The 576,716-nt window shown below is 38.2% G+C and overlaps 2 protein-coding genes across 2 annotated transcripts in view; both read right to left on the bottom strand.

Annotated features, from left to right (window-relative positions):
• NPAS3 (neuronal PAS domain protein 3) overlaps nt 1-197,157 on the bottom strand; it is a 640,005-nt gene extending 442,848 nt beyond the window's left edge. The window contains exons 1-4 of the mRNA XM_068397366.1: nt 197,107-197,157; nt 179,205-179,308; nt 114,902-114,991; nt 4,846-5,090 (exon numbers count right to left, since the gene is read on the bottom strand). Of these exons, the coding sequence (XP_068253467.1) occupies nt 4,846-5,090; nt 114,902-114,991; nt 179,205-179,308; nt 197,107-197,157 (490 nt within the window). The remainder of the gene's footprint in view (nt 1-4,845; nt 5,091-114,901; nt 114,992-179,204; nt 179,309-197,106) is intronic.
• Nucleotides 197,158-254,959: 57,802 nt separating this feature from the next.
• AKAP6 (A-kinase anchoring protein 6) lies at nt 254,960-510,922 on the bottom strand. The gene is made up of 14 exons (XM_068397672.1): nt 510,758-510,922; nt 508,055-508,419; nt 465,521-465,772; nt 457,567-459,354; nt 430,293-430,415; nt 408,996-409,092; nt 407,559-407,722; nt 352,355-352,503; nt 346,420-346,540; nt 314,377-314,523; nt 310,703-310,927; nt 290,912-291,127; nt 261,043-264,512; nt 254,960-255,920 (listed from the first exon to the last, which is right to left on the bottom strand). The coding sequence occupies exons 2-13, from the start codon at nt 508,367-508,369 to the stop codon at nt 261,084-261,086; spliced, it is 7,026 nt and encodes a 2,341-aa protein (XP_068253773.1). The 5' UTR covers nt 508,370-508,419; nt 510,758-510,922; the 3' UTR covers nt 254,960-255,920; nt 261,043-261,083.
• Between the last annotated feature and the right edge of the window lie 65,794 nt (nt 510,923-576,716).

Below are 576,716 nucleotides of genomic sequence, written 5' to 3'. Positions count from 1 at the left end.
CATACTTTCCAATTATCCTTATTGATTATTTTCTTTCCCAGAGAATTCAAAGCACTGGACTTATTTCCTCAACCTCCATAGTATGAAAAGACATCAAGTTCATTTTCAACCCATACTTACGTACTTTGTGTATGTTGACAATGGATCCTTTGAAAAACACGCTAGTTTGAAGAAAACGGGTGTAATTTTGTTTCAAAGCATAATTTTTCTTCTCGTGATTATAAAAGTATTTTTTTTATTTCATTACCAATGCAGAAGTGAAGTAACATTGAATGCTTTATTGCAAGCAACATGTCAGTCATACTTAGTTACATTGGACAGGAACAATTTGGACAAAAAAAATTTCAGTTCACCACAAACACTTTTGACAGCACCTAATTCCTTTTCATCCTGATATATATTAACTCCAGAACACAGATGTGTAAAACTACCTAATTATAGAACATGTAATACCAAAAGCAGAGATCGCTAAACTAAAAGTGACATTCTTCACACAACCTACCAGTCGGTCAGTACTATTTACTGAAATCCTTTTCACTCCTCAGCTAGAATCTCTCATTCACCTCTTCTCTTACAGCAGAAGGTAAGTAAAATTATTTTACTTAGGTAATGTAAAAAGTAAAAATTTGGCTTAAAACAAAAAAAATCATAAACCCACTTATAACTTGAGATTGTGAATAACCCCACAATTACTTTTTTTCATTCAAAGAAAAGACATGCTTAAAGTGGTCTTATATATTCTAGTTTCTGCACATCATGTCATTCAGCAGGAAATTAGACTCATGGCCTTGCACAAACACTTGTACCTCCAAAGACAGAAATGAACACCTCACTTCAACTAAAAAAAGAATGAAAACCTAATAAATATTTTGATGTCATCATGGCAAATTTCCAGGACAAGGGTTTGCAAAATTAGGCACAGACTACTGGGTTTAATTGCTGCTTCAAAAGAAACAGAAATGGCAAATGCTGGGAACTCTGTTCAAGAGAGAGAGTCATGAGCCTTCTTTTTATAGTGACAGTGGTCCCAAGTCAGTACCAGTGTCCCAAAGATTGCCCAAAAAGGAAATACATGGCATGACTTTACATCAGTCAAACACATTCAACACACCAGAGAACATCATGGTGCCTCACACTCCTCCTCTCCCTTCCTCTCTTCACTTGAAAAAAAGGAAGAAAATACAGCTTGGTAAAAATGCCTATGACATAGAGGAAAAGAACATAAAAAGCTGCATGATCTTTAAAAATTTTCAGCAACAGTTTGTACTAAAAATATAAAGAAATTTGGAGTTAATTATTTGAAGACAATATTCCAAAATATGAAGGTTCTCACAAGAGTCTGATGTTAGAAAAGGATTACAGGGTCTGGTAGAGGTCTGGCAATCAAAACACACAAGAGGACTTCAAGTGCTGTGCCATGTAAAGCACCACTTACTAGCTGAACACACAGTATATACTACAAAAATACTTCCATTCCCAGATCAAAACTTTCAGAAAACTCACCTTCAAGTGCAAAAAAATTGTCAGTAGCTAATTTACTGTTCTCCTCAGAACATACCCCTTAAATACTGGCAGTCAAACAAAGACTTTTGGAGGGATGGAACCAGAGAAGAATAGTACTGTTATTCGTAACATACTGTATGAGGTACGCAAAGAATAACCATTTTATTGCTACTGACTCTAAATAACTTTTTGATTATTTTCTGCCATATGAGAATCATGTCCTGGTCTTTAAGAACTGTAATCTTTGAACTTATCTGCTGCAAGTTGTGTGTGTATTCGTTTACAAGGACTAATACTTCCTATGGACAGAAAGCCTTAGACGATGTACCAAAAAAAATTGACTGAAGTCTGCTGTATTAGAAGATGAAAAATTTATCCATTTTTAGGAAATGTCAAATCATTGGCTTTTGCTTTTAAGATTAATAGAAGATATAATGGTTTCTAGATAGCCTCTAAATAAAGATTACTACGAATGGAGAAATGATTTACCAATAGTCACCACAATGAGATTTCTTTAAAGGTTACAATCATCGTTTATTTAGCTGAAACACTGCTGGGAATGCCTGGTCATTTCTTGAATAATGCATAATGTTCATTTTAGATTTGATCTGTATTATAACAATACAGGTATTTCTAAAACAATGGAGAAAACTATCTGTTACTTTCCAATTGCTCAAGATATTTCCATGAAGTAATTGACTCTGAAAATATTATATGGAGTTACCCGAGTGTTCATTTGCAAGCACACCTTGTAGTGATCGCTACACAACAGGCATAAGAAAACAAACTCATCAGCCTTTATAGACTTTTAAGAAAAGCTGTGATAAATACTGGGCAGAGTAAAGGACCTTCCTGAAATACTAAATTAAAATGATCAAATTGCTATACAGTACTGAGGGACAAATTTAAAACTAAGCTTTCAAATTTAATTATTAACACAAGCAGACCAACATATTTGGAGGGGGGGGGGGGAAAGGCAGCTGCCTATGCAACATAAGTACCTCTCATATAATTTTCCAAATACCTTTAAGTCTATTCAGAAGATTGCTTGGGCACGTATAAAGTATAATGTCTAGTGTTTTATTGTAGGATTATCAACTATACTTCACGTGAAGCTGCAAGCTGTTTATGTGAGCTTGTTTATCCATATGAACTTCAAGGGCAGCAAAAAGCAACTTTAATAAATGAAAATGAATTTCTTTTGATGTAATTTCATGAATCTTTGATCAGAATGTGTTAACAGGTTTCTATGTAAGGATAACTGGTGAAGTAATAAAATATACCTGTACTATAAACCTGTATTCTTATACAATGAAACACTGTTTCATCAAGCATTATTTCGATGTACTGACACATAAATAATACAACCCTAGTTAGTATAAAGCTAAATACTCAAACATGAGGAAAAAAAAAAAGCAAAAACCCTTCCACAGCTTCCCCACACCCCTTATGCCTAGAGCAATGGGAACCGTATCACCAGATGGGTGAAGGAGCAGGATTATTATATCAGATAGGGTGGAAAGACATTAAATGTTTACTTGGCTTTTTTATAGGGAGAAACATGTTAATCTAGGCCAGACTATTTATGCTGTTGTCTAAGAATAACGTTTCATTCTCCCCTAAAATTCTTTTCTTCATTAGAATCTTTTCACAAAAAGAAAGCTTCAGTATTCAGGTATATATTCCACAGGAGGACAATGAAAAACAGATCTGAGATTCTCTGAAAACATACACAGAGACCTGCAGAGATCAGACTCTGTAATACAGGACAGCTTGTAGAAGCACTGTATGTCTGTTAGCTACAGGAATTTTGGGAGGAATTATTTATTTTAACAGACAGATCATAGATCGTACAAGCAGAGTCCACTTTACATCCGCCTTGAAACACTGTTTAATTGCCTGAGAATAAACTCTCATGCTGAAAAAATGGGGAACATTTGCATACTATATCAGAAGCCTGATGAACCATATTGTACTCATGCTCTGGATGATGCAGTATTACCTTTTTTTCCCCTCCATGAAAATTATATATGATGTGGCAGATAATATAAATGAAATATATGAAATGACGTAAATATGTCCAGCTACTAAATCACCAGCCTGAAAGTCCTTTGGTTTTTGCCCTCCATGTCTATCTCCATCCATTGAAAATTACAAGTTTCCTTAATTAATATTATTTCCTTTAAACAGAAGAGCAGGTAAAAGCCCTTTGCACCATCAATACTAGAAACCCTTCATGGGCAGTTGTGGGCTGATAAATAAGATTCTATTTCCCCCTCCTCCCTCCACCCTTAAAGGTGGCTTTTTCTTTTGCCTTATGCTATGTACAGTCTATATAGTTTAGTGTCAATTAAAAGTTAAAGTTCCATAATGTGTGGAAAAAACCTGAAGTGCTCAAATCTTATATGCCTCTTCGCAAACTAAGTTTCCTCCAAAATGTGAGATCAGCGGCTAAAATAAAACAGGGTAGTTTTCTGTGCTGTCAAAGCCAGGACAACCACAATTCCTAGGTTTTGGTAACTTTGAGTTCTGTTAATGCAAATTGCTCTCTGATGTAAAATATTTATCAGACAGCAAGATCACACTCATCTACATAAGTAAAAACAATTTACAAAAAAATATCCAATTTACACAAGTCATTGGAAACACTATTTAGGACCAACATGCACACTGCCTCTAAAATAACTGTTTGATTCCACTATTACCTGACTTTTGTGGCAACTCATGTCTAAAACATTGATTTTGCTGCCCAACTGCTTGTTTGAGCATGAAAAGAGGGTGTTTAATATTCCAAACAGTCTGTTTTGGCTGAAATGTTGATAGATGCCTACTGGCTCAGAAGTCAAAATAATTTCTATACACATTACAAGATGATAAATAAAATCCTAGTCTCTAATCCAAAGATTTAAAAATTTGGATGTGATGCTCTCAAACTTCAGAAATACATGATTCTGTCATTAAGATTTAGCCAGAGAATTAAGAGATTGAGTCCTCAAGTCAAGGAATAATGCCATGCTCCTCTCAAAAGCATCCTTATATAAAATACTAAAAGAAAGCAATACAATCATTGCTAAATAACTTTAAACAATTTAGTCTATGTCACCCAGAAGACTTACAGCTGTAATAGTTACATCAATAGTTTTTTGTTAAATAGAAAATAAATAAGAGGTTTATTTCACCTTCACATGGTGTCTTTCTCATGCAGACCTCAGATTTCCACATTTGTATCCCTTTAAAGGATTTGATATGCAGGGAAAGAAGAAAGGATGATGGTAAAAATTTCAATTTAGAGACTAGTAAAGGCTGCCATATTCGATACTATACAACATATTTACTCCATACCTTTTACTGATGTATTAGGTGGAGGTCCTTCCATTCTCAAGTTCCATGGAGGATCACCTTGATTAGCAAAGTCCCTCATTTTCAGATAACTAATTGTAAGTCGGATGATAGATGCCTTGTCAAGCTGGCTGGTAATGGCTGCAGGCAGTGGCAACAACTTTGCCAACTCATAGAATTCAAAATTCTCCTTTCCCCGTCGAGAGCGAGCAGCATCTCGTGACTTTTCCTTCCTCAAAGCTTGTAAACTGAAAGAAAATAAACAAAGTAGGACTTTCATCAATATTAGTGTTCTGTCACATTTAACCAATTTGCTTCTTCACTGCTGGTCTTCTATACAAATTACCACATTTTCAAAATGCTGTTGTGTATGGATGTACAGACGTCAAGATATATTTAATGGTACTCCAGTCCTTGAATGATTAAAACTAATGATAATATTTAAGTTTCAGTGGTAGCTAACATATTAAGTAACTACTCCTAACTCATTTCAGCCACTTTCTTCTTAGCCTGCCCTTCCTTTTTCTGCTGCCAGTCACAAGAAAAGATTCCCAAGAATGCTGTGTATGTGTGGGCTTTATTCTGTATAGATGCCATTGCTTCTCCTGACCCACTGTAACCCAATTTTGTCTAAATTTCTGCCAAATTCTGACACTTCGGAAAAGAAGGTTAAAAGCAGGTGACTGAAGTGTGTGCCACCTCTGGCAGGGGTTGCACTGCAGCCAAGATGACCAAACAGGTTGTACAGTAGCTTCTGAGCCACAGAAGTTTAAGTCTGGCATAATAATGTAAACCTTCCCGGATTTCATGAAGCTGCTCTTTACGAGTTGCTCAGCTGTCCTTGCTGCGGGAACAGCAACCTTTGTCAACCAAGTGAGCAAGCAGTTAATACAGTTATGTGCTTCACATTTCTGATTGTAATTCACTACCACATACATGTCAGACTGACAACTTTTTGGTCAGAAAGGACCTTCTGCTTTACACTGAGCAGGTAGAAATGCAAAGACATTCATTTAGTCCTGTTGCATCACTGTATCGCTTGCTACCACCCATATGCGACACTTAAAGGTAACTCAGATTTTAGTCCAGGGCTATTCAATTGACATAAAACTGCTGAATGCACAACTGTGATGACAGCGGGTAACCACTGGGGTCTTCTCCCAATCTTGCCCTGAAACTCAAAGGAAACTCAAGTTTCAGCTGATTTCAATATATAATAGTATAGCTTTGCAAGGGAAAAGGGATTAACATTTTTTGTTGTGTGGTTTGGGGCAGACAAAAAACGTACAGTACACTTCCCAAAAAGATTAGGAGTCAATGGGTAGATAATACAAAGAACAGATATTTCCTCTTCTGTTTTTAAGGAGAGGTTTTAAACTACTTTTTTTTTGAGACAAAGTGTTCAACTCAGGATATAAGCTTGACCATACCTCTGCCTTGGTGCATAGAGGTTGGTGTCTGTCAATCAGTGCGTAAGGTGAGTAGAAACCGTTCTTGTCGCTCACAAAGACTCTATCTTTCCTTTGCTTCATTTATTTACTTATTAATTTGATAAAGTTATAGCCACAATTCCATTAACTAGTCATAGGTTTACAACAGAGCTAGAATTCAACCAGTATATAATGGAACAGCAAACGCTTCTCTCAAGCTGCCACAATCTTTCCTGAAACCCTGGATTTTATCAACAAAAAAATCATACTGGCCAGATCTACAAAAGCACTCTGGCATATGAAGTAGATCAGTAGAATTTAGGCACACAGATCCCATACCATGATTCTGAGACATCTGTTCACCTATCTTTCTAATTTGGAAAGAATTTAGACTACAGAGGTTCTCTTGTTTTAGTATTCTTAACCATGTGCATCTCTGTGGCTATGTCTGCCACCTCAGACTTGAAATGGCAGATCAGCTGGGCCCTTAAAACACAAGTGAAATCCCTCCATCACACTTCCCTGAGAATACTTCACAAATGATATTCCCTACGCAATTCTATACTAATAGCAATTACATTTAAAAAGACAGCCTGACTAAGAAATAGGGATGGTGAGATAAAGGTATGGGAGGAAACAGCACATCCTTACCCAGAGGTAAAGACAGACCACCCTACTGAATCCCTCACTAAAGTACATACTTGTCTTTATGAACTCTATATAGACTGCTAGTAGCTAAATTTGCAAGTCATATTCTAGGAGAAAAGTACCTGAAAAATAAGGTTTCACAGTGCTCGTTGCAGCTGTATCTCTGTCCAATTTCAGATTTTAAATATCTACCATCACAGACATGTAAAATCCCTCAAAAGGTGCATTAAATATAACTAATAAAAATATTTTATGTATATACAGAAACCTGGAAGCTACAGCTTTGTGAGGTGTGAACTGTTCCATTAATTTCAGTGAAGTAAGATACCCTATACAAGTTAAATACCTACAACAGTAACATAAGAGAGGCAGGCAAGTGTCTCTGCCCAATTGCTTGCAAGTGAAATCTCATTTTCATGGCACAAGGGATGGCCTTTACTACTTGTCATGACACTTTTTTTTCTCCAGAAGCCAAGCCTAAGGACCTCAAGTCCCCAAATCAAGTCTGAGGAATTCAGAAGAGCTGAGATTCTAGATCTATTCTGAAAGTTTGCACCAAGAGGTTCACACCTTCTTTCCAAAGCACTTAATTATACCTGTGTGTAAGAAGTGGCTTTTGGAAATCCCTGGTAAAACAAATCAGAAACATTACAGATCCCAGCAACTTTTGAAATTGAAAAAAAGTTAGAAACTGAATGGCAATAGAATATTCCTTAGCAACACCAAAGACTGAACCCACAGTTTACAAGTCCTGCATACGGTTCAGGAGATTGCTGAAACTGAATAATATATTGCAATGTAAACTTATATAATGCATTACTGGATCACTAACAAGTTTGCAAAGGAAGTCAGTTAAGCTGAGAAGTGAGGCTACCTGTGTAAGTAAACAGCATCTTTTGAAAGCCACCCATGTGCATCCAAACTTTTACAATAAAAAAATTCCAAAGGATAAGGGATGGGGAGCTGATATAATAGACATACAAAAGCCACTCCTGAGAAACAGTATGATCAAAAACATGTTTTTCCTCCCAGCCATTTGGCATATTGTCATTTGTGGAAGCTTCACCAAGTGACTCAAGTCAAGGAGTTTGTAACTGGTAGCACTCTCCTCTTGGCATCAGTGCATTAATCTAAATTTAGAAACAGTGTCTGTCGAAAAGTGTACGTAAGTCCTAATTTCTACTCTATGTAATTCCACTAGGGAAATACACTTGTAGCGTTGGACACTGCAGTTATGCTGATACAATGGGTCCCTAATTTGGGAGCAGTGATTTCCTCATCAAGATGCTAGAATTCATTAGATATGACCTAAACGTCACCGTTAATCCTCTCCAGCATCTGTAATTCTGACAGGCAACATCAGCTTCATCATCAGATGCTCCTAACAGAGCAAAGTGCTGGCACTGATAATCCCAAGAGGATGCTAGAAAAGAGGGGTGTGGATCTCACAACAGAAGGCAGTGCTGCTGACACAGGAGTAAAACTCATGGTGGGTCCTGTCATATGACATCAGGATTAGAAATGGTTCTTGGTAACATAAATGAACTTGCTAGAGTATCAGGCTGCAAAAACTTAGAAATACCTGCAAGCTCTCCTGCTAAAGAGAAAAACAAGTGTGGGAAACGACACCCATGTTTACTAAGTGCATTTCAAAAACATTCAGAAGGCACCAAGAAAATAAGCATTGCACATGTAAGAGCTCTTACATGATAGAGAAGGTACTCATGGGTGACTTTAATCACCCTGATATTTGTTGGGAAGCCCACACAGCTAGACATGTTCAGTTAAAAAGGCTCTTGCAGTGCTTCGATGATAACTTCTTAATTCAGGTAGTGGAGGAACCAAAGAGAAGAGGTGCACTGCTGGACCTTGTATTAATGAATAAAGAAGGACTAGTTGGGGACGTTAATTGGGAACAGCCTTGGCTACAGTGATCACGGCATGGTGGAGTTTAGTATTTTACAAGGTAGAAGTAGGGCAATAAGTAGGATTACAGCCCTGGACTTCCACAGGGCCAACTTTGTACTCTTCAAAGATCTACTTGCAGGAATCCCATGGGCTAAGACTCTGGAGGGCAAAGGAGCCCAAGAAAGTTGGTCAATTTTTAAATACCACTTCCTCCAAGCCCAAGATAGCTGCGTTCCCTTGAGTAAAAAATCGGGTAGACGTGCTATGAGACCTGCATGGATGAGCAAGGAGACTCTGAAGGAAATCTCGCGGAAGAAAGAAATTTACAGTTCGTGGAAGAAGGGTCTTGTTACTTGGAAGAACTATAGGGAAGTTGTCAGGACGTGTAGGAAGGCAACAAGAAAGGCCAAAGCCCTCTTAGAACTAAAACTGGCAAAGGAAGTAAAAGAGAACAAAAAGGGCTTCTTCAAATGTATCAGTAGCAAAAGGAAGAACAGGGAAAGTGTGGGCCTTCTGCTGAATGAGGCTGCAGCCCTGATAACCGAGGATGCAGACTAGGCAGAGTTGCTGAATACCTTCTTTGCTTCGGTCTTTAATCCTAAAACCAGCCCTTGTGATCTCCAGACCCTGGATGTAGGAGAGGAAGCCTGGAGGAGGGAAGACTCTCCACTAGTCGGTGAAGACTGGGTTAGCGATCAGTTACGGAAATTGAATACACACAAGTCCACGGGCCCCGATGAGATGCACCCAAGAGTGTTGAGAGAACTGGCTGGTGTTGTTGCTCTACCGCTCTCCATCATTTTCGCAAGATCGTGGCAAACAGGAGAGGTGCCTGAGGACTGGAGGAAAGCCAATGTCACTCCAGTCTTCAAAAAAGGCAAGAAGGAAGATCCAGCCAACTACAGACCAGTCAGCCTCACCTCCATCCCTGGAAAAATGATGGAGCGGCTCATTCTGGAGATCATCTCTAAGCACATGGAAGAGAAGAAGGCTATCAGGAGTAGTCAGCATGGATTTACCAAGCGGAAATCATGCTTGACTAACCTGACAGCATTCTATGATGTCATGACTGAATGGGTAGATGCAGGGAGACCAGTGGATGTAGTCTACCTTGACCTTAGCAAGGCGTTTGACACGGTTTCCCATGACACCCTCGTGAGCAAACTCAGGAAGTGTGAGGTAGAAGAACAGGCAGTGAGATGGATTAAGAACTGGCTACACAATAGAGCCCAAAGAGTGGTAATCAATGGTGCCAAGTCCAGCTGGAGACCTGTAACTAGTGGAGTCCCCCAGGGATCAGTGCTGGGTCCAGTCCTGTTCAACATCTTCATCAACGACCTTGACGAAGGGACAGAGTGTCTTCTCAGCAAGTTTGCTGATGATATGAAGCTGGGAGGTTTGGCTGATACACCTGAAGGCTGTGCGGCCATTCAGCGTGATTTGGACAGACTGGAGAGCTGGGCAAAGAGGAACCTAATGAGGTTCAACAAGAATAAGTGCAGGGTCCTGCACCTGGGAAGGAGTAATAAAATGCACCAGTACAGGTTAGGAGGTGATCTGCTAGGGAGCTGCTCTGTGGAGAAGGACCTTGGAGTCCTGGTGGACAACAAGTTATCCATGGGACAGCAATGTGCCCTTGTGGTCAAGAAAGCCAATGGTATCCTGGGGTGCATTAAGAAGAGTGTGTCCAGCAGATCGAGGGAGGTCCTCCTCCTCCTCCTCTACTCTACCCTGGTGAGACCTCACCCGGAGTATTGCGTTCACTCCTGGGCTCCCCAGTTCAAGAGGGACAGAGATCTACTGGAGAGAGTTCAACGGAGGGCTACAAGGATGATTAAGGGACTGGAACACCTGCCTTATGAGGAAAGGTTGAGAGACCTGTGACTTTTTAGTCTGGAGAAGAGAAGACTGAGAGGGGATCTGATTAATGTGTATAAATATATGAGGGCTGGGTGTCAAGAGGAAAGGCTCAACCTCTTTTCACTTGTGCCCTGCGATAGGACAAGGGGCAATGGATGCAAGCTAGAGCACAGGAAGTTCAACCTCAATATGAGGAAGAACTTCTTTACTGAAAGTGTTACAGAGCACTGGAACAAGCCACCCAGAGAGGTTGTGGAGTCTCCTTCTCTGGAGACTTTCAAGACCTGTCTGGATGCGTTCCTGTGTAACCTGCCCTAGACTGGTCCTGCTCTGGCAGGGGGGTTGGACTCAATGATCTCCAGAGGTCCCTTCCAACCCCTAACATTCTATGATTCTATGAAATATACCCAAAGGACATAAATATTGCTCCCTCTTTGCCTTCTGTGGAGAAGGGGAAGGAGCTCAGATAATTGGATCAGAGTGCAATTTGTATAATCAGCGTGCATCCTTTGCACAATATCAAAGGATGATGTCGTCATACAATGGCAAAACTTCAGGCGTTCCCTTAAGAACATACTTCTCAAAGAATTTCCATATACAGAGTCCACTAAAGAAGACTAAGAGGTTTCCAGCTGCTAGCTCTGATAATTCTGAGGTGCAGTACCATATAAACAGGATATTTAATGGCTAGAAAACTAATGCTATTTTAGATAGTAGGTTTCTGAAATATATATTATTCTTCCTTTTAGGGCCTTTCCAGATGGACTGATATAAAGGGGGTCTGGCTTTTACAGATGAAAGGGTACCATAAATACTAACATATAATTTTAAAACGGTGTACACAACATTTCTAAAGTAGATTTTCTATTGAAGACACAGCAGATGCAGAAGACATGATAATATGGTGTTGCATAAAAGTTTTATTGGTACTCATAACTCACCTGAGATTTCATTGTGCTTGTGGTCATTCCAAGCTTAACCTGCTTCATATTTTATTTCACATCATTTTATATATTTTATATTCATAAGCATATACATGTATCCATATCTGTGTGCATACCCACAACCTCCACATGTCTGACAGATCATCATCTGTCACTTTATAGATGGGACAATGACAGCTCCTAATTTTTGCAGCATATAATGGCAATCAAACATGTTACAGCATATCAACAGATGCACGGACCTACATTAGCAAGGATTTTTTAGCATATCAGTACCTTGCTCCTGTGTCTCAGTTTGGGCGGTAAAAATCAGTGAAATAATTTAATTCTGTGAGTTTGCATTTTGAATGAAAACAGGGGAATGGTTGTGGTTACAAATAAATCTTTCTGACTGCAATTTCAAAACATAGCTTGGAAGCAAATATATCGCAGACTTACCCGGCTTTAGAGAGGCAGCTCGCATTTATATTTCACCTACACTGTTCCCTTAAATCTGATGCAGGGAAGACCCCCCAAGTGGGGCTTCTCAGAGATGTCCGTCTCCCCTTGCTTAGCCCCACATAACAGCACCGGTGGGGTTTTATGGTATCCTCACTGCACTTGTCATAAATAGAGATTGGATTGTGGGTGATGGCCATAAAACACGGTTTGAGGGACAGACGGGCTGCTGAGCTCCAGATATAATGGCTCCAGCCAACGGACAGCTTGTCTGTGGTGCGCCGTCATAGTTTTTTCTCATTTTCATTAAATACAAGCAGAGAAGTACGGCAAACTCTCACAAAGGATGCACAATATTTTTGATAATTCTATGGAAATCCTCCCTGATTTCAGAAGAAATTTTACAAGCGCAACAGTATACCAGAACAGAGCACTTTTTCTTGTAATACTAAACAATATCATACTTGTTAATTCAGCTGTTATTGACCACTAGCGAATTTCCTAAGCCTCTAACAACAATACGGATTAGTAGCAGCAAAACCAGATACAGTACAACAATAAGACTTAACAATATCTAATAATGTTTATAACAAGCTTTATAGAGAATGAAGCAATATGTGTGTGTGCGTATTTTTACATTCGTCTAGTCTTTGAAATTCAAGGATCAAAAGGTCCACTATAAACATTATCCAACTCTCCAAAGACCGTCGTCACATGGATGTCATATCCTTTTCACAGAAAAGAAATCAGATATATGGAAAGGATGTGCAACATTAGAGCACACAATGAATCTGTGACAAAAAAAAAATGGACTGGTGCTAAGTGATCCAACTGCATCAACCCCCTATAAGAGACTTTCAATTATGTATGTCCTTCTGTGCACACTGTTTTCCAATACAAAGAACAGAAGAATGCTTGCTTGCTCTTGAGTTTAGTTGTAGTATTACATAAGGAAAAAAATTTACACTGCTTCTAAGTCCACAGGTGTGCGTTTGTGCAATTCTGTATGAGATACACTAGAAAGATCCTCTTATCTTGGTCTTACCTTGTTCTATGTTAATATGACATGACAGTATCGTCATAGTTTGGACACTTTTATATTTAGATCAACTTTAGATCCCTTCCCCTTTTTTTAATAAACTGTTTACATCATTTCTGTATTTATATCAATACAATGTAGTGGATGAGTATGACAACTAATATGAATGTTTACAGATTCTAATATATTACAGGAATAATCTATTACCTGTTCCCTCACTTAGTCACATTCTTGAGGACAATCTTTTCTGGGATTTCACGCTGACCAGTGCAAACAATGAGGGCAGTTAAGCCCATTTATAACAATGGATACACAGGAAAAGATGACTCTTAATGCCCAGGCAATTCATTAAGATAATGTCCAAGTCCACCTCTAGGTGACCAACCACAGGCCATGTTCTGTCCTATAAAAATCTGTTTTCATTGATCTCACAGGACGATTACACTTCATTAGAAGTTCAAACAATGGAATAGCATCAATATTGAAATGACCCAATTATTTGGAATATTTACTTATTTTGTTTCTATATGACTCTTCTTATGCCTGAGGTTTTTTCAAAAGTGTTCATTAATAGCGACTTCTCAAAAACAGTGTTCAGTCCAAGTGGATATTCATCTGAACAGCAGTGCCCATTTTCAGAATCCAAAAAAAGATTTAGATTGGAGGACAGACAGAAGTAAAGCAGAGTTACCTGCACTACGTAACTGCACACACTGCAGTTGAAAAGTCCAGACTAGCAAGTCAAGCATCACCACTGGTGGCAGCAGGAGCCTAAAGCCTCCTATTGTCAAGGGTTTTTTGTTATTGTTCTGTTTTTCTAAATGTTATGCTCTAGAGAGCTCACCAATATGCATGAAACTGGATATTTTTTCAGTAGCATAGATACAAGTGACTATAAAAGAAAGACGCAAGAGAGCTAAAGTTCCTGTAGATGTGAATTAAAAGAAGAAAAAATTCTTCCCCAACTTCCTAAGACTAACTTTTGTTCTGAAAAACTGATACAGAAAGTATGTGAATACATTTACCTCTAATTTCCACACAGTATTTTGCTATCTTTGGGGATTTTTTTCTTATGAGACAGCTTTTTCACTTGATGTTTTCTCCTTTTTTTGCTTGTCTTTTTTTCTGCTGTATATGCATAGACTTCCTTTTCACACAGATTGTTTCTGAACTGACAGTACAAGAACTTCAAGAGTAATAAAACACAGTTACTCCGTTTAAAAGAGAAGAGTACCTTTGTGAGGATAAAATCTCCAAAAAAGAGGAAAGGAGGAAAATCAAAAGCCACATTAAATTTTACCACCTTCTTTCTTTTTTAAGCACATCTGAGAAGTCAGATAGCAGATTTTTATGGATTTTTCTACTTGTTTGCTTAGGAGATCCGAACATTGCTCAGTCTCACTATTTATCAATTAATCTAGCATACAGCCTCAAAGGAAAAAGGTCGACCTGTATTAAAAATTCATCCATCAAAAATTCATCAAAGACTTCAGCATTTTAACTCGTGAACCTTTGAACACCTGCAAACTTGCCAGATCTGTGGTCATAGTTAACTGGAATCTATAGTTACTACAATATCTATATCTGACATGAGCTGCACGAGGAGACTTTCAGGTGAAAACGCAGTACGTAACCTAGTGAGCCACACTGCTTCCTCAAACTGTTCTTTTCATCGGACAAGGGATATCTGACATCTAAGTTCAAAGTCAGTCAAATCAGACCCTTCCAATGGGCAAACACTTTTCAGGGGCATTCATTTTTGCTACATCATAAATATCACTGTTCTTACAGGGCAAAAGTTTGCCAAAAATGTAAATGAAACCATTATCTAACATTATCATCAATGGCATAGTCCAGAAATTGAAGCCATTTAATGCTGTCCAAGAAAAATTGATGCTTTCAGAAGACTTTCTTTAATGCGTGAAGAAAGCTGTATACTATATGCTGGAAGTTAAAGCTGGAACCTTCAAGTTCAAGGTAAAAACTCTGCTGCTTAACTAATGCACTGCTCATAGCTGTCATCATTAATTTATGTTAGCCTCTGTAAACATCAAGAGTATAATAGGCCAATTTCACAACTAAATATAGATGCACATTTTGCCCTTATATAAATGGCAGATTGCTGCTGTAGATCATCACTGCAGCAACACGTCAGTAAAGACGCACTGTTTGATGGTCTGATGCTCACACAATATATAAAACCAGTTGTAATGGTTGTTTGGAAGCAAAGTGTAACATAGCAGCAAAATTTCATTTGTTCCACAAACTCAGGATATATTAAGCTTGGCTGACAAAGACTGTTTGATGTGCTAAATCAGTTTGACCTTCATTTTTGCTTTATATTTCTCATTTAACACATGAAATTACCATTATTTTTTCACTATACGGGAAAATATCACAGAACTGGTTTCTATTAAAAAGCCTCTTTTCTTTGTAGATAGCAAAAACACGTTTTGCCAAATGTGCTTTAACAATTATTGTAAAAATAATGTGCAACTTATACAAAAAATAATACCTACATTAACCCAAGCTTTTTAACATATCAGTGAGACTTGAGGTTGGTTTTTAGGGGTTGTTGTTTGACAGAAAAGGTTTCTTTTATTTTATTTTCAATATGTAAACGTGATTCAAGGAAAAGGTTTGTGTATGCTTGAACTAATCATTAAATTGAATGTTTTATCGCCAATAAGCACCTTTGTTGCAATGTTTAAAATAAAAGGATTTACCTCCAAAGTGAGTCATTAGAACATAATAATAGGAACCTGGCAGGTTTTTTAGGGATTACAAACTCACCATCCTACACAATCTGTTAAAACTAATGTACACTTTGATACAGCAACAATTAAGTGAGCTGTGATACACCAGTTCAAACCCAAACTCTACAACCAGAACGCTAGTGTTTTGATCTTTTTTTCTGCCTATGTTGAACTAAGCAATTGCCAGCCTCACGATAATAGAGAAACTGCAGTTTTATCAAGCAATTTGCAGCGCCCAATAAACCGCACTTTACCTTGGAGCAACTTGTACATTTCACACCTTAAATTTCTATTTACCAAATCAGCTAATCACTTCACAATTGAACTTCTCAGAACAAAAAATTATCAATTAAAGTGGTTGAAACTCCTGCAAATTATCATTTAGAAATGAAGTAATTGCTTTCATCAGGGCAGAAAAGCCGGCCAGAACAGAAATGTCACTTCAGATTAGTGTTCTCACTCCTGAAGCTATGGATGACACAGCTGATATAAGACTAAATGCCAAGACCAATCAATTGCTTTTGTGGCTCTGTTCTGAGCTGCTGTAAAAGGGGCTATTTTCTAGGATCTACTCTTCATTATAGTAAATGCTATCTCCTTGGTAACATAATTCCATTTCTCATAAATTCTGTCTGAGAGCATTGTCCTAACAATAGATGTTTGTGGAAAAGAATGCTGTTGGTTTAATGCAAAGAAATTAAGTGTGAACGGCTCTCAAAGTACTATAGTTTGCTTGTTCTTAAACATAAATTGAAGTCTTTACATTAAAAACAGAATACTTGGGCGGAAATGAATGTTCTGAACAAGTGTAATATATTGCATTTGGAAGTGGTGTGTTTCTGATTGCGAGTTTAGACTTTTTTTGTATACCTATGTTCTGTCTATAGTGGCACGCTCGTCCCTAGCACAGATTTGTCAGTTTAAGAGAAAGTAGATAAACACTCCACTTATTTCACAGCAGTGCAGCTAGGAAACATGAAACTGCCGAAGAAAACACGGTCTCATTATCATATGGCATGCTATTTGTTAGCAGACTCATCTGTGTATAAAAGCCTTCTTTGAACTGAGCCCTTACTGGAAATATCTGTATTTCAATTTGTATTGTTCAGCTTCCTAAAATACTAAGAATCTGAGTTATGGTCTCCAATTAAAAGGATATCCGAGAAGCTAATTTGGTGGAACAGCAGCAATTTCCTGCACTGCTCTCCTCATGACTGAAGTCTAGAAACAAATTCAAGATTACAGATTTTCATTCAAAACAGGATGAAAAGTATTCCTCCCTCAATGAGCATAAGCAATTCCAATTAACAATAACACGAGTTATGTGACAGGAGAATATATTACCAAATATGTAAAGAAGTAATTTATTCAGCACTAAAATGAAAAGTGCAATTTTACTATAGTATTTCTATGGGTAACCTAAGAAATAGCACAGGCACACTGTGGCCACATTGCGACTATAGCCCTGAATATTGTCTATCTCACAAATACATGAAAAACTGCACACATTATGTGATGTGGGGAAACCAACAGGACAAGAGACGTAAAGTCACTGCATGTCACATCTACTTGTTTGAAGTAAACGTAATACTTTAAATTGCAAAGTCAGATAGCTTTAGTCCAGGTTCTCCAAATATGCTATCTCATATACCATATTAAATATGCTATATAGCATATCACAGTGTAAATACGAGCTTTACACTTTGGGCTAAGCAGCAGTTACTACATAAATAAATCACTGTGAAATGAACAAAGAGAATCTGAATTTCTGATTATACTCCTTTTGTGAGTACTGTCTTTAAGAAGGAACGTTTCAGATTAGCGGTCCTTGACCTGATTCTGAATTAATATTTTAAAGAATGAGTAAAAAGCTGCTATTTTCCTCACTTATGTCAGAGCTATTGCAGAAATTTTTGCTGGAACGTTTGTATTAGCTATGGCCATTATTTTCCATAACATTATTTTACCAATGGTAGCTCTGGCATAAACAGCTGCACAGGTTAAAAAAAAAAAATATTTTTTTTTTTAATAAAAGCTGTGTCTGCGCAAGGTGGTTTATCTATACCATGAAGTTTTACTTTCCTGCTGAAAGCCCTAAGAGCACAATGTTGCATTCAGACACCCCATGTTTGCTCTTTACAGATGACCTAAATAGGGATTTGTTAGAGTTGGCTGTGCTCTCTGTAACTATCCGCTCCAATTTAGTTCCCAGAGCCAGGAAAAAAAAAGGCAAGAATTCCAGCCTCTCTCTTTCACTGCTGCCGCATAAATAATCTCTTGGTTATAAATAATTCTCAATTACTATAACACCAAGACCTGTTCTGAAGAAAATAACGTGCTTTAATCTCCCTACCTACTCTTACAATTATCATCCTCATCATCTCATAATTTTCTCCTTCCCATCTAAAAGTTATGCTTATACTGATGGGTCTATGCTGAACATATGCAAGTTGTAGTTTCAAACCACACCAATGGGAGTCTTGACAAGATCTTTCGTGAAGAAGTGTTGGAGGGACATAGGATACACTGGCACTGCAATCCAAAGGAGCTACTGCAGTTCACAGAGACACAACTGAGTTATCGTAAAACCGACAACAGTATAACTTCAACAGGACAGACAATGAGCTACATGACCAATGTCATGCTTGAGCCCTGCATGTTTTTTGCTGCCTGTGATAAAGCCTGTACTTACAGAGGTCACTCCATTATTGATATTCAAGGTACCTAGTTTAAATATACCTCCAGCACATTAAAAAAAAAAAACAAACCAAACAACAAACACTCTGGGCTGTGGCATAGATACATTTGTTGAATATTCAAAACCAATCAGTGCATGCACATTTTTTTTTCCAGTCTTAGGAATACCCTGCCGCCTGTGCAAGTCTTCAGAAGCTCACTGATGGATTTACTGAAGCTCATTTTTCCAGAAGCACACGTTCCACTCTCCAAGGTACAGCATTAGCTGTTGAACCATTGCCTCAGTAGAGTACAAATGATCTGCAAGGCCTTTCACTTCTAGGCCCCTGGCTTGAACCCTGAGCAGTTTAGTGTAAATTAATTTCAGTAGGGCACAAGGCAGCAAGGTTTTCACAAGCAGGTGCCTCCTTCACACATACTACCAGTGAAAAAACTTTTTATTACAGCTAACATATTCCAGGATAGGCTACAATCTCCACTGACTTCTCTTAGAGAGGGACTACATTTACTTTCTACTTAACCCTCTGGGACAAGTGGCAACTCTGTAACTGTCATGCAAACAGTGGTGAAGGGCAGAACAAGTTGGGGAAAAAAAAAAGTCTGGCCAAAAAAAATTAATTCATCAAACAGAAAAAAACTGCAATTTTTAGGCCACCTGTTTTTTCAAGTGTAAAATTACAGCAGGGTATGAAGTTCTAAGAAACAAAAATAGACAAGTGCAGAGGGCTGGACACAGAACAATGACTTGACTTAAAAAAAAAAAACCACCAACCCAAAACAACACACAAAACCCCATAATTCTTCCATGAATCAGTATTAACATTCATTTTCCATGGCTGGCTTCCTACCTCCTACCTGTTTCTTGAGGGAATTAGGCTTTACGTACATCTCCTTACTTCCTAAGGAACATGAAAGATTTGACAAATACTGCAGAATCTTAATCAATTTAGCAAGAGGGAACCATTCCCCAAACCTTGAAGCCTCGTGAAGCAACATGTTCTTGTGCACAGTGCTCCACAAGTCTCTCCTCAGCTCTCATCACAAACTTTCAGTTTTTATTAGTTGTAAAAAGATAGTTTAAAAAAAAAAAGTGCATCTTGCAGATTCAAACTAAATAATGTTCATGACCTTAAAATAACCTCTTCAGATAGTAGGAAATACATTAATGAGCCCCAGAAACGTAAGAAACCCACAAAAAAGAATCCATATTGTCCCCTTTCTTCCTTCTCATCTTCCATTCCATTCATAATAAATGAATAAATAGAAGAGAACCTACATAAGGGTTGAAGTGCTCAGTCCCCAAAGGAATCAATTTTATATTTATCATTTTATTAAAAACACTGCCTGCATCATCATGTCTCAGTGCATTATAGCAGCATTGCATAAGTGTAACAGGTTGATGCCGCAGCCTGTTGAGTCTGTTACAACCTTCTTTAAGAAATAACCTTTCATTTGAATTTTTTCATACTAGTTCTCAGGTGGTCCCCAAAATGAAATTTCACATGCAGATAGATAAAAATTTATCGAACTATTTCTTAGTTATATGACTGTGTGGATTTTAGGTGCATAATACAAGACTTGCAGGTCATATGAAATAGACATGATATTGGTATATTTTCAGCAGTTTTGATACAGTGGGATAAAAATGAAACCCACATTGACTGCAGAAGGAAGAGCTTTCTTCTTGTTCCACTTAGAGATGTATCAGTACCAGCCACACACGTTACTGGGCCCACACGTTTCCTTAAATGCCAAGAAGAGTCTACTGTCAGAGGTTATGCACTCAACCCAGACCACGAACTGCCTCACACAGTGGTAATTGCCATGCTGGAGGTACGTTCCTATGTATTTTAGTTTTCAGGCACTTGTAGCAGACCCAAGACCTAATTTCTAGATAAGGTTTTCAGAGATGGTATAGTCAAAACGTGTTCTCCTCAGAAACTAGTTTTATTAGTCAGAGTAGACCTGATGCTACAAGCATTTTATGACCAAAGTAGTGATATGCCAAAACCCTTCCCTAAAACACACACATCATCAATTACAATCCTAAAACTGTAAGAAGCAACACTTAACCAAAAGCCTCAAAGCTTTAACAGTTGAGACATAAATCTCATATCCTAAGTAATGCTTACCTTCTTCAGTAATATTAAACTACAAGCAAGAGTAGCAATATCCTAAATCCATCAGACTGCATGTATCAAAGGCATTAAAATTATCAATGCTCTGAAATACTGCACAACGGCTGCCCAGGCTACACCTCCACCAAGGAGTAAAGCACCTTGCAAAAACGCTTCCTCAGAAAGGGCCAACCAGCCAACGCACTCAAGAAACGTGAGCCACAGCAAACCATGAAAGAAAGTGAGATCCAGAGGTCCTCTCCTTAAAAACCTCTTTGCCTTAAGTGGCCTCTTAATCACTCAGCAGGTAAAGCACCTCCCTGCAAAGTCTAACAGATCTAGATCAGAGAGGAATATTATGATTATCTAGGAACTATCTTCATCACGAGACAGGGCATATAACGTTACTCAGTAATTCTGGTTTCTTTTGCAAAAGTTTCAATCCTAATCTGGAAACTCCAAGAAGTAAAGAATTTCTATTGCTAAGCAGCTGCAATGTTTAAATTAGCCTCACCATTAACATTTTGTTTTATTTCCAGTTTCAACTTCGCCGAATTCAGCTTTCAGTCACTGAATCTTGCGATCCCTTTGTCCACTAAACAAAAGAAACTCCAAATATCTGCTATCTTCTTCCTGTCTGGGTAATTACAGGCCATGATCAAGTGACCTTTTTAACCTTCCCTTTGACAAGATACTCGATTGACTAAAACTCTGCCATCTTACGTTTTCCAGTCTTTATTTTAGCAGTCTCTTTTTTTCAACACAAAAACAACTAAAAGATTTCAACACTGAAAACACTGAACCCAGTAGCAATCGTCAGTGGGTAACATCATTTTCCATGTTCAATATTTCAGTTGATATATTGTCCTGGTTTGGCCTAAACCAGGCCGATTTTCCTTTCAGTGATTTTTACTTTCAGCTAAGTCTCCTCTAAGTAACTGCACTTTCTGAAACTAACTGCATGTTTTGCAGACAGCGTCCGCTTCCAGGACTGATAACGCTTGAAGTTTGTAGTTATCGCTGAGGCACTGGTAGGGATGTTGTGCAGTAAGGCTCTTGCTGTACTTAGTCTTAGAGAAACCAAGGTCACTGCTGAATTCCTCACTGCTTACAAGTGAAGAGCCGAAGGGGGGTCGCAGCTGCAGGGGGGAGCAGACAGGGCAGGTGACCCAAAATTGACCAACGAGGGTATTCCATCCCATACACGTCATTCTCAGTATAAAACGGGGGGATCACGAGGGTCTCGCGCTCTTTCTGCTATGGCCGGTGTCCAAGGAGGACTCCGACTGTTTTCCTGCTGCCCCCGATTCCAATCCGTGCATCCCTGAATCCAGCTCTCGACCGTCGCTAGGCCCAGCCTGGGCCTTCCTGGAGCCTGCCCTGCAGTGCCGGTGGTGACGTTGCCGACATCGGGGGAGCTTGATCTTGGTTTTGTATATATTTGTATATATTTGATTATTCCAATATTATTATTATACTCTTTTTCATTATTATAGGTTTATTAAAACTGTTTTAACTTTCCAACCCGTAAGCCTCTCTCCCTTTTCCCTTTCCCTTTCCCTTCGGGTGGGGGGGGAGGGTTAACAGAGAGCATCTGCCACAGGTTTAATAGCCGGCCCAGCTTTAAACCGTGACAGATTAATTGGTGCCCAACATGGGGCTCGAGAGAAGCTCCAACAGGTTGCTCTGATAAGTTGAATCCTGGCTCTGGTGGGAGGAGACCCAGAGAGCTCAGCTGAGAGAGTATCAGATTTCTTCCTTTGAGATTTACGAGGGGTTGGAAATTAAAACAGATAGTGAAGATGCTGATGTCATTTTTGAATACTGTGTTAGCTCATCTTTTTATAGAGTTTCTTTCACAGTTGAGTATTGCAATGATGCCTTACCTGCCGTGGGCACTGTGTTATTGCTTGCTTCTTATGAATGTTTACATGCAGTTTAGCAGTGGGCGCTGGTCGAAATGTATTGTTTCGGTATGGGGTTTGATACTGATTTATGCTGTGATAAACTGGGCAGTTACTATTCCGATCTCTTATCTCTATGACACAATGATGGGTAGCTTTAATCGCGAATCAGTAGCAGCGACTTCATTTGCACGCTCCAGGCGTCCTTTAGCTAATTCTGTTAATGAATTCCACTAGATTTTGCGAAATTAGGATGGTGCTGTCTAGGCGGCATGTTTTTATTTTCGGTTGTCCTGAATGTGTTTCTGATGTGGGATAAGATTAAATATCGGTGCAGGGACAGTTGTAGGTGTTGTGCAGCCACCTCAGATCCTACAGCGTGTGCTGCCGCTACAGCCACTAAATCCACTGAAACCTCGGCAGCCTGCACCACAGCTGCTACACCCCCCAAGATGACCACTGCAGCTACTCAGAACCCAGCATCTACCGAATCTGTACCAATCGCCCCTGTAACCAGGAAGAAATACCAAAAGAAATCAGCTCATGAAGTGAAGGATGATGACTCAGAGCCTTCTAAGGCAGAGCCATCATATGACCCAGGTGAGGGCCCTTCTCAGTCAGAGTCAGGGCCTGACACAGATGGGGGTTCCCTTGATCGTCATTTTAAAGCAGACCCATCACAGAAGAAAGGTCCTTCTAAAGCAGAACTATCACAAGAGGAGGACTCGGATGTAGAGATAACCTACCACTCCTTATCCCTGAAGGACCTGAGAAATATAAGGAAAGACTTCAGCCATTATGATGGTGAGCCTATTATTACCTGGTTGCTCCGATGCTGGGATAATGGGGCAGACAGCATGCAATTAGATGGCAGAGAAGCCAGACAGTTGGGATCCCTGTCCAGAGATGGTGGTATTGATAAGGCGCTCGCAAGAAAGTCAAACACTATCAGTCTCTGGAGGCGACTCTTGTCAGCTGTAAAGAGCAGGTATCCCTATAAAGATGATGCTATGAGCCACCTAAGCAAATGGACCACTATAGAAAAAGGTATTAACTACCTTAGAGAACTGGCTGTGCAAGAGATTATTTATAGACACCCACGGGAAGTTGTAGATCCTGTAGATCCTGATGAAGTGGAATGCAACTGATCCATGTTCCGGAAGGTTGTGAAGAATGCTCCACCGACATATACCCACACATTGTCAATATTAGTATGGAGAGAAGATGATATGGCACATTCTACTGTGGGCGAAATGGCTAACTGTATGCGACAGTATGAAGATAGTATTTCTTCCCCACTGCAGGCACGCATCTCGGCTGTGGAAAAACTGACTAAGGAAAACAAGGACTCATTTAAACAACTGTCAGACAAACTGTCCAGGATCGAGAATAAACTTGACTCTCTACCTACACAGGCGCACGTTGCAGCTGTTAGGAGAAAACGCTCTCCTACAGGACCAGCTCAAAGGAAACGGAACACATCACAAGGTATCCTGTGGTTTGCCCTGCGTGGTTATGGGGAGGACATGAGCAGATGGCATGGACAACCTACCAGTACCCTACAGGCACGAGTACATGAGTTGCAAGCTAAAAGAAATACCAGAGAGAATTTTTCTAGGAGGATGGCTGCTCCAGTTACCAGTGAGCAGGACCCCAGTCAGGGTAGATGGGCCTCAAATTCCTTTTTCCCAAGTGTGAATAGGAGAAATGAAGGTCCAGTCCCTGTGAGCAGCACAAATCCATTTCTTAATTAGGGGGGCCCTGCCTCCAGCCAGGTGGAGGAAAGGGACAACCGAGTTTATTGGACTGTGTGGATTCGATGGCCTGGCACATCAAAACCACAAAGGTATCGAGCCTTGGTAGACACTGGTGCACAGTGCACCCTAATGCCATCGGATCATAAAGGGGCAGAACCTATCAATATTTCAGGAGTAACAGGAGGATCTCAAGTGTTATCTGTATTGGAGGCCAAAGTGAGCCTAACTAAAAATGAATGGAAAAAGCACCCCATTGTGACTGGCCCAGATGCTCTGTGCATCCTTGGCATAGACTACCTCAAGAGAGGGTATTTTAAGGACCCAAAAGGGTATAGATGGGCCTTTGGTATAGCAGCTGTAGAGACTGAGGACATTAAACAGCTGTTTACCTTGCCTGGCCTCTCAGAGGATCCTTCTGTTGTGGGGTTGCTGAAGGTTGAAGAACAACAGGTGCCAATTGCTACTACCACGGTGCACCGACGACAATATCGCACCAATCGAGACTTCCTCATCCCCTTTCATAAACTGATTAGACAATTAGAAAATCAAGGAGTGATTAGTAAGACTCGCTCACCCTTTAATAGTCCTATTTTAGTACATATCTGAAACAGCATCATACTGGGCTATACTGCTCTGCTACTCATAAGAAAACTTAAGTCTTTCAGTTTGTGGTTCACAGAAGAGAGACAATGAGCTACAACTATGAATTGCAACATCAGTTGTGTGTTTCTCCCTGTGTGTTATTCCTGGCCAGTGACAGTATTCATGTTTCAGAAACGGAAATAGATCTGATAAGTTCCGTAGACTATAGAGCATGTAAAATGAGAGAAAAACATTAATTCATTAACGCCAACATATTTTCTCCCAGGCATGTAGAATTATCTCAGTCTAATCTGCACTGATTCTCTGCAATAATTTCTTCATTTTATTCCTGAGGGGTAAAGTAATCAGTTGCTCTGAAGACACCCAGGCAAGAGTTTCTTTTACACCATCTCAGAATTTTTGGTGTAAAATGACAGAATTGGGTTAAAATGGTAGAACTCAGAAACAAACAAGAGACATTCTGTAAAAGTTTCTTAACTTTCCTCAGCACGCGACACGCATTTAATTTGCTTGTCCAGATTTAATTTTTTTTCTGTTTTCCAAATGAACTGAAATTCCTCAAGAAAGAGAAAGGCTCCCATGTTTCCCAGCATGGATCGCTTGGATTGACTGGGCTGTCACCTTTTCAGAACCGTTCCATCAATCATATAGTAATAAATAAATAATAAAGAAATAAATAAAAATTAAGACAACTTTATTCCCTCCCTATTCATCCACATTTTCTGAATTTGGACCAGCATTTCTCCTCCTAACCTTTTGGCCATCTTCCCTAGTGCTCTGACTGCTACAGGCTGCTCCATCACTGTAAGACTGACCTGTGAAGGTGAACAGGGCTGACGAGTATTTAAGAGCACCAGTGTGAATCACTGAGGGCAAACAGCATAATTCGTCACAGATGGGCTGGTGGCAGAATATGATTATTCCTCTAAGGCTGCTGTAAATCTTTCAGATTTCTGTTAGCCATCAAACCAGCACTGTTGCTCAACATGTACAGTACTCACAGACCTCAAAAACATCGGTAGTGGCATTGTCCATGCTCTCCATTTCAAGTAATTATCAAACTGTTGGATTTTCAGTATACCCAGACACATATACTAAGTGAGCCTCTGTCATAAAATATTCCTATGGCCACGGTTTTAATAATGAATTCTCAAGATAATCCCCCGAAGCCATTATTCAAACAGATGTTCAAAACATATAGAACAATTAAGGTAGGATTTTCAAAACCACATAGTGCTGGCATAATCCTGCTTCTAGTGAAAAGACACCCTGGAAGCTGTGTTTGAAAATGCCATCTTACTCTATTTAAAACTTGTCATCTCTGGATAACCTCATCAGGTAAACCAGAAATGCTTTGGAGTCAAGAGGAAAGAAAACTAATATACACCTGTGAACACTGCATGTTAATCTTGGAACTTACCTGTTCATAGATCTACAAGCTCATCAGAAGGGGAAAGAGGTGCAATGACTGCTGGACTGATAGTAATAGCTACTGAGCAATGCTTAAAACCTGCAATTGTATTAACTTTGTGGGTGGGAGTTTAGCTACAGAAAAGAAAGAGGAAAAGAAGGAACCATCACAAAGAGCTATTATACCTGACGGGCTCTACACAAGACAGATGAAATGTGAGCTTCAGTATTCAAAATAGAAAGGATACAATCATATGTCTGGTTAACTTACAGGAAATAGTTCCAGAGACAATTTTGTACTAACTACAGTGATTTGAGCAATTTTTAAAAATAATACCAGCCAATTTCTCTCCATTATACTCTGCTGGAAGAAAATAAAACATTTTTCTTTGAAATGATTGCCTCTGTTTTTTTTAAATCATACAGCCTGTCAACATGTGGTCACCAGTTTTACATGATCTTTCTGCCTCTCTGGAAAAGAACGAATTTGCAGCCTGATCCCTGATACAAATATGAAATCTGGCATCAGTTAAAGCTGTTGCTATTACTACAAAAAAATATAGGTAAGCAACTGTAATATTGTAATATGAAAAAAACATCTAAGTCAAAATGATATGTTTTGAATTCAAATATGCAGGGTTTTTGTTTTTCTTAACGCTAGTCCTGGCAACTCCTGCCACTGAAGAATTAAGAGCAGAAAAAAAAAAAATATAAGTAGACACCAATTCTGCCACCAGATGTGCCTGCCCAACTCCCAAAGGACAATACGGACCCTTAGTGTTAAGTGATTTCATAAGAGTAAATATTTGAAAAGCAAAATGAGAAAAAATTGTGGAATCCTTCTTTTGGTACACAGTTGTTTCAGCAAGCTCACAGCAGCTGAACAAATTAAATCTCCAACCTTTTGCTGTCAAGTGGGAATCATGTACTAATAATCCTATAACCGTTTGATTGGGGTATGTGCTCATCTCAACAACGTGACTAAATGTCTGGAAAAAGTGAATGGAGAACAGAACCCCAGAAAGATAAAACACATTAAATTTGACTTTAATACACTTATGTTGAATTAACCTTTATGAGACACTTTGTTTTTTCTCAGAGAATTTGCCTATTTAGTACTCTTTTTACACCAGAGTTTTCAGGCTTGCTGTCTTTTCTAAACTCCTTTGTACACTGGGTATAGCATGCCTCACGTATCTTTTCGTCTCTCCTTAGGGATGAAGAGATATACAGTCAGTCTTTATAATTAAATCATGACTGTGGACAACAGCAGTTGCTGTGATTTCAGCTTATACAGCTAGTATCTGAATTCTTAGGAATGCCTACTTCAAAAACACACAATGAGAAAAAAAGTGCTCTTAAGAGCAAGGGAGAAAAAGCAGCTGAAGTGTTCCCCATAATGCAGAAGGAGTTGACGTATCTGTGTGATGCTTAATGCCTTCCAGGCACTTGGGGACTTCACTGAGCAACAGGGTTTACTATAGCTTTAATAAGGTGCAAATGCTAATTCCCACACTGCTAGACTGCTGACAGATACTACTGACACGACAAAATGAGATCTTGACTATTGTGCTCATATGACCTGTGGCAGAGGCTATTGAAGATACACTCGCATGTACCAATCCCTCCAGTTTGTGCCTGTCTCTTGTAGAGAAATCAGGGAGCAGCAGTCTCCTAATTGCCTCCAGCATCCCTGAAAAGTGACAGCCACAAACAGACCAAAGCCGGTACTGGAATTCCGGCCAAGAAGAAACTTTTTTTACCAAGCAGTTTTTAACTGAAATCGCAAAAACACTAAACAGCTTTAGAGTCTTCTGTTAATGGCCAGTATAAAAGAAGGTACTAGCCTGATATGCAAGAAGAATAAACGTTAGGAGGGGATCAGGACAGTAAAAAGTAATGACTCTATGACAATAACAGAACAGCTAAATCAGGGTAAAAGTTTAATTTTCAGGTTACTTCAAGATTTGTTTGGACCTACAGCCTTCAAAAACTAAGAATTCTTGTGCCAATTTTAAAAGTCTTATTTAAAATATTTTATGAGCTCAGTTTACATTAAAATCGCAAATAAAATAGCATGGATGCTTTGTGTGGCCATCTGCTACTCTCATCAAGTGTCTCTAGTGACGAAAATGAGGATTCTAGTAGTTTTACTGTGGAGATAATTGAAGCCTTTCTAAGAATAATTTCTATTCAGTTCTTTAGAGCCAAATTTTGCCCTTGGATCTGCACTCTATCTTGTAATATTGGAACATGGTTCTTGTTTGAGCAGTTAATATCAGCCTCTGAGTGTAAAACACAAGCTACTAGTATTCTTTCATCCTTTTGCAAAGATGATACAATCTGTGCTACATATTTTTGCATGCTGCTGAGCATGTTCACATATTTAAATTATACAAATAATGCCAATATCGGAGGCTGATTGTCAGTGATCTGAGATTCTAATTTCAGTACAACCACTAATTTCTAGTATAATCAAGAGCAAAACACTAACCTGACCCACAGACTCACAATATTAGCCTGCTAGAAAAACTGTTCTGAGGTTTAGCTTATGTAATACATTTTCAAATCCTCACAGATACCAAACCTGCGAAGTTTATTCATAAAAGTAATCCATTAATTTCAATAGGATTATACATGGATCTCTTGAATAAATCGGAATTTATGATTCAGGCCCATGCAGCCAAGTCCAGCCTGTGGGTTAGGTGACACTGAGCTCTGGTGTACCTAAACTGCAGTCCTGAAAACTTATCTATAAAGAAAGTGTGTACTTGATGTTGAACTGAAGATGTAATCCCTGCACCACATACTTTTAAAACCTAAATACCTGAATCAGCCTCATTGCTATGGGATGCTGCCTCCCACTGCTTTTACTGCAGCTGCTAGAGCAATGCTCACATGAGCTGGGAATGTTCCAAAAAGCTGCTTTCCTTTCTTTGCTACGACTGCTTATCAGCTTTCTAACTGGCCCTGTATCACAGCATATCATACCATATCATGACACAGAAAACAGTTGCCATTCAGCTTGTCTTTTAGTAAGTCTGAGGAAATCTGAGCTGACCTAGTCTTAGGGAACATTTCCTCAAGGATGTTCTCCTTCCCCCAAAACAGATAAAATAGCTAAAGAAAAGGGAAGGGGAAAAGAAGAAGAAAAAAAAAAAAAAAAAGGAAGGAAAATCAGAGAAAAGAAAGCGCATTCAGCTTTCCTGTTGGAGGCTGACAGACAGATGAGGGGTTAAGCCCCGGTACCCACATCACCACAGGCCAACTGGGAATTGCTGGTGCACAGTGAGCTCCCATCAGTCTCAGACTCCAGGGTGCACACATACACCTACATTAGGGACGAGGTGTAGAAGGTAGCTCTACCTATATTAGCTAGTGAATTCTCCATACAGCACTTGGGGGGGTGTGTGGGGGTGCAGATACATCTTTTTTCTTTTCTCCTGAAAAAGAACAAAAGCACAAAGAACTGTGTGAAGCAAACTGAACAGATGTAGGAAACTGTTTCAAAGCACAGACTACATCCCTTTGACTTCTCTGAAATATGTTTAGCCCTTCACTTGGAACAGCTGGACATCAGTGAATATAGGTATCATTTCATATACTACTGAAAATATGTTATATTTGGGAGCTGTGTACAGGAATAAATAACAAGATCCTAGCTACACAAACACATTAAACTGGCATAGACTAGCATTACAGCCGAAAGAAATCACTTTCCTCTCAACACTGCTACTTTATTCCCACCCCGCACCATCACCTGCCTCGGAAATAGGTAAGGTTAAAATTACTAAGTGATTTTTTTACTGGGTTAGTTTATAGGTTCCTTAATCCAGTTTACCACATGGATGTATAAATGCCCATACAAGTGGGGGTGTCACAGAATGAGTGAGAACACATCTCTAAGCACTACGAGCTTAACATATTCATGAAGGAAAGGTGACGATAGGAGCAAGACTACATACTCAGCTGAAGCTGTCAGAACAATAAGCGTTGCCAGAATGAAACTGCCCACTTGGAATCTGGCCAAAATTACCATTCCTTTAGAAATGCTTACTTAGAAGTATGAAAAGTGCTAAACATTAATAAACACAGCCAGTCAATACCTTAAATTCTCCCTCGGCTCCACCAGTAACCTATGGCCGTGCTGGGGCAGTGGTTTATTTTGGACTTTGGTGGAACACAACTGTGTACTGAAACCACAGACACAGAAGAAAATAGATTTCAATATAATTGACAGCATATGTTTCTGTATCTCTATTCAATAGCTGATAGAACTAAATAATACACAGTGTGCCAGTGATAACCACGGCAAATACAGCGTCGGCCAACTTCCTGAATTGCATTCTAATGGGATCTTAGAACAGATCTATGCCAGGTTCCTCCGGGTCTCCGTTCACTTGATTTCTTTCCCTTCATAGTTGTTTGTAACAAATACAGCAAAACTCATTTATTAATTACTTCTGCTTTCCAGGTTCAGAAACAGTTTGTTGTTCTGAAAGCTTTTTTCATACTATGCTAGCCTAACTTTTCTGGCTTGAATCCTTTGCTTTTCTTTCTTAAGATATGCAGCTAAGTCTTTGAATTAAACTAAAGTTTGACTAATGACAAACCCTGGTTAAAAACAGCTAGATGTTACCTGAAATAACATTTTCATACCAGGCTGTTCAGATGGGTAGCCAGCTGGGATCTGTTGGGCCTTATGAACTGTTTACATATCCTTAAGCCATCAGAGGTCCTGATAGTAAAGCCAGTTTTTTTCCTATTTTGTGACTCTGTGACCTCCTGGGAGAACTGTGGAGCCTTAAATTAATAAAAGCATTATTTTAATCCATACACTCGAGTACATTTTCCTTTTTGTGTTAGAATATAACAAAGTTCATTTTAATATTTAACCATGCTTTATAGTCAGTGCTATTTAACTATTTTATAATAGCAGGTTCAGTTACGATCTCTCATACATCTTCACAATTTAGTAACTCCACTAACTTCAAACATGCTATTCTTAGTTCTGTCAGAGTTAGGTTAGAATCCACCTCTATGCAACTTAAGTACAACTTAACCACAAATGATGAAAGCTCAACCTCAACTCCCTGTGCAGAGCTTGTCCCACTTTCAGAGGCGAGCACGTCGTGTTCTGCTGTAGCTCATACCAGGTGACTATAGGCATTAGATGCCAAAAACCCGGCTGGGGATTGTCACAACATCTGGTTCTCTGCAATACTCAATTTCTTCTAAATGTGCACACCTCCGAGGGAAGCATATCCAGAAATATACACAGTTTTTTTTCTTAAAGCATAGAACTGCACAATCAAGAATATTTCAAAAGCTTAGTTTGCAAGAAAATATACAAATGAAAGTGCTAAATATAGGTATTGTTCTGGACCCCTTTCCCTTCCCTACTCAACCTTTTATTGAAATTAGAAATTCTTTTTTCCTGTCTTGAATTATATCTGACTAAAAGAAAGAACAACATCAGCCTCATCAGATCTTTGTACCACCTCTTTTTTCTTCTTTTTTTTTTTTTTGCGGGGGGCGGGAGGGGACACACGACACGACTGGGACGCAGGGAGTAGGACCGTGGTGTCTTTTGGTAACAAACAAAAGCAAAGATCTTATTTTAATCACCTCAGCCCAGATACTGAAGGTGCAAGCAGAAAAAGCCACAGCTCTTAGGACTGCTGCTTGAAAGAAAAGTGTAATTCACCTCTATTATTTGGCTCTCTAACTACATACATAGAATCCCTCCCTCCATCAGAGTTACATATCAGGCTGTTGGCAAGCGCCTCTTCTATATGTTTAGCAGCCTTCACACGTAATAGGAGAATCCTTTTCTATAGATCACTGAGTACCCCAGCCCTCAGGAGACACAAGTTCACTCAGCGGACAAGTAATATTCTTCACTATCCTCTTCCCGGTGCCTTTTACTCCCTTCCCCTCAAAACAAATGCATTCTGTGCAAGACGTATTCCTCATTACAAACGTTCATTGTCAGGGTAGCTGGCTGCAGTCAGAGTGCCTTTCCAAGAGCACTGGCTAACTCTCTTGGCCAATTTCAGCTCCCTGGAATGGATCCCAACCTCTCCATTCACCTCCCCCTCTTCTGTGAGCTCTGCTGTGACCTGCAGTCTCCAGTCTGGGTGGGGTGATGCATTGCTCCCAGAGATACTGCATTCAAACATGGCATCTAGATTTTGTGCAGAGTGCTACACACATTTGATCATATACAGTTTTGGCTCTGCTCCCTCCTCTTTTACATTCCTATAAAGCTCGAGTTACATACATTTGGGTGTTTTTGCAGATATGCCCTGCTTTTCTGCTCACAGATTCCCACCTGGGCTTTGGATAATGAGAGGTGATATGTGGCCTTTGGACTCTAACACCTTCAGATGGGGTAAAAGGAGAGCAATCTCATGGGAAGGGCTTACATATCTCTGGCAACAAAGGGTGGGGATTAAAGTCATTTGGGAGGGGAGGTAAATTGGGAGATCTCAGAAAAGATGTACCTCTCCCCCTCATCAAGGGCCTGTCTTCCCTTTTTGTCCTCCATGCCTTTGCTCCATTTGATTGGTACCTGGTTTGAGCAGCCTGGCATGCTCCAGCCCTTCATGCTCAGGGACAGCAGGGAGGCAAGCTCACAGGTAACAGGAAGAAAAGAGGACAATGAAAGCAAGTCAGCAGAGAGCTTATAGGTGTGGATCAGAGGACAAAGCAATATGGGTGATATCATGGTAGGTATCTGTGCAGACAACCTGATCAAGAAAAGGAAGTAGATGAAGTTTGCTGGAGTTGGAGGAAGCTTCACAATCGCAGCCCTGGTATTCATTGATAAGGCTACAGAGTAAATCCTTCCCAAAGTCACTTCCAAGCACATCAAAGACTAGAGGTGACTGGGAATAGGAAGCATGAATTAGGAAGGGCAAGTAATGCCTGACCAACTCAGCTGCCTTTTATGAGATGATTGTTTAAGATGAGTAGAGGGAGGGCAGCGATATTGTTTACCTTGACTTTACAAACATCTTCAACATAGTCTCCCAATAGGTCCTTCTAGTCAAATTGGTGAGAAACAGACTGGATAAGTGCACAATAAGGTGGGTGAAAAACTGTCTGAACCAACAGACTCAAAAGGCTGTGATCAGTGGTACGAAGTCCAACTAGCAACTAATTTACCACTGGTGTCCTTCAGAGATGAATATTGTCACCAATGCCAATAAATGTCATCTTTAATGACCTGGATGATAGGATGAAATGCGTCCTCAGCAAGTTCCTAAACAATACCAAATTGGGGGAGCACCAACAGAGGTATCCCCCATGTCCTTCCCTCCCTCCTACGTGTTTCACAGATGAATTGGTTCTCCCACAGTCCTGAGATACTGAACTGACCTTTGCAGCTGGGCTGCTGCATAATCAGACAGATGCTTCTGACCTTCTACTGCTATCCCACACAGATGCAAAATTTAACCATGGCTCCCTATAATTTGTTTCTCAGCTAGAGAACAGTAGCATTCAGAACAAAAAAGCCAGATATGCACCCCTGCTCCACCTTGCTACTGCTTCCAAAGGCTCTGTGATTCGTGTGACTTTCCCTCACCCTGTGAAGGGCTGTCTGCTATAAGTCCATAGTGAAGGCAGAGGTGAAAACCTCGTGACCCCATTTAGATTAATGCTTCTCACCTCCTAACCTTGGATTAGGGGCATACCCTTCCCTCATTACTAGCACTTTAAATTAAGAAGAGGTAAGACAAGAGATAAGACATGTTAGAATATACCACTGTCATAGAAAGCGAATGCAGTAACTATAAAATCAAGCAATAGCTAGTGATTCTGTGAATAGTATATTTTCCATTCTTTCAAAATACGTGATTAGTAGTGATAATTTCAGAGCTCCAATTCACCACTAATTCCAAAGGAACATTTTATGACAGTAAAAAGCAGAGGCCACATGAGTAAGCTTTGCAGATGGTCCAAAAAAGTTATTTAATTCTCCATCAGCTAGTAATATAAACAGCTGCATTCTTGTGTCTTTTTTTGGTTTTGTTTTATGCGTCACAATGTATAAGCTTATTTCTTGAAAAACTGAAAACATACAGAATATTCAAAATACATTGTACTGAAATGTTACTTACTTGGATATAATGCAAAATGGCAAAAACCACTTACAAAACATGAAAACTAGAGACTGTAAGACAAAAACCAAAAGAACTTGCAGTCTTTTTTCAGCTCAATTTCTCATTACTTGAATGAAAAAATAAGAATATGCTTAAAAGAAAAAGAAAGTTTCCATATTCAGTCCAACCTAAATTCTAACATGGCTCTTTAATCACATTTTACAGATGTTCTTTGAATTATTTTATAGACGTCCCCAAATCATCACTTCACAAAAAACAAACCAATCCCTCCCCAACCCCAAAACCCTAATATGAGAAGTTAACTGTGGATGTGCTTTAGCAGTTAGAACAGTTATATCATTAGATCTTTACTAGGGTCTTTCCCCCTGCCCCCTGCCTCCCGCCTCCATACCCTGTGTAATTGTAGCTTAGCCTACATTGGCAAAAGGAAAAAGAAAGAAAAAAATATATTAAATTTGTTCCCTAAATGGAATAAACTACTAGATCTTTATTCTGGTACTCTTCCATTTACTTTCCAGTTTTGCTGCCATAGAGGTATTAGCAAGGGCTGTGATTTTATTATCTTTTATTCCCCACATTTTTATTCCAGCAGGGAATACACCAGCAAATGTTTGGTTGCTTAACGTATGTCCAGCCAAACGTCCGATACCACTCTGTTCCTCTTACTTCATTTCAAAGTAATACCTTTTTTCTTCAAACACAAAATGATGATTTAGTAAAACAGTCACAAAATTAATAGCAATGGTCATAGAGCAATGTCGAACACTAATTTAGAGTATTACAAGCTATGTCTAGGTAAAATTTTATTATCTGAAAAATGGAAGGTTTAAAGTGAGTTTTAACAGTTTCTAGAGCCATTCACTTACACAATCTTCAAAGCATGCATTTGAAACTATTGCTTGATGAAATATGAAAAGGTAGGAGAAAATGTGTGCAATATACTTAGCAGCGTGACTTCTTAAAAAACATTCAGCAAGTTTGGAGCAGTTGCCACCGTTACTAATATGTGTAAGTACTTCTATTCACCTGCAAATCCGTATTTTTGGCTAGTTAACCAGGAGTTGAATTCACAGCTGGCAGTTAGGCAAACAATTACCTAATCTGCATGAGAACTGCTTAAGTTTAAATATTTGGATCTAGAGAGTACATTTCACTATTGCTACAAAGAATTACATGGTCAGATCCTTTACTATTCACATTTCTAGCACAATCAGGCTTGTTTTTCTCCCCCTTTACTGAGAAGGCACGTCTTTGATTCTGAACTATTTCAGTGAAATGGATTCTGACTAAACAGAAAATCTAATGTTATTGAATTATACCACATCCTATTTCCATTGTCATAGGACTGAAAAATACAGGATCTTATTCTACCTTTGATTCTTTGTTATTATTTTTTAAAGCAGGGGTCCTCAGAAAACAGTTAACACAAAATAGTTCATCTGCAAAAGAACTGAAACTTCAATCTTCCAAACACTTTTTATTTGTGTGGGAGAAAAACTGATTGATTATTCTCATCTTGATATGCATAAATGCAAAGTAAGTCCTTCTCCCTGGAGCACGCACTGGCATCTGAAGAACAACATGTGGAGGCAACAGCTTTTCAGGCATCAGAAATGACAGAAGCAGGAGCACAGGTAGACTCTTTGGATACAGTTCTTTGACCCATATTCAATTAATCCACACAGTTCCTGTGCTTTACCCAACATTAGAGGCTGCACAGAGACTGCATTAAGCAGGTCTTATGTGGTTTCTTCCCTTTAGAAAAGCGTCAGAAAAAGACCGTTTTCACATTTACAGAAAATTGTAATGAGACACTGCCTTCCAAATAACCCACCAGGGCTTTGTCTCCGCAGCAAGCAGAGGTGCGAATGTGTGAGTGCAGGCGGCCCAAAGCTAGCTGTGGTATATGAATGATGGTAAAGCTGCGTATTGCCGGTCCCAGAGCGTGCCGCAGAGAGGCAGCCAGCAGGCTATTTGCATATTTGGGCACTTAGCATGCACTGAAATCCATGCTGCTACAGCTTGACTGCTTTTGGTTGAAGCTAGACTAGGTACGCCTGCGGAGGCCACAGTCGCACCTGTAATGGCAGAGTAGAAATAGCCTGTGACAAGTGGCTAGGAAATATTTTTTTCTTTAGGCAACAGTTTACTGGCAAAATAAGTGTGTGTGCGCCTGTGTATTCGCACACACGTACACATACTCACATACGTACTTCCCTACGCATACACAGCATACACACAGGTAACAGGTTTCTTTGCTTTTAATTTAGACAGAAAAAAAACCACACTGGATTATTTAGTTTTGAAGAGGAGCCTTAGCGATCACTTTGGATGCTTGCTTGCTGCATGTCATTTGAAAAACGACTATGCACATAGTACACGTAAGTGTATTACAAAGCAACTCAAATGGAGCAAGTAAAACTTGGAACGGTGACACCACCTGCCCACAGCCATTTCTGTCACTCCCAGGTGCTCAGATTATAGAATCTTTAGGTGCCAAAATGTGTTTATATCAATCAGTGCTTGACTGATTTATGCCAAGAATTCAGACTACAGTCAACAGTCACTTATTTCTGTCGTCTTTGAATAAAGTCCACAATGGGGTTTAGGGGACATCATCTCTATCAGATGCATATACAAAAAACATGAAGCAAACAATACATACACAGAGGTGCCAGAAACATACACACAGCTTTTTAGAAGAACCTTTTTACAAGAGACTTCACAGAATTCAGGCAACATACTGCTCACTTTTAAACTGATTTCTCTCTAATATTAATTTCATAGCTAGAGGATGAGATTAAACACATTCCCCTCCAGTCTCTCCTCCTATCCCCCCCAAAAAAACCCGCACACCCACAGTTTTGGAAAACAATCATCAGGGGCTCTGCAAATTCAGCTCAAAATAATACTGATGGCCTAATCTTTAGAATGCTACAGCTTGTGAAACTGCAAACTTTAGGACACGACTAATCAAAATGCTTTTTTCTTATGTTTACTTAAAAAAAAAAAAAAGTTGTTCTCCTGAAGGGTTTTAAGGGTTCCAAAAATTAAAAGCTCTGAGTCATGTACCACTGTACAGATTAGTTCTATATTCATGTTTTTTAAATAAAAACCAGAATTGAGTCCTTTCTAATACATTGGTAAGTACCAAGCAGTAGTTCCTTTCCATTCACTATAATAAATGTCAAAAATAATATTGGGCTACAAGTAGCAGTTATGCTGCAACAAAACAGAAATTTAATTTGCAGGTCTCTACCCTCCATTCTGGCTCCCTTCAGCGGATGCATTGCATGTGGGCTTGATTCCATAGGATGTTTAAATACAGAAATAAATATATAAATAATTATAAGCTAATGAGCAGTGTCACTAAGGTCAATGAAACTATTTATGTTTAAACATTATGTACATGTCTAAAGTGCTTTTCTGGACCACAGCCCATATTAACTTCCATTTTATACAAAAATACAGTGAACCGTTTAATAAAATAGAAGACACCATCTTAAGGGATATTGTGAATCATGTCAAAGTTCTTCTGGCTTTGAAATATATCTCTTAATTAATAAAGGTACTCAGAGACTTATTAGGATCCTGTGCAGGAACAGTACATTTCAGACACGTCGGCAGTGTACAATCTGTATCGCATTTAGAGGAAATGATAGAGAACCTGTAGTACCAGCTCAGTGTTTCAGCACCGTTAAGTATTACAACAAGCATAATTCAAGGCGTGAACATGTTTGGAGGTCTCTTCGAGAAACTCAAACTCTTACGTTGGCAAGGACTTTTGAAAGAGATTAAGGAAAGAATAATCAGGTGAAAATTCCCATAAAGGGAAGAGAAACCCAAGAACTTAGAATGCTATGAACAATCTCCAAATTAATCTCTCAAACTGATTGCAATAAGATTTGGCAATATACATAAAATCTAAACCACAAATGTTTCAAAAGATAAAATTTAAAATAACCTTCAGATTATATATAACTGCTAGCAACACCAAAAAAATTTCTCTCCCATTTCTCATAACGAATATCTTGGGAGACATTCCATCTCTTTCAGAACTGTTGATCTTCCTACCTTTATTTGAAAACTTGGATATTAAAGATTTGGTTCTTTTAAATCACAATGTGGGATTAAATAAGGATATTTTGTTATTTATGCTAAATTGCATTTCATAGAACCTGGCCTTTAGGTATTACCGTCTAATTTATAATAAAAAAAAATACTCTCTTAAATATTAACACCTTTCAAAATACTTTGCTTTCTACATAATATTTTTACTTTTCTGAAGACTCTGAATGCTTACTTCCCTTCTTTAATTTGTTGTGTGATAAACTGTAAAGAAGCAACAAAGATTACTATTTATATTCAGAATAATATAAATTGAAAGTCTAAGATTTATGAGTTTTAATATAACTTAAGTAATTTGGGAACAGAGGGATCGTTTTGTTAGCATCTTTCTGGGGAACATTCATTTGTGCCTTTTCTGTACTGAAGCAAAAGCTTCCTCTAGTTAAATTTCATTCGAGAAGCAAAATATTACCTCCTGATTATACCCTTGCAAAAGGAAAATATTTTTCCTCTTACTTTACAGTACAGTAAATGCAGAAAAGCAGAAAATCACGCTCTATATTTTATGACTTTTTTTTAAGAAAGTACCCTTAAACAAAAAAAGGTAGGAAAAAAAGAAAAAAATTACTATTTGAGAATATCATGTTTTAAACTCATAGCCTTACGATATTTATTAGCTTTAATTCTTCTTACATTTCTTACATTCCGTTATTGTTCTAAGACTATATGAAAAATGGTGACCAAGAATATAATCATCCATAAGAAATGAAGCATTTTCCAAAGACAGCAGAAAACAAAGGGGAGGAGCCTGCCTAGCTCATCTATATAACAGATTTAATAAATTATATGCTGGAAACAAAATTTCCAGAACCAAATTGTCAGTGAGGGAAGAGCTCAATGTTGCCAATCAAGTGAAAACAAAAATAGGACAGGAAAGACCAGAGGAAAAAGCATTAGTTCTGAGAGAAGCATCTGAAGAATCCAAAGAACAAAAAGCACCTGGGCTGCAGACAAAAGGACAAACGACATCAGAAGTAGAAAATGTCAAAAGCAAACAAAAAGTAAAATTCATGCTTTCAAGAAGGAAAAGGCAGTTATTGTGTTGAACATATTAAAATACTGTTCCATGCTCAATGTTCGCTGCTTTTACAGCATTACTCCTCCATCTATGCAATTGCACTAGCTGTCAAAAAACAATGCTTGAGATTTCAGGTTGCATGTCACCTTTAAATCTGTCCTAGCTAAGGAAAGCTTCTGTGCTGGGCTCCTCCACACCTGAAGCAAAGAGATGAGAGCCCTCCTGAAGGCCTAGACAGAGCCAACAATCATGGGGAAAGACCAGTATTCTTTAATAAGGACACTGGAGGAGAGAAGAGAAAATAAAAAAAAGGATAAGGATAAGAATTAGTGGACCACAATCTGATTCACGCGTGAACAGGATGAATGAGATGTTTGTGACTTTATCATGATGGGTTTAAGTTGACTGTGAAGCTTTTGGCCCATAGACAGCCCCTTGAAAAAATCCTCCTGCCTCAGGTGCACCTCTGAATTTTGCCAAGAAATTATTATTTCAGTACCCAGTGAAGCATTTTAAAATAAGTCCATCTGACTTATTTGCACAGAAGCAACATTCTTATAGATAAGATAGATTGGGAAAGTTCCCTGATCCCCTTGTGCTTAATCAGTTTTGCAAAGTGGCATTTGGAAAAAATAAAATCTCAAAACATGTGTAATAGTTCTAGAATTAGGGTGTTATAATACAGCAAATGATGAAACACTCTGAAACACTTTCTTCAGTTATCCCCATATTATCCCTTCAGTTATTCATTTAGCCCCATCAGAGACAATGCTGTGTATGCTATTTCTGCCAAATTAGAAAGGAGGGCTGAACAACACCTGACTTCTATAAATTCATTAAATGAAAAAGAACAAACTGATCAGAGGATAAAACCATACTAAATTTATACAAACTCAATGGCCTCTGAGCATCATTGTTGGTAAAACCATATACTGTAATTATTTCTCTGAAGTCAGTGTGACACCACAGAGTGCTAAATATTCATTCTTTGGAATAAATATGAATTTAGAACTATTCATCTTTTTTCAAACAGCTGACATGCTGCATAAACAGAAAGTATATATGATTTTTTTAAAGTAAACAATACAATAAGTAAAGTGATTTATTATGCAATTTATCTCTTTCCATCTCTGTGCTGTTCATAATTCAGATCCACACAGGGCAGTTCATATACCATTAATATTTCCCAGATGTGTTTGACTTTAAGGCTATGATCATTTTAAATGCTTTAAAATGTATGCCATTTATCATTAGTGTTACGGTGGTGTCATTCGCATTATTATAGTTAAGGTTGTGTCAGCAGTTCTACAAGCCCTTATTTTCAGGGGTTCAGAACTTGGCAGTAAGAAGTGGCTACAGGCTGAAACCTGGCATAAAGCATCCTGGCTTGGGAGCAATTAAATTCCTTTCTGAAAAGACTAGCAATGGATTTAGTCTTGAAATTCTGCAAAAGAGAAAGAAATGTGTTCATGGTTTTAAGATACGAAGTTCTGCCAGCAGATCTTAGAACTTGTTTTGAGCAGAAATGAATAAAGCCAAAAGAATGTCCTGTGGGAGGTGGAGAGTGCTGGGGAGGCAAGAGACAAACTAGTATTCTTTTGAGCAACTCAGCTCTGTGTATTTCAAACAAGCAAACAAATATAGCAAGGGCATCTCAGCAACATATGTAGCACCTGGTCATTCAATGAGTATACATTTTGCACGTTACTTCAAATACCAGAATGGAGCATTTCCAAAAGCGCATTAACCTAGAAGTGTTCTTCCCACTTGGCAGCATCAGGACAAGCTTCAATTTAAACCGTTGTGTTTTATTTGCAACTTCATTGACCTCTCACTTCTGATTGTTCTGTCTTAACTAGACTGGGATTGGAGTTATACAGGATTACTGTGCCACACAGCTAATGTTCACACAAGAAATCCTGACAACTATTTCAAGATCTTCATGCTGCTCTGAAACTCTTTTGAGTAGACACATTCTGCAAGGAACATGTTGGACTCTTGCAGAAACTGAGTTGGTAGTAGAGGAATGAAGAACATGGAAAACCTTACCCCGTTGTGCTGGTCTACCATCTTCACAGTTTGAAGTTATAGTTTGCCTCTGTTCCTGCCACAGCACTGAATTTGCTTCTACTGTCTAAACAAAGATAACTAATTTATTTAAGAGACCAGGAACATCACTAAACATCCTATATGTCTGTAGACCCTTCATGATTTTTTTTCCAGCTAAGGACTAAAATTATTAAAATTTGCCAGGTCCACAAGGAGAACTGGACTACTTAAAATTACCATTTCTTTCTTTTCCTGGCCACTGCCAACTTCCATTCTGTAGAATCTGAGATCCTGTGAGCAATTCCTACTGCCAGTTCTTAGAAGTTTCAGATTCGCCAGCTATTTGGGTTTTTTTCTTCTATGAGCTGGGCCATGCAGCAAGAATAGAGTATTTTTCAAGTCCCACTTTCAGAACTCCCACTCCCCCAAAAGTGCCTATGTTTCCCTTCTTTCAAAACGCAGCTCCTGTAAAATCAGAGTTCAGGGACCAGCCTCAGAGGAATCACTTGCTTCTTGCCACTGGAATTGACTACCTTGTCTTCCTTTCATCCTCACACAGGTATTCAGCAGATCTCCCCACTCTCAAACCTCCAAATTTTTATTCTTCCCTACCATGATTTTATTTTCCTTTGCCTTTCTATTCACTTTGACATGACTCCTTCCATGTACATCAATAGGGGTCATGCCACAGTGTCTTCTCTAAAAATCAATTGCAATGAGGCTATACCACCTGAAAAGTAAGTTGTTAGTGCCCTACCACTTCTTGTAGGACCTCCGCTATTGCTGTCCTGCTGTCTCCACTCCAAAAAAGCCTGCTGTTGCTGTGCTCTTCTTCCTTCACCTCTGCTGTACTAGCTACAAGGAAACTGGCTTCCACTCTCTCTTATTAAGACTGCATGACTCTACACTACTACTAAGTCACTATTTATTCCTCTCTTGTTACAAGAGCAGCACCCTGGAAAAAATTTTGTATTTCACTCACTCTCTCTGCAGGAAAAATAATTTTAAAAATTTGTCAGAATGAAGAATCAATTCCTGACCAAACAGAACAGTTGTTCTTAATAGAGCCATCTTTTCAGGGACACAGACTGAACATCTCTGATCAGGAAGGCTGAACATTTCCAGGGGAAAATGGACGTGGAAACTTCTTGTTACCATTCTCATCAAGTAGTCTCTCCTCAACCAGTCAAGTTATTTAAGACTTTTTAACTCTTGTACCCTGTGCTGTTGCAAGATACGAAACTAACAAAAAAGACAATCTAGATTTTTCAAGCAATGCTTGGTAAGTCAGGCTTTATGGCTGATTCCACCACTCCTGTAACAACAACTAGGGAAAGAATATATTACTCAGATATCTGGTAAAACATGATTGAATAATAACTGATTATCAAATATTTTACTTGTAGATTCTCCTTACATTCCACCAGAGGGCTACAAAACTCCCAAAATACTGAAAAACAAAGTTTCCAACCTTTCCAAAGTAAACTATGTTCTGTATGTCATTTCCAATGTGCTACGAGCATAGTTTTCAAGTGATTTTTAGAGATAAGTCAAAAAAACTCAGCAGAGCTTTTTATCATTTTGCAACTGGCAAACACGCTTTCAGAATAAAATTTGAGATGCAGCAGATTTAAAGAATGGTTTCAACATGTGTGAAGCATTGTCCATGGGTCATGTTTCCATTTCTGTCTTCAGAAAAATGGAGAAAATCCCTCTTACTTTCTATTTTTCACCTACTTTGCACATCCACCACATAGAGCTGCACCATGCACACTATCCAAGTTGAAAAGTTTCTATTTATTTGCAATTATTTTTCTCTTGTATGAGAAATTTTTACTTTTCACTCCACAACCGTTACGCCCTACTGCTGCTGGATACGTGCCATTCACCGTTCCCTGCTAGAGAGCTCTTACTTGTGACACCGTGAGCTGGAATAAGAAACCACGACACATGCAGAAATGAAGTTTAAATTTAAAGAGGGAGAGCAGGAATAGGAAACAAATGTGCATGGTAGATGCATAATGACACATAAGAAGTTCTTAAGGAAAAGAATGAGGTCATGAGTAAATTTTTCAACAAAGCTTAATACACGCTACTGATTTTCCTTTTGTAGAACTGGAACTAATTTTCATCAGTTTGCATCAAATTAAATTGACGGCCAAATGAAACTTATTGAGATCTGCAATTTAAGTTATGCCAAAAACTAATCCTAAGTAAGGAGAGTGACAGTCAGTAACAGAAGAATTGATCCTTAATCTCTACCTAGCAATATGTTCAGAGCAATCAATTTAACCTCTTTTCCTTTTATACAATGCACTGGACATTTTATTTTTGTTTTATATGCTACGTGGTATTAACTTTTTCCCCCTCACATTATAAATATGACAATCTACACCATTCATGCTGTCAGCTATGAAACAGTAAGATATCTCTCTTCATTCCATACACAAAGGGAAGTTAAATTTATGAATCCAGCAGCAAGGCTAATCATTCTTTCACACTATTTTTCCCTTTCAAATTGGTAAAGAGCCTGAACACCAACTTAAAGCAAACATGTCTCCTAGATAAATGTGGTCTAAATAAAATACTTTTTCCCTTGTAATATCAACATTTACAACTAGTAAAAGTCCAAAGAAGCAAGGATTGGGTTTCTTTCAAATGCAAAGAGAAGAAACAATTGTACAATTTGATTGACATAAGAAACAATTTAAAGATATTGCATTTTTTCAAGATTCTACTGCTATGTTTGCCAAACTATAAATGGTCTGATAAAGTCTGCAGATTATAAAAATATATTGCCTATTGTATTTATGTTGCACTTGCTTTCAGTGCTACAGTTCAAAGGCAACTAGAGCTGCACAGCTCCATGTATTAGCCCTAAAGCTACTATACGGTACAACTGGTTGCTCTGGAAGCAATGGAACAAACGCTCTATGGTCACCATAGAAATCCTATGGCATGTAGTTTCCTGCTGCTTTGCCACGGCGTTTTGGAGTAACTATAATGTAGCCATAGCCTTCGACATTATAAACAATGCATCAAAAACACACATATTCTAAGACTTTCAAATGGACAGTTTTTCCTTTCCTTGCCTGATTAAGCTTCCTACTAGCATATTTATACATTACATAGCAATGTAATGATATTTATTTATACTGCATCATTATATATGTGTTAGATTACACATAACATTCTGTCCTATGACTGAAGATTAGGAGACTGCTCTCCACTCTCTCCCCCACCCCCCAGCTTCCATTGTAGACTGTCTTTCAATGGTATCACAATAATATAAATCATAAAGCTCATGAAGGAAAACACACTCATGTTTGCACATGAAATGAGAGAGTATCTATTCTGGCAACGTATACTATGCCCTCTCTTCTCAGGTTGAACACAATTTCCCTAACAAGTTTAACTGTCATGATTTCCAAAATCAAAAGACTAATAAGTCTCTGGATTGATTTATAAGATCTATCTGATAGAGAAATCAACTTCTGTTTCTATTTAGTTCTTACTCTTCATGATCCAACTTGCTTTTTAGACAAACTAGAAGTCTTATGTCAACTCTGTTTTGTAATGCCAGAAAGAATTGGGCAATATTTACTTTATTTACATTCATGAAATTCTATGCCACCCATGCAAGGACAGGTTGGAGGCCTTTTTAAAGCTGCTTTTGTTATCATCCAATTTTGGAGCCTACGTAGTGAGAAAATTCCCCTGGTCACTGGTGCTATCACCAAAGAGGTGCACAAACCCTTAGTGGAGCAGATGATAAGTCCCAAATTCTGCCAGGTGAAATCAGTAGGACTACACAATCAAGAAAAAATTTGTCCCATCAGACATGAACCTAAAGAAAAAAATCCCAGTGCTATCACAAGGCATAGTTAATAACTTAAAATTAACAGGATAATTGGGCATTATTGAACAATTTAATTTACATTACTAGAAAAAAAAAACATTCAGACAATTTGTCTGATTTGTGTCTGGTCTTGTTCCATTGAAATCAAGTGTTAAAAGAATAATTCAATTGCGAGTGGAATTAGGCATTAATGCAGTTAAGAAGATTCACTTAAGACATTGTTTATTTATATATTTTATAACTTTGCAATACTATATGCCACTGAGTACATCTTCTTTATATACATTCTCCAGGTATCTTACACAACTTGTTTTTCAAATACAACAGTGCTGTTGATTTTGAAAGGTGGTAGGCTGGGCTGGGGTTTTGGGTTTTTGGTTGGTTGGATTTTGTTTTGGTTTTTAAACTCAAAAACAAAGGTAGTATGGAATGGTAGGATTCACTATGTTGAATCACATACATTGATTGATGCTGAATCACCTGATGAGTATTGAAAGGAGACAGTAAAGAGTAAGAAAACTGCAGGATCAGTTTACATAGGATACTAGCTTTAAAAGTGATAAACTGGAGAACACACAGACTTCTTAAGTGCTAGATTAAAACCTTTAAGACCAAATCTTATCATCATTTTGAAATATTCGACTGCTCAAAGTCAGAAAACCTCTTTCTAAAAGAATCCTGTCATTTCCTTCCTCCTCATAAGCACTGCCAGTTTCCCAATGCTCTTTTGACAGTATAATCAGTCAATTCAATCAGAGAAATTCTATAGTACAATGGTAATTTTCTCTCACTTTTTTTTCCTCCCTTTACACTGTCAATTCAAACCACCTGCTGTAAGCATTGATGTGGAACGGCTTAGTATTAGCTCTGAAATTAGTACCAGTCCCCAGTTAAATACCTGGCACATTCAGAGCGGGACAGACACTGTTAATGGCACATAAACCCATCAGATGCAATCGGCGCGTTACTTGAGCAAGTCTCTTTCCAAGCCATTCAGAGAGCATCTTGCTGGTATCACTGCACTAGACTTAAAAATCAGCCTAAGAGAAATGATTTGAAGAAGGAGGAGGAGGACAAAAGAACCACAGAATCTACATTTTAAAAAAGGAATTTCTATGAATATTCTCTTAAATGCATTAGGTAGCTTCCTATGGCAACATTTTATTTATTCAAACACACAAGCGATTGCTTTACAAATACATTTTAAGGTCCAAAGCATGCAAACCAGAGTGTGAACTGTTTTCAATTAGCAGAACCAAATACAATTCATGACACTATATAAAATTTCATTTCTTTTTAAATCCTAACACTGGGCTTCAACTATATGTACTAACTTCTATCACTTAAGCATATAAAAAAGGCTATTAAATCCAATATCTTACAAATTCATCAGTTCTCCTGACCTATTTAGCTCAGCAGGTAGGTCCATGTGTATAAGACAGTCAGCAATGATGAAAGGCATTTACTATAGACTCCTCACAGGGTCGTCAATGGACAACCAGTACAAGATTTATGCTTTAAATAATAAATGAACTAAACACCTTGAAGTAATTGGCTGTGTGAAGCCTCACACAAGGCCAGATAGCTTGTCTGTACAAAGTAAAATAAGATTAAATAATAAATGAACAGTGCAGAGGTTTTCTAACCAAACTAATTCTACATGATTTTTTTAAGTGCAAGTTGTTCATGAATTGAGATGCTTTCATGATTTCATGCTGGTGTCATGGGGCCAGTCTCTTTCTTTGTCAACAGTAACTATCTCAGAGGTCTGTGTTCTTTTTCATGATGATGTTAGGAACTCAGTGCTCTCCTTCCCTGTACAAGATAATGCAAGCAGCCTATGCAATCATGTAACTATGTCAGGAGTTCATCAAATGCTCATTCTCCATTTCAATTTTGTAAAGAATGAACACATCAAGATTTTGACCACACAGGTAGCAAACCTCTAGAAAATTGGCATCAATTCATTAATTCATTCACAAATATAATGTGCTAACTCTTCACTGATGGGATTACACTGATAACACAATCACAGGATTTACCCACAGTAGTTATAATGCAGGGATTCACATTCAACGTTTTTTCTTTAATGCTGGCAAGGGTTTCCAAAACATCTTCCAGCTGCAGGCTAACATTCTAGCTGACAGCCTTGTGCAGAAATACTCCCTCTTAAATATGATGCTGCACACCATCTCACTCCCAGTTCACAATCACATAAATCCCTGTTAAAACTACAGCTTTATTATCCATATAAGTACCAGTGTAAAATATTAAATTAGTTTGCAAAGCCTCTTTTAATATGATCAAGCAGTGTAAAACTAGTCAGATAAACCAATGAGACCAGTGGGTCACAGGCAGTCCACAGCAGATTTGTCTTCTAAAACAAAGCAAATTCATTTCATTTTCTTGTTAGACCCAAAGCTCGTTACAAAAACAGATACGAGGCATTCCAGGGAGAAGAAACATCTTGAAAGGAAGAAAGTGGGAATATATTTAAAGGGTTTATAGGCCAGTTCTCAGCTGGTGTAAAGCACCTTAGCTCTAGTAATCTAAAAAGAGTTTCCTAGAGTTACGGAAAACAAAGGTCTTGCCCTTTATCTTTACGGAAGCTACCTTTGCTAAAAGAGGTGCAGGGCACAATTAGCCAAAACATTTCATATTTCTGGTTTAAACTTTTGTCATGTCTCTGAAACGCCTGAATCTTAAGACTTACTTATGGCTCCTTTACTTTAAATGTATAAAAGTGGCTTCTTTTAAGAACGCTGAATTAAAGGAGTGTTCCTGCAGTTGTGGTAGGCTCACATCCTCCCTCACTCCTCGTGTTTTCTGTACTAGGTTGTTTGATAGGTATCTCGTGGTACATCTGTACACTGTAAAGCAGCAGTTCCAAGGGTTTCATTCACAACCCACCTCTGGGCTCAGCACCTCACATTTGGGAGCTGCTGCTCTAGAGCGAAACCAAAGTAGTCCAGAAATAATTCCAGCACGATGATATGATTAACAAACAGACAAGGAGAAAAAAAAAAAAAAGGAAAGAAAAAAGTATCAATGTTTTAATAGGGAATACAAAACTTAATAAATATGTAAATAAATAAAATTAATTGTTTCAAAGAACTGTAATGAAACGTTAAGGCTACCCCTTTAAAACACACAAGCAGCATTTATGCAGCCAATAATCTAAAGTCCCTGTGACCTTGGCAGCCTTACAGGGGTAATCTTCATGTAAGATGAATTATTCTTGAACAATTGCTCTAATGTATTAGACACAAGCATACTGTCCTTCAATATTAGGCATGCTTGTCTTTCCACATCCTTATTTCTAAACAAGTGTATTTATTTGGGGCGGGGGGGGGCGGGGAGAAAGAGAGAAAGAAAGAAAGAAAGAAAGAGAAATAAAACATTACGTTTCATGCAAATATGCATAACAATACAAGAACAAACAAATTTATTATAGTCCATAGAGCTGAAATTATTTGTCAGGCATAGGATAACTCTCAGTGAGCCCTGCTCACAGAAGATTCAATGCATCCAAGCTTCCGAGAAAAAACTTTCAGGGAAATCAGTAGGCAAAGAATGAACAAGTCAAGCTTGTTGGTGACCCAGATGCATCCCACAAACACACTGACATTCCAGTGACTATAAAGGAAACTCTCTCACATTTGTTAAGAGGACCAGCACTTTGCCATCTTCCTCCGTTGGGTTCATTCTTACACTGGTCTCTTACCTACCAAAAGAGTAACAACTTGGGACAGACATCAGTAGAGAGAGAGTCAAGCATTCTCCATGATCTGAAGAGGGAGCCAAGCAAGTTTGTAAAAAGATTATGATCCCATATGATAGCAAAGATCTGTGCTCAGAAGTACATACTCTTTTTGTTGTTTTTGTTTTTTTGCCAAACTCAAGTCCATTCCAATCCTATTTCTTAGATACATTTAGAGATTAAAGCACTTTAAAGAGGACCCATAGCTCTACAGAGAAGACCTAGACCAAGATACATCATTACTGGGGCAAGTGGAACTACCTATATATCTGTTTAAACAAAATAACCAGAGGTCTTTCCATATAAAACTCTTTGCAAGCATTAATTAACAAATATGTGCCACAGGATTGAGGCATAAAAAGCTGGAAACTCGGAAGGCACCTAGGATCAGAATTGCATTCCTACAGCTTCAGGTACATCTTGAGAGCTTCTAAACAGCAGAGACTGTTCAGTTCCCACAGGCTCCCCAGGCCTCTACAATTCTGCTTCTGCTCATACCCAAAACATCTTCGCTCTTACTCAAGCAAGGTAAGAGCACAATCATTATGCAGCTACCTGACACCTATCTCCAGTAACATGCCCTGATCTGATTTGTTCTCGGATCCTGCCTAAATCACATCTCTGTGGCTGTTTTGCACAAAATACCACTGCAGTTATGACTTTATTCAAACCCAGAAGCTAGAAGAGAAGATGTGCTTCTATTCACACAGCAGCTTATTGGTTAGAACAGTCACGAAAAATAGAGATAGCAGGTTCAATTCCCTTTCCTGCCTGAGGGATCAAACCCTAAGGGCCCGCACTAACCATCAGCATCACCCCTTTCAGAGCGGGTGGGCACTCTTAATCCCTCCTGCACTCTGTACGCAAGAATCAGCATTAATTGGGGCAGAGAGAAAGAATGTGTGGACACGCACAGCCTCCCTACCTAATGATCAGGGCATACACTTGGAAAGCAGGCAGGGGGACTGATTCCACCCTAGTCAATGACTAAATTAGTAGCTGGTATACAACAAAAGATACACTGAAAAAACAATCTACAGTATGAACTTGCAACCTCCAAAAGCTATTACAAGATTTTTCTTTTTCTGCATTTGGATTTTCTTGGACTTTTAAAACATGTATCTAGAAAAATTAATTACTAGGCACAGAAATCCAGCTTTCCCAGTGCCACAGGCTAGACACCAGTTTCAGGGCACTTGCACAGACCTTTCTCCAGGCCACATGGTAGCACCCCTCCGTCATGTAGGTCAGGTGAAACCTCACAAGCTTAATGCTTATTATTGAACCTGTGCACACTTAACAGCTGTTGAACAGTATATACTGCCATTAACGTTTTTTCTTTTTTAGTGTCACAGAAGAGTAGGAAGAGCCCAAAGTAGAAGGAGATCTTCCCGGGAGCCAAACACAGGAGGGTCTGCTGTTTGGCCTGCTCTCTCATTCATCACAAATATAGCAAATTGATCATTCCAATTGATTTGTTGGCTCTTAAATACCTGGGTCAGTGAAAATTGGATACATGTACCTGCGGTCAGAATTTGCCCCTTGTATTTTAAAACATTGCCGAGTGTTTGCTATACAATACCGAGAGTTGTTTCACAACATCGTACTGGCCAGTGATGTTCAAAAACTATTATCTCTGTGGGAAATGCTGACAATACATGGGAGAGAGCATCACCATTTTACACTTTCCAATAACCACTTTTCTTTAGGTTGGTACATTTGTCATATTAAAATATATCACACCTATCAAACCAGTGCCAGAAGTCTGCACAAATGAATAGTCGTACGCTCGTGTCATTAATAAACAACATAGGAATTCTAGGTGCTCTAGCACATGTACAAGACACACTGTATTTGCTGAAGTACTCTGCATGTCATGTTATCCCTCAGTGATTCATAGATCACGTGGAAAAGAGACAGGTTTTGCAAATCGTGCTATTGAAAATGGATAAGTGATGAATTCTATATTTATACTACTAAAGGGAAATTTGCAATCATGATACAGCAATGCTAGAAGAAAGGGGTATATGTGTGATATATTGGCCAGCCTTGACTGTGACTGTTCCTGCAGTGTAAGAATTTCTTTATCCAAGGACAACTACTTTCACCTTCCCATCTGTCCTGTGAATTTTTTAATGCCTGAGACAGGTGGCCTGTTGGAAACCTAAAACCCTGTGGGCACAAAATATGATTAAAATCTGATGTTACGCTCTACGATAAAGAGGAGCTCTACGTTTAGTTGAGAATTTGTAACTAACCTGCAAAAATATGTCAAAGGTAATTTGAACTCTACATAAGCAAAATCTTTTTAATTCAAGTTCAGCATATGCTATATTAAAACTTTGTGTTCAATCATTTCCCCATAGATTAAATATGAATCTTGATAGATATACATACTGCTTTCTTTTAGAAAAATCTTTAAAGGAATATTTTAGTTATTGTTTCATTCCTAAATATACCATTAACAACAATAACATGAAAGATTCATATGTTGAATTCTCATGGTGAAGGGGGCAAAGTCCAACTGGCGGCCGGTCACTAGCGGTGTTCCCCAGGGCTCAGTTCTGGGGCCGGTGCTGTTCAATATCTTTATAGATGATCTAGACATAGGGATTGAGTGCACCCTCAGCAAATTTGCAGATGACACCAAGCTGGGTGGGAGTGTCGATCTGCTGGAGGGTAGGAAGGCCCTACAGAGGGATCTGGACAGGTTAGATAGATGGCCCGAGACCAACGGCATGAGGTTCCACAAGAACAAGTGTCGGGTCTTGCACTTCGGCCACAACAACCCCATGCAGCACTACAGGCTGGGGGAAGAGTGGTTAGAAAGCGGCCCGGCAGAAAGAGACCTGGGGGTGCTGATCAACAGCCGGCTAAACATAAGCCAGCAGTGTGCCCAGGTGGCCAAGAAGGCCAATGGCATCCTGCCCTCTATTAAGAATAGCGTAGCCAGCCGGTCTAGGGAAGTGATCATCCCTCTGTACTCAGCACTGGTGAGGCCGCACCTTGAATACTGTGTCCAGTTCTGGGCCCTGCACTTCAAGAAAGATGTTGAGGTGTTGAAGCGAGTCCAGAGGAGGGCGACCAAGCTGGTGAAGGGTCTGGAGGGTCTGACCTATGAGGAACAGCTGAGGGAGCTGGGATTGTTTAGCCTGGAGAAGAGGAGGCTCAGAGGTGACCTTATTGCAGTCTACAACTACCTGAAGGGAGGCTGTAGCTGAGTGGGAGTCAGCCTCTTCTCCCAGGCAACTAGCGATAGGACAAGAGGACATAGCCTCAGCTTCGCCAGGGGAGGTTCAGGTTGGACATTAGGAAGCATTTCTTCTCAGAAACGGTCGTTAGACATTGGAACGGGCTGCCCAGGGAGGTGGTGAAGTCACCATCTCTGGATGTGTTTAAGAAAAGACTGGACATGGCACTTAGTGCCATGGTCTAGTTGACAGGGTGGTGTCAGGGCAACGGTTGGACTCGATGATCCCAGAGGTCTCTTCCAACCTGATTGATTCTGTGATTCTGTGTAACTCACTATTTAATAACTTAGAGAGCACACAACTAATGCATCATAATAAATTCTTAACAATTATTAAAACAAATATCTGAAAACTTCTGAAGGCATATAAAGAATTCAAAGGCTGCTGGGTATGTAAACTTGCCCCTCTTTGGAGAAGGGGATAGTGATTTAAATGGGTCTTTTATACTTGCAATTATTCCCCAGCAAAAAAGAGCAAGAAGCCCAATTGAAATCTGTTTAGAGGAAATTCAGAATCTATGCAGAGTTTAAAAGTTTGGCATAGAATACTAAGTGCTGATTTCTGCAGATTATTAAAATTTAATATGTTAAATGATTTATCTTCTTGTAAATAATTAAGGGGGTTTTAAAAAGCCAAGCAAGAAAATACAGTATGTGCCTATATTGTGTATTGTCAATCTGTATTTATCAGAAATGGTACATATTACATATGGACTAGGGTTTTCTGTCTGTTTTTCATAAGGATGTGGTATAAGGAGAAACTTAAAAAAAAAAATCAAAGAATTCCAACAGATTTAAATATTTTCAGTGAAACTCAAATAAAGTTGATTTACATTCTGGTCTAATAGGTTATGAAACATATGAAAAAGGCCCTGCAAGGCAAACTTGATAGACAACTTTTCAGTGAGATCAAAATCAAAGGCACTGAAACTTAACTATGAAATATCATTCCAGTGTACCCTTAGTTAAACCTACACACTTGCAAAAGAGTCTGTAATGTCCAGAGTGTGATTCTCAGGCTAATGACATTTACCAGTTGTACAGCTGTGTAACTCCTCTGACTTGTGTGGGCTATTTCGGACATGCACTAGAGTAAAGAAGATCAAATGCAAAAACGTAATATGGGCATTACTACAGCTGTGGGAAAATATTTAGGGTCTAATTCAACACTAAGGCCTGTACTTCTATCTGTTTTTTCACCTAATTTTATAAATATTTTTGATAATTAAGTTCCCTCGCAAAAAGGGAAATGTGGATATTCATTAATTGTTTGCAAAGAGTTTTAGATGCTAAGTGCTCTGGGGTTAGTTAATTTTGTTTAAATAGCGATACAGGTAGTTCCACTGGCCCCAGCAATGGAAGGCCTGGCTGGAAGAGCCAAGAGGACTGTCCCATCTTCTCTCTCTCTCCCACCATCTATTACCATGGCCTGCAAAACATGCATTCCATGTTTTCTGATGTGTGATGATCATGTAGGACTATATCCTCCCCTGATCTGCACAGAAAACCTTTCCTTTATTCATAGTGATAAATTTCATTGCATTAATTTGAAATTTAATACTTGTACCATTTCCCATTTTTCCTTACCACATAATTTACCCGTAATTTTTTATGTGATGATTTTTGAACTGAAGTTCAGTTCAAGTGTCTGAACTCATTCCTTGAGCAACATGTTCAAGGTCATGCAATTTCTTTTTTAATGATAATACAAGTATCCTAAATTATGCACCCAAACCCGTATGTCCTGTTTCTGCTCTTATATTAATATATGATAGCTCTGCATTTATACCGCATGGTTGAAATAATATACTTTGGGCCCATATACAGGCAAAGGTTCCAGTGAAAGGCCAGAATTCTTAAATGACAAAACTAGTTGATTTTTTCCTTGAAGCTGAAAAAGTTAGAAAGAATGGCTGGCTCAACTGAATCTAATAGAAAATAGTTCTGGGAAAATGAGAAAGGAGCACCCAGATCTAAGATGAAACTCAGATTCATAGAACGTTAACTATAATGTTTTTTACTCTCTGCTGTTTGTTATGAATAACAATTTTATAATAACAGGACGGTTGGTATCACTTTTCTCCGAGAACCAAAATCAAATGCAACACCAATTCCTTGCACGAATGTGCAAGGAATACCACCACTATTTCCTCACACTGAAAAAGGTGTCAATTATTCATGTAGAAATCTAGAATCACAGACAAGAGCAGTAAAGAAGTCAGGTGATAAGAGACAACAGGTGATACAAAGAGGACATAGCTGATGGCTAGCAAATAATCATTCCCTGCAAAGAAGTTACAGAACATCCCCAAATGAGATCTTCCTATATAAATAATTTTAAACCATCCCAAGAACTTCAAAAATGAGAGAAACTAATGTATCATTTGGGGGGTTGGGGGGTGGGAAATAAACACAGAATAGGTATAAACTGTCATATATTCAAAGCCTTAAGTACATCCAGCAACAAAAGTCTCAGTATGAGATTGCTTGAACAGTACGTCCTTCCAGATAGGCAACGGCACATGGGATAAGTTACAGCATAACTTGAAGTGAGAGCTGCAGGTGTTCAATTCCATTTGGTATTAGTCCCTGAGCATCAAGTAAGCACTAAGAAAGGCAAGAGAAAAACATAAAGGAATCAAAATGTTTGGGACTTTATATTGCTATTCACATTTCACTTTGTTACAGAAAATGTAAGACCAGGAATGTATTATTTATTCAGAGGCTAAAAGGAAACAAGCTTATTTATGTCACAGAAACTATATTACATAATTTTTTTTTTTTTAAAGCCACCACGTAACTGCAGTTTTGAAGGAATCAAAGAATACTTCCTAAAGTTTCAAAGGCCACTATACCTTCCTGCCAAGCTCTGCCCAAGAGACCCCTACTATGTGCCCCTTTCTCACAAGGGTATCAAGAGGAAGGAATGAAATCCTTAGTCTTCTGTAGCATTACACAAACTATGTCTTCAAAAGCACTCCCTCTACCTTAGCTGAAAAATTATAGTATGCTATAATGTACACATTGTGTCATGTCTACATAAGAAGCATGACTATATTTCACTGAGAACCTAGGAACCAAATCTCCTTTTTGTCTGCGTTACTTTAATCTATTTTAAAAAAAGTTTTAGTGTCATTTGCTATTCATTAAAACAAAAAAGGACATTAAAAAAATATTCTGCATACTATATATTTGAAGCAGGCTGTGCACTGGAACTTGTAATTTTCAGGTAGAGTACCAGTGGATTGGGTGTAGATGCCTGCAATCCTGAAAGTTAGAGATATGACAAAACCACCACTTGTCTGCTACTTTCTGTAAGAAGGAAGTATTTTGCAGACCATTTATAAAATCAGGAATATGCATCAGCTATCATTGACATACCAAAAATGATGATATGAAAGCAAAGGCCTCAGGAGTATGTAGCATCAGCCAATGAAAGCAGGTAGTAGCATTACATGAAGCTTTTTATCATCTGCTTCAAAAAAACTCTGAATTGTTTTAACCATCTGATTCACACCCTTACTCCTAGAAATGAGTTGCTATCAGTGCCAGCGGTTATCTAACTACAGTTTCAGCAGCACTATAGAGCCACATCCTTTACCACTATGACTATACTCCAGTGACATGCAAAACAGCAAAAAAAACACATGAGAACTTGCTTATTTTCTTAGCATACAGCCATTGCATTGCTTGGCTGTTCTCCGTATATCCCAGAGCATGTCAGCATTAAACACCCAGAGATCGCTGGCTCGCTGAGCGGGTTTACAGCAGGTCACTTCTGGAATTTCAGGCTGCTTAGTCAATAGCTTTTTCTATTTCCTTCATCAACATCAAAATGCAGCCGCTCCTAACAGCTTTTAAGGGGTCTTGCTCTCCTTGGCACATTTGTCCCACGCTCTGCTTGGCTTCCCTGGACCTCCTCATTCCTCTGCTCTTGCAAACCAGGAAATGAAAGAACTACGCTATCAGGAAAGAGAACTATTTTAATCCCTGCTGGGTGCTTGGTGCCTGTAAGACTATTCAGAAGGTTTCTGGATTTGTGAATTACGTTCTGACTTATTTTTGTAAGCCAAGTAAAAATAAGACTGAAATCTGAAGTGGAAGTTGCACCCTGAAGGACACAGGAATTCAGTGAGTGCCTACAATGCATATGACAACATTTATGGGAGAAGCAGAGATTAACACCTCAAAAAGAAACACACTCTGATTAAGGAAAAGGCAGCCAAAACGCAACAGCAGAGGAAGAGACTCTTCCCCTGGAAGAAACGTCCCGGCAACCATCCATCCATAGGGTGGTCCAAGAGTTCAGAAGATGGTCAGAGACGCTTTAGACAATGTCCGCTACTGTTCTTGCTCTGGCAGCACTGTGTGGAGCAAAATATTGCCAAAAACACAAAACTACACTTTCCAAGCTTCCTTTCTTTTTTGTGCTGCCCAGATCACGTGTTACCAAAAGCACGTACTGTTCCTCTTTGTTGGTGCCTACATGTGTGTAAGTCATTTGCTAACATCTGAATAAAGTATTATCATCTAAAAACTCTTAACTGCTTTCCTTTAATTTAAATAGGCACTTGTGCTCTGATAGGCCTCATTTATTTGATTGCTGTCCAATGATACTACAATGAAGGGAAACCAGGAAGTACGTGGTCAAGAAAAACAAAGGCGTGAAGAGTGGTGAAGATATTTCCTCGAAGACATTATATGGGCCAGGTGTTCAGGTTGGTCTTTTGGGGGTTTTGTTTGTTTGGTTTTTAAACTGCATTGCAAAGGTATTCCTGAAAATGTATCACATGGCTTAGGAAATCGTATGGGGGAAAAAAAAAGCCTGTAGGGAAATTTCTGGCTTGAAGTTTTCAGTATGCAAAAATAAAGCACTGTACAAACATCTACTTGGGCAAAGGCACAAAAGCTAAAGAAATTTACTGGAAAAAGTCATAGTTCCAGAAGGGAAGATGAAGCCTTGTGAATGAGCTGCAAAAGATAAGTTCTCCAACACGTCACATACAACAGCAGTGACAATGAGATCAACCCCTTTCTCTACAACCATTCCTTTAAAATACCTGAATGCTTGTTTTCATTACTGCTGCACTTTGAACAGTCAAACAATGAAAGAATCGGTGCCACTTTTTTTTTTTTTTTTCTAAAAAAAAGTTATTATATGACCTGGATTCCCCAAATGGTCACTTACTGCAAAAAGAAACTGAGAACAACTTCATTTTATAGAACTCCTATGTTAAAATTATTTTGTATTTGCAATACACACAAAGCTTTCTGAAATAATTTCAGCATAGAATTTGATTTCACATTAGCATATAAAATAAAATGACCGCAGAAGTTCCACATAAATATCAGCCGAGCAAGCTTAACAGAAGCAGATACATCATCAAAAATGCCTCCCTTTTTCTTCTCCATGCCCTATACTCCTTTCTTTCTTTCCTGACACAAAACATGATTTTTCTATAAAAAATTATATACATAAATATATAGAAATATAGAATCACAGAATCGTCTTGGTTGGAAAGGACCTTGAAGATCATCTAGTCCAACCATTAACCCAACACTACCTAGTCAACCACTAAACAATATCCCTAAGCACTACATCTACTCGTCTTTTAAATACCTCCAGAGATGGTGACTCCACCCCTTCCCTGGGCAGCCTGTTCCAGTGCCTGACAACCCTTTCAGTGAAGAAATTTTTCCTGATATCCAATCTTAACCTCCCTTGGTGCAACTTGGGGCCGTTTCCTCACGTTCTATCACTTGTTACCTGGGAGAAGAGACTAACACCCACCTCACTACAACCTCCTTTCAGGTATTTGTAGACAGCAATAAGGTCTCCCCTCAGCCTCCTCTTCTCCAGGCTAAACAACCCCAGTTCCCTCAGCTGCTCCTCATAAGACTTGTGCTCTAGACCCTTCACCAGCTTCGTTGCCCTTCTTTGGACTCACTCCAACACCTCAATGTCTTTCTTGTAGTGAGGGGCCCAGAACTGGACACAGTAGTCAAGGTGCGGCTTCACCAGTGCCGAGTCCAGGGGGACAACCACTTCCCTTGTCCTGCGGGCCACACTACTTCTGATATAAGCCAGAATGCTGTTGGCCTTTTTGGCCACCTGGGCACACTGCTGGCTCATATTCAGCCGGCCATCGATCAACACCCCAAGGTCTTTTTCCACCAGGCAGCTTTCCAGCCACTCTTCCCCAAGCCTGTAGCAGTGCATGGGGTTGTTGTGCCCCAAGTGCAGGACCCAACACTTACCCTTGTTGAACCTCATACAGTTGGTCTTGGCCCATTGATCCAGCCTGTTGAGATCCCTCCTATATATATTAAAAATATATATTTCTAATATATATAGTTTAGCCCTTTTTTAGCCTCCTCGTAAGCACTGCCAAAAGTTTTTTAACACTGTGAAAGCCTTCCTATAGCTCTACTTTGGCTAATACAAAGCTATGCCTTATGTCTTTGCATAAACCTCCTCATCACTCACCTGGGCACCGCATAAACTTTTAAACTCTTTGCTTTGGTAGTAACTGCAGCTGCATAGAACTTTTTGCTGCTATACAGTCTATCTAGGGCTATTAATAGCTTGTTGAAATGAAATTGTTGTTGATAAAAACAAACTGATATAAAACTCACATGAATTGACTATTGTGTTGCCAAATAGACACACACGGACAAGGCCTAGCATGTAGACACTGGCAGGAGCTGCTGTTGTAGGTAGCACAGCACAAATCCTACCAAGACAAGCAGCAGGCCCTTGGAAGAGGGAGAAGAATCATCTGTCACCTCCTATCTCTCCCACCAAACCTGCCCAGTGACCTGCTCAGTTCTGCTGAACTCACAGTTTACTATGTGATGCATCAAACAGTTCAGGACTTGTTATGTTGCTCCATTTTTAATATGATATATGCTTATTAGCAAAGATGTCTAGTGTTCTTACATCTGTCCTTTGCAGTCACCTGGGTGCCACAAGACAACTGTCACAGTTACTCTCTTGGCCTTTCCACCTACCATCCCATCCTGCATTCCTCTCTGAAGGTATGGAATACATAATTTAAAATTGCCGTTTGAGTTTCTCACCCATCTAGACAATCTCCATTTGACTTCCACAACTGCACTCACTATAACTCTCCTCACCAGAATCTCTAATCGCTCCACAGTCAGCAGTCTATTTCAACACTTTACTTTCTCTTCAACACTGACCATATTATTTTCCCAAAGCTTTATCTTTCTTTTCGCCCTCTCACTTCTTCCATTACTGCATCTTCCTAACTCTTCCTCTACCTCTCTAATGGCTGCTTCAGCTTTTTATAAGCTGTTGCATTCAACTTATACCTAAATCTTCCCATTCTTTCTATATGAGAACACTCAGAGATCCAAACAGCTAAAAGTCTCATCCAGATTGTCGTAATTTTGTGTCTATATTACTACAATCCCCTTTTCTCTGTCTCTAAGAAATGTCATCTTTCCCTATTTCTATCCATTTGGAAGGCTGCTACAAAAGTAATTTTTTTTCTTTGTCTATGACACTCCTCCGCTTTGGAAGAGTTAAAATATTTTAATATTAACAATTTAATTTCTAGCGTTTAATTTAAACATTAAAACAATACACTTTTTCTGCAAAGAACCACTGGTTAATAGAAGTAAATCAGTCTACATGAAAATGGATTATCTGTAACTTTCAACAAGCAATTAAAAATTTTTGCTTCTTCCATGCTGAGATGAAAACTAGAATATTTTCAGTTTTCTCTGACAGTATAACAAAAGCTGGAGCTAAGATACAGTATTTACTCTACAACAGGATATGGTCTATAGCAAGATGTATAAAACCTAATTTCAGGTCCAAGCATCAATTAACCTTAGTTAATATGAACAACATATTCATCACAGAAGTGACTTAGAAAGCCTCACCCTCGAGTAGCCAACAGCTTGATAATTAAAATAATTCAGTAAAGGAAAGATAGCTAAATTTGACTCTGAGCTTTCTAAACCCAAATAAGAGACCAATTATTGGATACTGGAAGGTGCTGTAATCCATAGGCCCTCCTCTTTGCTCCTTTCTCCTAAATCTAAGAATCTTTTCCTATTAACTGTTTTGGTTTTGACAAAAATAATAATTTTTTAAAGTTTTTTTTTTTCAAAACAACTAACAAAAAAAATCTTAAGTAGCTCTACTTAAAACTACAATTACCACTTCATTCTGCATAGCAGCACAGAATATATTAAAGTCCCCAAATGAATGAGTTACAGTGTATAAAATATTTCTCACTAAAAAGGGAAAAAGACAGACAAGCAAATCTTCAGAAGAGGAGATTTAAGCAAAGAGCATGAGCTTCCTAAACTGAGAAAGGCAGCTTATTCCTTAGCTGTTGGGCATAATGGTAAAATCCTCCATCACGCAAGGTTTGTAGTTTCATAATTGGAACTTGCACTAAGAGTGCACTGAGGAGCACAGAGGCCTGGAAGCGATATATCTCAAAATTAAATCAGGAGATATATTCAGGACCTTGACCATGAAGGGGCTGACAGGTCAACTTCACAATCAGTCCCTTGTTTCTGAGTAGCCAATGCAGCGATGCTAGGATTAGGGAGATATGCTGTCTTTTTTTGCAAGATACACTTCTCTGGCAAAAGAGTTTTGCTCAAGCTTGGTAATGAGACCACTTGGTAAGCCAGTGAGCAAAGCATTATAGTTGTCTAGCTCGAAGGAGATAAAGCTCTGAGCCAGCTTCTCATAAACACGCAAGGATAAATATGGACAAAATATGGTTTAATTTTTCAAATGACAGTAGGAATTCTTAATAATCTGCCAAATGTGATGTTTAAAGGACACTTCAGATTCCAACAGGAATATGGATGTTGAAGTGGTAATCCTGTACTGCAAATAATATATATACATAAAAACTACATCAAAAATTGAGGTGGCGTTAAGCTTAGAGCTAGAGCCACAAAATGAAAAACCTTCATTTTACTTGAATTTCACTAAAGAAAATCAATGTAACTTATATTTTAATGCTTTCCAGGGAATGGATCCAGACAATAAAAGCACTATTTGGATTTGCTGCTTTAACTGACAAATGAATTAGCATGTCCTCAGCACAGAAATGAAACTCAGTATCAACCCAATGATTAATCTGGCCCAAAGGCAGCATACAAGTGTTAACTGTAACAAGCCAAAAATAGAAGACATCAGACCCAACTATCATAGAATCATAGAATGGTTTGGGTTGGAAGGGACCTTTAAAGGTCATCTAGTCAAACGCCACTGCAATGAGCAGGGATATCTTCAACTAGATCAGGTTGATCAGAGCCCCTCCAACCTGACCTTGAACGTTTCTAGCGATGGGACATCTACCCACCTCTCTGAGCAACCTGTTCCAGTGTTTCACCATCCTCATCGCAAAAAATTTCTTCCTTGTATACAGTCTGAATCTACTCTCTTTTAGTTTAAAACCATTACCCCTTGTCCTATTGCATCAGGCCCTACTAAAAAGTTTGTCCCCATCTTTCTCATAAGCTTCCTTTAAGTACTGAAAGGCTGTAATAAGGTCTCCCCAGAGCCTTCTCTTCTCCAGGCTGAACAACGCAACTCTCTCAACCCTTCCTCACAGGAGAGGTGCTCCATCCCTCTGATCGTTTTTGTGGCCCTCCTCTGCACCTGCTGCAACAGGTCCGTGTCTTTCCTGTGCTGAGAGCTCCAGAGCTGGATGCAGTACTCCAGGTGGGGTCTCACGAGAGCATAGAAGAGGGGCAGAATCACCTCCCTTGACCTGCTGCCCACGCTGCTTTTGATGCAGCCCAGGATACAGTTGGCCTTCTGGGCTGCAAGTGCACATTGTACTATTGTATTTTAAGATGTGAAATCGCCCCCACAAATATAACTGTCTGACAAACCTATCAGCTTTGGACCAGTTTGAGATGGTGCACGTCAGAAAGCCCAATATATTTCTTGCATTTTTAATAAAATACAAGAAAAAATTCTGCAGAGAAACATTTCAGCTATGTGGAACGTCTTCTTTACTGTTCTAAAAATGAGCATTTTGCCAAAACGTTTGTCTATGGATGTGTAAGTTTTACTCAGATTTACAAGGTGTTTGCTGTTTACAGGATGAAAATTCCTTTAGCAACTTCAGAAGGACAACACAGTTGACAGCATTGGAAGCCATACGGGAAAAATTTAAATGAGAATTGAACTAAGAGATTAATTTCAACACTCCCCCTCCCCAGGATTTTAGTTTGCCTATATGATGATACCTCCTGAAGGCATAAATTCAGCTCATTATTTAAGTATTCTATATAACACTGGACATAAGTCTGACTGAAATCACTGAGACTGTGCACACGTACAGTCTAAAGTTTGTATCTATATACCAGCAGGTCAGGGCAAGGAAAGTACTCACTGATGAGAACAACTATTACCAGGACATCAGGGTCCAAGGAAAGTTGCTTGAGCCATGCAATTTCCTAATAAGAATATAATAAAATCCTTATCTGGAGACTACGTTTGGGTGACAGGGTTATGTTTTAACAGCTACAAAACAGAAATTGTAAAAACATATTATGATTTGGTTCTTTGCAACAAATTTGCAAACATTTCCATTACTTCTCCCTCAGAGCAAGAACAGTTCTTTATTGCTTTCACACATGAAAAGAAATTCCATCCATATGAAATGGATTCCATCTCTAATTTACATCTTATTCTAACACACAAATCAAGATGCTGGAATTTGTATTTGTAAATATTTGTAGGTTTCTTGTGTTTTGTGTCTCTTGGAGGTTCACTAAAGACTTGTCACATTCTGTCTTCCTAAAGACTGGTTTCAAGAAATTTTGTTAGATTGGAGTTAACACAGATAAAAGTTAAACACTTCAGAAGAAGCCAGGAAGGAGTAATGAGGAAACCAAAAGGATTTAGCCTAGCTGATTAACACACTTAATTTCTGTTTTATATTTTAGTTTCCTTCTTGTAAAATAGCAGAAGAGGAATACAGTTGAAGATTCATCCATTTTAAAACCAGGACAATTATAACCATCTGTTCTGACCTCCAGAACGTACAGGTTTTCAGGTTCTGCCATGCAGTCTGTATACCATACCCATAACTTCTGCTTGAGCTAAAGAATTTGGTTTTTAGACTGATAACAAATCTTGAAACACCAACGACGCATAGGGGCTTGGTTTTGTAAAAATAGCTTCAACTTGGTTTAGTCACATACATGTCCAAAATTACTTATTTTCCCCTCCTACCTTTGTGCTGTAGATCTGTTATAGAATGTACCTGTTCTCAGATTAACATCTTAGTAAAAGCTACACGACGCTTCCGCACCCCCTTGCTTGGGCTTGAACTTCTGAAGTGTTGTATTTAGTCCATGCTGAAATATTTTGAACACAGTTCATGTTCAACAGAATGAAAAGAAAAAAAAAAAGTTTTGCAATCCTCAAGCATCCTGTTCATATTGCTTATGAAGCTTACCAAAAATTCCTGTGCACTTTACAGTATTTATAAGCCATTCTAGGATACTGTTCTTGATTTCATGAGGCACTTCATCAGAAGTAACCAGATGACAAGATTACAAACTCGAGAATTGTCTACTGAAGTTGGAACAGTCAATTCTGAATAATGCAAAAAGTTGTTAAAAAGCACACATAAAAGTAATTTTTAAAATATACTTTGGCAACATTCTCTCATTTGGCAGCAGTAATTGTAGATCCAGTTGTTATCGAAGAAAGTTGTTCTCTTCAAAATATACTAGTAAAAAAATCAAAAATAACTGAATGGGTACAAAAACTGGCTGGATGGTTGGCCTCAGATGGTAGTGGTTAATGAATTGTACAGTATCTTGGAGTTTGATCACTGGAGTACCACAGGGGTCTGTCACAGGACCTGCCTGTTCAAAATCTCTATCAGTGACCTGGGGGAAGTGGTCTCTTGTCAGCTGTGGAGATGACAGCAAACCGAGTGGGGCAGTTGATGCACTTGTGTGGAGGGCTGCCACTCAAAGGGACACAGATGAGCTGGAGGACTGGGCCAACAGGAATCTTGTGAAATTGCACATGGACAAAGTCTGGGGCTGTGGGGTCTTGGTGCACAGTGAGCTGAACATGAGCTCACAGTGTGCCCCTGCACAACAGCATCTTGGGCAATATTCACAGGAGCACAGCCAGTAGCTTGAGGGGAGAGATCATCCACCCATCCTCAGCTCCAGAAGCCAACATCTAGATGCTGTGTCGAGTTTTGGGTTCATCAATTTAGGAAAGATATTGGTCAGCTCAAGGAGTTCAGCAAAGGACTATCCAAGATGGTCAGGGGCCAGAGAACTTGCCCTATGAGCAGAGGCTGCAGGACTGGAGCTAATTCAGCGTTGAAAAGAGGAGGATTTGGGGTCGGTACTTAAGAGCAGCCTGCCAGTACCTATGGGGAGGGTACAGAGAAGATGGAGCCAGGCACTTTGTAGGGGTACATGGCAGGTGGTAAGGGACAACACGTGCAAGTTCAAATGAAAGAGTTTCAGATTGGATATAAAAAAAAAAAACTTTTTCACCACAAAGACAGTCAAGCAGTGTTAAAGGTTGTACAGGGTGGTTGTAGCATCTCCAGCCTTAGAGGTTTTCAAGACCTGACTGGAAAATCCCCTGAGTAGCCTGGCAGCTGACCCTGCTTGAGCAGGGGGGTGGACTAGAAACCTCCCTAAGGTCCCTTCCAGCCTGAGCTGTCCTATGATACGGTTATCCAACACCTGTCACAAACAAAAATATACTGCACTGAGCTTTCCCCACCATATTTAAATACAGAGTAACAGGTTAACTTAGAAATCAGCTATATAGATGTCTAGACCCAAAACCAAAAGATTCCTGTATAACACAGATAACAAGATTCTCAAACTGATTCCTCTTTGAACTACTGCACACAGCTTAGAAAAACATCAAAACTGATGAATGAGGTGGGGGCCCTAGAGACAGAGGATAAAAAGAAGGCGGAGTTACTGAATACCTTCTTTGCCTCTGTCTATACTGCTGGAGGCTGTCCTGAGGAGCCACGTACCCCTGAGGCCCCAGAGGAAGTTAGGATAGAGAAGGAATCTGTCTTGGTTGATGAGGGCTGGGTCAGGGACCAATTAAGCAACCTGGACGTCCATAAATCCATGGGCCCTGATGGGATGCACCCGCGGGTGCTGAGGGAGCTGGCGGAAGTCATTGCTAGGCCACTGTCCATCATCTTTGCTAAGTCGTGGGCAACGGGAGAGGTGCCTGAGGACTGGAGGAAAGCGAATGTCACTCCAGTCTTCAAAAAGGGTAAGAAGGAGGACGCGATAACTATAGACCAGTCAGCCTCACCTCCATCCCTGGAAAGGTGATGGAACAACTTGTCCTTGGTGCTGTCTCTAGGCACATCAAGGATATGGGGATCATTAGGGGCACTCAGCATGGCTTCACCAAGGGGAAGTCATGCTTAACCAACCTGATAGCCTTTTATGAGGACATAACCCGGTGGACAGATGATGGTAAAGCTGTGGATGTGGTCTATCTCGATTTCAGTAAAGCATTTGACACAGTCTCCCACAGCATCCTCGCAGCTAAACTGGGGAAGTCTGGTCTGGATGATCGGGCAGTGAGGTGGATTGTGAACTGGCTGAAGGAAAGAAGCCAGAGAGTGGTGGTCAATGGGACAGAGTCCAGTTGGAGGCCTGTGTCTAGCGGAGTCCCTCAAGGGTCGGTACTGGGACCAGTTCTATTCAATATATTCATTAATGACTTGGATGAGGGATTAGAGTGCGCTGTCAGCAAGTTCGCTGATGACACAAAACTGGGAGGAGTGGCTGACACAACGGAAGGCTGCGCAGCCATTCAGAGAGACCTGGACAGGCTGGAGAGTTGGGCGGGGAGAAATTTAATGAAATATAACAAGGGCAAGTGTAGAGTCCTGCATCTGGGCAAGAACAACCCCAGGTATAAGTTGGGGACAGACCTGTTGGAGAGCAGTGTAGGGGAAAGGGACCTGGGGGTCCTAGTGGACAGCAGGATGACCATGAGCCAGCAATGTGCCCTTGTGGCCAAGAAGGCCAATGGCATCCTGGGGTGGATTAGAAGGGGTGTGGTTAGCAGGTCAAGAGAGGTTCTCCTCCCCCTCTACTCTGCCCTGGTGAGGCCGCATCTGGAATATTGTGTCCAGTTCTGGGCCCCTCAGTTCAAGAAGGACAGGGAACTACTAGAGAGAGTCCAGCGCAGAGCCACGAAGATGATTAAGGGAGTGGAACATCTCCCTTATGAGGAGAGGCTGAGGGAGCTGGGTCTCTTTAGCTTGGAGAAGAGGAGACTGAGGGGTGACCTCATTCATGTTTATAAATATGTAAAGGGCAAGTGTCATGAGGATGGAGCCAGGCTCTTCTCAGTGACATCCACTGACAGGACAAGGGGCAATGGGTGCAAGCTGGAACACAGGAGGTTCCACATAAATATGAGGAAAAACTTCTTTACAGTGAGGGTGACTGAACACTGGAACAGGCTGCCCAGAGAGGTTGTGGAGTCTCCTTCTCTGGAGACATTCAAAACCTGCCTGGACGCGTTCGTGTGTGATATGATCTAGGTAATCCTGCTCCGGCAGGGGGATTGGACTAGATGATCTTTCAAGGTCCCTTCCAATCCCTAACATTCTGTGATTCTGTAACATCCTGTGATTTTCTTTCTTTTTGAACTGCTATAGAAAAATGTCCCAATACCTGAAGTTGTTTCAAAAATTAATATTAAAAATGTGAGTCCTATTGTTAGTTCAAATTCATGTAACAAACATCCATGCATTAAATCACTACCATTTGTGCTAGTTACTATAGCCAAATCTTTTTACTCTAAACAGACAGGGATATACTCTCTCAGCATTTTATAATCACTCCAGTTTCAAAATAGACAAAAGTATTTCTGTTCCACACCACTATTATAAATGTAGTAACTTAGTCTTTACAATAGTTCCAATGAAATAAACTGTATAACGTCTATGGACATACAGACATATATATATGTCGATATAATGCCATTTCCTTGTCTTATTTTCCTTTCTCAATTCTCATGCTAAGCAACAAAATTCTGTGAAACTGTACAGTAATAAGCATTTCCAAAAAAAAAAGGCAAATAATCTATTCAAAGAGTTTCTGTTTTTTATAGTGAATTTTGATTTTATAGGTTTGGGGTTTTTTAAACACAAATTACATATACTTATTTTCTTTGGGCACTTCCATCATTTGTTACTTTGTATCTTTTGAAGCTTGGCTCAGTAAAAAACAAAACAAAACCAGAACTCCTCCACAGTCACCGTAAGGTTGGTTAACTCTGTATTAAACAAATTCTGAGCTAATTAAACTCAAAGTCAATTCAGCCCACGACAGAAGGTTATTACCTCATAAACAGGATGTACTTTAAAGTTATTAATAATACACTAACATTGCCTTTTCAAAACCTTTGATTAACAAACAAGTGAAAATTAGCATCCAAAATTGTTTGTACAGACTGTAGATCAGATTATGTAAATTTCTAAATCTCCATTTTTCCAAATGAAAAGTAAGCAGCCAGCAACAGCTGTACAAGTGAGAAAACAGTACAGATATGGGGCCCGATCCTGAGCAGCTTCAAACTCCACTGAGACCTATGAAGTGGTAACAAGGCAACATATTGTTCTATATTCTGTTCTGCCATGCACTACCAACCATGCAACCAACAATAAAATATAAATATGCAGGATGAAACGCTTAGTAAGGAACATTAGAATGATATTTTAAGTGCTAATTTTAAAGTCACCCAAATTCCTTCATAGTTAATTAGAAACAACACTCTTTATATCAAAATGTGCGACTCAGTGGATGAGTTAGGCAGGACAAAAGCGAGCCTTGCCGTTTCTCCAACAAGTTTAAGTTGTGCACAGAATAAAAATATAAATCTAAAAAGTTCTCTTCTAAAAATGGCTGATAACACTTTCATATTTTCAGAGTAAATGATAATTCCTGAACAAAATGATTCACTAAGTTTCTCTACATCAATAATACAAGTCCATATACTCAAGACATTTTATATACAACCAAGAAAGTGAAAAAAACAGGCAGGTAAAATCACACAGAAGAAATCTTTTTTGTTCTTTCTGTTTCTGATATATCGTTATTTAGCATGACATCTGGTAGCAGGAAGACAAGAATGCTACCCGTAATAGGGTTTCATATTTCTAAACATTACAGAGCTAAGTATATGATGTATATAACTACACAGGTTGTTGCTGGAGCATTTATAAAATGTATGTGCTGAACTGTTATTAATTAATATCATATGGAGCTAAGAAAAGGTGTATGTCAGTCACACATGTAAACACAGACTTCTCTGAGGGATTTCACCAAGAACTGTGCACCATAGTCTCCCTGGAGTCCCAGAGTGCTGCCTGCAGCGTCTTATACATTCCTTAAAGCACTCAGTCTTCAAATAATGTACAAGCTTCATGTCTTTTTGCCACACCCTGAAAGCCAAACTGGCTTCTAAGTCAAGCTCCTTGAGTGTACTGTCAAAAGTGAAGTGTTCAAGAATGAAAGGCTATTAGAGAAAAAAAAGAAAAGAAAATGCCAAAATTAAAAAAAAATGCCAACTGGATATGAGAAATTTTATGAAAAATAACTATTTTCAAAAGGAATGAGAATGCCAGCGATTAGTAGGATTCTTTCAGAAAAACACTATTTCATAGATCATAAGACATACAAGGCTAAGGAAAATGCAAAATTATGCTAATAAATCACAAGCTTAAACTGCAAAACATATTTATATAATCTTTCTACTGCATGTATTCAGCATTCTCTTTTACCTTACTAAAAGGTAAAACTTGATTAAACAAACTTAGATGTTTCCAAGATTTCAGGCTCCAAATGTGAAAAACCAATTGGTGACATTGTAGTATACTTGATTATTTTAATATAAAAAGTATACTTGAGCCTTTCAAAGACAATTTAAAGTGTTCAGAATAGTTCTCAAAGTATTAGTCTTCCTTTCTATTACTAAAGTGGTGATAAGTAAAGCCGAAAAGTAATTGTTCTCAGCCTCTCTGGGCAACAAAGTGGTGGAAATAAATGCCCTTTGGAAACAGGCAGAATGCTACTTGGCTTTCTCAAAGCATTTGGTGAAGAGAGAAACAAAGAGAAAATGGGGCTTCAGGTTCTGGAGAACAGGAAGGAAAGACGATTATTCACTGAAGTAAAAATATCAGACACAAGGGGAGAAAACATAGTTGTTGATGGAGAGCAGCTGCACTGAAATAGCATCCTCAAACACCACCGACAGCTCCAGCAAGAACCTGCACCTTCTGGCCCAGTAAGGACCTGCCCCAAATTTTTCACACAAGCTAATCCATTGAGGGGTCTTTCCACCTCTTCTGACTAGAGAACAGGTTATCAGTAGTGCTCAAAGTGATCAAAAGCCCAAAGAAAACAAGCTTTGATCATTCCTCCCCCACCCTCACTGCCCCACAGAGACGCAGGGTCTAATGTTTTTCTAAAACATGCAATCAAGTTCGACACACTGATTTAACAGAGAGAGAAACAATTGGGGCGGGGGGGATAACGCTATAGAGTGCAAGCTTTTGAGAGAGAGGATTGGCACCAGTATTCTGACAGTATTTCCTTCCATGCTCCTGTATTCTGTTTCCTACATCCCATGCATGCTGCTGACTTGCACATTTCTCCTTATATTTGTCTTATTTTGAGCACCATGACTATCAAAACCACCCTTCCATGTAACAAGGGAAAACCCTTCAAAATTTGGTGTCTTCTGCCAGTTACTAGCACTAAAAAAGCGATAACCTTGGCAGCTAAACTGGTACAGAAACCTGTAATGGAGACAGCAATATATGCATTCATGCATAACAGTCAACAACACAGATTCTTGCTGAGCTCAGAAAAGGCAGGAGTGGTGAAAGTTTTCTGGTGTGATTTTCTTCAGTTCTGTTACAGGATGGGTTACAGGGTCCAGGATCCAAACCTACTATCTCCTCATACATTTTTTTCCTCTTAGTATCTCCTTTTAGTGTTTATGTGTAGACCAATTAATATTTCCAGCCAACATCACCCCTGGGGTTTATCACTGTGTATCTTGGGTCTGCAAGAGCAGAATGGTGTGAAAAGCTTCTGTTGCCTTGCGGGAAGTGATCCTAATTTCGCTAATTTTATATTTTCTCTGACTAATCTAACATAGCATATCTGCAGTTCAGTGAACTACAAATACCTGAAGAGAAAAAAATACGGCTTATCACACAAAGTAAACATCCTTCAAAATCCCTTAAATTCAGGTATGAAAGTGTACTGAGAAAGCAAGTGTTAAAATATGAGTGAGGTGAAGCATGAATGTCTTCATATAGATATTTTAATTATTTTTAATGTTTTGTTTCACCAGCTCCTCTAAAAGAAACACATATCACTAAAAAAGAAAATAAAATTTGATAAATTACTATTTTATGACACATTCTAAGTTATAAGAGAAACTAGTACCCAGGTAAGTCAGAAATAGCACTCTTCAACTGTGTCCCTTCCAACCCAAACTAGTCTATGATTCTATGATTAAAAACTCTAGAAAAGAAGCACAAGTTGTCTGCCAATAACTGTGTGTTATTATTATACATCTAAGTATTTCTGGACTGAGAGCAGCAATGACATCTAATTCCTCAATGTCCAGTTAAATGTGTGAATTCCATTAATTTCAAAAATTATCAGACAAAAATTTCCATGTTATTAATAAAAAAATGCCCTTTTGAAGTAGAGAAAGCAATACATATGCCTCTTGCTTTGGCCTGGGAATTCCACAGGAACACTGCTAAGTCTTCACTTCTCTTTTCAAAGATGTACTATTGGGAATTCAGTGTGTTCCCTCTGCGGCATGCAAAGGAAGAAGGTTCCCCTCTTCTGTGTTCAGATCACATTCAGGAGACTCTACAAGTGTGCAAGAACAAACAGTATAGTTTATCCCCGTAAAAGCTCATTGATTAAGACCAGAAGGACTTGTTAGGTTATGTACTTCTGGCCTCTTACATAACAAGTCACTGAGTTTCAGCTGATAGCTTCTGAACTTCTCTATTGAAACCAGTGACTTTGCTGGCTAATGTATACCCTACAGAAAACCAGCCAATCTAAATTTTAAGACATCTACAGATGGTGAGCCCACCATTTTCTCAGAGTAATTCCCCAAGAGTGCCATGTTTCTCTGTTGAACTCGTCAGGTTTCAGCTTCCAGCCATGGGCTGCTGTTACCATTGTCCGTTCTTTTAAAGCAACTGCAGCACCCCAGGTTTTTGCCCCATGAAAGCAGTTATGCAATACGAATCAATTCATCTTTCAATCTTCTTTGAATAAGATATGCCAGATAAATAAGTCTTCCCTGAAGTCAGAAAATTTCCTCAACCCCCATCATCTGAAAAAGAGGAAAGGCCCTTTTTAGAGAAGTACAAATGCCATGAAGAGACAGGACTGATCAACGCACTCACTTTCTGTGCATGAATCTTTTAAATCTAGATGCTCACAATCTTTCATGCTCCAGTTCACTATAAATGACGCTCCTGAGTAACCTCCAGGATTATTCTTGCATGGACAGTTCCAAGGAGCACCTGAGATATAAACAAGATCACAGACAACAACTCTGTCAGCATCAGAGCAAGAGCCTATCCCCATACTCCGTATGATCTCATGTGTCACAGTAGAAAGTAAGATTCTTATCTGCTACAGTAGGTGTGGCTATATGCCTTTGCATATCAGCTTAGCGAGCTCTTGAACACAAAATTGTCTTAAACCCATTAAGTCCACCAAAACACTCATAGTATGACACCAAAGCTGCAGCTCCAGCCCTCTAGAACTGCTGACCTAGTCCTCCATGCCAGATTTATAGCAACCAATAGTACTGCAGGAAAAGAAAAACTGAGCAGGTCTCAAATCCTGGCCAGGAAAGTTTCCTGGTGGACCAGGCTTTGTCCACACAGCATACGTCAGTCAGCCAGACAATAAATACGTCAGTCAGCCCGACAATAAACTCCTTTTCGCACAGGCAATGAGTAAAGCTGCTAGCAAATATATATGCATTTTCCCCCTCTCATCTACTTTTAAATGACTACCAGTGAAAAGGTAATAGAAGTGTTCTGTTATGATAGGTACGTTTGCCATTCATCTTGGCTTAACACACAATAAGTTTCAACAGAAATTTGCGCAGGTAGAGGTAGCTTTTTGTCCTCCAGCATCAAGATCAACAGCAAGCAAGCTGAAGAGACCGAAAACACCACCTGAACAGCAAAATTTAAGATCTCCAAACTGTTGCCATTTAAAGCATTTAATTTATTCTATTAATCTTGTTGGAATTTATTTACTGAATATTTATATTCAGACAGTTTATACTGAAAAGAGGAAATACCTGGAAGTTGTGTGCTTATACCAGGAATCTTGTTTAATAACTGTTACTGCAGGAACACAGTTTGAGGTTAAACTGGTATGACGTGCCAAAAAAAATTGCATTAAAACCTAACATTAAAATTTTGTCTTGATGCTTTCATTTTGTATTTTGATCACAGTTTTATTTATATAAATCAGTACTGTAGAATAAATTGTCCACAGCTGTTTGGAAAGAGTAAATGTTTCATTCATACACAGGAAAACTTTCCAATCAATAGCAAGATACTACTAAATTCTCAGCACTATAACTTTATTTTTAATTCCTTTAGTTAGTACACTCTGCAATCTACAGATAACAGAGAACAGGTCAGGATACAGATGGTGTTGGATAATCTGTTCACTGCTAAAAAAGCACAAGTTCTCTTTTTCATTCATAAACCCATGCTGTTTTGCACAAAGAAAACTTTGGTGATTTATTTGTTGTTGCACAATCAGAATTAAAACAAATTTGTTTCTAAGAATCAGACTAGAGCCAATGAACTTAAAACACTTGCATGCCCCTGGCAAGCAAAGCAGAACTACAAATAAACAAAGAAAGATCTAAAATAAAATCTATGTTACTATTTTATTACATATTGCAAATAAGGAGAACCAATAGCCTGAAAGTAAGCAGAGAGCTATATATGCACTTCATATTCATATGAAGTTCTTTCCTGCAAGTTACCAAATTTCACTTGCTCTAATATACTCTTCAGGTAAAATGTTGGATGCATTTTTCTGAGTTAATAAATAATTATTAGGAAGAGCTGTAGAGGAGGTGCACACTTTAGATCAACTTATGAAGCTTTTGGGGAAACACTAGCCTAGTGTAATCAAAATGGTATTTTGATAACATAACAAAATCAATAATACAGAAGACATGTTCTTTTTGTTCAAAGGTGCTGTGTTTTGAAAATATTGCCATGTAGTATTTACAGTAACAGCTGTACAGTTAAACTTTAGGCACAAACTGAACTGCAGAGGATCTGCTGCATAAATAAAATTCCCATGGCAACTAAATGTGCTACTAGATAACAGAGAAAAAAGGATTTATGTGTTTGCTGAGCTGTCTTGCCCTAGAGGAATTCTCCAGGCAAATGCAGGCCACCTGCCACATGTTATATTAAGCTCAGCCTTCTGGAATTATTTTCAAATCTACAGGAAAAAGGTCCACCAAGTTTTATTTGAAAGTTCCCCTGTCATGTTCCCAGCCCCTCCAAAACACATAGTTCACTCTTCAATATACTTCCTATATTGCAGCAGAGACGTTTAATAATGAATAGGTGTATTTCTGCTTGTAACTTGTTAATCTTAAATGCCCACACAAAGTGGGCAAGCAACCTGAATCCTCAGCTTCGTGTAAAGTTTTGTGTATGCCCAAATGTATTGAGGTGCACTATTAATGTGTGTGTACTTTTTAATCTCCACCGAAAAAAATTCCTTTTGTAATATTATAAGGAAAAATATTTGGGTCAGATCATTCATGTAGTATCTTTCTATACAACAAACAGATTATTGGTCAAAGACTTGCCTTCATATCCAGACACAAAACCTATTTTCACTAGATTACATTGCTAACAGAGAAGCATTGCTTGGGAATGCTTTAAGTCGGAATATTATACTCAGAAGACAGAAGACTGCTAAAACAGCTAGTAGAAGAAATATATTCACCTAGCAAGCAATAGGTAAACTTACTGCAAATAATGCCACCAAGTTATCAAAGCATTAGAGTATTTGTGAAAGTGCAGAATGTTTATGGTATTTTCATTGTCATTTTTGCCTCTAAAGATTAAATTAAAAAAATTTAAGGAATTGTATTTTACAATCAAGTCTATCCTTGGGCATGAGTCTCAGGAGGGATATACTTCTTTGCTCCACTTCCCTCCCTGGGAAAGCCCTGGGACATTTTAAAGAGGCAGCAGAGCTTGCCTCATAACGACGTGAACTATAGTGTGTGAACACACTATCCATGATTTTCAGGTAGTTTGTAAACTACAAAAAGTTTGTAGTTTAGCATCAGGCAGCTATATCGTCATGAAATTGGCCACCTACACTTATGAAACACCTTCATGTTAACTTTCTAAAGCCTTCATGAGCAGAATATACGGACAAGTCATTAACGTGGTCTTCCTGCTCTCTTTCTATTAGGGCTCATCCGCTTCAGAGTTGTTCATTCACATCTCTACCTTAGCCTAACCATCTTGCTTCAGCTCCATGTGAACCATGAGCTTGACCCAAAGTCCACAGAAGTTAAATCAAGCCTTGTGCTAACATGAAGATGTTTTGGTAAGTATTAGGATAGCATACATCTCCATTGCCTTTTACTCTCTTTGCTCCTGTTTGAGCAGGTAAGTAGTAAATCTAATGTTTTAACAAAGAGAAAAAAAGATGTTATTTTTTTTTATGAACTTATGTTGCAGTGGTCACCACAATTTCATCTCTCTTTAGGATATTCATAAAGTATTTGCATGTAAAATGCAGACTTGCTTGTGCAAGGTCAGAGAAAGACGATACAGAAGTTTTATAACTGAACATTTATAGAACATATGTACATCACTTGAACATAACATCTGTATGATATAGAAACCACTAAAACAAATAGTATACAACAGAAATTAGTTGAGGGTCAATATGACATTACCAGACAAGACTCTGTATTTTTATTACTAACAATAGTTTATATTCCCTAATGTTTTTTTTTTTCTTTTTAGAAGAAAGGGGTAAAAATAACATTAAGTTTTACTCTGACTTGAGTTTTGTTAGATGTGATCACATAAAATACTTCACCAATAGATATGACAAATGCACTTTATCTTTCAATGTGTCAAACCATTTCAATACTCAGGAACTATGTTGAAGCTGGCAGGCAAGCAGACTATTAAATTTTTCTCTGGAATCGACTTCAATTCTGTACTGAATTATTGGAATTTTAGTAACCCTAAAAAAGGCTGTCAGAAATGATATTCAACACAGAGTTTTCAAATCTAATGCTCTATTACACATACTTCACATAAAATAATATAGTTTCAATATAAGCAAATCAGTCAAGAACAACATTCTATTTGTACTTGTAATTTTAGATTCATTTTTATATTGATGTGTCACAGCATTGTTTAAATGTACCTTCTCATTAAAAAAAATATTCAGAGGCTACATTTGGTGATTCAAAGGCTTTGTCGCAGATTTGATACAGTTGGAAAGGGTTTTTAAATAAAAAAATAAAAATTTTACCCTCACAGGACAGTAAACATGTTAACAGCTATTTCAAAGCTCTGATTTTTCAAGACTCCTATACTCTTGCATATCACAAAATCCTCTTAAGAATTTTCTAGTGCGAGAAAACCAGTTGCATTTGCAAACCACTTAATTCCTTTTTCCTTCCATTTAACTCAATGCTCTTTTTACATTACGAAATTCAATAGCAGTGTGTCTTTTCTCCTTTTTTTCCTTCTTAAGTAATCAACTTTTTACTATCTTGCTTTTAAAACAGCTTCAGCTCTAGCGGTTTACTAGTTTTACTAATAATGTAAAAAATTTAAGAGCTAAGCTTCCCATTTACCTGCTTCACTAATAATTCCAACCACTTCTTCCTATTAAATCCCTACTGTTACGAAACACTCAATGTTAGTGCCATCACTTTAAGTATGGCAGTATCTTTGCTCTTGTATCCACTGATGTGATAGAAGTACAGAAGTCACAATATCTTCGTGGGCTTCAATTAAATAAGGGAGTTCAATCATAGATCACAGCTCAGGAGGAGGCACGGTTAAATCCACAGCAGCTTGGTAAGCACAGAAAGCCCATCAGCAGCTTTACTATATGACAGACACAGAGGCAACTTGAGAGCTGTCAGCACAACTGCCTGTGAAGCTCGCAAGGGAAGCAATAGCCAATTATGCCCCATGACCTGCTACTGAAAAACACAGTGAGAAAGATAACAAATCAAGGGCTTGGAAAAACTCAAACTTTTCAGAGAAACTATGTGGTTTGCTTCCTATCAAATACGCATCTCACTTGATGCTTATAAGAATAGCATAGCATTCAGTGACCATGCTCATCAGCCTTACCCCTATGACTCACATTAACAAATCCCAGAAAGGCACCACACCTTCAACACTCCCTACCTGCATAAAAACATACACTCCATTCACCTGGAAGCTAAGCTTCAGTTATAGCTGCAGAGGATTAACACTTGGATCTCTGTTTTGGTCTTCACTGTGACTAGTTACTTAGCTCTCATATCAGTGTGAATGACCAGCATCAAAACTAGACTCAATTAGAAAGGAATCAAGCCTACTTGCAAACTTTCTTTCCACACTGCCACTTCTGATGGGTCGGTCTGATTAGCTACAAGAATTAATTGGGAAAAATACTGATTTTGCTCACAGCAGCAAGTAAAACAAAACAGAAAGCGCTTGTTTTGATCCTCAGTAACCGATTCAACTCCTTCCTCTGGCCAGCACTGGGTTTCCCTGACTTCACTATTACACAAGTACCTCTGATACATCAGTTTAAAACCTAGCTTAAGTGGAAGATCAATGAACTGCACTGAAGTTATGCACATGGCACCAACATCAACAGTGCCCTGCAAGTTAAGCTCAGAAACATTTCTAATTATTCTGTGTGTCTGGAAAGAGTTATTTAGTTTTGGAATCTGAACTACAGAAGGTAATAAAAATTTCAGCCTCCAGCTGCAATGAAGATAGCATCAAGCCCATATCTGCCTAGGTTAAAATCATCATGTTCAGAGGTCTAGTACATGGTTTGTGCCTGTGCTTTACGAAAAACATACTTACAGTTTATTTAAGGGCTTAAGCGGGATTTTATAGATATTCAGGCCTTCGGAAAGCCATCAGTATGCAGCATGAATTTCACTCTTTCACAGAGGTAAGAATACTTGATTTGCAGGTAATGCGTAAAGTAGTTTGTTAGTTATAAGACATCAAGCAAGCACAAAGTATCTGAAGCATACTGACTGTGGGTTATTTAAATAAACACTATCAAAGGGAAAATAGATTAAACACTTTAAGTAACTAACAACATACATTAAATAGTTGTCTCTCACACACACAAAAAAAATCCAACCCCACATCAACCCCCAAAAAGAACTGAAATAACTGACATGCTGGTTTTAACTTTCATAATTTCAAAACATGAGTGAATGAAATGTGGGAGAAGCTATTGAATGCAGACGTAGCATTCGAACATGATGATTAGGGCCAGTTTTGCAGTTCTGCAACCATGCTGGAGTCTGGTGCAGCAGGAGCCCCAGCTGGGAGTGGTGGCCCAAACCAGTCTGTTCTACAGGAAAGGTTTGCTGAGCAAGCAGCAAAATGGTGGCCTTTTAAAATGACTGGACCTCTAAAGGTCATGGTATCAAATATCAAACAAATTGCAAATAAATCCCTGATTTTAAATATTTTTTGCCTGTTTAGCCATAATCATGCAGCTCCTCTTCTCTAGTCAACGCATTATTAAGCCAATTAGAAAATGGGTTAAGATATACTACATTAGAGGCTTAACTGCTTTTGTGGCCACAGTCCACTGAAAGAGAAAGTTTCCTAAATTGTGAGCCAAAGGATGCAGTGAAAAAAAAAAAAAAAAAAAAGTACATCATTTCAAAACAGGGAAAATGCTAGATATATTTCCCTTCTAAAATTTGTATTTGCCTGAAGTTAAGGTGACTAAACTATGAAGACAAATGGCCGGCACTATATTTTCTAGAAGCCAATTAAGCCTATCTCTGTTAACAGTCACATCCTTGGGCATTTCCTGCAGATCACTCAGTACACACAGATTTTCTTCTTTACCTGAATAGCTTGGTGAAATAAGAAATGCTGTTTGAGCCAATAACACTGTATAGCCAGTAACACGTTGCTAACCTGGCCTTCTATAGGGTTAGCTGCCAGGGAATTTGAGAACATATCAGTCATCTAAGAAGCAAAATGAATGCTACAAATCTCTGTCAACAAGAAGCGAGGCTTGGGTGGATAACACGAAAAAAGAGTTTGGAATGATTTGAATGGTTCCTGGTACAAACAAACTGCAAAAAGTCTCTGAAGGATGCTTTAGGAACGTTCTTGCCCCTGATGATCAAGGATTTCTACAAAAAAGAACAATCTGACCCTTTAATAAAATACTTTTTAAAGGTTTTAATGAATAAAAATTAGATTAGGTAATCAATACTTATTACTATGGTATATTTTTATCAAATTATATCCAAAAGCAACCTCTCTCATCCACTTTGTAATTGCCAGAGTGGGTTCTGATCGACATTCCTCTAAACAAAGGATGCCTGATATATGACTACATTATTGGCATTTTGTCAACAGTAGCAACTTACAACTTGTCTAATAACTGAAAGCTAATGAAAATTATCTCTCACCAAGTCTGCTAATGTACCTAGTTACTATCTGGCATTCCCCAAACTGCAAAAGCAACAGCCCTGTTTTGCTATATTGTAGTACAGTTTTGGAAAAGAACCAAAAGATTGCCTTTGTAATTGCTGTTCAAGTCAAAATGAAATTAAATATGTCACTCTCTTTTGAACTCCTTAATGACTTGGACTTGAAATTAGCACAAATATAATGTAGCTGGGAGACAATACGGTCACTTCTTATTTTTATGGCTTGCCCTAGACAATCTTAACTTTAGGAAAGTCTTTCAGTTATTCAAGAAAAGAGAATTTTTTTTCAAAATCAAAAAAGGTTATAGTCAGATCTATGATTTGGCAACTCATTCAGACTTTACGTATTATGTGGAGAAATTATTTTGTGTGTTCACCTTGTTTTCCTTAATAGAATTCTAAAACCTAATATTGTTTAGTGTTCTGAATTTAGTGATGAAAGTTGCCTCACTACATATATTGGACAGCACTTATAAACAGAGTCATACAATACAGGCCGTGGTAAGTGAAATTTAGCCATAGCATCTTAGCAAAATATCTTAACTATAACTTCCAAAAATAATCTCAAATTAGTATACCCATTCAATTTTCAGAACTAGGAAAAGAACAGTAGCAGGAGTACTTTATTCTGCTAGATCTGCTTGAAATGCTTACAAAGGCGGTTTCTGTTGTTTGCTTGTTTGTTTCTTCCTGAGGGAAAAGAACTTTGACTACAAAATATAAAAATATCTCCACTGTTTTGCACAGTCGACTATAGACACTGTCATTATAAATCCATTTGCAATTAACAGGAACAGGATTCACACAATATATTTCATTATTAATATTCTATATTCTTCACACACACAATGACTTGCAAGTTTAACAAGTAGAACATTTACTGATTTCAAGTTTACATTTCCAAGCTTCCAGTTTACTGAAAAATTTGTGAGCATGTTCAGACCAAAAGCAGTCAAGCTAACACCCAGATCAATGCATCCTGCCCAGAAATGGAAGAGAGCTAGCTAACAGGAAATAAAAGGTGTTTAAAAAAAAAAACCAACCAAAAAAAAACACAACACAAAGAAACAATGTAACGCATTACTTCATCACAGAAAGCATTTTTTGCTGCTAGAGATCTCTGTTAAAATATAGAGACAAGAAAAAGTGGATGATTTTTGCAATATGGTGCATTCTTTTCTCCATCCATTTGCTGAACATATATCCCAACATAAGTGACAAGAGAAAAATCAAACACATTTGTTTGACAGAGCAAATGTGGTCTATAAAAGGTGAAACAAATATTTTTGAACACCAGCTGGAAAATATTCCATTGTGGTGAAATTGGAAGTAAGCACACAAAAACATAGCTGGGCAGATGAGAAACTTCCAAGTCTTGTGAGAGCACTCAGACCACTCACTGCACTCAGAGTTAAGCCATGTTTGGATGCACTTTGCTTTGACGGTATTCTAGAACCAAAATGAAGTCACTTTTCAAATCACAGACACAAAATTAAATATATCCTTCAGAGGAATTGCCTGAAGGATGGCACAGGAGTTCCTGTAAGAGGATCAAAAGATACGCTGTTTAGCAAGGAATCTAAGTATTGTTATGTTTAAAATCTGATAGCCTTCCAGACAACTGGCTGGCTCGAGAACACGGAGGTTTGCGACCTACAAGTCTGAATCATAGCCGCTGCTCTGATCAGCTTGGAGAGGGAACGCATCACTGCAGCCTCATAAAAGACTCCTCCTGATCAAAGTTCAGTCTTGAAACTTTGAGATAGATAGATATATATATATATATATACACACACACAAAAATATATATACATAAAGAATTCTTTTGAGCACTTTAAAACACAGAATAATCTAAGTGTAAGTCAATGGGACAAAGAGGTATTTCTCTACATCGAGGTTTCCTTTTCCCGATGAGCAAAGAACAATCACCATTAACTATTCATGCTAGATATTCTTTGTTGGAACTATCTAGTTTTGGTTTAAAAGTCACTGTCCTAATTGGTGTTACAACAGCTGACAAAAACTCATCTTGTTCTAAACAAACACTGTTTACCAAGGAAAGGGTATTTCCAGGAAATGTTTCTTATCCTTGAAGCATTTCATAACCTTAAGACAATTCAGACTGGATCTCATATTCCACACTGAGTACTCTTCAAATATGATTTCTCTCTTAGGTTTTCAGTATCCCATTATTTTTCTACCAGTTCCTTCTTTAGCATTTCCACTCGTTGCTGCCCTCAGTGGCTGCTATGTGCCCTCATCTACATGCCTCTCATTTTCACTGTTTTGCGACACTTGAAGATACCACTAGTTTTTCACAAAAAAAAAGAAAACATATACTCTCATAGCCTGCTTTTGCGACATAATTGTTGTTTTGTGTGCTGAACTCGTACTGCTACAACACAAACATGCCACTGTCAGCATTCTGGCAAGTCCTGCATCCTTCTGTACTGCCTGCTGCTTTGCCCTACCACCTAGGGCTGCCCAACTCATGCTGCCATGAGACTGTTACATAAAAGCCATGAAAAGCCTTCATTTACAAAAAAAAGAAATCCCAAACCTGTCTTATCCCCACTTTCTCCCTGCTTTTATGATACTGCTGTGGGATAAAACTTCCCTTTGCCCAGCCACATTTTGTCCCTGGCTGCCTTTGAAGTTTTTTTTCTGAAGGCAAAGAGCTTCTGTATAAAATACCCACCAAACAAATAACATCCTGTACGCTCACCTCCTCCCCAATACAGTTCAATGTTTGTGGTGAAAATTCTTGTATTAACGAGCATTCAGAATTTTAATCATAATTTCTTTGACATGCAGAAATAAACAGTGTGTGTGAAGTGGCATCCTTTAGAAAGCAGAATCCAAAATCAAAAATATACAAGTCAAGGGAAAGCTCAGTTCCCTGCTAAATTCATTACAATGGGAGCCATCAGAATTTAGCAGCACTGATAGGTTTATTTTCATGCCTGCCTTCACTCTGTACTTTGGTAATTCTCCCCAAAAGAACTAAAGCTGCAGGTGGTTTGAACTCCTCCCCCCAACCTCCAAAGACCAAAAAAAACCCCGACAACAAAACTTCACCCGACAGAAAGCACTGGTACTTATGTTCAACTAAATGGCACTAGTGCTACTGCAACAGAAGTGGTCTCACTTCTGATACTCTCTCCTGCCCCAGAGCAGGGAACTTTATTACGTCAATGTTCTTGCTGAAGTACAAGCTTCAGTCATTATCATTTCTATCATCATGTGCACACAACTCTGGGATAACGGTATTGAATCGTGAATGCCTACGCGCTGAGTATAGCTGATGAATCTCTTCTTGGTCTGAAGAGCAAGGAACAGAAGAGAAATACAGCAAAAGGATGGGTATCAGATAGTTACACACATTAACTCATGCAATTCTTGGAAGGCCTAAATAGCCGTAATGTTTTATGGATAAACATCCTTAATGTCTGTTGGTACCAACAAAGAACCCTGAGGGTAAGTTTCAAGAGGTTTTTCAGATTGCTTCAAGGAGAATGCTGTCTATGGTGGCTGCCTCTAGCACGAGCCAGCTCAGAGACAGGAGACTTTGCTCACTACAGCATAATTTCTCTGGTAAGGTTAATCATGATCTTTCCAGTTATTATGGAAACCCTATCAGGCATGTTTGACTGTTATAAACAACACCTGTCTATTACCCACGACAGGAACAATTTTCCAAGATGTCAGTAAATCACTGTATCCCAGCTGTGTGCCAGCTCTTTTCGGCTCTTACTCATTGAACTGAATTCCTCATGCAAGAGGTGTTTGTGTGAGGAAACAAGGAAGCGTTCTCAGCTCACACTAGAGGCAGGAGAGGAGGCAGCACTGAGATGAGAGCAGATAGGCACAGGGATGAAGAACTGAAATGATCCTTAAAGACAGAGATGAAAAATCTGAACTTGATTCAATTGAAAAATCAGAGAGAAAAGCACTCAAAGGGATAGGATATGTGGCCAATACAAGAGACAAGGAACGTAAGACATTTAACATCTTCATTAATGATCTGGATGATGGGGAGGAGTGTACCCTCAGCAAGTGTGTTGATGACACAGACTGATGACACTCCCCACAACTGGGAGGAGTGGCTGATACACCAGCGGGTCATGAAGGACCTCGACAGGCTGGAGAAATGGGCTGACAGGAACCTCATTAAATTCAACAAGGAGAAATGCAAAATTCTGCACCTGGGGAGGAATAATCTCATGCACCAATATTATACTGGGAGTCACCAGGCTGGAAAGCAGCTTGGCGGAAAAGGACCTAGAGGTCCTGGTGGACTCTATGTTGAACGTGAGCCAGCAATGTGCTCCTTGCAGCAAAGAAGGCAAATGGTATCCTGGGCTGCATTAGAGAATCCATACAGCCGCATTAGACATTGGCTGACTTTATCTGCACATAGGCTGGGAATCAAAAAAGACAATACAACAAGTAAGGAAAGAAATAACAAGAATTCTAATGCTAGGGACATGGAGGCTTCCTTTTGGCAGAAGAAGCAATCAGAACTGGACAAATTGAGAGTATTTGGGAGTATGCATATGAATATGATAAAAGACTTAGAAAAAAATTAAAGGTCATTTTATGGCCAGAAGTCTATGACTTGAGAATTGTGGCCTGGTAAATACTGAAGGATTACATATCAGTAAGGAGGATTTTTGGGAGAAAGAGCTTATGCTCCCTTTTTCCCTGCCCAAATTTATTTCAAAGGAACGAGATACTTGTGAGTGCTGCAACCATTCTGTGAAGAAAACTTAACCCCTGTGAATCTTTGCATTTTTTTTCCTCACCCTGGGCATAAGATAGGAAGCTCTCTTTGATTGATACAGGAGAACTTCCTGAGTGGGACCAATCCTACTCTTGCCAGTTACTGCAAAAGAACTCTCATGCATTTGCCTGTCACAGCCAACACAGGTCTCCTAGCGATAAGACCACATCTCAGAGATAATAGCGAATCACAGCCATAACCCTTCTGTCTGCCATCTAGACATTGATCTGAGGAAAGGAAGAAATCTTCAGAATGAAAAAGAGCTGAGAGACAATGAAAGAACAGCCCTGATATACTTCATTTATTACAAGTGGAGCAGAATGACACAAGATGCAGTTATACCTAGATGATAAACAAGACTGGGCACTGTACAGAAAGACAAGCTAAAATTACTGAGTAGCTATTGTATGACATCATCATAAATGGATGTATGGAATAAGACTTCCCCAAAACAGACCCCTAAAGAATTGTAGGGGGTTTTGTTTGTTTCTCTGGCACTATCTGTTTATCCTCATGGTCTTCCCAAACAATGCTAACAGTCATCTTAGAGAAGACCTTCTTCAATGTGATATCATACATAACTCCTCTATTATTATTGGGTTATTTTAGCACCATATGGCCCTGTCTATGTGAATCCAAGAAACTCTATTGCTCTATATATGTTTAGAGTTTCCATTTGTACAGAACCCCGATCAAAAAGATTAGCTAGAAAGAGATAAATGCATTTCCTTGTTCCCCAAAGCCACTATTGCTATCATAATCGCAAGAGACACACCACAAGAGTATTAAAGAATACTTGGGATCAAAGTCAGCAAATGAAAAAGGGTCCCATCCACCTATAAAATCTAAAAATTACCTGAAGATGGCAAATTATATTCTTCTGAAGACAAGCCTTTTTTACACGCTTATTTGGAAGCCACAAGCAGAGTCTTGCTCTGCTCACCACCAATCCCTTCACAGTAAGAATAGGTAGAGCTGTATGGATCTTAATTTCATACATGGCCATACAGGGTAGCTGAAACCAGGAGTTATTATTGAAATTCCTTTCCATGTTAATAAAGTAGCAGTTCTAGAAAAAGTCTGGCAGTCTCAATAACTCAAAGTTACTGATACTCTGCATGCTTCTATATCGAAATCCTTCCCCTCTGCTACCCCAGAAAGAATGGCTGACATAATCACTCCAATTGCATCAAACATCTTCAGGTTACTTCACTTCTTCTGTCCAACACATGTAAAGACTTACTTTCCCTTACTTCATGAACTATTTCAGTGCACTGCATGATTTTTATTCCTTTCTATGGGATTTGAATTTACCATTCAAATATTTTCAATATCTGACTGCAATAGTTCAGAATTGTCCAACTGAGTATCTGATTTCAGAGCTTGGTTTCCTTGCTTGAAATGGATTTGAATCTTGATTCCTTCCACTTTTTCCATGAGAAAGCTCATAAACTGCAGAGCCACTGTTAGCGAGAAGTTTTTGAAAAACAAGCAGAGGCTGTAAAAATTATAATCGGTCTTTGGGTTTTCTTGTTACCTTATTGTTTTCAGGGCCCTCATAAGAGGAACAAGATGGCTGCATTCCTGTTTACCTCAACTGTGAAGGTGGTAACAACCAGCAGAATGAAAAGACAATTCTGTCGAGTAAAGGTCTATCTCAGTAAAAAAAATACTGATTCTCTGGTAGAGCAGACATGTTTAACTTCAGTAGTGACAGGCTGGAGTTACACGATGAGGAATGTCTGGCTTTATAAACTTTGAGTGAAGGTTTGGCACAAATGAAATTAGAAGATGGCTATCTAAGCTCTTTATCATCTCCTGATTTCTTTCCAGAATTCCTTTCCAACCACTCCTTAAGCTGCCACAACAGCTAGTAGTGATGACCTGGGCATTAGGATTCTGCAGTGGTAACTAGAAAAGAAAACTCAGTCATTAAGTCGTGATAACCAACAGCAGCAGTTTCTGACGATAGCTCAGTATTCCTCCATTACTTGTGTGCAACAAAAAGACTAGCTTTCTATTGTCCTCTTTCACGCAGTCTGGGGAGAAATGTAAACCTATTGGCACAGAGATGTTCTTGTTTACATAGGCATTGATACCTTAAGCACGGCTTTACAGTTATATGCACACTTAGGCAAAAGCATGTGGTCAGGTTTGTTTGGGTTTTGGTTTTAGGGTTGAGGGTCCCCCTCCCCCCCCTTTTTCTTTTTTTTTTTCTGCCGACTTGGCTGTTCTCTAGCTCTAGTTTAGCCTGCTAGTCTTTCTGTGCAAAGAAAGTAGGAATCCCTTGGGAATGATGTATGCATACAGCTGCGTGCCCCACAAGTCCAAGCCAAGGCAGCAACATCGGCTCCAATTCAGTTCTGTTTCATTCCTCTCCTGTCAGGGAAAAGTGCTCAGGTATGCTCCTACCCAGAATGGCCCGCAAAAGAAACTATACTCCATGTACAGAGGTAGCTAAGCTTCCAGATGAAACATCAGAAGAGCAGGAAGAAAAGATCTTTTCTTTCACCTTTGTCTTTTCCCACACTCATTTTTTTCCCACCAAAAACTTCAGAGCACCAGCATCATAATCATGCCATCGCAAAGGGAAGATGAGGCAAAGAATTAACCTCTAAAACTCAAATGCAATTTTAGGATGCAACCAGGAACTGGACAGAACACTGTCCCAAGGTGCTGGTCTAAAGGACAGCTTAAGATGTTAGAATACCCCTCATAAAGATGCTGCCAAAAATGTCACTTGATAAGAAGCTGTGATAGCAAACATAAAAAGGGAGGTAACGACAGGGCATACAGCATTCCACTGCCACCACATCTGATCCTGGTACCAAGGTGCAAATAGGATGAAGTTAGAGATTTGTGCATCTATTGGGGGAAAAAAATACTTCCTATGGGTAAAATTTTTTCTTCTCTGGAAATAGTAGGTCTGATGCATATGTTGTTTAGAGGCAGTGCAAATTCTGTTCTGCAGCTCACAGATAAGAAGTTTCCTCAGAGAAACCAAGATATATCTTTGCTTCTCTTGCACATCTCAGATTCTGCCCTAAATGACTGAAGGAAGAAGGCAGATTAGAAGAAGAAAAAAAAAAGCTTCAATTAGCATACAAATATCTTGGTAATCAAGCAATAATAGCAAAGGAAATGGAGAGAAAGTACATGACAGTTTAATGGGGCATTCTTAAAATATTATATTTTGTAAAGTTTATCGAAGTGTGTATATGACAGTTTAATGACGTTTTACTAACATACAATGCTTTCAAGGTTTGCTTGAGCGTAGTAGGGATTATTTATATTAATGAATTGTGACCAGGGTTCTGCTTTTTTGTTCAAAGAACAAGTCACAGTTTCTGCACATACTCACTAAAATGCACACTGCAATTTATTATTTTCCTTACAATTTCTTCTATTTATTTCTAATTTAAATACACGCAATGTTGTTTTCATTTGTAAATATAAAGGAAAGAGATAATGACACAAAGAGGAAGGGCTATCCTTTGGAATATGAGCTCAACCATAGGGGCTAAACTGTCTAAAACAACTTTTTTCTGTTATGAATAGCTCAGTACATGCTATTATGCATCAAGTACCTTATGAAATTACTCTGTAGACACCAATTACTTACACAGTACATAGCGCATTTTTCTGCTAGGTAAAATTATGCCTCAGCAATGAAATCACCATGCCCAACAATTTGCACAAGAAAAAGAGAAAGAGGGTACATAAATTAGTGGAACAAACAAAAGCCTTATCCCTATGTGCTCTGATTTCAGCCAAACCTTAAATCTTAGCAGAAGTGAGTTTGCTGGTCTCAGAACTGAGATTGCCATGCCCGATAATTTGTGCAAGAGAAAAAGAGCATACATAAACTAGTGGAACAAATGAAAGCCCTTTCCTGCTACACTCTAATTCCAACCAGCTCTTAAAACCTTGTGGAAATGAGTTTGGTGATTTCAGCTGAATTTCACAGTTAGCATCAGAAAACTAGTTTCAATTATTTGCTACAATTTCATTTGATTAAAAGCCCCTAATCTGGAGAGGCCCAGGACTCTGCTAGCTTGTAAATTAAGTTAACATTTTTCTTCACCTCAAGACAGGAGGATTGCTCAGAGCTAGGATTCAATGCACCACGTGTTTTGTAAAGATAAACAAGTGCATTATGTTACTGTAATTCTTTAACCTTCATGAGCCACTAAGTATTCCTCTCAAAATATTTAAATATTGTACTCCAAATGCTATTAGGTATCCACCACACTTCAGGAAAGTCTGGAAAGCAGGAACATCTCTGTTTTTATCAGAGGCCTCTGTCAATGTACCAGAACCTGGACCTACAGTACCCTATTACGCTGTTCCCTCTCCTCTCTCCCCCCCACCACACACACACATGGAAGGGGAAGGATTGTGAGAGAAACTAAAGCATCACCACCTCGACATAAATCTGGTGACTCTTCTCTCCCAGCCTCACTTTCATTTAAGCTAGAGGATACGTTTAAATGCAGTTGAAAAAGACAGAAATAAGTTTCACATAAGTATAAAATATATGAATCCTCCATCAACATTCATCTACACAAAGTTTAAAAAAGTGATATAGTAGAAAGTTTGCTTTTTGTGTATAAGTTACAGTGTTTGAAACTGAATTTCTTGGACCTACAGTTTACAGAAAAATTCCAGTTCAAAAAGCCCATCTTTTATTCTTTCAGTTAGCTACAAGAAAAGCCTGTCATATGGAAGAGATCCATGAACAGACAAAAGATGCACCTTTGGTCATTATGCCCTAGAATAACTTAAGAAACATCACTCAGGATTGGTGCTGGGTGCTCTGCACTGCAATGAGGGACTTAAATCTCTTATCATTCTTCCTACTGGAATAAAAATATGGAAAGAGTAAAAGAAAACCTAAGAAATCAACCGAGAATAAAAGCATTTGGCAAAATCCAGGATCCACTTGCACTGGCAGCCTCTCAGGCTATTAATGCTTCCAGTGTCCCCAGGTAACTTTGGCCCTAGCCATTGTCTAGTACAATTGATAAAACACTCACAGCATAGCACCTTGCTACCAAAAAATAGAGAGAAGGAAAATGACAACTACAGTAAACACAATGTTTTCAAGTTACTTCCCTGGCAACTTGCAAGTCTTGGTGAAATCATACATCCATAGGATTGTATCACTTGTAGATCAACGCCAAAGAATTTGAAGGGCATTAAACTGCATAAACTTGGCCTACCAATAAAGTCAAACTTGCAGCTACTTTTATGGTGAAGGCATTTACAATACAGTTTTCTATTCATTTCAATACTCTGTATTACACTACTATTCTGACTTATTTGTGTGTGTGTGTGTGTGTGTAATTCATCTGGACAAGATCTCTTTTCACCAGGAATAACGGAAAGTATGGGATTTATTGCTATAATGAAGTTCTTTCAAATCTCTGTTTTCTCTCTCTAAAGGACAGGAGGATAGGCGTTCATCTCATCAGGCAGCTTATTAGGATTAGCACTGAATAAGACACCACAGAATGTCAAGCCTATCAGTTACTAAACATGCATCATACAAACTTTGTCTTTGCGAGAACCTCTGCTCTGCATTTGTCATCCACCTGAATAATTAACAAGTACATGCTGCCTGCCAGCAGCTTAGGGAATTAATTTTCCCAGATTAAATGCAGATCACGTCTGCAAAAAATTCAGACCACACACATACAGCACTACTACCTTTCAAACATTTAACAGCAAGGAAACAAGTTTTATTATGGTCACAACTGAGTCTGACCTAAAACTTATTCATTATAGGTATGACTTCATATTCATTGTGAAGTGGCAGAAGGGTCTTAATATGCAATTAATGCAACCAACCAGCATGGAACTTTTTTCAGTTAGCAGGAGAAGACATTTAGATAAATCTTCCTTCCAATACTATAGAGCTGCTTCACTCTTTAATACTATTCTATCCACAAAATACTGAGTCAATCACAGGGAAAAGTCTGTAAACACTGGGGTTTTTTTTGAACTGGACATATTTACTCTTGGCTGCTTAAAAATAGATCTAGAGATAACTACAGCATGCAATAGCATGTACACTGATGCCAAAGACTATGAAATAAATGCAGTATTTCATTACCTTATAGTTTCTATGACCTAAGATAACACTGGCCACAAAATCAGAGGTGTATTAAAGACTGGGTTACATTTGCAATGAAAAATATGAGCGATTATTGAAAAAGATTATGAAAAACATCCTTTTGCACTATGCTCAATGAAAATCATAACTGCACAGTTTTTTTATATGATTTATCTTGTAATATCATAGGGAACCATGTTCTCTAAGAAAGAATCTCAGTGGACAAAGGATTGAGATTTACAGCTTCCACGACACCCTTTCTGAACTGTCATTCCTCAGTCTACGGATGGCTAAGCAGCGATACTACCCAGTTTGGAGCCATGGTACCATTCACCATGAGCCTCTACTAGTTCCGTACCTAATAAGGACAACAATCCCAAAGAAGTTAAAGATGTCCACAAGTAAATCTGCAATCATTGTTCCCACACTCAAAAGACAGGAAACAAACAAAACACACACACAAGATTAATGCCATAAATGTCTGAGGACATGAATGAGCGTAACAGAAAAGCCTAACCCCACAAAGGAGAGCGTTATAGCAAAGGCATCCCATACCTACCTCCACCTAGCTACAGGAGTTATGCCTACATAACTATAATACAAAGTCTACATCCTGGCAGGTTCTGCAAGCTTTCTATGTACAGTACTCATAGCAAAGGTAGTGGGAGTCACAGATATACATAATGTGCAGGACTAGGACCTTCCTCTTAAAGAGAAGTATCACTTTAGTAAGGCAGACAATGTATTCCTCCCTTTGACCCTTCTGTCCTGGGATACAGCATTTCTACAGAATAGTGGGTATTCAAGAACTTGCAGACTCATTAATCCGATCTTCAATTTGCCTTTCCTATTAGTTAAGCTTCTAGAGTTCATACAAGACTCCCACTCCTGTGTCATCTATTTCGATGTAGATACTGCTACAGTGGCAGCTTCCTTTGGGTTAAGTTGCATTGTAATTTTTTTGCTGCCTTCTTAAAAATTGGCATTGGAGGGAATTTAACAGGAGGGAAATTAACTGCACGATTACATTCATAATACATACTGCAGTAATAGATGACCACATAATGTATGTTATTCCCACAAATACTAAAGGCAGTGATTACAGATGGCTCTTCTATTTGTATTTAGTCTGACTGAGCTATATACTGCTTCCAGCTCATCAAAATGAATCACAGAATCACAGAATCAATCAGGTTGGAAGAGACCTCTGGGATCATCGAGTCCAACCATTGCCCTCACACCACCCTGTCAACTAGACCATAGCACTAAGTGCCATGTCCAGTCTTTTCTTAAACACATCCAGAGATGGTGACTCCACCACCTCCCTGGGCAGCCCGTTCCAATGCCTAATGACCCTTTCTGAGAAGAAATGCTTCCTAATGTCCAACCTGAACCTCCCCTGGCAAAGCTTGAGGCTATGTCCTCTTGTCCTAAATGTGAGTGAAGAATTTTCTCTGAAAGTTCTGAATTCAGAAAAATCTGTCTATATATATTTCTTAAAAAAAATAAATATATATATTTTTTTAAATGGAAGGTAAGGAAAAAAAAATCTGAATGCTACCAGGTAAGTTTTCTCCAGTTTTAAGAGGTTTTATGATGTATTGTAATAAGCTAGTGTCTTTTTATTACATAAAATATTCTTACATTTTGAATCTACAGCTCCAAAATCTTTCTACTCTCACAAAGTTACTATAAACAAATAAAGTGATTACCATTCCTGTGACCTACATTAAAAACAGCCAAATTAATGTGAACGAATTACCAGTTAATCATCAGAGTAAACAAAAATCTATTAAAAAATTGTATTGAAGTGCAGGACTTATTACATTGCTAAACATCAATGCAATCATCTACACAAAAAAATCATTATCTTTTTTGTTCTTTGCTCATTAATAATCACACCCTCAGAAATAAATATTTTGCATAAAATTAACATACTGTATTCATTTATATTTCTTTCCCTTTTTGAAAAAAAATAACAATTTTTTGGTCTCCAGTATTACAGCACATACTTTATCCAGGGAAATGACTGAACGCAAAGACAGGGTGGTGTGGGTTTTTTTCTTTTAATTCATGTTCTCCATGTTTAACATTTTGCTACCGTTATTGAAATTTAAATGGAAAAGGCTTGGTATTGTCCACAGCAGAGACCTAGCTCTAACCACAGTATGCCTGTCACTAGCAAACTAAAATTGAGGCCTTGCCCTTGGCCCTGGGGCTTAATCTCTGGGTAATGCTGGAAATGTTGTTCCATGCATGGATTAGCAAATTAAAAGAAGTTACAAACCTCTACTGTGACTTGTCTAACTCCTGCAGTTCCTAGATCATCATCCATACTTACAGCACTAGGTTTAGGTGTTTTGAAAAGACATAGTAGGAAAAAGCAAATTGATAGAAAGATTTCTGTTAGCTACAAATTGGAACTACATATGTTGAAAAACAAAGCCACAGAAGTAAACATGCACAAACACTTAATTTAGAATTAACAGATAATATTAAAAACTATCAAAGAGTTCCTTTTGTCAGATGCAACTGTTTTTACCTCATCAAAAAAACTAACAAAAAACCGCTATAACTATCTATCAAACTAGATCTGATTAAATACTCCATTATTTAGAAATTCAGCTAATAACGATTGCTATATAACAAATGAATCCAATTTTTTTCCCCACTAGTGTTGAAAAGATAATATTCAGTTCAAGCCTCCTGCAATTTTATTTACATAATAGTGTTTTAACAGAACATTCAAATTGGTTAGCATCTTATATTGCACAGTACACAAGCTTTGTGGATGCTTTTATTAAAACTTTGATATTTATTGATCTAAAAATAGATGTAGGTATAATAAATATTATTATTTGCCTATTATAGGCAAATGTTCTTTTAAAACAGTAACATATACTCTATTTAGAATTTTTTATGTTGTTAACTATTCTCAAGGAAAAAGAAATAATCCTCCAGCAATTTTGTAAACTATGTTCCCTCCAAAGAAGCATACATTACTTTCTTAAAAAATAGAGAAAAGTCAAATAACTGAATACTCATAAATTCTCTCTGAATATTTGAGGAAGTGAGGGTATTCAGGCAGCCTAATGTTATGTATGTGATTTGTTTGTTAGGGAGAATGCATACAGAATATGCTAAGTTATATAGGGACTTGGGATATTCACTATAAACCCTTTATATTTGTATATTTAGAAACACAAAATTTAACACATCCAGCAGAAAGTTGCCCAGCATCTTACTATTAGTTAATTCACTGTTCAACTTATCTGAGAAGGGGCTACTGTATTTTAAGGAGAAATAAATATTTGCTTGAAATTTATGAGAAACACAACACATGCTTCTGTGTCTGTTCTAAAGTAATTCCACCTGAGCATCAGTGTGTACTAGTACCCAGCCCAAGTTTGAGGCACATGTATGAAGCTGAAACACCAGCATCATCTTGCCATAATCACAAGACAACAAAAATCACAATAAGTGAAGTGGATTTCAGTATAATTGGTAAAATACCCCTCTCCCAGAAATACTCTGCTCCCATGACTCTTCTAGGATAAAATATCATCTCTGACTGATGATGTTATGCCCAGAGGATGCGAGTGTGACTGGAGGTATCCATAACCTGATGGGAACACGGTCTTTCTCTTTAGTGGTGTGGCCCCTTGGCCCATGTATAAAAAGGAAGAACTAGTTTTTGGTTGGGGGGGTGGTGTAGTAATGGGGACCAGTAAACTCACAGGCTGGCTCTCCAGAAGACTCTAAGGACAAAGGGATCTCCTTGAATTTCCTGAGCAAAAAAGCAGAGTGTGTCTGATGAGGCTGCGCTTATCTGGCCAGGTGAGCTTCACTAGCTAACCAGGACCACATTCAAGACAGACACATAAGCCACTATGCATAAAAGCTGTAAGGAGAAAGCAATTCTCTGAGAGTTGGAAAACAGTATATGCTTTGCCATTCCCCACAACAATTAGATTTCAAGCATTGATTTTACACAGTGATTACAATTAAAAGTCTTTCACTGCCTCTGACAATAATGTATTACTTTCCTCCTCTAGTACCAGGATCACTAAACCAACTGGAGACTAGTGGCAAAATTACAGGCAGAAAAGTACAGGGATTCGACCAGCCAGTTTGAGAGTCAACTACGAAAATTCAGCCAGGATTATAGCCTCTACAGACTTTGTGTTAACTAATGTGAAAATTTCTCTGGGTTTTTTTTTTGGTTGGTTGGTTGTTTTTTTCCCAGACCTTCCACTTATTTACAAGGAGCATGCAGCATTTCTCTGAAGTGGGAGCCAAACATAGCTAAACAGTTCTGGAAGAGTATTTACAAGCCAGACCTGGCCTACCAAGTGCCAATGGTTTGTCCATTCTGTTACACAATTATGCTTCTTGCCTGTCCTATACGAACCACTTGAGGTTCAGAGGGCAATTCAGTGCCCAGACCCACTCCGGCCACTGATTTTCCTGCAGAGAGTTCCAGTAAAGGTCCCAGTCTACGAGAACTGTAATGACGGTTCTGCAATATTGACATCTTTCTACTAGGAAGCTGACTGGGACCACCAACTCATTTCACACAGGCCATCCAGGAGCCATCAGATGATAATGGGGGTTTCAGTTTCCACCCACCTGGGCTACATTCAAACTAGTGACCTAAGGTGAAGGTCTCCACATCCCATTACCATACCCTCAAGCCATTCAGTAACCTCGTGTAGCAAGCTTTTCGCTGCAGCGTAAAGTCAAGAGACAGTAAAAATCTGTCTATATCCAATATCTGTTCTCAAGTTCATGGTCGATCGCCTTTTGATGCAAATACATAGATATGAATTTTCAGATATTAATTTGGCTGACTATTTTTCAGTCAATACAAAAAGCCCTGTGCAAGGAGAAAATAGATAAAAATTAAAATACAGTATTTTGCCATAAAATCTGAAATTAATTGTTTATATAAACCAAAAGTTAATTATTGGTATTACTAGATATTAAGTCGCTGCATGGTACTAATAAAAAGAATAACCATCAGCAGGAATTTGAAAAAATGTTAATAGTAATTCAAACAACACTAGCAGTATTATCAAGACATTAAAGCATATCTATTTTTAATAAATTAAAGACCAAGCTACATGTAAATTATATGTTTAACATTTAATGCTATATTCACGTACAGTGTATTTTCTGTTCGCTAATACTAGTCTTTTTCATACAGTTTAAAATATTAGGAACTGTAAATTATCTTGTGTGTTAAATATGCCAAGTACTACAGAAGTGTTAATTAATGTATTATTAAAAGCAGTTTTTAGGAGGAGAAGATATTTTAAGCAGTATGGGTTTCAACTGGAGTAAATGCACATACATTTGCAATGAGTTTAACAATTTATTAAAAATGATCTTGTACTAAATAACATAAAAGGGTTTTTTGGAAGGGAATTACTTTTTTGTTTGGGTGTGGGGTGTTGTTTGTTTGTTTGTTTTTTTTTAAAAAAAAAAAACAAACCCAAACATAACCAATGCTATGCTAGGTTAAAAATACTTTCTCTGTAACACTCAGCCTTGAATTAATCAGATAAAGATGAAAGTGAAGAATTTTGCCAACAGTGTTTCTTACTAAACTCACTCAGTTATGCCTTTCAGCCTGGTATATTTTATATGAAGGATATCTTGTTAAAACAACTGTTGAAGGTAAGTCATGTCATATCAACCACACACCATACCCTATGGGAGCTCAAATATTCCAAAATCTATGTTAATATAATACTGCCACACAATTCAACTAAGGAAATACAGCAGGTTTGCAGTGACATGCAAGACTTCATATAAGTACCACATTACCTATATGTCTTCCAGAAATGAGGTAAAGCCAGAGGATTATACTGAATCAATTTAGGAAGGTAAATATTGTTAACAAGCACCATAAAATAGCCTAGTAGATGATTCTAATCTCTATTTATCAACTAACAAGTAGGCTGCACTTCTCAATGCAGCTTCCAACAATATATCTGTAGGACAGCAATATTCTCTGGCTCTAGAGACCAATGCAACTTCTCAACAAGGGGTTTGCGGCTTTCTAATACAAGATTTACTATGCATTACGCTATGTGCTTCCACCATCCTTTTTCAAAGTGGTTTTTCAAAAAGTATGGAGTTTCTTGCCTATCTAAATCTTTTGAGTGTGTTTTGCCCTGGCCATAAAGGCTAAGTACAGTTGTTCAGGACATCCAGAATATCTTTTGGAATACTTCATGCAAAGATATAGAGTATTGCTTATTGTAGAATTTTGAACCTCAGAAACACACTTTTACAGTCATTCAGCTTTTGCTGAAAAAGAAAACAAAACAGGAGACAACAGAGGATCTGACAGAGCTACTAGAGTTTACGAGGTCTTTGCTACTCCTCTGTGTGACACCCAAAACTGACTGAAAACTTCCACGTTACAGGGATCAGAAAGGTAGGAGACAAAAATGGCCATGGAGATGCTTAAGAATTTTAGTAAGCTAGTCAATTATGAGCCCTTGCCAAGAAAGTCTTATTTTGTTTATTATTTGGGCTAGATCCCAAACCACTTTTTTTTTAAATTAAGAAAAAAACTGAACAACAAAAACTTGGCAGAGTCAGTTCTCCTGTTTAACCAGGCCCAGTCAGCAGGCTGACATTCACCTTTTAGATTGTATTTTTCAAAATATTTTCTCTTTACTGACAGAAGCTGCTATAAAAAAAATTTGTTTCAGCATCCAGCTGGTGATTGACGGCAGGGCCAGAGACTGTGGTAGGCTTAAGCAAGGGAAAAGAGCATTAGCTGTGCCACAGTGGTGAAATAGTACAAGGTTTACAAGCAATAAGGAGAGATAAAAGCACGTTCAGGACATATTTCTAAGATAAAATAATAAGAGAACACTAATGATGTAATAAAAGGCATGACATTAAAATCAAAGTCTAGAAACACAAAATAGATAAAAACAGAAAAAAGCTTAAGATTCCTTCCTGCTTTCCTAAAATGTTGCAATGAAAAAGCAGCAAGTCCACCTTCTAGATCTGAAAACTCTCTCCCTCTTCCAGTGTACTGGAGTATCTGGGATCCCAATTTTGAAGTCACCAAAAGCTGTTTTCCCTGTCTTTGTGTCTCTGAGATTCCAATTTTTAAATCAATAAAATATTCTGGTTTTAAAGATCATTATTTGATTCTACCCCCTAATCAGACAACAAAGTTTTAACAAAATAGTGATATATTTAACCAAAAAATAACCACAAGCACTCAGCAGGAAACATAGGTAAGCTTAGCGTTTAAATCCAACCAATAACAAGTGGTAGTCTTGGGTCAGATTTGAACATTTTTGCCTTTCAAAGGCCCACATTTTTGCCATCCAGGGGAGGAAGAAAACCACACTACACAATGAGGAAACCTTTCTTCATCCAAAGTAACCCCAGAAAAACCTCACAGTAAAAATCTCTGTGTTTTTTACAGAGAAGTCACAGAGTGTTTCACTTGTGATTACAGAAGAGGCACTGAAGTGTTTTAACAAAGTGTTCCTCTGCTGTGTCCCTCTTGACTCTGCAACTGATAATGCAATTAGGTACTTGCACAGAGTGGCTAAATCTCTCCATATGCATTTTCTAGATGGACATGGAACTCAAAGGCCTTGTTTTCTTTTCCAGATATGTTACAAGTGCAGTCAGCACATTCAGCTTATCTGATCAATCTGTAAAGTCTAAACAGCAAGCTAGCACTACAGATCTTCCCTCTGATCCGTAACAACATAGGAGCTGTGGAAGACTCCTTTCCACTCATCCAGCTCTTATGTTTGGGTTTCACTACATCCACGAGCTTTTAAGACTCCTCTAGTCTGAGAAAACTGTATCACGAGCTTTCATGATTTCCCTGGCACAAAGACTAGGCATAGGCTTTCCTGGCTCCCTCTGCACGACAGCCTTTATTCCTGCAAGACAATGCTTGCCTTGTTCTCCTGCCATCAGGAGCAGAAGCAGAGAGATCTAGCCCTTGTGGTTTTGAGCTCAGCCCTTCCAGTATACGTAAAAGCTGAAGTAAAAGATACATACAGATTTTTCCATGGGTTCCAAAAACAAGTACCCTATACTTCACTAGCACACAAAGCAATAGACGATACGGCTCTCCAGTTTCGCCATCGCTCATGAGAATTGTTCGGGCTTGGAGCAGTGCCCTCTGAAGATCTCAGGGCTCTCCCCTTTGCACACGCCTCTCTCCCCTCACCACCACAGCAGTCAGCCTCTGCCTGTGCTATTCTCTTCAGCCACATTTCTTCTGCCTCATCTGACTTTCAGCTAACCAGGGACCCTGCTCCTGCACGTTGCACAAGTTCCATTTGTCTCAGTAAGCATGTTACCCATTCATCCCTTCCAAGTCCACGTCCAGTGATTGTCTCTGGCTCTACTGTCTTAAAGACTTGGCATTAACGTGTGCTCTTTCTTCTACTCCTCAGAGCATTCTTCCTATAGGCATGCTCTGACTCAAATGGGAATGATTTAACTTTCCTGTTGTATGTGTTTGTGCATCCTTAAATATATATATGCACACCGGTGTGACAACCAAACTCATATCTGTCCGCAGATGTAATTAGCTACTTAGGGCAAACTACAGTCATAAGGTGATCCACTGCATACAGTCATATAGTGATCCACATATCCACAGAGTAATCATCCTCAATAACTAGGCATTTACACTGAATTTCTAAATTACAAACACTGAATTTTCTTCCATCACAAATATTCTTTGATCCATATGCTATAGATATTTTATATAGACTTATGTTACACTGTATTATGACATACAGCTAAGAAGAGAGAGTCTGCAGTAGATGTAAAATGCTACTGTTCCAACTAGACAGGATTTTATGCACCCGGGAGTCAGTGGCTATGCAAGGCACAAGGCAAATGAGAGACCAGTCTTATGGCAACTGAAATAGTTAAAGGTAATAGCAGCTACTATCCAATAAAGGCCCATGCATCTCAAGAAAGGTAGATCTTATATTGAATTTATATTAAATCCAATCATCCTCTGACAATCTGGAAAAAACATTTCTGGAAAAAGCCACTCGATTATTCTGGTAGGAACTGAAAACCAGAAGCATGACCAGTGCTTTGGAAGAAAACGCAATTTTTGTCAGACCACTTCTTGTTTTCAAGAAATACTAGCAAGCCAGAAAGCAGCTTGTTGGGTTTTAAGGACATGGAAAACTTTAAATGACCAAAAAAAAAAAAAAAAACACAAAAATTTCTATTCAAGGTATCCAGACTTTTTTCTTAACAGTTCTTCAAAGAAGGTGAGGACATGGGCAAGGGAGTTAGAAAAATGCTCAGAGAAAAAACACTTATGCACTTATAAAAATTGGTATCACATAGTAAAACGCATTTTTAGAAAATTCTCTTCTACATATACAGATCGAGGTTTTCTTCATCTGACTAAAACGAGGATAAAAAAACAGCATGATTTTCATATTCTAAATCTGCTTTCAAATACATCATTGAAAAAGCCACATGCCAAAAAAATCTGTAAGCAACAGCATGACAGTTCATTCTACCACAACATTTTTCTTCACCAGTGTGGTAAATTATAGCTCTGATCTAAATTTTTATATGTTTATCAAGTGGATTGTTTACTACCATATAATAAACATTGTAACACCAGTATTTATGTCTTAACTAGTATTTTTTTAATCCCTTGCATCTGAGACCACAATCAAATTACACAGAACAGTTCCCCAGTTACCTCCCTGCTTCATTATATTTACCTATTCTTCCCTGGCAGACGCTGTTTGTGGTGCCATCTGGAAAGCATACCGTGGTCTCCCAAACACAAGCCTCAAGCCAGGGAAACATCGTTGGAAGTGATGGGCACATTAACAGCAGTATCAGGCACTGATCTACCCACTCAAGTGTTCCCAACAGCTCTACAGAGTGCTGGTGTGCCTGCCATAAGGAACAACGTACCTGTCTTCCTAGGGCTGGAGGTTAACGAACAGTGAATACAAGCAGTGATAGAGGAAGCTATGGGGACAGCAATGAATATATAGGAATATGGGGTAGTGGTGGGGAGAATTTCAGTATCAAAACATAAGCACAAAGAAGGGGAAAAAAAAAGTAATTTCCTGTTTATAGTTACCACTGCATTTGGTCTAAAATATAATAGTTTTCTGTTCTTGACATTATCTTGCTACCTTTATGCAATATGCAACACCTGTATCAACTCAAACTATGTTTTGCATTCTAATGCAGATGTAAAATTTTGTTTAAACACAACAATAAAGGGCTGATATTTGCATACATTGGATTTGGTCATCCAAGCTGAATTTAGTTATCTGTCAATCAAAAATATCTACACATAAGAGTCAAAGCAAGCCAGTCTGCAAAGCCACAAACATGGTATTGTGGGTACAAATAGGAGAGGTATGATGACCATTAGTAAGCACTTAATTATTTGCTTTGAGATTTACAAACTAGTCTTAGATAAGCATGTGGAAAAAGTCAAAACAATATACAAATGTTAATCTAGAAGAAGCTACGTACCAAAATGAATTTTAATATATTTCACCAAATCACCTCTTAGCAAATATATATCTGTAAACAAATGAACCTTACACCATGCCTTCCGAGTAAACACACTTAGAACATGCAGAACAGCAACGCCTAGAGCAGAGGAGCTCTTGTAAAGCCCTACTTCCCCTTTGCAGAGCCTGACATTGAACAGCATTTCCTGCTACACTCCAGCTTAGTGCAAACATCCTAAAAGTACATGGATAAAGAGCGTTCATAGGCAGCCAGGAGTGAGACCACATGCATCAGGACTGTGGTGTTCTCCAGTAGCAAGTAAAAGAAAACAAGAAACTTCCTACTTGCAATCATGAGCATATTGCTGCCATGCCACCAAGTCCTTGTACTTAGATGCTTACAAGAGCTGTATGGCCAGTGCTGACTATCCTTTAAAACGCACACAGGTGAGGAGGCTCTACAAGCCTGGAAGCTCAGAGAAGGACTCCATCTCCTTAAACTGTTGCTGAGGAAAAGGGTACTTATCCTAATAAAAGCCAGTACATTGAAGGGTCAGTCAATTCCCATATAAAAATAATCTGAACATCTGTGAAACATAACATTTATTCACATTTCTTATTAATTCTTAAAAGATTCTAAGAGCAGAGTCTCCCTCAGATTAAGGGAGAAGATCTATTCCTAGTTTTCAACCTAAAATAAATGGTTATCTGGTGTAAAATAGGGGCAAGGATGAATAGGTCATTGCTTGGACTATTTTTACTCTTGTGAAGTAGGTATTGCTGCAGGAATGCCATCAAAGTATCTAAGCAAGAGAAATTAAAAAATTTGGAGTGTACAATAGTCAGAAAAGTTAATTTAATTTTTGACATTCTGGAATGTACTTCATTCCATTTAGTGACAACATCAATAATTAGATTTCAGTTTAACCTCCAAGAGACAACCTACGCCTGGCACAGTTGATTTGCTCTTCTTTTGACATCTCACAAAAGATCTGTTTATAACTTGCAAGTACACTTAGGGAGGAGGTGAGGTAAAAATAAGCCAACATCAACAATGGAAAAACTGTATCTAATGAATCTGCCTTAACCTGTTCAGTAAACAACAGATTTTGCCTGTTACGCAGTACCATGCTCCCATAAGATATGAAACTACCAGCTGTGAACTTCACAGCCATTGACTAGTACTCTTGTATGGATGATTATCTGATTCTATGCCTTTTCTAGCAATTTCAATGCCACAGTCACCACGGATGCTGATGCATGGTCTGGACACATGCCTGATGCTCCCCAGGGTGACATGAATCAGAACTGCCTTTCTCTGTCACGCTGGGTCCAGCATGTAACATAACCATCACCAGTAATGAAGCAGCAATACAGCGATTCTAAAAGCATGCTGCTACCCTTGGAAGCAAGAGGGCCTCCTGCTATGATAACCATGAAATGCTCTCTTAGGCATAAGATCTAGGTGTTGCCCAAAGCACGCAGCCAGGCATTGTGCCTAACTAGGTTATGGTCACCAGGCCTTTCACTTCAATTTTGGTTGAGAGATTTTTGAGTGGGTGAAAAAGCTCAGAATACTTTTGGAAAGTTTTCATTTACATCATTTGATTTCAAGACAAAGGATCTCAACCATGTGGGATTTAGCATGGATAGCACTGTCAGAATTAATCAGGCAAATCACACCATCAATATGATTCTACGAAGACCAAAAGTGCAATATGTGAAGCAACTCAGAAGATTAGGTTTCTCACTCTTAATTCAAGTCTACAACAAGAATACATCAAATGACAAAAAACTTGATTATATTATGAAAAATAGGATTGATTTTTAAATGCAGTACAGCTCTTGGGTCTCTTTATCCCAATGATTATTCACTACAGGGTTGTGGAACAACTAACGTCCCTTCAAATTCTACAATAGGAGTCTTATTTTGTTGAGCTTTGAAATCAAGAAAAGTGAATGACTAAAATCAGATGAGGTCTGCATTAGGAGCATTTTGCCAATAGAGCAATCTTGGTATACCACTGTGGCAAAGCACGAAGCATGTAATTAGCTATATCAGCAAAAGTCTGCTTTGGACTCATACAGGAAAATCACCACTTATTAACAAAAAAAGCAATACCAGTAAAAGAACAATTTTGCAAGTAAAATAGTAACTGCTATAGAGGTTTCTGCTGATGCAGCTTTGTCCAAGTAGGATACTACACCACTTAAATACTTCCAATTGACCAAACTATACCAAAATATACTATAGACTTGGCTTATATTCTGCTTAATCTTAACTCAGTATTTCAGTCAAAATATTTTGATCACTCTCTATCCCTACTGAATAACAAAAACTGCTCAATTCAACTTGCCAAATTAGCAAAATATGAATGTCCTTTTTAGTATAACATCCAGCTCAAAATGTAGAGCATGGCAGCATTCTTGAGGCAAAGAAAATACTGCTAGGCAAAGCAACAGTACATGCTACACCAAAGCACAGTTATGATCAATACATTGATCAGTATTGGTCACTGATTATACAGGTGACAGACTGCCTAGTCTACAGCCTAGTGCAGGGAGCATCTGTGACCCTGGGGTGCTTTCATAGAGACCCAGGACTAATAGGCTGCCAAACTCATTGCACCCTGCAGTGTGACTGGTTACACAAGCTGTTTTACAGCTTGAAAATCTTCACGCTGCCTCCCTTTGCCTGTACTGTCTATGCGTGCGTCACTGAGAATCACCAGCTGAGAGTACTCTCAGAAATGGCAGATTTTCCACCGGGGAAAGGGGGAATGCACAACAGTCCGTCTCCACCAGCCATATCAAGCAGCACATACAGTAGCCTACGTGAGAGGATATGCAGAAGAAGGGGACAGTGCAAGTGTTCCCTCCCCTAATGCTGTGATGACCTCCAATATTAGAGGTAGCAAAGGTAATAATAATAATAATAGGTAGCAAAGTCCACCACAGTCGTGAGGCTTATGAACCTACTGCCCTAGGCATGTAAATGAGTCACCGGAATTTGGCAAGGGGGTGAAAAACTATACAGGAGACTTCTAGGCAAGGAGACAATTGATCAATGCACAGAAATTCAGAAGCCCAAGAACTCCACAAAGATGTGTACAGGCCCTGGCTGCGAGTCAGCTGTAGAGGAAGCACACTGCAGTGTCACAGCCAGCTACAGACAGCTACATGAAATTAATTCATTCAACTGCTGCTCCATTCCCCGCAGTCCATTTAACTGACTTTTGTGCAGAGGTAGGGGAATTTCACCTTTTATATAGATGCAGCTGGAAAGACTTTACACACAAATTACTCCCAGTACACAACACATACTCTAAACAGTGCAGACTGATTAAATGGTACATGATACAGCATCTTAAACTACTCTGCAACACAGTCTGCAATCTCAAAGATGGCACAGACCCAACATCACTTAGGAAACTGTAAGACAAAAGTTTAATAAAGATACAACAGGCAAAGGTATCTACTTGCATTAGTCTCCTGTTGCTGAATGAGCAGAAAACTTTGAAGTGTGACAGACTGTGTCTTTCCTTATTGTTAATCAGATTTTTTGTTTGACATTTATAAGAAATTATATATCTTTGGTTCATATGGTATTGGGGTTATTTGTTGTTGTTGTTTTTAAAAAACAGCACAGGATTGTTTTATATCTAAAATGACATAAATTAAAAATTGCCACCTTCCTATTGCACTCAGATAGAAGTATGCTTTATGCTTCCATTGTCTTTTTCCCTAAAATTATTGTATTTTTTTCTTTTCCAAAGTGTGTGTGTATGTATGTGCATGTATGTACAGGTGTGTATATGAACATAGAACTTTAAGGCCATAAAAACCTGACAAAAATGTTGTACAAAACAAAATTAATTTTACAAAATGTAATGTAAGTCTTGTTTTCTGTATACCAGTCTGAGGTGATGCAGACTTTGCTAAATCTTTGCATGTTTTAACCAGAGCAGTATTTGTCTTAAAGGGAAAGCAAATCAGCATAAATACTTTAAATTGACTACAGATACTGCTATCGTAAAGGAATTTTAGCAGAAAGTCAACAGTTTTGTCATAGATAAGTCAGAAGTTTAGTGATATTGCTGCATCTGGATGTGAAATACGAGTTGTGTCACTTTTGCATCATGAAGCCCTATGGCTAAGTGGGAAAATTAATAGATTGCTAAACAACTTAAGCCTTAAACTTAAGCAATGTGCAATGCTGCACAGGTCTGCTAAGTAGTCAGCTTAAGGGGAAAAAAAAAAAAAAAAGTCTTCAGAGCACAATTCTGAGGTTTGCTCAAAGAAATCCTTTTGGGGGGCGGAAGAAAAATGAGAGACAAAATGTTATCCGAAAGCTTCATTTCTAAACTCCGAAATTATTTTTCAGTAAAACATTTTGCTTTATGGGTTCATTATTTCATCTTCTAGTAATTTGAAAACCAGATTCAGTTCTAAATAAAAGCATCATCTGGAAATGAAATGAAAAATAATTCATTGAGGAAGAAAACTACTATGAAAGATTTCAGGGTTTCCAAAAACCACCTCTTTGCCCTTCTTTTTGGATAAACACATTCACTATATCTTCTGTATTTCAGCAGCATCACTATGCAAAACAAGCCTCGCATTACTTTAAAGAAAGGCTGCAGCCATCTCATACTGCTGCAAGTAAAGAGAGTGTGCTCCTGACTCACTGCACCTGGTCGGCTGCAACTCATCAGTGCCGGCAGCCCTAATCTGCTCCCAGCCATTATGACCAGCAGCTCTGAAATATGGATTAGGTCTACCCCAAGTACTCCGTACAGGGAAAGAACTCCTTGAGCCCTTCATTCCCTCTGGAGTACCTGTGCAGGAGAATAAATCAGTGATGTGAAAGAAAACAAAATCCTTCCCAGTAAAATTTGCAGATGACACAAAAGATAATAAAATGGTAAATACCAGGGAGTTGTCAGTTCTACAGATTGCATGGCAGTCTGGGCTCACCTGAATAAGATGTGTTTTAACACAGCTGAGCACAAAGCTGTCTATCTAGTAACTAAGAGCAGAGATTCCAAACACAGACAATATAATAACCTAGGAAGAGGCATATGGATGATGGTGGATAACCAAATTAGTATTAGCCTACAGTGCAAAACCCTGGCTAGAGCAGCAAAAAAGATCCTTTGATATACAAGGAAGTAGATAGAGTAGCAATAGGAAAGGATTATAAAATTCACTACCAATGCTGAGACAGAGAATATTTCCATTTCAAACCGCATGTAACAACATGGTTCTAGTTTGTATCTGTGATTCCTGAAAACTACCACAGGAACAACTAATGGACTATACTAGTATTCAAACTAGAAAGACTTCAAACAGCTACAAGAAGCATTCAAATTCTGGAAAACTTGCCTTGCTAAGAAGGAGAAACCTGTGTCAAAGAGGAAAATAAACAATCACTGAGTTACTGTCTACAAATATCTAAGGGGGGGGGGCGGGGCGCAGGGAAGAACTGAGGAGTATCATGAATATTAAAAGAGGACTTCTCAGCTTCTTTATGCTGGATTTGGTACGTTTCTGCTACATAAAAGTTAGAAAACTTCAGACTAAAAATAAGGTAATAATACTTTAACAGTAAGTACAGTTCATCTAAAGAAAGGCAGGATTTTCTTTCACCTGAAGTTCTTACAATCAGCATTTTCCTTCTAAAAGGACCAGAAGTTGCAGGACTGTGTTACTCTTATATTGTTCTTTTAAATCAAAAGATGGTGAAGAGTTGGAATTCTACCTTTCAAAAGCATACCCAAAATGCTCCAAGATGGCTTTGTAACTACAGCCCATGGCACTTCGTGAGCTTCAGGGCAGGTATTTGGCTAACTACTTATATTTGGGGGATAATTATTTCCCCTTCCTCCTTTCCCCAAATTGTGGAAGGATTGTATAAACTATTAGTAAGCCAAATGAACTTGTCATCTTGCTCACTGCTTCCCCAAGTAATATTTTAGATACACTTGGCATTAATGCTTCTGTATTTGTGCAAAGCAATGAGTTACTGAAAGAGCATGGGAGAAGGGAAACCTTGCTGAATACACAGAGTAGCTCAGTCCCAGAAAATTTGAATTGATCTCTCAGTTTCTGAAACCAGTAACATGACTTGGGGGGTGGGGGTGGCAAACAAAAAAAAAAGAAAACACCCATAAAACACAAAAGGAACCCTTCATCTCTGAAGTGAAAATGAAATGCAAAAACAATTTCTGTAGAATATTAAAAAAACCCTGTTTTAACAGGGAATTAACAGACTGTGAATAATAACTCATTGAAAGGGTGCAGTTAAAGGACCTGAAGATCCAGCCAGTTTAACATGGACTGTGTGCAAGACAGCAAAAGGTTATTGCCTAATTGGTCAATTGACCAATACCAAATTCACTTCAGGATTTAACTCAGAATAGATATTAAAATTAGATACTGCAAAGCTTAAGTGAATCTTCAAAATTTGTATTGAACTATAAACTGAATAGGATTTTGTAAACCTAAACATTGCCCTTTATTACCCAGTGGAAGAAATTTTCAGGTAACATGTATACATCACACCTATTCTCTATTCAGGCTACGTTCCATTAATCTCAAAGTAAAATTTTAAAGCCAGTGCAACATCTAAGTGTGTCATAATAGAAATATAAGTATGACAAAATTCCTGTTATTGAAAAATTACATTTTTGAGTGCTGTTCTCTCAAATGCTCCAATCAGCCAAGGATTAGATGTTCAACTTAATGCTAGCCAGTGATCATTAATCATTTTAACGTGCCACAGCTAATCTCATTTCTTATCCAGAGAAAGCCTACTCTCATATCCTACATGTAAGGAGACGTTGGCTCACTTTTGGATGTGTTCTAAACTTGGTTAAAGACTACTTTTTTCTTCCTGCAAGAGACACCTAGAACAACTCAGCACAGAGAACCTGCAGATACACTGAAAGCTACATAAAGACGAGAGCAGACATAGGCAGCTGTAACAGGGATAAAGTTTTGCCAGGCAGCCTCACACTGAGGCTGTAAGAATTAGGTGATTTATATTAAAAGGCCTGTTACATGAGTTAGCAGTGGCTTCTCTACCATTTGCTGATAGAGAATGAATTAGGTTATTAGCTTTCAATATTCTCTAAGGAGAGGTCAAATTTATGAAGAGGAGATGCATAGAAACTTCTTCAAATACACCTATTAAATTCACATTGCAAGGAGGAAAAAATCAAGATGTGACGTGAGGGAACATCACCCCAAAGGAAAATCCACTGTGCAAGAAGATGGGGGCCGCCTCTTCCCGTTTTACTAGAGTAGATCAAACTAAACAGCAGCTTCTTCAGTATGTTCTCTCTTAAGTTAACCCCTAAACATGGGATACTGAAGTTATCGTTGGGAAAAAAGCTCATGTACTCTGTAGCGTTAGCTTGCGTGACAGCCCTGTTATCCTTCATCTTATGTGTTTTTCCTGCAGCTAAAATAATTGTTTCAGAGTACTGTATCTTTTCCTCATATGTGATATCAGGCGAGTCAGGATATACAAACAAAAAGTCTGAAAAGCCTTACATCTTTCTAAGTCAATTTATGTGCAACACCACCAACTACGAAACAAAAAGACGGAAAAAGGTAATGACCTCTCAGCCATCATCAGCTTCTCTGTGCTGCTTAAATGGCTATCCTGACCTGAACCAGGATATCTGCCCACTCAGCTGCAGAGGAGCCAGTGGGGGGTTTTAACCCACTTTCACGAAGTTGTGAATCTCCACTTGGAACTATTAGCTCCTCCTCTGCAAGTCTTTTGCAGCTTTGTTCACATTAAGGTGGTGATGAGCACTTTAAGCTACTTAAACAACTCTGAGAAATTCTTCATGTTCCCATGTTCCCTATCTGGTTGAATTCCCTCACTAGAAAGCCTGGGAGAGTTATTTGGCCCGTTAAAATGTTTATATTCTCATTTGTGTTGTCTACCAGGGCCATGAGATTTCTTGGGCATGCAAAGCAATTCTGTTTTTGTTTTATCCATTTGATAAATAAACAAATCTTAATTTAAACCTTAGAGGCTGAGGGGAATGGTTTAGCCTTGTGCCTCCTCTTCTCACTTATACAAATATTTATGGTTTTGAGTCAACATACAGTCTGAGGGAAACTTATTTTGGTCTGTTAAGTTTTGATGTTTTGAGCATTTACAGGCTCAGTGAGCCCCCACTGGACCTCTTGTTTGCAAACAGAGGAGGACTTGTGAGTGATGTGATGGCTGGAGGCCATCTTGGGCACAGCGATCATGAAGTGAGAGCATTTTCAATTCCTGGAGAAGTAAGGAGAGGGGTCAGCAGAACTGCCACCTTGGACTTGTGGAGGGCAGACTTTGGCCTGTTTAGGAGCCTAGTGGACAGACTTCCTTGGGAGCCAGTCCTATAGGGCAAAGGAGTCCAGGAAGACTGGACACTCTTTAAGAAAGAAATCTTAAAGGTGCAGGAGCAGTCCATCCCCATGTGCTGAAAGACAAGCCAGTGGGGAAGACGACCAGCCTGGTTGAACAGAGAGGTTTGGCTGGAACTCAGGAAAAAGAGGAGAGTTTATGACCTTTGGAAGAAGGGGCAGGACACTCAGGAGGTCCATAAGGATGTGGATGTTGTGAGGTTATGCAGGGAGAAAATTAGAAGGGCCAAAGCCCAACTAGAACTTGATCTGGCTACTGCCATAAAATACAATAAAAAATGTTTCTATAAATACATTAGCAACAAGAGGAGGGCCACGAAGAATCTCCATCCTTTATTGGATGCAGGGGGAAACAGTGACAAAGGATGAGGAAAAGGCTGAGGTGCTTAATGCTTACTTTGCCTCACTCTTTAGTAGTAAGACCAGTTGCTCTCCAGGTACCCAGCCCCTGAGCTGGAAGACAGGGATGGGGAGCAGAATGAAGCCTCCATAATTCAAATGGAAATGGTTAGTAACCTGCTACTCCACTTAGACACTCACAAGTCTATGGGGCCGAATGGGATCCACCCAAGGGTACTGATGGAGCTGACTGAAGTGCTCACCAAGCCACTTTTCATCATTTATCAGCAGTCCTGGCTAACTGGGGAGGTCCCAGTTGCCTGGAAGTTAGCAGATGGACACCCATCTACAAGAACAGCCAGAAGGAGTATACAGGGAACTACAGGCCTGTCAGTCTGTCCTCAGTGCTGGGGAAGGTTATGGAGCAGATCACCTTGAGTGCCATCACATGGTACGTACAGGACAACCAGCTGATCAGGCCCAGTCAGCATGGGTTTACGAAAGGCACGTCCTGCTTGACTAACCTGATCTCCTTCTATGACAAGGTGGCCCACTTAGTGGATGAGGCAAAGGCTGTGGATGTTGTCTACTTAGACTTTAGTAAAGCCTTTGACACCATTTCCCACAGCATTCTCCTGGAGAAACTGCTCATGGCTTGAATAAGAGCCAGCAGTGTGCCCAGGCGGCCAAGAAGGCCAACAGCATCCTGGCTTGTATCAGAAACAGTGTGGCCAGCAGGACTAGGGAAGTGATCATCCCCCTGTACTTGGCACTGGTGAGGCCACACCTCAAATACTGTGTTCAGTGTTGGGCCTCTCACTACAAGACAGACCCAAGAAGGGCAACGAAGCTGGTGAAGGGTCTAGAGCACAAGTCTTATGAGGAGTGGCTAAGGGAACTGGAGTTGTTTAGTCTGGAAAAAAACAGAGGCTGATGGGAGACCTTCTCTCCCCTCAAAGGAAGTTGTAACAAGGCAGGTGTTAGTCTCTTCTCCCAAGTAACAAATGATAGGACGAGAGGAAATGGCCTCAAGTTACATCAGGGGTGGTTTAGATTGGATATTAAGAAAAATTTCTTCACTTAAGGGGTTGTCAAGCACTGGAACACGCTGCTCAGGGAAGTGGTTGAGTCACCATCTCTGGAGGTATTTAAAAGACACGTAGATATGGTGCTTCAGGACATGGTTTAGTGGTGGACTTGGCAGTGTTAGGTTAGCAGTTGGACTCGATGATCTTAAAGGTTCTTTCCAACCTAAATGATTCCATGATAATGTGTATATGACCAAGTTACACTTTCCAGGACAAATTGATCCACTTCAGAGACTGAAATCAATGAGCTTTCTGTTCTGTGCTCATTTCACTAACTTGCAGAGAAATGAAGGAAAAAGACCTAATAAGACTGTAGCTGTATTTCTGTGATTTAAATGAGCGAGGTGTTTTCCTTACATATTTATTCCCTGCTCTTGATTTCAGAAGAAATACCTTACTGTACAACTCTCTCCTATTCTCTATACTCCTGAAGACAGGCATGCCCTTTAAGTCTGCTTAATATGGACAGGAAGAAATGAGGAAGAGATGATTCTTCCACCTTTGCTTTGTAGATAGCACACAACAGCCACCAAACTGATAATTTCACCTTACAACCCAGGTTATACTCTGAAGGGCCACTTTATTAACAAGCTTCCAGTCTGAGAACAAAAAAAAAAAACCCTGAGATATCCTCTGCTTGTACACAACAGAGACTCCCTGCAGACAAGCAAAAAAACCCTATTCTTGACACGCCATTACTCCTTGTAATTTAGCAACAAATACAACCAGAGCACGGGCAGGGAGCTGTGCTCCTCTTGGGCTGTCTCTGGAGATCATCTACCTGGGCTTTGTTCACTGTTTGACACTCCCTAAAGGTGAACAAGAGTGCAAACCATAGATGTCTGAGCAAGCAGAAGAAAGGATTTTCAACCCAGGCAAGAGGGAAAAACCTTGGCCGTTTGGTTATAGTGAAATAGCTAGAACTGAACACAAAATACTACTTTGTTGTCAATTTTGATTGACATCACAAAAGAAGAGCCTGGATACTCCTGGCTACAGCTTTGGAGACTGTAAAAGAGAAGGGGAAATATTCAGGAGTTTACGGACAGCCATATTCCAGGCCAGTAACTGATAGGCCTCTGGTTTTACCTCCATAGCTTAAGACGTGTATCTACTTCAAAAAACACAATGGTAAAATCTTTTCAGAATGCTTGGTGTGTTAGTCTCTACTGCTAGTGAACAAAGAAACAAATTGTAATTATTTTCAAGCTTACTTTAGAGCTTTTTAAAAAGCATATTTACATGCTCAGCCACCTAAAACAACACAGACCCATAGCGACCAAGGTGGCGGACAATTGTGGGCAGGGGGAATATATGGTTTTTTTTGTCATCAGCTTTTGAAACTGTGTGTTCCACTCTGTTCCAAATGGGATATCTAGTAGCAGCTATGAGACTCAATTGCAAGAGGATCATAAATAGTCTAGAGGGATCTGTATTAAAATATTTACTATTTTGCCTATTTTATATACACTAGCTAATGTAATCATTAGTCCAGCTCCTCAGGGACTTGTATTGCAAAAAGCTTTTTGCAATTTTTTTTTATAGTACTATAATGTATTTACTAACCTGCACCTTTAAGAACTCTTACAAACTGTTATTTCTAGTATGTATTAGCACTAAGATTTGACTAAAAAGGTTACTTCCCAAAATGTTTTCTGAAAAACATTTTTGGAGTAGGTGGTCATGGTACGATCCTTTCAAATTTTTACAAAAAGGATCAGAATATCTTGATTTCAACTGCTAAGTAGCTTTACACAAAATACCTTTAGTAGGTACATGGTTAAATATAAATCCAGAGTAGGCTCTCTGCATAATGCTACTTTTAATTTATAAAATTGGTTAGAGAAAGAACAGTCAAGCTCCCAAATCCATGATTTTGTGTCCTGTCCTACTCTGTATGGCCAGTCCTTAAAATTCCTTTAACTCCCTGAATAAGTAGTTTGCTGTTTGGTGTCCGGCCCAGAAATTATCCTACAGGAAAAAGGAGGGTCATACAGCCCTTTCTGTTGACCACCAGTGGCCTTTTCACATCCATTCTCCCTTCCCCAATCTAATCAGGGGAGAGATTGAGCCTGCGTAAGAGATGCACTTGAACATCTAGTACCAAACATTCATGTGTCTTGTAGTACTAAAGTATAACCTTTAAAAGTGTCATGAAAATACTTTGGGTTTTTTTGGTCTTGGTAAATGAGAAGTTTTCAGTAACTTGTTATATCATTGGAAAAATAATAAAGCACCAAAAACATCTACTGGGAAAGACAAAAAGAATACCTCAGAGAACTTAAATAGCGTGGAAGAAGTACTGAGAGAAAATTTTACTAATCAAAAAGCACTCTATATTTTGTGTAGAAGGAAAAAGCCCTAAGTTTTCCAAAATAATCCATGCTTTTTACAAGTGAGGTGAACTGGGCTATAATACTTCAAAATTCACATGTCAGGTATGACAAAACAGATGTCAAAACCAATGCTTTCATCACCAGTCTGATTTTTAGCTTTTCAAAAAGGAAAAATCCATTTAGCCAATGCCTGTTTGCAACTGTATACCTACTTGTAAGTGAACACCTACTATTCCATTTTGTGGTCAGCACAGATAGCTGTTTTTATCTATACTGACTATATATTCAACCTAATTTAAAACATTAAGATAATCCACTATTTTGCAGTGTTCAGAGCAAAGCCATTGCTATACTTAACACTCATAACAAACTGTGCCAAGTTTTCTTATTTCCACAAAGTTTCAAAATCTTGAAGTTATTCTAAAAACTGATATAAATAGTGCACAACAAATCTGCTTCGTACATTTAAACAAATGAATACATTTTTATGCTTACTGAACTGAAGTTACAAGAAAAGTAAAACCACTGAATTTAAGTTCTATGGTGATGTTTAAAACCGTGCTAGATGTAGACTGCTTCAGTTACCCTGGACATGACCATTATTTACAGAGATAGAAGGAAGAATCATGAAAAATTCAAAAAGTGCAAGAAATACTTGTAAGTCAATGTAAAATCAAGAATAAATCATGTCACACCAAAAGTAGCCATTTGCAAAAGAGCCAAGCAAGAGGTCAGATTTTCATTTCGACTCACCAAGTTACATTAATGCTGTAATTATATTGATAAATCTAGACTCTCACTTCTGTAAACTAAAATTATACTCTTCATTTACACTGAAGTAACAGCTTTTACTGATGTGGTTGTACCTATTACTAAAAGAAAAAATTCAGGAAACATGCAGCAGGTTACAGAATAAAAAGAGGGAATGAGAGAATATGACCTAAAAAATTATGAGTATGATTGCCTTGCCAAAGAAACATTTTGTTGCAATGCAGAGTACAATTGATTTTTAGAAGTTAAGCAGTTTTTCGAAAATTAAATCTGTTATACACGAGATGATAACACTGGGATACAAAACAATAGAGTTGGAGTATGAAAAGTAAACACTGACAGAAAGCAGTTTCAAAATCCAGCAATATAACAGAAAATTCATAATGCATTTGCAATACATTAATACAAAATCATCTACAATATAACTGTCAAATATATACTTTTCAATTCTATGTAGAAATAGATTATTAAATTCTTACTACAGTAAAATAGAAACTTCACTGATTGCAAAAGTAACAGCAGTCAAGCATGTTGCATTTGCCTGCCCACAGCAACAGCACTTTTGTCAGAAGCACCAGTAACGATCTTGAGTTACACACAAAAGCGGGCTCTGTTAGGGCAATAGACAAAGGCAAATGACTGCAAAGGAAGAGGACTCAACTTCAATTTAACTGTCCTGTAAGGTACATACTAATTACCTGCAAAGCTATGAAATCCTAGCTAGCATGTTAAGTCTGCTACATGACAGTATAATTTGACTTCTTAAAGGATTATGCAAATTACAACTCATCATTCCATTACACGACTGAAAAAAGTGACAGCTAATTTATACATAACACACCTTTCAAATCCCTAAGATGTGAAGCACCTGTGCAATACATTTTGCCTAGATTTTCTAGTGTATACATTCTTGTTTACTGTACAGAAGCATATCTAAGATTTAGTAAAGTCACAGGGGTTTTTATTTGCTTTTTAGCTTTTAGAGCACAATCCCAAAGAATTAAACAACATATTTCTGTCCCTGCTGTAGAGGTTTTGCACGCAAGTAGAAGTGTACGGTTTCAACACACGTGTAATTTCTGAATAGCGGGAAAGCACGAGCACTAAATGCACGAGCTAGAGGCAAGACTCACACAGATATCAACATACTTCTGGTAGGTAGATTCACAGTAGATTCCGTCATATCGGTAGATTTTCCTACATTCTGATTGGTTGGGCAGAGGATGCTGGACAGTTATTCTGTAGAGGCATCAAAAACAGATAGACATGACTAGAGGTTCTCTACAGGTAACTGTAATGCAGGACAAATCAGTATGTTGAAATTGATTTTTTTAAATTTTATTTTTAAATTAAAGACCTTTCTGATCTCTTTAAATCAACTACCTTGTGCACATAACATCCAGAGTTTCCACTTTTCAAAGTTTGCACTGAGAGTAAACTAAACTTCAGTTTTCCACAAGAATGGTATTTTTTTTCCCCATCAAATGAAAGTGGAAGTGGTAAAGATTTTTATGAACCGAATTGATACTTCACATAGTTTGTGTATATACAATAGTGCTGATAAATTTGATTATTTATTGTTTACTGTTGCAATCCTTCCTCATGCAGAACATTCATTTATATCAGCTGGCAGTTTGTCCAGACAAAGACCAAATAACCCTCCAATTTAAAATGTCAACAGCAATTCTCACATTTGCACAGAATGAGGATGTTGTGGCACTATGAGGACTGTGATTGAAGGTGCTCAGCACCATCTGAATAATGCCATATGTTCTCGGATCGACTGAAAGAAAATGAAAGTGATTGGCAGCAATCAAGAGGTGCGCAGCATCTTGTAAAATCAGGCCCTAAAAGATTTGTCAGTCATTCTATTATTCATCCCTCCCCAACTCCCTGTTAGCAGAAAATATAATTTGGCTATAAAAATTCAATGTTGTTTTTAAAATATATTTGGGAATTGCACACAAAACAGTACCCACCAATTTTCTTCCCGCCCCCCCGCCCTCTTCTCTGCAATAAAAACACATTTTAGATGCTTTTGTATCTTCCACAAATTGATACCTTTTTTTTGTTTTTAATATAATGGTAGTTCACTAGAATAAGTTATTTGAGAAATTTTACACATTTTTCAAATGTAGAATTTTAGGCTGTAAATTTATTTTAAATAAATATTCTTATCAATATAGATGTATTTTTTATTATTTTTTTACAGTATTATGCCTATATAGCTCTAAGCTAGTCTTGTTTTTTAAAATCACATATTTATTTCAACAGTAATTTAAGACTAGAGGTTTGAGAAAAAAAAATTAGTATCATTACCCAGCAACAAGCTTTACAAGAAAAGGGGAAGTCATGTCCCGTGGAAACTGAGGGCCTTCCTCAGTAAGACTGCACCTACACAAAGTGGCAAGCACATTTCATGTCTTAACAGCCATGGTCCCTTGCTCATTTAAATTGGAAACCTGGTCTGAGCATGCCTCAGCACTGTTTTTGGCCCATGGGAACCCACACACAGGAGGGAGGAGACAGCTACGTGATGAAGGCAGGACCAAAGACTTTCAAATCCTGGGATATTCCTGCATTCACCGATTAAGGCATTGCCAAAGAGACTGATTTATTGTGATACCCAGGGCCTTTGAGTTAGATGCCTAAGCACCATGTACAGTGTATGAGGAAAGCTAAGTATCTTAAAATGGGATTTGCAACACAAGTGCTACCCTCCCCTGCCTTTTTTTTTTTTTTCCTCTCTTCGAAACAAGACTAGAAGAGATGCCTGTTTTTACACAGCTTCAACAAATACACAGGAGAACTAGGCTCTCCACGCCTTTTAGCCAGAGGAGGTTCAAATGTACATCCCCCACAGCTCCAAAGGTTACCGCAGACTCCTTGATAACAATTATGCTAAAGCGAGGGACATAACTCCTCCTGCTAAAACAATAGTACTATTAAAAAAAAAAAAAAAATCAGGATTCATTGGATGAAAGAAAGGGAGCCAGTGAAAGCACGTTACATTAAGAGTCATTCAAAAATGCATAAGCAGTCCTTGCAAAAACTATCAGAATCCTTCCCAGATGAGTGCCCTCATCACAGGGCTTCAGAATTATGCTCTTTCTTCCACTGGTTCTCTGGCCAAACGAACCTTGAATAGTAATACTGATTATTGCTATTACTTGAGTAGTTAAACAAGTGTTGAATACGGCTCACTCCAGAAAACCTTTATTCTGAAGTAGTTGTGGCATTTTTCTGGGAAGTGGAAGATGGGGGTTTGAACACCTTTGTGATGAAATAGGTCCTAAATAAGTATTCACTGCACCAAGCTAGGGTAGAATACCTGTCAGCTAGCTTTTGTTTGTTTGTTTGCTTTAGTTTTTATGACAAGGGCAGTCCTTGCTCTTTTTTCAAACGGATGACAGACATACTGAAACACAGGAGGTTCCATCTGAATGTCAGGAAACACTTTTACTGCAAAAGTGATGGAGCACTAGAATAGGTTGCCTAGAGAGGTTGTGGGGTCTCCACCCATGGAGACAGTCAACACCTGCCTGGACATGGTCCTGAGCAACACGCTCCAGGTAACCCTGCTTGTCCAACCCCTCTGGGCTGGAGAAGAGGCCCCTTCCAAGTTCAACCATTCTGTGATTCAAGCCTAGATCAGAGTTTTGGACTGTGAATCACATCCTACTTTACATCTAGCCAGACCTAGGTGTCACAACCAAAGAAGGGGAAGAGATTAGAGTATGGAAGTTCTTTTTTTGGAGGGTCAGAAGCATGGGAGGTGGTATTTTTTGTTGTGTTTTGTTTTTAAACTAAGCAATATATCAGGCTTTATACATAACATAGCAGCTGCTGTGGATCCTAGTCTGAGGGAAATAAGTCTTTGCACTGTATAGGGCTGGATTCCACTTCAGGAGCCAAAATCCTATGACCTGTTTTGGACCTAGCCCTTACCCAGTGCTCTGTAACAATTTTGTTTAAAGAGTTATTTTACTCTTCTCCATTCTCCCTCTGCTGCAACAGAAATAATAATAATAAACAATAAATCATATCCCAAAACACTAAGCCAAATAAGACATCAATGTAAATCTCTTAAAATCCCACTGACTTCATTGAGATTGCAGGGCATCTAAATTAACACAGAATGGGGCCTATTGTGCTTAACCTGAAAAAGCAAACAGTCCTAAGACACTATGGAATACATTTCGAAGCACACACCAGGTTTTTAACTATGCAGCTACCACCAAGAACTATGCTTTGGAAAAAAAAAAAAAAATCCTGTATTTTCTTGTATGATGTTTGTCTCTATTGTTAAGGTTCATTTTAGCATGGTAAGTGTATTTCCATAAATGGAATAAAGGCTGTATTTGTATTTTACATATTTAGAAGCTGCCTAACACCATCACACTCGTTTGCCCTCTGTCCTATGCCCTACGTACTTTAGCTGTCATTTACTAGATTTACATTTACAATTAATTATCATCTGATAACCATGAGGCTGTGGGTCAGAAATTAAGACTACCTCACGGAACAGCTTATTCAGCATTCCTTACTAAAAAAAAAAAAAACAACCAAACAAAAAAAACCCCAACAACCAACCTACAAAACATAAACACAAGTAGTAAGAATCACTGCTTAGGATCCAAAAAAAGTTTACCAAGACAATCAGTCTTTGTTGGGTTTTTTTCCCCCCTATAAAAAAATAATTTTAGACAATCTTCACCAAATTAATTTTGCTAACTTGTTTTTAGCACATTATGTCAGCAGATAGAGTATATCTCAGGTTCCACATACAAAATTGATTTAGCTCAAGATAAAACTGTATAAGGGCTATTTACTCTGGGTACTGTATATTCTTGTTCTATTTTATGCTTTGTAATTGATTTCTGGTATTTTTCTCTGTATTAAAAATTTGAGCACTGAAAAGTATTTGAGTCTGATCAATTTGCAGTGGTTAGCTCACCCCAATTTTAGTTGAGTTTTGAGTGGTTTGAGAAACAAACACACCTGTTCCCTCATAAACTTTTAGACAGAGTAGAAGTTGCCACTTCATGATAATAAAGGCAAAAATTAGTTTTAGGTTATAACTATCTAACTCTGTAGTATGGAAGGTTACTTTCCAAAGGAGCTAGAAACATAACAGACAAAATGCCTACAAACACTGCATGAAACATGATATTTCACTTAATATTTGTATCCTCTATTCCTTGGTGTGTGTGCTATAAGATGATGATGCTGGGTGCATTCTCGCACCTGAACTTGGTTTTTAGAGGTTGCATACTTTCCCTAAAAAGTTCAAAAGTATCACCTCAGATATGACAGGATTAGAAACTGCTGTGTTTGCACATCAGACAGCTCATCTTCGGATCTTTATGTGTCACTAAACTCTAGATGGATTCATCATACAACTTGAGGTAGAACTTAAGTGCATTTACATACATGTGGAACGTGTAAGCTATGACTAATTTTAACTCACAGGGCAGAATTTAAATAATTAGTTACAAGAAGTCAAACTAAGGGAAAAAAGGAGAAAAGAGATGGTTAGAGGCAGAGTAGTAAATTGTTCCATTTTTGCAGGTAATCTAAATGCAAACTAGAAGCAACTTATCATGAGAATGGATTTTCCACCATCTGGTCAAATAACAGGGGATTTGTCTAGTGGCAAGCAAAGAATGGAATGATGTGAGAAAGATTAGCGGGCAAGTCCTACAGTTGGCTAAAATGTATTTTGTGCAAACAAGAACAGATGACGCCTTAACAATTACACCTGTCAAAAACTCCAGAAAGCAATCCATCTCTGAACAGCCCAGTTGAAAACAGGCTAGTTCATAACAAAATGAATTTTTTTAAACAATTGCCAGCCATAACAGTTTGATGCATGACAAGCTTAGGAAGCCGCGTTCCACGTACAACCATAACCTTAACTAACTGGACCCTGCTTTTCTCTGATAAGGAAGATATTAAACTATTAAAAAAAAAAAAAAAAATCTTAAGTGAAGCAATGCAAATAGCTAACAATCTCAGAAAGCAAGAAAGTTCAGAGTTAAAGCTGACATATAGGTAGACACTCTTAATTCCAGTATGTCCTACGTGAATTGGTACAATAAGGCTCTTAGAAAAATGCCCATTTTTTGTGGGAGTCAAAAATACCAGATAGTACCTTGACTGGCACATCTTACACAGAATTAGGACAGTTCCTAGAATTACAGTTCTTTCTAAATACAGATATGAAGTCTTAAAATTACTACCCTATATACATCCTGCCAGGAGGGAGAATTCTAAGTAATAATGTTTTCTGTAGAAATCCAATTTCTTTCTTCAGAAAAGATATAATCATAAAGTGCAAGAATATTTTACACCAATTCCAAGGTGACTTTCTCTAAAATTAACTCTGTTTATATATGTGCCTAATGTTTCAGCATCCAAACTTAACATTTACTGTCACAGTTCCCTATAGAAGATGGAGATTATAGCTCATATATCTATTTGGAGTGGATGGTGAAATAAGACTGTCTCAGCATTAATGTTTTTTGTATTGTTTGGTCTCTCTTTCAAATATTCAAGCAGAACTTATTAATTCATTAAGTAATTTAACAAAGGGATTTCATGAGTTTACAGAAAGTCAACCCAATGTATTACTGCCAGCACACTTTAGCAAGGCAAGTCAGAGATAAGCTTGAGGGTCTGCTTGCTTCTTCCTCTTAGAAAAGCATGGAGATAATTTGGGGTGGTTATTCACCTATTTTGAATTTTCTCTCTTGTGAGAGAGACAAAGAATAGCATTTTGCCACACTTCATATTCAGATGGGCCAGAAGAACAGCTAGGGAGGAAATGACACTTAGTATTATATGTACGCTGTTGGTCTAAGACAAAGCTGGGTCTCAGGCTCCCTGAGTATGTATGAGAACTGGTATGGATGAGAAGTCTCTGACTGCAACGGAAAACCATCAAGCGTTGTAACTGCAGACTTCACAGTCAGGAGTTAGCTGACCGTTCTTACTCAAGACAGCAATTTGAAAGTTCTCCTGGGTTGCTGAGCATTTTTGGGGATACCTAGTAGGCTGTAGTAAATAACTTGTTTTCTCCCCTGCCTCATTTTGGCTGCATAACTGTGGTAACTGGTGCTTACAGTTAAATCTGGTCATTTAATATCCAGACACTGAAATATTTTTTCCCATGAAATATTTCAAAATAAGCCAGAAATTGTGCAAGATCTACCTTTCTTTTTTTTACCTTTGTTCCTGTCTTCCAAGAATGCCCAGATAATTCTTGGTACGGACCAAGGTGCTACATTTAACCCTGTGATTCTTACACACCACTGATTTTTGCTTCTTTTCCACACTGCGCAGATCTACTTAATTTTTCAAGCTTGTAATAGCAACGCAGGCTTGGTGTTGGAAGCATTTTCTGTGTAGGACAGCTCTTGCATTCAGGGATTCACCTCCTAAGCATTAAAAGTAGCACGAGTTAGAGCTTCCCCCCTCAGAAGAGAGAAATCTGTTCTGAACAGCTTATCTCCTCTGTTCTTACCCTGCAAACATCAGCATGGTAACATTGCTTCCAGAAGACAAGGGTTTTGGGTTTTGTTTGTGGTTTTTTTTTTTTCCCATCGAAAACTTAGGGACAAAGAGTGTGAGGGCCCAGATTCAGACAGCCCTAGGCCTCAGTTTTTAGAGTTGGTCACTGAGAAACATAAGACTTGGGTGTCAATCAAGCTATATGAATCTGGTCCAAGGTTTCCAATGAATGTGGGTTATTTTTAAACAAACCTTAAATAATTTCATTAGCCTTTTCTATTTTGTGAGTACATAACTTCAGAATTTTAACATAAGGAAAGAAAACCAAATTTCCACCTCATAGCCAAACTTAAATGACATCAGCCATTGAAAAAGAAGAGATTACTCAGATGTACTTAATATTTCCAAATTGAAACTTGTCTACGTCTTCTTTGCTTTGACCTCTGGCCAGTTTTTCCTCTATATTACTTCAGCTTTCTATGTATCCCCATATCCTCTTTCCTCACCTTGTTCCTCTCAAGTCCTATATACATATCCCGAATCCTTACTGCAGTGTGCACCTAAACAGAAAAGCAATAAGGGCCTGGCTGACATGCATGTACGAGTCCCCTCTCATCATAAAATTCAGGGTGGGCCTCTGCTGGGGAAACTCCTTCTAGAAAAATTGATAGTAATCTCATGTAGCTAGAAGGACTTAAAGACATTTCCAGGGCACTGGACTATTGTATAAACTAACCTGTATATCCAGTCTGTCTTTGTTTTGTTTTTTTCTCCCCACTGCACTGATATTATAAAGCAGCACAGACTACAACAATTATCCATATTGATTATGCTACTTGGGTCTGACGTTTTACTGCATTTCATAAGCACATAAAGTATGAATATTTTTGAAAACCCACCTGCCCTGAGGTTAAGATTATTACAGAAGTCCATCCAGTTAGTAGCTGGCTCATATCTACCTTAACATACATAGTTCTATTACTCTTTTATTTTAAACTTTTCTGTTATTTTAAACTTTTCTGAAATTTAGTATTGTTTACAGAGAGATCATCAGGGATCTCTATCTAGGAGACAAGATACACAAAACACTTGGACAGTAAATTCTTACATAGGATTCATATGGATTAAATAGGGAGCTTAGCACATGCTTACAAGTTAAGCAGTTGAATAGTTTTGTAAGTCTTGCCCTGGGTCCTTTACAACTAAAAACACCTGCAGCTGAGAAAGACTGGGAGGTGAAGCCCAAGGTCACAGAGAAGGTCAGTATCAGACAGAAGTGAAGTGAGGTCTTGAATTCCCAACCTTTGGTCCATCCCCTGCTGAAATGGTGAATGATCTCAATACCTCAACAAATGTCAGATTCTTTCTGAATCTTACATTTTTGGTATCAAGGATGTAGAGGGCAATGAAATTCAATAATTGATAATACAGCCCAGGGAGGGAGGTTGAGTACATTTTTGTATTCTTAAATTATCAACTTGAAATTTTACTTTATATCTGCTTGCATCTCCCATTATAAGCACAGTATTTTCTACCCCATCCCTCAAAATAGCTTAACATTTTGTTTGCTTTTATGTTTAGTGTTGCACACTAAAGCAAAGATTTTCACTGAGCTGTCCACAGTGACATCCAGGCATATTTCCTCTAGGTTATAGTTAATTTAGAACCCAGCAATGTGTATGAGTAGTTCAAATTGTTTTTTCCGATGTGCACTATGTTTCATCTGTCAGCAATGAATCATTTGCCATTAAGCTGCCTGTTAGCTCAGTGAGGTGCCTCAGAAGTCCCTCGTGGTTTCTTCTAATCTCTTCAAAACTAAGCAGAAGTGAGCTGCTTCTATATCTTATTCCCTGTTTAAAAGACTCATAAATGTATTAAGTTTTCCTCAAAAAAATTTGTAGTGGGGGATGTTTTCAGAAACTTTTGACAGGCAGAAATATCACACCATTTTTTCCTCATTCTGATTAATATTTGATAACAAATTTCTAATAGATTAGAAAAGCACCATTTTCAAGCATAGGAGTCATCCTTGTTTCTTCTATACATTTAAGTTCTAAACAATTTTTTATTAATTTCAAATAAAATGTGAATGTTTTACTGTAAAGTGGACAAAAAGTGTTTTAAAGTTAGTTTTACTTGTATTGTTACTGGGATAAGCAAAGTATTTTTTTAAATGCTTGGACCCTCATTTTGCCATTGTTTTGGCACAGAATAGAATCCATAGCAGAACCAGACCCATAAGGCTAAATGCAGTCTTCAGTCCATATCTAAGAGGTCTGTATAGGACTGTAGGTTTCATTCCCTGATATAAGAATGAAGGGGAAAAAAACCTTGGCTGCTAATGCTATAAGACCTGCCCCCACAGGCTGAAAGTCCGTGTCCTCAGTGCCCCAGTAAATACAGTATTTTTTGCTGGTGGAGTCATGTAGTTACTACTCATCTATTTCCACTGACAGGATCTCCTAGGATAGTATGATGTGGGGAGGTCTTATACAGAGCTCTGCAGAACACAGGGGCAAACATTTTTCCTACTGCAAGTCAGTACTAAAGTTTTTCAGAACCCTCAAATGAGGGGATAGGATTTGTCCAGTTTAGCAGGTTTCTCTCTCAACATTTTTTTTTCTTTTTTTAAAAAAAAAATTAATAATTTGCCTCCAAAACCTTTATGTGAGCTTCATGCTGTCATTTTGATGTTTCTGTTTCAGGAACAAAAAGTAAACAGGTAAAACTTATAAGTAGTATTTTGACACATGTATTCTATTCATTATAACAATTAAATTTACAGAGGTAGGGAATATGCTCCTGAGAATAAGCTTCCTGAAGTTTGACTTGGGCTGAAGCCAAAACTCTTCAGGTTTAGTACTCAGGAGTATTATTTAAAAGATAAATTGCTTTATATCAGATTTTGGGAAAGGTAGAATTAGCATCAAGTCTTGTTGTACAGCAATTCATTGGAGGGAACATACAGAATCACAGAATCACAGAATGTTAGGGATTAGAAGGGACCTCGAAAGATCATCTAGTCCAATCCCCCTGCCGGAGCAAGATTACCTAGATCATATCACACAGGAATGCGTCCAGGCGGGTTTTGAATGTCTCCAGAGAAGGAGACTCCACAACCTCTCTGGGCAGCCTGTTCCAGTGTTCGGTCACCCTCACCGTAAAGAAGTTTTTCCTCATATTTATGCAGAACCTCCTGTGTTCCAGCTTGCACCCATTGCCCCTTGTCTTGTCAAGGGATGTTACTGAGAAGAGCCTGGCTCCATCCTCATGACACTTGCCCTTTACATATTTATAAACATTAATGAGGTTACCCCTCAGTCTCCTCTTCTCTAAGCTGAAGAGACCCAGCTCCCTCAGCCTCTCCTCATAAGGGAGATGTTCCACCCCCTTAATCATCTTTGTGGCTCTGCGCTGGACTCTCTCTAGCAGTTCCCTGTCCTTCTTGAACTGAGGGGCCCAGAACTGGACACAATATTCCAGATGCGGCCTCACCAGGGCAGAGTAGAGGGGGAGGAGAACCTCTCTTGACCTGCTAACCACACCCATTCTAATCCACCCCAGGATGCCATTGGCCTTCTTGGCCACAAGGGCACACTGCTGGCTCATGGTCATCCTGCTGTCCACTAGGACCCCCAGGTCCCTTTCCCCTACGCTGCTCTCCAACAGCTCTGCCCCCAACTTGTACTCATACATGGGGTTGTTCCTGCCCAGATGCAGGACTCTACACTTGCCCTTGTTATATTTCATTAAATTTCTCCCCGCCCAACTCTCCAGCCTGTCTAGGTCTCTCTGAATGGCTGCGCAGCCTTCCGGTGTGTCAGCCACTCCTCCCAGTTTTGTGTCATCAGCGAACTTGCTGACAGTGCACTCTATTCCCTCATCCAAGTCATTAATGACTATATTGAATAGAATTGGTCCCAGTACCGACCCTTGAGGGACTCCGCTAGACACAGGCCTCCAACTGGATTCTGTCCCATTGACCACCACTCTCTGGCTTATTACTTGCTCATATTCACAGTAATAATAAAAAAAACTCCTCTGGCTAAGGGAATTGAACTTTAATAAAATGTTTGGAAAATGCTGTTTGGGAGTATTCCATGAAAGGAAAAGTGAGAAATACTCTCCACTTCATTTTTAGGTTAGTATACTATTGTGCTGCTTCAAGAAGATTTTGAGCACTACAGTGTCTTATAAATCTCTCACCATTAAAACTGATTATTCCTATGAATGGAAGACCCCCATTATTGATCTTGAACTTCTGATTGACAAGAATAGTTCTTGAAGCACTGTGTGGCAATTACTCACAAAATACACTCCCACAGAAAGATGATATTCAACTAAGACTATGTTTTAAGACTATGGGGGAAGAATGGTTAGAAAGCAGCCCGGTGGAAAGAGACTTGGGGGTGCTGTTCAACAGCCGGCTAAACATGAGCCAGCAGTGTGCCCAGATGGCCAAGAAGGCCAATGGCATCCTGCCCTCTATTAGGAATAGTGTAGCCAGCCGGTCTACGGAAGCGATCGTCCCTCTGTACTCAGCACTGGTGAGGCCGCACCTTGAATACTGTGTCCAGTTCTGGGCCCCGCACTTCAAAAAAGATGTTGAGGTGTTGGAGCGAGTCCAGAGGAGGGCGACCAAGCTGGTGAAGGGTCTGGAGGGTATGACCTATGAGGAACAGCTGAGGGAGCTGGGGTTGTTTAGCCTGGAGAAGAGAAGGCTCAGAGGTGACCTTATTGCAGTCTACAACTACCTGAAGGGAGGTTGTAGTGAAGTGGGAGTTGGCCTCTTCTCCCAGGCAACTAGCGATAGGACAAGAGGACATAGCCTCAAGCTTCGCCACGGGAGGTTCAGGTTGGACATTAGGAAGAATTTCTTCTCAGAAAGGGTCATTAAACATTGGAACGGGCTGCCCAGGGAGGTGGTGGAGTCACCATCTCCGGATGTGTTTAAGAAAAGACTGGACGTGGCTCTTAGTGCCATGGTCTAGTTGACAGGGTGGTGTCAGGGCAATGGTTGGACTTGATGATCCCAGAGGTCTCTTCCAACCTGATTGATTGATTGATTCATTTCACAGAGAAACAACAGCAGCAGCAACGTGGAAATATGAGCTACTTATTTTCCTTTTGCTTACTTGTAGCCTCAGTTTTTGCAGATGCTGAACTTATGCCAGTAGCATTATGGGTGCAGAAATGCACACCCACACCATTCACATACACAATCTGAACAGGAATTGACTCCTAAGTAACAAAAATTCTCCCTCCTGTTTTGCAAGTGCAATTTCCATCATGGGTATGTAAATATGATTTTTATGCAACACTGTAAGCAACCACATCAACTTGTGTTTGTAGATAAGTGAATGCGGATATTATTCCTTGAAACTGCACTATTGCACACATACCTATTCTTTAATATTGGGTTGAGCTGAATACATTGCATTTTGTGACTTCATCCATGTTTACAGTACATGTTCTAAATGTCTTTTAAAAACAAACAACTAACAGAAATCGGTCTAAAATTAATGAAAATAAGACTGGAGTTGTACAGGAAACCATAGATGTCATTTAGCAGTCAAAAAGGATGATGTTGACATTAAGGAATAAATGGTCTACGTAACTAGTGCTCAAATATGCAAACTCCTCACTGCCTACTGCTGACTTGGACCTATTCTGAAAGGCATCTTTTTTTGATACACATCTCTTCGTGAACAGTAAGTGAAAACATAAGGCAATCTAAATGTATTAATGGAGAGAAAACAGCTGGTGGCACTGAAAGCCTCAGAGAAAAATGCAGTAGAATTTTTTTTATTTTTTAAGAAGCATTTCAAACTTGCTTAGAAGGGGAGAGAAAAAAAAAAAGCTTCCCAGCAGCACCACCTATTTATTTTATTTGATTCCTGGTTATCTGATTCTTATAAGCCCATTTAGGCATGTTTTAGGAGAATTCTTAAACAGTTTGATTTTTTTTTTGTTGGTTGGTTGCTTTTTGTTTGGATTTGGGTTTTTTTTGTAATACTGCTGCTGAACAGTGATATTGCATCAGTAAGTATTTCTTGAGTCCCTATATTACAATGATACGATTACCTTTTGGAAATGCTGCAAGTTTTACACACCTTAAGTTCTCCAAATAAAGGTGGCAGTAATGGTAAAACTCTAAACACTATAAAGATCACTGGAAAATGTTCCGAACATATCACTTAATGAACGGATATTATTTCAGTAACATACTACTTAGGCTGACACCAGTGATTCACAACCCCTCTTATGGTTCTTTGTATTATACAGAAACCTTTATTATACATCTCTCTCTTCCCAGATTGTGGCGATATAAGAAATCTAAGCTGGTAACAGCCGTAATCAATACATGAGAGAGCAATAAAATACTTAGATTATTTAGATAGCTAAGTATTGTTAAAATGTATATATAGAGCAATATTCTGTCTTACTAATTTCGTTGTAAACAGTTTCATAAATAAGTCAAATCCAGACAGTACATTTATCATTACAGGGTTTAGCATTGCTTAGTAAACTATATTATGTTGAAAGCTGATTTTTACTTCAATCATGATGCCAAAATTGTTACAGTCACATTTTTGTTTTGGGGAGAAGAATGGCAGAGGAATACTCCATTAAGAGACATTCATTTCATAACAGAAATCTGTAGATATCCAATTTCCTACCACAAAATTTTGGAAAAATGAATGCTTATCCAGCAGTTCATGCAGCTTCTTGATTTCAAAGCCAATAAAGGCTATTAAAGTAATCTAGCCAATAGCACAATAGACTTCTTGATGCAAGCATAAATGCCCATTATATCTTCAATTCGTCTTTGCCTTCAGTAATCCTCTGGTAAATCACACTCAGAAATAAATATGTAAATCTTCAAAATGCTGATATTTCCTGAATCACTGTTAGTTAGTAATCAGGAATGCAGAATGTATTTTCCTCTCTGTTTTGATTTTTTTTTTTTAAGCAAAGGATTGGATGTTGCTTAGTTTTGCAATAGCTTTAGAACATCTTAGATCGAGCAACAGTCCCCTTCCTTTGAATATACACATTGTCCAATATGGTTTTTCCTTTGAAAATTCAAATGTTAGTAAAAAAAAATAAAAATAACTGTATCATATTAGCCACTGATAAACTCAGAGAAAAGTGTGCTTCCACTTAAAAATAGCATGAATCGTCCTCTGAAGTATTTGCTACATTTGTCCTCTTCCATAACAACATAAATTTGATCAGATACATTTAGGAACAGAACTCCAGCGTCTTCTCAGTGAGGAGTTATTCTGGCTGCATACATACTGTACGTGCTATTGAAAGTGTTTAATAATAGATGACCATGCACTTTCATGTAATTCATAATTAGAAGATGACTACAACCACGTACGTTATTTAAAATCAAGGCTTTGTTATCAGCACCAGTTTTAGACAGAAGCTGAGAATCATTTGTGAGCTGTGGCAGAGCCAGACTGTTCAAAGCAATTGCTGTTCAGCATGAAAGCTGCAATGGAGGTCACAGAACAGGTCAGGAGGAAAGATAGTGTATCGATTTCACACCAGGAACAGAGGCGAAGCGAGGGCCCACTGTTGCTGCATGTGATGTATTTCACTTCAGTTTAAGGTACATTTCATTCCAATTCAAGAGGGGGTGGGGAGCAAAGGGCAAGTGGATTTCACACTGAATCATGATGAATTCTGGACTCATGTATTCCAGTAAATATCTCCTTCCTGACATTAAGTATTTCTATAGCAGAGTGAATACAATGGAAATTAGACTGCAACCAGATAGCAGGGGAGGACTTTGAGAAAAAAAAAAAAAAAAACAGACAGAATCAAAACTTGTATAAGATTAGGTCTATTGCCTCCCAGCTTAGTATATACAAATGCTATCTCAAATCCAGAAAACTGTTATAGATGAAGTCTACTAATGAAAATGTACTTTGTTCCAATATTCATGCTGCTGAAGACAACTGTTTACAATATTCTAATCTTTTATTAAAACATCGTTAAGCCACGTAAACCTAAGCCAAAAGTCTTCAAAAACTAAAGGACAGAAAGTCTGTTCACACAAACCTCCCAGCTACACACACACAGAGAGAGGCACGCTCAGTGCAAAGAAAATGCAACTCCTCACAAAATATTTTAAATGCATCGGTATAGTAAACATACAAAAAGGTGGTGCACAACTGCATTTTCTTTCATTTTCAAACTGATATTCCACATACCCCTGACTACTCCATCAAAGGATATTAGTGACTATCCCTAACTGTTTTGTAGAACAGCATTGATGATAATTCATATTTTGTCACCTAGTAGTAGTGGCCAGCTTCTTACCCCCTCTTTTTTTTTTAATAAATAAATAAAATAAAGATCACTTCTGATGAGTAAAGCATTAAATGTAACTAGACGGATATTTCTCAAGTTACTTGGATAACAGGCTAGCCTTGTTCAATTTTTTTTTTTCCAACAACAGGAAACTGAATTTCCAGTACTTCTGCCCAGTATGTTGTAAAAGCGTCAACTCCCAAACTGTTAAGATCACATATGGGGTAATGGTAAAACGGTAATGGTAAGACCTGTAAGGATAAAGTGCTCCTTCCCTCCCGCAATGTTACTTTGCATAATTTGTCCTCTGAAAAAATGCTGTTCTTCTGAAATGCTCCGACTCTGCTATTCTGCTGGTGACAATATTTTACAGCTTTTCTAGATCTTTAGACTGCCTCCATAACACTAGCAAAATAGCCAGACTGACATATTTCAGAACAAAAGAGGACTGTATTTGAGACTGCACAGAGACGTCCTATTAAATTATTTATATTAGTTCACTTCCACGTCATTATTTCTTTTCAACTGTTCTAAGGCATCAATGTCAACTTCTTGAACCCTCTCATGAAAGCTTTGCTGTCATCAGGGTCTATTTCAGCATCCTTAATTCCGCATAAGGAATCAGTTACCCAGCAAGTTTCCAATCACAAAGGGCCAGATGCTCCTCTCTGCTACATGCTGGAGCTGGGCAGACGGGCCCCTCACTAAGACAGAGGGAGGCAAAAGGTGGCTGTGTAGTGTGTGCATATACTACTGTCCTGCCACAAAGTAGCTGAGACTGCTGTGCACGAAGAGAAAAAAAAATTTCAAACAGTGGCTACAGTTAACAAACTGAAGTGATGGCAGAATGATACACCAGGAACTGTCATTAACTTCCACTGCAAAATTCCATCATAGTTACCACTTCTCAATAATTCTTCAACTTCCATAATGCTGTGCTGTAAACATATAGAAATCTTACACAGGTTTGAGTGAGGCTTCAACAGATTAGCACCTGCTGGCTATGGACAAAGTCAAAACCCACCAATGTTATTTGATCTACAGACTCCTGCTGACACCATGCATCATGATTCTTATCTCCTCTGATACACAGCGTATAGTTCAACTGCCTGTGATGGCTCCTTTCAGGAACATCCAAAAGCATGGAGGTGCTTAGGATTGTTTCCTAAAGTCCATGAACTGTAGAGTAGCTGCAGACTCAGCTCCATGAGCAGAGGCCAAAAGGACAGACATTCCTCTGGCCTCCAGAGCTACGTCTTCCCATTAAGAAGGAAGAACATGAGCATCAAGACATTTTCATCTTACATCTGTTATTGGATTCCCAGATAGAACTGGTAGCCAAAATAAAGTCATTTTTCCATTTAAAGTTGGACAGAGGATTGCTGTTTTTTAATGGACAAGGACCTTAGCAAGAGAATAAATCATTAAGACAACTGTAGACTAAGCTATTTTAACATGCAGTTTTGAAAACAGAGCCTGCAAACCACCCATATGGAACAGACCGTAAATCCCAAATCGTTGAACAAAAACCAAAACACAGTAATTCAACATAGTCCACAGTGATTGCCTATCATACACCAGGCCTAATGTCAATTCCAAGTCTAATCGGAAGCTCAGTGACCTCAGCGGCATGGGTCCCTGCTATTTTATACACTCCCACCTCACACCCCCCCAAACACCAGCACAGCAGCTATGCTTATCCGGGACACATCAGCTGGCATACAGGGGAAGTGTAGAGCTGCAGGACTTGCTTTCATTAGAGTTCAAGTTGAGCCCAAGGCTTGCACACACCACAAAGGTTCACACCATCCACTGCTGTGGATATTTCTCGGACAGGAAAGAACACATCAGGTGATGTGGCACTGCAGCGAGGATTCCTCAGAAACACAACAGCAACAGCTGTACTGGCTCCTACCACATGCTCCACGGCAGGAGCACCAATTGTACCATAAGCTGGAAAGGTTACTGTGGGAACGGGCTAGAGAGGCAAGAGGCTGTTGCATTCCCCAAAATTTCTACGTCCTAGATTTCTCAGTACTGGGACAAATTTCTACCATTCCCTCAAAGTACTCCATCCCCACAGTAACTGACGCGATCTGTGTTGTCAAAAAAAAAAAAGTTGATTACAGATTGAAAGAAATTTGAAATCTGAGTATAGTTTTCTCTTCGAGCGTGTGAGGGATGGGAATGAGAAAGAAAAAAGATAAGCAAAGGGGCTGGGGTTAAGTTCAATTAGCAGTAAAGCATGCTCTGGAAAGGTGTGTGCATAAAATACAGGCCTCAGGGAATAATGGTGGTAAATAGACAAATTAAACTTCAAGAGTCTTTCTAACCTCTCATATATATAATTTTTTTTTAATATTTACTGAGTGTAAAACGATCAGCCTTAGACCCTTGCAATTAAAATAATAAATGGTCATATTGCTTGTGTGTTAATTAATACTAACCCCTCTCTGGATAATGAAAAAAAAATGAAAGAAAAAACCAACCACACAAACCAAGCACCAAGAAAAACTCAGGCCTTTACATACATACAATATACATGCTTTTAAGCAAAGTGAGCCTGGCAGGTGGGTGTGTTCCATGTAAACTGCACTGCCGTTTACTTTCTATACAGAAACAACTTGAAAAAAATGAGACTCAATCAAGTGCAAAGCATTAAATTGCATCTTCTACTTGTAAGATGCTTTTACCAAAACATTCAGCCACTTCAGCAACAATCTCATCCAAACGACAATATTTGAGGTAAATGGTGTGAACAGAAACTTTCAGTTCTACACTAGACATTTTCAGATTGGCCTAAAACACAGTGAACTTCTGCACAGTCAACTTAATCCCTAGAGGAGTAAACTTGCTGGAAGCATACCTTTACGACACTGTCTCTTAATCCACGCCACTTGCGATTTGCTTGCGTTTTGTGTGGTGGGTTTTTTGGTTTGTGTTTTTTTAAAACAAGGATACCAAAACCCAACAGATCTCAGTTATACAAAAATATAACAATCACGCAGTTCTTTTTGAGAATGAAAGAATTGCCCCCCTGCTGCAACTAATATAAAAGGAGCAAATTACCCCCCTAAAAGCATAAGCAACAAATATATTTGGGAAATGTCCACAGATGTTTCTTTCATATGAACCATTTGCCCAAGTGAGAAGATCTCCAAAGATAACACTTTTAAAGCTCACAAATGTTACTTTTTCTAAAGAAGAGCAAAAATCAGTCTTGGTTATTTTTAATTACTTTTTTCAGCTTTAGCGGGGTCTGTTTTTTCCACTACCTTCCTAAGCAGCATTCCATATTAAATCATAACAAGATTGTTGAAAAGTCAGCACTGAACAGAACATATTAAAACCCACAGAAAACCCACAAACCCCACCTCCCTCGGATTCACATGCAAGCAACTCAAGTCCTGAGAAGAACTGTGTGGCCTGACAGTTTGTACTTTCTGTGGAGGATTACTAAGGATTATATGTAATTAGCCATAATTGCACATTAATTTTCCCAGTTTAAAAAAAGGAGGACAAGCAATATGGATTCTTTCTGGTTTCTAATAACATTTCGTCCCCTGGATCTTAACAATAATTTCTAATTTTGCACTAACAAAAGCGATTATAAAAAAACTTCTGGGATTTCCACCAAGTGCGAGTAGCAAGACTCAGTTCAGAACCGATATCAGAACAACTGATCACAGACACTGCTGCAATTGCTGTCTGCTCAATAACTTAAAACAAACTGGTTTTCTGTTAGAGCAAGACAGTCATGGATTTGATATTTCAGAAAAAGGACTCTAAGATAATGAATATTTTTAGTATTGTCATTTATTGAAAGCATAGAGGGTACTATTAGTCCTTCCAATTCTGAGGGAATGAACACTTTAGTACTGTGTAATTCAAGGATGAGAAGGTTGAGAACAATGGGTTTGAAAAGATACTTCAGGTCTTCTAGTTTTAGAAGAGGCATTTAAAAACAAAATGCCTTTTTGGATGCCTTAGTACAAGAAAAAAAAAAAAAGGAAAGAAAAATCTGTAATGCAAGAAACATACTTTTAATGTGATGTTAAAGAAAACAATGGTGATTTAAAGTAAAAAAGCAGCATATCTTTCACATTTTATGTCCTAAAAGTAGGTTTAAGTACCGCCTATTACTTGTCAAGAATTCAATAGCAAATAGAAACTTTCCAGGTTGATGTTCTGGGGCAGAGGAAGGTCATTCTTTAAAGCATTTGCTCCCTTGAGAGGAAAACCTGGAAGGATGCTGTTTGAGCAATTTATACCAGGCTCTGCCACAATCCTGATTCCACAGCCATATGTGGTTACCATGGTGGGAACCAGTTCTAAAAGCCTGTAAGTCGAAGGAGCACAGAGGTGTGTATTTTCTTCTCATTGTGCTGAGCAGTTACAGGCCCTGTAAATCTTTCACAGAATAGCAAGAGAGCAGAAAAGAAAAGGAGCATTAGGCAGAAGAACATCACGTGTTATTGTTCAAAGAAGTAAATTTTCAGTTTTGGAGGGGGGAGACACAATTATGGAGAAAAAAAAATAAAAATCAATTTGCAGGTAGGAAAACATTCTTTCTGGTTAGTGTAATAAAGAATTTTTCTCCTGATTCAGTTTGACTTCAAAACAAAAACCAAACAATAAGTAACCCCACAGCATCTGTGAGTAAATACTGTACTGCTCATTTATTCTTTCAAAGTTTTGCTAGAGCAAAGAGATTCCTATTTTAAATAGCCAAACCAATACAATTCCTGAACTGTACTTTGTAAAGACTTAAAACCCGCAGTATTTTCTGAAAATCCAGCCATCCAGGAGGAATATATGAGCTTGCAAATAACTCCCTTTTCCAGAAGGTTACAAAAGGATGCAACAGATGTCTAGCTTTCAGATATACACCAAGCAATACCTGATACAGATTTGCTTATACAGAACATGACCTTACTCCATTTATATGGGCACAATTGCATGTCGAATACAGACCTACACGTCTAAAGAGAAGTAGAAATGAGTCTATTAAGTGCATACTCCTGATATGCATGTCACATGTAGCACTATCTAACGCTTAGTTTTATTTTCACTGTAGATTATAGATTACACAAAAAAACAGAAGTGCTTTAGCCAACAAGATGGGCATACGAGCAAGTCCCACTCCTCCTTCTCTCAGTGCTTCAATGATCTAAAGTGACATGCATTCCTCTACTTGCTGTCCCCAAGGACACCCATCTCAGATGTCTCAGCCCAGGCAGACAACTTCTCATTTTAGCATGGACTGCTTCACTGGCCTGTTCAGAGTCCTTCCCATGCCTCTGAGCCACACAAACGGAGAGCTAATCCTCAAAAGTTTTTGGCCAATTTTATTCTCCCCATACTTGCTGAACGCAGTTTGGTGTGTGTAGGTTTGGTGTATGTCTGAAAAAGAGAAAGCTCAGGAATATAGTTGTATGTGTGTGTATATATATAATTATTATTTTTAACTCTCAAACTCCATTACAGAATCTTTACATTTATATACAAGCACAATGAAAGTGACTTACTATTTTACAGTCTTCTCAAAATACTCTCCTGTAACATCTGAATTTGTCCCTTTAGCTATGTGAACATATTTAATATACTCATAGGACAACCTGCATTTCTTGTAGATTTGCATATCCCAATTCTCACATATTTTTTAACGTTGGGAAATACACCAAGCTAAAACTCTATGGAAAAATAATCTCTTAAAAAGAGAAAATTAAGCCACCAGACTCGTTAATGCAAGCAAGAGTAGAAAAATCAACCAAGGACATCACCGTCACCTGTATACTATCCAATTAGCTTTGGCGACAGCCTGTATTAGGCAAGAGATGTGCTATCATATTTTAAAAGGGGGGTACAAGGCGTTCCCCAATCTCACTGCTTCTTGACTTCCTTGAGCATTATTTAGACAAACAGCAAAGCATTTATGTACTCTACATTTACTTATCTCCATCCTAAAATTCCAAATAGGAAAGAAAACATACCATCCCTAGAAAGGACAGTTTTCATTTATATTATACATTGACTCTATTTATAACTATATATGCTTTTCATGATAGGAAAGCATGAAGGCTTTCATCCACATGAAGATTATCCAATTACCTCTCTGACATCGAAGGGTCTTAAAATAAGCCATATATGTGACCAGTTTAAACCCTAGGACACACACAAAGGAGAGCAAAGTACCCTGACAAAAAAAAAAAAAAAATGAGATTTTAACATATATATGAGCATTAAGATATTGTTATTAGATTTTTCTGTCAGAAAATGGCTTTTTAAAAAGCCACTGCATTTCTACAGCCATATTCTTGATCTATATGCATGGTTAAAGTTCCACTGAAACCAACAGCAAAACACATGCATTAAATGAGGACCCACAACAAAGTCATCATTTTGTTAAAAGCTAAAATTTACACCACAGTCCCAGCCATAGATGATTCAGAGCTTCGTACTTCAAAAAACCTGGGAGCCCACCGGCACATAATGAACTTATCACAGCTTCCTCGCAGGTCAGAGTACACGTTTCACTTTTCTCTTTTTCCTAAGCACACCTATGGCCAGAAAATAATGTGTCTTGCATGTTTGTTACAAGGCGGCTACACATGTAGCAGCAGTACGTATGCATATACATGCATGCACTTTTAAAGCATTATTATAAAGCTTCCTTTCCACTATCACTAGCAGCTGCTTACATATGTGTAACTTCTTGTCCAGAGTGACAGCTGTATTTTCGCCTGTTTTGACATTGAGTCTGATCTGGGTGAATAGCTCATATCCATTAAAGTGCTATTACAACACTGAATGACTGCCAGAATACTTCCTGATCAATTTTAAAAGCCAGCTAGCTGTCATCATCTAATCGCAACAGCAGAAAACAAATCTTTGGGGAATAAAACAAGATTTTAAAACATTTTTTAAAAGCAGGGTATTAAGTCTAAAACCTCCAAACTATTTAAATAAAAATCACAAGCTGCAGCGGTATCTAGGTAAAAATCTCTGCACTTTAAAAACCCATATACTTGTTACTGACAAGCATTCTAATGTAGTCTCTAAATCTACCATTTCAACAATCTCTGGAGTTTGAACTCTTGCCATTACATAACTTAATAAAGCAGCACTGAAAACAATCACCACAGAGCGCGATTGTGCTCACCATTAAATTTAGTTCTATAAAATTTAAGACTGAATTCAGTCATCTTTCTGTCTTTGGTTGAATGGCTGAAACCCAATGTGCAGGGTTCAACTCCTTACTTCTGAATAGCTTTACAATATGCGTATTTTTAAGCTGCAGTACAAATGCCATTTCAGACTTCCATTTATCAAGCATACTTGAAAGGCTATATAACTCACAAAGACAGTTAAGACCACTTGAAGAGAACGCACAGTTGGCACAAGGTTGGCACAGCTTTAAGAGGGCCTACAGCAATGCTGTATTTGTAATACAGCACATAACAAGAACCAAAAATTGGTTGTGAGAAATGACATGTTCTATATGAAAGATGTCTAGCAAGTCAACCATGCAATGCCCACATGCACGTGCAGTGACTAGTCCGTGTATAGATGACTTTCTTTTCTCCCCACTGCACTGTTTTCTCACCAACACTGTGCAGCTCTCTGCTTTGCTGTGTGGTCAGTCTGTTTTGATTAGTGAAACATAAAACATCAACAACCTGCATGAAATATTGCTGCATCAAAATATATTCATGAAACCAGCTCAAAGAAGTGGACCCACCATCTGCTCCACAAACACCCATAATTTGGCTCCAAAAGTGACACTGTGCACTTGCCATTGGAATTACACCATGAATTAAAACTTCTTTGAAGAGCTTCTCCTGTATCTCTAACCTGGAGCGGAAACAATACCAATCAAGAAAAAACAAAACAAAAAAAACGAAACCACCCCCCACCCCCCCCCAAAAAAAAACACCAAACAAAAACCAAACACACACCAAAACACCCCCCCACAACAACAACAACAACAACAACAAAAACCACCACACACCAAAACCAACGAACCAAACCACAAAACCAACCACTCTGGGACTCAGCATATTCTTACACCAGGTAAGACTGTCAACATTGAGACTTGCATCAAAATAACTGAGTAACAAAGTCTGCTCTTTCAGTTCTAGTTCCCATATAAACGAACTCTATGCTTATGAAGTTTTAAAGCTTAATTAGAAAGACAGTCGCATTACTGCCTGCCAAAAATAATGCCATTTGACAATTTACAATTCGATAATCATTAAGAAATCTTGAAAGTGTTATCCTAGCCAGAGTGCTCATGACATGAAACCTCTCTATGTAAAATGAGAAACTAGAGGATTAGAGAGGGTTCTGCAAACACAGGTACAATATATTTTATAGAAGAGTGATAATTCTGATCTGAAAATAAATGCTGAAGAAGTTCGTGTAGAATGCACGTCATAAGACCTTACGGGATTTGCAGCATATCAAAAAATGCAAACTGCAAATGAAGGAACGTTAACAGTGACTGATGGATTTAAGGGACAACAAATGCATTTTCAGAGAAGCCAAGAGTGACGACCATACTAACAATTTAATAAAAGGAATCCCCCACCTCAGGCTTTGGTTCAACCCAAACCAAGTGGACAGAATCTAAGTAAAAAATTTCAAATTCATTAAAATAAAAATATAAATACAGTAAATTGTTCAAATGTACACTTTTTAAAAAAAAAAACAAAAAATAAAAAACAAACTTTGTTTTGTTTATTGCAAATATTTAGCTGTAAAACTAATTTGTGTCCATGCCTTAGATCTAGGAGCAGGCATTCCGATATGAAGTACTAACTAGCATCATGTCAGCTCCATTAGAATATATGGCTATATTTTCCTGTTGTGGTTTATACATTTTATAGAGAGGATGCTTATTTCCAAGTAGGTCTTCTGACTTTTATGAGAATAGTAATAACCTAAAGCTGGAGAATAACATTTTTCTATGACAAGTAGCTAGGAACATTTCTGTTAATGTTAAAAAATAAATTACATATTAATTATATTATATGTTATTAATAGATCTATAGGTTATATATTTTATACCATTTATAGGTCTATTTTTATTAATAAAACATAAAATGTTAAAGTTTAGCTTAGGAGGATAACATGTTTATTAACTGTTGATAATTAACTGTTGATATTCTGGATAATAACACCAGTGATAAGTAGTGGCTGCATTAATAACTACAGTGGGAAAGGACTATTGGCAATCTGAATGTTTGCAAAAGGATTCTGAAGAGCTATCATGTACAGATTGCTATAAAATACTATGCATGGAAATATACATTGCCTTGTAACTTGACATCAACAATGCTGCCTATTAAAAAAACCCCCACATAGTAACATTTCCATAATTTAGGAGTTCTCAAGATCTTATTCTGTTAACAGCAAAAATTTCTGCAGCTACCTTCTTACAGTGCCAAAAACATAATGGGTTTTCTATCAATGCAATTGTACACTAGAAAAAGATAAATCATAAAAACTGACTAAGCTGCTGAAGAAAACTGATCCCCTTGCCTCACAGCAAGCTAAGCCACTACCAGCCAGGATGGTACAACTATATAATAGAAATAAGATCTGGAACTCGGCGTGAACTAGCTAAGTCAGCTAGTTAGGAGCTATCCATTTACTATTTAGGAAGGAAGGGCATGGACCACATCACAACAAACACCCCACTCCCAAATTGGCAGGTTCTCCAAAACAGATTGGCATGTTGCCACTACATTTAATCTCAGCAGGAATACACAACAGGAGGAACAACATTACAAGAGACCAGAACAGGAAGGAGGGACAAGAGCCTACAAGCCTGCTCTTCTCTGATACTTGCAGAGGAAGTAGGTCACCAATTAAGAGACACCTTGGTCACATGGGAATGACTTTAAAAAAAAAAAAGACTACCCTCCTCTACACACATGCATCATCCAGAAGATAGGAATGGAGGGTGACATTTGGCTCATGATGCTAAAACCTATCATGATACTACTTGTATCAAGTTATTATTAAACTAATTTTAGAGGTATTATAAAGAGCATGAGTCATATTTACTATCATCTGCCAGAGTGATTACAGTATTAAATGTACAAAACAGTTTTTGGAAAACCCATCTAAACAACTAGTTTAGCAACTCCATTGTTAGGAAAGCTTCATGATGTAATGCACATCTTGCTTTCACAGGTATTGATTATGCACATACAACATATTATACAATACAGCTAGTATACTATTAACAATGACAATAGAGAGAACTTGACTTTATTTACATAGTGTTACAGAAGTTCCTTGTTACATCAAAACCTCAAGCCAAAAGAAAGCAGCAAAGAAATATATGCAATTCTCTAATAGTTTGGCTAACAGTCATTGCAAATATAACAGTAAGCTTCATACCAATTTTATTTTTTTCTTAAAAAAATGAGCTTGTCACACAGTTCATGAGGGACATAACTGAGCCTTGAACTGCAAGTAAATCCACCAACACTAAAACATCTCCCAGATGTGCTGCTGCTTTCTGCAGCATAGAGATATTTCTTAGCCTTTAAGCAATATGAAAATGAACTACCAACTGAAAAGAATAGTTGTCATGATAATTTACTGGGCTGTGGAAAAAAAGTCAGTGGAGATTCAGGGGACTGCACATACTAGCAGGGATCTTTCACCCTTTGACCTTCCAGCTCACAGTCTGGTTGTTCTGGAACGGTGACTTATGTGTCACCTATACAGGACCTGTGCCTGGGGGTCTTCACCATGGAGGTGTGCAGCACAAAGATATGGCCCCAATTCCCTTCCTGAACCTCCTCATCTCTCACTCTTAAGCATATAGAATCTATGTCCTCAGTGTTATCTACTTTCAAGACAGCTCTGTCCTCCTAGTTTGGAACAAAGGTCTACCTCTCCCTGCAGTGCTCTTCCCTTACTCATTTCACTCCTGACCCACTCCACCCAAAGGGCACTGCTTCAGCTAAAGGCAAGACTGGGAAGACAGAGACACAGCACAGCTGATGGAGGCACGCACAAGAGAGCACCCAACTGGTATCACAAATATTACAGGAATCACAGTAGCACCACATTGTTTTAGTACTGTTTGGTATAATGTATTTTAGAATTATGCTTTTACAGTGGTAGTAGTGACTACTGTAACTCACCCCTGTCATTACACAAGAAAAATTTCCACCCATCACAGTTTCACTAATGAGGACAATGTAAAAGCCTGACATACAACTGCACTTTGCATTTATGAGTGTCATTCAGAAGAGACTTGACTTCTCTTTTCTTGGGATTTCTTCTACAGTGTGCAAGAGGAACCAAGATAATTTTATGCTTGCTATCCAACTTAAGACTCACTTCAAGTCTGGTTTTGTCCTTCTGTACAGAACTTGAAATATTTTTTTTTCTATTCTTCCAGTTCTTTTTTCCAGAAAAAAAATGTAGATTTGCCGTTGGGCCAACATCATTCTCCCTGTGAATCCTCTCATTAAAAATGCCTTAACTCACCTGTCACTCCAAATGCATATAAATTGGTCAGGTCTCACAGAGCATTGTTCTAATACATTAGGAAAGAGGATATGATTTGTAAACAGCTAGCAACACTGACACCCCCAGCAGCAGAAGGCAGAAAAACATCTTCGCTAGCAATCTGAAAAAGCACGGATAATTTAAAAGCCAGACTAAAATACAATATATAAGGGGAGGTAGGGGTGGGTGGGTGTGGAGATCAGCTAGCACTTTGTACTGAAAGAAAGAGATATGTTCCAAAAGTGATGTCAGAGGCCATCTTTGAATTCAAGAGTAATGCTAACATTGTGTCTCAGCTGCCAAAAAATGGTTTTGACCCCATAATGTTTACAACTGCAATGACTGCCACAGGCAAATCTTTTTCTGAAACATCCAGATTGCTTCTTGTCAATGATGGTCCACAGCTTTGACAGAGAGCAAATCACAGCAGGTCTAGTGGCCATGCTGGAAGCTGACAGCCAGCAGCTGAGAGCTCTTTTGCACTGGCACTCCTGTAGACTTCTGGTCAAACGTAACACCAAACAGACTGGAAGATATGTGAAAGAAGCAAAATAAGAGTTTGGGTTAGGATGTGCATACTTCCATATATGAGCTGATGTCTGTAGCTGTGGAGCCAATATCTTGATTAATCTGGTTTTGCTAGAAAAACTCTCTCCGGGCCCAGAGAGTGGTGGTGAAAGGTACTGCATCCAGTTGGCATCTGGTCACTAGTGGTGTCCCCCAGGGCTCAGTACTGGGCCCAGTCCTGTTTAATATCTTTATTGGTGATCTGGATGGGAGTAGCTGGTGCACCCTCAGTAAATTCGTGGACAACACCAAGTTGGGTGAGAGTGTTGATCTGCCTGAGGGTATGAAGGCTCTGCAGAGGTGTGTGGGCAGGTTAGATAGATGGGCTGAGACCAATGGCATGAAGTTCAACAAGGCCAAGTGCCAGGTCCTACACTTTGGCCACAACAACCCCATACAGCGCTACAGGCTGGGGGAAGAGTGGTTGGAAAACGGACCAGTGGAAAAGGACCTCGGGGTTCTGGTGGACAGCCAGCTGAACATGAGCCAGCAGTGTGCCCAAGTGGCCAAGAAGGCCAATGGCATCCTGGCATGTATCAGGAATAGTGGGGCCAGCAGGACTAGGGAAGTAATTGTTCCCCTGTACTCAGCACTGGTGAGGCTGCACCTCGAATACTGTGTCCAGTTCTGGGCTCCTCATTTCAAGAAAGACATTGAGGTGCTGGAGCAAGCCCAGAGGAGGGCAACAAAGCTGAGGAGAGACCTTATACACTCTCTACAACTACCTGAAAGGAGGCTGTAGCAAGGTGGGGGTTGGCCTCTTCTCCCAGGCAACTAGCAACAGGACTAGAGTGCATAGCCTCAAGCTGCACCAGAGGAGGTTCAGGTTAGACATTAGGAAAAATTTCTTCACAGAAAGGGTTATTAGGCACTAGAATGGGCTACCCAGGGAGGTGGTGGAGTCATCATCCCTGGAGGTGTTTAAGAGAAGACTAGATGTGACACTTAGTGCCATGGTCTAGTTGACACAGTGGTGTTAGGTCAAAGGTTGGACTCTATGATCCCAGAGGTCTCTTCCAACCTAGTTGATTCTGTAATTCTGTGAAAACTGAGGCTCAGATTTGTACCCAAAGTTTTCTATATTGGACAGCAGTAAGGCATTGCTATGTGAACTACCAATCACTCAATATGCTGCTATGTGACTTACCTCATGAATATTGTTAGATACAGTTATATGGATAGAACATTTCAACAGTACTGTAATTACAGGAGCACCCTACGTGTGGACTTGATATTTACCAATATAATTCAGTTGTTGGGAATACAAACCTATGAAGAAAAGTGATTATGGCTCAGTTAGCAACTTTTAGCACTGGTACCTCATCTATTCCATATGTTTTTCCCATTAATCTATATATTACAAATACATTTAAAATGTTATTTAAGTTTCAAAGACAAGCAGGTTAAAAAAAAAAATCTCAGATTTGTTAAACATTTTTCGTTCCCTGAAAAATCCTGCTACACAGAATAAATCACAACTCATAGCATATTATTTATTTACACACGAATTAAAGTTGCATGTTACCATGGAACAAAATAGGGAGGCAGTCTAGGCTCTCTCCATACTGAAGGGAAGTTTTGAAAGACTTCCAGTTACTGAGAGAAAGTCTGTAAATGAAAGTCAACATTTCTAAATCTAATAGGTGGAGTTAACAACCTCTCTGTCTATCTTCAGTCTAACTAGAATCTGTGTGCCTGATCTGTCTCCATTACTGTTCACATCTCTCATGCTGGCCATCCAGTCTTTACATCAAATATTTAATTTCCTCTCTGCTCTGAGCATTTAAGGTATTTGCATGGGTACTTCAAAAAGCCTATAAAGCAACATATGTGTTAGTAATTCAGGCCCCACAATCCCACTAACAATCACCTTTGGAAAAAAGAAAATTCAATAGCAGTTAACTCTTACTTGGGCACCAAAAAAGTCTAAATGTCTGTCTGGACTTCACCTCTTAAGGGAGGTGGGGAAGCAAGGACAGACAAAAAAAGAAAAACAAACCACACCAAAAACCTGTGCATTAAAGCTGTCCCTTGCATGGTTCACATACTGCTTCTAATACCTTCAAGCACATAACAAACAAAATGGTTTAACAGCACTTCTAAAAAAATTTAGTGGCAAATTACCACTGCATCTATTTCAGAGCTCCTTTTATTAAGTCAAGTGTGGGTGAGCTTGTTGTTTCAACATGCCAAAGCTGCCAGCAGAGAGGATTCCTAAGAGTGTATCAAGAGCGCATGGGGTGGGTGTTGACTCTTAAAAAGAACTGTAACACTTCAAAAGCACATCATGAAGCAATGGGACCCCAAAAAGTTCCTGCCCTCACAGCTCTCTGAGCCTTAATACCTGAACATAACAGCTTAGCAAAGCAAGCACTAATGACAATCAGCACTGCACTCAAAACTCCCTGTTCTAAGTAATAAATACTAAGTTTGCAAAGTACCCAACTTTTGGGTACAAATCCTTTGCAAAGTACCCAAAAGAATCCATTTGACAGTGTCCCTTTAGCTACCATGCCCTATCATTTCTGAAAAATGGTTGAGTTCATTACAAGTTAGATTGGTTTTACTCAAAAGAAAAAACACAGAAACAGAAAACCCTCATACCAAGTCTTCCCAAGCATCAAAGGTACATCCTTGCTGTAAATAAATAAAATTTTCTATTTACAGCACTATACTTTTGCAATAACCTGTTTACTTTCAGAAAAATTTCACCTTCTGTGTACCCAAGAGATAGATTCTCTTAATTGTCTCCAAACTATTAAATATTTTAGTAACTGACATTCACTGTTAGTATAGTTAAAAGCATAGTGAAGCTTAGTGACACACAATTCCCATCTATGTGATATGCAGATGAAGAATATTTGTAGTAGTAAACAAAGTTATGAATAAAATGTCCATCCTTTCATAATAAAAAGAATACGTTAACTGTGCTCTCATAGCTTCAGACTGGATTGGTTTCTCTCTCTTGTTTGTATCCTCTTAACTAATTCTTTAACCACACCAAAACATGTATCAGCTGCTTCTGAACGATCTTCTACAAAACTGAAGTAGAAATGGAGCTAGGACAATGCTTACAGAAGAAATGCAGTTTATTACATTTGTTGCACTTCAAATAAATATTGATTTCAATCTCAGAATGCTATGAAAGGGCTTGCATCAATTACACAGTACATCACAGCCACGATGCAAGTTACCCAATTCCAGTGATGCACACAGCAAATCAATCATTCACATCCACACACCTTGGTGAGCCAGAGCCACCACTACTTACCTTTATCTGAACTTTTAAATACTGTATTCATTTCAGAGTGGCATTATAAAGGAAAAGGTTGACAATGAGAAAAATGTCAGCTAATCTGCCAAAAAACCTGTAGTAATTATAATTACCTCTATTCATGTCATGTGTGTTTTAACACATACACGAATGAGTAAAAGAGCCCTTAACGACAACAACATTATGAAGGGAGGTTTTCCTTTTGCATTATCTATGTATTCAACACAAAATTATTAGGCTATTGTGATAAAGCAGCTAGAGTACAATGACTTTCCTTTAATCACTCATTAAAACACTGATTGCCTGTTGAGTGAGACGTGCAGTTATGGTCAAACACCAAGTCCTATTGTGTGATAACAGCTTGGGCTGGCCTTACAACTGGGTGGGGTTGAATCACTGCTAAGCAAACAAACCCTCTATGGCTGGAAAACACAATTGCTTCAGCTCAATAAAATCCTTAAGTAACTTTTAATTTTATAGCCTTAGACAAGCTAATATTGCAGAGCACAAAAGTTCAGAGATAAAGAGACCTACCAGGTGCTGGAGTAAACAAGCAATTACACAGATTATAGAAGAGCAGTACTGGGTCTGTATGAATTAATTTATTCTGTGTACAAGCTGAGGTGGAAATTAATTTCATGGGGCCAAATTCAAAGGACCACTGGGACATTATTGGCTTCATCTATTCAACTTCTTAAGTATACTCAAATTACACCTCTGCAATCCCACTGATAGCACCCCAGTGCCATCACTGGGGTTTCACAGACATAGGAGAACCCACACACTCGTATTTCCCTTACATCGTTTATTTGTTGCAAAATAAATTAAGTAAAACAAGACCTATATGTCTACAGTCCTGTATTCTGTGTAATCATTTAAACTGATACTACAAAAAAATATGCAAAATGCCACTGGTCACACTGGACACTATTTAACACACGATGTTATGCTCCAGGTTTCAATGCTAAACAAGAAAAAAAAAATGCACATGCACACACACAAGGTGTAGGAAATGAGAAAAACAGCAACATAGTACTTGTCCTTTACAAAAAGGATAGAACTATTTTTCAAAAAGAGGGTAAATTACCTTTAATTAAACCCAAAATAATCCAACAACCAATTCTAGTATTATGATTTTAGTTACATGAACTACTATTGTAGATCTGCAAATAGCACTGCAGCATTTGGCACTTTCCAAAATAGGAGGAAAAAATGTTTCTTCTAACCATGGCTTGCTGCTATTCCAAGAAATCAATTTAACCCGTAAAGTTAACATGGCGTAGAGGAAACAAACACACATAATTTTTCATGGGTAAATTAATTCCTTTAAAAGGCCGAGTCTCATTGGTTACTAATTTAAGACAGTTCCATCACATAAATAAGAACAAATTTGCTTTCTTCCAGTTCAACAGGTTTATTCTCTTAACAGAACAAATAGTAATGTGCTGCTTAATGGACTAACTTTTATCACATTCCAAATAATCACAAAGTTCGGTGTGTTTTGGTTGGTTGTTTTTTGTTTGTTTTTTTTTTTTTTAATACACACTATAAGAAATGATCTGGGCATATTATTGTTACAGTAATATGTGTACACTCACCTATTACTCATAACTTGTACTTACAATTACAGAAACTTCAAATTAATGGTCTTTTAAATTACTTTTACATGTGCACAATGCCACATGAGGGCAGAAAGAATGATTTTTAGTCTATGGCTGCAAACATTCTGTCTTCCACATCTTTTTCCTAGGCTCTTTTCTGCCAGCTGCTTTTTAAACGTATATATACACACACACATTCAGTCAAATCAACTTCCTCAAAACAATTACAGTATGTAAACAAAAAAAAAACCTCAACCAGTTCACAACTCTTCACTTGCTGCCTCATTTCTCCACCTCACCTGTAAGAACACCCATTTTACCTCTCTACAAGTCATAATCTCTTCTGCAAGTAAAAACAGTATCTCTCACCCTTCTAATATTTTCACTGCTTTTCTAGAATTTGTCTGTAGAAGACAGGAACTGAAAATAATTCCTTTCTGTTTCAACTGTAGAAACATGTTTGGGTTTTGGTTTGTGGTTTTTTTGGTTGGTTTTTTTTTTTTTTCCTCCTTCCCTTTTGCTTGAATGCAACTGAAACCAACACAGTTGTTTTTGTTTATATGCATGTTCTGTTCAGTCTTCGGGAGTCTCATATAAGCAGCACAGGTGCAGAGAGCTCTCCTTCCCTACTGATGCTGTACAGAGAGGGCAGTGAACATGTTACATCTTGCAGACTGTCAGCACTAGATACACAGAAGTGAGCATGTCAGACTGTCACCCACACCCTATGACTATTATTGCCAATTGCAACCATCACTGATGGCACTATGCTTCACTTCATTCTTTCCTCTCCAAATAAATAGAACTACAGCTTGTCCTTCACATTATTTTGTTGCAAGACCAGTGTCAGGTAACTACAACTGATGTAACAGCCAGGATCCAGCCCACAGCGAGTAAAATCTATCAATTATCTAAGTCAATGGCTGACATAGTGCTCTGCTCTCCCTGCCTCTGCCGAGCCACACCTCCTGTAACAGTCAGTATTCTACATAATTAAAGATACAAAAGGACAGAGTCAAAATCGTCTGGAAGGCAAATAATCAAAATATTGTCATTTCTACCAAAAGTTGAAATAAAGTTTTGTTTCTAGACTTCTGTAGACCATTTGGTGATCAAGCCACTGAGGTTTTTTTACAAAAGGCAGCACTGAAGTAAAGGAATCATTATAATTTTGAAAGACAAGGCAAATTCTGGCAACAGCTATTGGTAAAAGTACTTCAGAATGATGGATAGAACAGCTCAGGCCGTAATCTTCCATGAAGACATAACATCATTCTCTGAATCTATGCCTATGTTTCTCAGGCTTTGCGGAAGTAGAGGGAGTTGTGGAGAGTATCTGAGTGCAGGACTAGAACCTAGAGGCACAGGTCTAAGGTTTTGTAATTCTGTTGAATGCTTGTGAAGTAAAAAAACTGTTTTATTCTACAAACCTCCCTTAAGCTTACAGCTCAAATTCTTTTAACCCTTCCACTTAACACATTCAAATAGCTTCCAGAAGTATCAATTTCAAAACCACTGAACAAATACAGATTGGATGCAGTGACCCATCTTTCTAGATAGCACTGCTTCAGCTTTCTTTTGATCACTATTACCCAGCTGTCATCAAAAAGCTGTCTCTTACTGCCTATAATACACAGGTGGCTTGGCAAATACAAAAATTTAATTTTTAGACGCATATTGCTTATTGAGCCCTCCACTTGCCAAAAACCACACCCCTCTTACATAAAGAGGAGACTTTGCGTTATACACCAACAGCTATGCCCTGATCAGCTCGCTCAGTGGTTTAAAACTGAACTTGCAAATAAGTCTGCCCCTATTTTTATAAACTTGCTACATTTGCAGTCTATGGCTTCCATCTAGCTTTGGCACATGCAGCCATCCAATTTTTAGCCACAACAATTCTGGTATCCTTATCTAATACCATTACTAGATGTCCTAAAACAGGCAAATAGAGATAGCAAGAGAAAACTGCTGCTGAGGTATGCTATTCACATATCCAGTCTGTTCCAGGCACTCTCCAGTGACGCAAAGCTGAAGACTGATTAGCACTCTCATGGCAGTTAGCTTAACAGATACAAAGAATACCAAAAGTGTACCAGAAGAATACCAAATACATGTGGATTCTCCATTGTTATACAGAAACATCACGCTATAGTTGCGAAGGACCACTTAAGATAGTCTAATTACAGCTGGAAAACTTCTATCCACTGAACTGGAAACATGAAGGAACAACGAGAAACACTAGGATGAGGTTAAAGAATGAACATACGTATCATCGTGAAAATCTTCCTAAAAGTCAAGTGTATTAGGCCATAGAACAGTCTCAATTCAAGCTTTTGAATTTCATAACAGAACAAAGCAGGCTAAAATTCAAAGCAGGAATAATTTCTTTTCAGAAAGGGTTATTAGACATTGGAATGGGCTGCCCAGGGAGGTGGTGGAGTCACCATCTCTGGATGTGTTTAAGAAAAGACTGGACATGGCACTTAGTGCCATGGTCTAGTTGACATGGTGGTGTCAGGGCAATGGTTGGACTCGATGATCCCAGGGGTCTCTTCCAACCTGGTTAATTCTGTGAAAATATCAACTGTGGAGATTCACTGTATATGATCTAACTGGTCTTTTCCATATTTGAATTCCATGATTCAGTAGTCCTGAGCTTTATTTAATCTTTTCCAAAGCCTCACACAGTAGTAAACCAGAGAATCAATTTATATCTAACAGCAAATATTTGTAATTCAGTTCCAAAGATCTTTATAAATATTCACTTTCTCCCACATCAAAACAGTTCTGTTTGTCTACTCTAAATAATCTGACTGAACACATTTCATAGGACAAATATATCCAAATAGAAAGCATATTATAAGACAAACATGTTCTAGCCAAATAGAATGGAGCAGCAGATGCTCAGATGCAAGAGCAGCCTTTAGGACTTCAACATCTATCACCACCACAGAGAACAAGGGAAACACAGATAGAAGGATCCTCCAGCATCACCTCCAAAGTCATGTTGTGCCATAATTTGAAGAGAAGTCTTACAGACTTCTGCTTTGTGCAAAATAAACTTAAAAGCCCAAGCCCATGCCAAAGCACACCCTTCTAATACACATTTGGTTTATGCTTACATGCTATACTATGCCATGATATATACATAAAGCAAACGTGATTGCTGTATTATCATTATAATGCTAATATGAAGATTGCATACTTGTGAAGTATTATGAACAGAGTTAGTGTTTATGAGTAGGTTACACATCAGTACATAACAATGCTAACTTTATTAGCTGTTGAACAAAGTGCAGATATGCACACCACTGTACTTTCTTTTTATGAAAGGAATGTTTTTAATCAATAAAATAAGTACCATCTCAAATGGCTCATTACATGGACTGGGAAGCATGCTTAAATCAATTCAAGAAACTGGTGCCATTACTTGTCCCCGAAAGAGATTTTGTTTGACCTTCCACAGTGTCTGAACATGTTCATATGTGACTGAGAAAAAAGGATGTGGTTTTCTTCCATTTCCTTGTCCTAACTTAAGGCAACACATGGAACACTTTACCTGTCACATTTAAAGACAGTTATATCCCTCTCATTAGGATTTCCTTGATCAAAAAACCTCAAATTCTTTCACTTTTTCCTTTTAGACCAAGGTTTCTAGATCTCACATACTTACTCATGACTCCTGTTTCACATCTCAGAATGACGATCTAATCTTTGTTTTTGTATTAACGTGCCACACTAGCCTCACGCTCAGCTTGTTACCAACTGCCATGACTCAAAGATGCTTTTTCTCCCAGATCATCTTCTCAGGAAGTATTTTTAAATCTCTGCATTATGAAGTTTAGCACTTCTCTTTAGCAAACTGTATATATTTTATTTCCTCAATTTATCAATACCATTTTGAATTCTATCCCTATGATTTGAAGTGCTTGCAGACCTTCCCTGCTACAAGTAGCTCTAGGTAACAACTGCAGGCTAAATAAGTACTTCCTATTCCTTCATCCAAGTCAACAGTGAAGACAAATGTTATCAGCCTGAGGTCAGGTCCTGAAGGTATCCCACCAACTCCCAACATTGAAACTGTACTCACACTGCTTATTTAGGACATGAGTTTGGTCCCTATGTTAGGATTCTAGGCTTTCCATCCGATTATGATTTTTCTCTCAATCATCCCCACCCCCTTTATGGTAATTTAATCTTAATCATGTTTATCACAGAACATCTGAAGAAAGAATGTCAAAAGTAAGATATTTACTTAAAGCTAGAATTTTACTAAAATGTATGTTAAAATCATGATTTTTAAAGACACACCTTGTTTCTCTACTACCTCTAAGGTGTGTTTATCCTATTACTGAAAAAATCAGGTAGGTTTGACACTTTGTTCTTGAAGAAGTAATGTTGACAGTTACACGCCTTTGTTATCTTCCAGATGCTTATGAGCAATGTGTATTTTTCCAATAACTGAAGTCTGCTGACTGGTCTATCGTTGCCTGGGTCAATAAGGCTTAAAGAGAAGCATGACCGAGTGAAGAGATGGTAGTCACAGAGACTTCCCTCGGAAAACCAATTAAATGTATAAATGAGAATTTTTTATATGGAAGGGCACTGCCAGAGGAGCCTGCTGCCTCAACTAGGAGCCTTGAATTGTCTCTAGTTGCTATTTGAGGACAAGAGTCCTAACTTAGGCATCTAACTTGTGTGCTGAAGTAAGCAGCGTGAGCACAGCTCTAAACCTGCTAATAGGCCAGGAATCTCACCAGTTCTCCAGGAGTTTTCACAGATGATGCTGTCAGCCGGGTGAGCAGCCTGGCCAATTCTCAATTACTCTTGGATAAATATCATTAGTTATTAAAAAAAAAAACAAACCACATCAAAAAACACCACACCACAACCCTACTTACCTACATATTCTTTATTCCTTTACTTTTATAGAAACGCTTGAGTTTCTCACACTTTGTCATGGATGTTAACAGTAAAACATGATGTCCATTAATACTTCTGGTGAAAGCTAAGCAGCAAGTTAACAAATTATTCCGAGAATGCAAAGACATTTATTGGTCTCTTACCTCCTCACTACGCAATGGACAAGCCCTTTTCTCATCCTTCCTTTCTCAGTGCTCTGTCTCTTATTAGTTGATTTCCACTTTGTGCCCAAGTCTCTCAAATTTTATCTCCCCTTGCCCATACCATTCTTTTACACTCATCCATAATAATTTGACCCAGTTGCAGCTTTTGTCAACACCCCTCAAGTTTTAGGTCACTGAAGAGCTCGTGTTTAGTTAAACCTGACTTGTGTTGAGCTTCCTTGCTTTGTACCAGTAAAATTAATGTTTCAGCCCTTGTGAATGTTTCTCTAAAGAACTGTCAACTGCCTTCACGTCACTTTGCCATGCACCTGCTTCCTACAGAAAGCTACCTACAATTTCTCTGAGTTTACTCAAGTGCACTTTCTTGAAGCCCGCTGTCTTTAATCATGGGATACATTACATTTTCTGAAAGCAGCAAACACTCCTATCCGACAGCCAGAAAGGTGACAGAAAAATTAATCAAAAAACTGAAAACTAGCCAAATGGTAGCCACAGAAATGCTCGAGATAGGCAACTAAGGCCAAGCAATGGGAGGAGTGACCTGAAAGGCTATACATTGCACATAACCCCAACACTTTGGTCCTGGATTTGCAGTAGTGGATTTTTGGACCTGTCAATTACATGGTTTTATGCAAATGAAGTTAATTTGACCTTAAGAGAGGTCTTATTTCCTTGGCACTAAGAATAAATAATTACCATTACTGTCAGTGGAACTTATATGCACATGTTGAGAGGGGATTAAGCAGTTTATAAGTGTTTACTTGGAAGGAAGGAGGACAGAAGAGAGACAAATATGCATAAGTTCTTGTGAAGGTAACATATCTGGGAAACTGCTCAGAATAGATTATCCTTATCCATAGTATAGTTCTTCACATGCAGTCATTTCTTTTTCATATATTTCTGTTCCCAAGCTGCAGAAACTGAAAAGTATTCACTTTAGTGGTTTACCAGCTTTACTTCTATGATATTAATGTTCTTGTGTTTGTTTTCTACCAATGCTCTGCCAAACTGGTTTCCTGACACAATTGTGTAAGGAAACAGGGAATTGCTTTGCCTACTGCAGAGTTTGTAACCAGCATTTGGCATACAACTTTTAAGATGGAGTATCAATTCAATCAGGGAATAAAACCAATCATGAACTCAACTGAAAGAGCTTAAGTTTCACATCCCAACTAGTCTCAGAAATAGCAGCTGCCAAATCAGTAAGAAGTAAACTTACTTAAAGTGTGATTCAACCTTTTGAACAGCTAATGTGTTTGGAAAAACATTTACAGATAATTAATGATGAGAAAATCTTATGAATTAGTATTTGTTATTTATTGCCCATTAGCTGCAAATAAATTAGCTGGTTCATAATAATACATTGTGTCGCTATCAGTTGCACACTAGATCAGATGGAGCACATTGCTGTGCAAACTTTTGAAATGCCTGAAGTAAGAGTTGGGCAAAAGTTTCCATTTACTAATGCTCTAAATGTTAACAAATTAGAAGAAGAAAAGTTGATTTTAACACAATAGGATTTACAATGAGACAGGCAGAGAGAATATAGCAAAGCCTGGTAGGATACATTGCAAATAATAATTGAAACTAAATGCCTCTCACACCTGTGGTTGTACCAGTAGTCCAGGATGCAAGATTTTTGGACCATCTTTATCAGTGGGAAGCTGGCCAGATCTGCTTCTCAGTGGATGGAAGGCAGAGCCATGCCCTGCCAGTTTCCAGGCCCCTCCATCTCTGTGCTTTCATTTAGTTTCAACTTACAGCAAGCTCTGCATCTAGCACACCTCTTCACTGTGCCAGAGGCCTCTAGCAGAGCCCCACAACTAAGAAAGGTCTAAAGTCAGGTTAGACCCCCACATGCTATTGCTGCTTGTACTTTATTTAAATAAAAATAATTTTATTAAGATTTTTGAGTGTAAGAAATTAAATGTATATTTCGCTTATCTTTTCATAGGATTCCAGTTGTAACTAAATACTAATATATCATGATGTTACAGAATGGCTTTTGTTGCTAGAAATAAACTTGAAAGCTTAAAAGCATTGATATATCCCAAGTTACTGAAATATTAGCTTTTCTAGTAACTTCGGCTAGTTTCCTCTATGCAAAACCCACTATGGAAAGAAAGAACACTGTCAAGTCTTTTCAGCAAAATGGAAAATCCTTTCTTTAAAGCCAGGACACTGTTAACGTGTGCAAGACCAGTCATATTAGAAATTCAGTATTTGAAGATGCATACTTCTTTTAGGGAATAAACACTAAGTCGGAACAACATTCTTATGTGCCAGAAGAAAGTAAATCTTTAAAATGTTTGTTACATTGCGTAGCCCAGAGTGGCATTTGCAGACAGAAAACATAGAACTCCGGTAACCGGATTAAAGGCCAAGGCCACAGCTTTATTGAAATACAGTAACTCACACTACAGTATTCTCTGACAGCCAATAGTCCTTGCAGTAGTACGTAATGAGCCCAAGGCAAAAACACCATACACACTGGACCCAAAGAAATGCAGTCCAGCCCTAATGTCAAACTCCTAAGTCTACAATACTGATGAGACTTGAACTCTTTTGTTTTGAGATACTAAAGATGGTGTAATACCTGCATATGACAATAAAAGTTTCCTTTGCAGTAACTCTTCCTTTCTTGTCTTCTTACTGCACATACCCAAAAAATTGGCAAAAGAAGGCTTCAACAACAACAAAGTGACAACCAGAAAAAAATAGGAGTATTTGACTGTTCTCAACCAAATCTAGCCAGCCAGCGTACTGAATTCCTAGCATCTTTTCAAAGGTATTCAAGTAACTCTGTAACATCAGATAAGGTGTAAATTGCTTATTACTCAATTCAATTAAGGTACAAAGTGTGTGCATAATTTGTCATTGGAACCACCTATAAGTTTATACAAGTGCTAACATACCTTGCTGAAGAAAATAATTTTGCTACTTGCTAATTTCTGACCTAATGCATCTGTATACCTTGAGCCAGCTTCACAAAATTACAGTAGTAATATTATACAGTACAAGGTCAATATTACACTCCTGTACTTCAAGGGCTATATATCCATTTTAGTGTTACTCAAAAAAAAAAAAAAAAAGGACTCATTCCCCACATCAAGTTGTTCCCTTCCCAGCTCAATACTTAAAATCAAGTCCATCAATGCTGTTTCTCCATCTCCCAAGAGTACCACTCTGGAAGGGAAGGGAGCATTTTTAGCCTTTCTTCAAAAATACACCTCTTATTCTAAAATATTTATTAGTTATGTAACTGAGTAAGAAGCAGAACAAAAGAAAACTATAAAAAAAAAAAAATTGAAGTGTTACATCCTCAGGCAACAATACTGGGAAGAGCTGGTCTTGGCTGTAATTCGTATTAGCTTGAAGAAGATTTTAACAAAACTTTGCTATCTATCATGGGTTTTATTTATCCATAGACAGGTGAACTGAGCAATCCAAATATATAAAAAGGGACAGACAAACTTGAAATCCACAAATAGGAGGAACAGTCACTAAACCCAGCTCAAAATATGCAAGTATAGGGCTCACTGCAACTGGTATATCCTCCAGTTTAACTTGGACCTTCCCACAGCCTCATGACTTACAGGCTCCTACTACATACCACTGTCTACTAAAATACATAATCAAATAAAAGGCTGGTCATTCTCAGTCACACATCAGTAATAGACAAGTAGCTTTTTTTTCTACCTGAAAAATAATGGCTCATGTCAATATACATGTGTTCTCACTTGCACAGAAAACTTGCATAGCTCCTGCTCTTTTTCAGGAAGATCTATAACCTACAGCAATGTTGTTAGTATTTGAGAAACAAATTACCCCAAGTTCTCTGAAAGTGAACATCTGTAATCAGCTGATATAACAAGGTCATAGGGCTGAGAAGGAAAGCACAGGGAAAAAAAAGTTTTGCTATTTCGAGTTAAAAAGTCTCCTTCCATTAACCCTTGCACCAACTCCCAAAGGCAACGTGAAAAGCAACAGGTTGCATTAGATTTCAACTGTTTCTCCCTGCTGCATAAGTGCTACATGTAAAAATCCATTAAGTCTTTGGAGTCTGTAACCTCTAACCGAATGCTCGGCCACAAAAGGTGATAGAACAAAGTGCCTACTAATCAACTCAAATCACCCAGGAAGTGCGGTTTTGCTAATGAATTATGGTAATTAACTCTAGGGATTGGTCACTGTGTTGGCAGACTACTGCTTGCTTTGAGCAACAGGAGACAGATTAAACGCACTTGTTCATATGCCTAACTCCCTGTTCCTACAGGTTTTGGAGCAAGGTCTCATCCCCCTGGAACCAGAAACTCTGAGATAGCATCAATGGCTAGACAGGCCCCTGGCAGTCAAGTTCAACATTGACCAACAGTCTGTCTAGGATAGCATGAGAAAGGTATTCATCAATTCCTGCCAGCTAACTAAAAAGTAATGATCTGATGCAAGCATATCACTCAGCTAGAGAGGTTAGCATCATTCTTACATCCCATGATATTTACTTGACTCTAGCTAATCACTGGAGGTCCTGGGTTAACAAACGAGAAAAGGGCATAGGCTCATCCTACAGCTGAGATCACCATCAATAACAGCAATGTAAAGAGCGAAACAAATATTATGATCTAAATAGAGTTGGCAAATATGCAGTGCCACCTCAGCCCCATATCACCTTTAAATAATCCAAGTAGTATATACTTGCTTAATTCTCCCTGCTCAATTCTTATGAGGCAATAAGGCAAACTGCCACCTAAACAATTTAAATGAACAACAAAATAAAAAAAAAAAAATCTGAGAACAAGACAAAAAAAAAAACAACCCAGAGTCAGATAACAGTAAAACAATTATTCAAGTCTAAATCTCAGGATGCTTCAGGAAAAAGAAAAGAAGCACTTCCCAGCTAATGAATGCTTGCCTCAGATTATGAGGAGTATGGTGTTTTCTGTGCCTTACATGCAGGCCACCTTGTAAATGTGCTGTTTACACCGCAGTGACCCAAGAAGTGGGTCCTTTGTGGAAGAAGAGTGATGCAAGAAGTCTTAACATCACTTACAGCTCTGTGTGTATACACTAGAGAAGAAATGGTGCTGGAGATCCCAATGAGAACTGAGGGTGAACAGCACACATCGAAATCTAGGCTTCCAGCCTCTTTTCAAGGAGAGAAGAGGTGATTTTTAACTCCGAAGCACCTCTTCACTTTGCCAGCACTGTGGGTTATGACTGAGGCAGCTCAAATCCTGCCCCCCTACTCAGGGCCCAGCTCTACCAGCAGCTCCAGCTTTGCTCAGAGAACTTGAGCTACTTGCCAGGCACAGGGCAAGGCTACCCTTGCAGCTGTATCATCTACAGCTGAAGCTGTGCTGCAGACAGTTGATCAAAAACTCTGACTTTCCAGGATGCCAGCCTACCTCTGCTCAAAGAAATATTCCAAAAATGCTGAAGCTCATTTGTTTGGATTTGTGCATGGCACTTGATTACCCATGCTTTCTCCTTCCCTCCTGGTGGCTCTCCAACTCTTAGCGTGCACATAGCAAGTGGTTTCTTCACCACTGTAAGCTGAAGGCACCGCTGTTACTGGCAGGCCTCACTTAAACTCTGTAGCATGTGTACAGACTCTTCCATAAGCTGCTGCCACCTTCTTCAGGTTAGCTGCTACAGGGTCATAAAGGTCACTAAGGCCAGACCAGTCACCAGGATCAATTTTCCCTTCACAGAGATTCAAGTAAGAAGAAAGCAGGTGGTGAGAAACTCAGGGCAGGTGTGCAGCCTCTGCAGTCTTTGCATCAGCAGCACCTACAGGGTCAGAGCAGTCAATTCCCACGCAGGTAGGGATCCTTGATTTTGGCTAAGATGCTATGCCTTTAAAACAGACAGCACCATGTAATGGAAAATTTCTGTTCCAGTATTTTTGCTGTTTCTGGTAAGAGGAATAACCCTTCAATCTTTTTGCAACTGCTATGAGGCTTACACAGAGGAAATCCTACTTGGATTTCTTTTAAACCGAAATAACCTGCCAAAATATTCAAGGGAAAGAGCTCATGATAGTGTTATATTCTTCTCTGAAAGCTTAATTTAGACAACTACCAGCAGATCACTTCATGGGCACAGCAAAATCTTAAACTCTCTCTATTTGACTGTGCTTGCCTAAGGCATTAAGTTCAATCCACCATGTCGCACCTCAGTAACTCAACACAGACTGGGAAATTCTTACAGTCAGCTTCCCCAAGGGATTTGTTGAGTTTCACATACATTTAGTTGTGCAGTTGGCCTGTTCAAATTGATAAACTTGTTGCTGAGTGCTTTCTGCTGCAGATTTTGTCACTAGGAAGAATAAATACTGTAGTGGGGGAAGGAAGGCTACTATGTTTCAGTAATAAGCCTTTTTTTTAAAAAAAAAATAATTACACATGCATTGCCATTCCTATCTCTTCTTGAGAGGCATTTATTTTGCAGAAGAGACAGGCAGATACTCTGGTGATGGGCACATTAAAAACACCACAGATAGACAAGATGAATGTCATTAACATGTGAAAAATGACTAGAGCAGACAGATACAAAAATACTATTCAATCCTATCAAACATAAAGGAATAATTCACCACATGAATATCCCATGTATCCGAACAATACACATATATAATATGCAGGTTACTAATAAAGAATTCAGTCTGGAAAGGCACTTAAACATTCTTATTTTTTAGTAGGTGAGCAGTACATTGGAGTCAATGGAATTATTCACTGTATTAGAGTTAAAGCATATGTCTAAGTATTTTGTTGGTTGCAGGCTAATATGACCCACATGTAACTATTAGATTACTTTTATAATGCTATACTATAAACATCAATATGGCATGTTATTACAGAGTAAAAGCAACTTCCCCTCCGACTGATGCTTATGGGTGTAAGAATTACTAACCTAAGGTATACAGCACAAAGCAAGCCAGTTCAACCCAGTATCTGCAACAGCTTTTGTCAGCATTGGCAGAAGATGAACATAGCAGAAAGGCAGCAGGAAAGGAAGGCTGAAGAAATAAGAGGCAAGAGCAGCCTCCTTTCCAGAAGGATAACTTTATGGACTTACAGCAGCAGAAAGCCTATGGTGCTGGCAAAGCAAACCAGGCATGGTCACAGCATCGAGAAGCAAGACATGATGTGTCTTTTCATCAGTCTTTAGCACACACAAATTAAAACTTCCTCTGTATCCTGCAGAGCTCCTCAATTACTTGCCATTACTATTGTGAGACAGAAAGCATTTAGTCCTCAGTGCATAGCACAGATAGCATGTTAGCACACCAGACTTCTCTTTCAGCTATAGAGTCATGTATTTTGATGACAACCCAAAAAGAAGCAATTACTTTCTCCATCTTTCCTCAGATGCCTTTGTTATAAAATACAAAACGCCTTATTATCAATCCCTGCACCTAAACTGCACAAGGATTTCCAGTGATGACATGAATTTACAAAAATGATGCATTGCAATACCAAGGACAGAACCACGTAAACAAGTATTTTAGCTTCACAGTTCTGCAGTTTGTGTGATACTTGAACAGTTACAGGCTTCCAAACACTACATGGCTGTGTTCGTGGCCTATCAGAAGGCTGCAGAACCAGGAATCACTGTCTAAACTAAAGAAATTCAGAATGTCTTCACAGACCCTTTCTTTAAAAAGAAAATATATGTTAAAAATATCAAAGTTCATTTTTCAGTATGTAAACAGAATTTCCTTAGCATCTAAAATAATGCCAACAGAAATATACACGTATATTTTCAAAAAGAGAATAAAGACCACCAAAGTTAAAGATTTAATAGAGCTAGGAGAAAAAAAAAAAAAAAAATCTATTAAAGGTAATTCAGGACACAGACCCTAAAAGGTCAAGTGTTTCAAAAAAATAAATCAAGATATAGAAAGCACATACATACAGTTTCATGGCAAGTTCTGAAGGAGAGATTCCTTAAGGAGCAGGACATGCAAATTGCTATTTAGGTGCAATGGCATATGACTTAATCTTATTTTCAGATGCAGTTATAATACTTCTGCCAATAAACAAAATCATTTAAGTACAGACTAGAATCAGGCCTATCTCAAAAAAAACCCAAACAAACAAAAAAAAAAACCCACCCAAACAACACCATATGAAACAAACCCACAACAAAACCCCCCAACCCCTAAACAGCCCACTGCCAGTTTTGGGCCAGTGTTCCCTGCTTTTCTAACTCATGAGGAAGGTGCTGTAGTAAGCAGACCACGTTACAGAAGCCTTCATTCTGATTACCAGCACCCCACCTGACCTGTGAAGAAATAGGACTTCATCTTCAGCTGACTCTGTGATTAGAACTTCACAGGCAATGAATAGCTAAAGTTCCAGCAGCTACACTTTCTTCACACTTGAACATAATGATTGTCAGCTTGTGAAAGAGAATCTATGCTAAAGGGAAAGAGGAATTTCCTCTTTATGAAGTGCAAAAGAGCCAAACAACAACCCATCTGCAGTAACCTGTCTTTTCTAATTACACTACTGTATGTTCCGCAAAGTTTTTATACCTACTCAATTACATATTTATTTTTCATTGGGGAAAAATAATAAAAAAAACACAACACCTTTTTTTTTTCCTCCAACTTGCTGTATTTCAAGATGCAAAGCTGTTTTACAGTTATAAATGACTGATAAAAGGAACAAATTTCTAAACATCATCTTGAAATTACTTACTTGTCCTCATTTTACATTAGAGAAGGACTTCCTTTATTCTGCCTGAAAGAATGAATGTATTGATAATAGCTTTGCATCCTAATATGAAACGTCTCTTCAGCCAGGAGAGGGCTGGAGCACCTCTCCTGTGAAGAGGCGGAGAGAGTTGGGGCTGTTCAGCCTGGAGAAGAGAAGGCTCCAGGGAGACCTTATAGCCACCTTCCAGTACCTGAAAGGGGCCTTACAGGAAGGTGGGAGAGGGAGTTTTTACAAGGGCATGTAGTGATAGGACAAGGGGGAAGTGTTTTTAACTGAAAGAGGGTAGATTTAGATTAGATATTAGGAAGAAATTCTTTACTGCGAGGGTGGCGAGACACTGGAACAGCTTGCCCAGAAAAGTTGTGGCTGCCCCCTCCCTGGCAGTGTTTAAGGCCAGGTTGGATGGAGCTTTGAGTAACCTGGTCTAGTGGAGAAGTGTCCCTGCCCATGGCAGGGGGGTTGGAAGTAGATGATCTTTAAGGTCCCTTCCAACCCAAACTATTCTATGATTCTACGAAAAAGAGGTATAAAGTGTTATTTGCAAGGAATTTTTTTTAATGTTTTGTTTCTATGGACACAATGTTCAGCTTCTCTTTCTAATATCTGGATTGACTTATCAAGTAATCTAACTGACAGTGATAGCTTAGTTAAACTTAGAGTACATTTGGAAGATAAAAGGGATCTTCCTCAAAAAATTTAGTTGTTATTTATGCAATCCATTTCATAAAGAGTTCTCTTATGGTGGATATGAGCCACCTTTTTGCAGGCAGAATGGGCTCTTCCACCAATACGCAAGCAATGATTGAACAACCACGTAAAACATACTTCACACACTTGGAAGATAAACTACAGGAGCTCTCATTTAAAGAATAATACACCACCTAGTTAATCTACTCAATCAAGCTATCTATAATTCTCATTTCAAGCCAGCTGTAGTTTATTGCTAAACCAAAGGTTTCTGTACTGCCCTACTAAGTAGTAGTTGATTCTCCTGAGAACATCACAGTTCTCAGACAACAGTCTGTTTGCTATCTTTAGTTATGGTCAGTTCTTCAGTGATTCTTCACCTCTTTCAGAGTGAAAAAAACATTAAAAAATAGCATCTATACTACTCCTAAAGAGCTATGATCAAGCACAAGCTTTGATAACCAGGATTTTGAGTAAAGGTAAATTTTATTTTATCACAGTGAAATCCTGAATCACTGGTGTCCAATGAAAAGCATGTTAATTAGTCAACATAGGAATGAAGTAATTCCTACTGTATATGACCCAGTCCTGCAGTTCTTATCACTAGTCATACTACTTACTTTCATAAACCCTTTGTTTGCTAGTAATTGGACTTCTCACACTGTAATTACAGATTGACTTTTGGAGCATTTATTTGCAGAACTGGGCCCTTACACTGCAAAACTCCTCCTGTTAAGGAACATAATTTTTATCAAGTAGCACAAACTGCTTAACTTTCAAATAGGTGTTATTGGCATCTTGAGTATTATCCAACTTCTGAAGGCAGAAATACACTTTTCTCAATAATTGCAATCACCAGGAAACAAACTTGACAGCAAATTCCCATCCCCTCCTAATTTATTCAATACTCTTTACTCCATACATCTTAGCTTTAATGTCAAATTAAAAATTCCTGCATGTGCTATATTCTGTAGCAGAGGACTTCTGAGGAAGAAATTACAGTGTAATAAGACAAACAGTACCATTGTTATTTTATGACAATCCATATGGTCAAAGCAAAGCACTACCCAAGTAATGTTTGTAGCATCTGTGTCAGGCAACAGAGCAAAATTCCACCAAAGAGGAAGCTGAGAGAAATAAAGCAAAGGAACTTACCTAAGATCATTTGGAATGAGGTGTAGCAGACTGAAGAGTGGAAGACAGGAACACCAGACACCTTAATCCTGAACACACTTTTTAGACCAACCATATCTTTAAAAACATCCTCTAATAGCTCACAGTCAGCTCTGAGAACCAGCAATTTGGAGCCAAATCTACTGGTAGACTCCAGCTGCTTTGCAACACATGCTCTATAGACAATGGCCCTAATAATGACTTAATTGGGTAATCTTGCCTTCACCAGTTAACAGCTGATCCTACTGCACCACAGATCCAACCTAGAGCTTGTATGCTGTTGTCTCTTCTACTGCTTGTTGCATAAGAAAAATAGGGTCAGGCTTAGCCACTTCCTTTGCCACGCTGATATTTGATACACTTTCTGACCTCTGCAGCTGTTTCCAATCTGACTGATATTAGACCAGACAGCAAATTCTTCAGTGAAGTACAGGGTTACTGAACCAGCAGAGAAGCAAGAGAGCAAAAGGAAACAAAAGCCATTTTTATGCATTGGCTCCATCCATAGCTATAACCTACAAATTATGTTCACACTTAGGCCATGAAATGATACTGACCTCCTTCTGTACTTAGTTTTTGTCCACCTGTAAAATGGAAGTAACAGTAGTGGACTATCTCCATCAGGAAAATAAAAAAGGGGTTTCATTTATTACCATTATTAGCATCACACTACAGTTCATGTAGCATGGTGATACCTACAAGAATATATGTATACACATAAATCTACACATCTGAAGTGGTCTGAAATCTCCAGATCTCCTTCCCACATATTTTAAGATAAACTAAGAAAATACAGAAATGAAATACCAGAATAAAAGTAGGTGTCATGCAGGAATTACCAAATTTTCATCCTTTTTTTTTTAAAGTGTGCGGAGCAGGTGCAGCAAGTATCATTTCCCTCCTGCTGCTTGGCCCACCTGTTGTCTGCCTGATGGTGCTATCCTCACTACTTTAGTATTTATTTTCAAAATGCAAAGATAAAACTAACAATATAATTTTTTTTCTTTCTTTTTTCACCTCAAGTATATTCTAGGTGTCTCCCCAAATAACCCTATGACTGTATCAAATGCAACTTATTGATACAGATTATGGTAAAAAGAAAACAGATAGCAAAACTCTTCTATCCGAAATATTCTGTTGTGCAGATGTGACTTGCTTGCAGAGAGTCCATACAGAGGACAGTATGTCCCCTTCCTCTGTTTTGCTTCTCATGCAAGACGCAAAAATGGGTGGTATCTCATTTGGTGTGAGACATTGTATGGATTCATTGAATAGGTACCCAGTGTAGAAGGGCTGACAACTGCAACAATAAAAATCTCATGAGATGCATAATAAAAATAATAAAATAGTAATAATAACAATAAATTTCAAGGTATAAGTCTTCTTGGTTCCGAGCCTATAAGGTTTTCAGAGTCTCGTGAAAGAAATACACAAGCACATGATGCTAGGGGATTTCAAGTAAAACATCAAGTCTCATTAACCCATAATTAGATGAGAGCTGGCAATATTGTAGCAACCCATATCATGCAATTCTTTCTCTCCTGTTCCTCCCTTCTTCTTTCACGAGATTTATAAAAACACACATGCTCTTCCCACAAATGTTTACTCTATAGAACTGGGCAAACCTACATGGAAACTTGCATTTCTGAAAAAAATCTGTAATTCCCTGGTTCTCTTCCGTGCTGCAGCTCTGCTGTTACTTAGGTTTCTGGACATCTGGGTTCAGCTCTCCCCCAGCTCACCTGGGCACCTACTCCAATGGGTGCTGGGTGAGAAAGGTCCAGAGCAGGCAGCTTGCTCCCAGGAAGGGATGCAAGTGCCTCCCTGCAGCCTACTGCTCTGACAGCCTTGCTTGCTCTCCTTTGAGCTAATGCTGTCACTTTGGGGATGTGTTCTCATTTTTCTGCTTAGATTACAGACTCTAGTGTGGTTGTAGTTTATTAAATAGAAATCTAAATTGAAGGGGAGTCATATAACCAACACTAAAACCTATATGACACCCGCAGCATGTGGCCAGTACACACATAACATAGCTGCACTGCAAGAAAGTCTCACTGATGATACGGACTGGCAGCTCTCCCAGCTCCCAGTCTTCCGTGCCTCCAGTGAAGGATATGGCTGACATCTGTATTTGTGAAATTCCTGCCACCACACACTCTCAAGGCCACGGTTTGGACCTCTGTTCTGCCCTACAAATTCATGTAGATTTTCACAGCAATGCACCAATGGTTTGATATGAAAGCATTTACTATCTGATCATGTAAACTTAAGTATTCCTTCTCACCTATGAACTGAAGTGCACCTTAAGCCTCCTTTTCTCTGCAACAAGGACAGAGATCCATTGATCTGTAATGAGTAACACTCATTAACACTCATTCATTAACACTATGAGCAGTAATTAAATTAACATTTTCATGATTCTGGACAATGAGGCCCCTACAGTTATAAATGATACAATTCTTAATTCAAAACAATTACTAGTATCACTACTGTTTATTATGTATACTTTATTTGTTTAGAAGACATTTGCTTCCGCTTTACCTTTTCCTTTTTTATTTCTAACACTCTTCCAATTCTTTCTTTGACTATCCCAAGTGCCAATTAAAATTATAGTAAGTCAAAGAATAATGTAAAGGCTAGTGTCCAAGCAATAATAAACACTTTTATAAATGCACGAGTTGTGAGAATAATTACCTTTTGTTATTAATACTATATGAAAAATAAATTGAAGTCAGACAAAATAAAAAGCAACCATTGAAAGAAACCTGAGACTCTTTACAAAAACCAAATACATTTCCTACAGCTTTTCCCTATCTATAATAATCTCTTAACTTTTCTATATGTATGTATTTTTATGTTTGATTCTAAATGTTTCAGTCTTTACCTGTGGCTACATGCATTCTATTACCCAACAAAACAGCAGTTCTCTTTATTTTACTGTGCTGTTACACACAGCATAACTTTATTATTTTAAAGAAAACATTTCTACAAAGTCCAATAAATCAATGTTTCTTAAAGATAAAAGTTTGCAAAACATGATCTGCTCTGTTTTCTCCCTTAACTGGCCTTCTGTTCAGCATACATTTTAAATGTAATGTTATTTCAGTCAACCAATACTTTTAAGCATGCTGAATAGTGTGGAACATTCCTTTATTCTGATGTCATGCAGAAAGCATTTTTCTCAGAAGACATCTTTTGTAGTTGTAACCAAAAGGCAAAAGAAACTGGAGATCTCAAAGGGCGGGGGGGTGTAAGGGGGGGAATGGCTTAAACTCCTCAATCCTGTCACTTCTAAAACTGTGTCAAAACCACACATATTTTTGGCAGTGACCTCTTAAAATAGTCCCTTACAAGCAAGCACTTCTTTGCCTTTCCAAGGTATTATACTTATTTTTACAGGCTTTGACTAAAAATTCCTTGCATTACTGTACTGTATCACGGGGAAGTTCGCTATAGTTTCATGAAAGACGTTTTCATTTCTGACTGGCATCTTCTCAATAGCAGGGGGCCCAGGCACACCGCTCTCTTCCAGGCAAACCTTTCTGCTCCTACACAGTAGAGCATTCATAACTTACTTTCAGCACCGCAGGGCAGCTACACAGAAAAGCTTCTCCAACTTAATAGGTTACATCACAGAGAAGTCCACTGTTTGGCCAAGGTGTAAAACATAAACGCACCCCTCCTTCACTTCTGCACCTTACAAAAATGAAATCTTACCTACCCCAAAGACCTACATTTCCACACTACAGCCTGGTCAGGGCTAGAATACTGCACTGTTACCAAATGTTGTACATTTTAATGTGGTTACTATGTATCATCACTGCCAATTAAACACAGGAAAGGGAAAAATCAACTACAGAAGAAAGGAAACATGAAAAGTTCTCAACAGAATAAATACACGTACTGGCAATAACTCTCATTTCTGCAAATACTCTGAATTCTCACTGTGTGAAACTGTACTTTACGCAGAATGTGAATCTATCTTTACTACCTAGGCTATTTCACAGGTGTGGGTATGAAGGGAACGCATAATAAGGTAAAATTGCTTAAAAATATCATCAGCATGATTCAGGAACAAGAACTCCTCTTACGAGAAGCAAAGCTTGGGAGTTATGCCAAGATAATTCATGAAAATATAATTAATAAAATTTTTGTATCATAATATGCTAGACTTCTAGAGCATTCCACCAAGCTGTCATATTTTTCTACACAAAATTACATTATGTTACAGAAAAATAATTTTGAAAATATTGGAAAGTTAAAAAAAATTGGAAATATATTTTAGATCATTCCACCCATTAAAAAAAATAATAAACACCTCTAAATTTAACAGCTTCTTTTCCAATGGTATTAACTATTTTGAGTCTAGCTCTGAAGAGCTTCAAGACATTGAACTTTAGAACTGTGCCATTTTTCTGTACAGAAAAGCTATAATTAGCCAAAGGCTTGTTCTTGCCATTTTGGGTGTCAGAAGATTTTAACTCTGGGAGAGACAAAAAAGGAGGATTGCTATATTTGGAGGAGGAAAAGAAAGCACTTTGCAAGTGCTTTTAAAAATGCTATTTGTTTTAAAGATGGTTATGCACTCAGAATGCTAAACCCAGCCTTAACAAAGACATCACCGGACCAGAGAAAGTGTCAAATGTTATCAGTATAGAAATGTATAATACATCTGCACAGATATATGTACGTAGCCTGTTTGAACTGCTCAGTTCCAACTGCTGTCACAATCGCAAGTAACAACGCATAATATATATAAACTTCTGTGTTCTATAAATATAGAGACACTTTCAGGTTGGGCATGTTATTGGATGTTATTATTGGACTAAGATGTTAGTTATTTGTGTGCGTATACATCTATGTAGAATAAAATAATACACAGAACATAAGGATGTCACCTTAACACCCATAATAAACACACGCACCTTTTTTTTCCTGCATGCCTGCTTATTAGTACACCGGCTGCAATACATTCTGCCAAAAAACATACCATGTTTCAAGCAGACAAATGCCATATAGTTCTTAAAAAACTGCTATGTTTGGCTGGGAGGGGGTGGTGGTGGTGGTGTGGTTTGGTTTGGTTCATCCTTGGTTTTGTTTTTTGATTATTTGGGCACTTAGATTCCACATGCTATAGTCAATAATAAAACTCCTGCAGGTTAAACAGAAATGTTTACTCTGAAGAAACTACAAGCAACAACAATGTATAGAAACACTTAAGCGTGATGAGAACTGGGAGGCTGAAGAGGCACTGTGAACCGTTATTCCTTCCACAGAAATTAAAACAGGAGAAGCCTGGTTTCTATTATCTTTTCTGTGGAAATATCTCTGGAGCACGTTCTGCCAGAAGGTAGGACTTGATACACCCTTGGCTTTTCACATGTAATTTGGAACTGGGATCCAAGTCTTGTGCTGTGGAAAGAAGGGAAATCTGTTCCCAACAGACCTTTAACAGTATCTATTACTGTAATCCACTTCTCCAAATGCACTAATGACAGGAAGAGATGCAACTGTTACCACCACTTAAAAGGAAAAATATTAACAGATTTCTTTAAACATAGTACCATCTTACTACATTCTCTGAGAGTAATCATAATTGCTTTAATGGGAAAAAATGGTTTTCTACTTTTTCTTTTTCTTTTACAGAGTCAGCACAGCTATGGGAGAGTACACTAGATTCTGTTCTGGCTCATGCATCAGCAGAACTGGTGGTTAAGTTCCAGCTGTGGAGTCCTCATTGTTGGCGATCCATGAACCAGAAAGAACATAGCTAGACTCAAATTCCAAGCTGAGCTTGTGGCACTGGCAATCAAGAAAAGCACCTTTTCACTTAGTCCTTCTCCCCTTTGACTCTACAAAATAAATTAAATTATCATAGGAAAGACAATCAGCTGCTTTATGATAACAGATTTTTGAAAATAAGTCTTTGCTTTAAGAAAGCAACAACAGCATGCACTGAATGCACAACGTTAGCCTGTTGTCCGCCACAAGTACTGTGCCATATGCTTATTAAGCGCATTAAAGTATGAAAGCGAAAAAAGTGGGACTGCTTTTGCAAGAAACCACGTTAAAATACTTCAGAGAAGCAGTCCAAAATGAAGGGTTTTAAATGTGAAAATAATGTAAGATCATCAGCTGCAGGCAGGATTGCTGAACAGATGAAGGCTAAACAGGGCAGTGTTTCTGCATGCTTCTTAACCATTGTTTTTGAGTCACTGTGGAGGAAAAAAACCCAAACAAAATAAAACAATAAAATAGACTGTTCTGTCTTCTAGCTATACAGCCTTCTTAAAATTATTATTTCCCCTCAAAATTTAAATATATTGTGTAATACAGACATTTGACACTAGAAGGGAGTGCACAGTAACGTGAAAGTTAAGCAATAATATCGTGCACTTAAATGTTTTGGTAAGAGAGACTAGATATAATTTTAAGTGTTACAACTCACTAGAATGCACTAGCACTTTACACAAAAGACAGCAAGTGTGTAAAGGAAAGAAAGACTGCTAGACAAACATAGACATGTAACTATGAAAAATAATGCAGAACAGCTTTCATGCTTAGTGGAAAGACAATGTGGAAAGGAAGTTTACCTCCCGCACCCTTTAAAAAAAAAAAGAATACATAAATTATGAACTATGTATTTTTGTTTCATGAAGTCTCTGGCATAAGCTCAATAACAGCAGTTGTCCCCAGCCTTAATGCTATGTAGCCACTTATATGACAGCAGTAACACTTAACAGTGCAAGTTTTTCTTTATCTTCCTCTACAACTAGTCACCCCGACAGTTTATCATTCTTCATATTTATAACATATCCACCAAAAGCAAAACTTCAATGTCGCTCATAATATTTTGAAAGAGATGCAGCTTCACAAATTATAGGAACCCTGAGGCATTTCAAATTGAATGCATTTTTTAAAATCACTTTAAATTTCAACTATGGACTGTAGTTAGGCCTGCTAGCCTAAAGGGAATGCTCTGTATTACCATGCCACATATCTGGGCTAAATTTCCAGCCTCTCTATAGCTTCCTGAGCTGGCACAACCTGGGGTGAGACTAGTACCTCTTGTTATCGTACAGACACCACTTCAGCCGATTAAGGAGCAGCACTGATAGGCTCTGAAGAGAATCCCATCCTCCTCACCAAGGAGGCTGTGTCTTTGAGCATAGCAAGAAGTTAAAAACAGGGTTGAAATGGAGTATATCCTCAGGGCTCCATCAGGGACATGAAAGACAACCCAAGAAAGTATGTTATATGACAACAAAGACATCAAATAATTTTAGCGGAATAGCTGCCCTCTACCTCTACAAGTTTCCTGGGCACTTCCAGATGCATACTGTATCTTTTTCTCTTTCCATCACAAGATTTTTGTGTATTGCTTCTACGTGCTATTTAACAGCTGCTACATTTCAACCTAGACGGCTGAATTACAATGGTGGATTAAGTTATTCCCACGTAAAGGATCAATTATCAGGACCTTCTGTACTCAGTGAAAAACAGAAATTACTTGTAAGAGAGCATGTGCAGAAAGAAAGCAGCTGGGTTCAAGTGTTGTTACTTAGTCCTCACACCTCCAGTCCTGAAACTTCACACGATCTTGTGCACTCAGCCATGGAAGGACGGTCAAAACTTCATTTACATTTAGGGTTCTGTTCCACTATTCCCATATACTATGCAAATATTCAAATTATTCTTGTTACACTGATAAATAATCTCTGTGGGTAAATGTGTGGTATTTACATGGAGATTCAAAGCCAGTCCAGATGCAGGAAAGAATTTCATCTAGTTCTTGCCTGTTTTCTGAAGAGAAGCAAAGAAATCCTAAATTTGACCTGCCCGTTGTAAAGCATTTGGGGATCCTTTAGAAAGAAAGGTATCATCACACTATATGCTATTGTAAAGGCAATACTGTTACACTAGACTCATGGTACAAGCTTTGTATCTGATGATTTCGAAGCTTCACAGTGTCATCACTTGACTTGAAATCTGATTTTCTCCATTAATGCAGTTATATACAAAAGAAAAATGACTTTCAGATTAAGGTAAACCGCTGCATCGTGATAGTGGGAGTAAAACCAGCATCTGTGGTCTTCTGCAAATCAATATTAGTTCAAGACTGGATGTTGATAAATAAATGACTGAAAGGCTGCACACTTGCTGGAATATAGAAAAAGCCAAAAAGGCCAGTGCTAAAGTGCCTAAAAATTTGAAAGATATATACTGCTAAAAATTAAATTGAAATACATTTTCTAAATACCTTCAGCAACGTAAGTAGCCTGTATCTTCTTTCAAGACAGAGTATCAGTTTATTTCAAATTTAGAGATATTGGCCTTGATTCAAATTCATGGCAGTTATAGAAACCAATGTTCCATGGCTTGATTCAGATGGCAAGCATTAAATCTTTTTCCTGCTGTCATGCAACAACAACTTTAATACAAATTAGCACTGCCAAACTCAGTTTCCTGAGCTCAGAAGTCCTTGATGCTACTCCCTGAATTTTATTCATACTTTCACACGGATTGTGCTCTGCTGAAATTGCTGTAGCTGACAAGAAACAAAAAACTACAATTTAATGACACTGGATTCAGTACTATAATTCATGACATTGTAGAAAACTTAACATGCAGCTCTTCGTTATTTTTTAACTAGGTAAAGCTCAATCAAATCCACACAATGTTTGCTGGGGTTTTTTTAACCTGTAAATTTGGTTTCTGTGAGTCAGATCTTCCCTTCAGACCAATTGTTTATGCTGAACCCAATCCTGCCAGTCAATAATAACTCTCATTTTTCAAGCTACCGATTCAACTTTTACAACAGCCTCCTTGGAGTTCAAGACAAAACCTTCCAAGCCTCAGAAAATACAAACCAAACCAAAGCCAAGAGTTTTTTCCAGTTTTCCTACTCATCAGGAATATACAATTAACTAAACTTGACACTCCAGACAACTCAGAATGAGATCCAGAGGGTAGATCTGAGTCAGAGAAAGCACATTTCCACTTAAGAAAGAACCCTCTGTTTCTCCAATCAGCCACTCCAGACTGATGGGCCCTTAATTACAGAGTTCCACAAAAAAACGGGTGGGAAATGCCAATGAGTACCTAAGCCTCCTGGGTTTCCATGGCCATGCTCAAAAACCCCTGGCAAAAATTTGCATTTCAAGGAACGCCCAGTTCCAATTCCCAGCGACTCCCATAGCAGTAAACCAAAATCCAAAACCACTTCGTAGCAAAATTTTTGCCAAACCAGTCAACTCCCTGTAACTTTAAAATGAAAAACTCATTCTATCTGAATTTGGACCTCAATTTAGAGCCAGTCATTCATAAGTTTGTTTTCCTTTTTTATTATTATTTTACCAATCATTTATAATCCAGTAGCACCCAAAGGCTAATCAAGCTCTAGGCTTTAGTTTGCTTGCAATAAAGAGGCATACAATGGTCAGTCCTGCTCAAGGGCTTACAATGTGTGAAGACAAAGGAAGCAAAACAAACTCAAATAACATCCCTTTTCCTCCCCAAAATCCAACAATGATGAGGACAACCTTGTTAGTTCTATGACTAACAGGATTTTCACTTATCATCTAAATTTACCTTTGTTATTTTTGAATAACTTCAGCGTTGCTATTTTCTAAGTGATCCTCTTTTAGAATTTTATTTTAACTTCTTCATAAAAAAGGACACTATCAATCAGTTTCTCAGTTACCTCTTTTTCTGCCTACCTGCAACCACCCTTGGCCAACTGCTTTGTGGGTGTGCAGAAAGAAACACCAAAGTCAGCATATTGTGACATCACTGAGGCTCTGAAGGCATGACATATATACCCCATGGTGTTCTGGCTGGCCCTTCCTCCTCCTCGTCCTCCTAGGGAATGCTGGTGCTTTTCTTAAGAGAAGGGGAAGCTACATTTATGATCCTCCTTAGACCAACATAGATAGGACCAGACTCTTTCTGAGAGTTTCAACAAATCTGTCTTACCCTTCAAAAGCAAAGAGATCAAAAATCATGATTAACATGTTCCAGCTAATACGAGTGAAGCTCAACTTATGAAAACACTTGTATTAAAATATCATTTCCTTTATGGTTCAAATATATGTGTGTATATGTGTAATATATTGTTTACATATCAAGAGAAAGGAGGGATTAAATGGATCTTCACCAACACAGTTTTGGTAAATAGCAATCCAAAGAGCTCAAAGAAAAACCTCAACACCTCAGAGTCTTTCAGAACTACCAAATTTTACACCACTATCAAATGATAACATTTTTAATAACTAATGTTAACAATTAAATATGCTTACTCAGGATTTGTAGCTATTTGGGCAACAGCACTAACGTAAAAAGAATTCTGTGAAAACTCTGCTCTTAGTTAAAGGCCATACAGGTAGAAAATAGGCTTTTTAGAGAGCACCATAGGTGTTTACAAAAAATAACAAAGAAAAGTAAGGAAAGCAATGGGTAAAAGTTCAAGGCATACTGTGCAATGATACAATTCTCTCATCTTACTACATACCAAACATTTATCAGATGTCAGGAATAGAAATCCCATGTTTTTTAAGGCTCACATACTTACATGTGAATGCATGTAACAGACTTCCAGTATCTACTTACAATCTGGAATTACAGAAATGGCAGTGTTACCTAGCTTTCATTGAAACCAAAGAACAGTCTCTTATTTATTTCACCTGTAATAGGTCCCAAGTGATGAAAAAAATCAGATGTCCTAAATGTAAGTGGCCAGCTTCTAAGAGGACCTGAGCACTAACTTATTTTGGTGACTAATATCAAGACATTATATAAAATGTTGGCTCTAGTACCTACACTAAGTGAAGGTTTTTGTATCTAAGGCATAAAACCATGTGTACAAATGGAGAGAAAATAATAGAAAAAGCAGAAGAGGAAAGTTGGAATGATTTTTGATAGGATTTCCTAGCTGCACTGCACATACTTTGCTGGATACTCAGCTTGTGTAAACTGACAACACAGCACTGGAGCCACTGGAGCCACAGGACTTAACACTAACTAATAATCTGGCTCTATCTACTGATGTCAAGACAAAAATAAGCACAAGCTTTCCCACCAAAGAGATTAAAATATAAAAGTGACCCTAATGAATACGATGGTGTTTGGGGAATTCCTGCATCTTTTGTGCAAATCAAAAGAAATGATGAAGGGACATAGAGGGTAGAGGCAGAGCAATAATGCCTCATGTAACCTCACTGTTAAGAGATTCATAATGAAAATCTTCTCTAACCGTGTGCATAGTGCCCATGGCAATGTGTGCCTTTATACTCCACAGAAACAGAGAAAAACTTACTGACAGGGGACTGTAAGCCCAAGATACAGAAGTGAAAGAGGTACTTAAACCTGTGATGTATGCTGGACACCCTTTGAGAAATTCACGTAAATTAACGATGGTATTATGGGACAGGACAAACATGAATAACTAGCGATCAGCTGGATACTTAAGGATTAGAACAATACAACTTTCCTTCTTCATAAAAAATAAAAACTTTTTTTTAAAAAAACCCACAAAACTCTTTAGTCAATGTGAGTTAATAATTTTTCAAAATCTATTCAAAGTCACGTGACACCTGAAGACAACGTACAACACACAACTTGGACAGATTATGTTTTGGAAATTTCCACAAAAGTAGTTGCTAGCCTGATAGTCCACTGTTTTACAGTTTTTCTTATGCCTATGATGTGAAAAGTATCTTGCTGTCCTAATCTTCAGAAATTACACTCCATATCTGTGAAGTAATGTGACTCATTTCATAGGCCCTATTTAGTAAGCACAGTGACTACCCTGATAATTTATCAGACAAAAATCGAAGCAAAAGGTATTGATTTTATTACTCTTCAAGCCTAGTTAATGACATTAAACACATCAAAGCTACCAATGAAGGAGAGTTTTTAAGAAAGTTAGACTAAGAGTATGATCCAAAAACTCTTGAAATCACTGAAAGTCTTTCCATTGATTGACTTTGTGAGCTTTGAAGTGGGCCTGAATTGGTCAGCAATGATGCTCCAAGATACATTACAAAGTAAAATGCAATTAGGAATGTACAAGTATGGAATTATTGTACCTCTGTCACAACAGAAGAAAAGCCAGCTCTTCAGTAATCTTTAGTATGGCTTCACAAAGCTTTGTTAATACTACACTGCTTGTCAGTGATTCTTTCTCGCTTTTTTGGTACACATTGATCCAACGTATTTAAAGCGATCATGGCATGGCCTGAACACAGTCAGTGAATGTCCTCCATGACAAATGCCAGGTGCTCCTGCCAGCAGAGCGATTTCCTGACCCTAGGAGCTGGCAGAATAGAACGTCTTAATTGGCTCGGAGGAAGGCCAGCTTTCTGGGGAGGCGTTCAGTAACTTCCCTAGACACAAGCAAAAACAAACCAGTGCCGTGCACTCAAAAGTAATAAAAAGAAAAGGCTAGGTGGTGATGTAAAAATTCTAAAATAAAGCCTTCTGCCTGCTTGCTTCTGAATGGTGAGGATAAAACACATCACCATTACAAGACAGAGGTATACAAATTCCTTAAATTAAGGAAAATATTTAACACAAAGTTATACCCCAGGCCTGTTTTTTTCTAAATTTTGTAGCACTGCATTCATTTCACATTATGTCTAGTTTTGCTTATTTAAAACGTAAATAAATATTACATGGATGCTCTGTTCTTTGGATAACTCTGTTCTGGCATACTGGATGTTGCCACTGAGCACTCATTCAATAAATACATAAGTGAACCTTAAAATCTTTAAATTGGGTAGGATCTCTGTACTTAGATATTAAATGGGAAGTAGAAATGTAAGGATTCGAAAGGCTGGGCCACACATTCTACAACAGGAACAGAATGTGTATGATGCTCATTTTTGCAGCATCAGCATACACTGAGCAGAGCACCAGTGCAATGTTGAATGTTACTGTCTAAAAACACATGATAATAAAGAACTGGTTTTAAAATGCAACCTGCAGTACCTGCATATTGCATATATTGTTATTAGGCTTTAAATGTTCACATGTGCAATCTTGACAGCCTTCACTCTCTACTACTTGGGATCAGGTTTTCACATCTTCAAAGAATTTACCTGTTTCTTTCAAAAGTATCCCTTTCTGGCAAAAATAAAGAACTCAATCCAACTTCTGCTGAAAACTGGATGACGTTCTGTCTTAACATCATTTTCTTCTACGAAAAACACAACCCAAATGACATTTTATTGCTAGTGGACAACAATTTTAAAAAATGGTAGTGATTGGGAAACCAAGGTTCCATTCCTCAAAACAGGCCCCTAAGAAACTATACACATCTTTGTCCTTTTTCCATGAGATTAAAGTTTGTGTACATTAATCATATCTGAAAATTAAATTTAAGGTCCTGAAGCACTATGGCTGTTTTGAAAATATTACCCTGCAACTTCAAATAATTGTTCAATACAGAACATTGTTTATGTGTTTATACTTTAAAGTAGCATTTCTCTTAACTTAGCAATTTTAATATCATTTACTAGGACTTACTGAAGATTTTCAATGAAACATACCTGCAAACCCAAGTTTCAATTTCTTGGGCAACTTTAGCATTTGCTTTGTTTATACTAGCAAGTGAAATTGAAAGCAATACATTATCTAGCCTTAAGGGCTTGCCTCTCTTTCTCCTTGCAATTAATCTTATCTCCCAGGAGTCTAGCATTAAAATAAAATAAAATATCAATACTATTCTTTTTTATTTTCTATGTGTTTAATTATAAGCCGTAATTAATCAACTTTTTTCAATTTCTTTTCTTCTTGGGGGCTTCTCACTGATAAACTGAAAATCAACACCAGTGTATTAATCAAATAACCACAAAACTTTGAGGCAAAAAAGTGTTCATCCCATTAAGACTGCAACCTAAAGCTAAGCAAATCCATCTTTTTCTTGAATTATTGGTCGAACTAATTTTTCCTAGAAAACATTTTCAGAATATATGTTAAAGTTCAATAGCAGAGGGCCGATTTCTGTTTTCAATTACACTCTGCAACTTCATTAACACCAGTGGAATTGTTTGGATATAACTAATGGCAAAAAATGACTCAGAGTTTACATCTTTTTTTTCTGAGTACTTTCTATCAGAGAAAAGACAGCTCAGGACTAATCCACACTGATATTCCCACTATGAGCCTAAGCCTGGAAAATGCAAATTACAATCATTTTGACATTGTTGTTACTATTGAATCCACTTTAAATGGAAGAACACTAGATACTGCTGCTCTCTTCAACACTTTAATATCAGCGGATCAAATCAAATCACTCTGGATAGGCTTGGATTTTGATCTATGCGCAAGATTAGTTGAGAGTCGCACAGATTTTCCCTCAAATCCCTTGGCTGGTAAGAATTTTCAGTATGGCTGACAAGCTAGCCTTCCCTAATGTTACTCCAATTATTTTTGTGAATACATACAAACTCCTTCTCTGACATCATGAGTATTTGATTTCATTTACATTAGAACTGCCATTAGATTTTTTTTTTTAGGTACTATTACAGATAAGAAATGAAAATATTCCAGGAGTTAATTTCAATTTCCAGGATAATTGTTATTAACCTTTTTTTTTTGTTTAATCTATTTAATTATTTCCACCTTTTTAATCAGTTCAGATAAATTAACTGACTTAACTGCAGCAATCTATTTATTTCTGCACAAGTGAAACGCTGCCCATCAACTGAGATCCTGACGTTTCTTCTTCTAATCTTTAAACTAGTATTTTCCACTGAAAGCTTTAAAAAGTTTTACTATATTTCTGCTGCACAGCTAAGTTCTCAAAAACCATTTAGGTCTGATTTATATTAATTTACCTATACAAAACACATCTGCCAAATTATTTTACATCATACAGCAGTAAATTCATCACCACAGCAGTAATGAACACCCTTACGATAAGAAAAATCAGTGTAAATACTGACAACTCCATTACAGCACATTCTGCCACACATCTCTTCCCCACTCACAGAGTCACCCCCTCTAAGAGCAGCTTTGTGCTTCCTGGGAAGGGAATTATTTGAGATGGACTTACTACTACTTTTCCTTGCCATTTTTAATAGCTGGATCTCTTACACAAGTACTGCCTTTATATATATGTATCTTTAGTATGTATAATATATATATTTATTTATCCATCTTAACTTATTTAGTCTTAACCAGAAAACCTGAATATGTGAAAACACATATGAGTTGCAAGCTCTCTGAGAAACGAAAAACTTCACACTAAACACAAAACAATTGACAGGATTTGTTTACATATGTTATAGCCATATTTTCCTAAATGTAGAACTTCAGACTGCTTCATAGATTTCATCACCTTTACTTTGTAAAGAGGCAGCCAGTGGACTATTGTTTATAGATCCTCTTTGATCAAGAGGGATAATTTTACCTTTTTATCATTACTTTTCCATCTCAGTTCTACACAAGTGATGTTACTTTACCAAAAGTTAACTCTATGTTATTTCAGCAGTATAGTTCTTTGATTAATTGTTTTGCTATCTCCATGGACAAATAATGATCCATAGTTCAATAAGAACTCAAATAAATAAAATCAGTTAACACCTTACATGTGTCAGCAACACAGCTGATGACACTATCTTAAAAAATCTGATGTGGTGAAATGTACAGTGACAATAACTTTTTTTACTGAATCACACCATAGAGGTAAAAACTCAGTTCTAAGCACTCAAAATTCTATGGTTTTAAAGCTGCTGGCCCTACGCAAAAATTAGATTTTTCTCTTGATTAAATACTCAAATTTCATCTCTCGGAATCCATTACTTTATACTAACAAAGAGTTTGCGAGAAAAAAAGTTTTTAAGAGCTCTCCAGGGGCAATAAATTTCAAGCTTGACATAATTTCAAACACTGTTAAAAAGGTACCTGTCAATATTTGATCTTAAAACAATCTCATTAAGAGAGGTGTATCTCAGGTATTATTACAGGGCACATTTTTAAATGTCTTATTAGCACTTTATTAAGTGGTTTGTGCAGTGCCATTTTAATGATGAATCTATTGTTTCTTGCAGAAAGTTTCCAGCAACTTGATAACTTCCACTAATTTTAAATACTATAAAGCAGTTTCAGTGTTCTCTAAATCTATACCAAGATTTTTTAAAACACCTATTCTTTCATTAAAGAAGGCCTCAGTTTAACGAGCTCTGTGCCACTGCCTGCAGCTACCATCTCATAGTTTCCAATAGGAAGTGTAAAGATCAAGAGCTACCTAACATGTCTGATGATGATGACGGTGAAGATGATGATGCTTATTATTAAATTAAGCCTACCTCCTCTGTCCAATGTTTCCAAGTTTATCAGTGAAAGAAGGATAAAATCTGATCTTACTGAGGTCAATGGGAATATTGCCATTGACTTCCCCATCACTAGTATTTGACTAAGGAAATCAATTAAAAATACATGTTCAGATGAGGTATCTACATAGATGAAACTGCATTGTTGTTTTAGTTCACTGTGTTGTGAAATAATTTTACAAATGAAATAAAACTAGTACTACATCGCATGCTGCCCTGTGTGATACACTTCTGTTTACAAACAGGGAGCTGGGCCTGTAACGTCCACCTGTAAGAGAGTTCAGGTTTCTCCCTCCAATTTAAAAGTCATGAAAAGCATGAAAGCACACCAATTTTCTTTTCTTTTTAAAGGTGCTTATTACAGCTTTTGATTATAGTATATTTTACCTTCCAAAGTGAAAAGTGTCATCTATAAACCACCAACCGCTGGACATCAAAGAGCGCTCAAGGCCTGGTCTCCTGTTTGCACTCTGTCCTGCTTCTGCTTCCTAGAGTCACTCCTGGTCAGCCACCCCCACCTTCCTCTGTCCAACTGCTTCGATGGAGAAACAGGCACTACTTTACAAATCCTGGTTTCCATTTTTTTACAAATCAATACTTTTGTGATAAAATGTAGTAAGCCTGATCTTACCTCCTGCCTTCACCTTCAATAGTAAGAGAGCTTAGAGTATCCAATATTTGGACAGCAATCACGTTCACCAAATCATTCAACTGACCTACAATCTTGTCCTCGTCCTTAAGAACAGGGAGAGCAATAAGAAGACCCCAACACTGGTCACTTAACGTGCCCCATCTTGTCACATAAAGAGACAGGCACACAGCCTCTGAGCTCTGACCTGAAGCGCATGTGCACTCTCACTATATGGCCACATATGCCTTCGTCATGATACATCGGATATATTTTGCTCATGTGATCAAGAGGAGAAGTGAGGAGAAGTGTTCACACCATATACAGCCCACTCAGAGGCTGAAAAGCTTTCCAGACAAAATGCTACTCCCACTGACTAACATTAGTTTCTTTCCTTCTGCAGATCAAAAGACCTTCCCTTTCTACCCTCAGTCCAGCCAACAGGTTACAGGAATAAATTTTTAGTACCTCTGATCTTGTCCTTCTAGAAAAAGCTGTGCAGCTCTGGACAACTCTGTAATACTCCATAATACTTTTACTTAGAAGAAGGTAACTCTTCACCTCAGGGATTCCATTTGGGATCCTCTGCTCCACAACCGAAGAAGTCCAGTCCCTTAGTACACCCTGTCTTTTCTTCATGAAGACACTTCCTTATTCAGCAAGGTCAGCTTGCCCTGAGAATTTCTTTCTTTTCTGCCCTCTGCTCTCCCACACACAAGCACAGTGCTTCAACTGTAAGGACAGAAACAAGCACCAGGCATGCAAGCAAGTGTTATAACATGTTTTATGCTGAAAAGTGAAATCATATGACTGCAGAGTAAAACACCACCTAACTATATGAGTAGTGGTCTTTCATGTTCTGCAATCAGTGTAATCCTTTATGATCCACTTCAAGAACAAAATGCTCCCCCTACAAATAATGTTTAAGACTCTATGCTGCCCATTTGAGCAGCAAGCATTTCTTCAGCAGCTTGCTGCTCGCACAGAACAAGGATTTCTTTTCCTGTCATAATACTATCTCCAGATCAATAATAGGCATCAACATGAGCTGCAACACTGGTTGAAAAATCAGGCTTTGAAGTGCTGGATGTTCACAGGAGCTCTTTTTTGATGTTCAGAAGCAGTTGTTAAAAATTATTTATCCACTCCACTTTATTTCGTGCATTTCTATACTGCCAACGTGATGTTAAATATTCCTGTACCATGAAGGGAAATTTTAATATTTAATCCTATTTTTTCCATTCTTGAAGCACCACATATATCTTAGAGACACATCAAACATAGCTAACCCAAACGTCACTAGCTGTAGTGGACCTTATCAGTGTGCAGCCTTGCAGCAAAGAAGGCCAACTGCATAGTGAGCTATATTAACTAGATCGTACACAGCAGGTGCCCCTCTCTTTCCAGTACTTCTGAGATTGTATCAGGAGTACTGAGTCCAGTTTGGGGCTCTCCAGTACAAGAAGTACAGGGATATACTGGAGCAAGCCACTGCAGAAAGCCACCAAGATACATAGAGGACTGCACTACATAATGCACCAGGAGAAGCTGAGAACTGGGCTTGTTCAGCCCTAAGAACAGCAGGTGAAAGAGAGCTCTCATTTCTGTCTAGAGCTATCTAGTGGAGCATTATGAAAAGGATGGAGCCAGACCCTTTGCAGAGGTGTACAGTTGCAGGACAAGAGGCCAAGACACAAGCTGGAACCCAGGAAACTCCAATTAAATATTAGGAAAACCTTTTTGCCACGAGATGGTCAAACACTACAAGCTGGTCAGGGATACTGTGGAATCACCATCCATGGAGATATTCAAAACTTAACTGGATACAGTCCTGGACAATCTGCTCTAGCTGACACAGCTTCAGCAGGGGGGATTGGACTATATGATCTCCGGAGGTCCCTGCCAACCTCAGCTATTCTGTGATTCAAAGCAAGTCATAGCCTAAGCCTCTCATGACATCATACAGTAAACCCAGGCCCTGTTCAAGACTGTGATACACATTCAAACATGAAAAAAACTCAGGCTGTTTCCTCCTCTTCCACATATGCTGTGGAACAAATCAAGCTTCCTTTCACTCTCCTTCCAAAACATTCCTTTAGGCTTCGGAGTTGTGTTTAGCTCATTCAGAAGTCTACACAGTGATATTAGTACAATGTTTTTCTACAACACCAGCACCATTTTCCCTCTCAAGGTCCTAGGAAATGTGGCCACCCAAGTTTCAGTTTCCCCTCCTGGAACTCTCCAAATCTCTCCTCCTGATTCAAGATCTGCTTATTAGATCTTGATTGTACAACCAGGTACGGATATCAACCTTCTGACGAACAGTATTCCACAATCAATTTCTTTTTCCCCTCCTCTTCCTTAAACAAATCAGCACAAGAGGAATTATTTCAAGCTAGAGAAACTTAAGAAGTGTGAACTGTATACCTGGTGCTACGTCAATAAATCTGAAGCCTTTCTAATAGTGCTAATTCTACACCGATATAACAGCAAAATGTGACTTCAAAGAGTTGTGTATATAATTAATTAAATTTACACACATGATAACCTACCTCTGCTAGTACGCAAACTTACATATTTATGAAAACAGTTACAATGAATCAGTTCTTTCTCCAAAGATGACATAAATACAGGAATTATACGGGGACTGATATTACATACCTTTGACAAAAGTTATCAATATATACTTCGACTCTAAGCCCTTTAAACTAATGTCCATATCACTGCTAGTTGGTTTTGTTTACTGCTACCATGTATAAAATAGATTGCATCCCACTTTAAAAGTATAATACACATTGACGTTCACACGTGTTCACTGCAATGTTCAAGTCATCACCGCAATTAATTTTATGCCATTGGGGTTTCACCAAGCAAAATAATATCCAAGCATTTAATTTTACTGAATTCAGCCTGTTTAATATGCAGTTTGCTTGATGGTAAAAAAATCAAACTTCAAATATGAGTGTAAAATTAACTACTGTTACAGCAAACCCTTTCCAACAAATGAAAAATAAACAGCAATTAAAATTATGAACTCTTCAAAGCAGGGACTCTCCTTTTTTTTTTCAAGGCATCATATGGTGTGACGCCCTGTCCATACAGTCCCAATAAGGTCTTTCTTAGTCATATCAACATGAGACTAAAATACACTATGGAGCAGTGTAATTAAGCTGTGACACATCTCATATCCATTCATGAAACGTGCTGAAAATAATATCAGCTAAAACTACTTAGCTGAGGCCATTTTCTCCAACAGTTTTCTAAGAGAGAGAATCACCAAAGAGATCGCTACAGCTTCCAGAAACATCCTATACAACAATGTAAGAACAGGCATATTGGGTCAGATCAGTGTTTCCTGTGTCCCATCTCCAATAATCTCCAAAAGCAGCTGCAAGGAACAATATAAAACCAGTAACAGCATATATGATATGCAACCACAGTCTCCAATCATTTTCAGTGCAGGCACTTCCTCAGATAGATATGTATTTAGTAACATTCAGTGGATTTCTCAGCCATTAATTTGTCCCATCTCCTCTGAAATTCATAAAAGTTTTTCACACCCCAACCCACTTAAAAGACATCACTTCCTCTTACAGGCACTCAGTATCCCAGATCAACCAAGTACACAGAAAAGTAAAGATTGGTAATACGCGAAATTTTTTTTTATTGACAAAAATATTCAGATTAGCAGCAGTAACCCTAGTACTAACACATCCACTAGGTAACCAAGTGACAAAGCACTAAAACCCTGTCCCTAGCCCCCAAAATCTTACAGTGCAAGTATCAGATAAGAGACAGTAAACTATTTAGAAGCATAAGGCAACAGCAGCTAGCATCACAAGAAGTGATATCTTGTTAGAAGTAGCTTGGCGGTGTCATGATTTTGTAGGCATTTCAGCTAAGGAACATCTTAGGAAGAGAGATGAACTCAAAAGATGATGTTACAAAGGAGTAGTAGTCTGACCATAAGGTATCAAACAAATGTGTGTTTGCAAATATCGTAAATGGGTGACAGGGATGGTCTTATAACCTGAAGGAAAACCTTGACAAAGAGAAACAGTAAGGCACAGATGGGTGAAGAAGGTTTTGAACTTCGGGCAAGTTACTAATATTTCATGCACCAGAAAAGGGAGGCCAGTCGGGATATACAAGGACATGGTAAGAGTGACAGTCTGTCACTCTGAAAATGCTTTCTGTAAGAGGATTCTGGACAGATGTGACTAGTAAAAGAATAACCCTCACTGGTAGTGAGGATGAACATTTAACTGAAGAGTAGGCAGGAAAACACATACAGCAGGGATGTTAGGCAGAAAAAACCTGCAAGACTTAGATGTAGTCTGAATGCAAAGAACTTACAAAACCGAACAGTTATGCTAGGTCAGTAAAAAAAATATAGCACAGAAAGAGTGTTCCTTTCCGTGATACCCCATGTCAGCATCCACCAGTCAGCTGTGTAAAGACTTCCTGAAGTTGAGTTGCATCATCACCATCACATTTAATAGCTCCTCAGAGACACAACAGAGTAATGCCTGATCCATTTGTGAACCTGTTCATGTTTTGACAGGTTCCTCTAAACACCCTTTGGCAAGGAATTCCACTATTCAATTGTATGTTATGTTGGGGGGGAGAGGGGAAGCACACCAAAAAGCACCCAAAACAACAAAAACAAAAAAAAACAACTTCTGTTGAATGTTTTAAAACTGTTCCCTGAGAATTACACAGGATGTTTCCTTGTTCTCATAATATTAATGAATAATTGTTCCCTGATTGCCTTCTTGAGGCCTTGCATGAATGTTATAGCCGATTCCTCTCAGTCATCTCTTTTCCAATATGAAGTACTTTACTTTATTTAACTTTTCCTCTGACAAAACTCCTTCCATATTTCATCAGCCTTCATGCTCTTCTCTCAAACTACATTACCTTTTTAAAATTATGATAACAAAAGTACACATAATACATAGACTGCACACACTGTGGATTTATGGATTGGCATAATTATATCAATGTACATGTTTTCTCTTTGTTTTTCTATTTCTTTCCTACTAATACCAAATACTCTACCTGCCTTTTTAATTGCTAAGCTATGAGGGAGAGGTCTGTATCACTGAGACAGCCAAATTACAGACCTGTCCTAACAGGCAATATGCAGTGTTATCTCAAAAAGTAGATGGAGGGCTTGGAAAGAACTCTAGAACTGTTTTGACTAAGGAAGACTAAGCTAGGCAATAAAGGAGGAGATGACAGAGAAGCAAGACTGCATTTTCATTGAGACAGAAATACCATGAGCCTATGAATCATCTGCAAAGAGATGATACTTGAATTGTGTTTCCACATAAGATTATGCAAAGATGAAGAGCAGAATGAGAGAAAAAAGGGGAGGCGGCTGAGAGACAACACGTTGCACAACTCCCACACAAAGCTGGATAGTGAATGAGAAAGATCCTCCAAGGGATGCACTGAAGACGTGATCAAAGTATCCAAAGACAGCAGCAAGAGGACATTTGCCAAGAAATCACAGGGCAAAAAGAACAGGGACACAGTCAATTGTTTTCACAGCTGATTGACAGGTTGAGAGGACCAAAACTTAAGATTTAAAGTGCAATTCACGTAATGATTTAGAAGGCCATATCTTGCATGGAGAGACAGTCTCAGAAGCAACTCAATGGCATCACCCCACTTAGTCTTCTATGCCTCTGCTCTGCCTTTTAACATGCCCTTAGCACTCACTACTGCCCATCACTGCAATGAACTCTGCATTTGTGTTTGCTTCTGCTTTCGTAGCATAGGGCTTATAGTATGATGCTAAGAAGCTGCTTTACTCTTGTGATTGCAATGCCCAGGGCTTTTTGTATAGCAACTGAATCTGCCTTATACAGCCTTTTGAGCAGGAGTTAATACTGATTGAGGTAGTATGAATTCCAACTGGAACTAAGTATTACACAACTTTATGAGACACAGCTGATGACTCTGCCAGGAACTGGGCTACAAGTGGAAGGGTGGCCTCACTGCTACGGATCTGCATGTCCTTTTCCTCACCCATTCCCAGATCAGTTAACCAGGTTAGATGTCTTCTGCTAAGCTTTCTCTCACCACAGAAAGAACTTACTGAAAAATTTCATTAATACAGTTTCCCATCCTGAATTCAAAGAATCTGTCCATGAAGTGGGACCATCTCGATCAAAATTACCGTTTCAAAATTACTTTGAACTCTCCCGTTCCTCTCTATTTTGCATTCACATCTCCCACGAAAACTATTTTGTAGATGTGCTACAGATTGCACAACAGCCAAAATGAGTAAGAAACTCTATAAACTGATTTGTTTTCCAATGATTACACATGCACATACACACACTCACACACGCTTCTATATATCAATGACTTCTGAAAATACAAATGGAAATGACATAGTAATCTTCCAAGCATTCTGCTTTCTTTTTCATTGCACACAGAAAAAAATAGAAAGGAAAAAAACACATTCTTAACTAATATACTTTAGTTATTAGAATTTTCTATCCCTTAGAAAATAGATAGATAAATTATAATTAGCTCCCACTTGGATAATTTTGTGTATAGCATTCATATCAGTGATCTGCTAAAAAAAGGCAAAATCAACACATATATTTTCTTAAATAAAGGACTTGCATAAAACAAAGTCAGGCACTCAGTTCCTCTTTCATTCCATATGATACACAGCTGCGTCAATCCCATCAGGAAACAGGCAACAGGAAATTCTTAACATTCTGAAGAGAAATCTAAAGATGTGTCTCATCACCCTTCCTCCTAAAAGTGCTTTTTGATTGTCTAAAAGACGTTTACACCAGTTCTAAAATTATTAATTACTTTACTTAGCTTTTAAGCCTCATTAAGTAACAAGAGTCAAAAATATATTTTTTTGTAAGTTGCCTTCACTTTTTCATTTTCTCCGTCCCAAAATATAAATCGATAAGGAAAGCTTGACACCTATGCACAAAAGCAAAGCCAAGTACCCTAGCTATGGGAAAATGTTTCTTCATAATGTGCTGCTCCTGTGTTATTTGTTTCTAACTATAGCTCTTGCATATATAATTCCATTATACTTTTATAAATCACCGTTTTGAAAAATGCTTTTGAACCATTAATATATTTTCCTGGTTAAAATTCTTTGAGATGTTCTTAACAAGAGACTTAGATAATGAATTTGGGCAAACTCTGGAACAGTCTTTACAGTATTATCATTCTCATTAATTTTCAGAACTACCCACTGTGTTGAGATGATTGTCATGGGCCTAAGACTTCAATTTGGCTAAATATTTTTGCATATATTTCAACATATAAGTGACTAACAGATGTTTAAAATGTTAAGTTCACATTCTAGAAATAGTTAAATGCTTACTGTAATATCGTAATTTGTTTTTGCACTCATATTTATTTTGCTGCTTCTATCTTTAAACACTCCGTTAGAGTCCTGGATGGCTGTAGACAAAATGCTTTAAAACAACTTCACAAGAAAACAAAACATACTTGATTTAGTAAATACAGCTGTGCTTTTAAAGAAAGAAAGAAAAAAACCACTTAACGGTACCACAAATGAAAAACAAAGAAAAGAAAAGAAAAGAAAAGAAAAGAAAAGAAAAGAAAAGAAAAGAAAAGAAAAGAAAAGAAAAGAAAAGAAAAGAAAAGAAAAGAAAAGAAAAGAAAAGAAAAGAAAAGAAAAGACTTAATGCTAGAAATGTTACTTTTACCTAAGGTCCAGACTTCACGTAAACCATTTTAAACTCTTTGCATAATAAAAGCTTTTAAGTTCATATTTTGTATTCACTTTAGAAACCTAATACATTCTGCTGTCTTACATCATTACTAGAAGGCTATATTAGATGAAAAAAAATTACTTTTAAAATGCTAATACACAGCATATACAGTATCTTACTTTAGTCCAGATTATTCTTTTTTCTTTGCTTTTTTTTTGGTTATCTTTGAAGACTGCTTCTGTTTCCATTGTTTCATCCTTAACCATTCACATATCAGAGCAATAAGTATTTCATTACTGGTTTATCTGTCCAGAGGCTTGAGAAGCAGTAACAATTAACCCTCCCTTCACAGTGATTGATACAGGCTTTGCTTTCAATTTGTTCCACTACACAGATCATGAAATTCTGAATGCGATCATCCTTATTGACCTACACTTTCAAACACACGGCTACAATGAGATGAAAGTAATTATTAAAAGGAACACAGGACTACTCAATGCTGAAACAAAGTCTTGAAAAATCTTTTAGATGACCTTCTCATAAAACTAGCATTATTTGATGTGAAATAAAATGATGAATTTGCTTCATAATCTGGAAATATTAAATTTAAATCTGATCAAGGTACGGTATCATTATATCATATAAACCCAGTTCTAACGTCCTATCAGTTCATATCTGACCAAATAAATAGTGACTTCAACCAGAGTGATCATAGTAGGATCACGCCATATATATTTTAAAAGTTCCTCCGTCAGCTTTGTTTTTCACCAGCTCTGTTTAGTAAAATGTTGTGTTAAAAACAACAAGACTGCAATTACTATTCTACTATAGACTGTTTCAAAAAGACACGGTGTTCCTTTTTAAGATCCTGGACTTCTTGAGGCACCTAATGTAAATAAGCGCACAGGAAATTCAGACTGCTAAGGAAAAATGAGAAACTCAAGTCACATTTCCATCATCGGCTGAGATGAACCAAGACCTATATAAACCACGGCTGGAGACTTACTGCAGTGCAAAACAAATATTTTTCATAAACCCTTGAAAAATAACCCCACCAAAATATTAATTTCTTGTAATTGATACATTTTTGAAAAATGCAAAAAGATTGGTAGGTGAAAAGTAATGACAGAACTATTCAAAATATGGGTTGCAGTCAAAGCAAATCAGGATAGAAAACTGTGCAGAAGGATGTTCTTATAGGCCTGGGGCTCTAATCACAAAACAGAATGATGGAGATGAACCAATACTGCATGGATTAGCAATGAATTATTTTGAACTATAATCATGTGCCAGCACAAAGGGGAGGTAAAAACTAGCCATTACTCACAAGCTGATCTGCAGATAAGAAGGAAAAAAAGTAAAAAGGGGAAAAAATTTATACGCTAAACTGAGTCGTGAGAATAATGAAAATCTAAAATGTTGTTACACTTCAAGTAACATCCTATTTAATGTCTTTTGTGTACTGTATAACATCGAGTATTTACACAATACAATCTGTAAGATGCTGGGGCTAAAGCAGGGTTAAATCAGGCAACCCTTCTGTAAATTAGCAGTGGACAATAATAGGTGCTGAAAAATACCCTAATAGAAGAGTTAGTTTTAAAATAACACACATGGGCACTAATTTCTCCCACGGTAAAATTGCAGGATATACATATATATACACATACATGTAGAGATAGGTAGCGATATATGCAAATATGTGTATGCACATGCACGCTTATGTATACATATGCATATATAATGAGGGATTTAATTTCCATTAGTCCATTTGAAAGCAAAGCACACCCATCTTAATGGGGTTAGTTTTCCCACTCGGGAAAAAAAAATGTTAGAACTAATTTTGCGATAAAAGAAAAATCAAAACTGCTATCCACAAAGATTCCTAAGATTCTTATGAACAGACTGTTTAAATGAAGAGCACTTTAATCAGTAGAGGAATCCTCACGTTTCTAATGTCTTGCTGTGCGTTCTGCAGGTTATAGTAGCAGCTGGTAGAGGTCATATATCTTTTGTGAGCATCCCAAAAAGGCTCACTGCCAGACTGTTAAATTATGAATAAGCAATGAACAAAAGAATGCAGATACGGTGGTGACAAGATAATCCAAGCAAATTTATCTATGACAAATTTCACAGGATTAACAAATTACATTTACACAGAACAATAAAAATGTGCAAAAAAAAAAGGATGAGCCTACTTTTCCCTCACAGCATTAGAGGAAAAAAAAATTGCCATTCCAATGCATGTATTTATATTTAACTTTATCTAAAGACAGACATTTATAGCTTGCAGAAGACAATCAACTAGCATTATTTCCTTTCAAGCAAATACATATACTGTGTCTATCTAACATGCAATATATGCCTACACTTTGCAGTATACATGTATACAAGTCAGTGGAAAATCTTTTGAAGTTTTCCTCACAATTAGTAACAAGCTGAATAAATATAGAAGAATTCTAAATTTGTTTTTCAGGTGGAATATTCTGCCATTCTCTGTCAGTTAAAAGACAGTTTTACCCTTAATAATTTTGGGGTTTGTTCCTATTTGAATGGAACAAATATTATAATATATGTTAATCGCCACAAGAAAAAAATAAGTCATGAATAGGATTTAAATACTTTTTTGCAGTAGTATCACAAAACCATTAAGAAACAAGAAAAAAAAATCATCACTCTGAAAGGATTCCTAAATCCAGAATTTAAATACTGGATGTTCCTAAAGATGCACATTCTGTATGTCAAATAATTTTTTGTGGAAGAAAAGGGGATTTGCAGTGTTTGCTACATCCCGCGGTCTCCTAATCTGGTCTTGAAAAGTGATACAAAAACAGAACTTGAGAAACTGCCCTCAAAAAGCATGGAATAACAGTTTCCAAATCACAATTCTATAGAGGAGCATTTTTCTTCCTGATAACAAAGGGATAAAAGGAAGGATGGCACCTCTTAGTTTCGAAATTTCAGTATAAGCAGAGTGACTGATAAAAGGAACAGCATATATGTTTGAAAGATCTGGAATCTGCTGTATCTTTTCTATCATGCTTCTCATGTGAAGTCTCTATTTTCTGTCACCTTCATTTATTTCTCGTTGTTAATCTGAAACAGTTGTTTAGCAAAAATAGATCTTGAATAAAAATGGGCCTTCTGAAATCATATGTATCAGTGTTACAGCGCACTGCCTACAAACGAGAAACCTCACTATTAAAGTGAACACCCAATTAATTAAGATACTTTAGTAAACTACTTGGATCCTTCAAACACTGCTACTTGAGTACCATTTATCTAGCTCATTCAGCTGTTGAAAAAAAATTACTGTACTTTTGATTTTCCACAAGAAATGCAAGTTTCGTTGTAAAACTGAACAGCAACTCAGAAAGAATGAATAAATAAATTAGCCCAAAGCATTTTTTTCTCTTTTTATGTTCATCTTCTATTTGTTACTTACCAACAGTTTTGGTTTTTCACAATGCAGTTTTTTTTGAGAACCTCCTGTCCATACTGTTAGTAATTTACGCAAAGGTGAAGCAAACATGCCAATCCTACATCTATAGTCAGACAAAATCAGCTACTTTTTTTGCAGCTGTGAAGGTTGAAGGATAAGTACTACTGACAGCTATTCTCTTTTTTAAGACTTTTTTCCTTTTTTAATCCCGCTGCCAGCACTGTACAGATTCAGTCACTCAGTTCTTTCTATTGACCTGAACCTTGACCTGTGAAGACTGCCCACTTACATTTTTTTTCCCACAAAGTAACAAATTCTGCCTCACATCATCACTAAGGAAGAACAGCTTTCTAACAGGCATTCTTCTAAAATGTGGTATGTTATACTTTTGCTAAATGAATTGCAGCTTTGGCAGGACAATTCTGAGCCACCTAACTCATATAAGCCTAGGCTGTGAGCAAACTGATCATAAATGTGAATTTGCACACGACCTTCAAACATGACGTGTAAGCAAGAGGAAAAAAAATCCTCCCCATCATAATATAAATGTATCAGTTCTGTGCCTAAATTCGAGCAAAACTATAACCCTTTAGGATTTAATCCAAAATGACTGTTCAAAGACTATTCATTACTCAATAAAATTCAGTTTAAAACAATGCAATGCGTAATGAAGCCTGTTCTAAATTCCTGTTGGAGACAAAATTCCCAGGCAGTATTTTAAAAAGGGCTTATAGGATTTAGGTGCCCATATTTCACTGAAACACAGTATGTGCTGGATGCCTAAATCCAATAGGCTCTTCAGAAACTCCAAGCCCCAGGGACATTATTGTAGATTACATACATATATATTATTCAGACTATATCCCGTAAGTTCACTATATACATATGTAAACCTAACATGCCTGCAGGTAATGGAACAGTACTTTTCCACTTAAATTATTTAACGTAAGTGTTGACCTTCTGTTATATATCAAGCTAACGGCTAATTTTAAATTGCAATCAAGCCATTCTCTGAAAGCACTTTATTTCAGTGGAGGTTTTGTCTGTAAAAGAAATGTAATCCCTCTAACGAAGGCACTGCAATCTTTGAATACACAGTCAAAATGGGGGCTGGAATTTTATTCCTAGTGCTAACATTGACATCTTCTGCCACTTCTGCTAGTTCTCAAAAATGTTTTCTGTGTAACTATCTCATCAGTAAAACGTGTAGAACAGTGTTTACAGACCTTTTGAAGCACACTAAGCTATATAAAGAAACATATCTACAGAAATACTCAGTATTAATATAAAAGTCTTCTTCAGACATTGTATGACATCAGTGAGAAGTTCCCTAGAACAGGCAAATGACAAGATACGACCGAAGAGTGAAAGTCCAAAATGCAACATATTAAGAAAGGCTGGGAAAATAGCTTGTAACAAATCTTCAAAACTCTGCTTTCGGTAATCTGTTTCAAATTCTTGCTTATATATCACTTGTTCTTTAATGTGCCTGACTCTCGCCTGCACACAGAATGCCGTGTAAGGGCTGGCATAACTCTCAGTATCTAGCTGCACCAGGCTGAGATCAGAATCTCCTTGAGGATCGCTCCATTTTTACTGGAGAATCTCAAGACTTTTGCATTTTATAATAACACACAGATGCAAAGTTCACTCCTCCTCCCACTAAGTACATTAAAGTTTGTCATTGCGATCTCACCAAGAACAAATTCACATCTATTGAATTATATGGTAAAAATACTTTTATCCTTGCGGGTGATGCTCTGTAGTATACTTTAATTATATGCATAATTCCATTTGGGACTTTTTTAAAGATTAAGGTACAACTTGAACTCAATATTCTCCCAAAGACAGGGTCCAGGTCTGCCAAGTTACAGGCACAAATACTATCCTACCCCTACCATACCTTCTTTGTCCTGTGTAATATACTACTATAGCACACAAAATTAACGAATATTTTTACTACTCAAAGTCCTATTCAAATCAATGGCACAACGGTCCTATTCATTTGACTAGGACTTTGTGTATTGCAAAACTACTGCTCGAGCTAGTCACAGAACAACGCTCTAGTCATATAAGACATGGCAGCAACCATTATATTCTTACTATGGCACATCTTATGCAGCAAAATGCAATATTATTGCAAATTATCCTTCTTATGCAAAGTCCTATTAAACAAAAAGTCACGCACCTCATTCGCACTAATGGGACTTTGTATGTTAAAGATAACATGCAGTAGCCTTATAAATATTACATAGAAAGAAATTGCCTCTTCTGAAAAAATGCAATTATTATGAAATGAATTTTCAAAACATTTCCTCTCATGGCCATAAATCTTTGGCAGCTTCTTTAAAAAAAAAAAAAATTAAGCATAAACAAACAAACCGACCAAAGAAACAAATGACTGGGGTGAAAATGCAAAGTCTTGTCTATGTACCTTAAAAATATCTTATTTTTAAAATACAAAAGCAAATTTCCAGGCTGACACCCTGCAGAACAAGTTCGCTTGATTCATTTTGAAACTATGTGACTAATGCTGAAATCTCATCTCACATGAGGTGCTTTACACCAGCAAGAGCTACTAGTAACAATAATATAAAATGAATCTGATGGACTGACTGAACACAAGGTTTATTCACATGAGATGAGATTTCAGGAAATGCTCCCATAACACTGAATTCTAAAAAATCAGTTACTTAATTGATATCAAATGAAATTCTGCCACGTTTGTAAAACAGCTTCATCTTACTGACTTCAATAGGAGCAGAATCAATCCCAAAATGTCAATAAAATGGTAACAGTTAGTTTTCATGGTCAGTATCAGCTATTAAAAATTCTTATCTTAGAAAACATTTTCCAGTAAAGAAGGTGTTGTTATAAAGACCATTTTATGAAACAAACATTTATTTAAACATCGTACTTCTTAGGAAGAACGCTGATTAAACTAATGCCTAGAACGTCAATTTTCAACAACCGTTTTACATCACTCTCGCAGTAAAATTCCCATCTGGGCTGGCAACTTGTGTGCCAAGTTTTAAACAAACGTGATTTGAAACTGCCAGTATATTAGACTCCAAAATTCAAGTGAGATGCTAATAAAAGGAGATGGATGTTGACAATATATCCTGATATTCTCTTTAAAATACCTGTGGTTCTGGCTGCTGTATTAATCTGTTAAAAAAAAAGGTCTAATTATTTATAACTTATTTATAATATAGCATTAGAATATACTGCTGTTAAATTGGTACAAAATAAGCTAATTGGATATAACTTGTAAAAAAAAACAGGTGTGCTGTAAAGAATGTAGAAACTGTGCTGCAGACAAAACCTTGTTATTCAGAATCCCATTAGTTACTGAAAATATGTAATACAACTTTTGTTGATCAATACTCTCATGTAAGTTCTAAATAATGTATGATTCCAGTGGAGAAAAATGCAGCAAATCATATACGGTGGGAGAATGTTTGAAGTTATGAAAAGTAGTATGACTGCTAATCCATAAATCAGAAATTGGAAAGATTGTTGTAATGTGGGAGGGCTCTATTTAATAAAGGTCATTATAACTCCCGACTCTAGAGCTATAAGATCTAATATCCTCTCTGGTAGCTCTATGATATGCCCATGCATTACTGTTCTTGTTGACAGTCTGTTGCCTTGGAAATATTTCATTATTTCAGTTTTTCCATTTGTAGACCCTTGGCCTTGTGATATGAAGGCCACCCTATTTCATACTTTCGATTATCATTTAAGCAATCTTCTGGAGCTATTTATATAAAAGCAAGTGTTAAGACAATGCATATAACCATTTATCACTGCTATGTTTAAGCTCATGCTCTAGAAAGAAATGCCAAAATAAAGGTTTTTTTTTTTCTCTTTCACTTTAAACCAATAGCACTCTGATACTATGATATGCTTTACAAATCAATGCTGGCATATCATATGCATGACACTTGTGTCTATTTAATTTTCTTGGTTATATATCCACATAATCGAAAAACCCTAAACTGCTATTGTAACTGTAAAATTTGCTAACACTCATAGTTTAAAAGAAAATCAAACAAATGTAACTGTGTAACCTTTCAAACATTCTTCACAAAACCTAAACAGGTGAAGAAAGTTTCAAAACAATTCAAGTGTTTGGTTACATCAGAGACTACTACTTTTTACATTTGTTTTGTAATCACTAACCTCTCGCTTGAAAAAAAATCCACAATCTACCTAAATATTGTGGAAGTGCAGACTAAACAAAGAACGTACACCAAGTTCACTTACAGGATTCTTAATCCTGAGAACTAGTTTACTGAAGCAGTAACTAAGAAGAGACTGCAAAACCCCTTAACTAACTGATAAGCGCCTGTATTTCAAATAGCTTGGCGCACACAGCTGAAAGGACGCGTACAAAGACAGCTTAAATAAACAGTTCCATGCAAGACCTCAGGAGCACATTACATAACTTTTAATAAAATGTATATGAGTGCCTGTTTATTGAAGCATTGACCGATCTTCTCCAAAAGTTTTTTTAAAGAACAGATTGCCGTTATTTCTGCTAGAAAAAAATGTCATCAATGTCTACATGCAATATTTATACCTAAACCGTTCAGAGCATTGTGAAGAGTGATAACAAAGTGAACCCTAAGGGCAAAAAACAACTGCTTGGACACTAGGCCAAGTTTGTGGCTATTAGTGTTCTAGGAATCTAGACTACTTTTTTCCCCTGAAATCATTACTCCTCCCACTCCCTACAGGGAAAAACTACTCCGATCCAACCTTTAAAATGACAGCACATAGAGCTGAACAAGAAGATGCTATTAAAGGGCATTAAATTAAATACAGTATATCCTCCTACAACTCAATCAGAATTTCAGACCAAGTGTTATTTAGTTCAGCTCTCAAGTGGAGCAGAATAACAAATCGCGCACTTTGATTTACCTTCTCCGAATGCCAAATGGAGACAGGTGATAAAGAAAGCACTCATGCACAGGCTATGAAGTTTCCCCTAGAAATTAATTCTATCTTCAAGATTCCTATCTCAGAGAAATTCCCAAAATGGCACACAAACATGCTTCTGCTAGAGAGATTACTGAAGCTATCCTGGCAAATAAACTTAGCACTAATATAGTACCGTTCTCAGAAAGAAGACAGCAAAATTGTGTGGTGGGGGGGACAGGACTTATTGATACTAAATTGTTTTTCCAACAAAGAACTCTGCAGAAGAAAAGCCTGCTGTTGTGTTATTAACACAGTAGAAATGCCTCTGAAGTCACTGAAACGGAGACTTAAAAAAAAATATTTATAGTTGAAGATGAAAATCTGTAAGTTAAGTCATTGACTTCTGAGGATGCACTGTTTTCCCATTACAGGTATCTCCAAATTCTGCTACATATCAATATAGCCTTGTCAAAGTGCAACAGTTACTACTAATGCATCTAACACAGCCTCACTAACACTTCAGTGGCGAATATGAAATGTATGGTTTTCTGATACCGGGCAGTCTGCTTCCTTAGGAAAAATGGCATAGCTATTTAGATAAAATCTGTGGGTTTTGGAAGTTGTACTAGAAACGCTGATCATACTAAAAAAATATGTTTGAAATTAAGATGAAAATGAGCCTGATTCCCTAGACTTTTTGTTTAAATATTTTTCAGACTTACTTGTCCTGTGAAACACAAACCGAGTTAACACATGATCCAGCTACTTTTAAAAAGCTGTCTAAATGTTAATCTCCATTTTTACAACTAGCCAGAACCCTCCTCGCCTCTTACCCTCAAGTTCACTTGTAACGCTGAAGGGGGTGGGGGCGAAGAAAAAGCCCACCCCAAACCCTCTGGCAGCTCTCGTTCTGGGCATACAGCTCGCCGCAGTGTAGCACTGGAGCTTTGAATACTTTTGTAAGAATCGCAAAGGACATCACATGAACTTGTACTCTTGTTTCCTACCAGTCACTTCTAGAAAAGATTCACTTTACTACAATAAATCCGCTACGGGCAAATTCGTGTCACCAGCAGAGCAGATTAATAGCGAGCACTCTCCCCCAATAAAAGTACATGGGGCAGACGGGGGATAACGCGACCCACCCCCCCCGCCTCCCGGCTCCCGCCTCCCTCCCCGGGCCCTGCGCACCGCCTCCCCGCATGCCCGCGCCACCGGCTCCACTCTGCCCACACCCGGGGGGCGCCGGCACCCGCGGCCCGCCCGGCGGCGGCAGTGAGGCGGGGGGGGCCGGGCCGGGCAGCCCCGCGGGTGCAGCTGGCGGCGCGGCCCCCCCGCTCCGGCCTAGCCGCACTTGAACCACACCGGTGGGGCCGGCCCCTCCGCCCGGCAAGCGGGGCCTGGCACAGCGCCCCGCCGCCCCCGGGGCCGGCGAGCAGCGGGGGCCGCCCGGGGGGGCCTTCCGCCTCCGCGCACACGCACACACGCCCGCTCGCCAACGCGCCCCGCCAAGCACCGGCTCCGGCAAGCCACGGCGGTGCGGCTGCCGGAGCGGGGCTGCTGCTGCGCGGTTCGCCCTGTGTGTGTGTGCGGGGATGTGCGTGTGTATGTGCGTGTGTGTGCGTGCGGCTGGCGGTGCGCACTAGGAGGAACTCCCGGTGCCCGGCTGTGCGAGCAGCGGGTGCCGGCGGCAGGTCCCCCCACCCCGGCATGGCAGCCAGCCCCGGCCCCCAGCGGCGGCGGCGGCACGGCACGGCCCGGCGCTGCTGCGGCTGCTGCTGCTGCAGGTTCAATAAAGAGAAAGTGTTACCGTTCTCCGCCTGGAAGGATCCTGCTGAAAGCTTGGCTTGGTGGGCGCCATCTTCCTGGGATTTTTTTTTCTCCTCTCTCCTTACTTTCCCCTCCTGATGTTTGGTGTGTGTTGTGTGTCTAGCAGCAGCAGCGGCGGCAGCAATGGCCCTGGTTAGCCAGACAGGCTAAGGAAAAGTACTGAGGCCAAAGCATCGCGGGCTCCCACTCCTCCGCGCAGTCCTGGTGCAGGTTGCTTTCTCGTTTGCTTGCTAGCGCTGCTGCTGCCGCTGCCGCCGTCCATAAGCCGAGGAGCGGAGGGAGCCGGGGCCCCGCCGGCCCCAGAGACATGCCCAGCGCAGGCAGCGGCGGCGGCCGGCGGCGGCGGCGGGGAGAGCGAGCCGCGGCGCAGCCCCGGCGGGCAGCCCGGCCGCTGGCATCGCCCGGCAGGTGCGGCACACACACACACACACGCACGCACACTCGCACTCTCGTACACGCTCGTACCCCCGCGGGCCGGGCTACGTGGGGTGCCAGGCCATGGGGCTCGCGGGGCGGGGGCGGGGGAGAGAAGGAGGGGAGTCAGGGATCTGCGGGCTTGACCGCTGTGAAAGTATTTCTGGGCATTTTCCAGCTGCTTCCCCAGCTCGGCTCCCACTCTGCGTGCAGGGGACACAGCCTCCGCTGCCGGCGCAACAACGCCACTCAGTTGCAGTTTCGCACACTTTCCTCCTCTGGAGTCTGGGCTCCAGCAGGGACGAGGGGCTGACTGAGCTAGGGACTCTCGCTGCAACTCCGCGGGCGCAGGGGCGCGGCGGGTGCTCGCCCCGCGCAGGCGGCGCGTCCCGCCTGGGCTCCCACGGCGGCGGACGGGCCCGGGTAGGCGGGGGCCGCCGGCCGGGGGCTGCGAGCGCCCTGCGGCCCAGAGGGCCGTACGCGGGGGTGCCCGGCGCCCGCCCGCGGTGACGGCCGGGACCCGGGGGGACCCCGCGCACCCCCCTGGCCCCCTCCGAGCATGTGCACTCACGTCGTGAGAGTAGGCGCTAGGTACTGGCGGAATAAAGGGCGTGATGCTGGAAACGTTAACTGAGAGTGATGACCCGCTTTGTTGGGAAAGGGTGTAGCACTTCACGCTGTTTTATTGGAGATGATGAAACTAATAATGAAATAAAGGAGCGGGGGAAAGAAACCGCTACCTTAATTGTTCCTTCCAGGACATCGGGAAAACCCGAGCGCTGAAAGCTTTTAAAGGAGAAATCACTCCTTTGCTAAAAGCTTGCCATCTCCAAGGTAACTTTGTGGCTGCTCTGCTGCCGCCTTGTAAGTACAGCTCCCTGGGCCTGATCCTGCTCCCAAGGAAAATCCAGCGGGCTTCCTTGGGGAGAGGAGCAAGCCCCGAAAGTCGGGGGATTTATGCACGAGAAATGTTTCCGCTACAACTCCCAAAAGTTTGGCGGGGAGGGGGTGGGAGTGGGGAGTGATGAGCGCGCCTGTGAGCCGCAGGGGAGAGTCGGTGGGGAAGAAGTTAGCAAAGCACCTGGAAGTTTGCCTGCGGGGCGTCGTCTGCGCACCGAGGGCCGGAGGGTTTCTTCCCGCAGGAGGCAACCGGGCCGGCGTAACTTCGCGCGGAGCGGAGCGGTCCGGGCCGTCCGCGCAGCCCCCGAGGCGAGGGGCGGGAGGGCCTCCGCGTGGCCGTTGCGCAGGTGCGCAGCGGTCGGCGGGGTGGCGGCCGCCTGGCCTGCAGTCCCGCGACCCCGCGGCGGCGGGACCCCGCGGCTGGCCGCGCTGCCGGGGCTGCGGGAGGCGGTCGGGGGTGCAGGTGGAGATGAAGAACTGGAGAGAGGGGGGGGTCTAGACAGTCCCGCATGCCGTTCCCTGGCGGCAAATCTGTCTCCTCGCCTCCAAAAAGAAAAAAAAATGTTAACAGGTGTCACCTCGGCGTTTGCAATAGCATAAGAAGGTGTCGGTGTCTGCTATATTCTAAGCGTTTCCAGAAAACGCGAAGAAAAATCGTTCGACGTAAAGCACGCTGTTTTGCCGATAATATATAGTCAAAATTTGGAAGAAGTGCAAAAATGTTTCCCCTTGTTAGGTTAGTGTGCAAGACATCCAGACTGTTCTGAATTCCTATTAGTCAAAGTACTTGGATATCTGCTAAGCACTATTTGGATTAGAGATGTTAGTAGTTTGTCAGAGAAGTATTGCTTTTATAACTTCTTCCTGATTACACACTGACATAATAAAACTACTAAGCGCAAAGTACTAAAAAATTGCATGCTGCCTTGTCTGTATATTTCTGTTTAACTTAAAGTCTCCAGAGGTCTCTTTCATTTGTCTAAAAGCCAATCTGACATTTCTGACCCTTGACTTCCGCACTTCACAGACTAAACTATTGAGATTGCTGCCTGTACTTCCTCGTTAAAGTGTCCGTCAGTTTCCATTGTAATTTAAATATTTTATAAGTGACAAAAATAATACAGAAACCATTAAAAGAAATAAACTTTAATCTATTCTTTGTATCTTTCACATTCAAGCTTTTTTTTAAAATATATATGAAAGATCAGTGTGTTTGCTTGAGCAAAACAAGACTCGTGCTTAGTTTCAAGTGTTTCTCAGCTAAGAAAGTGCTTAGGCATCATCAGGCATTATTTCAGGAGTGTCAGCTTCCTATAAATTTTTCATTTAATAAAACCTACAAAAGTTACCACCAAACGTTTTCTATCATGGGCGTCAAATGGAAAATACATCATGTGTTTTCCAAAACTATAGGAAGCAACTCAAAGTTGCTGAACAACAAAACAGGCAATGGTCGATTTTCTAAATCTGGCTCCTAAACCAATTAAGTTTGAAATATTACGCTGAAACTTCCTATGATTTTTTTTCTTTATCATCATAGAAATATTTAGTTTGGATATTTGAGATTATACCGCATTTTTCTCAGTATTTAATGCAATAGTGGAAAGCAAGATCCTTGGGACAGTGCCATTTTTACTGCATTGAGAGAAATTTAAATGTTTTGTTCCGATTTCAGCCTACATTTATCTGTTGTCATCTACTTTTTTTTTTTTTTAGGATTCGGTTCTAAGCTTATGATGGAGAAAACTAACAGATTCAAACTTCAGGTTTTGCCTCGGAGAAACACAAAGACATGTCAGGTAATTAATTAAGCTTCATGTTAGTATCAGCACATATCGATGAATTGTTAGGGGAAATGGGGAAGGTCTTTAAACTTCATTATGACTTACTGCCAACTTTCTACGCTTTGCTTCCTAAAGCGCTCTCTGTGAATTTCTTGCATTTGCATTAGAATGCATTTAAGATGAAAAAATAACAGTGCTGAGTATACTTAGGTTTTCGTGCTATAATTCCCTGTTGTAACAGGTGACATGATCATACTGTTAAACTACAATGTGGAATTGCAAGTGTGCAACCCCAAGTGAAAATTGTTCTCTTTCTTGGTTGAAAGCAAATTATCAATCAGCATACTATGATCAATTATCTCCCTGGCTGCCACACACTGGGATTTGCACAAGGCATTGACATTGAGAAATACCTCTTTAGAAAAGATGAGCGGACGGGATCCCAAACTTTGCAGCAACCAAGCTAAGCTGCCGGGGTCTCACTTTTTTTTTCTTTTTTTTTTCTTTTTTCCTATTGTTGCTTTCCAGCTCATCCAAGACAAAACTAGAATATTGTGTTTACTTCTCAGTGCATTTTAAAAGATGCTGTATTTTAAAAATAAAAATAAAAATAAAAAAACCCCTCCCCTCCAACCAAGCTCCCCGCCCAACAAACAGCAAGGAGAGATTAAAAACAAAAAAAAAAAAAAAAAAGGAAAAAAGGAAAACAAAGAAACACAAAAGCACAAAGAAAAAGCAAGTGAGGGAGCCTCAGGAAGAGCCGCACACCCCTCTCCCACTCGGTGCTCACCGTTGTTGGTAGGAGGTGATGCCCTGGACGTTTTGCGGGTTGCCGTTGGCCGCGGCGCCGGCTCGCCCCATGCCCGGCGCCGCCGGCACCCCCCCGGCCGCCCCGCCGGCCGCCGCCGCCGTCACCTGCACGCTGAAATCCGGGAAGATCCTGATCATCCCCGCGGCTCAGCACCCGGCGAGTCTCGGCGAAGAGTTGCAGCAGCGGCGACTCTCCCTCCGGCGGCTGCAGCAGCAGAGCCCGCACGCTGCAATCCCATTAGTGAGTGGCGGCCACTGTGAGTGAGGAAGGGCGCTTTGATGTGAGCTGCTGGGCTGAGATTGAGAGGAGTTTGGGGGGGCTGGGGGTAAAGGGGGGGGGGATTTTACCGAATTGCAAACAAGAAGAAGAAGATTTGGAAGGGGGGGGGGGGGGGGGGAGGGAGGGTGGAATATCAGAGCTACAAAAAAAAAAAAAAGGTATGTCTAATACCACTGGAGCTGTAGATAGAAGAGAAAAATCCAAGCTGAGGAGGGACAGGGAGGAGAGAGGGGGGCGCAATTACTTTAGCGGTGCAGCGAAAATGATGAGCAGCAAATGTTGCCTTTTTTCCCTCCTCCTTCTCGTCCCTCCACCCCCCACCCTCCACCCAAAATGCAAGTCTTAGAGGATTTCTCTGTCTCAATGAAGTAATAATAAAGGCGGCTGACCACAATCTGGGCTAGCGCCAACTGTGCGGGGGGGAGGGGGAGGAATATCCCTGCTCCCAGAGTCCTGAGGAGAAGAGGAAGAGTGGAGGATTGTTGCAGCACAAGTTCTTGCTCTTGGTAACTTGCTCTTGCTTCCCGCCCCCCCCTTCTTTCTTTCTATGAAGGGACAGTTTTCACAAGCGAGGAAATGCGCCGCTTTTGTGCAATGGCAGAGTTTGTTCCCTATTATAGGGACCTGACTCTCCTCCCCTCCTAGTGTGCAGCAATGTTATTGCTAGTCAAACTTGTAAGGTGTGTGGTGTGTGTGCACGGACTGATCCCTACTGCTGCTTCAACATATCAATTATACCGCCGAGAGCTGCGCGAAAACCCCTTGCAAAGCTCCCCTCCGGCTGCGGCACGCACCGCAGCAGCAGCGGCGCGGAGGGTGGCTCGTCCCCCGCCGCCCCCCGGGACGCGCGGCCACAGCGCCGCGGCTCCTTTGTGCCAGCCCCCCGGGGCTGCGCGCAGCCCTGCGCGCCTGGCGCTCCGGCCGGGTTTGCCCTTCTCCACCTCCGCGAAGCGCTCATCCCGGGCCGCGGCGCTGCGCGTCTCCGCCAGCCCGCCGGGGCCGTGCCGCTGCCCCGGTCCCGGTCCCAGCCCCCGCCCCGGCCGGGGCCGCCTGCCGCCGAGCCCGCCCGGTCGCGGCGCCGCGCGGGGGCGGACGCCGGGAGGGAAGCAAGAAAAGTTGGGAGTGGAGCGCGGGTCGGCGGCGGGACGCACCGCCCCACTCCCGTCCCGGCGGCTCCCCCGCCTTGCTGCGGGCGTGGGGGCCGCAGGCGCTGCGGGAGGGGGCACGGGCACGCCAGCCCTCCTCGCCACGGTGCTCGGCCGGTACTCCAGGGACTGCCCTCCGTGTCCGCCCCTCCCTGCAGCTGCAGCGGGAGGCGAAGGGTGAGGAGCCCGTCCCGGAGGGCAGGAGGGGAGAAGAGCGGCGTGCCGAGTCAGGGACAGCAGGGAACGGGAGAAAAAGCGACCCGCTGCCGTAGCAGGGTCACACCAAATCTCCCCGCTTCTGGGGTGACTCCGAAACCACGGACCTGTAGCTCCAAGCTTCTGGTTGCTGGAGCTAAAAGTGTCGTGCGTGCGAGGAAGAACTGGACTCCTTGCCCACCTAGTGAGTGGACAGCTAGAGAAGAAAGCGACACACTGCGTTAGTGCACATTACACAAACAGCAGCTGCACTCTTAACTCGTTTCTGAGGAAACCGAGGCTCATACCAAGAGGAGTTGCATAGGACAGAATACAGGTTGCGCTCCAGAATACGTACGGTGTTGTAAAGGCTATGGTGGCATCTCTGAAGGGGGCAGATGCCCCAGGCTGCCCCATCGCTCCAAAGGCATTGTAACCTCTACTTCTATAAATCAAAGCAGTCACCTGTGCCAGTCTCCTCTTTTCCCATGCAACTGTGTGTCTCTTGGAATCATAGCTTGGCTCCTAATCTAACAGTATCCTCTTATCTTGACTTTTCTTTCCTTTGCTGTTCCAAACCAAATTAAGACACACCAACTTTATGTAAAAACAGAGACTACATTCAAATCCTTTGTATTAAATAGCATCTGTGTTTGCATTCTGTTTTAATACAAAATGCTTTGGATTGCAGCTAATACCAGGAGATATGAAACTGGTTAGTCCCCACATGTTGCACATAAAAAGAATTCATAATGAGCATCTGTGGGATGTGGAATGGATCCCATGAGTTAGCTGAAGACCTCATAACGTAAGAGCTGAGAAGCCTAAGTGAATTATGACTCTCTTTCCTCGCAAGTAGGATTAATTTTCTATCCCACTTATATTCATTATCTATCCTGTTTATACTATAGGGACATCAATTGTTTGAGTGTTAAATATGAAGACTTTACAGAAACGTGTAGGTTAACTCACGGAGAAGAGGGGGGATATTATTGCTAGGAAAAATGTTACTCAAACTCCATATTTAAAGAGCAATATTAGATAAAGGTGCTCACTTTTTTTAAAAGGACTGCGAATTCTGCGCCTTTCTCTTACAACATATTTAAAATGTAAGGTCTACAAAGTACCCTCCATCTGCCTGTGGCCCTCCCAGTGATGTCAATAGGAATTTTGCATGCAGATGAAGGCCTGTATATGGCCTTTAGAGAGCAGGTCAATAAATGGCTGGAGGAATAATTAAAGACTTCTGAGCTGCTCCTTTCCTTTTTCTTACAATATAGTACAAGACTGGCATGAATATAGGCTGGGCTATCACTCTAATTGGCTATGGAATAACACTGAAAGGAATGTAAATGTGGGTAGTAGCCATTTTCCAAATGATCACTCCATTACAGTAGTTTTGTCTGTCAATGTATGGCCAGGCAGTAGAGTGGATGTAATCGTGTCGAAGTCCCCATCCGTTGATTGTCACTCTCTGCTCTACAGTGGCAACTCTAAGCAGATTTTCATGTTTCAAAGGGACAGCCGGGACAGAAAGAGCCTGCCTTTAGCCAAGCTTGCTTTGGCTTAGTCCCGAAAGTCACCGCTTTTCATCCGTGTAGGCAGAACCAGGATCTCTTGATATTTAATAAAATCTTTTATGACTATTGATTAATATCTTAATTTAAGCGTTAACGTAACTGAAAAATCAGTCTTGATAACTTTGCTTGCGCAAGTGGTCCCACTGAGTCAGTGGAACTACTGACAAATAGTTTTGTATGTTATAAGACAAGCAGAATTCAAAGGTAGGTTTGTGAATGTCTACAGAATACAGAAGCATTTTCTTTCTCATAGCCCTTAAAAGATATCAAATAAATAAAAAAACATTATCTCATATCTGAAGAAAAGTCCATTTTGATTTTGTATCTTTCTTTCCCAAATTAATCACAATGGTAAAATCCAGTAAGAATTTCTGACACTTATTTTATATGCCAATGAAAATATGCATCATCAGGCTTATACTCTGTGTCACATTAAATAGCGTGGACGCAGTTCGACACATATTTCACCAGTGCTACAACATACCATGATGGATTTAAATTAATTCGGTACAGTATGCTAGTGTAAATGAGATGAGAATCAAACCCAATATTTTTAATTTAGTTTATTTCTCATTTTGCTCAAATTATTGACAGGTTCTGGTGTCTAAGTGACAGTTTTTGTCTCAATACCGTATACTATTGTAAGATATTCTGTGAGTAGTTTTAGTATTGATTAAGCTAAGAAATATTCTAATAGAGTACTGCTGTTTCTAATAGTGTACTGTAGACCTTCCTCTCTTAGGCAAAAACATAGTAAAGATAAAAATTAAAAACACATGACAATGTGTAATATAATAACATTTAATATTTATGCTTTGCATGTACCTCTCTATCACAATTATATTTTATATCTTTATTCGCATTGTCAGTGTACTACTGTTCCTTTCTTTCACAGGTGAAAATATATCTCTTCTCTGGAAATTCATTTCCATTTACTTAGAGTTAAATGGTTTGACTTTGAATTTTCATTATCTGCTGTTGGAAGGAGCCTGTGACAGGTATGAGAGAGAATGCTGCAAAGCTTCATTGTACCATCTAATTTTTGCTTCACTTTAGTCAGATATCATTTAGGTAGAGAGTAATATACTACACATAGAACAGGATAAGATAGAACAAAACAGAACAGAAATAAAATAAAATGAAAATAGGATATATAATGAATTACAGTAGAAAAATGCCTTTATCTTGAAGTGATTTTTTTTTTTTTTTAGTTATACTGATTCATCACTAGTGAGAAAATTGAACTAATTTTATATAAAAGGATATGTCATAACAGGATATGGCATTTATCTTCCTGAGATAGGGGTGACCTCATCATTCACAAGTGGCGTAGCTATGAATGAGTAATCAGCCTCCCCACCCATTAAGTGTAGATAAAGTCCACATCTTCTGTCTAAGTATTAAATATTCGATTTATTATTTTACAACTCGACATTTCTACAAGTGTCCACTGACTGTTGCTTCAGTTGCTGCTACCAATATGTATCGTCAGTGTGAAGAAAAAGAAGCTCCTCAAAAAGCACCCTGCGTAATAGTGAATGGAAGATGAGAAGGGAAATGAAAATAAGAGAGTAGAAAACAAGAGAAGATGGACCTGCAGGAAAAAAATTATGGGCAGAACAGGGATAAGGAAACTCTTTAACTGACCTATACTTTTGTTGCCCGTAATATTCCAAGAGCTTTATAACATATATGCAATGAAAATATTTTTCATATTAATACCTCACATATATCAGCTACCTCATATCTCAAGTTATATTGCTAAAGTTTTTCCCAAAGGAATTTATATGTGTATAATGCGAGAGAAATATATAGTTAGGAAAGAATTCCTTTTTACTATTTATCAGCATTGCACATTAGAGAAGAGCTGCAGTTAAAAAAATACAGTTTATTTCTAGAACTATATAAGATAACATAATTTTCTCCTTCAAATGATGTCACGTGCTGCATTTTGTTTTCATTCCTTTGTAAAAGCAACGAGTGCTGTTTAAAGAAAATATTCGGAGTTTAATTTTAAATCAAAAAGAACTGGCTGTTCATCTGTTTAGAAGAAAAACCTCTAAATAGAACGTGAAGTCGGGAAGAAGACCATCAAAACTTAAATAGGAAGTACTCAAGTATTTTCCATCTTCACAATTCCTTGCCATGTACTCAGGTTTGGAAGAGCAGATGAGGGAAATGTCTTTTCTGAAAGGTTGTGCTGGGAATGAAGGGCAAGATTAGGGTAGCCCCCTCCCCCCTGTATTCAAAAGAAAAGCAAGCAGAGAGTAAGATAGAAGGAAAGTGCCTGGGGAAAGTAGCATCACTATCGAAATCATAAAAGATGTATAAGGACATCAGTGGAAGAACTAGAAAAACTGTTAGAAGAATGCCCTCCAGGGCTATCCCAATGGCTCAGCGATTAGCACACTGCGCTGCCACTGGGAAAAGGTAGCTAAGGTTTGAAGCTGATCTTCGGATCTCACTCATTGGTACTGGCAGCTGAGAGCCTTACGAGGTTGGTGAGTCCACAGCGGAGAAAGACTGATCCATTTCTCACAAGCCCAAAGGTAGGTATCTAGGCTCTGTTTTGACCACCGGAGCTGTCGCAGGAAGGAGTATCGTGTTTTCTCTATCGTCAGCTAGCCTGATTCCTTCTCTATGTGAAAGCAAAACAGCGCCTCTGGCCTACTGCATAATGGCAAAGGACAGCTAATTTTCCAAGACTGGAACATCAGTATTAAAGTCAATTTCCCTTGTGTTGTATACTTTGCTCTGCCCCCAAATTTTAGTGAGTTATCTCTTTCCACCAGAGGTTTCCTGCAGTGTTGATCCCCCACAAATTTTCTAGCAGCTCTAGCAGAAGATCAAGGGGCAGACAGCTAGTTTTTCCAGACTCTACCTGCTTCTACAGAGAGTGTGTAATCTGTGCAGTTACTCCAGGCAGTTTGAGCACCTGTGTATCCATTTCCCTTGTCTTCAAGATCAGTGTTATTCCTCCAAGGCAGAGTAATCTGCTACTTCGTTGGCATCAAATTGGGGTCATGGAGATCACAACTAAATTGTGCTGCTTCCACCTCCACAAAAATCTGATTCATACCACACAGCCTGATAGGAAGCTTAATTCAAGAAAGTGGGAAATCAAATCATGTAAATGCTTTTTATCTCAAGGGCTTCTAAGAGATACCAGTGTATTATCCTGTGCTCTCACCACATTCAGATTTTTGGTCCAGTAATTCCCTTTGATTCTGCTTGTCCATAAGAGAAGTGAAACTTATACAGGACACAGGGCTAGTGAACACACTTTGCCCTTTTATTTATTTATTTACCTTTATTTTCAGCCTCCATCAGTGTTTCTAAACCAAAATAATTTGCACAAGCAGCTGTTGGCGTGTCCTGGAAAGACAGCATCAATAGGCAGCTTAAGGTTTTTGAATGTGCTTAGAGGAGGATTCTTACCCTTTCCCTCACTAAGTAGTCATTCCTTCTAATAAAGAAGAAACAGAAACCAAACATGCTCTGGTTCTCTTAATTCTTTTTTTTTGATGAACAAATCCAAGTTAATTGTACATACAGCAAAAAAAGCACCGAGCTTTCTCTGAGTTCTTTTGGACAAGCCTAGTACAGTCCAGTGTGGCCTTCCTTCTTTGGTAGCCACCATCAGTGCTCTGCTGAGTCATACAGCAGTGAATATGAGACATGAAATTCACAAGTCTACGCATACCTCTGTTTCCTCTCTTACTGCCCAAACTGGAAGTTCCACTCAGCACCAAAACCAAATGTGCTAAGTGGGTGCTGGGATCTCTCAGCAGCAGAAGTTGTAAGCATCCAGTGCAGTTTAAAGTTGTGCTAGGTCCTTAAAGCCATGCCTCTCCACAGGTGGGTTTGGTTTTTTTTGTTTTGTAACAGCAGCATTACTTTCCACTCATTGAAGGAGACAGCGCATTGTGTTCTTGCATAGCATGGTCCCAGGTGGGCAGCCATGTAAATCAGGGACTCTGCTAACACTTTCTGTAACTTCAAGCATACATACGAGTCAGAAATAAATACTTCCATCTTTGTTCCTAGTGTTTTTCCAAAAATGATCAGAACTTGTAAGGAAATACATGGGTCAAAGACTTGAATGCAGGCTAGCCTGACTGGAAAAGTATCCATGTCTAGGTACAGGAATCTGTAAGACAGTACCGTTCTTATTTACAAATATTTATTATTCTGCAGTTTCATTTCTCACTGTTAAGAAGCTGATTGTCCAAATTCCTTCCTTCTTTTTTTTTCTTAATCAAGAAATTCTCACAGGAATACTCACAGGAGGCCTTCAAAGTTTAAACACATCTCAAATCTTACTCTTTCCATTTCAAACTTCTCTTGGGTTAAAAAACAAACCAACCTTTCTAGTATTTATACCTGGTCTATCAGAAACCTTAAAGAGAGAGCTTTATTCACTTCAAAGTTAGACCTTCATCCACGTTACTTGCACTTCTGTCACTGCTGTCCATACTATAGTAACCATTGAGAAGAACTAATGAATGTGACATGCAGCACCCAACCAAGTGTCCTTTACTTTTCACTCTTCAGAATTCCTTCCTTGGGGATTTTAATTTTGACGAAAACAGAAGATAATTTGAGATCTTTTTAGTCCATTGATAGACCTTTATTTTAATTTTCATTTTCATAGACCTACAGACTGGTCATAACTTGCACCAAATTCAGAAAGTGCTGAACTCGAAAGAGTGATTTTCTTTTTTGTTCTTTGGTTGTAAGTCTTCTCACCACTTTAGGTGTATTTTTATTGTCAGAAAGTGGTCTGGACTGTAGTTTCTGTCTAAAGTAAGTTCAATACTCTACTTCCTTCACTGGAAATTACCCCAAAAGGCTACCTCTTTATTCTCTTATTCTCTTTTCACTGCCGATGGATCACATTATTTTGTTTCATTACACGTGAATGGACAACACAGAAAATGTCTTTGTGACTTTTGAGACTCACTCTGTTAGGTATTGGCAACATATTGGATGGAGAACTTCTGGACTCTTTGAAGGAAATAAGCAATGCGATTGCCTGGTCATCAATATATGCTTTTTAAATATTATGGAATTTAGCCACTATTCTCTTGATTACACATTTGAGGCAACATATATTTAGTTATAGAGTGTGTATCATTTCGGTAGATATGGATGTCTGTAAGAAGAAAATTATAATTTCTCTTAGTTCAAAATTCATACAACAGGCTTTATCGTACCTTTCTTATTTTTGTCCCAAGATGGATACTCATTTGTCTTTATTAATTTGACAACCAGTAATGTCTGCATTTCCTTTATTTGTACACAGTACAGAATTTAAAAAAAAATGTTGACTCTTTTACTAGTCCCTTGATAGGACTGGTTGATGAAAGTTACTACTTGCTAAGGGTGTCACCTTTTTATTCTCCATACATAATACAGAAGAAAAAGCAAGGGAACTCCCCCAGCCAAACGTTCATTTCTTTTGACATGGATTCTTTATTCTGGAGAAAGCCTCCTACAGATTTTCAAGCATATTTCATTTAATATAGATTTGGCCTTTTCAGTCTGGAACAAGAAGAAATATCAGAGAGTTCATAGAAGTAGATATTATAAGAACAGCAACAACATCTGTACAATGCCAGAGTTTATTTTTAGTTGCAACTTGTAATAATTACTATTTGTCTCCTCAGCGTCTCAATTTCTGCAGCAATTTTCTGGAAAAATGTTATTGTTTCAAAGTCCACAGCATCATGGGAAGTTTCATCATTAAAAAAATAAGATGAAAAATGACTTCCTTCTTCTACTGGACTAAATCAATATTTATTTCTAAAATGTTTAAACCGTATGCAGATAAAAACTATCATACAGGTAGAACTAATTTTGAATCTTTTGGGGGTTATCCAGACCATATAGCAGTAATACTTCCAATATTCAAATGCAAACACTGAATTCATTAAAAAGTTATAATTTTGTCTTGAAGAATGTTATTAACAGCCCATGGTATTTTCTATGCCATCAACTCAATAACAGCTTTTCTGTGTATCCAGTCCTTCACTATATGCCAACCAAGTACAGCGACTGTATTTATCTAGAATATACTATAATCTATTACTCTTTCTGAAGCTGAACTTTCAATTCTAATCAGTTTTACTCAACTGTTTTCAGCTTATGGAGAAGTACAAGGGGTGAAGTCTGCATAAAGAAGATATTATATGCAAAAGATCTTGAATTAGTAAAATGACTGAAGCTGATATATCAAACACCTGAAGTAGAAAAAAAAACAAGGTTAGGATTTTTCTTGAACTCATTGTACATCTTACACTTGTTATGCTATACATTAGCAATACTTCAAAGTTTGCATATCTGAAGATAGGAAGAAGAAATATTCAGTTTAAATAGCAATAGTATTCTTAGCTTTCAGAATATTCTTATTATGGGTCCTTGCTATTTCCACTAACTTTACACTTTTGCATTTGCTTTTTAGGTGAAGAAGAGTCCATAAGTGGGAATAACGCAAAATAATTTGACTTTTGAGAGACTGTAAGCTCTTCGAACCTATTGATATAACAGATGATGCTTGACATTGCAAATCATTGTCTTACAAGTCCTGGTATCTGTAATAGACTGTGTACATACTTTCATATGGCTGTTTGGTTAGTAGAACACACACGGCTGGAGTTAAATTATTTAATTTATAGAGTTTAAAATATCTGCTGTCTTCACTGTTAGTTAGGAAGATATTTAAAAACTGAAAGAATATCCCTTAATACGGTTTCAGGGAATACAAGCATTCAGAAAAAAAAAAAGAAACAAACATACTACATACATGCAAAACCTGCTAAAACTTGAGTGTACCTTTTTAATTACCAAACAGTATTTCTTCAGGTATGGACTGCATTTTGATACTGTTCATTTTATCACACACACATTATTCAATAATCTAAAAAATAACATATTTTTGCAAGCAGATGCCTATTGATTTATTATTAGGTTCGGTTATGATGCTGCAGGAAGATAAAATTACTGCTACTAAAATTACTACTTCAGCCATCCTCGGTCCAGGAGGTTCCTCCAGTGCATTGATGATAACTTTCTGATGCAAATGGTGGATGAGCCAACTAGGAGAGGAGCGCTGCTGGATCTTATCCTCACTAACAAGGAGGGTCTGGTTGAAGAGCTGAAGGTTGAGGGCAGCCTTGGTTGTAGTGACCATGAGATGGTAGAGTTCAGGATCTCATGTGGCAGGAACAGAATAGCTAGCAAAATCACAACCCTGGACTTCAGTAGGGCCAACTTTGGCCTTTTCAAGCAATTGCTAAGGGAAATCCCATGGGACAGGGTACTAGAAGGTAAGGGGGCCCAAGATAGTTGGTTAGCATTCAAGGACTGCTTCTTCCGAGCTCAAGATCAGAGCATCCCAACAAGTAGGAAGTCAAGGAAGGGTACCAGGAGACCTGCATGGTTAAACAGGGAACTGCTGGGCAAACTCAAGTGGAAGAAGAGGGTGTACAGATCATGGAAGGAGGGGCTGGCCACTTGGGAGGAATATAAGTCTGTTGTCAGAGGATGGAGGGAGGCAACTAGGAAAGCTAAGGCCTCCTTGGAATTAAACCTTGCAAGAGAGGTCAAGGACAACAGAAAGGGCTTCTTCAAATACATTGCAGGTAAAACCAACACTAGAGGCAATGTAGGCCCACTGATGAATGAGGTGGGGGCCCTGGAGACAGAGGATAAAAAGAAGGCGGATTTACTGAATGCCTTCTTTGCCTCTGTCTATACTGCTGGAGGCTGTCCTGAGGAGCCCCGGACCCCTGAGGCCTCAGAAGAAGTCAGGATAGAGGAGGAATCTGTCTTGGTTGATGAGGGCTGGGTCAGGGACCAATTAAGCAACCTGGACGTCCATAAATCCATGGGCCCTGACGGGATGCATCCGCGGGTGCTGAGGGAGCTGGCAGAAGTCATTGCTAGGCCACTGTCCATCATCTTTGCTAAGTCGTGGGCAACGGGAGAGGTGCCTGAGGACTGGAGGAAAGCGAATGTCACTCCAGTCTTCAAAAAGGGCAAGAAGGAGGACCCGGGTAACAAGAGACCAGTCAGCCTCACCTCCATCCCTGGAAAGGTAATGGAACAACTTGTCCCTGGTGCCCTGTGTCACTAGGCACATCAGGGTTAGGGGAATCATTAGGGGCAGTCAACATGGCTTCACCAAGGGGAAGTCATGCTTAACCAACTTGATAGCCTTTTATGAGGACGTAACCCGGTGGATAGATGATGGTAAAGCTGTGGATGTGGTCTATCTCGATTTCAGTAAAGCTTTTGACACAGTCTCCCACAGCATCTTTGTAGCTAAACTGAGGAAGTGTGGTCTGGATGATCGGATAGTGAGGTGGATTGTGAACTGGCTGAAGGAAAGAAGCCAGAGAGTGGTGGTCAATGGGACAGAGTCCAGTTGGAGGCCTGTGTCTAGCAGAGTCCCTCAAGGGTCGGTACTGGGACCAGTACTATTCAATATATTCATTAATGACTTGGATGAGGGAATAGAGTGCACTGTCAGCAAGTTCGCTGATGACATAAAACTGGGAGGAGTGGCTGACACACCGGAAGGCTGCGCAGCCATTCAGAGAGACCTAGACAGGCTGGAGAGTTGGGCGGGGAGAAATTTAATGAAATATAACAAGGGCAAGTGTAGAGTCCTGCATCTGGGCAGGAACAACCCCATGTATGAGTACAAGTTGGGGGCAGACCTGTTGGAGACCAGCGTAGGGGAAAGGGACCTGGGGGTCCTAGTGGACAACAGGATGACCATGAGCCAGCAGTGTGCCCTTGTGGCCAAGAAGGCCAATGGCATCCTGGGGTGGATTAGAAGGGGTGTGGTTAGCAGGTCAAGAGAGGTTCTCCTCCCCCTCTACTCTGCCTTGGTGAGGCCGCATCTGGAATATTGTGTCCAGTTCTGGGCCCCTCAGTTCAAGAAGGACAGGGAAGTGCTAGAGAGAGTCCAGCGCAGAGCCACAAAGATGATTAAGGGAGTGGAACATCTCCCTTATGAGGAGAGGCTGAGGGAGCTGGGTCTCTTTAGCTTGGAGAAGAGGAGACTGAGGGGTGACCTCATTAATGTTTATAAATATGTAAAGGGCAAGTGTCAAGAGGATGGAGCCAGGCTCTTCTCAGTAACATCCCTTGACAGGACAAGGGGCAATGGGTGCAAGCTGGAACACAGGAGGTTCCACATAAATATGAGGAAAAACTTCTTTACGGTGAGGGTGACCGAACACTGGAACAGGCTGCCCAGAGAGGTTGTGGAGTCTCCTTCTCTGGAGACATTCAAAACCCGCCTGGACGCGTTCCTGTGTGATATGATCTAGGTAATCCTGCTCCGGCAGGGGGATTGGACCAGATGATCTTTCGAGGTCCCTTCCAATCCCTAACATTCTGTGATTCTGTCACCTTTTTCTCATGTAGAGAAACTAGAATTTTACTCTCCTGTTAACTTCACTTATAGTCGTGGGGAGATCAGTATCTTTGAGTGTCAAACCACTGTTTTTTATACATGAATATTCAGAAATCTATTCAACCCAAAATGGAGATCACTGAGGCACAGTCCTTGTTTGGAAAACAAAACTGAGCATTTCCTGAGGCTTCACGCTGTGAGAAAAGGAGCTGTGAAGCAGAAGATGAGTCAATGCCTTTTTCACCACTAAGTACTGAAGTTAATGTGAGTGTGAATCTATATTTCTTTGTTCAGGATTACTGTAAATGTTCTCTCATGAAGAAAATGCTCAGAGTAAAGATAATTATAGTTACACAGTCATTCAGGTGAATTAGTACAGGGAAACGAAGAAGGTTCACCTCATTACCAATGGGGATGAGCAGTATGCAGTGATTGACTCTAAACACTGGCTGTTCTGAAGTGTCCTAGCCTGGATACCAGCAATAGTATCTGCTTGGATAGCAGATGGGTATGCCCTGCTCACAGCTAATTATTTCTGCAGAGTGACAGTATGATGGCGATTAAAATATATATTAATATATATGGTATATTAGACCTATAAATATATCTTGCCTGATTTATTTGGTCTGAGCTCATCTATAAATTGTCTGGCTTCTGAAGGAAAATGGCAAAATTGTCTTGCATGTGGAGGGATAGATTTCAAGTTAAATCAGTGGTTACAACAAAAAATCTAAATGAATGACAAACTCTGAAGAGCTCAGACAAGGCAAACTGTAATACATAAATAGCAGAGGGCATGTGGACAGATAGGAAACCTGAGATCTTGATGGATAGAAGGAAAAAAAAAAGATTCAGATTATACTTTCCCTCTGAGAAACCAAGAAGAATAAGAAGAGCGTTATAGTACAGCGTAGTGGTTAGAACAGCAACACACCTTAGTCATGAATTTGAGTAATAATTGAGTTGTAGTCTATTTCAAGGGAACAAGTAAAAGTAAACATGCTTGTCTTCCCCCAACAGTCTCCACTGTCAGTTTAATTTCTTGGAAGAATTCTGTAGTTTCCTAAAAAATAAATCAAACTAAAATAAAACAACCCCCCCACACACAAAAATCCAAACCAAAAAACCCAAACAACAAAACCAAAAAGAAAACCCACCCAATCCCACACAAAACAAAGCATCACCAAAAAAAAAAGCATAAGTAAGTAAGTATTTTGAGTGTTTCGTATTGGACTTTTCCTGTGACTTTCGTGAAGGACAAGGAAGACTGCTGATCCATTTGTTTTTAAAAATCTTATTCTGGGTTTTTCACCTTCCCCCTCGCCTTGCCCCCAGAAAAAAGTTTGTAAAAGGGTACTAGCGAAAAGTCTGAAAGATGCTTCCTTTTTCATTTGAGGTGTTCAGTACTGCTTATCTGGACTCAACAAACTACAACCACAAGAAACAAATTTTCCCTGAAGTATATTGAGATTTGCTTTTGTCTTTATGAAGCATTTGCATATTTGGTCTTGAAAGTATGATAGTGGAATCAGTGGTCTGATGCTATTAAAATGAGTATTAAAGTGAATTGAGAATAGTTTTTGATAGTGTTTCATTGAAGTCAATGGGCCAGCGTTATCAAAAGTGTCTCATTGAAGTTGTGGAGATTAATTTTTGATAGCAAGCCATTGAAGTAAAAGGGAACAGGCTGCAGAAAGTTAACCCCACACAGTGCAATTACATTCAATACAGCCTTGTCTTGTGAAGAAAAAAAAAAAAAGACTTTATTATGAGATTTGTGTATCATCACTTTCATACAATGTATTAAAAAAAACATAGTAGTATCACAGAGGCTGGTGGACTGACTGTAAACAGACATTGCAGCAAGGCTTTTAGGATAATTGTACAATACCATTTACCAGCACAGCTCACGTAATACTACAGCATGTTTTCAAGAAACAAATGTTAGGCAAGATATCACATATCCTATACTCTTTGAACAGTACCTCAAGCTCTTGCTCTTGCTAGATAGCCATGAGAATCAGGCTGAAGGAGTCTAATGTCTCATGTGAAGGGTAGCAATTGTAAAAAACGCATTCATTGTCTTTCTCTCCCAGTACAAAAGAAACAAGTCTTCTGCCGTGAGAGCAAGAATACCTTCACTTTAGTGAAATGCATATGTAAAACATTTACAGGGTTTGCAACATTTAGCTAATGGAGAATAAATTTAGCTACTTATCATCAGGAAAAGAAATCTTCAACATTTTTTTAAACTTAAATTTAATCACTATTAACTTCTCAGATGTTTAGAGGAACTCACATAAAACCAGCAGATGGACGACTTGATCCTACTCGGTTTTGTAGGAGTTCGGAGTGAGAGACATCCTTTGCTTTACCATTTCATGGATGCTGTCATTCCCCAAACACTTACCACTGTATAATCACATTACAGTAAAAAAAAAAAAAAAAGTCAATGGGCAAATACTGTACACAAACATGAACTAGATATGTGGAGGTATATAAATAGTTCAAAGTGATTACATATTGTATAATTGATATGCAGTTGGTTTTTTTTTTTCCTCCACAACTCTAAAATGTTCTCTGTGCTCTAGATCTATTTCCCATTGATTAAAAATGATACTGTAAACATTTTTAATTTTAAAGTATAAGTACAGCAATTCCAGGTTTCACTGAATGCTTAATTCTTTATCTTCATGAGTGTCTTTGCAGCTTAGATAATTCTGTACTTGTGGAACCCCTGGAGTGAAAGTATTACTTAGTGTCCCATCAACACTGCAACAAAGGACATAAGGCAACTTAGATGGTGTATACGTGGTAACAAAAGATAAACAAAGCATGTGCAACCCAGTCAACATAGGACTTAAAAAGTCTAAGTCAGCCAACGTAGATTAGCTTAAGTAGTCTCAGACCTCCTCCGAAACTCCAAGTGGGCAATGATGAGAACGAAGCAGGAAAACACTATATGTCCTATCTCCTTCAAGTGTTGTCAATGATTTTGTTCCTTCCGCCTTAGCTGCAGGAAGCAAATCAGGTATCTCAGTACAGAAGATGTTTATGTAACTTTAAAGTTGCACCAGCATATAACGTGCTTTTCAGGTCAGCTTGGAAGTGCTGGCTCCTGACCAACTACGCTAGTACTATGCTCTGTTACACTGCTCACACTGATACTCAGTCTTTTAAGGCCAACTCTCAGCAAATGTTGTGCAGAATTTTTTTCTACCCTTATATGACCTTGTGATGCAGCTTCGTAGAAACAGATAGTTGCAAGGAAATGTTGTTCTTTTTACTTGTTTATCTCACAATTTACCTGGATTCTTGTCATCATAAAATTTGTCATTCAAATATTTCTTAAAGTCTCCAAAAAAAAAGAAAAAACCCCAACTATATTGTATATCTGGAGATACTCTCAAAAAACTCTCTTCATAGAGCAACACAGAGCTACTGAAAAATACAGTAATTGAAAAGGATTTTGAGAGAGCATCAGAGTCAGTCCTTGTGCAGGTCACTGGTTTTGGCTGAGACAAGTTCTTTGTGTTAACAGCTATGCTTGCTTTCTTCCTTGAGCAGCACAAAGGGAGGACAATTCACAGTCCCAATAGTTTCTGGAAGATTAACATTATTGAAGAAAGAATGAAAACTACATTTTGACAGTTTAATACCTTTTAAAAAATAATTGAAGTAAGAAAGTTAGGTGCTGGGGTTAGTCATATCAATGTGATTTGAAATGGCAGAGATGATAAACCCTAAAAAGCAAAATTTTTTATGGCAACTTTACCACAATGTTCATTGTAGAAGGGCATATATATATAATTACGTATGCGTGGTAGAACCCCTGTAAAGTAATAACTTTTAATGAACTAGCCCTGTTAAAATAATACATTTCTGGGCACCAAACCAAATATGTACAGGAATACAGTGCAAACCTTCTGAATGATAAAGCAGGAAACTAAAAAGAAAAATAAAGAAAACTAACAAAAAGAACATTCAGTAGGAAATTGAACTGATAAGCCTGCTTATATTAATAGTTGTACATGTTTTCATGAAATCAAAATAAATTTAATAAAAGAGAAACTTTTAAAATTAATATATGCTGAAGAAATATTCTTTATTAAAAATAAAAGATTTTCCCTAAGAAAGTTGTTTCTAATTTCATCTCTTGTGCTGATTTCAGGAGAATTATACGGGAATGCATTTGTTCCTTTTAGAGGATTTGTTTCATGGTAGATACATGTTTTGCTTTATTAGGGCAGCACTGCACACTGTTTGATAGAGATCCAGTCTCTGATCAGCAAACCTGATTCTACTTAAAAAGTCTGACCCTGTGCAGAGCTGAGATCCTCAAATAGTTTTAAGTACCCAGCTCTTTTTGAAAATAAAAAGTGTTACTACCTAAGATCCAGATCTTCAGAGATACTTGGTCTTCTGAACTCCACTGAGTGCCGAGGTCATCAAGTCTCAGGAGGCAGCCAGCATATTGATGCTTCAGACATATGCTGTCATTCTCGCATGACATTCAACTTTTTCCCCCACGTTTAGGGGCTAAAGCTGGCAATGATATTCAGTCTGAGAATGATGGGACCAGGGCATGTGAACATTTGCTTAGTTTTACATCACTAATTCACTCATCAGGGAGGAAGTGAACTTCCAAGGAACATGTCAAACTTCCATTTTGGCTTCCCTTGGCATCAGATTACCAATGTAGAAGATCCTCAGGAATACAATTAGCTTATTAAGGCTTTCATTAAGATTATATCTTCCAGCATCTCCTGTTCTAACATCACATCAATTTGTTGTTGAAATTCATTCTCATTTTGAAAGAGGAGACGACCAGGGGTCGAGGAGCTAGAGAAGGGACCCACCTGGTGAGCAAGCTTCCTCTGAGTGGCAAATACCTCAAAAATGAAGAATGCTCAAAAAAGACAGCAGGTCATTTAAGTTTGGAGAATGGATATCAAGGTGTGAGAAATAAAAAGAAGTCACATATACTACAGAATAAGACAACATCATAGCGAATTAATTTTCTAAATTATATTTTGGAGGTTAAGTGTCTCTCCCCTTAATAACACTCCGATAATGGTTTCAGTGTCATTTTTGTGCCTCATGTATTCATCATTTCACTTCTCACATACTCTTGTATTTCAAAAAGTATGTTTTACACAGATATGGTTGAAAACATATTACTGGGAAGTTCTAATAGATTATACAAGAAGAGTAAAAATTAGGTTTACAAGGATAATGATGTTCCTATCAAGTTAATTAGCTTATTTTACGTCTCTTTATGGTTCAGTCCAAAACCAAGACTACCTCTGTTTCCTGATGCTAACTGTGATGCAGCCTTCTACCATGGTGACTTGTTCTGAAGTCACCTGAATTAAGAAGCAGGTGGCAGTGCTTTGGATCTACATGTCTGCGGATGAAATATAGCAGATTAAGTGATTCTGAGCTGCTAACCTCAGCCTCTATCCTTCCAGCTTTCTCAGAGCTCTTGTGACTCATTGCCATTCTCCTGAAGTCACAGAGAAAGGACAGACGGTTTTAATTACAATCACAAAAAAGAGTCTATCAATCAGGCATATGGAGATAACAGCCCAGAATTTTTACGAGACCTTGGAGAAGTTGGTTTGCCAGAATTTGAAACCCTGGAAGTTGACTTATTTTAGCTTGGGAGAAAATTTCCTGAGTCTCTGATTTTTTGCCAGGAGAATCTGAAAATAAAATTACTAATATATGACCTTAGCTTAGAAATGGATGAAAGAAGAAGAGTACAGATAACAATAGCTGAAAAATCGAACACATTTCTAAGAAGTAATTACAAATTGTTTTGAACTTTATTTTAAAGCCCTTCCTCATGAGCCCTGCTTGAAGTCCTACCATGTTAGGTTAAAGTCAGCGAAATTTTACTGTGCCAGAAGGATTGACTCCCTGATAACAACATTATAATGGCTGTGAAGGATTTGCAGTGTAACACGGCATTTAATTATTTGAAGTTTTTTTTAAATTAGTATTTGGGGGAGGATAGAGAGGTGAGAGGGCAAATGTTTCCTGACATCCTGTGGAGTGATCAAGACTTCTTTTTAAAAATAGATTTGATAAAACTCTTTTGATTACTTTCCTAATGGAAGTGCTAATAGTCAAAACATCACTATCCCCAAAAGAAGAAAAATAGGATTATTCCTATTCTGGTGCTGAATGTGTTAATTTTTTGTTGATTACTGCTGGAACCAGCACCTTCTAAGAGAAGATTTTATAAATACACTTAATCTGCAAAACATTAAAATAACTCAGAGGCTAACTACATTTAACTTCATAAGAATAAACTTTATGAAGAACACCAAATAGGCAAAAATGTTAACACTTTGATCTCCTGAATTTAGAGCTTCATAGTAATGACTTTAGTTTCCAGTTTATCTGTAGGAGCTACTTTAATGGTATTTGGACAATATATTGTAATAATTTACAGTTCCAAAAACAGTGGAGGCAGAAGCTTGTAATGAAGAGATACCAGAAGTAGAGGGTTCAGTTCATAAAACTTCTTTCATTCATTAATTTTCATCTAGAATAAACTTGGGGGTGGGAGTTCACAAAAGGCACTACACTGAATAAAGTATATCAATTAAATAGTTTAAAGAAGTCATTACTCTACCAGGCAACATGTAGTCAGCTCCCTACCTATTGCTTTTCATGAATGAACACTACTGCCTGCGAGAGCGTGCTGGGGCTCCATTTGACTTCATGGAGAGCAGGGTTAGACTCTAACGTAACTGAATTCCTGTGGGGTTCCCACGGGACAACAGTTAAGTACTGAACGAGCTATGTCCAGGCATGTCCAGGGGGTGGTAATGGGGTGGTGATGAACTAGCCAATCATAATACAGAACAAGGGCCTTAGCTATGAGACCAACAAGATATGGGGGAAATTGAGGACCTTGGCTATGAGAAAATAAGATATAGGGAAGTTGAAAAATAAGAAAGAATGCTGCACCTGCAAGATATAACTTTTTAGCATAAGCCAATCAGAACTAATATAGAGGCGTGTGAACAAAGCATACTAACCAATCATAATAGAAATGACATGTACACAGAGTGTGTACAAAAATAGAATAGTATAAATGTACGCTCAATGGAATAGTATAAATGTACCCTCAGATACGTAAATTAGCGAGATCTGCTTAACGATCATATTGGTCTGCATGCGGTGTCTCCGTGCCCTCTCGCGAACACTGACAAATTCCCACTGGCATCATGGGTGCACTACCCTTTTAAGGATCAGAGATTTTTTTCTCTGCAGAGATAAATAACCTAGCAGCAGTGAATTATGAGCAATCATTGACAATTCAGAGTAATAACCAGTTTATTAAAGGAGCTATTTACAAAGGTACTGCAATTATAGCTGCCTTCTAAGTAAGTGTACACAGACTGATTTCTTAGTGCCTCCAAATTCTTTTCTCTTGCAACCTGTATTTCTTTTACAGACATATAGAATAAATCCTGAGCAAACATAACAGCATATGGCTTTTACCTATTTTCCCTCCCTGCAAAGACATTCAAGAATGAAAAGGGAGAGAAATAACTAAAGAATGACAACAGAGAGAAATAACTAAAGACTGAAAATAACTACAACAATGCTGCCTCTCGGACAAAAAACTAGGAAAACCAGAGTTAAGAATTCCATCAAATTCAGAAATTATTCAGGGCCAAACTCATACTTACAATAACTTGTAACTTGGAATACTGGCTCAGCAGGTGCTTTTTGGAAACAGGGGATGCTGGCTGCCTTCTCCCACACAGCTAAAGTAGCACTGTGAATGTGTGGAGGCAAATTTCAGGTAGAGCAGATGATTGCATAGCTCTTTTAACATCCCTGTAGGACTTGGGTAATCACTGAGTCAGCTGGGTTTACAATTTGATTTTGCCTCCCACATGGCTGGTTGCCATCACAAAGCTCAAGATGGACTCTATTCAGCATACAAAATTCTCTCTGTAACTGTGTAAATTCACAACTTGTCAATGCATTTTTCCCCATACAAGGTATCATTTAAGTATTTTCTCACAATTTAAATCAATCTTTACTAAATGGTCAAAATTCCACATGGTGGCAAACACCTGCATTGTTCACTGAAATCAAACTGTACCAAACAGTGCTCAGCCCATAGGTAGTCCTGCAGAATTCAACTTCTCCACCCAGTACAAAACTGGTATTACTCTTAAATCCACATTAGTTCACTGTTCTAAGTACTTCTCAGTGCAAATTCTTACATCCATCGTACATACTGTCTCTCTAAGTAAGCAGGAGTATAGTGTTTTCTGAGGACAAGAGACCAGTAATCAAATTGCTATTGAATCAGTTGAACTATAAGTACAATGAAGCCCAGAGCTGTAGCCATTTGACAAAGAGCCTTATGATCTGTTGTACTGTGGCACAGGTTTCCTGCGGAGGTTTGGCAGTGTGACTGAGGTGGGGAAGGAGTAACAATATGGGAGTAGCATTGGGAAATTCAGATTTTTTCCCCCCTCTTTTTTCAACTTATTTTTCCTCTTCCATGTGTTTTTTATTCTGATTTTGAGGACAGAAATAATCATGCACTTACCCTGTAATAATGTAGTAATCTGTCATATAAATACCCTGCCATTATATGGTAATTATCCTTTCATTAAATGATCAACAGCTACCATGTTAGCCAAGAATAATTACACATTTGTGCCCTGTATCTTAAAGTGTTCTCAGCTCTTTTTTTTTTTTATTGAAAAGGGGGAAAAAATGTTCCCTTGTGAATAAGACCACAATTTGCCCCAATGTATGCATTTATTCAGTATGACTTGGAATGCCCCAGTCTCCTATTTTGACTTTATTCCACAGCATACCAAGGTCTCATTTAAAGGGACTTCACCACAGCTATTATGGCTGCACATTTTCAAAGTTTCCTGAATAAGGGGCCATTCCACATTACTGCTTTTTTTCCTTTTCACTTCCAGTGCCAGTTCATTACTTTCCAGAAATTTAATAACGCACTAGTGTGTGCATTGCAGCTCTCTGTCTGTACAGCCTGGTTTAACATTTGACACTGACCCAAACAATTTCGTAACTTGAAAATTTTTGTGATTGTCCTCAGCTCTAAATATCTTCTTATGGTTAATAGAGAGACATTCTCCACTTGCAAAATCTTTTCTTTATGTTGAATTGGAGATATTGGACATAAGGTGTATGTATAATATTCATAGAAACAGCATTAAGTTATACTGAATAGACCAGTGTATATAGATCTGCTAGATTTTACTATGTAAACATGGTAAAAAAATTAACATTTTAGCTGTACATTTTCCTACTGGTGACCTTTTAGCACAAATGCATGATTATTCTCCACATACAACTTTTGACCATTCATTGAAACAATGGTTGTCAATAGCTCAAATATTCCAGATAAATACATGATGATTGAATTTAGGGTGCAGTTTGGATGCCTTATCATGGGCTTGTAGGCCCCTGAGTCATCCCGCGGTACCTAAGCCACTGACACGGAGCTGGCAGGTCCTGTGGGAGACCAGTACACTCCTGAAGTGGCAACTACAGCCCAGGTGGGATATCCTTGGGTAGCAAAAGTGATGCTAGCCACCTATGTTTGGGCACTGAGTTATGCCCTAAGTGTTTGATCATGGTCAACTCATCTTCCTCCTGGCCAGGCAAGTGGTGGAGTCAAGAAGCTTCAGTTGAAATTGGTGTCGTATCTCCATTTTGCTTAACTGGACAAGATTTCTTTTCAGAGACATAAACATAGACACTGGATGGGGAAGAGGGGAGAGAGGAAGGAAAGGGAAGGACAGGAGGGAGGAAGGAAGGGAGGAAGTGCAGTTTCACAGCTTCTCCTTTAAGTCTCTCCCATGATATGCATAGCTTTGGCCCATTAATTCCTGCATTTCTCTCCTGCCATCAACCCGTTTTTCTTCTGCCAAATGCTTTCTTTTGCAGGCACTTTACACTTTTTGGATACACTCTTCCTCATCAACTTTCCCTTTTCCTGCATTTATTGAAGAGCTTCTATTGTAGTTGTTGTGACCTATTTGTCAGCACTTTTCCTTTCTTTTTCCTATGTAATTTAAATTGTCAGTTCCAGAATTTCAGGGAACCTTCTGTTTCCAACATATTCATAGGCTCTGATTCAGCATGATAGCTTGAGCCCATGCCTAACTTGACACATTCATTAAAAATACACAGAAACTGAAATAATTGAACATGTGCTTCACAGAACATTTTCCAAAGCATTCCACTTCACTAAAAAGTAAAAAGGGCGAGGTTATTAAAACACATACTCTGTACTGTTTCCTTATGTTTGAAGTAGCTCTAGAAGAATCTCTTTTCCTTTTAGATGAACACATATGACGATTACATTGAGTTAAATGCAAGCAAAATTTCAAACGCAATACAAACACAATGGTTGAAGACTGTCTTCCTTAAATGTAGACTTTCACTCTATGGAAAATTATTTCTTCCCACCATTTCTTTGTGTTAAATGTTTTATTTATTTCTTTTACAAAGGCAAAAAGACTGACATTCTGTGATACAAGTTATTTATCCCAAATTAACAGGATAGCTTGGATTTCAAATGTTCAAGACAGAATCTGGATGGAGTCAAGTAGTGAAGTCTAATCATAACATGCTTTATCTGCTGACAGCACTTGTCCTTTGACTGTGTGCCTAAAATCACCACAGCAATCTGTTCTTAGAGCAGAACACAAACTGATGTGTACCATGGTTTATTGATCTGTATTTGTTCCGTGTCACCATTTCAAGTGAGATACAATACACTCAGTAAGAAACAGGTAGCGTAATGTGATCTTTCTGACCATATGGGGCCAACAATCTGTTGTTAGTACAAATGCCTGTGAGGTAGGTGCTGCTTGAAAAATAATGAGTAGAAGTATAAAAAAGGAAAAAGGTGTGCAACACAATAGAACAGAGAGTATGCAGATGTAATCCTTAACCTTTGTAAATCATCATAGATGCTATAGGTTATGACACACAATGAAGTTCTGCACATGTTGCTGAATAAATAAGGAGGACTAGAAAACCCAGAGAATTTCTAGATCCTATAGAGATATTTGTCTTCTGCTCTTATATTCCATTCAATCATAAGCCTTATTTATAGACAGTTTCAGGACATCTAAAAAGTATTTTCCAAGTGGAATTTATTCCCAGTCTCTGTTGCTACTGTGCATATAAAAAGAAAAGAAAAACCTCTGCAACAAGCATGAAAATGCAATCAAGAAATTCAAAGCGAGATTTGTACTCCCCCCTCCCCAATTACCACTCGAGAGAAAAACCTGACTGTTGAGAGGGGAAAAGCAGCTCTGTCATGTTTTATTTATATATTTATTTATTTTTAAAAAGCTTTGCTAAGAAAGGGAATAATTTAATACCAGGAAACATACAAAAGAAAGATGACCACTGGTTCTATATGCAAGTAGAGCATACTCAGGTAACTTGACTTATATTTTAAAATATATAGATTTATTCTGTCAGTGGTTGCCAGCACATAGGCTCTGGTCTTACAACTGGAGACCTCATCGAAGCCCCAGGCCTGCCTGGAGCCCTCCTAGCAACAGGGTCTACAGATGTGCTCTGGGGTGGGAGACAAAGTCACTAACAGAGCAGTAATATCTCTATGGCTGGCTTAATTGAACTTTCTGGATCCTTCTATACTGACTGGTTAAAAATAGCTGAATATAGCAGCTGCACAAAGACGGTGTCTTTTATCTTTATGTATTGGTCTTTTTTTTTTTATTCATTTATGGCTTGCACATTTTAAAAGTGAGCAAGTTATTAAGAATTTTATTGATGCAAGGGAAACATCTTCTAGTGATATAACAGAAGTGAGGGTAAAACATAAGAATGAGGTGAACAATGATACAAGCTTTGAACTTGAAAACATTTTGTGTTGTAGCTGAATGCCTTGGCAACAAGCCATATGAAATGTATACAACCCACATGGGCAGTTCAAAATGCAAATGATAAAGATGCAAGGACACTTTCAAACACATTTAGTCTGTCACATAATTTGTTGTGTAAGTATATATTACAGGAAAAATTGCATTTAAGCAATACTAAAGTGAAAAATCATGTCGAGTAATAAAACTGTTCAATAAAGGTGAGAATAAAACTCTTCCTACTTAACATTACCTTTTAGAGCTATGCCAAACCATTGTTTTGGTTTTTCCTTTTTTTTTCATTTTTGCTGTGTTTTTGAGAGGTTCTGTCATCTTTTGAAAGAGTCCTCCCTTTCAAAGTGGGAAAACCTGTTAGTGAAGAATATCTCAAAAGAAAAAGAATTTGAAGTGCACCTGAAAGACACTTGAAGTGTGACTACTTTACAGCCTTATAGATCATGTCAGGTGAAACCAGGCAGTGTTTAACAAGGTAAGCAGCCAAACCCTGCAGGGTGGCCCTCCATGGCCCCTGCCAGCCCGGAGAACTAGAATCTTCTTCACAAATCTCTGGCTTTTAGGTTATCTAATTGTTGTGTTTTTTCTTATGAGCTTCCTCAGGTAATTGTTTATTAGAAACAATGGGTGCTGTCATTCTGATTTCTACCTCAGACAAATACCTTGTCCTTTCTTTTTTCCTCTGGCTAGACACATTCAAAGAAAACTCATGTTAAGAATACCAATGACAATTAGGTACCTGCCTTTATGTATACTACAATTACTTTCTTGGGAGACCCTCAGACTAATGGGTGTTTGATATTTTAACTTCTGCTGTGTTCATTACAAGACAATAGAAAAAATATCAGCTCATTAGCAGTCTGAGTAATAGCATCTCACATACAAAACTGTTCTTAGTGCACTACGTCTGAAAAACAGTCAAGAAGATAGTGTAGAAACTTATTTTAGTTTATGAAGCATCAATATGCATTTTTCTCCTCTACTGTAAGAAATCTGGGGTATTACTATTACTACTACTACACTGCTGCTGCTACTGCCCCCTTTATCATTAAAGAGTAGGACTTGCTGTTCTGGGACAAGATGCAAACCCATTCAGTTGGGTAGTCAGAAAACGAATGCTAGGGAAACAGTCTCAGAGACATCATGTAGAGTAATACTTCTCCTGGTATACACTCCCAGCAGTGAATGTTTTTCTCAAAGTTCTGCTGCCTTACCAAAGTTGATTATCCCAGCTCTCAGGACTTGTTTCCTAGAAGTTGCTGAAGAGCCCCATTCTGCATATAAGACAGTTAGGGTTTACTGCAGCATAAATATGTTCTAGTCAGTAGCTAGAACCAGTGATTTTCATAATGAACTTCTAGATACCACTGTCATTAGACCATGAAAAGAATTTGTAAAAAGCTCCAGTTTGTAAGAAGCCTTTCCTTGCCCTACATGATGGCTCCTATGGAGCAGACTTTAGCCCTGAAAAAATAGTAAGAATGGGGAAAGAAACCTAAACCCCAAACCAAGAAAGCTTATCTTTTTTTTCTAAGATCTCTAACACTTGAGATGTAGCAAAGAAAGCAAACCTAGATGTGGTGTTTGTGACCCTGCTAAGATACACTATAAAATACTTTGTATATTATGGGACGTATTGGTGGGTTCTTCTTGGTGTCACATTTGATTAGGTAAAATGGTGGAAGTTGCCACGAATGAACTCAGTCATAGCAGAGACATTGCTGGATTAGATCATGAATTCTGGACTTTTGTTCCTGTGAACATGACATCTAAGCAAAGCCATTATTTTTCCTTTAATGAGTAACAAAATGTTTATTTAGTTTCAAATCAGCCCTTCTTTGTCTTGCTATAGAGCATGTTTTTTGAAGATTACTGGGGACTTACACTCTTGAGTTTTGTTTCATAAAGTGACTTCAGCATTTAAAAGCCACTGAAGGAAAATCAGTGGGATTGAAACATCATTTCTGAGAGTAAGATCAACACCTGTGTTATTTACATATTTATGAACATTGCAGTGGATTTGGTGTTAAACCCTTACTTTTACATATATGAGCCCAGATAAAACTGCCAACTGCCTTCTTTCTTCTTCAGTTTCTTTGAATGGTAATGACCAGATTTTAGATGCAGTGGGCTGGTGCTTAGGATGAAGAGGTCTCAGATCATCTTTGTTCCACAGAATTCCTGGGCAATCCTGGAGAAACTGTTTACTCCCTCTCTCTCCACTGTAGTTCTTTGCCTTTTTTTTTTTTGTAATGGAACTAGTTATGTTAAATTTCACCTTTGTATAGAGAGGAGCCTGTATGGAGTGGTCATATAGTGCGAGGAGTCATACTATAGAAAATTGTAAATACATTTTACTTTAATTACGTCCCTGAGTGCAAGTGTAGTCTTCCCTGTCTTGTGCACTCAGTATTGTCTTTGCCTTAAATGGAAGCAGTTGAGCAAGAATTCCTTTAATGAAAGATTTAGAAACAGGTAGCTGGATCCCTAGCAGTCTTGAATGGTAAACAGTAAACAGTCTAATGTGATGCAACAAATTAAATTAATTCCTTTAATGTGTATTGTCTGTATCTAGCCTTTCTCCTCTTAAAAGAAAATAGGTCTAATACCCCCAATGTAAAACAAAACCATATGTCATAGTTAATTAAGTAATTGCTCTAAATTGCCATAACTAACAGATGCATGCCTAGGTATGTTCACATTGTGAATCACAGAAAAGGGCATAAGAAATTAAGAAGTTTCAAATGGAAGAGAGATCACTAGATGAATTACTTTACCCTAAATATTGTAACTGGCCTTTCTTACAAGAACAGATACTTTAAAATTCCAGAGATGATAAATGAAGAACTTCATTAATTTAGGTCTTTACCCTTGAAGGAAAATGTCTCTTTATGTACATACAATCTTTTCCCTCCCTCCTCTCCTTTCTGCTCTCTTCTTTTTGGCTGTAGACACACAAAGCAGTATCATTGTGATCCAGGATTTATTTGAAGAGTTTTCATCTGGAATGGAGTCAAGCAGAGCAGTGGCAGGGGAGCTTTTATAGATTATGACCTGTAATCTGGTTAATACTCTGAAACACAAAGATCCAAATGTTGAGTAATTTTGGACTAGACCACAGCCTATGTGGCTACATGCCCTTCTGACAAGACATCCTGGAGGCCAAGATGAAACCAGCTATCTTAGAAGTCCAATATGAGACAAAATGCTGTTTATATAACTACTGACACTTAAGTGTAATGTTTTCAACAAGAGCAACACAAACTTTTAATCACAAGACCATCTCTTTATTCTCTGTTACCTTGCATGATATTTCTCCTGTCAATAAAAGGCTGCACAAGACTTATTGCAATGTAATTTAATCCAGTATTACTAAAGACAGTAGGTCAGTAGCCATTAAAACCCAAAGCTTTTAATCTCTCTTTTGGAGTTCATCAGACAGCAGACTGGTTCACAGAACCTGGCTCAGGTCCTCAGCTCTTGAGTAAATTTCACACCCTCGTGAAAGGCTAATTACATAGATACAAGGTACATTTAACATCTTGTGCTTGAGGAGCCAGGACAATGTGTTAAAAAAGCCCTGTGACCAGACCAGAAGTTTGCCTTTATTGTCAAACGAGACACCAGCAAGATTGTTACAGTTTGTAAGTAGCTCCTGAATATGCAGACCACGCTGAAGAAAGTTTCCTGGGATTGGTGTGCATTTTACATGCTGCAAAGGCTCACTTTGAAGGGACTTCTGGCATGACTGTTTGAGAACAGGTGGCAGAGAAGCAACAGCTGCAAGAATTAATCTATCATTACATGGATCCTTTGGTCCTCTCCCTCATCACAGAGAGAAATATAAGGGCTATGGAGTACTTCAGCAAATATACTTGAGTGGCTTGATTTTTTTTTTTTTTTACTCCAGATTATGTCCTTTTTTTCAGCAAAACAGTAATGGATGCCACAGATTTTTATCTTCTCATTATTTACATTAAGTACTGAGTGGGCAATTTTTTTTTTCCTCAGTGTCTGCACTCTAGACTATTCTCGATTTTCATTTTTCTTTAATCTATAGATAGGAACTAAATAACAAAATTGTATTCCATTCAGTGGTTTTCATAATAAAATTCTAAGATCAGAAAGAGCTGTTCTGGCTAACTAGGCTAATTCCTGAAAAACAGAGAGCATGAATTTTATTTGAGCTAGAAAATATGATTTAGAAAGACATCCTATCTCCAATCTAGGTGCAATACACCTTCTTTTAGAGGATATTGGAAGCTAAAAATTTAAATTCATAAGCCTCCACAGTACTTGCTTGGAAGATACTCTGGAAGTACGGATTACAAGCACAAACTAAGGAGGTCTAACAGGGCTACTAGTATAGGATTCATGTCAGCCTCAGGTGTGCAAATTTTAGTTCTCCTAGGCTAAATTAGTCATCGGGATTACCTCTGTAGCTAGTGCAGAGAAATAGATATCTGCTAAAATGAAGCAATCACACCTCAGATAGACGTCCCAAAGCCTTAGGCACCTAAAGTTGTGTGATGAAGGCTGCCTTAAGCAAGCAGTAGACCACAGAACCAAACGAGTTGAAAGTCCTTACTTGCCCCATTCTTGTGATAACTTTTATCCTTGGATAAAAGTCCAAGGATTCCATCTTAATTTTAACAAAAATAGAACATTCCCTGATGCAAGGTAAGTTTCTTACTATGAAAAAAATGCATCTTATTTCTAGCTTGAAGTTTTCTAGTTGTAATTTTCAGTCACTGGCTCATTTTATGCCTTGTCTATTTGAGTAAATAGGTCCTTATGATTAGCTACAGGCATCCTATATAGGTACTCAGATATGAGCATTTTGACAAGTGATATATATCTAAGGAGTAGGAAACAGTTGCCTGTGTTCTCAACTTTAACTCAAGACATTCCTTTGCTTTTCCGAGTGCTTTCAAACATTTCCAACATCTTTTTTTGTTGTTGTTTTGTGGAAATAAGCAGGGATTATGTCAATAAAAGTCTATCCAGAATTAATGATACCTCTTTTCTCCTCATCTATTTTTCCATTTATATTAGCCCTCTTTGCCATAGCTTTGCTCTCCCAAACAAGTTTACAAAACAGACTAAACCCAAAATATTTTAAAACAACATGTTTTACACAAGTGCGACAATAGAAAAATAGAAAAAAACTGCTCTGGACCAGCATGTACTAAGAGTGGTTACTAATTTTTGCTGTGCGATTTGAAATGACTTGTAACAGCTTCCCAAAGCTATGAAACTTTGTAAGCTGATTTGAAGTCAGTGGGAGCAGCCTGTGATAGAATCCCTACATCAAACCAGTTGTGTGATGTCGCGGCATAAGTGCCTGAAAACCATGACTGTTTTTGAGACATCAAATGCATCAAATTGTTCAAATCTTTCTGTGAGTTTGTTTTGTTGAAAGTGTTACAGTGCCCACTTTGAAGGACAGTTGTTCTGGTAGGTCTATTTCATGATATGCCATATAGAGTAAGCCCATATAACTGTAGATAAGATCTGTTCTCAAGCTTATGGTGTTTCCATATGTGCTTCTGCACAGCTGCTTAACAGCTCCCCTGTCTGCTAGGGGCCTAAACGTGGCCACAACATCAAGATTCAGGAACAGGACACAAGATTCTGCCCCTGGAGGGAATGGGCTTGAGAAGAGGACGTCGAGCTCCGGGAGCTGGTGTGATTTAGTTCTCACACCTAGATGCTGGCCAGCACTGTGGAAAGCATGGATAACGATGAAATTTTGTCTTTCCCCTCTTACCTATTTTAGTAGCCATTTCTACAGGCAGCTGTGCAACAACACACTGCCTAACTCTTGAGTAATTATGTCCTCCAGGTACTTACAGATGGGTAACCATAGCACTCTCCCTTGCTCCCCTCTCACTCAAGTTATGTTAACAGTTTAGTAGTAATAAGGGAAGATAGGGTAAAGCAATCAAGTGCATGAAAATTGGAAAAGATGGCAAGAAGCCAGGTATACATGATATTTTTCCACAGGAACATTTGTATAAGATATCTGATCTAAGCTTCTTAAAACCTTAAGTTATTGTGATTTCAAGGTAATTTGTCATTTTAAAAGCACAGTATATATCTGCTGTGGAGGTTCAAAAGAAAGGCAAAAAGCCTTTTGAACCTGCGGAAAGTCAGTAGCCATGTACTTAAAGCCAGAGTTTGTTGGAAAGCTAAACCAGCTCCTGATGACAGCCCTGACCATAGATCCAGAGAGAATATTTTCTTCATTTCCCTGTCTCTAATAGGTTCAGTTCATTAGCTACATCTTTCGAAACTGAAACACTGATTGCAATTTCTAAAAAGCAGGAAAACATCTTTTCCTCTTCTAGTCTATGAATAACAGCTAGGGGAAAAGAATGACATTAACTATTTATAAAGTCTTGGACACAGTAGCTAGAAAGAATCAGTTCTCCTACTTTCTGTCATCAGTAAAATTTTTTTTAAATTAAAAACATATATATAAAAAAATACTTAATTGTTGTCAATTAAGTAAAAATACTTTAAATTTGAGGGATCTAAAAAAAAAAGGTATTTATCAACATGTTTTACTGCTCATTTATTGGAAAGAATAAACTTTTCTTTAAGGAAAATAAAGTACAAAGGCACAAGAAGACAATATTTAATTGTACAAATCCAAGCTTCCTGTGTGCTGATTTAAATCAATCCACCCTGAATTCAGCCCTTCCAGTCCCTGTGCTTGTGGTAGTAGAGTTTTCTGGCCTTCCTTCAGTTTCTCAGTGTCTTTGTGCAGTTGTGCCTAAAAAGGGAATGCAATATTCCAAGTGACTTCACACAGACATGCCTAGGGCCTGATCCAAGCCTATTGACAGGGGCTGGAGTCCTTCCATTTGCTTCAGTGGGCTTTGAATCAGTTATTTTATAAGGACATTGCCTCCTGGCTTCCTGATGCGGTAGACACGCACAAAGAGGCCACATTTGCAGTGCTCCTTTTTTTTGTACTCTATCAAATGGCATCTTCATACCTATCTCGCTCTCAGCATAACTTACTATGTTATTCAAATAACTGTTTTAGGTCTCCTTCTTAGCTTTAGGGCATTTAGGATTAATGTACTAATTGTGTTACCTTTTATTTTTTGTAATTGAATCTGATTTGATTACTTTCTATTAACAAATCTAATTTTTTCTAGATTTTTCTCTGCTGTTACTTCTCTGTTCCTCACAAGTAATGGCTGCTTCTCCCAATTCAACATCATTTATGAAAATTAGGAGCTCTGTTTACTGCCTTTCTGGGATCATTAATGAAGTTAAACAAGGCCCAGCATAGTACAGATTCCTGTGGTAACCTAGGATTCTCTTTCTTATTGACTTTGATGCTATTTATCAATATGCTTTGTATACAGTCATCCAGGTTGTCATATCAAGCGATAATTATCTTCCAAATCAAACTAATCTGAATTTATAAAAACTGGAAGCAAATATAGCCTAATATTTAACCAGAATCCAAATGTAGTACAGCCAACACTATGAAGTTCACTTCATGTTCAACCAGACAGATTCTTATGGACTTTCTTAGCTTATTAAATAAGAGCATCAGTTATTCTGTAAAAAAAAAAAAAGTAATCATGTTCAACAGGTAAGTTTTACTAGTTTTAAACTCACAGTGCTTATTTCGTAGGACTCTTTAGTCATCTGGATATTTATTGGCCCTGTTCCTCCTCTCTGTGGGATACAAAGTAGTCACTGTCAAAGGTCAGAACATTTTTGAAAATTGAAATCCTCTTTCCTTTTTTTCCTTTTCCTTTTCCTTTTCCTTTTCCTTTTCCTTTTCCTTTTCCTTTTCCCTTTCCCTTTTCTTTTCTTGCAGTCCTGTATGTCTTACTTTATCAGAAATTAAAATAGATAAATAAGCCAGTGGTACAAGTTCACAGTGCAATTCCTTTGGCACTGTTAGGGTGTCAGTCATCTCAAACAGGCAACCTGCAAGTACTCATATACTTCAAGTATTCCCTTTTTCATTCTTTCCCAATATAAATTTTACTGGGTCTGCCTGCCTTAAGTTTTCTGTCATCTTGCTTTGAAGGAATTAGTTTTAAATTGTTTGGTACTGTATCTTACACAGTTTTAAGGCATCATTTTATTTTCTCTTATCATTTATAACCAAGCACTTAGCTCAGTCTTGCTTCTTCTAATGTAAATAGGAGTGTGAATGGCGTATCTGGAAGGCTCAGGAATACTACCAAGCTTACAACTCTCACTATGTACTATGTATGGAGCCCACCTCTGTGTCAGAATGCGATACAGGCAGGAATCACCCCACTATGCAACTTGGTTTCCATATAAAGACAACCCAGGAAAGGAGTTGTAACACATCTGAAAATATTCTTGATGAGCACACATGGTGTGTACCTTGCCTGTTAAACTGAGTTTACCCTTGGTATTACAGAGACAGCTTTCTTTTGCTAATCCATTTGTTAGTATTACGTCACTCAGCTGAAATGCTTTCTGTCTTCTCACCTTGACCACGTTTTGGGTTGGTTTATTTTTTTCCCTGTGGTGTTCTTTCCATTTTCAATTTCCACAGCAACATGTTGATTCCTGTTAAAGTCTTATTCCATCATTCATCATGAAGCCGCAAGGCTGCCTCCTGAACCTCATGCTCTGCTTTTTTTTCTTTAGCAATTGAACTACTATATTTTGATTAAAGTATCATTTTGGCATTGTAGGCTTCTTAACTGGTGAGCTTTAAGTCTGCCTTTGTGTCTTACTCATTAGATCTTACAATCATTCCTCAGCTAAAATTTTCATAGGATTGAAAGAGCACTTTTTCTGAATTAAAACAGTAGTTTCATGTCTCTTTGGTGGCTTTCCTTTACAAAATTTTAACTGAGTCATGAAGAAAGTGGAGTGTCTTTGCACCATGTTTGCTTTATATTGAAAAAAAAGCTGCTTTCAGGTGTTTTGTTTTCTTTTTTTTTCCCCCCAATAAAATAACTTAATCTTCTCTTATTTCACACACAGAGATCCCACTAATATTGTTAGGAAACCCACCTGCACTTGAGCAGTAGTAGCATCTTTTTTTTTTGTTGTAAAAAAATAAAGAAAAAAGACACCTGGTATATTAGCTGAAGAAGTAACTGAAATAAACTCAACAAACCTTGGTGAAAAAGTTTCAGTCAAAAAAGCCTGAAGTGACAAATTGTGAATCTTCAAAACAAACAAACAAACAAGAAGGCAAAACCACAGAGGATTGCAAGCAGTCTGTTTCTACTAGGTTCTTTGTAGCATTAAAAGCTGATTTAAAAATATCAGTCACATCTGCATGGGCAGCCTCAGGAGTGACTGAACTTGAGCTCTGGAACCACGGAGCACAATCCAGTGTCTAAACTTTACCCATGATGGGAGGGGATCTTGCACCCTGTTGTAAGTGGTTGTCTAGTCCTCTTAGTGTGGTTGGTTTCTTTGTTTGTTTGTAAAGTAGGAGACATAAAAAAAATATATGACACATTAAAAAATATATGACACATTAAAATAACAAGTCTTTAGGAAAGCAACATTAGTCAACAAACTATTGTAGATCATGGTTTCAATGGATGTGAGTATAGAACTCTTTACAAGTAATTTAACTTTCAGCCTGTGGAAAAAAAAATGACTGATTTTCTGACAGTGAGTTTGTCCCTCTGGACAGAGCTCAAACACTAAACTCACCTCATGAGTCTTATGTGTGGCTGCCAGGCAGGTGAAGACAACTGTCCTGAAATTACAAAGGAGATTAAGCAGCCTGTGAATACTTTGCCACTGAGACTGATGCAGCCTCCTAATTTTTGGCACTACTCCTTTAAGGAAAAAGTAATCATGAAATATGGTAGGGATAAATACCAAATTGAGAAGAGCGAGCTTTCAAACGAGCAACAGGCATGGTTTTGGGAAGAGAGAGGAGAGTGTTTGTTATTTTTAATTACAGCTCATTAGACAGAGAATCAGCTCTCAAATCAGTGGGGAGACTGGCATTATTTCAGTAAAAGTCAAATCAGCCACCAAAATATCATATAAATTGTAAGTTTCTTTGCTCCGTTTTGAATTGTTTTCCTCTACAAATCTGCTTCTCTTGGCTGCACCACTTCATCATGTAAACACAGCCTAAGTCAGATCTGTAGAGGAGAGCAGCTCCTGAAGAGGATCCAGCATCCATACCATACATTTGCTAATGTATATCCACCTGGAGGATGGGAAAAGGATTCTTTCAAACTAGCTCTAGTCTGGTGCTTTGCATCAGAGCTATGTGTTAGAGCTCCTGTATATTAGAGCTCGTTACTGTTGAGGCATAATTTTTAAAACGTTTTACCTGAGAGCAATCCAGATTGCATGCTCTCACACCACCTGCGATATGAACCAAAGCCTGGTAACTGAAAATCGTTACGACCTACCATTCAAAAGCACACTTTGAATCCAAACAAAAATGCTAGTGTATGTATGAATTGTCTTAAATATTAATAATCTGCAACAAAGTGAGGCTATAAAAGTTGTAGGGGAACTTATGCTCAGCAACAGAGAGGTATAGCAGCTGATTTTTGACCAGGAAATGTGTAAACAAGAGCACAGAAAACTGGTGCTAATATTGCATTTGTCTCCATAAAGATAAACAACTCTTTGTTAAGTGATGCAACCATGAAATCATGTCTCTGAAATATTCCTCAGTGTAATATAAGCACTACTAAATGCAGATTTTATGTCTTTTGATGTCAATAAGAGTCTGTCATAGGAGTCTGTCATAGGGCAGTGATTATAGAAAATTATTTATGCTATTGTGACCTCACATTTTACGTTCCCTATGTTAGCATTCTTTTGAGTCCCTCCTTTTTGTCTTTGTCATATATTTCTCATTTTATTTGAATCATGGATGTTGATGGATTTGGTGTAAAACTGGTTTAATTGAGATTCCATTTAGATTCTACTCTATAGTGTGATGAAACACAAACTAGTCTAGACTTTAATTAATTAGAAACCTGTTTAGGACATGGAATGCTATGTCTCAATTTCTAAATTGCCTGTCAAGAGTATTGTATGAAATTTTTGCTGATGTTTTCATGTGGAAGCAGTACTGATTACTGTAATAAAACTCTTGTGGATCTGAGTTTAGGGAGTACTTCTGAGACCCAAAAGAAATGAAGCCCAAGGGATCTGTAATATGTTCTAACACGCACATTAATTCTGACCAGTTGTAACCTTTGTGCCTCTTCTTCTCCACACTTTTCCCCATGTCTCTTTTTTCCTCACTTTCCCATCTCATTTATGTGAAAGATTCTGCTACGTGTAGAGGACAGAAAGATTTCACTTTGAGCTATGAGAGGAACAGGCTAAGACAGAACTCCATCTACATGATTTTTTCAGAATTCCCCTGTGACACCATGTAGACAGAGACACTCTTCACAACACGTTGGCTCAGATTTCAGAAAGATGGGAAGTACCAGAAAGGCTGACATAAGCCTACCGGTTTACAGGGAGCACTGGTCCAGTAATTTTTTGGGGCATAATTGCCGTAATACCCATCCATAAGAATTTATTGCAGAAAAGAATATGCTGCGCAGATCCTATTAGTCCTGCACTGGCAAGAATGCAATATTCTTGCCACAACCAAAAAGGAATCAATAAACATATATTTTTTTAATCAGAGTCAGTGTTGGCTTTTTTATCTACAGTTTACTTTTCTCACAAAACTCTTCAGCAAATAACATTTGCTAGGCTAGGCAAAGATAGGCATCTCATATGAGTTAGTCTAACTTCTTGTTTAAAGCATTTGAAAACTGACTGTCTTAAGTAAGTTTAACCCAGGGAAATACTTTCTGTAATTGTGGCTGATGTTTATGCTGCTTATCTTGAAATTCCAACAGAAATACAAAGTGCCTAGCACCAGAAGAGCAATATTTGCATGATGTAATTATTTTTCCACATGAAGAAAAAAAATGCACTGTAGAACTAATGGTGTTACAGAGTGAATAGACGAAATGAAACTGAGTAAAGCTTATGGGGCAATGATAGGTATTGATTGCATGTGTTGCAGCAAGATGATGCAAAGTTCAAGTATTCTTTTCTGGGCCTCCCTTCAGAGAACAAAGTAATAGCTTTTCTCCTGTGAAACCAGAGGGCCTGCAACTAAGATTTTCAGGAAGCTTGGAAAGGAAACAAGCAGGGATTTGTTATAGGCACTTCTGGCAGAGGTAAAAACCTCTTAAAGCGGGAGGGAATTACAGGGAAGTTATTCTTCATCCTCTACACATAAAGCAATGTTTTCATTTAGTTTCTCTTAATTTTGCTCTAGGAACCATCTTTTATATAGTAAGATAAGCATGTGAGTTTGGTGCCTATGCAAGAGTAAACACTACGCCATTGGAGTTTGGTGCACATGCAACCACTCATTTAAGTTTTCTGTTAATTTTTAGTTTGATAATCGTGTTTTGAGGGGGTGCATGTGCCATGGTGTAGGAAAGCCAGTGCACATTCAAAACATTAAAAATGTTTTACTTCCTAACTTCTACAGCTTTCCCATTACCTACTCTTCTCAAAGCATGACATGAATCAAATTCTCTGTTCTCATGCCAAAGTAGTACTTTTGAAAGATAATTTGGAGGCTGAAATCCTCTCTTGATCTACATAGCAGAATTAGTAGCAATTGTCCAATTTTACCCATTACTACTTGTCCAGTTCACAGACTGAATTGACTGTTTTCAGAGCAAAACTGGCATTCAGATTGGAAATTTCTGCAATGGTTGCTCTGTCCTTTCTAGACTTGAATAAAAGCCATGTTATTAATGCTAAATTCCTCATGTATATATTAAATGAAGATTATTGCTGCAGTTCAAAACACTTCTTTCCTATGGTATTAGTTCAGTCCGCTGAGTCTCTACACGAGACTCTCAAATACAGTAGCCTGTTACCTGTGTTATCGGATATTTTCTATCATGGCTTTAATTTTCTCAGTCCAGAAAACAGCTCTGTTGATTGAGTCTGCCAAGGAAGGCACTAGTTCTTTTTATTTGTTTCATTGCCTTCAGTAAGGCATCAGCTAGGAAGTGGAGATACACCTATCGTTTATAAATACACCAGTTCTACAGAATCTGTGAAGCTTCCCACCAAGTGAACTTGACGTATTGTCAGCACACAGTTCTCAGAAGTAGCTATGCCACAGCTGATATGGGTTATTCTCATTAATGATAAATTAATAGCATTTTAAAAATCTGGAAAACAGTGTCAAGATAGATAAGAACCCAACGTTGCTCTGTGTGATGTAGATTTAAAGGTAGAACGAAGATCCTTAGTTCAATGGACTTCAGACATATGTGATAACACAAAGAGTTTATATGGATGTGGAAATACCAAATAGGAAAAAACTGTTTTGAGCAAATAAAATTAAATTCAGAAGAAATCTATCATGTCTCATTCCATTAATATTTTCTCTGAGGAAATAACTATGTGAGGGGCTAATCCTCTTCTCTACACAGACAAAACTCCTTTCAAGTCAGTGAGAGTTTTGCTGGTGTTAGAACTGCCTGACTGGTATCCAAATGTATTCAGATTTACAGTTTGAAGTGTGTCATAATCTTTCCAGAAAAAATACAACACTTAGTGGTCCCAATCCAGTGAAGACATTCACATACACAGATTCTTATTTACAGCCAGAGTGATTTACAAGAGCAGAGTCTAAATCTGCCATTAAGATCGTTGACATAGACTTCCTCAAAAGCAGGCCAAGAAACATTAACATAAAACTCTTCTTATTACTGAACGTTGCTTATAGCTGTTCTGTCACTGCTCACCTCATATAGATTCAGTACAACTGCTCATGTATTCATTCCCCAATGCCAATTTTTGTGCTTTATTTCCCCTTCTGTTAAAGAGGCCTAACTGCAGTGAAGTAAATATTATTCTTCTGGTACTGGGAATATAGAATTTATATACAAATTCCGTGAGAAGCTTTTATATCTAGGCAGGCCACCAGCTTAATCAGATGATTAACTTCTGCTTGTTTTATTAAGCTTTAAGATTATTCCATTTACAGTGGCTTTTTTGGACACTGTGATGGTATACCATTGCATATGAGCTTGTGCTCTGAATAGGAATTTCAAAACAATCTAAAAATCTTTTACATAGTGTTTCCTCAATATACCAGAAAGATAGATTCCATTCTCTTAGCATTGTCAGAACAAGTAATTAATTAAAAAAAAAAAAAACCAACACACCAAAACAAACAAAACAAAACTCCCCACCACTTTACTGGAAAATAAACAGTTATTTGTTTTACTTGTCCACTAAAAATAGTTTATCATCTCATGGATACAATATGTAGTATCAGTTTTGATAAAGATACAGTAAAAGAATAATCACAATGACAGCAAATACATTCATAATTTTGAAGAAAAATTTGGCAATATTTTCAGCTAATAGCCTGGCCACATGACTGAAGAAATACCTTTCAAATAAAGTCTTCCCAAAACAAGGGAGAGAGTTTTATACATCATCCTGCTAAACGGAAGATGCTTTATGATATGTTGGGAAACTGTTTTTTTCCCTAAAGACTCAGCAACAATTGTGATGACTGGTCTTCTTTCAAAAGAAAATACCATCCTATCTACAATACCTTTGTGATAAGACCACTCCTCAAATATGGCAGACAGTTTAAATTACTCTGCCTGAGGAGACTTCAACCTTCATTTTTAACTGTTTGGCTAGTGCTATAGCCACAAGGCTGCAAGGATTTTGGAAGGGAAATCCTTGTTAGTTGTGCCTGTTGTATTATTAAATATTCACAAGGACAAAGACTGTGAGCATAGCCCTGCACCAGTTAAGACACTTATTGAACTGTATGGGCATGTAGTACAAAAGACCTGGGTTTAAATCCTCAGCCTTTTGCATTAGGAGTGCAATGAAAGCAGATGTTTTTTCCTGGATTTTAAAGCTGAACTTTCATCCCCTGCTGAAGTTAAAACAAAAACACCTTGAACATTTAAGTTAGCTCCAAGCACGTTTTAACTATAGTGTCAACATCACCTGGTATCAAGTGATGACTTAAAAATTTGAATGGCACCTGTCCCTACGAAGACAATGCACGTTCTTTCTGTTTTCTTAGCCTTTCCTGTAAATATAGGCCATATGTAAATGGTTATAATCAATGAGTTTGTTTATATGCAGTCAGGACACTAGGTATTTTATTAAAGTCATATACTCTTATTATCTTTCAGAACAAGCAGGCCTTATTAATTTCACTCCTGGTATCATATTATGCTTTTACTTTTTTAGGAGTATATTATCATAATAGACACCAAGCAGATCATTGATTCTTTGCATGAAGTCTATATTACCTGGGTAACATACTTCAGTTCTAGCCTACTGCATGCCGGTCATTCCACCAGTAACCTTCCTGGGTGCAGAATGGCCAGTTATATTGAGTTTTGTGCAATGACTTACTTTCTAGAAAGCAGTGTATAATTAAAATATAATGTAAGCTGTAACCTCTGTATTTGAAAAACTACTGTTTCACTTAAAAACCCAAACCAACTTGAGTACTTCCTTTCTCCAAAGCAAATAATTGAAAATTAAATCAGAGAAGCATGATAAGTTATACAATTAATTATTGGAAGAGCATCTGGATCTTGAAAGATTTAGCAAGCACAAGGAAATAATTGCAGTAGGATCTTCATTAGGTTTGATACATTTTGCATAACTTTTTTTTCCTATTAAATTAATCATTGCTATTTGTCACTCAACTCTTTCTGAGGTAATTCACAGAATCACAGAATCACAGAATGTTAGGGATTGGAAGGGACCTTGAAAGATCATCTAGTCCAATCCCCCTGCCGGGGCAGGATTGCCTAGACCATATCACACAGGAACACGTCCAGGCGGGTTTTGAATGTCTCCAGAGAAGGAGACTCCACAACCTCTCTGGGCAGCCTGTTCCAGTGTTCAGTCACCCTCACCGTAAAGAAGTTTTTCCTCAAATTTAAGTGGAACCTCCTGTGTTCCACTTTAACCTAACATTCATCCTGGCTCTGGTTTATAACATACCTCCATAATGCTCAGGTCAGTCACCGTGGTATTCTTGTTTCTTTCTGATGTGTCAAGGCAGAGGCATGTTTTTTTTGTACTTGTTCTCCATGGTTCTGCTGAGTTTATAAAAGATGCTGAGGACAATGAGCCAGGTCATGCCTGCTCTTTAAAATGTGCTTTGCAGAAGTTTGAAGAGAAGAGGGACAAAAAAAAATGTGCTAAGTACGGTATTTTGTACTCATTGCTGGAAGCACAGTCCGTATCACAAGCCAGTTTGTATTACAGTAGTGTTGAGCTACATGTTGAGTTTTGCTTAACACTACATTGCTAAAATGAAGGATGGTCTTTGAGTCTAAAAGTGTAGAAAGAGAGAGAGAGAACAGGAGAGGCAGGGCCACAAGTAATTTTTCTGTTGAAAGCTATATTTAATATTGCACTTGATACTTAAAAGTTTTCTGACAGCTCTACAAAGCATTCAGATCATCAGATTTAATGATTTTTGGGCACCTAAGTTAGGTATTTCAGGTTTAGGAGCCTAAATTCAATCTACATGTCCTAATTTGAAAGCTGTCATTTAAATAGGAGCTAATCAGAATTTCTGAAAAACAACTCTCTTCTTTCAAGATTCAGATATGGATTGAGATCCCCAAATTTTGAGACCTACATTCAGTTATTTTACACTAGATCACCATGTTCTTTCTTGCTTTTAGGGCTGGCTGGGGAGGGAACCAACAGTGCCCACAGCAGAACTGCAGAGGTGTTTCTCTACTCAGATCTTGGTTTTGTAAGAATGGATTAGTTTCTGTTATTTTCTTCCCCCCCTGTTTCCTTGAAGGGAAATGAGAGAGTATTTATAAGGGAACTTTAAGACATTGGGGGTTTACTGTGAAATTCTAAAACTTCTTAGAAGATACCTATCTAGGATAAAGGAAAAAAAGGACTGTTCTTTGTCAGCCTGGATATCGAATGTCATAACGTAAGAGCTTGTAACGTGAATTGTAAGCAGTGAGACAAATAGTTGCTGTTGACAGGAAGAAGTAGGGCACAATTGTTAGAGAGGGCAAGGGTTAACAGAATTAAGGAAATGTGGCACCTACAGCACTGAAGACTTTTAACATCCATTTAATATTTTTGATTAAACAAGACAGAAGGATGCTGTGTCTCAGCTATAAAATATTTTATATATAATAACTGTCATCAGTATCTTGTTGATAAAGATTTTGTTCGCAGAAAATAAATTAGAAGAAAGTTTCTAACTATCAGGAAAACAATGTTTTGAAGTAGCTCAAATTGGAATAAAGTAGTGTCACTTTTAACCCATTAAAGATGATTTTTTTTTCACTTCAGAAGAACATTACCTGATGTATTCAAGAACAAAGTTAAATACTTTAAAGATCTTCTCCTATTCTAGGTTATCTTTTTAACTAGGGAGTCAGATTGCTTGAGTTTTAGTTACTGAAAAGCTGCTCAATGGGCTCACAGAGGCGACCAGCCCATCCCTCTCACATTAAGGGATTCTTAAGGGCTCCTCCCAAACTGAAAAGGCAACTTGAACCTGTTGACTTTATAAGGCAGGCAGAATTTTTCATTGCTTAAAATTTTGGCTTGAAACTCGTATTCCAACTGCAAAATTGTGCATTAGCCATGGGAATAAGCATGAGGTATTAATCTGCTTAGATTTCAATAATTTATCCTCTGAGGCACCGAACAGTTAGCAAGTTTAGCCAAGTAGCTTGAGGGAATGTTTAAATAGAACTTTTCCACATGTTGAACAAACATTGATGACTGACAGTAAAACATAAATTAAAGTAATAAGAAAAATAATCCCAGAATCCATGCTACGACAGAGAACTTTGCAAAGGTACATGAAAACCCATTTGAAGCTAAACAAAGTAGCCCATTACCGTCAGAATTTCTTCTCTTTTCTTAGCCTTATATCCTACTGACTTACTGCATTTTTTTAAAATTTTTGCATAGCTTTGGGTTGTTTGGCCATAATTTGAGCTTCCCACTATGGAGATGTTTATCAAGTGACATCTGGATAGTTAACTACTCTGTCAAGATGGGAGTATTCCAAAATGCAATCAATAGCTATTTTTTTTGTGGTAACTTAGGGAGTTTTATTCTATATTTCCAGTCATTTGCTTTGAAACATATTTCCAAGTTCCCTCTGCATAGAATTTCTCTTTTCCCTCTCCTTGATCTTGAAAAATTAGGTCAAACTTGATTTTTAGGTCACAGTAGAGAAGTACAAAAATCAGTAAATACGTCACACTGTGCCTTATAATAACGCTTTCATTTATCCACCATCCTAATCTTTTATCAAAGAGTTGAGAAGTGATGAGCTTCATACTCACTACTTATAAAAAAAGGCACATTATTTTGGATGACAAATAATTCATCTTATCGATGTATGATAACCTGAAGACTTCAGTGATAGGTCAAAAATTTATTTTTTATTTCAAGTTCAAAACCTCAGCTTTCTAGAGCTAGAATAGCTTTTGGATGTGTTTTGCCTTCTTCTAAGAGGAATCAAAGAAGCAGTTTCCAATCACTAGGATACTTCTATAAATTACTATAGTATCATTGCAGTATCTTCAGAGCTCTGAGTACCTATTAAAAGAGTCTCTCTTCATGCAAGATTTTGTATTTGTACCCTGGTGGAGTGAGGCCTGCCAACCAAGGGATGGAATAAAGATGGCATTGCAATCCACCTGTTCCCTGAAATATTCTGACACTTTGAATGGAGTGGGGTTTATGGGAACCAGAAATTAAATCAGATAAGTTCATTTCACACTATAGTCAATAAAAAACAGAGGGAAGCTGGAAATGGAAAACAGAAACAGCTTATTTATTTTCAGTACCTCACAGACCCATGGCTAAGGCTCCTAGGTGCTGCCGCCATACTGGTACTAATGACAGAAACAGGGGGAAGGAGTACAAGAAACAAACAAAAGCTCCAAACCATAGCCCAAACTCATTTCCAGGTTCTGAGAAGGGCTTTAAAATGTAAAATTACAGGCACTTGAACCTGTCCTTTTAATTTCTCTATTCAATTATTATGCTTTCACTAGGCTCTTATGAAAGAGAAAGAAAGAAAGGCAGAACAGAGCTTAATCATGGCTGGAAAACTAGAAGAGAAGAGAGGAGGAAAGCACAGTCCCGTTTTCTTTGTGGCACCTCTTTGCTATAGAAAACTCTTACCACTTCTTTTGCGATCTTGAGAGAGGTCAGAGAAGAAGAACAAATGTGACCCCTAGAAAATAATCTCTTTCATCTCCCTTGCTCTGCTAAGGATACACTTCTTGTCTTGCAAATGGAGCCATTTGACAATCATTGCTCTCAGTGTCTGGTTAAGCTTCATCTTTGGTGCTAACAACTAGTGCACTTTTGACCTCCCTATGCTGCCATAGACATATAGTGGCAAAAAAGGTCAAGGAACAACTTTTCCACAAAGATTATAGTCTGACAAACCTTTCCCTCTGGGCAATCTCAGAACTTGGATATTGGCCTTACTGGACTTGATTTTAAGAAAATTCAAGGTTGCTTCAGTGTGAGCAAAGACAGTAATCCTTCTGCTATTGCTGTGGAGCCCCCACAAGAGTCCTCTTTTTGAGACACACTACTTTTTACACTTTCTCCAGTGTATTTACTTTCAGCTGTCTGTGCCTTTAAAAAGGGAGGGGGGCAAGAGTTTTCTGTTCTCTGCAAAAGTATGGGCTTGTCTAGCTGCGGTGAGAGCAAAGAGGCCAGTACTGTTTGAGACAGGAAAAGTAAGTGCACAGTTTTTGGAATCACTAAATTATTCAGCTGCCCAGAGTTCATATACAAGCACTAGAAATACACAGAGTATTAAATACATAAAAACATTAAAGCTTTTGTTTTTACACAAATAAAAACTAAGCCTTTCTGCATTATGTAAATACTCCTAACTCACAGATTGTGAAACAAATTAATAGTGCAATACCTATTCCATTTTTCTGTCTTAAAAAAAAAATAAAAAACTTAGTCTCACAAAATGTCCAGGAATTCAAATCCAGGCACCATTCCATCATCTAATCTGGTGGATTTATCTGAGTGATCCATTTAAAGGTCTTTTTCTGTCATTACTTTCTTTTTTTCATGTTTGTATCCTAGAATACATGGTACGCTACAAAGAAGCTGAGTCTCTGTCGTTAGCCAGTGCTGAAGGGCCATTTGTCATTTGCACTGTGCACTTAGCAACTTCAGTTGTGAAAAGGATCTAAGTTCTGCAAAATCTTGTATTGACAGCAAATCACAAATTGCTGCACAATTTAAAAAATGTAGCTAGTTAATTTATTATTTAACTGGTAGAATTTCTTGAGAACACAGGCATTTGCATTACCTTTTAAGTGTGCATTTTGCTATAGAACTCAATACTCAAATTTGAAGAACTATTAAATAAATAAAATGTAAAGATTTGGTTATGAAATAAGTTAAAAACCTTCTATTTCTAACTGGACCTTGAAGCAGATTTCTATATCCAGAATGAAATAATGAAACCCTTCCTGTCCAGTACAGTAGTAGTACGTAATATGCAGCACCACAGCTATCTTATCATGTTTAAAATGCCAGATTGTTACTTTAACAATAGTATTTACATATGATGAGTATAGTCTGGATGAAACTGCTGTAGCACAAAGAAATCACTATGCCTTTTTTAAGCATACAGTATGTAAACATGTTTAAGGATTTGGGCTAAGGAAAGATGCTGCAATTTTTTTTCAGTCATTTGCCACTTCAAACAGGTGCTGGCCCTCTGATTCTATAGGCAGATTCATGCCACTTTATTAGCACTTTAATGAGTTCAGATTAGTTGCTTCTTAGTTTCCATCTATGTAAGGGAAAAGTATTTTGCATAAGACTGGCTATTTATGGGGCCATAGTGGCATTTTTTTACGTCATAACAATACTGCCATTTTAAGTGACTATTTCCTAGTCTCATCCAGTTTCCCATACTTGTATCACCACTTATTTGTTTATTTATACATTGCTTTGCCCTAGCGAATACAAGACCTCACTATCCAACTTCCACTTTCCAACACTGCAAAGGAAGAAATACTCAGGGACCTTTTCCCCGTTTCATTCTAATCATGTCCTCTGGGCTGAGAACAGAATTTCCTGATAGGCAAAACAGACAATGAGAGTCTGTATCCTGCTTTATGGCACAGGCGTTACGAGTAAATGAAGCAGCAATAGCTCCCTCTCCAGAACCGGTATTTATGGATCCTTATGTAGGAACAGCTTGGCTTCCGTTCACTAATATTTTCACAATGAAATGACATTTAAGGACTTCAGACCTGTTTTTAAGTGTAAATGGGCATAAATGGAAGAACTGTATACTATGTAATTTTGCTTCTTTTTAAATTTGTTCTATGAGAATTGTTCATGTGTCTATTTGCAAGTAGGAGTAGAGAGGAAGTGTTAGTGAGTTGCTGTTTGTTTTCTCTTTTTAATAGCAAACAGATACTCTTTCAAAACCTAGTCTATTTTTACCTTTTGTGCAACAAAATAGTCATAAAAGAAGAAGCATTGGGGAAAATAAATGAGATGTTCATTTGAACATTTTGTTGTGAGGCCCCATTGGTAATGAAGCATAAGATAAGGACATTTTTATCCAAACTGATATTTCAGCAAATAATATTGTAAGAATGATATATTTACCAACTGAGTACATTACAGATGGAAGTATATAACTGTAGCAGTTACAATAATTCTGTTAGTAGCCCACACCTACCTTGAGAAATGTTTTTCTTGGTTGTGCAGAAGCCTCATCAAATCTTCTCTTCTCCATGTGCTGGCTCATATACATCACTTATCAAATTGTACTTTCCGAGCTCCTGACCTGTCATTTCATTCCTTCCTATTAAAGACTGTCAGCTGCTGTTCACCAGAGTGTCCGGGAAGTTCATCCCATGTTCTTAAGCCTTTGTTTTCCAGCTCAACACACATATTCAGTACTGAAAGTCAAGCTTTTCCCCAGAGGCCCATTTTTCTACAGCACCAGATCTATATGTGTTTGTTGCAGATACTAAATAACTGCAGTTCTAATACCTCTAAAAATGTCACGTCAAACCTGCTTTTTAGAAGAGCTGGATGAAATCTCAGCCCCTGTTCACAGAGGCCAGGGTTCAGCTGCAGATCTGTTTTGATGAAATCTCGGCCCCTGTTCAGAGATGCCAGTTGCAGTAGGTGAGACAGGGCAAGCCAAGAACATGGTTCTGGTAATGGCAAGAGTGACTGGAAGGATGTTCCTGAAACTGCTTTCTTTTTTATCCTTCCACAAACTTCATGAGCATATGATAAAATATAGTTATTAGAATGTAGATTTCTAAGATTAACATGGACTTTCTTCATATCTTTTTAATTTGACTAAGCTTAAGAAATACGTTCAAAGATATTTCATTAGTCTGTTTACTGTCATGATAAGGATCAGGAAAGATAAATATTATTGATCACCATTGAAAAACCACAGGAAAATGATTTTAATGTATATCATATTCTAAACGAACCACCTGAATCTTCGGATAAGGATATATAAGTTGGCTTGCAATTGAAACAATATAGTTTCTTCTAAGAAAATGTTAAAATTAAGAGCTCCAGTTGTATGCAAAATGTGGTTTCCCTCCTGGCTTATTTTAAAGACCAATAAAGTAAAAGTCCCGGTATAAAATTTTCTTGAAGCAAAAAAAAAGAGCATATGATTGCATAAAACTTTCAAAGTACAATGGAACTCTAAGAGAAATATAATTATTATTGTTGGTTTATCACCTCAAACATGTTGTTGTAAATGTCGTTATATCGGATGAGTTAGAAAACAGGTTTTCCATTTCACACTTTAATTGACAAGGTGATTCATTGTATAGAGCAGTTTAAGATGACAGTCCTCGTGGAAAGAACTGAGTTCTGCTGATGTGCTTATGATCATTCCTCCATCAAAGTATATTATTAAAGAAGGATTATTCTTCTGAAATGTTGTTACCCAACTGGCCTGAAATATGAGTGTTTTCTTTATTGAAATATAATTTATCACAGTTAACTCCTTCTAGGTAACCATGTATATGTTGCATATGGCATATGGAAAGCTGGTTACAGTTATCCACAAAATCACATTTGAGATAATTTCTTATGCTGCAGCACAATAGCTTGTCAAGTAATTGAAATAATTTGTTTCTGACATCACATCTTCATTCTCAACAGGGCAATGAAGAGGAAAGAGAAGAAACAGAGGCATTTTCTATGCTTTTTCTATGTGCCTTGTGTCTGTCAGTGGCCCATTTTTGATTGCCTCAGAGAAAGGCAGAAATCTTCCATCTTGCTTTGGCCATTTTTGCATTGGGTTTGGGAAATTTCCCCTGTTCTTTCAGTGGACAACAGTTTTCATCATGGAGACTGAAGTTTGCTCTCCACTGCCATTAGTCTGAACTCACCTGCTATCTTAGCACAGCTGCCTATTCTATATTTAGACTCCTTTACAATCCCACTAAGCTATTGGACTCAGTAATTCCTTGTAGAAATGAAATTCCACAGATTAATTATATGTCATCCAAAGGAGTACAGTGTCTCCTTCCATCATGTCTAAATTCACTACCAATCCATTTCCATGAGTGACTTGGTGTTATGTGGCTGGGAGAAGAAGAAAGACAGATTTGTCTTAACCAAACCATTCATTATTTTGAATACTATCAGGTCTGTTGTGTTACAAAATGCCATCAAATAGTTATAGATATATCCTATAGGTGTAACTCAGCTTTCCCTCTCCCCCTCCCTCCATTCTTCCGTCCCTTTCCCTTCCTCCTTCCTTTCTTTCCTTTCTTTCCTTTCCTTCTTTTCTTTTCTTTTCTTTTCTTTTCTTTTCTTTTCTTTTCTTTTCTTTTCTTTTCTTTTCTTTTCTTTTCTTTTCTTTTCTTTTCTTTTCTTTTCTTTTCTTTTCTTTTCTTTTCTCTTCTCTTCTCTTCTCTTCTCTTCTCTTCTCTTCTCTTCTCTTCTCTTCTCTTTTCTTTTCTTTTCTTTTCTTTTCTTTTCTTTTCTTTTCTTTTCTTTTCTTCTTCTACACTTGTCTAATATGATGACCTTTACATTTCCGGATGATGTTCTACATATGAAAATCTAGTATGTAGGTTATATGGCTAAGGTGCTGATATACTTACTGCCTTTGTCTTTCCCTCTTACTGTGGTTGTAAAAGTGGTGAGTAGCACAAAAATATGTACACAGAGATTACAATTTAACTTTACTCACAATTGACGGCCAAAGAACTCACACATAGATACCCCTCCCTCTCCAAGAAGAAACCTCCTTTTCAACACCCTATGTTTAATGCAATCAAATGTTAATTAACTGACAATGGTACATCTGATTGATATGCTTGGCATACTGAACAGCAGATTCAGAAAAATGAGTATTCGTGAATAGCATCACTTTACAGTTTGCAATAACAAGTCTAGCAATAGAGAGAAATCTGTTTCAATACAGTGTACGCTCCTATCATTCTACGAATATTTTAATGAGAGCTAGTTCCCATCAACTATCCTTGAAGCTCCACCTCCTCCTCAGCTTCTCTCTTCTTGTTCAGTCATCAGCCAGCATGACATTTGCAGATCCAAATCCTCCCTCCAGCTTACCCGGCACAGCTGCAGCATTACATACCTACCAGCCACCTTCTCTTTACTCCAAGCCCCTGTTGTTCTGCCTGTCACTTGCCCACCTTTCAGAACATTACCTGTAAATTGCCTGTTACAAACATAAATTGCAAACCCTTCCTTTAGTTGCTGAATTGTGCAAGAAGAAAAGGTACAGGTAGAGAACTGTTCAACTCAGAAGACCAGAGGGTAAGAGATGCAGGAATATGTAAAATGAGCAGCAACAGGTTTGAGAAACATTTATGTTCTTATTTAAGGCAAACTCCCCTTACAGGGGAAGCTTTCTTTAGTAGTCATATTAATAGTGGAAAATAGAGAACTGTGTGCATGAAAAGTTTTTAAAGACTTTGCCTCCACAAAATATGGTCAAAAGCATCACTGATCATCTGGGCTGGCACAGATTCTCAGCAACCCAACAGAGCTGTGAGGTGTTTTGTTTTTTTTTTTTAATTTGTGCCACAATTTTAACCATTGAAAAGACATTTCCATAATCTTTTCAGCACTTTGAAAAGCCCTACTTTGAGGTAAGTAAAGCAAAAAATATAGAGAGACATAGATCTGTCTGGCATCAGTATGTCAGGATAAATAATGATCAGTTAATAGAACTATCATAATCCCACAAAGCTTAGAGTATTCTTGATTAAACTACTGGCAGGGGATCACCAGGATTTACAGAAAGATTGCTTTTTTGTTTTCTTTTCCGTTTATAATTTTTTGTCTGCCAGTGTGTACTATTTAAAATCTGCTTGCTACAACTTCATTTGTTGCAGCTTCATTTTCAAGCTTAGAGGTAGATGTTGCTCAGCCCAAATTCGGTCCTGAAGAAACAACAAAACCCATGCCCTCTAAAAGCAATTCTGGGATCAGACTTTTGATTCAAGAGCTACAGAGCAGAAGTTCAGGTATATATGTAGGTATACAGTAGACTGTATGAAAAATTGCCATACCACCTCACCTGAGGGCACGTTATTTCCAGTAGCATTTTTCTCTCCCTAAAAAAAAAAAAAGGATAGTTTTGGGGTAGATGGTTGATGCTCAGTATCAGTCTTCCAGATGTTTTTTTTTCATTCTGCAAATGAAATGCATCAAGAATGGTTTGTGTTTTTCCACTATTGCTTGAAATCTTGTCAAATATGTTCCCCTTTCCCTGTCACTCATGTTTCTTTGGAAAACGCTACAAATGGATCCTTGCTGCATTTAAAACATCCTCACAGTAATTCTAAGAAAGAGAAAAATCTTTTTGAAATTGCATGTGTTTTTAAAAATTATTTTCACTTCCATTTGCAAACCCAGAATGTCACAGAGATGACGTCAATATAAAGCAGAGGTAAAACCCTTTACATGTCTAACTGTTCTTTTCCATACCATATTCTTTAAGTATGATGTAATTCTCTACTTCTTGTATTTTTAATTATTAGTTTGACAATAACTACAATATCCCAGTAATATTTGTACACTGAAATTACTGGTTTATACAATTCTAACTTCACTTTTAACTTAGCTTATTTCCCCACTCCGCAGAAATAAAGTAATACTACTTGCTGTCGCATAGGAAATTCAATTTTTAAAGCACTGAAGCACTTAGAATTCATCCAGTGCACAGACCTAAGTGATGCCAAGTTCATTTATGATCTAGTCCTTAAAAATATTTCTAAAATCAGGGATGAACATGCATTTACTAGGCAAACAGTAGTCACATGAAAAATGTAGGCGATCCAGGTTAGGAGAAAAGGTATAAAAGAGAGCGTGAGTCTGAAAAATTAGAAGCACAGCACGGAAGGCAATAGATCAGATGTCATTTGTTGGCCAAAATCCCTCTCAAAGTGATACTTTTATTAGGAATAAGTTTGTAGGAACTTGTCAATGAAGGAGATTGACTTGGCTAAGGATGTGACATCCCCGTTAATCCTCTCGAGCCAAGTATGAGTACGGTCTGGCCTAAACATTAATAACCCCTTTTCTGTGCACTGCAGCACAGGAACCTTTACAACATTGTTCCTGATTTCTTCAAGCCAAAAAGAAAAAAAGCAGCCCTTTTACCAGATGCATTTTAGTCAAAATATGTTGTTTTGCTAAACACGGGGCGCAACTGGAATAAAATTCTAAAATATGTGACTCAGGAGGCTATGTAACCCGTGGATCCTGTCACCAAGGAGGAAGGTCGAGATGCCGTCTAACTGACAGCGACTCTTTATTTGAGCTTATTGTGAAACAAACAGGAAAAATTTCAGTATCTGTGTCTGTGTTTGTATACTTACATGTACACATGTATACAATGAACAGCACAACCAACCATAAGGACATAGAGATACCACTCAAATTTCTCTTACTGTAACAAAGGTGCAGAAGCACTGTTCCACAAAAACTCTTTAACTTACCTTGGGAAAAAGGCAAACCATTAAGTGAGAAAGACTGGGGACATGGTTTACAAGGCTATCCATATATAAACTACTGTGATTACAAAACACCTTTTAAATCGTAGTCCTAGGCATATGTTTTACCATCAGTGTTAGCGTGCATTCCCTTTGCTTAGAGCTGGAGAGCTCTGTCTCTCCGTGGAAGGAATGTGAAGCAGGCAGGAAAGGGAGATCCACATGTCAGGGCCATTGCTGTCAAATGGCCTCCTCACACATTGCAGATGTTGTTCAAGCATGAGCCAGGGAGTGTGTGGAATAAAAAGCAGCCTACGGAACTTTAGGTGGGGATGAATGCTGCAGAAAGCTTGCAGCGTGCTTCTACACCACAAGAGAATTTCACCAGCAGGGAACAGGGTCTATACAGGAGTCTATGTATGGGCTGATCTTAGAGGTAATATTGGTACAGTAACATTAATTTTACACTATATCAATGTTTTTCTTTAGGGAGTTAGCACTAGAACTCCTTGCGAGTTCTAGGCACAATTTGGCCATGATCATATGATGTATACTAAGACATGAACAAATCCTGTAGAGTATATATCAGAGATTTCTTTTCCTTTAGAAGTCAATTTTTATTGACAACGATGTCCAATATATTCTGAGAGGAAAAATTAAAAAGGGTAAAGCTTCTAACTGTGCCAAAAAAAGAATAGTTGATAATGATGGGTCTTGTGTCATAGTCATAAAAATGATGACTTTATCTCATGAGACCAAATAATACAGATCTGGGAATACTAGTTAAATTAAAACATTCAGCATCTCTCAGAAAGGAACCACAGAAATTTGAGTTGTGGCCATATAATATTCCAGATATTGTATGATGAACATGTGGTTTATTGATTTGACAAGTACTACTATTTTCCCCCAGGAAAAAAGCGAATTTGTGGCAAATGACCTGATAGACTGGTACAAGGAATTGATGGAGTTCTGCACAGGCTGTTGGGTGAGGTGACAGATCTGAAAAGCCTCTGACTTGTTAGTTTTCCTGTCATCATAGTGAAAGGCATGATTATCGTCAAAGTAAGTTTAAAAAAAATACAATATAGATCAGAAAATGCTAGGGAGTAAAAAAAGAATGATTCCAAACTCAATTCCCATGTCAAGTCAATTTTTAAAATCATGTTTGAAATAATTCATAGATGAACATAATTGTCACTGTAAATATTTTACTAAAATCGGGAGCTATATTCCAAATTACTTTGTATATAATTCAAAAAATATTTTAAATATATTAAAGTGATCTTTAGTTATACAGTTATACATTTTAGGTAATTATAGATTAGCCTATTAGATTTGTACATGATACAAGATATGCAAGAGCAAAAAACTATATGGATTCAGAAGGCTTTGTTAAAAATTGCTTCTTATTATTTACACTTTTCTTTAAGCTAAGAGTTGTTTCTGCTGCCCTACCCCCATCATAGCCTACTCAAGGCTATGCAATGAAAATTTAAATTGAGAGATAAATAATTTGTTTCTTGCAGTAATAGGAAGCTGTTAATAATTTGGAAAACATGAGGGTTTTTTAAAATATCTGTTCCTTCAGTGTTGTATGAATATATCATCTGGTCACTATAGTTCCTCTAAGCTACTAACTAAGCTTGTAAAACTGATGCACATTTTTTAAAGGAAGAAGAATGTTGAAGCTTTTTGTAAAAACATTTATATACTTGGAAAAATAGTGATAAAAGGTGGTATGGGAGAGCATTCCTTGCTTTTTAACTTCCCTGACATCCCTTCCCGGTAGTGTTTTTAGGAGATGAATGCCATGTTTGCAGAGATAGGTTATAAAGCTGTCTGGCTTGTTTTGGCCACCCAATATAGTTTCAGCACAAGGTAAAAACATGTAAAATGTACAGTCTGAGTCACTGAAGTAGCCAGCTGTGAAAGTGTCTATATAAATATATATAAAGCTTATTCAATATGATTATGTAAATGAATGGAATTTTAAGAATCAGACAGCAAACTGTTAATTACAAACAAAGAAAAGATCTGCTGTAAAAGTGTGCTTGATCATCTCCACCACTGCGATTGGCAGTTTACTAGTTTAAACTACTAAATATTTGTGTCTCCTTGTTTGGCCCAAAAGACCTGAAGAATCTTTAATGAAAAGGTTCTTTACCTGTGAGCCAGGTAATACAAATCTTCACCATCTATGGAATCGTGTGTCTCTAGGGAATATTTGCAAACAAAAACATATTCTTCAGTAGTTTGAGAAAGAATTCTGTTCTTGGAACGCAGGTAAAACAGATCACCAGTTCTGCTTTTTATTCCCCAATAAACTATGTTTATTATGCCAATTCTAATTACCATGCAATCTAATATTTTTAAGGCTTATATTTTCCACATCACTGGACAACACAAACATGAAAGCATTTTATACTGTCATTATACATCAATGTTTGCACTTGGTTATACATATATACAGAAATTATTCACATATCTTAACCTTGCTATTTCCTCCTTTCAGACCAACATAATTTTACTGTGAAAGCAGCTTTTTAATAAATGGTATAAGAAATACAGCAAGGCACACATTTTTTAAAAACTTTTTTTCTCATTACCACCTCAAGAAGCATAAAAAACCAAAATGTTGTACTTAATTCAGTAGAATGTCAACAGTTCCTAATATACAACACCATGTAGTTGTTTCTTGAAGTGTTGCATAGATTAAATTGTAAAATTAAATAAATAAAATGCCATTTATTTTCATTGCTTAATTTTTAGATGTATTGAATCAGGAGGGCTAATGACTTCTTTTTGCTGCAATCCAACAAAATTGTCACTTTAAAAGTAAAACAGTTTCAATAAACTTATGCATTATACACATAAATATTAAATTTGATACACAAAATAGAAGAGTACTGACAGGTACAGTTCTGGAAAGATGAACCAGACTGATCATGAATTCTGTGGAACTTGAAAATTTTAAAGAACGGAACCAGTGATAAGTAGTACAGGAGCATACAGTTTAGGAAAGGGAGGTCATTAGAGGTAGCTTGGGAGAGGAATCCCTATGAAAGCAAATGGCCTTGCTACAATACAAAATGATTGCTGAAATAGGACTAGCATATGCAGCCTGATCACAAAGCCAACATGGACAAATCACATTTGGGAAGAAAATTTATCTTGGGAGTCAGTGTAATGAAAGGCAGTGATACAATGGAATTGGAGGTCATCCCAGGGTTTACAGGATGAACCTGCACCTGAATTGCATCCAAGTTTCTAAAAGGAAACAAAAAAGTAATAGTAGGTTACAGAAAATGAAGTTTTATTTGCAAAACATAGCTCTTCCAGAACAACCATAGATAGTCTTTAAATGATCACACGCCAGAGCCTTTAATGCAGAAGCATACAGGAGGCAAAAAATGACTTTTAACAGCCTGAGGTACAAGTTAATGTAAAAAATTGTACTGATGTAGAAAACTCATTGATTTTTGTAAAGACTTTGTTTCTAAAGAAACAAGGGTAGTCATCAAATCTGACCTTTTCCCTGGATCCTGTCCTCATCCTTACCTGCGAACTTACCTTCAGCGCACTCAAAAGTGCATTGATCAATGAAAACATAGAAATTTTCAAAAGCCAAGCAACAAAAAGATCTACCCATCGCTTATTTTAATATTTATGTAAACACATAGAACGAGATTTCAATGGAGAGGAGGAAAGGATTGTCACAGAAGTGGTCCATGAATAGAATTGTCAGTTTCATCACTATATTTTTAAATTGTAAATAGCTATTTAGACACTTGCAGTACCAGCAATGAGTTAAATTTTCATACTATAGAATTATCCAGCTCGGAGTTTAGGGTTAAACTATTCACTAAAGAGCACAGGCTTATGATAAGGATTATGAAGAAATAACTGTCAGAATACAACTCAAAGATTAGTGCAAAGTACATCTCAGGCATTTCCTAGAAGGCACTCCAGACATGCATTATGTGCCCTCCAAATTAAGTAGGAATATCTGGATCTATCCAGTTACCTTCTCCTTTGATCTTATTTGCTGTAACTGACCCCCTCCCCCCATTTATAGAAGAAATGTACTTACACGAAAACAGTGAAAAGCTCAACAGTTTGTTTAAAAATTAATGAAGAACTGATCTGAATAAAGAGGAAGATTGTATCAAAAGGTTTCTACAACTCTGGCACAAGTTTCACATATGTATAGTAAGAAAAGTCTCATTGATGGATTATATCAGGTTTTTAAAAAATTATGTAATTCCCAGACAATACAAGATTATCTGTTTATTTAATTTTTTTAAAGTCAGCTACTGTAAGGAGCTAAAAAGGCAGACTGGTTTAAACTCTATAAAGAAACATTATAGTATCTACCTCCCTATAAAAACCTATAGGAAGAAAAGGATAGGCAAAGATTTAGATTATTCTTGTAGTTCCAGTCTCTAAAAGTAAATTATTACATATTAACTATTGTGTAAACCTGTATACTATTTTTCTCCTGTAATGAATAATTAACTAACAGTCCTTTGCATTATGTATCATCTTTTATCTGTGGATGTCAAAACACTTTTCAGTGAATAAATCGTGCTTCATAAGTCCCATTTATCATTATTCTCATTATTTTGCTGCTAAAGAAACTGAGGCAAGCAAGGAATAAGTCATACAAAAAAAACTATTGCTGAGCAGGAAATAACAATCAGGCCTCCTGAGTACCAGTCCTGCGTTTCTCCTGGCTATAGTAAGTGGCAGGATATTGTAGGTAACATTATAGCACTGTCAGATAAAACCAATTTAGTTTTCTTAAGCCCAAGTAAAATATTTTTTTCCCCTAAATTAAGTTAAAATTTAAGTTTAAATTACAAATTCTTTACAAAAGGAAGGAAATAGCTTTTGTGACTTACTTGTAAGAACTAACAGATTACACACAGAAGTCTAATGTATCCTCTAAAAAGACTTTGAACACATCACATAAACCTCCTTAATGTATTGATCTCTAAGCATACTGAATATGTGACTAAAAATTCCCATCCCACTGGTGAGTCATGGGTCACAGTGACAGCAGAAGATTGTGTGATGTCATATACAGAAGGACAGTTCTTTCAAGCTGTCCCCTACTTAAGAAATAAGATCAGCATAGCTTTATGAGCATCTCTGTTGAAGAGCTCTGTGTTGGCTCATATGAGAGACTAGTCAGTGCTGACAGAGATATTTTTAAGCCTGCATATAGAATTGTTATTGTTTTCCCGTAATGGTCGGTTTTTGGTAGCACACTGCTAAATAACAGGATCGCAACATTTGGCAAAAATATTTTCTTCACTATTACTTTTATTATCCTGTACAGTCAAGGCAAATACTAAAACGGTATAAAATCAAACTACATTTGAAACTATGCCTTTTTCAGCTTTGAATTCTCAGTATGCTTTTAAGGTACACATATACTATAAATTATTTTTCTCTAAGTATTGCAGCTACACATGGAATTACACATTTAAATGAGCTTACAGCACAGGTGCTACAGGAAAAATAATGGTGTTTGCCATTTATCTTTCAAATTAAATAATGTGTTTTTAAATAGTAACTTTTTTCATAATACACTTATGGGAACAACATTTATCTGTCACATTTTAAAAGATGTATTAGTAATAAATGTAAATTACCTTTGGAAAATCAGTAATTAGCCTCATCAAAAAATAAACAATCTGCCATCAAAAAGATAATCTTTAGCATAGTTAAGTATAATAACTGTTATTTGAATAAGTTAACAAATTAGGATAGATTGCTTCTGTAATTCATTCCCCATAGCATGAGAGATGAAGTTAAAGCACCAAGCTTGTGAATGGGGGAAGGGAGCTCAGACTTCAGTGAAACCAAATCTAGCAGCTCATATTTTCATTTTTTGATGTGCCAGAGATAAACTATATGTATCCTAGGGCTTTACTACTGGGAATAATACAGTATATAATCTCCATGGAAGCAATGCTGTATGTATCAGTTAAGAATCAGTCTATCTTCCTAAATGTAAAAAGTGAGATGTAGTGTGAAGAGCTTTGTTACCTTAAAAATGTTCGTCAACCCCTGGGCAAAAATTAAAACTATAACACAACCCTAGCAAGTTGCTGCATACAGACTCTGCATTACATTATATTGCATTGTGGGGCATTTATTAATATCTCCAGCCTCTATGTCCAATCTTAGTCCTTACGCCTTTTTAACTGCGTATTGCCATATCCCAGTCTTATGAAACACACAACTGGCTACCGTGTAAGTAACTGTGAAGTTCTGAAGAGTGAGGGAAAGTTTATGCAGTATTTTGAGATCCTCAGAGGAAAAGTACTAATGAATTGAAAAGACGTTATTATCTTAATCAGTGAAAGAATGAGAACAAGAATAAAATCACACTCACTATAGTAAGTATTCTTCCTCAAATTAATATTACAAAAACAAGTGAAAAAAATTAGAAAACTAATAAAACAGTAATTTAGGCAAAGCTTATGTTTACATAGTTATCACTTATCAAAGTCAGATTTTTGTCATCATCTCAATTTCCAGATAGAGGCTTCCATATACACATAATCCTTTTTTATGTAATTATAGAATATATAATATCATCTACGAGTTTTGTAATTCCCAGTTGATTTCCATTGCTTCTCCAGTTGTTTGGATGTGTCCAAGTATTAATCTAACTGGCAATCAACTGGTCATGATAGACCATTTCAAAGCCATTCAACAATGTCCTCTTTGCTATGATGATTCCAAGATAATGCATTATTCAAATAGATATGTGGCAAAAGAGATAGTGGCAAGCTGTAGACTATTGCTGTCATAACCTAAAGACTTTGCTAGATGTTTTTATACATATGTGAATGTTGGGTAAACCACCAATATGTGCAAAAGAAAAGCCCACAGCATAGTAATGTAATAGAGCAAAACCAGGAAATGCCCAGGTTAGATATCTAATAGCAGCAAAGCAATCTATTTCATATAAATAGGTCCAGATCCTCTGCTACAGCTACATAATTTGCAATAGGAGAGTACTAGTGATTTTCATGGGCAGTGATGAATAACTTTTCTCCTAGCGAAACTATCGAATCATAGAATAACTTAGGTTGGGAGGAAATTTGAATGTCATCTGGTCCAATCCCCTGCTCAAAGGAAGGCTACTTTCAAAGGAAGATCACATTTTTCAGGGCCATGTCCATGTTAATTTTGAAAATCTCCAAGGCTGGAGATTCCAGAACTTCCCAGGGAAACCTGATCCCATGTGTCTTATTGGAAATTCCCTTGCTACAGCTTCTGGCAAGCAGCGGCATTTGGAATTGGAGTGGCATTTGGAGTTGCTATGCTGGCTCTGGTCTACTGAAGGAGTCTTTCCAAAGGCTAATGGCATTCTCATGCAGCTATGCTGGCTTTTGAGTCACCAAACCACTAGTGAGACTCAGAGCAGCAGTGCTACATGCTAGGATCTGATCCAGAAGTTGCTTTGTAGATCTTTTGTTGTTAAATGTGCAATTATTGTCAGAAATTTATGTGAGGTCAGAAACTCCAGATCTGAACCACTGTCAAACATTGGAAGAGATCAGAGAAACTTTTTTGTATTAGATTTCATCATCTTATGTTTCAAAATGCTTACCAATAGAACCGAAGCTTCCAGTATTGCTGTATGACTCTCAGTTTCCATCTGCTTTGGTATTCAGGTCTTTATTCTACATTACCCTCACATTATACTCTTTAATGATATTGCAAAGATTTCTTATTTTGGTAACCTCAACTTTTGGCCTAACACTGTGTTGTAATAACTGTGTCCTTAGTAATGGCTTACTGAACTGAAATAATGGTAAACTGACATCAAGACATGACTTGTTATCTCTCTACTTATTCTCCAGTCTGCTTAGCCATTCTTCATGGCTTGTCTGGAAATATTATAGATCTCCAACTCACTAGTCACCCAAAATTCTTGTAAAACCAGAAGTTTAGCTTCATCAAGTGCTTTTGAATGCCTCATAAGGCCAGCTAGCTGTGGAGAAGGGGATCAATGAGTAGAGCTGGTTTCTGGTTCCACAGCTCAGTTCAGGAGGGAAGAGGAGGCTGATATTGAAATACTGTTTTTGAAGAATTCCCAAGTTCTGCAGGACAGCAGATTTGTTCCAGAAGAGAGCAGCTCCAGGCAGTGCAAAGCCAAAGGGCAAGAAGCAGTTAGTATTCACTGCATTTGTTGACCAGTGGCATGTAAATTGGGATTATAGTGTAACCAAAACAAAAGATACAGCACTATCATAAAACAGAAGCCCTGGATGGTGATTCATTTCTTTTCATTGTAAACAAATGTAAAAAAAAAAAAAAAAGAAAAAAAAACATAAAAAAAAAAATGTGCAACTTGTAGAGTACATACCTGTTTTTAGGATAATGTACATGCCTGGAGAGAGTTACATTCTATCTGTGCATATTTATATGTCTTTCCTTATGAAGATTCAGGACATTTCCTTCACAAGTAAGAGTTTTACTGTTCTGATGCAAAACATCCTTTTTCTGTGAATGGCCGGGCTTTAACTGAAACTCTATAGCTGAAGCCTCTTCAGAAGCAGCAACACATACTTTGGGCTCTTCAGTTTCAGGTGATTTTCCTGAACTACCCTTTTTAGTGCTAAGCTCTGGAGAATTCTTTTCCAAACCTTCAGTTTGCCCATCTGAAATCAGCAAATCATCAGCAGTACTTTTTGAATTGTTTGATGCACTTTGTTTGTTAGGATTGGGGACATTTATATCATTGTCATTGTCACATGAGAAAGATAAATCCCTACCTTCAGATGAAGTTTTAACTTCTTCTAATGACTCTAGAGTCACTCCACCTAGTGACTCTGGAGGTGTTTCAGAAATAGTGTTAGAAATAGGTTGCTGCTGCTCAACTCGCGCTTCAGGAGTACCATTAGAAATGGATTGCTGGTGCTCAACCCGTTCTTCCTCAGGACAGGCTTCAAAAAAGCATTCAATATTTTCTCTCTCATCTGTGAAGTCCAGTGGCACAGGAGTGCTGCTCTTTTCCTCTATGTATTTGATTACCTCTCCACAGTCACTATCATGAGAAGAAAGTGAAAGATAAGAATAGAAGTCCCCTTTTCTTAGCTGAATGGGTCTGTGAGAGTGTTCTAACACTTTTTCCTTGATCTGTGCTAAGGAAGCTGGAACAGATGACTCACTTTCAGGTTGTGACTTACTTTTCAAAGCTGTTGATGCCATGTCTATTATCTCCCTCACAAAATTGTGTACAGAGCCATCTTCCATGTTTCTTTTATCAAAAGCAGCAGATTCACAGTTACAGCATGAATCAGGACCATTGGCTGAGGAGTCGCATTCTGCTTCATTGGATTTCAAGGCTGTACAGCGATCAGTAGAATGTTCAGAAATGCTTATTCTATGTTCTTGACCATTAGGTAAGGGTGTTTGTAAAATTCTATCTTGTATGTCTACACAATTCATTTCTGAGGAAGATTCAAGACAAGGCATTTTAGCAGGAGAGGAAGCAACAGAGTGATGATCAGGCTGAAGATGACTTTGACATTCTTTTGGAGGCTTTCTGGATCCATCTGATGAGAGAACAGTGTCGTTGACATCCATATGTGAATCATCTGAACTGTCTGTAAATGCTTCACAGACACAACATTGATTTTCAGCTTCTCTAACATCAAGCGATGCATGAGTTCTGGGAGTTGCTGATGTTCTAACAAGACCTTCCTTTTGACTGCCAAGAGTATTTTCAACATTACCATTCTCCATATCATCCACAAGCTGATCCTTCACAACCTGAGCGATATCTTTCATCAGGTGACTCTCTGTCCCTTTTTCACGATCACGTGGTACATTCTTACTATTGCCATTATTTTCTGATATTTTCTGTACTGAACCATTCAATAGTGTTTCAATGCTCAATGTATCTGTGGATTTTGATGTCTCATTATTAACTTCTTTACTGTGCTGAATTTCATCACTGAGGTTACTTTTTCTCTTCTCCCTTGTCAAAGAAAATTTTGGTCTAATCCAGGTTTGGAGCTCATTTTTTATATAATCAAGTCCTGAAATTAAATTGCATTCTTCATAAATATCCTCATCAGTTGCTATACTGGAGTCATCATCTTCATCTTTGATACCTAGTTCTTCCTCAGTTAAGGTAAGGGTGGAACTTGAAAGCAAATCACTGTCATCTTCATCATCAGTACAAGCAGAAGTGCAGGAGACATTAACAATCATGCTGACATTGACATCACTCTCATCAGCTACAGATCTATTAAGATGTTTTCTAAATGATGCATTTGAATCTGGTATTTTATTTCTGTGCAGTACAATGTCTTCAGAGCAGAGAGAAAGATCCTCACTGCTGCTGAGTTCAGTGAGAGAAGCTGCTGAGTCTTCGTTGATTGAGGATGCAATATCTAGAGACAGCTGTCCAGTAAAAGACATTTTTTGAGAGCTACTTTGCAGTGTTATATCAGAGATGCTGCGCTTTATCTTCTGATCTAAAGGACTCTGGATATTCTCTAAGCGATTCAAAAGATCTAATGTCCTTTTGCTGAGCTCTCCAACAGAATCACTGCTTGCACTTATGTCTCCTGAGCCATGATGACTAAAAAGATCTTCATTGCTTTTGTAGGAAGTCAGCCAGCTCTCCAAAGAGGTGCTTCGTTGAAGACCATCTCCACTTTTAAAAATACCTGAGCTGAACAAATCACCTAATACAGACAGAGATTCTAATGAAGAACTACGAGATAAAGTTGAAACCTGTCTTGTATTCTCTGTAACAGTTAATTTTCTTACAGTTTCTGCAGATTTACAGGAATTGGGATCTGATTCTCCAGGGATACTTGTCAGAGAATGATCATGAATAAACCCATCTGGTTGTGACTCTCCAGGCTTATGTTCAGATTTACCATGTATTTTATCAAAACAAAAGCCATGTAACAAACTGCCCTCTGTATGTGTTTTTTCAATTTGTGATTTTTTCATTATCACTGGTAATTTGAGTTTGGAGACTTGAAGATATGAGTAATCATAAAATGTAAACACGTCATGTTTTCCTTGCAATTCTGCTAGACAAACAGGGTTACACATGGTAATGCTTTTCAAATCCTCATCATTTTGACTTCCACAACAGGCAGAAGGTGCCAACTGGAAATCATCTGAGAGAATAGCATGGTCTTCTTCATCTTGCTTTATTTTTTGTTTTATTACATCAACTATATCATCCACTTGAGTTTCTGCATGCCCAATTTCAGGATTACTCTGAGTGCTTTCAATATCATTTAGCAAAAATATTTCTGAATTATTTGTAGTTTCTGTATCACATTCACTCACTATCCCACTCTCACTCTCAGAATGCCTGCTTACGTTTCCACTCTGATACGTATATGGTTTTGCCAATGTAGTCCCCCCTATTAGGTCTGGCAGGGATTTGGTAGATGAAAATGACGAGTCTTTACTAAGACTTTTGTTTAAAATGTTAGATTGTGTTACACTGGAGAGTTTGGATGTTTTTTTCAAAAAAGGTATGTATTTTTTTTCTGATAATTCAATATTATGAAGACTATAGACCTGATAGATGTGAGGATTTGGAGGGGAAGTAATGCTTGGACAATAAAGAGGACTTCCACGATCACTGATGCTTTCATCTTCGTTCACGTCGTTATCACCACATTCTCCTGAAGCAGGTTTCTGGCTTAGATCTTCCTTCTTGAATCCCTGATCAGGATCACTTAAGTCTTCATGAATACTGACCAGCTTATTACTTATGTCAGTTTCATCCCATTCTAGTGCATCTTCACTTGGCCCATTTAGATCCATCAAACTGGGATCAATAACGTTCAGACGCTCCTATAAAAAAGAAGTCAAAGATTAAATCTATTTACAGCTGCACTTTAAATATGCTTCCACTGAAATCATATGAGTAAATTAATGGGAGTAAAGTGCATTTTTGGAACAATGATCACTAACACGCTTTTAATTTTGTTATGTTTTGTGTACCATTAAAATGATCAATTAAAATGAGATCTATTAAATTTTGCATTTTCTTAGTCTTCTTAGGGTTTTTATTCTTATTTGCTGTCAAAATATAATATAAAAATTTGACTTTTCTTTAATATAGATTGTTTGTGGTTAGTCATTTTATATGTAACAAGCTTTAACCATTCTGCAGAATCATATAGCAGTGAGTTAGTGCGTTAGCAAAAAAAATGCAATTAGTGCTTTATTATATTGCTTATACGAGAATCTCTCTTAGCCTGCTTAAGTTTAAAAGAGTTAAGATATAAAGGATTTATTAAAGGATTTTTGAAATGTTTATAATAAACTTTTGTGTTGTCAGCCTTAAAACAACAGATCTAATGCACTGGAAATCACAAGACTTGATGAATCTTTATTAGAAGTTCTATTTATTCTTTACTTGACAATAAAGGCAATAGTAATGACCAGTAAGTAAGATTAACAAATGTTAATGTCTTCAGCTGTAAGTACAATCAATCAGTCTAATAAAATACTACATGAATTTCAAATATTTTCTGTGCTGACACCTTTCTCTGGGAAAGGGCTAATAAATAATTGAGCTAAATTTAGTTTGCTTTTTTTAAGACTTTTGTAACTTTCCAGTAAGTTTTGCTATTATGGGCTTAGAACACATAGTATTAAGATTTTTTCCTTCTAGAAACATGTGTGGGAGAGAAAGAACACCTTGATAACTTTTCTTACTCAAATGTGATGTGTCAAATGGCCAACAATACCAACTTACCTCAAATCCCTCAAAATAAGGTGGAAGTGGTCCCTGATTTTGTAGCTGGTTATCTGAGCATAAATTAATTTCACTTTATTTTTCTATTTCTTGAGAGCCATCCACATTAGGGAAGACTTTGCTTATACAATAAATCTTGTAATAGAACTGTTAACTAATGTAGAATTGTTTAGTTTAAATCATCTTAACAGCTGAACAATGATCACTGTATCTAGAAAAACAAGCACTTTTTCGAAAAAACCTTTCAACTATCGTCTCTTGCTCTCTCGAGCTTTCTTGGAGCAAGTTTTGTTTTTCAAATACAGCATTGACCACACGCCAAACAGCAATCTAAATCGCAACAGACTTACAAAGTTACTGAAATACAAGGAGATAAAATGAGGCTGTAGTCCAATGAAGTGCAGATGTGCACAACTTAATTACTGACTTAGATTCATCAAGACTCGGCCAAGGTTGGTTGCACAGGGGAAGGCACATACCTCTGACTTTGATTCTTAGCTGGGAACTCTCTCTTTGAAGCAGGAACTAAAGATGCGTATCCCTTTTGTAAGAATTTGTGGGATGTTCTCCAACAGCTTAATAGTTAGGGCACTGATTTTGGGCATGGGACACTTTGTCAGGCTAAGCATAAGAGACATATACCGGGTTCCCATTCTCTCAGGAGAAGCCCTACCTACACGCTGTTCTGAAAAGAAGCCTACTTCTCCTGTTTCATTTTGCATAAAACAATTACATATTAGTTGGGTCATAGATAGATGAGGACAATTTTATCCTGCAGTGCAGTGTTCAGCACATTTGACTGGCAAGAGGCACAGATAGGTCCAAATCTCTGCTCCAGTGTCTGTTTAATTAAGGATACGTGGCACTGTTTCTGTGCAAGACACAAGGCTATCCCATCCCAGTATGTCCACTAGACCAATGGCTAAAATGCTCAACTGACACAAGGAAGAATTTTTTCCAAATTGGGCAGAGTAGCTATCCACCATTCAGCAGGGTGATATGATTATTAATATATTTGATAAACCGAGACATTCTCCATGTAAGATAAATCTGTGTCCTCATGCTTCATTGGGCTCAGTTGTAAGGTAAGTCCCTGAGTACTGCAGCTGTGTTAAGATATTGCACATAATCATGGGCAGAAGTATGGGTGGCCAAAGAATCTTTTCCTCATTGGCAGGTTAGGAGGCTTTGGGGATTTTGAGAATCTGTCATGACTAATGTTGAAGGCTAGAGTCTCTTTGTGGATCTACCTACCCCAAAGCTTTTACGGAGTAAATTAGTTAGGGTCTTTTTTCGCCTGTGAGATATTGGCTAGTGATAGCTTAAATGTGAACTTCCCATGAAAACACCTGTTTGCTGGATAACTACAGCTGTCAGAGCAGTTCTGCACATTGTGGAGTTCAGAAATCCATATCTGGATTTGCCAGTTTGCCATGTTTTCGTAATGGCTCCTGGTTGGTACTTAGTTGGACCAGTTCCTACCTGTAGCTGACCCTTAACCAACCTGCAAGTAAAAACTGGTGCAAGAGAACGAAAATTAGTTAGTTTGAAAACTTGTTAGATTAAACAAGAAATCAGCTACAATTACTCATTTTCTCTGTGGCATGTTTTACGACTCTGTTGTACTTAGCATTAGGAAGACATTGCTGTGAAAAGCTTCCTAAACTGCACAATTTTACTGTTTTAAGCTTCTGCCAGCTGCAAAAAGAAATTCTTGAAGGCAGGAAATCAGCAGCAGGTTCCAAGGATTTTATGTTCCATAGAATCTGATTTTGTTTCTCAAAACCAAAACATTTGGTCCTTATTGGTCAGGAAGATAACCTTCCCCCTGTAAATCAGCACTTGGCTGCCTTGTTTGTTCTGCAAGTCAGATGGACTAAAACAATAAAACATGTAGAGTTGTGACCTCAGCCCATTCATCTTCCCTGAGTGCTCCTTACTTCAAAGCCTATTTTTTATTCTTCAGGTGCACATGCTTTTCTGAGGCCTGGTATATATTCAGAAGTTGTGCAGGCAGAGCTATGATGGTAAGGGATTTATTTTGTTTTTTTGTTTCTTTTTTTTTTTCTGATTGTTACAGCTCTACTTCCAAAGGCTCCTATGTAGATACGGTCATTTTATATGTATAGATATGGCATAGCTTTCTCTGCCCAAGGAACTGACTGAATTGGTATCAGTGAATTACTACTTTTCTTATAAGCATCATCTCCCTTGAAGTATAACTTTAGTGGTTATCATCAGCTACATTGGCAGCCCTTCCCAAGTACAGACCAAGTTTTAACTTTGAAACAAACCACTCAGTTTAAATCACAAACATTTTGTATTTGGCATTTTTAGCAGGGGTATATATTTTCCCTTTCTTTTTTACGGAATTTAGCAAGCTTTTTAGCAATTTAACAAGAAAGAGACTTTAGACAGTGAGGCAGCTGTTGGAGAGAGCAGCACCATACAGATTCTCGAATAAAGCTCTGTAGTGAAGAATGGAAGGTGATATCACTCCAGCCTGTTTGCACTGACAGCAGTAGCAAGGTAAAAACCAGGAATCTCTGAGGACTATTTTTATCATGTCAGATGTCTCCTTATCAGGCTGCTCAGTGCATAGGTAGGGTGCTGGAGGATTAGAATTATCATGATAGTAATAGATTATCAGGTCTTGCTAACAGAATATTTAAAATTCCCCAAACTGATCCTTTACTTGGTGCTATACAGAGGATGGGAGGTACAACACCCTAAGTGTCAGCTGGTGTCAGAGCTAAATTCTCACTTCACTGGGAAAAAATGCTGCTGTTTCTTCTCCTGTCTGTCTTGCTTTTTATTCCAAGGAACTGTATAGTATTGCACAATGCATCTTTTACACAAAGCAGACAAGTCTTCTATTGCCATTTCCAGCTGGGAAAACTTTACTAGTGTGAGAGCTGCACCATGTTTTTTATCCTGTTTCAGTTAATGATGAATGTGGCTTTCCTACAGAGTTTGCACTTACACACTCCAAAGGATGTTCTGCCTAGCCTGGTTCAAGGTATCACTCCTCGAACCACAAATACCCATCAAGAAAGGGGTCTGTCCCAGACAGACATGCTGATCTCCACGTTTAAGACAGACTACAATTCAAGACAAGCTTTGAGTGTGCTACAGAGCTTCAGATTTCAATGGGGTGAGCCCTGTGCACTTGCTCTTAAGTCCTGCCCTCGCTGAAGTCTGTGACAAAACATGCTGCAAAGGTACCATTCTGTCTGGCAAAAATTCTTTGTATACCAGCTGGTGTAACTGATTGCACTAAATTTCCCAGAATTTAGAAACTTTTTTTTCATATGTGCAAGAGTGTGTGTGTATAAATATACACACGCATATGTACATGTGTGTATGTGTGTGTATATGTCATCATTCTAAAAATGGGTATCTTTAAAATAGGTCAGAGTGACTTTATTGTTATAAAGTCACTAAATACCACTATATCTAGAGTAGATCTTGATGGTCACATGGTTCACAGTAAAAGAAGCTAAATAGTTTTGACCAAGTAAAAAAATAGCAATGCAATAACAACACAAAGATGCACAATATTATACATATTCCTATTTTAAAAATATTACCACTAGATAAACAACACTTAGGAAACATCTACAGTTGCACAAAAAAAGTTTCTAATATAACTAAGCCAAGAATCAATTAAATCACAGACTCAGAAGAGTGAAAACTTGAATTCATTCTAACATATTTGAAAGTGTTGCTTTAAGGAGTTTGGCTATTCCTAATCTGAACCCTGAACTACTTTGTAGCTCAGGATAGTATTCCCATTTCAGTGGGATAACTCATGTGAACAAAGTTAAGTGTGCGCTTAAGAGCTTGTAGGTTTGGTGTTTAATGGTTAAACAGTTAATCTGCTGAAAATGTTAATGGGAAGAAACAAGATTATTAAGCCAAATAAAGACATTTTCTCAACCCCAGTGCTTTTTAGGAAAAAGTCTTAAAAATGCATTTTTTCATTTGTTTCCTCTACTAAAACACAGATAGTTTTTCTTTTTTTCTGCATCAAATTTTATTAAACAATGATTCTCTGTTTCAGCTTCATTTGCATGTGCTACTCCAGTACAGATACTTTGTGTTGGTGAAACAGGCCTGTAATGTAACCCCTACGTACCATTATATTTTTTTAAAGGAATTAACATGAAAAAAAAAGAGCTTTTACAATAATAAATACAAACTCTGTTCCTCCCTCCCCTGCAGCATATCCTTCAGTTGCTGTGGACATATCATCCAAACTCATCTGCACTTAGGGGCCAGGGGAAAAAGAAAGAAAGAAAACCATCCCCCATCTCCAGGAATGTGTGCACATTCAAGGAAAACAAAAATGATTTTGTCTTTTGAAAAGTACAAGCATGCCAAGTACTTCTGCTGAGGGAAATAGTCATGTGTACTGTACACACTTCACCTCTGCTTCACTTAAGTTCATTTTCTAAATGGGATTCCCTACACCATAGCCAACAAGAAAACTGTCCTCATTTCCCAACACCAATGTTTCAATATGCATAAGCATATGCATAATATTCAATGTGCATAATACTGAAGTGACCTGCACATTACAATATGGTCTCAAAATATATGGAAGCAGTATGCTTTACCAGAGATCACTAGAGAAACTGGTCATGAACATACATATTTGTTACAATTGAAGTTAAAAGAAGAAGGTACATGTTTATTTCCTCAGAAAATAAGATCCAAAACTCTGGTTCATACTTTCTCTCTCTTCATTTTACAATTATTATTGCCTCCCTCGATGAAATAATACGTTCAATCCTGCACATGAGAACTTGTGCTTTTCTGTTAGGCATTACGGATGCTTACAGGTGTTGCCTGGGACCTACATGGATGATTTTATGTACAGATTCCTGTACCACAGGAAGGTCTCTGACTTCGCCTCTGCTCTCTGCAGTCACAGATGTCACCTGCAAGGGTCTCAGTGCAGGCTGGGTCATATGGGAACAACTGAGATTCCAACATTGCTCAGGCACCTGTCTTCATGACGATGTTTGAAGTTCTCTTATAATGCACAGAAACAAGTGTCTAGAGGATAGGATTGTCATACCCAGGTTTTAAACCTGATAGTTTTCTCTATCATGATAGCGGTTTTGTGGGCACATCTTCTAAGCAACAGATGAAATAATTGGAGTGACATTTTAAGAGGATGCCCAGCTGAAAACTATTAGTCCCTACTAGTAGTAGAAGTGTTTTAAAAAGTCAGAGAAATTGGCCATTCTCTAACCATTCTGACGCTGTTTAAACATCACTTGATGGTGTTAGGTAACACTCTGGTGTCAGTCATGCCTACACGAGTCCTATGAGGGTCTTCTAACTTTCTTGGTAAGCTGCCCACAGTGCCAGATGGCCAAAAGCAAGAGTGAAAAGCTTCAGCCCCTCCACCACACACCAGTCAGTGCAGACAAGCCAGGTTGGAACAGAAGGTGAGCTGTGCCTGCAGGAACTTACTTCTATCACAGACCATGGCAAAAGAAGGGACTCAACATGTTTAGTCACTGCGCTGTGCCCAGAGTATCACTGCTAACTACCCATTATTTGTTTTCCAGGCTCTATGGAAGCAGTGGCCTCCTTTTTTTTGCCACCATATCCTCATATGGCTTTCTAACATTGCTGTTTCTCATTTGCTGGAGAAGCCCTTCAAATGTTACTATAGAGCAGAAGAACACCTATAACATTTTTATATCGAATCATATTGTCATCCAAATAAGTTTACAATCCCAGACCTATATTCCAAGTTGTGTATTTGGGCTTTTTTTTTTCTTTTTTTGTGATAAGAAAACCTGGCTACATGGCATATATTACTGACTGTTGTTTTTGCTGCTTTGTAGTTTTCTTTTCATCTGTCAAGAGGTTACATGATAGGATTTTTCGCCCTTGAATGTCATTTCAGTCTCACCTTTACTTCAGAGGAATACATGATTTCCTTTGTGCAAGGATCCAACACAAGCCCTTTATGAAACTCTTAGAAAAACATTCCTAGCTTTACCCAAACCCAAAATGTTGCCACACACACCTAGTTCAGAAAAGAGCATATCTTGACACTCTACCTAAGATACACACCCATGCAAGTTGGTGGGAGTTTATCCATGCCAAGTCTCAGAATTTGACCCAATCAAAGATCAGTCTTTACGGTTAAGACAAAAAAATCCACCAAACCCAGGAAATGAGTGGAACTGACCATGCTTAAACAGGTTTAACTATTGCTTGTCTACATTGCAGAACTTCAGCACAATTTTTCACTGGTATGCCCATATTGACAGCAGATCAGTTGCATTGTGCATTCAGATGCCCATGAACAAAGTTTTACTGGCAAAGTTACAGTGGCATAATAAAATCACTATTGTTTTGTCTTTGTACTAGTTAAGACGTCTGTATACTGGTTAAGAAAACTTTCAATTTAGTATCAATTACATTGGAACTGGGACTCCTTTAATGGTGTACTCTCGGTTAAACCAGAAGAACTCAGTGAACACTATGAATGGACTCAGTAGACACAATAGCCATCTCCAGCCTACAACAGGCACATCAGGACACCTGGAATCACAGAGTTTTTAAGAGCTTTGTTTCAGCAGAAATGATTGTTTGTGAGAAACACTAAAGAGTGAGAATCACCATAGAAACAGATAAGGTACAAAAGGATAGGACATAAGCCCTTGGGAGCTTGACTTTAGGAGAAACCTAGAAAGAAAGTTTTCTCACTGAGAGCTGGAGGAGAAAGGCTTGAATTTCTAAACAAAAATTCTTACTGTATATTGGAATGGGAGACTTTATCTATTATTTATGAACAACAGGACTGCATGAAGAATATCTGGCTCTATCATCAGTTTCTCCTCCTCATGAAGCAATTGAGAGACTACCAAATTTAGCCTAATTCATGTTATCAAAGAGAATGGACTCTTTTTTCCCCCTGTTTAAATTTTCAACACAATTTCTTTGTAATTTCAGTTCAGGCACTTCCTGAATTCATTGATTCACCATCTGTAAATTTGGGATATTGACTAGAGGGGAGTGAATAAACAAGTACTGTGAAGTCAAAGGCTAGAAGAATTCTGCATATTACAAGTACTTTCACAGTCTGCCTATGGATTTCCAAGCATTAAGTTAAACACCACTGTTGTCTGTAAGTGGCAGAGTTCTCCTGGTGATGAATCAAAATTACAATGGTAAGTACCTGGAGGCTACAACAATACAACTGCACCTTGCCATTACACAGCCTGTATCTAAGAAGAGATGCTTTTCAAATGTTGCAAAATGGAAACACTGGCCTTATCTCCAAGTGTAAGGGGTCCCTAGGCAGAGCTCTTTCACTAAGGTCATCTCATCCTTGAACTTCCAGATTTTTTCTCATGTCTCCACCACTGGTAAGTGATGATGTTTATAGTTTTCTCTGTACATAATAGATGCCAACATACCCCTGGAGCTGGCTGGAAGAAAAGGATTGGATTTTTCAGTCTAATCTAGTACGTTGAATAGATCCTGTGCAATGTCTCGAGTACCAGTGTTATAAGCACATTTTGTTTTGGTCAGTTGAGAAATAATTTAATATAAGCATACTATGTAGAAATTCACTTAGAAGAAGGCAAAGTAATGGACAACTGTATCTTGTTATGGTGAGAGGTTTATATTTGCCTGCTTTAGTTTGGCTGAGTACAAAATTACAATGGGGAGTACCTCATTATTACAAAACTACTGTTGCCATTGTTCAACTTCTAATAGAGGAGAGCTTATTTTAAATGTTACACAGTTTAAACTTGGGCTCAAATTGGACCATTAACTGCAGCTTTAAATCTATCCACAAGTGCTATTTTCAGTGCTGGTGAGGCACAAAAAGTCCAATGGGTTTGCAAAGTGGTGTAATAACTGAGGGGCACAGGGCTATGAGTATTAAAATTATTAACATAAAAGTTGTTAATGTACAACTTTGAAGTACAGAGCTTAAAGTGTTTCATGTGATGGTGCAGCAGCTCAGGTTTGCACTGAAACTGAATGTTTGACATGCACCTTTTTTATGATGTTTAGAGATTTTGGAACAGTTTATGGTACATGGTTTCACACTGAAGCAATGTTCCTCCCCCTTTTTAAAAATAAAAAGGGATTTTTAAAATAAAGCATCTTTCTGCATTGTTCAGTAAACCTGCAGGATGAACTGTGACTCCATAAAGTTTAGGAACTCATTTATTATGTTGCTAGATCAGACACTGCATTTATTCACACAGTGCATCTCTAAAACCTAGCTTTCATTAGAGCTGTGGGGAGGCCCAGTCCCTTCACTTGAGAAGGTGAAGCTCAAGAAGATAATTAACCATGAAACAATGAGGAGGCTTGCTGGGTAAGCACTAGTGTGAAAACAGTTACTCCTCACAAAAGAGGGGAAATTAGCTGGCTGGATAAAAAAGGAAGTGTCAGACTGGAAGACTGAAAGGACTGCCAGCATAAGTAGATAGCTCTATGCATCATTAATGCAATTTTTTTAACACTGAAACTTCACTTCTTTCTAAATTTAAATGCATTTAAATGCTATGTGTTAGAGGAGATTAATATGCCATTTTAAAATAATTTCTCTTAAGCTTTCCATTTTCACGTTCTACCAGTTTTAGTCACCCTTCCCACGTATGAAAAAATCTCTGCCTCTTAGTATCATACTCTTGTTTACAAAGGCAATGTAAACAGACCGTTCTAAAAAGATTCAGTTAGCTCATTGTATTTTACAAGCACATTATTTTACATTAATACAGATATTTTTATGAACAGAAAGTTTGTTTTGATTTTACTGTTTCACAGAGTAAAGACTTACGATGTGCGTTTCCTTTCAAAACTTCCTTCTACTCAAACAGTGTTCCCTGAAGCAGCCACATTTTTGGCAGAAATTCAGTTATATGCTATGCCAAAAGAAATAGAATAAACAAATACTGCTTAATGCAGCTGGCTAGGTAATTTACATATTACTGCACACCAAACACGAAGACCTGAATATGGATTAGCGCTACAACGATGACACAAATGTCTTACATGTAAGGAGAAATGAAATTCAGATCATCATTGCTAACAATTTACATTTTATTATTTAATGTATATTATAGTACCTCTGACACATAAATGTATGTACATATTTAAATATTAAGTAGAGGTATGTATTATATTTGCTGTATATTTTACAGAAAAATGTGCTAGAAATATCCTGAAAAACTATTAAGTGGGTACATTTTTCAAAGTTTTCTTCTGGTGAAAGCAGACTACCTAAATGACCACATCCCAGTCTTTGGAAATAGCAAAAAAAAAACCAAATACAATGAAAACGCTCTAGGTATTCCTTAAAACTTTTTTGCTATACATAAAAATACAGTATAGGTAGGCCTTCAAATCTGCAAGTTCGTGTGCTTTCAAAAAGCATCTGTCATTTCACGTGAGATGAACAGTCCATTCAGCTGAGTCCAACTCCTGCAGTGGCCAGTAGTGAATGCTAATGGAAAAGTTAAAAAATCCTCAAACACATATAATCGTACAGAAGCTACCATCCCAAACTTGAGAAGCCAGTCTGTGGGGACTCTCAGAGTTGGAATTTAATAAGCATTAATTGATATCTCCTCCATTAACTTGTCTAATTACTTACTGAACTCATTTGTATTTTTGCTGTCCACAACATCTTGCAGGAACAAGTTTCAGTTTTATTACGCACTGCATGAAAATAGTATCCCCTTTTGATGATTTTAAATCTCCTGCCTGATAATTTCATTTGGTACTTTTTACTTTGTGTGTTAAGAAAAAGAGTGAATAATTGTACCTTATTTATTTTCATGCATTTTTTAAGTAGTTTTTTATTGTATTCCTGTCTGCTTACAGCTGATGCAGCTCCTATAACATCCTATAATATTGAACAATGAAACACTGATTATGCATATACTTACTGAGGATCCTGCAAATACATTTCCATAACGGCTGGAGGATTGGGATCCTATCATCCAGTATGGAAGACCCTTGTAAGATGGAAATAACTGCTGTACAATCTGTTAGAAAATAAGGTTTCTTCCTCTCTTTCTAAAAATTATTTTTTTTGAGAACTCTTGAAACAAAATATCAGAAAATTAGCTTCAATTACACTCACATACCATTCCTTGCAGAACTGAGGTCATTAGAGATGCAGTGCAACATCATTAAATTAATTTAAAAATCACAAGTTTGTGACTTTTTTATTTCTCTTAACTCTAATTTTTTAAACAATGTTGGCCTGAGTCACAATCTTATGATTAGTGGTTATTAGGCATCTGGATAAAACACTGACCTCATCCTGTAATCTGAACAGAATGCAGTGCAATGAGAGTTGATATCTGCTGAGCACTTTTAAATATCTGACCCTATACTTCAGTGCCTAAATAGGAAGTGAGATATTTTAAAATAAGACCTCTGTCCTTGAAAATAAAAACTTAGCCATTTTTCCTCTTTCTTTTTTAATGAGTTATTTTTTCCATTTAAATGGTGTTTGGCACTTCCTTCGGCATCTGCATGCATTGGAAACATCAGATTTCCAATTTCTGAATATTATGTATTTTCGTACTAAAATTGGTTATTCCTGAGTACTTACTTGAAGATTTTACACTTCTTACAATTCTAATGAATGTTTCAACAACAGGGAATGTCTTTTTATCAAAGCTGTGGGAAGTGCTTTACTCACACTGTTTTAATCATTATTTAATTTGTAGCACAGAAAAAATAATTAATAGATTGACAGGTGGTTGGTAGAATATAGGCCACCACGCTATAAAGACGTAACCCTGCTACTGTGATGTTGACTTTTCCCATTCTAAAGTTATAAAGCTCACATTTCTAGATTTTATAGTATTGAATTCTGCTGTCCCAAAACCTGAATTTTTGTAATTACTTGTTGAATATTATTTTATTTGAATATTATTTGAATATTTATTTTGAATAATTGTGGCACGTTGGTTTACTAATATCGTAGTTATCCATAAATGCACAGAAATTAAGAATGTTAGATACACCACCAGTACAGGTCAAATGCTGTTACACATGGGAGTAACACGGGAGTACCCATGGGAGTGTTTTCGTGATCATGTGTTGAATTAGAGCACTGTCTGATAAACTGGCACTTTTGGCCTCACTGGTATTCTAAATCTCTTGAGGGTTTGTAAACACCAACCATTTACAAAAATTCAGATCAGTAGAGAAGCGTTACCAACTTTCTACCAGCTATGAAATTCCCTCACTCAAATCCAAAACAGCACCAGTCTGAAACACAGAGTAGACAGTAGATAACAGAGAAACAGAAGTATCTTCTGACTGCGTGGATGAATGCAGAAGCTTTGTATATCCCCATAAGATTTCCAGCTTCTCTCTGGGTAACACAGGACCACTGAACAGCCTTGAAAGTTCCTGAGATATAACTTTACAGTGTTTAAGCAACTTTAAAATACATCAATTTTCCCTCTCTCTGAATTTCTACATTTGAACAGATTAAAACTGCATTAACCAGAAAAGGAATACAAAAGAAGTCCAAAGAACTAATCCTTTTAAAATATAAATATATATAAATGGTGGAGACCAGTGACGAGTGGCGTTCCTCAGGGGCTGGTATTGAGACCGGTGCTGTTTAACATCTTTGTCGGCAACATGGACAGTGGGATTGAGTGCGCTCTCAGCAAATTTGCCAATGACACCAAGTTGTGTGGTGCAGTCAACACACTGGAGGGAAGGGATGCCACCCAGAGGGACCTTGACAGGCTTGAGAGCTGGGCCTGTGCGACCCGCATGAAGTTCAACAAGGCCAAGTGCAAGGTCCTGCACGTGGGTTGGGGCAATCCTAAACACAAAGACAGGCTGGGCGGAGAATGGATTGAGAGCAGCCCTGAGGAGAAGGACTTGGGGGTGATGGTCAATGAGAAGCTCAACATGAGCCGGCAATGTGCGCTTGGAGCCCAGAAGGCCAACCGCATCCTGGGCTACATCAAAAGCAGCATGGCCAGCAGGTCAAGGGAGGTGATTCTGCCCCACTACTCCGCTCTCATGAGACCCCACCTGGAGTACTGCATCCAGCTCTGGGGCCCCCAATATAAGAAGGACATGTAGCTGCTGGAGCGAGTCCAGAGGAAGGCCACGAAGATGATCAGAGGGCTGGAGCACTTCTCCTATGAAGGGAGGCTGAGAGAGTTGGGGCTGTTCAGCCTGGAGAAGAGAAGGCTCCAGGGAGACCTTATAGCAGCCTTCCAGTATCTGAAGGGGGCCTACAGGAAAGCGGGAGAGGGAATTTTACAAGTGCAAGTAGTGATAGGACGAGGGGCAATGGTTTTAAACTGCAAGAGGGTAGATTTAGATTAGATATTAGGAAGAAATTCTTTACTGTGAGGGTAGTGAGACACTGGAACAGGTTACCCAGAGAAGCTGTGGATGCCCCCTCCCTGGCAGTGTTCATGGCCAGATTGGATGAGGCTTTGAGCAACCTGGTCTAGTGGAAAGGTGTCCCTACCTATGGCAGGGGGGTTGGAAGTAGATGATCTTTAAGGTCCCTTCCAACCAAAACCATCCTATGATTCTATATATACACAAAACTGTGGCACTGAGTTTATGTAATTCTTCCCCTAATATAAAAGAGCATAATAGAGTAAAAAATTCAAAGTATCTGTGACTTAAAGAGAAGACTTGTCCATCACTGAAACAGACTGCTTACAGGATACTACTAAAAACATTAGCACAGACACAGTATTTTATACCCAATTCAGACACTATGCTTTGTATAACAATAACACTGTGATCATGATATTTTCTACCTTGAATACCTGAAGTCAGTTTTCCACTGTACTATGAGCTGTGGACAGTAGTAACACATGATCAACAACCATGTTTGGTTTAAAAATAATACTGGGAAATATATGCTTTATTTATTTTGCTTTTGTAGCCTTTTTGTTTAAAACCGTGATCAGCCATTATGAAGCATTCCCAGTCTCATAAAGAAACCTGTCTTCTAAAAAAACAAGTAAATTTCAAAGACTGCACAGAAATGTTGTGTGCTTTGTCAGGAAAAAAACAATCAAAGGGGGCTTGGGGTAATTAAGTATTGCAGGAATTCATTTTCCCATTAAAAAGACTCTTTATTTTTAATGTAATTTCATTCATCTCCCTGTGCTCATGTCAACAACAGAAAAGTAACTTTCACCTCTCATGTTGCAAAGTTTGCTGGGTACCCTGGAGAGGGCAAAGAAACTAAATGTGTCTGCAGAATTAGCAGGGAGTCACAGAAGAGAAACATGCATCTCAAAGAAGTATATTCATTCCAGTTGAGGTGGATGGTGATTGAAACCTGCTACTGTAGGATTTTTGAACAAGCTACAAGAAATGTTCTTATACATTTCATGATACTGGGAACTACAAATCCATATGTAATTGACACCATCAACATTAGCACGAAATGCTGTATGTCTGAAAATTTCAGTGCAGCAAAAAAGATTGATATAGCAAGAATGCTGAACTACTCTTTCTGCTCCAGCTTGTGGTGCACCGGAAGAGGCTCCACAGGAAAGCGTATTCCTAGCATTGTCCGTACTGAAACTGTGCTACACGTGAAGACTTTCTCTACAGTGCTCCCTTTTCATTAACAGAAAAGAACAAAGGTCACAAAAGCAACAAGGTAGAATTGGTGAGTACATTTGCTCTCAACTGTAACTGTTCAGACTACTCCCAGATCATCTCCTGTGACTAGAGAAAGTTAGGAGTATGTACCTTTACTTTCCATTCTCGCCAGCAGGAGAGCTCAGGGTTACTATGGCTTAACAGAGATTGTGAAATAGAGAAATAGGGCTGTCTGAGTCTCTAGAGTCTGGATTAACCATTAGTCTCTCCATGCCTAATCCAACCAACAACTAAAGAGCCCCATAAAGTGATTAAAATTAGAGTAACATTTAAAAGTATGACTTGGTGGCAGTGAGCTCAGATGATCACCTCTGAGGGTTTGCTCTCTCAGTGGACTGGAATTTGTTCTGGTTTGGCTGGGGTTATGAGTTTGAATATACCCTTTGGGCTTCCTTTGGGCGATTTAAAAGCTCCACCCCCTGTTATCGGGTGATAAAAAGCCTCCTGGAGGACAGGGACTAGTCCCTGCCCAGAAGGGAGAGGGAGACTCAGCAGTGCCTGTGTGAGTCAGCAGTGACTGGGTGTGTCCCAGGGCAGGAGAGGCCGCAGCAGTTTGCAGCTGGTTGGGGAGGGCACTGACTCCCTCCCAGTGCACAAGGCGAGGAAGGTGCCAAGGAGCTGTGAACCAGGGGTGGCACCAACAGGTATTTCCCAGTTCAGTGAAAGAACAATGGTATCTACCCGGTGGAAGAAGACCAAAATGGATGTGGGAACCCAGACAGAGCTCCCACGGAAGGAGGCGATGGTGCAGGTTGCAGGCTGCAGGGAATGCTACACCGTCTCTGTGGTGTCAGGGGGCTGTGTGCGCTGTGAGCAAGTAGATGATCTGCTCGGCCGAGCGGCACAGCTGCAAAGCCAGGTTGAAAGGCTTCAAGCCGAAGTAGAAAGGCTTAGGAGCATTCGGGAGGCTGAAATGGAGATAGACTGGTGGGGCCAGGCTCTGCCCTCCCTGCAACAAAAATGGGAGCACCTGCCAGAGAGCTCCCAGGATCGAGGGACCCCTGTACTCTGCCCCTCTCAGGTGGAAAACGATAACCTAGAGGAGAGGAGTGAGTGGAGGCAAGTCTATGGCCATGGCAAAAGGCGAGTGCCCTCCTTGCCTACCTTGCCTCCACAGGTGCCTCTGAGCAATAGATATGAAGCCCTAGTGGAATACAGCCGGTCCAACGGGGATGTGGTGGAGAGGCAACCTATATCAGAGGTCCCACCACAGTCAGAAAAACCTGACGGGCGTATAGCTACCTCCTCCACAAGGAAGAAGAGAAGAGTTTTAGTGGTTGGAGACTCCTTCCTAAAGGGATCTGAGGGCCCAATATGCAGAGCTGACCCCCATCACAGGGAGGTCTGCAGCCTGCCTGGAGCCCGAATCAGGGATATCACCAGGAAACTTCCCAACCTGGTGAAGGCCACAGACTACTACCCCCTGCTGATCTTCCAGACAGGTGGGGAAGAAGCTGCATCCCGTAGTCTGAGGGGGATGAAGAAAGACTACAAGGCCCTAGGGCGGCTGGTGAAAGAGTCTGGAGCACAAGTTGTTTTCTCCTCCCTCCTTCCATTTTCAGGTGATGACGTGGGATGGAACAGTAGGATTCTCTCTATTAACGCCTGGCTACGAGACTGGTGCTACAGGCAGGGCTTTGGGTTCTTTGATAATGGCTGGTTTTATAAGACAACAGGCGTGACAGTGATACATGGGAAAGGTTTATGTCGTAGGGGCAAAAGGGTTCTGGGGCAGGAATTAGCAGAGCTCATTCGGAGAGCTTTAAACTAGATTCGAAGGGGGATGGGGTAGTAGCTGGGCTTGCACCACTGGGGCAACACTCTAGTGTTGAAGTAGACCAGGAGGCCTCCCATCCCCCTGGGGTGAAATCAGGGGGTGAATCTGGGGTGAAATCGGTGTGCCCAGCTCGCTCCCTGAAATGCCTGTACACCAATGCACGCAGCATGGGGAATAAGCAGGAGGAGTTAGAAATCCGTGTTCGGTCGGGGGGCTATGATCTAGTGGCAATTACAGAGACTTGGTGGGACGCCTCGCATGACTGGAATGTGGTCATGGATGGCTATGTCCTGTTCAGGAAAGACAGGCTGCTAAGGAGAGGTGGTGGAGTTGCTCTTTATGTGAGTGAGCAGCTAGAATGTATTGAGTTCTGTCCAGGGGCGGATCAGGAGCGAGTTGAGAGTTTGTGGGTGCGAATTAAGGGGCAGGCTGGCAGGGGTGATACTGTTGTGGGTGTCTATTACAGGCCACCGGATCAGGATGGGGAGGGTGATGAGGCCTTCTACAGGCAGCTGAGAGCAGTCTCACAATTACAGGGCCTGGTTGTTCTGGGGGATTTCAACTACCCTGATATTTGCTGGGAGGCCTACTCAGCCAGCCATCCCCAGTCCAGGAGGTTCCTCCAGTGCGTTGATGATAACTTTCTGATGCAAATGGTGGATGAGCCAACTAGGAGAGGAGCGCTGCTGGATCTGATCCTCACTAACAAGGAGGGTCTGGTTGAAGCGGTGAAGGTTGAGGGCAGCCTTGGTTGTAGTGACCATGAGATGGTAGAGTTCAGGATCTCATGTGGCAGGAACAGAATAGCTAGCAGAATCACAACCCTGAACTTCAGGAGGGCCAACTTTGGCCTTTTCAAGCAATTGCTAGGGGAAATCCCATGGGACAGGGTACTAGAAGGTAAGGGGGCCCAAGATAGTTGGTTAGCATTCAAGGACTGCTTCTTCCGAGCTCAAGATCAGAGCATCCCAACAGGTAGGAAGTCAAGGAAGGGTACCAGGAGACCTGCATGGTTGAACAGGGAACTGCTGGGCAAACTCAAGTGGAAGAAGAGGGTGTACAGATCGTGGAAGGAGGGGCTGGCCACTTGGGAGGAATATAAGTCTGTTGTCAGAGGATGTAGGGAGGCAACTAGGAAAGCTAAGGCCTCCTTGGAATTAAACCTTGCAAGAGAGGTCAAGGACAACAGAAAGGGCTTCTTCAAATACATTGCAGGTAAAGCCAACACTAGAGGCAATGTAGGCCCACTGATGAATGAGGTGGGGGTCCTGGAGACAGAGGATAAAAAGAAGGCGGAGTTACTGAATGCCTTCTTTGCCTCTGTCTATACTGTTGGAGGCTGTCCTGAGGAGCCCCGGACCCCTGAGGCCTCAGAAGAAGTCAGGATAGAGGAGGAATCTGTCTTGGTTGATGAGGGCTGGGTCAGGGACCAATTAAGCAACCTGGATGTCCATAAATCCATGGGCCCTGATGGGATGCACCCGCGGGTGCTGAGGGAGCTGGCGGAAGTCATTGCTAGGCCACTGTCCATCATCTTTGCTAAGTCGTGGGCAACGGGAGAGGTGCCTGAGGACTGGAGGAAAGCGAATGTCACTCCAGTCTTCAAAAAGGGCAAGAAGGAGGACCCGGGTAACTATAGACCAGTCAGCCTCACCTCCATCCCCGGAAAGGTGATGGAGCAACTTGTTCTTGGTGCTGTCTCTAGGCACATCAAGGATAGGGGGATCATTAGGGGCACTCAGCATGGCTTCACCAACGGGAAGTCATGCTCAACCAACCTGATAGCCTTTTATGAGGACATAACCCGGTGGATAGATGATGGTAAAGCTGTGGATGTGGTCTATCTCGATTTCAGTAAAGCGTTTGACACAGTCTCCCACAGCATCCTCGCAGCTAACTGGGGAAGTGTGGTCTGGATGATCGGGTAGTGAGGTGGATTGTGAACTGGCTGAAGGAAAGAAGCCAGAGAGTAGTGGTCAGTGGGACAGAGTCCAGTTGGAGGTCTGTGTCTAGCGGAGTCCCGCAAGGGTCAGTTCTGGGACCAGTTCTATTCAATATATTCATTAATGACTTGGATGAGGGAATAGAGTGCACTGTCAGCAAGTTCGCTGATGACACAAAACTGGGAGGAGTGGCTGATGTGCCAGAAGGCTGCGCAGCCATTCAGAGAGACCTGGACAGGCTGGAGAGTTGGGCGGGGAGAAATTTAATGAAATATAACAAGGGCAAGTGTAGAGTCCTGCATCTGGGCAAGAACAACCCCATGTACCAGTACAAGTTGGAGACAGAGCTGTTGGAGACCAGCGTAGGGGAAAGGGACCTGGGGGTCCTAATGGACAGCAGGATGACCATGAGCCAGCAGTGTGCCCTTGTGGCCAAGAAGGCCAATGGCATCCTGGGGTGGATTAGAAGGGGTGTGGTCAGCAGGTCGAGAGAGGTTCTCCTCCCCCTCTACTCTGCCCTGGTGAGGCCGCATCTGGAGTATTGTGTCCAGTTCTGGGCCCCTCAGTTCAAGAAGGACAGGGAACTGCTAGAGAGAGTCCAGCGCAGAGCCACGAAGATGATTAAGGGAGTAGAACATCTCCCGTATGAGGAGAGGCTGAGGGAGCTGGGTCTCTTTAGCTTGGAGAAGAGGAGACTGAGGGGTGACCTCATTAATGGTTCTAAATATGTAAAAGGCAAGTGTCAAGAGGATGGAGCCAGGCTCTTCTCAGTGACATCCCTTGACAGGACAAGGGGCAATGGGTGCAAGCTGGAACACAGGAGGTTCCACTTAAATTTGAGGAAAAACTTCTTTACGGTGAGGGTGACTGAACACTGGAACAGGCTGCCCAGAGAGGTTGTGGAGTCTCCTTCTCTGGAGACATTCAAAACCCGCCTGGACGCGTTCCTGTGTGATATGGTCTAGGCAATCCTGCCCCGGCAGGGTGATTGGACTAGATGATCTTTCGAGGCCCCTTCCAATCCCTAACATTCTGTGATTCTGTGATTCCTATCATTTTACAAAGCCATGGAAAAAACATGGCAATATCTGCTAGAGGTGAGGGAAACAGGTGATTAATTTAGCAGATTGGTAATGTCACATGGAGTACTTCACCTCTGGATTGTTGCCCGAAACCATTAGTTGTGACAGAAAGTTTTGCATCCTGTGAGGATGGAGAAGAGACCTCTGTGGAAAGACTTAAATATATTCTTTTTTCTTTCTATTCACTCTAAAAAGCTACCACTGCAGGTGACAACTCAGGAGATTTTCTCAAGAATATAACACAGCATTTATCTGAATTTTTAATTAAGTTTTACTAAACGCCACTGAGTATGCAATTTTTTACTGAGATCTGCTCAACAAGAAGGATTTTACCAGCTTTAGTTTTGCCAGATCATCCAGACTCTGCATACTGCCATGATGGCTGCCATCATAACTATGGCTGGTCCTCAAGAAAATTATGAGAAATACAGAATTTCTTGCAAGAATGTGGGACATAACACCTATCTTCAATTAAAGTCCAAGAAAAATTTAGACCTATGTTCACCATTCATATAGCTTTCCCTAGGATCCTACAGGTAATTATTCCATGTCACAAATCAGGCATGCAATGCAACTGAGAAGCTCAAAAACACACACACCTCAAGTACAAGGATGGTGCATCACATCACATACTCTACAACCAAACATCCATTCACTTAAAAAACATATATTTTAAGGAAGCACCAAAGCGAGCAGTCTTCACTGTTGAAATATGAGTAAAACGAGATGACTGACAGAAACAAATACAAGCAATCAAGATTGTACTGTCATACACTACACTACGAAGAGGTCCAATATCAAAACAAAAATGACTTGTGATAGATAATAAAAAAACAATTTGTAAAGGTTCAAACCTAAGTCATTAAATAATTACCCATTAAAGTTAATCATCACTCAGTACTTCGCTGTATTAGGCACTTCTGATGAACTTCTAAATTTTATGCAGGATTTCTAGCTAGATCCCATCTTACAAAATAATGGTTTGTGATAAAAAAGAATCTTTTAGAAACCAAGTTTTTGTTCAGTGAAGTTATCTAACAAACAACGGAACAATGACAAATTCATTTTTTACCTCTGAAGGCAGGTTTTTTGTCCTTTTTTTTTTAAAGCTTGGAACAAGTGTCAGTCCATGGTTGAAAAAATATTGCACCAGTGAATTAATACAGAGAAGTGAAGGGGACACACCATGCCTAGCATTATTAAAAACTGTTTTCCAGAAAGCATCACAGAAACAGATAAATAGAGAAAAGGGATAAAGATAGCAGATCAGAAACAATATAGTATTTTTAAACAACTTGTTTTTCAAAGTGCATTATAAAGAATGAAAACAAGAAGTGGGAAAAATCTTAAACAGAGCTTTAAGCAGGCTCTTTGCCTTCTAAGAAATAAGCTTGTGGAAAAGAGAGAGGTGCCTTTTTTTTTTGTTGTTAAGTGAGCTGTCTCACCATTGCAGTTTTTCCCAAGTCCTTACAACTCTAATTAAAATGTGGTAATTGGTTATGTTACCTCAATTACCATGATGCATGGACATTGATGCAAAGCGACACCAATTGAATCCCTTGGGTGTTATACCCCAAGGCCATCCCATTTATTGTGGCCTTATTATTTTCAATTATGTGGCTGGATGTACAGCATACTTTCAAGCCAATACAGATGAGGGGTTCACTGGACATAGTGTAGTGTACACATGGGTTGACTCAGGAGAACAAGAGAAATAAAAATAATTTTTTTCCATGAAGCATAATAGTGAACTTAGTGATCAGACAGATGAATATTTCATACATTTTCAGGACAATATGAGAATTACAGCACCTTAACCCAAATTGCCTTAGCTCAAAATCTCCTTTTTAAAAGCATGATTAATACTGTCCCTTCAATAATTAGCCCTCTGTGTTGAATAAGAAAACAGATTGTCTGCTCCATAAAACAGATATGTTTCTCATTCAATGAATGAGCAGTCTGGAGAAAAAGCAGGTTTTCCAGTTACCAAAAAGGCAGGAATATTGAATTGCAAGTTAAAAAATAAAATCAATTAGAAACTACAGTTTTGTCTCTCTCTCAGCTGTAGCAGTACAACAGTTTTATATAATCCAGTACTGGTAAAACAGTCCCAGAAAAATGAATTTCCATGGTCACCTCATTGTAGCTTTCTATACAAAGACATATCTGACCTGGACAGGACATCCTCAAACTGTGAACATCTGTAGCTGCTGGAATAATCCACTGAGGCTAAACATGTCATTTACAGTGGGTATACCCCTGGCTGAGCAAAAGATAAAAAAAAATTGCATGAAATAACTTACATATTCCCCCTTTGACTTAACTGCTGTAAACTTGTGTGCGTGATCATGACTGAGTCTGTCCCAAATCCTTTTTTAAGTGTTCAGTCTTTCAAGTAGACTAGACCCTCTAAAGGAAAATGCACACTGAGTTAAAGCTTCTCCAGCTGTTGAGCAGGAATTTTAGATGGCAATTTTGGGTTTAGTTGACTAAAGATTCTTGCTATTGCTGTTGCAATTGCTAGACAGTCTCCTTTTTCTTTTAAGACGACTGCCAGCAGGGTCTTCTTAGGCAAACTATAAGGCATTTGTGTAATTCTGAAGCTAAAATTAAGGTGACATATAACATTATATCAGCAAGCTATGGAATGATAAATCTGGGGGAAAAAACGAATTTACCGCAGAAAAACAAATGGGGGAAATAAAAACCTCTTTTGCTAAAACAGATTAGGACTGCTTCCAGTAACAGACAAGTGTCCTACTGTTTTTTTAAAAGTAATCTTTGTTTTTTTCATTGTATGAATGCCTCATTCTTTATAGCTAGATTAACCTACTGAATCTAACTACATTTCATGCTTCTGGAGTGATTATTATTGACAATTTCACATTCTAGATATAACTTTTTGTTTATGAGAAGGACATCTTTTACCAGACTTTAGGTGCTTGTAGTACATCTTGTTATTTGTAAACTTACAGTGCCCACTATCACAAAAGTTGAGCAAAATTAAACACTGCTGAAAACCAACCATCAAAGAAGGCAAACAATTCAAAAGAAACCTAAAAGCCTTTTGTGGTTAATTCCAGCATACCTTTGTGATGCTATAAGTGGCCCATATAAGTGACTGAATGTAAAAAGGAGCAGAAACAGGACAACGAAGTAGAGTACAGAAGTTAAGAAGACAGTAGGAGATGCAAGTGACTCTTGTACTTATATGAGGCAATATAATCATTTGGGCTATCTTATTTACTGTCAGCAAGTCAGATGCCACAAATGAGTCAGATGCCATCGGGGTATAAAAACATCTCATTTGTTTTCATAAATTACTGTAGTTTGTGGGCAACCACAAACAAAGACTTGTTACCAAGTTACTTGTTACACTGTCTGTGTGCCAAGACTGGCACATTATCAAATACAGAGAGACAGGGAAGCAGAAGAAACAGTCCTGGTACCTACCCAAGAAATGACTACACAGGAACTGAGCGAAAAGGAAGGTTAGAACATGCCAACTCAGGCCAGGGAAGACAAAGAAGCCTGAATCCTGCAGTGGCTGGAGCATCTTTAAATGTGGAGAATACAGACAGTTTTATCAACATGAGAAACTTGTAGATACTGACATACTTCAAAGAATCATATTATTATAAACAAGCCTAGGATGAGAGGTTCCAAACCAGAACAGCCCACAGTGAAAACTAGATGAGCATCATGATAGCCCTAAATGGCTGCCATTTCTCAGCACAGAGAATGATGCACCCCCTGCCCAGCGAAAGTCAGCTCAGCCCGGTGAATAACTCCAGACTACCTCAGGCAAAGTGGGAATGAAGCAGCACGCACCTTGTGAAGTTCCAAGCATCCAGATAGCAAGCAAGGTGCCATACTCATACCCTCACCATACCTGAACTCCTGATTGATTGCAATCCCAAACAGAAACACAAGACTGACTTTGCTCCTGCTGCAAGAGCAGTGCCAAGCTCTAATTGGCTCATAACAGTTTATTTAGAGTAACTGCATATACAGGCATCAAACTGCTTCCACACGCCAGCTGCCCACATGCAAAAGGAGAGAATATGTTTTCACTACAGTAACTTGGACCTTCGTTCAGCACACTCTAAGCTATCTCACAAATGCAACTTGTTTCTAGTCCAAGTTGAGTAGAAGATATACATATACTACAACAAAATGATAAGTTTTGTAGATGAAAAAGGCAGTTCATTATCTTTGCCGTACTTTACCTTTTAGAGAAACACAGTAGAAACTCAGTCCAATCTCTCTTGGGCAGTTGTAGACCCAACAGATACTCAGCCTCTAGTAACTAAAATTCAGGATTCTGAGAACTATTTTTCGGTTTGGCTGTTGCCTAATACTGCACACATTTGTTTTGGAAGCTCCAAAATTCAACTGTTTTTTTCTATTGCTGGTCAGGTCATTAAATATTTTGTGTAGCACTAACCAACAGTTTACTAGAGATATTGATGTAATATATTAGTAATGTGATAAAAACATTTCAAAGATGGAACTATCACAAAAATATAAACAGTGTTTCTCAAGAGAATTAAAAAGCTTTACTATTATATTTTTTTATTTATCAGTCTTTTCTGTTCCTCTCTCTCATATTTATCTTTTAACCCATTCACTTGCCCAGCCTATTTCACTGCTGACTTCTCTTACTTCAGTTCTCATTTCTTGCTCTCCCAGATTCATTACCATCAAAACCCAAGAATGTTGTCTCTCTGCCACTGTTGAGATGGTATTTGTCTTATATTTCTTGACTTTCCTCTCATTTAAATGTGAATGTATTGTTTAAAAATTCTACCTCCATTTTCTATTCAGCTTCATTCTGGATCCTCACTAATTCTGTTTCTTCTTTTAATTTCACTGAGATTTCTCTAACATTTCTCATTATCTTTATTTCACCATCTTCTGCTTTACTTTTCACTCCACTTGATCAGGTTCTCTACAAATTACTGCCTTGGATTTTTCCACTTTCTAGATTCTTTTTCTACCTCCTCTGTGTTTTTTTGCTAATTGTTCTTTCTTCACCTTCTCCTTTTCACTAGACTCAAACAAACCTTTTTCCTTACCTGCTTCCCTTTCTCTTTTTTTAGATGATAATATACATTCAGATACCTGCAGCTCCCATCTCTGGACTGAGAGCTCAACTAAACTCTTTTGCATCTAACCCTGCTCTTCTGCTTTTTAAGTATCTCCTTCTTAGTGTCCATTAGCATAAACTAAACAGACAAAATGGAACTCTTGCTCTATCCTCCCCACATCTCCTCTTTTCTTCGTGCTCTGTCAGTATGACTGTTCTCCCTCTGGTAATCTGCATCAGCTGTGACATCTGCAGCTCTCACTAGCTCTATGAGAGGAATCTTAGCATCATTAAGATTTGCTCATTTTTTCTGTTGGTCATATAGTGAAAGCTCTCAGTTGATCTCCTTGGTTATTTCCAATAGCATTCCTCTTCAGCTGATACTTCCCTCTCTGCACATAGATGTATAAGGATAGGTTGAAAAATAATCTTTTCTTTTCTCTATACCCTTGTACAATCACATGTAGCTTCATCATTTTTACACTTCTTCCAGCCAGATAAAATTTTTGAGGGCTAACTGACTCTTCTCAATTATCTGCACTTCTTACATTGTCAGTTAACTACTCTCATGCTTATAACACTAACGTTGACACTCCATCTGCTTTTCAATGATGTCTTCCTTCCATGTTGCCTCATAAAGAGACATGGCCCTTTTGACTTGTCCTGAAAGTCTATTCAAACCCTATTCCTTCCTCAAGTCCCATTTCTACCTCAATACCTAAAGCAAAGCAGCCAATAATCAAACAGGCAGAGGAGCACTCCTACTTTAAAGCATTTGACAAAGGTAGGCAAGCAACAGATTACCTTCAACGGTTCACTTGTCCACAGCATCCTCCTCACTAATTCACCATTTCTTGGCCCGTTTAGACTAATAGTATTTTCACTCAGGAACTGCTAGTGTTTATGAATAATATCTTGTATATATTCACATTATACTACCATAACTGAACCAGTGAATTACAGCTTCTGTTATTTTTGTAAAGGAACTTTAACAAAAAGAAGTCAAATGTAGTATTTCATTGTTAGTCAGATAATTTTTAGGAAGCAAGTTGTGTCAAGTATTTTTTCCTTTTATTTGCTTGATATAAACCTAAAAAGTTATGTAAACTAAATATACGTCACTTGTTCTCAAATCTCATCAAGGCTCTTCAGTGGATGCACTACATCGGGTTATCATTGCTGTCAATGTAGCTGCAGTATACAGACTCCAGCATTATGATAGTAGCACAGAACATGCTGAGCCAATTCATCCATTACAGTCAATGGTGTTACAGTAGGGATTATATTGTTCCCCCTATGGTTTACTGTTTAAATGTAGATACCGCTTTGTAATATAGTTTTATGCTGTAGAAAATCTATCTAATTTATGCCACTTAACGGATGGTTTAAGCAGAGTGCTATTTTGCCTCTTAGGAATCATTTCCCTGAGATAAAAGCAAATTAATGCATTTTACTTATATTCAAATAACATAGAATTGTATATTAATCATATACCCATGGCATTCTATGTGAAATACACATCTACTGCTGGGATGCTAATTAAAACCAGTCTTACTTACACAGGAAATACTTTTTCTGAAATATATTTACCATCAGTGAAGTATGTCTCTGGGCCCAGTTCTGTTAGGTACTGAGCAACTTGGCACAGGAGAAGATTGTTTTTATTGTTGACAGGATCAAATGTGATGAGATTAAATATCCAGCAAACAGAACATGTATATTGTGAGTTTATCTTAATCAGTTTTGTCCATAGAATACAATGTTGATTAAGATAAACTAAAGCTTCACCTGTTGGCAGTAGACTAGGAATGACATCTTTAGTCAGAAGAAAACGCTCTGCGATGAATGTCCTTGTCTTGCACTGAAAAAGTCTCTCATGAAAAATGAAACCACATGAGATCTTTTTGAAGCAAGCATCACTCACCGAGTCTTTTTCCAATCTCTTCTGTAGCCTTGTTTGCCACTGGACAGCTTGCATGACAATGGCTTCCCACCTCCTCTCAAGGTTTACGATTATCAACTGCATGGACTGGTGATCTGCATTTAGGTTGCAGGTCTCCTGGTCATCCAGGAGGTGCTGGCATAATCGCAGCACAGAGGCTACCCCACGACGTCTCTGTTTGATCTCACAGCATAGAGACTGCAAGACAGACAAACAACAGATGTCAGTGTGGAATACTTTGCAAATTAAAACATTAACTATTATCTGATATTTAATGGTGCCAAATTTCTGTATTACAATAGTTTTTTCAGCTCTTCCATAAATTCCCATACTTAGTGTCAAAGCTTAGTGCTTTATTTTCAGATAAACACAGTCTTAATAGCACAGAAGGAGTAAAGCTACTTTCAGTCTTCTTCAAACAAATGCCATACATAGCTACCTGTCTCAATAATGTTGAAAGTTTTATGGTGTAGACTGGTTTATACTTCCTTTTTTTTCATTCAACTGGGACACATCTGAAATGAGTTACCCTGACAGTAATTAGCTTCAGAAATTCTTCAGGAAAAAATGGGGGAAAAAAATTGTATTCATGCAATAAGAATATATATATTTTTAGAAAAAAAACAATAGAAATTATGGGTCATATGTACCCTGTCAGAGGAGAAACCTTAAGAAAGGAGAAAATTCAGTATAAAATTCTTTACAGAAGTTTTTTGTTATCATAAAATATTTCCAGGGTAGTTGCATATTCAAGTAAATGTAAGAATACTATGATAACTGTATTCTTCTTAAAGATGAGTTATTCACCGCATTTATTTAATCATACCAATTCCAGTGCTACCAAGAATGCAGTCTGATGTGAACTGCATGATGGGAGACAATTGCTAAGCCCTGATATTGCTGAATATTGATGGAAGCCAGGATATGTTGGTTCTACGCCAGAAAACTAAGTAACTACGCTGAGAATCTCATCAAATAGCAGCACAAATACATGCCAAAACTAGAGAGGGATCTGCCACCCGGAAGCAGTTACTGGCATGGGCTGCTTTCGAGCATGGTTTTATCCACAATCACACTCTTACTGTCATTCAACATCAAATCAAGATTTCATTAACTCATAATGTGTTTTAATAATAATATCTATGAATCTGGCGTACAGAAGGCACAAATGCATCTGAGGATGGCTGCTTCAGCCCAGCTTCTGAGACTCTATGCTTTTATAGCATTGCATGGTTCAAGTATTCAACTATTATCATAGGCCTCTGCTACTCCTGAATTTAACAGAACAGTGCTCCGCACGTGGGAGCTTTACAGATAATTTAAATTGTAACTTGCCAACATCTGTTTCCCTCTGTGGGATGCCACAGATGAAAGTGCATGACCCCATGAGAAAATCTGAACTATCATCTTTTTTTGAAGACAGGGTATTTGCCTTTAAGCTTCCAGTTAATCATAATAAGCAAACAAAAAAAAGCCACCGCATCTCTCAAAGCTGTTCACAAATGTTAACAGATAAAAAATCAGGACCTGCCCTCATAATTTTTATTAGCAAAATAATAACATTGTGTAGAAAGTTAAATCAAGTTCCAGATTTTCATATCACTTTTTCTTTAAAAATTGGAATTTACACTTATAAATGTTGTACCTCAAAGGAGTATTTTACTGCTGGAAGTATGTGCTTGATCAGTAATTCTAAGCTGAAAGTCTGAAGCAAAACATTGGTATACACATCTAAAAATAGATATCTTTTCTTTGCCTGTGGATAGTGTGCAAGCGATTTTTTTTATTCAAAGCCTTCAAGAGAAATGATGATTAAACCCACAAACATAGATGAATTGCTAATCTATTTCACTGGCACAATTGGGCCATTCTAACAGTTAACAGATTGCTTATTAATCAACAAGGGTAAACAAGACAATGCAATCTCATTTAAAGTGGAAGTTTTAATGCCTAAAAGTATTTGTGTTCAAAATGTTAATCCTGATAAGGCTTCATTAGAAGACGTCTGAAAATGATTAAGTACATTTCATTGTAAAGTACACTGAGTAGTATATCAGCAGGTGGACATTTCATACAGATGTTCCACTTATTGATATAATGCATTCTATAGCTATTTAAATTACCCTAACTCTGTAATAGCTAGAATTCTATTACTTCTATAATGAGAGAACCCTGTACATTTAATATTTCTGAATTTTAAATAAGGTGAATGACAAATTCCCAAACCACTATTTATGGCAAAATATGACCAGGAATTTTATTATTCAATTTATACCAGAGCTGCATTTTAACTTACGCTTCCTGAACTTGCCCTTATTTATTTTCCTAGAGTTCATTAGTAGTTTCTTACATAGTTCCTGATGTAACCACCACGTCTGGCACATTTCCTTTCTGATGCTGTTCATTAGCCTAATGTCACAGCAGAAAAAACTCAAACCAAACCAAACAATCTACCTAAATACGATGTCAGCGTTCTTCTTTAAATTATATAACAGCTAAGCAATTCAGTTTTATGGAAGAGATGGTAAGTTATATACAGATGGCAATCAAATCTGTTGTAGATCTGCATTAACTTCATGGAAGTCAATACAGCTCAGAATCTGGCCCCATAACATTAACTTACCTTGATCTATCTGATTATGTCATCCTTTATCAATATTGTTCTTTTTTGATACAGTATCATATAAAATGATGAGGTAAGGAGTATTTAATTCATAAGCCATTATATGGGAGTTCAAGGGAGGCCTTTACATTGTGTTATGTGAAAACAGAGCTACAGCATCCAAGTCATTTCTAATTTACATCAATTTTACACCAGCATAATAACAGTAGCTTTACTGAAGCTATTTCTGATTTACATGGCTGTGACAGTACAATTAGGCCTATGGCACTTTTGTTTCAATTTTATTACATGATATTATGGTTAATATTAAACAGGAGAAGAATGAAGTGCTTGTATCTAACAGCGTGTTGAAAGACTTGGCTATAGCAACAATACTTAGCGAGAGAACTTAATCACGTAAAGACATCTTTAAACCCTATATAATAGAGCTAACCATAATGGATCTAAGCAGTATTAGGGTCTGGTATACAGTGTCCTAAAGGGACACAATAATTGCCTGTATCCTATGACATGATATCTCACAGTGTTGTATATCCATCCATGATCTGCTACTGTTAAAATGGCATGCTTTTATACAAACCTGTCAACACGGCAATTGTACACACAAAGTATGCTTCCAGGACCACAGTTACTTTAATTATTTGCAAGGTACGTTCTACATTGTGAATTAACAGCTATAATTCATGATTAATTAAAAAAAAATAAAATGAAAGATGATGAGTATCTCTGCTGAGTCTTGGGCCTGATGGTATACAGCTGCTACAATAAGCTACTGGGTACTTGACAGTTCAGAAAATTAGGAAATGATCTAACAGTAGGCTGAGGAGCATCACTTAGGCTTGCTTAGTCTCCTCTGTATGCAGATTTGATGAAGTATAGCTTAAGAGATCAGACACTTTTTATTGTGGCTCATCACACTATCATGCGTCTGTTGAGCTGTGGTAACTACAAACACAATCCAAAGTGGGAGAAACACATTCACTTAAATCGTTTGCAGAGAGACTTAAATTAATGTATTTGATTTTTTTGCTGCAGGCTGAGTATACATAGTAACTGCAGCTGCTGTGTGCAAACTTGACTCTGTCTCTCAGTCCTTTGCTTTGCAACAGATACCCTGATAACATTGAGGTGTTATTCATTATAATGTTATTACGAGTCATGGTTTCTCATACTGAGGATTCCTGTCCATGCCATTAGAATCTTGGAAGATTTTTCTTCCCTCTGCCTACTCCTATTTTCAGTTCTTTGAAGTTATCACCTGCACAGCTAAAAAGGGCTAGCTGAAACTACTTTCACAGCTTATTAATACCATGCCTTAAATCATCTGGAAAAGCCCCTGCTGAGTCAAAAGACATCAAACACTCTTTCCAAGCCATGGGCTAATGGCACTATCTATGGGGATGGAAGTAGCCGTGATCTGAACAGAAGGTGCTCTGCACAGCTGCATGACTCCTAAGTGAATGGCACATGACCAAAAACATGTTTGCAGCTTTATGCAGTGCCAGAGAGTGTGGGAGGCATAGAAAGGTGGGAAGTTGAGGAATATTAGAACCCTTCAAGCCCCAGTCCCCCTCCATCCCTCAGCCTTCTGCAGTGTATCAGTACCTGAGCTGTGCTGCACTGCCTGCTCTGCACGACTGAAGGGCACAGATGAGAATTCAGCATTCCCACACAGCATGGTAGATGAGTGTCTTCTTTTAGCCCACACCTGGGGCTAAACAATAACAGTTTTTCTCTCACCCAATGTCCCTTTCCCAACTGAGGAAGGAAATTGGGAAAAAAAGAGGGAGACTCATGGGTTAAAATTAAACAGATTTAATAAAATAAAGAAACTAATATAAATACTAACACAAAACACACAAAAGTGTACTTAGCTACAGGTTACAGCAGGTTGTCCAGGAATAGCAATCATCAGCAATTAAGGGAGGGAGGAACCATGAAAAAAGAGAGCTAAAACAGCCCCACCTCTCCCCCCTAAGCCCTCCCTTTTATAGTGAACTTGATTGTTAATGTTACAGAATACACCTGTGGGCCAGCCTGGGTCAGCTGCCCTGCATTTAACTGCTAATGGCCCTGATCACCATGGCTGGCCACAAACTGAAACAAAATCCCAATGAAACCAGGACAATGAGTTGGCCACTAAAGCACTTTTATATCAAGGTTCTTGACCAGGTGTTTAATATTAATCGTTTAAAAGTACTAAGGTTCTCAGTTAATTCAGTGGGACTTCTGCACCTAAAAATAGTTTAAAAGTCAGTTTAAGATTAGTTTAGCTCACTTAAATCCACATAATGCACATATAATCACCACATAAAATGTTGAGCTATGATTTTTGTAGCATCACTTATTACGTAGTGTTTGGGGAATTCATTTTAACGTGATCTGAAGTTCTTTCAATCATTTCCATCTTTCTTGCTTTCACTCTGCTATTAGGAGTAATAAAGGTCCATGTAGAGGTGCCCAGAGCTTTGAAAATAGTTAGAAGGTGACAAATGGTAACTGACTCAGATGGATTTTCTTTGTGCTTTCAGGTTCATAAGAAATGCCAAGATATACTGAGACAAATGCTATTTCTAGGCTTACATTGTGTTTCTGTGTATGGGCAATACTGGCTGTTTGTAGGAAAATGAAAGAAGCTCTGCTGCAGATAAATCTGGAATCACCGGATCCAAGAGGAAATTTGTGTCTGACCTTGGTCTGTTAAAGGTTTACTCTTTCTCCTTGTTACAGGATGTGGGTATGTGAGGGAGAGAATGATACCCTTCCTATTGCATCAGCTGTTGCCTGATGGAAGATGAAATGAAGATGGCACAGTTGTTATTTCTTACAACAGCCATGAGCAGAAGTTAAGGCAGAATCTGAGAATGGAGGCCACCTTTCTGAGTACAATAATCAAAGTGCAACTCTTAAAAGCATCTGATTTTTGGCTAGTGCAGCACTTCGGTTTTCAAAAGTGCTCACGTAAAACATTTAAGTAGCATGGCTAACAGCACTAATACATCAATAAAGGGAAAACAGGAAACAATATGCTCACAAATGTTGGGCAAAATGTAGTTTTCAGTGTTTTCTGTGAAGTGGCAATGCCTGTTGAACTTCTCTTGTGCGGGTCATGCATCCCTGTATTTCAAATTCCATTCTTAGAGGACACATGGTGAAAATAAGAATTTCTGTTTCTGAATGAAAAAGAAAGCCAATAATTCCTCAAAAATTATTAGTAAGAAAGTAATTCCTCAAAATAAAAAAGCTAAATGACAAAGATAGGAAATGAATGATGACTTGTCATCTTTTAGAAAAATACTGACAAACCTGTGTGCTTTTGCTGATTTCAAGGTTAAAAGAAAATGTCACCTAATATGGGAACTCTACTTGGTTGCATACTGTGGGACTTAATCTATACTGAAGCTAAATATTCTATAAGTATGCAGTGAAGTGCAAAAAACAGCAATTGAAAAATGACATGATTAAATGGCACAACATGCAATCATTTGCTCTCAATTATATCAATGTATCTTCTTCATTTCAGGGAGTCAGGCAGAAATATTGTTTTTTAAATGCCTCTATTAAATTGGGCACCAATAATAAAATAGATGAGAGTCCTAATAAGCTCATTTATGTAACATACATCACACACCACAAAACTATTCTCTCCAAATGCGTTTGTTCATAGATTTGTCTCCTGGTTGTCACCAGTCTTGGCTATATTAAAAGATTTTAAAGGCACAAGGCTTGCAGACCATTCAGTGGAAAACCTTGGTACTTAACCCTTGAGAGATCTTTAATGATAATTATGGAAAAAGTATTGATATAATATCTTTGCTGTCACATTTTATTACGATGACGGTCACAACAGAATCTGGGACTGACATTTTAGAGATATTATCTAATTGCAAGTCAGAAATACAGAATGACAGTTTAAAGTAGAATATGACTTCTTTCAAAACAGCAAACTGGTTCTCTTTATTTAAAAGCCCTACTTTTAATAGCATTACAACCACTAAATTGCTACGCTGATCATATCTCTCTGTAACTCACTGCTCAGCAAAGTGTTAACGATATCTCTCTTACAAGTCTGAGCACAGTTCACTATATTCCTTGTGAACTGTGTCTGTTTCTATACATACTAAAAAATGGCAATGAACTAATAGGAAAAAATACTTCATTTTTGCACTGGCTTCAAGAATCTACATAGGAGCTTATGTTCTACATACAAACAAGTGCTTAATAGAGTTAGGTTAAGTATCAATTAATTAATTTCACTAGTATTAAAAAAGTAAATGGGAGTTTGTGTTTATTTGTAATCAATAATGCAAATAAATGTATTAATTAGGTAAATATATTTATTTTAAATAAAATATTTATTTTTAAATAGCATTCTAAAAGTACCCGTGCTCTCATTTTTCTCCAGAAATATAATATATGCATTAAAACCAGTAACAATCCAGAACAGATGCTTCTGTGCTCATTCCATAAAAGCTGCTATTACATCTGTACGACATTTTTTAATTTCTTTGCTCTATTCCTTATGCTCCTTTAAGTACTTCAAAATATTTGTTTCTAAGAATATAGTTCAATGGTCTGATATTTAGCTCATATTCCCATGTAACTAGTAATATATAATATACTTCTCTTCATAAATTAAAAACACTATTAAAATTCCAGACATATAGAACAATATGAAGATTAAGTTACTATAAAAGAAACTATAATAGCTTACAGATTGCTTGTATCATTACTAAAGCGCTGGTATCTATTACAGTGTCTCCCTGGAATAAAGAATGCACTTTTGGCAATAATTTGTTAAAAAAGTGCTCATTATTGTTAAGATGCTCTTATCTTAGCTCTAAACTAGTGTGCAATTACAGGGAGGTAACTTTTAAAAATGAAAGAAAAACAGTGTTGGATGTAAATACATCTTCCCTACTGAAATACAAAATAGTTTTTCCAAGTCTTATTTTTCTTGTGTTTCATATGGTGAATTAGATTAATTTTCACACTGAAATATTTTAGAGCTATTTACTACACACGGCAAAGTTGGGGTTAACTTGCTTCCAGGGGATAAGCCAAGTCATTCAGACAGAGGAGCCAGACATGATGGTAGGAAGATCCATTTTCCTATACTGGCACTCCTTGTGTTTATAAATGCCTCCGGTTCGTGCCCTCTTTTCATTCAATTTGAGAAGTTCTTTTTCCAGAGAAACAGATCCAATGGGAAAATATTGAAAGTAGTGGCACAATTTGCTAGGGTTTCTTTTTTGCCCCCCTGAAAATCACAGAATCACAGAATGTTAGGGATTGGAAGGGGCCTCGAAAGATCATCTAGTCCAATCCCCCTGCCGGGGCAGGATTGCCTAGACCATATCACACAGGAACGCGTCCAGGCGGGTTTTGAATGTCTCCAGAGAAGGAGACTCCACAACCTCTCTGGGCAGCCTGTTCCAGTGTTCGGTCACCCTCACCGTAAAGAAGTTTTTCCTCATATTTATGTGGAACCTCCTGTGTTCCAGCTTGCACCCATTGCCCCTTGTCCTGTCAAGGGATGTCACTGAGAAGAGCCTGGCTCCATCCTCATGACACTTGCCCTTTACATATTTATAAACATTAATGAGGTCACCCCTCAGTCTCCTCTTCTCCAAGCTAAAGAGACCCAGCTCCCTCAGCCTCTCCTCATAAGGGAGATGTTCCACTCCCTTAATCATCTTCGTGGCTCTGCGCTGGACTCTCTCTAGCAGTTCCCTGTCCTTCTTGAACTGAGGGGCCCAGAACTGGACACAATACTCCAGATGCGGCCTCACCAGGGCAGAGTAGAGGGGGAGGAGAACCTCTCTTGACCTGCTAACCACACCCCTTCTAATCCACCCCAGGATGCCATTGGCCTTCTTGGCCACAAGGGCACACTGCTGGCTCATGGTCATCCTGCTGTCCACTAGGACCCCCAGGTCCCTTTTCCCTACGCTGCTCTCCAACAGGTCTGCCCCCAACTTGTACTGGTACATGGGGTTGTTCTTGCCCAGATGCAGGACTCTACACTTGCCCTTGTTATATTTCATTAAATTTCTCCCCGCCCAACTCTCCAGCCTGTCCAGGTCTCTCTGAATGGCTGCGCAGCCTTCCGGCGCGTCAGCCACTCCTCCCAGTTTTGTGTCATCAGCGAACTTGCTGACAGTGCACTCTATTCCCTCATCCAAGTCATTAATGAATATATTGAATAGTACTGGTCCCAGTACCGACCCTTGAGGGACTCCACTAGACACAGACCTCCAACTGGACTCTGTCCCATTGATCACCACTCTCTGGCTTCTTTCCTTCAGCCAGTTCACAATCCACCTCACTACCCGATCATCCAGATCACACTTCCCCAGTTTAGCTGCAAGGATGCTGTGGGAGACCGTGTCAAACGCTTTACTGAAATCGAGATAGACCACATCCACAGCTTTACCATCATCTATCCACCGGGTTATGTCCTCATAAAAGGCTATCAGGTTGGTTGAGCATGACTTCCCGTTGGTGAAGCCATGCTGAGTGCCCCTAATGATCCCCCTATCCTTGATGTGCCTAGAGACAGCACCAAGAACAAGTTGCTCCATCACCTTTCCGGGGATGGAGGTGAGGCTGACTGGTCTATAGTTACCCGGGTCCTCCTTCTTGCCCTTTTTGAAGACTGGAGTGACATTCGCTTTCCTCCAGTCCTCAGGCACCTCTCCCGTTGCCCACGACTTAGCAAAGATGATGGACAGTGGCCTAGCAATGACTTCCGCCAGCTCCCTCAGCACCCGCGGGTGCATCCCATCAGGGCCCATGGATTTATGGACATCCAGGTTGCTTAATTGGTCCCTGACCCAGCCCTCATCAACCAAGACAGATTCCTCCTCTATCCTGACTTCTTCTGAGGCCTCAGGGGTCCGGGGCTCCTCAGGACAGCCTCCAACAGTATAGACAGAGGCAAAGAAGGCATTCAGTAAATCCGCCTTCTTTTTATCCTCTGTCTCCAGGACCCCCACCTCATTCATCAGTGGGCCTACATTGCCTCTAGTATTGTCTTTACCTGCAATGTATTTGAAGAAGCCCTTTCTGTTGTCCTTGACCTCTCTTGCAAGTTTTAATTCCAAGGAGGCCGTAGCTACATCCCTACATCCTCTGACAACAGACTTATATTCCTCCCAAGTGGCCAGCCCCTCCTTCCATGATCTGTACACCCTCCTCTTCCACTTGAGTTTGCCCAGCAGTTCCCTGTTTACCCATGCAGGTCTCCTGGTACCCTTCCTTGACTTCCTACTTGTTGGGATGCTCTGGTCTTGAGCTCGGAAGAAGCAGTCCTTGAATGCTAACCAACTATCTTGGGCCCCCTTACCTTCTAGTACCCTGTACTAAAATAAAAGTAGGGAAAGCATCAGACAGGCAGGATAAATATCAGTGCTATGTTTTGCTTTTGCAATGAATCCTGAACCATGCTACCCAAAAATTCGTTTGCCTGTAGTGGATATTACAACCTTGAAATTTTTGCTACATCACCACACTGGGCAGAGTTTCAAATGAATGTGCATGGAAATTCAAGAGATTAAATGACTTAAGATACAGATGAAAACTTTACAAAATCAAATGAGGCATAAGTTAGGCTCAACTCTACTTCCAGTTGCTGAAATTCACTTAGAATTACAGCTTAAAAGAAATCAAGATGTTTATTAACATACATCGCACATTAGATGCCAAGAAACCCCCTCCAATTGCCTAAAAACTGTTAGGTATCAGAATTTCAGCCATCTTTAATGAACAGTTAAAACTGTTAAAACTTTGTATCCTGCCTCAGAGCTGTATAAGAGGCTTTAAAGGAAAAACTTTCTTGCATGGATGTACATCAATACCTGTAACCCTCAGGCTGAGGTTCAGATGTTAATATTGTACTTACTCCCTTTCTCAATCTAGTTCCCCCACAGCTGGTAGACATGCATTTTCACTGTCCCTGTGTGATGGGCCTGGTATATTCCAAAATGTATTGAGAATTTACCCTATTCTGAATTACAGGAAAAAAACATCCTACAGTGCATTGGTATTACCTTTTTATGGGAAAGCGGTGAACATAAAATAAATTAGACTAATCTTTTGGAGACTTCAGGACAGGCAGGGTGATAGGAAAGGGAAAATAAACACATCTAATGAGTAAGGAAAAGAGATTTCCTTTGGCTTTTTTCTTGTGTCAGTGAAGCAAATTTAGCCTGGATTCAAAAATGTACAGCTTGAGCTGCTCCAGGGTAAACAGAGGAAAATATATTATGGTGCTTTCATGTGTATCCGTACATGCACAAGGACAACAAGCAGGCTTTTCTAGAAATTGTGTTCCTCATCTTATTTCAAAAAAGCAACACATCCTCAGAATGGATATATCATTAAAACATTATTTTCATTCTTTTGCCATATCTTAATCATAAATATACACACTGACACACATTTTTTGGTATCAGCTCAAGACTCAACTAAAAGTCCCCAACAAGAGAAGTTACTTGCACCAGAATCATCCAGAGCCAGGCAGCGCTGTGATGAGGTAGGTTCACTCATATCTGAAGTAGACTAGGCCCAGTATCTTACTCGCATAAATAATTTTTAGGCAAGTTTTTGCATAAATATGTCAGATTTTAAATGAACATTAACTTGCCTCTTGTACAAGTTAGGTATATCTAACTTTGACATGCAGTTTAGCCCCAGGGCTATGCGAAGGCTAGAAGTAGAGATGAGGACAGAAGCAGGTGATGTGGTCAGGATGAACTGTGAATGGCAGTCAAAAAGCTAAGGGTTGCCAAAAGCCAAATGTCTGGATGAGGTGACTGTGTATGATGGTCTTAGAGGCTCAGTGTTACTCATATTATTGCACCTTCAACTGCCATTCTTCCATTGCCTGGACAACAGGACTGGGGTAAGAAGACTAGACAGGATGAAAGCAAAGAGGGCATGAGACAAGCTTTCTTTCCTTCACTAAAGCTTAGACTAGAGAACATAACAAGATTCCTGTTATTGTGCCCAAAACATGAAAATAAGCATCACTGCAATAAAGGGAAAGGTGGTGCATTACCAATGACATTGCATCATCAGTCATTGGAGAAATGCACAGAAAATCCATCAGATTAGAGGCCAGGTCTTCAGTTTTATCCTGAGGTGAGGAAATGCAGCACTTTCCTAACAGACCAGTAAGGATATCATCCTGCAAAGGACAGGAATCCACATATATCTTTTTTTTTTTTTTCCCATTCATGCAGCAAGCATAATCTAAGATGCTCTGCTGTCTCTAGTAATATGTTGCCAATCTGCAAATCCCATTCCTGACCAACATCTCGTACTTGTGATACATAATATACCTGATAAGGATTGAAATAACACTTTAGAATATATACTGAAGGCCTGTTCTTTTCACACTCATATTCTTACTGATACTGAATTACACTTTACCCTGCAAATAATTCTACTAAAATCAATGGGTTTCCTGGCAGTATGAAATTACTTTTAGTGTGGGTAAAGGTACTAATACAGTCTATAATACTATTCCCTATTGGGACTATGATCTATTAACTCACATGCAAAGATGAAACTTGGGAAACTTGTCCAGTACTGAAACCACAATTAGGCAACGGTCTGCTAGGTCAATGATCCACCAATTAAAGAAAAACCTTGTTAGTAGAATTTAATGGCTCTAGAGAACACTATTCAATCAATAATCCACTAATATTGCAGAGAATTGCACCTGAAAATGCAATGCTATGGCTCCAAAGGGGCAGTTATAGACAATCAAATAAATCGTATAATCACGTGCAGTAGTACAAAGCAGACCTTAATGGAGACAGTACAGTGAATTTTTGTTAACTCTCTTATATTTCCAGTCCACACTGTACTTGTTTTTCTATGTGTTCTCACTCACAAAGGAAATAAAGCTTAGAGGCCAACAAAAGTACCAACCCTCACTGTAAATTAGTGCAAGTCAATCTTAGCTTATTTTTAGGGGAAAGATTTCTTTTTCTTTTGTCATCTTTTGCTTTCTTCTCATTTTCCTTTTCCCTTTCCAGGTTGATAGTAACAGAAGAGAAAGATTCTCTTTCTGCAGTAAATAGATCTTCAAGGCAATAGCAGGACAATAAGAAGTCACATTTTCAAGAAGTCATTTGGGTGGGTCAAAAGAAGATGATCAATTATATCTTCAATGATAATGACAATAATAAGTGAAGGAACAGAGAATGTTCTCTCAAAAGAAGCCATTAAGCTATTCTCACTTCTACACATCTGACTCTTCAAGAGGCAATGACTGAGAGGGGAAATATAGCCCAAAGTCTGCAGATGTCATTGATGTGAAAGGTTTGGGAAAGAACTGTAAGCCGTTTGTCACTATGAAATTGCAAGTTTTACTTTGTAATGACCAGTTTGGGACAGCTTTCTCTGTAAGCCAGGGTGTCTTCTGTGTTAGTCAGCTTGAGTCAGACTTCAAGTCTTACAAGTCTGCTCATGACATGAGAATTAAATGCAGACCATCCCAGTACAGTGAGAAAAACAGGGACAGGAGCCCCATTGCCTCCTTCTCACCAGCTCCAGTTAACAAGGTGGCACTGGTTCAAATAAGCACCCTATTGCACATTCAGGAAGGCTGAGAGAGAAATTCAGGCTCAGCTTTTCTGGAAAAGCAATAAGCCTGTAGTTAGTGTGGGAGAACCTCACAGATATTAGCAGCAAATCTTTCTGAACTGGGATTGAAGTTGCCTCAACATCTTCAAGTCCCTCAAGTTTTAAAGGCATTCCTGATGATTCCTTGAGTGGTATTCATCTGAGCTAATGGAGAACTTGGTGCCTGAGCTAGTCATTTAGAAGCAGGTATTCTGAGGTACAGTACATCTTCTCCGTAGCCAGATGCCTGAAACAGGACAGATTAATCGCATCCTAAAAGTGCTTCTCTCCCCCCACCACCCCCAATTACTATAAAAGAAGCTCAGACAAGATCTCTGCACTGTAGGTATCTAAAGCTAGCCTGTTTTAACATACCGTTACCCTATGGCTATGATGTCTGCAGGGTAATCATCTTGGTATACCAGAAATAAGGGGACAGTACATAAAAAAAGAGCTAGGAAGGAAGCAAAATATGAATTAGTGGCCTAAAAATAGCCAGTAGGCTAGTCTCTTCTCCACCAAAGGATTCAATGTATTGCTGTATCTGAGCTCTGCTGAACTCGGGGCTCTTCCTGCTACTACAGTAACCTCCATCCCACAGCCCAATCTTAGTCCAGAAACCCATCACCACTGTTGAATTAGAACTGCATGCAGATACTTTATGATACCTCTGTGGAACCCTGCAGCATGTCAGATTTAACCATCCCCGGTGTCTAGATCTTTGTCCCTTTCTTTCCCCCAGCAAAGGGAGCATGGGTGGGGCAAAATGGTTTTAGACAGCCAGATAGTGTTTATGATTAATTTTGAGATTTTAATTAATTAAAAACTAAGTAACAATGTAAACAATCTCAGAGAATTCACAGTTCAAGCTTCACAGTCCAAATGGGATGATAGAATGAAAGCTGCTACCTCGGATGGGATATTTAGTCCTAAATGGGAACTGTAAATTGTATTAGTGTTGCCTTAAATAGGAGGAGCTTATTGAAACACACTGAGATACATTTGAGTATATTAAGTATTTGAGTACCGTGTATGTGTATGTGTGTGTATATAGTATTGAGCATTGATATTTGAGTATATTAAAATCAAATTAGAGCTATAAACCCACATACTGTGTTAGGGCCAAAATACCACGTTTTTGGAAAAAAATATGTAGAACTGCTTTAGTGTAAAGAAGTGGCTTCTCATTTAAGTGGTCTACAGAAGTGCTGCTTTGGGATGGTGGGTCATGTAAATTCAGTCTGAGTTTGCTTCAAACCATTGTAAGTGGCATCAGGCTACATTTGACTTTGGAATCCTACCTGTTTTTCATAAGATTTAATACTGTATGCCTTCCTGTTTGTTAAAATTTAATCCAAACAAAATTTGGGTAAACATTCTTCATCTGTGAAAAGATTTAGGGCTCTGAAGTCACACTCTTTTTGAGAAATTTATTAAAATTATTACAACTTTTCTTTATCATCTTAGAGGTATAAAAAAGATTAAATCCTGCTTGACTTCTTTTGGACTTTCTATTGGAAATTGTTGTGCATACTTTTGTTACATGCACATTGAATTTCTGTAATTCTTTGATTGCAGCTCTGCCAGGAACATCATTCCAAAAATTGTAAAGGATCCAAAATGCAGTAGCAAAAGCGATTCCTGGCACCTGTAGGAACAGCCGGAACATTTCTCCAATCTCTGAGTCTCCAAACCTTTACTCAAAGTTAATACTTTGATTTCAGTTTGGTCATAATCTTATATGCTCCCAAACTCACTTGTGTTTTATTTGATAGAATTATGTTCAACTGACTTGTTTGTAAGATGTGCAGTGCTGACTTATGCAAACTTTTCAGTTAAAATGAAAAGCAACATAAGAAGTACTGATTAACTGATTGATTATTAATTACCAATACAACCTATATTGATTAATCAGGAAGTTTAGTTGCTTTAGGCATTGGAGATATAAGAGATGGTGCTGAGAAATACTTTTTTTTTAAATGCCATTGCATCATCTGGTATGCTCAGTCACAAATTTAGTGGAAAATGAAAGCATACACTACTGAGTAAGCCTAGTCATTAGAAATAGTTACAAGCATCAGATAATTTACACTGTTTACAAGGCAAACAGAAATGGCTACAAATACTACTATCTATGGAATTTAATAGACCATTGACTTTTAGAAATACTAAATGAGAAAATATTTCCAACATTTTTGGTACGAATAAGCAGTCTGATTTCTTTAATGGATACATTGACTAAAGTCAAGGAGAACCACAAGCTTTCAGTACTGCTGAACATCAGGTTTCTCTTTTTTAAAGGCCCAAATACAGATTTAGGAGACGGGTATGACAATATATAGAGCAGGTTGTTTATTGTTTCAGATAAAACCAGATCAGAAAACTACATGAATTCAACATTATTGTTGCCAAATTCTGCCACACCATTTAGCAGAAAACCTCTGCTAAAATCCTGTTCTGAACAAGAAAGTCCAGTTTGGAGGGGAAGGAGAACAGGATCCTTTATAAGTCTTGCTACTGAAAGCAATAGAAGCTTTCCCAGTTCTACGTGACTAAGAAAGGATTATGAGATGGACAGATACTCGCAAGTCTAAGCTTGTTCTTGAGCAGCTGGTCTGGGAGCCAAAGCCATAACAACTACCTTTTTGATGCTGATTGGTCATTTCTCTGTATTGAACACTTAAAGTCATAAGTTTTATTGCAAGTGACAGTATCACATAACTATTTAGGCTCCCTTGCTGTCTTTTGGAGGGCATTTTGCAGAGAAAACACCATGCTTTTTGAAGTCCCAGACACATAAAAGCAAATGTGGCCGAACACTTCTACTTACAAGCCAACAAGCACACAAATTTCTAGCTAGACTTTACTCAAAGGAAATTTACTAAAACTTTCATAAAAGAATGCGAATTCTTTTTATTATTGCCCCTCATTCTTTCCTGCTCCAAATCTCTCCTGACCCACAAAATTGCCATACATCATTAGGTTAGGAAATCAGTTGTGCCAATTATTAGTCTCATGACATTAGGTCTTTCAGCTGCTAGAAGTATGTGTTTACATGAGAAGCTTGTATGTAATTTAAAAAGTATATTTCTGCTTCTGGTCCTCATTGTTTCAGTGAAAAGCTAGAAAACACAAACTCGAGGGACTCAAAAGGCAGAACAGAAATAAAAAGCATAAATAAATTAAAAAAATGTATGTTCATAGTTATGAAGATTTCATGAATTTTAAGTCAATATCTTGATTTTCTTAGTCCAGATTCACGGGTTTTTTCATGTTGCAACAGAAGAAAACAAACCAGGAGTAAGACACTCACACTTCCCCTTTTACAGCTGGGCAACTTGTGTTCACTCTTTCCTCCTTCTGAACAGGAGCCCGCGTTAGGCTACACTTAGAAGCTCACTTAATGCTGCTGTGGAATGGCCAGCAAGTGTCACTATAGACTGTAGCAAAGTTTGTGCCTCTCTTTCGTAACTATGAAAAAGTTTGAGGCAGCCAGTAGCACTGAAAGCTGGTGAAATGAGTAACAAAATGGCTCTGCAGACCGGCTGCACGCTGTGTTGCACAGACACCACTGGGCTGACCAAAGTATACCACATAGTTTCCATAACACCAAGAAATACAGGACCTTACATAAACTGGGTAATGACCATAACTAATAATATTGTAGTAATTCCAATATCTAAATATGCTAATAATAATGGAAAAAAACCAGACAAACATACTCAGCAGGATTTGAACTTTGAATATAAACAAGAAACAGCGGTAAATGCAAGGAAACAGTCTCTTTTAATCACATATGAAAATGGAATATACTGAGAAGTAACCTAGAGGAAGAAAGGAAGGGCTGCCTTGTGGTTAGTGCCAAAGATTAGGGTCATTGTAGCTGAGTTCTACCCTAATGCAGCCATTGACCTTCTGTGAAAACATGGAAAAGTCTTAATCTCCATGCATTTTATTTCCCTCATTTCTAAAAAGGGAATAATAATAATACTACAATAAAGGTTTAGTGGGGCTTAGTTCATTAAAGTTTGTACAGCATGTACTGCTCCTTGACTGGATAGTACTACAGAAATGCTAAGTATTATTATTGCACAGCAATATCCCAAAAGAAAAGTAGCACAGTAGTATATTCTTTAATAAAAAGAACACTCCAATTAGTATGGCATGATTTTTATAACAGAAAACAAAGAAGTCAAAATAATTTCCTACTAGTAAATTTCATAACCTCTCCTCCCCCGACATTGTTCTCATCTGGGGTCCCAACTGCATGTGAACTATACATTCAATTCATCCTCCAGTTGCAAAATGAAAAGAAAACACCTTAAAAATGAAATAGCTGTTTTTCCTAGGGCACAAGTGTAATTTAAAACATAACATTATGGAATGAAAATCAATGGCATTCTTGAGTTTATTTTATTAAAAATGTTTCTCTGTGTACAGTGGCTGTGTGTATAATCAGGATGGTGCAGCACAATAAATTTCCATTAAGAAACAATGATTCACTTACCACACTGAAAGCAGTAATAAGGTTAAACTCTTAGGTGAAGTGGAAAGTAAGTCAAACTAAACCCCAGCAGGTTTCCTACTAGTGGCATAGCTATCGTTTTTGAAAATGTTCTAAATGTTCTTTCTCAAATATATGTATTATACATTGCAGTATTGTTAATTATATCCATTTTCTCTTTTATACACTTCCCCAGGAGGTCAGTGAAGAATGGAAAACTTACTTATAGTGGATTTCAGATTTAATGAGACAAAGATGGTTTAATATATATGACAAAGTGATGTGCTCTCACCATATTTGATAGGTAATTATTTTTTATACTCTAATGGCTACCATTTTGAAAATAATTAATGTATTATTTATGTAATTAATAGATAATCAACCGAGTAATGTAATACTCTGGTTACATCATGGTGGGTGATACTATCCTGTTTAACATCGCTAGAGCTCTTGGCATGACATCATGTCATATATATATCAAAAGATTTCATTTGAGAGATTTATGCACTTTCCAAATACGTAAGTAACATTGCCATGGTATTTCTGCTCATATATATATCTATATAAATATATATTTAAAACCACATTTGTCTGAAATTAGATTTTTAAATCCACAGTTATGCACTTAAATAAATGCCATAATTTTCCCCAGAAATAAAAAACATCCAGCATTTCCTATGGAAAACATGGAGCTATTGCTGTGAAGTTCCACAGGTCTATCAACAGTCCTTCATAATCACTAGCTTTGAAGTTTGCTGATAGAAAAAACAGAATCAGCATGTTTTTTTCCCCACTAGCAGAAGACCAAGAATCACTAAAAAAAAAAATGCAATAAGAAAACTTAAAATTACTTTCAAATGGACATGCTCAGGAACCTGAAAAGAGCCTATTGACTTTATCTACATTGACACAACCTTCTCACTAATCTTCATGATTGGAAAAGGAAGAGTTAAGGAATGACTAATTGGAAGACAGTCATTTTTCTGCGGTTGTTTTCTTGAACACTTGCATAAAAAAGTATGTTTCGAAGCCTTTGCGACATTTGAGGTGAGCATTTAATAAATCGTTCATCACCTTAAGAGTGCTGTTGCCCTAGACACCCTGATGTACTAGTGGAAGAGAAAAACCTCTTTACCTCTAAAGCCCAACAATTACTCACCATTCCTTTCTTATTCTTTGGTCAAAGATCACTTGCAGAGTAAAGTGACCTATAATGATCACTCAGGTGGGGGTTTATTTAAAAGTGATACTTATGAACAGAAGAAAATCGCATGGTTCTAACAGGTTTGTTTGCTAACTTAATAGCCCTCTTTCCCAAACGGTCCCACTGCTTTTGGGGAATGGAACAAAACATACAACCTCCAGTAAGTCAGATGCAAAGCTGAATGCTGGCCTTCAATTGGAGGACTTTATCCATCTGAATATAGCATAGTGACTACAATTCTTTTCCTTCCTTTCCATAAATCTTCAGGTTTAGGCTTAAGATGTGGCCTAGATTAATGCAAATCTCATAACGTATATGTCCTTTTCCACATATGTGTTCACCACAAACTTGAATGTTTTCTTATGTATGCTAAATTTGTATCTCTGTAAATGTGACCTTCAATAGGCTATTCTTGACTCATACATGTAGAGAAATAGGCTATTAAACTGATGGTCACACAACACATTAATTAATTTAACTGATGTAGGAAGTGAAATTCAGAGTGAAGCTTTTTGTGACAAAACTCAGCTTTATAGTGAAGTAAAATGAAAGAGTACTATTGCTTTTCCAATTGCGGTGTGATTAGACCTCTAAAGCTCTCTGTTACAAAAAGTCTAAGGAATAAATATTATTGTAAAGATTCAATAAAAGCAACATGAATGAACACATAGTACATAAATGAAGGTGAAAATATGAATATATGATTACATATGTACATGCATTGCATTATGTTATGTATAAGATAAATATTTTATCCTACCATAGAGAGGAGTCTCTCTATGAAAACTATGATTGTTTTTTTATTACCTTAAAATATTGCAGTTGTTTCTCAGCATTCATTGTTCCTTCATTTTCTTGTCTCAGACAGGAATTGAAGATGAAAAGCTCTGTATCTCTCAGCCACCCTTTCAGCTCTTTGATCCTGACCTCCAGCTGCCTTACCAGGCTGCCGCTTTCAGGCGAGAGCAGGTCACGTGGACCTAACCCACTGTGCCCTACCATTGTGTCTTGGATCTTCTCTCCTAGGGTTTTCTAATGCATCAGATAAAGAAAACATAGATTAGTCTCATGTACCAAAACATATACAGGTTAATGTGCAACAAGAAGCATCTGTTAGATGACTAGAGATGTGGGTTTTTTAATAATTACTACTAATATCAATCAATTCATTCTTTGTTTCTTTGTTTCAATCAATTTCATTTTTTGCATCCTTGTTTCTCACTTATGCTGTTCTCTCTGGGTCACTGGCTTTGCTGGAAGCATGATAAATCAATGTTTATTAAGAGAAACTATGGACAGAGGAGACAAAACGATGCATAACTTTTTAAAGTAGTTACTCTACAAATTTGTCTGTGGCTTTAGATGCTTATGACCATGATAGTTACTGGTTTCTAGGCAGCAGCAGAAAATATGACAAGGACTGAGTTCACCAAACTCTTACCCAAGGTACCATCTAAGTTTCTGGAGAAACACTGAAATACTGAAATATTTTTTGAGGTGTGAACTGTCAGGTCATAGTTTCCAAACTTGTAGCGCTGAGGTCGTATACAGGAGCAGTTAGGTCACAAAACAGCTGGTTTGCTTTTAAAAGTGGATGAACTCATTCAGCGCCTATAAGCTAGAAATTACAAAGCCTCAATGTTCCTGAACATCGGGCCAATTACCTAGGCAACTAAATTCGGATTTAAGTTCTCCATGTTAAGCATCCACTTTAAAAATAATGGACCAGAATAAACATTCACCTCTGATCGCTAATGAAACTAATTTACTACAGCTTTTCAAAGTTGTATTTCTAATAAAAGAACCACTGAATAACATTTTGATAGTGGATGCTGGGAGCATAATGAATATTCTGAAGAGGCCGGGGATAGAAAGTTACCTTCATTTTCAGTATTTTGAAAGGCAATTCTTTAACACCACAAGGGATATGTGCTGTTGCCTGCTGACTCTATGCCAAGCAGTATCTTATCTGACCTATAAGAGGCTGTCAGGCTGACAGTTATTATAAGCACTAGATCTGTGTTACTGATTGCAGAATATTGAATATACACTGACAATCACATCCAATAACCTTTTAAACTGATAATTAGCAGTGGTTAGTTGTTGTAACATGAAGATACAGTTTTAGGTGACCCAGTATGGCTGTCTGTCGAAAATACATGCTTTAGAAAGTTGCTGGAATATAATTTATAACAATGGAGTTAGCTTCCAAAAATAAGCTTTAAAACACAAATAAAATTAGACCAACAGACATTAATCTACTACGTGGCATTCTGTAAATAACGTCTTTAGGAGATCATAACTGAAAAACATGCTTTCTTGGCAACATCCTTCTATTTTCATGGTTCAAATATTGATAATTTGAAGACCCTCAGTGGAATCCAGCACTAGCTATTGTTTTTATGCTGTAACAAAAGTAGCAGCAGGAGGTGAAATCAATGCCCTTTGAGGGTAGGGTCACAAAAAAGAATTTATTGCCACTTTTTTGTTCTGGAACAGTTTGCAATCATAAATTCTTCATAAACAGAATACTTCAGAGAATGGTCCGTCTTCATAAATATACGACAGAGGACATCAATTTCATTTAATTCACAATTTGTGTCAGCACAGCAGATGCCAATGCCTGCCTTGATAGGGTTGTTTAATATGCAATTGAGACAGAGTAATATTCAGCACAGGGGACAAAATTTCACAGATTAAACTGTATGCACCACTGACATTTCATTCTAATGTATTTCCATTCCACACTGTTCACCTTAGATGAAAGTAATATTAAAAACCATATCCCTCTATTTTACCATTGTTAGAAGTTAAAATCCTTGTCTTTAATTTTTTTCATGCCAATTAAAACGTAATCACGCCAATTAAAACAGTATGCCTAGTGCCGTTAGTTTCTGCAGAGATTTTTATTAAATTAAACAAAACTCTATCAAACTCTGCTTATTATTCATGAAATTGCATTTAGCAGGAAAACTGTAGTAGTTATATTTTATTTTTCTGCAAATGCTGAAATTAATGGCAAAACTTAATCCAGAGGTATATTTTGATTTTAACGTACTGAGAAGTGGAGGGCTTCAATTTTTTTTAAGACAGAATTTTTCTAGATTTTTAGAATTGTGATCAGTTACTTATCTCATAGTTTTATATCCTACCAGCTCTAATCAGTGCCGCTGAATTAACCTGATTAAATACATTGAAAGTCATAAATGTAAGGCTTACAACTGGAATTATTTTAAAAATACAAGTTGTCACGATCAGATGTAAAAGAATAGGTTAATAAGCCCCTTTTATCAGTAAATTTATTAATGTTCAAACAGTTTTAAAATGCTTGTGGTGACGCTGAATATTTAAATTAAAAAGTAATAAGCTCACTAGTCATAAGGCAACTTTTAACATTTTCTGACAATTTGCATATTTAGAGAATCAAGTTATTAGAATGACTGTGCTGAACTAAAATACCCCACCCTCTGTAAAATGGCTATTGCATTACCTAACAAGCTAAAGTGACACAAGTCAGTATTAAAAATGCTGTTGGCAGGTTGCATGTATAGATTACTCGTAATATATTAGAAATGTTTTTTAAACTAAGATAATAGCATGCAAAATTATGCAATGTAACTGTATTGCTAATATCGCACATCTATAATTAATCATTTAAAGTAATTTATAAATTTATCTTACCCTTGATTTGAAGTGAAGGCAATTAAGGAAAGAAGTGGATGGAAAAATATATAGTTTGACCTCTCTCTCTCTCAGCTGTTTTACAACAATAGGACAATAGTGTCTCCTGCACGGTGCCATCACTGGTCTCTGGGTAACAGAATCACTATATTGCTTTTTTTGCCAGATTCTTGTATCACACTCTTTGGCTGAGACCCTGCCCATCATAGCGTGAAATGAATTACATGAAACTTTTTTGGCTTTTGTCAAAAGTGAGCTGAATACAGCAGCATGAAACACATCCTGCTGTATTCTCAGCTTCAGGTATTCAGATTTGTACTGAATCTGCATATTTGTTTTTGAGCCATCAGTGTGACCTGAAATATGCAGTGACAACACCACTTTTCATCTTAAGGGTATAGTAAATAGTTAAACAGTAGATGTCTCTAACATGTACCTTCAGAATAAATTCTATTAACATTCACTCAAGCATGACAGCCAGTGTATATCAGATATACTGCATTATAGCTGACTTGGTGCATACCCGTAATACATGGCATATTTTACTTACATTTTTTGTGTATTAAAGAACTAAAATTATTAAAGTCAGACAGAAGACAAGCATGGAATAAAAAAAAAAATCAACAAAACAGGAAAATACTATGGGGTTTTTATAATAGCATGAGTAGCTTGTTTGAAATGTACGTGGTGAATTGAAAGAGAGAGATATTTGTGCCTCAAATTAGAAATCAGACAGACAGTGTACTTCAATACACAAAAATGTACACATAACCCACAAACAGTAATAAAAATGCAAATACCCCAAGCAGTTCCCATTTTTCATTAATTGAATCCACTTTTTCCAGGAGATCATTTGGTAGTAAAACACCACTTTTCTTCAGAGCTTCAACCTTACTAAGCAGTTCCATCTTTTTCGGGTGCCTGATTGACATTTCTACGTTGTATCTCTAAAATGAAAAGAAATAGATAATATTAGCTACCGTAAAGAGTTTTCTCTACGAAAAGTTAAACTTTAATTCTGTGTGCCCAGTTATGATCATGCTCACTATGCCATTTTTTAATTTCATTTTTTTTTAAGCACACAACGTTCTCATGGCATATCATAAGATGATTTAGGTACCAAGCACGTAGGCTTCTGGGTGATGTATCTATGCAGGCAGTTAGCAATTGATTACATATAGTAATATCCACTCACTCGCAATATTCACTTGTACAGTAATATTCAGTAACACTCTCTCATCTGATGCTTGATCTGCCTTTGTCTCATTCAAGTCAGCAGTATCTCATTTTTCAAATATGCTACTTCAGCAAGTAACACTGAGGCACCCCATTGAAAAAAAAAACAACAACGAAATAATTTCATAATTAGCTTTCCTGTACAGTTTATTTCTTCTCTTTCTCATTGTGGATTCTGTCTCATATATGGGCCTGAAATGCTATTGCATGTGAAAACATGAGAGTTTCACCTTAGAAAAACAATTAGACATAACTCCCTTCCAACACAATACCAGTAACTTGATTTTTATTGCATCAACCAACAGGAGCAGTGAAATGGCACACAAATGAGAACAGCCACAATACTCATACAGTCCAATAGTTTCTTCAAGCTGAAACTACCTTTTATTTCCTGCACTGTTATTTATTGTTAAAAAAAAAAAGGATAGAGAAAACAGGAATAAAAAGAGAAGCTTCTTTCAAAATTACTTTCATATGACTTTCTAAATATTTTATCTGTATATTACTTATATACTCTATTAAAATGTGTTGTAATCTACAGACAAATTGGCAAATAAATCTCTTTAAAAACTGTATTCCCTGAAAACCCAAATTAAGTATTAAATATAATAGTTACTATAGTGATTAAGTTTTAGTAGCTAGTACAGGAAATAATAAAAAAAAATTAACACACAGGCATCCACTCATATACATACCCTACATACAGTTAAGCTAATTCCCTCTCCCTCTTATGTATCCAACTTCTGATATGGCCAAAAATGCACCTTTTACTGAGAGAAGAGTTCAGCACATATTCTTACAAAGGTGTTTGTTTACAAGACATACATAAATTATGCATAGCTATTGGCAAACTGCATCCTAAACATTAAGCTTTCTTTTCTTTAAGTTCAGCTGAGAAACCTGCTATAGCAGCTCATACTGAAAATGTTAATAACTGGGCTAAGCATAAAAAAATCAAACTAGAATAAGGAATATTTAAAACATGAGTGCCTTTGCCAGAATCAAGAACACACTCTGTAGGAAAACAAAGCAAAAATACAATTGGAGACAGCTTAAAGAAAATAATAAAGGTGTGAAATCACTGTTTCAGCTAACAGGTCCTCAGCATTTCCATGCATATGTTTGCATATTGTTAGTTTCATATTTTAATCTCTCATTTACACAACACATGCACATCATTTGTATTATGTAAACTTCAGCAAATATTAGTCATTTGTGGATCATAGAGCAAATGTTTTAAATGAGGTGATTTAAACCATTTCTCATTATTAATGAACACTGATCAGGTGCCTGCGTATCCAAAATTACATGAATATGCATAGTAAAAACCAAGGAACTGTTTACAAAGAACTTGCCTTTTGATACTTGGTGTACTGTGGCTAAGGTTTTAGAAATGTACAACAGTCGGTATCAACCAGGTTTGGCACTAGGGAACCAAATCCGCCAAGGGGCAACACCATTTTATGGGACTAAAATGTTCAACAAGTATGATGCTTGGTCCTGTGTTATTGCCTTTTCAGATAGAATGGTTACTGGAGGAGATTACAATCTTCGGTATGTAATCTGATTTCTATTTAAAGATGATATAGCTGAAAAGGATTTGCATAATTATTTCCATAAGTACGTGTAATATCAAGGGGAATCCAGAGTCCAATTTGCCAGGCACTGAAATCCGGTTCGTGCGACTCCCTTTCTTTTGTCAAGTGAATTAATAGACTGAGGGAGTCCTCTAGCTGTGTGACACTGGTGCAGGCACAGCAAGTTCATACTCATCACCTGTTCTAGGCTGGCAGTGGCTGCTGCCTGGACTGGGGCTGCATATGGTCCTGGGCAGTGCAGGACTGATGAAGAAATAAAATACATTGCATGTTTCATAACCACAGTGCTCTTGTTAACACAGAAACAGAAGATGTTTCATTTAATTTTGGAATAGATAAAATAATTCAGTGCAGCATAATCCAAATAGTGTGACAGATGTTATAAAAGGTTATTACATTAAAAAATAAATAAGCTAGATTTTATGTACGTGCTCTGTCTTTGTCACCGTGTAACCTACTGTATATACAAGCATGATGAAAGTGGTGATTGATAGAAAATGCATTATACTGTAACTGTAAAAGATGAAAGAATTTAGTTCATTATTAGATGTATTGGTATGTGACTGAGAGTCAGTATTGTTTCACTCCTGGATATTTAAAATGCAGTGTGTATTTTAAGTTAAGGGAAGAGTTAATGTACAGAAGGTACAGTTTGAGAACTGATAGCACGAGATGCTATTGCTAATGCTATTTTTTAATCCATTAAACACCTACACTCTAAGCAGTTGCATGGAAAAATTAGCTACCAGCTCTATCAGTGCTGCACAACCCTAGTCTGGTAGGACTACTTAATCCTGTGGTGAGAAGATAATTTAATCTTCAGATTCATTCTTTCCTCAGCTTTAAGTGAGCAAAGCCTGCTCCACTGTGACAGTCTGTGGATGCTATGATATAGATTACTGCTTAATAGCCAAAAATGAGATTAAGAAACTTAAAGTCACAGGTTTCTCGCAACAGCCACAATAATAAATAAAATTAGTAATATTTAATTTCCCACAACACCTGTCATATTAAAAAACTGGGTAAAAAATACCAAAAAACCACATACAGGAAAAACTGCAAAATATTTACAGCATGATTAGCTGTGTGTATGCATGGCTGCATTTGTGTTCCTGAAGCCACTCAAAAGAAATCCGAAACATTGTTATGTAAGTTAAAGAATTTTGGCTTTTTATTCCTTCTCACTCAACACAATCAATATTTCTCAAAGGACAAATAGTGGGATTTAAAAAAAGGCAGTAGCATTTATCCTTGAACAAGTTTGGCAAAAATATTTAAACCACGAGAAGTTGAATTCCAAAACAAAGCAAGTTAAAACCTTACTTCCCCTGATAAAAATATTCTAAGAAATCCAGGCCGGCTTGATTGAGACAATTTTTTTTGACACTTTATACTAAATTGTGCCTTTTTCCCCCCTCTTTTTTTTTCTTTTTTTTTCTTTAAAAAATGATATAAAACAATTTTTGTGTGTGTGAAAAATCACACCCGAAAATTCTGCCCAAATGGAGACTGGAACAATGCCTTGTAACAGTGTTAATTGTCACCATGGAAACCAGAAGAATAAGCCATTTTGAAACTGGTATAGAAGGCACACATTGAGCAACTCAAGCATTTTTCAGCCTCCCTCAGTGTTAAGGAACAAGATGCCTAGTCACTGAGAGGTCAGAGAAAGAAATCATCGTGAAATGTTCGTAGATGTGCACTGTCTGGTAAACAATAAAAAAAATCTGTACACAGTTAACAACTCAGTAAGACTGCGCACTGCATCTTTCAGAAAGAGAAACTCCACAAAAACATGATCAGGACTGGGGTGCGGATTCCACCCCTTGAGCAAAACTTTAGGGCAATATTATGCGAACCTTGCCCCTAAAGCTCCCTGGGAATTCTGTTGTTGTAATAAAACTTCAGAAGAGGAAAGGAAAAAAAAAAAAGCCTGCATGATGGAATTCAAAATAATGCTCTAAAAGCACACAGAGAGATTAAGACATCCATTGTAAGACTTTTGTATGGTCCTTCTGTTGGTTATAGTGAAAAGAGACTAGACACACTGAACACACAGTGGAGCTATGGCTACGAAGTACAGAAGAATTAAGCCAGTGAACTTTCTCCATTATTGGAATAAGGGTGTGCTATTTGTAGATGTTCTGCATTCCACCATTCACATACTAACAAAGTATCTTCGGTCAAATGGCACTGTATGATACACAGCTGAGATCAGAACTGAGTGACCTGCAATGTTAGTTTTACCTGGATTGGATCTTTAAGTTTTAAAAACTTGCCTTTCGGGGTGTTTTGACTGCTGCAGACACAAATACATACACACGAAAGTTCAGTGTCTGTATGTGTGTGTATGCACAGTCAGCATTGGCACATGTCCGCAAAACATACTGCGTGCATAAAATTGAGTAAAGAACACTCCACAAGCAAATTCACCAAATACATAATATAAATATATATAAACATATAGCAATGCACATATAGCAATCTTTGTCCATCATCTCTTCACACACATTCTCATTTTGCTTTCTGGATAATGTTTGCACTCTTCATGCTAGGCTTCATGGTGGCCCCTTAGGAAGCCCATGCCTAATGCCATTCAGTGATGAACAAAGACTCTTTTTATTCCAAAGTCCAGGGTCCAAAGCTCAGCTGTATACAAGCAAAGTGAAGGAATCTGCTAGAGGCCAGCCTACCCTTCACAATAGCTCTTAATGCTTCTACCTTTTTGGTACTATCAGTGTGAAACATTTTTGAAACCATCCAGAAGCTTGGTTATATTTCTTATGCTGTCAATAGCACTAGAACCTCTGGACAACATTCAAGATCTGGGCTGAGCGATCTGTCTAGCTAAATAGCAGTTGCTGTTTCTTGCAAACTTCATGTATTTCACTATTAGCAATTTATGGCAAATAATTGCACAGGGAAATTATAAAGACTCCTACAATTGTCCTTGTAAATTAATAATGGGCTTTCTTGATTGGGATAAATTTGCTGCTGAGCCTTTGGAAAAATTAAAAAGTGCAATGTCATTTAAAATTGCCAGAACTCACACAGCAAATTACATCTGAGGTTAAGAATCAGTTTTTCCTCTTCTAGTTTATTCCATTTGCATGACCTGGAAATCATATTACATTGGCTATGTATTGTTAATTGGACATAGATTGCATTATCTTTAATATAAATCAAACTACAAATATTAAAATGAATTGCAAATTCTCTAATAGAAGATCATAAAACAATCTTTTTTAAGTATCTCCCATTAATAATTTAATTCCAATTATATCACTCAGAAAACTCAAGAAGGAGAGCGCTAACTTATTTCCATTTGCTTTTTTTCACTACAAATAAGCACAATAGTACAATATGTATTGTGTGAGAGTGCATGTGTGTATGGGTGCATGCCCGTAAAACAAAACAGATCTTAGCACTTTGGTCTTAAACCTCTGCAGACACCTTGCTTTTTTGTTTCAGAAAGTAGCAAATGAGGATTACACTTCTGCTACCTGTTCCCTTCTATGGCAGCTAGAGAAATAAACACATTGAAAGAAATATTAAGTAACTTCATGAACTAAATTTTGCCTACATTAAAAAATTATGCAGTAGGTAGCCATTGTTCTGCCTTTTTTATAAGGAAGGTGGTCCCCAGCCTTTAAATTTTACTATAAATGTAATATTTTTTTGAAGACTTTGTATGCCCTTTAATGAATTTATATTAAATATTTAATACTGTTTAGGGCATATCCACTACTACCAAAAACAGTTATATTCCCAGCAGTCCCACTGTTTCAGGCAGAGGGCTTGATTGATCCTCCTAGCCTGAATTGAGTAGAATGAAAAGAAGCAGTTGGAAAATAGCTGCAATCATTTAATGCAGATGACCTCTGACAGGCTCACAGCTCTTCTATCTGAACAGAAATTTGCATGGGGTCTCTGTGCAGAGGAACAATGTAACCTAAATGGTAGACAATCTTTATTCTAATGAAGTGGGTGTCAAGGTCAATGTAAAACTGCAATGATAAATGGTGCACCACTAGGCAAGAGAAGTTGCATAGGCATTGTAGTGCTTTCACATTAATTGAAGGCTGAAATGCACTGAGTGAAAGCACAAGACTCTCTTTTCACCATAATGTGTTAATGCACAAATGTTTAAATGTTTTATTCAAGCCCCTAGCCTGTTGGCACAAATCTTATTGCAAACAAAAATACAATAGTTGGCCAATAACCAGAAAAATAGAACTTTTTATTAGCTTGCCTTATTTCTTGAGTCCCTAACAACTTCCACAATCTACTTGGAGTACCCAAAGAATAACAAGTCTCCAGACACCTAATGTAATTCCCATGATCCTTTTTCTATTTAGGATATCTGTCTTTAATTAGTTCCAAACAAGCAGGCCTTTAGACAACTCTTCATTAGATACCATTCCCAATGAACGAGCTATGAGAAAAAAAGTCATGCTTCAATATTATTATTTCCTAGATTCCAAGTTTTCTTTTAGTATATAGTTAACACCTCCAGGTGCCTTTTGTTCTCAGTAAGAATTAAACCAGTAAAACTGGGTTTTGTAATGCAAAGAGTTGTGTGTCTAGAGTGGGGACTAAACTACAATCTGTTATTCTGGCTTTGTCAAAACTGCAATACAACTATAATTATAGTACTTCATCAGTCGATCAAGCAATTTGTAGAAGGCAGTACATTTTGTCTTATAAAAATGAGGAGGACAGTAAGCTGCTTTTTAAAATCCTGAGCTGCTTAAGCTTGTTAAGGGTATATTGTTTGCTAATACACTCATTAGCAGCCAAGCATTTTAACTTCATCAATTAAGCGGGAAATGGTGTTGCACCATTAGTTTCACAAAATGCTAAAATACAGATAGCAGTCTGCAGCTAAGAATTTTGGAAAATTTATTTTCACCCGCAAGCTGCATTATACTCTTCAAACTGTTTTTTGTGCAGCGACATATACATGGGGGGGTGTGTCTCTGTATGAATGTAGATGGTGAAAGCCCTGCATATAGTTGTGAAGCTAATTATATATGTACACATACACACCCACTTAAAATTTCCCCAGTCCCATAAGGAATTGCTGCTAAAGCACAGTGTCATTTCTTGAGACTGATGAACATTTACTCATCTGAGTAATCCCAAGGATGACAGAAGTTTATTCCTGTGAACAACTAACAGCTCTTCTGGATAACTAATGGGTTCGCAATATGGATGATAAATTTTGAATATTTATCAGCCTTTATAGTTTTAGGCTCTTCTGTGCAAATAGATGTTAACAATACGATTACAGTTATTAGACAAGGAGCTATAGCTTGTTACTAATGAAGAGGATCTGCAGTACTTTCGGTTTCTGGGAGGCTGTGAGTGGCACGTACTGTACAACGGTGTTTCTATTTTACAACTCGCCTGTGCAAGGGAATTTTCCATACGGAAATCAGTCTTCAGGATATTGCAATTCAGAGAATAAACTCCAGTGGAAAAAAAAACAAAAAAAAATATATAGTGTAAAGGCAAAAAAAAACCAACCTGAACAACCCACGTTACTGATGAAACTGTTTAAAAAACTGTACAGCTTCATCTGTGTGTGATTTGTCAGGTCTGAAGCTTTGACGTGCCCAAGGGGCAGACCCCAGCGGGGAGTAGGCTGCAGAGCTAAATAGCTGTGAAAGAAGTCTTAATGTAGGATGGAATTCAAACTAACCTTGACATGACCTCGGGAAAAATATGCAAAAAGTAAAATGAATGCACTCTGCAAGATACATCCTAATTTTGTGGCCGAGCTGGTTAGTTTCACAAACATAGCTGGGACTTTAAAAGCAAAATAAAACGCGAGGGAAAAGGGGAAACTTCAGAATTCAGAGTAAAAACTTAAGCGGGCATGGGGTGTTGCTGTGGAGGCATATGAGCCCTTTGGAAACAATCCAAATAAAAACCAACACTGAACAATATTGTTGTCAGCCTGTCTATTCAGGAAAATTGTTTTTTTAGGTTGAATATAAATGACACAAAGCCAAGATTACATCATTGCATTACAAAGTCTGTTGTGGCTTTTAGCCGAACAAGCCCCATGGATCTACTGGCTGATGGCAGTAATTCAGTAAGAAGTTTTAAGGCCTTCTCTTTTTTTTTAAGCTTCCTTACTCTAAACATAGAGGAATTCCGTTTAAATACTGATTATTTAAATTTTTTTTAATCCACATCCCTGAGTTTGTTCTGCAAGCTTACTCCTTGATACAAACAATACAAATTTGAGTGGGTATATTAAGTCTTGATTTGGCTTTATTATGCATTTTGCCTGTCTTGCTCAGTGTTCAGTTAAGCAGGAAGACATCCACCTCAATAAAGCAGCCAAGAACTGGCTAATTCACTAGATATATGGAAATTTTAATTGAGTGTCAACTTGTGTTGAAATTCAATCCCATTACCTTCAGAATGCAATTTTGTGGCAATACCAGTTATTTACTACACTATTAACCAGATTTTAAATATAATTAAATTTCTAAGAACATATAGTCAAAACACAGAAGTTTGAATTCATAAAGCAAGGGTAATCAACTATCAGGTGCATGAGATTCCACTAGATCTATAAACTGCTGCCCATCTACAAATAAAGACAAACCCCAGCAAATGATGGTAGAATGTGGTCCCACAATACAGGTTATAGCGCAGTTCAGGTAAGGCCACAGAGTTGGTGTACTTCATGTTATAACAATCTATCAATCTCGTAAACTATGTGTTTTACTGGGATCTTTGGCTGATATATGAATGAATTCCTGAGATTTGTCTTGTATTGCTTGCAACAACGCTGTTAGAGCTTTGAGGTTTTTTTTCACACCTTGTACCAGAGGTGTGACTTTTGGCACAGACTAATACAGATGCAACCAACAGACATACTTAAAATATCAAATGTGGATTTAGCTTAATTTACATTTATTTAGTTGCCTGGAGAATAATTGATATTAAGTAAACAAAAAATAGTGCTCTTTTGGAAATAATAACTACTATGTCTTTGGGTTAGTGCTCAGGTATTTTTATTGAGGAATAAAACACAGAGTAAGGAAGATTTGAAAACACTGGGGTAGACTGCAGTTAGCCCATTACTGAGCAGAGAATGTATTTGATGGCAGGGAAACTGTTTGGCCTGGAAACAAAAATGGTGGAGTTGCAGCTCCATCCTTAACTGAGAATTCTGAAATGCTGACCCTGCGTGTACCAAATCTCATATAGCTACATTTTTACAAAATAAAATACAACAATTTAAGATTATGGAGATTTTTTGAAGGAGATAACTAAAGAAAGTAATTTATAACCTGTTATCCTTCCTTCTGCTAAGCTGTGCCTTCTTCTGCAGTATGCATGAAACATAAAATTGGAACTTCTCTACGCAAAGATTCAATTCCAAATGCACTGACTGTTGTTAGGCTGTGTGTTACAGGCATCATTCTGTTTTGAAATGTATGTCCCTGTGCATTTATCTTTCACAGACTGGCACTTCTAAAGTCCTTACTCCATCGTTACTCAGCCAGAATGCTAATGGCGGTCAGTAATAGCCTCCCGTGAGTGGTCTGACTGAAAACTGACAAATAAATTATCCTTTCTTCAGGCAATACCTTCTAGGATATGTTTGAGGGTAGAATATCTTTGGATCCTCCTCCTTCTTACCTATTTGCTTTACTGTTTCACAGGAGAAGAGTTTCCCAACTGCAAAAAGAGATAAATGGAAATCTAAGTTCCACAGACCAACAGAGGCAGAACTCAAAGTCTACACCAAAGGGCAGGAGAATCCACAAAGATCAGTATACCCACCATTTAAGGCATGGTGGCTTTAGTAATCCACATTATTAGACCTTGTCAAGTGTGAGAAAAGCAAATGATCCCTGGCCTGTGGTGATAGCCCTGCAATCTCTGCAGGCTGGTGAGCGACCTCAAGTCAAGACCAGACAGAATCTGCGTTTAGCTTGCTCAGTCTCTAACCTCAGAACATGTGGATCTGAGTTCTCATTACCTGTAGTATCTAGGGTAACAAAATGATCTTTAAAGTATTTGAACTATTTTCTCCATGACAGAACTTACACCTGTTTGAGGGCCCATCTAGGTGCTGATCAGAAAGGGTGTTGACAGTAGATTTGTCAATTTGCCCTGAAGTTATAATGAAAAATGTCATTTTTATTTTAAATGCACATTCTGTACTGTATTAAGTAAAGTGAAAGCTAATAGTTTTTACAATGTGCTATTTGATTTGTTCCTTATAATTTCCCTTGAGTTATGTCAAAGTTGGCACACGCAGCAGGTCCACTAGGAGTGCTAAAACATCTCCACTGACTATCTAAAACACCGGCAATCACCATAGTTCCTCTTATAGCAATACCATTACAATGTACTGCATCAAAACTACTGTTAAAACATGTTAAAAAGAAAGTTATGTAGTTAACTACTTATTATTATCTCCAGACAGACATATTCTGAACCCTTCAAGAGACATAGCAGATAATAGCTATTCATTTTTCCAGTACACATTAATGTTATTTAAACAAAAGGAGAAAGCTGGCATCCCAATGCCATTATCTGTGTTAACAGTAGGCTAATCTCATTTTATATTGAATTTTTTAAGTTCTTAAGAACTCAATATTTCATTTTTAATATTATTCTAGGAAAAACGTATACTTTTATAATAAAAGAAAAAATACTCTCAAGTTGAAATGTTATTTTTATGATCAGCTACAAACCGTTCTGAAGAGTAAATTTGTAATGGAACTGCTGACAGAGCCCAAACTATGGCTGTGTGAATGCTGCAGAAACAGCTATTTCAGAAAACATTTTTAGCATTAGGAGAAGTCCAACTTCATTTAAACCTGAACTTATTTTTTTACAATAGCAAGTAATGTTAACAGCATGCTGAAAAAGTTAAGGCTAAGTGTACAGTGTCAAAATAGATTGAATCTCTCTGAAAACTGGAAATTCAAGCTTTTTAAACATAATCCAGATGTTTGGCTTTTAATCACATTTCAAGAAAGAGGAAACTTATGCAATACAAAATTCATACATGCATATTTCATTAGTGCCTTTCCTATCACTGAATTAAAAACTTCTAACATATGTTTTCCTCAAACAGATAATGTTTTAAATTAGAAGAGTTGGCAAGAAGATGTACACCTCACAAATGTCATTGAATTATTTTAACATGGAAGAAAATATTTCAATTTTTACGGTATTAACAGCTTTGATAGCAAATTCTACAGCAGTGATCATTTTTTGCCTTATAGATAGGAAGTTCAATAGTCCCTGAAAGAAACTAAGCGTATAAGGATGACTGAACAGCAAGAGCTAACAACCAGCCTTCTTCAGAATATCTGAGACTGGGAACACCCTGACGGACCTCTGGGTATTTAACACAGATGCTTTCTCTCTTCCTCATTGGTGATCAAAACAGCACAATGCTATGCCCAAGCAGCTTCTTCAGCAAGAGCCAGACTACCTTGAAGGTGGAAAAACTCTTCCAAGATGTACTGCAATTCTAGCACCCTTAACAACACCACTATATTTACTGAATGATATTTAAAGGACTATATCAGTGTGGCCATTGTTTCTAAAATCTAACATACATGATAAATTATATGATTTTTTTTTAACATCCAGAGTCTTAGAAAATTAGATTCTGAGTTAATTTCTAAAAATGAACTTTCTGCATGTAGTAATATTTTAATATTTTAAATAATTGAAGACAGACAAAACCTAAGCAATAAAAATGAGAGGAACTATCACACATATGATGGGAAAAGAAAAGGGAAAAAGAGAAAGAAATCCTGCTCCTGACCACCTGCATGTGACATTGGGTTTGCTCTTTAAAAATCTTATAACTTCTCAGGAGTATGTGAAGTGTGATCACGAACTGCCAGGAACAGAAACGTGCACTCTCTTATTCCGTGACGTGATGGAGTAGAGATGTTACAATGACCTTCAGTTCTGCCCAGAAATGTTGGAAACTAAACAATCCAGGACATGCTGAAAGCCAGTCTCTCTGTATCTCCAACAGCTGCTGTACCTAGGAGAGATACTTAGCCTCTTTCCAAATGACCACCAGCAAGGGTAACCCTAATGCAGCCTTTTACAGACAGGCTCAAGCTTGCCATTCCTGTGATCCAAAGAGCTGCAGAGTTGCAACAGTCCTGCGAAGTGGAGAAATATTATTGTCAATTTAAAATGGGAAACTGAGATACGGACAGACACCATGTCTGTTGTCAGGGAAGATCTCTGATGTGGGAACACAAGTCTTTTGAGATCCGCTCCAGCGTTCTGTCCAACAGAATATATTGCCTGAGCTCAGAACTACTTAACGTTGCTTCACACTAGACTGAAAAAAAAAAAGAATTATTGTACTTATGATACATTGTAGTCATCATAGAAAATACCTCAGCTCTAAACTCAATAAATCTTGATTTCTACAAGGCACTTAGGAACCAACACGAACAGTTACCTTTAAAAGAATACGTGAATGCAGTGACACCAAACTAATTTTTTCTACTTAACAACTAGTGAGACAGAAACAAAAGAAACTTTTCCTCTGCTTCATTCTGTTTCCCTGACTTCAGGTGTCTGTTTTAAAGGATTTTTGCTGCTGCTAAATGTGAACTCTGTTATTTGCTGGCATGATGAAAGCTGAAAGCGTCTTCTCATCTCTAATGGCATTCTGCCAAAATATTCTTTGACAAAACTTGGGCTGATTCACAGATCTAAAGTTCAAGAAATTGTCATAATCTAACCTCACCACTTGTATAAAATGTGCCATAGTCTTATTTTCCTATATTAAGCTCTCAGCTTTCTGGCTCAGGGAAAATCTTTTGGTATTGCATCCAGCCCTGATTTAAAGATGCAAATCATGGAAAATTCAGAGCATTCCTTGGTAAGATGATAAATAACCAGCTTCCTTCACTGTTAGAAACTGCATGGCTTGTTTCTAGTTTAAATTGTTTAATTTTAACTTCCAGATGTTTTATCTTCTTATAACTTTGCCAATAGCTTGAATGTCCGTGAAAGCATGACGTTACTACAAGAATCAAACGTGAAACCAGATGGCTTGCACTGATCTTGGGTTAACTCTGTTTGGTGTTTCTGGGATTACAGTTTATAGAACCAAAACACAGAGAAGCTGAACAATGTTTGCAGAGGCTGGTGAACTCAAATACACATACTTTGGACATTCTTAAGGCTTGATTCTTCCTAGGGCTGCCAGAAAGCAAATTTTCAGTAACTTGGCCCTGACACAAAGGAAAAATAATTTGTATATGGCCTGTACTAACGTTTTGGCTTTTACTTGTTAGGCTTTCCTGGTTCACTTAAAGATTTTTTTCTGCTTCTGTTCATGCTGGAAAGGATGATGGGGAGCAGGAGAAAAAGACCATGGTAGCAGATGAAGTGGATGATATTGAGAATTTCACCCACAAGGAGCGTATTTTCTAGTGCATACCACCGACTGCTCTAGATTCACCTTGGAAATTGTAAAGTTGAATGTGAAGTGATCTTGACAGACCAGGGAATCTGCCCCTTTGTGTTTAGCATCTTGTAATGAGCTTCTCTGAAACCAGCATACAGCATAACACCTGTATATTAATAGAACCTGTCTTTCAGCAATTAAAAAAAGAATAGTTCTGTAAAGATACTGCAACGAAACTGTAGAAATGGATTTTAGGAAAAAACCCCACAAGTTCATGTTGACTTATGTTGCCTCTCTGAAATGCTAATCTCTGTGCTCTAAGCAGACTGATAAACTGGTGACTATAGCATCGATATTCGAATCTGTGTAACACTTGCAAAAAAAAAAAAAACTGCAAAAAACCACTGGTAAGTTATAGCTATTTTAATGTCTGAATTCTATGCAAAGATGATGAAAAAGACATGTCTTGAAAACTGGAAAAGATATGCATATATCTGAGAAGGAAAGAAATGCTTCAAAGGACTGCAATAGCAGGAAATACCAGGATACAAAACCAGAAGTGAAGTCATATGAAGCAAAATCAGGATATTTTGAATCTACTTCACCTATAGTGAACACTGGAGAAGACATGAACTTTTGTCTTTCTGGCATTCTCTCAAGACATTCTGGTCCTGCTTTGTGGAAAGCCTATCCTGGTCACCATGCATGCCGTGATAGCTCTCTGGCAGTTCAAATACATATTGGAAAGATCTGTGCCCATTGAGACAAGATATATGCTTAAAGTAATGTGTATTGATGTCTCCAACTGTTGTCTGCCTGGTTAATAGATGTCTGTTATATTATGCTGTATATGTAGGAAATTTAGTAATTCCAAATGAAAGTGGAAAAATATAAGAAAAAAACTAAGAAAAGGATGAGGTGGAAAGAACGAGATCTCATTGCTTATTCTGTGTTTTTCAGATTTTTGAAGGAATATATGCTATTGAGAATACCAGGAAAAATAAGTGACTCCGATTTTTATGGTGACAGAACCTTTGTGGATGGTATCTGCACTTCAATGACATAAAGTGGTTTCACTTCCCAGTTTAAGTGGCTGTACTTCCTAGCTTAACAATCATTTTATAGTTAGTGACAACTCTAAAAATTTTAAAAAAGTATATTTTTTGAATACTCCATGTTCCTAACAGTACTGGGTTACTTTTTTCAAATCTACTTCTGAGTCAACTATTTTAGGTCATTTCATTAGCTATTATGCTAGAGGTATAATATGTTGCTATAGAACTGAAGTTTAAAGAAATTAAAGTAATGAATATGTATTTTAGACCAGGCCATAGAGCTTTTGTACGTTAAGCGACCACACTAGCACTACATTAACCCTATTAAAGGTAATTTTTCCAGCTCATTGGTGACTGGCATTTGGTACTGATGTTTGAAGAATTGTCATTGCATTGATTTTATTCTTTGCCTCTTTAATAAAGTGTGGAAGAAATGGCAGAAGTTAACTGTCCTTCGATAAAGCCATTGAGTACTTAAGAAAAAGGTTTGAATATTTAAACCATGCAAAAATCATTAAGGACATTATGTATGTTTTTAATTTTGCAACACTTCATAGGCCTGGAAAAGCCGCGCTGGTGTGAATACATTTACATGCGATTGGTACAACAAAAAAAGGCGAAGTTCGGATGAGATGGCCCCGCTCGCGCCCGCGGGATGATGCCGCGGAGCAGCAGGGGGTGTCACGCGTCCCCCGCTCGGGCCCTGCGGAGCGCGAGCCGGGGCGCGGGCTGCGCGCAGGGCGCCACCTGGCGGGCACACCCGCGAATGAGCCACTTTACCCGAACGCCAAACGAGGGGCGCGTGCAAAGACAAGATAAACGTGAAAGAAATGCACAAACCCCGCCAGCTGAAGCCTATTGGAACTAACGTAAGTATCTACAAAAGAGAGCATTTCTTCATCGAGTCTGAGGCTTTCCGGGAGTGGTCACTCCTCGAGGCAGGATACCAAGGTTGATTGAGTAATGTTTTCTTGTGTCAAAAATGAACAGTAGCGAAGTTCCTAAGCTTTTCCATGCTACTGTATAAAATAAGGTTCCATAACAGGCCAGTCTATCACACTACACCCCTCAGCTGCCTAGGAAAGACCAGAAGAGAATCTGTATGAAAAAAATCCATACCTCTTTTCCAGGAGCTTCCCTGGGAAGCTTGAACACAGGGTACACAAAAACAGGTTGGCCAGCACCACTGCTTAAAAGGACGTATAAACGAAGACTACTAGGCCCACAGCTCTGGATCCAAATATCTTATAGCCATACAAAGCAATGACAACAGGCATCAGTGCAAGCTATTGTTGACGCTGTACGTTCAGACTCACAAAAGAAGTGGATATGAATTGTAAGGTCACTGCTGACTAGTGACAAGTAGCTGAGATGCCTGAACAGATGAATTAAGGTCAAAACTTCAGAAAGATCCTCAGGACATGGAAGAGTGCCTGGTTTTGAGATTTACTCAATCAGAATCTGCTGGTGTTAAAATCTGTAGTGCTAGGGTAGCAAATTCTGGCCCTGGCAGGTTAAGTCAGCAAGCTAAAAGATACAGCTACAAAAAGAATTCAAAGATGCAGCAGTCTCTGAAGAACCTGGAAAAGGGACCATATGTTTCAGGAGGGAAGAATTTAGAATGTGCAGAGAGCAAAGCAGTATGCATGCTACTGGAAATGGTGGGTGTTCTGTGCTATTTTTAGCCTTATAAAACCATAAATATAAAAGCCTTTTCTGATAAAACCTCTACATTAAATTCACAAACAAATCCTATGCATGATCCGAATGGTCTATGCTGATTTTAATGAAACGAAATGCTTAAACCATCAGATCTCACATCACTCTAGGTCTCTCTGTTTGGAGATTACCCAGACAGTGAAGAGATGTTCAGAACACATATAGGCACCCATAAGCATAATAGCTTTTAAATGATGTGCAAGTTACTATAGTAGTATATTTCTAGTAACTGGTTTGAAGGGAAGGAAACAGGGGAAATTGGTGGAAGATACATTTTCTGGCATGAATTCATTTGGGTAAAGCGCAGGAAATATTTTTCCTCACTGTTTAAATGTTCAGAGACAAACCAGAAAATTATAGCTATCATTTAAGCATGCCTCAACACCAAGGTCGGGATTTCCTACCTGCTGGTTTACTGTGGCACTGAAGAGCACTCTCTGTGGAAACGGTTAGTCTACAGAGAGAGAATACCCTGCTGTTTAGCCACGAAATAGCTTGTGGGACACAGGGCTTTTGAAAGAGATGCAAAAAGCTCCTCACATATAGCCCACCTATCCCCCCCAGCAAGCAATTCTGCTTGCTGTTGCCTGTTGCGGTTGGCCAGCCATATTCTACCTCTCTTTTAATCTGGCTTCTAACAGGAAGAGTTAAATTTTAATTCATGTGAGCCACACAGACACATTTTCCATGAAATACACATTTTACTGCTTAACATTTTAATAGTCTGAGTAACTTTGAAATGTGCCCGGAATAGCAAAGCTCACTTATTTAGCATTTGTGCTGTTAGACAAAATACATGTATATAGATATGTATCTTACAGACAACTGAACTAAATGAAGATATGTGTCTTTAAATAACTATATTGTCTTTGCTTTGCATCTATACTAAGTTCCCAACCATGTTAATCTGCTTTTATGGAGGACTTGGTACTGTTCATTAATTTGTAGAGATACATCCAGCAATTGAATTGAGATTAAAAAAAAGGTGGGGTGTGGGTCTGTCTGCAGCTGGAGGCAGCAGGTGATCTCTTAAAGGTGAGATATTGCCCATCAGATAACTTGTGGTACATTACCTGTCCTGGAAGAGAAGTGCATTGTGCATGCGAAGGGAGCAAGATGTGCTGTTGCTTCTGTGTGAGACACAAAATCCTGTTTTCACTGATTTCAGAAATCAGGGCTCTCTGGGGATCTCTGTTGGAAGGAACGCTATTTTCATTCTTACTTACCCTTACACTCATTCACTACTTCTACCATGGTGCGGGGAAAAATGATGGAGCTGCTACAGGAGCTCTACATCACCAGGAGATTCTCCTAAAGCTCTGCAATTCTGTAATGGGGATACCCCACTTCTTTAAAGTGAAGGACCATAGCTCAGTCCCTTGAAATAGTCTTACTATTTAAGGACTGGTATCTTTTTTTTCCTCCCCTCCTCCCCTTTTTTATTTGCCCTTGGTCCTTTAACTTTTTTTTTTTTACTCACTCTCTATTGACCATGGCAAAAATCCATAGGCTTTTGCCAAGTGTGCAAAAAAAATTGTAAAAACTGTTGTTCGCCTCTGTGAAAGACTGGACTGTCCTTCTGTCAAGTGCTCTGCCTGTTTCCTGAGGGGCTCCTGGTTTCTCATCCCAGCAGCAAAGCCTTCAAAAATCAACAGATGCCACCCACAGGTAACTCAGCTTCTTTCAAGTTTTCTGCATTTAGATTAATACTCCTGTCCAGGTTTCTGTTTAGGAGTTGCTTATAGATTGCCTCTTCTTTGACATTTCTGTTTCCTATGTTTAGATTGCCATCAGCTACTCACTAGAGGAAGGGTTCCTAGTCCATATCACACAGGAATACCTCTAGAAGCCCAGGCTGATGAGCATAAAAGCCTGCAGATACCTGACAAAATATGCAGCAAAGCAGTGGCTATGTTGTTCATTCCGATCAATATGCCAAAATGTGTTTTTGACATCACAGTGAACACTGTTGCCCTGAAAAAAATTTGTAACGTCCCAGGCTTTCAGCATTTTGTTCAATGATTTTGGAGTCAGTTTACTCCAAGATTTTCTGACCATTAGCAGATCGTTTATCCACTCTGCATTACTTTCTGTGGGTGCATTGTCTCTGCTTTGCCATGTTGCCTTTTTCAGTTTTACTAGACTAACAGAATTCTGTTTTGGTGGACTGTAGGGTGATTTGTGGGGTTTTGTGCTAACTTCAATTTAACTTATAAGTGATCATCTTCAAATATGCTGTATTCAGTTAGAATCACAGCGACTTTCCTGTTTCTTACAGGTACTGTTTTAAATATTGCCTTCCAATTGAAACCAGAGCTTGTACAGACCTATGGCCATGGGTGCGTAGATTTCTAGTAAAACAACTATAATAAACTTTAACTGATGACATCTCTTATTTCAGGGGTTCCTTGTTGACTCACTGCATTTATCCACTGGTCTCATAATGATTTCATTGCACACCTGCAGTGCTTGGTTGCATCTCTCCAGTCTAATTTTGCTCCTTATCAGTGTTGCACTGCAGCTGGCTCCACAATCCAGCTGGTATCAAATTAGTCATTGATCTAATAACATAGTTGCAAATATAGCAATTGAATGCCTGGCAGCCTTCTGCATTGCCAGAACACTGAGAATCTTTAGATCTGCTTAAGTCACATTACCTGTATCTCCTTATTCATTAAAATCTTAAATTCTCAATGGTTTCAGACATTATATTTTAATTTCAAAGGTAACTGCAATATTCAATCTGTCTGGCTGGCTCTTTTTCTCAAGAACATTTTTCCTTCTACTTTTCATGTTGCCTGTTAAACTACATACGTTGCACTAAAATGCCTACATTTTCAGCCAGTCTGCATCTGCCCTGCTTCATGGGTTCTTTTGACTTACGTCTATGTGTGTGTTCTGCTGTTTCTGTTTTGGCACTTCCCTGGATAGTTCGGTCACTATTTAGAAGCATATATTAGACTGGCTTTACTCTAAAGTCTTCCCTGTGAATGGGAACTGTGTATTTCACAAGTGATCCTGAGGAAGAGACACAATTAAGAAATGTTTTATGTCTGCAGTTACACATGGGCACTCCAGTTCCTGGCACTGTACCCTATCCCCTTTTCTGTTTCTGGTATTGGTTAAGAAAACCTTTTTATAGCTTTAAATTTACTTAGAATTATTTGTACCATTCTGATCAATTCTTTTTAGAGACTAAAACATTGTTTCTATTGCCTCAAAGCAAAGCCTTTTTAGACTGGAGTTCCAGTTTTCCTGGTGCTCAGAGTTACTGCTATCTATGTCCTATGATTTTTAGGTGTTTTTTAGCAGGATAATCACAGATATTTCCCTCCTCTCTAATGTGACTGTTGTCTCAGATCTCATATGCTACATTTGGGGAAATAAGATGGAATAATTTAATATTTCTAGTCTTAAACTGGCTCTTTATTCACTCCCTTGATTGAGTCTTGAACTTTGGCGGGCCCAGGGAGTCCAGACCAATAGTCTTCATCTGCTTTGAAACCTGCTCCCTTGTGTCTAATCCTCTGGGCACCGTCAGTTAGCTACTGATCTACTGTACGTATTCTGGAGTTGATGAGGAACTGTTGTTTGGCCATATTTACAAAAAAATCATCCCATATGTTTATTAAAACTGAATCGAATATGTATCTTCATACCCATTCTAATTTTTAGTAGGCATCTTGTGAATTTTACTCTCTACTTAGCAAGGAAACTTACTGCACAAAGAGACTATAAGGCTCATACAGCATGATGGCCGTAGCATTTAACCATTACTGTTAGAAAGAGGAATGGACAGAAAGGTCCCTAGCTCAGCAGAGAGGCAAAGGTGGAAAAGAAGGGTGATATTCATCACCTGCTTTATTCTCTCTCCTTTTATTTATTTACTTATTTATTTAAACTATTGCATGTTTCAGGCTCTGGCATAAACACCTTACGTATTCTAGTAGATAGCTAACAAAAAAGAGACCATAAACTAAAAACCATAACTGAAGATTAAATCAGGTAGAAGTTCTAAGAGTAGAATTTTCTTTGACCCAAGCTGAAGAAATAAGGAAACTAAACATTTTCAGAAAGAAAGCTTTTCTATCTATTTTTTTTTTCCTGACACCTGGGAAAAAAAGGCAAAAATCTTCCACACTCACACTATGAGGCACTTGACTATTGACTTGCTGGAGAAAAATGAACCCTGACTATAAATTACATACGCTTGCTGAAAAACCAAAACAATAGATGAACTTTTGGAGACAACAAAGTGGGATTACATCACTAACTACTTCTCACCTCTGATGGTGTTTATTTGATCCCTCCACACATGATAACAAAGTAAGAGATCTTGGGAATTATTGTTCTTCCACCTGCATAGCAGACACATAGTCCTCCTTGATGAAGGCCAGCAAAAAACATGTATGTCAGTCTCAATACATCGTTCAAAAAGTCTAATGTTCCTCTTCAGAAAGTTACCACCTGAAAAACTCTAACGGCATTTCTGTATCTATCATCTCCCGTTTCTAAGAAAAATCAATGGGTAAAGCAGAGATGATCAAACTCTAGTGTAAGTCTGTCAAAATCTGGATGTATCACAGCAGGGTTTCAAACTGGAATATTGCACAGACACGACACAATGGTACTAAAAACCCCTCTTTTCATGATAACTGAGCTTCAGTGAGAGATAAAGACAAGTGAGGCTGATCTTCATAACCTCTTTATACAATCAGTGGAGAGAGAAGAGAGACAAGGTTTCTTCTGAAACTATTTCAGAGTGCTTAACTTAAGCTTCTGCTCTGAATCACCCATTAGAGGAACCTCCTCATGACAGAGGCTGGTCTACTTAGCTCCCTTAGTAGTCTAAATCAGTCTTCACAGATGACCCCATCTCCCAATGTGTTACCAGGGAAACCACAACCTCTCCACATCCTTCCCTGTAGGGTGACAGGGTGTTGCTGGTCTGCTCAGTGACACATTTGGAGTATGCCCTGCACATCTGTAACAGCACCTGTCATTCTGCAACAACAGGATGTGAAGGGTACAACTGCTGTCTTTCCCCAACAGCGTCTCTCCACAGACCCAACTTTAACATTTGCAGTTCATGATCACTGGAATTCTATAGCAACCATGTTTTCTGCAATGCTAAAATATCAGCACCCACAAGAAGTTAAGAGGAACCACAGGCGTTTCTCACTGGCCACAGGAGTTGGCTGGAGCTTACCCGAGGACCCCACTGGACCTAATGCAACCGCAACTGCAACAACTATGAATGAAATTATAGTGATTGCTTATATTACCTTGTTAGAAGGAGAAATTAGCACAAAATGCTGTAGCTATTTTTAGTGCAATATATTAAAAATGCATACATACAATGTAAAAACATCAAGTAACCTTAAGTACATAAAAAGGTTACAAATATATACAAATATTTTATATTGATATTTTATATTAATATTTTATATTGATATTTCACATATTTTCAAAACATAATACATAGCATATATTTATAAAAATAAAAATACAGATAAAATATATATACAAGTAAAAATTCAGGAGATTATAAACTGGTATACTTCACTGCAACTAATTTTTTATAATTTAGATATGTATGCATTGAATGTATTGCCACTGCAAGTTCATTGATGTTTTGTGAATTTGGGTTTCATATAGAAAACCTGCTAAAAAGGTTTTCTGTGGTCATTTGTTTTTTGTTTATTTTTTAAAAAGAAACATTACAGTATCGATTATTTATGAGGTATACTGATGAGGAGTAATTGGGAAAGAAAATAGTATTTCCTGTATTATGTTTATGAAGCAAAATGTCACGGATAAAGCACATAATTCCTACGAGTTTAGAAAGAATTACAGTTTCTCCTGGAGTACGAGGTGAAAAAATAGGAAAGTGAATTAAAAATTGGCAACTAACTTGAGGAATAGGGTAATACTATTGCCCCGAATATTTTTTGCTAATGATTTTTTTGTCTGCATCCTTCTAAAACAGCCTAATCCACCAAGCTGCTAAAAAACCAAGAACATGTCCAAACACAATTTCAAATATTATGTTGTCATTGTGTTAGCAGTCCTAATTTTATCTTACTTCAATACATCATTTGGTGAGACCAGTGGCAGGCAGCTTTAGAGCAGACACAAGCACAGGCACACTGCACAGAAGGTGGTTCGTCATAGTGTGGGGCTAAATCTGTGGGACTCCTTGAGGCAGGATGCTGTGGCTTCCCTAAGGTTATGTGGACTCAGGATTACTGGACAACCTCTTAGAAGAAAAATATCTGGAGAACTGCATAGGACATACTGTTCTCTGACATGATGGAGCCATTCTTATGTTATATCATCATTGTATAAGATCTTAAAGGTAGCACATGGTTTCACAACCCAGAACAAAGGCTGTGAAATATTAGACTAAAGGTTCTGAGATGCAGTGTGATAAAGAGAAAACAGTCCTAGCTGCTTTGATTTTTTTTTATTTTTACAGAGGGCTGATCTCCCTTATTTGGCATCATTGTATATGGGACTTTATGAGTGAATTGTGAGTGCAAATTCACAAATCACTTCATGAGATGGTTTTAGTCAGCTGATGCATATGACCTTTCATAAAATCTGCTGTAATATATTAAATATATACTTTCTATGACAAGGTGACCCTCTTAGTAGATGAGGGGAGGGCTGTGGATGTAGTCTATCTAGACTTCAGTAAGGCATTCGACACTGTCTCCCACAGCATCCTCCTAGACAAACTGGCTGCCCGGGGCTTGGATGGGTGGACTCTTCGATGGGTTAAAAACTGGCTGGATGGCTGAGCCCAGAGAGTGGTGGTGAATGGGGCAAAGTCCAACTGCTGGCCGGTCACTAGCAGTGTTCCCCAGGGCTCAGTTCTGGGGCCGGTGCTGTTCAATATCTTTATAGATGATCTAGATGTAGGGATTGAGTGCACCCTCAGTAAATTTGCAGACGACACCAAGCTGGGTGGGAGTGTCCATCTGCTGGAGGGTAGGAAGGCCCTACAGAGGGATCTGGACAGGTTAGATAGATGGGCCAAGACCAACGGCATGAGGTTCAACAAGAACAAGTGCTGGGTCTTATACTTCAGCCACAACAACCCCATGCAGCTCTACAGGCTGGGGGAAGAGTGGTTAGAAAGCGGCCCGGCGGAAAGAGACCTGGGGGTACTGATTGACAGCTGGCTAAACATGAGCCAGCAGTGTGCCCAGGTGGCCAAGAAGACCAATGGCATCCTGGCCTCTATTAGGAACAGTGTAGCCAGCCGGTCTAGGGAAGTGATCGTCCCTCTGTACTCGGCACTGGTGAGGCCGCACCTTGAGTACTGTGTCCAGTTCTGGGCCCCGCACTTCAAGAAAGATGTTGAGGTGTTGGAGCGAGTCCAGAGGAGGGCGACCAAGCTGGTGAAGGGTCTGGAGGGTCTGACCTATGAGGAACGGCTGAGGGAGCTGGGGTTGTTTAGCCTGGAGAAGAGGAGGATCCGAGGTGACCTTATTGCAGTCTACAACTACCTGAAGGGAGGTTGTAGTGAAGTGGGAGTCGGCCTCTTCTCCCAGGCAACTAGCGATAGGACAAGCCTCAAGCCTTGCCAGGGGAGGTTCAGGTTGGACATTAGGAAGCATTTCTTCTCAGAAAGGGTCGTTAGACATTGGAACGGGCTGCCCAGGGAGGTGGTGGAGTCACCATCTCTGGATGTGTTTAAGAAAAGACTGGACATGGCACTTAGTGCCATGGTCTAGTTGACAGGGTGGTGTCAGGGCAACGGTTGGACTCGATGATCCCTGAGGTCTCTTCCAACCTGGTTGATTCTGTGATTCTGTGAATACTAGCCTCAGAGTGGGCAGCTCCTAGGGCTCTGCACTTCTTACATGTGGTCTGCATGTGATGCAGTGTGTCAGGAAACAAGAAAATACAGATAACCTAAACACCTTTAGATGAATGGGTAAAGTTTTGAAAGGCTGTGCTAAGAACAATGTAAATCAGAACATGCCCATGTTTTGGAGCCTCATATGGCCTCTTTACTCTGTTCAGGGCATCAAAGTACATTGCTAGCACCGGTATTGTTGTCCCTGGTGTTTGAGTGCACATATAACAGCACAAGTATAACGCCTTTTCTTAGGGACTCTTGGTCCAAAGATTAGGCCAGAGTGCTGCTATACTTCAGCTATTCTTACTTGTTCTTTAGAGAATGAGAGTAATTTAGTGTACCTGAGACTAATGTTGAGCCCTTTCTACCTTGTTTGGACACTAGGCAGTCCTAGCATATAGAAAGCAATGAAGGTTGTAATTTTCATCAACCTTTGGGGTGAATTAAGGTGCCATTTCCATTTTTTAAAAACTAAGAATGCTTGATGAACAGGGAATGGCTGTGGGTAATTTACTGCAAGACATATGCACTCAAACTGCCACAGCTGAGTGTGCCAGACCATTGCTTCAGTGCAGAGTATTTGACAATGCTTTAAGGTCTTGCTGCTTGGGACCTTATCCTACCATTTTATACCAGCAAGGGCACAAAGACAGACCATGTGGAGTTGACTAAGATGCTTGACGTGATGTCTGTAAATTGTCCACGTTTTGCAGCTGTAGTAAGGAATGGTGATGACAGCTATGTGGTACACATTTACTTTTGTTTGAAGTCGAATGCCTCTTTCATTCTAGACACACTGCTTTAATCTCCCAAAAGCTGTGCTGGCTTTTGCTACAAGCTCAGTAAATACTGCTTTTCTGCAATGTGAAGTTCATCTTCAATATCACGCTGGGAAGAAATGGGAGAAACCCACTTACTCTTGTGAAATGCATGAAGCCACTTGCGGAAATACAGGGAGTCTGCTCCATAGAAATTACAACACTGCCTTTAAAAAATGCATGTTTACATTTGAAATATATTATGGAAGCAACCAAGAAAATATAAAAATATTTTTCGTATTCTTTCTTTATCCATTCTCTAGACTTACTTTGTAATCCTGTAGACATAGTAATCAATGTTTTCCTGTTGTAATTACATAAGACATTAAAACTTAACATTTATCGGCTTTAAGAGTTTTTGCCAACAATAATTTTATTTTCTGCTTTTTAAAATATAAAATTTGCCAGAAGAAGCAAGCAATTTAATCATATTACAAAGTTAAACATATGGACCACTGAAAAACGAGCTGGTTGTTATAGTATGTGTCACAAAGGAGTTTTCACTCTGTTCTCCAGTGCAACTGAAGTGAAAATAATGATGTAGAAAAAGTTAACCAATTTCAGCACGCCCTGCAGTAAGAGACTAGGAAACTTTGCTGTGTCAGGTCCTGAATTCATTTAGGTGATGTTCTAATAGCAGTCAGGTTTTCACTGATGCTTGGGGTATCAGGCATTTTTGAGACCTCTCATATAAAACAGTTGATTTTCCTACCGAGTGTGGAAAGTCATAGAGGTTCTTAATCTGCTGAGGAAAAAAAAATAAACCTGCCTAGCACATGGAAATTACTGAACTTCGTGAAGAACAGTAACTGAAGTCAAGAGTTTTCTGCAAAACAGCTCAGTCATGTTACTATGCCTGAGAGTTAAAAGCACACTACAATGTCAAAGACAAAGAATAACTTCCATTGAGGCGTGTGTCAATCCATGTATGTAGGCATAAGTAAGTGCTGTACCTATTGCTAATGAATATCTCCATTGATATTATTCAGCAGAATAATCTTCCTCTTTTTTTTTTAAAAAAAAAGTGTTACATATGCTTTGTCAGATAAAATAAAAGCTTTCACTTTGGGACATAATTTGCTAATAGCATTAAAGTCATATTTCAAAAAGGTGGTGATTTTTGCAAGGTAGCCTAAAAGTTTATTAGCAAACTATAATGACTATTCTGATTGCAATTAAAAAGCCCTCCCAAATGGGTCAACACACCTAAGTGCTATCTGCAGTCATTTAGATTTTAACATCACGGTTATTACTTATTATCAGGCTGCACAATGAGATATTGATTACTTTTAACCTTTAGATGTAAGAATTCAGGAAAAGTCAAGGTAGTAGCACAGTCTGGTAAACTTATGGCCTTTAGTGGAATTCTAATGATTTCTATTGTCAAGGCAAATATGAAATTAGTTTATTCTCTTGGCTCATACAGAAATGATGATATATCTAAAAATACTGCATGCATAGCAGATTTGTAGTTACTACCTACAAGGGGCTCAATCCTGTAGTGTGCTGAGAGCTTCCTCTGAAGTGATGATCATCATCTTCTCCCACTGACTGTTTTAGCAGCTCTGTGCAGGCACTGACAGATTACCAGACAGACAGAAGGCATCCTGGATCGTGTGGAGTAGGCAGTGTAGGAGCAAAAATCTTCACATTTCCTAGTTTATAACCAATCCCCTAAGCATATTGTCCAAATATATCACTCTACAGGCTGTTAATCTTTTAATAAGTTTTCTTTATACGGAAAATCTGCTTGAAATAAAGACAACTACAATGTGGCTTCAGTAGGTATGCAGGACTCGTTTTAAACGGAACAAAGTAATCCAATTAAACTAATCTGGTTTACAAGTTAAAATGATACGAAGTACATTAATTGATCCTTATAGGCTGCTGCTATTTGAGCCCTCTCTGTGCAGCATTTGGAACCTCTTTGCACATTTGTATCCTCTAACAGCAGAGAACTCAGTGCTCCAGTTCAGGAGAATTATGGGCAAGAGAAACATATAACTGTTATGTGTTAGATTAATTTGCAGAACACTTGGCATTATTATTGCCAAGTAGTCAAATTGTTCCAAGTTGTTCCGGAAGGTTGTTATTAATAGTATGTTTTCTAAGGAAAGTTCTGTCTACTTTTGGAACTGCATTTCTGTTGCCAAGGAAACTCCTTGAAGCACAGCATTCTAGGAGCACACTGCTGCTTTTGTTTGCCAGGATCCTATTCATATCATCTAAGTAAGCACTTTACATACTTCAGCCTCCAGTTTCAAATGTTTAAGTTTTTATGTATTTATATTACCGCGTTAAATACAGTTTGTGCTTCTTTTTAAACTTGGGGACTCTTGTAAGATTATTTTAACAGTTGCATTAAATGACAGGGTTTGGGCTTTTTTTTTTCACAAGTTTCCAATAAATTAGTTTTAATTTGAATAATAGCTCCATAGGTTATAGCACTAGTCCTTAAGTGTTAATTATCTTTTCACTCTGAAATTAATGTAGTCATTTCCTACTGACTCCTCTACACCATTATTGAAGTGCTGAGGAAAACATGTCATTGAGTTCTGAGCCAGAACTGTTGTTGTGATTAATCCCGGTCACATGGCCGATCTCTGCCAAAAGGAGATCACTGAAAAAAGGTGACAAAGACAGTGATTTCCTGTCAGCAAAGAGTACGACAGGGCTGTCTAGAAGTGATGCAAATGAGGGAAACTTTCACCACGGTTTGTTTGATCCACTCAGGGCCACAGCAGAGTGAGCCGTGGAGAGAGGCACCACGGAGCAGCAGCGCACCCAGAGGAGAACGGGGACTGCACCTTCCGAGCAGGGAGAGCTTCCAGCAGGGAAACAAACACTGCCGGGAGACTTTTTTTTTTTCCCCTCAACATTTTTTTGAAAGGTATCCTTAGCTTCTGACGAGTATTTTCATGTTATTTAATACAGTGAACCTCTTCCCTTCGGTGAAATAGTTTAGCAGTTAACTTGTTCAAAAGCCGTGTCAACTAAATGTTTTCAAAATCTTTGTGCTACTACATAAGGTTTTTTTCCATCTATCATGACCTTCGTTGCTGGACTTACTAGTAAAAGATTTACGGCTTATGCAATTTATATTAAAAACACCATACATGTAATCAGACAGAAAAATATCATTTCTTTTATTTGATAGTTAAAAATGTTTAGTTAATTTTATTCTGAACATACCAACAATTTCAACAATCTTACTGTACTTATTGAAATGGGGTTTTAATCTAAGACAATTAAGTTTTGCAATTAATCTTCTGAGGGAAATTGAAAGAATTATCATTAACTTTTCTGCCTAGTATACTCATTTCTAATCCCCACAGCTCCAGTAAATACTGATTTGCTTCATTTTTGAACATTCAAGGTACAGAATTACTCAAGTTCCCACTAAAGGGCTAATTAGCAGAGTTTAAATTCTTTGGGTTTGATCCTCCAGTAATGGCATATGAATACAGCTGAAGTCAATGCAAGTTCTGTGTACTTAGAGCTTAAGAGATCAGGCTCACATGCAGTAGATTAAAATGAAATAAACATGATACATTTGGCATTAAACTGAGCTATTACAGCAGTACAAAGAGGCGAGAGTCCAAAAACATGGAAATGTTCCTTCTAATTTTTTCTTAGTTAATAGATAAAGCATTAGAGGACAAATAAACTGTCGTCATTCATTCTGTGACTGCCCTTTTATCAAACACTAGTTGATTTTCAAAATCGTTAGCTAGTTTAAGACTGTAAAGCTGAAATCATCTAGGGCTATGAGGGAGCATAGTGAGGAAGAATAGTTTTCTCTTTTTGTAAATCTTTGCACTAAAATCTCAGAAATCTAGAGGAAGTCATACATACATATTCAGAGTTAAAAAAAAATATGGCTGTACTGCTCCTATTATATTAAGGGCAAAATAAAACTTAGTTGAAGAGAGATAATAAGGATCCTAATAAAAACTGTGAAGCTCCTGGAATATTACAAAACAAAATTAAGCTGAGAGTTGACTTAAATTTGTATTAAATCTGAAAACAGAGTACTGGGAAAACAGTCTAACCATGAAAATACACTTTATTTTCCCATATGCAATTTTAGCATTTATATATTACGTTATGCTGCTTTAATGTATGCTTTTCCCTTCCAGTTTACCTGTTTTATCATTGCTCCTTCCCATTCATAGACTCCTCAGGGGCAATGATTACTGTTGGTAATAGTGATACCACAGCGGGTTCCCCGGCAGAGGCGGCTTGCTGAGTTGGCTCAGAGGTGCAATTACTTGTGAGCTCAATAACTGAGAAGAGGGATCTGAGGGTTTAGGAGAATCCACCAAAATGCAGAGAGTGCAATTAGCAGGTTCACATTTGAAGCTGTAACTGATAAAGAATAACTAAAGCAAGACCTGTGTTTTCATAACACCCCACGTCATTGAGGAATTCTGGTAATAATAGCTGCCTGAATGTCTCTTTACAGATTTCTCTCCCTACAGACCAGAATGGCTGTGTTCTCTATGAAGCAGTGCTCCTGCCCTTTAGCTGTGAGCACTAGACCATCCACAACTCTGTATGAGCCTCCAAATAAAAAGGATGTCACTATTGATTAGAAGAGAGGTTTACTAGGCTAGTTTTATAAAACTATTAATACCGTTTTTGAGGGTGTGATTCATTGTTACGCGAATCTCTGAAATTAAGGATGATAAAGACCTAGTTAAAGACCTAGTGATTTATCTGATCTTTCCTTCTACTGCAGAATTGTTCCCTCAATTACATTTGCTAATGTTTTCTTTTGTCTACTTTTAAATGTCTGAAATTATGGGGCTTTCAACACTTCTTTGGGAGGTGGTGGGTTGTGGTTTTTTTTGAAAGGCTAATAGATCTTAATGCTGTGCACTCAAGCTTTTTACACTACCTGCAAATACACCTCCTGCTCCTTAGTGATCTCTTAACCAAGCTCCACATTTCTAGTTAAGCCTTTCCTTCAGTCCTTAACAATTTGCTTGCTGCTTTCACTAGAAAGCTATATGCAGAGAATGTTCACTGCGGGAGGGCAGGCAGTCTGTTTCTAGCCTCCTTCAAGTGGTTTTGCAGTGACCAGATAGGTACTTTTGAGATGGGAGCTCTATTAATTAGCAAATGACCTCCCTGTGGAAACTGCAGGACAAATGAGCTGCCTGTGCTTTGGAAGCAGTGCTGGTTTGTCTGTGCTGCACAGACCCAGCTACACTCTCTGGCACAAACTCTCTGCTTTCAGAAATGTCATGGCTATCATAATACAGAATTTCATAATAAGAAACTATTACTTCCCATTTTGAATATACAATATTCCTCATTTTGCCACCATACAGTACTGCAAACTAATTCTTAAATTACTGCCCTCTTTTATTCTTCTCACCATGCATTATTATCCCAGCCTTACCATCTATAATTATTTTTAATGTTTAAATTTGGATATGGGAAACGGAAGTATCCTAAATAGCACCTACAGTACTTGGGCTGGCTGCTTAAGCTTTGCTCCTTTTCATATTGATGGATGGATTGTTTCCTTAAAATTTATGTTTATTATGTTTATTGATATTTTTAGTATAGGACTAAAACTAGCGGTTAGTTTAGGCATAGTACAAGCTGGTTTTATATGGACAGGCACTACCAAAACACCTTTTTTAGATTCGCAAGAAACTTTTTACCCATTTCTGACATTGTTTATTTCTGAGCCTAGCCACGGCCAGGACTGTTAATGTGTGATTAAGTCTGATTAAGTATTTAGAAAGTTAGGAAAAAGTCATTAGCAAAAATAAGAAATGATTGTCAAAGCAAGAAATGGAGGCCACTGAACTAAATTCACTTGCAGCCTAAAATAGTTTGGATCTGAACCATATTTCCATTTATAAACATATTTCAATTCATGTGACAACCCTTTCTCACTGGATATTTTAAATAAAAGGACAAAAATTAGAAAGAATAAAATGCATGAAGACCATCAAGAAATTAGGATGCCAAAGCAAGAAAAAAGATTATATTTGAGAAATTATCAAATCAAATCATGCAATCACAGAAGAAAGAAAACAACTTCTATTTGACCTTGAATGTACCATTTATTCGATAAGAAATAAAAAAAAGCTAGAGGGTAGTTGTTTCTTGTCATTATACTGTTGCTGATTCTGTGGTTAGTTATTAATTTTATTTTTTATGATTCACAATCTGCTCTTTGAAATATGCCATATGCTCAAAGCAATTCAAGGATGACAACTGTCAGAATTACTCCAATAAAAATTGCCTAAATGAGGAAGATTTACTGCAGCCTGATATTTCTGTCGAAAGCCCCTCCTTTCTTTCCCCCAACACCCCTCAGACCCGTAGACTACAGCTGCTCAGACACACAGTGAAGCCTGAATCAATTTTAGGATCAAATCACACGTTTTGGGGAACTTCTTAAAAGTACTGTCTATCTAAAAGAAGTGATGAAGCTTCTGGGCTAAGGCTGCTATGACAAATAAGAGAAACCATGTGTGTGTGTATATATACATATATATATATATATATATGGGTATATATGTAAGATGGAGACCCTATAATCAATATGCAAGTTCAAAATCATTTTGCTGAAATCACAAGCAAGTGTGATGACTGAATATGACAACGTCTGCTTTATGTATAACTAATAAAAATTAAATTGTAAGAGTCTTGTATCCTGGCAGCAGCAAACGAAAATCAAGGCAAATTTCTTTCTTCCCAGATGAGGTCTGAAAGGTGGATAAAACTCCAGCTGAATGCTCCAATCAAAACACATTTTGTTAAATGCTACCATTTCATTTTTTTCCTTCATTTTGTTTCAGTCTATTTATTAATGCAGTTTCATTTATTTCTATTCATCTTGAAGACAAATCTTTGTCCTTCTATAGAATTACACCAAATAGAATGTGATAAAGGGAACTTTCTTGCAATTATGATGTCGATGCAGCCTGTCAGCGCACAGGGGATGGAAATGAGGTTGGGGACAGGGAAGGGAATTCTAATAGACACCATGATACATACAATGAACGCAGCGATATCCTGTGAGAGAAAGACTTGTCAAGCTAATCAGATCTTCTATAGCTAGGTAAAGGCAGTAACGGTAGCGCTAACCTTGTAAAGATGCTGCTGCTGCTCCTCTGACATCATCAGGTCATGGCTGTCCATCACAATGGATTCCATGTCAATCAGCCAATCCCAGAGCTCCTGGTATTCTGAATCAAAGTCCAAAAGGCTGTAGATAAGGAACAAAATGTATTATGCATAAATACTGTGTAGTTGTTAAAATCTTGTATTAGAATAATATATTCTTGAAAACTCATGATGTTCCTAGTTATATTTCTAAAGAGACATTCTGTATTTATACAGAGTGGATGAAAGTGAAAACTGAAATCCAATTTAACCAGTGCCATGACCTAAATTCAGCGGCTGATGCCAAATCCTGACAACTGCTGGCATACTGCATTTGCTTCAAAAATTTTGAAATAGAAATCCCCCATAGATGGTGGTGTTTAATGGTTTTTAAAGTGCTGACTTTATATTGAGCAAACTTTGCAACAATCATATTGATATAATTCATATAAAAATATCACTTTCATCAAAAAATGACTCAATCCGTTCAGCCATCCCTCTGCTGTCTATCTGCCTATCTCTGTAAATATCCTACATTTATTTTCATGGATGAGTAGCTAGCATTTCAACTTAACGCCTTAAGATAGGCTTGAGTGGATATGGTAAGCCAGTGAGAACTAAGGCCAGATACAGTATTAGACAGGTGTTCCCTACAGACATGTAAGAAACAAAGGTAAGGACAGGAAGTCAAAACAATGAATCCTTGAATAGCCAGCAATCATTAAAATTCAAAGGAGGATCACTACGGTTTTCAACAAAATAAATCATTAGAATAAGGAGCTTAAAAGGATTAATGTGATTCTCTATTGAAAGCCTAGTGAATAAGTAAAGCATAGACTCTTCTAAAACACTGTGATACAAGACAGAAGGTACATGATGAAAAACTGCACATTTGTCAAAAAGATACTCCTTGAAAAGGGATCTTCAGACTTGCAAAATTGGAGATAACAAAAGCCTTGTTAGTAGTATCAAAAAAACCCCATATTGATCAAACAATAGTGCATGTTCCACTAAAGCTAATTTCTCCAATTATTAACTTTTTTAGCAACCCCATTAAAAAAATCAGCAGTATTTCAACAGAGAGACAATAAACTAAACATGTTTTTAATGTTATTAATACTATCACAATTTCAGTTGTTATTAACTAGAGTACCATATCATGGTAATTTCGAAAGCTGACAGATAAAGTTGTGACAAGTAGAACTGTCTTTCTGCAAGAAGGCAGGAAAGAGGGAAGAAAGCATTTGCCTTCTGTGGTATTATTTTCAATGAGTTGACAACAAAGGAAGTCTTGTATAATGCACAAGTGTTGATTCCTGCTTCTGAAGGAACTCTCTAGTTTAATCCACTGTACTTAGTATACTTTTACTCAGTGATTTATGAGGTGCACTTACTTAAAATTGCCTGCTTCCCTGAGAAGTTAAGCAATGATGCTATTATAAAGAAGAGCAAGCATAAAAGGGCAAGTTTCTATTGTTGAAATATAATAGTTTCATTTGGAGTTCATGGCTTTTCTCCTGTTTCAGGAGGTATTTGACTCAGATGCCATTTTGAAACTAAAATAAAACTAAACTTCATTTTGAATGGTATATTTGCATTGATACTGAATCTTTATCCCTTCCTCAGAAAGCAGTACAACTGTTCTGTATCTTCAGTATCAACTGCTCCTTTTTTTCCCTTCTGTCTTATCCAAATATTATCCAAAGTCATAAAACTGACAGGCAGTTATTAAAACATATATTTTATGATATAAGAGGCTAGATTTCATCTCATAAATCAGTACAGATTCAGTTGGAATTGGATGGTTGGTACTAGTGAAAAATCTAAATTAAGATATGAAGATGACAGGAAGCAAAGCCTACATCCAACATTCATGACCTGCTGCTGCCAGAGTGGGATAGGATGCCTTTGGAAACTGCACCAGGAAGGGGACAGGAATTTTACTATAATAGGCAGAAGATGCGCTGGATCCAAACACCTGCTTTGCATTTATAGAACCACATCTTAGTTACAGTCCAAATTGCTTCATTTATTGGTATGATAGAATGAATCGATTCTTTAAGGACACACAAAAGGACTTTTCCTTGACCTTTATAAAACCCAGTTAAGCACTAGGAAACAGCTGAACATTAGCTAGCTGATTTCTAGCTAAAGTTGAAAACGAAGAGTGAGAGGAACAGGATTCACTGGGAAAAGCCCAGGAAGGGAGGCAAGATGTAATGGGGAATTTTTTCCCCCATAGTTTACACACTGTGCCTATTCTCTTTTTTTTTTTTTGTTTTCTGCTGTAAACTAAAGTCATCTGAGAGCATTTTTAAGCAAACTGTCTATGGCAATTATTTGCCTGAGCCTGAAGATAGTGAAGTCAGCCTACAAAGCATCATCAATATTTTTTTAAAATTTGATTGCAATATTTTTAATAGTTATAAAATAACTCTGATATTAAAAAAAAGGCTTTGTTTGTAAAATTAATGCTTCACATTTAAATGGATGGATCTACTGATTACAATTAAATTACTATTTGGAAGAGGATGTAAGTTACTAAGCCACTAAAAAGATATTCAGAAAATTGTAGGATCAGTGACAGGTTAAGATTAAAATGTACCTGTCAGTATTTCTGTGGTATATTGAATATTTCTTTTTTATTCAGAATCTATTTTTTTCTGGGCTTAGCAGATCTTTTTTTCATATTGCCACAGGCAGAATCAGGGAAAGCATAACTTCTGAAATACTGATGTGTGTTACAGATGCAAGAACTACAGAAAAGGTCTAATTTTGGTTGATTATCCAAATCCACCAATTGCTAAAAAAAGAATAAATTAGGTCATCTGTTTATTGCAAAAAAATATTCCTCTATTAAAAGTACCCAAACATTGCCAACAAGAATGCTATAATATTAGTTAAAGGACAGGTAACTATAGCTTCTTTAATACGAGTTTGTTGGTTAATAAGCTAAAATCATTAGCTACATAATAACTAAAATGACATTAAGAAGTATATTTTGTCTTGGTAAACAGGGAATCAGACATGCAGAGTTGCATGTCTAATCCCTTGAACCCTAAACATATTTCTTAAAATGTGGACATCAATTTATTATTTTGAATGAAAATTCATGAGCACATTTCTCATGAGAAAACCAGTTCGTCTGTGGCATTAATAAATAAAAAGGGATGTGAAGCTATTTCCATCAGCCTTTTTCCCCATGTTTAACACACACTTCCAGTTTGTATTATTTCTTTGATGGCATAACTCACATGGTATTTAGAAGTACTCTAAACACACTGGTATGCCTACCAAAAAAATTCAGACAGACAAAAAGTTCTTCCAAGTTTCTGGATCATCATTTTTTGAAACTCCTTTCACATGTTTTTATTAGGAGGATATAGGAGCAATGAGAGTTTTGACATTAACAGCTTTAAAATTGCCCTATATTCTGTGCATACTTGAAGCCCCCTCTAATGCATTTATCTCAAAGCCTCATCCATGAAGGCCCAATACTAGGTGACAACAGGATCCCAAGATCTGTCCTTCATGTTTGTGCAATGGTGCTGTAAATGTCGTATCCGTATCTCCCAATAGCACCTGTATAAACTCCTCCCCAGTTTTGAGGGGATGCAATATTTCCAGCCAGATTTGCTATAACGTTTTGCAGCTGCTCTCAACTACTCTTGGTTACCTCTTGCTGCCTGGCTAGCTGGTGTTCTCCTGCAGTGGATATTCATTCTCTTCTCTTTCATTATCACTCTAGCCATTTCCATGCAGATACATGTAAACCTTTTCTATCGCTGTTGTAACATGATTGCTGTTCTGCTGGAAATCTCCTGTTCTTTACACACCCAGTAGCATCACCCTATTCTACAGATACTACCTTATACCTATCTCAGTTTAGCTATTTCCTACAAAAAGCCACCTTCCAAATCTTTCCCCCCACTATATAAGTAATTCTCCACCTACAATAATTCTAGTTCTCCCTGTAGACACTCCTCTTTCTCCTGGGTCAAGCTTCCACAACAGCTAATAGATAGATACCACAATTTTCCCAGTTATGCAAATGGCCCCTTCCCTGTAGAGATCTCAGTCTCTAACGAGGTCATCCTACTGTTGAATTTCTGTCCACAGTTTTTTTTTGCCCACAGTTTTCATGCAGTAAGGGAATGTTGTATCAACTGTATTTTCAAAAAGCTGAAAGGCATTTTTATTGTGTTCAATACAATACCTCAGACTGGTTCAACTGGAAGTTTTCCATCTGAATTCAGCTGACCCTATTTTCTATAATGGCTGAACACATGGTATTGTATTTGTCTCCCTCTGGTCCTCTGGCCCCTTAAGCCACTGTTGAGCCTCTAAGGGCTGGGATGGCCATAGGGGCCCAGAAACGTGGCCACAGTACGGAAAAGGTAGGGAACACAGTAGATTACCATTCCCAGTAATAAGCATGTAATTTCGTGTGCAAACAAGTGCATTTAAGAGCCTATTTGCTTTACATATATGGTATGTAGAGATACAAAATGGATTTTTCCATGAGGCTTAAAGCTTTATATCTCCTATCCTCAATAAAATCAAATGTCTGTTGATGTCTGACTGTCTTACGTCCCACACAACATTCCAACCTTAAGTCTTGCTCACATTCAACTATGGCTGCAAAATTGGAAGCTGTTTTTGAACATGTAGCCCCCAGTGCACATTTATATACATATACACACCAATTCTGAACAAATTATTTTTATGGTTGGCACTAGCTGCACTAGCGTGTTTAAGAATCTGACAGACTTCTGCATATGTAATCAAGATCTCAGTAATCCTACATAATTAGCTCACATCAACTTTTCTAAACCAGTCATCTTTCCATATAATAAGAGAGGATGTTTACAAGGCTCATTTATCTTTACAGTCGGTAATTTAATAAAATTGCATTTCCAAGACCTCAACATTGAACAATTGGAAAAGGAAGTCCTGGAGACAAAGAACTCATGAACACCTTGGTCAATGACTTTCCTTGCACAGGAAACTGCAGGCGAAAGTTCTACTGTATTTACTGGTTACAAGAAAACTTCTGTGAGGATGAGGGTGTACCCAAACAATGAGCACTAGTTGGCTCCTTCGAACTGCTTTTGTCCCACACTATTATGAACTCACAGGTATGCTCTTATGTTCATTTAGGGGAGCTAGCAATTGGAAGATATGGTTTTCAAAAGACCTTCAAGAAAAAGTCTTAAACCAGAACCACAAGTTTTCTTGGTTGTGAAAAAGGGAGGGGCAGCAAGATAGTCCAGTGATTAATTTGTTCAAGATTCTTTGCTCAAACTATTAATAAAAAGTGCTTTTATGTATACACTTACAATTATATAATATAATATATGTGTGGGTGTGGGCATGTGTATTTACATTTTTTAAAAAGCAGACTGAAAAGACCAAGTCAAGAGAAAACAGTTAAAATTAAAGCTTTCTAGAAGTACAAAACTGGGATGTTTGAACTGGTGGACTATAAGTGAACAGCTTCACATTCATATTTCCTAGTCACTAGTAGAATAATGATTATAGAGAATTGTCTTGCAGAGGTACTAATACATTATAAAGATGTTTCCTTGGAAGATGCTAAGAAATCAAAAGATATGAAGCCATTGGAGGAGAAAAGCCTGAAGCAAAAGGACACATTACATTTTTAAAAATCAAAATAATGGATTGCTATTAGATAATATTAGGTAGTCCTATGAACAAATCATGATTTCCATAAATTACCCAGAACTCTTTTTTTTTTTTTTCATTTATATATGAAAAAAATAAATATATAGAGTTTTCCCGTGCCTCTTGGCCTAGGAAGAAAAGTCCTGGTTAACTAGAAGCAAGAAAAAGTATGTGATGTAAAAAAAAAATACAGATCAGTGAGAATAAAACAACAAAAAGAATAGTTCCCTACCCATTACTTCCCACTGTGTGAACTTTTGACATATCAGCAAACTCTTCCTTTCTCTTGCTACTACTGTTGTACTGCTCACTGTACAGCTTTAGGGACATCTGTTCAACAGCATCTCTTTGTGCTTCCAGATAGCATAGCTGAACCTCACCCTAGAAAAAGAAAACAAAGAGAAAAAAAAACACAACAGAACTTTTTTTAAAAAAAATCAGAAAGAATGCATTTAAAACAAATACTTTTGGACTGAAACAATTTTAACCAAATGATTCACACCATCGTTTTTCTCCTTGCATGATAGTCAAAAACACTGAACCATTAAGTCAGAGAAAAGTACAGTGTATTCCCAAACGCTAGAACTGAACTATTTAGGTTTCTATCAGAGAATGTACTATATATTCCATGACATGTATATCCAATCAAATGCTGCATAAAAATGTCTGGACATGAATAAAAAAGATATTAGAAATCGTGCACTATGACAGAACAGGTAGGTAAATAAAAGTACATTTCTTACAGGCTTCAAGACTGATATTGTTAATACACCGCCTGTGCTTCACAATTAATGAAAGCCACATTGCTATAGGTATGTTTGTTTTAAATAGTAAGTGTAAACAAAACCAAGCAAATTGGCATTATTCATATTCTGCTTTTCCATATCTGGCATCCACTGCTTACTCAGCAATTTTAATTGCAAGGAAAAAGGCAGTAAGTGAGATGTGCTGTTTTCTATCAGACTCTGTGCCTGGCCAGAAGAATGTTGAATAATATTTGGCATCATAACTTATTGAATAGACATTTTATTTATTGCAGCTGTGGTGATCAGTTTGATTCTGAGGCTCCCAGAACCAGATGATAAAAGGATGAAATCTGCTGTTTGCCACACTTGCCCCTAGGAACAGGACAAAGAACACATGGTAGAGTAAGTTCAAAAGCACTTTGGGACCAATATGCTATTGTTTTCTTTTAATATGCTTCACTGAAAGAAAAACAGTACGAATTCTGATAATGCTTCAAACACTGCTATTTCTGTGTAACTACATACTCTTATTTCCATTAGGAGCGGAATGCCTGCTTAACTGTTTGGTGTTATGGCAAGTAAATGCAACAACCATGGATGAAATTTTGTATAAGGACTCTCTTGCATTTTCTACTGGGGGAGGCAGGGAAGCGCAGAGTTTGCTTGGCTGCTGACAGCATGACAGAGTTACCAATGTATGGAACAACAGCAGCTGTAAAGAGAAAACAGTGAAACGGTTGGAGAGGAGAAGGCAAATCTGCAAAATCTACCAAAAATACAGGCAAGTGAAGGGAAATAGGCACTGAAGAATGTCAGTAGGGCAAGTCTGAAGGAAAGTTGGAATGTCTTCATAAGCTTGTGCTAATAACAGTTACATATATTTACTTATGCCTTGCCTTGGTGCAATTTTTGCTGAGTAATAATGTAGCTGATCTGGAAATTCCATTTCCTTTAAAATTTCTTTTTCAAACATTTGCTGCTTTTTCTCTCAGTTGCTTCTTACAGTGAGATCCGTTACGTTTGGCAGTAAACCCCAATAAGTTTTTGAGAAATTAAAAAAAACAAAACAAAACAAAACAAAAAATACTAGCAATTTTCCAAGGACGTAGAAGATAAAAATTCCCAGTAAACCACGCAAGTCTTTTAGTGTGTACACGAATGAAATACAAGGCTTTCATACCTAGTCCAAAATAGTGGAAAATTAAACCACACAGGGTTACCAATGACGAAACATTACCTGAATATAAAACTAACTAGTTGGGACTGTCCAGTTAGAGTAAAATGTTAAGGTTTGAGAGAGATATAAAACTTGCTCTTTCAGAAACTATAATTAACGCTGCTGTTTATATAACTCAGAAATGACCAAAAGCAGCAAATAAACATCACCACCTTCCCAAATATCATCACCTTCCTGTTCCTCTTCCACCCTCAAGTACATTTTCCTTTAAGATGATAAACAATCCCCTTCCATAGCATACAGGGGTTCCTGATCAAATTTCTTTTTTGGAAGGATTCTTCACCAGGAAGGATAACCTTCCAGCTGAGTATTTTATATTGTCCACATAAGACTATGAATTTGTTCTTTTAATTTATTCTTACCAGAAATCAGTTATTCACCGGTTGTTTTTATTTTAGTTATGGTTGACATGACACTTTCAGTCTAAAGCCCTGTTGTGAGTGACCAGTAACTTTCTAAAACGATTATATTACCAATTAAAACCTTCCATAATTGTTTTAAGTCTAGAGGTGAAATCTTATGGAAAACCTGAAGCAAATAATTTCTCTGATTTTCAGGATGGGTTTGGAAATCAAGATAAGTAATTCTTGCTTTTTTCCTATGGGTTTTGGGTGGGTTTTTGGGTGGGTTTTTTGGGGGGTTTTTAGGCTGTTGTTGATATTATGCATACAATCCCCTCCTCCCCCCCTGCCCCAGTACTCCAAAAGGAGGGAATTCACATGTAGCGTAAACTCTGGAACCTCACACATATGAATTAAAACTCAGCTTTTAACTATATGAACACATACTGTTTCTCAAATAGCATAACTATCCCAAAACTTGAGATACACATTTTTTTTTGCATTTTCTAATTTTCCTCCCTATAATTTCCTCTATATTTTAAAACAGAAATTGGGAAAAATAAAGAAAGCAGCTTTTCACAGATCTTTCATTCTCTGTTCACTTGCAAAAATATTTGTAAATAGGCAAATCATTAATGACATGGAAAATGGGAGAAGAAAAAGGAGGATGAAATAGAATAGTGGGGGAAAGGAAAAACAAGATGGAAAGGGTAAGTAAATATATGGAGAAAGATGAATAAGAATCCACTGTTTCTTCCTCACAGCTATAAGTTCTGAGGATTATGAACTCCATCAAGATCATATTCCACGAATCCCGAATACAAGCAATTGTGTCCCAGTTCTTGTACCTCAGAAATATGATCCTTCTATAAATCAACTATTTTTGTTTCTAAACCCAATTTCTGTCTTCAACGATTGCAAATACTTACAGTAACTCAAACTCAGGCAGCGTACAGTTTCAGATGAATCTCTCTGATTTCTTTTCTGTATGAATTCATCCATCTCACTGTTGTACTTAAGCATTTTTTTGTCCCTGTTCTACTCATATCAACTGCAAATCCAAAGAGGCTTTGAAGACCTCGAGTAGGTATTGATCAGTTTAAGTCTCAGAAACCTACTTTCTGCAGAAGCTGAACTAACAGGCACAAGACACAATCTAGAAAATAGTACACAGCACAGATATGCAATAAATCTACTGCAGTTTATTTTCAATTCAAAATCTTTAGTGATAATGGAACTAGTTTTGCAGTATTCTGACAGAATAAGGAAGCAACTTTATTAATTGCTAAACAAATATAGAAAAGTTACTTGCTTTACCTTCTAGCTTATTTTAAGTGTGCATTTTCAGATCACGCTACATACGCTTTCTAGTTACTTAACACAACTATAAGAACTTAATCTCTATCACAAACACACCTCTATGGACATGGATATCCAGCCAATCCTGAGAAAGTCTACTGAGATATGCATCACCCCAAATTTATGTAACAGCAATTAGGTGGGAGGCAATCATTCCTTTACTCTTAGTGCCCCATCTTAGTAGTGGAATTCAGCTGCTACTTTTTTTTCAGAGGATGTAGCAAGTCAGAATCAGTGAAAGACTGAACATGGGAAAAAAATGGCAAGAAATGATACTCAGCAGTTGTTTTCATCTTCATGGTTCTCTTCTAAGTGACCATTTTTGCAGTAGAAACACAATAAAGATGTTGCTGATGGTTTGGTTACACACTTACACAGATTCTCTAACAGTCACTGTCCTATCAGGGTGGAATGAGTTTATAACACTGTTGTAAATTAAACTGATGTATTTCCAATAATCAAATGACAAAATGCTCTCATTTTCCTGAGCCTGGAGGATCCAATCTCTGAACAAGACTATGAAAAAACAGTAGCCTCTGGGGAAAAACAGTGAAAAAATTCTATACTAGTGCCAAATATTCAGTTCTAGTGATCGATTAATAATGGTAAATATTTTCAAGGCTATTGTCAGAAAGCTCATTTTCTAAAAAGCAAGACCTTATAAATAAACCGAGGGAGCCTGGGGTGCAGAATCTGTTTCTTACGACTGGCTCTGCATGACAACACAGAACGTCCTTTACTATACAGATCACTATATAATGCGAAGGGGTAATCAGTGACAACACAAATCAATGAAAATACATTGTATTCTTGTTAGACCTACATGTTAGAATGACCTTATTCTGAAGTGGAGAAAGACAAGACAAGGGATAATGGCTGTTACTGTGGGAGGAAAGAGACTGAAAGGTTATATTGTATACAGAGTGTCAAATGAGAGACTCAAATTTTACACCAATGTAAATTGGAGATGAGAACTCAGCACTAGTGTGGTTCTGCTGCAAAAAATTTTTATATTGGAATGTACTAGCATAAATATCACTGAATTGGTGTTGAAAGGAAAGTATTTTCAGACACAGTTTCCTAGGGAGCACAAGTCTTTTGTTATGAACTATGTTACTGTAAGCAAACTATTCTGTGTTTTAAATATACAAATTATAACACATTCAGTTGAATTTGAATTCTGAAAGTATCCTATCTTGCATTATCCTTTCTCTACAGTGCTGTAGAAAAGCTATACCACTGCCACACTAGACTGTAATGACTATAGAATTACATATGAAAGACAGACATAGTTCAGTTCCTCTGCCATTAGTTGAACTTAAGCTGGATAAAAACATTGTCTCTTAAAGCACAAATTCCAGTTTCCGACAAACAAGGAGGTGGTCAGATGGCATTATCAATCATGCAGACTTAGAAGGCTCACCTGTATGTGCATTTTATAGAAGTGCAAACTCAAATCTTGAGAGATAAAATTGAGAGCAATTCCTTACCAGAATTAAGTTGACCACAGTAGCATTTATGTGGTCATATCTGTGCCCTCAACCATTTTTTGTTGTTTTCTGTCACAATATTCTGTCTATTTTTCCACAGTATAAAGTTGTAGAGAAGGCATGAAACAGGACACGAAACAGACCCTAGCTCTGTCACAGGTGAAGCTACTGAATAAAATCATGTTGAGAAGTACACAGCTCAAAATATCATCCATAGAGATGTAGCTTACAGAAAGAGCTCTTTGGCAGGCAGGAGTTTGACCAAAGGCTCTATACAGACAGACTTGATCATCCACCACTCCATCCCCACAGCCAGTCAACAGGTCTGTTGCTGAAAACACTTAGGGTAGAAGCAGTACTTCCAAGATGTCACCCTGGCATTTTAAATGGCATTATATAACAGAATCATAGAATCATTTATGTTGGAAAAGACCTTTAAGATCATTGAGTACACCACTTGGCAGTGTTAGGCTTCTTGTATTTCAAGTGACTTCTTCGAAGTACTGCTTCTACCCTAAGTGTAGGCATTTGTTTTTGCTCTTGAAGCAGGATGGTAACTTTTATCTTTTGTTGTTTTGTTTGTTTTGTTTTTTTTCTCTTTTTTCCCGCCTTCCTCTGCATAATTAAAACAGGGACCTTGCTGCAGCTGACTTCTTTCTTAGTCTTACCCTTCCTGCTTTTGGCTCCCCTCCCTCTTCCATCCTTCATCTTGCACTCTCTCTTCAGGACTGAATCAGATTAAAAAATGATCCTATATCATAAAATGTGTTTACTGAGAGCTGAACATTTGATAGTCCTATTACAAAGAACATGCTCTGTTTTGATCATGCAGGAAATTAATTCTGTTAATCAGGGTATGCTTGTTACCAGTTAAAAAATCAGCAAAGTATTTTTATCATCATAAATATCAGAAATGCTTTTATATTGGTAATAACTTTATCACTTTGTTTTTCAGTGTACTAAAACTATCACAACAACGGGAAACTTCCACACAGAATGAGCAAAATTACAAGGCAACAACATTCTTACTTATCAAAGTAATTAAACTCATTGTAGAGTTTAAGAAACGGCAGTAACAGCACAATGAATTTTAAGCCTGTCCATTGGAGCCATAAAATGAAATTTTAGATAGAGTATGGCTGTGTTATAGCAAGACAGTACTTCAGGAAGTTCCTCAGAGCCATCAGAAATAACAGGGGGATAAAAAGAGAAAAAAAAGCCAGTAAATAACAGCAATACCTTTCTGCAGGGCTTCCTTTGGCTTTCAGAAATGTATAGGTTTTTTGCTGTTTTGTTATAAAGATTAGGAACATGACCTATGACTTCAGGACTGTGGAGTGCAAATGCAATCAGTAGTGTGGCCGCAGCAGCATTGTCTGACCAAATCCATGGAGGAGTCCTGGTCATGCTGGATTTCTAGGCTGTCCTCTTGCCTTTGGTTCTGTTCAATGTAACATTAAATACAACACACGAGTGTGGCATGCCCTGTGCATCAAACAGATCTCAGCTATGTACCCAGAGAAGTTCCCTATATAGCAAATACCAAAAAGCATTGAAGAAAATTATGAAAGGATTAACCTCTCCAGAGACTTCCAAGACTGTGAATAGTTTCTGACAATCTCATCCCAAAATTGCAAAGTGAAAAAAAGTTCTTCCAAGAATGGGAACTGAGCAATGGCCAGTATCTTTTGCTACTTTTCTTGTCTTGCATGTCTGCATCTGCAGCCTGCAGAACAAGAGTGACAGGCAGGATGCAAAAGGGTTTGTAATAATCAGGGGCCACGTGGGGAACAGGCTTGCTGAGACAACAGAAAATATGGGATGACAGAACAGTGCTTGCTAAAACCGGGCAGAATATACAAATTAACAAGGATGCAGATCCAGCTGAACCCATCAACATAACGTTTAGAGTGCAGTTCATGAAAACTACAACATGCCTTCCAGCTCCTTCAGTGACACCTCTTCGCGTGCCACAAGAACTGGAAGCCCAAACAGTCCCTTTCTTACAAATCCAGAAGAATTTGTCCTGTTAAAGTAGCAATTCATCAACACAGTCTTTTGTCTTGGTTTCTCTTCTGTCCAGCAGAGAAGACAATCTGTTATAGGAGGTCAGAACACAGATATGTTGTACTTAAATATGAAGTTGAATACCTTTCTGAGCCAGCCTCAACATCCCCAAGTAGTCAAAAGGAGGAAAGACTAGTCAGACACAGAAAGTCTTTCCTCAATGTGCTAAAATTGTAAACTTAATCTTACTTAATTAAAACCTCCGCTATTTGCACAGTTCTGATTGTTCCTACCATCCCCTCTGTTTGCACTTTTAGAGCAATGAAGCGGCTTAAAAAGCGATTGTTAAACAATCTGCCTGTCATCCAAAGCACTGATATTTCTAGAAGTCATGCTCCTCTAAAAGGCTTGTGTACCAAACCACGTGGACAGGCAACGCACCTAACTCATTCTGTAGGGCTGGGCATTCAAAATGGCCATGCCCTTAAGGTTAAAGGTACTAATGTTCAGAACTCAGGAGAACACACGTGTGTAAGAGAAATTCCAGGGTGATGGTGCGCAAACCTCCGCCCCCATCTCTGCAGCAGACTGACACGTACATTTCTATTTAAAAATAATGAGGGAAGGTAGGTCTTGCAAAACCAATACCTCCTAGGGAAAACTACCCAACACATCCCAGGAGGGCATGACTCAGATAATATAAAAATGTTACAGCCTTTTCCTTGGAAATTTTGCTCAGACATTTACTTTGTGCATAATTTGGACAAAACTCTTTTCTCACCATTGGGAGCTGTACTGCCTTACAGTGAAGTGAAACTTGATGACTTATTTGTAGAAAGTGGCTTCCAAGTTATCTGAATTTATTATATTGAAAAATCTCTTTTGGAAGTAAATATAAGGTAATTATTTACTTTAAACTTGCAATGCATGAATCTGAAGTTACTTTGGTAATACACATTGACTTTTAATTAATTTTACCATACTGTAATAGTATTCCTGTTCTCTGTTTTGATATCTTTTCAAGATCAGAGACTTTTCTATAATTCTATTATTTATGCTGAAAGGAACATACATAAAATACAGAAATTACTAGTAAGATGATGCCATATTACAGAAAAAATATTTCATATTTTTTCTGCAATACTACATCATTTGTGAGCATATTACATAGTAATTATTTTAAGTAGTGCATAAACAGTTTGATTTTTTCTCCGAGTAACTCCATTTTAAACTTCTATATGCTTCAGAAATGTTTCATGTTTATTAACCTAATCATTATGAATAGATATATAACAAATACATCCATAATTTCCTATACATACCAACTCACAAAATGGCGGAAGTTTTGAGCTAGTTTCCTTTTCAATCAATATTTTGAGTCGAATATTTTGAGATGCTCAATAGTGTCAAACATTTTCAAGTCCAAATGCTTACACTGATTGTACCTCAAAGACTCTCATTGAATGCTTATTTGACTTGTTCTAAAACTGAAGGAGATTCTTTCTATACCTAGGTAGTCTATTTGATGTTGTATTACCCCTAGAGTCTGAATGTGTTCTTACTATACAATGTAAGTGGTTTGGTTTTGTTTTGTTTTTAAATTAAGATCACTTTTTCTATTCTTACAGGCAGAAATTATAATTGAACTATTAATGATATAAAAATTGTGCAGATATCAACACAGGACTCTGTCTCCACTGCAAGATTAAGTAAGAACAGGCAGAGTCTGAAGGAGGATAAATACTACATGTTACTTAATTAACTTATTTTATAACAGCAGAGAAATGCAGGCTAAGTATTTTTCTCTGTACATTATTTTTCCTGTACATGTATATGTGAGATAGATATGTATATGGTGAGATAGATATGTATATGTTTTCTGAGGAAAATTAGAAACAGAAAATTCAAAAAAGAATTTTGAGGAAATTAAAAAAAATATTATTAGTAAAAATATTAGTAATTATTGTAGCAGCAGTGAAACATATAGCTTAATATGTTGATTTGTACAACTGCCTTGCCGTGTATAAAAAGCAGGCAGACTGCTGCTCCTTTGAGTTTATTTACGATCCTCAGATGAGGAGCCTCTTGAAGCACCTGACACCTACTGAAGTAGAGGGAACTGTAAAAGATAACTGTTTTAAATATAAAATATTTGTATTGCTGAGAGGTCAGCTTTGCCAGTGCTGACTTCATTGCAATTTGCATACTATTAAAGCATTACCCATAATGTTTGTAAAATTTAATTTTAAAGCTGTGCTGTTAAAGATGTTTGCTGAATTGTAAGCACCTAGGACATTTGGGAAATTTGTTAACAACACTTTGATAGTTACAGTATTTCTGCCTCATTTTGCTTTTTATTTAAGCCCCCCCACAAACACACACTTACTATTCTCTTCTTCCATTTTACGACAATGAATTTCATTTATAATGCAAGCTGAGGTACTTTAAAAACCCCAAGTATACCACAACAATACAGTAATGGAGATAACTCCCCCTTTTATTCTCAATATATTTAAGTTTGTTAAAAATGTCACTAACTTATTTTATTTACTTTTTTGCTGGGGCTGAGATCCAATTATACTCCTTTAGACTAGAGGTGATGGTTATGATTTTCTACTTCACTCTAATACCAGCTTTCTCATTAAATCTCACAGCTCGGTAATCACAGTCATCACATTTGTGTTTCAGTGCTGCATTCATGCTCACATTCTCTTCCTCTGGATTTCCATCCTCCTTTCCCCACCTCCTCCCTCAAGATCTTTATTTACTCCCTGGCAGAAACTGCAAAATCAAACATGTATAATGTGCAGATACAATCTTTGCTTCCTTTCTCTGCCAGACTAGCACGTCACTCTAAAATACACTTACTTTGGGAGGTACTGATATTAGCTTGGTTACTACAGTACATGAAATACCCTTCCCCTTTGAAGTACTATAGAAAAATTGTCCTTAGATGATAATGGAAAGGAAGGAGTAAAGCAGAAACAGCAAGAATTACTTTACATACTAATAACAATTTAGTTATCAAAACAGTACAGAATAAGCATGCCTTTATACTATTCTTTAAAAAATTTAGCTTCCTAGGGCTCTAATAGTATTTTCCTATGGTTCAGGAATGCACAGTAGCACTCAGCCCAGTGCCTGTATCCTTATTTCAAAGAGAATCATTCAAACCAACATCCACCCTGTCAAGAATCTTGACTTTGAGCTGCTAATGCAGAATAAAAATCAATATAAATTTTGATCATTTGATGAATATTTACTTCTTTCTTTGGAGCCTGGGGATTTAGAATTGAAAACTGCTGAATCAAGTAATTTTATTTTTTTGTGTTTGTGCCAACACCAATTTACTACCCTCCTGAAAGTTCCTGAACAAGATGTCTCATGTGGCATACATGTTGGTTTTTCCTGTCAATCATAACTGTGTGCCAGTAGGGAACCATAAACATTTTCCTTTCATACTCTTAGTTCTCCAAAAAGGAATATTTTGATTACTTCCCTGGAAAAGGTAAACTTGTCTTATTTAGACATACTGTAGAATGCCTATGTCTAGTTCTCTAGGACAGCTGCTGTGCCTAAATTGATACTATCTATTAAACATTTTCTTTTCAGTATGAGTTGCTTCATACAAAGAAACACTTTCAAATCACTGCAAAACAAAGCTTAGTAACATAAAACAGATGAAGATCTATATCGACATCATCACTTCCCCTATATATTTTCTGAAAAACTGCATGAAAATTCTGACCAGTATAATTTGCGCCAAATGTTTGTGAAAATTAAGGTAGCAGAAGATAAACAGATCCCACAAGTGAGCAATTAAGATGCGACCCTAGTTTGCATTTCATCTTAAAAAGAAATGTACCTTCAATCTTAATAAAACTAGCTTCTAAAAAATGTATATGTAAAGCTCCTATGTTTCCATAGTGATGGGGGGACAGAGGGAAAAGGAAAAACGATGCTTCTAAATTTGAAAAAGACCTAGATTAGTTTAACAAGAAACTGTAAATGCAAGCAATTTTCATCTTGCAAAATTTTTTTATATATGACTCAGTGGCAGACGCACTTTATCTTAAGGAGCAATTTTGTTGGTCTCATAAATTAAATAAAAGTGGCAGCAGCTGTCTTTCAGAAGGCTGATATAGGCTTGTATAGTCATATGATATTATGTAGACAGATGTTTTAAATAAAATAAAATATTTAGATTGCTAGATACCTTGCTAGATACAAAGGCAATTATAGGATGTCTTTGTTAAATTAAATTCCTCATTCTTCTGAGAAGAAAAAAGGGGAATTGTCCTGGAAACTGTACCAACAGGAAATGATCCTATATCTAAAACAGCTGGAGACTGTAACTAATAGAAATTTACTTGAAAATAAAAATGCTGTATGCCTCTAGAGACATGCAGCAACATGCAAGTAAAACCAGATTGTGATATAAAAATTATTTTAAAAACCTCAGTTTTATATATAAATATAAAATATTAAGATACGATCCACTCATGTAAAGAGACTGTTCAAGGTTAAGACAAAGTAACAGAACGACTCTAAAGCCCTAAAATATAACAAAAGTGACATCTCTTTTCTAACAATCAAAACTTCTGTTTTTTCATGACATGCTGCCTTTTCAGAAACATGTTAGACACTTACTTGACAAGGATTCTAATGTGATAACACTTTATTGCATTACCAAGACAAAATTTAGTGGAAACCTTTTATCTCAGCACTTCAAGGCAGATTTTGATTCACGTCTATGTCATGTGTGTCAAAGCTTCAAAAATAACTGTAAAATAAAAGCCAATATCCAGCACTCAAATTCTTTAGATGCTGTATTTAGGAAAGCTTTCCACAGTGTAAAAGGGAATTTTGCCAGAGTAAAGACTGCACAATTGGGTCTTGTGTGAACCCTTGAAAAAATGTACCACGTATTCTAGCCCATGACTATCTAACGCGACTCAACCTGTTTGCTCTTTCCATTTTTCTTGAAAACGCCACAGTATAACAGACTGCATTCTATGTACTTGTAGTTATTTTACTCTTCCTCAAGACTCTTTACTCTTCCTCCATTACAAATCTGTCATGACTCCAGGCCCAAATCTGCACAGCTGATTTGGCTAAAGCACCTAAGGTCTTCACTTACTCATAAAGCAAACATTCCGTGAAGGGTACACATGCCAAAACATAAGATTAAGAACTTTACAGGTGTGCCTTTCAAATTGCCATTGACAAAAATCCATCCAAATTTGCATGGCCGCCTTCTTCCTTGTTCCCTAATAAAATGATACTGTAGAATCACTTCTTCGGGATGCTTTTTATGTAATATTATTTGGTAATTTGAACAATTAATTAAACTTTTTTCTCTCTGTCATACCTAACAAAAACACCACAGCTAAATAAAACTAAATCAAGCATACGCAAAATATTGGAAGTGCTATATTATAGTCCCTATACAGCAAAAGAAGTAAATGGTGTTAAAGATTCCTTTCAGAAAGCTTCAGGTTGGATTGCTTTCATTTTTTCCGATAGCCTTAATTGGCTAAGTGCCTTTGGGCCAACTAATACCCAGAGAGACCTAAACTCAGTAATCTTGTAAATACAATGATTTCAACAGATTTTCATCAAAGACATGACCATTACACACGATAACTGCTTGTTTCTCATTTAGAATGTAGTTAAAATTGCCAAATTAATACAAGATTTATTGTTACAGTATTCTGTGCTACCAAGAGTCCAACAAACAGGAGACATATGGGTATTTTTCCTTAAGTTTAGACAGATATTTAAATGGACATGAACACACGTTTTAATTTCACAAGGAAAAGAAGCCAGGTCCAAAGCAGACTGAGAATAGCAAAATCACCCCTCTCAAGATGTAGATGTCCAAAGATGACATATGTGTGTAACAAATGAGCATATGACTATACAATTGCATAATTTAATCTTTTCCCTTCAAACAATGTTAAGAAGTATAACTGAGATGACAATAATGTATCACAGTATTATATGTGTACCTGCTGCGTCTTTTTGTTTTAACACCTGACCCATGAAAATGCGACTTTTCTGCAGCTAAAATGAGATGCATATTGACTCAAGGCATCTGAAGTTCATTTACGACAAAAAAAATCTATCAAGGGAAAGCTTTAATTAAAAGATGCACCTTTCCAGTAACCATAAATAAGACAATACTTTGTGGCCATAGAATACATGTAAAAAACCATTATACTGTTAAAGTTGAGTATTACTATATGGGGATTCTGGGCCCTCAAATTCTGATAGATCTTAATCTGTTTCCAGAGACAAAAAAAGTGTGAGTTCTAAACCATCTAATGACCTTACAATAAGATGTGGGACACAGGCTCCTTAAAAGTGAAAATAGCAACAAAAATCATTACACACTGATTAATCTAGACCCAAGAAAGGTCACAAACTGGTAACTCGTAAGTCAAGGGTCATTACAATATTTTAAAACAAAGATTTTAAATGCAGTTTGGGAAAAGGGTTTTATTCTAGTCTCACAAATTCCTTGAACAGATTGATAGATGCTGCGAAGGCTTTTTTTTGCTTTTGTCAAAACACTAATTAAAATGGAGGCATTAATCCTAAGTGTTACAATAGAATATTACAGCTTGTATTAATAGACACAGGCAATCTATTATACAGATAGTCAGCGCCCACTGTAGTGGGATGGTCTAAGGCCTAAGGACATTTTTAGCAGGAAAATATATAGGTACAGGCGAGAGATCCCGATAATATTGCCACAGGCTAAACTTGCGCTCCAGGTTCTCTTTCCTGACCATGGTTAAAAACTGACCCACTAGTGGTCTGTTTCCACAGAGGTCACATAGGAATTATGCTGGAATATACTTTTGTATTACATGTATGAACAAAATTTGGATCCTATCACAGAACCCTACATCCATTCTTCAACTGTGTGTCCAAACCAACAAAAGCAAGCATGCTTTTTTTGGATCTTGGTTTCATATATAACTGAACCATCAACATCTTATTGGAGTAGGCTCAGTCTAAAAGTTCAAGTCTTGGAGCTAGCAGGAATAATTACCATAGAAAGTTGCATGGTAGAAGGACATTACGGTCTTGTTTATGGAGCTTAGGTAGAATTTCCAATCAGCATGATTGCATCTATTTCTAGTGCTTTGTTAATCGCTTCCTGAAGCTGCTCATTAAAAGCTCCTATGTCAACACATATTGCTGTGGTGGCTGACACAGAGATTGGGAATACAATCACATCTCTTGGCTTGGCTGAGAAGTACACCGTAACATTGCACACTTTATCACAAAAGCTGCTTTCCCATTTGATAAAATGCCTTACCATGTCATGGAACAGTGGTCATTTATTTCAGAGGAACAAGCTGAATCTTCACCATTAAATGCTGGATGTGAGCAAACATCATTCTATTTTTGTCTCTCTCAACAATGGAATTGCAGTGAGACACAAGTACAGCAATTTAACATCTCTCTTACAACAGCCACAGAAGTGATGACAGCCCTAGACAATAATCACTTGCCAATACCATAGTACTTACCTACCAACTGTGAAAGCTCTTACAGCCGTAGTCAATAATTGAACCGACCAATTCCACTGTGCTGCATGTGATTGGTGATATTATCCCTTTAAGTGTGTTATTTAAGTTTGCAATGCAGTTAATTGAAACCCTACTAGATGCAAATCAAAAGTTTCAGCCTTAATTGAGATATTTTGAAAATTGAACCCATTGCTTCAGGCAGGTGCTACATGAGATTCCATTAATATAGGTAATTAACATTAGCCTCTGCTTTAATTAACATGCACACTTTAATTAGTAAAGCATTAACCAACATTAAAAAATCTGATCTTCATGCATCACAAAAACTGCAAAGTTATGACTATGTTATTTTTTTCCAAGACTGTAAATCATACAACATATCAATTCTTTTTTTTTAAATACATCAAGATATTTTAGAAAGAAAAATATACATATAAAATGTACATCCTTGTTTAACTGAACATTTAAAATGGTGGGAAAGATTTCTTAAGAATATCTAAAATATGAAGAAAGCTCACATAATACATTGTAACTTCTGTCTAAAATTTATAAATATGTATATCATATATATGTGTGTATCTGTGTATATATCTAAATAGTCACTTTATAAATGAAAATAATTCAGTTGTAATCAGATCCACTGCTCCCTGTTAATTCTATGGCAGAGTCCAAGACAGTATTTTCCAGAGCTGGCATTTTAAAAATAAATGACCTGTCAACGGTACTAGTTTTGTTTCCCATCACGCTTGTTTTAACACATAACATTTTAACATCATGCTGCTCCCTAGAGTAAGTAAGCCTATGACTGCAAACACGTTTGCAAACATGAACTGAACGTCTTCTTAAGTTTGCTCAGAGCCTTAAACAACATCCTTAAGAACTAGCCTGTTGCTCCAAAACTTTTTGTCCTACTGTGTCACAAAGCCCACTGCCAAGCATCATCACCTCTGGGAGTTCAAGCCATTGGAGAGCTGTAGTGATATAAGTGAGCTGGTTCAAGATCAGCCTTTCTGAACAGCAGGTCCCATTTAAAGTTGCACAAGCTCTATAAAAGCAAGGGAACTTGAACAAGTGCAATTACACTCATGCTTTCAAACCAAATACAGGAATATTTCTTTGATACAGACAATGTCTTTATGATTCTGGACTGTTCTGTTTTGCATCTGAAGTTAAAATTTGTATTTAGAAGCATAGTATGTTCCCAGACATATTTCACATGAGGAACTCCATCCAAGCCTGTGAAATAAAATGGTGCAGAGGTCCAGCTTAAAAATCCTTCTTTAAATAAAACTTAACAGTGGTATCTTTCAAAATACATTTCCAAACAATGCAAAGATACCTTCATCTTCCTAATCCTTTCCTTCTGTTATGCATTTACCCATATGATCCTGCCAGCTTGCTTTAAATATGGTGTTTCATTTCTACAACCTCGTTATTACCACAAAGAAGATTTCTGATCCACTCACTTTATTTCACTTTGTTTCCTTTCTCAATATGTCGAGGTGGAACGTGTATTAGTTATTGTTATACAATTCTTATAATAAGATGCTGGATGTGTTGGCTTGAATAATACAGTGAATTGAAACCTAGAGCTGTTTCTACAATTTCTGCACGTTCTGAACCTCCACTGCATTTGGCGATGGACGATGTTAAAGGACTATATATTCTATTCATATTGTATCCAAATATCTGCAGATCTCAAAGACAGCATGTACATGTGCAGAGAAAAGAGTATGTTTGTTTCTTTTTATTAAATGGGAAAGAACATTCATGAAATAAACATGAAGACCAAAAAAATGCTTTAAAACTGGAAAGATTCACTTAATCAATTTTAAGCACTTTTTCTCCATGGGAGTAAATCCTACATTGTGTTTCATATTCGTAACACACACGCACATCTCAAATGTAAGGCTTTCCAGACAATGAATCTACAACGCTTACAGCTAAAAAAAGCTAGATCCCTTTGGTGCAATTTGCCAGATTTTGTGGGATTCTGCAGGACATATTGTGGAATTTTGACAGTTGTCCCTGAAATTGAAAGAGTATTACAGCTAAAAGAATACTTTGCTGAGTGCTTTTCATGGCATTCTATTGAATGCACCGTATTTTATATCCTGCAAAACCACAGACTGAAACCAACATAAATAGTCAAAATCTGTCCTAACTTGTATCTGAGTAACCCATAGAGATCAGGAAACTATTGTTTTCTGCAAAGCGATGTGACAGCACTTTTAAAACAGTGATTTTCACAATACAGAGTTCTTCAAGGTCTGTGCATATTCAGATTTACATGTAATACTGAAAGAATCCACAAAAATTTTTCTTTTGTCTTATTTACTTGGTTGAATTTAGCTATATATTTTCTTCCCATGAGAAGTAACAAAGAAACAAGAATAAAATATGTAAGGAAAGTGCTTAAAAAAATTCTAAGCATCATCTTGAGAATCAAGGTAGTCTTGAACCCCCAGTGTATTGGCTGTTAAGAAATGTTAGGACTAATAGCCTTCCTTAGCATTAGTAGCTAAATTTGCTGAAGCCTTAGGCCACAAGCTGTGAACTTTCACCTAGACATAAACTGAACTTCTGTTGAACTTTTGCCTAGTCAAGGAAAAGAAGGCCCCGGAGCCAGTTTGAGCTGGAAGATAAGGAAGCTACAACCATCAGCAGGAAACTGCAATCTTAGAGGTAAGAAAAACGGCCCACCTAGTGACAATGAAGGGGACCCAATGAAGAATGGGAAGACCCCAGACCCTAATATTAATATTGGTCCCAACTGTCACGTGAGGGGTGGGGAACTGAGATTGTATGGGTATAATTGCCCAGGGATTTCTTTGTTCGGGGTCCCTCTCTGGAGGCACCCACCTCGAGCTGTTTTTCTGCTGCACCATCTGAATAAATTATTTTTTTATATATAAGATTCGATACCTGAGAATCTGCTACGGGAAACCTAGGGTCAAGCCTCAGGGAAGAGGAAGCGCCCAAGAGTGAGTGCGTGTGTGAGCTAGGAGTCAAAAGAGGCACCTGTTGGCTCACTGGAGACGCCTGCTGCGAAGGTACTCCAGTCCTAGTAGTTTAAGTCTCGAGCAGTGTGTGTGCGACTCCTTGAATGGTGTGTGAATGCTTGAGCAGCAGCTTCTCCCTTAACATTGACCACACGATGATCAAGGAGCCACAGAAACCCCTGTTCCTCTGTAGAAGATGCAATAACTCTGCAAAAGGCCAGCTCCTCTATAGCCCCATCAGAAAATCATCCTCTGGTCATCATTGCAACATAATGAAATAGCTGGCTCTACCTATCACTCTTTCACTGTTTCAGAGGAATCCTCCTGATTGTTGGGCAACGGGGACAACAGAAGGATGAAATTCAATGAGAAACTTCGGTTTTGATTGCAGTAACCTTCTGCAAACGTTGTTGAGCTTGGGTGACAGTTTCTGACTGCTTTCACAGCTAGCTGTACTACCTACATGAGCCTGAAGTTAGGGTGATGGATTTTACAAACACTATACTCTTCATTAGTCCTGATATCACAAAGTTAAAACAGACATGCTTCCCTTTTAATACCAAACTAAAAGTTGGGAATAACTGGCCCAGAAATTCTACCATATTAAAATCAGTTCTTCTTACATCTGTGCCATCATTTCTGAGTTTCCTTAAGTAAACTTGTTCAGACTCTTATTAAAAATGAACGGCTTAAAAGAGTCCTAACATAGTAAAAACACACACATATCATACAATATTATAAATAAGCAGCTTCCAAATCTGCTAAATCCATTAGTTTTAAAATATGAAAACTGACTTCTCAAACTGGTCAGTGTAGTCGATGTGATGTCCTGCTTCAGCGCAGCATTTTTCTTCAGTAAACTATTGTGTAAAAGAAGTTTCAGGACTTCCAGTAACACAAGAATTATAAACATACAGGGAACAAAGTGCATTTTGTTCAGGACATTTTGAAAGCTTTCTGTTTTTTTTTCCCCAGTGAGGTCTTTAAAGTGTTACCATTCAAAATCTTCTAGCACCTCTAGCAAAAAAGGCTGAACCTAGAAAATGAAGGATGTGTTGTATTCTGTCAAAGTCAATGGCAATTTTCTTATTATTATTTTGAGCAAGCTCTTACAAATCATGTGACAAATAGTAACATATATATATATAAACTCACAATTTGAAAGATATGGATTCCTAACACCAATATTCTACATATTTTTAAAATAGGGAATGCATACTGTAGCGTAACTACCATGATATGGGGTTGCAAGCAAAGAAAATTTTGAAAGCAAGTGCAGAGAAGTCAACGTTTTTTGGCAGTTACAGGAAAATTTGAATTTTACTGCTCTAAGAATAATGTAGCCCCTTTTTATCATGAGGAAAACAGGACAATATAGGGTTCGGTTAATAACTTTGTCTGGAACTTGAAATGTCAGCCTTGCTTCTCCAATACCGCTGCAGGAAGGAAGGGCTGGGGACACCAAATCTCTTTTGTTCACTGTGGGAAGTGGATTTTGCCTTCCTATACTAGCTGCCACTCCGTCTACACCAACTTCTTCATTTGCAGCTGTAAGTTTCCCATGACTTAGACACAGACAACTGAAGACAACAGGGTCACGGCTACCATAGAAAACTGCCTTACCTTGCATTGTGCTGAGAGCCATCCCTTAAGCTTTCTGTTTTTTTTCTGACTCTAACAGATGGTCTAATAACAGATATTAAACTTTGCCTCCCTTGTCTATAGTTCATAACTTGTCCTTACACACTAAAGTTATGAGCAGTCTTGCACCATATAGAGTTTGACATGTTCTGAAGCACTACTTTAAACATGCCTGAAACACTTCTGTAATTACTAAAGGCAAAATGTGCGTGATACACAGCACCTGTTGTCCTTTCGTTAAAAACAATGACTTTTCTTAGGCTATGAAAGTACATAGCTAACATCCTTTATGAACCAGAATGTTAATTATTATTTTTGTTTCATGGAGGTTTATGAGTAATTTGGTAAATGTGAATTACACTTACAAAAGCCACAATGAATATCAGAATGTAACTTTGACATTAACTCACTAAACCAGTTTTGAAAACCTACATTTTATTTTTCTATGTTTAAGATGATATAATATAAAAGACACTGGAATATTAGAAACAGTCACTCTGATAGGCACTGTATTACATGGCACGTCATTTACAGAGCCACTTTTTTTTTTAAAAAAGATAGTAGAGCAGTGCACCTTAGCATGTTCCCAAATGGCAGTGTATACTTTTAGCGTGAGCTTATAATTCCAATTAGTATCCCTTTCAATTTGATATAACCTATTTCTAATGACATAAAATCAACCTGAACTTAAAATCCTGCCACAAAGTAGGGACAGTCCACTTAAATGTTGATTTTTCCTGTGCTTGTGTGGTTGTCCCAGAATCCTGGGAAGAGTATTTCTTTCTCTGTTGATCTTGCTGCTTGCCAATACCGGCATTCACTATTTGTGTCTCTGGCAGAACTTTTGTTCACTACTTGATGGGAAGTTTGCTGCCATACTCACAGAAAACCCTTTCTGTTTCTGTTTTCCTTCCTACATGTGTAATGAGAACATCAGCCTTAAAAATCTATGATCAAGTTATATATTTTTCTTCACTACACATAAAAAGTAGAGAAGCTCAATATTTCTCGTTAGCAAATATATTTACTGGCTACATTTGTGTTTAGTTTGTTTAATTGCTAATAATTTCCTAACAAAGTTCAAGCACAGTATGCTAACTTCATTCAAGGAGGAGACCTTCTGCAATAAGTGGAAATACCCCAGGATTCATTTGCATTTTGTATCTCTTTAGGCAAAAAATGGAAAGGAAACTATAGAAACTTAGCAGAAACTTTGGAGAAAAATTAAAGGTAGGTAAATTTGTGATCATGTATTTCTTCTTACCAATTGACATACATAATAGAAAATGGTAGAGAATAGGTTAAACAGTCTAAAAGGATTTTAACCTTAAATTTGACAGAAGCTAAACGGCTGTGACATTGGGTTCTTCTACTTTATTCCAGCTAGTAATCCACCTTCAAAGTTCCTGTCAGGTAAATGACCTTGTATTTCATTAACTGATAATTAAATGGATTTATTCCACTAACGGTTTTAATTAAAATGCTAGAAATATTGATTACCCCTCTCATCCTTATTCCCCCAGATGAAAAAAAGGTTTTAGGAATGTTTATTTAGAGAAGACAGAGAATTAAATTAGATTGAATCTCTATGAGACCTGAAGACTGGTTCTTTCATTTCTGCTGCTCAAGCAGAAAAAGGTTTCAATTTTTTGATGTTTGATTAATAATTTTGAAATCCATTTATGCTTACCTTGGTGTTTAATTAAAAATGTCATTTTTAGCATAATTTAATTGGCTATCTGTGGAAGACTAACTTCAAGCTTATATTTTAAAAATGTTGTTTCTTTTTTTAATTTGGGGTAAAAGAAACTTTTTACTTATTTGCTTTTGCTGTAAAGGTATCATCTCATGAATGAAGAACTAAGAAAGTCTGGAGCTTAACTGGATTTTCTACATTTGAATATGAGGATACATATGCTTATGTGTAATGCAGCTTTATTTGGCTGTACACTTGAATCCATTACCAGTCATTTAGAATCTCTAATCTAACAAATATGGAGTGTGTGCCTCCAAATATGTTGGATTTATTGTTACTGACATTAACCAAACTAGCTGCAGTGTGTCCAGAAATGCTTTCAGTATGGGCAAAAAAATTTAATATACAGTACGTAGTAGTGGAAAAAAGCATTCAGTTCCATTTATAATCAGCAAGAACATATTAGAAAGGAACACTAATTTTAAGTATTAATTGAAAATTTATCTACTTAGTTTTGCTCACATAAACATGTGCGAGTATTTAACTCTTTTCATACCCTATTGTCTTACCTATCTAAAATTTGCTTTCTACATGAGCCACTAATCCACTGAAGAGCCAACTTTTTTCTTAAGTATGAAAGAGATTTAAATCAAACTGGTTTGTATCTTTTCAATACCAAATAAAGATACGTTGTGGTCTTATAAAGAACACATTGTGTTACTACTTGATAGCTCTAAAATATTTGATCTAGAATATTCTATATGGAAAGTGACAGTACTTTGACAATAAAAATGCGAAATGAGTAACGAAAGCCCTAATTCTGTAAAACACATGCTTAACTTCAAGCACATAATCCATCCCATTGAAGGACAATAGGATTACTCCCACAGTTACAAGTTGTGGACTTGCTTAAAGGTTTTGGTGACTCAAGACCTTCACACCTGCATATTTATTCCTTTTGTGTTCTTTACTTGTGAATTGAATGCTACATAAATATGGGGTCAAAAATCTAAGAAAAACCTCACTGTTATGGAAAGACTAATTGCAGTAGGTTATTTCATTTCAAGTCTGAAAAATAAGAAAGCTCTCCTCTGCAGACAGATATGACACTGGACTCTCAGGCTTGTCAAAAACACATTAATGATCTATTTTATGCAGTCAGTATAATTTATATTTCTCCCCTCTTTCTTCAAATGTTTAATGAAGAAAAATTTCATAGCCTGATTCAAAGCCCAATGAATCAAGGAAAATATCCTTAATCAAAGTATTTGTCTCCAGAACTCCATTTCTTTACAGTTATTTTAAAATGTCATGTGAGCCTGAAATATGGTTATGTGACAGTGGCTTGTGTACAGTCATGAGTCATTTAAGAGTGGGGTGGCTTAAAGGTCTTTCCAATGATTTACTGTCTGAAAATCATCCTTGCTTTTTAACAAATAACTGCAAAAAGCAAGCAAAAAAAACCCCAAAACCAACTTGTGCATTTGTGAGCTGCAGAAGACTTAAGAGGCTGAGGGGTTGAAGAAAATGAATTGTGCAGCATGATGCTGCCCTTCTGAAGTCAGTGGATGTTCCACTCCCCTGATGTGCTCATTGTTACATTTTCAAAGTGCTGCACGTGGTTTTACTCACGCAGCTTTCCATGACGTCAGTGTGAGTCCAGTAGCCAGCACACCAAGTCAGACTCCTTCCCGCAAATATGTACTTGTGCAGGAACTTTATTCATACAGCACTCTCTCCAAATTCACAGCAGCTACTCCAGTGACTACTCATTTCCACACGTACAGGTTTGTAGGGTAAGGCTGTTAATGTTTTTCACTCTAGCTGTGAAAGGGAATGGTAAAGTTGGACCTACAACTTTCACGGACTGTGTACAGTTCCAGTGAAGGCAGTAAGGCCTGTCAAATTTTTCAGCCAAGGTTCTGCCTCTTTGACATACCCAATAACACAACATATTCCTATCACCTTCCAGAGAAAGACTAAAGAACGTGGTCATAGCATTTTATTTCTGAGTCACTCTTTCATTGCTGCTTTCATTTTCATTACTGTGAATGTGAGGAAACAGAGTATTACGCTCTTTACATTTAATTTTCTGCTATTGATTTGCTCAATATTTAACAGGATCATTTTGCCTTATTAGGTTACATTTTCTATTTTATTGTGCAAATATGTTAAACTAGAGAAGAACCTTTGACCATGTGTTGCCTATAAATTAAAATTCTGACAGCGATGATCTATTGGGTGTTTTCCATGTCTACTTGCAGTGACGATTTCCAAGGAAGATGTGAAATTAAAACAGCCACTGTATGCTAGTAACTCAGATGTCCATGGACAAAAGAGGATTGAAAACATTTGGAAGATTTTCAACAAAGAGCAACCACTATTCAAAACTACAGAAATTACACAAGTGAGTCCATGTAAAAATGCTGCCTTTACTATTGCTACCATTGGGAGCAATTGAATTGGTTTGTTTTCAGAGACATGTGAAATAATTTTTAAAGATACACATGGCATAGGTTTTACTGCCTTTTTTTCTGAACTTTGAGAAAGTAGCCAAGATGAATAACACTATTTTTAACACTGATAGATGACACATTTTAACCTGTCTACATACAAAAGTAGTGCTGTTAACAACTGCAACTTTCTTCAAGTATGCTATGAAACACTGTATTCCTTTTCCCTTTTTTCATGCACCATTGCCACTATCTTACCTTCAGCAGTTTTGCTAGATTTCAATGAAGATGGAACCAGAGGGCACACATTAGAATTTTATATCAGTTCAAGAAGGGGAGAGAAGAAAGACATATGAAGCTAGAATGACATTCATTGAAGGTTCCCTAGGGAAGATAACACATGTTTTTGTCTTTCACCTGCTAGGCATGCTAAATCAGTGCAATGATAAGCTAATTTATGAAATATATTTCATTGAAACCTGGACATCTTTACTGTTGCTGGTTTGGATATTAGGTTTTCAGAAATAAAAGACACCTAATTTAAAAAATGTTAAAAGACTGGTTTTCTTAGGTAATGCTTACAATATATGTTCACTGGAGCTCTGGATTTCAGTGCATAAACATTTCAAAAGCAGTTAGGATTAGGTGAAAGTTAAAATTTACACTCAGTGCTCCTTTGAAAAAGGAGCAGCTTTCTTTCAAAACCAAAAGAGGACTGTACCCTATTTTTTTTGAAATCTACTGAAACAAAACCACGGTAGCTGTAAGAATGGTGAAAGCGTGTCTTACCAAAACAGTGGCTCAGCCACCTTCCGTAACAGATGTGTAGTAATCCAACACTGAGTAGTCCATTTCTTATTAAGGCAGTACAGGCTGCCTTTTGTTCCTCACAGACCCCAACACATAGAAGCCTGACTCTTCAGGAGAGACCTTTAGGCTACCTGTGTTCAGGGATCACATGCTAGAAGATTTTAAGACTTTTTTATTTCAATTGTGGGAAAATGGATTATATTGCTGTTAATGGAACATGATGCTAACGTCAAGCTTTACTATTTACTTCACCATCAAAAAGAACACTGGAAAATGTTGTGATACTTCTGGTTTTGTTTTTTTTTTTAGCGAACAAGACACCTCAACACTTCACAGTCCTTGCTGAACACACACTCACAAGGAATTTAGAGACAGTCCATAATGCAGATGTAGAAACATACAATTCAAAAAGCATGTACTAATGAGGTTAAATTTGTAAAGTAACCTGGCTGTCTTACAGATAATTGTGTTTAATTTTAACAGTTTCATGATCAGACACAGATGTGAGCATAATATCAAAGAGGATTTAATGCTTACAACAGTTATATCTCCTAAGTTACTCTATTTATACTTTTGGTTGTACATTAACAATTTTTTTAAAATAACATTCCAAGCAAAGGTTTTAAAGAAAAAATGTATCTTGAAATACTGGGCACAGAGGTCTTACACACTCTTCTGGCTGTACCACTGGGACTTAAATATTTCTTGTTGTGAAAAGAAAAGAAGCTTGGAGAAATTGGAACATCCAGGAACTTAACCACCATTGATGAATATAGTTATCTTCACTACCTCCAGAACTGGTGTCTGCACTTCCCAAAACCTTTATCTTTAATCTGTCCTTCAACTGCAGATTTTGTTGGCCCCAAAAGGGAGAGGAACTTCAGACTCCTGAGCAGCTTCAGCAAGGTCAATGAGGCAACATACACGCTTTAAGTTTTAGTGCGTGTTTAAGCTTTTCACTGAATTCGTGCCACGGTCTTTTTCTGAGCATTTATGCAAGAGGTAGGAGAAAATGTGTCAGTTAAAGTTATCTGCTCATTGTGGGGGATGAATAAAATCTCTTTTGCTCAGTCAAGTTTCCCTGGGTGTTTCCACATCTTTTCTGATGTGCTCTCTACACTGCAATACTTTTTTTTTACTGATAATTCATTTTGAAGCATTCAAGACTTAGTTATACCAATACTAACTTTTATAAACCAAGCAAGAGCATAATTCTCACCAAGCTTTATTTATTATTCCTCCATATTGATTTAATACCTTTTAAAATGGTTGAACTAAATCAGCCCAAACTTTTACCCCCTCAATTCAATTTCTTTTGTCAGAACTTCCCATAGACTGAATGTCACTAAATGATATCTTCAATTCCTGCAGTCTGCTGCACATTGACAGACCCTTGTGGACCCCAGTGTAGAAAGCTCCAATGAAATCAGTAGGTATCTGCTCAGGCATAAGTAGTTGCAACATGAAGATTTTAACAAACAAATATAGAGAAGGCTCAAAATGATCCGTTTCCAAAGGTGTTTGTAGTGCTCAGGGATTCAACTAGGTAAGTAAATTAAAAAAGTATGCATGCATGCATCCAAATTCCCATTATTTTCTGGGGGACATCAATGCCTAATTTGTATAGGCACTTCTAAAATGCTTCTAGAGGTTTGTAGACCCCTGGGATGTTTGGGCACCGAAGTATCTCAGCAAATGTCTCTTTAAGTGACTGCAGCAGTATAGTATTTTTTTGAAGCATGAAAACAACATGTTCTTTGACTATCTGAATTCCTATTTTATGCTTGCTAATTACCACAACATATACCTGTCAATACCACAGAAGTAACTCTTCTTTTAAGGACACTATTATACCTGCCAGGTATTTTTTGTTACATTACATGTCATTGTTTCATGACAATTCATCTTCCCAATAATGACTGTAATGTCAAATGCACAGGATTATGGCATTGCATCGTAATGTGGGAATCATGAGATAGTAACTAAGAAGAAACATAATTTTAAAAATATATATTAACAGAAGGAAAAAAAATAGTGATAGCTGGATGCTGAGATCTCCTGCAGTCTTTTGTATAAGTGTGGCAAGACTGAACTGCAAAAACGAACTTATTCCAGAATGTAGGACTGCCTGGATTGAGACAGGCAGTTTGGCATTTGCACTGTTGCAAAAGGATAAATAAACAATATTCTTGATTGCTTCCTGTGATTTTAATGAAAGGTACTTTTTCAGTGTTTACATGACTGTGGCTTTTGCTACAAACAAGCTTTAGCCACTAGCACTTTTTAAAATGTGCACAGATTTATGCATAGAAATTAATAACAGCTTTTTCTGATCTATTTTTTCCAGTGCACAGTATCAGAATGGTAGTGACTCCTTTTGACCTTTAGAAAGAAGGAAGGTCTTTTAGGAAAGCAGATATTCTTCTTTTATAGGAGAACTGTGTAAACATAAGTAATGTGCCCGTGAACATTTTATGATCGAGATAATAACAAAGGATTTAGCTTTAGTGTTCACCACACAAAATAAATCTTTAACAGAGATGACTGTTTTGTGACTTCTTCAGCTGAATACAGTGGTGCTTATGCTAACCATCCCTTCAGTGCTGGCAGCCTTGTAAGAACTCTCAGAAAACCTTTCCTGTCATTAGACATTCTCAGCTGGTCTCCAAGCGAAGGAGTATCCAGCCCCTTGTCAAAGAAAATGTCATCATAAGATTATGAGAAAGAGGGGAGTGAAGGTAAAATTAAGTAAATCAGGGAAAACAGAATTCTGAGGAGGATGTGAAAAGTATATTAAAAAAGAAGTGAAGATCAGCACCTTGCTTAGTATTTGAATATTTGAATATTCCTACAGGAAAAGAGAATATAAAATTGAACTACTGATCTCCTGAGGACCAGACCATTGTAGGGAGGATATTCTTTTCCTAAATGGACAGATGATGTGTAGCTGAAAACAAAGTAATTCCTACGTACTATCAGGAAAAGGTATGGTTATGCAAGGAACATTACCTTGGAAGCAGGCACTATGGTTTATATATACTGAATTTTTCAACTTGGTGAGATAGCAGGAGTGAAATTTAAAATTAACAGCTATAAATTAGGATATGGAAGGCTAGGTCCAGGAGCATTTTTCTACCATAACCCCCAGGACTACCTACAGGAAAATGGATTAACTTTAAGGGTGTATTACTTCGAATAACCATGGGTTATTCATACAGTGGCTGACAGGAAAAGCCCATACTAATAACAGTTAAGAAGGATGTAGACAACATGTACATACATAGCTGATATACAGTTGTCCCTATATATTGTTTGAATCCTTAAGATTCATATTCTTTAACTGCTTTTTCTCTTTAATGAGGTGAAAGGAAACTTCAGACCAACAAACGGTGAAGAGATCTGGAGAACCTCAAAGGGGAAATCTTTCTTCCAGGAGAAAATCTGATATCATATAATAAGACAAAAACATTCATGCATACAATTATATAGCTAAACTATTACCTGGACATTTCAAATAGTCTGCTTGTCAGAAGTGGTACCTCACTCAATAGCCCTAGCTATTGCCAAGAAAACCTAAGATACTCAGGCATCGAAGTGTTGATTTAAGTATGCAGTCTTGAACACTTGGGTTTGAATATTTTTACTTAAGTGACCTTCCTAAGGTCAAGAAAAATTTTATGCATAACTCTCTGTTGACTTTTACCTACTCAATTCAGCACTTTAATACTATGCTCCCCGCTGTTTAATCTATCTTTTTTTTTTTTTCAATAAGAAAGTTGTAACTAAAATCCTGAATTTGCCATGACTTACACACATGCTGAATAGTATGTACCTAAAAGGTGCGTAAAATTAAAGAGGCATATGAGACTCAGATCAAGACATACACATGGGAGGGAATTTAAAAATAGAATTCACAGTCCAGGCAAGGTGGCCAACTTCTCTTTACAAAGCATGGAGGTAGCTGGGTAGTAAGAATGGGATTTCTGACGTTCAGTGCACTGAGCAGAATGTTATATAAGGAACCAATAGCAAATGATGAAGAAAGGCCAAATTTCACAGTCGCCTATAAGACTAAAACAGATGTCATGGAAATCTGGAATTCAGACTGTAAAATGCCTCCTGAGCATAAAAAATGCACATAAGATATCCCTATAGGTTAGCTCTACAGGAAAAAGTAGATCACTGTTTTCTAAAAAAAATCTGGGGATTGGAGCTGCTACAATTAATCTGTTTCTTGATAGCTTGGTAATTAGAGCATTCTCTTGGGAAGTTGAAAATAGAGATTTCATTTCTCATAGTAACTGCTCAGACAGCTAGACTGCATGCAAGGTACTGTCTGCTCTTCCTGCTGAAGCTGGGTGATGAGAATCAGAAATGCGAGATTCCTGATACCAGAGGAGCAGCAAGAGGGATCCTGCCTGTCACCCAGTGAGATGGACAATCCTCTGAGTAAATGAAAAGAGAAGAAAGGAGAGCCTGTGTTCCTGGCCCTAATCCTGGCCCTAACCTAGAGGCTGATAGTAATTTTTCGGCAAAGAATTATTGGATAAAACATATAAACATATTGTGAACAGAAAGAAAAGCTCAGAATTTCTCCTTTCCAAGAGTGGAAGGGTATTCTCTCTGTTATTTCTCCTTCCTTTCTTTATGTATTGCTACGCACATTATATATATGTGTATACTTTAACTGTATTGGCAATTTTGTATGTACACTAATTCTATGTCAGGCTGTGGTTGTTTTAACAAAACGCCATGAAATAACGAAGACTGCCAACATAATCTGAGTTTTCTGTTGTGTTGACCATTTTCCAGTGTATTGTACTACCATCATACATTTACCCTGGGAAATGTACACACAGATGTACTCTATTAGTACACTTTTATGGTTTCATTTATACAAGTATTAACATTTGTTCTAAAATATAAGTCTTGTACAGGATAGTAAGGAAAATGAATCTTTCTGAATCAAGATAAGAATATATTCCTATGTTAATAAATTTATTGGGGCTCATTTAACTTTTTGTTTAACAATTCACTTTTACGTGTAGCCAGGACATAGCTTTTTATGTAGCATAACATGTCAGTAACTTCCACAACTTTATACATGGACATTGTTCCAATTTGCTGCTATTCGCATCATGCATTTAAAAAGATATCTAATTTCAAGGATTTTCTCTTTGCATTTTATTAAATAAAATCTACACACTACGAGAAAAATAGACAGTGGCTAAAGAAGTATCAATGAAAAAAAAATCTTCTATTGCCTGAAATAGGGAGGCAAGAAATTACATTAAAATTTTAAACAGAAGAACTTTTCCACCAATCTAGATAAAAATCTTTTAAAGATAAAACCGTTTTGACAAAACTGTGCAAATACAATGGTCCTGACTGCAAACCCATTATTGAATGCAAGTGGGAAATAAATGTAAGACTCCAAAAAGGGCGAAGCTAAAGTTACAAAATATAGACCCAACCACTGCAGTATAATTTTTCATGTTAATTATGTTCTCTTACCATCAATATATAGCCGAGTAGAAAAACAAGAACAAAACAGCAATAAAGTTAGCTTGCAAACATGAAAAAGACCAAAATAATACTGATACCTTGTTAATTAGCTTAGCAGCCTTTTATCTTGTGGAATAGTTTCCCTCAAACAAAAAAACTATATTAATCATCTCTTGTTCTCTACAAATGATAGTACATTTCTAGAAATCTAATGTTAATCACTTTTTTTCTTAGTGATAGAGCTGGGTTCTTCAATGGTCAGAGAGCTGGAAACACATTTTTCAGCATAAATACCTTAACATGACTACTGTGCCTCTTCACATAAGTAGATGTAATATCTAAGTTCAAATCAAGATTCCCTAGAATTTCCTAGTAGGGTCTCTCCCTTCCTTCTTAAGATATGCGTATCTGGTCTCCAACTTTACTGCATAAAACACAGAACCAATATGTTTTACTGCTTTATTCTTTCAGGCTCATGATACCACAGTCACACGTATACAGAACTATAGTTGCCAGCAAGATAAATAAGTAGTGATAAAACCTGCAATATTATTACTATAACCCTTTCCCAGAATTCCTTAAATTCTTGGGAATTCTTGAAGTGTATTTTTAGCCCTTAAAAAGTGACACATCTTACAGCTACTCAAAACATGAAGAGAAGAAATACAGATGCAACATTTTCTCAAGCTTATCTTATGTTCAAGCACCTTTCACCATTCACCAACTTCTGCTCTCCTAAGATCTAGCCTGTGATCAACCAGTGTGCTACATTCTTCTGTGGGTTCTCCAGTAAAGGCTCCTTATCACTGTTCAAAGATCTAATCTGTTTGGGATTAATTATTTCTAAAATAATTTGAATTTCTTCTTTGAATTTATTTTTTAATATTTCTTCCTCTGGCAAACATACTTTAAGTGATATATGTCTGTATTTCTAATATTTGCAGTGTGTGAATGGTACTATTTTGGCCATTCCATACATAGTCCATTTGAATACATTTCAACACATGCTTTAACCCTATTATAAATAATAGAATATGCAAGACACTGAACAGAGAAAAAAGTATGATATAAAAGTATTATCACTGTAAGAATATCTCCCTCTAAGAGAATGCAGACTTCTCTGAATAAGTAACCTTCTCTCAGGATTGATTAGAACAGATGTTTTATGTTTGTACATACATAGCTGTTTATAGATGGTTACAAATGAAAATGGTTATATTAAGTTTCTTTTCAAGCATACAACAGGCTGGAGAAAAATTATGACAAGTATCTGGGGCAAGCCCTTTAGGTCTTAGAAGAAGGAGGGACTATTCTTTCCCAAGGCCCCATAATCATTTAAAATGATGAGGGTTTTTTTAATGATTTAATATAGTGAGTTGAGCTACATTCCATTAGATATAATTAGACCTAGACAGGAAAGGTAGATCTGAAAAGCTAATGAAATATTATTCAGATTGAATCTAAGATTGTTGATTAGGATAAAGCTAACCCTGATTAGTATAAACAAGATAGGTGTTAGAGACCTTATTTTTCTTTTTCTTTTAATTTAATTTTTATGTTAGTCTGAGGGGAGTCATAACTTACCATTTACTTAAAGGATGTACATCTGGAAATATTATTTTCTTTATACTTCCTAATAATTTTTCCTTTCATCCTGCTATATTTTCAAAGTCTTCATCATTTGACCTCTTCTATACCTGTATTCTCATTTCATTATATATATTCCATATGACTCCTAAGACTCATCACAGTCTTCCCCCATATGGTAAGTGCTCATTTTGCAATGAGCTGGCACAAGATCAGTGCTCTGCATGAGTCCCACTTAAGCTCCATCATAATTTCTTCAAACAGTTCATAGCTATATAAAACCCTGTGTTGAGGGATTAAGTAAGATCTAAGTGATGTATAGATTTTGTGCTGGCCTTTCACATAGTAGTGAATTTCATCTTTTATCTAGTCCCACTCCCAGCTTTATACTTTCCTCATACTACCTCTTAATGCTTTCATCAGCTTCCCAAATCCTATGTGTCAAGCAATCGCTGAATCCTCATACAAATCTCCCTTTAAACCTATTTCTTTCAAAAAATCGCCCTTGCTTCCAATGTCTAAATACATTATGCTTTTCGGACTTGAAAAGTGCTCAATCTAAAAAAGCTTTCTATGGAAACAATGAAGAAGTGTTGCTAAACTTTGTACGTGTCCCAAAGTAAACTTCAGTGTTGGTGTTCAAATAGTGAATTAATGATGCGAGCTGCTTTTAGCTTACTACTTTCACTATGCTTTTTCAAAACAGGCTTTGAAAGCTTGCAAATGGAATTTGAAAAGTCCAAAACAATGCTGATTTGTGAAAGGCCTTTCAGAAATGTGACATCTGAATACTTTTATTAGCCATCTTTGCTTGTAGAGAAACATCATACATTAATTTAGAAGTATTTCTGCCATGTAACAGCTTGAGGTGTATATTAATGTTGCCTTAGATTTATTATATTCCACCAAAATGTTTATAAAATTATTATGTCACGCATTTTTTATCACATGGCAACTAATCTGGAAAATATCCTGCAGGTAATAGCCTACACTAGTAACTTTTAAGAGGGATACCTCATCTGCCTTGAGACAGGTCTGAAAGCTGAAAAAACAGAGCTCTCTTTAATAAATTACTTGGGATGACATTTTTTGACCAGGTGAGTAGTAGTAAATTGTCACAGTAATAAATTAAATTATACCAACCCCTTAGATAGTGATAAAAATTTATTCTGTATAGAAAATATGTACATACATATACATACTTATAATATTAGCTTAATTTATGCCTTGGTAGAAATACACAAGCAGAGGGTATTAGGTGAGTAGAATCCGATGATAGACTGAGCTAATTGATAAGTAGGTATTATTTGTGCTTTTGATTATTCTTGCTAATGATTTTTTTTAAAACGGACATCCTAGAGCACATCTACTTTTTGTAGTCTGTTGCTGTAGGAGCACACAATGGCATAATGGCATTCTATTTCCAGTCAAGGATAGAAGTTACCTTGGAATCAGACATAATTTTTATCAATGTTATTTCAGATTACATTTTAATTCATTCCTCTAATCCATCTACAAAAGACTATTAGTCACAAGTAATTTACTAATACAGCTCTATTATAGGAAGTGCTTTCTGAAGTAACTCTGATTTTAATTAATCTCTATTGTGTGCTCAGTCCAGATTTTGGAGTGACAGATATACAAATAAAAATAGACAATGAAATACACAAATACAAATCCTCTCTCTTTCATGCTTATATTTTAATAGGCCAAACCAGAGAATTTCATATCTTACATACTAACACCTCCGTAATTCTTTTTTCTTCATGGTTACATAGCTTTGCAAGAGATATTTCATTTCTTCTTACCTTCAATGAGCCTCTCACAGCAGAGATTTGTGGCAAGGGCTATGAAATTTAAGTATAGGTATAATATAAATATGAAATTCAGGTTTGTGCTAAAGTTGTAATTGTGGTGCAGCTGGAAATCAAGGATATCATGTGCCTGTGTGCACATCCAGTGCACTTACCCATTAATTCTCTGGGTGGCCCAGGAACACCCTGCCTAGTCTCAGAACAGACTTAATGGGCTGATTGGAGACAACGGACAGCCTGACTGCCTCACCACCTCCACAACAAAGTGCTTCACGAATTGTTTCAGGAGCTCTCCAGGTAGGACTCTCAGTCCTGGAGATTCCCGCAGGCAGCTCCTGCTGTGCCCAGATCAACTGACAGACACTACTTGTATGCTTCAAAGTGCTGATTAACATCCTGGGTGGACAACCTGGCAGGACCAAAGACCCCCTGCTGCAGAACTGACCAAACTGGACATGGATAATATACTTGTAAATAGCCAGTAGAAACTGTTTCTGCAGATGAAGAAATGCTTATGCAGGACATTCCTTTGTACATAATTAAGACAATAAAGAGATGTTTAGTAAGTCATTCACAATAATTAGTAGCAATGGATCCTTCACATGCTGGATTGGTCGCATAGGAGTATGGGCCAGCTAATTCTAAGAAGTCAGCAGAATAGCACTTTGGGCAGCCTCATATGATCCAGCTGAAGCCACCATTGCAGAACCCTTGCCCATTGCCACTTGGAAAATGACTGGTCATCTTACCTGAGAGATTTGATTCATGGAAGTGCTACGCTATGCCAAAAACACAACAAAAAGGTGTTGGGGGCAGGGGGGCTACTGTTGTGTTTTTTATATCAAGTTTTCAGTGTCTGCGCTACAGATTTCTAGGAAACCTGAAGATTAATTTTAGAAACTGAAAGAAAAAACACACATGACCGACAGTTCATTTAAATTATACTTTCATTTTTCTGGTGAATGACCTGTGCTCAGAAAAGCTGTGAGTTATGCTTAAAAGAAGATAAAATCAGACCAAAACAGAACAAACCTCTCCATCCATCCCTCTTTTAGTTTGAAATAATTTGAGAGCACTTAAACTCTGCAAAGTGTAATAGATTTTTTTTTTTCTTTTTGGAAACCAGAAAGATGAGAACACCTAACACACAAACAGAAGTAAAAATTACATTCAGATAGAAAATTCAAAGTGCATATAAACTTAAAGTTAGCTGCCTTTGCTGATTTATCACAATCTGAATATCGATACAAAGCATATAAAGAAGACCTTGTAAAACTAAGACTTCCTTTCAACACTGTGTTTCCCGCAGAATCTGCAGAAACCAGCATGAGTTCCTTCCTCATGAATTTCTCAGAGCTCGTAAGTTCATTAGAAACATCTTTTAATGAAAATTCAGATGCAGAAGCTTACTGCAAAAATCAACAATTCCGCTACTAGTGATAAACACAAAACTGCCAATACTGGTTATTGCCAAAGCCAATCAGATTTACTTCTTAAAATGAATTAAATGAACATTTTACTGTGCTGAGTAAAGCATGTTGAAACTTTCCCAGCACTACCATTTCTTCAATGTGTTTTTGTTTAACAATATATTTTCTTGTTTTGCAAAAAGTACTTTACAACAAATTTTTTTATAACACTGTTTTTAGTATAAATTATGGCCTAAAACATCTTAAGTTTTCGTCTTGAAAAACCTTGCTCTGTTTTTTTCAGCAACAGTATTACATGAAGAGAAAAAGAAGATGGGATGTTTTCCAACCAGCAATAGTTGTGAGACATCAAGATCCCTCCAGACTGCTCTTTTTTCTCTTTTATGATAACGAGTATATAAAAAACTAAAAACTTAATTAACTTAAGTTTTAATTATAGGTATACTTTAATGAACTGACAACTCTGCATGCATGATGAATAAAGAATTAATCTTTTTCCTTTTCAGACTTTATCTTGGTTTTGTTTTAGGGTTTTGTTCTGTTGGGCTTTTTTTTTTGCATTAATCACAATCTGAGCAACAAAGTACACAAGGGGATGAGTTAATATCTGCTTAACAACATAAGTAGTTTTTTTAAGTACTGTTTTGGATATGTCTTGGCCTGGGATGGGAGAAAACAAGCATATCTTTTCAGGCAGTTTTCTCTGAGGGTTATTTTTATCAATTACACAGTGTAAGGTTAGACAACAGGGGAAAAAAACAGAGAATTTTCCATGTTCCCTATTTATAGCTAGACAGCTTCCTATTCGAACAGCTGCAGTCAAGATGAACATTTAAGAAACTAGTGGCAGATAAATGAAGTCAGACCAGTAACTTTTGTCATCTTTTTCTTCTTGAAGTACCTCCATTGAAATTAATGTCCATTTGGCTATTTTTCAACATCCTGCTTCTGGACAGCTTTAGAGGAATTATTTTTATTTTGGGTAATAACAATACTACCTACCAGTATTCATTCCTTATTTACAGTACTAGTTTTCTGTTCTAAATACAAAATATGTCTTGTGCAGTATCTTTTAAAGAGCTTGTTTCAGAGTTAACAAAAATGAAAGTAAGTATTTTAATCAAATCCAACTGCATTGCCAGGAGAAACTATCAAATTTCAAGGATATTTTCACATACTGCTTTGCTTTTCATTGATACAGCCTAACTTGGCAAATACAATTGTAATAGCTTTTATACTTATCTGAAATCATACTATAGTGTGGAAAACATATACCTAACCCTGTTTATTTTTATGTGATGTTTCCCCTTTTGAAGATTATTGCGATTTACTAAATTAGTGAGTTCTTTTCTGACACCATTATGATGTCAACATACACCATCTATTTGAGATGATGTTTTCGAGGTTTAAATAAGCAAAGGAATAGAACTGCACATGTTTAGAAATTAAGTGTTTAAATACTGAACTTTAAATATTTAAGAATATGTTCCTTCAGAAAATGTCATATTAGGAGAGATGCAAAAAGAACTAACTCACTAGCACTTTGGGAACCAACATCTCTGGAAGCTCTCTGAGCACTTGTCAGCATAGGGACAAGACTTCTATGATTAATTAACTAATGCTTCAAAACTAATGTGCATAAGTTAAAGTGCATTAAACCCCCATGTGGACACTCATTCAGGACTAAAGTGGCCTTAATTTGCTACAGCTTAATCCTTCTCAAAGGAGCTAGAGCAAGCTACGGCAACTTTGCTTCTGAGTAAGAACATTCATACGGGACTTTAATGCCCTTTAACTTATGCACAATAACTTCATCAATTTAGTAAGGTTTCCTAGGTGCTCACCATGCAGACAAGCTTTTAGATGCAAAGGAAATAGTATCAATGCCGACCAGTCTGTGTGGCATCTCTTCCACCACTCCTTGCCTTTGCTAATTGAGAATATTATTGCATTATGTTCTGCCAATGGACCAAAAACTGAAGCAGACTGGACTTACGGGGTCTACACAGAGAGGAACTGAAAGTAAGGACATACCGTTTCTGATTTTCCCTTGTTCTGACCTGCTACATGAACTTCTTAATAATGCTTCCATCTCTTTGCCTCTGATTCCTTAACTATAAAACAGAACCACGTCTTACTTCCTATTCACTTGTTTCTGGTACACATACTACTAAGACAGGTTTCCCACATCATAAATTTTCTCATAGCTTATACATGTGCCCTGAGTAAAGACTCGAAAAGATGAAATCCAGGCACAGGTGCAAGCCTGCAGTGCAGCTGTAATTTTCTACATATGTTTGTTCAGCACAATTTAAAACTTTGGTTTACAAATGTAACATTCAATGGCGAGATTAGTTCACAATCCCTACAAATCAAAGTCACAAATTAGAACCAGATACCATGCTACACTAAGCTATTTCAGTTACAGTTAAAAATCAATATATGTGGCCGTTTGACTTTCCTGACAAAACGTTGCTCATATAGCACACGTGAGCCTAATGGTGCAATTCATATGAGAGTTGTCAAAAGATGATTCATGTTTATTCATATAGTCAACGATTTTTAAAGTTATTTTTTCTATTCTTTTGGGGATAATATTATTAGTGCTCTTATAAGGAAGGAACTCTACTCATGTTGATATTACACAAAATTCCCCAAATAAACTGGACAGCGTGAAAATTTGCCTTATTTTATTTTGCGTTACACACTTTCAAGAGACTGCAATCCTTAAGGAACAGGAAAGGCACCATGCCACAGTACTACCACTCGATGGGCATAATACTCATTCCAGACTGCAGTGTCTTGTGCATATACAGCCTCTACCTCTACCACTCTTCTGGGAAAAGTTCCTGAGAACAGCTCAGCTTTGCCAGGGGAGCTCTGAACTCACCATCAGCTTGCACCAAAAGCAAAGGAAAGAAGTTTTAGGTCTGCTTAGCCTATTCACCCCTGCTGTCTTTTCATAAGTGTAACTTCTCCATATACATCTTCAGTATCATTCATAACTGCATCATTTGGTGGTGTCATGCTTGTTCCCTGTTGTTTTACCACCTCTGAAAAACAAGAATACCCATTCATGACAGGTAGTGCACAGCAGCTCTGATCTCAGTAAGCTTAGATCTGCCCTCTCCCTTGCTTAGATAGGATAGTCAGTAACCAGGAAAAGATAGCAACCTTATTTTTTGTCCCATTATTTTACTTTGTATTTCTTCAGTTCATTGTCTTTTTATCATTGCTTTTTCAATTTTTCACCGGATTCAGCCTGCTTCAGACACCCCCCTTCTCCACAACTTCTTTACTTCAGCCTACACAGTTCCAACAGGCAAATGTGAAAGGACTGTGACAAACAAATAAACATGACTTTGACTACTGATTTTTAGCTACCATGATACATACATGGCATGCCTACACCTCCTATTGTTGTTTTCCTCCATTTCTCCAAACTCCTGCTACCACCAATTTTTGTTACCGTTTATCGTGGTATGTTTCTACAGAAATCTCAATTCTGTCAGCCTTTGAGAACATGCTTAACTCTACTCATGTTAATAGTTCCTTTGTCTTTAGTAAGATCATCACACGGATAAATACATGTGTTAATACTTAAATGATGAGGACTTTAAAGTATTTTTGCCTTTGTCTGGACAGTGCTACACCTCCCCAACTAGTCATCTGTTTGTCTTCTATTAAGGCCTCCTTAAAAGGCAGACTTTGAAGACCAAACACCCCAAAGTTGTTAACGGCTAGTGACATTTGGCTTAGTCAAGAGATAGTAAAAATCCAAGAACAACTGACTGACTTATCCTATATTTTTTTTACGTACATACTACCATAGAACATACGGTCCAACAAAAGGTACGTTACACACTAAGGAGAATTTAAAGTAGCAACAAAAGGAGTAGTGGGGAAACTACATCTCCCTAAGTAAACAGTTGTTTACTAGCAAGTTAAGTGCAGGAGATCACTCCGAGTAAAATCAAGGAATATTTCTACATAGTTACTAAGGGGAAATAAACTTTGTTCTAATAAAGATGTTGGCCAGAAGGTCTCTCCTGCTGAAGAAGAAAATAGGAATTTTGAAGAGTAAAGGACTAAACCAGCCTAGAGCCTCTAGAAGATCTGAATGGGAAATGCAGAGCATGCACAAGGCTCTATCTCCCACCTTGACAGGAGGCAAGCGGCGACTGGGCTGAATGAGAGAGAGAATTTTTGATGTGACTTTAAAGATTAGGTGCATAATTTATTTTATTACTTCATTTATGCCTTCTCTAAACATCTTAACTGTTTCATCTCTCTCATTTTCATTTGGATTTCTAAACGTCATCTGCCTTTAGACACTCTTGCAGTGCCTCAGCTTCCAGGCTCACCTTCCACTGTGTGTAAGGGATTATGGAACTGGTCTTACTGTGAGAAACAGCAGCTATGTACAGGCCTGGCACCAAAGGACCAGGGGAGATGGAAGTATCCCTCTGTGACTGTTGATACAGTAAAAGCTCTCCGCCACACTGCAGATTATTGGGATAATGTTTGAATCTCAAGGGGCACAGAGAAGAGGATGTCACTTCTATTGTTTGTTTGTGTTTATTGTGGAAGTCATTTATCTTGACTTTCATTTATTACTAGTTTTACACTCAGTTTACAAATTCACAGAACAAGCCCATACAATGTGAAACAGAATAGCAAATTGATGGCGATCTTCAAATACGTTAAAGCTTGCCACACAGAATAAAGTAACGATTCTCTGTGTCTTCTGGGGATAGGACAAGAACAACTGTGTATAAACTGCTGTGAGGTAAATTTAGGCAAGACAGTAGGAAAGAGCTTTCAAGTTTGCAAAGCACTGGAATAAATTGTTTTGGATGTTACAGAATACCCAGCACTGGCTGTTTTTAAGAAAACAGTCAGACAGCAGAAACAGTTCAGATGTGATTTTTAACTTCTTGTGCATTGGGCAGGGCAGAGGACTAAATGACCTCCTGGAATGTCTTTTAGTACTTTGTGCTATGATTTTATGCAAATGTCATGTACCTATGAAGTAGAATTACAAAGACTTGCATGTGACTTATTAGAACCTATTCTCTCCCAGTTACAAGGCTAATGCATTAGACCACTGCACAGGCAGCCCCAGGAAAACATTCTAAAATACTCAGGTAGTTCTTTGCATGGAAATATGCACACACCACTTTACAGTTTTTCAAGAGGAGTCAGCATCTCAGCAAATCACATTGTTATGTTGTGTTATGATGCATGATGTTTTCATAACGATGTGACATGTCTAAATGACAAAAACCTGGCTTCCTACCAAAAATGTAAAGCAGTTTACTTTTTTTTTCACATGGGAAAAAAAGACATTATCAGTTCATATAGCAAATTTCCCTGCAAGAAAATGGCAGCAGACCAATTTGATACAAAGTATTCCCCAAGTCTGTAATTATGAGAAACAACAAAGTTCAAAGGATTTTAGAAACAGAAGGTGTTTTCATAGAACTGTGCATCACTCCATACAAAGAAACTATGAAAATATATAAAGAACAACAGAACTGCAAATTGAACATCATCCTGGAAGTTCTGGAAACACCCAGAACATTTCCAAAACCCAGAATACTTTTTTTTGTAGTAAGTTCAGTTGGCACTAATAGTGTTAGTAACTGAGTTTTCCTCACTGCAAAAAAAAACTTTCAGATAGTCATGCAATAGATAACTACTGTTTAACCTTATTGTTTTTTTTGATGCCTTAATATAAAAGAAGCAAAAAATCTTTTGGATAGCACGTTCTCCTTTGTTCTAAATAACTCACCCTAGATTCTTTTCTCCTTTTTACTTTAATAAGACTGCCAGCTCTCTTTTAATGCCACAGTTTTTCAGAAACACAATATAGCTTTTGGCTCTCAAATTGTACCTTGAAAAGTTGCTATGACAGCATGAAGGATTCTGTGCGGCTTTCAATCCTCTGTATGCTATGCTGTTCCTGTCTTACCAAAGTCTCTCAGCACCTGCCCAGACATGCACTTGGCAATGTGATTAACTCCTATCATATATCAGCCATTCTTCTGCTCATCATTCCCCTGCGTGAATGAAACATAGTGTTTAGCGTTTTGTTCTGGTAGCATGTTTATTTTGCTGCTGTTATTTTAAAGCATGTCCTCAGGTTAGAAAGGCAAGGACAAAAAATTCTGTTGCGAGAAGACTAGAAAGTGGCATGACATGCAATATTCCTCTAGTCCCCTGAGAGTTCATTTTACAGTCTCATACCTCTTCTCTAGCCCTCCAGCATTTTATACTTACTCAGCAACCTATTCCCAAAATGCCCTAGAGAAAAAGACAACATAGAAAGATGGAGCAGGAGGACTACTGATGTATTAGCTCAGTACTTCCACCTCGTACCTCACATTTCAGGGCTCCTGGGAGCCCCAGCCATACCCTGACTCTAGGTCTTGTAATAGCTGGAAGAACTACAGTAGTACTGTCCCTACTTACTTTCAGCATGAGATTCTCTATACAACAAATACTGAACTTGTTGTTAGTATGGAACTATAAACTCAATTCAGAATAAATTCAGTGCTGCTGCCACCATGCATCAGGTTTATCAGACAGAGCATTTTAGGCATCAAAGGATTTTTGCTTTAACTTAGCAAGTGTTTTGAGATCACATGCAACTGTATTTATGAAAAGGCGTTCTTTTTGACTCAGAAGATATACCATCTGCATTTGCTATGGGTCAAGCTGGGATTTGTTCCTAAATCAGTCACCCAACCCTAATTCAAATAGAATACCTCTGAATAGTTTTATACTAATAACTGCTCTGTAGAGACTCTTGAAATTGTAATATATTAAAGACCCATCAGCCTATCAGAAGAACATGTAATTTTATGTTCATTACTTCTTGGTTCCTGACTATAGAATTTGGATGGTTGCACCTCAATTAAAAGTTGAATCAAAGTTAATATAATTTAAATAAAAACTTCAATAAAAAGTTAAAGTTCTGTTCTTAATAGCATTAATACCCTCTAATGACCGTTATGGTCATTACCACTAGATAACTGACCTTCTTGAACCTCTCTTCACATAGAAACCTTTCTCTCAACACAGTCAATTATTTAGCAGTAATGAGTGCTCTGTAAGAGACTACTGTTTTAACCAAGTACCTTGACACACTGCTTTTTCCCTGTTATCTCTATTCTTCAACAAATGGTACATTTTTTTCTATTATAGCCTTTTCAGTTCTGAGGATAGAAGGCTGTGTTTCCAATGCAGAAGTTCACCATGTAATTGGCAAAGCTTCAGATATAATTAAAATCTTGAAAATTAGGGTGCTATGAAACACTGTTTGTGAGCAGCAACTCTGGCCCCGTAAGACAGAGCAGTTCTGAAGGCAGGTTTGATATACCTAGGGAAAATGAGGAACAAACAAAGAAAATATTGTTGGGGATGAAAAGACACAATTCTCTAACAGCATGTGGACAAAAGGAGGAAAAAAGGAAAATGAATTTTAAAAATACAGAAAGATTCAAGAGCATAAAGGAAATGAAAGGAAAAAGTGAAAGAAAGAACAAATAAAGAAGAGCAGGGAAGGCAGGGGAGACAAATTAAATTTCGGTGGATAGAATTCATTTCAATAAAGAAAGAAATCTTTTTGGCAGAGTCCTGGAAGCATTAAATATTAACGGATCTTTGTTACTGTATAAGTGTGAGAATTACTGGTTCAGTGAGTTCAACGTGAGGTTGGAAGACAAAACTCCTCAATTCTAATTCCAGCTGGCCTAATGACTCTCCCTGTAACTGTGGGGAAGGCTCTTCACCCCTCTGCCTCAGTTTCTTTCTCTGTAAAATGTAAAAAATACCTTTTTTCAAAAGGCATTCTGAAGTTTACATATACTGTGCTTCAAAAACATAAAGCATTAGTAGCTACTAATGCCATTAACTATGTCTTCTTCCTCACATCTTTCTTAAAGATGTTAGGCAAGTTATTTTGATTTAAAGTTTTCAATATAAGATTCATGAAGCACCTTCCAATTCAAACGCTCAGGTTGAAGTATTTCAAGCATTTTGCACAAACTCAGTTAGAAATAACTTTTTTTTTCTAAAAGAAATCTCGCCTAATCAATTTAAGAAAGCAAGCATATTCTAATCAGTTTATTTTGAATGTTCTGATCACTATTGCTCCCTCTTGCTCCTTTACACACAAAAGGAGCTGTAGTCAGATTGTGGAACAAAACTTCTAGTTTTTCTCTAGTAGAAATACCCATGTGCTCTACTTAAGATAATAAAAGTCAGATATTTAAAAACTGCATGGCACTGTTATACATTACTTGCTCTATGAGAGGGTATTTCTGCACAAAATACACGAAAAAAAGGTCTATGTAGTGCCTTAATTCACTATATGGAAAAGAATGTTCTAAATGAGTCCTTTGCTCATTTAAAAGCAGTAAATATCTTTTAATGTCTTGGATGAATTCTCATCTGCTCTCTTTCCTCAGAAAAAGGCCTTGAAAACTGAAAGGAGGAGAATAATACATTTTCCTATTGCCAACACTGCTGCTATTTAGAAGACAACATAGGAGACATTTCTTCGAATGATTTTTCTAAACTAATATCATGCTATCTCCTAAACCCCCAGCTATTTCCATAGTATATCTGTTACACTGATTGAGGTTTCCTCTGTAATGGAGCTACTTTACTGAGTAAGGGGACAACAGAGAACAACAAAGAGAGGGCCTTCAAAGCAAACTGCTCATGACATAGCTCCTGTCTCAAAGGGGTTAAGCTAGATTTTTTCCTAATGAGAAGACTGTAGGAAAGTGTAATATTCTATTCAGTTCTGGAAAACACTACAGGGATAGAACCCTGTCAAGTAAACAGTTTACTACACTGGAAGAAAATGGAGCAAGAAGGATTTTTTTATTATTTGTATAAAATATATTGTTCTTCCAGGCTGTAGTGAAATAGTTTCTATTTAATTGCAGAGAAATCCTAAGAAGGTTACAGCAGTGAAACATTAAAATTCTAAGGGCAACTAATAACATTAAAACTTTATAGCCCCAGATAGAATAATTTAGACAAAAACAACATGAACATATGTTTTGTGTAATAATAACAAACATTTATAGCTGTCAAGAGAGAAAAACACAGGTTTATGCACACCTTAATGGCGTGCATGGGTGAGCATGAGTATATTTAAAACATAATATATTACAAAATTGACAGCAGGCATGACTCTTCTGGGTACTATGTTAAATCAATGAATAAATTACCAAAAGTGTGCTGTGGCTGTTTGGATGTGTAATTGAGCTTAACGTATGTAGTGTTATTTCAAAAGAAACTGTTCAAGGAGCTTCTAGACCAATCCACTATGCATCTTTACTAAGCTGTTTACAAATAACAATAAATGAAACTGTCTCACAGTAGGAAGGAAATTTAGTTATATGCATTACATAAATGGGAGAAAAGTTAATTTTAATATGTTTTTCAAGAATTAAAACCAAACTTCTTATCATATTGCTAGGATTCACTGAATTGGAAATCAACATTTTTCATATTCAGTTTTAGATTTATTTTAATTAGCTGATACTCTACAAACAAAAGTCTTTGTAGCAATACATGTCAGGAATAAGTCCACTGAGATAAATATGGATGCTGTATACTTTAGCTATATAAGTTTCCTCTTGCTGCACCCAGCTTGTAAAATAGAAACTGATTCTATTTTCTTGAATTCCTTTTTATATTTTGCTGTTCTAGTAGTACTTCATTATTATACAATGCTCTAAACTCTTGCACCTCAAATCTAAGATAGGAAGGGCAGCCTGTACAACTTAATACTTGTACTTGACACCCTTGCAGTCTCCAGGAAAATTTGCCAAACCAACAGCAAGGACAAAAAAGACAAATTGACCTCAGTCACCTCCTTCTCGCCAACTTCCTCTGAACCAAAACAATGGTCCTTGAATGTAAGCAATCATAAACACACCATTCTAGACTTCCGTTGCATATCATAACTTTAAGTCATAGTATTTCAGAACACATGGTGCTGAACTCTTAAGCAGATCTGAACTTTTTGCTTTGCAACTTTCTCTCTCCTTTCTTACCATTTTTCTCCATTTCATAAGGGATGATGTGACCTGTCAGCATCAACCACACTTGTGATATTCTTAGGGCTCATAAAGTCAAGGATTAAGGCATTCTGTGCTAAATGCCTGGCTCCTTTCTATAACACAATTGTAAAGAAGAAAACGAGGATGAAGAAATGAAGTGTACATGCCCAGATGAGCTATTCTTTCTCTCTGGCCTGATGATGGTTCATAAAGCATGCTATGGGGCGATTATAAAAGAATACGGCATACCACCTGTCTCCTGGTCAGAAATCCCACTTCACATTAAAACCCATCTTAGGTTAACTGTCACTAATGTTTACAGCTGCCCACGGGATGTGGCAGTACACTACCAAGTACACTACTATCACACTTATTTTTCTGCAGTTACTTCCAGGTGTTTAAGGAACAAGTCTAAATTTCTAAATGTGATGCAGTCCCCACTATATCTTCCACATTAGTTACACTACCCTGGGTAGGTGTAATTATCAATAAATTAGGAGCATTTGAGAGATTATAGGAAAGGCTTAATTAAAAATCTTGGCAAAATACTAAAAAAAAAGATACAACAAAAATATTATCCACAAGTTACTAGAGCTGACATACAAACTTGCATATGCTTTTACCATAAGCATCTTGCAGTCTTGTAATATGTAAGTCTATATTTCACCAAGTTCTTTATTGAAAAGGTTGGGAGATTTTTTCATAATATAGATATATATAAAGAAGTCAGGTCACACAATGCTCAGCATCGTATTCTGTTGCCTTCTAGTAGATTAGTTTAAAAAACTAGCAAAATCTGTAACATCACTCTGAATCTAAAGTTTAAGTGTAGTCAAGTGTACTATGCCACAAGACATTTAAGAACAAGTCAGATTTAAAATGCAGGATGTTCAAGTAGATTTTTCCTTCAAACATTGTTTTACCTGATTTCCCTTTTGTGGCCACCCCACAAGAACAGCTGTTTTATGTATACAGCTGAGACTAGAATTGAAAGATTCTCCAGCTTAAATCATTGCTAGAAGATGTTCTGAAAGACTAAAATAGGAACTGAAATGAAAACAAAAAGGAAATGCCACCCAATCATGCTGAATATAAAAGTAATTAAAATACTTTAAAAAGAATAAAAACATTCAGAAGATAAAATTTACCTTTATCTAGTAGTATCTTTGTTCACATCAATGTTCCTTTTGTTCTCTATTACACATTTAATCACTCTTAGACATCAACCATAACGGGAAAAACTCAAATACTGAACTGATAATTAAACACAGTAATATTTATAAGATGTTAGTTTATTCTGTAGATACGAACACTTGATTTAATGCACAAATACAATGAAAGTAAAATTTCTTTTTAAAGATCAGAGGAGTGCCATGCCAGTCACTCTTCAGTTGAATAAAGCAGTAATTTTTGTTTTCAGAGCAGTAATATGATTTTAATAAAATGACAAAGACAGAATGCTATTAACAGAAGCAACAATCTTTAGTAATGACGATTGGCAATAGCATCCATATTAAGCTGCCATTTTTAAAGTACAGGATTTTTAGGAGACTTTATCAAAAGGGCAAAACTAGCTTTTAAAACATGATTTGTTTAAGCAAAATAGGCTAGTGGAGAAAGTAGATGAAAACCTTGTAAGCCCAACATCTAACTCTTATGCCACATTATCTGAACAATCCAAAATATTTATCATTGTTTGTTTGATCTGACCAGAACCAATCTGGTCTGCAAATCAGCTATGTCTACAAAGTGCCAGCTTTAAGTCCTACTGCACTTCCACCTGGGTCTGACCAGGCTGTGAACCCTGTGAGAAGACTCTCCCCACACATTCTTGTGTTTTGTTTCACTTGTGATCCTGGTGAAATCCTGAACTATTTTGAAGAGCAACAGATGGCATGGAGGGCGAGGGAGCAGGAATAAGAAATGAATCACAACAGAATCACAGAATCACAGAATGTTAAGGATTGGAAGGGACCTCGAAAGATCATCTAGTCCAATCCCCCTGCCGGAGCAGGATTACCTAGATCATGTCACACAGGAAAGCGTCCAGGCAGCTTTTGAATGTCTCCAGAGAAGGAGACTCCACAACCTCTCTGGGCAGCCTGTTCCAGTGTTCAGTTACTCTCACTGTAAAGAAGTTTTTCCTCATATTTATGTGGAACCTCCTGTGTTCCAGCCTGCACCCGTTGCCCCTTGTCCTGTCAATGGATGTCACTGAGAAGAGCAAGTTAAGAGAAAGTTAACAGAAAAGATCTGAATTTCAAATAATTTGCTTCGTTAGTGATCACTGTCTATAAAGTCAATCACAAACTTGTCCCTCTAAGACATTTTCAGTCAGCCAAGATTCCTTCTGTTCACTTATTTACAAAATTATTTTAGTGTGTTCCATCAACTTCTGAATTCAAACTCAAAAAAATAAATAAAGGAAAAAGCTCTGTCTGTCCTGTGGCTGTAAAAACTTGGCCTTGAATGGGCACACAGAATTCTGAGCCCACACAGAAAAGGAGAAAAGTAATAGCTCTGACAGGCTATCCTAGAAATTTCTGCTTTAGACTGAGAGACATCCAGTTTTCAGTAAAATGAATTTGTGTATCTGTGTTGCATGTTACTAAAAATTTATTAAATGTGGATTTCTCTGGAAATCTGAGAAGCATGTGAAACAATAGGCAGCTGTGAATAAGAGAACCCTTCCACTTTTCACTGCTGAAAATACGTTCTAGTAAAAATTACAGAACAAAAGTGCATCAGTTCTGTTGTATAGAGAAAGCAGAATGAACAGATACTGGCAAAATAGAAAATCAAGGCCTTTGAGTGGTTAATACTCAGTTTAAGTCACTTGAGATAAACGTGTTCATATGAACACATGCACAAATACATTTGTGCGCTTATATTTTTAAATACAGGCCAAACCCAACTGGGAGTTTTGCCTAAATAGGACTTGTCAGAGTTGGTCCAGTTATGCATGTGAAGTTACAATAGCCTAACATACTTTCAGAGTTTCAGATAATAGTGTTCAAAGATTCAAATGGCATTATGATAAAATTTGCCCCTTGGGCATATGTCAATTTAAATATATGTTCTCATCAAGTTCTCAGTCTGCACTTGTTCTCAGTGGAGTGATTTAGATATAAAACATCTTTCGATCTGAACTTGATCTATGTTTTAATAGAAAGTAGCCTTCCTTATTCTTAAAGTCAAAAATCATAATTTCTTTGCTAACTGTTTAAGCATAACTGTTTCTATTAACAGTGAGGGCTGTTAAAGAGCCTACAGTTGCCACAAGTAATCAATATACAGTATCTAGAATCACCAAGGTGTAAAAATTATAGAAGCATACTATAAATACCACAGATACCTTGGAGTCCTTGTTCACATCTTCAATTAGAATATGACTTTTGATATTTTTACAGTAAATATTAGAATATGTTGCTTTAAAAACGTACCTATGTTTTATAACAGAATTGAATATTGTGCTTAGTAGTAGATGCAATTTAGCTGCAAAAATATGACTTTTAAAGTGTGGCTTTCTACATTTTATTCTTGGTAGTTAGCTTAATAAACCAGAGGTAAGGTTACTTTCGGATTCAACGGAAAAAAATGAGGAGCTCTCCTACTGTTTTAGAAATTTGGCTTCTAAAAGATGATTAAAATTATTTTAGATACCATGAAAACAATACTGTCATAGAGAATCTGCAGCAAGTATGCAAGGAGGTTAATGGCTATATGAGAAAACAATCTCTGTGAGCTAAAGTGGGACCTATGTTTTCTTAACTAAGACTTCGGGGACACAATTTCATGAAAAACTAGCAAAATATTTAGTTAACTTGTGATATAGAAAAGTTTTAACAGGTCTCATGTAACATGAAAGAAGAGGGTTAGGATGGAGCTTATATTGATTTGTCTTCTCTCATTGCAGTCCAAACACTGGCTGCTTAGCTTCACTCCTTTCTCCGTGAAGAGAGGCTCTGAATTAAACACAGAATTCTTCCTCCTGCCCACTAAAAGGCACACCATTAACAACTAAGGAGAAACAGCTTCCAGTAAATAGCAGTGAATCTATCACGTGGAAGCTGACTGTACATCCAACAGACCTAAATCTTTTTTTTTTTTTGGGGCACCTCTGATGTTTTTGCTTTCAATCATCCAGAAAAAAAATCTGCAACTATTTAAACAAAAGAAACATTTTCAAAATACAGCTCTCCTAGATACGTAACATTTAAATTCTTCTATCAACTGAAAAATACTTCCATAAAAAAAAAGCATCTGCTTTTATGAGAAAATTTCACTTCAAAGTATGATAAAGAGAGGCACTTTCTTGGCAAGGCACAGGTTTTGTCAATTAAAAAAAAACTGTACGAGAAATGTACTAAAAGGTACCAAAATTCTATGTTTTCTTTCTTTCTATAGTAAAATCCTCATGTAAAATTTTCCAACTAGTTCTTGGAGTCTGCTACAGTACTTTCAACAAAGCTTTTCTGCCGAGTTGTCATGATCACATCTTTGATACCCTTCACTAGATCCCATTTATCTGTATTTGTTGTTTCTACAATAAAGACTCACTATGTCAGTCCCATTCAATTTTCCATATGCAGACTGTCCTTTTACCGATGCCAGCTTCTGCTGCTACACTTATTCTAAAACACCTTTCTGTTTCCTTTTATTCCTTCACTCTAAAATGGCATGTAAAATTATGGTTTTACCTCTCAAATCCTTCCTGAAGATACTTTTTGCTACAATGATGGCTAGGTCTGCGCACATTCTAGGTAATGTGTTGATGTCTGTAAGATTAAAAATATATAACTTACAAAGCAAGGTATTAAAAGCTAGAAAACTGAGCAGCTTTAAGTGCCTAGCTGCACTAAAAGACAGAAATATTCCTTCTTGCTTCTTTCTTAGGTTCTTTTCATTGTTACACCAACATAGCTTGTTTTGATTAGCTTGGAAATTCATAGAATCATAGAATGGTCTGGGTTGGAAGGGACCTTAAAGATAATCTAAATTCTTAATGGATGTTTCCAATCCTATATTTGGATAACAGCTAATATAAAAAGAACTCAGTTGTGTTTCACATGCTCCAGTAAAAACACTAAAAGATAGGCTTATTCCTTGCAAAACCAAAATTTTTTCTATTGATTTACAGAAGGATTTTTTAAATACCATTACCCTTTCTATCCATTTGACCAAGTCATCCATGGTTCAAGCCCCCACCATAGATACTGTAATGTCACATACTAAAATACCTAAAGCCAAGCAAAATAGTAACTGTAGATGCATTCTCTTCTAGTAGGGCAGAAATAATGGCATTGTTTGTACTTAAGAGTAAGATCACAGTATCTTTAGACTTCCAAAGTTCTAACAGATTCAGAATTGAAATGTCACATGAATGATTTTGAACTGTTCAGCTATTAGGCACAATAATTCTCTATTTATGTACAGACAGCATTTTAAATATTCAACAATTTAAGACTATGTTCAATGGCAACATAGCAGAACTTTCTGTTCTAATTACAGGAAATCACTTTCCCTATTACCATCTTTTGAAGTAGTGAATGGTGAGCTACTGACTTGCTGTAATACTTTTCAGCACAGAAATACTTTGTAAGGTACTTTATTTACCAGTGAAATGTAGTAACTATTTAACGGTGCTCAAGACTATCCAGTCGTTCTGAACAGAAGAGACTAATACATTCAGCTGAAACTGCAAAGAATTAAAGTGGCAGATGGTAATTACTGATACTGGAAGTAAGCCTGGATAAAGGTGGTTGGAACTTCAGTTTAATGTCTGATCTATAAGGTGTTGCATTCACAGCATAAAACACTCTCGTGTCTAGATGGGAATGTGGCTCATTATGAACACATTAGAGAAAAAAATTACTTCTGCTAAAGCACAAATACCAACTTTCCTTGTACATTTCTCTTCCAAGAAAAGACTCGATTAAGCTACGAGATAACCATAGACCAGGATGGCATGTGTGTTACCAGATGAAATTCCCTTTCCATATGTCTGTACAATGTCAGACACGGAAATCTGATTTCCATTTCATTATCTTTCAAATTGTTACTGACAAAGTGATGGCTATTTCCTTGACATTTTATTCCACAATACTAAGAATATGAGCCACAAGGTTGAATGTATGCATCTGATCCTGAGTTTGTGCGTGTGGAAGACAGAGAAAGAGAGACTGTGAGTTAAATAAATAAATTCAGTTTGAGGTGTGAAAGTTTTAAAAGTCCCCTGTGACTTAAGAAACTCCAGTAACCCAAGTAAAATGATCCCTCTAGCATATGCTATTCCTGCCCTTTCACTAGAAGCAACTAACTCGAGGAGAAGAGAATGAAGGCCAGTTACACGTGCCATTTGACAGCTTCAAAGCACTGACCACTCCAATACTATATGCAACACTCCAACCTACAGCGCACTAGAAACCCAGTTTTCAAAGCGGTTATGTAAGTAAAAACACTAGATTCTGAACTCATGCTCTCTGTTACCTGTTGGCAATATTTAAGAAGACTATCCCAATAACAGTCTTTCCCTGTTTTTAAATAATGGAAGACATCAGAAAAAAATACTGGTGTGTTGGCTTTAATATTACAGTATATGCATCGTACTGATGTCTGCAGATTAAAAATCTACAGCTAATAAAAGACACCGAGAAAAAGCAAAATACCTACTCACAAATTTGATATTTCTCTGCACTGATCACAAAGATGACAAAACACTTTATTTGTACATTCCTTTGTATCAAAGTATTAATCTAAATGTTGTAGTCATAGCAGCATGACTGGATGGCCAGGACAAGTTACAAGTCTGAAGTAATAAAGAAAGGACTGTTACCATTCTCTAACCTTTGCTCTGTTTTGTTGTCCATTCCACAAATTCATCCTCATATTAAAACACTAAGCAGGATGTAATTGTTCTGGACTGCAGTGCTCACTCGCTAGGTCTGAGACCAGTGTCACTATAAAACTGTCTGTCAAGGAGCATTCCCAGAATCCCAAACTGTGGTAGATATTAAACAGATTCACCAAGTTTTCATTTTTTTCATGAAAATCACTCTTCTGTGTACTGAAGACTGTTTGTTTAGAATGGCTGTAAAAACTGTAAAATTATGTGCAACTAAGTGGGAGATGATCCTGAAAGTGTGGGATGCTCAATTACATATCAAGAGGAAATCCCACTGGTTTTCTTTTTTCCTTTATACAAAGGCTTGTTTAACCACTTCAAACTCTGTTATCCTGAGCCATCTACTATTTCTGCAATTTTAGGTTTACTTTATTAAACGTGCTTTTACCTCTTCTTCTAATATTCTTCAAATTCTTACTGCTTCTATCATTAACCCCCTGACAGAGAAGTCCATTACAGAGTTAAGAAAATCTTCCCAAGAGTGCTTTTTACCTGAGACAACTAGGTCAGATTTCAATGTTCTAAGCATTAGGCCCAATGCCTTAACCAGTTTCATGCTTATTTCTCTGAAGCTGGAATGGAGAAGTAGAAAGGTTTTTCAGTAATATAACAATGATTCTGGAAAGGAACATGTCCATAAGTACAGACTACATATATATTTCTAGAGTATACCATTATTCTTTTAACCTACCAGCCTTTAGGTTCTGATGTTACGCTCAGAACTGTTGCACAAAAACCCAAAACTTAATCCAATCACTTACTTGCACAACAAAAATAATACAGATTCAAAAATTATAGTCATGAACTAACTGTCTAAATGCCTTCTGGGAGTATAAAGTACAATTGACCCTAAAAATACTATTCCATACAATTTTGAATGAAGGAGAATGTCTACTATGGGCAAATGCTATTAAGATCTGTATACTTTTCAAGGACAGTAGTTACACAATTAACTTACAAGCTCTTCAGAAAGCAATGAACTTTTCCATCAAACTAGGAGTTTTATGGATCAGGGTAATATTCAGGCAGTAACACTCTCACGGCCACTAGATAAGAAAGTACATCACATTATTTTTCTATACCATTCTTAATTGTTTATTGAAGCAATACTGTTCCAGTAGTCCTTTCCTGATGGAGAGGGGATGGCCCAATTATAAAGACATCAGTTACAAAACAAGTGGTCTCAGACATCTCCAGAAGGAGGAAAAACACAAGATACACAGACATATGCAAACATTCCTCCTATTTTTCAGATATTTTAGAGTATTACTTAGTATTCCCATCAGGCGAAAACCCCTACTGTTAGCTAAGTGTCTTAAGATTCTGAAAGAAAGTCAGATATATTGTACGTCATGTTTACTACTTCTAATGTTAGATCAGTACTTGTTGAAATGTATCATGGCAATCTGAGACTTATTTTTAAAGGTACTTCTCAATGGGGTAAGAAGGCAAAACTAGCCATCATTTGTTTATTTATAAAATTGACAATAATAGTTTTAGTAAATACTTAACGAAGAGATGTCATTGTTTTTCTAAGATTGTATAGAGAACGCAATACATTAGAAGAGCTTAGGTATCAGAAATATTTAAAATCCCTCAAGTATTCCTATAGCAATCACTATAAACCACTATGACACTTACACATGATAAAAGGAAAAATTTCATAAGCAAAATCTGAATTCTTGAATACAAATGTTGACAATGTATTTCTAAAGTGCAGAATGTCCCTCTCTCCCTTCCACTCACTCTCCATTGTTTGCACAAAAGATGCCATAGCGCTATGAAAACACGCTTAAAAAGTCCTAAGGGAAAAGTTTTCTAGGGTCTTTGAAATTCCTCCTTTTCCTATTTCTTTACAGATTTCTAACACCAACCCTCTTCCTGTAGTTTCTCAACAAGGCAAAAAGAAAAACACCCTCTAGTTATAATCTTTAGATTTCCTATTATACTTCTCAGGTTCCTTTTGGCTTTTGAAATAGATGCAAACTGAAATCCACAGTTATATTACCAGCTGTATTTTAATTTTAGTTAATCTTCCAGCATGAAGAAGTAGATGGTATTTGACTGCGCTATTGCCCATACTTACAAGAATCACATAGGGACGAGATTTAATGAATGAAATAACCTGAAAATACTTTTTGTTTGGTGGATTTTTTGTCTATTTGTGTTTTATTTAACTGTAGGCACAAAAAAAAACAAAACAAAAAAGCATTTCTTCAGGTTCCTGTATCTGTGATAAAAAGCACAGGGCAAGGAGCTACCACCTATCTATATGAAAAATTTACTGCAACACAAATTATACCTCCATTTCTCCCTTTTCAAGCAAATATTTGAATATGATTATTCTAAGCTAGGGATTCCATAATTTTCATAGAAAAATCAAGCTAGATTTTAGAACACTTTTTATGTGATAATTTTGATTAAGCAGTTAGACTTTTGGCCATTGGTGAGTCAAGCTGTTCAGAGGTATAGGGTCATATTATTGGGGGGCTAGAAACTTAATTTTGACCTAGTCTGTTTACTTTAGCAGACCTAACTATGAAACCAAGCATTGCAGCACTGCCTACTTCCTAAAGTAAGAGCTATGTGACACAGGAGCATTTTCCACCATGCAAGTGATGAAGGATATCAGTTCAAATTGTGTCTCCTGCATATAGGTCTTTTGCTGTATTTTTGTTTCATTGTTATCCTTGGCTCTTCCTCCACCATCTCTAAGATCATTCTTGCTATGTAGAATTATGGTAAGAAAACACCAGAACATTTTATGTAATCCTAGCCAGGAGTCACTACAAATTGCTCTCGAGGACGCACTGAGTATCAATGCAAAGTATTGTCTGACATCAGAATCTGAAAATCTACTAAGCACAACCATCTCTGTTATTTCTAGAAACATGTATGTTGAATTTTTCTATAAATTTCAGCCTACTGCATGCTAAGATGTTAAGAGTTAGTGGATTGCTCTGCTGCACATTCTTTGCTTAGACGGCATTGGAAAAAGCAACACTTTCCAATGCACCCTCCCCCAACCACTTTTTCTTACTACTGATGGTAATGAAAGGTTATGGGCCCTATGCCTGAAGTTTGTACTGTGTGTAGTATCCCTACACTGCTTGCACCATTTTGAATAAGCATGTTTTTTATTTAAAATGCTCTTACAAATATTAAGTTTGGCAACTGGTAAGTACTATAGCCCTCTTTAATAATTAATATCCACAAAATGATGATAGGTGTCGATAGCTTATTCTTAAAGTACTTGTTGAATTCAACATATGCACTATTATGGAGGACTTAGAGCAAAAAGATTTGTGAAAAAGCATATGACCTTCTTCCCACTACAATGGCCATCCCCTAATTAAGCAATGCATCTGATAGTCATTAACAGGAATGAGATAATGAATCACTTTCTCGCTTCTTTGTTAATTTGCTGTAACCAAGCGGCTAATGGATGTCAGAGCTGAGTGATTGCACTGATTATAGTGATTTATAGTTGCAACAAAACAATTTAAAACCATTCTGATTATTCATGTTAAAGATGCTTTATGTTTTGTTTACTAAATGTTTTATGTTCCCCCTCATGTCTCTCTACACACAATGAGACAGGTCTTCCTGGAAAACTTGAAAGTTCTAACATTTTTTATTGTTTCAGAGTAAGGCATTTCATTTTGTTTATAAAAATGTTTACCCGGTAGAAATTAAAGCCTTAGGGTGGAAAGAAAAGTTCAGTGGTGCCTAGTTCAAAAGAAGACGGAAATAAGAGGAAATAAGGCAAACTTCAAGCCACTTACCTTAGGGCTCCCAGTCCCTTCCTCATTCTCTGCAGACACATCAGTAGCCAGTATCTCTGCTTTGATGATATCCAGAGCCCTAAGAATCCAGCTGTGCTGCCGTTTGATTTGCCTCTGTAGTTCCTTCCATTGACTTGCAATCATCTGCAGCATGTCCTTCAGTCCTTCTCCAAAATGAAGGAGAAAAAAAGTAAAAATTTTAAACTCACCTGCATCTTTAAATATCTTTTAGTCAAGGAATTAGCAGGATATTTAAAAGAATAAATACAACAAGAATTTTAATGTATTTTCTCAGCAATAAATCCAAGCATTACTACTGTTCATACTGCAGAACAATGCTATAGGGTCAAAACATTTCTTTTAGCCATCATGTTAAATTTTGATTATGTTTCAGCTGACAATTTCAATAAGAGGAATACCCCACATAAACTGTGATTTCTATGCAGTAGGGAAAGCTATGGTAATCTCACCCTTTAATATCTAGTCTTTATCTCAAAACATTTCATAATCTTCCAAATCTATTTTTCTTTTTTTTCCTCCAACTCCTGTAAATATTTTCTGTAGTTTACACATTACCATTTTCTAAGTATATGATGACATGCACTACCCTTCTCTGCTATGGCTTCTACACCTTTTTGGAACTATACATAGAAGTCACTGATTTCCTATAGCTTTCACATTACACAGATCTGTCTGATGCTGTGAAACAATAGAGGCACAATGTATAACATGATCAGAAAACAGCAGACAAAAGGATAACTTCAACCGGGATGAAAAAGCATGTTAAGTAGGCCAAAATTAAGATGGCATTCCGTAGCAGTATATGCTGATTAAAACTCTATTATCATACAAGTCACACAAACATCTAAAATATGGGGGGTGGTAGAAATAGAGAAAGGGAAACCTGTGTCTCTCTCCCCCTCCTCTTGATTTAAGACCTCTGCAGAAAAAGACAAGCCTAACCAACGGAAAAAGGTATTTTTAATTTTAATCTATTCCTCATAAATATATTAAAATTGATGTAAGAATTAGTTTAAGCGGCAAAATAAAGCTTTACCAATGCAATTACCCATGCAGAGTATGTAAAAAAATATATATTTGAAATCTTAATTCATTATCTTAATGTTATTTCCATAGCAGCTACATCAAAGAATGTGTCAGTGTGAAGTTTTCAGTGATGTGATTTCAATTGAAACTCAGCTGAGCAGCAGGACCAAAATAAAATGAACAGACTATTTGCAGGCAGTATTTCATTTTATAAGTATCACTGCATTGTATGCAGTATATGAAACATTTATAAATCTTGAAGGTCAATCTGATAATGTAAATATTAATAATACATAAGGAAGTGTATATATGCAGTAATTTACAGCAATGCTTCTTCATTCTTTAATAGTCTGGAGACATAAAGACTTGCAATATTTCAGAAGGATTTACCTGATTTGTGAGATACAATAAGCTCAAGAAGTTGACGTCCTTCTTCTACCACTGCTTCTTTTAAAGCACAGTGGCTATCTACATTTAACTTAAAACTCTGCAAAAAAGAAAAGAAAAAAAGAGAGGGAGAAACAAACTCAGTATCAGACATTGGAGAGGCAGTTATCATAAAACACATGTACAAAATTACTTGCTGCTTTTTATCAAGAACCACATCCCCATTTACCCAATAGCCAAACTAATTTGCGACACTAAAAGCTATTGATATTTTGGATCTGGGCTCAAAATGTTTCCGTTAGATCAGCAAAGTGCATCTGTGTTGAAACAGCTGACAAATCTAGAAATTCATTAGGTTTTGTGAAAAGTCACAACCCGTAGGCTATATCTGGAGTAACAGTGTTCTATAAAATACACTAAATTTATGCCACCACATATGAGCTGTTTTTTCAGATTTCTTTGAAATGTTGGTGATAGCACTATTTATGAAACAATAAAAAAATTACAGCATTGAATATATTGGCCTTATGTGCACTTATACAAATCTATTAATATTGTGTTTCTGAGTTAACTCTCATATCCATTTTCAAAGAACAAATCAGACTGCTTTAGATCTCTGCATTCTTAATTTGCAAAGCAAGTATTTTTTCATCCTTTTTTGCACTAATATTTTTACTAGTTTGCAAAGGATCTCTGCTTTAACACTGATTAAAGTATTTTGTTTCTTTTTTAAATTTATTTTTTATTTTTACAAATTGCATTAAAATCTGGTGAGAGAGAGAAGAGCTGGAAACATGACCTACTATATGTTATGCCATTTCATACACCACTGATAACTGGATAAATTTGTGAATTATTTGCCAGAGCTTCTCACTCGTACTTGCGTGTAAGAAAGAGAAACAAAATACAATAAAGAAAGGGATACTTGCTGTGTTTAATCATAAATCATGTGCAGCCCTGAACACACACATGCAACTCTTGTTTGCTTTGAAACGTCTACAGAATGAATGAAAACAATATTTGACCCCTTGGAAGAAGAGAGTTTTGCCTGGCAGAGATGAAAGGAGACTGTGCAAGTGCACATTTGTAGCTTCTGGTTTTTATAAAACCTATTTATACTTCTCCAAATACTAGTGACCATGCTAGTACTGAAGTAGAAAACACCACAAAATACTCAACAGCCCTCATTTCTTAGGGAAGCGACCATTTCCTTTCTTTCCTAACTTCTGTAGTCAGGCTGATCGGCGCAGCAGAAAATAATATTGCCAGAACTGTAATAAAATGATGTTCCTTTACTGTATTTGTCATGGTTGAAAGAGGCATGTTGCTCAGACCGACTCCTAACAGTGTTTCAGGCAACAGTGTACCTGACAGTTAGTGACAGAATGTTTTTGAGAGCTCTCCATTCAAATAAAAAGCAATAAACATGAATTTTGCTACCTTCAGCATTTGGTCTAGCCCAATTTTCCTTGTATGGGCACCTGAATATACTGGTTTGTACCAGCCGTTGAACAACGGGGTCAGCCAAGAGAAGTTAAAAGGGAAAAAGGATACCTAGTTTATGTCTGGCCTTTTCTTAAATCTAGAGTTTTATGAACCCAAATCTAGAAGTTCTTTCTCCTTCATAAGAGCATGTCTGAACAAGCACGGACAATATTTAATTTACTGTTTACTTAAAACAGGCTTGTACTGAATAGTTTGTAATCATGTACTTCACAGGAAATGCACTATGCGTGTGCCTCACACAGCAAAAGAGAACCTAAAGGACCTGAGAGTAGGTTGTGTAATTTCATATAATTGAAGTTGAGTATAGATGCAGCTGGATGTGGCAGTGTCTCAAGATGATGTGGATGTGTTTGATAGCAAAATTGGAAAAGATGAGGTATTCTTTTTCATTAGGGAAAAAAAAAAGAGACTTGCTGTCCTAGAAAAGATTCATTTAACATAACGCACCAGATACTACAATACAGCTTGATTTTCAGGTGCACCTATTAACCAGTAATAATGTTAAACTGAAGAAGCAAAATATGATGAATAAAGATGGGGCCAAACTTTTGGGTTTTGACTAGCTATATTCTCCTTGTGCAAAATTCTGATTTTATGGATAAATTATGCGTGGCGCAAATACCATGAACATACGTGAAATTTAGCAGAAATAAACTCTTATCAGCACAGGGGCATCAAAAGGAGGGAACCATTCATATAAGTATAAATACAAACAGAAGCAAAGGAAATTGGCAGTTGATGCAGTGAAGTATGAGTTTTGGCTTTAGAATTATATACGTATATATAATTTCTTACAGATGGTAATTTCCTAAGAAAAAGGAACAAATGGACAAAGAACACTGGAAAGAACTGCCCTCAATCAGTGCATCAGTGCTCGTGGTTCCTCGTACCCGCGTGGCTGAAAAAGTGACATGTGAAAAAGGCAGTCAGAGTTGAAGATGTAACAAGTATTACATTTATATACAACGGAGAGATGCAAATTTGCACAGCTAAAGATAAAATCAGACCAAATATTTGGAATGCAGGAGGACTTTCAAACACAGAGGTCCTCTCCCATCCCGGATATTTCCCATTCCCTACTGTTTACTTATGGCATTCGGAAAATTGTAACTCTAACAGCGTGTGACCCAGGTACTCTGCTCCCCTCCTCCTCTGATCTTCCCTGATAATGAATGGAGCCTTTGCATCTGAAGAGAGGAAAGAAGAGCAGGGAAGTCAATTAATCAAAGCCATTTCTGCAGACACATTTGCAGCTATGGAGCAGTCTAAATATCACACATGAGCACATATACATTATGGAAAATGCATGTGCATTGGCCTGACTGCAGCTTTTTAAACAAGACATTAATGTCACCCCTAGCACTACAGTGTATATAATGTAGTTTACAAGCTGCAACAAGTAAAATTTCCTTATGAAGTTCTCTGCACTGTTCCCAGTCACCATGAACCTATATATAAATATCAACTGTTCTTATTTAGCAAGAAAGGAAAAGTGAGGCAGGAATCATGCAGTTTATTAAAGCTACAGAACTGTAAATAAACAGGAATGAAGACTCCAAAAGTGTAAGTACAAAGCTCCAGGAGTGCTATCGTCTGTTGACCACATGGGGCAAAGGAGCCCAGCCTTCACAAAATGAAGCTGTCCCCTGACTTTTAGGGAACAGATTGATCCATCAGACAACACGCTGCAGAACCTCCATGAGGAAAAAAGCAGCACCTCCTCATCTATACTGGGCTCCGAACACACTAAAAGTAAGAGCGCGTTTTTCCAGCATATAGTAATCTCTCGCTCTCAGCTTATTTGTCTGTACAACTGGGGATGAGAAAAGCTTTTTGAAAAAATATTTATTTGAAGCTCCTCTGAGGATTTATTTTATGGCTGTAGATACTTACATTTAGGAAGCTTCTGTTGAGTAGGTATCCTAATGTATGTACATATCGAGCTCTGATATGCCATCTTTCACTGTTTTGCAACCCTCTGTTCTTAGCAAATCCTTATAATTCGGTAAAACACAACCCAGGTCTTGACCTATTCATATCTGCAGTAAGGACAGCCACACTATTAAATACTTTGTTTCGAGACGCACACAGACTTTGTATAAGCATATATTTTTTAGATGTCATGAGGTGTCCAGCCAATTATTTCAAATGTACTTTATGCCTCTGAAACTCAAATAAGCAACTACAATGAACCTACAATGTATACATAAATATAGGTTAGTTTAAATGACACAGCAGTTTACACCTATTGCCAGATTAAGATACTGTATTAAAAGAAATATTTTAATTTTCTCAGTTGATCATACTATTAACATGTGTGGTGTACTGGGGTACCCTGAGACCTAATTTTCTTGAGGTTCATTTTTGATGTGTTTACATACCTTTGAGAAAAATATTACTGCTTCTAGGGCATTTATTTTTTAGGGCAATGGTACAGACAATTAAAATTATCTAAGTGACTTGTGATTTTAGAATTTGAAACAGAAAGCTTAATTTAAAATTTCCTAAGTAAGTCATTTGCATTTTTGGAGAAAACCACAATATTACTAAAATATGGACTTCTATATTTAGGTACAGTTGAATATATATTTTGGCTAAGAATGTAGCACTTTTATTTATACACTCACTGTGACAAATATAATTCATTTGTGAAATTTAGAGTGATGGGAACTGTTTCTGGTAGAAAAGAAATGGGATTCTTTGACTGAGACAATCCTGGAAGGATAACCAAACTCCAAAAATATATCAGCAATGGTATGTTTTGGATAGGGAGGAACCGTTTCAACATACAGTGAAGTTCTAAGAAAATGGAAAAACAAATGTGTGTCACTTACTTATTAAGTATACGCTATATACCAATCATCTCCAAGAAAAAAAAACCTGTTGAAAAATTTATTTTTTTTTTTAAATTACCACATTTCATTTGTCTTAAAGGGAATATGACTTAAAATTGAAAATTTATTCCTATCTTCTTAACGTATAGTTATTTTTTCAACTGTATTGGTCCTGGCACAGTTACATCCCAATAGCTTGCTGTGACAAAATACCAAGATATCAAGTACTGAATTCAACTTTTGGTTATGGAGAGGTAGCTGTCTATTTTTATTTGTTTTATTTTTTCCTTGAGGAGTTCTGACCACACAGAAAGTCTCTGTTTGGTCACTACCTAGTATTTACATAGTCGAGTTAATAACCTATAAGCCATGCAATAATGTAGTGGTATTTCACACTCCTGAACACTACCTACCAATGACATTCAGTAAATCAAAAAAATAACTACCATGTAAGCTGCCCTTATATTAACACAGAAATGGTCATATATTTAGCATTGTAATGACATAATACTAAATACATAATTAATTAGTCAATGTTTATATAAAATGGATATTCATACGCGATTTGTACATGGAAAAAGATCCTATCTTCTACAAAACAGTACATTTCACGTATTACATGTACAAAAATATCATCAAACTATTCGACTTCTTAACAACTGGGAAATATCTTATTTAGGAAAGCCTCACATTTTTCATCAGGGATGTAAAGCCTACTTAGTATTAGAAGTCACTAGGATACGTTTTCCTGGCAGTTAAATGTTATATGTGAAATGGTTCCATTCAGTCCCCTTTTTCATATTTTCCATAAAACCTAGGTGACTATAAATAATTTTTTATTTTCTTCTTTTCTTTTAAGCTGTATTTCTATCTGAGTGACACTCCACCTGTTAATCAGAACACAAGCACTATGGAAATGCTTTATGCAGCTCCACAGTCAAGGTTGATTTTTACAACAATAGCAGGGATCCTACCTTTGCTTTTTAAGGAGAACATGGTGAATCCTCCTCTGAAGCTGCAGCACTCACTAAGGTATTTTCTTCTCTCCCTGAGACTGAGAACATACCCTTCTTATAGCAATGATGGCCAAGGGGCCAAATACGTTGACACAACTGCCTGGACTAAGCTCTGGTGGGAACACGCTGCCACCCAGGTGTCAGGCTGCAGGGTCTGCCCTGCAGTCCCGGATGGCAGCAGTGAGCACACCTGTGGGAGGTGTGCCCAGGCGGAGGAACTCCTCCAGTCAGTGACAGCTCCAGGAGGCAGTGAGTGGGTTGAGGAGTATGAGGGAGTGTGAGAGAGAGAGACTACTGGAATTGCACCCTGCAATCAGAAGAAAGGCCAACAAGGCAGACATCATGGTGGGAGTCTGTTACAGACCACCCAACCAGGATGAAGAGGCAGATGAAATATTCTATAAGCAGGTGGGAGAAGTCTCACAATCTCTAGCCTGTGTTCTCATGGGGGACTTCAACTTACCAGATGTCTGCTGGAAATACAATAGAGCAAAGAGGAAACAGTCCAGGAGGTTCCTGGAATGTGTGGAAGGAAACTTCCTGATACAGTTGGTGAGGGAGCCAACTGTAGGGAAGGTGCCCAGCTGGACCTCTTGTTTGTGAACAGAGAAGGACTTGTGGGTGATGTGATGGCTGGAGGCCATCTTGGGCATAGTGATCATGAAATGACAGAGTTTTCAATTGTTGTAGAAGTAAGGAGATGGGTCAGCAGAACTGCCACCTTGGACTTGTGGAGGGCAGATTTTGGCCTGTTTAGGAGACTGGTTGACAGAATCCCTCGGGAGGCAGTCCTGAAGGGCAAAGGGGTCCAGGAAGGCTAGACACTGTTCAAGAAGGAAATCAAAGGCTCAGGAGCAGGCTGTCCCCATGTGCTGAAAGACAAGCCAGTGGGGAAGAAGACTGGACTGGCTGAACAGAGAGCTTTGGCTGGAACTCAGGAAAAAAAGGAGAGTTTATGACCTTTGGAAGAAGGGGCAGGGACACTCAGGAGGACCACAAGGATGTCATGATGTTATGCAGGGAGAAATTAGAAGGGCCAAACCCAACTAGAACTTAATCTGGCTACTGCCATAAAATACAATAAAAAATGTTTGTATAAATACATTAGCAACAAGAGGAGAGCCAAGGAGAATCTCCATCCTTTATTGGATGCGGGGGGAAACAGTGACAAAGGATGAGGAAAAGGCTGAGGTGCTTAATGCCTTCTTTGCCTCAGTCTTTAGTAGTAAGACCAGTTATTCTCCGGGTATCCAGCCCCCTGAGCTGGAAGACAGGGACAGGGGGCAGAATGATGTCCCCATAATCCAAGGGGAAATGCTTAGCAATCTGCTACACCACTCAGACACACACAAGTCTGTGGGGCCAGATGAGATCCACCGGAGAGTACTGAGGGAGCTGATGGAAGTGCTCACCGAGCCACTTTCCATCATTTACCAGCAGACCTGGCTAATGGGGGAGGTCCCAGTTGACTGGCGGTTAGCAAATGTGACGCCCACCTACAAGGGCCAGAAGGAGGATCCAGGGAACTACAGGCCTGTCAGTCTGACCTCAGTGCCAGGGAAGGTTATGGAACAGACCATCTTGAGTGCCATCACATGGCATGTACAGGACAACCAGGCAATCAGGCCCAGCCAGCATGGGTTTATGAAAGGCAGGTCCTGCTTGACTAACCTGATCTCCTTCTATAACAAGATGACCTGCTTACTGTATGGGGAAAAGGCTGTGGATGTTGTCTACCTAGACTTTAGTAAAGCCTTTGACACCATTTCCCATAGCATTCTCCTGGAGAAACTGGCTGCTCATGGCTTGGACGGGCGTACACTTTGCCGGGTAAAAAACTGACTGGATGGCCAAGCCCAAAGAGTTGTGGTGAATAGAGTTAAATTCAGTTGGTGACCAGTCACAAGTGGTGTTCCCCAGGGCTCAGTATTGGGGCCAGTTTTCTTCAATGTCTTTATCAATGATTTGGACAAGGGGATCGAGTGCACCCTCAGTAACTTCACAGATGACACCAAGTTAGGCAGGAGTGTTGATCTGCTTGAGGGTAGGAAGGCTCTGCAGAGGAATCTGGACAGGCTGGATCAATGGGCCGAGGCCAACTGTATGAGGTTCAACAAGGCTAAGTGCCGGGTCCTGCACTTGGGGCACAACAACCCCATGCACTGCTACAGGCTTGGGGAAGAGTGGCTAGAAAGCTGCCTGGCAGAAAAGGACCTGGGAGTGTTGGTCAACAGCCAGCTGAATATGAGCCAGCAGTGTGCCCAGGTGGCCAAGGCGGCCAACAACATCCTGGCTTGTATCAGAAATAGTGTGGCCAGCAGGACTAGGGAAGTGATTGTCCCCCTGTACTTGGCACTCGTGAGGCCGCACCTTGAGTACTGTGTTCAGTTTTTGGGCCCCTCACTACAAGAAAGACATCGAGGTGCTGGAGAGAGTTCAAAGATAGGCAACAAAGCTGGTGAAGGGTCTAGAGCACAAGTCTGATGAGGAGCGGCTGAGGGAACTGGGGTTGTTTAGCCTGGAGAAAAGGAGGCTGAGGGGAGACCTTATCGCTCTCTACAAGTACCTGAAAGGAGGCTGTAGCGAGGTGGGTGTTGGTCTCTTCTCCCAAGTAACAAACGATAAGGACATGAGGAAATGGCCTGAAATTGTGCCAGGGGAGGTTTAGATTGGATATCAGGAAAATTTCTTCACCAAAAGGGTTGTCAAGCATTGGAACAGGCTGCCCAGGGAAGTGGTGGAATCACCATTCCTGGAGGTATTTAAAAGATCTGTAGATGTGGTGCTTAGGGACATGGTTCAGTGGTGGGTTTGGCAGTGTTAGGTTTACGGTTGGACTTGATGATCTTAAAGGTCTTTTCTAACCTAAACAATTCTATGCTTGTATTATCGCCAACTGCTAAGCAAATCTCTAATGCCTAATACAATATGACCATCATTTTCCTTAGATGAACCACCCACTATTTCCTTCTGTAACCAATGGGAGACGGTAGATATTTTTTAAGATTGAATAGCTACTGGAAAGAAGATGTGGTCTTCTACCCACTGCAACAATGAGAAAATTTTAAAAGGTAATAATTTCTTGGGTTCCTCTGGGGGTAATTCCTTCCACTGGCATCTGTAGGCAGATAAAAATGGGCAAAAGAACAATATCACTGTCTATGTTGATTCACAATATCAGATTACAATCTAAAATGCATTTAAAATGGACTTAAAACTGACCTGGGAATCTCACTACTGAAATTCCATAATCATCATCTCATGCTGGCATTGTGCCACTGTAGATGTAGATCAGATATAAGATATGTGTGATATGTTTCCTGTGTGATATGGTCTAGGCAATCCTGCTCCGGCAGGGGGATTGGACTAGACGGTCTTTCGAGGTCCCTTCCAATCCCTAACATTCTGTGATTCTGTGATAAGATGGTTTCACTGCTCAGACAGTTTCTTTGTGTAAGTTTATCATGCACATAAACATTAACTAAACATTCTGAGTTCAAAATGTTCAGTAATGAGATAATTATAGCAACACTGAGAATGATTTTACCTTCTGATCACTGATACGCATTCTCCACCTTTCACTTGATCTGAATGTACTTTTTGTCTGGGAAGACCAAGCACATTTATGATGAGACAAACTGGTGGGAGTTTAGTGAAGAGCAAACAAAATATGTTTAGATGTGGAAATGGTGGAAGATTATAAGAAATAAACAAGACTGACTAAATGATGATTAGGAGAAAGGGCCATTATTGTCTACTTACATTTCATGAATCTGAACACCAAGCAGAAAGAAGACTTATTAGCATAGTACAGTATCGGAGGGTATAGTAGATGGGACTAATGGAATTAAATTAAGAAACAGAAAATTTAACATAAATACCAGTGAAATTTCCCCCCCAAAGTCAGATTTATTAGATTGTGTAATAATCTCCTAAGGGAAACAGTGAAAGCCCTGATCCCTTGAGACCTTTTAATGTAGTCTGGATAAAAATGTAGGATTAAGGACTGCAATGTAATGGGCTGACAGAGCAGTAGCCTAGGTCTTTCACATGCCACAGAATTTGTGACAGGCCAGCAAAACTTAATAAAAGCAGGCTCTACCCCAGTAGTCCTACAGTAATTCATACTTTTGTAAAACTAGCTCACCTTTTTCTTCTCTGTCACAGCCTCTGCCATTCCAGTATTAGACAATCAACATTTTTTCCCTTTGTTACCTCTTAAACATGAATAGCACAATCTTCCTCACATAAAAACGTCAGGTCCCCCAATTTCTGTTTCTCATTCCTTGTTGTGTTTGTCGCCTCTTAGGTAATTTAGCCAAGTTTTGAATGCATAATTTTAGATGTGGAGAAAAAGGAGAAAAGGAAAAGGCCCAAGTCTCCAGGAAGCCTATTTTGCAGATTTAGTTTAGAAGGCATAGAGGCTATTTTTGCAGATATTTCATATTTTAAACTCATGCAAATTCTTCTGCTGCCAACTCTAATTTCTTTTTTGTGTTTCACTACATAAATTTCTCTTTGATTTTTGTCTGTCTAAACATTTTACACTGTTAAAAAAAAAAGTTAACATGAGGCTTCCTAAATTGAATCTCAGTTTGTTTACTATCAAGGGACAACGAGGGATGGAAGAACACAGGCAAGAAAGCACACAGGCAAAATGGCTATACAATGAAACAATTGCTAAGTTGCCATAAGCATGGTGAACTGCAATCCAGTCCACCATGTATAACTGTCTTTGATCATTTCTTGTCGTCTTGAGCTACTCAGGAAATAATCTGCAGCCGTCACAGTCTTCTGACTCCTTTTTCTATCAAGATGACATTTGTCTGGCTGATCTTACACGTTTCTAGGCACACTTCTTCCACCTGGAGACCCACCACGCCCGAAAGCTATTCCATCAAAATATGCCTAAGTTGTACTGTCCTACCACGTGAAGAAAAAAGCCAAGAAAAAAAGAGCTTTCCAACCCAAAGATAAATTCATGGGGCATAGAAGCCTTGGCAAATACAGAGTTACTAAGGGAGAAAAAAAATATACATATATATTATTTAAATACAAATTTACTAACTTACAGACCAAAAAGCACTCACTGACACTAAATAACACTATGTAGTTTTAGAACAATCCTGAAGGATTTTAGTTCTATTAAAATTTCAGGGGAATATGAGGGAGATGTAATTTGCTTTTTATATACTTACAGATATAAGGTTTTATGCAATTTAAAGGTGAATTAAGATGCCTCCATAGCAAAATATATCTAATAAACTGAGATCCCAAATTATTAACCCAATTCATCTGCAGAATTAAGAAATGAAAAAAAAAATCACAACAGATGTAAAGAAAAACATTTACCAATCAAGACCTCCATTCATGCCCTGAATTTTCTATATTTCTGCTGAAAGCTTTGGCATTGCAAACACCAAAACACAGACAGCAACTGTATTACTTCTAGTACTTAAAGTGTGAATGATATTATGCCTCTGAGAGACGTAGCACAGAACCCACAGGAGTGGACCATAGCTCTTGGCAGGTAAGTAAAAGCAAATATAGTTTAAATGTTCTTGAAAGTGTGCTTGTTTGTCCTTTGAGATGCTGGCATTATATTCTTTTAATGATTTCCAATCTCAGAACCTTTTAAATAAATTTAATTTCACTTTCAAAAAAAAATTACAGACTACATCTATATTGGTCATACCAGCACACTAAAATTTCAGGCAATAGCATATATTTTAATAGACATAAAAATTACACCTAACAGAGTTCCTACATAAACAGTATACAATTTATTAATAAGCTAAACATTACTTTCAAATCAAATTTTTGACAGTTTTTTCAAAAGTTGTTACAATGCTAAATTAGTGTAAAGAGTATGACCAAATTGTCATTCAAAGAGTGATTATTCTGCAATTGCTATAAAGCTTCTAAGTCAGAACTTAGGTGAAATACTTTTTCACTGAAATTTCCTGTTCAAGTTAGTTCAAAGCATTTTATAATGGCAATTTGATTTCATTATATTATTATAGGCACTAAATCCCTGCATGCAAACAATTTCTTCTGCAGGTCAGGCACACAATGGACCCAGTGGAATCCCTAACTTTCACCACTCAAACTTACAGTATCTGTGTTTTGGGATACCTCAGCACCCAAGAATTTTACAGTTTTGGGTGGTGAGACTTGACAGGGGATGACCATTTGTAACACTGCCAAATCAAGTTACCCTGCCTTGTTCAGCTTCACCCACAAGTGCAAAAGAATTTAAACGTTTCCCAAAGTCTGAACAATCTGGGTTTTACTGTGCTCGACGACAGTGTTTGGTCTTGTTTTGTAAGAAAACTACATTAGGTATTTAATACACACTCAGAGGAATATACCACCCTCTATATTCTTGCATGTAAAAGAACACTGTGTTTTAAGGATCTCATCACTCCCTCCTCCAAAGCGATAAACATTAGCTTAAAAGCATCCTGGATATCAGTGAAAATAAAATTCTAATTTTTTTACACTTCAAACATCATGAATTAAAAAAAAAACAACACAGCAATACAGTTGTTCTTGAGACATAGATCAAACTTGTTCATACTCTGTATTTTCATACACTTAGATCAAAAGACTTCAAAATCCTCACAAGTGATAGAGTTTAGATTACAATTTTCTCTTCTCCTTCAGTAGAAGAAGCAGAGGTACTTTAGGATGATGTCCTAATATGCTTTGCCTCTGGTTTAATGCCTCCTCTGTCCAGAGATAGCTGCAGGTCTCAGAACTAGAAAAGCTGGGACAGCCTCCTGTGGAGCTAGTTAACAACCAATATGTTACAGGCAGGCCCAACAGTGCTAACTTTTATTATGGGGTCTTGTCCCCTTCCTATGCACAACTATGTACATTTGGAGTGGTAGCAAAGAGAAGAAAAGGAGCCCTGTGAAGGTTTGAACCAATCAAAAAACAAAGTAAAAGCAATATCCTTTTTTTTCTTCACAGCTGTACAAAGTACCCACACAAGGTTAGGCATCTACAAAATTTGGAAGACAGGTTTAGAAAAAAGTAGTACACTTAACAGCATTCAAGCCATTCAGTCTCTTGGAAAATTATTAAGAAATTATTGTTTATGCCACAGGCTTGCACAAAATAAACCTCATGAATGGGTAACAGATGGCTGCAACAGTAAGGGAGAACAGTAAATGAACAGTCTCTTCCTCCATTAAAAACACACATAGTAATAACAGATCTCCATCACAACAGATCTCCTACTTCTGTGAAGCTGGGAGCATAAACATGGCCCACTCCTCCTTACAAAGAAAAGGTATGTGTCAGCTCTTCTTCATTGCATAACCTTATGGGAAACAATTTTAGATCAAGTGCAGCATTTCTGTGTTGGTCAGGACAACAGTATTGTGATCAGTAGGATATATAGCTGGATTTCCTCTTATGTACCTGATTTTTCTCTTATTTAGTCACCAAAAAAGTCACTGAAATTCAAAAGAACACTCCAAACAGTTTAGAAACCTCTGTTTTTCCCACTGCCAGTAACTGTATACTCTCTGGCTCCAGACCATAACACAGGTACAGCCAAATGTATTAAATGACAGCAACATTTCCTTTTGATGTTCTCGGGCACTTTAACTCAAGAAACAGAAAAATTTACACAGATGTTATTAGGTTTACGGATTTTAAAAGCTGAATAATTGTCACAACTGACGATATACATGCATTCCCTTTGTTTAAGGCTGATGTCTTACTTCCTATGAAGTCCTTTTATTTGCCTACGTTATTTGAAATCTGCTGGGTTTAGTCTGTCTCTCTGATTAGTATGTTCTGCAGACTGCTTTCTATATAAAAGGACATACATTCAGGAACCCATGCATACCCAAAATACCTTTCAAGATAACAGCATAAAATTCAGAAATTCAAACAAACAACAAGCTAAACAGATTCAAAGCAAAGTCCTTAGAGAAGCAAGAGATTAGTCCACTCATGGTGCTCAGACTCTTTAGCACCATCATCCTGCAGATACTATTGTGTATTTTGAGGAAAAAATCTAAATTGGGTGCCATGGACATTGGAAATGCCCATATAGCAAAAGCACAGCACATAACTTAGCCATTTCAGAGGCTTTAATACCTTTAACAAAATTACTGTTACCAATGCTACCACAAAGACAGCCAGTAGATTAGCCCAAGGCATGTGTACGTAACATTATTTTTAATGAGAACAGGTATTTAATACTTCTCTAAACTGTCATTTTTCAGAAAATGGGATCTTCCAGGGAGATGAGAATGATTTTCTTCAGACATAGTGGACTTGTTACAAACAGATGATCAGTTATATGAGATATCACAGAAGCATCATTACTTCACCAATACTATTTCTTAAACATGAAAATACAATCTATTTACTGGATGAAAGCATTTGCTCTTTACAGCTAAGAAAGTGCTGAGCCATGATGTGGCCAGAAACACTTATATTGGACACAGGAAAATTCTTATTTCATTTCTCTTTAGATAATAAAACTCTCAAAACTCCCATATCTTAAGAAGAATTTGGTTTTGGAATGGAGGTGACATCTAAACTTCCTATACAGAACAGAAGTAAATGCTAGTGTGAATCAACTTGTATAATTTGTTTTGAAATAATAGTGATACTTTATGATATGTTTAAGACTGTAGCATGTAAAGTAAATATGGTGAAAGAGAAGGTTAACGTAATGGAACAATTCTGGGGTAAAAAGCACTTTAATGTGGCACAAAGCTTGCAACTAAATTGAGGTAAAAATTACAAGACAGGAATCACACCTCTTATTAGAAAAGAAAACCAAGAAATTCTGATTCACGGAAATGATCATTTAGCATATCCAAACAACAATTTGTACTGCAATGACTCCATGCAATCCTAGCCACTTGTACTTTCTACAGAACAATATTTGCTATTCTAGTTAAACAGAACATATATTTTTCCCTAAAAAAACCCAACAAACATATAAGCCTGTTGTGAACAATTAATTATTTTCAAGGAGGCCATCCTCCTCCATTCTTTCCATCAGTGACAAACAACTCTTTGTGCTATCTGGAGAAACAGGAAACCACTGGCTACCACCTTTTCTAAGAATATCTTATATCCACAATTATAATGAGAGTAAAGTGAAACATTGAGAGCAGCCCTGAGGAGAAGGACTTCAGAGTACTCGTGGACGAAAAGCTGGACATGAGCCAGCAATGTGCGCTCACAGCCCACAAGGCCAACTGTATCCTGGGCTGCATCAAAAGAAGCGTGGCCAGCAGGTCAAGGGAGGTGATTCTGCCCCTCTACTCCACTCTCGTGAGACCCCACTTGGAGTACTGGGTCCTGCTCCAGACATGGACCTGTTGGAGCGGGTCCAGAGGAGGGCCACAAAAATGATCAGAGGGATGGAACACCTCTCCTATGAAGAAAGGCTGAGAGAGTTGGGGTTGTTCAGCCTGGAGAAGAGAAGACCCCAGGGAGACCTTGTTGCGGCCTTCCAGTATTTTATGAGGGCTTATAAGAAAGACGGGGACAAACTTTTTAGCAGGGCCTGTTGCAATAGGACAAGGGGTAATGGTTTTAAACTAAAAGAGGGTAGATTCAGACTAGATACAAGGAAGAAATTTTTTACAATGAGGGTGGTGAAACAGTGGAACAGGTTGCCCAGTGTAGGAGACCAACTGGATTTACAGTCTAAAAACTAAGACTAACTTGTAACCCCCCTGAAAAACAAAGAACTGTTTTCTCAGAAGGGTATGAATAACAACAGGAGGCAAAACTCAAAAAGGGAACAGGGGGTGAAGATCCCCTGAGCCCATCCGAGGAATGCTCAAACACTCACAAGTTACACAAGATAAGAGGAGCAGCCTGCAAACAGCTGGATGATTCAGCAAAGATCTACAGTAACTGGGGGAAAGGTAATTCCAGCAGGGGGAGATCATGACCACTGACCCATTGACCACCGACTCAATACGCCCACTGACCCAAAAGAAGGATAGACTGAGCATATGCGCTAATTTGCATAGCAAGTGAGGCCCTAATTTGAATAAGAGGTGGTCCACATTGAACGATAATAATACAAAGGAGAAGGCAAATGCCACAGGTGGGGAACTTTTGGATGAGCGCTCCTACAGACCCGAGACCCCCTGTTGGCTAGACCAATGCTGGAACCCAGACCAGTGATCTCTTTCTTTATGTCTCTCTCCCCCCTGCCTTTCTTTCCTCTCTACCTCTTCCCCTCTTTCTATTTTCTCTAATCTGCTAGGTAACACAAAGCCTACCCCAAGTTGGTGGATACATGCCAATACATACAACGTGTTTTGCTTTGTACTAACTGTTTATTGAAGTTGTGATTTGTAGACGGACCTTAAGTGTTTTTTCACCTTAATCCACACCTGGGGATCTGCGAACCTGAGTCACTCCCCCAACATTTGACTCCTCTATTAAGAGGTTAGCCCAGCCACCCCTAGTCCCTCTAATCTCTGAGGATCGGCTACAAAGCAAGGGGGCTCATCTCTTACCAAATTTATCCCTCTCCCCGAGGTGGGACGTGACACCCAAAGAGGTGGTAGATGCCCCATCCCTGGAAACATCCAAGGTCAGGTTGGACAGGGCTCCGAGCAACCTGGTCTAGTTGAAGATGTCCCTGTTCATTGCAGACAGGGTTGGACTAGATGACCTTTAAAGGTCCCTTCCAACCCAAATTATTCTACGATTCTATGATCTTGTGATTTGCTCTCCTCCAAATTGCAAACTTAAACGTAGGCAGGTTACAGCCACAGTCTTACTCAAAAAGGCAACAGTAATTTTGAAAGAAAGTACATCATCATGGGAACCTCTGACCATTCTTTATCTGATTTTGAAGAAAAAATGCAAAGTGCATTATTACTCTCTCTATATATACATGTATCTATATAAAATATCTATGTTCCCTGTACTCAAGATTTCAGAATTTTAATCTCATGGAAATTCTGAAAAGGAAGATTGTTAGGACAAAAATACCTGACTACTAACGTCAAATTTCTAAGAAAACCTTTCCTTAATGAATTATATCTCCACTGAAAAATATTTTCTGTCAACATTTACTAATAATGCAAGAAGGATTTAAAAAGTTCCATCAAGTAAGTTTAAAATAAAATATTTTTCATTTGAAGGTTTCTATTTAAAAGTCTTGTATTATCTAGCTCTAAATATGAAAATAGACACAGAAATGGCTTTGGCCAAAAGACCTCAGAGCGCATCACTTTAAAGTGTACTACTAGGAGTTCTGCAGCAACAAGAAAACAGAGTACTGTGTTAACAACAAAGGGAACAGTTAAGACTATAGAATTAAAAGTTCCAGGTCTCAGAAAATATATACAGTGCCTTTCATCTAAACTTTTTCCTTAGTGATTCTTCACATTTCCTCATTTGCTAGCTTACTTCTTTACTGTGCTAAAACAATGTATCTTTTCGGGTCAGGGAGAAAGAGGGGTAAAATGTCTATTTTAGCAAACTAAAACGGTCAAGAGCAACATGGTCAATTCTTATTTGCTGAGCTGGTAAGAAAGTCTATTTGGTTTCACAAGAACAGCAGTACCATCTAGACAGATGCTTTTAGCTCATAAGCTGCCTTCAGGATACTGTTTTTGATGAGAACTGATTTGCATAGCACCAAGTCTATGCTTAGAGTCTGATAGTAGCTGATTTTGACCAAGGTGCCAATGGGCGAGAATCAACGTAACAGAAAAGAAGAGCTACAAAAGATAAAGCGAGTCAGAAACGATTTTTAGAAGTTCGTTTTTGGTAAGGTCAATGAAGCTATCTTTTCATTAGGAAGTGATTTGAGCCTAATCATTCACAAAATTCAAAACCTGCCTCCCTTTTTTCTCTAGTAGGGCTGACTGAGGCCTTTGTGGCAAAGTAGATTTCTGCTGAAAAAACTCCCCTGCTTTATGAAAACATATTAGTGTTTTCAACATCTGTCAGCTTGGGTGGCTGCCTGCAGGGGTGCCAGAAGTTCACATGGCAGCAACTCCATGTCAGCCCTCCCATATGAATTGGAAGCACACAGCTCCCAAATCAGTTTCACCAACGTTACTCAGTTGTGAAGATGTGTAAAATTGAAAGAATTTCTGTCACTATTCTGAGGGTCTCTGAGAGCATTTTCATTGATAGCTTCGTGCTTTGGTGTTATCTAAAATGAAGCATATAGCAACTTCTGTTCTGCAGAAAATCAGGGAGCTGGGTTTTGAAATTTGCAAGAAAACCATCCTCCAAGCTGAAGATTGTCTATTTTGTCACACATTCCAGATGTAGACTACCTTTCAATTTGTAGAAAAAATTCAAACTCTTTACCAAACTGTATGGTTACTCATGGCAAAATGTATCGAGTTTTAAGTTGTAACTGTGATTTAAGAGTGAAATTCCAATTCACCCTACAGTTAATAATTATAATTGTGGTGTATTTGGGTATCAGGGCTGTGCCTGTGTGCACATACAGTGCACTTAATCACGAATTCCCTGGGTGGCCCAGGAACTCCCCAGCTAGTCTCTGCACAGATGAGATAATGGGCTAATAGGGAACAATGGACCAACTTGAGAGGCTGCCTTCTGCCTTCACAACAAAGTGCTTCACTAATTATTTCAGGAGCTGTCCAGGTGGGACCTTCAGATGGTCACAGAGATGCCTGCAGACAGCTCTTGCTGAGCCAAGAGCAATAGAGAGACACTACTTGTATGCTTCAAAGTGCTGAGTAACATCCTGAGTGGACAATCTTGCCAGACCAGGTATAAGAACTACCTAGAACAATAGTTTGGGGAGTTTACCAATTTCAGCTAAAGATGTCATGCAAGGACGCTCGTAATGGAGACTTCCATTGCCATCCTGTTCAAGAGATTTGCTCCTCATGTGAGCACAACCTTATGCAAAGATTCTAATAAGTTGATGTTGTAGGTTTCTTGTGTTTTGTTTTGTTTTTTTTTAATAAAAACACTCTCTTTTAAGTGTCTGTGCCACACCATTTCTCAAAATGTCAAAGATGTAGAAAAGCAAGGCTGAGTGAGGGAAGACTTTAAAATTCAATCCTTTATCAATGATTTACATTGGGACTCTAAAATGACAGTCAAGAATTTTACATACTGAAAAATTTGGAGGATGTTCACAACCTTGTCCTTGCCTCCTCTGCAAGACTTTTCCCAGCCAATAACGAGAAAGGGAACAAGTATATTTTTCTCTTTTCCTGCTCCCATATTTTCTTTTCTTAGATTTTGACAGCAGAGTTTTAATTCATGAATGCAAAATATTCTCTCTTTATGGCACTAATTTTGTTATTGCAACAAACATATTTCCAAGAAAACAATATCACAGGTGGTGAAATTGATAATTTGTGCCAAAGGCTAAGGCCTTGTCTCTACTAATAAAAATAAAAATACTAATCTACACTGAGTTTTCACTCCTCTTACAACCAGAAAATCTGCACTGGTGAGGAATCATAGTTATGAGGTTTGCTAGCGCAGATGCAGTATATAGAAAAGAACCAACACATTTTCTCTGTTTTCCAGGTTAGATTGCTACTGGTGTCCATACTATGAACCCATAAGCTGGAACCTAAACTTATAAAGCCCCCTTCAACAAATCTTAGGTGAGTGTGACAGCATGTATAACCTGACTGGCAAAAGAAGAAAATGAGCAGTATAAATACCCTCACAAAGACCTTGATCACCATTGTCTTATAATGCTCAACCAAGGGAAATTTTAACATTGAGCTTAATGTGAATTGAAGTTCATATACTTCTGTTTAAACACAGATTAGAATTTCTGACAGACAAATGCCACTGAAAAACTGACAATTTAATTAATACAAATAACTATCTTCCCCAATATAAAAATGCTCTGTGTTTTAATAGTTCAATTCTGCTGTGTAGAAATGAATATGATAGTGTATGTTTTCTGAAATCCAAAAAGAAAAGTCACAGTTACTTTTTTCAGGTCGTGCAATGATTTTTTCACTGGCTATATAGTTCATAAAAATAATTATAATATCATCAAATTGAAACTGAACTGTTCTTTAGACATCTTACTTCTACACAGAAGTAAAGGAAAAAAACACTTTGTTTCATAACATAGTCATCCGGAAACATACAAAGATTTTCTTACCCCAAATATATGCAGATATACAGAGTGAAGTTGTACAGGTGCCAAAAATACTAATTTATTCTGACTACCTCTAGCAATGAAGGTGTTGCCTCTGGGCTACTACTCCACATTCCAGTCTGATAGATGGTTTTGGCCTCACCTACCACAGAACCACAAGGCAAAGTTGGAAGTCGTTTGCCTGCAAAACAGCTACTGTGCTCCTCCCCACAGAAGAAGGGGAAAAAGAAACTGACTGTGACAGAGACTCAGCCTGGTGATTGCCCTGTTCCTGGAATATGTTCTTTTTTATCCAGTCAAGAGTGAAAATTGAAATTCTACTCATAAAAACTCATCTTTCCAAAAGTTTCATGTTGCAGAGTAAGAGGAAAACAAATTGAAATGACCAATGCCTTTTCTGATGTCTGATCTCACTATGTGCTCTGTATTTTCAGAGCATCTGTAAACATAAAGAGAATCATGGGACTGAGTGTGTGCAACACAAGGCAAAAATACAAACTCTGTCAAAAAATCCAAAATCTGCAACTTAAAGCAAAAATGCAGTGTCTTTGTACTGCATTTGCTAGACTACCACAATGAGCACTTAATCTAGTGACTGCCCATAGGCGCTACTACAACAGAAATGTTTAAGAACAAAAGACACAAGGGAGTTTTAAGTATAGCTGAAATTCTGAAGACAGTTTTCAGTTCGGTTCTAATTGTATATGTGGTTAATGTCTACTTGATTAATTTAATAATGGTCACTGCAGTATTACAGTAGGGATTAGGATGACATTTTTTCCAGTAATGCATCACGTGACTTCCTGGCACAGTCAAATAATTTTTCACCATCAGATTATCAGAGACTGGAAATGAGACTGGGCTTCGGGGGTTGATGCTCTGATGTGGGTTCAACTAATGCACTGTTTTATCTAGTTGAGGTGTCTAGCTCATTGGCTCAGAACTGTGCTATCACCAGGTTTTCTTCCAATTCATACCGGCAAGAACCTAAGATTTTGGCAGAGGGAATTTTTTAGCTTAATTTTCCATTCTTTTTTTTCTTTTTACCGGATAGAGTCATTTACCTATTAAGATACCTACCCACTGAACAGCATACATTGATCTCTATTCTCTACCTACAGCATAAAATTTTGCATTTGAGAACTTAATACCGGGTTTAATTCAAGTCTTTGTTTCACCTCCTCATAACCAGAAACAGCTCTCTGAAGAATTCAGTGAAAGTCTCATGAAGTTTATAAAATATTTCTCAATCTATAATTCTAGCCTGTAATATATTCAGAAGATTATTCATACAAGTGTTTTCTACTTCCATCCAACGTTTTAGCTTTTTGCACAAGAACAAGGTTAGTGACAGTTGTATTAATTACACGACAGAAATAGATATCAAGTCAAATGATTGAAATAATTCAAATATTTTATTTAAATGACTCTACTATGTTAAAACTGTGGGAGAGAGAATAAGAGTTCCTTACTAGTAAGAGTTCTGTTAATGTTACAGTGTAGTAAAAATCTTAGAATGATTAGCAGAAAAAACATTATCCTTTCTCCTTTTGCTATTGCCATTTTCTTTCAGTTTTGGAGATAATTTCTGAATTGCAATGTAATTCTGGCTTTAATTTAATTTTTAAAAAGCTATCACTACATATTTCAAATATAGAAAATAATTTGTTGGTATTTTCATTAAAATAAACTGCAATGCTGCAAATCTTACATGAAAATACAGATGCACACTAGTAATTAAAAAATAATAATCAAATAAAAAGCACAGCAGAACACTTCAATTACTGATAGTAATCATACTATAATCTTGTCCTACCAAGTGTGTCTCCAGGTACAGTTTAAGGCTGTCTGTCTCTGCTTTAGGAGGAGTCCAATTCTCTGTTGTTTCCATGGCTTCATTTAACCAGTGAATGAATTCATCCAGCTTGCTTACAAACCCCTTACCAGATAAGAAAAAAAGAAAGAACAAGAAAAGCATATTTGTTAGTAAAAAGGCAAACTGAAAAATGTATGCTCAATTTTTTTTAAGCCAGGACAGTATTGTACAGTAAAATTTTGCCTTTTACAAGCATGCAAAGAAAAAACCATTTAGCAAGTGGCCTTCTAGTAAATGAGGAGCAGAACAGTGTTTCTGGGGATAATCTAAGGTAACATTTTGGGACAGGACAATGTGAGATCCATATGACTGTGATGAAATGGAAAAACCAGCAAAGTTTTAGAAGATATCAGGGGCATATATAAAAGCTGCATTAGATTACAAGGAAAATTGAGCTGAAGACCTTGCACTGGGCAGACTGGGTGCAGCATGAGCACTGTTTGCTGGAAAAAGTGCTGAACAGAGCTGCATTAACAAGGTATACATCAGTAGACTGAGGGAAGAAACTACTTGTCAGAACTTGGGTCTTGTGATTCCTGTTTTAGTTCATAGCATGAGACTCAGAGAGAAGAAATCAAACACTAGGTGAGGCAGAATATATAGCATTTAATATAAATATTGCTGATTGCATATGTGACACACAGATGGTGCTCCTGAGAATACAGGAGCTCCTGCTTCTCAGAGGCACTATTTATTTCAAGATTAGTACCAATTAGATTGTCTGATTAAAAATAGTGCCCATGAATTTACATGATTGGGTGATACTATAGGCACATACAGAGCATTTTGCCAAAGTCTTATCCACCACAAAGCAAGAGAGTAAATGGAATAAACTGACCGTGTTGTTTACAAGCACCCTGAAAATGAACTCTGAAGAAGAATGTCCATCTATTACAAGCATCATAAGACTAGATTGTTAGGTCTAATACTGATTATATTATTAGTTATTAACTATGAACTTTGCAGCACGGTGAGAATTTTAATTTCCAGTTGGCAAGCAGCTCAGTATACACACTCAGTGTCTCACTCTCACCACTTTTATGGAACGATTTCTGGTAACTATTAGTCCATTCAGATAGCTAAAAGCAAGCTAAGCATAAAACTTTTAAAGATTCCTGAGTGACTCATGAGCCCAAATCCCCTTCTCTGAAGTAGCACATGAAACTGGAATTCTAAACGAGACAGAGACAGGAGTTTGAGTAGTTGGCGCACAGTTGCGTTACGCAAAGAAGTGCAATGCTAATAATCCAGACCAAGCAGAGTCACACTTCCTTCAAAATTCATGGGAGCAGAGTTTTTTTGGCCCAACACTGTGCCAAGAAAGAAGCAGGGTCCAATAATCAACTCCTGGCTTCCAGCTGAAGTGGCAGTGCTTCTGAACCGAAGCTAGCCTCTGGCAGGGCGCTCCAGTGCATACTGCAGGCATGACAGCACTCACTGAGGCACTCTGAAGACTTGTAATTATTATTATTATTTTTTACATGAGTCCCTATGAGTTCTCAGGATGAGAAGTAGCCTATTGCCATTTCTATTCATGGAATCCACTGCATCTCAAAGCATAATAAGGAACCTGCATTTGTGGTTTTTGTTTTAAGCTGTTTATCAGGACATTCCAGAAAGGGTGAAGGAAGACAGGAAAAACAACCCAGTGGATATGGTGACTGAGATGACATGCCCTCACTCTGGGGCAAGCAATGAAAGTAGCTGCATCTCCTCTCTCCCACAGCAGGTCACACCACAAGGGCTATGTTCCCCACATCAAGCCATGGGACAGAGTGGGGGCAAGATGTTTCCCTGGCTCGTTGCGTGCTTTCTTCCAGCTCACAGTGGAGCACAAGCGACGACAGACTAGCAGAGGAGTGGGAGATGTGAGCTGAGGGGGAGAGGAGGAGGAAGAGTAAAGTCCTTCTAGTCCCTCCAATAAATCTCTGTCTGCATTTTAGCAATGTGCTGTCCTTGAGAGACAAGGTGATATGGTAAGCACAAAAAAAAATGAAGAAAGGCTCTCTCTTGTATATGTGTCATGTATTTTACGAAGACAGACACGTATAACATCTGCCTGCAGCACTCGATGTCTGTACGCCTTCAAAAGGGTGCTAGGAACCATTGCAGGCTTGCACCAGTACAAAAAGCGACTGCCAGCAAGCGAGTTACTTCTGCCCTCTCACAAAAGGTGTCCGTGTTTTAATGTCTGCCACTTCACGTCGGCCCTCGGAAACTCCCGAGCAGCAGGCTCCGGCCACTGGGCGCGTCTCCCCTCACCAGGCTGGTGAGGTGGGCCGCCGGCCCCAGCAGGACCCGGTGGGGCGCAGGGAACGCCTGAGGGCTAGTTTGAGGGCCTGGAAAAGAAAATAAACAGTCTCCCACAGAACTACGATGAGCCAAGTTATCTGAGAAAAAGGAGGTAAGGCTGCAAGCGCCAGTGCCACCTGGCACGTCAGGGTGCCGGCTGGGGACACGGTGCCCGAGGTGAGCCCGGCGGCACAGGGGAGCACCGGCCGCGGCCAGCCCCGGTGGATTTTCTTCTGCCCAGATCACAATAATCCTACTACTTTTCAAATGACGGCAGTAAAATGTTACTGAAACCATTCAAAAGAGCACATCTGTATAAACCGAAAATAGCGGAGGGCCGGGAAAAGGAAGGGAAGGGAATGGACGGGAGGGCCGGGCAGCGCGGGGCCGCCGGCGGAGGGAGCACCGCCCGCCCGCGCGCCGTGCCTGGGCCCACAGCGCCACCTGCCGGCGCCACCCCGCGCCCAGCCCCGGCGGCGCCCGGCCGCTGCCCGCGGGGTGCGCGGCCCCCCGGCCCCGGAGCCCGGCGGCCGTGCCGCTCCGCAGGCCCGGGCACACGCTGCTCCTTGGGAGCTGCGGAGTAAAAAGCAAACCCGGAGCCCCCCTTTGGATGCGCGCACGGTAGCGGAATTCCAGACGGCGCGTTTTCAGCCGTTAGAAGGCGCACAAAATAGAAAACTATTTTTATCTCAAATTGTATGTAAGATTAAATTGTAACAATGCAGTTCCTGCTTCATTCGTCACAACTTAGTGATCAAAATGATGCCTTTTTTTTTTTTTTTTTTTTTTTCCCGTAGCAGTGCCTATGATTCCACCCTATTTATTTTAACAGCCTGATGGCAGCGAGCAAGGAGGGAGCCACCTTTATCACCCAGCCACCAGCTGCATGCCTCACCCCTGCCTGGGAGGCAGCTCCGGGTTGGAAATTGAGACCTATGCAGATACAATCAACTGCAGCGGCTCTGGAGTTACAGACGAGACTACAGTTCGCTCTTGATGCTGAACTTTCCTTTCTCACCTTTGACTTTTGTCAAGGCGTAGTGATAGACAGGCTCTGAGATCTAGGCCAGTTCTTGCCATCAGCTGTAGCCTAGACCTGGTACAAACAGTTCTGCTCTGCTGACCTACCTGGCCCAGGCAGCCAGAGGCAGGAGGCTGCCTGCTCTCTCCTACTTACAGAAGGAGCACCTGCAGTATTGGTGGTCCGTGTAGCCCTGTCACAAATGTAAATCCAGGTCCTTAATCTCCTCAAGCCTCATAACAGAGGGGAAGCCCAAAACATAACTTATCCCCAACTGAATGGCCACTTCCCCACCACAGATTGACCAACATGGAGTCATTTCTGTGTAATCAAGATGGCCTAGTTAGTTGGAACAGAATGCAATTAATGATGTACTTGTACTCAGGGACAAAAACAGCATTACAACAGTTGCTTTTCTCATCATCTAGGTTATTTCCCAGAATATAAGTTTTAAATAAAAGCTTCAGACAAAATAAATTCTAAAAAATAATAGGGGAAAAACGCTGTCTTACAATACAGAAGATCTATTGTGAGACTCTGACAGAGCATGAAACCATGCTTTGAAGTAATAGATTATGACATAACTTACATCAAAACAAAGGATGAGGCTTAATATGCAACCCTAAATCCAAATCCAGGAGTACTCAGTGTATTTCTTTCACTCATAGGATGACAAATTTTAACATTGGTTATTTGTCGGGATATTTTTCAGTTTTTTACTTCATTTTATAAGATGCCCATGAAACCACTTTATGTCCCTTCCTACACACTTCTTACCTGTCAGCTTTTTCTGTTTGAATTTATTTTTTTCTTTCTCTCCATTTTTTTTTCTTCGTCAATTTTAAGGTGGGAAAGAGTTTCAACAGGTACAAACTTCAGTGGAGCTATGCTGATTTATACTAGTTAAAGGTCTGATTTAGACAGTATCATACTTACAGTGAAAATACTGTAAAATGCACCCAACTCATGCTTTGGTAATGGGAAATTAAACTACTGTATTTTCCACCAAAACTTCTTGGAAGTTGAAAACCCATAGTCAGCCACCTTGAAGCTAAACATTACTGTACATGAATTCCTCAGAGAGAAAAGAGGGGAACAGAACAGGAAAAAAAAGGAGCACCGGTACAATCCAGTCTCTGCCTTTTGACCAGCTCGTTCAGTTTTGCAAACATAATAGTGTTGTACTGTGCTAGCAAGCTAGATGTTGCTAAAAAAACTCAAGCCCCTACATGACACAGCATAAAACTATTCTTATTCTATGCTGCTTAGTACAAAAAAAAAAGTTTCTGAGTTGTTATTGGGTGATTTGTAGCAACTTCTATAGTAAAGTTTGCAAATAATGATAAAGCTTTTCCCATACCCCACACAGAAACCTTTTAAACATTCACCTTTAAAACATTCAACTTTCCATTTTGTTTCATGACAATTTTACAGATTTTCCTGGGGGAAGGAAGAAAGTTCTAATCACACATCGCTGAACAAAGCTAGAGCAAAAATAGCTTCATTTGAAATTTGGCATGTACAAAGTTATTTTTTGTGGTCTAATTCTATTTGCTCTGAATGGATAAGAATGAAAGAGAGAGACAATTTTAAGTACTGGGGGAAAAAAAAAAAAGCTATAACTCACTGTGTTTGCTTTGGTGTCTTATAGAATGAAAATATACTTAATTCAATTGTTCTAAAGAATTAAGGAATTAATTAATTAACTGAAGAATTAAAAATAAATTTGATGGGATTTAACTAAATATCCTGAGACTTCCTCATTACTGACCAGAACATTCAAATTTTTTGAATCATAAGACATGAGAATTCACTTACTGAGTCACCCAAAAAGGGCAGGGACGGATCAGCTGAGAGGCCAAAGGCACGCATGCGTGTTGGGCTGAGGAAGGGTGCACCTGGAAGCATGCCTCCCACCCTTGGTCTGTTAGATATAAGGGCATAGAAAAGATACAGATCCCCCAGCTGCTGCACAGGGCTGCAGGGCTCCCTGCGCTCAGTACAGCTGGTCAAAGGATCTTGGGTTTGGCAGCCTGGTTGTGTCTGGCATGTGGGATAACAGAGCGGGAGAGCAGCTGTGGTGGTGTGCTGCCAGTAGAAGAAACCCTGGAGCATGGCGGCGAGGCCTACAGAGGTGGTCAGATGAACAAGTCTCACATGCAATTCATTACATTTAATAGGACTGTGTGTGTTCTGTCTATCCCAAGTGTGTGTCAGAAAAATTAAATACTTAAAATGAACACAGAAATAGGCAGTCTTTGGCATCGCAAGCAGTTTGTGCCTGACTCCATTCCTTTTTCCTGTTTTGCTGGATCCCGTTTGCATATTCCTCCCTACTCCTGACAACTGTTCAGCACACCTCACTGCTCACCTCCTGCACCCCACTACTGCCTCTTGGCACAGCTCAGGAGTTTCTCTCTCCCTGTGTCTCTCCAGCTTCCAGAGTCTCCTCCTGCACTTTCCCATTGCACTTCAGAAGCTTGTCCCATCTCTTGCCAAAGACCGACCTCCTTTAGAAACAGATATCCATTAACTTCCCACTTCCTAGATTGTGGCAGCAGACCTGAGGCTGATGCTTACTGCCATCAAATGAGTCAGTCAAAGTTTTGGTACTTGCTGACCCTAGTTATGTGCTCCCCTGGAGTTGGTGGCACAGTCAATACTCGTGGTCAAAAAGGACAAAGTACAGCCCGGAAATAGCAAAATAACAAGCAGCTGACCAACTTAGAAACTTATGATAACAACTACAAAACTAGTGATAACAACATAAGTGCTTATGATCCTGTAGAAAAGCTCCCGTCCCTGATGATATCCATGCTTGTTGGGGTGTTGCTCAGACATATTCTTATTGGATTGCTATTTTCTGAGCAGCACACAACTAAGACCTCCCAGAAAAGCTTTTACTGTCACAGTCATGAAAAAAATGAGTGATTATCAAGTGAGTCACTTAAAATGATGCACAAATGCTAACTAAGCTAACACCACTTATTGCAGTAGAACTTTTAAAGTTTTGTAACTTCATTTCAGTGGTTTAATTTTACTTTTACATTATAAGCGCTCTCTTTTTTCAGTCAGATAGGAATGTACACAGTTCTGGTGTTCAATAATTTTAGCACTTCAAAAGATCTCATTTAGACTTTGAAGTTCAGCTTTCATTAATTGAACAGAATGGGAAAGGAGGAAGTTTCCATCTCAGCTGCAGCTATCATTTTACAAATCCAGCTTTTATTAGACCACATTTAGAATGGAAACAGGCTAAAGCCCAGTTGTGTAATTTTGAGCTTTAGTCTAGGAGATAGCACATTTATGGTTACCAAAAAAAAAAGAATGTGAAAACATGGAATTTTTACTGTATTAAAAAATGCAACTACTTTTTTTTTTAGTACACTAAAAGTAGCAGTATCTCAGATGTTTTTAGTGTATTTTTGATGTGAGATTCCTTTAGGTGGGGAATTTGGATATGTGCACTTAAGGAAGCTAGCATTAACATTGCCAGAATTATGCCATAAAACACAGAGGATGCAACTCCATCCAGTTAACAACATTATGAAAAGTTTTATGGTCCTTATCCTAGATCAAATTTTGGTTTTGCTTTTTATGGAAAAAAAATTCCCAGATTTACTGTGCCTGCATGGCACGGGTAGCAGAATTATTTCAATACTTTTTGGCTTGTAATTTTAAGCTTTGCAGTGTTAACATCACTTAGTTTATTAGTCTAACATTTTTACTTAACATGCATGCTGGCTTATACTTAAGGCACTTCTGGTCATTGCATCTGTAAAAGTACAAAGCCCTAGTAATGACTTGAACTAAGATTAAAATCAGAACAAAAGAGGTGTGCCAAAGCATTAAATGCAATCATACTAAAACCGTCTGCCGTGGTAGTTGAGTGATGGTGGAAAGTCTACTGTATTCCACAAACCTCAGTGTGGAAGCACCAGACAACAGTGCTTGTTAAATCACTACCCCAGACCTTTTTTCTCTCCACCTTCCCTTTTATTCCACAAAGGGAGTTCTCTTCTTAAAAGAATTGGTTATGAGGCTGTGTGCTTAAAAATGAATGTCCAATTTTGTTGCAAGCAGACAGTGTTGTAAAGTTTGTTCCCAATTTACAAAAAGATTGAGCTCACAGAGGGGTCTGTGTACAAGGATGGGCTGGCTCTAAGGACACTTCTATCACAGAATGCATTAAGAAAACCCTTTGTCTAACCACAAAAGGACTTGCATATTAGTCTCAGGAGGAACACATTCCTGCCCATGGACTTTATTTTCAAAAGGATAAAAGTGCACTTTCTTCATAGACAAAGGTAAGTCAAAGAAATCCAGGTACTCAAGAGGATGAGGCTGCAACAAACTGCCATGGTCAATCTAATTGGAGTTAGACCCAGAGGCAACAATAAAACCATTAGCAGTACAGATGTCAGGGATCCCCAAGGAACAAAGATGCCACAATGGAAAATATTCTTTGTGTGATATTGTCAAGATTCTGTGTCAGACAGTGACCTCACAGAAACACACAACTGACCAAACACATCAGTAGGATGGCAACACTTAATATGCAGTTCAGGACACATTCATTCACAAACACTTCAGGAATAGAACGCAGCAGCTTTCTGCTAAAGAAATGCCACATTTACTGAATAACCCCAGCCTATGAGGATGTGGCACTTAAATATTCCCTCCAAACAGGGAAAAGATAAAGATTAAATACTTTTTTTCATGGACATACATGTAAAGACACATCTTCATCTTCTACTATATACTGTCTAGTTAAGCATTTTTAAGACTGTTAAATTACACAAATCTTTCACAAGTGCCACCTCTAGGCTTTATGCCCAACTACCACACACAGAATTAGAAATTACTATTGAATGTATTTTCCCTAATGGGCATCTATCTAATTGGTCATGATTTATACGGTTACCGAACAGAAAGTGGTAGCACAGGATGGTCATTGGCTCATGACTTTTCCTGGTTTTAGAGCCCCCAGGATGCATTCTGATGCTGGAAAGCAAGAAAGATTAATATATAAAAATATAGAGTTATATCAAGCAGAGCCAGTCAGACATATCTCAACTTTTCACGGAGATTTCACTGGAGAGCTGTGAGTACTTCTAGTCTTGAAACAGTGAGGACAACAAAGCACAGTTCTTACAAGCCTAGGAAAACACTACAAACTAACTCAGTCCTAGCTTTGTCCCTAAAAGTTGATGATAGTGTACTCTTAATCTTAATTTTTGCAGGCCTTTTGGTCGACTATTAAATCAACGCATTTTGCTAACATTTCCAAGCTATTTTTCCATACTGTATTCTGACTAGAGCAGGAATGGCAGACAAGATTTTTAAGAAATTCTCAGTCTCCTAAAGCCTTCAAGGTAAAAGAGCCAAAACCATAAAGGTAGGATAGGCTTAAAAAGTATGATACAGAGAAACATGCAAAATGTTACTTTTCAATCCATTAAAAACAACTATATCTGAAGACAGTGAACCTGATTCTGCAATAAAAAGTTCACTACCCCCATGAGACTGTTGACCATTTCTGCTTCCAGACAAAGAGCAGGTTACGCTAATCTGAATATTAAGAATCATTCCTAAATGGATCTCTGCAGATTACTTAAACCTTCCCATGACGTCACAAACAATTCTTTCTTTGCAAGGTGAAGATCTACTTTCTACTACGACAAGGCCTCCACTGCTATTTGAAACTTACAAGAACTAAAAAGGGATATTCTTAGTATCAGCAGATTGACTGTGAGGCAAAGATAGATACAGGAAAAGTAAGTCAAATGCTTCCTACACCCTGTTCCTGAGAGGTATATTCTTAGATAGCAGACAAGCTTCCAACACCACTGGTAACATTTCCCCCAGCCCTTTGAAGGATCAGCGAACACCTAGTACCACAGAAGCAAAATCCATGGGCTGGAAGGACACTGCTGGGGAGAAGAGATCCATGTAGCCCTGAGGCCAAGACAGCTACACGTATGAATGTCATATAGCGGCTATAGGAAAGGCCAGCGTCAGTGTGACTTTGCAAGTGTTCAAGAGTAGAGACCACTAGTGGAGAGAAGGGAGGGGAAAGGGAAGACTGATTCATCCATCATTTAAAGAATCATCTGGTATGAACTTAACAGCAATATGGATTGGTTGTAAACCTCCAGAGATGCCATCTGCTCTGATGGCAATAATGCCAGGCATACAAAATGGCTGCTGAGCTCTTCTCATACTGATGTGGCCATGCTTTCTACCCGAGATGCAATGTTAACAGGCACAAAGCCAGACAAAGTTTTACGCCTCTTGCATTCATTCAGGTGAGGCCAGAGTTCATGCAGAGAAAATATGGAGGCCAGTGCTGCATCTAAAAAGCGGTGTGAGATTCAAAGCACTCCTGGGAATCAAGTAAATAAGTAAATTAGCATATCCTTCTTTGTATGGAAAGATTTTACGTATACCTTCCCATTCTAGATGACAGAAAATAATATTGCTTATCTGCCTCCTAAGTTATCATGCATACTAATTTGAATCTTAGTTATTTTCGAGGCAGTATTTCAAATTGTTCAAGTTCCACATTAGGCCACAGTGCCGGATGGCAGCAGCAAGACCGAGCTGCAGCTTGGCCTCGGAGAGAACGCGCTTGCTGGAGTGCAGCCTGTGCAAGCCCTCTCGTGGAGACAACTTACACCGCCTGAAAACCATTCTTGTGCCAGCTAGCTAAAGCATCCCCTCAAATGGATGAAAGCAATATTGACAAAAAAACCCATCACTTTTACACGAATAAGTTTTATCACCACTGGGTTATGCAGACACAGATATATTGGTTGAAGAAGTATTTTCCACTGTTCTAATCAGTACTGGCTTTTGTCAGAACACCTCTGCAGTGTAAATCTGTATTCACATGTTTCTAGCACTCATCTCATTCAGCATCCCTAGTCTGTGTGAAATTTTGAGGTTGACTGGGAAAAGGTTCCCGGGGAGACAATGTCGAAACTATGGAGTGAACGGTATAAGCAGCAGAAAGGAGAAAAACAGGATACCAAGAGCCCTGAAAATGAGACAGAAACAGGATGGAAGAACAGATGATAAGGAAATGGGGCATAAACAGGGAGGAAAATAGAGGAGGAGGAAATATAAGTAAAGGACAAAATAGTTCTTTTTATTTAGTTAAAAAAAAAAAAGTGTGATGTTCCCTGGGTCATTGGGAATAAATCAGGCAGACAGTCTTAAAGTTAAAAGCAGAACAGTCAGCAACCATGGTATTGTGAGTGAGCTGAGTAATGTACAAACTTAGGAATGATCATCCAAATCTAGTCTTCAAAGTTCATCATACTACTACGATTGAACATATTGCTTCTGAAAATATATTTATTCACAAAGAGTGATGCCTGTTATTGGTCATGTCTCACAGAAATGCTCACTACTCTTAAAATAACTTTTTTCTGAGTCATTTCTTCTCTACATAAAATGTAAGAGGCCTAAGCAGCAGCTAGGGAATAAAGATAGGTGCCCAAAACATGTCCTAGTACAGGATAAGTTTTAAGTTTCTCCTATGTATCACAGCATCAAATATACTAAACTAAAGCCTTTTTATATTATACCCTCATGTGACCCTAAGTCAAAGGCTTGCCATATCTAGAGATGAGCTAAGAGATGTGAATGTTTTTAGGTCACATACTCTTGTTTCACTCAGCTGGTAAACCAGGGAGCAAGTTATGAACACAATGTCTCCAGAAGTTTGTAGCCAGCGATGTATCAAGGGGACAAGAACAGCAAATAAATCTGCCTGAGCCAAGAAAGACGATGCTAGTAACTCTCACAAAGGGGGACTTCAACTCTGCAGCAGCAGCTGGAAGGAGTGTCTGGATTGTGGAGGGACCCTGAGCACAGCACAGGAGAGGGGCCTGTCTTTGGTAAAAATACCAGGCACCAAAACAAGTTGCTATGTCCTCTTTAAAGGATAGTGGCATAATGTTGCAGTATATTCACATCTATTTCACAGTCCCAAATTTCTTTTTTTGTCCACTCTGAGCAACTCTAAACTACAAGAAAAAAATGTAGAAGTTAGTTCAGGTCCTGTTGTTTATAAGTGCAAATTTATTATTTATTCTACAGATAAACCTAAAAAACAAATCTCCTAATCAGAACTGACCCCTTTCTTTCAGTATGAAATGTTTGTTGTGCAGCAACCTGGATCCAAACTCTGTGGTTAATGTGAGTCTATAATCAGTATCTTCATTTTCAGTGAAGTTAGTTGGCTGATGCGCTGTTTCTAAAAATGCTGCCAATGTAACTACTGATGTTGAAGCAACTTACAGTGATGTAAAGGTACTTGGAAGTACTGCATTGCCTCTTCATATAATTATTTTAAATGTTGTGTTGGCAACATACCTTATTTTCAGATTGTTTTACAGCTAATGTATGTATCGATTATGAGCTGAACTGCATCCAAAAGACGAAATAATCTTAATTTGCAATTTTTCTATATAATGGCCTCTGTAACATATTAGTATACAGCTTTATTCTGCTCTGAAAAATAGACAATTATGGATGACCATCATTCCTTGGTTTGCATACCCTGAGTATTTGGGCTTCAGACAGTGGACTGGGGGTGGAATGCCCTTGTGCAGCTGTTATTTCTGCCAATGGTCGATACTCAATCAGAGCCACGCTGGCACCTCCCCTAACTGGTCCCATCATTTCTTTACCCTTTGATCTCATAGTTGCTAGAAATGAACCTCATTCCCCAGCATTCAATTCCTTGAAAGGTGCACATAATATACATACACCATGGTTGCTCCTGTAGCCTGAAATCAGGGTGGCCCTATGGCATGATGTCAATTAAACAGAGATTTGTGCACTTCCAAAAATTTTACCGTTTCCCAAACAAAGAATAAATCATGTTAGAAGAATGAAATTAGCCAAATTGTATGTCCTTACCCAATGGCACAAAATTAATTTCACAGGATTTTCAGTGCCTTTTAAATAAAAACTAGATTCATTATTTTTTACATAACATTTTCAGTATGTTAGCCAGTAAGTGATAGATAAAGAAAGAAAGCCACTATATTCTTGGCCTGATGGCCACAAAGACTGCTTATTTAAATAATATAACTATAAATAAATAATAAATATTTATATTTAATAATTATATATAAAATAATATAATATATATAAAATATATATAATATATATAATAATTATATAATAAATATATTTATTATAAATAAATAATAAATAATATAACTATAGTTCTCAAAATAATAGTAAAAATGGCAGTTATATTTGCAGGGAGACAATATCTCTAAATTTTCGTCAGAGGATAGGGTTTATTTTTTTTAATATATTTCACAAAATCTGTAGAAATGCACGTGCAGGTTATATTTTTTAAAAGTTTAGTAATTGGCATGCACATGCTATTACTTTTTAAAGTCACAACAGGTGACAACATTAAATTTGTTGGAATAAAATATATAGCAAAAATATTTGTTGGAGACTACACTAAAGCAAAAAAGATCTTCATAAGGAAGAAAGATGCTAGTTTGTGATTTATTTAATCTCTGAATTTCTAACAACTACGTTTGTAAAGCAGTGAGTCTCCTTTTAAGCAGCAAACGTCATTTATTTCTGTAAAATAGGTGCAGTAACAAGTTCTGGCCTCAAGAGGGAGAGATAGCACCATGGCTAAAAGTTTTCCAAACTGAAGGAAAACACAACTTTTTGCTAAAATAGAACAGATGCTGTTCTCTTGTGGGTAACTGCTAAATATATTGACCTCTGCTATATCTCTGACATGACTTAAGATATAATGACCGTGCTTCCCCCTCAAAATCAGAACGTTTAATTCAGCATTTCCTATTATTCAAGGCCAATTGGTTGGAAGTGGTTAAGCTGTCACCTCACAAGAGATATTATAGTTCTTTGACAGATGAACTTGTTTTGCAGTTAAGATTTCTGAGTTTAAAAACAGGGAAATCAGTGATTACCACTGTTCACTAAATATGGCAACAGTGAGGAGAGATTAAGATTCACTACCTCTTTTCTTTAATGCTATTATTATTCCTCTAGTTTCCTAATTTAGCCTCCTGTTACACACTCGATTCTTGTTCAGCTGTAGTCTCCAAAGAAATCCTGTCACTCTTAGTTCCTCCTTTAATTGCTTTTCTTTTGTCTTCTAATTCATCTACCTTCTCTTTTAGATAGTTTCTTTTTAAAGTGGTCTCCAGTGGGCATTCCTTTACACCCTCTTTAGACCCTAATTCTGACTTACATTTTTCATCTGAAAATTTGGATATGTTTAGAGAATAAAATAAAAACAATCTCTGGTATTTTGTCTTTTGTCTTCTTATTTTTTATTTTTAATCCCAGAAGCTTCATGGTTTCTAACAAATTTACCATTTTTTTCTGGTTTACTGTAACTCAACAGAGCTGTAAGAGATTTGCACTGCAATGCATAGATGAGGTTGACCCTAATGTGGACTTACCCGAGCCAATTTTATGCTAGCCACTATAGTTCAGTTGCTGCTAACAGTGCAGCAGTATTTACATTTTAAATTACCTTGTGTGTCTTTAGTCTTGTACAGCACAATGAGGAAACATTCATGTAGTTAGATGCTGGCATCAGTAGGGAAAAAGCAATTAGTAATATTAAGTTACTGTGACTTGAACGTGTACACTGTCTACTACCAAAAATCTGCTTGCTTGTTAGTTCTCCCTCTGTCAGCCTGGAGAGTTTCCAAACAATGTCCAAGCGAAATCAAAGGCAAATCTGGCCCTTGTTCTAGTAACCTTACTTGACCCACATGAGAATCAGCATTCAAAATAAGTCTTTACTAAGAATAAAGGAATATGCAGATATGATTCCAGTTTGATTTGCTAAGGACAGCTCCACTGTGTATGAGGATTATCATCTGTGCTCCAAAACCTAAAGCAAGGACGAGAAAACAATTTTTTGCCTTTCTGAGTGCTGGCAAGATAACTTTCAAATACCAGCGTAAGCATACAGACAGTTTGAAACAAGCCTCTGAGAGACCGGTTTCTGTTCATATTTACCATAAATTATATTCACTCTGATGCCTAATGATGACAACTGTGATTTAAGAGTCAGCAAGATTTAATGTTTCATTTCTGATCATAACATACTGGAAAGGATGAAGGAAAGAAAACCAGTTGCAGTCAAAACATATAAAGATACACAACAAAAAAAAGATATGAACATATTTTGAGGAGTTATGCAATGATCTTACATAAGTGGACTTGATCGTTCTTCTCAGGTTAATCCTCTCTAGACCCTTGAACATTTCTTTTGCTCTGACTCATCTCCAACATGGACACATTTTAAGGCAATGATGCATTAACAACAGTAGATAGACTGGAATTTGATTTAGGTAGAAGTTAGTAGCAATGTATTATTTAAATAATTAAATATTTAGAGTAGACCATGGTGATTTTGGTATACTGTATCTTTCTGGAATATCCTGTACTTCCTTGCAGAAGATACATAAAACATAAGTATCCAAGAGCTTAAGTATATTATGTAACAGAACAGCTAGACCTTAATACGTTAGGAAAGGCATATCACTATGAAAATACAAAGGAATGAGCATTCTCTCTCACACCTCCGTATTTACCACATTTAAGGGAATATTAGAAAACACAATTTTAAATTCAATAGTTTTTTGTTTAATAATGGTGGCACTTCAAGGAGCCCTAAAATCAATACAGTAATTGTTAACAGGGTAACTCAGAAGTTATCTCAAACTCTTCACAAGAAACCAACCCTCTCCCCAGTACCTGCCTCTTATAAGACAGCAGTTACAGAGGATTCAGTCCTGAACAGCACAAGAAGATTCCTCTTAAACCACCATATGCACCTTGAAGTAAATTCCCCATAGCAATTTGACTCTTTCTGTGTTTTGAAAGCTAGTGCCAGCACTGAAAGATTCCAAACCTATTTCTCTACCTCCACGAGAGAATGGAAAGCACTGAATAATCCCAGGCAATAAAGATTGTCTCCGCACTGATAGAAAGGAGTCAACCATAAGATCATCTTAAAGTCAATACTGATTAGTTCTTCAAGTTATCGCTGTGTCCCTTTTAAATCTGGAGCCTCTATTGGCTTTCCAGGTAGGTCACCTGGCACCCACTGCTCACCTTTGAGCCTGTCCTTTGCTACAGTGAGAGCAGAAAGTCCACCTTTTGCACTCTTACCATCCCCTCTCTCTATCTTCAGTGCTGCTGCACTCTTTTGCCTATTAGCAGAGATCCAGAAGGTAAGATATCATCCTTGACCAATCTCTAGAAAGTTTCCAGTTCACAAATAAATAATGTGGATGGCTCTGGTGCAGGCTTGTGGCTAGGCTGTGATACAGATGATTGAGACATGACTCTGGGTTGTAAAGCCAATGGTCACTTAAAGCTGATCTGAGTGACTGCGTTAGAATAAAAGAGGAGGGCTCACAGAATCATGTGTACAAAAGCAGCTGTTTCTCGATTCATCTAAGCTGTTAGTAGCCATCCCAGAGCTGAGATGTGCTATCCAACTAAGTACACAACATGAGAGAATTGGGAGGCTTCTTGCAGCCAAAGGTCTCACATCAGATGTGAGCCAAACACTAGATGTAGACATATCCCTTACAATCAGTTCTAAATACTAGTAAAGACATGCCCTCTAATCAATTCTACTAAATTTTTTTGTAAGCAGATTTTTTCTATTTCTCTCTCTTCCTCTTTTTTTTCCCCCCTCAAATTATTTGGAATGACATGCCAAATACTGAATGTAAAAAATCCCTGATCTAAAACTGCTCACTGCCAAATCATTTTGAGGTCTTTACATTGGAAATTCAAACTGTTCTGAACAACCATATGCTTCACAATAGATGTGTTTCATCAAGAAAGCATAATTCTTGGAGTCAGTTTTAGACACAAAGTTACAAATGCAGAATTTGCACAGCTTACACAGAAGTTGCTGTTTTTGCAAAGATTGCTGGTGACAAACTCAGTCAGACTATTTGTGGTAAAGCAAATGACCTTATTGCAGTCTACAACTACCTGAAGGGAGGTTGTAGTAAAGTGGGTGTCGGCCTCTTCTCCCGGGCAACTAGTGATAGGACAAGAGGGCACAGCCTCAAGCTTCACCAGGGGAGGTTCAGGTTGGACATCAGGAAGAATTTCTTTACAGAAAGGGTTATTAGACATTGGAATGGGCTGCCCAGGGAGGTGGTGGAGTCACCATCTCTGGATGTGTTTAAGAAAAGACTGGACATGGCACTTAGTGCCATGGTCTAGTTGACAGGGTGGTGTAAGGGCAACGGTTGGACTCGATGATCCCTGAGGTCTCTTCCAACCTGGTTGATTCTGTGATTCTGTGAAATGCCAAAGAAAAGTGAATGTACTTGGAGAAGCTATTTAAAATGCAAGCAAACTGTTAGGAACTAAGTGTTTTGGAGGAACAGAGGGTTCACTGTATTCCAATATCATCTTCTAGTAAAGAAGTATTTGCTGAGTAAAGGTGAGAGTTCCATACATGTACTACATCACTGCTTAATAATAGTTTAACCAGCTTGAAAACTGAGGGATGGGCTGTCAAAGCAGGGGAGTATCATCAGACTCAAAACAAGAAAGCACAAACTTGACTCTCAGTACAAAATGTGAAGTGACATTTTCAATTATGCTGCACAAGGCAGCAGGACTGCTGAGAAGATGTAGAGGTGCCAAGGAATTTCTGGATCTGATACCTCTTTCACTTATTGTTTTTTATAAACTGGTCATCAATCAAGAGAAGTATTTTAATCTAAATTGTATGAAGCAGTGTAAGTTTGGATTCAGAGATGAACAAATTTTAGCAAGCACTCTATCTATTAGGAAAAACATGCAACCCATTTATTTTAAGAGGGTCAATATTAGAAGCATTAAGTTATTGAAAGCAAGAGGGCTGAGGGGAGCACTACAACAATTTAAAAATGCTATATATGCTAATCCAGAATAAGCCAGTCTTGTTCCCTGTTGATTATCTTTTCTTTTTCCACCTGTTCTGTCATTACTGGTTTCAAATCTATGGTTTTTGTTACCAAGCCCCATCAGTGTTATCAGTTCCTATTAGTTTTTCACTACCTTAGCCCCACAGCCCAAACTTCATTTGTCCTCTATGCATGCTTTTTCCCCTAAGGGATGAAAATAAACACAAACTCCAAACACAAACTTTGCTTCCCCTAAAGCAATCCAGCTTTTAACCTTAACTATACTGGTGTGTTTTCAGTCCAATCTCTGCCAAGAAGCAACTCTGTCCCCTTTCAATCTAAACACCACAAAATCTTTCCCCTTTGTGCCAGTCCTCCAAATATTTTCTGACCAACCAGCTCTACCAAGTCCATTAAACATTTGCAGAAGACTACTGTTTAGTCACCTGTTGTGACTACCCTCTAAAAATGCAAACCTTTCCCACTCAAACATACAAGCTATTCGTCACACTAACAATGTTAGCTCTGACATTGCACTCTCCTTTGTAGACTTCACTGATCCTTAGTTCCTCCTAGACAGGAAAATTATTCCCGTTACTCCAATAATTTGGAAAAGGGGTCTTTAATCTCTGCTCTGCTGAGGCACCTTGGGTTCAGAAGGGAGAAATGGTTGCACAAGGGTGAGGCGGTCCCTGGCTGGGTCCTGGAAGGCAGCAAAATCTTTTATCTGGCTCTTTGCTGTAGGATCCCTGGGGCATGCTCTAACCCACAGCACAAAAACATGCAGAGCAGCTTTTGTTTATTCCCTTAGCATGTCAAGAAGGTGGGTAACCAGTGCCAAGGCTGACTGGGCTCCCCAGACAAAATACAGAGCCAATGGCATTGAGGCAAATTCATGAAATGTGATGAGCTAAAAAGATGGGATTGAGAGATATCAAGTTGCTTCTTTCAGAGGAAATTCAGCTGCCTCTTACAGAAATGGAGCCTGCAATAAAACAAGCTATAAGTCTGTAGAACAGGAAAAAATCGGCAATTTGCTCCATACAATTAACCCTGAGGCCTGCAAAGCAAACACACCTTCATTTAAATGGAGTGTCTTGCAAATGGTTATATTTCTACCCTTTGTAATAGTGTCCTCAAAAATCAAGAAGACGGGATTATCAGTGACCACAGATTACAGCACAAGGATGTCAGTATCGTCAATCTAGTATTGCTTTTTAGAGAAGGAGATAAAACTGCCTGAACAAGGTTTTTTATTGTTATTATTATTTTATTCACATAAGATGATTGAAAATACATTGCCATTAGATCAGCCCAAGATCAATTTTTTCTTCCAATTTTTCAGTTTGCACATAAAAATGGGGGAAAAAAATTCATTATTAGTATGATTTTAAGGAAAACTTAGTTTTCTTACAGAAAGTAAACCTTAAAGCATTCCAAAACAGATACTACGGAGTCTGAGTGCTACATATGGAAAGTGGCAATAGGCCATCTTCTTACAGCACTCTGTTGACTTTACCTGTGAGAATGATGATGTTATATATTTTCCCCTCCAGCTAGCACAGTAGAAGCCACAGAGCTTTATCTGCATTCTAAAAAGTCGTTTGGAGAAGCTAGTAAAAGTAAAAGTAAAAAGTAGCTGAAAAGCTGAACTATACTTTAAAAATGAGAGGAACATTCAGAATTTGGTATCACTTGTTCTCACACTTAACTCCAAAAAGTTATTTCTGAAACGTACAAGGAACTGCCACAGAAATTGTTATGTACCGCAGAGTGGAGGTACCCAGGACTAAAGGCATAAGAAGCACATGCCAAAGAATTAGCTGCAGTGCGAGACAAAACATGGCAAGAGTGTGCAGTATTTATTGCAAAGCAAGAAAGTGATCCTGTGTGACAGCAAATGGGCCAGTAAAGCAGAATTCTGTTTGTAGGTAGATAGATACATTAACAGCATGATAATACCCATGCAGGGACATCTGCATAATTTGCAAGTATGAAAAACTATATTTTATCAGTTTCTGCACATGACTATCCTCCATATAACTGAGAAATTAATAAGGCTTCCAATAAATGCGTTAGCATATGTTCAACAAATTGCTTACTATCAAGATATTACCAGATTCATACTAATTCAAAATTATTCCCATCATAATAAAATACTGAAACTTCCTTGTTTGCCCTATTACCTAGCTAAAATATGACTTTCAATGATTTTGAGGCTGCCAGTCATTTCTAAGCTGTTGTTATCCCAAAATGAAAGGTTGAGTTATTTTAGTTTTGGTTTACAAACTGAATAAATAAAATATATTAGGCTAGACATTTGCAGCAGTGTAACTGGATTACTAATGGGCATGAGCATGCTGCTTCTGTCCTTAATTAAGTTCTCATTTCAGATCTGACTTCTTTAGCACAAAACCACCACTAACAAAAGTAGTATTGAATTATTGCTAAGATATGTATTCATGCAATTAGGAAAATCCTTTTTGAGTTGGAGACGTCTTATTAAATAGAGTTAATGTAAATGCCAAATGACGATAACTAAAAAAGCAATGGCACACTTTTGATACACTGCTTAGGGAGTTATGAAACAGGAGATCTAGCAAAAGAAAGGACTCAATTGTGACACAGTTATGGTATTTTTAGTTAGATTTTGTTTACAATACTTCGTAACATAAGGGAGGAATTTTCTATTTTTCCATTACTTAGGTCAAATTTAAGTACCTAAGCAAGGCACCGTAGTGTTACTGAGGCAGAATTTGTCTTGGTAAGAGCTCTTGTACTGAAAAATTGGTTCTTCACTAGTCTTACAAGCACAAGATATAATTACTAGCAGCAATGGAAAAACTCAGGTAAATAAGCAGCTTGGGAAAACCTTACATTTCTTTAAAATACTATAATACTATAATTGCTTTGCAAAACATTTCAAAACTTTTCTGTTGATTATTTTTATTCACCATTCAGGAAGTATATTTTCAAGCCATTTAGTGTAGCTAGCATACATCTTGCTGCATGAAATATATATGAAACTTTCTTGTGTGCTCCTTTTAAGGGCATGGATCACTGAGCTCTCTTCCTAGCAGTGCTCTTTGCATCTGGTCTTCTTTCTGTTTAAAGCCCTTCTTCTACTCTGAGCCCCACACACTTCATATGATTATTTTCAAACTCCATGATCAACATTTCCCAAACATTCATCACAACCAGGAAAACTGAGAAATTGTAGAAAGAGCAGTGTCAGCAGTAGCAAAGTTCCTCAAGGACAAGAGCGGCAGCTGTAATCACTAGCTAGAAAGGTTTACTCTGGCCAGAGCACAGCTAACTACTTTTAATTGCTGTCAGGAGCTCAATCCACCCTCCAGAGGAGGTGAGGAGAAGATGGGTATGGAGAGGAAGGGGGTGTTTGCAGCTGCAGCCAGTTGTTACAGCTGGTTCTTATTCCTCCATCCTGGCAGGACTGAACTGCAGCTGCAGTGAATCACACAAAGACAGATGACTCCCCAAAAGATAATTACCTTCTCAAAAAGTCTGAGAAAAATAAACATGATGATTTGAGAAGGTGATGCAAAATGTTTCTCTGCCACCTGCTTCTTGCCAAAAGGATGCTAGTCAGCGTCTAGTGGAGGGAGCTGGTCCCTAGACACTCAAGAATTCCATTTCTTTAATAGGTTCTTGTAGTATCATTTGAAAGACAGCATCGGCAACGGCGACAGCGGTGGCAGTGGCGGCGGCAGCGGCGGCAGCGACTGAGGTTAGCGCGGGGAGAGATCGGGCCATAGCGGGCGAGCGGTTTCCGTGCGGTTTCCGTGCTCCGAGCCCCCCCGAGCAGCAGCCCGAGACCCGCCTGGACCCGGAAGTTCCTGGCAACGAATCAGGAGAGGAGGGGGCGTAGCACCAGCCCCTGTGATCGGGTGATAAAGAGCCTCTGGGAGGACAGGGTCCCTGCCCAGAGGGGAGAGGGGGAGTCAGCAGTGACTGTGTGTGTCCCAGGGCGGGGGAGGGCACAGCCCCAGGGGCGTGGAAGTTTGCGCAGCAGTTCTCGCAGGCACGGCAGCGAGCAGGGTAGGCGGGCAGGCAGGTATGGCTTCCACTCGGCAGGGCCCTAAGTCCCTTGCGGGTGCCAGAAAAGACATGGCAACCCAAACGGACCTGCCGCGGAAGCATGCAGAGGTGCAGGTGGCAGGCTGCAGGGAGTGCCAGAGCCTGGCCCTGGCACTCGAGGGTAACGGAGACCTCACCTGTGTGAGGTGCGAACAGGTCGACGACCTGATCTCCTTGGTGGCCCAGCTCAAGGAGGAGGTGGAAAGGTTAAGGAGTGCAAGAGCATCCCAGGAAGAGGATGGCGGGCAGTGCTGTTCCCTGCCTGTCCTGGGGAAAACGGACGGGCCTAATGCTCCCCGGGTAGTGGAGGATCCTCTTCCTCCTCCACAAGGAGCAGGAGGAGACCTAGGGGATGGGGGGGAATGGAGGCAGGTCCCTGCTCGGGGTGGCAGGCGAATCCCATCCCGACCTTCCTCCCCTCCCCACGTCCCCCTGCAGAATAAGTATGAGGTGCTGGAGCCTGAGCGTCTTCCTGAGTGTCAGGAAGATACAAATCTAGGTGAAAGATCCTCTACGGGGCTATGTAAACAGAAGCAACCAAGTAAGAGGGTTGCAACCAGCTCCAAAAAGGAGAAAAGAAAAGTAATTGTTATAGGCGACTCCCTGCTAAGGGGAACGGAGGGCCCCATATGCAGGCCAGACCCGACTCACAGGGAAGTCTGCTGCCTCCCAGGGGAACGGGTAAGGGATGTTGCCAGGAGGATTCCTCAAGTGGTGAGGCCCTCTGACTACTGCCCACTGTTAGTATTCCAGGTGGGTAGGGATGAGATTGAAGAGAGAAGTCCCAGGGCTATCAAAAGGGACTTCAGGGTCCTGGGGCGTTTGGTGAAGAGGGTAGGTGCGCAGGTGATATACTCTTCAATTCCTTTGGTATTTGGTGAAAATAGGGAAAAGACTATGAAAGTCCAACAGATTAATATGTGGCTAAGAGACTGGTGCTGTAGGTGGGATTTTGGGTTTGTTGACCACGGGGTGGCTTTCATGGCACCGGGCCTGCTTATGCCGGATGGGGAACAGCTGAGTCAGAAGGGGAAAAGGGTTATGGCCCAGAAGTTGGCAGGGCTGATCAAGAGGTCTTTAAACCAGGTTCGATGGGGGAGGGGGATAAGACCAGGGCAGCCACAAATAAACCTAGGGGTGACAGGCCTGCGTCGGGGGCAAGGCCGCTAGCCCAGCTGAAGCGCGTTTACACCAATGCATGCAGTATGGGCAACAAACAGGAAGAGCTAGAGGCCACTGTACAGCAGAAAGGTTATGATGTGGTTGCCATCACAGAAACGTGGTGGGATGACTCTCATGACTGGAGTGCAACTATGGATGGCTATAAGATCTTTAAGAGGGACAGGCGAAGCAGGAGAGGCGGTGGGGTAGCGCTATATGTTAGGGAGTGCTTGGACTGTGTTGAAATTGAGGAAGATGGTGAGGATGACAAGGTTGAATGTTTATGGGTGAAGATCAGGGGGAAGGTCGGCAGGGCAGACATTACGGTGGGAGTCTGTTATAGACCACCCAACCAGGATGAGCAGGCGGACGAGGCATTTTACAAGTGGCTGTCAGAAGCCACCCGGTCGCTGGCCCTTGTACTCGTGGGCGACTTCAACTTGCCGGATGTCTGCTGGAAATACAACATGGCAGAGAGGAAGCAATCTAGGAGGTTCCTAGAATGTGTGGAGGACAACTTCCTCATGCAAGTGGTAAATGAGCCCACTAGAGGAGGGGCCCTGCTTGACCTGTTGTTTGTGAACAGAGAAGGACTAGTGGAGATGTGAGGGTCGGTGGCCATCTTGGGAATAGTGACCATGAAATGTTAGAGTTTTCGATAGTGGGGGAAGTAAGGAGGGGCAAGAGTAGAACTTCTGCCTTAGATTTCCGTCGGGCTGACTTTAGCCTGTTTAAGAGGCTGGTGGACTGAGTCCCTTGGGAATCGGTCCTGGAGGGCAAAGGAGTCCAGGAAGGCTGGACATGCTTCAAAAGGGAATTGTTAAATATTCAGGAGCAGGCTGTCCCAGTCTGTAGGAAGGCAAGCCGTCGGGGAAAAAGACCGGCCTGGTTAAACAGAGAACTTAGGCTAGAACTTAAGGAAAAAAAGAGAGCCTACTTGCTCTGGAAGAAGGGTCGGGTAACTTGGGAGGTCTACAGGGACGTGGCCAGGTCATGTAGGGAGAAGATTAGAAGGGCCAAAGCTCAATTAGAGCTCGATTTGGCTGCTACAGTCAAAGATAACAAAAAAAGCTTTTACAAATACATCAACAGCAAAAGGAGGGTCAAGGAGAGCCTCCACCACTTGCTGAATGAGGAGGGTAGTGTAGAGTCAGGGGATGAGGAAAAGGCAGAGCTGCTCAATGCCTTCTTTGCCTCGGTCTTTAATGTCAAGATCGGTTGTCCTCAGGAGACTCGGCCCCCAGAGCCTGAAGTTAGGGACGGGGGGCTATGTGAACCTCCCAGGATCCAGGAGGAGACGGTTAGTGACCTGCTGTGCCAGTTGGACACCCACAAGGCTATGGGCCCGGATGGGATTCACCCTAGAGTAATGAAGGAACTGGCAAATGAACTTGCCATACCACTCTCGATTATCTACCGGCAGTCCTGGCTAACTGGAGAAGTCCAGCTGACTGGAAATTAGCAAACGTAACGCCCATCTACAAGAAGGGTCGGAAGGATGATCCAGGGAACTATAGGCCTGTCAGCCTGACCTCGGTGCCAGGAAAGGTGATGGAACAGATCATCCTGAGTGCCATTACACGGCACATGCAGGACAATCGGGGCATTGGGGCCAGCCAATATGGATTCATGAATGGCAGGTCCTGCTCGACCAACCTGGTCTCCTTCTACGACAAAGTGACCCGCTTAGTAGATGAGGGCAGGGCTGTGGATGTAGTCTATCTAGACTTCAGTAAGGCATTCGACACTGTCTCCCACAGCATCCTCCTAGACAAACTGGCTGCCCGGGGCTTGGATGGGTGGACTCTTCGATGGGTTAAAAACTGGCTGGATGGCCAAGCCCAGAGAGTGGTGGTGAATGGGGCAAAGTCCAGCTGGCGGCCGGTCACTAGCGGTGTTCCCCAGGGCTCAGTTCTGGGGCCAGTGCTGTTCAATATCTTTATAGATGATCTAGACGTAGGGATTGAGTGCACCCTCAGTAAATTTGCAGGTGACACCAAGCTGGGTGGCAGTGTCGATCTGCTGGAGGGTAGGAAGGCCCTACAGAGGGATCTGGACAGGTTAGATAGATGGGCCAAGACCAACGGCATGAGGTTCAACAAGAACAAGTGCCGGGTCTTGCACTTCGGCCACAACAACCCCATGCAGCTCTACAGGCTGGGGGAAGAGTGGTTAGAAAGTGGCCCGGCGGAAAGAGACCTGGGGGTGCTGATCGACAGCTGGCTAAACATGAGCCAGCAGTGTGCCCAGGTGGCCAAGAAGGCCAACGGCATCCTGGCCTCTATTAGGAATAGTGTAGCCAGCCAGTGTACGGAAGTGATCGTCCCTCTCTACTCGGCACTGGTGAGGCCGCACCTTGAGTACTGTGTCCAGTTCTGGGCCCCACACTTCAAGAAAGATGTTGAGGTGTTAGAGCGAGTCCAGAGGAGGGCGACCAAGCTGGTGAAGAGTCTGGAGGGTCTGACCTACGAGGAATGGCTGAGGGAGCTGGGGTTGTTTAGCCTGGAGAAGAGGAGGCTCCGAGGTGACCTTATTGCAGTCTACAACTACCTGAAGGGAGGTTGTAGTGAAGTGGGAGTTGGCCTCTTCTCCCGGGCATCTAGCGATAGGACAAGAGGGCACAGCCTCAAGCTTCACCAGGGGAGGTTCAGGTTGGACATCAGGAAGAATTTCTTTACAGAAAGGGTTATTAGACATTGGAATGGGCTGCCCAGGGAGGTGGTGGAGTCACCATCTCTGGATGTGTTTAAGAAAAGACTGGACATGGCACTTAGTGCCATGGTCTAGTTGACAGGGTGGTGTAGGGGCAACGGTTGGACTCGGTGATCCATGAGGTCTCTTCCAACCTGGTTGATTCTGTGATTCTGTGATTCTGTGATTCTGTGATCTTACATATTCACAAGCAGCTTTGATGGGATTTGTTGCTTGCACAGAATGAAGAGCTCTGTATCTGTCAGCTTCATCTGGACTAAATTTCAACAGTACACAAACTTAAGCACAGAAACAGCTTGCACTTATGAAGATGGTTCTTTCGTCAGAGTCTGGAAGATGAACCCCAGCCATCAGGATGGAGAGAACAACTTGAATCATTAAGCACTGCCCGTTAGAGCTGACTGTTTCCAGGCTGACAGCTGCTGCTCCCTCTTTTGTTTAAGAAGAAATTTCTCTGTGTTGTCTACTCTGACTTTATACTCAAACATCTCTAGCTCAGCTACTTTTCTACTAGTCAATACTTCCAGTGTCTTGAAAAGTTATAGAAATCATGCATTGTAAGAAGTGTTTACTGAAGTTATAAAACTAAGTCCTGTTTTCTTAGCTCTTACAGAGCTTGATAACACAGAAGATAATGCAAATACCAGATTTAGCATTTAGATGCCAAGATCACTCTTTAATGAATGTTAAAGATTTTGAAATCTAGTAGAGATTGAGCTCTCTTTTCTGACAGCCATTTTACTACACTATATTGAGGATGGACATGAAATATTCTGAATAGGAGAGTTCTCCTCTACAATGGCCAGGAAGACAAACCCATCAGAAAATTGAAACAAAAATTTACTATGAGTGTAAGCTAATAATTATATTATTGAAATGACTAGGTCCTTATTTGATTATTCATTCAAATTCACCTCCCTTTCCAAAGTTTATCTTTTTTCTCAAAACGACCTCTCATAGTGTTAACTACTGCAAATGTTTCCACTTTATAAAGAAGAGTTACTTCTGAAGAGGCAATGCCAGAAGCTAAGAATGAAATTCTATCTCATCCGAAGTTTAATGGGATAGTATATTGCCATTATTGCTCTAGCATATTGCACTGTTAAATTGCCATTAGTTAGGAAGGATTATTTAAGCAAAAATAAATAAATAAATAAAGATGTTATGTTTAGTTCCACCAACACTAGAGGGAAAATCATCACTGCAAGGGAAGAGAACTGATTAAATAGAAATGTATTTATTATACATGATATCACAGAATCACAGAATCACAGAATGTTAGGGATTGGAAGGGACCTCGAAAGATCATCTAGTCCAATCCCCCTGCCGGAGCAGGATTACCTAGACCATATCACACAGGAATGCGTCCAGGCGGGTTTTGAATGTCTCCAGAGAAGGAGACTCCACAACCTCTCTGGGCAGCCTGTTCCAGTGTTCAGTTACCCTCACTGTAAAGAAGTTTTTTCTCATATTTATGTGGAACCTCCTGTGTTCCAGCTTGCACCCATAAGCTTGCACTTGATTCATATGACATGAATCAAGAAAATGATTCCTCTATTCTTGGACTAAAGCAATTCTTTTTTGTAAAGAAATTAGGCAGATGATATTAAGTGTAACTTCATTCAAATAAAACAAAGATCCCTGATTTTCCAATGTTTATCTTTCACTTCATCCAAAAAACAACTTATAATGTACCTGATATTGGCAAAGGGAAGCTCTCTTGATAAAATAATGTATTGCCAAGTTTAAAGACATTGGTGTAAGTAAAATAATGTAGGCAAGTTCCATATAGTCAGTTAAAGTTAACTGCAGTCTATTATAATTACAATGATCACTGCTGTTCTCTACTTCTAGCAGTCACTAGATGAGACTATTTTCATCATTAAAAGAAAACAAGAAAGCAACTCCTCTCCTGCCCACAGCCCCATCTCCATATATAGGCTTATCAAGAAGATAGCAGAAGAACACAGGATTATTGCCTTACCTCAATTTTTTCCCATATGGTTTCATAATTCTCTTGATGTTGTATATCTTGCATCAGTTGATGAATTAAAGCTGATTTATTTGAGGCAGAAATCTCATTCTCAGTGGGCTGAGAGACCACAGTCCTTTCTGACTTTTCTTCAATGTATTTTTTAATGCAAGATACAGGCATACAAAGATCTTCATCAGAGAGAATATCACTGAGAGGCCCAGATTCAATACTGTCACCTAAGGACGATACTATATCACTTGAAGAGCTTGGTGAAATTCTACCCTTTTTTTTTTGCTTTTTTGTCTGGTAAGTTGGATACATTTCTGAATCTGAGTTCATTTCTGACAACTCCCAATCATCAATGTTTTGAATGGTTTCTCTTCTGGGCCTTTGGGGCAGCAGCTTCATCAAATTTTCTAGTTTTAAAGCTAATACTTCAGTCTGCTTGAGTTGTGAAGGAAGTGCTAAATATTCATCAGATCCATACCAGACCTCACCATCTTTACTGTTTTTTTGAGTATAGCTTGATGTTGAGGAGAAGTTTTTATTATTCTTTCTTCTCAGTAGAAGAGGTGATGGGTTGGTAAGCTCAGAACCAGCGGAAGAAGCACTCTTTTGGCTATGTGTTGGTGAAATAACAGGCTCAGTTTTACCTTGTGATTGCCCATTTGTGTCTCTCTGGTTACAAGAATCTGATGATGCAGAAGAATCTGTTTCTGTCTCCTCCAGAGACTGAGAGTTATGAGAAGTAATTCCATTTTGTAGAGAAGAACATCCTCTTTTTTTGACTTGTATTGGCGGAGCTGTTTTACACACACCTCCAGGTGTTCTGCCAGCTTTCATTTTCTCTGGAGCATCATGAGACTTCTTGTGCTTCGACTGTTCTTTACAGGTGTAGAAAGTAGACTTCCATAGACTTATGGGACTGTCCTTAAAGTGATTATTTATTGTGTATTCAAGATTTCTATCACCTATTGTATTTAAGCAATCATATGACTGACTAACTGCAGATGGACTGTTAGTGTAGGGTGACTGTAAATCTAGACAAAGCTTGGACCTGTCTGGTGGATCTAACAATGAAGGTGTACTTCTACTCATTTCATTTTTAACTATCTGAGAGATTTTCCTTTTTAAATCATTGGCTTCTATATAGTCTTTAAACACATCATCTTTCAGAAATAGACCTCTTTTTGGCAATGTAGGCTGCGTAGGGGAGTCTTCATTATAGTTAAAGCAGTCTCTTATGGACCTCTTAGGAGTTGAATTTTCACAGTGAGAGTGTTTGATTTTTTCACTGGTGTGCTGTGGAAGATTGCATTCTGGTTTCTTTAATGTGGAAACTGGTTTGCTGTCAGTAGACAAAACACCATCTTCAGAGCAAGGTTCTTTAGAAAGAGAGGAGTTCACAGAAGGAGATACTAGTAAGAGCTCATGTGGTGCTTTCCTGTCTTTGCTTTCTTCTTCATCTTCTGCTGAAAGAGGTACATGGGTTTCTTTCTCATTTAATGCTTCATCACACTGGGAAGCAATGGAATCAGTTGCTACTGCAAGTAAACCCACACTTCTGATAAGTCCTGGAATGTCTTTATCCATCTCACTGTAGTTCCAGGATTCAAATGATTTTGCTTTCCCTTGGCTGGAGGTCATATCATCCAGAGCACCAAGCAAATCCTCACTAGGACTGTAATCAGAGAGTTCAAATGCAGTAATACCACAATCCAGCGACAAGTAATTTTGAGAACATTTGATGGTTAACTGTCCAGAATCATCAACTTCAGTTAAAGAGTCAAGACGATCCTGAAATAGACAAAGAAATGGTACTTTTTAAGAAGATTTATTTCCATATACAGCACACATAAAGTAACAAACTATCAGTTTCTATGTTTTGCTGCCTAACATCTAGGAAAGCATTCGTCACTGACCTGCCTGTTTTTGTAGTTCCCTGTAGATGAGCAAACCATTCTAAACTATTTGGGAATTCCAAATGTCAGTAAACTGAAAAAATGCTTAGTTCCAGTCTGGTGCAGCAAGTTACCTAAAAGTAGCAGCTCACTTTTGTATTGGTGTTCTCCTCCTTAAATTCTGCTCCCAGTTCTACTTACTCTGTAGGGGGGACTCAGAAATTCCATGAAGTAGACTCACAGTATTTCCTGTGTTAACTATCTCGAACAGGAGGGAGGGGATCTTGGGGACCGCTGAGTATATCAGCCACCTTGTTAATTTTGTGTTCTCAGAAATCCATGCTGCTCTCCAATCTTTCAGTGGTTGCTAGAATGTTTTTTCCAAGCATTATCTAGCAATGACAGACATTTCTTCCCACATTTATGAGACAGATGTTGCTAACTACATTTCACTTTTTTTGTAGCATTATCAACTGAGGATTTATCTGCTGGATATTTGGAGCTCAAATGGAGAACAGCTAAAGGAAAAGAAAATATAGCCAGGAATCCTAAATATCTGGCCTGCCATGTCCCCTTGTCAGCATCTTCTCAGTGGAAGTCCTTCAATCTCAGAAACACAGGCATAGCCAGAGGAGACTGTCTCAAGTGGCAAATGAGATTTTAAAATCAAAGTCAAATTAATGTTTATTAATATTTTGGTGACTTATTTGAAGGACACTAAAAAAATTTGTCTACGTTAAGATCCAAAAGCAGCCTAATATATAACAATCAATCACAGCAAAATTATGTTTAGTCAGCAGTTTATAAGCATAATTTTAGTAGATGATTTAATGTTCTAACACCTAAGAAGGTCTCAACTATTTCCAGATTCCAGCACATAATTTGAAACCTGAACATAGGATCAAATAATTCTGAAACAATTTCTGTTCTTATTTACAATAGTGTACATCTTAAGTAACTCCATGAAACTATCTAGAATGAGAGAAATTGGCAGAGCATGTCAACTGGGCAAAAGAAACTGAAAAGCAGAATTTAAAATAAAAAAGCCAGCATTAGCCCAAGTGCTTACAGAAACTATGTAAAAAACATCATAAAGGTCAGAAAGTCATGTTTTAGGATTCTAACTTTAGGTGTCTAAATCAGTGTACTGGTCTTTCTTCACAGGTTTGGTTTTCATAAGAGAGTTTTTTAAAGCAAACTCTTGAGTATCCACAATAGGTTCCTGTCTGAATTATTCTCTGGAACAGCTTGTATCACTACGCTGCCTAAATCCATAGTTTAAGGATCTTAGGCATCATGCCACAATCTCTTTATCTCACAATAAACCACTTGGATTTTGGTCTGAACAACAACAGTCTCAATAAAGGCTATTGTTTGCCGCCTTCTATAAACATATAATGTTTGAGCTCTGTACTCTGTCCACCCCACTTGCATTACTCAAAGTAAAAATATAAAAAATCCTCCAGCTAAAAATATTATTTATAGACAAGATTGATTAAAAGGTTATTTATCAACCTTTCAATGTCTTGGACATTGAAAATATATTTTATTTAGCACATTCTATCCAGATGTAGAACCTATGCCACAAATTGTACATTGTCAATAGTCCAGAATTAAAAGGGGAAGTTTCTATAAATCTGTCAAATTTCTATTTTAGAGCTGCATTTATTAAGGAAAATAATGACTAAACAATGATCAGTATTACAGCTGCATTTTCTCTCTAATCTCAGGAAAAGATTAGAAACTGTAAAACCATATATAAATCAAAATCCTTTTCAAGGCCCTAAGGGCCTTCATTTCTCCCAAGTAATGATCTCCATTTCTTCGTCTCTTACAGAGTGTTTATTAACATTAATAAAATTTACAATCACGTGCATTAAACCATCTTCCTTGCTCATTTTCCAAGCAGCTTCTTAAATGTGTGCTTCAGAGGAGCATTATTTAATGCCAGTATTACCATGTTTTTACTATTGTTTTTACTTCAGAAAAATATTACATTTAGTTATCTGCATGGCTACCAATAGGAATACCTTAGTTCAAAAAATTTGTCCCTTTTCACATAGTAATGCTTCCTGTAAAGCTCTGTAGGCTTTTTCCAATACCTTCTTGTATTTATATTTAAACCAGCACAATTCTGCATTTCTTTTTTTACTCTTCCAAATAAGCTAATTTAATTTGTAAGATATTTCTTTTGTGACTTTACCAACTGTTTGAGAACATTAGGATTCACTGTATTTTAACATAGCCTTATGCTGATCCTTTCTGAACAGGTTAGATAGATGGGCTGAGACCAACGGCATGAGGTTCAACAAGAACAAGTGCCGGGTCTTGCACTTCGGCCACAACAACCCCATGCAGCTCTACAGGCTGGGGGAAGAGTGGTTAGAAAAGTGGCCCGGCGGAAAGAGACCTGGGGGTGCTGATCGACAGCTGGCTAAACATGAGCCAGCAGTGTGCCCAGGTGGCCAAGAAGGCCAATGGCATCCTGGCCTCTATTAGGAATAGTGTAGCCAGCCAGTGTATGGAAGTGATCGTCCCTCTGTACTCAGCACTGGTGAGGCCGCACCTTGAGTACTGTGTCCAGTTCTGGGCCCCACACTTCAAGAAAGATGTTGAAGTGTTAGAGCGAGTCCAGAGGAGGGCGACCAAGCTGGTGAAGAGTCTGGAGGGTCTGACCTACGAGGAATGGCTGAGGGAGCTGGGGTTGTTTAGCCTGGAGAAGAGGAGGCTCCGAGGTGACCTTATTGCAGTCTACAACTACCTGAAGGGAGGTTGTAGTGAAGTGGGAGTCGGCCTCTTCTCCCGGGCAACTAGTAATAAGACAAGAGGACACAGCCTCAAGCTTCACCAGGGGAAGTTCAGATTGGACATCAGGAAGAATTTCTTTACAGAAAGGGTTATTAGACATTGGAATGGGCTGCCCAGGGAGGTGGTGGAGTCACCATCTCTGGATGTGTTTAAGAAAAGACTGGACATGGCAGTTAGTGCCATGGTCTAGTTGACAGGGTGGTGTCAGGGCAACGGTTGGACTCGATGATCCCTGAGGTCTCTTCCAACCTGGTTGATTCTGTGATTCTGTGATTCTTTCCCTCACAGGTTAGGCTCAGCTGGACAGAACTCAGGCTGCACAGAGCTCATTTTTCTTTCCTTCTTATCTGTGTCTGGGTAATTCCTGAAGGAGAAATGGTCCTTCAAAATCTTAACTCTCGAAAAACTTTTTATTAAAAAAGTATTTTCATAAGTTGTCATCTCCATCACGGCAGGCAGTTTGCCTCACTAGTTTCTCTACTTCCTCCAAGCCATAAAACTTTTAGTGCCCTTTTCTCCTGGCATCTTATTCAGTATGGCACTGCTGAGAGAGAGAAAAGCACAGTTACTGCCTGCCCAGTTAATGAGCTGGGTTCCTAACCAAGCCAGTACAGCCTGTGCTGCACACTTTCATGTTTTGGTAGCTACTCTACCAGTGTTATCCCTGTTCATTATGTCGAGGCTAGCTTGTACACATTTATGTGTGTTACAGCTACAATGTAAGTATAGCCCAGGCGGGATTGTTGCACCATGATTGACTGTGAAGTCTATGAGCTGAGAGAGTAGTGAATATTAACAAGATGAGACTGTCTCACTGAGGGCGAAAGAAACCTTGGCAGGACGCTTCTTCCATGGAGCTCCTCAGTTAACACTGGAAGCCAAACCTGCTCTTCAGCATTATGCAAAAGACAGCTGACTTAAGGAGCAAGCCAAACATTTTGTGAAATGATAAGTTCATGGACTACAGAAAAATATAACATTTGTTGTACTGCTTCAGATCAAATTTCCATCTAGGCCAGTATCCTGTCTCTGCACCAGTTCTAAACATTTTCTGCTAGCTGAGCTGTAAGACATGAGTACATATACATGGCCCTTCCACACGTGACATTTCTACCTGCACTCCCAGCTTCTACCAATGAGCAGCATAGGGACTTCCTCATCTGGAGGTTATAATTCCTCCTATCTTTGCTTAGTTTCCACATTTATTTTTTGAACTTCTTTCCACTTCTAAGTGTCCTATGTAATGAATTCCAAAATAGAAGTCTTTGTTGTGTATGAAAGTTTCCTTCTCTTCACTTCAAACCAGATGACTTCTCAGTCTTAGGAAAAAAAAATAAGCTGTCATTCCTGCTTCGTAATCCTCAAGGAGTACTGAAAATTAGGATAATGATTCTCCAAGGAAGTGTTATCTGCATGGGCAAAGGTTTCTAGGTTTGCTCAAACAGTCTCGCTATTCACATATGCATGAAAATCCCTAATAGATAATATCATGAGGCACTTACTGGTCCCACAATGTAGTCCTGACTGGGAAAGGATATTGGGGAAACACCAAAAAAAAAGGTAGATAAGAGTAGATACCATTGTCTCTACATTACATTTTTTAAATTTGTTTATTTTCATCAAAAAAAGCCACTACCATTATACTTGATGAAAAGCTTAAATAAATACCTGAAGATTAAAAACTGCAGAGCAATTTCTAGGAACCTATTCAAGCAATAGAGCAGAAACTTAGTATTAATATTGTGTTCCTGCTATTGCTAGCCATTAATTTTATCAAATATTATTTATGTTTTAGTTGGGGTGGAAGAAAAGATTTGTGTCAGGATATTTTGTCTTTTTTATTACCATATAAGACTCTCTGGCAACATGTTGTTTTCCCCACTGAAAAATAATCTATCCTTCCCCAGCCAGTCCTCCTCTGTATGGGAGGGAATTTTTTTATAGCAGTTGTAATCAGATCCAGATGGGACATTTCCTGTTTCTTAGTATCTGAATCCACCCCTTCCTTATGTCTTGAAATCACCATGCTCATGTCATAAAATAATGACTTCACCCTAATTCACCAGTCTGTATATTCAGACAAGAGTGGATTTCCTTCAGATTTGCCAGAGAAGGTTTATCAGCAACAGCAAAGCAGAAACTGAATCTGAAGCACCAGGTATGTACACATCAGGAAGAGGGGGTGTGGAAGGTGGGCCTGGGCATATCTGAGCACTGTTTTCAGGACCACCCACTCTGTTGTACCAAAGACAAATATAAAACCCAACAGGAAGCAGAGAAATATGGACATTCTCTTTAAACTTGAGTGATCTGAAATTCAGGACATGTTTAAACGACTTCTGACTTCCTCTGTAACACAGGTTGCAGAATCTCACTGCATTGATCTGGAGGTCTCTTTCTGTAAATGTATCTAATCCTAACAAAAGCATTTTATCCTAATCTTAGGACTTTCAGCAAATGAAGAATCCTCTACACGCTAAGGTATCTTCTCTTGACCATTAATTACCCTAACTATTAAAAATGTACATCTTCTTTCAGTTTTAAAAATTTGGCCAGTAGTGTCTTTTTAACTGAGCTAATTTAGCAGTGATGAATTCAAAGAAAAAGGCATTTTAGTCAAATGAATCCAGATTTACAAATCATTTACATGTGTGTGAATTTGACAGCCTGTTAGAGTAAAAAATGTATGATTCATTCATTGTTGTTCTCAGACAAAATGTGTGACTGTTTAGAGGCGTGTTGCAGAATTGCCAGTCAAACAAATTCAAGTCCATGCTCTCTGCTTTAAAGCAATACTGACCTAGTCTGGAAAGTTTTGGAAAACATTGTGTAAGCTTCAGGTTTGTATATGCAAGAAGGGAAATGTCTACGTTTTTCATTAAAGAATTCATTGCACATAAAAATTGAGTTTTGAATTGGATATGAACCTTAAATTCATGAGTGATCAGACCAAGGAGTTTGGACCAGATGCACCTCTGTAAGTGTTTACAATCCTTTATGAAAACTATTTCAGTCAGGAGAAAATATTGCTAGCCACTAGCATGACACTTCTGAAAGTTGACCTTAATTTGCTTTAATTTAGTTCAATGAGAACAGATATCAGCTGAAGATATTTAAAACACAAAATTAGCAAAATATGAAGACGACGAGTAAGCCATCCTTAAAATTGTCATCCTAGCAATTTTAAATGTGCAATAGGGATGAGCTGCTTCAAATACAGATGAAATTCTCAAAATAGAATTTAGTTACTATACCTCCTTAGTCTCTTCAGAAAACGCTTGCAGAATATCAGTCTGCCTGGTGTAGTTTCCATTGGCATCTTGTAGTCCCTGAAGAATACGCTCTCTCAGAACCAGAACAGAAACACGTAGCTGGTGCCAGAGTAGTTGTACTGTATGGATATCGACTATCACATTGACAGAGTAAGACAGAAGCTTCAGGGAAAACTCAGTCTCTAGTAGAGCATGAATTTGTTCAACATGATCAGATATATCTTCACAAATATCCTGTAATGGAAAAGATAAAGTAGATATTTAGCTACAGGCATGGTCCTTTCATGGATCAGCACTAATTTTCATATACTTGTTATTAAACGCAGAGTAGATTATTTCAGAGAGGAAAGATAATGTAATTAATACATCCAGGGTTCTCTATTTTTTTTTTATTATTATTTATAGCGATGCTACAGCAACTGAACCAGCAGCTGTCCTGTTTGGCAGGACTGCTCAGTAAGTGCAGAGACAGCATACAATAAAGAAGGATGGCACAACAAGATCACATGAATTGGAGGCAGAAAACTAACACCGTAAAGTGACATCCTAGAAGACAGCAATAGGAATGAAAGCGATAAGATTGCCACAAGCAGTCTCCCTCTCTGCTTCCCACCCCCCACCTCAGTTTAAATGCAAAGAATCTGACCTGTGCCATCATCAACAAAATTATTTTGGACAGAATTTACCTTTTAATCTAGCCTCTATAGCCAAGTAGGGCAAAAGTCTGGGATAGACTCAATGTGGATAAGCTGTTTCTGAGATCCATTGCTGACTGCCATGATGAGAGGGTGCTAACTTTTGCATAATCTTGTTCTGGACTCAAAATGGAACAGAAGATGGGTGGAGAAGGAGAAAGAAGGAAAGTAGAGAAACTGTGAACAGTTGTGTTGAGAACACAGAAAAGAAAATACAAGTTACCAGGTTATAAAGCCAAGGGTTTGATGGGATGGTAACCTCCAAGTATAACAATTGATGTTCCAGATTTCTAAACTGTGCTGCATAAAGTGTAATATCGTTACAATCTGGTCTTAATTTTCTTTGTGAAAGGATAAGTCACAAGACTAAAGAATATTTAGGCATACACTATTGAGCAAACAACACTGCTTTATAACAATTTTGTTTGAAAACTGCATGTAAAAAGCATGTTATAAACAAGTAAGGAAATGTGATTAAAATACTGAAAAAAAAATTAGCAGTGGATCCTAGGTTTTTTTTTCCTACATCTGTGGCATATATTTAAAGGTGACTTAATAGCATATTTTAAATCCAAGACTTATTTCTTTTTAAAAAACCAGAAATAATTTTAATTCAAATCTTCAGAAATGTCCTTTTTAGGTAAAAGGTAGTATATGGAAAACATCGATAAAAATGAGAATAAACAACAGAATTTTGATTTATTTCAAAGTTGCTATTGAAACAATTCTATCAGACAATTACCATGAAACCTTAGGTCTCTGATGATATGCTTGTGGTTTTGTACAGCAGTAGAATAACAAGAAAATCACTAAAACTGATTCTTTCTAATTAATAATACAGTACAGTAATTTTTATCAGTTCAGAGTTGACATCTTCAATCTGAAAGTAAAGACAAACTATTGAATCTGTAATTGTATGTATGTAAAAAATTAAACCAAATTCTAATCACTAGATCATATTAAATAATTTTAGTACAACAGATAGCACAATATTAGCCCTTGAGAAACTATTATGCTTGAGTACTATTGGTAGTTTCTCATTTTAATAATGCACTGACAGCTAAATCAAGTCCCCTGCAGGAGTAACTCTCAGAAAGGCCAGAGATGAGCACAAAACGTTGGAGCTTCAATGAGAGGAGCTTTGGGGCTGCCTTGAGAGAGAGGCAGTATCTCTCCCCTCTCTCCCTGTCCCTTTGTTGTGACAACCAGCATCTATATTTGCAAGTACAAAACACACAGCCTCGCCTGGCAACACGTAGGGCTGCAAGTGCTCAGGGTTTTAAATATCCACACACTTCCAGGTAAGCAAATGGACACTCCAGTAGCCAGACTAGTGTGCTAATCTAATTCTACAGACACACAGAAAAAGCTAAAACTCTCAGCAAAATATTTTCCAAGGTTTGGAAAAGTTTAATATTATCTATTTACCCACCTACAACTGAAACTTGACTGAAACGTACAGCTGTATTTCCATGTTGTTTCAAATGTTTTAAAGAATACTTTTAGCGAATTAGTTTGACTGAATTTGCATTCACTTCTCCAATGTTGTTCATGTCTTTTTCCTCTTGGCCATAAAGCAGTTTAATTTTAATTTCAGAGATTAAAAAATATGTTGTTGCCAGTAACCGTAATTTCATAAATTAGACTCAATCTATAGAAAAATACTTAATATATCTCCAGTTAGACTACTCATGTGAATGAGCTTAAGTTTGTGCCGACCTGCAAAACAAGTTTTCATTATTTTCCAGCTTCACAAACACAGTTACATGCTCAATTCAACGGCCATAATTCTCAGAGGTTGAAAACACAAAGCCATAAAAAGAACATATTAACAATGAGCAAGTGTCTCCTGACAACTGTCAGATAATGTGCTGAAAATATTGGCTAATGATTCTAGACAATGCTCTAAATCAAGAGTTCAGACCCATACTTCAAACAAGTTTTCTCTTGAGCTATCGTTATGCTAGCTACCAAAGCATCTCAGATTTCTGAAGCAGACAATCTTTCCACAACAACACAAAAATTTTTGTACTGAAATGCAAATCCTAGCACCATTAGAGGTTTGAAAGAAGCACATATTCAGGGACGTATGCTGTTAATTTTTACATGGCTTGTTAGAAGTTGCTCATTTTCCTTAAAAAGCATAGTCTGAAGTACTTACAGACTACTGCAAGCATAGCAGTAGCCAAATGCTCTATGTACTAGCAAGATAATTAACCCCTCTTGACAGTTCTAGTAACATGGAGAGAACCTGAGGCCAACCTAGTCCATATCCAAGTAAAGGTCACATACTCTGATCTTAACATATAAGTCAGAGAGAAACAAAGTACCGGCTCTTAATGGGCTTAGGTTTTAGAAAGAGTGGGCGGCCAAAAGACAGGAAGCTATTTTCTGAGTGGGTGAATGAGCCAGGAAGGAAATCAAGCCCCTACATACCTTTTATAATATATAAACTCTGAGGTCCATTTTCTGACTTTATGATCAGCTCCGTCTCCCTTCTGGGCTGGAATTAGTACAGCATTGAACTGTCACTGTAGTCTTGTCTTTACTTTCATGGGAGAATAGAAAGGATTTTTTCCTTTGCTAGTATGTTCACATGATGTGATCTTTAGGGATGTTGTTTTTTTTTTTCCTTCCTATTACGTGAAAATCTGCTTGAACCATTCAGGAAGCCTGATTTAATTTGCAACAGCGCCAGGCATAGATTTAAAGTGATTTAACTCCCCTATTAATAGCTCCAGCTATTCAATGTCCAGAAGTCCTGGACAAACACCTACAGTGCATGCACAAGTTCAACATGTCCAGTTCAATATTATATATATGCTGTGCAGCCCACCTCCACATGCACTCTAAGGCTGAAGACTGACAAGAGCAGGCTGGATTCACTCTGTGCTTACAGAGCGGTAGCATAAATGCAACAATCTTACTGAACACACACCAACCGCTTGCGTGATAGCTAGTAGTTGATCAGCAGTCCTTGATGTGTCAGACTGCACGCATGGCACACGGTCATATATCAGTCTATTGGGTATTTCTTGAAAAAAATCTTCGGAGCCGTAAGTTCACATTCCTGCATCACATAACATTGTTTTGGTAGGTGACTCTGTTTCAGCTGAGTCTGTAGCCATTGTCAAAAGAACTGGATTTCATTTCACCACAGGACAGGTTCCAGAATAAAATGGATTAGACCTGGATTTGGGGGAAGTCCATCTTGCACAAAGTTTGGAAAAAAGAATTCAGGCCCCTATTGATATCCCTTTTCCTTGTTTTTTAGCTGTCATATGATGATGGGAAGGCAAAGGTTGCGCAAAGGGCAGAAGAATAGCTGTTTAAAGGCTAGTGCTAGCCTTTTCTCAAGAGAACATGATTACGAAGAAATTATCACTTTTGCCATATAAGTTAATGCTGATTAGTCCCCAGCAGAAGAGCATTCATAAAGCTGCAGCCTATTTACTTGCATCTTTTCTTTACACTTGTCTGGCACAAAAAGCATATTGGGCACAAAGCAGCATAACGTCAAATCTAGTTGGCATTATCTAGTACATTTTCTTACTACCGTACCTGATGTCTAGATTTGCATATAATTCAGCAAAATGAAAGAATTATATCTAGCACAGCTGTGAATTAAATAATTTTCTGTAATAACTAATGCAGTTCAAATATAGCATGAAAATGTCCTGTTATGTAAGTTCCCAATTTTACCGAGGCTCAATATCAAGACCTGGTACAACATGGCCTCATTGTCCTCATTCTTCCTAACTCCTTGTAGGTGACTTAGCATTAGATAGAGCAAAAACAGCAGAACATTGTCATGTGCCCTTTTTACACTTTGTATTTATAAATAAAGAACAGCAGTATGACAAGATAGTACCTAAATGCTGTGATGAGTGCCAGTTGCTCTTACCAGAAGTGACAGGTAGATGAAATAAACCACGTACTTTTAAGTAATAAGAAAATGGCATTTTTCTATTGGTATCTATTTATAAATATGCATAGTTCCAGGTCAATGGCAAAAATATACAGCCTACAAATATAAGCATGGAAATCCTTCCCCATTTTATCAGTATATAGTTTCATATCAGAAGCTATTATGGCCTGATTTTCAGAAAGCACCATTTCCAAAACAACTTTTTGTAATCATTGATCTTGAACATCCACTAGGCATTTTTACTTTTACACAGTTTCATAGTGGTGTTAATGTAAAGATTTTGCCATCCTCTCATGGGCTACCCTGTAGCACTGACTGTGGAATTTCTTAGGCTACAGGGGTTGTGGCCATTTGGCTGCCAACTGCCCACTTCACTCAGTCTGCCAGACAGCTGATCCTGTAGTTTGCAGCTGCTGAATCCATCAGCCTGCTCATAGCCCTCCATGTCAACTAAAATAGCCTGAACGGCAAACACTGCAGTAGACAAAGAAAAAATGCATAAACAAACCCTCAAGAGTCAATGAAAACTGAGCTTTGATGTTGACTTTAAAAAATATTTTTCCTCTGCTCTTCAAGAAATTCTGTTAAGGTGTACATGGCACTACTGAAACATGAAAGGTTGCAATATGTTGCTTTAGAGTTAATATCAGTGACAGAGAAGCTATACTGCAGATTTCTGTTCTTTGATCTTGCGGTAAAACCTCAGTAGGAAAAATAGATTGCCATCGAGTCTTATGACTACTGTACAAGCAAAACAAAACCTATGATTTAAGAAAATGTCTATCTATTTGGTCTTTCCTTTTAAGTGCTTTTTAATTCCTCAGAAGACAAAGATTCCAATCAGAATGTACAAATTCTTCTATTCAGAAAAAGAATACCTGCCAAAAAATTTTCAGATTCATTTTGTAAAATATACTTGAAAATTATGAATTAAACTCACCTCTGCACTGCCCTTTTATGCTTATATATAAAGAACAAAATGAGAGGCATTTTTCATTGCTAAACAAATAAAGATTTGCAGCTTTCAGAGAGGTATTTTTCCTTTAAAATGCACTCTGACTTTTCAAAGAGAAATAGTGTTTCATCTCTACCTGCAGGTACATCCAAACAGTGTTATAATAAGGATAAAATTGTTCTCTTCTATTTTGATTATTGGCGAAACCTTAAGAGCAAACGCTACTTACATTTTTTTCGCAGCTGTTTTTAAGTAAACGATTAAGTCAAAGAAAATAACCATACATGAAAAAAACAGAGTATGACTAAGCAAAATCAACTGCCATGGAAAGCTCTAGATTCACTGCAAGTCACAAGTTTGTCAGAAAGTGAGTTGAAGCACTAAAGTACTGTAGCTGGTATCGCTGTGGCATTCAGCGCCTAGGGGAAATGAACACATTTTACTAGGGAAAGAATGCAAAGTGCCGCAGGAAAACAGCTACCAGGAATGCTCTAAGATCACTGACCTTGCCTTCTGCTGACACTGACTGCTTGGAAACATATTGGTCCTCAAAGTAAGCTTCTCCGCTCTTCCCTCATGATAATACATAATCTACCAATAGTAACCGTTTCTGGCGCACCATCCTTTTCTGCACATTATTCTCTTTCCCAGCTTGGTTTTTATTTTGATTAATTTACTCTATTAGAAGTAAGCAACATTTTAATCATTGCAAAATTCCATTTTGCCTTTTGGTAAAATTCTCAGAAACTTGGAATATGGGAAAGCTGTTAATTTGACAGAATTGTTTTCCCTGCAGAAAAATATTTTGTTTTTTCTTTTTTTTCTTTTTTTTTTTCCCTTTAAGAGAGCCCTGTTTTCAAACAGATTTCTTCTATGGAAATTTTCAGGTGTTACAGGAGCTAAGCTGTCTTGACACACCTGCAAGAAAAGATGATCTGCTTTTTATTGTGCAAACATTGCTATTACAAAGTTCTCAAAAAAGTTTTGAAAGCAAATATTGAATCTTGTCAGTTCTAAGTAGGCATGTTTCTACTGTATTATGTTATCTCAGGAATCAGTGTGTGACATTCTTGCATCCGTGTACTTCAAAATAATGTAAAATAGATGTCAAATCACCAGCTCTTTGACAGAGGTGCTAAAATAGTAATCGTTTATCTGGGATTGTAACACATACAAAGCTGCTCTGTAACAATTTATTAGTAGTTTATGTGGCATGTTTTATTAGGAAGTTTCTTATGCAAGCATATTGATTGACTATCAATCTCCAAGGAAAATGAGCAAGAGGAGACTGAGGGGTGACCTCATTAATGTTTATAAATATGTAAAGGGCAAGTGTCATGAGGATGGAGCCAGGCTCTTCTCAGTGACATCCCTTGACAGGACAAGGGGCAATGGGTGCAAGCTGGAACACAGGAGGTTCCACTTAAATTTGAGGAAAAACTTCTTTACTGTGAGGGTGACTGAACACTGGAACAGGCTGCCCAGAGAGGTTGTGGAGTCTCCTTCTCTGGAGACATTCAAAACCCGCCTGGACGCGTTCGTGTGTGATATGGTCTAGGCAGTCCTGCCCCTGCAGGGGGATTGGACTAGATGATCTTTCGAGGTCCCTTCCAATCCCTAACATTCTGTGATTCTGTGATTCTGTGAAAGGAAGAAGGGAGTAAGATATGATATCACTCGCTAAGCACTTCAGGCTGTTAAGTAGCAATGTCTGCAATGCTAATTGTGAAGCTTCTGTCTCAGGATTCCAGCGACTTGCATTTGTTTTGCCATATGGGCCATTGCTGGGGCCAAAGGATCAAACATACTGGGAAGAAGCAGAAGGATCCTTTTGTCCAGAAGCAGGGCAGTTGCTGCTGGAAGCTATTCCAGCTCACTTCCAGGACCAGCTGCAGTGTCTTACAAACCTAGGCCAGCCTGTACCTTTTCTGCAGGAGGGGATGGCTGCAGAGAAGACAGGCTGCTTTCAAACGTTTATTTCCCCTATTAAATTTAATCAGTACTTTAATGTAGAAAGACTTTCGGGTCACAGCATTCACCGCAGGCCAGATTCTTAAATGCAGGGAAGTATTTAGCCCATCCAGGAAGCTTCAGATAACTGATGCACAAAAACACTGTACCGTAAGGCCTGGGGTGGGATGGAACTGGAGAACCACAGAAGAATTTATGGCAGTAAAATGAGATAGCTCAGAACTGTACTGAAAGTGTATTGTGTAAACAAATCTGGGCTAGCCATTTCTGGGATATTCCTTACATCAGTAAAATTGATGCATGAACTTCATTTGTGTAAGAAACCACATATGTGAACTGAATACGGCAACTAATTTGGTGTGGGAAGTGATGTGACACCTGCAGCTCAATGTTGCTTTCATATTCCTGAACTTCCACTGGTTGCACTTTGTAACATGCCTGAAGGTATGACCTGAAAACCCTTTGAAACCTTCAGAATAAAAATATATTCTTGTACATACCATAATCAGCCAAGCCCACAATGTTCAGAGACTTCACCCATTAAAGTTATCCCTGTACATTTCTTCAATGAGTAACCATACAACTTTTCATTTATCTTACTTTAAGCATGTTAAAGCATACTGATTTTTATAAAGGCCTAATTTTCTAAATTTTAAAAAATAGTGTGTAAAAACTGTAATACTTGATAGAAATAGTCATATTTGTGCTCACTGAAATCCTGTTTTGTACTACACCCTGGAAGACAGCGTTGCACAGGTACTCTAGAGCAGTTTTTCATGCAAGAATATAGATGGTACTGAACTGTGCAATACAGTGGCAGGTCTTGATTCTAGCTACTTCTGATAAAAAAGGAAAAATACCAAAACCCAAACCCGTATGAAAACCTAGTCAAGCAACTGGTAGTAGAGGCAAGTTTTGAAAAGCAATAAGCGTCTTTCAAATGCCTGTTCATTGGACAATGATAATAATATATACATTTATCTTGCACTGATCATTTAACATCACAAAGAATTGAGAGGGAACGATGAGGTAGCTTTATACTAAGCATACTCATCATGTATTATGTGTTCATATCTACTGAAATGGAAGACTGAAGACTTATTACAACATCCTTCAAGTACCTTATAGATCTCTTCACACAACTCTATTTTTCTGCAGTAATGGAAGTATGTAGGACACATTTTGCAACCGTCTCGATAACTACCTTTGCTTCTTATCTTTTTACTCTCTTTAGTCAGCACTTTCTTGCATTCTGCAAGCCATATACACTAAATGGAAGTTAAAGGCTGACAAGTTCGAATTACCACATGCCAATGAAAACTGAGGATGCAAATGGAAGGACATTTTACTCATGGTGAACATGACACTCTGCTGTAGCTAAAACAACCAGTTCTTGATAGCCCAGCCAGGACTAGGCAGTTTGTGACCTCAGGGAAGAGAGCAGTTAACTGGCTATGAGGAAACCCCTACTATCATTTCGTGCAAGACATACAAAAACTGAACGTGATAAACAATCATGTCAGCTACATGAAGAAGCAGAAAGAAGACCACTCCTATTATTTGATCAGAACTTTCATAATTTGATCTACAACAGAAAATAACTAGTAGAATTCAATGCTAACGCACCAATAGTTCAGTAATTTTCCAGCAAAATGGTTATTCTTTTGAATCTTTGAGTTTTCAAAGCTTTATGAAGCCAAACTATTACTCTGACAGCTCAGCTTTGAATATGTCCCACTCTTGTTTTCTCCTCATTTTTAGCTTGAGGTAGATTTGGAATTACTCTTGACACGGAACAAGAAAATTTCAAGAATTCTTTAAGCCTTCCGCAGGGCCATAGCATCTTAATTGTCTGAGATCCGTTTTCTGATGAGCCAATCTCTTTTTATTGTTTATGCAAGAAAGTAGGTGCATTTCTCTTAAAAGATTTTTCAGTTTATAAACTTCTTCAGAAAGACTCTTGTTCTCATTAAACTTAATAGACTTAATTAGGATCTTCAGTGGAGATCAGCTGCTGCTGAAGAGGAGAATTTGGATGAAAGAGAAAAAATTCTTGGAGAAAAGGAAGTCTTATTCTTGAAATAATGACATTTCAAATAACAAAGTGTAACCCCACATTAATAGCACAAAGTATTTTAGGCAGCAATGAGCTACTGAAACGTAAGACATCAAAATAAATAAATAAAAGGAACTGCAAGTTCACACAGGAGAAAAATTCAGTCCTTCTGCATAGACATGCAGAACACAAGATAAAAATTTTAATCAAAATGTCTTGACTTGCTCAAGCCAAAGAATGCTAACCTCATTCACTCTCTTTGACTAAAGCTTAGTGGCTATAACAGAATTTGATGAAGGATGATGAGACTCTTCACTCTCATGTCAAATGCTCAATATCGTGACTGTGATCTTCTTTCTTTTCTGGAACAGGTCAGAAGTGAAGAACTACCATTTGTGCCAAGTTTTCTATAATGAAAACTGATAGCATGGTAGGAAGTTTTCAAGATAAGTGGCTGTTTTATATCAGTGCAGCTAAGCCTCCAAGAGCTTCTGTGACATGTTTTTGAAGTTACTTTCCATCAGTCGTTGTTGAGGGCAGCAAAAAGGACACAAACTCTCTTGTTCTTTATTAGCAGACTTTCCTTTATTAGCACTGTTGTTCCCTTTTATGTTGTTCAATGAAAGCTAACATTTAATTCATGAACCGTTATGGGGATCACTGAGATGTTTTTGCTTGGTTCAGAAACATGGAAAAGAAGCCTTATAGTCTATCTTGCATGCTGCTTGCTGTTCGTGACCTTCCTGCCCTCTCTCCAGAACAACAAATGTTCAAGTCAGCTGGAAAGCTCTTGTAGATCCTCCAGTAAGTTAGTAACAATTACAAAGCACTCCAAGCATGTGGAGGCACTTCCAGTAGCCTGAAACAGTTACCACCTACCTAGCATACCAGGAGGCCTGTTCCACACTGGATATCACTCACTCTCTTATAAGAATCAGGGTTAGAATACATATCAGTGCTAGTTAAAAAAAACCCAACCAATCGAAAAACACACCTAAGTTTGCTATATCCAGGAAGAACAATTTGAAAGATTGGTAGAAACCTTAAATTACTATTTGACAAACTTAGTCTGAAGTGAATGAAGAAATAAAAGAGCAATTTTAGAAACAATGTAAAAAGTTAGAAGATTTAATCTTAAAGACGTCTAAAATGTATAATATTTTTATTCTAATTTCACTTATTTCACTTCTGAAAGTGCACATGTAATTTACTTATGGAAAGAGCTCTTCTAGCAGGCAAATCAAACCCCATATTATGATTCCTAATTAGAAAATATTTTAGGAATAATTCCTAATCAGTTTGTGATAGGTACAACCTACGTCATAGAGAATGACCCTATGTTTTTTGGCCTCAAATGTAATAAAGACAAAACTAAACAAAAAGCTTAATTTACATCCACAGAAGGAAGAATACAGTAGATTTTTGCAGGCTTTTTTTGAGAACGAATATAATGGAGACTAAACTGGAAACCTGGAATTATGGGACTGGCATGACATCCAAAGCTAACTGAACCATCCACACTACTTTAATTGGCTTTTGGCAAGTATCAAAATGCTTACATGAGACTTCATATATAAAAACAATTAACATCCACTATCTAGTAGTTTGTACTATCTGATTATTTCCAAATCTCACTGTCATCCCACAGGTGGCTCTTGGTTAATACAGATGTATTTTTAAAGGTTTCTGTATGGTATCTTCTTTTCAAACAAAATCATGTCCATAATATCCTTGATTTGTTGTTTTAGATTTAAAGAGGATACAGTAGAAGTAGCAAATGATCAAAACTCAGATTTTATACCATATCTTCAGTACTTCAATCACAAATACTTCTAACATGATCTAGTAAAAATTGCTATACCCAATAGACACAATGAAAGACTTATTTCCAATTAAATTGGCTCTAAGGAACCTAAAATTCAGTGTCATTAATAATAGATGCTTGCTCTGGCTGCTTATAAGATTAAGAGTGCCATTCGTTAGCGTTTTAATACTCGTTTTAGAACTAAATATTTAATTATAAATTAGACATAATATTACAGATAGAACTACTTAAATACACTGTAATTGTAATTTAGAAACATGTTATGAGACTGTGGATTGTATTCCAACAGTATATGAATATATAGCATATTCCAATGCAACAGTTCTCTGAAGTCAGCTTGTGCTCTAGCAGGATAATTCTCCTAATAGTTCCAGTTTTAGCTTTACAAGAGCTTTCCAGTGTAAAGCACTGACAGACTTAACGGCTGCTAAGATGTTGATGCTGCTTGAGAAAGTACTTGTACTTTACACAGTAGGACTGAAGTGCCTTGAAAGAAGCAGGAAATGAGCAGTGCTTATTTAAATATTTATTAATTTATATATACACATATGTATATATAGGCAAATATATTTATAACATGTTGCTAACTGGAATAAGATCCTTGATTTATAAAACACTTCATAGTCAGCTTTGTTCACATCTTTAAGAAGGCAAGACAGCATGACCTATGTTTTTGGTTGAGAGAAATTTTTTCTTATGCTGACAGAGAAAACGGTTTTGTCTATGAACAGCCTTGCATTTCTTTATATGCCATTTTATTTTCTAGCTATACAGAGATAAGTTATAAATTATCTTTGTCTAGACTGTAGCTTTCATTGGTGGGTGTAACTGTTAACACTGTGCAGGCACAATGAGAAAAAGAAAGGTTGTTGCCATGCCTGGGCTTGTAAACTAACCCTTTGAAATTCAATAGCTGAACTTGACTGCGTGGAAGTTAATGAACCTAAGTGACTTTAAGCTTCAAATGCATATTTGTGTATTTTATTTGCTTGTATATATTTTTATTTCCTACAAAAATAGTCAACATCAATTTAGCCTTGAATTGAATCCTGAATTTACACAAAGTCAAATCTTTCATCTTTCTCAAATGATAAGATTCACAAAAAATGCCATAGGATCCCTGGATTGTGGCAGCCCAAAGTATAGACAGGGAAGAAGGAAAGGTAAGAAGCACATCAAATTGCAAGCATTCATATTTCCATATTCTTCTTGGAACAACTGAGCTGGGTCTGCAGAGACCTAGCTTTGCTCACAAGCTTTTGTCTGCGATAAAGTGGCTGTACTGCTGCTGGACTGAATGTGACCCTGGAAATACAGTAACTGTACTCTCATGGTGTCACACTTGAGCTAATAACCCTGCCAAAGCCTGACTCACTATGCATAGCAGAGGTTGTTGGGCTAAGTTTCCACCTCGCGCATAGGTGTTATAAAATGCCCATGGACAATGAGGGACTGACTAATTCTGGTAGGCTAAAGACTTATTGTATGACAATCTTGGAAAGAAAAATGCTTGCAGCAGCCCTGACCACAAAACTGTGATTTCTAGTCTGGAACTGATAACAAGAAACACCCTCCCCCATACACCCCAAAAACCTACATTTTTAGGGGATTCTGTAGGTTTTATATTTTCAACACTTTTCAACTGTACAATGTATTTCTATGCAGGTCATCTACAAAACAGGAAAACCATTAAGCTGTAGAAAAAGCAAAAACTGCAACTATTCTCTCTTTCTGGACAAGCCACAGTAGGATATCAGCTGATCCTGGCATAACAACTGTCAAGTTTGAGTAAAATGAAAAGAATATTGGTATTTTTAAATAAACTTTTATTTTTTTTACACTCTTAAATATTGAGGTCTCTTCATAGAGAATTTTTAGCACTTCATCAAGAGTTCTGTGAGAAATTGAGTCACACTGAGACAATAGGAAATTTGGTCAGCTGAGAAATTCTTGAGATAGTGTTGATAACAGCAAGTCTGTCAAACCTAATACATATATCTCTTCTGCATCCATTCTCTTAAAATTCTAGTACTGCCTATAATTCAATGTCCTGCCCTCCAAAAATATATTGATCCAACACTAATATGTTAAGTAGAACATTATGACTCCTCTTACCCATTACTATAAATTAACTTCCAGCAAGAAGACATCCTAAAACCCATACTGACTGTTTAGCTCTCTTAATAAAGGGCTAGGGAAGACCATAGCTCGTAATGAATAGAGTAGTCTCTCACTCTGAGATTGAAGCATGACCACGAAGGATGACAAAATTGCTCATTGTAATGACCCTTTCCCAAAACATTATTCACACCTTCTGTTGAAGCTCACAGTGTGAAGAATTTCTAATTTCTACCATGACTGTTTATATTTCATTATGTCTTTTACAATTTCAAATGGGATTAGGAGCATCAAAATAATTCAAAAATCTCTCCTGAAGGTATTTTCAACTTGAATTTATACAAAATACAGTACAAAAACTCTGTTTTGCAGACTTGAAATAAAATTCAGGTAATAATCAACACTGAACTTGAGTCTACACTTTCTGATTTTGTCTCTGAAGTGAGCATACTGCAAAAACAAAGTAAACCAGCAAAAATATTAATTTCTGAAAAAGTTTATTTGCTTGTCAGTACAGGCAATAGGTATGGGAAAGGCAAATACTATACCAGCTAAGTTTATCTCATTCGAGGCAAACATACACATTAAAAGCAAAATCTACCTGCACAAGAAACTACCAACTCAGAAGAAATGCAAAAGAAAATATCACTATAGATGTTACAACAAATGAAACATAGAGACAAAGGGATTGAGAAAACAAATTAAAAAAAAAAAAAAAGAAACCCCTCATTGACAAAGACTGTGAGCAATAGCAAGCAGTTTGCACACAGGGAGACTGCTCTCCAGCATGAACCCAAGAGTGCTGAATGGGGATCAACAGCAGATTCACTTCAAAATCACACTGTCAACGCAAACTAAAATGGTAATATAGACATACCCATGGAAGAGCAAAAAGGTCTTTCTAGTTCTTACATGGAGCAGAAAGAATTCAGACCAGAAAGAATTCAGACTCCTACTTTACTGATATATTTCAATATCTGAAACAGCATCCAGAAAAGGATAAGAAATGGAGCAATAATATTTATGTAATAAGCACCTACTACACTTAGTCTAGTGCTAAGCACGTATAACTATAGCAGAATTTTCCACTCCTTGATGCTTCGGAGCTTTAAATGAAACTTTCAAGAATAGCACTTTGGAGAAGAATGTGGCAATGACTGCCATTAAAGATGCTGGTCCTAACTTGCTTAGCCAGCAAAGTCTAAACAAGAGCAATTGGCCACTGATGCATGGGCAGCTGAAGAGCAAAAGTAAAAACCTTTTAAAAGTCAATGAGAAATTCCTACCCAAATAGCAGATGTAACTGCTGCCATAATCTATGGCTGATTTCCCATTCTTCTGGCACCTTGTACAAACTATACATCAGTCAACAGTTTTCCATTCAGTTCCAACTTTTGCCTCAGGGAAGGCAAAAGGCTTTATCGTCTTTAATCCAATGCAAATCTTTAAAGAAAACAATCTTGGCCAACCAAAAATTCCTGAATTCCTGTAGATACTATTTCAAAAGAATGAATAATTTTGCAGAGAGAACAGACACTTTTGAGGAGTCTGAGCATACCCCAGGACATGGCACACACACAACTTTGTGAGCTGAGAACAAAAATAAAACAAAGGGTTTTTGGAAAGGGTACAGCTCACAGAATATTTTGAAAATGGTGTCCTAAACTAATGCAAGTGTGATAAGCATCAGAATGTTCTTGTCACATTCAGTCTCCCTATGAAGAGCTACAGAATTTAAGTTTCTAATAAAGATAGTAAAATCCAGATATAATGAAGTTCCATGTTTTCTATTACTCACATTATTTTCGGTCTGTAGGTTTCCTGAGCCTTTACTAAACACATCTCTTTACAATATAGGTCAAAGTTTTAACCAAAGTAGTGTAATTATAATCTTACAGTGTCTATTTCTAATTATACTGTGACCTATAAAAAGTTAGCTGAGTAATGTCTCATGGAATAGAGAAGACTGAGCATTAAGTTTCACCTCGACATGCATTAAAAAGCTATGATCTCCCCATTGAAACATGGGACTAAGCACTTTACACATGACAAACATCTTTTTTACCTCCAGAAGTGACAGATTTAAATTGCATAAGCCTAAGATTGTGATTGCAGAAACTTTATATTATGTAGAACAGGGAGTGAAAGAGACTGAACAAGTTTTTCTCAATATTCAGAAATCTACATCCACAGGGAAAAAGATCTGTCTATTTTGCATGTTAGATTTACAGTGCACAGAAAATGCAACGTATTATTTCAAACCAAACACATTTAAGTCGTGCAATGCTTCTACAGAAGTTGAAAACAATCTGATTAAAAAAAAATTGCTTTTATTGATAAAAAAACTTGAAAACACTTATTGCTTTAGACTTTTCTAGCGTTTTGTAAAATATTTCACTTCAATGGTGTCTTACCTCATTTATACTGGAAGGAGAATTTTCAGGTATCAGCTTTGCGAAAACAAAGGCTGTCCCATTTCCTTTCCTCAGCTAAAGGAGTTACATGAAACCAGGAATTCAGAAAATAAGTGTCTGTTTAAAAGACGGACAAGTAAGCCATAGATGATCTGTAACCCAATCCATCTTCAGTGCAGAGTCAACAGCTTCTGTTTTGCATGAAATATAGCAAATAGTCTGCTGCCTCTACCTGTGTTATTGTGCCGATCAAGTTTAGGTCTGCCTGCTCTTCCCTTGCACGTTCTGAACTACAGTAGTGATTTGTCAGCTTTCAGATCTGCTGTATGGCAGCTAACTGAAATTTCAGCCGACACTTGTAGACTTGCAATTAGCAAGGTTATTTTAAGTGCTGACCTAAGTTCCAGCAGAATGTCTACGGCATTATGACAGGAAGGAATCTAGTACAATATCAGTCACTTGGTAACCCTGATAAAGCTGATCTCAGAGAGGAGAGACGCTCTAATTCACAGCATAAAAGTAAGTATCAGACCTCCAATTTACTTTGATTTTCATTTCTAAGCTTCCAATGGCATGGAAATATTTACTGGGTTAATATTAGGAAGCTTAGAATTTATTTTAGGACCTGGTAGATCATATGCTTGGAACAAATGTATTAATAGGAAGTTATGACTTCCCCAATAGAGTGGTTCATCACTTACAGAACAGAGACTGTTACTTTTGTAATGTTCCCATTTGTAATAATTACCTATTACATTCTGAATAGGAGGAGAAAATCACTTACGGAGCTGAACTTATTACAGCTGGACTATACCTTTCAGTTTCTCCTTGGTTATCTTGAAAAGGGCTCCCTCTTCTGTACAGGCCTTTGGTAACCCTCATTTGCCCTGGATTCCTTCTGAATTCTCTGGTTGTCTAACTATTTCAAAGTCATGTCGAAAGGCTCAGTCATACCTCCACGCCCTCATTCGTTGTTCATTCTCATTCCTTCCCCCTCCTTTCTTCTTTTTTGTTTGTGGATCAGCTTTCTTGTTCCCACCCATCCTCATACTTCCAATAGTAGCAGATCTAACCTCACAGATGGAACCACGACAAACAGCTCCTCTGACTGCCCCTGATTAGAGCTATAATGGTCAGTCAGCTCATGAGTGTGCATGCACACAAGACATGCTTTTCTGAAAGCACCACAATCAGAAATACTGTTAAAAGAGAGATATTTGTTTTAAAGGAGAGAGTAAATGATGAAAAAAAAAAAAAGAGAGAACAAACAAAAAAATCCCCACCAAGAAAAGCTGTTGCTTTTGTAAATTATTTAGTAACTTCTACACATCACTAATCACAATGAAACTGCTCCCTTGATCTTCTAGCAAAATTTACGTGAGGCAAAACGTACTTTTGAGAAGCAAGAATATTGAGAAAACAATGGTGAAAACAACATAAATTCATTTTGTCCTAATTTAAAAATGTCAAACGTATCCTGAGTTACGTATAATCTTGAGACGGCATTCAAAACAATTAGCAACAAGCTGACTGTTAGAAGTATCCCACATAGCAAAATTTAAAGTACAATATAGGCACCAGGCAGAGAGCTAGAGTTGTTGAGTGAATTGATCATTCATATACCTTCGAGATGGTCAACACTCAGAAGGATACTGTAGTCACCACAAATAGTACAGTACCTGAATGCATACACACATAAGGACAGAAATGTTACTGTCATGGATACACAATTATCTTTTTTCAGAAGTATACCTTTATAAGAGAAGATTTCCTATGACATATCATAACCTAACTATTTGAAGACATCATGAAAGCTTTGGCTTGCTAATGCAAGATAGCCTCAGCCATCAAAAACTCTAAGGAATTTAATAACAAAGATTTTTCCTCTCTCAGACATGCTCTTTTTTAAAACCTGGGAATCACAAAATCTGCATTTAAATAGATGTGTTTTCCATTTTAGTTTAATTCCTGAACGTACAAATAGGTTGACTTCTGTAGGAATAAGTGGTAATTTTAAAAAAAGAGGGTAACAGTATTTGATTCAAAACTGGCAGGAAAAATACCAGTAAGGAAAATGTTTTATTTCAGTGCTTAGTAAAAAAGCAGATTAGGACTACTGACTTCAGAGTAGAGGGGAGAAAAATTTGACTGAAGCAGCATTACCAGGATTGGCCACAGTCGCTTGCTCTGTGCTCAAAGATTACACCCCACGCTGTATTACCTGGTTTTACTCAAGTAATTTAGAACATTATATGAAGCTCTCTGGCCAAACTTAGAAAATCACAGCTCAAAATTATTTCAAATTATTTCAGTTGCAAATTATTTCAGTTCCAGTTTCAAACAAATCTGTTTCAGAAATGTATCTTTCATAGGAAAAATATCGGTTTTCATCAAGTGCTATAGTACTTAAACAGGTAGATACATAGGCTACGGTAGGTTTCTATTCTTTTTACAATATGAAATACATTTTCCAAGGTTATTTAAAACCTTCGTTTAATTTATATGCAACAGCAGCATGATACCTTGAGATGCTATGAATCTGCAAGGGCTTCCTCTGTTTTGGGGCTTAAGTTGTAAAATGCTCAGAAAGTATAACTGAGGATCAGCGGCTCAGTTCTGTCTTTGAAATTTGATTCATACATGTCTAATAGCAGGAAAACCATTTCCTATTAAATACCAGGTAACTCCAAAAACCACATCTCAGCATGTTGTTTGCATTACTAGCTAGTATTTTACTTGCTGATTGCACTTCCTGTTACAGGAGGGAGCTATAGAGTCAAGTTGGGTGAGAAAGGCATGTAGTCCATTGGAAATGGACTACCATCTTCATCAGAAAAACTATAAAGATCATGAATAAATCCACAGTGAAAGAAATACAAGGAAAATAATACACATGAGCTGACTTTTTAATAAACAAACACTACATAATAGGAGGATAACTCAGCAGAGCTGTATGGTTTCATCATAAATGTTTTGAAAGACTTTATTGCTAGTAGCTTTGCACAACAGGGCACATTTTCAGCAAATTATTCTGGAGATGTGAAAGAGAGAAGGCAGTAAGGAAAATAACTCAGGGGCAGAATTAATGTGTCATATGTTTTCCCTGAAATACAGATACTTTTAGAAGGGTTAGGTAAAATGCAAATGTTCAATGAAGTGGCACCTGTGATCAGTTTCATCACTCGTGGGTTGACATACACTCTAAACAGAATTATTGGGTGGAGTTCTTTTCAATTTGTTAATAACAAATTAGCAAAAAAGTATCAGAAATAAGATATAAAAGGCTTCTCATTTCAAACTTGTAACATCACTGTAACTCTTTGCAATGACATACCTTTGTTGGAGGTTTAATTCTTATGTTTTTTTCCCTTGTGCTATCTTTACCAACCAGACAGCCTACATAATTTATATTACAAACTCACATTTTTTATGTAATAGACTAAGAATTCAGCCCTCATCTGCAACTGACCTGATCTTTTATGAGTTTGGCAAACAGAGCTGGATAACATCAGTTAAGCTAGTTTCAAGTTTTCCAATAAATCTTCACTGGAAAAATTTTCTGTTAATTTAAATCAAAATTTTGCAAAGAAATTTCTGTACAATTTGACTGGAAATGTTCCTCAAAAGCAGAATAGGCTTTCTTTCCATGATATCCACTTTGTATGAGTGACTCCATGTTCATGATTAAAAGAAGTTCTTTTATAGCTTATTATGTTTCTGTGGTTTTCAAGTGGGATGCAAGAGACCAAAATTCAGATCTCATCTCTTTTCTACTTGGTATTTACTAATTCACTCAAGTGTAGCTGCGCATGGAGTACATCAAAGACTTACACACAATAATTCAAGAAAGGTATCAAGGCAAGTGTCAGATGCATGATATTATGTTGTTCTACAACTTTTTAGATAAAAATCAATTTGGGTGTTTGAAGATATCAGAATGGGATGGTTTTATTCTCTTACAGGTGATATAACCAAGTCTAAATACAAGAGTGGGGATGTTCAAACTTGATGAAGTTTCAATTAACTGATATTTTCATAATTTCCCTTAAAATTTTCCCTAAGCACCCCCCAAGTCATTATAAACAAAAAATGAAAATACATCAGTTAGAAGCAACAAATAAACTGAAAGAAAAACAGATGAATTCTAACATGACAGTTTTTGCCGTCTGTGTATCACAGAATCACAGAATCACAGAATGTTAGGGATTGGAAGGGACCTCGAAAGATCATCTGGTCCAATCCCCCTGCCGGAGCAGGATTACCTAGATCATATCACACACGAACGCGTCCAGGCGGGTTTTGAATGTCTCCAGAGAAGGAGACTCCACAACCTCTCTGGGCAGCCTGTTCCAGTGTTCAGTCACCCTCACCGTAAAGAAGTTTTTTCTCATATTTATGTGGAACCTCCTGTGTTCCAGCTTGCACCCATTGCCCCTTGTCCTGTCAAGGGATGTCACTGAGAAAAGCCTGGCTCCATCCTCATGACACTTGCCCTCTACATATTTATAAACATTAATGAGGTCCCCCCTCAGTCTCCTCTTCTCTAAGTTAAAGAGACCCAGCTCCTTCAGCCTCTCCTCATAAGGGAGATGTTCCACTCCCTTAATCATCTGCGTGGCTCTGCGCTGGACTCTCTCTAGCACTTCCCTGTCCTGCTTGAACTGAGGGGCCCAGAACTGGACACAATATTCCAGATGCGGCCTCACCAGGGCAGAGTAGAGGGGGAGGAGAACCTCTCTCGACCTGCTAACCACACCCCTTCTAATACACCCCAGGATGCCATTGGCCTTCTTGGCCACAAGGGCACATTGCTGGCTCATGGTCATCCTGCTGTCCACTACGACTCCCAGGTCCCTTTCCCCTATGCTGCTCTCCAACAGGTCTGTCCCCAACTTGTACTGGTACATGGGGTTGTTCCTGCCCAGATGCAGGACTCTATACTTGCCCTTGTTATATTTCATTAAATTTCTCCCCGCCCAACTCTCCAGCCTGTCTAGGTCCCTCTGAATGGCTGCGCAGCCTTTCGGTGTTTCAGCCACTCCTCCCAGTTTTGTGTCATCAGCGAACTTGCTGACAGTGCACTCTATTCTCTCATCCAAGTCATTAATGAATATATTGAATAGTACTCGTCCCAGTACCAACCCTTGAGGGACTCTGCTAGATACACGCCTCCAACTGGACTCTGTCCCATTGACCACCACTCTCTGGCTTCTTTCCTTCAGCCAGTTCACAATCCACCTCACTACCCGATCATCCAGACCACACTCCCTCAGTTTAGCTGCGAGGATGCTGTGGGAGACCGTGTCAAACGCTTTATTGAAATCGAGATAGACCACATCCACAGCTTTACCATCATCTATCCACCGGGTTATGTCCTCATAAAAGGCTATCAAGTTGGTTAAGCATGACTTCCCCTTGGTGAAGCCATGTTGAGTGCCCCTAATGATCCCCCTGTCCTTGATGTGCCTAGAGACAGCACCAAGAACAAGTTGTTCCATCACCTTTCCAGGGATGGAGGTGAGGCTGACCGGTCTCTAGTTACCCGGGTCCTCCTTCTTGCCCTTTTTGAAGACTGGAGTGACATTCGCTTTCCTCCAGTCCTCAGGCACCTCAATTCATAATTTTTATGAAAAAATGAAGTTTAACCACAAATCTGACCCAAGTGCTGGTCCCACTGCACCTATTTGCATTTATTCAATGTATTCAGCAAAAAATATGTGAAGAAATGCACCTATGTGAGGCACAAAGAAGTAGTATAGACATTAACCTCTCCTTTTGATAAAGAAACCATCAGTGAATACTGCCTTTGGCATTTTCATTACTGGCATTTAAACCGAAAATCATTGAGAATCGTTTTTTTCACTGCCTACCTATTATGTATCCCTTTGTCACAGCATATCTTCCACTTGCACACAGCAGAGACTGAAGGTTTAATCTGTTACTCCCTACATTTTCAAATTCTTTCTTTCAGAAAATAAGGAATTAAACGGGGCTGCTTGGAGTGCACATATGTTGGCTTCCTATTTATTCCAGCAAACAACTGCACCAAAAACAGATGAAGCTGCAGATTTCACTCACACTGTTCAAGCTTAGTATCCTATTAAAAAAATCGTCAATGCTTTATCGTTACAAAGTATGAGTTGACATATTCAGAGATATATATTGTAATTGAAAGGCTCTAAGTGGAGCCAGACTTCCCTGTTATAACATTTCATCATCCTCCTCAAAAACCAAAAGATGAGTAAGGCTACTGCAGAGGAATTCTTTTTTTAAATTGCATTTCTAATATTTCATAGAGAATAAATAGCTAGACAAATGACAGTTTTAGCTTTTGCCCTAAAGGATTTAATCATGCAAAACTCTAAACATGGACTTTCCTAGGAAATGAAAGGCTGGTTAAAACTGGTTTTCCTTCTCTTATTCCAAGTGACTGATTGATTGTCACATTCCAGACATTTCTAGGCAATGGGATTACATCATTCGATCTTTTTTTTAATGGAAACAGCTGTTACATCCAATATTCATGACCTTTAAGTTTTCAATATCAAGTTATTCAGCTGTTCTCTTGGTCCATCTGAGTTGCAGCAAAAAGAAACTGTGCAAAAGACCAGCTTTATTTCATAGTTAAATGAACGCACATATTGTTCCAAGGCAACAGAAAGAAAACAGAGCTTAGGGGAAATGTGGCATACAAAAATCTTGGTCTTATCACTGCTTCAGTGGACTGTCAGCCCCTTATTCATCCCACATGTAAAATCAGGACAGTATTTTGTTGCATATTTCACATTGCTTCTTACTAGGTTTGATGTGCACAGCTATATGTGTTATGTGTGAATAATTCTTACAGGACTTCACAGAAGGAAAAAAAAAAAAGAAGGGAACGCACACACAGAGATTTCTAAGGCAGAGCACAGATACTTTGGAGGATACGTGCCAGCTCATATAATCAGCCTCTTTTTGAGCCTCAAGTTCAGCTTATCTTACATCTTTTTCACTGTTTCTCTTTTGTTTTTTCAGTGAGGGAAAACGAGTACATTTGGATAAAAGGAGTTTATCATGTCTCTATTTAGAAACATATTTAGATGTTAGATATTTAGATGGTCATTAACTTATCAGAGGAAGTAAACAAAATCCATTAGTCTACTTAATACATAAGGGCATTTCTCAAACCTTATCATGCTGGATACATTACATTTCCAGGATGTTGTTACATTGATGTCTGCATCTCTTCCAGAAAACTCGTTTTGTAATAATGCTTACTGCACAATATAAAAGCCCATTTTGATTAAAATAAATTGTGACATGTAAACAAAACAGTAAAAGAACCATGCTATTACAGAGAGCGAGCTTGCCTTAGGAACTGCCCGAGAGGGTGAGGGGTGATAACAGCAGTGGTCTCGTGGGTTGGTGGAACTGAAAGAACTTGTTCTTGCTCCTGATTTTGCTACCAGTTTATTTTGGACTTCAGTAGAAGTCACATTGTGTCTGTCTGGTCTGCATTATATCAAGTACACAGTGGGTGTGATCATGCTAACTTGCACTGTGTAAAAAACTTTAAAATAGTGGGTAAAAACAACTAAAACATTAATTTACCCAGTGACCCATGCAGAACTGGAGAAGCTGTAATTTTGTATCTAAGGAGAAATTTCTGGTGTTATAGGTGCCCCTCTTCAGGAACACTGTTAAGTTAAACACTGTCCCTCATTAGCAGCATTGCCAGGCTATTTTTTCGTATAAAGCACTGTATAAATTGAATGTTTCACAGGAGTACCAGTATAAATATTTATAAATATAAGTATATACATAAATGTACACACCTTTTCCTGAGGGCTCTATATTAGCTCAACCATTGCAAGATCAAGCATTTTATTTTGTAAGTCTTACTATGCTAAATTTGACACATTAGTAACAACTTTTTTCAGATACACATTAAAAAAACCTTGCAAATTTCTATTGATGCTCCAACGCTCTGTGCATGTGATAAAAAACTTTTTTATTTTCTTTTTTATTATTATTTTTTTCCCTTTTTCTTTTTTTTCTCCGCTCAGCAGCAACAGCAGCTGCCGGGCAGCTCCTCCGTCTCCCCGGAGCACCAGGTGGTGCTGCTGCACAACCGCAACCGAAATCTGCCTGGCGTCGAGCGATCTGCAGCTGAAACATCTCATTGCTTTTTTTTTTAATATTGAAGTTACTGAACATTATTACTGAAGACTATTGCACAGAGGCTCTGGGTTTTCATGTTGGGCTTTCCCCCCGCCCTTTTTTTTTTTTTACAGAAATTCTAGCTTTCTAGGACACCATATTTAGCATGGTTTTCTCGCAAATTCTTTATGAATAGAAATAACAAATGAGAAGAAAATTAATGTACATAATAAATGCAATTAATTACACATAAAGCCAATATTTTTGAAGCTTATAATTTATCTCAAGGCCAGGTTGGATGGGGCTTTGAGCAGCCTGGTCTTAGTGGAAGGTGTCCCTGCCCATGGCAGGGAGGTTGGAACGAGATGATCTTTAAGGTCCCTTCCAACCCAAACCATTCTGTGATTCTGTGTTCTTTATCTTCTTATACAGTGCACCAAGAACATAAATTACAAAGATTTTCCTACATGATAAAAAACTTGTACCTTGTGAAAGTAATTTTTCTAATAGGAGTAAAATGCAGTAAAGACATTTTAATCCTTTACAAAAATAGCTCTACAAGGTACAACACTATAAATATGTTATTTACTTGTTAAAAAGTAACTCAAATGTGTTATTAAATTCCACATGAGTGGTTCCATACAGTTTAAGGGCTTCCCAGGAGCATAAAGTTGCCATCATGCACGTTTGCAAAACTATGTCCTAAACGTACATTAGTTCTCTGGCTTTCTGTATATTACTAAATGCAGAGGTTTTGACTTTGTGTAGCTTTTTAAATTTTTGTTCATTGTGGCCCTGGTAAGCAGACTTTTATGCACTGAGTAATTTCCCAGTCGCAGCTGATTCTGCAAAAGAGTAAAGTCCACTTGCCTGGAACAGTTTGATGAAGTGAGGCCCTCAAAGTAGACTTGAAGCATTTGATAATTGCAGCTTAATGGAGAATTCTTGGAAATTCTTATAGATGTCTAATTTATAGTTCCTTCTCAGTTACCATTTTTCACTACCAAAACTAAGTTGCCTCCTTTCTATGAATGCTAATAGCTGTATTTCTTATTCAAGGCCAGATTATTCAAAGAACAAGGCAACAAAAACAGTAGCCATTCAATCATAACAGCTGAATCTTGGTCTTTAATAAGGGAACATGCAAGACTAAGTATAAAGCCTCCATTAAAGTCAGCAAGATCAGATTCTAGTAGTGCAGGACTGTGTGCCAACACACACAGCCAACTGTTGAGCAGCTAATTTGCTGCAGGAACATACCACGACCATACTAGAAACTCTTTGAAGCAGAAGCAAGTCCTACACCCTAAGAACCCATGCGTTCATTGTTTTGAGCATACTAGAAAAGGTATTAAAGATTTTAAATGGAACTTTCTCTTTACTCTTCTACTGTCACAGAAATTGCACAAAGCCAGACTTTAAAAAAAGGCACTAGAATGAAATAAGGCCCATGTGTAGAGAACAGCATTGTCCTCTACTTCCCTCCTTCATTTCTAATGCAGTAAGTATTTCTTAAACATGTGCTCTGGCAGGCTCCTGCCCTCTCCACAGAACATGGCATTGGTCCAGGTTAAGAAAGAAAGAAAAGTTTTTGAAGTAGCAATTCAGCATGGTAGCAGATGACTCGGCAATGTGCTTTGGTGAAGGACAAACAGGAAGAAGAAAGTGAAAAAGGACGAGAATCAGATGGGAGTTTTGAAAGACAAAAATTGTGAGAGAACTTGAAAAGAGCAGAAGGGAAAAGAAAACAGAGGAGAGAGGCTGGAAAATAAAGCTCGCAACTGATAGCTAGAAATTGATTTGCAACCTGACAAAATAAAACTCCTGAGGTGGTCTGCACCGACACGTGTATTCTTCTGAATAAAGGAAAACCACTTTTTCAGCAGTTTGTTACATACCTACATAACATGGGTTTTTCCTTGGTAATTTTTCAAGCAATCTCTGGAATAACTTACAGGTGTGGCCCTGTCATTCTGATTTGCTATCTTTTTCAGGTCTCCTATATAAGACAAAACAGTAGAAAAGAAAATCCAGCTAACAATTAAGAACCGGTGCAAAATTCACAAATCAATCCCAAATACTGGAACTACAAAACTGAGAACGGTGGTTTAAATTGCAGTGGAGATCACCATGAAGTCTTTGCTACTCAAACACTTAGTTTGATGCTGTATTTATTTATTCCTTAGCAATAAAAAAAAAAAAAAAGAAAAAGAAAGAGAAAAGAGGGGTAGACACTGAGAGACAAGTATTTCATTCATAATTAGGATCAAGAAAGAATCTGGAACAGATTTGAGTCAGGGAAGCTATTCTTGAAGTTCTCGGCTGAAAATCAAAAGCATATAATTGAAATTGTAATGTGGTAAAAAAGCATGTTTTCAGCATTCCTTACTTATTCTACCTGACGTTTGAAAGAAATACAGCATTGTCAGTATTTTGTGTTTCTCTGAAAGAAAACAATGTTATTCATAACCAGAGATGCAATGTTCCTATAGAGAAAAGAGACTGGCTCCCTTCCCATCTATACTTTTCCTATTTACCTCTGCCTTAATCCCTCATACTGAACTGCTGGCCTAGATTCAAAAACAAAGTGGATACTTAAGCTAGTCTTTGAAGAGAAGATTGTATTTGTGTGCATTATATGTGAAAATCCATATGAGGTTACACACATTTACAGGTAACGCATTGCATAACATTTGCTATTTTAATCCAATGTATCAAAATTATCCATTTCAAGTTAAGATGATAGCCCCATGTGAAAAATATGTAAAGAAGGGATCCCTGTACCTGATAGCGGACAAACAAATGTGCAACAAACTGTCCTGTCTTCACAGCTAAATCAGGCATCTGAACTTTCAGGAAGTCCCTATAAACACTATATGAAAGAAGTCCAGGTGACCTCAGCAAAGAATACATATGATAGCTTAAATGGTACCATGTCTATACAAATCCTACTGTATTGCCCTTGGAAATATCCTTCTTCCCTTTATCATGAGTCTCATGATACTTGATAATATCCTTAAATGTCCGTATTGTGAAATTCATTTATTACCTCAAAATCCTGGACTTAATTAATAGGTTTCCAGCCTTGCTTGCTTCTTAAAAATATAGCCTCAAAATAACTGCTGAAGAGCAACTAAGAATATTCAGTTGAGTATTTCAGCTCTGTGATTTTAGAGCATAGCTGGCTAATGATTTTGCAGACTTCCATTTGACAATTTTGTCTTCTAGCTGCTGGACAGTGCTGGGATGTAGTGGCAAATTCCAGCCATACCTTTCATACAAGCTGACTGGGTGGTGTATAAACCATTTTGCTCATCCCACACGGCTTAATTGCTTTAAAAATTCAATTCTGTTTCTATTATTCTGGGGGTCATTTGGATACTTTACTGTATCCAAAAGTACAGATACTTTGAGCCATTTGCAACAAAACATTGCTCCTTGAGTACAATTTTTGCTTCCCAAAGGATATTAGCAATATTCTATCAGGTTTTATTCTGTCAGTGTACTAAATAGACACACAGACATAGAGTCGCCCTCAATAACCATGAAGAAGGTGAACTGCAAACACACAAATCTTACACACACACACAAATTAAATTATGTACTACAGCGAATTGTAGTATAGTAGCTCAAATATTTTAGGGCAGATAATTCAGAAGAATCTTGGAGAAAAAATATAAATGCATGAGGAATAAGTGGATATACAAATAGTGAGGTAGTAGTCGCACTGAATTTCTTTTATGGTATTACAAACATGATATATAGACATAGACATATATTTATGCACATATATGCCCCTACATATATGTCAGTTATTAAAAAGAACATATTTCAGAATGTCAGATCACAATCACATTGAAAATGCCAATATAAAATAGTCTCTCCCCTATACATTACCAGATAAATTATGACTAAATCTACAGAAATTATTCTGCAGAAACGTTAGTTGCTTTCTCGTCTTTTCAATGTCTGTATAATCTGTGATCAGAAGTAAATGTACTCATCAGAATGCAAAGAGATGAATGGCCTCACTAAAAGATAAGACTGTATATTGTAACTTGTTTCAAGTCCCTTTTGAAGTATGAAACCACAGCTAAGGACAGGTACGGTTACAGGGCCAACTGAGGAGAATAAAAGCAATATAATTCACTGAAAGTTATGAGATGTATTTTCTTAGCTAACACAGATTATGAAAAGTACACTGCTCAATGGGAAAGGGGAATTGCAATGTATTACTACATTCAGTAGATTTTATATTTTGTGAAAACTTATGAAAGGTCTGTCAGAATTTTGGAGTGCTACAATTGTGAATGCAGTGCTGCTTTACACCTTCTAAATTACATGTGTTTTCCAAAAAGAAATGGAAACACTTCCAAAAAAAGAAGTGCTTCATCTTTTGAAATGCAAGGCCTAGATTCATAACTGACTTCACAAAAGCTATTATCTTCCTCCAGGGAATCATTTACAGGGAGAAAGAGGAGAGAGTATCCATAAAGCTTTAACAGATTGAACTGGTAGGTATTAATTCTCCTTTTCCTCCCTATTTCTGCATAGTCCATTGTAAATAGTTCAGCTCCTGTTCAAAGAAAAAGCTTGTTCATCTGTCTCTGATTCTGCACAATGTCACTAGAGATAATTACATGGAATACGTTAAAATCTTCAGATCAAATCTTTTGGATGTATGTATATAATAATTTAACATTTCTTTACACACAAATCAAGGAAGCATAAGACAATCCAAGAAAAAAAATCTAGTGCATATTTATAACATTTTCCGAAGAAGATGACATCACTACACCTACACTGTCAGTCAGACATGAGCCTGAACCTAGGCTCCTGCCCAGACTTGCCACCCAGCTATATTTGTTAGATGCAAACAATGAGGCCAAGCTCCAGAGCAATCCTTAAGAAAAGATCAGGGTCCAGCATGGTTCCCAGACTGCCCGAAGAAGACAGATCAGGCTCAGAGAAGGCCACGTGAACTTCATCTCAATCCTCCAGAAGATATTTCATGCACCTCAGTCATAGGATGGGTACTATGCAAAGGGCAACATTTCAGTTAAAAGCATAAACATAGCTACACAGACATGCCATTGCGTTCTCCACAGGAAAATACACAACATCCTTTTTCTGTGATTACTTGCTTGTTAGTTGTGAGATTTTAATTGATTTACAAAGGAATCACATCAACTCACAGAAGGCTCTTTAATGGGTAACTATAAAGAAAGGGATTTCATTCTGAGAAAGAATTCATATAATTCAAGAGTCAAATATCCAGGGATATTTAAAAATCACAAACCTGTGGAACTTGTTCTTACTAAAATGCAAGTGTGCTATGGTACTGAAATATTCATGTTGCATTTCTGGCATTCAGACAGCAAACACCCTATAACCTGAAATTTCTTGTCAATTTGTAATAAAAGCCCATCAGGCAGTTTTAACAATAATGAAGCAAACTAAAAAATTCCTTACATTTTGTGCAATTTTCTGCGGCTGTTCTTTGACTGCGCCCTTATGCTATATTACAGTTTTTAGACATCTATTATAAGTGACATGTAGTTATAAATTGAAAAAGCAACAAACCCTGCCAGTATAATGACGGATAAGAAATATGTCCACAAAGCCTACTGAAATATGCAAAACAAGAAAATATCTGTAAACATAATAGTTCACTATGCAGTTCAGAACTAGATGCCTGTTATAAAACATAATAATATTCTACCTTCTGAACTACATATAGACTCAAACAAATCCTCAAGAAAAAAATCACCAGGAGGATTTATGTGGCTTTCTGTGTGTATGATTTTGTTTATATGCAGATATACACACATATATATTTACATATATACATATATATTTATAAAATCAATTCTTTCAACAGTCTCAGCTACCATAATAAAAATTCCCATTGGCATCCTTACTTGCAAATAAAAATAATAATATAGTGTCAGTAACCTTTAATTTAAAAAGTTGGCATTACTAAGTCTTACTCATACCATTGAAATAGTATTACTTTGTTTTTTTCCAGCAAATCTGAACATCAGTAGGTGTTACTATCATCGCATATACACATACTAAAAAACAAAATACATTCCCCCAGCAAATGTTTTGGTTAATTAATTTGCATGATGACTTAATATACAACATTTTTTCATCATACTGAAAAGCATTTATATCATTACATCCAGTAAACATTTGCATTTGAGTCAGATTGGGATACAGACTAGATGAGACTATAATAGGAAACATCTGTGCTGGAATTTGATATTTACTTTAATATTTCTCCAGAGACCATTGGTAGAGTACATTAGCTCATTTTCTAAAGCTTGTATTATCATATTTTAATGCAGGAGCAATGTGGAGTGAGAAGAGGGAGAAATAATCATTATATTTGGTCAAAGCGCACTTACATGCATTCATGTATTGCTGAGGTCTAAACCAGAAATTCTGGAATAAGTATATGTTTCAAAAGTGTAGATACCCAAATGAGAGTGAGGTTTTGCAGAGGTTTTATTTTTAGAACTAGATGAAGAAACTGAGAGCAGTAAAACACCCACTTTTTTCCTAAGACCCCCATTTCCCTTTGCACAGGCAAATGTTTACCTTTCTTCTGAGTCTCCTGACTGCTGAATAATCCAAATGTTTATTTTAGGACAACCTGAAGACCTCCATAGCACTGCAGATGCTACTCTGCTCTTATATTTATACTCCCCTGAATTACACATCACCCTTCTATGTCCAAATACATTGCTAAAAAACTAATGAATGTGTCTCTACTCTCGCAAGAAGAGCACTCGCTTGGAAGGGATGTCATAGGTTGCAGTATTTTTGCTCTGTGTATCCTTACTAGTTTTCTTTGAAGAAACTCAAGCTGATTTAAGGAGCTGTTCAAATTGTACCCCTGCTCTAAGGGAAGGGCTTAGATGCTCCGCACATTGTTCACAATTCCTTTCCAAAGACCATGCATATGGATCATAAATGAGTCAATTTAGGCAATCTATGCCTTTGTTTTTTTTCTTTTTTAAAAATCTCTGCCAGAAGTGATATCCAGTGCTGGTGTCTTCTACCTTTCCAAGGAATATTCAAGTCCCTTTGTCAACAAGAGCAGTAATCCCTATCATTCCTTTCCCTGCTCTTCTAGAAAGAAAGTCCAAGCTTAAGAACGGGCCAGCAAACTGTCTGCGACATTTATTATTTATTCTTTTATCCTGATAAATTATGCAAGCCATATCCTCCATTCTCACTGAGGTTACCAGTTAAGTCCTTTCCAGCTCTTAGCTACTTGCATTCCCTTGATACATAGATAACAGCAGACTAACCAAGTACTTCCCACTTTTCTACTCAGAAATGATATCACAACAGATAGGAATTTCTTAGTGTTTCTCCATTTTTTCTTCCTTCTATTAGCTCCCAATTCTTTCTTCCTCTTATTATATTCTAACCAGCAGCCTTCCATCTTAACTTGATCCCTCAAATAAAGACCAGCTTTCTTTAGAAGGCAACCGAATCTCCAGTAAAACATATACTCTACTTCTGTGTTCACACTACGTCTCCTACGGCACCCATACAGACAATCAGAAGACAATGGGTTTGCATAAATATAGGCTATATCAATAGACTCGTTTACTAAATTCTAACAGGAGAAAGAAAATCAGTTTAACTTCATTGTATCTACACAGACTGAACAATATCAGCAGTAGAGGGAGAAAGCTTTTTCTATTAGGCTGAATGGCACAGTTTAAATCCACCTAATTTTTAAAAAGTATTGTGTTAACCTGCCATTATTTACTTTTTTTAAAAAAAATTTACTATCAATGTGCATTAGCTAAATGCTAAAGGTATAAAATTTTATTTTGAAATTGCAGTATTATCTACAACTACACTAGATCATAATTTAGAATTAGATTACAAATGTTCGTGTATATTGTTTTTTCTAAATTACTGTTGAAAAACAGATTGTCTGAATATTAATAAATCAATATAGTCACTAGCAATACTTGAAGTCAAAAACATGTAAGAGTCTCCATAGGCTTAACAGATACTTGCTTAGTATAAAATGTCTGTAACACCAAAAATGGTTTCAGCACTAACATTAATATAGAACTAGCAGTAATCCAATGCATTCATGTATTTATTGAGAAATGTTATAAGCAACTCTAACAGGTTTTTTTTTTCCATTAGGAAGTTAAGATTGGGCCTTCAGGAATGTGTTCTTAAGTGAGTTTAATGACAAGAGCAGAATAAACATTAGGACAGAAAGTAGGCAACAATGCAGTCCTGAATCATCTTGCTCACGGAATCACAGAATGTTAGGGATTGGAAGGGACCTCGAAAGATCATCTAGTCCAATCCCCCTGCCGGAGCAGGATTGCCTAGACCATATCACACAGGAACACGTCCAGGCGGGTTTTGAATGTCTCCAGAGAAGGAGACTCCACAACCTCTCTGGGAAGCCTGTTCCAGTGTTTGGTCACCCTCACCGTAAAGAAGTTTTTCCTCATATTTATGTGGAACCTCCTGTGTTCCAGCTTGCACCCATTGCCCCTTGTCCTGTCACAGAATCACAGAATCACAGAATGTTAGGGATGGGAAGGGACCTCGAAAGATCATCTAGTCCAATCCCCCTGCCGGAGCAGGATTGCCTAGATCATATCACACACGAACGCGTCCAGGCGGGTTTTGAATGTCTCCAAAGAAGGAGACTCCACAACCTCTCTGGGCAGCCTGTTCCAGTGTTCGGTCACCCTCACCGTAAAGAAGTTTTTCCTCATATTTATGTGGAACCTCCTGTGTTCCAGCTTGCACCCATTGCCCCTTGTCCTGTCAAGGGATGTCACTGAGAAGAGCCTGGCTCCATCCTCATGACACTTGCCCTTCACATATTTATAAACATTAATGAGGTCACCCCTCAGTCTCCTCTTCTCCAAGCTAAAGAGACCCAGCTCCCTCAGCCTCTCCTCATAAGGGAGATGTTCCACTCCCTTAATCATCTGCGTGGCTCTGCGCTGGACTCTCTCTAGCACTTCCCTGTCCTGCTTGAACTGAGGGGCCCAGAACTGGACACAATATTCCAGATGCGGCCTCACCAGGGCAGAGTAGAGGGAGAGGAGAACCTCTCTCGACCTGCTAACCACACCCCTTCTAATACACCCCAGGATGCCATTGGCCTTCTTGGCCACAAGGGCACACTGCTGGCTCATGGTCATCCTGTTGTCCACTAGGACCCCCAGGTCCCTTTCCCCTACGCTGCTCTCCAACAGGTCTGTCCCCAACTTGTACTCATACATGGGGTTGTTCCTGCCCAGATGCAGGACTCTACACTTGCCCTTGTTATATTTCATTAAATTTCTCCCCGCCCAACTCTCCAGCCTGTCCAGGTCTCTCTGAATGGCTGCGCAGCCTTCCGTTGTGTCAGCCACTCCTCCCAGTTTTGTGTCATCAGCGAACTGGCTGACAGTGCACTCTATTCCCTCATCCAAGTCATTAATGAATATATTGAATAGTACTCGTCCCAGTACCGACCCTTGAGGGACTCCGCTAGACACAGACCTCCAACTGGACTCTGTCCCATTGACCACCACTCTCTGGCTTCTTTCCTTCAGCCAGTTCACAATCCACCTCACTACCCGATCATCCAGACCACACTCCCTCAGTTTAGCTGCGAGGATGCTGTGGGAGACCGTGTCAAACGCTTTATTGAAATCGAGATAGACCACATCCACAGCTTTACCATCATCTATCCACCGGGTTATGTCCTCATAAAAGGCTATCAAGTTGGTTAAGCATGACTTCCCCTTGGTGAAGCCATGTTGAGTGCCCCTAATGATCCCCCTGTCCTTGATGTGCCTAGAGACAGCACCAAGAACAAGTTGTTCCATCACCTTTCCAGGGATGGAGGTGAGGCTGACCGGTCTCTAGTTACCCGGGTCCTCCTTCTTGCCCTTTTTGAAGACTGGAGTGACATTCGCTTTCCTCCAGTCCTCAGGCACCTCTCCCGTTGCCCACGACTTAGCAAAGATGATGGAGAGTGGCCTAGCAATGACTCAGTTGCCAATGCTCAGTTGCCATTTAACTCGTAGATATCTAAATACCACAGGTACACCTCTCTTGCTCATTCCATTAAGAGTATCCAGGTGCCTAAAACTTTGCATTTCTGAGCTCAGACTACACCAGTTCTGGCAAGTCTGAGCAACTTTGCACCTAATTTCTAAACCTAATTAGTCTTTGAAAATTGACATTTACTCGATCTTAATTTTCATCCTTGAAGTCACTGACCCAGTAGGTGAGCAAACAGCATGCCTAACGCCTCCAGGATTGCACCTTATATAGAACAGAGCATTGGCCTCTGTTTACATTTGATAACGTATAGCCAAGGGACTAGGACAATTTTTGAGGGATATGGAAAAAGTGGGTTTGTTCCCCTCAGACAGAAGAGAATTTAGCCTAAAAGCTACAAAATCAAGATTAATTTTATAGATGTGGTGTTATTGTAGTAAAGCATGTTAAGATGTGGTAAACAAGTCACATCTTTTTCATTTAAAACATCAATCTGAGCAAGACTGTAGAAATGCCATACAAGTTGGCAGGCTTCTAAACAGTGTGATTGTTTGACCAAATAGATTTTGAGAAACACGGGTTTATTTCTGGTACTCCATGTTTTCCATTCTGGCTTTTTTTCAAAAACATTTTTTAAGAGAAATGTAGGCACACTCAACTACTCATAAGACAAGAAAAGCTAATAAAACCACCTGTTTGATGGTCAAGCCTGGACTGTAAGTAAAGGGTAGTCTCTGCAAAGCCCAACTTCGGAACAGTTAATCTGTATTTACTAGCCTTTACACTCAACTGCCCTACTGAATACTGTGATTCCACCGACCTGTTCAGAAACTAACTGAATAGGAATACAACTTCTTAACCAACCAACTGCTTCCTTCAAATAGTGTATGAAATCTTGTGTTTACAAAGCATAGAACAAATACATATAGCAGATATGTTCTGCCAATATATAGACATACCAAGCTATCATTATAGCATTATAGATATATATTATTATATATCATCTGCTTCTGTAGAGTTCCTTGTGAGTGCCTCACATTTTTGGAGTGCATAATATATTTGGTCTGAAAAATAACTTGAACCTAAGAAATAGGATAGATTCTACAAACAGTTTTTAAAAAATTACCCACGACAAATCTTTTTTTATCCAAATAAGTCCTATTACCCATTGGTTAAATGCTAGGTGAATTAAAGCATATAAAGTTGCACCACTGAGGTTGCTGGGAGGAGTGTGCAATAAATTTAGCATTTGACTAGGGGCTGAGCTAGAATGTGATCTTAACCCTAACCCTTCCCCTTCAAAAAAAGTTTTTCACTAATACCAGTGTAATATAAACACATTCTACACGTTTAAATGAATATATTCCACTGGCAATGTTCCATACAGGTAAATGTATTTATTATCTAGTCTTTCACCATACTTCCATAAGCAAACCTAGTTTTGATTTGCAGTGAGTCAGGTAGCATATTTCTGCCTATGTTGTATTTGTATTAAGCCATCTGGCTAAAAAAAAAAAAAAAAAAGTCACATCTGCAGTTACTTATATCATAATCTACAAAGACCGTCACATCTTTGGAATCACTATGCATAAAAACCATGTAATACATGATATGTTTATAGTCAAATTACTGTTCATTTAGTATTTAAGTCTCACCTGTCATGAGATGAGATCTTGGGTTGAATTGGGGGAAGAAAAGGATAAAAAAGGATAACAGCAAAGTGATTTTGTATGTATTTTCCTTAAAATAATTAACCTAACACAGAAATATCCCATATGTTACATACAGAACCAAGACCTAAAGTTTTCTTACCAAATTTGCAGTAAAGAAATCCTGATACTCAGAACTGTGAGTCTGCAATACAGGTGCAGCTAGCATTTTCTTTTTTATGTTTGAAGTTACTAAAGAGTTTGAAGATTCTGAATAATTTAATTGCTTTAAATCTGTAGTAGACACCAAAACCTCAACTATTTCAAGAAATGGCTCTTTAAAAATTCTTCAGTAAATTTGGGTTTGCTTATGCTTGTTGATAGCATGGAAAATATTCCCCCTCCCTCTCAGCATTCAACTGAAACATTCGAGCTCCTTCAAACTTTAAACTTTTCAGATTAATTTTCTCAGAGAAATTTACAGCTTTAAACAGGATTAAGGAGACAAATTTATCAAGTGTCATTGCTTTAAGAGAGTCACTTTGAGAAGCACAGCCCTATACATTTAGGACATGTTAACTAGTACAGTATGAAAGAAGTTACATTTTCCCTGTAGTTATAGTCTACTTTCATTTTAGGAACATTTGGTGTGCATGTTCTGTGCATGACAAACTAAAATAGTTCTCAAAATCTGAAAATCACATTTCAGAGTAGAGATATCTTATTGCACAGAAAACCCTTAAACATTCATTTTTGTTAACTGAATTGCATTTCAATGGTGTTTAAGCTAATTTTATTTCATATGCAACTTAAGGTGACTCCTTAGTACAGGACTGTTAATAGTGTCAAAATCAAATCAACCTATTTGCTAGACCTGAGACTCTCTGAAAATAACAACACTTCCACAAATTTATGTGCAACAACTTGTTGGTCCTCAGAGCTAAATACAATAGTATGTCTTTAAGTTGTCTCCATTGGGCTATAAGTCGCAGTTTATAATCAAATGTGTATTTTTATAGACACTCATACTAACACCCACACATGGAAGGTATGCCAGAGAAATTTGCTTCATGAAGTATAACTGTTAAACATGCCCAGAAGTCTTCTCAGAAATATCTCTGTGAATTTAAGAGTCATTATTTCCCTTTGCCTCCTTTTGAATAACAACTATCATAAATGTGCATAGCAACCCTTCACTTGAAGTATCAGGATCATATCTTGTCTGCAAGCCAAACATCTGAACAAAGTTACCGTCAACCTCTCCAATTAAGGTTTTATTTTCACCTGTTCAGTATAATGGTTATCTCTTGCGGCAAACTTCTGTCGAGATAAAGCAGTCCACGCAGTATTTCCATTAGGAGTTTCATCTATACATCCTTCTGTAAAGACTGTCACTAACATTTTCTGTGATCATTTGTAAAATATCGATTATGTTATGGTAACATGATGAGGCTTAATGCTTCTCCAAGCTCTCTTACAATACACAGCTGTCTGTACAGTTTAGAGATTCAGACTCTAGGGAAAATTCATCTGTGCACTTAGTTAAAGGTGGTTTAGATAGCACAGCTGAAATGTTGTACAACTGCAGAAGCAAGGTATGTTGTCACAAGCCTCAGAATAATACAGCTATTGAGAGTCATCAAACCAAAGGTGAGAAGAAAGAATAGCCCTGCTTCTAACATTACAGAGACACATGTGGTAGATGAGGTACTTCAGCAGTGCTGATAGCATTGAATAAGTTCTTTTATTGATTATTATAAAGGCAGTTCTGAGTTCCAAATTACAATAAACTGAACTACTGGAGTTATCTTCCAGACTCAGCCATATTTTGAGTGACTAAATTGAACACCAAAAAAAAATACTGACTTTTACTCTTGAAAGGAACTGATACAGGAAAAAAAAAAGTTGAAAAGTACTCAGAAAAGTCGTTTGGTCCAGCCTTCAGTATTTATTCAATAAAATTAGCAATATTTAATATTATTTATTCAATAAAATTCTACTGAATTCAAGAGGAGGGGATGAGAGAGAAAGACACCTATAGTACCCTGGTTTCGCATTTTTTCAAAATACTTGTAATGGAATGGAAAAAGGAATAACCTGTGCCTAGCTGCAAATATATTAGAAACTAATATCCTTTAATATCTTGCTTTGATAATTCCTTACACTCTTCTCTTATCCAGGATTTAAGTACAAGGAGAAAAGCAACTAAAAATTCCTTCGCCCCCCAAAAAGTGGAAACAGAAATAGCAAAAGGATAATGGTTACATATATAATATATGGTTCAGACATTTAAGTCATGAAGTGGTGGTCGAGTGGTTTACTCCACAATAAGTTAGAAGTTAACAGACATCTCAAATACTGCAGATTATACTAGATCATCCAAAATGACAGTTTTTTTTCAAAAAGAAAGCAGTAATCACTGAGTTGAAACACTAGACCCTTCCCTGAGAAGGATAAGGGATATAAAGTAAAGCAGAAGAATGAGAGTTGAATCCAAGTTGGACCTCAGGAGGATTCCAAGAAAGAATTTGCTGTAAAAGCAAGAATATTTTATTCAGAATAAAAAATAGAAATGGATCATGAAAGCATCTCAGCAGGTTAACATAATACAAGGACAGAGAGAGCACTTTTAGATTTGCCTGTAGTAAAAACAGATTTTTTTTCCATTTCTTTTACAAATATTTGCAATTGGTAACAGCTACACTGAATGTGTTAGAGAAATGTAAATGTATCTTAGCACAGCTTGAGTTAAGAGTCATGACCAGATAAATGACTAATATAAGGCATTCCGGACCCTGGAGAGTTATGATTCATGCATCTAGCTCACTGAAGCACTCATGTGAAGTTGAGTTTTCCAGGAAATTTCCCAAGGGACAATGTAAGACAAGCCTCTCACTCGTGGCGTGGCTAGTTCTGAGAAAGGGCATTGCAAAAGTGAGAGAAACAAGTATTTTCAAAGGATGAGCAGTGGCTAGTAAAGCCCTAAGTCATTGTCACGGTTTAAAGCTGGACTGGCTATTAAACCTGTGGCAGACGCTCTCTGTTAACCCTTCCCCCCCCCACCCGAAGGGAAAGGGAAAAGGGAGAGAGACTTATGGGTTGGAAAGTTAAAACAGTTTTAATAAACTATAGTAATGAAAAAGAGTACAATAATAATAGAAATAATCAAATATATACAAATATATACAAAACCAAGATCAAGAGCTTGGAAATCCTCCTCAGGCAGAGTTGCTCCCCCCAGCACGGGCAGAGGGGAAAATGCAGTAGCTCCCCCTACCATCACACCTGCAGGCTTTTAACTGGAGAATTGGCAAAGCTGGTACCAATCAGTGGGAGACAGAAGGGCCCCTCCCTCCTGGGCCCCACCCCCAGGAGGCAGTGGGTTAGTGATAAATAGGAAAGTGAGAATGACATGTATGGGATGGAATACCTCGTTGGTCAATTTTGGGTCACCTGCCCTGTCTGCTCCTCCCTGCAGGTGCGACCCCCTTCGGCTCTTCACTCATAAGCAGTGAGGAATTTAGCAGTGACCTTGGTTTCTCTAAGACTTATTGGCCTGGTTTGGGCCAAACCAGGACAGTCATGTAGCATGAAAAGAGACTGCCAGCAAGCACCAAAATCCCCAGGGAATGAGCCACAAAAAAGAAACAACACTTGATTACACAAAGAGCAGAAGCACAGACAGATCTGCAACAGGAGTACAGAGCAAATATTAACAGAAAGAGATGATCTGTTTGCTGAGTAATTTTTCCAAGGAATAACATAAAAAGTCTGCTATGGCCTAGATCCTCAAACCAGCCCTATCACCACGAGCCAACTGACAGGCAGAGGAAGGAAATCAACTTCAAGCATCCAAAACAAGTAGAAAGCTGCCTGAAAATGGAATTGGACCTCTCCTGGCTGAGGAAAACAAACTATGAGAAAATAAAAAATTCTTTGCCTTACTGCAAATTCAGAAACTATTATGGGAAACTAGACTTTTATCCTGAGTCTATATCATTCATTTTTGTCTTTATGATTTGGACAAAGGAGCAGAGAGAAGGCTTCTTAAATTTGCAGATGACGACAATATGTGTGCTTGGGGAAGGTACTTCAAACATACCAGAATACATATTTGGAACTGAAAAAGTCATGGACACACTTGATAAATGGGAGATTAAAAAAACAAAAGTTCAATAGTGGACAAAGGCAAAATCCTACGTGTAAAATTTCACAGATAAAATGGATAAGAGAGAGGTAAAAAACCCACAGTATAGCAAAGGAGTTTGGGAGTCATAGTGAATCACAAGCCGAACATGAATCAACCATCTCCTGCTGTTGTGAAAAAAAAAGAAAATACTAAACTGCTATGTATTGTTTGAAAGACGTGAAATACTTTTTCCAGTCTTCTAGCAATGGTGAATCTTCATATTGAGCGCTGTGGCATGCCTGGGCACGACAATTCCAGAAGGACCCAGGTCAGTTGAAAGGAGCCCCTCAAAGAGAATTATCAGAGCACAGAACAAATGAAAAAAAAAGAGGATATAAATGAGATTATGTTGGGGTTTTTTTGCTTAGATGATTTTCATTAAGTTCTATAAGGCAAGAGGATACAAGGATAAACAATTTAAAATATATCTAAAGCCTGAATAAAAACATTTCCACAACAATTGCTTTTACATTCTTACCTTTTTGTCTGTATACAGGTTTGAAGATAAGCAGGTTACAGAAGTTCTCTATTCCTAATGTGTTCGTTAAGACTTTGCAGTGTTTTTTACTACTACTACAGATCTTTTTGAAAGCTTTTTATTTTTATGTTACTTTGCGAAAAATTTAAAAATATATCAAATATTTTAAAAATATTTTCAAATACAAGTCATTATCGTGCACGCACACAGATACACACGTGTATAAACACACAGAAAATGAGCGCTTCCCTATGAGTCCAGGGTCTCTACATAGAATATTTGACACCCTCAATGACAGGTCCCCCAGGCTGACAGGCCAGATAATTGCAGATAATTGAGATTCCTTCATGTTATTCTTTTTCCCTTTTTTACGGTTGCATTAATGAGATCTCTTCCTAGTCCCAAACAATCCCTAGGTGCCACAGCAACTGCTTACATGGAAAAAACCATTAGGAAAGTATTTTATGAACTACCATGGAGTCTTGTAACTTCACGAATAAACTCTAAAAAGGAGAAAACTGTGAAGAATGCTATTCATTCAGTGGCCTCCATTTGGAAATAAAACATTTTAGTGGATGTGTGAGGATGAGTTATATACACAGAATATTCTCATTTCACAAGCAGGCACAAATCAGTTCTGCTTGTGCTCTGAGCCAGCCAAAAGCTGTGTGCGAATACCACCCACATGCTCCACAGCTCTTTAGTTTCAGCTCAGCACTGCATTAATATGGCCACAAGCAATTCCAGATCAGAACTGGCACCTAGTCCAGCAAGATTTGTTACGTCTGCCTGCAGAAATACCTTTTAGATGTATTTGCTAAAAAACTTCTGCACGTTGTAGACATAGTCCTTTCTCTCATCAAAAGCTAGCAATGTCTACCCCAAATTTTTCAGAAATGTGGTGGGACCATAAAAAACTCAAGATCAGCTCTCTGGTTAGGACTGATTACAGTACAATTGCTCTATGATTAGCACTAGTACACAGAGTTGTATTTTAAGACAGCCTACAGCTTCAGTCCTAAAATAAACACAAATAAAATACCATCGCGCTGAGTATGAAGGAAGACTATGTTCACATAAACAGGCCTCAGAATGCAACTCCGAAGACAGCTCAGTCTGAAGAGATAACATTTGCCTGCTATTTTTGGAGATTGTTTGCTGCCTTCAAAAGCACACTTCATCTGCTGCAGCAAACCAAGGCATGCAAATGAACATAAATATGCAGTCCCAGACACTATTTATTTGAATTTCACCTTGAATTTCCTTAATATCTTTAAAGATTCGATACCGAAATTTAAATCTGGGATCAAGACAGACTTAATTGTTTAAAGATACTTGTGTTCAGTTGTTGGGCTGGAGAAAAGGAGATTGTTGCTCTTTTATTTTACACAAAACACAGATTTTGTGGGGACAAAGTCCAGTCTTGCTAATGCATTTTCTTGTTGGGGGCAGGGGAGAAGGCTGATTTAGTGGCCGTGACTATTCGAATCTTATCACTACATACTTCTTACCAAACTCAAATCTGAAAAAAAATCTACACACTTAACATTTTGTATGCAATCCCACCTGAGTTCAATCTTCACACAACTTTTATACCACTGAAAGTTCAGACATTAAACCATCTTTCTGTCCTACTGCCTCTGAAACTTGCTTAGTTTTCAAATGAGCAGCCATGCTTATTGGGACACAAATTTGGACATTTTAGGTACTGAAGCCCATTAAAATCAATGGGAATATTTCTGGGCACTTCTGAGATGTCCGGTCTGGTTATTGTTAGTGTTGTATTAGCTGCTCTTGGAGTGTGAACATGTTCATTAATATGGTTGTGACTGTTGAATTAAGTGATGAGTAAATAATGTTGCAAAAAATCTGAGAATGATACAGTTTCTATTATCTCCCTGAAAAGGATTTATTCACTTTTTAACACAGGTTTTCAGACATGCTACAGCAGTTACGGAAAGCCCTTTTGTTTACTTTACCAGTAGCAGTGTCAAGTAAACCACCTTCACTGAAAAGTCTGCAATGTAAAATTCATCCTACCTTCAGCTGTACTAGATGCACATCCACATGCTTGCTATCCGAGTCCTGCTGGACAGAGTAGGTCAGATCCCTGACTCTTTCAGACGTCATCCGAAGCCAGGTCTCAATTTCTGGCAAGTGGAGAACAATCTTCCAATCAGCCCCAGTGTGTAGAGGAGGAGGCTTTTCATACTGCTGGCCAGAATCAAGCTCCTTCATGATGTCCTCTTCCCCATCTTGTTCCACTGTAGGAGTCATGTTTATGAGCATGGGAGATGCATCGGATGGCATGGGATCCAGTTGTTGTGTTCTCATGGGAGAAAGTGCTACATCCATGGCTAACGTGGGAAAGTCTAAACCAAGTCAAACCATTCTTTCCAAAATAGCTGCAAAGATAAAACGAAAAGAGACTACTGTTATGAGACTATATTTTGCAACAAAAATGTTCACAAGACAAGGAGTAAATGGCAACGTCTGAGAGGTATCGTACTTCTAAATAAACTCATCACCCTGCAAATCTACACGAGAAGTTCAGGAATAAATAGATTTTTCAAATTAACTCTGTTGATTTGAACAAACAATTTCTTAGTTTGAGAAAAAGAACAAATACCGCATTTCTATCATTGTAGACAATCACCTTGGAAATGACGGTTTTCATTGATGAAAAATATGTTCTGATTTTCTACAGCTGCAACATCAATAAACTCAGCGTTGACAAAGCTAGCAGAACTTTACTGAACTCCACGAGTTAATGTAGGACTGGTATTTGTAAACTAGCATGTATTAGAACATATTCCTTGGCCTGAAATTTATGACTGAACACAAAATATCTCAAGTTTTATTCAAATTTCCCAACTGTCCACTCACCTATTGATCATGTACAATAAAAATTTTGAAGACAAATTTGAAGCAACTATTGAGGACACTTGGTTGATCTACTCTAGGCAGATTCTGGTTTCGAAGTTTAAATTCTTGTAGTTTTATTAGATTAAGAACTGTTGTAATAAGCAACAACTCTATCAAAACTTACAGATAAGAACTCCAAATGTCAAAATAGGTACCTAAAGTTAAAACATCATTTTACAAGAGTGGCTATATTAAAGCCCAAAAGCTGTGTCATCAATATACACTTACAAGGTAAAACATTTTTCTTTGTACTTCTTTCTCTGTAAACTCTAGCTATATGTAATAAAGAAGGCTGCCGTAAACCCTATGCCAAGAAAAAAAAATACTCTGCTTAACAGCATGCACCTGGTTTGGAGCTAAGTACCTAAAGTATTATGAAAGCTTTCATTCAGTAGGAGATGTATTTTTTACCTAATTTTGGAGAGACTCAAATTTGACATACACCTGCCTTTGACACAAAACTTTACTAAAACTTATACCAGCATTTACTTGCTTCTTCAATATTTTGCAACCAGAAGTGATATTCAGTAAGACTACATTAAGAGAATTAGGAAAACTGAGTTCTTTTAAAGCTGTTTTTGTTTTGTTTTAATCAGCTCATATTAGAAATACTTCAACGACATTTTAATAACTTTTGCTTGTATTCCTTTTCCATAGTGCTAAGATTGCAAAATAACTCAATTATGTAGATATTTTGGACAACATTCCAAGTTTTTACAGTTTGACTTTGTTTCCTATGAAGGCTGCATTTTAGCTTTTAGCATAATACCTATAAGAGTGCAGAAAATAAACCAGTCTTTCACTATTAAATAAACTACGCTGTGACTACTGAGTTATATTCTTAAACATGCCAAGTGGACTCTCAGCATCCACTCCTACAGGCAGTGAGAGTACCAACGAAGTATCCAAACACCAGTCTCATAGCTGGGAAGGAGAAAAAAAATTACATTTAATGTTAATTTCATTTGATTTCCTATCTGGCCATTACTTAGTAAATTATCTTTTGCATGTCTATCACCTTCACAAAACAATATTTAGAACTGATATTAAGCTAGCAAATATTAATTTGGCACTTCAGAACAAAATTTTCTATCAGTGCAATCAAGGAAAGGGAATGAAAGAAGATTCCAATCATTGTCAATGCCTGCTATACATTTTCCAACTCTTTGATTTTTGAACGCTTCAGAATTAAAAGGTGTCAAATAAAAAGCTTTGCAGCAAGACTCTATGAAATTAACATTTCAGGATGCTGAGTATTTTTCAAGTCCATCTCTTTTCACTGCCGGTTTTTCAGCTTGAACTCTGTTGCCATACATGCTCAAAATACATTGTTAGACAGATCACTCAATTTGAAAACATTTTTGTCTTAGACACTGCTGCTCATAGCCCAAGTTTTAAAGCACATAAATCAACTGTTCTAACAGCTAAAACTATCTCATTACTTTAAGTATATTCTTTACATTATTTCCTCCCAAAAATGAAATTTTAGTGAAGCATATGTGGTCCATATTTCTGCATGTTTATCGTTAACAAATTAAACATGCCTACCAACAAAACAGTTGTTCCTGAATCACTAAATGATACAGAAACACAGGAAATGCAGCACTTGCTTAGTAGTTTTTCCACCACAAAACTGCCACTCTATAAGAGTTTTTCAACATGACTCAGCTCTAGTAAGGACATTAAAGCAATTAGCGAACAGAAATTAAAACATGCTCCTACAGAAGCAAACAAAAGCTAGTCCATGCTGCATGCAGAGCGTAGCTCTAGCTTTGATACACTGAATTTGCAATTAGCAACCATTAGGAACCTGCTGACCTTTTTTTTGTTACGGTGTGCTTGACTCTATATACTGGCCCTCCAGCATTACAGCTAATGCCTCCTTAATCCTAGTTGCTCTTAAAGTCAAGTCCTTTGAATCCTTTTCTTTCTGCCAGGTCACAACAAGTTGCAACACTTCAAGTAAGAATATGTGGAGAAACTTTAAAACAGATCATTCTTTTCACATTATTTAAAAAAAAAATTTCTACAAAGGTAATAAAACATACTGCAGCTACTAATTAGCAAGGTCTGGGAAAGCTTTAAAAAGCCCACAAATGCTTGAAAGGAAAAACCGGTGCAGCCAGAAATGACTGAATCCGAACACTAGGACACAGGTTCACTGAATTGTTTCTTGGCAGAATAAAAAAAGCACCATCATCCAACTACCCTGCGAGAAAGGAAAACTGAAAGGTTCTCCTGGGCGCTCTGAGAAAACTGGCACTGAAGCAGCGTGTTCACAGGAGTGCTCCTAAAATCGCTGGAGACAGTAAGCTCCACCCCGCTATCCCTGCCCCAGCTCCTCCGTAACTGTGGCAAAGCAACATAATTCCCTGTCATGCCTGCACTGATCTATGAAACGCGCTGGCAAGGTGCTGAGACTGCAAGCTTCAGTTACCCTCACACGTTGGATATGAAAGGAAAATAAGAAAAACCCTGCCACAGAGATGTTCTTACAAAGTTCTGATGTTGGATTATTAAACAGCAAAAAAAACAAGGCGCAGCAGCAACAACAGCAAACCTCACAGACATATCTACTTTAAGCAATTTAGGAGTTATAAGACTTGTCAAAATACTTTTGATCAGAAGTAGGTTCTGCTTTTTGGATTACTGAGCACATGCAAGTTAGACTTCCATGTTGTGTTCAGCTGTGGGGTCCCCAGCATAAGAAAGACATGGACCTGCTCGAGAGGGTCCAGACGAGGGCCACAAAGATCATCGGGGGCTGGAGCACCTCTCCTATGAGCACAGGCTGAGAGAGTTAGGGTTGTTCAGCCTGGAGAAGAGAAGGCTTCAGGGAGACCCTAGAGCAGCCTTCCACTACCTGAAGGAGGCCTACAGGAAAGCTGGAGAGGGACTTTTTATCAGTGAGTGTAGTGGTAGGACGAGGGGTAATAGTTTTAAACTGAAAGAGGGTAGATTTAGATTAGATATTAGGGAGAAATTCTTTACTATGGTGGTGAGACACTGGAACAGGCTGCCCAGAGAAGCTGTGGATGCCCCCTCCCTGGCAGTGTTCAAGGCCAGGTTGGATGAGGCTTTGAGCAACCTGGTCTAGTGGAAAGGTGTCCCTGCCTGTGGCAGGGGGGTTGGAACTAGATGACGATGACCTTTAAGGTCTTTTCCAAACCAAACCATTCTATGATTCTATATTCACAGAATTCTAACTAGGTCAGCAGCCTTACAGAGGACTGCATTCATAAAGTTTTGTTAAGAAAACAGCTACTGATGATCACTAAATTAGCTGTTCTCCACCCCATTGTCATCTAGACACTTGCATCTATTGTCCTCTAGCTGTACCTTTTCCCCTCCAGTATTTAGGATGTTACTTTTATACTGAAACATGGAAGCTGGACACAGCAAGATGGGGTGTGGAAGTCCTGCTTCAACACTTCCAGTATTTGCATAACGTACTGTCCTGGTTTGGCCTAAACCAGGCCGATTTTCCTTTCAGTGATTTTTACTTTCAGCTAAGTCTCCTCTAAGTAACTGCACTTTCTGAAACTAACTACATGTTTTGCAGACAGTGTCTGCTTCCAGGACTGATAACGCTCGAAGTTTGTAGTTATCACTGAGGCACCGGTAGGGATGTTGTGCAGTAAGGCTCTTGCTGTACTTTTTCTTAGAGAAACCAAGGTCACTGCTGAATTCCTCACTGCTTACGAGTGAAAAGCCAAAGGGGGGTCGCAGCTGCAGGGGGAAGCAGACAGGGCAGGTGACCCAAAATTGACCAACGAGGGTATTCCATCCCATACACGTCATTCTCGGTATAAAGCGGGGGGATCACGAGGGTCTCGCTCTTGCTCGCTCTTGCTCTTTCTGCTATGGCCGGTGTCCAAGGAGGACTCCGACTGTTTTCCTGCTGCCCCCGATCCCGATCTGTGCATCCCTGAATCCAGCTCTCGATCGTCGCTAGGCCCAGCCTGGGCCTTCCCGGAGCCTGCCCTGCAGTGCCGGTGGTGACGTTGCCGACATCAGGGGAGCTCGATCTTGGTTTTGTATATATATTTGTATATATTTGATTATTCCAATATTATTATTATACTCTTTTTCATTATTATAGGTTTATTAAAACTGTTTTAACTTTCCAACCCGTAAGTCTCTCTCCCTTTTCCCTTTCCCTTTCCCTTTGGGGGGGAGGGGGGGGAGGGTTAACAGAGAGCGTCTGCTGCAGGTTTAATCGCCAGCCCAGCTTTAAACCGTGACACGTACCATCAGTGACATATGATAAATTTCAGCAAAACCAATTTTAATTTGAAAATTGAAAAAGTGTATTTGAGAGCAATATTCCATAAACCAAGCTGTCATCTAGAGGATTAAAACATTTCCAAAAATAAACACAATTAAACGATACTTTGGTGTCATTTGTTATGGTGTTTGATATTTTAATTGACTGATTTTAAATGCTGGCCTCAGAGTTTGTTATATTTCTGGAGTAGTTTGTTTTTCCAGATTCTGTGAGACGTACAGAGAGTGGATTGTGAACCGCTATAATAAGCGTTAGAACACTTATTAAAACTGAATACATTTTTTATAGTTGCTCTTTATATGCTGCTATGCAAAAATTATTTTTGAAAAAACATAAAAAGTTGATTCATTTCCTTCTAAGCAGGACCACTGTCACCACTAAAGTTCTCGTGACATGAAAAGCTAAGCATGAAAACATGAAAAGCTAAGCTCATTCTTGTTTTCTACATCACAAAATCATGGTAGCATCAACGACAGTTTTAGGTGGGCAAGCAATGCTACAACAGAGTCTAGCTTTCTTCTAAACCAAATCCTTTCTGTACGTTAAATAGCTGTATAAACTGGATGATTTTAAAGTTGCAGGTGAACACCTGAAAACACATTTTCAAATGTCCCAATGAACAAAAAGTTCATCTCTCAGTATTTTCAGAGCATAGTCTTATTTTGATCATAAGAATCAGAGTGAGAGTTATGATGCCATTTTTTTTTTTAAAAAAAAAACCACCTCAAATTATTTGTTTCTGTCACTTCTGAAGCTACTGTTGCAGTTTGCTGAAAGGACACATTTATGAACTACACAACATAGCTACAAACTTGTACTCTTTCTGGTGGGAGAAAAAAATATATTGATTGAGAGTATTTTTTGCCTTCTGTTAGTTCTTTATACACAGTTTCATATTTTCATGAATATTTGTATAAAAGGTGAGAGATCCTGTGTAAGCACATGCACACATATGCTTTCTATCTTCATCTTTAGTAAGTGCATTATGCCTAACAGATGGATGATTACCTTCCACTAATCACATAGGCAATCTTTCTTTCCCCTGGTTTTCCACTCAATCAGATGCTAATGCTTTTATGCAAAACATAGAATGAGCATCTGTCACGGTTTAAAGCTGGGCCAGCTATTAAACCTGTGGCAGATGCCCTCTGTTATCCCCCCCCCTCCCCCCAAAGGGAAAGGGAAAGGGAAAAGGGAGAGAGACTTCCGGGTTGGAAAGTTAAAACAGTTTTAATAAACTATAATAATGAAAAAGAGTATAATAATAATAATAGAGATAATCAAATATATACAAATATATATACAAAACCAAGATTGAGCTCCCCTGAAGTCAGCCACGTCACCACCGGCACTGCAGGGCAGGCTCCAGGAAGGCCCAGGCTGGGCCTAGCGACGGTTGAGAGCTGGATTCAGGGATGCACAGATCGGGATCGGGGGCAGCAGGAAAACAGACGGAGTCCTCCCTGGACACCGGCCATAGCAGAAAGAGAGCGAGACCCTCGTGATCGCCCTGCTTTATACCGAGAAAGACGTGTGTGGGATGGAATACCCTCGTTGGTCGATTTTGGGTCACCTGCCCTGTCTGCTCCCTGCTGCAGCTGCGACCCCCCTTCGGCTCTTCACTCGTAAGCAGTGAGGAATTCAGCAGTGACCTTGGTTTCTCTAAGAATAAGTACAGCAAGAGCCTTTCTGCACAACATCCCTACCGGTACCTCAGCGATAACTACAAACTTCGAGCGTTATCAGTCCTGGAAGCAGACACTGTCTGCAAACATGCAGTTAGTTTCAGAAAGTGCAGTTACTTAGAGGAGACTTAGCTGAAAGTAAAAATCACTGAAAGGAAAATCGGCCTAGTTTAGGCCAAACCAGGACAGCATATCAACCATAATATAGTTCATCAATCACCACAAGCCTTGAAAGACTTCTCTCACTCATTCTACTCCCCAATTATTCACATTTTCCTTGTTTATAAAGTGCAGGCCGTATTCACTCTGCCAGCTATCAGATCATCCACATTTTCCTCTGACAGCAGTTGGTTCCTATCAAACAAAGATTCATTAAGCATTTTAAGCCATACAGTAGTCCAAGCATTGATCAGTGGTGCAGACACGGAGTCGAGTGAATGTTAATGAGCTCTAATTTTTCTTACTGTCACATATTGTTAAAATCAGCCATAAGCACTATACAGCCACCTGTCTGTCAAGAAAACAATTCATTTCATTCTCCAAAATGGCCCAGAAAACTCAGAGAAACTCCATCATTAAATAATTAAGTCTGCTTGCTGACTTTGAAATCTAATGATGTAAATTTTAACATCAGATTTAATGAGCTCATTGATGTTGAGTTTTCTTAAATAGATACAGTCAAAATGAATAACTTACACAGCCAAGTTACATTTCCATTTCTTTTCCATATCAATAGTCTCAGGAATTCTCTGCCAACTTATAAGGCTCATTACATCTTTCCTTGAAAATGCAATCTACTGTATCTACTGCAAAGATAAACTGTGTCAGTACACCAAAAAAATGAAATACATGATGTCAATAACTACATATAGAGCAACTTGAATTTAATATCACATTAACACTATCCATGCTACACTGATTCTATTGCTGATTTCCTATGACTTAAGAAATACAATTTCAAGAAGCTTTCAAAGAACTGAATTCTGAGAGCCAATTTATTTTTTTCTCTTCATATCATTCCCTGTGAACACATTTCAAAAATACCTCCTTTAAATTATCCTACTATTTCACCTAAAAATCTGAACAAATTGGACAGGAAGGGAAATAAATTTCATTTAGCACTGCTAGGCCTCCTGTTTGATGTGTGTAGACTCTTAGAAGGTATATCTGATAGGGAATATGATGATGCCAGAACTCCTGCAGGATACGGACCAAGGAGACTTGCATAGTAATGTAAATATTAAGCCTGAATAGAAATGTGAATCATGATTAAAATTTTTAATGTGACTGATTTGAAGTCCATTAAAAAGTCTACCCGCAAGGCTTTAATGGTAGCAAAGCCAGACCACCAATGATTAACTGTGGAAATCCCGCCATAGATGTTTGAATCCCTGATTATGTCTATAAATCAGGATTTAAGACATTTCAATGCCCCAACGTGCTCTTTGATATCTGCTGTTTCTCTTTCTAATAAAAGGTGAAGGAAAACAGAACTTACAAGGCAAGTGCTTAGCTAGAAACTGGAAATTATTCTGGCAAATCAGGGTAAGTGGAAAATCTACTGGAAGATTTAGTAAAAGATCTGTCTGAAATCAATGGCATAGTAGGAGAGACTGTGAAACAACCTGATAGACCACACAATCTAGGCATTATGTATTCAGGCAATTTGCGAGAAGCCAAGGGTGGAATAGCCAAATTGCTGATTGCGGTGTATGTGACATTTCATTTGAAATTTCTTTAGTTCTTAGGATACCAGTTTCTAAAGAAAGGTTCTGAGGGGCCTTTCCACCTGATGTTTTTACCAGGAAAATTAGGAGAAACTCTAGCAGAATGAGGCAACACCTGAAAAAGTACCATTTTTTAGAGGAAGAGCCTCCAGTGCTTTTGAAAAGCCACACTATTGGAGTTTTCCAAACAGATCACAAAATGTTTTTGGCAAGACCCAGTGCCAAAAGCTAAAGGAATCTGAATAGCCACAGGAGAAGAAGGAAGGTCCTTGAATGAACAAATAATTGAGTAAAAGGCTGGAAACAGTAACAATAAATGGACAGTGGAATGGAGAATGAACGGAGACAGAGATAACAAGCAGAGTTTCACAGAAACCTCTGCTAGGCACTGTGCTTCTCAATAAACTGATAAATGACCTGAAAAGTGGGTGAACAATCAAGTGAAAAAGTCTACAGAAGGTATTGAAATACTTGTGACAAATTTAAACTCTGAGTAAATGCAGGACCTTACAAGACCTAAAAAAATGGAGCAATAAAATATAATATTAAACTCACTAAAGGCAAATAGGAAGTTATGTGTAAGAGAAAAAAAAAATCCTAACTGCATGTATAGAAGAGGCTCCAAGATGAATGTTACTACTCAAGAGCAATGTCTTGGAAGGAAAACTATGAAAGTTCCATAAAAACCTTCGGCTTAATACTGAATAGCAGTCAAGAAAATCAAACTTTAGGAACATTTAGCAAAGGAATAGGAAATAAAGCAGAAAAAAAAATCATTATATCACTATATAAATCCATGGTACACATCTGGCATGTTATGTGCAATTCTGGCCCCCTCATCACAAAAAGAATAAGGTGGAGCTGGAAAAGAGTTCAAAAAAGGCAATTTGAAGGACAAAGAGGAATACGTAATCACCTCTGTTCAAATGAAAACTGAGCAGGCTGAGACTCTCAGCCTTGAAAAAAGGCAACTTAGGAGGATAGGATGGAGAGTATAAAATAACACTTTAAGACCACGCTATCCAGAAACTTTAAATGTTGCTGGCTTTCACAACCTAGGTCTCTTCATTCTTCAAAAGAAACCCAGCCTCTTGTCAATGGAAGCAGTCCTTATATTTCCTATGTGCTCTTTGTACAAATGTCTTCAAAGCGGTAGACCACAATTCCTCTCAGGGTCTCAGTCATTTGCCCAACCACTTTATATACCTAAGAGGGTGCTTCAGCCATTCTACTTGCCATGGTTTTTGCACATGGTTCTCCAAGAATGTTACTACTTCTCTTGAGTAGTAACATTCATCTTGGAGACTGTTCTATACATGCAATTAGGATTTTTTTTTTCTCATACACATAATGTATGAGAAATGGTCCAGGCAGGACCATTTCAGATATCGCTTTCAGGTCCAACTCGACAAAAGACCTTAACCTGCAAACAGTTTCCTTTTAAAGAAAGCATAACTGAAAATTTCAAACAGCAAACAGTCCTGAACTCACCTCTCTTGAGCCCTTGGTTTATTCAGTGTCTTCAGCTGCTTCAGTAAATTCCACGTCCCTGATCTAAATTAATTTCAGTATATATATAAAGCCACAAGTATGATAATCTATATGAACAAAATCTCTGGGCATAAATCCAGTATACTCATCATATCAACAATTGCACTTGTATTGTCAAGTCCAGGAATTTCATAAACTGTGGAAACTGTACAGTCTTATGCCTCTACAATTAAACAGTGGATTAAAACTGGAAGCAAAGCAGAGTTGTGTTTCAGAGAGAGAGTTCACATCTCAAGAGGTACCCAAGCACCGAATTTGTCTAAAAATATATCCAATAGTTCTAGTCCAGCATTAACTGCAATTATCCTCGAAAAGAACAGCCGAGGGAAGAAAAAACCCAACCAAAAAAACAACCCTATATTTAACTATTCCTCTGAATTTAATTGAGTATTGGAATTGTCACATGTCCTGGTTTGGCCCAAACCAGGCCAATTAGTCTTAGAGAAACCAAGGTCACTGCTAAATTCCTCACTGCTTATGAGTGAAGAGCTGAAGGGGGGTCGTACCTGCAGGGAGGAGCAGACAGGGCAGCTGGCCCAGAATTGACCAACAAGGTATTCCATCCCATACACATCCTTCTCACTTTCCTATTTATCACTAACCCACTGTCTCCTGGAGGTGGGGCCCAGGAGGGAGGGGCCCTCCTGTCTCCCACTGATTGGTACCAGCTTTGCCAAATCTCCAGTTAAAAGCCTGCAGGTGTGATGGCAGGGGAGCTATTGCATTTTGCCCTCTGCCCGTGCTGGGTGGAGCTATTGCATTTTGCCCTCTGCCCGTGCTGGGGAAGCAACTCTGCCTGAGGAGGATTTCCAAGCTCTCAATCTTGGCTTTGTATATATATTTGGTTATTTCTATTATTATTGTTATTATATTCTTTTTCATTATTATAGTTTATTAAAACTGTTTTAACTTTCCAACCCATAAGTCTCTCTCCCTTTTCCCTTTCCCTTGCGGGGGGTGGGGGGAGAGGGTTAACAGAGAGCATCTGCCACCTGGTTAATAGCCAGCCCAGCTTTAAACTGTGACAGATTTATTGGTGCCCAACGTGGGGCTCGAGAGAAGTTCCAACAGGTTGCTCTGATAAGTTGAATCCTGGCTCTGGTGGGAGGAAACCCGGAGAGCTCAGCTGAGAGAATATCAGATTTCTTCCTTTGAGATTTACAAGGGGTTGGAAAGTTAAAACAAACAGTGAAGATGGTGATGTCATTTTTGAATGCTGTGTTATCTCATCTTTTTATGGAGTTTCTTTCACAATTGAGTATTGCAATGATGCCTTACCTGCCGTGGGCACTGTGTTATTGCTTGCTTCTTATGAATGTTTACATGCAGTTTAGCAGTGGGCGCTGGTCGAAATGTATTGTTTTGGTATGGGGTTTGATACTGATTTATGCTGTGATAAACTGGGCAGTTAATATTCCGATCTCTTATCTCTATGACACAATGATGGGCAGCTTTAATCGCGAATCAGTAGCAGCGACTTCATCTGCACGCTCCAGGCGTCCTTTAGCAGATTCTGTTAATGATTACACTTCCAGTTTTACTGCAGGAAATAGTACCTTCTCCTTTTCTGCCAAGCTGATTCCACTAGATTTTGCGAAATTAGGATGGTGCTGTCTAGGTGGCATGTTTTTATTTTTGGTTGTCCTGAATGTGTTTCTGATGTGGGATAAGATTAAATATCGGTGCAGGGACAGTTGTAGGTGTTATGCAGCCACCTCAGATCCTACAGTGTGTACTGCTGCTACAGCCTTAGATCCTACAGTGTGTACTGCCGCTACAGCCACTAAACCCACTGAAACCTCGGCAGCCTGTACCACAGCTGCTACACCCCCCAAGATGGCCACTGTAGCTACTCAGACTCTCAGCACTCCCAAGACAGCCACTGCATCTACTCAGACTCCAGCATCTATCGAATCTCTACCAATTGCTTCTGTAACCAGGAAGAAATACCAAAAGAAATCAGCTCATGAAGTGAAGGATGATGACTCAGAGCCTTCTAAGGCAGAGCCATCATATGACCCAGGTGAGGGCCCTTCTCAGGCAGAGTTAGGGCCTGACACAGATGGGGGTTTCCTCAATCGTCCTTTTAAAGCAGACCCATCACAGAAGAAAGGTCCTTCTAAAGCAGAACTATCACAAGAGGAGGACTCGGACGTAGAGATAACCTACCACTCCTTATCCCTGAAGGACCTGAGAAATATAAGGAAAGACTTCAGCCGTTATGACAGTGAACCTATTATTACCTGGTTGCTCCGATGCTGGGATAATGGGGCAGATATCATGCAATTAGATGGCAGAGAAGCCAGACAGTTGGGATCCCTGTCCAGAGATGGTGGTATTGATAAGGCGCTCGCAAGAAAGTCAAACACTATCAGTCTCTGGAGGCGACTCTTGTCAGCTGTAAAGAGCAGGTATCCATATAAAGATGATGCTATGAGTCACCTAAGCAAATGGACCACTATAGAAAAAGGTATTAACTACCTTAGAGAACTGGCTGTGCAAGAGATCATTTATAGACACCCACGGGACATTGTAGATCCTGTAGATCCTGATGAAGTGGAATGCAACCGATCCATGTTCCGGAAGGTTGTGAAGAATGCTCCACCGACATATACCCATACATTGTCAATATTAGTATGGGGAGAAGATGATATGGCACATTCTACTGTGGGCGAAATGGCTAACTGTATGCGACAGTATGAAGATAGTATTTCTTCCCCACTGCAGGCACGCATCTCGGCTGTGGAAAAACTGACTAAGGAGAACAAGGACTCATTTAAACAACTGTCAGACAAACTGTCCAGGATCGAGAATAAACTTGACTCTCTACCTACACAGGCGCGTGTTGCAGCCGTTAGGAGAAAACGCTCTCCTACAGGACCAGCTCAAAGGAAACAGAACACATCACGAGGTATCCTGTGGTTTGCCCTGCGTGGTTATGGGGAGGACATGAGCAGATGGCATGGACAACCTACCAGTACCCTACAGGCACGAGTACGTGAGTTGCAAGCTAAAAGAAATACCAGAGAGAATTTTTCTAGGAGGATGGCTGCTCCAGTTACCAGTGAGCAGGACCCCAGTCAGGGGAGATGGGCCTCAAATCACTTTTTCCCAAGTGTGAATAGGAGAAATGAAGGTCCAGTCCCTGTGAGCAGCACGAATCCATTTCTTAATTAGGGGGGCCCTGCCTCCAGCCAGGTGGAGGAGAGGGACAACCGAGTTTATTGGACTGTGTGGATTCGATGGCCTGGCACATTAAAACCACAAAGGTATCGAGCCCTGGTAGACACTGGTGCACAGTGCACCCTAATGCCATCGGATCATAAAGGGGCAGAACCTATCAGCATTTCAGGAGTAACAGGAGGATCTCAAGTGTTATCTGTATTGGAGGCCGAAGTGAGCCTAACTAAAAATGAATGGAAAAAACACCCCATTGTGACTGGCCCAGATGCTCCGTGCATCCTTGGCATAGACTACCTCAAGAGAGGGTATTTTAAGGACCCAAAAGGGTACAGATGGGCCTTTGGTATAGCAGCTGTAGAGACTGAGGACATTAAACAGCTGTCTACCTTGCCTGGCCTCTCAGAAGACCCTTCTGTTGTGGGGTTGCTGAAGGTTGAAGAACAACAGGTGCCAATTGCTACTGCCACGGTGCACCGACGACAATATCGCACCAATCGAGACTCCCTGATCCCCATTCATAAACTGATTAGACAATTAGAAAATCAAGGAGTGATTGGCAAGACTCGCTCACCCTTTAATAGTCCTATATGGCCAGTGCGAAAGTCTGATGGAGAATGGAGATTAACTGTGGACTATCGTGGCCTAAATGAAGTTACGCCACGGCTGAGTGCTGCTGTGCCAGACATGCTAGAACTTCAATACGAGCTGGAGTCAAAGGCAGCCAAGTGGTACGCCACCATAGACATTGCTAATGCATTTTTCTCTATTCCTTTGGCACCAAAGTGTAGGCCACAGTTTGCTTTTACCTGGAGAGGTATCCAGTACACCTGGAATCGACTGCCCCAGGGGTGGAAACACAGTCCTACTATTTGCCATGGACTGATCCAGACTGCACTAGAAAAGGGTGGAGCTCCAGAACATTTGCAATACATTGATGACATCATTGTGTCGGGTGATACAGCAGCAGAAGTTTTTGACAAAGGGGAGAAAATCATCCAAATTCTTCTGCAAGCTGGTTTTGCCATAAAAAGAGGCAAGGTCAAGGGACCTGCCCGGGAGATCCAGTTTTTAGGGATTAAATGGCAAGATGGGCATCGCCAGATCCCGATAGAGGTGATCAACAAAATAACAGCTATGTCCCCACCAACTAACAAAAAGGAAATACAAGCCTTCTTAGGTGTTGTGGGTTTCTGGAGAATGCATATTCCAGATTACAGCCAGATTGTACGCCCTCTTTATCAAGTGACCAGAAAGAAGAATGATTTTCAGTGGGGCCCTGAACAACGACAGGCTTTTGAACAGATTAAACAAGAGATTGTGCATGCAGTAGCCCTTGGACCAGTCCGTACAGGACAAGATGTTAAAAATGTGCTCTACACCTCAGCTGGGGACAATGGTCCTACCTGGAGCCTCTAGCAGAAAGTACCAGGGGAGACTCGAGGTCGACCCCTAGGATTTTGGAGTCGAGGATACAAGGGCTCCGAGGCCAATTACACCCCAACTGAAAAAGAGATACTGGCAGCATATGAAGGAGTTAGAGCTGCTTCAGAGGTAATTGGTACTGAAGCACAACTTCTCCTAGCACCTCGATTACCAGTACTAGGCTGGATGTTCAAGGGTAAGGTTCCCACTACCCATCATGCAACTGATGCTACATGGAGTAAATGGATTGCATTAATTACACAGAGGGCTCAAATAGGAAACCCTAATCGCCCAGGAATCTTAGAAGTGATCATGGACTGGCCAGAAGGCAAAGACTTCGGAATGCCACCAGAAAAGGAAGTGACACGTGCTGAAGAAGTCCCAGCGTATAACGAGCTACCAGAGGATGAGAAGCAGTATGTCCTGTTCACCGATGGATCCTGCCGTCTTGTAGGAAAGCATCGGAAGTGGAAAGCTGCTGTATGGAGTCCCATACGATGAGTCACAGAAGCCACAGAAGGACAAGGTGAATCAAGTCAATTTGCAGAGGTAAAAGCCATCCAGCTGGCTTTAGACATTGCTGAACGAGAAAAGTGGCCAAGACTGTATCTCTATACTGACTCATGGATGGTAGCAAATGCCTTGTGGGGGTGGTTAAAGCAGTGGAAGCGAAGCAACTGGCAGCGCAAAGGGAAACCTATTTGGGCTGCTGAACTGTGGCAAGATATTGCTGCTCGGCTAGAGAAACTAGTCGTGAAGGTACGTCATGTAGATGCTCACGTACCTAAAAGTCGGGCAACTGAGGAACATCGAAACAACCAACAAGCAGATCAGGCTGCTAAAGTGTTCCAAATAGATTTGGACTGGGAACATAAAGGTGAACTATTTTTAGCTCGGTGGGCTCATGACACTTCAGGTCATCAAGGAAGAGATGCAACATACAGATGGGCTCGTGACCGAGGGGTGGACTTAACCATGGACTCTATTGCACAGGTTATCCATGATTGTGAAACATGCGCCGCAATTAAGCAAGCCAAATGGTTAAAACCTTTGTGGTATGGGGGGCAGTGGTTGAAATATAAATATGGGGAGGCCTGGCAAATTGACTATATCACACTCCCTCAAACCCACCAGGGTAAACGCTATGTGCTTACCATGGTGGAGGCGACCACCGGATGGTTGGAAACATACGCTGTGCCCCATGCCACTGCCCGGAACACTATTCTGGGCCTCGAAAAGCAAATCTTGTGGCGACACGGCACACCAGAGAGAATTGAGTCAGACAACGGGACTCATTTCAAAAACAGTCTCATAGACAACTGGGCCAAAGAGCATGGCATTGAATGGGTATATCACATCCCCTATCATGCACCAGCCTCTGGGAAAATTGAACGGTATAATGGGCTGTTAAAAACTACCCTGAAAGCAATGGGGGGTGGAACCTTTAAAAACTGGGATAAGCATCTGGCACAAGCTACCTGGTTAGTTAACACCAGGGGATCTATCAATCGAGCTGGCCCTGCTCAGTCAGACCTTCTACATACAGTAGAAGGAGATAAAGTCCCTGTGGTGCATGAAAGGAATCTATTGGGAAAAACTGTCTGGGTTCTTCCTGCTACGGGCAAAGGTAAACCCATTCGTGGGATTGCTTTTGCTCAGGGACCTGGATGTACTTGGTGGGTGATGTTGCAAGATGGTGAAGTCCGATGTGTCCCTGAAGGTGATCTGATTATGGGTGAGACTACTTAAGTCTGAACTGTATGTTGTTGCTGCATAAGTGTCTTTCAGGTTAAGACAGTGTTGATGAGACCGGAACTAGCTTCATCAAGTGGCGTCCAGTAACCTCCTCGAGTCTGACATCTTTAACCTGCAACCCGTGGGCACGAACCATGACGAAAGAGAGACTGCTAGCCAGAGAGACTGCTGAGAGACTGCTAGCCAGATGGAAACCCACAATCCTGAACCAAATGAACTTAATGAACTTTTTGTATAGAGATGAATCATAAACTAGTGATATGTATATATATATGTATATATTTGAAAATGAAAAGGTAGTGGTGATCCGAGTATGACGTGAATGGTATGGAATAAGGGGTGGAATGTCCTGGTTTGGCCCAAACCAGGCCAATTAGTCTTAGAGAAACCAAGGTCACTGCTAAATTCCTCACTGCTTATGAGTGAAGAGCTGAAGGGGGGTCGTACCTGCAGGGAGGAGCAGACAGGGCAGCTGGCCCAGAATTGACCAACAAGGTATTCCATCCCATACACATCCTTCTCACTTTCCTATTTATCACTAACCCACTGTCTCCTGGAGGTGGGGCCCAGGAGGGAGGGGCCCTCCTGTCTCCCACTGATTGGTACCAGCTTTGCCAAATCTCCAGTTAAAAGCCTGCAGGTGTGATGGCAGGGGAGCTATTGCATTTTGCCCTCTGCCCGTGCTGGGTGGAGCTATTGCATTTTGCCCTCTGCCCGTGCTGGGTGGAGCTATTGCATTTTCCCCTCTGCCTGTGCTGGGGGAGCAACTCTGCCTGAGGAGGATTTCCAAGCTCTCAATCTTGGCTTTGTATATATATTTGGTTATTTCTATTATTATTGTTATTATATTCTTTTTCATTATTATAGTTTATTAAAACTGTTTTAACTTTCCAACCCATAAGTCTCTCTCCCTTTTCCCTTTCCCTTTCCCTTGCGGGGGGGGGGAGAGGGTTAACAGAGAGCATCTGCCACCTGGTTAATAGCCAGCCCAGCTTTAAACCGTGACATCACATTGAGCCTAGAAAGCCACCATGGAGAGAAAGGAATACTTCTCTACCAAAGAAAACATGCCATACATGCTTATATCCTGGGCTGCATTAAAAGCAGCTTGGCCAGCAGGTCGAGGGAGGCGGTTCTGCCCCTTTACTCCGCTCTTGTGAGATCCGACCTGGAGTACTGCGTCCAGCTCTGGGGCCCCCAACAGAAGAAGGACATGGAACTGTTGCAGCGAGTCCAGAGGAGGGCCATGAAGATGATCAGAGGGCTGGATCACCTCTCCTATGAAGACAGGTTGAGAGAGTTGGGGCTCTTCAGCCTGGAGAATAGAAAGCGCCAGGAAGACCCTATAGCAGCCTTCCAGTATCTGAAGGGGCCTACAGGAAAGATGAAGACGGACTTTTTACAAGGGCATGTCGTGATAGGAAGAGGGTGAACAGTTTTAAACTGCAAGAGGGGAGATTTAGATTAGATATTAGGAAGAAATTCTTTACTGTGAGGGTAGTGAGACACTGGAACAGGTTGCCCAGAGAAGTTGTGGCTGCCCCCTCCCTGGCAGTGTTCAAGGCCAGATTGGATGAGGCCTCAAGCAACCTGGTCTAGTGGAAAGGTGTCCCTGCCTGTGGCAGGAGGGTTGGATCTAGGTGATCTTTAAGATCCCTTCCAACTGAAACCATTCTATGATTCTACATAGAAACCTACACTCTGTGATGTATAGTGAAGTCTTGCCTGAAACAGTGCATAAAATTTATACATTCCCTGCTCATATCATTTCCAGGGAGACTAGCTGGAAATGATCCCATTAGACAACTGTTATGAGGTACATCAGAAAAAATTCTACACTACAACATGTACAGACATTGAAAATGAGCAATTGTGCTTCCTGGCCATTTCTGACTCAGCACAAGTTTGCCCTGCAGTAAGAAACAATGACTTGGAGATGATGTGGTGTGAACAGATTAGCATTAAAATGGACAAAGACAAATTAGCTGCTTCATATTAATTCATCATTACTTCAGCATCCTTTATTAGCTAACTGCCCTACACCACTTTAGGCATTTGTTGTCCTAATTTTCATTCCAGAATGTCAGCAGTACGTAGAAGACATACATAGTGGCAACTTTCATATGCTGCTTCTTCAACATACACATCAGCAGTTGTTTTTTGGGTTTTGGTTTGTGTTTTTGGGTGGTTTTTTTTAATCTCCCTGGATAAAGCCATTTTGTCACTCTAGTAGCCAGCAGTGAGCAAAGCATTTACGATCATAACATAATTTTCCCTTTCACCAGCTACAAAAGTCAGATGGTGAAGGATGCAAAATAACTATTCTAACAGGAAGGTGGCCCCTTGTTCCAAAATTTTTATCCAAAGAGATAATATGGAACATCTTTTAAATTGGAAGACAGTAAAATTAAGATTAGGTTTGCCTGAATGCTAATCTGGATTTAAAATTGTCTTTAAGTATGCACAGAGGCAGTGTGAAGTAAGTGAGAACATTAAGAATTGTTTCACAGAGGATCTGCTTATTTGCTTGTATGTATACCACCACAGGTCCTTGCCTGCCTACCAAATCTGACCCATGTCCAGTCAGGTAGGAGAGCAGAAAGCATCTGATATTGTTTGTATGCATTTGTACGGACATGATCTTAAACTCTTTAGTCACTGAGAAGTTTTTTGAAATGTTATCCACCATCAAAATATGAAACACAGTATTTCCACTCCTTAAAACTTTGAGGGTGGTGAGACACTGGAACAGGTTGCCCAGAGAAGTTGTGTCTGCCCCCTCCCTGGAGGTGTTCAAGGCCAGGCTGGATGGGGCTTTGAGCAACCTGGTCTAGTGGAAAGGTGTCCCTGCCAATGGCAGGGAGGTTGAAACTAGATGATCTTTATGGTCACTTCCAACCCAAACCATTCTATGATTCTGTAAATTCATATGATTCTGTGAATTTACAGACATGACATTTCATTTCATATCTGTGTGTGTCACTTTCTTGAAGTGCTCATCCACTAATGGGCACAAGGACTCCACCAAGCAAGTGCATTAGTAGCAAACTTTTCCAGCTCCAAGCAAGATTACTGTTAATTCTCTCTAAACACAGCCAGCTTGAGAGCTTTCTAGGAGCAGCTGCTGCTGCTGCTGAAATACATGGAAGTACACTTGTCACGCGTAGTAGTGTTGAAGAAACATTAAATTTTATTCCAATTGTGCATTAAAGGGAACTTCCTCATTTCAACTTCAGGATAAAACTCACATCTATTAATATTATAATTTAATTTAATATATAATTATATATATAATTTAATTTCAGCTACCTGAAAATATCTTATAAACTCACTCACAGAACCTTAGTTCAAGTTTCTTCTTTAATTGTATATTTACCTGGTGGCTGGGAACAGGATGTTTTAAATGAAGATTAATTGATTCTACAAGACTGATCTGCAATTGTAAATTTGATATAGAAAAATCCTCACATAAAAAATTTCCCATAAATAACCTCTTCAAATTCTTTTATCAATTAAATTGCTTCTGACATTTTTTTCATAGAAAAAAAGGTGAGAGCTTTCTTCCTTTGTTCAAAATTTCACTTTATCCAGATTTCAGTTGTCATTTTAGGTTGCTTTTTTCTGACCACTTTTTTTTTAAAAAATAAAAATGTCTTCCTTTTCTCCTTCAAAACAGAAAAGAACAAAGAATTTTTTTTCAGCAAATACTAAAAACTATACTAGTTAAAAAACACAGTGTTTTCCTGCAAACAAATTTTGCTGCAAACTTCCAACCATTCCTGCTCTTTTTCTTGGGAGTTACCTCAAAGCCAGTACTCCCACAATCTCTCCTATGACAGCAGAATGAAGGCACTGCAGTAAGTCTTAGCTAAAAGTGAGGGCAAATAAAAATGTTTCACTGTAATTTCATGCTCCAGTTTCATAATAAATATGTGCTAATCACTTAGGAAAAATCATAACATTATTTCAGGGAAAATTATCCAGAGGCCAAACGAACTTATTCCTTTTTATTATGGAAGATGATTATGACAAATTAATTACTTGTATCAATGAATATGACCTCATAATAGATTAGACAAGAAGAACTGGGCAAGGTTATTTTAGCCCTTTTTCAAGCTCTTTTATTTCTTATCCTTTCATATGTGCTGTACAAAGTACGTCAGTCATTTCCAGCCGCTAACTACAATGTAAGTAAGTCAGATCTTTCTCTACAGTCATTCAAGATCATCATTTGAGTTTCCTCCTTAATTAAGGCAGTATCAGATACGCTATAGGTAGTGCAATACTGGATGCTCAGTCTCTCAGTACAAAAGTTATAATAATAATTTAGAAAAAGAAAAAAGAATAATCTACCTGAAGAATTCTTAAGGACACAATATTAGTATGTCAGACCCAACTATTCCATTTCAGGCATTTAAGCTGCCCCAGCTGCCATCCTAGTGATAAAATAGATCAAAATAGCCATAAGACATGCTGCAATTTCTGAAACTACCTTTGTTACACTACGTTTTAATAATTTCATTACAGTAAATAAAGACTTTTTGAAGAAAATGCTACTTTTTGGAATGACAAACAATGCAGCTGCTGAGACCAGGGAGCCTGATTCGTTTTGGAAATCAGTGTTCTGTATTATATGAGACAAAACACACTGTGGCTAGCTGACCCTGCAAATTCTCACTGTCATGTAAAGTTTAACTATAAATAATTTAGCTGTTAATTAAAATATTTTCAGGCCTTATCTAGAAGAAAGCCACAGCCATTTCTTTCTTTCTCAATTTGGGAATTCACGGAAATGGACTAAGCTCTTTGGAGCACAAACTGGTTTTTGTACTGAGTCATACTGAAGGGTTCTGCTTTGTTGTTTTAGTTCCTGGTACTATCTAATATCAATAATACATTATCAAATGTACATTATCAAGTGTATATTTAGTTGTTTCAGACATTTAGTTGTCACAATAATAGTGCACTGTAAAATGTTTTCTTAATTTTGGGGATTAATTTTTAATATACAGGAAAATAAGAGACTTCCTGTACTACAAGGATGAACCATGGCTTCAGTAACTATTTTGCAAACTCTTTCTCTCAGTCACTACTTGGACAAAATCCTGACCCTTGATGTTGACTTACTGGCCACCTAAAAATAGATATCCAGTCATGGTGTGTTGTCAGTTGATTGACACCGTCACCCAAGATAATAACTACAGTTGCTTTATCCCCTTCCTTTCTATTGTGCAGTTTTACAAGGTCATTTATGATTGACTCAATGCATCAGAAAAGTATTTCCCCAGCCCCGGTGCAGAATTATTATTTCTGAATTTTACTAAATGACAGAGAAAACTTCATTTTCTCCACATACAATACTATTTTTGTACTCAGAGCTTTCTAGTTTCACCATGACCAATCTTCTGAATACAATTAAAAAAATTACTTTCTCATCTCATTGTACGTTGCAAATTTTGGAAGAAAAGCTGTATGATAAACAGTATCAATGGCACCTCTAAACAGGGTTCAAGCATGTTTCCAACTTCATTTAGCACCTGAACTCTAGCCAAATTTAAAAATATCATCAATTGCAGAACTTTATGCTTAAATTCAAAATCAATTTCAACAACACTGATAGTGGCCAAGATATTTTTCAGCATCAAATTCTCTCAAATTTTCATCTCACACACTTTTTTAAGTACACAAGTACATAATATGCACCAAAACTATCCACCACTGCTGTTACAGATTGCATCTCCTGAATTAAGTAACTCTGGTTCTGATCTCCGGCTATTCTTTAACTAAGACCAACTTCACAGAAGTCAATAAACTGAAAGAAATAAAAAAGCAGGCTTTCAAGGGCTCTTACAGCTGAACAGGGACAATTAAGGAACAAATGTTTTTACCCTTTTAAGTCATTCTCAGTTACCTAACACTGCTTTCTTTTACCATAAACTTGATCAGATGCACCAAAATTACATTAAGCTACAAGAGGAATCCAAATTTTGATGGTTCGGAAACTTTAGGGTACAAAATTATTGCTTCAAATCCTTAACTAGCTATAAGATATTAACATAATATTTGCAATATTAGTAGTTCATCATTAACACTGATGCTTTGGGTAGCTCTGTACAAATGTTAGTTATCATACATGCTCCAGAAGAGAAATTATAGTTCTAACATGGGCTATTCAAAGCACAATCCCTGCAGAAGAAAAACAAAAAAGGAAGCACCTTTGTCCACCTAGGACAATCTTTTACAATGGAAGGATACAAATAGAAGAAGGAAGGAAGGAAGGAAGGAAGGAAGGAAGGAAGGAAGGAAGGAAGGAAGGAAGGAAGGAAGGAAGGATGGATCACCCTGCCCCTTTATCCCCTTCATGTAAGCGCATATCAGTACCTAAGCTATTTATAGTGTTAAAGGCAAACCCAAACCCTTTTAGGCTGACTGCACTCGTGTAAAAAGTACTTCTGGCAACTTTTTTTCCAATCTGGACAGATATTTTTTTGAAGATGCTGTAAAAGTGACCGAAATTTTTCACAGGAAAACTACAGATTCTTGCACAAGATTCTTCCAAAGCAGCTCAATCCTTGAAGAACACGTGTATCTTGAACGGATCAAGGGTAAAGGAAGCCAAACCTGTTTTTGAAGGTGACTTCTGAATTCCAAGAGCTAAGCATTTGACCAGGAGATAAAAGAAAGCAGACAGTGTTGTGAAAAGAAGCACAGATAAAGCAGAAGTGCAAGGACTACAGACTGGAGGAAAAAGAAATAAAAGGTCAGCAAGAGCTACAAGAAAATGAGAGGCTTAAATATGGGTGCAAGAGAAAAAGATGCTAGGGAATAGATTCAAAAAGCAAGTAACCAGAGTAATAGAAAGGAAATTCAATCTAAAATACAGCTTAGCTGGTGTGAAACAATAGGAAAAGATGCAGGCAGAAGTAAGAGGGTTTAATTATTATAATTATGGCAGTTCTAGGAGGAAAAAATCTTCTAGCAGGTTAAGAACTAAGACCATTGCTTATCGGCATGAACTAGTGTGTCGTTGCACCACACTCACCCCATAAATTCATCTATATCAACATTAGAGCTTGCACTACCTTGAGCACATTTAACCATGGCACCTTAATGGTATGCCAAGGCAAAAGGAGGCACTTTGCCCCCAGTGAAGTGAAGAGGCTTAGCTTATCTGAAACTGCAGACAACAGTAACAAAGACTGAAGGAAGAAATTGAGGCACAACAATTATATTGGAAAAAATCAGCAAGAGGGTAACACCAGAATGAAGTTTTAGCAAAATATAAACGTACAGTGTCCTGCCTGATGGTACTCTCTTATTCAACATCCACATGACAAAATATCCAGACTTCAAAGCACACCACCACAAAGAACAGAATGTCATCAAACAAGAAATTAATAGTCAGGAGTTTTCCCTCATATAGCTGAAGTGGTTTATTGACATATTTTCTACCATGGACAATTCATCCTTACTGTAGCAAAGGAAAACTCTCAGCCATTTGCCACTGTTCATGAAAAGCTATATGTTCATGCTTTCTGCCAGTCAGAACTTCTTTAGGAGAAAAATATTCCTCTTTTAATCTTGCAAGACATGCTTCTCAAGGTCTAACACAATGAAGTGGTAAGATACTTGTGCAATCCCCCAAATTGCAAATAGGTATGGGTAGCAATTTTGTTTTAAAGCTGAACTTTACCTGTAATTACAAACTGTTAAGAGGGACAGAACTCTTTGCTTCCTAAAGGCAAGCAGAGGGGGGAAAAATCAGTACTATTCAGCATCATCTATAAAACTATAAGGATGTTTTCGTTGTTTATATATGGTATTTTGTTACCACAGGAGGCACCTACCTATATTCTAAGGCTATAAAAGGTGGACTAGACATTGTGACTGTACTTAAGAAGTGGCACGGGAATTCTGTAAAATGGCTTGAAGCATCAATGCTATCTGTGTGGGAGCTGGACTCTGGTTCAGCAAGGAAAGGAAATTATTTAAATTTAAAGCTTGGAGTTTCACTGTAGGGAACAAGGACTCTGAACAGAAGTCCTGCTTACTCTGGGTACCTTTCTTCTTTCTTCCTGCCTTCCCTGATGATTTTGACTTTTGTGTGAGTGGTTCTATGATAATGGACCAAAGAGTCACCCAAACACAAGAGGTTTTTCAGTGAGACCCAACAGATGATGATGGTGCAGACATCACCTTACAATACTCCAAAAAGACAATCTCAAAGCTGACCTTGCACAATGGATCCTGACCAACATACACTGAAGAACAGACATCACACAACTAGACCACACGCACAGTAGATTACAACCTGATTTTTATAGTCATTTGTGGGCTGGCATGGAAGGGAAGGATGGCAGTCTCCAGCTACGAAAGCTACTTGTACATAGGAATAAACAGGTTTGGATATTTCTGGTTCAGATTCTTGGACCCCAACAACTCAGAAAGCATTGTCTTTGTTGTCTGCCCCATTATGACTGGGCTACACTCATTTTGTACAATGAGAATATACAGATAGTTATGGTATTCATTTGGGTTTATTATTTTTTCTCCTGATATAAAAGGTACATGTAGCATCTTGTTCCAAGACTATTCTGAATGTTTTCAAGCACAGAGGATTCTCCAAGAAATGTGACCAGGGACTTATATTTTAGTTTCCAGAGCCAGCAATAATTTTAATAGCCCAAACAGGATCTTAAGATATAATGTGCTTCATAAGAGTAGCTTGAGAATATGGATCTTACCCTGTCTGCTACCACCAGCAGGCAGTAAGACATTGGCACTGGCACATTTTATGAACAAATGAGCTGCAAACTCCTTCTTCTCTCCACATATATTGTACACACTTTTGATAAATCTGCTCAACTCACATAATTTTCTTATTATTTTCAGAACTGTACTGAACAATTCAATAATATGAATGAACAGAGATGTCATAAAACTGTCCACAGGAGGTCCATTCAATTTGATATGCAATTTAAATTTCAGATCAAGCATCTACAGAAACAGTAAGATCTTAACACATCCTGAAGAACTGAAATACTGATATGAACTATTATTTTTCTTTGGTTAAATTTCAAGTCAGTACATATAATTACAGAGACTTTTTCATCCTACTACTGAATATATGTACAGTACATGAAAAAGGAAGAGTATCAATGGGCAGAATAGAGAAATATTCACTTATCCAGAAGTAAGACCAATTGTTTCCAGTGCTATTTTTCACCGTTTCACTCTAGATTTTCTTATTCTGTATGATCTTCAAGTTTTGTATAAAAATAAAATTACTATTACGAAGAAATAGTACCTTCTTCAGAAAATACCCTTTCATCATTGTTTTGAACGTATTGCTACAAGTCAATCATATGTCTTCAGTTTGTGTCTTTTTTATTAACAACCATTTTTACTCAGCAAAAGCAAGTTATATAGATAGCCAGAATTCGTTCAGAAAGCTGGGTAAACATACAGCTATAAAACATATGCATGCAGGAATGTGTTTGATATTTCATACATCCAGAAAAATGGTATAATGGAAAACTGCTAAAAAGCAGAAAAAACATGTGTAGCCATTTGAAAATTGTGTGCACTGTACATGGAAATATATGATACTGATTGCGATCTCAGATGCACTAACGGGACTAATTTATCTCATGTGTGCAATGACTGAATTTATACAAAGTCATGTGGTTCTATATGTGCTTTCCTAACCTTAAATAGCAAATTCTGTATTTAAAAGGTTATGCATCTGTTTGTTATATACAGCTTTTAGTCTGGAAATTGGGATTGAAATTCCATTAAGACCTACCCTCACCAGATGTCACCATTTTCTATGTTTGAAATGCTCACAAAATGGAATTTCTTTTATGAAACTTATTTGTTCTTCAACTAAACCAAGAATTTCAGAGGAACATAAAAGGCTTTAAAAAAAAAAAAACAAAACAAAACCCTAAAACATGTTAAACTGTTTTCTCAAGGCTATATGAAAAATTGAATAAACATAAGCCTCTAATTTCTCCACTCTTAATACATAATTTCAAAAAACAGAGCAATTTTAAACAGTTCATTTTATGTTGTTATTTGGGGCTTCTTTCTGAGAAGTGCTGACAGTCTATCATTTCCTTTAAGGCCCTCAGGAGTTGTTCAGGATTGGCCCCTTAATTTTGTCATTAGTTAACATATTGATTACATGTACTGATGAGTTTACAGTTTCATTATGAAATAGTTTTTAGAGAGTTTCTGTTTAGTTACTTGCTGCTGCCAACCTTCTATGGTACGCTAAATCATGCAACTGTGATGATTATACTAATGCGGTATTTCAGAAGAATACAGATTTTCAGCCTAAATTAGAATACTGGCTTTTTGCCTCAAAACTTAAGTTTTTGTTCAGAGAGATGGAAAAACCAACATGATTACACAGACCCTACAGTAACCTGAAGTTTCAAGATAATCACTTCGGAAGGCTCAGACCTAGATTCCAGCAACTGTATTAGAAAAAATTTACAAAAAGGAGAATTAAACCAGAACAGCTGAGCAAGCTCCACTCAAAGCATCTCAAGAACATCAAAGAACTTAAAGTCCTGTTTAAGGGGCTTTCTTTGAGAATGGATGAGCAGGAACTAGAGCTCTCACTTGGTTTAAGATTTCTGCAACCATTTGTACACAGTGGAAAAACCACCACCACGACTTTCTCTTACCAAATACAAGGAAGTGATTCTCCCCCAGGGATGAGGCTTCACATTTAACATGCATGATTTAATCATGCATGTAAAGTAGCCAAGGCTTCAGAAAATTGATCAGGTGCGCAGAAAATATAGGAAAACCAATATTCTGCATGCTTTTCACACAGAACATGGAACTGGAGGAAAAAAAAACCATGAAATTCTGAATCACACAACATGTGTGACTAATGTGATTAGGACAAGATGTAAGATAAATTCCTGTCCTTAGCACCCTTCATTGGCTTATGCTGGTCTACACTGAGGCCATGGTGAATTACAGTGAAGGTATCTCTTGCCTCACACATTGCAGGGAGAGTTCTGTTCTTAACTCTGACGGACAACCTGTTCCACCAAGAGGTAGGTGCTGCAAGCACTCAGCATTTTAAACTCCAGTCCAAGCTAGGTTCTCAGGAACCTGCTTTTACAGGTAAAAAAAATACAGTATCTGTCCAACTTTAAAATTACTTAATTTTGAAAGAATACATTTAGTTGAAAATATCTAATGACAGACTGTCAGCTCTGTTTAATTAGCTGTCAAATTCCAATTTACATGTTTCATGTTTTATTCTAGCTTCATGATAAATACTCATGTGACTCTACTGACTTGAAATTAATTCTGATCAGCTGTCATGTATATGAAATGGCATTGGATCTAAATTACTGTCTCAGAACTAAAGGCCTTATCTTATCTTTTCTCCTGCTGAAACTTCCACTGCTTCTTCCAAATTAACGGTATGGAAGTGCACTTTCACTTATTAAAAGACAGATACTTTATAAATCATTATACCATATAAATATACTCTTCCTATACCTCTTTCGTGCAAAGAGGTCACTTCAGTGCGTTACAGGTATAGTAAATGCTGTAGAAACTGACTAACATGAACCAAAGCGGTATGAAAAATGATGCTATTAAATACCATAGGGTTTGCACAATTCAGTCATCTCATCATTTATCCACTCTATGGAGAATGGAACTTATTTGGCTGTACTTTTTTTTCTCTCTTTCCTTATGGACATTTACAGTTCTGAGAAGTAGAGACAATACTTCAAAGAAATAGTAGTATGATACAAAAACACACCGTAACTATAGTTCAACAATTTAGTGCAAGATCCTATCTAAATACAAAGGATATAACATATATATATCGACATTATAATATGACAATATAATGGTCAAAATCAGTGACTGGGTTTATTAAATACAACTACCATTTAATACTGATTGGAACATATTTTTTGCACTAAAACATCTACTCCTAAGTTGTAAAAAAGTGGTCTGACAGTTCGAACAAGGAAGAGAGAACCCATGAAAAACATTTGTGTCTATTTAAGTGTATTTTGAAAAAAAACTACTTCAACTCAGTAATTTCAGTTTTATGACTAGGTCTCCTCCAAACAGAAACAACCAAGACATCAAGCATTGGTTAACTGCTTGAGCAAAGAAGTAGTAAGGAAACAATCTGCAATAAATAAGTTATCTCTGGGGAGTTCCCAGGTGTGTTATATTCAAAAGATGTGGCCTACTTAAGATACATTCTGATTATATTGTTTTTCTTTCCGTGTTGTCCATGAAAATTCATTTTGCTGTTTGGGAAATTCATGAGCAGCATCTGAGACAAATAATTGACTTACTCAGCAGTAAGGAGGAGTCAAAGTTCAAATTAGCAGCTGAAATAAATTTGAGGGCAGCCGCTTCACAAGTCCCAGAGATTTACCTGTTTAGGTCAGATACCAGGGCTCCAGGACAAGAGGAAAAAAAAAAAAAGAAAGAAGATAAGTGGTCCACCTCATAAATTCAGAAAAGACCATGATGAGCTTCAGTTATTCTAGAGCCTAGTAATAGAAAATAATTATACCTGGGAATTTTAAGCACTACAGGTAGTAAACTATAACTTTCTGTGAAGAAAAGGGAAAAGCAAAGTAACAGCCACTCTGAACACACAGAATTTACCATCTTCCCTCAAGGCAGTGTCAGTTCGTTCTCAAGTAACAATGAGACACAGTGGTACACTTCAATTAGGGACACCTTATTTATGAAGGGCAACCCAGTTTCACTCCTATTAAATAATTAAAATGGAAGACATACATTTGCTGGGCAACAACTGTTTCCAGGGTTCTTTTCTGGGAGAAAAAGGTCCCTTATCACTTACTTAAGTAACACGAAGCTATGAAAAAAACAGAGTAAATATAAAGACTTAGCACAGCTCTTCCAACCTTAACTCCTCCTTCTTGCCTATAATAGGATTTTTTTTTCTTTTTACTGTAATGTGTTTAGCAATTTGAACTAAACTGTACATGTCATAAATTACATCTAGTTCGTTAACTGGACTTATTCTTTCCTGGAAGACATCTTGGAAGCCGAATTTCAAAAGTATTTTATTTTATTTTGATTATCATATTCAAGTATTTAGCATGGTGATTTTATTGTCTCTTCCTTTTCAGGCAGTATAAGATTACTAGTACTTACAATTCATCAATCACAACAGTTTTGGATATGCTAAAACATGGTAGTATTATGGATATTATAAAAAGTCTGTGTGAAGATTCAGTGTAGGGTTTTCAAATGTATGATTATGGAATGCAGTTCTTCAGAGATTATTTGTGGGAAGTGCTTCAAAAGGAGGGAAGTATAGCTATTACGCACTTCTAATATTCTTGTACAAGATGTCATATTTGATTACAACAGAGAAAGATTGCCGATGGAAGTAGCTAAGATCTCCATTATGAGGAAATAGCTAGGATCTCAAAGAAATAAAAATTACCTAAAATAATATAAATTTAATTTATGACCTATACCTTTGTATGTATACGTGTATTTATTTGTGCTTGTAAATTGCAAGTTCAACATTAATGATAGTTTTTGTCCAAAAATGCATATACAAAGTATTTTTAAACTAATTACACTATCATGGTCTTGCAATAAGTGTAACAACTGAAAACCATGAGAAAAGCAGCTACAAGTTTACCACGAATTGGAGAATGAAGTTGGAGGAAAAAATGATTCTTGTCTTTTCCATTCCCTTACCATCACATGGGCTCACACTTAGATCCAGTCATGAAATGTAGTAGTGGACAGCTCCTAAAAAACGAGCATATCTGCATCTAACCTGAATACAAAGTGTTTTCCCATATGTGTGATCACATCTGTGTTCCGATTAGTATTTTCAAGTCCTTATAATTTTAACAGCTCTAGACTTAAGTTTTCTTTGTGTTCTTTTGCTTTCAATATTTTAATCATTTTCTTTATCTGGCTTACTGAGAATTTTGGCCTACATCAAAGACATGCTAGAGAAATAACCAAATCATGTGCTTAATTGAATTATGTAAATTGTCCAGCTAAAGTCATACGTGATATCTGTTTATGTGCCTAAGATCTTGGCTGTGTCAAAGCATTTGTATAGCTAAAGGCAGCATTTTATAGCTATAGGCAGCACTAGCCTCATCACTGCCTTTTAAACTCAAAAGATTTTATTGTCAGGTGAGCAGAATTAGACCCATATTGGGTATTTTTGGGAATGTTATCTCACATTTTCTGTAGCCATGGATACACCCAGAATGATCCAATACTCACAAATGAATTAAAAAGGATAATCACTAGGATTTATTATACAAATCATTCAGTGTTTGTGCCTGACGTTCTAGCCAGTTTCCGAAGACAATCCCATTCACTTATAATGGAACTGACTGGGGGGACTGAACTAAATAAGCATAGTATATATTGTTTTATGCAAAGACTAATAAAAATCCACAGTAGTAAAGATCCCAGAAGCTTTTTACAAGTTTTTCACAAGCAAATTTAGGTGTTTCCTTCTTTGTAGTGAAAGTACCAGAACTGCAAAATCATTTCTAGATTTGCTTGATACTGTAATTCAGTTGTGTTCACTGCTCTGTCATTTTCAGCCATGACATGACCCTGCATTTTTATCTCTCCCTGCTCCTTTGAAGAGCACATAATGTAATAGTGTTACAATCCTTGAGAGGGGATTGTACTTGATACTATAATGCAGGTAAACAATGATATCACATGCTAGTTTATTTAATCTCCCTTTATACGGGCCATAAAAATGTACATAACTAAAAAGTTGTTATAATCTGCTACTCAGTAACTCAGCAGTTAGAAATTATTCTAAACAGTTTCTTCCTAGATAAAGGGAAGGTCTATAAGATTATGACAATAAGTAACTGAAAAAAGGGTCAGTCATGGGACATGGGGAAAAAAAGAGTAAAAACATGAGTGAGTCTCAGAAGCAACTCTAATAGTGACTTCACAAAGAGCTTTTTCTTTGACAGGAAATCAGTTAATTTTCATAGCAATAAACTATTTACCATATTTAGAAAGCATACCAGATACGTAAAGTTGAAATCCACATACATAGTTTAAACTTATTTTGTTTGTAACTATTTTGAAAATTCTCCATGTGATTTCATGCAAGCTCAGGCGTTCCTGTGTTTGCAACAGTGACATCAGCAATTTGTTTAGACTGTTTGCAGTCTCATTAAACATCTATTACTAAGTAGTTTTCTATTCCTTCCCTTGTTTTGATGCTTATTTCTAGTTGAATTAACTTCTTATTCCTAAAATTAGTTTACCACAGATTCTTCTTAAACTCATCTACAAAACAACCTCATATCCAGTACTTCTTAAGTTGCAACCATTTTCCTACCTGTATCAATCCATTAGATATGAGACACCTCAAGTCATTTGTTCTAACATCAGCACCTAAGACCATACCCTTTCAATATCCAAGATGTTTGCATGAGACTGAGAGCTGTGACACAGGAGCTATGGGAAAACTGTGATCTTCCAGCCAGAGGCCGGGCAGAATATTCTAGGATGGTGCAACTCTTACTTTCAAGAGAGCCCCACTCCACCAGACCTTTACAATCCGTGTTGCAATTATATTTCCCCTCTCACACTAAGTATGAATAACACACATGCCAGCATGAAGCCTTGCACAACTCACCAGAAGCAGCAGTACATGCCAGGAAAGTACAGTGCCCTCACCTGCTGAGATCCCCACCAGCTAAAAGCTTTAGAGCTGCCACTGCTCTGCAGCATCTCAAATACCTATTGCCAACTGAATCAAGGCCAAACAGTCCACGTTATGGCTGGCCCACCTCATCTTCCTAACACCTCTCATTAGTACATGTTTTTGTCTGCTCATCTACCTTTGGCCTCTAATTTTGTTCAAAGTATATGCACTAACTGAATCACACTCTAAGACGCCAGTGCATTATGTCCTGAGTCTTATCCTGAGCCTCTTTCTACTTGGGACATATAAGAATCTTCCTTGCAAATTGTGTGGCCAGCTAGAAATCTTCTTTATCCAAACTTAGAAGGGCTATTTTTTTCAGCAATCTATGAGAAATACATATTCCTCTGAAATAATGTATATGACTTTATCAACAGTTAAATATCCTGTGCTAACAGACAGATTCACATTAGAGAAATTTGGTCATATTTCATCTGTCAGTCAAATTTCTCATTCTCTATCATTGCTTTCACTTTTTGTTAAGGGATTTGCTCCCTCTTCAAAATAGATATGCTATTCTGTTCATAGTATTACATATCTGATTGCACATACAGTGTTAAAGAAGGCCAAAATGAACACAGAAACACTTTTCAGCTAAATTCAGTCTGAAATATTATTCAAAAAGATGAAGAGTACAGTAGAATGTGTGGGAAATTGAGTAATACATTTTAAAATAAACTTGAGAAGATTTACTTTGTATTACAAAGCTGTTGAATGTACTGTCAAGACCATTTTCATGATGACTTCAATATCTTTTCCTTGAATAGCAAAAGTTTCCAGATGAGTTACACACTGATCCTAGGGAGAAAGTGAGTTGTCAGTGGAAAGAATGAATGTTAAAGAGAAATGAGGGACCTAATTCTGCTGCTGTTAAAACACAAAGAAGACAGGAAGGAGAATGTGAAAGCATTTGACAATGAAATCGTCCAACTGGTAAATTACAGGACTAGTTTTAAAATTATTTTAATTACGAATATTATGTTGATATCAAACTGTTTGGATTCACTGCATCCTGGTTGTTCATTAATTAAATAACAACATTGACTGAAAGCAGTTGAATAGTTGCCCTACAAAAATGCCCTGTTTCAACCTACTACTTCGTCAGTAAGAAACTGTCATACAATGCTATGGAGTCTCATTTCATATATCAAAAAATAATTCTAAATGCCAAGATATGCAAAATATGCAATTCTTTTTGAGAGAATATTCCCACTGAATATTCTGAAATCTGGACTAATTCACTCACATAGTTTATGTACCACTATGTAACAGAAACACATAGAAGAAATACGAAGATGTAACGAACTAGTAAATTTTTTTAAGTGCATAGGAGTATCTGGATGAATAGTGCTGTATGAATATCACCTAACTTTCATTCTTTAAATATAAATAGACATAAACGATCAGAAGGATGTAGCAATGCCAAAGTAAGAGGTGACCTTTGGCACTTGCTATTGCTCCATGTAGGAGTTCTAAGGCATATCTTGTTTCAAGCATCTTTCCTTGTGAAAGCATCCTTTTACATTAACATAGCATGATAGCAACTGGCATTCTCTTCTGTAACACTAATGACCCCATTTTATCCTGATGTACCAAACAGCTTTAGTGAGAATAGAAACCAGCTTTTTGCCGACCAGAGAACAGAGACAGAGGACAGTACTGAATATTAACTTTAAAAGTTAACTGAAACAGTAGCTCTTTATAGTAATATGCAGTGACAGTCTTTGCCATCCCTCTGCTGCCCTGAGTTTCTTTCTGGTTGAACAAATCTAGTCATCTTTAAAAGATACAAGTAAAACAGGCTTGGGGATAGGAAATGCATTTCTCCAGTGAGGAAAGAAGAAACAAGCTGAAATAATGCAAGTTTTCCCATAACAACCTACCCACTTTCTGAGCTGATTACTTCTGTTCAGGCACCATAGCCAGAGCTTCCTGTGGCAAGAGGGGGGGGTCTGTTAACCCCAAAGTCATGCTTACAGTGAGGAAGGGTAAACACTGATAAAACACATAGTGTTTTTTCAATAGAAATAAAGCATATACCAAAAAGAATTAAGAAGCAGCTGGCTAGCTGAGGGATCTTGGAAAGAAGCATTTAGTGGGGAATCAAATAAGGCTGTTTTGAGGGAGCTTCCGCAGGGATTAGCGAGGCCCAATGTTATTTGACATTTTCACCAGTAATCTAGAGGCAAATATAAAAATGCTGCTCATAATGTTTACAGATAGATAGACTGGTGGAAAGCTAAAGAATGATCAGCCCAGGTCTATTACATCAAGAAGCCTCCTCTGCTTTTCCAGAGGATCCCCACTGGTGGCTAAGGTCATGCTTTTTGAAAATTAGCCCAATAAATAAAATGCATTTTAATCTAAGCAAATGTAGAGTTGCACACCAAAGATCAGGGAATTAAATCAGTAACTTGCATGTGGGTGAATCCTGACTCAGGAAAGAAATGAAGGATTGTTAAGGGCAAACTGAAAATGAGCACTATATGGTACGCTGGGGTCACCTGAGTTAATACGATTTTTTGAACAAACCAGGAGCCGGGAACAGTAGCAAAAAACTAGCACTACCTCTGAATATAAGTAACAGTGAGAATGGAATGCTGTGTGGCGGTGTGGTATACATGTTCCAAAAAAAATGTTGAATAACTGGAATGTCTATGGCAAAAATCATTGAAATAATATAGAGAGAGATGCTTAAAACCGGAAGGCACAAAAAGCTTTATCTGCTTAATGTATCAACAGGAAAACTGAGGGACATTCTCCATGAAGAACACAGGAACCTCCAAAGAGGAATATGTTTCCTATTAAAAAGCAGAGGAAGGCTCAGGTGCGAAAGTCGAAGCCAGACAAGTTCAAATTATGAAAGAAGCCTCCAGCACTAAGGGCAATTAATCATGATAATCAAATTACTGAGAAAAAAAGGTGGATCCTCTGCCTGTTGCTGATCAAGAAAGGAAGATACCAGTTGGCCAAATGAAAGTTATTGGGCCCAAACATATGCAAAAATCTAACAACTTTAAAACCTATAAACTGTTCAGGAAAGGAAATTGTCAGAAAAGACTGCTGGAACAGAAATGAGGATTTCTGTAGACAGTATTCAGACCCTTAGGTCATTCTACATTTCACAACACTATAGTAAAGAATGCTGAACTACCAGGGAAATAAGTATCTGACTCCCGATCATGCTCTAAAGAATTCTTGGTTTATTGTCATTATTGTTTTGAATATCTAACACCATTTCACTGCTATAACCCCTCTCCTCCACCAAGAGAAGAGATTCATTAGTAAACACATGTTGCTTTGTAAATACTGGATTTTACAATCTGCTAGCATTTCTGAAGTATTTTATTTTGTGGGAAAAACAAAATTTCATTTCTAAAGGGAAAAGAGTTTGAAATGAAAGAAGCTTTACATTGAAAACACTTTTTAATATTTATGAATTTTCTTTTCTTGCTCTGTATCTTCCTATATTTCAGTTAGAAAATTCAGCATGGCCAAATCCAATTAAAAAAACAAATTTGGATTAAGAATTTTCCTTGGATCCAGTAAATAAAACAGTCCAATAAACTTCCAACCACTATTTTTTCCAGAATTTTAGAAAATAGACAATGGAACTATCATCTTCAGGATGGTCTTTATACGCTCTTTCCTGAAGTAGAGCTGAAGTAACATGACTGATAATGCAGTGAGGCTATTCTGGGTGCCTTCATTTAGACTATATTACTCAGTGTATCATGCTGGTTTGATTCAGCCTATTGGTAATTTAAGTTTCTGACACTGAAAATAAGTTTCAAAAAGAGGTGATTATTATAAATTGCAGAGAATAGCTCTGCTTCCAAAAGTGCAGAGTCAGAGAGTCAGGAGCAATTAGTCTGCATATTACATCCCCTGCAAACACAGCTTGACAGAAGGAGGGAAATAGACCTCTTCTTCCGCTGCTTTTCACCTCTTTCTTTAAGAGTGAAGAGGTCTATAAAAGAAGAGGAAAATGATTTGTATTGAACTTTACAGAACATAACCTCAACAATGATTCCATAAATAAGGAACTACAATTATACTTAATGTATATTCTTTTATTCTTTTTTTTCTTTTTTTTTTGTTTTATATAAGACATACGCATGGAATGCTGCTGTTTAATTCACAGAATCACAGAATCAACCAGGTTGGAAGAGACCTCAGGGATCATCGAGTCCAACCGTTGCCCTGACACCACCCTGTCGACTAGACCATGGCACTAAGTGCCATGTCCAGTCTTTTCTTAAACACATCCAGAGACGGTGACTCCACCACCTCCCTGGGCAGCCCGTTCCAATGTCTAATAACCCTTTCTGAAAAGAAATTCTTCCTGATGTCCAACCTGAACCTCCCCTGGCGAAGCTTGAGGCTGTGTCCTCTTGTCCTGTCACTAGCTGCCTGGGAGAAGAGGCCGACTCCCACTTCACTACAACCTCCCTTCATGTAGTTGTAGACTGCAATAAGGTCACCTCGGAGCCTCCTCTTCTCCAGGCTAAACAACCCCAGCTCCCTCAGCCGTTCCTCGTAGGTCAGACCCTCCAGACCCTTCACCAGCTTGGTCGCCCTCCTCTGGACTCGCTCTAACACCTCAACTTCTTTCTTGAAGTGCGGGGCCCAGAACTGAACACAGTACTCAAGGTGCGGCCTCACCAGTGCCGAGTACAGAGGGACGATCACTTCCGTACACTGGCTGGCTACACTATTCCTAATAGAGGCCAGGATGCCATTGGCCTTCTTGGCCACCTGGGCACACTGCTGGCTCATGTTTAGCCAGCTGTCGATCGGCACCCCCAAGTCTCTTTCTGCCAGGCCGCTCTCTAACCACTCTTCCCCCAGCCTGTAGCACTGCAGGGGGTTGTTGTGGCCGAAGTGTAAGACCCGGCACTTGTTCTTGTTGAACCTCATGCCGTTGGTCTCGGCCCATCTATCTAACCTGTCCAGATCCCTCTGTAGGGCCTTCCTACCCTCCAGCAGATCGAAACTCCCACCCAGCTTGGTGTCGTCTGCAAATTTACTGAGGGTGCACTCAATCCCTACGTCTAGATCATCTATAAAGATATTGAACAGCACCGGCCTCAGAACTGAGCCCTGGGGAACACCGCTAGTGACCGGCCGCCAGTTGGACTTTGCCCCATTCACCACCACTCTCTGGGCTTGGCCATCCAGCCAGTTTTTAACCCATCGAAGAGTCCACCCATCCAAGCCCCGGGCAGCCAGTTTGTCTAGAAGGATGCTGTGGGAGACAGTGTCGAATGCCTTACTGAAGTCTAGATAGACTACATCCACAGCCCTGCCCTCATCTACTAATTCATAACATTCCTGAACAGACTCTGAAGTTCTGTACTTAAATTCATAATTATTTCAAAGGCATTGCAATATATTCTGTAATTACAGAAATCTTGTATATAGCTGCAGTCTGTATTACTCAAGGTTTCATTCTGCTAGACATTTTTCATTTGACATCGAAGCAACTGAAAATTCATTGACTCACAACACTGCTCCATCTTTAAAGAGCTGCAGACTTGTTTATATAAATATGATTCTAGGAACAGCAAGTCTGCCTGCAGTTCCTGTAAAACTGCTATGACACACCACGTGATTGTTGTCAAACCACAACCATCACATATACCACAGACTCAGCTTAATCCATTTCAGACTGGGGGATTTATACCTTCACTTCTGCACTCTATGAACATTGGAACTTTTCCATTGAGCTTCAGAGTGAGAGAATAGCAAAGCATGACTCATAGCCTTGAAAAAAACATGTCCCTGTCATGGGGAAAAAGTACACGCAATCTCTACAAGATCTGAGCTGACACCAGGCAAGAGAACATTGGCAAGGCTAAAAAGTAAGAACTTATATCAGTTACCATTACCACAGCTTTTGTTTGTATAATATGTGACATGGAGCTGTCAATGCCTAGACGTTTGCAGTAGGTATAAACAGTCCTGATGCATTTTGCATTCCAGGCTCAAAAGTTTTGCATCTCATTATCAGCAGCTGTTCATAGCAGAGCTGCTCGCCCTCCTGAGGGAAGTGAGCCGCAGCCTTCCCCACGCACTGCTGTCATGTACCTGGGTGTGCATACATGTGCCCTAACCTGCAACTGAATTTTTGCTGGTGACACAGTTGGCTGCACACACATACCTCACGATCTTGTGAACTGATATATCCTGCCTGAGGGGCTCTTAGGGACCATACTGTCCATTGCTCGAACAAGTCACAAAAGCAGCAGCCCAAAGTCCAAGGTCCTTTTAGGAGGGAAGGTGACAGGGGGCAGCTTGTGGAGCCAGTGGACAGCTGATCACAGGCTGCTCGCCCACGGGAAACCCTGCTCCAGCATTTCCTCTAGGACACAGCAACAAGTGTGGAACTTTCTCCTCTACCTTCAGACAGAACAATCAAGTATCATTACACCGCATTTCACAAAACTCTTCTCCGGTCCAAATTAGGAAAAATTTATTATTTGTGTACATCATATGCCATACAAACATGGGATAGTCCATGGGCTGGGCAGCAGGTGGGCTGATAAGGGCATTGCGGGTGTTTTGCAGTCTGATATTACTGTGTACAAAGCTGAAACCCCAAGCTACAATGCTGCCAGAGAAGACAGCTACGTGGCAAGGGCTACGTAAACCTACTACTACCCTATACCCAGCTTCCCTAACTCCAGAGGTACACTCTTCACACTTCCAGCTGCACAGGCCCTGATAGTTGAGATTGCATGCCTACTGCAGACTGGTTTCAAAAACCTAAATTTTCCACCAACTTACATTACTTTGAAAAGTCATAACAGATTTGCTAGGTTTTTCTACAGCATTAGTATCATTTTCTTTGAAGGTCCCTTATAACCACAGTTGCTGGCTGTTCAGCTGTCACTTTTATTACATCGTTATGTTATGGGCCATTAACACAAGTTCTCTTTATCACCTCATTTGCACATTTTAAAGTTCATGATGTATTATACCTCTTCAGCACAATGCAACCATTTTTACTATGTTCAACACAAAACTGCCCTTAAGGCCACAAACTTATTAATCACTGCTTCCCCCCGACAATGTTTTGTTTAAAAATTGTCTTTACTAAAAATCTATGCAATAGTTCCTGTCTGCATATGTGGTTTGTTAGTAAAGCAAAGATTAATAAGAATGCATCTCCTCTAAGACTCAGGTGTTGCAAACGGCACTGAAAATTTGCATTTATATTTATATTAAAAAGTGTCAGAAAAATTGTAAAATCTGGACAGGTAGGTAGGTAATTCCTGCTTATCTGCATACATCTCAGGTATCTATGGATTCTCCCCTGAACTGTTATTCCTTCAAAGTTTGTCTGAAAAGGAAATCGGGGAAGGTCTAATTCGGAAGTTGGTACTTCACATAATTAGCATAAATCTCTACTACAGATAGACTGATATTGCTAAAAAATAACCATTTTCTGTACTGGTCTGAACTAGCTCCATTCTTTAGGATATAATATGATCGGTACATTATCCACCTTATATAGTTTGATTTGTAATGCAATGTATATATTAAGGGGATTTTGCAAAATCAGTATATAAACCCAGATGTATCCAAAATACTAATCTATAAACTAGCAAGCTATAGTTCTACATAACGTATGTCTGAAGATGAAACTAATAGAAAAGACACATGAACAGGGTGAGCGTAAGCACTTTGTATTATATACTAACATGAATTAGACTGTCTCCTTTCCATGTATTCATCTAAAGATGTGTACATTTCTATAATGTGTATTTGTGCATACATGTATTTGGTTCTTCTGTCCAGGTCACCATTCTCTTTATTTCCGTTTACATTTTCAACCTTGGACGTGACCTTTTCTAGTATTTCCGAAGTTCAATACCTTGATCTACAGCAAGAGTTTGTCTTTCATCCTTCCTCTAGACTGTTAATATTTTTCTTTGCCATCATAAACACTTAACTGTGGTTTTCCCTTTTCCTATATAACAGTAGCTCTATGTAATGATAAACACAATCAGGAAACCATATAGTACAGCAAATATTTCATGTGTTTAAACCAAGATATGAGTTTGGGACAAGTCACTTCTCAAATGGATTTTCATTTTATTTTGTACTTGTTCCAAAGAAGGTTCTAATATTATGGAACACAAGAGAACCTAAGGAGCTCAATTTTTTTACTGCTTTAATTTTTTTCATTTTAAAACCTGATATTAACACTCATTTTTTTCCTCTTTCCCAGAGGGTATTACCAATGACGGCATTTGTTCACATTCTAGAGAACAGGCATTCGCATGAGATTTCCACACTGGTAAGGACCAAACTGCTATCCTGGTTTTGAATATCACATTCTTGTTCGATTGTGTGTGGTGGGAAGATATTGTACATGGAAAGATGGAACTAAAGAATATTTGAAACAATGTCAATAATTTGAATCAGGCGTTTGAGAATATCACTGTTCCCTGTCTTTCAAAAAGACAGTAAGAGATCCAAAGACTGAACTTCATTATGCTCAAAATCTACCCATTAATTTTGATCTGCACTCAACATTTATTTGTAAAGATTATCAGATTAAGACAAAAAATCCAGTTTTTAAAAGTGTGGGTGAAATTTATATGCCAAAGTATTTTTATGCATTGGACTACAGTTCACAAAATGAGATTTACTCTAACCAAAAATTAAAGTTCTAGAGCAAGTGTTGCTATAGAAATTATTAACTACAAGAGATGTAAAGCAAAACACAGATGCCAAAGGTCTAATTTTGTTCAGTTTTGCAAATAAACCATTTCTGGCTATTAAGAAAAAACAATGAATCAATGGTTATATGATAACATGAACTAGAGAAAATAGAAATTCAGTTTGCCTGCATACTACATTCTGGGTAAAACAAGCAACGGCAGTAATGAGAAATAATTTAAATTCCATTCAAAAGTTCACTGGCATACTGCACAGTAGAGAAGAATTGCAAAAAATAATTGAAGTCAATACACTTCTTTAGCAGTACTTTTATATATTACATGTTATATTAGAAAATCAGAGGTCAGATTAAATTCATATTCACAGGTGGGTTCTGTCAGCTGCCAGCTTCATCATTCGCATGTTGTTCTTATGGCTTATCTCACCACCCACATCATCTCAAAGAATTAAAGTTTATGTTGCAATATAAAGTAAGTTCATGGGCAGGGGGATGGAGGGGCAAGACAGGTTTTTTTTTAAAAAAAAAAAAACAGACTAAGGTTTGTTTTCTTACTTGCTTATATTGTTTATGTAGTTATTTCAGGAACTTCTGTTGTGGCAAAATCAGATCTAAATGTCTTTATATAGTAACATCTTCTTCTGTTTTGTATTTTAACCTCCTGCTGTTTCAACAGTTTCCTTCCAACTTTTTATTATCGTGCCACCTGTGTTCTACACTAAAATGCTCAGCATCAATGTCCTACTACATATTTAAATGCTCATTCATGAATGCCGTTGGATCTAAAGCGCAGAAGTAAAAACAAAATACAGAGGCATCGTAAGATTAGAGAAGTTAATACCTTCTAAGCTGTCATACTGTGTAGTGCTAGATGGAATATCAATGCAATCTTACTCTAATACTGACAGCACATTGTAAGTACTCTGTCCTTACAGCAGATTGTGTCCCCGGGCAGAGATAAGAAGAGGTTAGATATCACCTGCATAGACAAAAAAGGATAGGTTAATAAGCCAATAAAATGACATTATCATACCTGCTTCTGGCTGTAATAGCATTTTGATGATTAGCTTGTGATTGCCTGAGACTGCAAAGTTGTAGGAAAACCACACAATCGTTAACAGTATCCTAAACTATTCCAAATCCCTTGAAAGTTTGTGAGATTCAGAGCAAAGTACTTTGCCTACACTAGTTTAGAGGTGGATGTTTACTCAGGTGCCAAATTCTAACACCTAGCTGCTAATTTGCATCATCAAACTAATCCAGCTCTAGAGGAGTCTGAAATCCTTAGCATCTGGTAAAATCTCTGAGGCAGCTACCTTCCTGTTCCTGAGTGTGTATATAGCCACCTAAACCTGTACAATACTCACTGGTCATTTCATACTTAGACTCCAGCAGGATGCTTAAATTCCCCCATGTCCTCCATACAACACCTGCTCCAGCGGATGTGGTCAAAGTATGTCCAAACTTTCAGAGACCAAATTGAGGGCTATTTTAATTAAAGCTTGAGTTTGAAAAAGTTGATTAAAGTTGCTTTCTTGGGAAGTGAGATAGATTTAAATGCCCATAGTGGAGAAGCGATTGGAAGCCAGATCTCCAACTAACATCCTCCAGATGTTATGTACATCTGAACAAATACAGCATGCTTATCCTCTAAGTTACCAGGGCTTGAAGTCTGAACTCCTCTTCTTCAGCTGTTTCACCTGGCTGTAATAATTACACACTCAGTTATACAACACAGAAGAACAGCTCTCCAGCTAAAGGTTCAAGCAACTTGTATAGGAGACTGAAGATTTGTATTTAATTCCCAAGGTGCAATTGATACCTTAAACAAAAAGGAGCAGATTGCATCATGAAATCTTTCAGCTCACTCCTTACAGCTTCGTGCTTCGGACATTTTCCTGGCAGATTGATTCCAACTATTCCTTCACTCTGACTATCTGCCCGTGGTGTGAAGTTATCACCTCTTATTCCAAGACAGAAAAATAATTCTGTTTAAATGCAAAGCCATGAGTCTCTGAGGAGATAGACATCTAACTCTGAGCTGGGAGAAGGAGTTTGAGGTCGTGTTTAAATTATAGCTTGCTTTATGTCATGCTGGTTTTGTTTTCAAGGTTTTTTTTAGTTTAAGAAGCTCCTTGTTCAATATGTTGGACTCCATCGAATACATTTTATTCCTCCATGTGCCTGGAATTTAAATTGAGGTTATTAATTCTACAGGGTAGGAAGTCCTTAGAAGTGACATATTGAACTTGAGCAATACTGCCCTGCTCCTTTCCTTGCTCCTGATAATGCTGTAAAACACTGCATTGTTTTACCATTACCCTTTTCAAAAAAGTAGATACGTTTTGTCTTTTCCAAAACCCACCTAATATTACACTCAACCATGCTTATATCTGCCAGAACTCTACATGCCTTGCACATAAGCATTACCAAGCCTTGCACAAAATGTGAAACTTTGAGGGTGAAAAATACATATTTAAACACTCCTTTTAAGGCCCCGGTCAGCCATTATTATGATTTAATCAAATGCTCGATGCTAGAATCTGACTCTAAGAAACTTCTCTTTATAATTTCAGGTTATAAGTGTGGACTAAAGTAAGAATTTTTTTGTCTGCACTAGTTACCCTGCTCTGTATGGAGACAAACAAAAAAATCTCAGGATTTTCTAAGAAACGGGTAAAATGAAAGAGTACGTTTTAAACACAGGCAGACAAGGACATAAGTGAGAAGAATCTTTTAGTAACTCATGACAGGTATGAATATGACTGAGGATGTTCATATAATCAGATGACAACCCTAATTATGAGCATGCTGCTAAGGCAACAATTGCACATTTCACAATATCTTAAGAAAAGAATATTTATTAGTCCACAGCAAGGAAAAATAAACACCCTGCACCTTTTCCAAAGGTGCAGCTATAGCCTATCCCTCCAACGTATGTGCCTTCCAAAGAATCTCTTGCTCCTTTAAAAGATTTCACTGAGTCTTACCAGCTTGTTTTCAAGCAGTTAGGCCTAGATTTTTTCCCAGGTTGTTCACAGAAAAAAAACATACCATAACCGAGATATAGTCTGGTGCGAAAACTGTTTTGGATTTCTGGTCTTTTATTTCTGCTCTTTATAATTAACAGACACCTGTATCTACAGAAGTTACTCGTGCAGGATTTATGCAAGTGTGGGGTGAAGGGTGGTTGCTTTTTTAAAAGTAAAGATTGAAAAGTAATAGAAATACAATGTGAGATAAACTAGCTCTCCAAGGATACCATGTTAGGTACATCTGAACTAATACAATAATACCGTCCAGAACTGTTTTCTGTCTGTCTTCAGTGGCTATATGGTGAAGCTACCTGCTGTCTGTCCTCAAGACAAACTCAGGAACTCATAACTCAGGAGGAACAAGAAGTAGAAGTGACTTTAAGCTACCTTTACATTTCTGAGTCCTTAGACTGGAAGACATCTTCAGTGTCCAGAACAGGTAACCCAGACAGCATCTGGGCACATGTTCACATCACAACAGCCTTCCTGAACTGAAGCAGTGTCCTCTTTGGCCTGTTCTCTGACCCTGTACAAGGGTCTGTTTTGTAATCTTTACTCAATCAGGGTTTCTTGCTTAACTACTCATTAATCCTGCAGAAGTACCATAACTATACGTACCTGACTGGGGATTGTTTTTTTAAAAAAATCACTGACTTTTTGTTTACAAGAGGAATATCCACCAGTATAGACTGTCTGCTAAAGTTTTCTCTGATGTTTTCTTATTTTGATGTATGCTCCTTTTTTATCCTCTCATAAACACCAGAAAAAATGCAATAGTTAAAAGGCTAAACAGAAGAGACTAGTGTACCGTACAGGTACTTTTCAGTGGATGAAAATTATCTTTCTTTCTGAATAGAATCATAATGGCCACATAAATACAAACAAGGAAAAAAGCCTCACCCGATTTTAAAAGCTTGGACTAGTTACTCATAAACAGTGAAGTTTCTAGGAGGCTCAAGGCAAAATAATATAGCTCCTTTGCATCTAAAAATCAGAAACTGTGACAACTACCTGGCTTGCTGCCACTCTGGATTGCCCTGCAGCTTCAGGTGTAAGCTGCAGCAGGTACCCCAATGTAAAGTAAACTTCGGTCCTTTGATAGTAAGTATACGTGAGATATTCTGTGTGGGCTAGAGCACAATGGAAGCAAAGGTGACACTCATTTGTTGTGGAAAATCTGTAAAGGAAATAATAATAGCAGGCAACCTGGAAATGGGGCCAGAAAGGATAAAGGATAAAACCCCAGCTGTCAGCTGGCTCAAGCTGCAGATAAGAACCGTAGGAGCTGCTGTTTGGAGGAGATCAGGATTTCACAGGGAGAAGGAAAAGAGATCACAATCGCACAGAAAAGTAGCTTTAACTGCTCTAGCATGACCCTCACTAACTCAGGGACAGACTGCCTGCAGGCAGAAGTCTGCAGGGAGCAGGGAGGAAACGGCTGGAAATTGTTTCCTCCAAGAACAAGTCTCACAAGTAATAACATGTGGTGTTGGTCCTCAGTCTTGTAATCCAGCTGTGAAGGCCAGGTAAGAAGTTTTGTGTTCCTCGTATTACTGCATAGGGAATGCTCTCTTAAATAATGAAATAAATAAACAAATAAATATGCTTTTTTCTAAATTAATGGAAGAAACTGAAATACAGGCTGAGCACGAGGCCACAGTGTGTCAGAATGGAGCATTCTCTGCAGTGCATCTTGCTGCTGTGTAACAATTATACAAGTGACAAGAGCGATGTGGCATATCGCAAAGAGAGAAAAGGAGAAAATAGCCATCTATGCAAATATTTTGTATGCATTAACTTAACGTTTGTTCATCTAAAACCCATTAAAAGATGCCAAACTGTTTCTTTCCAAGTAAAAATACAAGGACAAATCTGTTTGTTTAGATTAACAGAAGATCGACTAACAGAGTTGTGGCAAAACTTTCCGTAAGTGCATTCAAACACACACAAAACCAGCATCACGCTGGTCTATATTTGCAGTAAAACTTTAAGAAGAAAACATACGAAACTTTGTATAGCTGGTAAATTTTGTGCACACCATGCTCTCAAAAACACATGTTCTCTTAAAAGTCTCAGCTGTCTTCCTTTGAAATGCACTCCTATCAGATGAGAGATGATGATATGTCACCATAACACATGGTAAACATACCAAAGAAGAAAGAAAAAAACCCCAAACGGGCTATGTTCGGCTTCACTCAGGCATGAATAAGGCATGCTTTGATGCAATTGCACCTTATCTTTATAATTTATGTTCAAGTAGTTTACAACAATCAGAGTCAAATGAAACCAAAGACAAGAAACCTGCATGATGCAACTTAAACTCAAAGCGATAATTAGGATGGCTCTTTTTATGAGCATCATAATGAGCAGTAACCAAACAATCAAGACTAACTAACAAACTGATTTGGGGTCTTTGGTGAAAGACTTCTGTAATGCATACTGGAACTAGAATGCTACATTGTAATGCTAATTAGGTAAATAACAGTTGGTAGGCAAAGAAGTTCTCTGATACACTTTAATATTACAAAGAAGGGAACAGATCTCCATTGCTTCTCTTAGGCACAGCATAATTCTAAAAAATGGCACCACTTCTGTAAGTATGATTAACCAAATTAACTACCATTTGTTTTGGACAATATCACGGGCAAGGAACTAAAGTGTTACAGGCTTTTTAATTTTCTAAATATATTCATACTCTAGTTAATAGCTCTACTTAAACTAAAAATGCATGTACCTCTTAAAGATCTATAAGCTCCAACAACATGATGTGACATGATTTTTTTAAAATAGCTAAACATCATTATGAAAAAAGTGGAAAATAATTTATCCTGGGGTTATAGATCTACCAAAACTGGTACTAGAAAATTATTTTTCTTTCTATGGCTCAGTTATTTTACCACCAGATTCAGACAAGGTAAAACACATCAAGTATAATAAGTCAACAGTTACTGTTTATCTTTCACGGTTTTGGAAAATTTCTAGAACAAAAGTGGATTTGTAGTTATGTACCATATACAAGTTTACTGTAAGACCACAAAATATATGCAAAGAGATTATCATGTTAATAGTGGGAAGTAAAGAAAAGGGTAGATAGTTAAGGTCCAACAAACAAAGTCAGCTTGAACTCCTGGAGCTTACTCAAGTGAGAGTAGTTGATCTCCTCAGAGCAACTCCAGCAACACTCATTATATAATCAGGTTTTTTGCAACATTGATGTTGGTGCTCAGGCTACGCGTGAGTACACAGAATATCTGCACGTGTCATGCTTAACTAATATTTAATGGATCTGAATTTTGGAAATTTGTTGGAGGTAGAGAATGAAATACAGCATGTAAAACTAATTCTGGCTGTATTTTCTATTTAAGGTGCTTTTGTGGAAATTAAGCAATCTATAGTCATAAAAGGGTTTTTACTCTATAATTGACAAATAATTTTGAACCTGTTAAATACTTGAAAAGGAAAAAGAAATGTTGGAGAATTGAATATTCTGTCAAGATGCACGCAGTCTGAAGCTAGAACACTGTTTTGTGATATGGGAAATCCTGCACTTTTTGTGAACCTGTAGATCACTTTTACCTCTTCACTGCTTGCAAAACTGCAGAGAGATCATCAAAAACAGAGGAAAGCTATGCTCCTGTTCTTGTTTTCATGCTGAGTACAAGAATTACCCTTGGAAATTTCAAAGAGAAATGCATCGTAAACTGAAACCAACTGTAAATCTCACCCACATGGAGAATGTTTTTTCAAGACTGTATCACCTGACCGACTGTGGAAGCAAAAGGTATGCAAGACATGAGGATCAGCCTCCTGACAATAGTAAGTTCTTACTTTACAGTATGCTTTTAAAGTATCAGTTTTAAGTATTTTAAAGATACTAAAGCACCTTAAAGAAATTCTCATGGTTTGTTTGCTCATTTTTTTTATTAGTACTAGCAAATCTGTATTTTCTCTCATATTTTTCAAAAACTCTGTCTCCCTCTCCCAAAAGAAAACCAAAGAAAATTCAGCCTGCAGCATTTATCCATCTGGAAAACTTCATGTCAAATGGTAAACATTCATCAAGGTCTTACACACCACTTTACAGAGATATAAAAAAAAAATCATCCGCATATAAATATAAATGCATTTATATCTTTATGTGACCATCCAGGCACAAGTAAACAGGTCTCATACGGAACATTATTTTAACTTGTCTAATAGATAGATTGTATTTTTGCTTGAATGGGCACAATTTACATAGCTACAATATTTTCTACATCCTAAGTATTTTGCTGTGACCTGCTTATTCCTATTCTTCACAATCACAAAATAGCTACTGGATGAAGGAAAGTTAAATAGTCTTTGTATCAAATTTTGGAAGCCTACAGGCTAAATGTATGGGGGGAAAAAAGACTTAGGACTGGGAGGAAAGGAATAAACTCAAAACAAGCAGCATAACCCCCTTGAGGCTGATCCTCAGACCCAATTATGTTAATAGAGTTAGACTGATCTGCTCCACTTGCAGAACTGGTTCTAGTCTGTGTGTTCAAAGATGTAAGAGAAAAATATCGAACCTTGTTCCCAGCTGAGCCTTGGTCCTAGCTGTACCTTATTCCTAGTTAAATACATAGTGAAGAACATGCATCACCCTCCTGTCACTAGAATGCTTCTGGAAACTTCTCCCTGTACAGTAGAGAATTACCCCGATCTCATTTCTTAGTCCTAGTGGCGGTGAACTTTTAAGTCTTCCAATCCCATAATAATATTCACATCTGCTTGCTTCTCAGTTCTGTCTCACAGCTCTAGCTGCAAATCCAAGCCTGTACACACAGTCATCTTCAGTGGTTTCTCAGCACTTGGTTGTTTTGATGAGTCAGAGATCACTGCTCTGGGTGGTATCCAGCCTAAAGTTTGAGCATTATGGAATTACAGCATATTTTAAGAGTAAAAAAGCATCCTGGGATTGCCATCATGGTACATGTAGCTATCAGGACTAGAAATATATGTATGCTGCCAGCATTTTCACCACTTTGGTTTCTAGACTAGTACAAGCAGTACATACATATCACAGCGATTAAAGTGCTAGTGGCTGCACCAATGTTCCTATAGATGTTATTATGAACAGCGCTGCATTAGGGAGGGAAATAGGAAGAGTGAAATAAATAAAGCCTGGGATAAAGAACACTTCTATTACCCCAAGATAAATTTTTACTACAAGTTAATTATAGTTTTTACAAGTTTTCTCTCTAACTTCCCTGCCAGCCAACAAAAAATCTCTGATCCAAGCCCTAGTAAACTTCAACCAATAGGTAAGTCTGAGAGAGAGAGATTTGACCTCAGTTTACTTCAGTACAGATTAATGATTCAGCTCTGAGGATGTAAGTGTAGGAGTTGACAGCCCTTCAGTGCATTCACTGAGGCTTCCCTGCAGCTCAGCTACATTCTCCTGTTCCTCTTTTTGCCCTTCTTTATTAGAAATGCCTATTAGAAATGCTTGATTTTTACATCCTGGGCTATTCAGCCATATTTTTACACACACAGCATTTCAACAGAAAGGCTTGACCTAAAAAGTCCTCCCCCTGACATGCTGCCCACTAGCCAAAAAAAAAAAAAAGTACATGAAGATTCTGGAGAATCCAGTAAAGTGAATATCAGTAGGACTCCTGACTTTGGAGAGGCATCTGGATGTGGCAGTTCCATCACAAAATTTCAAGCAACAGCAGATAGTTATCAGAGGATGTTCCTTTGAGTCCAAGGAAAAAAAAAAAATCAAAGTTTGTGACAATGCACATGAAAAACTATTATAAATTCAGAGGAATACGACACAGATTTACTAAGAACAGTTTGAACAGTTTGACCCTTTCCCTTTCTCACTGGCTACCATGTAGGTGAGAAAGGAAAGTTAGTGAAGAAATACAGGTCCAAGAACAAGCGAAGACAAAGATGTGGGGCTGGTGCCCACACCCACTCTGCTGACAGATTGATGGCTCTGAATTTTTGAAGAATACGGTGACAGGGAGAAAAATCAAAAGGCATTAATTATTGCAGCAAGGGAAGAAACAGGTATGTATATTAGGAGTTAAATTATAATGTAAAGCAAATCCCGTTCCTTTTATAATCTCATTTTGCTGTTGAAATTAAAGCCTGAAGAATTGTGGTTTTCCACTCTTGCCTCTCAGACAGTCGAGAGGGAATTGAAGCTGGGAGAAAAAGTAAGGGTAGAAACAGCAGACAATTCTGGCAGCACCATATGCAACAACTAGTACAAGCAAAGCAGAATGTACAAATACAGGCATAGATGTTTATATAGGCTTTCATTATGTGCACTTGCTGACATCAGTGCCAGCACTGAGGAATTTTAAGAAAAAGCCAATGCATTAAGGCCACTATCATCTACATCACTATTCAAATCAGGAATTTTTCAAATCTTCTTGGTATTGCAGGTCTGAAAATCTACTGAATGTTGACTGGACACGACAGAATGATTCATCTGTGGTTCTTTTATGCTTTTGTTACTCACAAGACTCCTTAGAGCTTAATTTCTATATAAGTCATCAGAAAATACAGAACACTTCAAAAGAAATACCTGAAGAGACTATTTGTCTTCCAGTCTGGACCTTGCAGAATGTGACACTTTGGTCACATTCTAGTGCAATTGATGCCTCAGTTACTGCTAAGATCAATTACAGCTACTGCAAAGTCCCTGTCCTGCTGCCAGATTAGCTGTTCCTTATTTCTGTTTATCACTTCTTTTCCTGTTCTGTGGTTAAACTGGTTACAGCAGTTTCTGAGCAAAGAATCTAAGCCTATACCTCAATTAAATAAAGACCTAGCATTTCTTTGCTGGGACTCAGTAACATCAAGGGGAAAAAATTCTCCTTCACCTCCAGACAGAATAATAAAGTACTGTTACACTGGTTTTCACAAAACTCTGCTCCAGTCCAAATGAGGCATGTCCAAAGGAGCGAGTATGTGTCCGCAAAAGGAACAAGAATCCTTTAAGAAAAGAGAAATGGCTAGACGCAAGCTGCTGTAGGAGCTACAAAGAGAACTGCCAACAAGTCAAACCAGCTTCTAGAGCACCACAACAGCCATGGCTGGTTTGCAGCTGAGCTGGTGGTGCAGGAGGCTATAGCAAACTACATTGCCCATTATCTCAGTAAAGAGAGGGGGAGGAGGAAAGGCAATGCTGATAACAGCTGAGAGAACAGCAAGCCAGGGAAATGCTGAAGCAGCTGCTTGGCAGCAAACAGGCAGCAGCAGAAAGTACCCATCATGATGAAATAGAAATGCATGTACACAGAGTTATTCTATTGTATTGCACTTTCAGTTCACTTTCTACCTTCATTAGAATTAATTTTTAAGGTCCTAAGAGAAATCCACCTTCCACATGGCTGCTCTTGCAGTAATAAGGATTAAATCAATCCTTTCTTCCTTCAGCTCCCCACTGGGAGCAAACATATGGCTTCTGACAGGGTTTGACCCATTTCCCATCTGCCAGTGACCAAACTGCAGGTGGTGAAGTGAAGAATCATCACCCCTCTATGAGAAGATGGAAAGAGATCTCCTGAAATTAGGATGAACTGAGTCATCAAGCAAAGATTTTTAAATAAAGGAAAGCTTTTTAGTATTCCAGAACTCATTATGTAACATGTATGTGTAATATGTATATGTACATGCATACATTAGGATTTCGTATAAATCTTCTATCAGTCATGCTATGATAATGCAAATTCTTCCACAGTGAATATTCACCTGAAGTTATTAGTCAGTTTTCAAGATTCCCTTTCGTCATTACTTCAGTTGCTCGTAGACACCGGGCAGCACTACGCGTGAGGTGGGCACTGTGATCATCCGTACCACACAGCAGGATGCAGTGAGGGGCTTCTCAAGCTTGTGAATTTGATTACTCCAAAAGTAGCCATATTCCATTAGTAATACGTCCAGTTGATAGATAAATTTATTGCCTCAGGTAGAGTACTCTACTAATGTGGCCTTACTGCTTCAGTGGCCTGAACTCTCTGTATCAAGGTGTTACATGGTACAAAGCTATCAAGTTCATTTACTGTTATCTCAGGGTTTCCAAATAGTGCATTTCATTATAGAATTGCCAGCTCCAGACTTGTCCTGGGACTCTTGCAAAGAGATTTAATATATGCATTCCAATTTTTAGGAACTGTGGGGCATTATTGTAACTTTACTTGTTCATATCCTGATATTCACTGATGTGCATCTTTTAAAAAATGTGCTAAAACAAACAGTATATTTTTAGTCCAATAAAGACTTTCCAAGCTCCAACCAGCCAAAGCTCAAATATGGCCTGTTCAGAGTTGTCAGCATATCAGTTTTGGAGGAATCAAGCTCAACATTTGTACAATTTAGGGACAAACTGTTAAAGGACCGTCCCTGCTGATCCAGTTCTACAACTTTCCTAAAGGGTTTCACTCTTTATAAAACCTCCATAAAAAGCAATGCACCTAAACTTACATTAGTTCCATTGACAGTAATGAAAGTTATCAGGTGCTACATGACTTACAGATCTAGACTGGTAGCTCAGTTATCAATGCTTTTCATTCCAGACTGTAATATATTTTGTTCTGGTCTTAATTCATTCATTGAGCAGCACCCATCACTTCTTACTTCATGAAATTAAACAAAGGGCACTTTTGAATGAAAGGTAATGGCTGTGAAAATGAAAATAAAGCATTTAGCTTTAAGGTAACTTCCGCTCATTCAGAAGTTATGTCTGCTACTTAGGTTTCGGCAGAATTGAAGTTCAGTGAAAACCGGTGTCTCATCTAAGCCTCAAGAGTGTATAAAATTAGAAACACTCCTTCTTATGTTCGGTAGCCAGCACAATGTTTCCTAAGGAAACTAGTTTCAATGATTTAAGTAAGTTATGATGCTAGTGAATCTCACAGAGGCAACAGATAGCAGCAGACACCAAAAGTGTAACTGTGTTTTCTAGTATGTAATTTTTCATCTGGGTCAGGTCAGAAACGCCACAAGAATGTGTTCCCATAGTACTTTAGAATTTCCAAATGCAGAAAGAAGTAAACAGAGAGCAAAGTAGGACAAAACTTCCCAAAAATTCACATCGCAAATTGTTTTGACGCCCAAACAAGCATTTAGGCTAATCCAAATATTAGCCACAGGAATGCTTCTTTTTCCTTTTGAGAAAACTGAATAGCTTGAGAAGACCAAATATCTTGAGAAGGCCAATATCTTTTGCTATACATTAAAGCTGCAGACTTCAAAGCTATCTCTTTTTAGCTGCACTTCAATTTCTCACTTAGCTTTTAATTCTATTATTACATATAATACATTTTTCTTTTGGAAACTGTCAGTGAAAGAGACTGGAATGGGTACCAGCTTTACTACTACCTTTATTTTTACTATTGCTACTTCATTTATTTTTATATCTGAAAGTGTTTTATTCTGAAAACTTTATTCTCCTAGAACCACAGGTGATTCTGAATTAATGTGATCAGGGAGATATTTTTTCTGAAAGATTAGAAAATGGTTGTGAAAGGGCTTGTAAATACATGGCCAGTGTTACACAGTTTTTGCTAATTTTAGGTTGTTGTTAATATCTCATCATCCATTAACCTCTGACTTGTCACAATTTTTTGGTCTTTTCAGTGCTGATTAGAAGTTTCTCTCATTGAGGTCAGAAAATATCACTGGAGATGCAAATTCTTCTCCCTCACTCTTTAAAATCTATTTGTAAACTTTTAAGTCAGAGTACTGGGGACCAAGACTGTTCAAAAAACCACTCCAAAATGTTATATTAGCTTTGTACCTACATTTCTCAGAATAAAGTAGATGAAGTTTTAGAACCATTCAACATATCTTTTAGATCCAGTTTCTAAAAGTTTTTAAAATTTTGAAACAAGAAAAAGCTCTACAACAAAATGAATTCTCCTTTTTTTATTATTTTCCTGTTACTTTGATCAACAATTTTTATTATGCTTTACAATGCAATCATTCTTAGTGATTTCATATATATATGTGAAAGTTGTTCACTGTTGTTCATGAACTGTTGAATAAAACGCATTATTTCCCAGAGAAAAGAAAATCACTTGCCTAGTAAGCTTGTCTACAAAATTTGCTGAAAAATTTATGTCTAACCTATATGCTCCAGATGTAAAAAAAAAAAATATGTGAAATTGTGGCTCTCATTTGGTTCCACATACAGAAAATGTCATTTATGCAAGAATTTTAATTTAAGTAAGTCCTCAACTACAGTTTTAAAGATGTAGTTTTACTATGCTTAAATTTATTAAGCAGATCATCATGCAGTACTGTGATCTAATAGTTCAGGGAAAGAAAATCTTAATAAAGGATGAAAGTCAGCATTGATTAAATTGAGTTCCATGCCAAAAGGATGTAGCTATTATTTTCAGAAAGTAACACAACTATTTGTATTAATAGTTTGCTTCTTTGCAGAGGCAAGTAGCCTACTTACATTTAATATTTGAGATATTGCAAAGTCTGTAAAATTACTCCCCCCACCCCTCAGTTCTTCATTTTAAAATCACAGCACACATCTTTAAAAAAGATTTTTCTGTGTGGGCTGATGCTGAAATAAATACAGGACAGATCTATTGTTTCACGATATAGACACATACACTGATAATTACTTTTAAGTAAATATATAAAGGTTCTACAGAAACACGGATTTTAATTATATTCTTATCTGCTTACTTAAATATTGTTTTATTCATCTATGACAAAGCATTGACAAATACACAAAATTAATGGTGGAGAAAACAGATGCAATAAAGGCTTCATTAGTTAATTGACTGAGCACCTCCATAAGATTTAGTGGAAGATCCATCACTCTCCAAGGGTTCACATAACATTTCTGACTGCAAAACACCTATCCAAACAAAAAACAGGACATCTACAAGTGAATTAAAATTAGCAGACCAGGCACCAAACACAGCCAAGCTTTCAACACCATTTGAGCTTGTGAGCCCAATCATTTAACTATTTCACATCTACCTTTATACTATATTAAAATATAATATAAAGCTGGGTAATGCTGGACACAAGTCAAAATTGGGAGAGACGAGGCTGGATGTAGAGCAGCCCTGCAGAAAGGGATCTGGGGATGCTGGTTCACAGCAGACTCAGTGAGAGTCAGCAGCGTGTCCTGGCAGCCAAGAGGGCAAACCACATCCTGGGGTGCATCAAACACAGCATAACCAGCTGGTCAAAAGAGGTGATTATCCCACTGTATTTAGTGTTGGTGCAGCCTCACCTTGAGTATTGTGTGCAGTTCTGGGTCCCACAATTTAAAAAGCACTTGAAGGTCCTTGAATGCATCCAGACGAGGACAACAAAGCTGGTGAAAGGGCTGGAAGGCATGTCCTATGAGGAACGGCTAAGGACTTCGGGTTTGTCTAGTTTGAAGAAAAGGAGGTCAAGGGGTGACCTCATTGCTCTCTACAGCTTCCTGAGGAGGGGAAGTGGAGAGGGAGTTGCTGGTCTACCTGGGATCCAGTGATAGGATGCATAGGAACGGTTCAAAGCTGTGCCAGGGGAGGTTTATACTGGACATTAGGAAGAAGCATTTCTTTACTGAGAGGGTGGTCGAACACTGGAACAGGCTTCCTAGAGAGGTGGTCGATGCCCCAAGCCTGTCAGTGTTTAAGAGGCATTTGGACAATGCCCTTAATAACAGGCTTTAAGTTCATCAGCCCTGAAGTGGTCAGGCAGTTGGACTAGACAATCATTGCAGGTCCCTTCCAGCTGAACTATTCTATTCTATAATAAATATCAACAAGAAGAAAGGTTGATAAATTATCTTCTGTTATTTTTGATATTTCAGAGAACAGAAAGTTCACTTTTTTAGATATCTGCAAGTCAATAATGTCTTCTTTTTAGACAAGAACTATTCATATCTTAAAGACTACAGCTGGTATTTCAGAAAGTTTATTCCTTACTTAGTAGCTTTCTACATCACACCATTTCTTTCTTTTCACCCAGAAAAGAGGTTTAGTTTACGGTTTCAATATGGTTCTCTGCTAACCTCTATAACACAGAGGGAAACAATATCTTTCTGGGTGGCAATGATACACAAATTAACTTATTACTAATTACAGATGGCTCCATCAATTTATTTTGTCAATGACTGGCTTCAAAGGTTCCCCAAAATCATCGAGAACTGTGGTGGAACTATTATTGCCTTTTTTGACATATAACTATGTATTACGGACTTGCTCATTAATTGCAAGCTTATTGCCAAGAGGGTAAGTATATGGGCCTAAAAAGCGTTGTAATGGGATATGCAGCATTTCACTGTTAAGCCATTCATCCACATCTGGTCTAGCTTAGCAGTGTCCTAAAATCATTACCGTATGAAGGCTGCTTCCTAGGTTATGCAAAATGAACATATTTAGTCCAGTTTTTAAACTGAGGAAATATCCACGTCACAAAAGACCCATTAAAACATTCTGCAGAGTCTCCGAGGATTTAAAAAATGAGCTTGCTTAGCCGAAGTTAAATTTATTATTATGTTCTTAAATTGCTGCTGATTCATTTTCTGCATGCTGTAACCATACTGGATAATGCCATTAGATACATTTTGTTGCATATTGTACTTTAAACTTCTTCAACTTATTCCCAATACGACTAGAAATAGTGCATCATACCCATTAGATGGCCACAGAGGAGTTTGCAATGTTCATGTTATTTTGACAGGAATTGAATAGGAGTAGGAGCCTGTGGAGTCTTTAAGCAGCAGCTAACTTCTGGCCTAATTGTATCAGCTGTTACCTCATTCTCCCTCAGCTTGTTACAGCTCACAGTAAACCCATTCAGCCTGTAGCAACCCAATTCTCCCTCGTTTTGCTTGAGGTAGCTCTTACCAAACTCTCTCTTCCTGCTCTGTGCCCCTTCTCTAATGCTTTCTCCAGACTCTTAACTCTCACCAGCTGGGCTGTTCCCAGCTGCCTCTCTGTATCTCCTTGTGCAGCAGGGTGCCCTGGTACCACAAGCACACGCTGGGCACATTCTTTTCTTCCTCTTAAGTTCCTTCCCTGTCTGCCCAAGCATCCTAAAGGGATACTATTGACTCTCTTGTTTAGCACTCCCCACATATTTCTAGCGGCAAGAATCACTTCTTAAAAAGAAAAAGAAATCTGGCCTGTCAATAAGTGATGGAGGGAGTACCTAATAGGGCTGTTATAGGTCATGTAGGAGCTCATGTCACAAATCTTTAATATCCTCTCATACACCTGCCACGTTCCTGGTATATTCCTCTGCAGAACTGCTCTCAGACTCACGCAGTACGTGTTTTGGGGTGGGGAGGACATACTCAGGACTTTTGTGTGCATCTGTGCATGACTTCACATGCTAAGTCTCTCTTACTGACATAACAACAATAAACATGGAAATATAACACTAATACCAAAACAGATCACAGTACCATGTTTGGCTTATTCGTTTTTAGAATCTACAAAAACAACAGACACTACTGTACCTACTGTTGATTTTTCCAAAATTGGGTTGAATTACATTAGCAGATGGAGTTGTGGATCTTGAAACTGATGTTCTTACTGCCCGTGTACTTTGTCACTATTACCCCTGCCTTTTCATTAAATAGGACTTCATTTCCTGGGGTTATCATAAATAATTCCTGTAAATTCATGCTTTATGTTTGCCATTATGCTTTAGTTAAAGAAATCACTACTTGAAACTTTGTTTCCTGTACAACAATGATCTTTTATTCTGAGATTCAGTATTGGGAATTTTTCACATTTCAAATAAGAACAAACCAAAAGCAACAAAACTATAAGCCAATATCAAGCAGTCTAGGCCTCCCCACACAAAAATCAATGAATTTTTTAATCTTACTTTCAGGCCATGGATATCTTACTTCGTCTTTTAGAAAATAAAGCCACACATCTCTCAACCTCTTGATACATTCCTGAAAATGTTGGCTTCTTCACACTTTCAAAGCTTGATACTATATTTCAAAAATTACATCCAGGTTAAAACCCTTCAAATTTGGTAAGATATTTTATCATCACTCAGGAAGGCAAAGAATTCGTGTTAGCTTCTTGAAAAATAAATCTAAAACCCACGTGCATAATATTACTTGTGCTCAGATCTTAATCAGCTTTCCAGCACACAAAAAATACTTAAGTACTCCACAATACTCTAACAGCAACCTGATTTTCACAGACAATACCAATAACATTTTCATTATTTGGCAGGAAACTGAAGACCAAAATTATTCCCACATCTTTACAGTCACACAGCCCTTTTTCAAACCTTTGAATCTCAAATGAAGCACACACATTTCAAAGGGCTTTGCTGCTTCCCAGGATTCTGCTTGGCTTTATTCAATTTACCACGATACTTTTCTTGGGGAAATCACAGAACCAGAAAAAAAAAACCAAACCAAAACAAAACAAAACCAAAATCCACACAACATGGGAAGATACTGGGCCTGAAGCTTATTAGTGACTTCTGTAAGCCTTGAATAAGACCCACAGGTTTATATTTCCATTAGAAGTGAAACACGAGAAATCAGTAGGAACAGAGTTAGACATGCACAAGAACTAAACACCGCCTGAGGCAAGTTTCAGTGGCATGCCTGTAATAGCTGCAGCAGTGAAATGATCGTGAAAGAAAAGGGCTATGGTAGCTTCAAGACTAACCTTGTGCTGACATTTCTGGGCTGCTCCAAGACATAACTCATAAGTATGCACGATCATCACAGGTAATAACTAGACTAAACCCCACTCTGAGAAGCAGTGCACCTACTGCTGCTGTGCTGCAGACCCTGCTCCTCCCAGCCTTGGCACTGCACTGCTCTCAAGGGAACTCTTGACAGTCTTCCTCCTTGTCACTGCAGCAGGAGTTATCTCATTGCAAAGCCTGGGAGCCATTAAAGTACCATTATACACTTTCAGCTCCCTCACTCTTATTTAAAAATTAAAAACTCACTCTCAGAAGCTCACATTTGTATTTGTGCATTTTTTTAATCAAGCCTTCCCTGTTTTGTTTCAATACGTTCTAGATTTGTTTCTTGGAGTCAAATTTAATGTCCCTGGCACACACACTTGATGAGCTAGTCAAGTGAATGCTTAGGTATCAGTCTCCGTTCCCACCCCCAGCTTCTACTCCTCTAATCTCTTTAATCTAAAGAACAATATTTTTCCTCACCTTAAAAAAGGAAATTGTTTGTATTTCATTACCACCCAAAAAGTGTAATATTAGGCTCTAGTATGATTGATAACAATGGGGAAACATTATTGGACTCTTTTCTACTCTCAGCACCACAGACTTGCCACTAGATTCATAAATTTTATATCAAAGGGCTGGTAATCTGACCTACATCAACATCTTTACCAATCTTCTAAAGGGTCACTGAACAGAATTTTGTTATTGAAGTATGGCCTGTTTCATCTCATTTGAATGTAACTTTGATCCTATGATATTTTAAAGATATGTCTTAGAAGAGATTGTTAAAATGCTGCAAAAAAACTGTAGCAAATGATGTCTGATAGTATAAAAAACTGAATTTTTTTTTATTACAAACAATGCAGCTATTCATAGAGGTTTAGTTTGCAAAAAACGTCATGTTGCAATAGTATATTACTGAGTATTTTAGTTCTCTGTGTGAAGATCTTTTAGGACTACTTGAAACAATTTTCAGAAGGAAATTCAAACCATTTCCGATATACATATTCTACATTCCATTTAATTATTCATTCTCTAGTCTTCGTTGAACAGACAATTGCACTTCTGGTTTAGCAAATAATATAAACTCATTCATGAAGTTAGATTTAAAATATATGTAATTAAAACTGAAATGTTTGTTTAGAATTTGTCTGATCATAAAACTACATAGATCAGCAGAAACGATCTGTTGGCCTTTTAATCATTATTATGTTTCTGTGTGTGGTTTAAGTTGTAGATGTAAAGATGTCTGCTTTTTGTTTTAAGAAAAAAAAGCCAAATTTTTCTTGTGGCGCAGCTAGCAGTTACAAACAATCAATAAGATGAGGAGGGCTTAAACAGAGTCTTATGGCACAGATCATACTTCCCTCACTTTTAGTAAAATGTTTTGAAAGGCTGGAATAAAGCACTGTGCCTCCTGGCCCAGGAGGTAACGACCTGTAAATATTCAATACATCCAGCGTTTTTTCTCATAAAAGGATTTAATCTACCAAACCAATTCTTTTCTTGTCTCCCTGCAGGGAGGAGTGAAACGCTGGACTTCCTTCCACTGGGCTGTCAGGATATGTTATTTTCCTGATCAAGGATCTTCAAGTACCCAACACTAATGAGCCCAAGACAGCTAATTATAAACCCTGAAGCCTTCTCCAGTTTAGGAAAATATTGCTTAAAAAAAAAAAAAAAAAAAATTCTGAGCCCTGCCAAACTGGCATTTCTCCTGACTCCAAATGCTGTCAAATTTCACTTTCAGAAAGTATAATTTTCAGGTGAGATGTAGAAGGGGAAAATACCATTTCACAGACTGAAGCTTTGTTGAGGTTCTCTTCAACCTCTGCCTTCCCTGTGGTTCTCCCACACCAATGAAAGCACCGAACAAATCAAAGAATGTTTCTCAGAACCTTATTTTACCTTCATACGTTTGATCAGGTAATTGCTATCCAGAGTCTGAACTTATTAGGGATTAGTTAAATCCATGAGGTACTAGTCAGTTTATAAGAACGATGCAAAAAAGCCTCTAATACTCCATCAAAAATTAAGATCCAATAAGAACAGAGAGAAACACACAATTTAATTTATAAGCCATTCAAGAAAGTTCAAGAAAACATGCTGTTGGAATTCAAATATGTCTAACATTAATTTTAGGTGCTGAGTTTAGCATACTAGCTTGTTTCATTTACATATTACATACATCATTAGATTATTTTTTTTTTAACAATTCAAAGGATGAATACAGGAATCAAAGCTACATGCCAGTATAGATCTGAGGAAGACTAAACTGAAGTGGATTCTAAATTATATTGGGACTCAGAAGACCACACAGGTTAATTGTGGGGACTACTTTTACTCTTGATCACTCAAGACGTGCCTTTATTGCCATGCTCCTCTGCCCTGAGCTACTGGCGCATGAATTGGAAATATACATCCTTAGCTCACTTGACACTTACAGTTATTTTGGTTTCTATAAATGAGTATTTATTAGACTGGAAAGAGTGCTATCTCCAGAACCCAGGGGCCTGCCTAATTCAGAACAGATGTTAGTCCCATGTATCTTACATCTTATTATAATGCATATCCATCAGTCATTAGCTGTTTTGGGTTGTTTGCTCTCTGAACAAAACCTACACAAAAAAAAAAAAAGCTTAATGAAGACCAACAAGAGGCGTTTTAATGAATCAGCAATGACTGAGAAAACAGCATTTTGTAGAATAATTCTTATCAAGCTCTAATTGTGGAAAGGAGCCCTAGAAGATCATGTAAAAGCCTGGTGGGTCCCCCTTCTTTCCCAACAAAAGCAATAATTTCTTTTACAGCAGAATGGCATGCACATATTGCCTCAAGCTTTAAAGACCAGGTGTTGCTGCCTCTCTATCTATACGGAAATCACTTCAACTCAGACAGTAGATATATCTGCCTGGTCTTTTCAAATTTAATTGTGGAATTAAACTTTTATTTTCAATTAAGCAAGCTCAACAGTTTGGCATACACTATTTATAAATGTAATTTTTGTGCTGCCACAACCACTTTTGCTAAGTCTTCTACTGTGCAATTCTTTATCCCAGGACAAAAATCCCAAAAGCTGGTTTTCTTCCTTTAGATTTTTACATTTTATTTTCAGCACCCACATCTGTCTTTTATTCAGCAATGTTCCCTTGCACCATTCTGTCTGACATCTGCTACTATCCTGCCTGTATATATGTGTGTGTGTTTAAAGTTAAATTGATAGTAGTGTCACCTAGCACTTACATAGAGTGCTTTACAAAGGGGATCAGTTTCACTACATCCATTCCACAGGTGACGAAGAGGCACAGGTTCAGAGATGAGGTGCAAGGGGCACATTTAGTATCAGAGCCAGAAGCACTTTCCAGGTCTCCTAATTCAAGTATCACAGGCCGTTGCTCAAGGCTAACTTTCTTGTAGCTTGTTGCTTCTCTGACCAGCTCTTATTCTTAAATTAAAATTAAACACAGGAAGACCTCATGCTACTTTCAGTACATATTCATGACAAGTACAGAAGGGAGAACACTTAAACTCTTTACCTCAAACAAATATTAATCTAGTACTAGTGTGCTACATAACTCACCATTCAGGCCCTCAACATGCTGACAAACACTTCTCCATATTGTCCAACGAGAAGAAGGAACAATAGAGATTTGAGGGGGATTTATCCCTCTTGACCAAAGTGATATTACAAGTTACGACAAAGAAAAGGTTCCGTCACATAGATGGGACCAGCAAATGAAACTGAAGTTCCAATCCCATTCAAAATGACAAAATGAAGCTGAACAAAAGGAATAATTAAGAAGTTTTCTGCATAATTCACAGAAATACAAAATAAAGTCTCTCTGTTTATTTAAAGATTTACTTTAAAAAGCTATTGCATTGCAAACAGGTGCCAAGCACTTGGAGGGTTAAAATTGTTTTCTTCAGAAAGAGCAATCCTCGTTGTTGCTGATACACTGTCTGTTCCTACATTGTGCAAGGAGCATATTTGGATTCCACCTTCTCCAGATTTAAAAAAAAAAAAAATAAAATCTCCTAATTTATTTTCCAAGGTATCTGTGCATAATGTCATCAAAAACTAAACAGGGGTGTTATTGTTAATGGCCTAATAAAATACTAGGATGAAGTTTTGAGAAGGAACAAGACTAGATGACACATTAAGGATCTATAAAATATACCCTGCATAATTTAATAGCTGACCCTTAAAATGGCAACTCGCATATCTGCTGTGTCACTGCCTTAGCAACACAGACTAGATGTGCTGAAATCTAACAGCAGCCTTTTCTAGCTGAAGCTATGGGGTTTGGGTGGGGTTTTTTGTGGCAATCAAAATCTGGTTTATTATTCTAACAAAATATAGTATGTTTTAGGAGACTAGCAGTGCAGCTTGAAGTACAGCAAGGATACATACTTGCTAGTACAAAACTGCCTTGGCCAGGGAGTTAGCCTCCTCAGCAGTAAAAGCTGCTTCTAAACATGATCTAACAGACTTGAAAATTATAAGCAGCCTGGAGTAAGCAACATGAAACAGCTTTGAAAGATATCCTTATTTGAAAACATTCTCAATAGACTGTAGTTATTCTGTCAATAGAACTCAGCTCTGAAGTGTAGTTTCTCATGACAAAAACTAAGTGTTGAGAAAAGTCGTTCATTAGTTTTGTCATTGCTAACTAGTATTTTATTTGAGTTTCTTTAAGTCTTGTCTTGCAATATCAGCTTAAAAACAACCTTACACAGCTCTCAGACTTGACAATATCTGGCTCCTTTTTGGTTTGTATTCACTGTATGAGTTCTATCAGCCTCTAGCAAACAAATACCTGTCAAAAATCTTATCATGTTTATTGAAAGGGCAAAAATGCAATACAAGTCACCTGTTCAACCTTATTTCTTGGTGGGCTCAGTTATAAGCATCTAAGGTTGTACTTTGTAGTGCAAACCAGGCATTCATCCTTACTTTCAAATTTCCAACCTAATGAGCCTAATATTTCAGTAGGCAGGTATGTTGTTTTCTTAATTTTTTTATATCTGTTTTGTGGAAATATTTTTTATATCGACTCCCCTGGCAGTGAATATTCTATCACAGCAATCTGTCAAACAAAGGACAAGCACTTATCTAGCCAATAGAGGAAACTCTGTTTTAAAACTTTTAAAACATATGCGCTAATTTCTTTTAAAAACTAAGAAGTGCACAGAACTTTTTCCTTTCTGTTGCCAACTAAGTATATAAAGGTCCAGCTTCCAGCAACTACTATATGGATTTTTATTATTTGTTTCATTTTAAACAGTACAGTCAAAGTTTGTCTAAAAAGGTTGACAATCAGATCATCCTCTTTTGAAAGACTAGAAAGTTCCCAAGTTCATTGTGTTAAGTTACAGCCTAATTTAGAGTAGGTAACAATAATTTTTTGCCTTAAATCCCTTGAAATTTCATGGATCTCCAATATGAGCTCAGCTTTATCTGATACAACAACCACGAACAAAAAACAACCAACCTCAGAAAACAAACACAGAAGCACAAATAGTAAAGTTACTATATGAGCAATAAGAAAAATAACTTATTCTCCCAGGTCTGACGAAGTTTTTCCAAGAAACTTGGGCATGTTACCTATCCCTTACGAGAGATATTTAGGAAAAGTAGGGAAAATTGTTTCTCATCTCAATTTAAATTGAAAATTAATGCAATCTACTCAGGAAAGGCTTCACCATTTCTCAGGTATTTGTACAGTCCCTAGTACTGTAAGGATCCTATCCAAACTTTGGTAGAGATACCTGAATTGTTTTGTTATTTTAAAATATAGTTATAAGCCTGAAGTCCCATAAGTTTTCTGTATATAACTTTTCATAAACCACTTTTTAGAGACTGTCCAGAGAAAATGCGACTTTTTTTCCAAGGGATTTAAATAAGAAAAGATTGACAACTTGGTAGAAGAGAGCAATTACAGGCGTAACATTCAGGAACAGAAAGCTTGAAGAAGTAAGAAAGACACAGAGGAAGTCAATACATGATAGAATTGAGCAGGAGCTGAAAACAAGAAATGCAAGTCTAATACAGTGTTCAAGAAGGATTTACGGAGGTTAGGTGGGATGCATATTAAGACTTAAGCAGAGACTCGGCTACAAGCTTTTTGTCCAGAGAGAAAATGCTGCAAAAATGACACAGGGAAAAAAAAAAAAAAAAAAACCTCTTTTATATTCAGATACATATCTCCTTTATTTTATCCACACACCAAGCTGGTAAAAAATTAATATTATTCTTTGACAGCTCATGAAGCAACTTCATGTCTGCATCCTAATCCTGAAACTAAGACAACATTCAGCTTACAACGTAATCAGTACAGGGCAACTCTTGAAAGAGAAAAAACATATGCAAAAGTAATAGATTTACAGTTAGACTGAAAACAGGACTAATTATTGCAGTCGGGTGTTTTCTCACCTAAAAGCTAGGACTTCTTTTAGTACAACTTAATACTAACAAAGGCCAACTTTTTAAGTGTGTCACCTCCTGCAAGGCCCTGTACCGTGGGGGCTGGGAAATCTATTTCACAGAGCTATTTCCTCATAGAAATCCCTATCACTTGAAAGATCTCTTTGCCAAAGATTGAGAGCACATTTCGGCTCTATGCTTAGTATACTTGGTGTCTATGAGAAAGCAGCTGGACTTGGTGCACCAGAAATAGTCGGGGTCAGGCCTTCCTGTGCCTGCACTCAGCCTCACAGAAGCCTGACTGCCACATGGAGGGTCCTGTGGTTCCCCTTGCACAGCATCTTTTTACTGCCTCACCCCACAAAAAAATCAGTCATCTGGAGAGCTGACTACTTGCCCTGGGTGCTCTTAACAGATGCAGAAGCCACTTAGCTGGCAAAGGTAAGAAAGCACTGTTACAATTCACAGTGCTCATCCTCCACCCTTAACTTTGAGGCCCATACTCTCCACAGGACACAACGATTACCCTCCAGGCTGGAGAACACCTCACTTCACTTACAAGCTATCTCCACTTCCAGGTGCCTTAGAAGACATTCATTCACCAGTTGAAAAGTCCCTCCTTGCCTGGCATCGGGACTGAATACTGGACAAGAAGCATTTTGGCCAAGGCTGCTAGGGCAAGCCTGTATCTGACACGTGCCGTGAGAACTGAGAGTTCACGCAGAGCGGAGAGCATTCCTGGCTTTAAACATCTTGTCTGAAAGTGCCAGACATTGCAAACTGCACAGAGCTGAATTTTTTGACCTTGGAGGAATGAAAAGCTGAGTCAGCCTCGCTGGGATTCAAAGTACCCGAGAATCTAGATATTTGAAACCTGTAGTTCAACTGCAAAACAGGAAAGGAAGAGCTATCTGGATTGTTTTTTTCTTTATTCCCCACCTCTTTTCCTTATGAAGCAAAGCTTTTCTGAAGGCATTTTAAAAATAAGAAACCTTTTGCTTCAGGAAAGCACATGTTGATACTCTTAAAGAGTGATTTTCATGATGAGCCTTCTGATGTAATATATATACACAAATGTGTGTGTATATATATATATATGTAGCGTGACTATTCAAGTAGTTAAAACTACTATGACCATACCAAGACAGTTAAGGGATTTATATTGTGCATTTTTAGGTTTGACTTGATGGGCATGAAGTGGGATTAGGTTCTTTTATATTAAAATCAGTATAAAATGTTAGATACAAAACTAGATGTGAGAAAGAAAACACTCCAGGGGCCTCTGTACAAGAGAACTGATTAAACAGCATATGTGCCCACCCAGCAAACAAGTGACAGGGAGCCTTTAAGCACTGACAAAATAGAAAATAGCTATAGCAAGAACTTGTTACAGTTAGGAACATAGCTGATGTCTCTTTTCCTATATGCCAAAGCCTGCAGAAGCTGAGAAACCCAGTATGGCAGCTGCCTCTTCAGGAGAATTCTGGATCATGACAGTGATGTCTGATATGGTTTCCCATCCATTGCCACTTCCATCCACTGTACATCCTGCTCCTCCCCACTGCATAAAGTAGCAATCTAGACTCCTCCTGGCTCTCCACCCAGATCAGCTTTTCCTTTTGTTCCTTCCCTGCCTGTGGCAGGGAAGACCTGGCCCAGCCCAGGTGACTCGTGACAAGAGTAATGTATACAACTTTTCTTATTTTCTGCCGCTGAAATCTGTAATGAGTGGCTGTTGCAACTTTTCCCCTCCAATCCACAGAAATATTAGTACTCATACACAAGTTAGTTGCAAGATGATCCCTTGAAGTCATCTTTGCATTCAGGTATCATTAATTTTATCCCAGTAATACCAGTATAATGTATCATTACAGAATATACAGAAACTTCATTATATAGCACAGGCCATACTTACAATACAAAATATAAATATAGTATTTCAGAAGACAAACATGGTATCTTTTAATACATATAAATGTTCTTTCTTCTAAATACAAATCTGGAACTTCAGATATTCTGACTGACTGTACCTCTCCCTGAAGCTAGTAGCACTCAGCACACTCACACAAAAAAAACCCATCAAGCCCAGAATTCTGTTACTATTTCTTTCATGACACGGTAGTGATTTTAACAGAAGAGTGCAAGTAAATTATGACATGGCATTGGATTTTTTAATTATTTTTAATTCCTCAATTATTTTGAAGGAACTATTTCACCAGCATTTTGGAAATGCCACCAGTTCTAATCAATGCCTGAACACTTCTGATGAAGAGGACTACTTTGGCTTGACTTTCCAGGCATGAGTTCCTGGACTCAGGTCCATTCCAGAGACACTAGCAGGTGGGGAGGATGGGACACTCACCCACCACTGTTCTACTGCCACATGACCTACAGAAGATAAAGTCCAGAGTACAGGGTTCCCTCAACTACTCTTCAGAGAAGAGAAAAGGCTTCCTTCCATAGAGGACATGCTCTCATCCCCTCTCAGTAGGCTTTGCATTGTCATGTGCTGACAAAGAAATCCACAAAGAAAGTGTTAAAATTGTACCAACTTCCATTGCTGGAGTCAAGTTTTGTCATCAACTCCCACAGCTTTTTGGGAGGAATCAAGCTTCTGTTTCTCTGCATGTTCAGTACTAAGCTATGTAGGAATTATTTAATAGAGCATATAGTAAAATCCTTTAGCAAAGCAAAGATTAAACAGTAACATTCTTTCAGTTCACTAGTATACGCCCATCTCCAGCTACACGTCAGTATGAAACTGCATATACAGAAGAACTCTAACCTTCAGATTAACCGTCCCAATTCAGCTACTTCAGAGAGGAATACCTGTATTTACAAAATGTATTGCCTTCAGTAATGATGAGTAAAACCAGCTGTGGAACAAAACTGAAGGCAACACAGTTTTCCTACTGTTGAACACTATCTCACACATAATTGTATCACTTATGAATCTGCCTCAAGAGCAAGCAAAATTGTATTACATCTGTAGTGTTTCTACATTTGGTAATGCTCTGACTCAGGTAATCATGCTTGCTTTTTATAGTAAGATCCTCTTCATCACTCCATGCTCTTCCACATCCTCACATACAGACCTCAGTGAAACACTTGGGCCCACACGAAAATGAACAGGAAGTATTCTACAATTGAGACATTCAGATGGAGTCAGAATTAGCCAAGATGTTCACCAAGAAACAAGTAGTGTCATCACAGCTCCATTATTAGCAGGTGTTTCCCAGGGCAAACAGTGCTTTGAGAAGGGTGTGGAATAGAGAGTAACAGGAACTTTAAAACAAATAATGTTTGAAAAACAACATGATTTGCATTCTCATTATTAGAAAAATAAAAAAAAAATCTGCACTGAGGGCTTCATAGCAGGTCACCTCTCCATGAATACTGTCAAAAATTGTTTTTCCCCTGTTTCCCCTCATTTTTAACTCTAGTCTGAGAAATTGTAGTGATAATCAAGTCACTTGCAAAATCTAACAAAATACATTATTATTAATAAAAGCATAATATTCCAACCAAGCATGTCTTACACTCATGCCTTATTAACTGTTCTTTGATGGTCCCTAAAGTTGCAAGTTAAAT

The sequence above is a fragment of the Nyctibius grandis genome, chromosome 4, assembly GCF_013368605.1.
Source record: "Nyctibius grandis isolate bNycGra1 chromosome 4, bNycGra1.pri, whole genome shotgun sequence".
Taxonomy (NCBI): domain Eukaryota; kingdom Metazoa; phylum Chordata; class Aves; order Nyctibiiformes; family Nyctibiidae; genus Nyctibius; species Nyctibius grandis.
The sequence above is the reverse complement of the archived record's forward strand: the minus strand, read 5'-3'. Positions and strand labels throughout refer to the sequence as shown.

Bases quoted from the DNA above. Each gene is read 5' to 3' on its own strand.
- AKAP6 (XM_068397672.1), bottom strand. From the start codon at position 508,369: ATGGATGTAGCACTTTCTCCCATGAGAACACAACAACTGGATCCCATG. The intron at 346,541-352,354 runs GTAGGGAACTAT...CCTTATCTACAG, and splicing joins CACACAGTGGGAAGTAATGG to CCTTTTGGACTTTGATTCAG. The intron at 264,513-290,911 runs GTGAGTGATGCT...TCTTTTTTATAG, and splicing joins AGAGATTGGAAAAAGACTCG to GAGCGTCTGAACGTTATTGA.